Source organism: Calonectris borealis, chromosome W, assembly GCF_964195595.1.
Source record: "Calonectris borealis chromosome W, bCalBor7.hap1.2, whole genome shotgun sequence".
NCBI lineage: Eukaryota > Metazoa > Chordata > Aves > Procellariiformes > Procellariidae > Calonectris > Calonectris borealis.
Genome location: NC_134351.1, coordinates 3,394,937 through 3,963,117, shown reverse-complemented (window position 1 = coordinate 3,963,117; position 568,181 = coordinate 3,394,937). Strand labels below are relative to the sequence as shown.

At 43.7% G+C, this 568,181-nt stretch overlaps 7 protein-coding genes, 4 long non-coding RNA genes and 3 other non-coding genes across 24 annotated transcripts; 3 read left to right on the top strand and 11 right to left on the bottom strand.

The window, feature by feature from the left end:
• Positions 1-19,946: 19,946 nt before the first annotated feature.
• Positions 19,947-48,916, bottom strand: LOC142074906 (mothers against decapentaplegic homolog 7). 5 transcript variants are annotated; one of them, XM_075135871.1, is made up of 6 exons: positions 48,525-48,914; positions 48,153-48,350; positions 46,949-47,704; positions 46,319-46,372; positions 40,999-41,073; positions 19,947-21,846 (listed from the first exon to the last, which is right to left on the bottom strand). In XM_075135871.1, the coding sequence occupies exons 3-6, from the start codon at positions 47,460-47,462 to the stop codon at positions 21,308-21,310; spliced, it is 1,182 nt and encodes a 393-aa protein (XP_074991972.1). In that variant the 5' UTR covers positions 47,463-47,704; positions 48,153-48,350; positions 48,525-48,914; the 3' UTR covers positions 19,947-21,307. The 5 variants fall into 5 exon arrangements, with proteins under 5 accessions (XP_074991972.1, XP_074991975.1, XP_074991973.1 ...); XM_075135874.1 differs by having other exon boundaries at positions 40,999-41,070; XM_075135872.1 differs by having other exon boundaries at positions 48,153-48,347.
• Positions 48,917-62,943: 14,027 nt separating this feature from the next.
• Positions 62,944-70,742, bottom strand: LOC142074767 (uncharacterized). Its single transcript, XR_012670701.1, has 3 exons — positions 70,218-70,742; positions 67,602-67,814; positions 62,944-66,557 (listed from the first exon to the last, which is right to left on the bottom strand). It is a non-coding gene; the product is annotated as an uncharacterized LOC142074767 (long non-coding RNA).
• Positions 70,743-81,956: 11,214 nt separating this feature from the next.
• Positions 81,957-86,041, bottom strand: LOC142074694 (uncharacterized). Its single transcript, XR_012670671.1, has 3 exons — positions 85,692-86,041; positions 85,222-85,498; positions 81,957-82,966 (listed from the first exon to the last, which is right to left on the bottom strand). It is a non-coding gene; the product is annotated as an uncharacterized LOC142074694 (long non-coding RNA).
• Positions 86,042-89,469: 3,428 nt separating this feature from the next.
• Positions 89,470-312,285, bottom strand: LOC142075123 (dymeclin). 6 transcript variants are annotated; one of them, XM_075136151.1, is made up of 18 exons: positions 312,215-312,268; positions 309,547-309,622; positions 299,749-299,926; positions 288,689-288,741; positions 287,917-288,010; positions 286,461-286,594; positions 279,540-279,612; positions 267,789-267,914; positions 266,023-266,165; positions 224,785-224,967; positions 220,469-220,647; positions 214,298-214,423; positions 202,923-203,036; positions 201,502-201,596; positions 154,026-154,128; positions 129,767-129,949; positions 120,676-120,789; positions 89,470-90,581 (listed from the first exon to the last, which is right to left on the bottom strand). In XM_075136151.1, exons 3-18 carry the CDS (start codon positions 299,886-299,888, stop codon positions 90,432-90,434), a joined length of 2,010 nt encoding a protein of 669 aa, XP_074992252.1. In that variant the 5' UTR covers positions 299,889-299,926; positions 309,547-309,622; positions 312,215-312,268; the 3' UTR covers positions 89,470-90,431. The 6 variants fall into 6 exon arrangements, with proteins under 6 accessions (XP_074992252.1, XP_074992254.1, XP_074992253.1 ...); XM_075136153.1 differs by lacking the exon at positions 312,215-312,268 and adding an exon at positions 311,970-311,988; XM_075136152.1 differs by lacking the exon at positions 312,215-312,268 and adding an exon at positions 311,095-311,168.
• A 5-nt stretch (positions 312,286-312,290) lies between these two features.
• LOC142075129 (uncharacterized) lies at positions 312,291-322,147 on the top strand. The gene is made up of 3 exons (XR_012670783.1): positions 312,291-312,529; positions 313,448-313,581; positions 322,059-322,147. It is a non-coding gene; the product is annotated as an uncharacterized LOC142075129 (long non-coding RNA).
• LOC142075127 (UPF0729 protein C18orf32 homolog) lies at positions 315,562-319,972 on the bottom strand. Its single transcript, XM_075136166.1, has 3 exons — positions 319,816-319,972; positions 317,936-318,188; positions 315,562-317,266 (listed from the first exon to the last, which is right to left on the bottom strand). The coding sequence occupies exons 2-3, from the start codon at positions 318,161-318,163 to the stop codon at positions 317,192-317,194; spliced, it is 303 nt and encodes a 100-aa protein (XP_074992267.1). The 5' UTR covers positions 318,164-318,188; positions 319,816-319,972; the 3' UTR covers positions 315,562-317,191.
• On the bottom strand, positions 320,322-324,327 carry LOC142075126 (large ribosomal subunit protein uL22). 2 transcript variants are annotated; one of them, XM_075136164.1, is made up of 7 exons: positions 323,972-324,327; positions 323,520-323,572; positions 323,393-323,433; positions 322,103-322,237; positions 321,697-321,795; positions 320,916-321,107; positions 320,322-320,417 (listed from the first exon to the last, which is right to left on the bottom strand). In XM_075136164.1, exons 2-7 carry the CDS (start codon positions 323,557-323,559, stop codon positions 320,370-320,372), a joined length of 555 nt encoding a protein of 184 aa, XP_074992265.1. In that variant the 5' UTR covers positions 323,560-323,572; positions 323,972-324,327; the 3' UTR covers positions 320,322-320,369. The 2 variants fall into 2 exon arrangements, with proteins under 2 accessions (XP_074992265.1, XP_074992264.1); XM_075136163.1 differs by having other exon boundaries at positions 323,858-323,983.
• LOC142075137 (small nucleolar RNA SNORD58) lies at positions 320,770-320,839 on the bottom strand. Its single transcript, XR_012670794.1, has one exon. It is a non-coding gene; the product is annotated as a small nucleolar RNA SNORD58 (small nucleolar RNA).
• Positions 321,312-321,378, bottom strand: LOC142075139 (small nucleolar RNA SNORD58). The gene has a single exon (XR_012670797.1). It is a non-coding gene; the product is annotated as a small nucleolar RNA SNORD58 (small nucleolar RNA).
• LOC142075138 (small nucleolar RNA SNORD58) lies at positions 323,673-323,741 on the bottom strand. Its single transcript, XR_012670796.1, has one exon. It is a non-coding gene; the product is annotated as a small nucleolar RNA SNORD58 (small nucleolar RNA).
• A 14,082-nt stretch (positions 324,328-338,409) lies between the features above and the next one.
• On the top strand, positions 338,410-348,239 carry LOC142075074 (endothelial lipase-like). Its single transcript, XM_075136084.1, has 10 exons — positions 338,410-338,614; positions 338,764-338,960; positions 339,768-339,947; positions 340,579-340,690; positions 341,744-341,968; positions 342,423-342,665; positions 343,159-343,279; positions 343,851-344,069; positions 344,988-345,080; positions 346,682-348,239. Exons 1-10 carry the CDS (start codon positions 338,518-338,520, stop codon positions 346,701-346,703), a joined length of 1,509 nt encoding a protein of 502 aa, XP_074992185.1. The 5' UTR covers positions 338,410-338,517; the 3' UTR covers positions 346,704-348,239.
• Positions 348,240-428,841: 80,602 nt separating this feature from the next.
• LOC142075073 (3-ketoacyl-CoA thiolase, mitochondrial-like) lies at positions 428,842-446,618 on the bottom strand. The gene is made up of 10 exons (XM_075136083.1): positions 446,568-446,618; positions 442,077-442,243; positions 439,914-440,042; positions 438,380-438,496; positions 436,788-436,935; positions 434,622-434,797; positions 433,513-433,642; positions 431,218-431,288; positions 430,426-430,580; positions 428,842-429,505 (listed from the first exon to the last, which is right to left on the bottom strand). Exons 1-10 carry the CDS (start codon positions 446,581-446,583, stop codon positions 429,421-429,423), a joined length of 1,194 nt encoding a protein of 397 aa, XP_074992184.1. The 5' UTR covers positions 446,584-446,618; the 3' UTR covers positions 428,842-429,420.
• Positions 446,619-446,801: 183 nt separating this feature from the next.
• Positions 446,802-451,404, top strand: LOC142075107 (uncharacterized). Its single transcript, XR_012670780.1, has 3 exons — positions 446,802-450,761; positions 450,879-451,027; positions 451,330-451,404. It is a non-coding gene; the product is annotated as an uncharacterized LOC142075107 (long non-coding RNA).
• A 525-nt stretch (positions 451,405-451,929) lies between these two features.
• Positions 451,930-567,940, bottom strand: LOC142074995 (unconventional myosin-Vb-like). The gene is made up of 40 exons (XM_075135989.1): positions 567,935-567,940; positions 567,348-567,458; positions 563,877-564,048; positions 561,464-561,608; positions 545,596-545,752; positions 542,859-543,002; positions 541,895-541,976; positions 537,711-537,818; positions 535,447-535,556; positions 533,640-533,905; positions 528,803-528,884; positions 527,108-527,248; positions 521,173-521,295; positions 519,820-519,903; positions 514,394-514,543; positions 513,619-513,716; positions 509,080-509,166; positions 500,409-500,520; positions 498,958-499,169; positions 496,215-496,371; positions 493,752-493,991; positions 488,649-488,888; positions 483,870-483,954; positions 483,224-483,372; positions 482,382-482,501; positions 481,138-481,275; positions 478,480-478,542; positions 473,783-474,034; positions 472,869-472,966; positions 466,134-466,211; positions 463,325-463,523; positions 462,379-462,472; positions 461,035-461,178; positions 459,758-459,909; positions 459,328-459,417; positions 457,159-457,309; positions 455,710-455,995; positions 454,341-454,515; positions 453,296-453,376; positions 451,930-452,510 (listed from the first exon to the last, which is right to left on the bottom strand). Exons 1-40 carry the CDS (start codon positions 567,938-567,940, stop codon positions 452,358-452,360), a joined length of 5,535 nt encoding a protein of 1,844 aa, XP_074992090.1. The 3' UTR covers positions 451,930-452,357.
• Positions 567,941-568,181: the final 241 nt, after the last annotated feature.

The window sequence follows — 568,181 nt, the reverse complement described above, 5'->3', positions numbered from 1 at the left end:
GCTTCTAATACTGAATAATGAGCGGCGTTTTTAAATGCTCATGCTGGTGGCAAAATGGATAACAAAGATAAATCCTAAGTGACTTCCACACTTCATGTAACAGCATTGCTGCCATTTGCAAGCTGAACTGTAGCTTAAATGATTATTGCTGGGGGTGCAACAAGAACGACGACGATATTGGAATAATAATGCACTTGACAGGACTATATGGCCTCTTCCTTTTGGATCCTACGTTGTGATCACTAATTATAAAGCCGGAGACTTGTGTGGCTACATAAGGGTGACTACTGAGCCGAGCTTAATGTCTATCCCAATTAATTCCTAGAGCCGGATTTCTGCAAAAAAATACCCCATCCGTGGGCTATAATTTAATGATATAACATTTCCAAGGATGCAGACGTTGCCTGTAAGTCTTGGAGGGTTGCTCTGGTTGTCCTCGCTGTTAAAGGTGAGCGCAGGGTCTCAAGGATGGGTGGTCCCAGGCCAGGTCACCGAAACGGAGCCTTCTTAGGGAGGTTTGGCTTCCTCCGCCCCGTGCGAAGGCATCGCTCCCCTGGGAGCTGCAGCCTTCGAGGGGGGTTAGCGGCGTTGCAAAGGGCAAAGCCTTGGTGGATTGGATGCTAAGCCGATGCCTCATCCCATGCCGGATCAAAGCCGGCTAACCGTTTCCTACCAGTCGTAGCCATGCTACAGGGTTAATGGGGAAAAAATGCAAAGTCCCTCTCAAGAGAAATGCCGAGATTTCAAAATTCCATTCTGTCCTAAATCGCCCGAGTTTTTCACCAAACAAAGCGTTTCATTTCGATGTATGTTATGTTGCTGTAGCAATAACATTTAAACAAAGTGTTTGGACTTCATTAGCACAGACCTTTTCAATAACTTCCCATAGAGCTTTCCCGTCAAAAAGTTTCCACTTTGGGAAAATGATGCCGGGAGGTGGCGAAGGTCTGACGGGAGCCATCACCTCCACCGTGCGTTGCGTGGTCCTGGGCTTACTTCAGCCTCTGCGCCTCTTCTCCCAGACCTGCCGGAGTTTAATGCATCGGCGTTTAATGCCTTCCCCACACGTATTGTTCTTAAACGTCCAAATATATGACATCAACATGTGGCCTCGCAGCCAAGACGGGGAGGGAGCCGCGCAGACCCCGCTGGTGCTTCTGGTGACCCCACGGCGGTCATTGGTGATGGAGCTGTGAGAAGATCACCAGATCCTGGAGCAGATCAGTGCCTTTGCAACTGGTGGAGATGTGGTGAATACAGCCGGCTGTGGAACTGGACTCCAATAATGTCTGCATGTGCAAGAGAGGTGGAGAAAGCGGTCCATGAGATCCCCCACCGTCCAGGATCTGTGCAAAGTCCAAATGGGTGGTTATGGAGACTATTTCCACCCGTCTGCAGGCAGCACCGAGCCTGGGTTTTACTTGGGGGATGCTCAGAGGTATCAGTGAGGGCTTCCTGGTCCAAGAGACAAATCCCATCAGCTTTTGCTTCATGCATGCACCAGAGAGGAGTTCCTTCTGGCTGTTGTCCGATGCGTGGAGATGGGGAACAAGCAGCTCTCTCTTACCTTTAAAAATAATAATAGTGAGCTCTGCAGGAGCCTGGGCTTTCTTGGCCCACAGCCCCATGCTCCGGCATCAGATGTGCAACCCCCTGTGCAGGAGCTGGAGCCAGGTGGGTCATAAGCAGCATCAGCCTGACGTGCCGTGGTCAGGCATCGGCTGAGCTGGGGGTTCCCCAGGTCCCACGTGCCAACCGCAGCCAAATTATCTGTCATTGGCACTTTTTTGTCCATGGGATAAAACCCGAAAGAAATCCTCATCAACATTTACTACTCCCTGCCTTGATAACATCTCCTGAGTCCTAGTGGTTCTCCTATAGGTTGGACCTATGATGGGCAGGGAGAAATCCTCTTGTGTGCTGTCCAGCCGTGCCCCAGAGCTGCAGGTGAGCGTGTCCCAAACAGGTCCCAGCGCTGGAGCCAAGGGGAAATTTGTGTTTTAATGCATTGCAGAAGGGCCCATAGCAACGGATCCAGTCTCCTGGAGGTTCATCCCCTCCAGCAGCCTTGCAGGACCATCCTCTTCACCTATCTCCTCTCCAAAGTCTCCTGGGCAATCAGGGACCATAGCCGGGGCTTGGCCCTCCCAAAAACTCCCAGCCCAACCTTTGATCCTACAGAAACCTCCAGGCATTTCTCCTCATCCATCAGCCCCATGAATAGAGAAGCGACATCACGTCTCCCAGTAGTTAATGCCACCAGCACGCTGGGGCGAGAAGAGCACCCTTCAAGCTCCGAGATCAATTTTGAAATTACATTTTTTGATATTTTTAAATTTTGAGCTTCAGAAGAGCTCAAATTCACCTTTAAAAGCAAGTCTGGAAGAAGCCAGATTCGATAAAGCAGCGGCTACGCAGCATGAGGGTGGGAGGAAAAACTGCGTCAGGAGATGGGTTACCAAAAACCTGTCTGGTGGTAATTACACATGTCGTCTGATGAAAAACTGGTTTGAGGGCAAACGCTGTAAAATATTGCTCTGGGGAGAGAAAGACGACAAAGGTTGTGAAATCCAGCTCGTGGATTGTTTTACAGCTAAGGTAACTTCTATCCCTAGGGCTGTATTTTACAACTCGTGCGAGAAATCAAACCCCAGTTCGCAGGTCTGCTCTGCTTTTCTTTTAAAGCGCAAAAATGCGGCGTATTTGTTAGAAAAGAAGGTTTTGTGCCGATTTCCTAAAGATAAATGCAGTCTTATTTTTTCGGGGAGGTGAAGCATTTGGGAGAGGGATTGGGTTGCATGTGGAGGCTGCAAGCGGTTTTCACAATCACTGCATGGACACATCCTCCTCTATATATTCTTTATATAAAATCTGCCTTTGCTCCCTCTGTGTTTGCAGAGAGGGCTCCTTCCCCTCTCCAGCTCCGTTTGGCCACCTCGGCTCGTTTTCCACAGCTGAGGATGTCTCCTCCTCGGGGATGACGAGTTGTCCTTGTGCCAGTCCCCCTCTGCACTCACCTTTTTGGGGACAGGTGACCATCCCCGGTCCCTGCAGTTCCCATGTAGATCCCCAGCACCTTGCACGAGGGTTTTCTCCCTTTCTAACACGTTCTGCTGCTGCAAACGCTTTGCCTGGGGTGTGCTGGGTCTGCATCCCAAAATCCCACCAGCAATCACTACCACCCATGCCACCCGTGGAAGTGCTTTGAGGAGGTTGCAGGGAGCCTCATATCCCTCTGCTCCTCCTGCCCATCCATCGCCTCCTGATTCCTCCCCTAATTACCCTCTCCTCCACTTCACCTAATTGCCCCCGTGGCGCTGGATCAAAGCGCCGCTCCTAAAAGAAGCAATGTTAAAAAAAAAAGCCCAGAGGAGCCCTGAGCAAAGGCAAGTCCAACAGCGGTCGTCACGTGGAGACCTGGCCCAGCCCAGGGTGGCCCTGGCTGGACACGGCGGGGGACATCCAGCCCCATGGGATGGTGATGCACCATGGTCACCTCCAGGAGATGCTCCCATGGGGTGGCTGGGGCACGTGGTCTCGTGCTCGCTGTCCCACCTGGATGTGGCAGTTGGTGGGCAGGGGGTTTTGGGGACACCCAGGGGGGGCTGGCGGAGGGGTGAGGGTCAGGGCTGACTTACCCGCACGGCGCCGCGCCAGAGCCTATTTTCTGGTGGGAACCATCGGGATAAAATTAGAAGTAGGTTGAACTTTATCTACGACTTGAACTGAGGCTGAACTCAGCCCTGTTTTGTTTTGGTTTTTCCAAGTTCAAAAGCGTTCGTAGGGAGGGAGGCAAGCGGGGGGGGGGGGGGGGGGGGGCACTGGATTTTTATTTTTTTTTAACTTGCTCTTTCTGTGATTTTGCTGGAGTTTGACTGCCTCATCTGCTTGGAAAAGGCTCTTCTCGCAGTATTTCCAGTTCGAGATGGTGATGCGGTGGCTCAAATACTGCCGCAGTCATTTATTTCATGTCAGGTATTTGGGGTTGGGGTAGTGCAGGGCTGACCGAGCCTTCCCTTAGCTCAGCCCTGGGTTTGTCCCAGCCCAGCCCAGCTTGGGAAGGCAAAGGGGAAAACTGGCACGGTCTTGGTGGGTACCACACTGTGCAGAAGGACCCACTCCTCTCTGGGGATGCTTTGATGGCTTTTTGGCACAGTTTTGTCCCGTGCCGACTAGCTGGGCCTCCAGGCAACCTTCCAGCATCGCCAAAGGGCTCATATGGACCTGACACTACTCCTAACCCTCAGTTTTCATGTGGCCACCCCATAGTGGAGATGAATTTGCTTGCCTGGATGCGCGCCAAGGGGACCTGGGAGCCGGAGCCGCGCTCCACGTCCCTGACCCCGGCCCCGTGGGTTGTGCAAGCCGCTGGCATCCATGCGAAGGTGTGTGGGTGGCGCAGAGAGCACGTACGGGGCTGTGCACCTCACTGGGGGGTGACGGTCCCCCCCGGGCCATGGGAGCTGGTGCAAGCGGCAGCACGAGGACATGGTCGTGAAGGTTTCACGTCGGATCCCTAGCAGAGCTGCAAAGGGCCAAGTGGCACTGCATCGCTCCTGGGCGAGTTGTGCTTCCCAACGAGCCGCTCATCTCTTCCCGGAACAGATGGGAGACGTTTACCGTGTGCTTATTTCACCTCCTAAATTACTCAAGAGTTAGTAAAAACTTTACCAAAACGGACCTTCTAATTTTAACAAAGATGCCTCCTAGATCCCTGACAAATTTAGGGAATGCACAGGGCAGACTCATTTCCTGGAATAGGAGCTACTGGAGAAAAAGTCCCTCCAGGCTGGCTCCTAACTATGACACATTTGATAGCCATTCAAGGACTACTGGGAAACATGTGTCATTTGTCTCCGTGAAGCTTCAGACAGAGTTTCATCATCAAGTCTGACTGCTCCGTGAAATAAAACCGGCTAACATCTACTAGCAGCGATATAACCGCTGGTGTTTACGGAGGATGTGTCACGAGGGTGATTTATATATGGTTTTTTTTTTTTTCCCCAAGGTTTTATATAAGGGTGCAAAGTGGCTTTATCCCTATTGCACCTTGTTTTCTTTCCTCCTCGCTGGGTGACCGGTGTTGTCCCATGAAGGGTGGCACAGGCTGTGGGTGTGCCCGAGCCGCCAGGACCGTCAATGAACTTTGGCACCTTAAACCATGGAAAACCCGACGTGCTGGAGGGAGGGATAGGTGCCCGGCGTCCCGGAGATCGGATTGCCCCGGGGGATTTGCTGGGAGTCCCATGACGAGCCTGGAAGGGAGCCCAGACGGCAGGGCACCGCCGCGCTTTCCACCCAGGGCGCTCAGCCGGGGTCTCTGGAGGACAACCGGTGGCCTCTGTCCCTTACTGTCACCCTTGTGTGTGCAAACCCCCACCCCACATCAGCCCAAGGTCTCACCGGCGGGGAGGTGATTTGCACCCTACCAGGTGGGACCACCTCGTGCATGGGATGAGGGCCCACGGCAGTGGGTTGCCCTGGTGCAAACCCCTCCCGTGTTTGCATCGCTGGTCCCAGGGGACCGTACCTGTGCTTGCCTACACGGGGTATTCACCACGGCTTGACCCCCATCACTCACCCCACGGACAGTTACCTGACCTTGCTGCCTCGGCGTGTTTTTTAGGACAAGTCTTGGTCTCCAGCCATGACCCGCTTTCCTGCGCTGCTTCAGGTGCACGAGCCTCCCTGTTCACTCCCAGTTCCCGGGAGCTGCAGCTTTGGCCACCAGCATCGTCCATCCTCCCCAGCCTCCCAGGGTCATCCCAGGTCCTCAGCGTCTCTCGCCGCTTTGTTTCGCCTCCGAGGTGTCAGATAGGATCTCAGCGCCGGCTGTTTTGCAGGCAGATGAGGAATCCAGCGCTGCAGAGGGGTTTTTTAATCTCACCCATCTCGGCTTCGCCGTCCCTGAGAGCTGTTTCTAGGAGTCCTTGCCCAAGTGCTCCGTCTCCAGGAAACGCCGTTATCAGCCGCCCCATCGGCCACTCCATTTCGAGCTCCCGCCTCGCTCCCGGGGCGCCCGTTCCCAATCCAATTTCTACTGGAAGCAGATAAGGCAGAGGAAGGAGATAAGGGCCGGCCGGCAGCCTGGTCCCCCCCCGACTCGCAAGGGACAGCCGTCAGCGCAGGGGGGACACACGGGGACACCGTCGGAGCCCTGCGGCCAGTGGGTGGGCACGGCGTGGGCAGCCTGAGCTCCCCAGCCCTTTGGGACAGCCGGCTGGCATCGGGACTGAAGCATTTGGGGTAGATTGGGGTGACGCATTCCCCCTCCTTTTTGGGTGTGCACACCCAAAACTGGCCATTCACAATAATACAGAGGGAGAGGGTTCAAGTTCAGGCTGGACTAAGGGGGCTCAGTCCTTCACCCCTGTGCATGCTGCAGCAGAAGGGTTTTCCTCCCTTTCCTCCCCAAAAGCTCCAACACAACCTCACGCCTCTTTTCCTAAGCACCCCCCTTTGCACCCATCTCCTCCCCTCCTCTGTAATAGCAAAAATGGCCAGATTAGTGAAAAAAAAAACCAGGTGGACACGATGATTAAGGACCACCCATTTAGTCTCCCAGCTGGCCGGTGACAGCTGACTGGTGAATGCCTTTAATTAAAACTAAATGGTTAATAGGAAGCTGAGCAAAGGTCTCCCGCTTGGCTCCCGACGCAGGTGCCAATGGAAATCGTGCCGAGGGCTGAAGAGCTCAGTGTCGTAACAGCCAGCCTCCGCCGCGTCCCTTTGCCAGGCCACTAACGTCACCACGAAATCTTGCTCCCAAATACTCCTGCCCTGCTGCAGATTAACCTCCGCCTCTGAGGTGGGACATCCCCATGGGCATCCCTCCATCCGTGGACCCCTTTCCGAAGGGGTCTCTTGTCTCTGACCTGCAGTTTTGGTAGGAAATGGTTTTTAAGTGCAGAGTAAGTTATGTTTTGACTGTTGTCCATTTGTGAACAAAAAAAAAAAAAAAAAAAAAAATAGGAATTACCCAATACAGAGCAGTTTCCCAAGGTTGGGAAGCAGGAGGATGGAAGTAATAATTAATCGGCAGTGGCTGGCGGGGGCTTTGCTCACCTAAAACGACCTGGTCTAATGGTCACTTCACAAAGGTACCTGGAACTGATGAAAGAAAAGATTTTGCCTGGCCTAAGGGAGGGAGAAAGAGGGGGAAAAAAAGGAGGAAGGTGAAGCAAGGAGTGACAAAGCCACCAGAATCCTGCCGGGAATCTCATGCCTCCTTCCCGGCCCTCTGCTCCCTGCATTCTCCCTCCGTTTCCCTAATGCCAGAGCATCTTCTCCCTCTCAAGCAACGGGCTCACAGGACGTGACTAAGCATCTCAGATGTCCAAACTCCCCCGGGAGCCCCCCCTTCCCAGAGCCGGGCTTTGGGGGCAATTCGCTGCTCTGCCCATCATTAGCGGAGGTGTCTCGACTCCAGAATGATGTCCACTTCATGGACATCTCACCTCCTCCCACCTCTTTAAGCAATGCTGGGCTTGAAACAGAGCCTCGGAAAGTTTGATTTGAGATCATCACCCTTGGTGGAGCTGACACCATCGAAAATGCTAGTGAAGACGCAGTTAGGTGTATTTTAGTGTGTATTTTAGTCTCAAATGGCCTGACTTAAAATCTGCAGGAAAGTAAACGGAGCTCTTTGACCAAAACCTCTACAATGAATGCAGACATCTTCACCAAAAACATAACTTTCAAGCAGGAAAAAAAAAATGCACTGTGTTGTTTCAAAATCCCTTTTTGCATTCGAAACATCCTTAGTAGACACGCAGTGCACGCACAACAATTTGCTGTTTTATCGTACGGATCCCAGGCCAGGTCTTCAACTGGAAAAAATATTTCTAGCTGCGTCTGTTTGGGTAGGGCTGGACGTTTTTATTCTAGCAGGGGGTCTGACGTCCTCCGTCTGAAACGGAAACCCGCTGTGCGCTGCTGTCTGTTGCTTATCTCACTGGTGATGCTGTTTCTGCAGTTCCAGGGTCCTTATCTTCAGCGGAGTCATCTGTACACCCAGAGCTAATTGCAATAAATAACACAAAATACTTTCTCTTATCAAAATGTCTTCATGGGGAAAAACATCATTTGAAAAATGGATAAAAAGTAGTGTTCTTGTCCTGGCTTTCATTTAACGCCTTGGCCGGGCCGCTGTGCTCCTCCCTGCCCAGCACAAATCCGGGGACTTCACCCTAATTTTCCACGGGACGCTGCAAGGACCAGTCCGGGGGTTCCCCAAACCCACGTAGACCTCAGAGGAACCACAAATTATTGGTGATGTTTCACAGCCCTTCGGGGACGGGGTCCTGGAGCGTGGCTGAGCGATGGTTGGGAAGTCTGGGAACCACTGAGCATCTCATTAACCCCCCCCCCAAGCTCCCTACGGTCCTATTGCAATTTGATGCTGAGAATAACTGCTCTAACGCACCCGTCCCTCACCTCTGCAAAGCCATAAAGAGCTGGCAGGTGGCTGGACAACAGCTGTTATATTCTGTAATAACGAGAAGAATGAAGATATTATAATAAATAGCATTTACCTGAATAAGTAACGTCTAATGAATGCTAGGTAATGATTTAGTAATAAAGACAGTGAACTAGTAATAGAGGGAGTCTGGAGGAGAGTGTGTGAAGTGCTCAGAAAATTAAAAGATATCCCAAAAAAAGGAGCTTGGAGGACCTGGAGTTGTTTAGTCTGGAGAAGAAAAAAAAACAGCGAGGGGACATAGTAAATCGTAAAATATAGCTACTGAAAGAAAGGAAATAAACTCTTCGTAATCACAGAGGAAGGGCTAAGAAGTCACGGGCTTAAACTGCAGGAGGGAAGATGCAGCCTGGGTGACAGAGGGCAGTTTGCCAGCGGAGGGGACAACTGAGGCCTGGAAAAATTGCCTGAAAAAATAGTAGAGTTGCATTTGAGATTTTGAAGATCAGGTTGGAAAAACACCTATCCCAGGTGCTGTAAGGATAGCTGAATTGCCCTTGGGTTTAGGGGTCGATGAGCTGATTTTCAGCGCTCCCTTCCAGCCCTGTTTTCTATTATTCAGTTTATTTTTCTTTCTTGACTGAGTTGCATTTTGAAATTTAAGGAAATGTCTCACTTTAGTATTTTTCTCCCTTGTCTGCAGACCAGTATTCCTGCAGGGAAGACGTCTTCTCCTCCAGCAAGGCTAGCAAATCTCCAAAGGACACACACCCTGCACACAGGGGACCAAAAAAACCTAGAGCAGAGATTACTAACAGCAAACCCTAGGGATTTAGTAGACATTATTCCAGATATTTAAGGTCCAATTCTGAACAGATGGGAGCTGGGTTCTTAAAATGTAATCTTTCGGAGAGACGTACCCAGTACCAACCCCGAACGTGGGAGACGAAGACTTGTTTCCACGCGATGTTACGTATCTGTCCATAGCGCGGGCTCTTGCGTTCCTGGCACAGATAAAGACCAACGTAAGCACGATAAATCCTTTTGATGTCCCTCAAGGACAGACAAAATGATAGGAAGATGGTGATGAAGAAAAAGCAGACAGTGCTTTACATCTCAGAGCTTTTTACGGAGGAGGCACGTGGCATGGAGAAACACTCCGAATAAAGCTGGGTCTGGAGAGCCTCGACTTGGGAAGGTCCCAAAAATGAATGAGGTTTTAAGGAGGGGTTACAAGACGAGGGTGAGCAGGGAGCGGTTAAGAGGAATTTTAATTAACATCAGCGTTTGCAATGTTATTTAATAAGGTCCAAAAAACATCTGAGAGCAATGAAAGCTGAAACCAGCGTTTTCGGAGCAAACAGAGGCAAGTGTGGGGCTGGGGGAGCGGGGTTGGCTTCCCGGGGGATGAGGGGCACCTCAAGAGGTGGAAGCTCCTGGAGAGAGAAAAGCTCAGAGATGTGGTTTGGGGGGGATTGCTGGGTCAAACGGCCCTGGGTGGAGGAAGGGCTGAGCATCCCCGGGATGGGAGATGCCCCGTGCGTGCTGGCTCCTGGGGCTGTGCGCGGTGTAGGGGCAGCACCAGCCACCCGAGGTGGCATTTAGGGAGGTAGGAGACCAGCAGCATCAGAAAGTGAGGCTCTTTTGGGACCCAGGCACCCCCCAGCCGAGGTGCCGGCTGTGTTGAGGGTCTGTTGTCTGGATTAAGCACCCTGCAGAAGCAGTTGAGCCCTGCCTTTGCAAAAGGAAGCCAATTCAGGCATGAAATGGAGGAAGCCAACCTTGGTGAAGGCAGGGTGAAGGCAAGGTGGACACCCAGACTTGTGGCACGAGGGTGGGGACAACCACGAGACTACAGCAGTGGCGCAAGGGGACAGCAACCACACACCACGCGAGTCCATCACGCCTCCCACGAGAAGCTTTGCCCCCCAGGACCCTGGCACGCATTTTGGCCCCACTGGAGAGGACACCATGGACCACGGCGGGGTTTGCCCAAAAAACCCTGACGGCGAGAGAGAGAGAGAGAAGGCCAGACTGGGCTGCGCACGGCGCGCGGCACGCCAGCCTCGACCGTTCAGGTTCTCCCCGTGCCCAAACTTGTCGATGAGGTTGTTCAGAGCGATGACATAATTACAGTTTCAATCGCAGATTAATAAGAAGTGGGGTTTTTTTAGCAAACTCTGAGGCATGCCTGAACTGGAAGGGCATTTCACCTCACCGCTGCCTGGGAGCCGAGGGTGCCATACCCTCTTTGATGTCTCCTGGCGTGGAGGTTTTACAAACACCGGCAGCGGCGGCGGCGGCGGCACTAATGTGCCTGCTGCAACTCCCCTTCCCATGGCGCGTTCTCCTTCGGGAAGCCACGCGGCTTTCATCTCCAGCACCCAGTTGGGCAACGGGTGTATAAATAGACTGGGGAGAAGCCATCACCAGCCTCTAAAATAAACAACTGCTGGTGGAGGAAAGTCATCCCAGATGCCATCAGAGAGGCTGATAACTGGGATGAAGGGGAAACTGAGGCAGAAGCAGCTTGCCCCAGGTCGTTCAGAGCGTTTCTGTGATGTGACAAGCTTAGGGATGCATCCGAAAGGCTGCAGCAGTGGGAGGAACTGGCAGAGCGAGGCTACCATGGACCATGGACCACTGCGTAACCGTGAGCTGCGAGGGAGAGATCACGTCCATGGGCCAGATACCAAAAGCCAAGCTTTTAGGGTTCTGGGGTAGACCCTGAGATACAAGCGCTTAAAGCAAAACCACAGAGGGGCAGAAATTTGTTGCTTCAGGAGATGATGGGTATGGAAGGATATATCCATATTCAGTGTGACTTCTTGTCTCTGTGTAAGGTCTCCCATTTTTCCTCCTCCCCCATCGCTCAGCTCAGCGCAGTTCACTTGGACCAGGTGAATCTCTCACATCATTCAGGTTAGGAGGTTTCAGAGCCTGACGGAGGAGCTTCTGCACACCCCTGGGCACGTCAAGCCTGGGGCTGTCCATCAGCTACTCCCATCGGGAGCCTCAGAGCCCAGCCAAGCCCTGCCAACCCAACCATTTAAAAAAAAAAATTACCCAGATCCTCTGGTTGACTTAAAAGTCAGGGTAGCTCCTAATAACCTTTTTTTTTCCCTCACCCATCCAACCTCTGAGTCTTCAGCCTGCACTTTTCAAATTTCTCCTGCAGTTGGAGGACTGGAGAGTTGTGTGTGCTTTCAGTTTTTTCATGCCCGCACAGCTCCTGGAGCTCTCAGATGCTCGTGAGCCTCTGGTAGACACCCAGGAGCCACCAAGCAGAGCCCACGGGTGGGCTTAAAAAAGCAGCTAAGACTTTGGGGCAGAAACATACGACCGAGATCTGCTGTTTCCTGTGGTTTCCTGCTCTTCACGTCGACCATCTCCACTTTCAGGCCCATTTTAGACATTCCTCAGATTCTGCCTTATCATGATCCTGTGCCCCTTACTACTTCAGCTGAGGTTGTTTTACCGGGCTGTCCATCTCCACTGGAAGGAGGTGAATGTATTTGAAGCTTCCGAGCTCCGAACATCAAAATCGCCCTGTCCCCGTCTTCCTGGAGTTTCCCAAGCTATGAGCAGGTCTGTATCTGGAGATCGGTTTCCTGTAACAAAGCAGGTCCCTATCTGGAGATCTGTTTTCCTGCAACAGAAATATGCCCCAGGTGAGAAATTTGCCTCCTGAACTCAGCGTGACCTCCAAGAGCTGAAAGGCTTTGGATTAGGAGCATCGGGGTTGACTGTGCTGAAAATCAATCCAACTCCGGAGCCGCGCTGCCAAGAGCGGTGATGCACCCCTGCAAAAGTCCTCAAAAGTCCCAAGAAATGTCGTTTTTATAGGATACCCACTAAAACATCAGTGCCTGCTAGTGCTCCAGCCCAACAGCCTCTCTCGGGCCAGAGGTCTCCAGGGGATGATCCCAGTTGTGGGTTGAGGCCCCACTGTCCCTTTCTCCACGGGCAGCAGACGGAGCCGGCAACGCCTCCAACTAGCGATGCTGCTGCATGGGCTTGGTGCTCCACCAACTGCAGCCTCATGTCCCCCCCCCCCAAAAAAAAAAAACCACCCTAAAAAAAAAAGGGCCTGAAGGGTTAAAGTAACAATGAAAGTTTTACGAGTCCAGGCTCCAGATGTTGCAGGCAGGAAGATGAAAGCCGTCCCCTCTGCCTGCTTGTGGAGGCATTAAGCCCTTAATAGCCCGTCCTGCGGAGGCAATGCCCTGCCTCCAGCCCCGCTCGACTTCGTCTCCCCGCTGGAAGCGGTTCGGCCGGGGATCCCGCAGGCAGCGAGTCGCTGCACGAGGCCTTTCTGTCCCACCGCTCGCTCTTGATCGATTATTAAAACCAGAAAATTCTCCAACCATGAAATTCATCCCAGCTTCCCCATGGCGTGCTGGGCTGGAAATATCAAACCGCAGGGCCTGCGCTTCCAGGAGAAGTAAATACCACTTCCAGTGGGGCGTTTTGGGGCGCTGGGGCAACTCCAGGGGTTTGGTTTTGTTGGCACCAATGTTCCCCCTTGGCTCTCGCGGCCCCCTCGGCCACCACCCCCACCTAGGTCCCACCACCCTCCCAGCAGCTCCCGTCAAGGTCAAGAAGGTCGGTTGGCCTTCTTTCACCTCCATCGGGCTCTAGCAAATGCCTGGACACCTGGTTTCTGCTTTCTTCCACTGCACCCCTTTTACAACGGCCTTATTTTCTGTTTTCCTCCTCTTGCAAGCTCTCAGCCTTGGCTGGCCTTGCTGATGGGAGGCAAAACTTGTTTTCTGACCCGTTTTCCACTGGAGGTTGGCTCGAAACTGAGCTAACAAGCTTCAGTAGGTGTGATACTGGGGGCCAGTTGTATCCCTTCACTGGTTGAATGATGGGACCCCAAAGTCCTACTCCTTTCTTTGCAGGGTGCCTTGTGCAAAACAGATACTTTTGGGGTTAGAATGCGATTTTTCCTAATTTTAAGGATATTCAGATTGGCATTCTTGTCTGGGCGGCTGTAAGGAATAACAGGGGACCCCCTCAGCTCTCACACAACTCCCCAAAGGTCTCTAATGGCCCAGCTCCAGCTCCGGGGACGCACATGCCTCGGAATAACTTACATATTTTCTACAGGACAGAGGATATAAATACATCCCTGGTAATGCCGGTCCTAAGTATTGCCACTACAGCAAAATTAATAGTTAGTTCCTTGCAATAGATGAGATTTTTTTTTCCTTTTTCCCATGAGTGTTGTAATCCTGGTAACCAACAGCACCCATGCTGTCGTCTGACTTACGCTGCTTTGTTCCCGTCTGATAGAAAGACAGACCGCGAACGCTTCGCCGCCACTGAAAGCTGATGAAACCAGCCAGATTTTACTCTCAGAGCTGCTCTAACACCCAGCGGGCCTCAACCTCCCTTCCTTTAGCCCTAACCCTGCACAGATGCAAGACTGCAAGTGATGGAGCCAAGAGCTTTGAGCATCTGCCCACAACATCGGGCTCAAAGGGGCTCAACACCTCTTGGCTGAAGGAGCTCAGAGCCCCCACCTCCCCGTGATGCCTACAGACTGAGCTTGGGTGGTCGGGTGGGTGGAGGGTGTAAGGGGACCCTCGCCTCTTGTTTCAACTCAAATGGGTGCGCATTTACGGGAGAGAGTGCATGAGCTTCCATCCTCTGCAATAAATATCTCCCTATCGCATTCGGCACCAGGCACACGCCGGGGCTGGGACGGGGACATCAACGTCCCTTTGCACAGGGTGTTTTAACCACTGAGGGAGAGTCCTGCTCAGTCCTGCTTTTCCTTGCTCACTCATCCAATGAGCATCTCAAAAGCCCGGCTACCAAAGGATCGCTGCCCCAGCCCAGACGGCAAAGCACACCCTTGTTCTCACCACAGGGTCCTTCAAGGAGGACAAGTCATGGCACAGCTCAACCTGCCTCTGCTCCAGGACAGCTGCTAATTCAGGTCTTCTCCCTCCACCCAACCTTTTTCGTTTCCGAAAGTGGGAACTGAATTCACCCTCAGATTTCCATCACACTTTCAGACTGGGTTGCCATTGTCACAAGGTTCAGGAGTGATTTGGTGTGCCGCTGACAGCCAGACGGACGTGTGAGCATTGGAGCCTCTTGGCTTTCAGAAACAAGAGTGTTTAAAAAAAAAAAAGAGGACTATCAGATTCATCACCAGGAGTAATTTGACCAGTATGATGCTGGTCTAGTCAGCATGACAAAGAGGAAATGTCCCGGGCTTTTCCACCGAAGCTGATGACAGGGACCTTGGCTGGTAAATGTGACACAGCGGTGACTTCCCTCTTGACCACAAGAGCTACCTAAGCCTCTTAAGTGTTTCGATTTTTGTTTCATTTCATCTTTAAGCCACCCAAAAATTTGTACAATGACTCACTGGAGTGCCCAGGCATGTCCCTCTGGTTCCGCTCTGCAAACGTGCAAAGGTTGGGCAGGGCTGAACGCCTGTCAAAGCCTGGTGACACAGTGGGGTCACGGGGGATAGACCTCTCCAACCATGGGCTGGGGGTTCAGGTCCAATCCTGGCCTCGCTGTTATCCCCAGCACACCACCTCTCATTGCCGCTTGTGCATAGGCTGCTTGGGGCAAGGTCCCTCTCTTTATAACGCCTGGCCCAAAAAGGCTCAGGACGCCATGTGAGTCCATACTACTGTACAAACAAATGGCACAGGAGAAGCTCCGTCCATCATTTCTTGCTGCGATCATTTCTCCCAATCGGTTGTCCCAGCCCACGTTCATCTCTTCCCTTAAACCACCAGAGATGTATCCCCACCGTGACATCTTGTCTCCAACCGTGTGCCCGGTAAACCAGGAGGTATTTTTAAACACATGTAGGCAACACAAAGCAAATGCTGTTTCCATGTATGGGTGGTTTTTATTAATGCATCTTAAGCCAGTTCTTCACCAGGTTGCCTCCAGAAGCCCTTGCAGACCAGGACATGCATATATATATATATATATATATATACATAGACCCATGAGCTACCATTTGCAGACTGAGTTAAGCTCCACTGGGGCAATTTCACGCCAGTAAACAGTGAGAGCAAAGTACAACCAGCATAAAGCAAATAAATACTTTTCCAAGGGCTCACTCTTTGAATTGTCTGGAGCCACCAATCCATAACCACCACATCGTCCTGAGGGCTGCACGGACAGCAGGGTCCATTCACCTAATGGGCTTGCAAACAACCTGCAAGACAAAAGCCCACAGATGCTTTGGGGAGGATGGGCAACGAGTCAGATGCTGAGCATCACCTAAGTGAGACTGGGATCATGGCTCTGCACCATGATCCCAGTGGAAATCCATTTGCAAATGGTTTTCCCATGTGGAAAACCATGATCTCAAGATGGTGGAGTTTTACCTCCTTCCCTTGCCATGGTAGACGCTATCTTTTACCAGCAGTTGACACTTTGAGCATGTGTCACGTACGATTTAGCAGCAAAAAGTGACATCGTTTGACCTTTCTTTATTGCACTCTTCAATTACCACTCGGCAACAACGGGGGAAAAAGGCCCAACCGTGCTGTAATTTACTGCGTCGCAGTATATCATTAGAAGATTTAGCACTGATTACGCTGGAGCCGTGGTCCGAAGCCAGAGTACAGTTAACTAGAACAGAGTGATTTCAGCCATCCCACATTTCCAGAGAAATCCTTTTATAAGGAAGAGAGGAAGGAGACACGTCCCGCCGTCCACTGGGAAATCAGGACTTCAGACTGTCTCAACCAGCTAATGTCTGAGCCTCTTAAGTGAATGAGATTTCTGTAAGGTGATTTCCAAGGAGGGAAGAGTGGAAACCACCGCTAAGCCGTACAGAGCACGGTGATAGGTGAGGTCCCAGGGCCACCACTGCTCTGTTGGAAGATGTCCGTGGATGTCCATGGAGCTGGGGGTGCTCATACCTGGGGAGGTGCCTGAATTCAGGTGCTGTGGGCATGGAGCAAGAAGGACATCATGTTGCTGGCCAGGACATCAGCGTTTTCATTTGGGAAGGAGCCAGCTCTGCCCTCGCCCAGAGCTCCTCCGTCCAAGGGCAGGTCAGGGCTGCGGTTCTGCTCCTTAATCCGGGCATTACTGGATCATCCAAATTTGACCAGATCAAGAGCGGCCACATAACTGCATTTCTGACAAATTACCTCCAGCACTCGGGGTTTATGTAAGCGCGTTGTGTTTAAGCCTGGCTTTGCGCCAGCTGCAGAGGGACTCACGTAAAGCGAGAGTGGTACAACCAGGCGAAGTCTCCGGCCGGGCAGCACAACGCCCGCAGGACCACATCGGACCAGGTTTATACCAGGTCAGCACTTTGCTTTCTGTGGCTGCAGCTTTTCTGAGCCCTGAAGATGGATTTACAGCGTCGGCAAACCCCAGCCAAGGGGAAATTCTTCCTCGCTTTAACCTCCAACCTCTATTTTAGCCTTCAGACTTCCCACCCTGCATCTGCCAGCCCTAGAGCTGAACAAGCTCTGGGTGAATGGGGACACATACGAGCTGGTGCTCAGCATTCTTCTGTCGTGTTCTTTTTTTTTTCTTTTTCTTTTTTTTTTTTTTTTTTGCATTGAATGAAGGCTAAAATTAGCTCAGCAGGAGGTGAAGACTGGAACGTTTTAGCTAAAGCTGCTGTAGTATTGAAAAGCCATAGTTTTCCTGATTATTTCCCAGCTTTCTTACTGCGAACAGCGTCGCCTGGTCTTTTATTTTGACAGATGAATGCCAGTAAAGATCCCATAAAATAAATTACTCCCCGAGGTGTTTCAGCTCATTCTCCAGACGATCACTGTGACATTTGACCTGGAAAGCCATGTCCAGCTGAAGGTCCAGCCAGCTCAACATGTCTTCAGCCACGGCCAGGGGTAGTCACATAGGACAAGGTGTAAAATGGGGTGTGTGGAGGATATCCCAGGCCCAGCAGATCCTTGCTGCACCTTGCAAGTGATACAGCAGCCCACCAGCCCTGCACCCATCATGGGGACACCTCCACTGCCGGCCTCCGGGCTTTGCTGGATCATTTTTCCTCTTTGCATTATTATAGAATCATCAAATGGTTTGGGTTGAAAGGGATCTTTAAAGGTCATCTAATCCAACCCCTTGCCATGAGCAGGGACATCTTCAACTAGATCAGGTTGCTCAGAGCCCCGTCCAACCTGACCTTGAATGGTTCCAGGGATGGGGCATCTACCACCTCTTTGGGCAACCTCTCGCAGTGTTTCACCACCCTCAGTGTAAAACATTTCTTCCTTCTGTCTAGTCTGAATCTCCCCTCTTTTAGTTTAAAACCATTCCCCCTTGTCCTGTCACTACAGGCCCCACTAAAAAGTCTGTCCCCATCTTTCTTCTAAGCCCCCTTTAAGTACTGAAAGGCTGCAATAAGGTCTCCCCGGAGCCTTCTCTTCTCCAGGCTGAACAACCCCAACTCTCTCAGCCTGACCTCATAGCAGAGGTGTTCCAGACCCCGGATCATTTTTGTGTCCTTTTTATATCTTTTGGAAAGCTGCTGTGAAGAGTGTTCATTTAGAGGTACGGTTATTCCATCCTCTGCTTTCAGCTTCCAGGAGGAGCAATGGTTTGTAGCCTCTGTATCTCACAAGTGGAAATCCTGAGAAACAGCAAGGTTAAATGATGTGGTCACATCTCACGGACCGATGAGCGGGGACAAGAACCCAGATCTCAATCCAAGGGATAACGTCACGTATGCTACAATTTGGCTTCAGGGCTTTAACCACGTACCTCATGGAACAAGGTGAAAACACCTGCAAAACATCTCTTAAACGCAGAGTCCTCTGGTGTGCCCCTGTGGCTCGTTGCTACTTTGGTGTCATACGTCAGGGACAAAACTATCATCTCCTCTTTTCTGGGTAAAGATCCATGCCTAATTGCCAGCACAACAGCTTGGAGGTGGGAGAAGTACGAGTGAGGCCAATATTCCCTCTCTTTTGGTTACTCCAGAGTAAAAGCCAACTTCTCAGCCAGCTGACCGTCACCCTAGTGTGGCCATCAACCTGGTGGCTCTAGATTTGGAGGGATCTTTCTAACCCCAGGTCCCTGCTGCCTGCGCAGCCCTGCTCCTGCAGATAAACGCTACAAAAGCTCAGAGGAGTGGACAGTCGGTTTTGCAATAAAGTCGTCTGCTTCATCCTTCACCTGTATGGCCTTTGGTGGTGCGTTGCCTGGGTGGGTGTCGAGGACAAGGGCAGGAGCGCTCTTCCTTGAGCTTCTGATGTAATCCATCAATGCTAGCGTGGCTGCTGGACCACGAAGGTATGATGGGATTATTGGGTATTTCAAGTCTGCCGGCACAGAACGGGAAGGAAATGAGCCAAATTGTAGCGTAGATGACATTGTCCCAACATCTGCTCTTCCAAGTGTCTCTTAGTGCATATCAAGGAACACAAGGTGGGTGCACCCGACATGCCCTCAGCCTTCGATGCTGACTCCCACCTGAAGGACGAGAGGCGAGAGCCTGGAAATTGAAACTCCCACGCAAACCTCGCACATGATCAAAAGCCATTTTGAAGCTGGTTCATGGGCTCGGTGACATGAATCCCACTGAAGGCACAGTCCATTCAGAGCAAACCCAATACTGTACCTCAATAAATCCCTCTGGGTTGCTGGGTTGGGCACATCTCCGTTGAACAGAAAGGCACAGCGTTGAGCAAAACTGGTCCAGATGCTCACAAAGCCCTATCTACTGCTATGGCCATCAACCACGTGGACAGCAGAGGCTGGAAGTCACATTCCTGGGGTCCAGGCGCTTTGGCAGGGAGGGAGCTTACAATCCCATCTGGACCTTCTACTTCTCCAAATCCTTCGGTCTCCAGCACTCTGGTGGTTTCCACTCAAGGTCCCGCTCCACAAAAGGGAGGAACCAGCTGTAGGGACCTTCTCCCTGGCAGAGGACATGTGCAAGCATCCCATGACACAGTGGAGCAGTGAACACCTGAAGGCAGGGTCAACGGGGCAAAAGGAAAAATAACTTATTTCCAGTGGCCTGGGAGATGGGGGCAGGAAATAGTTGAGGAAAACCCACCGAGGACTGGCTTTCCTCTCTTCAAATGTTCCTCCTCGCCTGGCGGCATGGGCCACCCAAGTCCCAGTGCAGAGCAGAAGCTTGGTCTCCCCTGGTATTTCAGGGACTGGGACAGTGCTGAACGGGAGCTGGGTCCCTCGCATGGAGGTTCTTTCAAGTTAAAATTATGAGAAACAGGAATAATAATAAAAACAATCCCAGCAGATTTTGGGGTGCAACCCTGTGCAATCTGCCCAGACCCGGCCAGCCCCTCCAGACTTGGGCCGATTGGGTGCATCCAAGCCGGGGAGCCCAGAGCCACCTGCACCGCATCAGCCCAACGGAGCCCAAAGCTCAGGAGTGACCCTATCTGGGTGCCACCCACGCCGGAGCGGTCCCACCCGGGGCTGGGGTGGGTGCCCCCACCGCCGAGCCCATGCGGTACCCGCTTCGAGCAGCAACTCTCCTGCCTGCCTCATCCCCACCACTAAAAAAGCCACTCGGCACAGCCTGGGATCAAGTGTACGTTTTTATTTTTTAATGGAACATAAACTCCTTTAGAAAAAACATTCATCTGGATGATAACACCCATAGAAAAAAACACCAATCTCGTGTTCTTTTTTTTTTTTTTTTTAATTTGGCATTTGTTATTTGCATTTATATTAAAGCAAAGTGCATCTTTCTTATTTTTTCTCGTTTATACACATTGCACAATACATAAATAATGATGCTTATAAAACGTCTTTATATTTACAAGTAATAATATATTTATATATAACATAAAATACATTTTTTTTCTTTAATAAATCTCAGGGTTTTTTTAAGGAGTCCTTTTTTTTGTGTGTTTTATTTCCAAAGCACTACAATGCTAAAGTTCCAATGAGAATGCTCTCTTGTTCATTTAAACCTTTATATTTAGAAAAATAGCTTATGTTAAGGTCTAAACATGCTCATTGAGCTAAGAACAGTGTAAAAGTATCATACTCGTGTATGAATTCAAGAAGAAATGAAAGCACAACTGCATTTCCAGATAGGATGGTACCGGGATAACCTGATCTAAGCAGGTTACAACAGACCAACTATTTGTGAACCCTTTTTCTTTCGTTTTCCCATTTGTTTTTCATTTGTTTTGTTGGTTTTGTTTTGTTTTGTTTTGTTTTTTTTAGGCTTAGGCTTCTGTCGCTTCGCATCTCAGCTCAAATTATAAAGCACGGGCCATGCACGAGGTTTCTCCGCTGTCGTTTTCTCCCCTTGCATCAATCCATGACCGTAGGGGAAAAAAAAAAAAAAAAAAGCGGTGGAAGGATGAACACAGTGACAAGACGTGAACCCAGCAACAAGAAAAATAAAATAAAAAGGGTGGGTAAAGACCTGGTTGGGAAGGTTTTGCACCATCCTTCGGCGGCAACGTGGGGTTAGCACCGCTGGGGAAGGGGTCTCAGTGTCACCGTCACCGGGGATGGCTGGCGGCAAGGGGAAGGTGGTGCGTAAAAAATACAGGTATCTTGTTGTTTTATCCAAGAGAAGGAGCTGTAACATATAGCAAGTGGCTTCCGAATCCATCGATCACATAGGATAATCCTTTCAGAGGCGCGAAATAATTATCGTATGCGATCCACACCCCCCCCCCCCCCGCACCCTTCTCTCGCCCTTCTGAGTTATTGGTCATTCACACTTTTAAAAAATAGATATATTTATCAAAATACCCAAGGCAAAAAAATCTTTCCATAAGCTATTTCTCAAAATGGGGCGGGGGGGGGGGGGGGGGAAACAAACAAAACAAAACAAAAACAAAAAGTTTGCATGAAAAGCAAGCACTCAGAAGGAAATAATAGCAGCAAAGTAGTATAAATGTCATGAGTCCACTCTGTCTCGAGTCATCGGTTATTAAAAATAACCTCCAACCAGCACGGGCAACTGCTGATAAACTGTCTCGTGTAGCACTGGCCCCAGCCTTTCACAAAGCTGATCTGAACAGTAAATCCGGTCCATGGTTGCTGCATGAACTCATGGTCGTTGGGTCTCTGCAAGCTGTACGCCTTCTCGTAGTCAAAAGCCTTGATGGAAAAACCTGGAAACACTTTGTGAACCAGCAACGTCCTGGAGTCGGGGTTGTCCAGTGTGGCCGACTTGATGAAGATGGGGTAACTGCTGCGGTTGTACACCCACACGCCGTCCACTTCCTTGGTGAGCTGGATGCCATAGCCGATCTTGCTGCGGACCTTCTGCACCAGTTGGCTTTTGTTGTCCGAGTTGAGCTGTCCGAGGCAGAAACCATTCCCCTGAGGTAGATCATAGAAGATATCCAGGGAGGGCTCTTGGACAGAGTACAGCCGACCCACACGCGTCTTCTCTTCCCAGTATGCCACCACGCACCAGTGTGACCGATCCCCCGGCTCCTGAAGAACTTGGGAATCTACCAAACAGGAGAAAAAAAGAAAGAAAAAGGAGAAATTGAGCACCGGGCGGGTGTAATACGACCCAAAAGCGACGCAATGCTGGCAGGTCCTTGCCTGCCCATGTCTTCATGATGCTCTCCACGCGCACACCAACACCCACAGCCGTTTCCAAAAGCCATGTGTTAAAGCCACTATTAAGACCATTTAAGTGGACCCAGGTTTGGGGGATTCCTGTGCTGCTTCAGTGCCCGGCTCTGGTTGGAGTTATGGGTCCTAAATCACCAGGTCCACCTTCAGAAGTGGCTTGAGACCCACCAGCAGCACCCGCGGCGCAGCCATCCCTCACCCAAACCATCACTAGGACCACCTTCAGTACCAACAGGAGAGATGAGATGCTCCAGCCAGCTGCATCCAGCAAGACCAAACACCCTAAAACCCCTTATTTGCACCCACCAGACGACGGATCCACTTCCATAACTATCTACTGCGCACAGATGCTGAAAAAAACCGAGGTGCTGCTAAGAAAAGCACATTGAAGGTCACCCCATGGGACCGGAGGGGACAAGGACTCGCCTGCTCTAGCTCATGGGGTTTTTCCCTGCCCGTAGGCAGAACCTGGGTGATGGAGAGGATGGAGACGTCGGATGAAGCCCCGACCCGCGGGAAGCGCCATCAGACGGTGGCAGGGTGGGGACCAGAAATCTCGCGCTTGTTAACAAAAATGCCCTAAAAAACCTCCGAAAGCCCCAGAAATTCATTCCCGTAGCCCTTCTTTCGACTCCCTTGCCCGTAGCTACCCCGTGCGAGCAGCGAGGATACGACGTAGGAGAAAAAAGCAGGAGGGGGGGCTGAGAAACACGAAAAAGTCCCTTTTCCTGACGGAGGATCCCTACAGCCCAGCGCTGCTCAGCGGGTAATTCCTTCCAGCCTCGGTAGGCATGTTAAGACCTGGGAACTATTCATCTCTGTAACTGTATTTAAAGAAAAAAAAACCATATTTTAAAAAAACCCAAAAAATATCAAGCTGGGAATGCGAGTTAGTGAGCGCTATCAAAATAATCCCCTGCACCGTGGGAGCAGCTATGGGACCGGGGATGGTGGGTGACCCAGCACCCCAAAGCTCTCCCTGCATCCCCCCCAAAACCACCCCCCAGCACGAGGAACGGCAGCGGCATGCTGGCTGCCCCGTTTTCTCTATTTTTTTTTGTTATTAATAAGCCCCAGCGCAGTTTTTTCCTCCCGTCTCAGAGTTGTGCTCCAAGCCCTGCGCTGTGCTTTTAAAAAAAAAAAAAACAAAAAACCCCAAAAAGCCCAGCCACACACTTTTAATTTCCTCATTTCTATGCCAGCGAGGAAAATATTTCTGCAGTTGCTGGAGGCAGCTACTAAAAATGGGCCTGACTGCATAGGCCCCAAAATAGGGACCCTCGCTCCCGGGTGAAACGGGGGATGAGGGTTCTGGCGGGGGGCGGGGGGGTGGTCCCCGGGAAAGCATCCGTCAAAGGGTGCCCCGGTTTGTCCTTCCACCTCCCCTTTTCGGTGCCTCCCGAACTTTGTTGCGGATAACTTTATATCCTGCTGAAACCTGGCACCGCGCGAGGGACCGAGTCGGGACGGGGTGGGTGGCTTGGGTTACCTCTTAACCCAAATGGGGTGCCCCCCACCCCAGGGTGCACCCAGCGGGGCAAGAAACACCCCCAGGATGGCATTTCCCCCACCCACCCAGGAGATAGAGGAATTTTTTTGGGGGGGGATGTCCAGAAGATAGAGGAATTTTTTGGGGGGGGATGCCTGGGAGATAGAGGGATCTGGGGGGGGATGCTCCTGGATCCAGGGAAGGGATGCTCCTGGATCCGTCCCCATCTCGACCACCCATCGCCCCCCTCCGCCGCAGCCTCCCCGCGATGCTCAGAGCTCCTTGGGTTTTGTTTTACAGCAGTGGAGGGAATTTTGGAGCGAGAGTCATTGAACCCCGCTGGAATTCCTATAGGCTTTTATTTATTTGAACATAAAAGCATCCCTTTCAGGAGGAGGCGGGGGGGGGGGAGACTTTTTCACCTGATATTTGTGCTTGCATTAGTGAAGACCACTTAACAAGTAGCTCATTGCCGCTTACAAAGAGTTATTTAATTGCCAGAGCATTAAAAAAAAAAAAAAAACCCACTAAAAAAAAAAAAAAGAAAAAGAAAACTGCCTTGGCTATGAATGAACAGACCTTTATGGAGGGCTGGAACTTCATGAATGAATCCCACTAGGTTTTTCAATGACATGGGGTGACCAGACCTCAAGGACAAGTCTTAGGTAATCCGGGAGATTTTTTTTTTTTTTTTTTTAAGGAGCCAATGCCAGCACACAGTATAAATATGCCAGAGCCTCTTCCGTTTGCGGGATTCGGCTGTTGACTGGATGTCTAGTCAAAAAGCCATGAGAATATAAGGGTTGAGCTCGGATAAACAGGATCAGGCCTCCCTGCCAGCCGCCACCAAAGCCGCTTTTCACGGTTGTTGGGACCCCGGCGGAGCCTCCCCGCTCCCACCCACCTCCCTGATTCTGGCATCCGCCGGGAAAAGGGGTGGGAAAAGCCGGTGGCATCGCTCGGGCGGCGGAGGCAGGAGAGGAGGAAAAAATGACGCAGAGATGCTTCCTCCAGGGATGGAGATTTTTTTTTTCCCCGAAAGGTTTTTTTGGTGGCAATGACCATGCGCCTGAACAAATGAAGCAAATAGGTGGATTTTACCCCAAAATGCCCCGCCGGGTTCATCTGGACCCACCATCCAACTCCCGTCTCCGTCCCATCTCACGCAAAAACCCAGATGTGGGAAATTCGCAGCCACATCGCTCTCAACGTGTCCTCGTGTGCGACAGCCCAGAAATGGCTGAGAAACACATTGGGATTCTGGTTTTGAGTTAAAAGCATCGTTTTTACGAGCTCCTCGGAGCAAACACATCCCTTTCTAAATGCCTGGAAAACTCCCAGCAAACTGGGAGCGTTCCCATATTCCAGCAAACAATGATAATGTTTAATGCTATAAACATCCGCGCTATTATTTCGTTATTAAGCATCCCTCCGTTTGCTGCTGTCATTGGTTTATTATTATTTTCCATGGTTTGCGTTACGGCCTGCCTAGGGGCTCCGTCAGGCTCCCCCCCAGTGCATTGTGCAAGCTTATTGTGAAAAAAAGAAAAAAAAATACATAAATAACTGAAAATAAAGTGAGTCTGCCCTCAGGAATTGAGAGAATCAGTCGTATTGATCACTTATAGCTGGGTCTACGGAGAACGGCCATCCGAAGCAGAGCACATTTCTGCATGAAGGGGAGAAATTAAGGCAATAGTTTGATACCCCAAAGTCTTTGGGGTAACATTTTTTGGAATTTTGGTGTGGACGGCAACGCCCCCTTATTCAACATCACATTCCCATTGAAAAAAATTTTTTTTTTTTCCGTATTTTCCCGTATTTTTTACACCCTCCTGAAGGGCTGCCCTCACTTTTACCGGCACATCCCATGGAGAAGTAGTAGTGTCCTCCACAAAAGCATCCTCCCAGCGACTTCCCAGCACACCAACCAGCGTAAGAGGCTGTGAGGTTTCCCACCACCTGCCTTGACCCTCGTGACCATCAAGTCCTGCCCAAAATTCCTTAATAAAAAGCCACAGCCAGGATTTTTCTAGCTTCAGGTACGCACATGCTGCCCGTGGGCGCGGGGCATCATCCTGCTCCGGGAAGGGATGCTGCAGAAAACGCTACATCCATATAGAAATCCTGGAGGATGGGACACCGGAGCAATAACCTCAAAAAATTAAAAGCTGCTGAAACCAAGGAGGTCCAGATGAAGGTGGGTACGGGAGATTCACACCATGGAAACACCCAAATTCGTCAGTAACGGCCCCACGCCTGGTTCTCCCAAGCTGTGGCAGGAGGACTCGCATCTCACCTCTTGGAAGTGGCAGAAAATTTCCGGTGTGGCTTTTCTCCTCGACACATGAACACTTTTAGGATGATGAAACCATGTCATCTGTACTTTTTCTTTCTGAGCTCCGGGCTCAGCTTCCGGAATTTGGGAAGAAAAAGTTCTTTTTTCATTCAGGAAGAACTGAAACATTTCAGCAAAATTGAATTTAAAAAAAAAAATTAAAACAAAACCAACGCAGCTCCTGGCCGGCTTTCGGATCTCAGCCTTGTCCCGGTGCCAAGTTCATGAACGTAGAGGGGAGGTGGGCTGGGGATCTTTTGTTTTGCTTTGTTTTGTTTTGACATAGCTAAAGGTTTTCCTGTAATCAACCGACCTCTAAAGAAAACAGCAAGTTTAACACCCACTGAGCTATCTCACCCGCCGGGACTACTCCCATCGGATCAAGTCAAGAGCTATCTAAATTGTCACTGGGATCTGGGAAAATAACAACTCGTCGCTGAAAATGGGAATACAACTGCGTTCCTGATGAGGTTTTTAAATGCCTGTAATCGGATCTTTCCTCAATGGTATTAGGATTAGACGCAAATTACGTTATCCAGCTGTAGAAGTGTTTCAAACTACGTATTTATATTTTTTTATACATATATATTTATAGATTTTTTTTTTTTGACCCAAAGCATCTTCTCATGCTCTTCCTAAACTTCTCACCATCACAGCCTCTCCTCTCCCTCCTTCCTCTGTGATCCCTGGGGCTGGATTTCCCACCAAACATCAACCCTGACGCAATACTCGCCATGGCATCATCTACCCCGAACCGCTAACAAAAGCCTCCTCATTTTCATAGAATCACGGAACGGTTTGGGTTGGAAGGGACCTTTAAAGGTCATCTAGTCCAACCCCCTGCAAGGACCAGGGACACCTTCAACTAGATCAGGTCGCTCAGGTTTTGTGGTACCTTCACCTGGGCCACTTGCGGAGGTGACACTACACGCACAACCGATAACCCAACACGAATGGGTAAAGGCAACAGATAAATTAATGTAGATGTCCACCAAGAAATCATAGCGCCGAAAGCAGACTAGTCTTACGGACTTTTCCTAGAAGGACCGGGACCCAGACGTGAGCTTCTGGGGCAGACCTGGAGGGGTGGTGAGATCCCTGCCTGGCTTCCCAGGGGCAGCTTTCCGCTGGAAAACAAGTGATGTGGGCACCGCCGATGAGCAGATGAACCTATGGTCCTTCCTCCTTTATCCGTCAGCACACGCGGAGGGCATCTGTGCTTAAAAAAAACTATGGGCTGGACTGGTGTCAGCACAACGTGTCGTCTGGCCGGGGCCAAGGCTGAGACCAAGCTCAGCGCGTCTCGCGCCCGGTAATCTCTCTTGGCTGACCTTAAGCGGCATTTGCGAGCCCGGGACAGAGCCATGCCCCCCATCTTCTCCTGCTCGTCGAGATGGAAGAGATGGAGACACAAACCCCGGAGCTTTTTATGGGTTTTTGCACGCTCTTCTTGAGGGTCCTCAGGGCAGCTCGGGACACTCCAGTCGCAGTTTTGCCCCTCGTGTCACTGGCAAGTGCTGTTTTTGCAGGATCTCAGGAAAAACACAGCCCTGAACTCTTGCTCGAGAAGCGAACAGGCATTGCATCGAGGTGAGGAGAACACCGAGCGTGACGTGCAACTACACAGCTCATCAAAGCAAAGAAAAACGGGCACCAAAAAGGGAAATTTTACTTCCTTTCTAGTCTCTGGGGTAATTTACAGCCTACTTGGGTGGGGGAACAAACAAAAAAAAAACCAAGAAAAATCCTTCAAAGCCAGATTTCCAGGTATGCTTTGCGAAAGCAAAGGAAAAAAAAAAAAATCCAAATTAAAGGATATATCCTGCTGCAGAAAAGGGTCTTTGTGCCTTTAGCGGAGTTTGTGGGCAGCCTGGAGACACCACCCACGGCAATGTTTGCCCCAAACCTTTTATATCTCCCTGCACACAAGGGCTAGACAGCTTCAGCTTCCTCACACCCCCCCCCCCCCCAGCTTTTGATGGCTGGGATGATTTCTGAAAGGCTAATTTAGAGGATGGTCATGTGTTAAGCTCCTGTTGTTTGCAGAGAAAATAAACCCTTACCTACTGCAGGGATGCCACCGCCCGAGGTGGCCCATGGGGTCCCTCCACCACGCCAACACAAGAGCCCCCAAAGAGCCGGGAAAGTCGGTCACGTCAACACGTACTTAGGGAGCCCTTAATCTGTGGATTATTGACACGATAGACCATAACATCTCTTTAGGAGCCATTACAGCCCATTGTGTCACTAGGTACTTACGGAGTCCTTAATCCGCGGATTGACAGGCTAGACCATAAATTTGTGTCTATGTCTAATTAGGCAGCTCTTATTACTCAACATACACAGTAGTCATGCAGGCTAAAGAGCCTTAAGATTATTTCTCTAATTTATTAACAAGTTGTCCACCCAATCACTTAAATGGCTCCTTCCTCCTAGCAAAATAAGTCAACCTTGCATGAAAATAAATGCCCACCTGAGTTTCCCCCCAAGACTTCAGTCTGCTGAAGTTTTCTACGGGCTGGTATCCAGAAGCCGAGATGTTGCCAACAGATTTGACACCTTGCGAGTCTGACGGGGACACAGAGGATAAAATTTGGCAGAAGCCATCAGTGGAAGGAATCTGGGATTTCCCGATATTTGTAACAAGGGCTTTGGTTCAGACTCATGTTAGCAGCGACCTCCAAGCTTGGGAGTGCTCTGCTCGGTCCCCTGGTGACCCAACCAAGAACTTCTATATCACCTTCACCATGGCTGGGAAAGCCTCTTGTGAAATCAAGACAAAAAACGAGGTTGGGTTAGACGGTGGGTAGAGATGACTGATCCCTAAGGACATCCCCTAAGGTTCCCACCCCAACTTGGTGGTGCCTTGAGTCAACCTTCTCCCAACCTGGAACCCAGCCCTGACCTTTCAGGGTGAATTTGGGACACAAAAGCAAGAAAACAAGCTGAGAAAGGGTCCCTGCAAGCATGTTGTTGCAGACCTACAAAGCCTCAAGAGCGGGCACCAGTATGGCAAACGCCAAGGTTGGCCCAGGAGGGATGTCCAAGCTTGAAAAATACAGGGTGATCAAGCCCGTGTGAAGGAAGCCCGGCTCCCCCATGTCCCCTGCATCGAAGGACGGCAAAGACAGAACCAAAGTGAAACTGCTGAGTTCATGGAGTCCACCAAACCAGAAATTTGATTCATAAACATCCTATTAGTCACTGCTACTGTCTAATTACGGTGATTAATCAATTACCATGGCTAAAAACGACTCGAGAAGAGAACAACCTTTTTTTGTGCCCATTTTCTTTAAAAGCCAAGCAAGGCTGCAGCTACAAGGAGGAGGGGGAAAAAAAAAAAAATACAGGCAGGCACACACCAAAAATGCCTGTCTGCCTGTCTCCAGCGGTTAGCGAGGAGCCAGCTGACTCCAGTTTCCTCCGTACCAGGCTTCGGGCCTCATCAGCCATGCAAATTATAGAGTACCGTGCTGTCTGAAGGCCGAATTTCGACTCAGCTCAGAGAAAAGCCTTAGAGGAAGGGTGGGGATGAAGAAGCCAGCCAAATCCATTCATAATATTTACAGTAAATGGGCCTCTTTGCTGTTGTTTAGTATACAGTCAGTCTAATTATTTTTGAAGTTTTAATTTAAAGAACCTTCTTTATCTGCCTCTCCTTCTGCACCCCTCAAAGGTGTGGGAAAACTTTTCCCTTGTTTCAAAAAAGCAGTAGGACGGGAATCCCTTCCCCAAGCTCCAACCCGGCGGTCGGGTGGGACGAAGGGATGCTTCAAGAGGGGAGACCCTTCCAGAGGGGTGCTGCCAACACCCATGGGGTCTTTAAGACCCCCAGGCCACCTGGGTAAGCACGAGGGCATGCAGGTCCATGTGGAAAACCCCCAGAAATCCTATTTTTGCTGCAGGCGTCCCCGTTGCTGTTCTCCTGTGCCGGTGGGGATGTCCTGGGAGGACTTGCTGGCTCGGGAGGTGTTGCAGGATGCTCTGCAGCCCCGTGCACCCTCCAACCTCCTCCCCTGCCTTGACAGCAACCCGGAACAATCACATTTTAACGACAATCAGCCAAGGGGCTCCTCTGAAAAACAGAGGAAGCCCAAGCCAGCGTTCATGAGATGCTGCCATGCGACCACCGAGCGACTCGGGGTTGGTACCAGCCCCAGCTCCCGGAGGTGAGCAAACGCCTCCGTGCTTCGTCCCCAGCAGCTACCAAGACACACCTCTTCTCCACCCATACCCAACCCGGATCTCCACCAGAAACCTTCTGAGAAGGAGAAACCGGCACACAAAGAGCTCCTGACTTACGACGACGCAAATCAAGACCTAAAGATGAGCTTGCCAAAATCTCTCTCCCGGCTTGGGTTGTGCTGGAGGCTCCCGCGCCAGCATCCTGCCCATCACCTTTCCAACGCAGGGATAAATCACCGACGCAGATGTCGAAGCCACCAGAAGCCACCGGGCCACGTCAGCCCTGGGGTCACAGCCCCCCCTCAACACAGCCACCGAGCTCGGTTTTAGAGGATGAAGACCTCAAAACGCTTTTGCAATTAAAAATATTTTTTATGCAAGGGAGGGAGGTCGCCTGGTACCCGGCAATGCCCCGGGGAGGGCAGGGATACGGCCCCCAGGAAAGCCACGGCTCTCCACTGACAACATGTAGCTATGTGGGTTACACGTTAAAAACCTTGTAAAGACCTTAATAAAAACTGAAGCAGAGCAGTCTAGGATTTCCAAATGGATACCTAATACCCAGATGTGTGTTCGGTTCCCCCCCCCCCAACTGCATTCCACGCACACACACGGCATCGCTGCCGCTCTCAAAAAAAAAAAGCCTCTCCCCGCAGCACGCCGACCTAGAATTCTCCCCAAAGACTGAAAACAGACGTAAATATGTGTTTTCCTCCCGCCCTCAAAAAAAAAAAAAACAACCCGACGACCTCCCCCAGCTCCCTTTCCCAGAGCAGCATCCCTCGCAGGGATGTAAATCCATGGAAAAAGCAGGGTTGGAACAAAAGTCCTTTTCACGCCCGTCGTGCCCCGCTCCGTAACAATTATGAAAACTGTTTAGCTGGGCTGGCATTTGGAGCATTTACTGCATTCCTGCCAATAAATTCCAGTCCCGGATCCGATGGAAAAGACTTCCCCCCCCCCCCCCTTTCCCCTCCCCTCCCTTGCCTTCATTCCTCCTGGCTTTCTTTACAACCTAATACCCTGTCGACGCGGGGCCAGGGCCTACTTAGGGGGAAAAAAAAACACCCAGCGCCAGACTGGAGACAGCATGCAGACTGAAAAAGTTAATCATTACTTCTGTCTGCCTTCATAATCTAATCACGCCTATTCCTAAGAGCAGGCGGCGAAGCACGCTCGCGTACGGGCAGGGTCGCCGCCCAGGGATGGACGGACCGACGGACGGACAGCATCGGCCCCTACCCGGGTAGGGGGCAAGCAAGGGACGGACGGACGGACGGCGTTTGGATGGAGTTCGCAAGCCTGGCCACGCACACACCCCTCCCCTCGCCTCTCACTTTACTCTGGATTAATAACGCTTAGCAATTATAGAGAATATTACATTCATTAAGTAATTAACCCTCCCAGCGCTCCGGCGGAGTTGGCACCCCCCTTTCGCAGACGGAGGCCGGCAGAAGTTTGCCCCGGGCTATAAAACGGGGCAGGTCGGCAGCACCCGGATTAAAAAACAACCAAAAACCCAAAAAGTTCCTTGTGCTCATCCCACCCCCACTTTCGGTGCCAGCGGCAGAGCCGTGTCCCAGGCAGGGACCGCGCCACAGCCGGGGTGGCATCACCGACACCCAGCAGCAACCTCCCATGGACCAAAGCCCAGGAGATTTGGGGCATCATGAAGACCCAGAGCATCCTCCCAAGGAGCAAAGCCCAGGGGGTTTGGGGCATCACCAAGACCTAGAGCAACCTCCCATGGAGGCAAAGCCCAGGGGGTTTGGGCATCACCAAGACCCAGAGCATCCTCCCAAGGAGCAAAGCCCAGGGGGTTTGGGGCATCACCAAGACCTGGAGCATCCTCCCATGGAGGCAAAGCCCAGGGGGTTTGGGCATCACCAAGACCCAGAGCATCCTCCCATGGAGGCAAAGCCCAGGGGGTTTGGGGCATCACCAAGACCTAGAGCATCCTCCGGTGGGGGCAAACCCCAAGGGATTTGGGCATCATCAAGACCCAGAGCATCCTCCGGTGGGGGCAAAGCCCAGAGGGTTTGGGGCTTGGCCCCACCGCTCGGCAAACCCAGAATATAAATCCAGAAAATAACCTTGGTGCAGCATCTCAGGTGTGTCAAGGCTTCGTGCTCTTGACACCCGGGACACATTTTCCATGCTGGGCTGTGACAAAGAACAGGAAAACTACGGGCCTCCGCGTATGAAGATTTATGGGTTTGTTCCTTATAATGAGCTAAAAAGTCTCAGCCCGGCTTCCAAAGAAAATGAATTCATCAGTTCAAACGCAGTGATGTAACTTCAGGCTCCTTACTCCTTTTCCAAATAAAACTCCTGTTATTTGATTCCTGCTGGAAGGATGATTTTATGGAGTTATTTACTCCATCCGCTCTGCCCAGGAAGGTGCCGCCGGAGCCCAGCCGCGGGGTCACCGGCAGCCATCCCGCGTGGGCGAGCAGCACCCCATCTCCCTATTTGATTTCTCAACTATTTTGCTATTTTCCCTGCCTTTCCACTCAAAATCTCACCTTGCAGTCAACGTGCCAACAGACACCCAACCCCTCCAGCATTACTGTGCATCACCCGCTCAGCGGCGATGCCCGGCAATTTTTAGCATCTATAAATTCAACCCATCGGTTTCCATCACTGAAAAACACCGGATCCGGAGCCAACTTCAGCGGTTGTAAAAGCGAAGGATGTTTGAACTTTCACCACCTTCCCAACACCCCAGTTTCTCCGATGCAAAGCCAGCTCTTATTGATACAGAAACCACATCTATTCAACCTATATATGTATGGGTTTTTTTCCAACCTATGTATATTGGTTGAATATAGTCAGTATCTTCATTATATATTCATTATATTTTATATATTCCATATATCATATTGAATACATTCAACATATTCGCTACACATTCATTATATCTGATATATTCAATATAATGAATATATATCAATATATTGAATATATTCAACCTATATATACACTATATATAATTCAATATATAGACAGAATATATCCAATATATTGAATATATTCATATATTCATATATAATCATATATTGAATATGTTCAACCTACATATATATATAAAAACTATATAACTTCTACATATTCAACATACATATATATATAACCGCCCATAGACTCGCTTATTATGTACATATTTGCAATGATGCGCCAAAGGCTTAACAGCCTGAGTGGTTCTGAGTTATTTAATGGAGGAATCTGTTTTTCCACCTGCCCAGGTATTCAAGGAAAAGCCGGGAAAGCCCACAGGAGCCAGGACTTCACCAAAACCCAGCACCCACCGGGCCACCCACCGGGCATCTTACTTCATCCCCGAGGGAGGATGAGGAAGGACCGCAGAGCCGGGTACCCACCATCGCACACACAGAAGAGCATCACCGGGACCTCCCGCAACCACCCCACAGGGCATCTTACTTCCTCCCTGAGGGAGGATGAAGAAGGACCGCAGAGCCAGATACCCGCCATCACACATGAAGGAGCATCACTGGGACCTCCTGCAACCACCCCACCGGGCATCTTACTTCATCCTGATGCGAGGATGAGGAAGGACCACAGGACCTGCCATCGCACATGGAGAAGCATCACCGAGACCATCACCAGGATCTCCTGCAACCATCCCGTGGTGCTTCACCATTGCCGGCACAACCCAACCGGGGAGCTGAAGCCGGGATGTTTTTTACGCAGCGAGGTTAAAAGGGTAGAGAAGGGCTGAGCCAGCTCTTACAGGGTGGGTTTTTTTTTTTCCCCCCCCTTGCAAGTTAAAACCAAGATAATGACACTGGGTGGGGACCAATTTGAAGGGCTGAGCAGCCAAACCAAAATTAGTCTCCCGGCCAAGAGCTTCCTAGGCCTCACAGTTTGGGGAAGGAAGCTGAGAGAAGGCATGAAGGGAAGAAGAAAAAAAAAAAAAAAAAAAAAAGATTCCTCGGGAAGCTGGAGCGTCGCGCTCAAGCAAAGGTGACCCTGCTAGTCAAATATTTTTTGACGTAATAAAAATAAAATAAAAGTACCGGAGCAGCCTCCCTCGGAAAAGCGGGGCCCATGGAATGGGGGTTTTTTCTCCTTTTCTCTCCTTTTCTTTCTCCTCCTCCCCCGGCACTTTTCTTTCCTTTCACTAATAACTATGTTTTCTTGTGTTTTTTTTTTTTTTTCTTGGCTCTTTCCTCATAAAAAACTGATGTAATTTCCTGTCTTGTCCCAATGTTTCCTCTTAATTAACAGGGTGAAAGTTATCATCACGCGTTTAAATCGCTACCCGAAAGAGGGGAGGGGAAAAAAAAACAAGGGAAAAATAAAAAAGGAATAAAAAAGAAAGGGGAGAGAGGGGCTGTCTGTTACCAAACACCACGTCACATCCCCAAAAGCACAAAACCCCCTGGAAAAAGCTTTTTGGACCCGGCGGCTCGAACCCATCGGCAAAGACCCCCCCGAGGGTGGCTCCCACGGCGGGTCCCTGCACGGGGGATGCGAGCCCCCACCCCTCCCTGGATGGGGGTGGAAAATCCCTGCAATGCTTGCCCAGAAAAGCTCTTTTCTTGCATTAAAAAAGTAAACTAAAGAAGAGAAGAGAGAAGAAAAGGAAAGGAAAAAGGAAAGGAAAAAGGAAAGGAAAAAGGAAAGGAAAAAGGAAAGGAAAAAGGAAAGGAAAAAGGAAAGGAAAAAGGAAAGGAAAAAGGAAAGGAAAAAGGAAAGGAAAAAGGAAAGGAAAAAGGAAAGGAAAAAGGAAAGGAAAAAGGAAAGGAAAAAGGAAAGGAAAAAGGAAAGGAAAAAGGAAAGGAAAAAGGAAAGGAAAAAGGAAAGGAAAAAGGAAAGGAAAAAGGAAAGGAAAGAAATAAAAGAAAATAATAAAAGAAAATAATAATAAACCGCAGAGAAAGAGGCAGCCTGCAACACCCAAGATGTTGCTTTTATCAAAAGAAGAATAAAAAAAAAAAACCTAACCAAGGGGCTAATCCCAAGGCAGCGGGCGGAAATCCTGCGAGACGCCGAGCTCCTTCCCTTCCCCGACCTCAGCCCCGCGCAGGATCAGGCCGCGGGTGCCCTCCCGTTCCTCAACAGCAGCCGTGACGCAGCCGGTACCCCGGCGGCACCGGAGCCAAGGCGGCGGCCTCGGCACGCCAAACGGGGGGTGAAAACAAAGCGATTTAGGCAAAAAGCGAGGGTGGTTAGAACAGAGACCGTGCCTCAGCGGTTAATAATATCTCGGCGCTGAAAATAAACTGGAAAGGAAGCTCCTTTGTGACAGTAGGCAGGCGGCCAGGCTGCGGCGTGGGTCATTCAAGCCGGCCGGGGACGGCGGTGGGGCTGGCACCCACCCGCGCCCGGCCCCGGCCAGCACCCGCCGCCCAGCCCGTCACCCTCCGAAAGCACCCGGTTAGGGCTGGGGGGTGGGGGGCTCCATACACCTCTTTTTCCCCCCGCGCACCCTAAAATGGGGTGTACCCCGTTTTAACCCAGCATCGAGGTTTACGGTCTTGGCCGCCGCGGTTAGAAATAGGCACCCCCCCATGCCGGCGGCGGGGAAACGCATGTGGTTAATGTTACTGGTTCCTCTAGTGTAAGCGATACCCGCTGGCAGACAGCGGGGATGGAAACGATGCAGCCCGCATCCCTGCCAGCCCGGGGCTGCTCCTCTACGAGTGTTTTTGTCCCGTCGAGTTTTAAATGTCCCCAACGATCAAGTTGCCGACGCTCACCGGGACAGCTTTTGGGAGCAGAGCACCGTATGAATCCCTCCCCGGCACCCTAACTACCAAAAGTCACCTTTTTTCTCCTCGTTCCTCCCTAAAAAGTGCCAGGTTGCGGGCTAAAAGCCGAGTGGTCCCCACCATGAAGGACTCGCTGGTGGGACCCTTCTTCTGCGTTTTATTGTCGACTGCTCTCAAGGCACCGTTTGGTTGGGAAAATCCGGCAGCACTCAGAAAAATGAATTTAATGGAGCTGTACAGGGATGGATTGAAACACCCGGCATTTAATGGGGGGAGCACCTCTGCCATCGTGTTTTTTTTTAAAACCCATCCTAGAAGAGTACCTCGGAAAGGACCAGAAGGCCCTAGAGCACTTAAAAGTAATTATTAAATAGGTCCTATCTGCTTTTGGGGGGACTTTAATTAGCTAAGAGCCAGGAGCCGGGAGGAGGATACCCCCAGCATCCCCACGGCAGCACGGGGGCTATCCCGGCCGTGTCCCCGCTTGGCGAGATCCCCCTTAAAAAATACCCCCACGGGGCCGAAGGAGCCGGAGCGGGCGGCCAAGCCAAGAGCCCCGGGGTCGGTGCCAAGCGCCGGCTCCCTCCTCCCCGCCGGCCACGGTCAGATGATGTGCGAGGCGAGCCGGGAGGCTCCTAGTCTGGCAGGCAGCCTGTTTTGCTCCAGAGGCTCCAGTGCTGTCATCTTGGCGTTAACCCCTGATAACCTTGTCCTTTCCAGGAGGGGACGGTGGTTTTTAGGTAAGCAGAGAAGGGGTCGTGTCTCCAACGAGGCTGGGAAGGAAAGGGTGCAACGCCCCGCGGTGCTCAAAGCAAATAATAATAAAAAAAAAAATTATTAAAAAGGACGTACGCTCAAAAATAAACCGAGAATAAGTGACTTAAAAAAAAAAAAAAAAAAAAATTATTCCCAAGCAATTGTTTATCCCTGGGACAAATATACAATCCGAGTTCCACAGGAAGATGTCTCAATTTCAGATTATAATAGGATGCCAATTTGTAAATAAAGGCATTTCACAGGAGGTTATAAACTCTGTAGGAGAGGGAGGTGGAAGGAGGGGGGAATGGGAAAAGGCAGGCGGGACTCTGCCGGAGAAACGGCGCGGGATCCTGTTTACATGGCGGGGGGAGCCATGGGGAGTCGCTTCGAGGGGCGAATAGCTCCGGGTTTGGACAAGGTGCTTCTTCCCCGGCGAGCAGATACCAGCGGGGATCAGAGGCATAGTGAAACATTCCCGGCCTGCCCGCGATTTCGGAATGAAATGTCACTCAGCCAAGCGGTCCCTTAAATCAGATGAGGTCCCACCGCTGGGAGAGCCGGGGCAGGGAGCGACGCTGACGCTTCTGCAGCCTCCGGAGGTCTTTTCCCGTCTTTTCGGTGCAGAGGAGCCAGGAGGGAGAAACTGAGGCTGCGCTTGCTTCAGAAGAACCTTGCAGGTCTCCCAGCCTCAAGCCTTGCAGAGCCTTGGTCCAGCGCCCACCAGGCACCATCACTCACCATCCACCAGCTCCAGGAGACCCTGGAGGTGGTTCCAGAGTCAGGGCAAGTCAACAGAATTGGGCTGAAACCCGGGTAAACTCTTGCGTTTGGTATTTTACGAATAACCCCCATAAATAAAAAAGCAGCGGAGGTGGCGAGGACAGAAGCCAGCTCATCTTGCTTTCCTGCCGTGATGGGCTTCTTGGAGAGCTTCACTTTGCCAACAGATCCAGCACCATTCATCTGTCCTGCAGGAGAGCCACCTTCTCGCCCACCATGGGCACCACAAGCTTCCATCAGCCAAGAGCCACAAGCCCCATGCCACACATGGGTCAAGAGGGAGATGTCCAGGGCTGGGTGGAGAGCATCCCATGGAGACCCAGCACCAACACCATCACGCACCATCAGCTCACTTCTGCCCCCGCAGCAGAGCCCCTCCATGGGTCATATAGGAATTCAGCTCCCACCGATCAGATGCCACCGGACCATGGGCCGGCCACCTCCAGGCTCTCCAAGAATGGCTTTGCTTGTTTGAAAGTCAACACCAAACACATCTGCTGGGAACAAGTCAGCTCAAAATACAAGAAAAACACCCCCTGCCTCCTATTTACGGAAATTATTTTTATCTCCAATGGGGTATTTTTGCTTTCTTCTTTAACCATGTCGAGGATACGAAGGATTTGGACTGGTAATACCTGAGCACAACCATCTCAGTGGGAGACACCAGGAACGAGGAGTTCTGACCTACCCACAGAGTGACCACCGAATAAATAAAGATATAAGAAAATAAAGGCAAGAACATGGAAGCAAGAGCCAGCACCTCGGGGGAGCGAGGGGGGCATCATCTAGGGAAGAGACAGCAGAGGTGGGATGAGAAGAGGACACCAGCACGGTGTGAAGGACTACCCGATTTTGCATTCCTGGACCAGGAAGGAGAACAGAAAGCAGAGGGAGGGAAAGAGCGGCTCAGATCCGTTATCGCAAGCGGGAAATGCTCCCCATACATCTCTCCGGCCACGCCGCTCCCCCTCCCACATCCTCCAGCGCCTCTGGTATCCATCAATGAAACTGCCTTCAGCCTCCAGAAGGAGATTGCGACCCCGGCGGTGGCCGGACCTGAGACTCCTCCTCATCAAAGGATCCTCATGGAGAGCTGCAAGGGCACTCACTTCCATGCCCTTTTTAATGCTCCTCTTGCCATCATCCTCACAACCTCCCCTTGCAGTTTCCCTGCCAGAGTAGCTGTGAACCCCAGGCTGGTCCCATTCCCAAATTCTCAGTGCCAAGAGTGATCTGCCTCACTAAATCCGCCCTTCCAGCTTCCAGACCGTTAGGGCAGGTCTACTGACTTTGAACACCACTACTACACCAGCATCCACTGCCCATCACTGGTGGCCAAAGCCTACAGTGCTACAGGAACCCACCACCGCCATCCATCCGTGATGTCTTCTTCCTCAGCCTCCTGCTTCCAAATCTATCAAAATTAGGGTTTTCTTGCTTTTCTTAAAGCCATCCTTTCATCAAGGAACCGCAAATCCAGCCCTGGTCTGGAGGGGATGAGGGATGCTGGATTCTCCACCAAGCATCACCGATCCCCATCTGCCCAACCTTAGATAAGAACCAAGCCGAAGCGCTGCCCATGTACCCTGCCAATAACTCATTAAAGCCCTCTTCAAATACACCCTTCTGCTAACTAAAATATGCAAGGCGGGGGGGGGGTGGGTGTTAGAAAAAAGGAGAAAGCGAGCTTTGGAGGATTGCTGCAAAGTGCGTTTATTTTCCTTTCTCGACTGGGTCTCTCCAGTTGGGAATTTTCAGCGCTGCACTTCTGCGCGCGGAAGGGAGATGCCAGTAAATCAGAGCAAATTCAAAACAAATGCTCTTTCATGTGGAGGCATTCGGCTTTGTTTCAGGGCTTGGGTAGCTAACCGTATCCCTTCATGAGTCAACTCTCCTATCAGCTCCTCATTAAACTAAATGGCTACAATTACATTTGGGGAGGAAAAAAGAGCGGTTAATGATCGTAAAAGGTTCTATTTCCAGGCTTTGGAGGGGGGGAACCTTTGATAAGGAAGACAAAAAACAAATCCAATCCAATGAAATAATAAATATATAATAAAATAAGGAAAAAAAAAATGCATTTTCGGGAGGAAACATGCTTTCTTTTGGGGAGGAGGCTCTGTTAAGGAGTTGGGGCTCCCCTTCCCGCGGCCCTTCGGGAGGCACCGGGAACGAGCCGTGTTATTTCCTGCAGCCCAAGCCCCCACCTCCCGCCTTCCCTTCGGGAGCAGAGCAGCCAGACGAGATGTTATCAATAGGCTGAACCTTACAGAAAGCCCCCTTTTAAAAACGAGTACTTCCTCTGCTTATTTCATGTGGTATCCTGTGGAACTGAACTCTCTCCTCCCCTCCGCAACGGGTGTATTTCAGGAGGAAAAAGGGAAGAAGGGGGAAAAAAAAAAAACCAAAACAAAAAAAGACCTAACAACATCCTTATTGTGTTGTTTTGCTTCTTGTCTTTTTTCTTTTTAGTCTCTTTTTTTTCTTCCCTAAAGCTATAGGTTCCAAGAGCAGAAAAAAAAAGACAAACCCAACAGTCTTCTGCATTAAACAAAAAAGCAGCGACAAGTTTCTCTGTTCCCTCTCCCCCTCCGTTTGATTAATTCTCATTAGGGCCTTTGAACAAACAATATGCTCCCCTCTCAAATAACAGGCAGGGTATATATTACACCCAAAGAAAAACAAACAAGGCTCACTTAAAGACATCCACACCGAACGCAATTCCTGGAGAGAGGCAGGGGCAGATGCACGCGCGCGTGCGGCCGCCGCCGACCTATTTCTGAAATTCCAATTTCAGGGCGATGAATAAATCATAAATCATGGAGACATCCCCACAAAGGAAAGCACCTTCGAACATCAGCCAATACGTGCAGGTACACGGTTTCAGACACTTTCATCCTGGTAGAGACAGAGCCCAGCTACAGAGCTGGCTGGTCTGGGGTGGGAGATGCGGTGCTGGAGACATCACACCTTGGAAAAGGTGTTGGGAGTTGGACTAGATGACCTTTAAAGGTCCCTTCCAATCCAAACCATTCTAGGATTCTATGAAAAGCCCAAGAGGGGTGGGGAAACCACCTTCTGAACCCCCATCCCATAACGGCACCTGGAGGCTGAAGGAGATGCCAAATAGGAAAACGAGGGAAATCGCACAACATCTCAAGTTAGAAGGGACCCGTAAGGATCATCGAGTCCAAATCCCTCTGCAATGTCTTCTGCAAAAAACGGGGTCACCTTTCCCCCCCGGGCACCACGAGCCTCACGCATGAGATGTGGGATGCTGGTTACCCTACCAGGAGCAAAGCCCAAGCATGGCTCTCGTCCCAGAGACAAGAGGTGCCACCACCACGTCAAGGAGAGCTTGACGCCGAATCCTTCTGCAAGGCGCAACCGCACCTGCTCCGATAATCCATGCATCCGAACGAACGGGCGGCCAACATCACTTCGCCTTCCCCAACACGCCTCTTCCTGCCTCGCTCCAAAAATTAATGGAGCGTAAGGCTGGAATTCAAAGGAAATAGGGGCTTTCGGGAACGGAGAACCTCGCCTGGGATTTCAACACATCCTCTGCATGAGAGGTACGTGGCTGCTACCGAAACGAAACCTAATTCCCCCTTCGAGCACGCCTTTCTCAACGATTCGCATCCCCAAAACTTCCCAGCATCACTTCCGCCTTCCGTCGGGACCCTCGGTCAACGCAACCCGCGGCCAAAATCAAGGGCAACGAGAGATGTCTTACCTGAAAGCCCCCCAGGGGCTAGACAATTAGTTCCCCCTGTTTCAGTGGAGGAAGGCACAGAGTCTGGACAATCTGCTGGAGCGGAGGAAAAGAAGAGAAGAAGAAAAAAAAAAAAAAAAAATCAGTATATAGGCGGTTCTTCGCAGGCTCCCAGCATCGCCGCGAGCAGAACACACGTTCCAAAGGGTTTAGCAGGAAGCGATTACTAATCGTCCGCGCAGAGACGGTAGTTCATCAAGAAGCATCCACCCTAACTCGTCGCCTCAACCAAGGCTGCGCGCTGCGCTTCATCACCAGCCAACGCTGATTATAGACCGGCAAAAATTACAGACTGGCTGCCACCTCGCTGGCCAAGTCACCGGGTAATGAGATCAAGGTTGTCGTCGTTCTGATGTAAGCGAGCTCCCAAAAATGCTTAAATCGTGGCTTTACGCACCCAATTTAGTCAACACCTGTAACTCACCAAAATGGGAACCGAAAGGGAAATGTCTCATCGCCGCCCTTTTGTGGCAAACGGTCTATCTTTGTGTTCCCCCGCTCAATTTTTGTCACCGCCAGCTGCTGGCAGATCTTACACCTCGCTGTCACCTCCTGGGACAGGCGGGCAACTGGATCTACGCCTCCATGCACCACCGAAGGGCAAGGGCAGGGTAAGATCAGCCGCCCCGTTAGAGGTTCCTCCTGACGTATGGAGGCATTCGAGCTCAGGGTTTGGACCGTTCCACCCCAAGCCTGCTCTTCCAGGTGACAACAGCCAGGAGCCAACACCGATCCCCTAGTCCTACCGGCAAACTCCAGCTTTTCGGTCACTACCATGGAGGAGACAAGCTCAAGGACACTCCATGCCTGAGAAGATCCATGAAGTTCACACAACCTTCTGGTCCTCAGCAGGTTCTCGGGGACTTTGGGTTTCATCAAATTTGCGCTCCCTAATGACATCATTTCGCTCACGGCTGTGTCTCAAAGCAAGGGCCACCACCAGGAGAGCCGAGATAATTTTCTCCCTACTGATAAAGTCGTTTTTCCAGATTTCATCCCTGAAATCCCAGTGAAAAAGACATTCCTGCCTACATAACCTCATTTTATCAGAGTAAAGTAGAAGCCCTAACAGGAATATACAGTTTAACAGGATATACTTAATCAAACCAAAAACAATAGGGGAGACAGGAAATGGACTTACTTGTGAAATACTGTATACGATACACTCTCTAAATGCCTTGTCCTGCTTTCTATGCTTTAAAGAAATAGGCTTTGTCTCTTTTTTAACCCTTTCTAATCCAGACAGAAGATTCCCCATGCACTTGCCCTGAGAGGGCTTCAGTCGCTTGGGCTACAGATGCTTTCCGAACGCAGGCTGGACCACCCTGCCCCGCGCTGCCCATCTGGCCCCAGTTACAGCTCCCTGATGAGGCCCTGTGGGATAAAGGACATAATTTGCCCTTTCCATGTTGTCTTACTCTAGGGATCCTACGTGACCAGGTCCTCTGTTAGCACACTGGACAGGATGGCAGGAGAGAATCTTATCCCGACGTAAAATGCATAACCTTAGCAATGGGGTGATGCTGACGTTACGGCAGCGCTGCTCCGGTTTGACTCCGAATCCATTTGGCATTTCTGCACTGAGGCTAAGAACAAGGACAGCTTCAGAGCCTCCCTGACCAGCTGGACCACTCCCCAATCCACGCTATCCATCGAAGGAAAGCCCAAGTGTGCTTTCATGGCTTCTTCAGAGCTGTCAGCTCCCTTCCCGTGTCCCATCATCCAACAGCCAGTTCCCTTCATCAACTAATTACCCTCTCAAGTCTCTTTAGAGGACACAGAGCTGATGCACCTGGACTCTAGACCAAGCACGATGGTCAAATGTGGGATAAGCCCGAAAGTGGGACCCTCCTGGGCTCTCTGCCCTACACGTGGCTGGTTTCATCCTTGCACTCTTCCCATCACCCACAGATCTGCCAAGGGCTCTTGCTACTACGGGGTCCTCCGGCTTGTTTTATTTTCAGCACCAGAGAGGCCATAGGATCAGAGGTAGGATCAAGCCAACTGCATGTGAATCTCCTCCCAAATCTGCCTTCCCACAATATAAAACCATCGCGGAGACATACAATTATTCCTGGTGGCCACCAGCCCAACCATGCAAGGTGCCGAATAGTTCCTGGAAGCTGCCAAACCTCCAACTCCCCTTAAAGTCGATGCCACAGGAGGGCATTTGGCTTTGCGGCAACAACTCAGTGGGTTTCCTGCACTCTCATACTCCAGTACCATCATGACCAGCCACCCAGGAGCACGATGGACACAGCCACTTGCAGCCCCTTGTCCTACTTAATAATGGGTCAAAACTTCTGCCTGAATTATTTGGGGGCATCACTATCCATCTTGCTTCCAACACAACCGCAAGTGGCAGCTCCTGCAGGGATATCGGGAATGCTGAGCTCCCACACGTCTCCAGGATTGCAGGGTGAGCCCGGCCCTGCACAAGCCATCATCACCCATCCCTGCAACCGCCCCGTGTAAGGAAGAGGGAAAGTCCTCTCCTTGATGAACGAGGAAGCCAGCCTGGACTTACAGCCTTCCCGCAGGGAACCCGGCTGTCAAGGGCAGATCTTTCCGCTCTACGGCGAGTCACAAATACCAGATCTGTTCTACAACACGCAGTCTGATGCGGCATTTCACTGCCCGCAGCAGACCCCCAGCTCCCTGTCCATCCCCGCTTTCCTCCAGCCAGCAACACAGCCTGTTTCGGCCTCCATCACCTCCGAAAAAAAAATGTAATCCCCACCACAATGGTTTTAAACTAAAAGAGGGGAGATTCAGACCAGGCAGAAGGAAGAAATGTTTTACGCTGAGGGTAGTGAAACCCTGGCACAGGTTGCCCAGAGAGGTGGTAGATGCCCCATCCCTGGAAACATTCAAGGTCAGGTTGGACGGGGCTCTGAGCAACCTGGTCTAGTTGAAGATGGCCCTGCTCATGGCAGGGGGGTTGGACTAGATGAGCTTTAAAGGTCCCTTCCAACCCAAACCCTTCTGTGATTCTATGATCATGGGCACAGGTGACCGCTGCCAGAGCCCACGCCAGTCCAGGTATTCCTATCTGTCTGTCCATTTGAAGCACTTACAAGACATAGCACTAAATACTTAAATATTTTTACTACCACCATCACGCTTGATGGAAAAGCAGAAGTTTCCTGCTGGAGGCACGTTCCCACCTCCATTGGCAGATGCAGTTGCCCAAGTCTAAATGGAGGGACCATTCCCACCCAAGGTCCCAGGGGAGAAGATGGCTCATGTGCATCAGCCAGGTAAAAGGCTTCACACCTTCCCGTCATCATCTACTGCCTCTCTTCCACCTAGCCAGCTCATGGCGAGCAATCCTCAACATACGGCTGGGAAAACGCCGCAGGAGATGGCACCAATGCTGGGACGGGAAACCCTCGGTCCCTCCGCAGAGGAAACGCCGAGAAACCCTGAGCTTGCAAAACCCACCTGCAACAACAGACTTCCAGGCTCCGCTCGTGCCTGTCGCGGCCCCGTTAGTCAGAGTTCAGCTGCCAAACGGATTTTTTCTTTTAAAAAGGAAAAAAAAGGAGGACTTTTTGGTGAGTAACCCAGTTGTTTCTGCGTTTCCGATGGGCAGCGTTAATCACTTCCTATTGGCCGATAGGAATAACTTTTCCTTTCGAAATGGCACATTCATGTTCTGCGGCTTTTCTGTTTACACACATTTTGCTACCTTATGTCAACACTTGCTAATGAATAAATATATCACTCGGCTAACTGAAAATGAGGTCCTGGCAGAGGCAGATTGGATGTTTAAACCCTGCTAATAGATTTATCCTAACATCTTTACAGGAAACCGAAGGCAAGCTTTAACCCTTCTCTCCTGCAGCTCCGAACCCCTTTGCATCCCACGCCAGGATCATCGTTGGGTAGAAACAAAAGCAATAAAGGCAGAAACATAAACTTTTAGGGGAGCATTCCCCAGCAGGGACGCAGTCGAAACGATGCCAATCTCACCCAAACCCCCAAAACTTTGCAAGCCAGCAGACCCTCAGAGTCTATATGGGACAACCCTTCTGCATCCCAACGCATGCTCGAGATGTTGAGCCTACTACTCCCGGTATCTCTCTTTCATTCATGAGCCTTTATCTCCTGTTTTTTCATGCTGAAGCAAAATATTTCATGCTTTGCAACCCAATTGTTTGTTAAACAGCTTTGCTTCTTTCCACAAGGCATAAAAAGAGTTATTAGTGTTTCTTAGAGCGGAAAAACAACAGTCCAGCCTGCAAGGGAGTAGTGGGCAGGATGGGACCCCGCAACAGTACCTCATGTGTCCAAAACAACCTCAACTTTGGGGTTTCTTCTAGTCCCGAGAAACTGAAAAGCAGCAATTTTACAGAAAGTGCTCTTTTGGCCAAAAAAAAAAAAAAAAAAGAGGACATGATACTGGTCTTCAGAAAGACATCTATCTTTGCCTCCCTGCACCGCTGTGCCCCTCCTGCCTGCTGTGACCGAGGGGCACGACCACAGAGACCACCGTGCTCCAGCCAACACTCCAGATCCACTAATCCTGGGGGAGCCGGGAGCTGCTCCTCCCCGAGCACCCCCCGTTTCCGATTCTCCCCACCTCTCCTCCCTTCTTCCAGCTCGATTTATCTCACACCCGGCGAGCTCGCTGCCAACCAAGAGTTTATGCAGACAACCGCAAAAGAGCTGGTGCCAGCCTCAAATGGGCTTCTCCCCTGGCACCCTGACATTCAATTACAAGCAACAGGCATGCAGAGCGGTGCTAAAAAAAAAAAAGAAAAACAAATAACTTTTCAACCCCCTTTCCTAGTTTTTTCAACCTGCCAAGGTGGGATTAGGCTCCCTGAAAACACAGAAAGATTTCTACCAACTCCGTTTGTCAAGTCTCATTGGGATTCCCAGGCATCAGGGAGATGCTAGCCCGAGCTGTGCTGGATCCCAACCCTAAATCCCACCAAATTCACCCAGGGGTGTGGGAGCAAGCAGCACCACTGCCATTTACAACCGGAGCCCATGGTTCTCCTGGCTTTCCAAGTGACTTGAGCAGCAAAGGCCTGTGCTGTACTGCAATCCTTCCTAAAGTTTCCTGCCAGAGTTTTAAAATCCTACTTTGTGCAGAGGGTTTCTTAGATAAATTACATGTTAATTCTTCCAGGGGTATCAGAAGGTACAGAAGCATGCAAGCAGCCCAAAAGCGAAACGCATCGCGGCCTGACAAAGACAGGAGACGTTTCCCCTGAGAAAGGGGCTGTTTTCCCTTTTTTATCTGCAGTCTGCATTGAAAAAGTCCACTTACCAGTTGGTTTGAGAAAATCCATTGGATATCTGGAGTAGGGTGGAGGGGGAGACTCTGGAATTAGAAAAGTACAGAGAAAATAAAGGCAGAGCCATGAGAAAGGAAAAAAAAAAAAAAAAAAAAAGAAAAAAGATAGGAACTTATGATAACAGTGGCATTCTTTTAGCAAAACTGTTTGTCTTAGCTCTGGGGGTTGGAGGCAGGGCAGCGAGGCGGTGATTGCCTTGATATTTAGCTGTCAGATAAACAAAAGGGGCCGTCTGGCGCCAGTCTCCCTGCTATCTGCCGCTCGGGCTGTCTGATCGGGGCCTCCTTGGCTCGGCGGAGCCGCGGCAGCGCCGGGGCCGGGCCGGCCGCGCCAGGCGGCCCCTAATCCCCCGGCACCGCGCGGGGACGGCGGGGAGGCAGCGCGGCCCCCTGGGGGGGGGTGGGTGGGGGGTCTCACCCCCTCCCCCAAATTAAAAAAAAAAAAAAAAAAATACACGGCATTGCAAAGTTTTTTTTTGTTGTGGTGGTTTTGTTTGTCTGTTTGGTTTTTTTCCCCCTAAAAAACAAAAGTTCGGTGGGCTCCATCCCCTCCGTCCCCATCGCCCCCGCCGCCCCCCGCTCCCCCCCCCACCCGCCGCCTACCTAGCTCGCAGAGCCGGCTGAGGTGGTGCGGGTTGCAGCAGACGAGCTCGGGGTGAGCCTTGCCGTAGGATTCACAGCAACATAACCGCTTGACTTCGGAACAGTGGCGGAGGTCGGGCCAGCGGAACACCTTGCAGAGCAGCACCGGCAGCGGGTACCAGTGCTGGCCCAACCGCGAGTCGGCCTTGGCGGGCAGCAGCAGGCAGGGGGTCCGCGCCCCGCCGCGGGACTCCACGGCGTGCAGCAACCCCTCCAGCTGCCGCTCCTTCAACCGCTTCAGCACGGCGTGGGTCAGCGCCTTCAGTTCCGCCTCCGCGCCCGCGGACGCCCGGCCGCCGCGGCCCGCCTTGCCCGGGCAGCACCCGCGCCCCCCGCCGCAGACATGCGCCCGGGCCTCGGCCGCCGCCGCCGCGCCGGGTTCGCCGCCCGCCGCCGCCTCCTCCTCCTCCTCGCCGCCGGGCGCACGGCTCCGCCAAAGCCGCCGAACGAGCACCGAGCGTTTGGTCCTGAACATGCGGGACGAGAGGAGGGGCCCCCGGCTACAAAACGGGCATGTCGTCCGCCGCGCATGAAGGGGCCGGGAGCCGAGACGCGGCGGCGGCGGCGGGCAGCGGCAGGCGGCGGGCGGCGGGGGGAAGGCGGCGGCGGCGGCGGCGGCGGGGCCGAGGCGGGCTGTGGCATGCGCCAGTCTCCGCGCTGGGGCCGCGGGTCCCGCCGCCTCCCGCGGGGGGCTGCGCCGGCCCGCGCCTCTGCCCGCTGCGAAAAAAAAAAAAACAAACCCCCCAAAAATAAATAAAAATAAAAAAATTAAAGGGGGAGGGGAAAAAAAGGGGGGGGGGGAGGGGGGAGCCGCTGCTCGCTCTGGCTTTGCCCAAAAAAGAAAAGAAAAATAAAAAGCCCGTCTACAGTCTGCGGCGCATCGCGCTGGGGGAGGCGGGCTGGGCTTGCCGGCGCCGCGCCGCCCTGCGCGGCTGCGGAGCGCGGCTGGAGCCGCGGGGGATCCTCGGCCTCCCGGGGGCCGCAGCTCCCATCAACCCGCCAGTGCTGGGGGGGGGGGGACGCGAGGGGGGGGACGCGGGGGGGAAGGAGAGACGGGATTGATGCGAGGCAGGGCAGAATCGAAAGATCAAAATAAAAAAGCAAGCCAAAACGATGTCTATTTAAAAAAAAAAATTCAAAAATTTTAAAAACCCAAAACACCAACCCTAAGATTCGGACGTCGGAATCGGTTTAAGCATCTGTCACAAAAGAGAAGACCAAGCGCATCCAGAGTGTTGTATCCCTTTTGAAAGCCCAGGTCGTCCTGATGCGGGGTTTGGGGTTTGGTTTGGTTTTTTTTTTCCTCCTTCTTCCCAAAGGTTTTAATCCACACACACACACACACGGAGTCTTGATCCGGCTGCTAAGAAAAGAAAGAAAGAAAAAAAAAAAAAAAACCGCAAGTGGGGCTGTGTTCCCCTTCTTCCCCAGAAGCGTACTGCTGCCGGCGGGGGAGAGCCGGGCTGCCCGCCCCCCGCTCCGCGCCCCTCCGCGCCGGGGCCGCTGTCAGCCGCCGCCTCTCCCCGCCGGTGCTTACATGGGTGCGGGGGCAGCCCGCCGGCGACCCTCTCCCTGCTGCCGGCGCGTCTGGCTCGGTGGGTTGATTTTTTTTTTTTTTTTCCCCTCTTCTCTCCTCCTTCCTGCCTTCCTTCCCCTCCTCCTCCTCCTCCTCCTCCTCCTTTCTGGGTTTGGTTTTTTTCTTCCTTTTTTTTTTTTCCTTCCCTCTGCTCGCTGCAAACAGGCTCCCTCCCCGCACCACCGCCTCCGTCTTTCCCTTGCTGCGGGGGGGAGCCCCGGCGGCGGAGCCGGGAGCGGCGGGAGCGGAGCCGGCAGCGGCGCGGTGCCTGCGCGCTCGGCCGCGCCCGCTCCCCCCCCCCCGCCCCTCCCGCCCCGGTCTTCCCTCCGCTCCCCCCCCGGCGGCGGCTCGTAGTGCGCAGCGGCGCGGCCCCGGCCCGGCCCGGCCCGGCCCCGGCCCCGTCACGTGGGCGTCTAGACACCGTGTCGCTCCGGGAAAAAAAAAAAAAAAAAAAAAAAATATATATTATATTTATCTCAAACCGCCTTGCGCAAGGGGCGGCTCGGGTTGCTGAAAGGTTGTGGGTCCTCTCCCCCCCCCTCTCCTCCCCACTCCGCGGGGATGCGCCGGTAAAGCCCGGGGGTGCTGCCCCCCACCCCTGTCCCGGGAAAGGGGGGCCCCCCCCGCCGGGAGTGCTGCGCGGGTAGGGAGCGGCTGGTGTGCGTCCCACGCCCCCCCCCAGCATCGCCCCCTCGGGGGGCAGAGCGGGGGGCAGCCCCCGCAGCCTGGGTGTGCCGGAGAGGCTGTAGCTCGCTGTAAATGTTGAAGTCTTAAACCCGATCCAGCCATAAAAATAAAAAATAATAATAAAAACATATATATGATTCTGGGGATCGAAAGAGGGCATAGCACGAGAAGCAATAACGATAATAATACTTTGCACTTTTGCAGCACCTGTCGCCAGAGGAAGGGAAAGTATTTCATCGAGGGCAAGTATACTCCAATTCTGACAAAAGGAGAAGCAGAAATGATTAGCGCGTAGCACCAATGTCTATTCTTGTTATGGGTACTACTAGCGGTAATAATTCCTGGCACCTGGGGTACTCCACAGATCCCCCATCCGAATTCTGCCAGCAAGAACCTGCGGAGGATGGGGAAACTGAGCCACCAAGAGGCTGCGCGGCTTGTGCAGCCCTGCCGCGGTCTGCAGGGGAGCAGGGAAGTCCTAGCGCCAGGGTTTGCAGGGCAGGAGAAGTCCCCGAGGGTCCCCATCCCGCACGGATGAGTAGGTCCCCTTTTCATATAATAGGTGCGGGCGGATAAGTTGCTTAAGGTCACTCCTAAGTCAGTTATCGCATTGGAAGCAGAAGCCAAGGCTCTGAAATCATGGCTGCTATAAGCAAATCCATTTCTAAACCAACAGCACCCAACTAAACGAGACACCCGCCATAAAACACAGGGGGGGACAAAATGCGCCGTGCAGGCAGGGTATTCCCGGGTTGGCTGTCCTGGATGCCTGCCTTTCGTGCAGGCAGAAGCGCAGGGATAATTTTAGAGCCCAGTCTTGCAAATATTGACATGAGCAGGCCAGGGAGACTCCTAATGGGCCTGGAATCGCTCATGGTATTTGCAGAATCAGGATCTAAATTAGTTAGGGGCTAGATTTTGGGGCAGCCCTATTAAATGTTCGTGAGACTATACTCGCCCAGATCCAAAATCTGCTCAAAATCTGCTTTGTGATAAATAGTATGAAAAAATTGAGGAGGGGAAAAACATTATGTGCTGGCATCTAAAAGAAAAATTTAAGGTTGGTTGTGAAACTGGAGTCTGAGGAAAGAGATGGACTCCTCACTTCACCTCCAAATAATTCATGGGCGCAAGTATAAGCTGCCCATTAAATGACCCATCAAATACTGCAGCTGCTGATGCTGCAGCCGAGGCCGACTCGGAGGTCGGGTGAGCTGCATGGTGGCCAGGGCGCGGGCATCTGGCCTTGGGGTGACAGAGGAGGGTGCCAAAGCGGAACAGCATCAGCGTCTGGGTCTGCTGCACTTGCAAGAAAATCCCGTTGCTTTTAAAATGGTCACTTCTGCATCCGGAAAAATAGAAATTTGATAACATTTTCAGTTTAACATCTTGTTCACCAGCCTCCGGAGTGACCTCACGTACACTGAGGCTGATTTCCTCGTTTCCTTAGAGAACCTCAATCCCTTTTCCACTGTGATGCATATGGTAAATTGATGGGGGGGGGGGGGGAAAGAGTTCCTTCTCATTCCCCTATCTGCTGGTGAAAGACACACTGGACATGCCCATTAATACATGCATTATACTTTTTAAATTTTAAAAACTTTCCAGGCTGTTACAAATGAGATTGATGTCTTCAGGGTTTTTTTCCCTTTGCGGTTCCTCTTGCCTTGCCGATGACTTGATGACTGCGATTACTTTATTGTCATGAACAGAATGACAAAAAGCATAATGTGGTGTATACTGTGAAGGGATAGAGAATAGGAATGGGGTCTAGGAGTTAATAATAGATTTTTTTGGCCCTGCCATAGGTACTGTAGGTGATCTTGGGCACATCCCTTTCCCCATGAGCAGGGACCTGGGCTTTAGCACCTCTGGCTGCCCATCCATACAGCTGGGCCAGCAGCGCTTGCCTGTCTTTGTGATCTCCGCAGGTGAAAATGCTAAATATTAAATGACTGATAAAGAACTGCTTTCTAATTAACCCTGCAAACTTGTTTAAACAGACCATATGTAGGTGCTCATATGGAAAATGCAGAAATAAGCATAATGAAGCTGATAAAAATGTGCATGGTGCCTCGGTTGGGGAGATGCTCTGAAAAGGGGGGTGATACCCACAGCCTCTGCTGCTGCGGGTGGGATTGCTCATGGGCAGATAAATGTCAGCCTGGACCAGAAACCTGTCGCAAAATATACCAGGGTTGCTGCTAACCCATGAGAAGGAATAAAATCTGTTTGAATCATAGAATCATCGAATGGTTTCAGTTGGAAGGGACCTTTAAAGGTCATCTAGTCCAACCCCTCTGCCATGAGCAGGGACATCTTCAACCAGATCAGGTTGCTCAGAGCCCCGTCCAACCTGACCTTGAATGGTTCCAGGGATGGGGCATCTACCACCTCTCTGGGCAACCTGTGCCAGTGTCTCACCACCCTCAGCGTGAAAAATTTCTTCCCTGTAGCTAGTCTAAATCTCCCCTCTTTTAGTTTAAAACCATTCCCCCTTGTCCTATCGCTACAAAAAGCCTGTCCCCATCTTTCTTCTAAGCCCGCTTTAAGTATTGTATAATATATTGCATTTGTATAATGTATTTGTACAACGTATTGCATCCCTCATGCGAAACACATTAGGTCCTGTATGTAAAATCCCACCCAGCCCACACTCCCCATCCCTAGACCTCAATTCTCATGGAGGTTTCTGGGGACCTTTCCTGAACCCAGCTGTCTTTGAAGAGCTAAAGCCGAGTTCATTTGCATTGCAATTCAGCCTTTGACAGACAGTTGGAGCCAAGGCACTGTTAACCTAATTGTTTTGCTAACAGCACCAGGGTGTGAGACTCACCAAAGGCACTTCCAACAAAGGGGATAAAACCAGACTTGAGGAAAAAAAAAACCTTTTCCTGACATCATTACCGGGTACAAACAAACAGAGCTGATCCCTCTTCATACACTTTCGAGGCGAGGGTCAATAACAAACACACTTTGCTCTTTTGGGGGTATGTCTCTCTTTTCTAACAGCAGTGAAAAGCCATTCAGGGGAGGTAGGAGAGAACAAGCCAGGCTGAAGGCAGGGCAGAGGCAGCGCAGGCAGGCTCCTGGCACTCTCCCATCCTTTTGTGCACATTAGGAATAGCTAAGCTTGTGGCCCTGCTTCTATTTTTACGCATTATTTTCAGAGCAGAGCTCTCAAGCGATGTTCAAAGTCTGGGTTACGATGCCATTTTGGCTGTATCCAAGGACTCCTTCCGCTCCAGCAGCTCACATCGCACACAGCAAATTCAAGCTACGAGACCTCAGGTCTGCAAAGAACACTACTTCTCCAAGCAACCTGGTTATGTGCTGAGCAGCAGGTCGCGGGGAGACACGGACCTCGTGCTCTCGCTCTTCTCAGGCAGCACTGCAAGCTAAAATCATCGTTTCAGTGCTGGTCCTTTTGGGTGCTATCATCAGCCACTCCACGGCTGCATCTGTTGGAAAGAGATTCACTACAAGTGGGTAGAATAAATGTGGAAAAAAGCCTGCTGAGATGGACCCTCACCTGTGCTTATCAGGCATGAGGAAAAACACTCCTTTCTCAAGCCCTGGGAATTGGTCCATCCAAATCGCGTGGTCCATCAGTAACTACGGCAGGCACCGGCACTGGCTCGGGGGACTCATTCAGTTGTGGGAAACAAAATTCATCAAAGCACGCACACATGCCTGACTTGACGGAAGTGCTTTGCTAGCTGAAATTTTGTTAGCTTTATGGTTCGACCACGCAAATGTTGTATTGCTTAGGTTTTCTATCTAGGGAGGGGTTAAACACAAGGCGGTCTCCTTACCTGCACTCCCTTATGCCAACATAAAGGAAATTATATAAAAAGATATATTAAATCGGTATAATCTCTCCCTAATTTGCTGTTTTGAACATAAGATGCTGGTATAATGATGTCCATCGAAGAGGAATATACACGGTGCAGGGATCGGGACGGTCCCAGTGTGCTGTGGGGAAGGGAAGAACGAACGTGGGCCGGTGTCAGAAGGCAAGTGCTGCTGCAAAAGAGGATCTGGTGTCCCACAGCCGCGATGCAAGCTGAGGTGGGCAGGAGGAGCGGTGCCTGCCCTTTGCGGCATCTCCAGCGGTCACTCACAGCCATAGAGTGTCCCTTAACCCGTGTCACACCTACATCTTTGCCCATGTCACACCGCCAAATAACCCGTGACAGCAGTGCCGTATCACCAGTGGGGCCGAGGTTCAGCCCAGCTCCTGCCGAACGTCGCCGACGGGATTTATGACCGGGAGGTGAGAGGAAAAGGATTTAGGTCAGGCAGTCTGGGAGGGAATGACCCCGGAGCTGGGGATTGCAGCGCAGCAGAACGTGACACCGTTTGGGAGCCACCAGCCAGACAGAGGAGACGTGGCTCTGTTGAAGGGGAGATGTAAAGGGAGGATCGGAGGCAGGTGGAATATTTGACTTTACAGATAAAGGAAAGCCTGCAAATCCCTTTTGCTACGTATTATGCTGAGGAAGAGATCAGCTTCTTCCTCCAGCAGTCCAACCCAGAGATCCCAATGCCTTTGGGATCTGTGCGTACTCTGTGGAGCTCCTTAGGATCTTGCAGAGTGGGAGGCTCAATATTAATATAAAATATACAACCTTCATGCACCACCTTACATGTAACTCTTCCTTCATTTCTGTTGTACCTGTACTTTTGTGTTTCAGATATCCGAAGTAGTGAATATAAGTTTTCAGACTTTAGTGTGTAAGCTTTCAAAAAGGGATTTTTTTTCTGTAAGGAAATGGAAAGCAGAGCAGCTTTGCTGGAACATTTTAAAGGTAAGCACATGTGGGCAATATAGCTGGTATCCCCCTTTCAGCGTTTCAGTTTCAGTTGTGTAAATCAAAATCCTCCTTATTTCAAGTAAGTACATTTGCCAGATGCATGAACTGCAATGTTTTATTTGTAGTTACCTGTAGTTAGCTATGGCAAGCTCTGGACCAGATAAAGGGGTATATGTAAAGAGCTGGGGCTGACATGGGAAACAGGGGTGTCTATTACCCTACGATTCCTTCTCCTGAAACCTCTGGAGTCCAGGGTGGAGATGGAGACAGCTACTTTCTGCTTTCAACCAGTGGTCCTGATTTGCCTGTAGACCTCAGGGTACATCCGATGCGTGAAACCACTGCCTCCTGGATGCTGAATATATGGTATATACGACCTTGCAACACCTATGCTCGGGGGGGGGCTGGGGAAGGGTGGGGTGTCCATCACTTAAAAGCAGCATTTCAGTCCTAACGTTATCAAGCTAATCCCTGACTTCTGGCGGGAGGTATGGAACTTTAGGGGGATTTATCAGATCCTGAAGTTGGGCTGCTCAGATGGCAGCCACAACGCAGGGATGTGCCCTTCTTCAGCATCGGCTGCTTACCCAGACAGAGGGGACTGCTAGGGGCCACTGCAGATCAGTTTACCAGCGGGAGGAACCCACAATTCCTTCATTAAAATCAAACAAAACTACCAAACCCCTTTTTTGGCAGAAGGAAACAGTTGTCAAGAGGATGGGAGAGTAGCAGGCAAAGCAAGAGGAAAATCACCAGCTTCTGTATTTCCTATTGCTAGCAGGTAGGGGTGTAATTTTGGAGTTCCTTCCTTTTTAATGGGATAGGTCGTAACCTTACCATCATTTATGTGTCTTTCTATATTTATTGCGGTGGCCTGGCCAGATGCATTGTGGAGCTGATGTCCTCACGGGTGGTGAGATACCAGCCTATGCTTTTCACGGTCTTTTCCAGGGACAATTCCCACTGATGCTAATGGGAATTTTGTCCAGAGACTGGGATCAGCCTCTTGTAAAAAGAAAATTGCCATGTTTATGATGGGCTGTTTGGGATCAGTATTCCTCATACTGACCTACAGCTTGACATAAAAAAAAATAATTCAGTGATCAGACATCTGCGATGCAAGCCCTTTATAAAGCACTGACATTTCAAGTGTAGAGCATTGCAGTTACATTGTGCAACAGTCTGCTTTAAAGAACACGTTTTAGATTTCTTGTCCTCAAATCCAATACAAATTCTCATTTTAAATAACAAATTCTGGGAGGCTTCTTTATATTCCATTTCTATGGGAGCATTATATCTCTTAGATGACAACATTTTGGGCTCTGATACACCCCTATGATGTGCTTAAGAGGGAACTGAGAAGATGCATGCAAATAATTAAAAGATGCTCCAAAATTAGGACAATTGCAGACAAGTAATGTCTTTTATCTAGAAGTCTACAATAACTTAGTCACAAAATACCTGCATGGGGAAAAAGGGCTTTAATTTCTTGAGTCTCTCAAAGATACAGGATGAGCCAAAAGCTGGATGTTCTGCTAGGAGAATACAAGTGAGAAACGAAGCATCATTTTTCACCAGTAACGATCCAGGTAGAGTAATTAACCACTGGTTGTGGTGGATGCTCTGTCAATAATAATTTTGAAGTGAGGTTTTGGTGGTATTCAGAAGATGAGCTCCAGCTGGTTTAAACCTGTACGGATGTAGGGAGCCTTTCTGGTCTGAGTTACTCAGGTGGGTAGTCTAGACAGTAGGAATAGCCCTTTGTACCTGATAATTTATGAATTAGTAGAGCCTGTGTATTAAAACAGATAATTGAAAAGTCCTCATTTGTCTAAATGTAGGGTTGGGATTTTTAATAGCTTTTTACAAATATTAAACCCAACAGAAATGCTTTCATGACAGTCTTCCACGTGGCTCAGTTCCAGGGAAAACAACCTGCTCGGAATGGAATTTTTTCTCTAAAATATCCAAGGGATGGAAACTGCTTGAGAACTGGAGAGTGGTACTGAAATGAAATTGGGACCCCGTCTGACAGTCACTACCTCCAGGATGAGAAACTTCCTTTGAACCTGAAATAAGGGAGTTTCAGGTAAACAAGAAATGTAGGATCAGACAGGAACTGACTACCCTGATTTCACAATCCAAATTGCATGAACTGAAGAAAAAAAAAGTATTAATGTTAAAGTGTAATTTAAAGATTGGATTTTCAAAAGCACATTACCCAAACCTGCACATTCATTTCATCTGGAGGGAAGAAGGCATGCCATCTGATAGCAATGATTAATCCAAAGGAGGCCCAGACTTGTTCTCCTCATTTAAGAGGAAAAATTACATATTCTGTGAGAAGGTAAAAGCAGCCGTACTGGCTGAGATACCTGTGGGCTGCTGGATGGGTCTTCCAAGGACCGCAGAATATGGCCCACCATTTCCCAAATGTATTAATATTTGTTTTTTCAAAGACATAAAAGTAAAGGATATTACAGGCATTTTTTTTTTTGTTCATTTTATGATTTTTTTGGAGAGTTTGCTGGCATAATTTAATGACACAAAGTTGAACCACCCAACACCACCTATGGAACAGAGAAGAAAACTGATTTGAAGCAAAGAGGGAAAGTGCACTGTAATGGATCCTGTGCTAACTGTGCCTTCAAGACAGACACAACTTTGAGATGAAAGTGTATGAACTACAATGAGCAAAATTAAAAGTGATTTTTTTTTCATTTGATAGCCCTAGTGATGGTATTTAACCCCCCCAAAGCCTTCCAACACTCACCCCCCCAAATCATAGAGACACAGAAGAGCACTTTACAAAGAATTAAAGGACGGGTTTATAGCCATTGTTTAAAAACGTAATTAACACTGTATTTAAAGCAAAAGTGAGACAATTACCACCTCCTAAAGGCCTTAAGAAACCCGAGCTGCAGACCTCCTGCCAGACTGAGTGATATCACCGGCACCACGAACAGAGGTTTGCAAGAACCCTCCCATTCACAGCCCCAACAGCTATTGTAGGTGCTAAGTATTATTATTATTATTATTACTCTTACTCTCTTTGTTTATGGTGATGTGCTAGGAAGTCTGCAGCTCAGGTTTCTCAAGACCATACGGACTCCTACAAGGAGTAGCCTCACCTCCAAATCGAGTTGGTGGGTGCCGAGGGCTCTCAGGGCTTTCCCCCACCAGTGCTTGGCCCCCTGCTTAGGGAGGGAGTTTTGTTAGATTGCAGCATTAATTCCAACATGTGCTTAATTGATAGGACCAGTTACATCAGCCTGATTACAGATTTGACCCACATATATGGCAAATATACAGCTGGCCATTTATGCTTGCAAAACTCCAGCTTTTCATGTTCCGCTCCAATAAGCGAACCCATAAATTCAATGCAAACTTTGGAGGGAGGGAGAAAGAAGGGACAGCAAGATCTCAGCTCCTCGGTTCAAGCGAGAAACGTCATGACATGTTGTCCCGATACCTCTGGTGAGTCTCAAGGTGAGTCTGAGTCCATCATCTTCCTCCATCTCACGCTGGCGAGCGTGTCAGCTCGCAGGCCGGCAGGTAAGCTCGACTGGCACTGATGGGAAGGCTCGTTTAGCTTGGACTAGTTGAACTATTTTGCAACGTATTCATTACAGAAAAATGTAGTAAATTAGATTAAGCAAAGCCAGAAAGCCCTTTTAATTGCTTTGACTTACCGTGAACACAAGACTGCACAGGGTCTCAGAAGCAAGGACGTGTTTTCTATACACCTGAACTATTTTAAGCGTACAAGGGTTTGCTGACAACCCCCAAGGCTCCCGCGTAGTGGGGGTGCAGCCCTGGGATAAACGATCTAAGCCGCACCACGACTTCAGAGCATCCTTCAGGTGCACAAACGTGAAATCTCTGGTAAAAGAAATAATAAAATCGGTTATTATTTATTTAACATAGAAGAAAATCGCGACCCGTGGTGCTTGCCCTGCTCAGCCCCACGCAAGACCCCTGCCAGTCTCGCTGCCGCCCGCCTCACGGGGGTCCCCCCTCCCCTGGGGAGCCCCGGGGGCCGCGGAGAGCCGCCGCCGCCTGCCCGGGCGGGCCGGGGCTGCCCGCCGCCGCCGCGGGCGGGGGGATTCCCTGCCGCCGCCTCCCGCCGCCCTTCGCCCTCAGCCGGCCCCGCCCGACGCCGCCGCTCCGCGTTGCCACATCCCGCGGCAGCCGTGACTCAGGCGGCGGCGGCGGCGGCTGCTCCCGCCCCGGCCCCGCTGCGGGGGAGGCGCGGCCGGGGGAGGCTGCCGGGCTGGGCCCGCAGGGCCTGTGTGTCCCTGTGTCCGCCATTCCGCGCTGGCGCGGGCCGGCGGGCGCTGCTGGGGTGGCCTGGGCACGGCGTTCAGTCGGGAATATCGGCTGCCCTGGCCCGGGGGAGCGGGCAAGGAGAAAAAAAATACAATTTCTGTGTGAAAGTAGGCCGTTCTGGATTAGATAACGTAAGTTTCATGGAGATTTTCATACATTCATAGGGATTTTCCATATGTTTGTGGAGATTTTCCATATATTCACAGAGATTTTCCATACATTCACAGAGATTTTCCATACTTTCTGCAGAATTGCTGGTTTAATCCCTGTTCCATGAGACCCTTTTTCAATAGGGCCAAACCCCTGCCTCAGTTTACCGGGCTGTGACCTTGCTTACTAACAGGTTCCTCGCCGAGTTACGACTCCAAGGCTGATGAACGCCTTGCAGTCCGGAGACGCAGGGTTACTGCTCCACGACTCTCAAAAGGCAGGTACTACAAAGCAGAACATACTTTTATTTACATGTATACGGCGTGCATCTGTCTGAAAACTAAAATGAGAACTACCTAAGAGGGAGGAAATCGTATAACAAAGCTAATTTCTCTCCCCCTCCTCCCAAACAAAGAGAAGAAAGTCTGTCATTAGATGACATGGTTTTAAAGGAATGTTGTAACGTACAGAAATCCCATGCCATTATATGCACCCCTGAGGGCAGTGTGTATTTCTGTTCCAGCATCTTCCAAGGCACTTCATCTCTGTTCTCTAGGCTGGATAGGAAAAACTCAGTTAACTCATAGACCGTTTGACATTGATTGAAATAATTAATGTTACTATTGTACTTACTAATGTACTATTGGTACTTACCTGGCCGGGACATTTATTAAGGTGGTGTTCGCCTTACCTAACTTTGGCCAGAAGAAAGTTAGATTTCTGGTCTAAAGTCATCTAGGCTCTTTTCAGGGACTCTGAGAGGGGATAAATCCCTCCAGAGGGCAATTCCTCTCCCTTCTCCTCAACACCCATCGCAGTGTGGGTGAGGGGCCCCTTGGAGGGACCCCGCTCTCTCCCAGGAGATGCCCAGGGAGCTGCGTGGTCCAGGTGAGGCACCAGGGTAAGGCACAGGCAGGTGATACGCTGCAGCTCAGCGAGGTTTGATTTGGGGACCGCTGCTTTGCACCCCAACAAACGCTTGCATCCCGAGAGGTCTGCAGCAGCGCGGGGGGAGATGGTGCCACTGCCCAGCTGGGAGCAGCTGTTTCATAGAATCATCGAATGGTTTGGGTTAGAAGGGACCTTTGAACATCATCTAGTCCAAGCCCTCTGCAAGGAGCAGGGCCATCTTCAACTAGACCAGGTTGCTCAGAGCCCCGTCCAACCTGACCTTGAATGTTGCCAGGGATGGGGCATCTACCACCTCCCTGGGCAACCTGTGCCAGGGTTTCACCACCCTCATTGTAAAACATTTCTTCCTTCTATCCAGTCTGAATCTCCCCTTTTTTAGTTTAAAGCCATTCCCCCTTGTCCTATCACTACAGGCCCTACTAAAAAGTCTGTCCCCATCTTTCTTCTAAGCCCACTTTAAGTACTGAAAGGCCGCAGTAAGGTCTCCCCAGAGCCTTCTCTTCTCCACGCTGGACAACCCCAACTCTCTCAGCCTGTCCTCATAGCAGAGGTGTTCCATCCCTCTGATAATTTTTGTGGCCTCCTCTGGACCCGCTCCAACAGGTCCATGTCCTTTTTGTACCAAGGACCCCAGAGCTGGATGTAGTACTGCAGAGCAGGGTAGAGTAGAGAGGCAGAATCATCTCCTCAACCTGCTGGCCACAGTCTGGGCTGTACCTAGCCCATGTGCCTGGCCACAGCTGCCGCTGAGTGGCTGCACGCAGTCAGAAAGCAGCCGCTTCCCTAAAAAAGTGATGGCATGGCCCCGTTTGATAGAAAGCAAACAATGATATGGCATTTCGCCATCTAATCCTGCTGAGCTCAGAGCCACTGAGTGCTGGAGAAGTAGGGACGTCCTCTTGCAAAAGCGCGTGTCCTATTGCTGTCTCCCTCTGCGTGGCTGCGAGTCCCAGAAATCCTGACTCCCAGCCTCCCTGCCAACTTATTTTCATGCAATGGCAGCGATATTGCAAAAGGTCTGCATTTTTCTTCCTTTCTGGTTCAAGAATTTTATCAGTAGGAGTAGGGGGGGCCATGAGCATGTGGAAGTTGAGAGATTGGGCTGCGGAGGGGAGTGGAAGAACAACAAATGGTAGAAATGCAACGACAGTCAATGCTCAAACCCCAGATGCTATAAGTGCATCCGTTCACTTGCCCATGGCAGGGACCCATTCCTTTCTTTCTCCAGATTTGGGTGCCCTGGTTTCTTGCCCGGCAGTGGCTCTGTGTGCCCCGCTCTCCCTTGCATGTCTGCCCATTCCCCCTATGCCACCACCTCCATTATTTGTCTGGGAGATAAATCTTTCAGTTGAACTCAGCTGGCCGGGTGAGCCATCACGGTGTTATGCTGGCAGGCGTCAATGGGGTCACCAGCCACTTGTCCGACCCGCAGATGATTACATAGGCATTTGAAACCCTTTTTGCTTCACCATCGCTTCCCCTTCCCAATTTCTCCTTCCCCCTTCCTGCAGTTAATTGAGTTTTGCTCCCTGAGAGCTGAACTTCCCAAACCAACTCATCCTTAATATTTAAATTACTGCATTACAGGTAGCAAACGGCTCTGCATGGCACTGAGAAACATCCACCTCTCGACCCGCAGCCCAGCCTGACGTTGCAGGAGCAGAGGTGAGGCTGAACACTGCATCCCGGTGACACGGAGGGAGGATTGAAGTGGGCAGAGCAAAATGATTCACATCACCCAGAACACCCAGTGCTTTGCGCTCAGTGCTACAGGGTCATTAATAAATACACACACACATATATAGGGTATAGAAGGATCATACAGCTGCATTATAACCCTCCATCGTATTGCATGAACTCGTAGTGTATTATATGAAATAGTTCCCCAATAGCCTCCTTGGGAAACAAATAGTGTTGCATACTAGAATGAAAACATTCAATGAAAAGGTCATTTTTATGAATGAAGCTTTGGAAATAGAAAAGTACTTTTCCATCTTGAGTATGGTGCTTTGAAGAAAGCACACACATGACTATAAAAGCCAAAATAAATTCCTTTGCTATGTACTAGATAACAGTGTAAGGTCACATTTGCACTTATATATGTACATATGTAAGCAAGGTGTCTCTTCTTTGTAATTCCCCAACATCTCTTCTTGCGCCAGCGTTTGTAAAATGATATTTCTATATTTACTTAAGCATCTATTTAAAGAGGAATCCCTCATAATTACTCACCACACAGATAGATGACACTGTTTGGCTGTGTTTATTTAGTTTCTATTAGTGATTGGCAAAAAGTCTACTGTGGCTTCAAAGCAGATATAGATGAATGACCCGCTGATCATAAAATAAAGCATGATGATCTTTTCTAGGCCTCGTGGGAAATGGCATGTAGAGGGGACACATATCACTATCTCCTCCTGTCACTTTGTGATATAATATTAAATCCAGTCATTCTGGTAGGGCTGATGTCTTTCAAGAGAAGATGTTCATAAAGCGACGGCAGTCTGTGGTATAGAATAATGAGAGGAATTCAAGGGGAGCTGTTGGCTTCAAAACATGAGTTCATTTGTCACTGCAGGTGAGACATCTGTCTCCGAGTCCTCTGTCAGCTACGATGGACAAAATACCAGCTACCAGAATGTTAATCTCTAATTGCTGGCTTGGTCTTACCTGCTGGGGCATGGTTCATCCTCTGTGAACCCAAGTGTGGGCCATCCTTTGGTCATCCAGAGCTTGTTCATGGAGTGATGTGGATGGCACAGAGGGAAGAGCATCTGGACTGGGGTCAAAAGACATATGAAAATGTCCTGGTTATCATCGTGTCTTTCGTTGCCCTCAGTAGCTCTGCTCATGGAGTACTTGTAGAGTGCCTCTTCCCCTGGTTTCTCTCCCTGCCTCATCTGCCCTTTTTCTGGCTTGGTCGTCGGTGCAAACACCAGTCAGGTGTGGCTCCAGGTGAATAGTTCTGAATGAATACTTTTTCAGCAGATTTAGCCCTCCAGGTGAGGATAGGTAGGGCAGGAACTGGTCTTGTCTATGCTGAGAGGAGTTAGCAGCGGAATTGTACCATTGCAACCAGATACCCCTTGCTCAGGAAATACATCTCATATTGACTTTAAAATTCTTCTGGTGTAGCTTAAACTGATCTCCCAAATGGCATGAGCTAGAAGAGCAGGAGGACCTATCAGTGTTGATAATCAAAGTTTACACTACTGGGAGGATATGTTTGCTGATACACGTTAGCCCTGCCAGAAAACCCCCAAGTCTTATCAACAGGCCACTTTCTTTTTTTTTAATTCCCATGGTGTTGGTTCATGGCACTCTCTTGACTTGCCCAGCCACTTGGATGCTAAGCCATTTATGGAGCAGGAACCCCTACCTCTTGAGAATGAAGAAATCCTCCAGGATTGTGAGAGTGCTAACACTGACAGATAATAAATAACACCAATTATGGTTTTCTTGTGAATTTTCAAAATATCACGGATGAGAGGAAAATAACACAGTAGCAGAGAATTGAGTTAGTTCTCGTGCCGTAGCCTGTGGAACACCGGACAAACCTAGTACGCACGGTCAAAGCAAGAGCCCAATGGGATTATTTCAAATGAGATGCCAAAATAACGTAAAGTACTTTTAATATGCCTGGAAACAAAGCTTGTTCCCATGGGAGGCAGAGCATTCTCAATTACTACTGGTATCAGGGAGAGCTTGAAAGTATTTACAACTTTTCTCAGGGGGACAACACCTTTAAAGATAGAGCTGTCCCTGCCTGGAAAGTTGGGTTTGGTCCGTGTTACACCACGAGGAGCGCATGGTGGCATGGACCTCATTTTCCTGATGTTAACCTTATTGGCAGATGGGTAACCATGGGCCAGCCATAAACGAAGCGAGCAATGAAGGTGGTCGATCCTAGGAAGAAGGAGGGGAGAGACGTGTCTACAGCCCAATTCCAGTCCCAATGCTCACCGCATGTGTAAGACTTGTACTTATGGGCTTTAATAAAAGAGTAACCCATCAAAAATCTTTTCAGCTGACCTCCTGGTCATATGTGATTGCAGGATATGGGCAACGAACAGACCCTTTCTGAGCTCTCTTACGGTGGCACGCTGTGGGCGAGCTTGTCTCCTCTTCTGGACAAAGTGACTGTAGGAGTTTCTTGGCTCCAGACTACCAGTCTAGGCTGTAAGATTTTTTTTCTCTTAAACTGGGAAATGGGCTTCTGTATCATGCTGGTACCTTTGTTAATTTTACCCCAGGTCTGTGGTTTCATTCCTCTGAAGTGTTGTATGCTGTTTCCAGTTTTTTTTTGTATACACACACACACATATATATTTTTATATATATACTACTGCTGTCAATCACAGTATCTGCTATTCTTTCACTGTACTCATTAACACAAAACCTTGTAGACCCTGGCTTTGCTGCAGGCAATTCATCTCCAGTTTGAACTCATTGACTTGAAACAGTTAGATGTTGGATGAATTTGGTCATTTATCCTCGCCTTTTGATAATGCTGCTGTCTGAAGGTTATCAGTTACAGCGATTTCATAATCCTTTTGGGTCTCTTTCATATCTTCAAAAGGCAGGAAATAGTTTTTTTACCTATTCAAGAGCCACTCGTCTGCAGGTAAAGAATTTAACAGCTTGTGGGAGTGCTACTTACTGCCAGCAATAATGTGACTGATCTTTCTTGGCACTGAAAAAATGCTTCTTAGAAGTCATATTGTGAAAGGCAAAAATTGAGATATTTTCTTTCACGCGTCTACTAGGAACACTTAATACAGGAAAACAAATACCTAGCATTGAAAGGGGGCCTGTCTGCATTGATTTCTGTGGCAGAATTTAATTGTTCAGGTTTTGGTTTTTTTTTTTGTTTTGTTTTAAGATTTGGAATAGAAAAAGAACAGCTTGCTCGAGGATTTTCTGATTTAGATGTTTATGGTAGAAAAAACCTGTTTAAAGTTAACTTGATTTTTTTTTTAGGGCAGGAGGATTTAAGAGCAAAAACCAAATTGCATAGATTGTTGTATGACATATGTATCCAGATGGTTAGGCTGGCTTATCTTTATTCCGGGATTTGTATGTACTGAGTCCCAGTACATGATTTTGGCATGTATCTCGCTATTTTTGCATTCAGATTTACCTGACGAACTCTTCCTCGTGTAAGCCCTGACAGCTCTTTCTCTCATGCTTCAGGAGCTGTACTGTTTTATCTCAAGGCCATGGTGCTGCCTCACATGCAATATTCCCATCCCAGGCGTGCAAAAATAGGCAGAAGCACAGGGTCAAAAGCAGTTTAAGAGAACTGATAGCTGCATTTGATCTGATTTGCCTAAAATAACAGGTTGCTGTTGATAGGATTGGCCCAAAAGAACAGCAATGTGTCTGGCTCCACCTTGCCCGAGATGGTTGTGTCTTTGGGCATCAACAACAGAGTGTTTATTGGGGCACTTCAGTGATGTTTCCAAGGTGTTTTGGGTGATCTTGCTTGAACCTAGGATTACGTTAATGGCTAAATTCAGTCCATCCTGTGAAAAAAAATTAAAATAACAAGAACAGTGTTAGGAAGGGTAACTTTGGTAACATTATTATTTCACACGCACTTGCAAAATATTCAGATGAAACCATAGCCATAGTATTCACTGAGCAGAAACATTACACAGAACGCTTGAATAAGTTTCTCATCTGGCTTTTGGTCTCCCATTGTAGAAGGCTTTGGATTCTGGTGTTGATTTTGTCTGGCAAATGACTATTTCATGTCCTGTCTTCCTACACAACAGAAAAACAAATAAATGCCTCCTGTAGGTCACAAACCTTTTTATGGCTAAGGATGTCTACTTGCCAGACATGGATTATGGACTTTCTCTCAAGAGGAGATACACGGAGGTGGGAGCACACTGGGATGGGGGCTTTTATCCCAGGGCTGGCTTATGCACAACCTTTCCGTGAAGGAAAAGGGCTCCGTTTGCTGCGGGTAATCCTCTCCTGGAGCTGTGCGACAGATTAGCTGACTTCATGAGCTTCTTTCCAAGCCTCATTTTTCATTTGGTTTCCTAAGAGGAAATGAGACTCCTATTATTTTGGTCCGATGCTCTCATCGGTATGAAAATTACAATGTGAAAATATTTGCTAATGATTTTCTTCTAATTAAAACCAATAAAAAAAGAAATTACTTTTTTTTTTTTCTTTTTGGGACACGCAGTCTGGATTTGCTTCCACTTGCTGATGTGTCCCAACTACTGTCAATAGTTTTGGACGTGGTGCCAGAAGAGAGCCTCTAACAGGCAAATTGCAGCAACATACTTACTGGCACAGCTTTTTCTAACAGTTATCCACCACCGGTTGGTTTATACATTGAAGCTTGGGGATTATCTGTGCATATAAATGTTTATTTTAGCAAGTATAGCTAGGTGATATTTTTAGTCGTAATAGTAGTTAGTAGTAGTTTCATGTGAAAGTCTGTAGTTCATCAGCCTTCGCTGCCATGTATCTTATCTAGGAAGTGTAAGCGTCTGCTGGGGAATATTGCGTACAATGCTGCCTTCATTGCACAGCACTTAATCTACACACAATTTATTTATTTTAGCAAATAGAGGAAGCAAATAACCTCTGTGTGTCTCACTTCAAGTAACTGCATTAATGCTGTGCGATACAGTATCACTCTGTTTAGGATGCTCTTTATCCTTCTTAAAAAAAAACACAAAACAAAACACAAAAGCAAAAATCCACAGCCCCAGGCAATGCAATAACTGAGGGTATCTGGCCTGGCTTATCCAGGTACCGGGCATGGTGGAGGGCAGTAGAAAAGCTCTTCAGCAAGCAAAAAAATGCCAAAGTCCTTATTAAAACATCTTCTTCCTAAGCACTACCACTGCTTGCTTTATACAGTGAAGCTGGAGAGATGTTCCCCACTTAAGTGTTTATTTTTGCTAGTATAATTAGCCGATATTTTACTAGTAATAGTGCTTAGTAATGGTTTCCTTTAAAAAATTGTTTTAAGCTGTGCAGATCTTCTTGGCTTTGTGTGCGTACAATGCCTTGAACTGGTAGGACCCCGATGTACTAAGGCAGTGCTGCTAATTAATTCTTGGCTGCAGAGGTCCTGATAAGAGTAAACAAAGAGAGAAATTAGCTCAGGAGAAGACACAGGAATTCACAGGCAAACCCACATCCTTCCATGATATCATTGGGAATCCACCCATGCTCCACCCATACGGTCAACTGAGCCCTGGCTGAAGGCAAGGGAGCTGATTTTTGGGAGGGTGAGTTGTAGATCCTAGAGACTCAGTGTAATTTACAGCCTGTAAGGATTTTACTCCCATACCATTAGCTTGGATAGGAAGATAATTTACATTTACTCTCACATGGAGAAGCCAAAAGCCTGAGCCCCCACACCCACACCAGCCATCATCGCACCACCCAGCAAAGCCCCTTAAAGCCCTTGATCATGTGAGATGGCTGCAAAGACGGCACAAAATGTTGGTCCTGTGCTCTTGCAGAGGTTGCTCTATTGAAAAGCTCCGTGCATGCTTGGGGGAGGATTTTAATAGCAGGCAGGGAGGTGCTGTCAAACGCCTGCTGATAGTAATCCTGGGTTGGGCAGAGCAGAGGCAGCTGCCTGAAGGGATGCTCGAAATGGGGCTGGCTGGAGATGCTCCCCCAAATCCAGCAGACCTGGTAGCGTGGGTAATGCTTCCCCAGGAGCGCTGCTCCCAGGAAACCTCAGTGCTAAACTGCTGCCAAAAATATGTTTTTTTTTTTCTGAGGGAGGACTGCAGCGAGGAGATGTTGAGATCCTCACAGTGCTGGCATGTGTTGCCATGACATTGAAGTAATTGCTGCTACCTTTCTCTCAGTCTTTCAGAATTAAGTGACCAATTTTGCCAACACTCATCTGCAGGAGGAAAGCAATTTTCTGTAATTCAGTAAATAGATACATTATACCTGTGCTTTCACAACAGCAGCAAAGTAAGTATTTTTACTGTTCCTGCTGTTTGCTAACACCTTGCAGTTTGCGTTAGCAAATCGTGGAACTGATGGTAGGAAATAACGAAATGCAATCTCAGAATTTTCCCCAAAGGACTGTAAGAAGAAAGTACGAGAATATAAAGGTGCAAGGTGGTAAAATTATGTCTAGACTGGCTACCTTGAAAAACAAATCCAGTTCCCTCTGGGCTGCCTTCATGTTTGAGTTGCAGCTTTTTGACTTCGCAGACACCGTGGATGTTCAGATTTACCATTTTTTACAACGTTCTTGACCGCACTCTTGACAGAGCTGCCTAAATACCAAATTGCAGGACCCAGGCTCCATCTATCACGCTTTCTATCTCAGCAAGGGCTGTTACATAAAAAGCTTGTTCTAGAAAATCCAAGGTAAAAAGCAATTAACTAAAAAACAGACTGGATCAGGAAAAACTATAAACTAATAAAGAGGCTGAGTGAGCCCTGGCTTAGCGAGCACAGGGAAACCTGATCTGATTTAATAAGCATCCTGATGTCAGGCCCTCCGTCCTTCGTGCAAGGAGTTGGGTGTCACCCATTGGGATTGGGTTTAGACCCACGTGTCTTCATGCCCAGCTCTTCTCTTCCCACGCCACTTCCACCAGCTCTTCCTCTCTTTGCTCTCTTGTGAGGTGGGTTGGAGCTCAGCCAGAGGACTTACTACAGCCCATGTCTCTCCTTCCTCCTGCAAAGCTTGCGTACTCCATCCACCTCCCCAGCCGCGGTGTCTTGTAGCACATCTTGGCGGCCGAGCTGGAGTCATGATGGCCTTTTGATTTCCGTGCGTCATCCTCTTCATCATGGAAAGCGGGTCATGGCATTCCCATGGGAAACCCTGCCAGATCCAAGGTGGTATCAGATGTTTTGAGGTGGTTCCTGCCAGCCACCTTTCTAGGCAACAAAGCAGATTGTCAGTCTGCTGATGGAAGAATTCTGCCCAATTCCTTCAGTTTGGAAGGGGTCCCGTTCAGGATTTGGCAGTTTTTGTCCATCTCCTTCCTTAGGGGGCAGCTGACATATCTCCTCTCTTGGATCCCCTCTATCTTAAAAAAACCTCTATGATAACAAAAAACTCTGTGATAACAAAGGGTAAAAGGACCCAGGAACTTTGGCTTTTGCTATGTAACAAATAGCAGCAACACCTTCTATAGCACTTTCTAATTTTTTAAAATTTTTTTTGGAGTTCAACATTCATTAAAGGGGAGAGGAGAATACATAGTTTTCCTCCCCATCTTGCAGATATAGAGAAACTGAGGTTAAAGAGATTTGACTCGCAGCAAGACCACCCAGCCAGCCTGTGGGGGAGCTGGCAGATGAACAAAGCCCTCCTGATTTATTAGCAAGCATCCATCCTAGAAGATGTTGCTCTTTCCTCCAGCGAAGTGGATGGACCTTTAATAGCACAGTTAATTAGTGCTTTGTTTTATTTTTCTTTTGATCAGCTCATATTGCACCCCAAAGACTTTTCATATTTTCCCTTCTAGCACCAGTTAGAGGATATTGGAAAATCTCATTGGCCTCTGACCGCTCCAGACGCCCGATGGACTCAGCGCCGTCCATGCGGCGTTGCTCTGCCTCTGGCACTTTCCGCTGCTGACGCACCGTGCAGCCTTCCCGTGTGAAACAGCGAGTCATTTTGCTGAGGCATGTTTTAAAAAAAAAGGTTTGGATGTGACCGAATGAGCATCTTGAATGTTTCCTTGAAATCCTTTCACCTCCGAGGCATCAGAATGACTTTGGAAAGCAACCAGAGCAAACAATCCCCATTCTCTCAGAGAAATGGCAATCCTGGCTCTCTGCTGGGCGGCATCAGCCCGTCATGCCTCCACCCTGTTTCCGGACATAAACCCTTGTCCACTTGCCAAATCCTGAACTAGATTATTATTTCCATTGCTGCATCTCTAGGGTTCGCTCATTTTCCTTGAAACCTGTCCTAAGTGTGCAAGGCTCTTGAATGTCTTTTGATGATGGGAGGTGCTCTGTGAAGCGCAGCTGAGAATTCCACCTGTTGCACCTCAATAAGAAAAATCCCAGCAAAGCAACAGCCACCATTATTTGTGACATATGGACCTTTGCACAAGATATACCCATGTGCTCAGAGCCCCCTTCCTGAGGGAAAGCTGGATGGCTTCTCAGCATCTCAGGAAACTCCAGTGTGAGCAGGGTCACTGCTCTGCCGGACCACAAATAAGGAGAAAATGGGGAATGGTGCCCTGGTGGTAAGGATGTTTCTGCCGTTCAGAGTGACTTGACCAGTGTACCAGTCTGCTTTACCAGACAATAAATTGTAAAGGCGTTTTTTTCCAACATATGTTACAATATAAGCATCAATGCACAAGAACTACTAAAATGGACCTCATAATTAGAGACCAAAATATTATATACAATTTCTTCTTTTCTAAGAATGGCTGACAAATAAGATCAGGTCAAACAATGCATATTACTAAAACCTGCACAGCTTTCTCCAAGCGTAACAGTTGTGACTTAAGAGCAAGAGTAGGGATCTTGATATTTGGTTCATACTAGATAACTCAAAAGATGATGGATTGCTGTTGTCAGCATTGATTTGCACCAAATACCCTATAAATTAGCTTCTCGGTCAGCTCAGCATGCAAAGAAGCAGAAAGAATTTACATGTGACTATATGGAGAAACAACCCTGTGTTAAAAACGCTGAGTCCAGTTCCTTGGGGTAACATTTTGGGTACCCACAAATACCAACCTGATCTCCCCCCAAACTGCTTTTGGCATTGGACCCTTACCTTGGGGGCAGATAGGATGCCAGCCCTGTGTGATGCTGGGGATCCTCATCTCTCGCTGTTCAAGGACAGGTTTACAAAAACTTTTGCAGATCGAGGCCATTTTGGTGTCCCCAGAGTTTAAGCAGCCGTGAACTCTCGCTGCCCACGCTCTTCGCCAACGATGCATCAGAGGTGTTGGGTGTAGCTCTGCACAAGTTGTGATGCACATGAGGAAGGCCGGCATCACTCTGACTTGCTCTGAAAATATTTGCCATGAAACGTAGAGGGCTGCTGCAACCAAGATGCATCAAGATACAACAAGAAAGTCCTCCTTTTCCCAATGTAAAGAGTATTTTAAAGAACAAGTGCAACCCTCCACCAGTACATGATTATATGGAAATATATGTGCATGTGAATAAGGTACTCAGGCAGACAGTTACGAATACTGTGAGGCTGTGCCAGAAATGAGTCCAGGAAAGGTGAATATACGAGTCACTCTCTTCTGTTTCATACATCGGCTAATTGGTCTTGCAAACAGTGTTTTTATTGATTTGGCACTGGCCTTTCCTTTAATGGGTTTCTGAAAAGTTTTGAGCTCAACCGTTTGTGTTTTGAGTTAATCACCGATGCTTGCAGAGCTTGAGCTCTCATTGATGCAAGTGGTCTTTACTCGAGTGAGCAGCTCTGTGGACTTCGGGAAGTCCTCGCCTGGGCCAAGGTTCGCAGCACACAGCCATTATGTTGCATTTGATTCATTAGTATTTGTTTGTAAGTATGAAAAAGCTGAACATCAATATCTAATTCTTTTTTTTTTGGAAAAGAAGTCTCCACCTATCCGATGAAATGCATCTAATCTAAATAGCAAGAGTTTACAGGAACGCCCAGTGCATTACTTCCACGGCTGCTGAGAACCCGGGGGGCTGTGGGAGTCCTTTTATTGAGAAGGTTTCAAGATAATAGGGCAGTGTCTGATGTAAGGCCTCCAAGCTGATACCCGTGGCTGTTTGTGAAGTAAAAGAAATTGCTTTGCACAGTGAAAAATCCCCTAACCTTCCCTCACATCACAGCATTTGCTGTCCACGTTCAAAAAAGAAATGGGAAATACTTTTTAAATTGAATGCCAGGGAATAAGGCACATAGTAGGGCTTGTTTTTATAAGGCACAGCCTGTATAGTAATTTTAATTATTATGGCATAACTCCTCCATCTAGCACCCTCTTCCAGCATGTGAGTGATTTTATTGTGCTTCCAAAGAAGACAAGAACGTCCCTATTATCCGCATGTGGCTGGTTGTAGTTATGCAGCGAAGACACAGACCCCTTAACCCACGAAAATTCAAACCACTGACCCCAGTCCACATGCAACGTGCGTCACTTGGCTTTCAGAAGTGTCAATACACATCTCTACCGTTGGCTTGTATCATTTCAATGTTTAGCAAAATCAATTTTTAAAGAGCCTGTCAATGCGTTCTTGTTTTTTCCTCAGCCAGTTGGATTTGCAAAGGTCAGTAATACCAGTACATAAAGAATAATTTAACTCTGGTAACCCATAACTGGAACAGCAAACTTTTCCTCTTGGCTGTCTGCAGAACCCACCTTTCACCTTCTCCTCCCTCCATCGGTCTCCACCAAATGAAGGTCTCATGCCCCAGAAAGCCCAGGTTATACCAGAGCTTAGGCCTAACAGAACTTACACACGTGCAAACCACATCAAATATATTTGTAAATCTGGCCCGTGTCTGTATTGAGGTGCTGTATTTCAGGCATGTAGGATGAACTCACCTTCCCATGCAGTCCAAGGGTAAAATTAGCCAAACAGGGTCAGGCAATACTCGGAAAACTAGTGATCTGAAAGTGCTGTCTGCTCATTGCTTTCATTTATTGTCCTATTGTGTCACTTAAAGCACTTTCCTGTGATAGCTAGCCCTTTCTTGTCCCACCTGCTCTGCCTTGGTTTAGTTGGTAGCAATGAATAGTCATTATTGTCCTCTGCTTGGCCCAGGCTGTAGAAGAACGTTTCTCACTGGGAAAGCTCAGAGTTCACCCTTGCTGGCGGTGATGGGGATCTTGCAAGAGCTGGGGTGCTGCCAGTGCCCGACCGCAATGGTCTCTGCTCCAGAAGGAGTGTCCTCGTGCAAACCTCCCTTCGCTGGTGGTTTAAATGGTTTGTGGGAGGGGTGATCAGGGTGAGGGACACACCGGGTTTTGGGAAACTGCCTTGCTGCTGACCAAAGGTGCCAGGGTTGGGGTCAAGCTTGCAAGGAGGAGCTGTACGAGGACTGACACAGACATGGAGCGAATGGCGGAGGTGTTTTACCATGTCTCTAACTTCCAGCTCTTTGCTTCCACCCTGCTGCTGGAGGGCACGGGGCTTGGTGTGGGATGGCTGATGAAGGCAGGCTGAGCCTGGGCTCCTGGACATCACACTAGGATGTGTGTGCTCCTCCCCTTCCTCAGGGCACCATCTCCTGGCATGAACTTTTAATGAGACATACTGCTAATTCCACCTGATAATACACGTTGGGAATGGCAATCATGTTGTAGACCGCCTCTGGATATCCTGGAGAGCCACAGAGCAGAAGCTTAGTTACATTGAATTAGCACTTATTCTTCAACGTCTCGGGTCCCTTGTTGACCTTAAACCCTGCCATGGGCAGCAAGACCTGCAGCACCTCACGAAGAACCTGGTTGCCCTTAGATCTTTGTACAGTGAAAGGAGGGACTTGGCCAAGGTGACACAAGCCACAGCAGGCAGCATCCTCCCGGTACTGCTGGGGACCTGGCATTGAAACGCGTGCTCCGACTGGAAGAGAGCAGATTCGACCTACAAGAGGAGCAGTGATAGAAGGATGCTGATGATGCAGCCTGCTCGATACCCCAGCAAAATATAAACACCCTGTCGCCTGCTAATGACCTCTTGCAGAGAAACAGCTCCTCTGACGTTGAAGCACGCTTGCACACCTTTCAAACACAGGATCACTCGACCCTTGCAATTATCCTTGTTTGTATATAAGAGCACATGGACAGGCGAACGGGGCCAGGCAAGTCCCTTCCCCGAGAGGCTTTGGGTTTGAAGGCAACACAAGTGCAACAGCTCCGTTCCCTGACCAACTGGTTTGAATAAGTTACGGGCTAAAAATCTGGAACATTTGCTCTTGTGCATATTAACAGTGATCCCTGGGTGCTGATGTTTATCTAACCAGGCCATTTAAATAATTGGAAGGCATATGCACGAGTTCAAAGCCATCGGCTAAGCTGCGTTGCCTTCTTCTGTCGTTAGTTGCGTGCGTGTCAAGCGAGGCAACCTCCGTCAGGTCTTCAGCCTGATGTTTTGTGTTTGGGCAGCTTCAAAGACCTCTGCGAATGGATGCAAGGTGCTGCGCTCAGAAATGCCCCTGCCTCACAGAAATGAGCAGGAAAGAATTGTATAAAGCTGGTTTCTTTACTCAATTTTTTTAGAAAACCCAGAATTGCCGTTTCCTTAACAAGCACGGATGGGCCACATGCAAATCCTGCCTTCCTTTTTTACTCCCTGCAGCCATGTGGCTGTTGCAATGGTACTGATAATTTAAACATCTCACACTTCAGGCAGGTCCCTGATGGCAAAAAAAAAATTTTAATTAAAGTAGTTCAGACAGATTCTCCCTTGCTCGCTCCTTAGATGCCGGTTTTACAAAGGACATTTGTTTATAAGGCTCAGCTGGATTTTTCTTAAGAAGTTCCCTAAGCATTTCAGTTGCCATCTGTGCACCTTTGTTGTTCAAGTGCATTAGCAGAACTTCCCCAGTTCAATCTAAATTGATAACTTTATCCAGTCTCCACTTAATATCACCATAGAGCAGCTGCTTGTGGAGTTGTTTAATCTCCATTAGAGCGCTCTGGTTAAAATCCAAGCTTGCATCCATATGAAAGCATGACACAAGCAAGATGCTCTGCCTCGGCAGGGCTTTCCAGGCCAAGGGTGCCTGAGGCCGTTCAGAGCTGGATATTTAATATTTGCTTGAAAACGGGGCTGGCTGTGGGTCTCCCTGGAGACCTTGCGTTGCCTAAGGAGGCGATCCTCTTTCCTTGGTGCGTTTTTGCACCCCCAGTGTATTTTTTTCCATCTGAAATTCATTTTGTGAGATGCTGAGATCACCGTGGAGGGTTACTCGGTGCCGAAGCGGGGAAGGAGAGCTGGTGTTTATTCAAGGAAATACGCTCCTATGAAAGCCTTTCTCTTAATCATCTCAAGTGCTTCTGAAGGGATATATGTTACACCTTGTTTTGTCTGCAGGCAATGAAATGTGGATGGTTAGGCTCACTTTAAATTATGCCTGATAGAGAAATGGAATCTAGATTATTTTTAAATCTCCTTATTTTGTTTCTACCTCTTCCCATACATCTATCTCAGCTGACAGCTGGGGTGAAATGCCTGTCAGAGAAGTTCCGCCCCAAGATTTATTACAGGGAAGAGAAATTATTTTCTGGGATAACATTTATGTATTAGAGAAAAGAAGAACTACTTTTCCCATTCGTTCCTTGATAATTTTTCATCAAACAAATAAAACAGACATGAAGTATCAAGCTTCCTCGGTATTACTGTCTCAGACCTCTCTCCGAGTGTAATACTGTTGGGATTACAGCCAGAAACCACTCTTTCGCATGACCCACTGCTTTAGGAGAACGATTTCTCCCTGTAACACAGCTGGGTTTTTCTTTGTGCTCTGGCCTTACCAAAGACAACAGCAGTTTTATCATTGATCTTGAAGGATTCAAGCTTCCAGCTCCTATATTTTCATCTACATTAGGTTTTGGCTGGGCTGTTCCTAACAGACCTTAAATTTAAAGGAACTTACTTGATTTCAGCCACCGACTACTATTGTCCCACCTTGAGAAAGTCCGTCCTTACTGAGCTACGTGTCCAGCAGGAAAGGACAAGAAAGCAGGTTACGGCTGCAGGATGCTGTCGTCCAGCCAAAGCAGCGAGTAACCCAAATATCCCGTGTCCACGTCCCCTGTGGCCACCAGCAGTGATGAAGGTGGAGCAACTATCATGGACCAGCCTCTTTTCTCAGGACGGCGTAGTGGGATGCAATATAATATAATCCTATATAATGTATGGGGCTAAAAGTTGCACATTTTGGCTGGGATTACTCTCTCCTAATTTTAGCTGTCTAAAAATTAATCCCCAGACTCAAGTGGGGAGTTAATTAATCCCCACACCTTAATTACAGTCGGGACGAGGCCAGCGTAGCCTTGGACATCTGGATCCAGGACCGCGACCTCCGCCAGCGAGGGAAGAGCTGCACAGCATCCCCAGGTGGCGGGAGCCAGACAGTCTCGCACCTCGCAGAAGCTGCGATTCCCGCTGTGAAACTCGCAGCAGCCCTCCCCACGCGCTTGGCTTGCCGAGAGACGGGAGAGCTGCTTGTGAAAACATGACGATAACCTGCAGCTTATTTCCTCCGAGTTTCTGAATAACCTGGGAGACAGAAAAGCACGGGGACGTGACCGTTATATGGGGGCCTCTCCTCTTCTCGTTAACATGCACTTCATTACATCCCCCCTTGGCATGCATGTCATCACATCCCTCTCTACATGCAGAGAGCCCTGAGACAGCCCGGCAGGCGCTGCCGGAGGTAGCGCTGGTGCAGACGTGCCTGTGCTTTCCTGCCTCCTCCACCTCATTTGCAGTGACCAGGCAATATTAAGACATTGCGGTGGGTTAATGGGATCAAATCAGAAAAGTTTGGTCCGTGCTGTAAAACAGCAGCATCCCTCCTGCTGTCCTGCCTGGGAGCAAGCTGCCTGCCTTGGCATAGCCATCAGCACAGCACGTTTGTCCTCAGTTCACCAAGCAGTTCCTCCATACACTGAGACCTTCTACCCTGATGGAGGCCCTCAGTGTTTGCCACCACTGAGTTCATCTGCATCATTGTTATTCATGGAATCACAGAATGGTTTGGGTGGAAGGAACCTTTAAAGCTCATCTAGTCCAACCCCCTGCCAGGAGCAGGGACATCTTCAACTAGATCAGGTTGCTCAGAGCCCCGTCCAACCTGACCTTGGATGTTTCCAGGGATGGGGCATCTACCACCTCTCTGGGCAACCTGTGCCAGGGTTTCACCACCCTCATTGTAAACAATTTCTTCCTTCTATCTAGTCTGAATCTCCCCTCTTTTAGTTTAAAACCATTCCCCCTTGTCCTGTCACTACAGGCCCTGCTAAAAAGTCTGTCCCCATCTTTCTTCTAAGCCCCCTTTAAGTACTGAAAGGCCGCAATAAGGTCTCCCCGGAGCCTTCTCTTCTCCAGGCTGAACAACCCCGACTCTCTCAGCCTGTTCCATCCCTCTGATCATTTCTGTAGCCCTCCTCTGGACCCGCTCCAGCAGGTCCATGTCTTTCCTGTACTGAGTTATTGCCAACGTCAACTCTGCGACTCGCCGTAATTAACTGGGACCCGACGCTGTGATGGCTGTGAGGGTCCATCATCACTCTAACCCCGGAGCAGCACGGCAGCCTGATGGAAAGGACTTTCCCCCGTCGCCTCCTCTAAGGTTTTGTTGATTTTTTTTTTTTTCCACAACTGACTTCCTGAGTGCATTACCCACATTAAGAGACTTCCCCCCCCCCAAACCGCACATATTACGGCGCCCGGCCCTGCGTCACAGCGCGCCGTGAGAAAGAGCAGGAGCCCGGCGCAAGTGGGAAGCCATCCATATGCTCCCGCAGGCTGGGCTCCAAGCATTAATGTTATCAAATTACAGCCAACGGGAGCAGATTAATGCACAGCGTGCCCCGCGCCGCTGGAGGAATTACCGTGCCGATCAATGCAGCGTGGAGCGTGCGGCTGCGGGCAGCCCCGGCTCCCCCAAATGCCATCAGCTGGGGCTGTTTGGGGAGAGAAACATGGATACGGCTATGGGATCAGTTGGTATGATCTGAGAGATGCAACAGAAAAATAATGAATATGGAGTGTGGTGTCTTCTGGATGCAGGGAATGGAGCTACCTGCCCTCCATGGGCAAAAGATAATATAAAATATGCTTAAAAATATTCGCTGTCCCAGTGGTGGCTTTTCAGCAAGAATTTAGCATAACACTTGGCAACACGCTTCATGAAGGGTGAAACATGGGAAAATGAAGCAGCTCAGCTCCGGTCGCCCCCCAGGATGCTGATGGAGGACCCCATCCGTTAACTTTCTGCTGGGACACTGGAGGCTGGACCTTGCACGGCGGCAGCTGCTGCAGGCAGCGATTGGGCAACAGGCAGAAATCTGAGCTTCGTAATGAGAAATTCTGGGGCGACTCAAAAATGGGGCTACCTAGAAAAATAATCCCCCGCTAGCCAGGCACCATCACGGTGGGCTTTCTGTACGTCGGGGCATGAGATTTGATTGTTCAAATATAATGAGAGGACGTTCGCTTCGCTTGCAGTGAGCATTTGTCAGGCTTAAGGGCATTGCTCAAGGGGAGTGTTGACAACAAAAATAAGATTATTTCTGTGGCATTTTACATTTTCAAGATGCCTTTCAGGCACTAACCAGACATTAAACATGAGCTAATCTTTCATTATAGCTCCTCTGCAGCCGTTAGATGGGATTAGGACTCAACTTGGGTGGATATTGCAAAAAAAAAAAAGAATCAATTAAAAATATTCAAGTGCTTTTAACAAATTTAAAAGGGCCCATACTACGGCCCGTGTGTTATGAACAATAATGAGCACTCACACACTTCACATCGGGCTTGTAAGAATATCCCGGGCAACGTTGAGTCAATGCAATTCAAAACTAGTCAAAGTGGTGGCAAAATCAGGAATGTAAAGAGCCCAAGAACCAAATCCAAATGCCTGCACCTCATCTGAGCATCATGTTGCCTCACGTGGACTTTGGGACCTGTCTTTGATGAAGGATGGATTGTGACCGCTGCTGTTGCCCAGCGTTGGGTCCCAGCAGAGGGGAGAGCAGTCCAGAGTCTCGGTGGAGATTGGGTGAGTCTCCTGGGTGGTCTGGGATAACTCCCCAAAATCCTGGTTCACCATCTGCAAAGTGTGGATGAAAGCACTTCCACAACACACAGGGATGCTGGAAAATGCTCATAATCAATAATAAGGATTATATACAGACCCTAGCTAATGAGTGGTGAGGTTAATTGCCACCACTTTGGCTGAAGATTATTTTTTGGTGTCCTTAGTGGGTTCTTGAGTAAATGGACTGAGGGGTCAGCAGCACCTGTGGGTGATGCCGGGGAGGGGACTGCTGCAGGGTGGCCACTCCTCAGGGTAGCTTTCCCATTAGATGGGTTTTGTTCTTGGGAATTGTCCGGTTTCAGCATCTCCCTGGACCACATACCAGCCTGGATGCGCCCCATGCATCCCCAATAGGGAGGAGGAGGTTGTCCCCTCCCAGCAGCCCTGGGAAGGTTCTCAGCAGCTTTGGGAAGCTGCCGTTTCCTTCGATGACTAATGGTTCAAGGAACCTCGCTTTTGGGTTCAGTGTTTTCAAAACAGAAGAAGTCAAAGACCATTAGTAACTTCCCCAAGCCAGAGCACGACTCTGCGTTGCCACACAACTGACCACAGAAGGGCTTTATAAGGCAGGAGCCGGCGTCGTTGAGGGTGAAGCAACTCGCCTGGCGCGACACGGGACATTGGTGGCGATGCTGGGAGCCGAGTCAGGAGATCTTGGTGTGGAGTCTGGTCCCTTAACCGCAGTCCTCTCCTTCCTCTGACTCTTCCCTCAGCGTGGCTGCGAGGGCTGCCCCGGGCAGATGCTCGGGGAAGCAGAGTAGCACTGAGCTACTTCTGGTGACCTTGACCATAGAAGGGATGGTCGGCACCGACTCCAAGGAGAGCACGCACAGAGTGCTCAGCACCACGGGGCTGTCCGATGTCCTCAGACCCACAGCAGACCTTGCTCAGGGGTTAGAGCATCACTTCCAAGCAGGGTACGGTGACCGACACGGTCCTCCATGGGCAGTTACGTGCATCCCAGCACACACCACTGGAAGATGCTGGTCGCCCCGGTGCCGGCGATGAAGTGGATGGAGGGGAGCGGGAGAGCTGCGTACTCGATAATTCCCAGCCAGAAGATTGCCAAGAGGAAATGCACTTCCCGTAAAGTAGGCGCTGTTACCGACTTGTTTGCTGGAATTGCTTGAGTGGTAATTACGCTCCCTTAATATTGACATATTTAAATAGTTTCCAAGCATAATAAGAGTCCTGCCCCGCTCCCCCCTCCTTTTCCAAATTTCTGCGGCGAGCTTTCACTTTGAACAACGGATTATCTGGAGGGGTGTGACTTGCCCACGTCTTGTTTATTGTACAGCACATCCAGATGTTTTGCTCTTGTGCCGCGGTGCCTTCGGATGTGCTGAGTGTTTGATGGTGCGCTGCCCTGTAAAGGAGCTACAGGCATCCGTCGTGCAGGAAAAAAAAAATACATGTATCTCCATTGTGCTGCTTCATGTGGGAGTCTGCTGGTCACGACCCCCAGCTCGCGCCTTGATCCCGATGGGGTAATGCACAGCGGCGTCAGCATCGGTCCCACAACATTTGTCTTTCATTCGTTATTTGTCAGAAGTCCCGAGACACTCTGTCCCGAGCACGGCAGCCAAAAAAGACCATTCCCTTCTTACGTTATTTCGTGCGTGGGCCATTCTCATGAATACTGCAAAAGGAGGTTTTTTTTTTCCCCTGAAAAAACATCTCACGCTAAACACGTTACTTAATGCCTTGAGCAGCTCCCCGGTTTCCTCCATCTGCGGGATGTCCCATGCGTGAATTTATCTTGGTGGATGCAGACCCTCAAATTTGGTAGCTTTTCCCCCCAAAAATAAATTCCCTTTTCTCCTACGCCGCATTGCTGCAGTTGTTGGTCCCTGTATCCCTCTGAGCATCCGTCCAGAGAAATGTCCAGGCGCAGCTTACACAGACTCCTGTTCTTCCCAGTCCCAGGCAGCCTCTGGGAGGACTGCAAACATCTCCTTGGGTTTTCCTCTCCACCTCAAGATGGGGTTTTTCTATCACAAGTGCTGTCTGACCCCAGAGGTAACCCCTCTTTGACTTCTTTTGCTCCATGCCCAGGGTCGTGGTACCCATGCACGTGGGGCAGCTCTCTTGAGGGACAGCGGTGGTGGTGAGGGACCCGTGACCCCTTCCACCGGGCAGGACTCTACAGGCACCTTGTAGAGCATCTCCCCTTCTCCAAGAGGCTGCAGTTGTGCAGCCATCAGTCCTTACCTTGGTCTAAGGGCACGTTTCACTTAAGCCGAGCATCATGTTGGCCAATTTGCTACGTTGCCTTGGGGCTAAAGGAAAGAAGAGTTTCTCATCCTCGTTTCGTGAAAGCCAAAATAGGAAAAACTCTCAGGCAGGCCACAAACCACCACGGCAAAGCTGGGCTGGAAAATGAGTGATTTCCCTGGGAATCTCTGTAAAGGATGGAGGAGAGCCTGCTCTTTCTCCCAGGGCTCTGGTTGGGTTGCAGTTGCTTGCACAAAAGGGTGTGTGCGCGTATTTTAATCTACGTTGGAGGGATGAGAAAGCAAAGAGAAAGCCAGCAAAATGCCAGGGAGGTACCAGAAAGGGAGCTGGGGAGATGCAGCGGGAAGCGAGGGAGCGGGGAGGCACACGGGGTGTGCAGGAGTGGCTCCAGGCAGGCTCGGGCTTGGGCTCAAGGCTGTTGCAGCCTACTTGGTCCTGCGGTGTTCGGAGAAATGGGACTTTACGTACTTTCCCCATTAATACACAGAATTGCATCAAAGAAATACCTGGCTGTCATCATCAGCGTATCCTCCCAAGCGAAAACGATCTTGGCAAGACCTTGAGCGCGCCCAGCGTCTCAGGCCAAGAGCCAACAATATGTTCAGTACAAGTTTCTTCACCTTCCCGTCTTTCATCATCTCCCACACTCACCCCACCGACTTGCCATCCCAAAGGTTACTGTCGAGGTAGGAGGAAGCTAGTAAGCGAAGACACTCTTAAAACTTGAAAGGGCAGCGCTGCAAAGGCATCATGAAAAATCCTAACCCTATCCACCTGTCCTAAGCCTAACCCCTCTGCATCTGGCCTTCTCCTGGGAGTGCAGGGTGCCAAACCCTCTTCTGAGTCTCTTAAATCAAGAGGATTCACTGGGCACCTTATGGTCCATGATGGGGGATGGAGGCACTGCTAGGATTGCCTGGCCAATTTTCCCAACTTCATGAGTCCCAGATCCAAGCCCCAGCCCACAAAGAGCCGAAAAACAAGCCCTGGGTCCACCAGCCATTGCCAGCAGATCTCTGCAGGCCGTGATTTGGGACGTTTCAGAGATGCTCTCCATCCTACTCTAACTTTTCTAGGGGGTAAGGGTAAGGGTCTGCCACGGTACGAACAGCTGCTGCCTTTGCTGATAGCTTCTGCTGGTGCACACCAGAGAGATGAAAATAAGGGCTTCCCAGAACCAGGTCCTAAATTGTTTTGACCTGAAGATGACTGTCAGCCCTCCAAGCTTATCAGAGCCAGTCGTGATGCTGAAATACATCAGTTCAAACAGGGTTTTTGCTCTCCGTTGGCTGCAGAGCAGCCCAAGGCCATGGGGCAAGACATGGGATTTCAGGTCTAGGTTGGAGGGAAGGCTTTGGGACTCGATGCCGAGGGCTGGGGGATAAGCTGCCCTGCCAGCCCTGGCGTGAGGAGCGGGGAAGGAGGGGATTTCTTCCTTGCTCTTAATTTCAGCGGGAGCAGAGGGTTATACAACAGCGAGGCAGATGGAAATGTCACAACAGCGAACTTGGCAGCTGCACAAACACAACTAATCTGCCCTCGTTTAATGCTCGTAGCCACAACATAAACATACGCACCGCACAAGGTAATAGATGAGGTAAATCCGTCATCGGCAGCCTCATTACACAGGGCGCGCTGCCTCACCGCCCGCGGCTCCCGCTCCCCGGCACCCTCCTGCCGCCCTCCCGAAGGCCCAGGGTGACGGCCGGCTTGGCTGGGATGGCTGAAACCAGCCTGGGGAAAGCCTGGCATCCCCTAAAAGTCCTGCCCCAAATGCAGCTCAGATGCTACTTGTAGTCACTACTCACCCATCGCTTCTTTATATATGTAGCATACTATAGGGCACCCACCCAAACCCAGCCAGGGGTGTGCCTCCACTCATGGCCCTTCAACACATAGGGTGGTACCATGAAAGGGAGTCATTTTATAGATAACGATAGAATAATAAATAATAATGATATGCCATTTTGACATATACATATGTACATACTATATATATACATACTATATATACACATCCAAGCTGCCTGTCTAGGCTCGGTCCCTTTCCAATCAGTGTATTTTCTTCCTAATTATTAGCTCTCTGGGTCAGGACCACGGTTTCTGGTTTATTCTCTAGCACTGCTCTTCCGTGTACTCACTGGACTTTCTTTTGGCTGCACAGAGTCAGTAACAGCAAGCAGGAAGGTATTGCTTGAAAATGGCTGTTTCTTCCCCAAAGAGTCAAGAAGGGTCTCTGCCATCTGTCTCCAGTACCAGGTGGAAGCTGGTACGCTCAAATGTGGCATCAACCCATCCGTCCCCATGCTCCAGCCTCCTACCTTCTTCCCTGCTGCGGGGAGCCACGGGCCAAACTCTGCCTCCTTCCTCCCTGGTAAAGGGTCACTTTTCAGGAGAGCATCACCTCCATCCTCTCAAGGCCACCCTTGGTCCTGGTGGCCACGGTGACCTGGACGTGGGCCCCTTGGTCTTGCTGCTGACGTGTGCTGGCGTGGCTCTGGTGCGGTTGTACGTCCCGTGTAGCACATCTAATTGAACAGAGAAACACAACGCCGTGATGAGTGAAAGAAGTGCTGCTGGCAAACGTCTTCTGGGTCTATGTTAGGGACGGACATGCTGCAAATCCACCTCCCGACCGGACTGGCTGCTCCACCAGAAACCATTTCCAGTCCAAAACTGGCCAGACTCAAACAGCTGGGAGAACATTTGTTAAACTCAATTCCTTTGGTCCTACAGTAATGGTTCTGTAAGACGTGCAAGTGGCCTCTGAAACTGCTAACGTGTCCTCCAGGAAACCAAAGCGAGAAAGAAAGACAACGGAAGAAAGAAAAGAGGCAATCCTGCCTCGTGTGGTGCTGGTGGTGCTCGTGTTCCTCCAGGACCGCTGTGGACGTGGGGTTTTATGAGCTCTCTCCATGCCACCTTCATCAGGAGCTGCCATCTTCCCAGCCCAAACGTGCTCTGTCAGGAAGGAGGAGAAGCCAAGCGAGGAGATAAAGGCAGCCTGAAGTTTATGGCTATTGTTTAGGTCAATAATGTATTGATTACGCATTTTGTGGGCTAAAAGGTTGACCTTTTAAAGGGCAATTGGCGCCTGCGAGATTTGATTTAGGAGAAAGAAAAGAATTTAAATTTAATTTCACTTCGTATTTCAGTTGGGAGAAACTTGCAAGATTGCAGACGCCGAAGCTGCTTTTTCTTGGGGGGAGGTTGAGGGTTTTTTCCTGGAGCCATCACAAAGAGCTTCGTTTCAGGGTGAAAATGGCTCCGTTGCTTCTCTCCGCTCCACTGCTCAGCACTGCAGAGACACGTACAAGACACACGGCACTAAGCAGAATATTTAATCTGAAGCTCAGCCAAGTAAATATACTGGATACTGAACATCCCCTATCAAGGGATGAAGGTGGGTTTTCCCCCCCGTAGGAACAGCCTGAGCAACAAAACCACACGCAAGGCTGTATTAGGAAAAACCCCACATTTTAAGGCAATTCTTTGCCCACCATTTATTCCCCATTTCCCCGGCGAGCTGCCTTTGCCACACTGGCACCCAGGGCCACCATCCCAGGTGCGGTCCCTCTTTCTCCGCCGGTTTTGGTGACCCAGACCCCATCTGAAGAAGCCACTGGTGGTCCTCCAGCACCCGGTTTGGAAGAGGCTTTGAATTTCCAGATCCCTGCATGGTTTATTCCCATTATTCTCTGGTTGATACAGTCCTTAAATAGGGACAGCCAGCTCTGACGGGGCTGAGCACCCCAGGACCCCTGTACCCTGAGCACCCGCGCTGGGCAGGATTCGTGGGGGGGGCACTGCAGACTGGGATGCAGGAGCTGCGCCGGGAGAGGGACGGACCCTGATAATGGCTTCAGGGACGAAAATAGAAGCAGCAGGGCGAGGACAGCTGTTCCTAGTTTAAATTGCCAGTTTTTAGTAAGCTGTTTTGCTCTTTGAAAAGCATTTGTTTCATCGTTTCATAAATAGGAGGAGGAGCCGGGATAGCATCATCAGGGACGTCACCGAGTTTGTCACCGCTCTGTAGCTCCTCTCCGGATACTCGAAGGCCTCCAATTTTCTCCCGGTGCCATCGGATTTAGGGTTTTCAGCAGCAAAAAGTGACTGTAAGGAAGACTGAAGTCTGCCATTTAGTTTGCCAAGACAGCTGGCAAAAACTTTATGTACAGCTGAACATTTCATCACGTCTGCCAAGACATATTCATTTTGGATTAATTTAAAGACAGTTTTTAAAGTGATGATGAAGGATTATGCCGTGCGCTTCAGCAGCATTAAAAAAAAAAATCTCTCTCTTCTTTAAATCTCTCATTCAAATTGTCCCAGTTTGGCAGCTCAGCAGCGTATTTGATTTGCGATTTGGAGGGATTCACCGATAGTGACATTTTCATTTATCTGAGTACATGTAAGTGCTGGCACGATCCGTGGCTGGTAGCAGCGCCTTCAATATTAAACACGGCTACTTGAAGTAATTCATCTGCAGGAAGGCAGTATAGCCCTAACATATGAAAAGCATCCATCCGGCAGTAACTTAGCATCTATGATTAAATGCTTACAGGCTTTTCGTGCTGTAAGCTCAGCTGGAGCCTTGCATTTCAGGGTTAACTACCTCAAACAGCAAAGTCTTTACAACACTGTGACTCGAGTGGTCCTGGGTCTTCCCAGTGAAGGGATGCCAGAACCTGTAGTCAGGGACGTGCAAAGGAGGGATGCAGCTCACGCGTTGCTGCTTTTGAGACCCCAGCTCATGCAATCAGGCAGCCATTTCCATGATTACCTTAAATCATTGCCTCCACAACCTGCTCTGCTCCTAACGAACCGTTGTACCCAAAGTCACAGCAGGAAGTACAGCTCTGCAGGTCCCGGTCAGCTGCCCTTTTGTCTTTGAAATATCATTATCTTCCGGTAACAGAACTGTTACCAGCGTAATGAACGATGCTGGTGACGTGTGTTGATGTCTCATGCAGAAGGGGGACCGCCCCGAAGCACTCGGCAGCGTCTCGTCTCGGCGATGCCACGGCAGCCTGGGGACGTCCTGCCAACAGGCTTCTTTCCTGGAAGGGAAAAACCAGACAAACTCCCTGCTTTCACGATCCTTTCCCTGAACCCACCCGCACGCTGCTGCCGAATCCGAGTATCATGAACGAACTGTGCAAAGGCACCATGAATGAGTAATTCTTAAAGTTAAAAGCCAGCCTTCTAGCCAAGCCCAAAATAATTGCCAGCCCCATAACCCAGACAACCAACCTTGTGACACTCAGGACGTCCTTCCCCACAGAATTTAGTCTCAAGGGACATCTGCACCATACTGAGAGCTCACGGCCACCACGGCTTCTCCTAGAAGATGCCCAGGAGCTGATGTTTCATCGTCCAGATGCTCAGGATGCCCTGAGGAAATTTGCTGCTAAGAGCGCTTTGGCAGTAAACCCAACTGGCTGCTCCCGACCAGCTCTTCATGGTCAAGACGGAGCAGTGCGGATGGATCCAGCAGACGGATCTAGAGGCCATCTAGGAGGACATAGCTCCTGTCTAACCAGCTGACTGCAGCTTGCCAAGGGAGCGGATAGATATTTTCCTCCCCTTTAAATGACAAATGACATTTGACTGCCAGAAATGTTAAAAATGATTGGGTCCGTGTCATTCTGCTGAAGCCAATTTTATGGATTATCTGTTGTGTAATTGAAGAGAAAAGAGCCCTTCCTGGAGCCTTTTGGGCGCAGGTATGTGCCTGATACAGAATTTAACCCAATAATATTGGCTGGAGAAACCTCAAAGATAAAAACCTTCATGCAACTTTCAGTACAAGCAAAAGCTCCCCAAACTGAGCAGTTGTAGCACGATTAGCGCCCTGATCTGGATCTCAGCACCCAGATCTGGGCTCGGGGAGGAGGGGAGAGACCACAACTATGAACAGGAACGTACTGAGTAAACATTTCCTTCCTCTGAATGTGATAACTCCGTCGAGGCTGTTGTGTGTTGCTATCAGATGCGTAGCTGTTACCTTAAACACTGCTTGTTGTGAGTTAGTAGAGTCTGTTATAATAATAGATAATGATTATTATAATAATACCTCCCCTCCCCCAAAGAAATTAACAACAAACCAAACACAAAAGCAGCTGGGACCCTGAATTTTACAGTATTACAGGTACAAATTTTTAAAGCTAGCTAGGTAAGGTGGCCAAAGCCCTGCTAATGGGTGAAGATGGAAAAGGATTTATGGTGGTCAGGTGATTATAGAAGTGGAATCGTATAGAAAACTCCTGGTCTTCAAGCACAGAAGCCAGGGTTTTCGCAGACCGAGCCCAATCAATCAGGAGAGAGCCTGGGGTTGACTAAACTGTAAGGTGGCATTTGACCTTTAGTTGGCTGAATTAGACAACGTACGCAACAATAAAACCAAGCCGCCCAGTAGAAAAGGTTGTACAAAAAACTTTAAAGTTTCCAAAGGAGGGGGGTTGTTTGCTTCTTCCTTTCCTGTTTAACTGGTAGATCAACAATCTAGCAGGCACGTAGAAAACAGTTTGGTTTTTTTTCGTGTAACTTGCCTAATACTCTTCGGTTTTAGGCTAGTAGAGTCAAGAAATGCCATGAAATCTGGAAGGTTTTTGGACTGCTTTTGCCAAAGTGAATGATGCCCGACTCATTTGTAGCTTCCAACCCACCACCTTGTTTTCGTAGCGAGGTCAGAGTTTCTCTCCATTAGCTGAGGAAGGACAATTTCTCCCTCATCAGGGACACGTGCATCAGGCTTTACACGCACAACCTCCGCTTCACTGACAATTTACACAGCGACTTGGTTTCCTGCCCGTTCTCCCGAAAGCTTCAAACCCAGAGGAGACTCACGGAAGAGATGGTCCTCCGAGCGAGGACAGAGCAGATCTCCCTTCTCCTCCCCAACCCTGACGCAATGGATTCCCCTCGCTAACGCTAGTCAGGTAGCCTAAGCAGATGGTGAAACCTGTGGTCAGCATTCAGAGCAACAATATGGGCACATTAAGCCTAAGACCCAACCCAACCCCCAGAAACCAGGGAGACACCATCTGCCTAAATGGTGTGGCCAGAACAAGAAGAGCGAGCAACTGAGGGTACAGAAAGACATCACGTCTGGTCTGGGCTGAAGGGGACAGTCCTGTCCCTCCTCTGCTCCACCCTACGACTGCACGTTCCCAGTACCTCCCCCAGGCTGTACCTGTTGCGACTGTAGAAGTCGAGTCGGCAAGACTTCTCGAGAGGCAAGAGCCCTCTGTTAGGCGGGATTCAGCATGACGTTGCAGCATGACATGTCCCTTCTTTCACCCAGCACAGATTTAAACAACCGTCTACTTAATACAATAAATAAAATAATATTCTTTTCATTGCACCTCACGGAGAACGTTATAAAACATGCACATTAGGTCTGATGACCACACCAAGACCTGCTGGCCAAACGTCACCACGCAGCAGCTATCGCGTAAAACAAATACAACTACAGCCTGTATTTACTGTTTTAAATTTTTTTTTTTTTATTACGCATAATAAATCTTTCACACAAAGTAATGAAAAGGATCCCTAAGGTGATACTTTACAGATCTGAAGGAAAACAGAGTATTTGTGACCGTGCCAGACTGCAGACTTCAGGACACTGCCAGACCCACATAACGCTCAACCTTTTGGAAGAGCCAATGGGGCTAGCATGGATTTCAGCATAAATCTTGGTCTGGCTTTGCTGTTTCAGCTTTGGATTCTAACTCCAGCTGTTCTAAACCAGCTGGGCCCTGGGAGCATTGCATATTAATTAAATGCACAAGGAAATTATGCGATCGGAACAAACCTGTTCCTTCTGTACTTCAATTCAATGTCATCACAATGAGAGGACAGCGAGAAATAATTTACTGTGCGACTCCTACATTGATTCAGCAGCTGGTTTGACCTATTCTACCAGATTGCTGCTTTATGTACCCTTCTCTTTATAAAAAGCCCTTTCAAAGAAAAATCAGGTTCTCTCCAGTTTGACACCCGGCTGATAAGCATCTGCTCTGGCTGAGCCCTCTTTCATGAAGTGCTCCACTTCTGCTGCAGGCAGCGGGGTGGAGGGTGCTCACCTCGGGCAGGTTCAAGTGCTCGCGGGTGGTTAAGACAGATGAGAACGGAGCCATCCCAGTAGCTTCAGAATCCAGGGTTTAAAAGTGCATCTTCAGACTGACCTTTCCAAAGGCTGGGCAGCTCTGCTGACTCACAAACACTCTCAGCCTTTTAATAAAGACAAAATTACAAATCACTACAATAACCAAGAAGAGTCATTCCCCTGTGACGTTTGCTCAAAGACAAAAAAAAAAAAAAAAAAAATCCAAAACACAGCATAAACTTAGTCATGGTTCATTCATTTCTCATATTTTCCTAAGAAAAAAATGCATCTGCAGCCTTACTATTGCCTTTTCTCAAAAGCTTCTGCCATTTTAAAGTCCTAAATGCTCCTGGGCTGTATATGTCGCTTTGTAGCTGTATTTAAATAAATTTGGAAAGCTTTTTTTTTTTTTTTAAAGCCAGCGTTTCCATTTGTGTAGGACTTAAATGGACTTTCACCTCTAAATAAGCAGATAAAAAGAAAGTACAATCCTAGCACATCCTTCAGGGGAAAAAAAACGGGTGCAAGAAATTCTATTTAAAGCCACTCGAAAGACTGTCTGAAAGCAAATGCACCCAATTCTTCAGGTCAGTTACCAGGACATGCTGGAGCAGGCAGCGAATACAAGGGGTTGCCATGTATGTTTAGGAACTAATTCCTCGATATTTATGTTTTGGCATGCAATGCACTGGTGACAGCCCCCCACATAGCAGCATGTGGGATTAGCGTGTCTGCATGCGTGTGCAACGGGCACCGTCAGGAGCCTCCCCACGGAGGAAATGATCCTCATTTTGAAAAACGAGATGTTCTTTCAAAATCAGGTCAAGCCACTTCTTTTGTTCTTCCAACTGCAGAAACAGGTATATCAGGAAAGGACACTTTAAAACAACAAAAAAGAGAAGTATTCTACATTCAGATAAATTCTTACTTCTGCCATAAAACCTTTAATAGCAAACAGGGGATTTTCAACACAGAACTCTGCCAGGGATCCCCACGACACACTGTCACCATTACACACAGTTTTACAGGACAGGTCTATTTTATAATCTTATAACTACTTTCTTTGGAGATTTCTTTTTTCCCCCCACACATTCAATTTCCAGGAAAAACTTTTGCACAGAAGCACAGTAAAACAAGCCTGTAAGGGACCTGACTCTGAAAGCTGGTGTTTCTAGCCCTCTATAGAGTATTTGCCAGTCAAACAACAATAACAACAAAAGACTCGCTATTGAAAATCCTCCCACAAACATTTTGACATCTAAATCAAGTGTTTTGAATCCGCCTGGGAGCTAATCTGATTAATATGCTGCTTGCTTAGTTCACTCGGATGACAGTATAGACACCGATTTAACGACTACAGCCTTGACAGTGCCACCGAAATGAAGGGCTGTGAGTGAAAGCACGGGATTAGGTAACGAGCAACCCACGGCGGAATCCAACAGACCATAGAAAGTTTGACCCAACGAAGCTGCCTCGCTTGAAAGAAACGAAAATACAAACGCTGCTTCCAAATCAAAGTCCGCGATCTCTTTCCTCATTTACCCCGTTAAGTTAAAAGAACAATCAGGTTTGTGGTTGGTAGTAACATCATACCCCATGTGTAAGGCCTCATTTTCATCAAACAAGCTCTAGGTTATAGGACTATAAATACAAGGTTGCCTACAAGCCGTCAGCTCCTCACACCACAGTCTGTTGCCAGCGTGTCGGTGGCAATCTGCTTCCAAAACATGGACGTTGGACTGTACGCTAACGGCAAGCTTCATTCTCCATAAGCTTTGGGGTCAGAGGGTGCACGCTGGAAGGGGTCACGTATTAACACGCGGTGCGGAGTTTCGTTTTCTGTAAGAAGATGGAGTTGAGTTGGCCTGGCTGGGGCGTCTCCTTCAGCCGGAGTCCATGGTGAAGAGCTGGATGTCATGCGGGTTCCAGTACAGGGCCACAGCGGAGTTGTAGACCAAGGACCAAACGTAGGGGATGAAGAACTCCTCAGGCTGCTCCTCCTCCACATACTTGAACTTCAGCTCGGGGAATTTCTGCAACAAGAAAGCAAGGTCCGCTAAGGGAAGGCTTGCATGTCTCTTTGCAAACATGCAGCCCACGTAAACACTGAAGAAAGAGGTCTGGTGAAAAAAATAATGGAAGGAACGGAACCATTAGACCTGAAGGAAAATATTTACGGGATAAAGAGATCATTTATAATTTCTTCTTTGAACTGAATGTTGCGTTGGCATATTGTATTCAACCCTTTTACCGTTGGTCACACTCAATTTGCCTGTTAACAAAGACTAAACATGTGAATCCTTTACAAAACACAAAAGTCTTAAAGAAAACTGTCATTTTTAGTAGCCCCACAAAAGCCTTCTTGCTTGCGCACGTACAGACCTGTTTATTGCAGTTTTCCCTAAAAAGCACTTTGCTATTAATTGTACTCAGCTCCATAGCAGGAGAATCCTTTGGGAAGGCCGTAAGAATAAACACAGTCTGTGAGACGTTTTCAGGAACCCAGTGTTATGGCAAATGGACTGATTCTCAAAGACTTTATGTATGTAGAGGTTTCCAGGAGAGAAATGCTCTTCCTCCAGGAAGCATGGTGGGAAGCGTGTCTAGGCTCCGTGGGTGGGCTCCTGGGGTCCAGGAGGCCACTTCCAGTATTGCTACAGGTTCTTCTGTACTTTTGGGTAGGTCATTACCTCTGTGCCTTGGCTTTCCCGTTGCTGAGGAGCACACAGAATGACTCTAACGGCATCATTGCGGCAATCAGAGTGCAAAACCCTGCAAGCTCCTCAACTGCAACGTGTCACGCATCTATCCCGCTTCAGCCTCTAAGGCTGTAGGCGCAAGACCTATGCACATAGGCACAGGCTATTGCCCGTCCACGCAGATACCTCCCCCGCCTGGAAATCACAGGCTAGACAATATCATTTCCACAAAAGCCCTGTTTTTCAGTACCAGCAAAGTACTTTCAGAATTAACACACATCAGATGCACTAGCCCAGCCCATCCTAACTGGACAGACATGCTGCTTCCTCAGTTTTCCAATTTTCTCTCACTTCTTCCCTCCCAAAGCAGCACACACACTGCAAACCCACTGCGTTCGCTCTCGGTAAGGGTGTGTTTTGGGGAACAGCTGAGCCTACTTTTGTACTGTGCTCTTCAATCATTTTATCTACTTCTAAACGTTGCCTGTGTCAAGAGCTTGGCAGAGTCTCAGATAAAAGCCGCATTACAATGATCACTGGGGTAAGATAAAACATGACCCATTTTATTATTTATAAGGCTGTGGCTAAGACTAAGAATAAACTCTATGGTGTGACATGATCAGAACAAGCACAGCAATGGCTAAGAAGCCTCTTTGTCCATTAATAATGAAGGGATACCCTTCATCTTTCTGGAGCTCAGAGTGTCCCGTTTCCTTGCGTTAGGGCACAAGACCCTTCTGGCTGGAACAGGCTCCTCTGAAGGGGCACTTCTTGGCCACTTGGCTTTCAGGGTTATTTATTTAACTTTTACACACCCAGGTTATTTCTATTCTTGGGAGTCATAAAACGTGGAAACTATTCTGCTCCTTCCTTGTGTTGCTGCTGTTGCTAGAGCTTGGTGCAAGTACTGAGCGTACAATTACACCAAGCCACAAAGGTGCCACCTGCATTATGCTTTACGAGGAACGTGTCTCCATGGACAGCTTCATTCAACCACATGCTATCTCCTATGTTGGGCTCTGAGCAACCTGATCTAGTTGAAGATGTCCCTGCTCATTGCAGGGGGGTTGGACTAGATGACCTTGAAAGGTCCCTTCCAAACCCAACCATTCGATGATACTGTGATTGATAAGGACATCAGTGTCACCTTCCAGTATGCTCCAACGTTCTGGAACTGCTGCCGTTTGGCTTATGTTGGGGTCAGGTCCTTCACCACAGCTCTACTTAGCTGGATGCCAATATTTAGCCTGGGAGGGACCATTTTGGCCATCGGTGTGGCGGTCATTATTGTATTTGATGACTTCAGAACATGTGGGGAGCTCATCCTTACAGCAATCAGGGAGGGAAGGAGGACAGTATTGTTTCCAGCACTATTACTTCTGTTTAAGGAACTAAGGCAGCCAAAAAATAAGATTGTTAAAGGCACTTCTGCATCTAACTTCTGTTGAGTTCAAAGCCCAGAACCTCAAAGGTACATCAGCAAGTTTCATTTCCTGCGTCAGACATGCAGTTTGTGGTAGAGAAGCTCTCCCATAGCCCTTTTGCGCCCCTAAACCATTTTCTATCACCTCTCTACAACCTCTCTCCCCAAGTCTGTTGTGACCAGCCTGCTTCATCTTCCACATCATTTTGCTTCCTCACTCCTAGTTGTCTTGCTCCTATACTCACCCCTATCTCTAATATCCTGTCTCCTAGTCTCCCATCCCCGACTCCCTTCCACTGTACCTTCATGGTCTCCATTCAGCGTATCTTTCTATTTTGTATTTGCCCGAGTTTTCTTTTTTCTCATCAGCCTTGTGAGATCCTCCTTTTCATTAACATCCTCTATCCCTTCCCATCTCGGCTCCAAGTCCTCAAGCCGTGCCCGCCTTCCCCCTCTGCCACCCCACTCCTTCTCCTCTCAGGACACCACGATTCTTGCAGCAGGTTAAGCCTCACTCCAATTAAGCCCTCATGTAGATATTAATTTTTTTTTTTTTTTTTAAAAAACTGATATTCTGCTCTGCTTATCCTCAGTGTAATCTTCCCCACTTCCCTCCTAAATGCTTCCTGACTTGTGGTCAGTGTAGACAGGAACACGTTCAGTTCAGCCTTGCATCAGCAGAATGAATGGTTAAACCTCATGATTAAACCACTGCAACATTTCCTAGCAGAGAAAAGCCCTTACACAGCTGTCATTCTTCACCCCAAAGGTGGCTGCACGCCAGTACTGCAGCGTGCAGTAGTCCTTCTGGGAGGGAAGGGGGAAAAAGTGATTAAAGATGCTAATTTGACTTGAATTAAACACAGATAAGTTTTTTCACCTTCAGGGTCACAGATTATAGCTACTGTTTTTGCAGACACTCTGGGAGTCCAGAATGGTCCCACTAGTCTGGGACCATTCTGGACTCTCATGCAGCTTAACGAACATCCTAAGCTTTAAAACAGTAGGTAAAATTGTATTAGAAATTCCAATAGCTACATCTGAGATGCTCAGCTCTTACTATCCCATCATCTCGCAGCTGGAAGGACAGCATAAAATAAATCAGATAGCATTCATATTTTCAGGCAGTAACAGTCATGCATTGATTTTATTATTAAGCCTTTCTTCAGACTGATCAATGTTGCCATCTATTGTGATCGTACCGTAGCAATTTAATAATCAATTTGAGATTAAAGACTATAACTCACTGCAGTCGGCCTGGACTCTCTCACACTCAACATATGCCTTGAACAGTCTGCAGGTTTATCTTGGGAATGTAGACAAGGATAATGAGATTTTTAAGGAGAGATATAATACACGTTGCCATTACACACACACAATTTCAAACGTATCTTTATAAAAAGGAGGTAAGTAATGGCAGAAATGATCTTTTTCTGATGGTCCCCCTGAACGGGGGACCCAGGATAGCGCAATGCATTGCTAACAAGACATGGAGAATTTGACTTCCAGGTCGGTAAGTCAAAACTAACTTCTTTAGATGACTGCAATGATCCATGGCTGTGTGGTGGCCATGTTTTCTCATTCATTAAAAATGAGAAATCCTAGAGGCCCAGCATGGAGAGACCTTCTGCACCAGACTGTGTCTTGCAAGATTTACCACTGTTAAGATAAAAACCGACCCATACTGTTTCACTATTAGAGTATTCACTGAAAACAAAATTTGTTAACATTCAAAATCATCAAATTTAAGTCACCTCAAAATGTTTCTTACTCATCAGGCTGACTTTAAAACAATTTATAACAGCAAGGGTTAAACACCATGTAAAAAGCTAGACCAATGGCATAAAGCTTTAAGATTTTTGACAGGTGGTAGTTCAAGGAATGTTTAAGTTCAGCCCTGTGCCGTTTATCTCCTGCATGCTCTGCTTCCAAGTGAGTGATCAGGAGCTTTCGCCATGTGCTGCAGACATACAGGAGATGACACCAAATGAATGTTTCAGGAGAGCTGTAAAACAACCAGGTCAGAGGAGTCTCAGGGCACTCCCAGAAAGCACCCCAGCCAGCACCGGTGAGGGTTTTATCACGGTTAACAAAACTCCCAAAGTGGCACGTCGAAGCAGCAAGGTAGAAAACCATTTTCTTCTGCTTTGCTGCTGTTGTGTCCAACCTAACCCTGGAAAGGCATTTGCTCCCCAGCTGATGACACCAAATGAACCTGATTTTTAGCACTTTCTGAAAAGAGGGACCACCCTAAGGCGCCTTAAATGGTAGTCCTAAGAATAGAGGAGAAGTCTTGGCATGCGATAAATCATCCCTCTTTTTCCTTCACAGCCCTGTTCGTTCAGCTTGATGGTGTCGAAAGATGTACAAGTTCTTCATTACCCATGCGCTTCGCTATTTAAGTTTTTGAACTCATTGCCCTGACATAAATGGGTCCAGCGGAGCCATTATTTGCATTTCTCTCCAGTCATTACCAGAGCAGAGACAACCCCAGCTAGTTTAAACCAAACCAACCTGAGACAGTACTTGAAAACTTGAGAGCCGGAGGTAACACTAAGATTTGAACTGCGCAATTTAAATAGAGACACCACTTATCAGTTCTGGTCAATCAACCTACCACAGCACCCTATCTTGTTTTCTTCTGCCAGACAAAGCAGAAGTCAGATTTAGTGGTTGGGACGAGGGTATAAACTAGACAGACCAAGAACTTTGCAGACTGTCTGCCCTGTCAATCATATGATTCGATGAAAAACCACAGGAAGTCCGATGAACAGATGCAGAACTGAACTGCAATAACTCCCCTACCGCAATAGTTCAACAACATCGGGGTTTTTTTTTTTTTTTTTTTGCAGTTAACGATTAGGAAGATAGCATCACAGCCAGCCAACAGCACCTGGCACGGCTCCAGGCAACTCAGTGGCATTTGAGCTAGAAGACTTGAGCCGTACATTAAATAAAAAAAACCCCTTCCCTTCACAAATGAACCATCAGAGCTGCTGTTAGGCTGCAGTGTCATGTCAGTGGATGATCTCTGCTCAGATGACATAAGCAAGGGCAGATGGAGCTGCTTTAAGAGCAGTGGAGCGAAGCTATGTCTTTACTTGTTCAGGGATCTAGATGTTTGACTGGATGAAAAGCAGCCCTCATCAAAGAAATGGGGCAGTTGCTGTGGAAAAGAAAGAAATCAAAGAATTGGATTAACATAAAACTGGAGAATCCTCTTTTCCTTGAATCCTCGGTTAGAAACACTTGGTTTCTGAAACAGCAATCCCATGCGAGTCAGTATTTTCAAAAACATGTGACTGGTTTAGGAGAAAAGCACCATTTCCAAAGGAGTCTGAACACATTTGAGAGTCAAATTCACATTCACTTTCCATCAATCTCAAGCTTCAAAGTCTTTCTGAAAACGGGATTTGTGTGCATTTGAAAAGCTCACCATGAGTCTTGTTTGGTAACCTAATGACACGCTGGCAAATTAATGTGTTTCATATTGCTTCAGCTAAATATAGCAGTATTGCCTGGGGAGCACCTGCAGGATTGGACCTTATTAGCTACACACATAAACTGGCAGAGGGGAAAAAAAAAAAAACACACAAAAAAAGGGCTCCAATTCAGCACCATACCAAGTCTTCATTATAAGTGCCATAACGAATATTTATCCCAGCAAGGTTTAGTTCTACGACCTGCCGTGCACCAAACATACCAACCTGTAAGGAGTTTGGGCAGAAGAAGAACATCTATATTTGTCTGCAAAATCCACAACGCCACTTTGAAATCTGGTCCCCAATATCCCAATCTGAGCCAAATTAATGGCTAATGATCTTGAAAATAATTCAACAGTCACGCCTGGTACACTGCTCATGGTACAGATATACAGGCATGTAAACATTGATATATTTAATTTTTATATAGATGCAAGCACGTAAGTGCTTTGACAGAGAACAATTTAGGGAAGAAAATTTCTCAGTACTTGTTCTAAGATACTGATAGATTGAATTTTTGCAATTATTTAACTCTTCCGGGGAGATAATGCCATTTCATCTTTCTCTGGTTCTCTTTGCATTTACAGCGCTTCTCTTTGACTTAAGACAGACAGTCTATGTGGCTTTGGTGAAATATCTGTATGGGCTCCACCACACCTGCCCGATATCATCTTTGTCTCCTTCTCAGGCTTGAAGCACAGCCAGCCCAGCAGAAGATGATGGTGGGGAGATGAAGGAAGCAAACAGGAAATCTGCTAGACTAAGCACGAGCTGCACGTCTTGTTCAAAGATCTGTGTAAGGAATAGGTGCAAATTTAAAGACGGAGGAGCAAGCAGTGGCGTGTCAGGAGGTTTTGAAAAAGAAAACTCAAGATGACAAGAAGAGGTTCAAAACAATCTATGCACGGGCTCAATATCCCCAGTTTAAGCAAACACATGAGCTGTAGCAGAAAACAACATGTTTCCCAGGGAGTAAAATTCAGTAAGTAACCCATACTCATCTAATGAGATACAACCTTCCTGGTCCAGAAGGGCAGGGAACTTTATCTATAGAGAGACAACTGTTTTAGCAAGGTAGGATCATTGAGATGAGATTTCTGTTTTCAGATCACTCAGAGTAAAGGTTTGTACAACCACAGCTGCAGGAAAATAACTGCTCGGGGAGCGAACGGTGAATCTGCACTGTGAGATGTGAACTACCACCAGAGAAGCAGACGTGCCTCTGGTGAGAGTTCAGCGATTACAATTTTTTTTTACCGAGTACTGAGAAGCCAGGTCAATTTTGGAAAAATCAACAAAACAGCTGTGCTTAGATGTTTATTGGTAAAGACGCAATGATTTAAAGTGAAATATTTGCAGTAACCCTGCCAGGGCGCAAAGCTTTGCGGAGTACCACACTGCTAAAAAGAAAAAGATTGCATTTCTTTCTAGGATAGGTTGGCAAACACTGACAGCTTTACAGTCCTCCCTAGAGAGTCAGGGATGCACGAACAGACACACTTGTTTCTTTTCCTTACAGCTAGGAAATGTTGCTGATAAATGTCAATAGCTCCAAATCGTGCCACAGAAATTATTTTTGCCTTCATACCAAGGCTTTAATCCGTACAAATTCCCAAAGCACCACACAAAAGTATAAATTTGAGCCAGGTACCCACTTCAGGCTGTCCTGGGTCCACCTCAGAAACACCTGACCCTGCGCTACTTCTAGACAGGACAGTAAATAAATTGGACCACTGGTCAGCAGCTTCTTCAGCAAACCTGGCTGAAAACGTGCCACCTGAAGAGCCGATCCAGAGAAAAACCCTTAAGAGAAAAAAAGGGGATCCCTGCTCAGCTTCGGGGATACTGTGTCTACCTGGAGAAATTTCAGAATGGGAAGAAAAGATTAAGAAGAAGATGAAAGCGTAAAGCAGGACTCACATATTACGCGCTGTTAAGCATCATGAACCTCTACATAACATTGTATGCATTATACGTATCTAGTCACAATTCAAGGACTTACAGTTATAATTGTAATTTGCTTGCCATGTCAGGATTGTTCTGTATACCACGTTGTCTAGGTGGATACAGATCTTTTCAGAACATTTCCAAGATGACAGCTCAACAGCTAGGAGCCAGAGCTGTGACTTGCTGCCAGAGCAGAGAGAGACAGGGAACTGCAACAGGAACGTTACAGGGACGTTTGCAACACTGCAGAAAATAGAATATAGGCTGGCTTTGCCAAATAATATGAAAAAAAGGACTAGAGACTGATATGTGTAATTATACTTTAAGCTTGAGTATGAAGGCATGATGTGTAGATGAGGTACCATCAACAAAATATAGAACTTCCATCCACTTCAGGGATGAAACAATAATTCAATACAACAAAACAAAACAATACAACAATAATTCTTTGAAAATACAGAGGCCTTTTGGAAGAAAGAATATAGGCATGGGATCTGAGCAAAAAGTGAACAACCTCAAAATGATGACAGGTAAAAATAAGGAATGTTTTTAAAACTGAAATAAAACTAGCCAAGAAAAGATTTAAACACCTGGAATGAAGAAAGCTGCTGGCCCAACTCACAAACATGGTTCTAGTGCCTGACCTCACTCGAGCATTCGTGATCCTGTTATGTACACGCACCAACCACTCAGATAAATAAGTAAAATCCTTTGTGTGCTTTTGAATTTAGGGAATTAAAATCTGAAAACCAGAATAATCCCTGGACCCATTTCTCAGAAGCGTTAAAGGGCACCACTGCACAAATGGGGACGAACCTACCAACTCAGAAAACTTTTATCGATATGAAGTGGATGTGTAAAAGTCTTCTTACCACGGGATTTGCAGAAAATGCACATTTCGTAACAGCAGACCCTATTTTTACCAGTGCTAAGGAAGATGCAGATGAGTTTAAGCCCTTCCTGCATTTCAGCTCACAACCCATCTTTCCCTAGAACAATGTGCAAAGCTTTACACAGCGATGAAAACCAGTATGTTTGCAGCAAACATTTTTGTTAAAACTGGAATGCATTTAGAAATCACTCATTCACTGCCAACTTTATAGAGAAGATTTCTATAGTTGCTAACAAAAGGTTACAAGATTAGGTGTAGATTTTGGACACTTCACTCTGCTGCAACTCACAATTAGGTCAATGATGCTTTAGTAGTACCCTCAAAGAAGGGCTTGGACACCCAGGAATTTCAGAAGTCTCAGAATTAAACCCCGCAACCTTATAAAGACTTCCCAAACCCCAAAATACCATTTTCCCCCCAAACGAAGCAGATTCAAGGCTGAATTTTTTCCTTCCAGAATTTTGTGAATGAGACAGTTGAAATCGGCCACTTTTCAAGTATGCTAAATGTAAACTTTAAACAAAGAAATTGGCTTTAATAACTCAGTTGGGAACCGCTCGCTTACTTTTACGTATTGTGTGAATCAAGAAGGGGGGAGAAATCAACTCTTCGAAGGTCTCAAATTGGGCAAAAATCTAAGTTGTCCTAAATCCGTATGTGCAGTTTGGATCACTCTGCCAAAGACAGAAAATACGAAGTTTAGCAAGCAAGTGAAGGCAGGGGAAGATCGGTGACGCACAGGCAACCAGCAGATCTGCGAGAAGCTGAGATGCTTGGTCCCTCCAGAGAAAGCTCACGGTGCCTTCAGAGCCCCAGCATCACCTGGTCAGTGGGGAAACCCTGATATAAAACAAAAAGGGCTTTTTATGGTTCAAAAGAAAAAGCCAAAAATCAAAAGAACTCCTCCTATACAGTTTGATTATTTGCAACAACGTGGAGGAACTCAAAGGAGGGTAAAATAGGGGTGAAAAAGGCAAAGTATTCTCTTGGTAAAGACAGCAGAGAATTAACTATCTGGGCTACAAAGTCTGCTCCAACTTCTGGATAAAAATTATAGATCTGTATTCCCTTCATTACCCTTTTTTTAAAGCAAAAGCAATACTATAAATGCCAACCAATATTCCAGTTTTCACATCAGAGACAACTATCTGCTAATTATTCTCTGAAAAGTGAACTGCATGCTTTTAGTCTAATTGATATAATTTATTAAACTTTAACAGTGAAGAAAAACTCACCTGAAAAGTTTTAAAATGGTCTATGGAGCATATGAACAATGGAGGGTTTGGAGAAAATAATCCTGCTGAATAATGAATATATACTAATATGTGCAGCTATGTACTCAAAGACATGGGGAATCTACCCTACACACATCTTGGAGCCAACTATCTATTTTAAATTTCTAGCGGCGAGTGCTACTGTTTAAGTCACGGCAGCTGTTTTGATTTTGATAGCAGACTAGTCTAAAACACGAGGGATGTTGTTTATCGTGGAAATGCTTTGCGCTCCAGATAACATCACCGACGATTGCTCCACCTAGGCTAACGCACCGTCCCATCGTCCTAAAAACAAACCCCAGATAAACCTCTCACTGCTGCCCAGCCTCTTTTACTCCCACCAAAAACCCAGCAGTTGTGCAAATAAAACTCTTGCCATGGTGTGTGCCATGCAATCAGCAACGCAAAATGAGCCCAGGGTGTTTGCGGCAAGTGTGGCAATGAAGGAAACTGTTGAGTTTCAAGAACATGACCTGCATTTTTGTGTTTCAGTAAAGCATTCTGTCTTGCTGCAAGAGGGACACGCCTCGGGAGCCCTGTCTGGACGATGTACAAACTCTGACCCAGCTTCCTAATATGTAAATATTACCATTTTCTCACTTCTTCATAGGAATTATCGTGCCCTGGGTTAGATTTTTCTTCCCGCATCCTCGGAAGGGAGCTGGAAATTTCACTGTCCATCTTTACAGACTCAGTCCCACCTTGTACTTGCTGGTGGAGAGTTGGTGACCACCTAAGAAGTCTCTCGCACTGATTTTCATCTCCTTGCTCTTCCGGCTCTGAGGTGAGAAGGAAGGGACTGAAGTATGCTGACAGCATAAACCACACTAATTTCATAGGTAAAGGATTTTTCCTTTTGGAAACTACCTATATGAGCCCTCTTTGCTGCCCTAATACAGCCTTGGGAATTATCGGATTGAAGCATGAAGGCAGAGGATCAAGAGGTCAAAACTCTGTTTTCACCCGCCTGCTTCTTTCAACCAACAGTCGGAGTTACTACAATGTCACAGTTGTTTGTTTTCTGGTTTAGTTGCGTAGAACATATTCCCCCAACACAAAAGGTGGCAGGAGAAGAGCAGAGTGATTCAGTTTGCATATTTTTCCAGTGACGAGGTCCCAGACATGCTTTCAGTGGAAATTGGTGCAATGCTGCAGCAGCATCCAAAACATCCCACCAAGCCAAAAAGAACATTACTTTGGACAACCGGGACCAAACTCCTCTCTGTTATCACCGTACAGGGGTCCAAAACACCGCCTAGACTTTGGCTTTGTGCATCAACCAGGGAAACGAGACCCCTTCTCCCCGCTGAGTTTAACACCTTCGATTTGCCTCGCGGAGGCTGACATTTACAGCCCGTTTCCTCGCGCGGAGAGCTCCTCACGGCTCGTTTTACGAGGTCTGACTTTCACATAACAGCAGCCACAAAGACGAAGCCCGAGCCGACATCCTCCTCCGGTCCCTCCCACCCAGCACGGCGGCGGGGCGGCACGCCAAGCCCAAACATCCTTCCCCGCCCCGAGCGCCTGTGGAGGAAGACCTCCTTTTGATTTTGTACTTTTTAATCTGAGAGAGCCAGGCCTGTAAATATTGCAAAAAATGATAACAATGACTTAAGAACAGAGACAGACTCGCTGTCACCAACTGTTAACTCTCAGATCAGGGCAGCCTAGGAAGCGGACCCTTATCTGCCCGAGGTTCAGGACATGCTGACTAACACCCCTATTGAGTCTGCAGACCTTTGGCTCCCTAATCTCCCCGAACTGGAAAATGTACACCCCGACGGACATACTCCCTTCTTAAGTATTTCAAGCCTCAGCAAACAGACAAATCGTGCCGTGAGATGAGCAGCGCTGCCCCGCTACATGCAGGAAATCCAATTTCTTTGTCTTGAGGAGCGAAACGTGAAATGACAGTAAAACCTCTCCAGCTGGAGCACGCGGTGCCAGACTGCAGCCTTATCTCTGCTGGGACCGCGAGCCGAGGAATCGGTGCCAAATGTGGACGTTTACACTCTTTATTTTGCGGATGTGGACTTCGCAGCTTTTTTTTTTTTTTGATTTGCTCTAATGCTGAGAGCCCTGTGAAGACAGACCCAAGCCAGGGGGGGTTTAAGTTGACCTCGCCATATAACCAGGGTGCCTTTTCTTAAATGCATTTGTTGTTCATTCTATTCCATATTCTATTCTATATTCTATTCTATTCATGAAGGACATGAAGGTTGTGATAACATGTTCAAATTAGCTACTGGAAACAAGCCTTTATCAATGATAGAGGCAAGTAGTGTGTAGGAGGGAGAAAGGGAAGACAACTAATGAGCAAGGACAACTAATGAGCGAGGAGGACAACATCTTTATGGGTCTTGCAGCTGGGCAATGGCATCTCCCTTGACTAAATATGGGGAGTCAGGAGCTGACTGCATCCGAAGTCATCTGTTTGCTTGGCATCCTCCTGCAGCCACCAGTTTAGAAAGTAGCACCCTCCTATAGTGAAACTGTTTTTTTCCTAATGCAAACAATCACCTCAATCTGAAAAAGGGCCTCATGCGAGCTGCTCTTTCACTTTAGCAATAACACATGAAATTCACTTGTGTTTTCTGATTTACTTTGCTTTAGATGTAGTACTTCAGATCTGTTTGCCTTCACTGACCTTAACTGTGTTAAGACCTATTCTGCTAAAGACTGTCTTTAGGACACGAATCAAACAGTTCTAGAGAACTCCCCACCTCAGGCTGGGGAATTTTATTTATTCATAAATGTTATTATGTCCCTTTGTTATTGAACATATCTGTCCCCCTTCTCCCTGTGCATTCAGGTCAAGATCGTTTAACCTGGTGACAACAATCAGTCTTTGCTGCTCTTAGCACCAGAGGACAGAGCTTGGCAAAACCTGAAGGGACAGATAAGCACGAGGAATTCAAATGAAAGTTTTGCTGCCTGACTCCGAGCTCAGAGCTACAGGCACCCCTTGAATCTCACGGGTCTCACGTTAAGGACAACACGTCAGTTTAAGGGCTGTGCTCTTCTCCCACTCTACTCCATAGGTACAAAATTTCCTGCTCTATTTTGGAGCTGCCAGTTGCTCAAACCATCTAGCAGACCTTCCTTCAGTGAGCTATCTGATATAAGCCTCTGGTTTCCTATCTGTAAAAGACAATCCCTGCTGGGGTTTTTGATACCTAACACGCTGCGGCAAAGGAAGGGAAATCTTCCTCCTGGAGCTGCTGGATGCTGCTGCAGCATTATCAAGCTGGGAAATTCTCACCCCACTGCTATACTGTCCGTCCTCAAGCCAAACTCAGCTCACGAGCCACACGCTGATTGCTCTCCCCGTAGTTTAAACACTTTTTGTGACAAAGAACTAGGATAAATTACCTAGCTGGCATGCAAGGAGTAAATGCAATGTATGTCCTGCAGGACTCCCCGTCTTTCCTCATCTCCCGTGCTCTAAGAGCCCATGGTGGCTGGAAACACTTAGCACCTACCTGGAGTGCTAGTATGGTCATTAAGTGCAAGGAGAAAAGCTGGGTAGAGGAGAGTATGGTAGGGTTTGTTAGGGGAAGGAGTCAACAGGAGAACACGGTCGAGAAAAATCACCCCTTGTTTGCAAGCTCAACAGATTAAGGGTTGAGCGTTACAACCCTAGGAACCATAAACCCAGCCTAAATCCACATGGATTCAAGATTCAATGCAATCGTCTAATACTACATAACAGATACAGCTCCAGGAAAGGCAGGGTGACCTAAACCAGCTGCCCTCTAAAGCCTAACAGCGGAGTCCTCAGCAGCGATGCTGATATACGTGAGAAATCCCCCGCTTGGCCAGGAAAAAGCCATCTACATCACTAATCATCCTAAGCAGGAACAAACAGCCTGTAAATCAACTGGAGAGAAGCATTGCAACTTGTACCAAAGGTTGTGACAAAATTAAACTCAGTATGGGAATGCAGTCGAGGCAGCCATCAGCTGACAAAGTGCATTTCTTCCTCATTCTCACTTCTTGGTGTAGTTGCTGTAAACATTCAAGACATTTCTCTAATTTATGCATTTAATTAAAAGATTTCTATAACATTCATGCTGTTTACATATAACCCAACACTGCAATGAAAGCTGTAGTTTTGTCTGGGATTTATATTCTGTACTCAAATTTATTTTGATTCCTTGATTTAAACATACACACAGAAGTGAAAATGTGTCAAATCATGAAAATGGAAAAGATTATACTCCATTATCTAGTTCATCTGTCAACCAGGGCAGAAATCTTCTGAGGACTTTTTCTCAATCTGCCACATGTTATGGAAACTTAATTTAAAAGACTAATTCAGAAAAGACAGCTAAACCTTAAAAGTGGAAGAGCAATTGGACCTGTATAATTGGAAGTTGGTTACACGACTTTTTCTCCCTCTATCTTGTACTCGGTTGTTCATAACTCGCCAAATCTTGCACCTCTGGGATAAAATTGTTGGCCTCTGCCACGTTATTTTATTTTTTTTTAAGAAGAGGTTAATCTTTTTCTTTTTTATGGAATGAGAAAAAAATGTGGTTTGTTTTTCTAATCAAAGAAAGTAATAAATTAATTTTAAATGCAACTTTTTTTCCCTTTCAGCTACCCTGCTTATACTGAAAGTTTGCAGTAGAAAATGAACACATGGGTTGGAAATAGCTCTCAACTGAGGAGGAAAAAAAAATGTCAGAGCATTTCAGCGTAATTTTACTTTGCTTTGACCAAAGTTGCAAGATATTTGGAAACAACACGTCATGCACATGCAGTGCATTTGGCACTGGACTTTTCATTAGACTCACAACATATGCAACTAAGTAAGGGAAGGCTGCACAACACATGCGAAGCAGATTTAGTCACAGCGAAAAACGCAATAAAAGGATAGGGTGGCTTTCTAGGGTATGGAGGAGGAGGAGGGAAACTTGGGAAATGTTATTTAGCTTGAGCAAATGTATAGCTCCTAAGTTAATAGAGGATGGGCTCTGGCTCGGAGCCCTCCCGTAAGATGTAAAAGATGTACTGGACAGGGAGTTATGGGCTGCTCATGAGCGCTGGGCTCCTGCCAAGCTGCTGCGAAGCCAGCAAAGCTCCGCAGCTCTGGGCAGGGAAGCTCCTCTCTGCTCTCTTTCAAAAACCGAGATCATCCTTGACGCTTAACAGAGTTCAAATTATGTGGCAGGCGAGCGGTTAGCAGAATGGAAGTAGTTTTGAGAAACGTATACACGCAAAACGTTGTTTACCAGTGTCAGAGATCTGTTACTATGGGGAGCGACTTGGAAAGTCTCACCCTGCTTTCCCATCCTCTCATTTCTTCAGTGCTTTCTTTCTGCCTTGATATTTTGTAATTCTTTCTTGTCGTAGCTTCCTTAAACCAATGAAATCAACCAATTTAAATTAGCTGGAGACAAACAACCAGATACACAAAGGTAGACCATTTCACGTTACAATCTCTGGAAAGTTTAAATTCTTCTACTCAAAGTCTCTATATGTGCCCTTCCCTCCTATAAAGTAAGAGAATGACCCTATCTCTGTATGTGCCACTGAAAAATTGAATTTAGGGAATATTTCTTTATTTTTAAATTGCACAGCTAAATCAAAGTAGATGCACTGATAGGCAATGCAGCGTCTCAAGAGCTCACATGGAAAAATCAGATTCTGTTGCTACACTCACTTCCAGTCTCGTGCAATGAAAGGCCAAGACCAGAGTTCAGTTGTGCATAAAGAAATCTTTGATTGATCTCTTTTGGCAATCCACGCTCCTTTTAGTGACTGGAGTTTGTATGTCATCTCCTGACCCTTCCCCCTGCACAAAGTTTGCAGAGCACCTAACATCAGGCCCCCCATTTATCACCACCGGCAATGCCTTGTGCAAGGATGCTCTGCCATCTGGAGAGCAGCAGGAAGGAAAACATCCCTCATCCTGGGTGACAGTAGGAAAATGCCACCACTTACCACTTTTTTCTCCTAACAGTGCCGGTTCCTGCTCATCACTGCAAAACAGCCTCCTCCTGGGTAAGGACTGGCTGGGGCATCTTTCACCGGACACGAAATGAAGATGCTGGAGGGCCCCTCTCATGCTGACCATGCCACCAGGAGAGCACAGCCAGACTCTTCCGATTCAAGAAAGGAAAAGATTGTTGCACTGGACTTCCCTTGTGTCCATTACAGAAATATTTTTCTGCTCCCTACAGGATGCATAAAGAATTACATATTTATTTCTTAAGATTCATATTTAGATAGCTGGATATTTTTATACAACAGCAATTTTGTATCTGTTGCTCCACTTCAGGAGAAAAGGCAAATGCTGACCGGCCTCCACGAGAGTACCGCTGCCGCTTCTTCCTTATCATTTGTTATCCTTTCCTTCATACTCCCTTCCTAGTTTCTGTCACCGGGGGCGAAAGGATGCCAACTAAACCCTTAGCAAATGCTGAACAGCCAATTCTGTGCTCCTATCAGTGCTGCTCTTTCCCAGGCTACTTGTCGAACAGCTCTTTCACCCCCTTTTTTTTTTTTTGTGATGAACTTTAATCGCAAACACGAATCAACAACTTTATTATTACCTGGCCACATGATGCATTTGAAAATCCTGATAACCAACCCTCCACCTTCTCCTGTTCTGCCCAGACCCCAGCTCTGCTCCCGTTCAGGTTCAAAGGAATTCTTAACTTTACAACATTGATAGTTTCCTGATGGCCTAATCCTGGGTCAGAAAGGAGAAAAAAAAAAGCCACCCTTTAGTAACTGTTGTTATAGGACACTATTCCATCTTCTAAAGCCTCTGCATGTAACTGCTTGAATTCTCATCTGTTGTCTTAATGGGAAGCAGTTAATTACGATCCACAAGCTGCCACAGGCAAGGCTGAGACATTCCTCAGCTCGGCTGGGTACGGGGCTACAACTGCAGTTACAGTTCTGCGTGGCAGAGGACGGACTAAACCCAGGTGACGGCAGAGTTAAGACAACCACAGGAGAAACACACCGGGGAACAGCAAAACTCTTGCACTGCTGATCACCCTGCTCCTAGAAGGGTTTATTCTCCCTTTTACATTTTTCTTGGTTTGAAGAATTAGTCTCAGAATCACTAACAATATATATTATTGTATTAATATAATATTATTGTATTTGCATTTATACAATTAAATTGTTATTATTACCTAGTACATGTCTCCTGGCTGGGTAGAGAGGACTTTGTCATCTGAACTTTTCAGTTCATTCTCAAAACTGGTTTTGGATAACCAAAACGCTGTCCAGACTTCTGTGGAAGGCTGCACAACCATATTATTGAATAGCTCTTCTGAAACAGCTTGGGTAACTCCAGAAGAAGGTGATTTCACTGCAGTATAATTGTTCCGTTTTGTGAAGAAAGCAATTACTCAGGAATGAAGTGACTGAATCCAGAATGCAGCTTCCAAAAGGTAACTGGAAGAGTTTTCAGGGGTGGAGGGGACAGACATTAAGCCTCCATGTAAATATTAGTCTCCATGTGGACAACAGCTTGGGAATAGGAGTGTCCCGTGCTAGCCCACCCTTCGTCTTCATCTTGGCCAATGCACCTCATTCCTGAACTGCAGAATCACTGTTACTCAAGTCACTCACCCAAGGCACCGCCCTCCCAAGCTACCTTGTCGTCTTGTGCAATAGCCAGCTCTTGCTGCATTCCTTCATCTCTGGATGAAATTTGCTTCTCTGGATTCCAGCAGGATAAACAAAGCCCTGTGTATGCAGAGGACGCATCTTTCCTAGAGAACTATGATCAAACTACCAGTAGGATGTAAAGGAGCTAATAAAAATACATAAAATATTGGATTTAAAAACCACAACTGCCACCATAATCCTGAAGCCAATGAAACGCTCACCAGTGCTTCTGAAAACCCGGCATGTAAGGTTTTCCTACATTGTATTTGCATTTATACAATTCAATTGTTATTATTACCTATTACTCCAAATTAGTCTATTTTCAGCCAGTCATTTATCTTGTAGGTATTACAGAAAATGACGATCTTATGCAAGGGTTGAAGAAAGAAACTGGATTAAACTGTTTGGAGCTTCCCCTGATGATAGTAATGGTCTTTTTGGGACCACGACAGGTTCGCTGATTTTTCAACATATAAAGCAAGTGTGGATTTGAGTGTTAGTGCCACTTCGGCCTTGACCGTGAATAGTCTCTCACCGATAGACATGAGGGATCTCCAAGCGTGCACAGCCCTTAGCAATCTTCTGGCTTCCCTGGTTCAGAATGGAAAGGATCGATGTTCTGAAATTCTCAGTGTATATGGTGCGCTATTTTAAAATGTCTGTTTTTTTCATATTTATACTACTAAACCACAATTTTTTTTAAAAGCAAAGAATGCTAAATTTGTAATATTTTTAAGTTAACTTCAGCTGCAGACACAGCTCTGAAAGCATCTGATTTTTATGAGTCTCAGTTATGTCAGCAACGAGGGCAAGTCATCTACTTATCTTCCTCTGAACCGGCTCAGCCTTGCAGGATGCAGGCTGGGAACGGGGTCCCTCGCTGGCATCAGCCACAGGCGGATCCTGCGATACCAGCTGAGTCTCAGTGACGATGAGACTTACATAGCGCTTTCATAGGTTGCAGACAAGCTGTTTTCAGCAAACTTTTTGTTTACGGACAAAGGATCCAAACTTGTAACAAAGCTAAATGAGCTAAGGGAGCTCTAAATATTTTCAGAGTGACCCATTCTTAATAAAAAGGAGGAAGAGCTCGGATATAACAGAGTGCAAAAATTCTGTTTACAGGATCTTCATATAAGAAGCAATGAAATTAAGTAAGGCTGTATTACTTGCTACTGCTATCAATGCAGCAACCACTTCCAGACCTAATAATTACCATGTGTGCACTGTGCTTTACCTCTGGGCTTATTAATTTCATACACAGGAGGTTACAACTATTGATTGCATTAAAACATATTGACACGTTACAATAGAAACGCTCCCACTGCAACGCATCGTTGCACAAACTGAAATGATTCAAGTGATATAGAAACAGCCAACTGCACCCATCAGCCGACAACTTGCTCATGGTCGTTTCTCCATCCCCTCTTAAACACACACACAGAGTATTGCAACAGGAGAATGACAGCAGTTAGCTCAGCTGCTCAGGGACAAAAACTATAGGGTCTTCAGAGACAGGTGTTGACCACTGGATAAATACAAAATCACTAGGAGTACCTCGCAATATAAAGAAATTAATACAAATAACATGGCTCTTAATCCTCGCTGCAATCTGCCCCACTGAGAACTTGCTCAGGTAGAAGGGATTGCCAGCCAGCGCTACCCTACGAACTTCAGAGCAGCCTGAAGTTTGGCGAGTCTCGGGAAAATACGCATTTGAATGCTATCGCTCAGTTTGGGGAGTTTTAAAAGTGCATTTGATTTTTGATCTATAACGAACAATAATGACTTCCAAATACCATCGAGAAGAAGTGGCGGCTGTGTTGCCATAGACAACTGGGTTTCTAACTACATGCAAACACAGCAATACATTCAGAAATAACTGCACCCTGTTTGCGTTTGGGTTTTTTTGTTGTCATCCCACCTGCATAATTAAAGATGTATTTCTATATAATTCTGGTTAAGGTTCTATAAACTATATAACCAGCTTTAAAACCTCCCTGTAAACAACAAAGCATTGTTTGTATTTTCAATAAATCTTAATTTGCCCTCTTCTACTTTAGACTATGTATTTCAAGCAAGAACACATTGAATTCAGTAGGTAAATCTCACGTTAAAATAATTCAACTGTCCTAAAACAATATTTATAAAGACAGTGGCAACCGTGATGCAGAGGAACAAATGTAACAGGCAGAATTATCAAGTTTGCTGCGTTGGTAGTACAGTCATATAGGGTGAAAATGTGCCAGCAATTTCCAGAAACCTTTAAAAAGTAGAAGGAACCTGGCTTTTTTTTCAGCAAAAGCACTAAAAGCAAGTACCAAGCACAAAGAGTTAATGCGTTCTTCCTACTTCTGAAAGTAGGAACGAACCCGATTTCGTCAGTGAGGTTTGGCAACGTGCGAAATCCTGTAACCAATTTCATTTCCTGATAAATGAACGGTCCGCAGGGGAAAGTCAGCCAGAGGCTTTGGGAACTGTCGAGAGCTCAGACATGACCGAGAGGCTCCTGGAAGGAGCCAGACTGTCTCTTTGCTTATCGCCGCCCAGCCAAACGGCACCATCCGAACGCCGGCGCTGCCAGACTCCATTTCGAGCCGGAGCTGCGGCGCAACGTGATAGCGCTTCATCGACATGCGGGATCCCCTGAAAAAATAAACCAGCTCCAGCACACGTCTTATATTCCACTTTAAGCAACCGGGCTGAAAACACATGGTTGTATAAAACAGGCGTTGGGATGTAACTTGTAACGGTCTGCGTTGTTTATGTGTCTTAAAGCCAAGCGCTAGGAGTCACTTGGTATTCTGGAGTTTAGAATCTCCCCCCCGCCCTTCCAACAGGAAAAAGCCAAATAGAGAAGGATAAATCATTCATTATTGGATGTCTCTTGGCATTAGTGAGACTGCAAAGGATGCATTTGCAATAGGAACTGTAGGCTGTGTCACGTGGAAAGCTGAACGTCAGTCTCAGTTTTAAACTATTCCCAGTTTTAAACTTTAAATTGATTTTTTGAAAAGTTATCCTCATAAATGTGATTGATAGTCTTGCTGAATCTTAGCAGTAAATAACAGATCTAATTGCAAAATGACAAATGTGCCTCAACACAAGCTCAGCTGTGATTTTCCGATCTATTTAAATGCCATCTTTTCATACAGAGTTAACCTGAATGTTTGTTCGCTTTCATATTATTACAAATTGATTCACAACTTCACCATTTTTACAGGAAATTCAAGTAGCTTGACACACAGAGATTTGAACTTTTAAAAGTCTAAAGTTTGAGCTTGTAAAAAAAAATATTGCCAGTCTGATGACCCCTGAAGGGAAGATAAAAGGGGGGGGGGGGGGGAGAAGCTCAAATAATAACTTCAGGCCCTTCATTACCAAAATTCTGGGTAACTTTTCAAGTGGCTTGCAGGCTTATAATAGCAACAACGTCTGCAATGGATTAGCTACCCAGCACAACCAGATGTCACAGCGACAGGGAGAAAGTACTGTTGGTTCTAGACTTATTGGGAAGCAGAACATCATTTCACTGAAACCCAAAATATCTAAAAAGGAAGTTGGGGAAGCTAAAGAAATACTACGCTTGTTCTCAACCAAAGTGTCTGAATTCAGTTTTACTGCATCTTTTAGTTCTCTGGAAAGCCTGGGATAAATTATTTCTTGCTCCCAAGGGAAATGTTGCTCACTTGACTCAGTCTGCCCTTTATCACAACACCGCTACTCATTGCTTTGCTGGGATCTTTGATGCATTCTGCTCAAGACTGTGACAAACACAAGCTAAGAATATCAAAAAAGACAGTTCTCTATGTTAACTACCTACCCAGGATTGTAAACAAGTACATGGCCTTGGAGGAATACCGGAGCACGACTCCCAGACACACCAAGGTCTATGCGTAGAGCAAACAAACTCCAGGAGTCCCATCTCTGCTGCTCCTTCCATGACTTTACTCATGTTATTTAATGCACATTTTAGACCCCAAATGAGAAAAGCCATGAGAATTCCTGAAAGGGACATGAAGAGGATCAGTTCTTCTCTCAGAGCATTTTCATATTAACAATACTGCTGCCTCTGAAAGGATCCTTGATAATTTTGGGGCTACTGCTACGCTTTTACCAAATATTGCGATGACTCCATGCACATCATTGCAGAACGGGCAAGAAACGCTATGGCAGGAAAACAAGTAGTCTACTTTCTTCTCTCTTCAGGCTGCAGCATTAAAATGGAGAATAATACTGCAGGGTATGGTATACCACAGACTGGTTGGCGTAAGCAAAACCCAGCACTGTAATATTAGCATTCATATACTACTTCTAAAATGAGCAGTCAAAGCACATTGAAGGGATTTAGCCATCAGTGTCTTATTTCAATTATAACCTGTATAAGAGAAATTACTCATTGAATAGTTTACATTTTACCATCCGTTTCAACACGAGAGCTTGCAAAAGCTGAATGGATTTAGTGTGGGTAACCAAGACTCACTCCCAGCTCTTTCGAGCTGATCGTTCACCATTTAACAGGGCTCTACCTCCACCTCTTCCGCTCCTCCAGCTGCTTCCCTCAACCCACTTCAACCAAGCTGGCTGAAGCTCAGAAGCTCACAGACTCATTTTTGCTGCTCTCTTCGCACACAGCATCGGAAGAAACACAAAGATCTCATGCTGTGAGATCCTTACCAGACTGCTGACCACCGTGGGCGTGACTGCCCTGCAGAGGCATGGACAGCTTTGGTAGCCCTTTGAAATACTGCAGATTTAGGCGATGGGGCTGGTCTCCTTACATCTACAGTGATGCAGTGCAAAAAACCAGTCCCATGCTGTCCTTTAAAGCAACACAGCAAAGACAAAGCCAGGACGCAGCATCTCAATTTTCTGAGCTACCGCTCAATCAATGCGAGTCCTACAAAACAGCAGCCAGGGAAACGAGGGAGGAAGGGGACAGAGAAAAGCGAAGCATAGTCCCTCTTCCCTCCTAATTAACGCAGGTCAGTACGAGCCACATACTCCCCACCACGGGATATGCAAAGTCCTAGGCGCCTGCCCAGTGTCCTGCTCACATCGTGCCTGGTGGCATCTCATAAGCGTGAAGATACGGCTTGAAAACCTTAAGAGTGTTGAAGCCAACAGCAAAACTCTCCAGCGAGAGCAGGATTTTTCCCATGGATCTCTGAAGCGTTAGGATATAGCAATGAATGTTTCGGTGACTAGAAAGAAAACAAGGTTGAAGTTCTCTGAAAAGCTGTATGCAGTGCTCTCTCCAAGTTGAAAGCATGATTATTATTTTCTGTTCAAAGAGATTTTGGCTCCTTTACAGTAAGAAACTGATATTACACGAGAAACAGTTTAAAGATCAGAGATTCAAGAGTTTGCTAGTGCATATTTTCCGATGCTGATGCTGCAATGATGTTTATATTACTCTTCCATAGGGAGGTGTCAGAAAAGCATTAATATGTTTTTAACTCTGTGCCAGGCAGACAAGCAAAATAAAATAACTGGTTTTTTTTTTCTTGTTCTAGTCAACAATGCCAAAAGTTACTGTTTATTTTTCTCCATCCCCATGGAAGAATCTATAACCACTGAAGTAAACTGAAGTTAAAAAGCTGTTTTTAATTCCAAAATTGACTGACAGCTGCTATGTAAAAGCAAACCTAACTTGTTTGGGTTCTCAGGAGCATTCACATCTGAAAAACTAAGCTTCCTGGAGCCATTTGAGGGGTGGGGTTTTTTTTCGGTCCCTTCCCCTTCCCCAAAATGCTAAAAAAGTAATTTAAAAAATGTGATACTGTATAATTTTCACGTTCAGAAGACACCTGGAGAGAGGTGGAGAGCACATCCCCCTTTCAAATAGCCTTGAGAGTAACATATAAATATGGTATCGGTTACAGCGTTAGCTAACTCTCTTTGGGAGTGCCAAAGAGAGGTTGTGAATGCCACGGTACACACCACCGCTGTTAGACCTGGCAATATTCAAACAGATAATGTACTCAGCTGTAACGAAGACCTTATGTGCAAAAGGACTCGTCTTACACCACACCAAAGGAAATCAAATCTTGACATGTATGACATTCAAAATCCATGCAAAAACCTACTGGAATGGTAACTGTATGAAGAGTTCTGGTTGGTTTTTTTACTTAAAAATATTAAAGCAAACTTTAAAAAAATAAATAAATATGCTTTATAAGTGACTCACCAACACTACCAGACTATGCCAACATTTCAAACGTCTGGAGTCCAGCAATATGAAGCTCCATGGCTTTCCATGGATTGCAAGTTTCAAGTCAAACTACATTTCAAAGGACTGCAGTATAATTTATTTCATTTTCCCTAAAACTTCTAAGTTAACAGATTTCTTCTATCTTACGTGAAGGATGCTTCTGAAAATGAAGTGTTGTTAGTATTCAATCCAACTCATCAACTGTATTTGCATTATATAGCTACAAACAAGTCTCTCTAAAGACTGCTGAAATCCACTTTTAACCAGGGAACAAAAGGAGTCACCAGATTTCAAAGACTTCTAATCCACAGATGGTAAAGCTAATTTACTTTGGCCTTGGCTTCTTCAGTGTTAAAAAAATAAGCAGGCATATAAAAAAAAAGTTTAAACAAGCATAAGGGCTGCAATTTTGTTTAAAAATATATATGGCCTTCACTGCAAAATTTGTTACCGTGCTATATATTCTAATGAGCTACTCAAGTCTACCTCCTACTAAGGAAGCATTTCTGTGGATTATAATGTTCAAAAGTGACGGTGGTATTTATTTCTGAACTACAGCTCCAAAGTTTTGGTTCTTTTCTGGGATTATGGAGCTAAGAGCCTGACTTCTGACTTTCTTTTTGCAATGCACAGTCAAGAGTTCCCATATGATGCAGTACATCAGCAAGTACCTAACTTTAAGTACTATAATAGTCACAGTTTTTCCATACTATTTTTCACATACTTTAGATCTTGCCTACAAACAAGTTTGCACCATTTAATTAAATAGATTTAAATGATATAAACTCCTGCTTGGACATACTTATTATAAAGTGGTGTCATTCAGTTTAGTTTCAACTCACTCTCAACAATTTAAGTAGCTGGGCTTATATTAATGGAAAAGCACCTGCATAAGGGTTTGCCCTGGTTCAGACAGACAGGTTTATAATCCCACTTAAGATTAGCCAGAGTCAGCTGAGTGCAGACATGTCTTTGACTGCCTACTCACAGCTTCATGATGATAAGTTATTTTCTGACCACAAAGCCCATCAAAACCTTCAAGATCATTTTTCCTGGAATTTTGATTACCCAAAATCATATTTCTCAAGGGATGGGGAGTATATTCTTCTCTACCCGAGGTCTCTGGGAATCTGACCTCTAAAACAAATGCCTTCAAAAGAAACGTGAATTATTGTTCATCACTTACAGGTCAGTTCACGGAAGCAGGGAAGTTTGACATCTTAATTGAGGGTATAAATTGTCAGAAGGAAATATACAATCCATAAATATTATTAACCTTAGCATATGTTTGGTGTTTTGGAAAGGCCCAAAAAGCACTGTGTTTAAAAGTTTCTTATACTTCTCTTACTAATGCGATCTTCTTCAGGTTAAGGGTTAACGGCAGTTGAGGGTCAGCAAAAGGAAGCCTGCATTATAGATGCCTGCCTAGCATCAGACCTAAGGATGTATTAGACACAATCGGCTTCCACTGTAGTAAGATCTTTGACCCTTCAGCCAGAAAAACATAAATATCAGGAAGAATTTGACGAATTTATTTTTTAAGGAAGTTTTCTGTCTCTCTTGCTTACTGCTATGCCCTAGAGCTCTGTAAAGGAGTTGCTGTCTCCATAGCTCCTCTGCCCCTACCTCTTTACAATGTCATAGAGTTAATTTGTGCAGTCTTCTACCTAAAACCCGTGGTAGTGAGGTACTGTTACAGCAGTAAAACAAATGCAAGAAAGCTGTACATAGCTTATGAATTACAGATCTGCCCCAAGGTTTAATTTGGATCATTAAAGACCACTGGTCTGGATTCTGAAGCCAGCATCTTGCCGTGGCCAAATAACAACCACTGAGGACTAAGGACATCAGGACTCTGGAAAAAACCACCATCATCAGGAGCAACTGTAATGGAAGACGGGGCAACAGAAGATGGTCTCTTAGGATCAACATCACGTTAGGTAGGATGCATACATATAAAATGCTACCATTTACCTTTGCAATCTGGGGCGCCGTGTGAGTGCTGCCCACGTCCTGCCCCTCCGCCTGGTGTGACACTAGGTGTGACACTACCAATGACTGTTGAACAGTTGATGTCTCCTCCCTAGGAGGAGCATCCGCAGAAACAGGGCAACCTTTCCAGAGAGCTCCGTAGCTAAACCGAGAGACTGTTTAGACTCCCTCAGTTTTGGGGACTTCACATGCACTTTCTTTTATGGCTATACCTTCTTTCCAGAGTTGAAAGTACCTACGCCTGATGTCCCCCGTCGAATTCACTGCCACCTCAGCCAACAACCATGGTATTTTTATGACGCTTTTGGTAGCCGAACTTTTGGTGTTGGCGCTGGTTCCCCAGGAGCGGGGTGACGTGCCTGGGACAAAAAGCTGTTCTGGTTCAGCTGCCAGGCGGTATCTACCATCACTCCGATGACAATTTACCCTTTTCCCCTGCGCTCCGGTGCCTCGATGATTAGGGGCTTTCTCCAATGAAACAAATGGAAGTTGAAGGAGTTGGAAGTACGTCATTAATAGAAGGGGAAATCTATGAAAAGTGCTTTTAACACCTAAAGCGAAACTTGTTCTGTCAAGAGACTGAAGGCTTTTACCTCTGCTCCTTTTACATATTCTGTGAAATTTTAACGCCTGTCGAACTAGAATGCACTTCAATAAATATTAAATTTTGTACCATACCAAAAAGGTGCGAGTTAATGGCATAACGGCATATCTGCATAACACATCAAGAACGTATGACAGAATGCACACTGATGACAAAATACTCATTGACACAGGGAGAAAAGGAATAGGAGAAAAACAGCTCAGAATATGTTCACAAAAATGAAATCTCTGCCTTAAGTGGCTTAGCTAATGGGAACTTTTCTTTTCTAAAGCATTAAACGTGGCCTCCCAAGTGTGATCATTCCATGAGCCCAAATGTCAGCTTCCAGTCACTGGCTGGCATTCGAAACAAGTTTTCCCACTTATTGTAAAAGAGCGGTTATCTGCTGGCTAACTCCCCTTGAAATCCCGAGATAACTCGCAGACTCCAGACACAGTCCCACTTCTCTCACGCTCCTAATCCTGAAAGTACAGATAGTTCACCAACGGGAAGAAAGGCAGCCTGAGACCTTTAAAAAAATAATAAAAATAAAGAAAGAATGAGGCCAATTTTCACCTATCACTATGATCTCTAAATTGCCTTTAATAAGCTTCTGCAATAAAACAGGGAGCCTGGATTGTGGGCTGCTCGTCTGCGAAGGAGACAGCTCTATCTCCACGCCGTGGCTTCTGCCTCCGTCCCGGGCATATTAACTTCATTTATCTCCTCCCACAGTCTGAAGGAGAAATAACCAGCTCTTGATTTCAGCACCTGCCCTTTATCTCTCTGTTTATGCAGAAGTCTTCTAAAAGGCTAATTACTCAGCTTGGACTTTCCCTGCCTTTCACAGTACACGGCTAAAAGCATACGCTTAAAATAATGTTAATTATATTGTTTGTCTCCAGTCAGATTGCTCCAGGACTGGAAGGAAAATACGAGTTAGATGCCCCATTTCCCAGTAATTATTTGCTAAGAAAACGCAGGATATCTTTCCTAACACACATACAAAAAAAAAAAAAAAAAAAAAAAAGACCTACTGCTAACACACATGCTCACTTTTCATCCCATGTTGCTTCCCACAGAGAAAGGGAGCAGGAGTACCAGGGTGTGCTACAAAACTGATAAGCACCATTATGCAGATCAGGATCGTGGCTCTAAGTGCTGTTATTTTTAGTTGACGTTTATTCATGTTTGAACTATGGTCTAAGCAACAGACTCAAGATCTGAATACATGTAACGCCTCTTGAATGCTCACTTCCTCGACAAAGGCCGAGATAAGCAACTTGAAAACATTCACTGTATTTATCTGTGCGTACATTAGGTACTTATAAATAAGAAAAAAACCACCATTGTCTGAGCTGCAGGGAAGCAAGTGAGTAAAAGCTTCAGTTCTCATTTTTCCAAATCATAACCTCTTCATGTTTCAACCGCCTCCCTCAGAGTGCTTTAGCTGAAGATGGTAATTTCTAGGAGGTAGGAGTAATATCTCTGCGGGGTCTCTTGTACTTTAGAGCACTTCAGTATGTTATGGCAAAAAGCAAGACTGGCTTGAAAATTAATTAGCAATTAACTGCAAAGCTGATCTATAAATTCTAGGAATAAACTCCACAGCTTTGCATGTCGTAATTACGTGTAGGTCACGTCAACCCAGATGCAACAGACCCATAATTCCTCCACACATTGTCCAAGCTGGCCAGGCACAAGCCAGCTCCTATCCAGAAGCCACTTCTCTGAATTGGCTATGCCCAAGCCAGCCTGCGTTAGAAAAATATCCTTTCATCAGGCAATATTAGTTGGTCTACGCAGCTAGACAGCTTCCAGCTCGCAGATGTGAGCTTAGCGATGCAAACACCACGGAGCCTACTGTGCAGGCAACGCGACTGTGGGTAGGGCTGCTCCCACCCATCCAGACGTGCCCAGAGAGTGTCATTAAAGACATGTGGATTAAAGCTTTCTACTTTATTTAGCTGCTGAAATTCCTCAGAGTTGCCAGAGTTATTGTGTAACTGTATCTTTACTCTGATCTTAATATGATTTTGTCGAGCTTTAGAATACTTCCCCTGAAAACCTCCGAGACTGAAGTGGGAAGACCTGAGGAGACTCCTAGGAAGAGGTACAAGGACAGAGGGCACGGATTCTCACAAGGTCATTTCTATAGGAGAGAATCACGTGCTGCTCATCATTACTGTCTGTGCAAAGAAAGGATGTTATTTGCATTTACAAATTAATGCATGACATTACAGATACCAAGGTCAGTGTCACCAACTTTTCTCCCTGCAGGAGTAACCTGCTCTGGCCAAACTGCTGCTCAGCAAAAGGATTTTGAAAAAAAAAAGATAAAACCCAGTAGGTGAGAGCGGGCAGTGTAGAAGAATTATGTGCCAGACTGACTGTGTTCACTTGGCAGCCCTGGCCCCAAACTCAAGTCCTTCGGAGGAAAGGTCACACGCCAAGTCACACTATAAGCATCCTTAAAATTGGAAGTACTCGACTGCTTGGTGAGGACTTACAGAGCTTGGCGCTTGTCAAAGAATTTTGATCTGTTGATTTAAGTGGCAATATAAACATGTCATTTTGAAGGTTGTGTATCATTAATGCAGAAAAGTTAAACTTGATGGGTTTTCACTCCAGAAACAACATTTCTTTAAATTGTGGCCCAACATGCAAGTCAATCTGGCACACTAAGTAACTGATAAAACCTTTTTTTTGTAAGCAGCGAGTTTATTTAGCGATGGCTCTATGTCAAGAAGGAATCACTGTAGCCTCTTAACATCAGAGCTTTTAATTATCTGCACGTAAGAATAAGTTGTCACAGAAAATGCAAAAGGTCCAGTGTTTCTCTGTATTCACAGCATCACAGCGGAGCAAGGAGACAACCTGAAGGGCTGGATTTGGATCCAACAACTCCTCTGGTGTTACGTAGGCTATTCCTGTACTGCGGCTCAGGACTCGGACTTTAGACCAATCTCTCCCGCAGTAATTCAGTCCGAGCGACTAAGTACGTGCCATCTCAGGGACACAGGGAACTGTAGGAAAGACATTAGTATATGCAGCCAGCTAGACTATTCCCACTGGGTGTTTTAAAATTACCAAGGTATAAATAAATTACCAGCCGTCGCCAATGGCCGTGTGTACTCAGTGTGCCTTATCAGATGATATTTTCCTAAAGTTATCACAAAAGAAGTGGATCGTGAGAAGATGCTCCTGCTCTCTTATCATGGAGTAGGAACAAAAATGGTTCTGCAGAAAGCAGACAGTATTTAAAATACACTTGGCATAATGGAGAAGAAAATGCGTTGTGTGTTTAAAAAACACATATAACTCCCATTTGCTTACTTACCTACTTACACAGATTTCATTATTGCAGTATTTAAACATCACAGAGCCATTAATGGATTTTAGCCTCACAAAACCTGTCAAGTTGGTAAATCCCTCATAAGATTTGAGAGATTCTCAGAAGAGAACGAAGGGGTCTGCTCAGGATTATACAGAAAGTTCATTATCACGCTGACGAGACTTACAGGTTCTGAACTGATTTTCAGTAGGTTGGTTAATTCTTAACTAAAGTCCCAGAAATTTATCTTTGTAGCATTTTATATAGACCCAGGTGGAGGTGCAGAGCACTAGAGAAAGAAGACTTAAGTTAACAAAAAAAAAAAAAAGATCAAAGTTTGGTTACAGCTTAACTAAACAATGGATGGAGAGGTGTGATTGCACCTTCGAGATATGATGAAGAAAACCTTAGCCTCAGCAAATGTTAATTCCTCCACACGCTTCAATTTAATAACTAATCAAGAAAACTCATCCAAACAGTTAGCACAAATTAGGAATTGAAATTAAAACAGACACATATGGCAATCCACAATGCAACCCCTTATCTGCCGCTATTGATAGGAGAAATGATCTTTTGACGTTATGGATATAAAGGGTATGTATGTAATTGATTGGAACAGTACACATTAATTGATGAGGTCTTGAGCACTTACTCTTAGCCTGTCTTTGGGCAAAGCAACAGCTCCTTGCTTGATGATTTCCAGAACTCGCTCCACTGACAGCTCAGCTCCAGCTTGCTCTAATCGGGAGCTGAAAAAGCTGATCACCTGGAATGAAAAATCAGAGCACAGAAATAAATAGAAAAGAAGAGATCTTTGTATCAATTTACACACGAAGCTGTCATCTTCTTTCCCTGGATCAACGTATCTGTATTTTGTAAAGAATAATCATGTTATTGCTTGTGTCGCAGCCAGGGAGATTTCGTTAATGTCAAATTAGCAGAATTATCAGTATTCTCCTGCAGTCATTTTTAACGGATAGATGATTTTACAATTTAACACACACAGCTGAATTAATAAATTTACATTTTCAAGTACTGTGCACTGACATACGCTTATATTTCTATCTGTCAGTACTTCTGCACGTCAGGATTTTCAAGGCCTTCCAGACTAGCTTTTATAGTTTGGGCTAGAAATTTACTTTCATTTTCAAGCATTAAAGTAAAATCCTTACACTTTCAATGACTCCTGGACAGAAGGCTTTAAGACAACTATTAAATATCTCAATACAACTACAAGAGTCTACATGACTTGCCTGGGGGTTTTGTAGCATCCAAAGCCATAGCAGTTGGAAGGGGGGGGAAAGAGGGGGAAAAGCCCACAAAGCTCCTCTTCTCCCCAAATTAACCACCCGAAGTCCCCCATGTACCTTCTCCATCACAGGTTCCAGGCCCGAGGACCTGTACGTTCCCTTTCAATGCTCTCATCCTCCATGCATCTCCCTGGTGAGGCCAAGCTGCTTTTCACCATATTTCTCTCCCCACCCCCTTTCTGTGACCCAGCTGGTCCTTGTTAGCTAGAACACAGTTAGGTCAGGCTTTAACTTTTATCCCTCTCCAAGCTCAGTAGGTCACACCAGAAGCAGACATCCCACCGGCAGTTCTCCATGTGGGACATCAGAAAACCTTCATTTCTATAGCTCCTTTCATCCAAAAAGAGCACACTTTGCAAACCCCATCCCTTATCCCAGAGGAACTCATCAGTCACGCAGGGGATCCGAAACTCAAAACAATGCAAAAAGGGTATGGGGCAAAATTTCAACACCTACTAAGAGTCCTTTGAAAGTACCACAAGATGGTCAGAGCCACTTGGTAGAGCCCATGCACACGTGAGCACCCAGCTACCCCTTGGCTGGAGCCACGCACAGCTTCCACGCACTGCACATGTTGGTTCCCTGATATCTTGTAGGCTTTGGACATCTCTCCTCTGAAAAGTACTGATGTCCACTTGTATCTGAATCCCAACCTCCAGCACATCGAGTCATCTTTGTTAATTCTCCCAAGCAGAAGGGGGGAAAAGTGTATGATACTACAAAATCTCTGCTGAGCTCTCTTTGTTCTGCAGTGAGACACAGCTGGAGCCAGAAACCATTACCCTAATTATGCCTCCCAGCTCAGCTGCTGTTAATAAAACAAAGACAGCTGATGGCTTGATTACTGTGAGATTCAAATTTGTTGTTCCTCTCTTGTGATCCCCGAAACCCTAGCCCGTGTTTTGAGCAGGTAGATTTGCTGGATCGCAGACCAATTTTCTCTAGAAACTGAAGCACCAAGCGAGATAGAGACAGATGACGGTTGCTGGAAGTTGCTTTTTGGGGTTGTTGTGGTCTGTTGGTTTTTTTTTTTTGGTTCTGTTTTGTTTTAAACAACAGATGTGTGGAAATCAGTCAAGAGAAAATTCAGGTTTAACCTTCTGTGCTGTCCTTACGATTATCTCCGTACTTGAATAAAAGGGAGAATTTCATTGCCTCTGGCAGATGCGGCAGGTAGGTTTGACATTCTTACAGATAAGGACCCGCTGTAGCGCTGTGATCTCTGATCCTTGGAAAAAACCAGGAGTAGGAAGATGTGCTGAGTTCATAAGCAAAGGAGGTGGAGGGAGGAACCAGAAATTACAGAGGAAAATGGCAAGAAACAGCTTGCGCAAAGAGTGCAAGGACCTCGGCGCGAGGCTGACATGGTTTTGGCATAGAGTCTGGGACAAATTGCTGGTAGAGGATACACAGCTCATAGAGGAACGAGCAAGTTGCCCACAAACTTCGAAAGAAAAAAACCCATCTTCCTGCACTTCAAGACTCCTCTGTTGTCAGTAATCACTGGTGAAACCTATCCTCGCCCAGGGCAGGCTCACCCAGAGCATCCATCCCACTAGTGCTGCCTTGTTAGCTCAAGTTCTGCTAAACCACAACAAAAGCCAAATTTAATATTCGGCTTTTAATCAAAAGGATAAAATACTATCATAATGCATACGCATAAAAAAACTGAATGAAGCTCACAGATACTACCTGAATTCTGGCGTTTCCTATTTTGGAAAGTCAAAGCCTCCAATCTTAACATGTTTTTAAAAGACTTTTATGTTTTTGTGGTAAAGGTACTAATCTTGGTTGAGTTATATTTCACACAGAACAAAAGTGCGATAGGCTTCCAGTGTTTTCAGGCTATGTCAGCATTTCACAGAACCTTGAATGGCTATTTTTGGTACGCAGTGGAAGACTGAAATGAAAAATATCTATTTAAATAATACTACTTATCTCTAAGCATTATTTGCCTTACTACTTCAGACAATATAGAATTGGAGTAATTCTTGATAGGAACCCTGATAGTACAGTACCCCAATGAGATACTCAGGTACCCAATAAGTACCCCAATGAAATAAGAAAAAAAAAGGGGGGGGAAGGGAGGGAGAAGGGGGGGCGGGGAAAGATGAGTTATACAGAGGAGATCCTACAAGAGGCATTTGCTTATTACCATTAGATCAGTAATAAAACCAAAAAGCATCCAGCATTTCATCCCTACTGCCCAAGCTCCCGTCTCTTCTGTAGCAGAAGGTCTAACACTTTACCTAGTAATCTGCCCAAATATAGAAATATAAAAGCTTAACATAATATTAAGGAAGAGTAGCCTTCTCCTTTGAAAGAGCTTTAATTACCTTCCACACATAAGTAACAGCTGCATTTAAAATAATCATGAAAATTAACAGATTTCAACTCCTTGTCCACTTAAGAAAACGAACCAGAAAAAGCAAACTGGCTGGATAATATTAAATGAGTTTCAAGTTCTAGCACATGCTTTAAAACCCAATGCTGAGCATATTACTGTAATGTATAGAAAAAAGCAAATCTCCGGGCAAACGAACTAGACTGAGAGATGGACATTTTTTTTTCCTTACGGTGTCCATTTTTTGATATTCTAAAAATTATTTTTCTCATTAATTATTTGGGCAACTGGTCTAAGAAAACAGAAAATAACTGCAAAGACTGCTTAAGAAGAAGAATTACAAGAAACTTAACGAGTCGCTGTGAATTTCTCGTATCCAAGTCATGCTGCGCGCTGAAAGGCCCTCTCCATGCAAGGCACATAACCCGTTTTAAAAAGCTCTTCCTCGAATCTGGCTTCCATATTAACAAAGATTAAAAGGCACGTCTAATCCTGGATTAGACAACCCCTCATCAGGAATATCTTATCCGCGTCCAGATAAAACGGTGTATCTGCAGCACCTTGCCCTGTGCGGAGAACCTGATTCTGGTTGTGCAAGCTACCCAGCCGCGCGGCGCGAGGGGCATGCAGCGACATGGCTTGGTCACCATCAGCTCAGGGATTTCCAGGCTTTGTATTAATACACCATTAATATACTCAAGATCTCTACACAAAAACTGTTTTCTATAGTGATTTCCAAAATTGGTTTTCATAAAGCTTCTCCAGTTAAGAGGTCAATTTTCCCTAAGAGACTCATCTTTAGTCCTTTTGTTTTCTAAACAATAAATTTACAAAGTATTTCCAGAGATGAAAAGTGCTGCAAGAAAGCTAGAATGATTTAAAAGAGACATTGTAGTTTTTGGACTTTTTTTTTAAGATTATGAGGGAATAACCACAACGTCTATTATTTCACCCATCTATTGTTTTCAATAGGGCTGAAAGGCTGAAGTGAAGAAATATTTCTATTTACTAGAGCATGCACCAAGCAGCAGAGCTATCAAGGACAAGATGTTTTCTCCACTTGGATTCTTTCAGCGGATGCTGAAGTGCTGCGATGCCCCAGCCCATTCCCAGCCAGTGCCGCAGCCTAACTAACACACACCACAGCTCCTCGCTTTCTCCATAGCTAAAAATAACAGCGCGATTCACTGCTGCCTCCTCTGCCCGCCACTGTCAAGGTTAACTCTGCAAAAGAGAAAAAAAAATAACTTGGCACCAAATGAAAAAGTTCTGATTCCTTTTTTGTCTTTTTTTTTTTTTTTCCTCTGGAAGGTGATGAAAAGAGAAAGACGCACATTTTGACATCGGCTATTTTACATTTCCAGCCGCGTTCACCCCTGGTAGAGTAACACGCTGTACTGACGGCACACTGAAAGGAGAAGAAAAGGAGAAAACAAACCTCTTGTCATAAAGTACCGCAGGATTAGCACTTCAGCTAAGTATCTTCTTTAGGAAAACATAAATCACAGCAATGTTCAGCAGCCGATAGTCATACCTTCTGTCCTGGAGCAAAAGTGAGGCAAAGCCAACCCTCGCTGATTTAAGAAGGGACGAAACGGCTTCAGGTGATTCAATAGCAGGAGAAACACAAAAGGTTTATCAGCAAACTTGAAGTACTGAAGTTTTTCAGATTCACCTTGAAACTAGGAGCATGTTCAAAGATACATGAACTTTTCAAGGTACTCTGCTCTTCTTATCTCCCCACTCCTAGCAAAGAAAGTGGGTAGGAGTGGGGAGGAAAAAAAAAAAGAAAAAAGAAAAAAAAAAATCACTTAAAGTATTTAGCCGGCCGTAACTAGCAGGATCAAGGTTTTTCTATGGGTATTTTAAGGAAAACCATGAAAGATCAGTTCTAATGTTCACTGCAAGTCCTGCAGGTCTTGAAATAGGAGTTGCTATGCCAGAGCCAAGCCAACTCAACAGATTTTAAAATCTAGCAGGGAAATATGTTCAGAGAATTAAATTCCTAGTAGGAAATTGCATCAATCGAATCCTTTGCATCACTAAACCCTTGCTCCCGACCTCCTGATTTCTATCAGACTATTTTGCAAACAAAATTCTAGCAGCTCCTAGTTAAGCCTGTTCAACCACACGATATCTATCACTAGCTCATAGGAAATAGGAAAGTAATGGAAGCCAGCGAGTTCTCACGATGGCCACGAACCAAACTCATCTTTAGGAATTGCTAAGGAAGAGCCTCCACCAAATTCCTGACACATTTGAGGTTGCTGCCCAAATTATAGACCACCTCTGAAATGGAGGCATGTAGATAGTTCACAGCTGAAACATTTCTGCAGGAGGCCAGAACAGGAACCATAGCATTCCTCTTTGTTCACCATCCAGAGGAAGAATATCCCATTTAGCTAAACAAGATGCACAATATCCTATTAAGATGACTTTCTAAAATGAAAAATAAATTAATAGGAAACAGAAGGTATTTTGATTTCAGTTTCTTCTGTACAGCATTAACTGTTCCCATATGTTCCCAATCAGCTGGCAATGGTGATTTTTAGCTTATTTATAAAAACCCAGAGGCAGGTAAGTAGTTGTCAATAAAATAGTGTTCTATACGCTAATGACCCTTAAACACCTACCCGTTTTTTTGCCTCAACTAAGAAGCACACAGAGGTTATGTGTTATCTCCAGAGTAACCTGAATGGTCCAAAACCTGAAGCAAAGGCCTTAGTTACTGTGACCAAGTCTGTCCCACAGTTAACCTGGGCAATTGCCGCTCTGGTCTGAGGAGCTGGTGGGGCTGCAGAGCCATCCCCATATTCACGTGTGCCTACAGACATGTCTGCCCCGTCCTCTGCCCTACTGTCGTCCTGCCAAAGGTCTGCTATCCAGAGGTCTCCAATGTTGAAGACCCTGGAAACCTACCACAGTGCTCCGTTATTATTAACATTAGAAAGTCTGTCCTTATGACCTGTGAATCCACAGGTACGTGAAATAGGTTATTCCCTTTCCCTTCACAGCAGTGTTTTATTTGAAAAATATCACATCACCTTTAGCCTTCCTTTGGCTAATCAGCACCCGTTCTATTTGTCCTTAGAGATCCCGTTTTCTACAGCTCTTGTTTCTCCCTAGAATTTCTTCCATGGTGCCTAAACCCAGAGTAATCCAGCTAAGAAGTCACCAGCATGAGCAGGCTTAGAGAACACCTCTGAGCTATTCTCCCTTTGCATACCCACACAGGACTGCAGCAGATGCCTCCTTCCTCCTTCCCTTTGCACCATCAACTACATCTTCTCAGCACATTTTCCAACTAATTTTGCATCCACATTTTAGCATTTTCACCTCTTCCGTGCTTCCTATTTGGTTTATGAGAACATTATATGCAGCAGAGTAAAACCAACAACTATTGAAGTCAAGATATGTCATACCCATTTTATACATTCTTGACAAAGCAACCTGGCAACTGTTTTAGTGTCCAAAATCATTAGAGATTGCACGTATTCTGTATTTTATTCAGATTTCTTCAATATAGAACATTACCATGCTGTCTGATAATATTTCCATATGAAATACAAATCTGGACTAGAGCTTAGGATCAGAAAATCTTACACTTAATGTAAGGAGGATTTGGAGTGACCCAGAACATAAAATGCACTTTCTGCTCCTGTGGACCTCTAGTGGCATCTGATGATGGAAATTACACTCATACTTCCACTACAGTGTGGGTGGAGATAATCTAAATGTACATTGCCGTTTAATGACTAGAAAAAGTACTGATGGAGAGAACCAGGATGTAGCACAGCCTCTGCAGACATGCTTTGGGGTCTTCAGAAAGGTAACTTCTCCTCCCCACCCTTCCATTACCAAAAGCTGCAACATCTACCATTTACACCTACGATTTACACGCTTTGGGCCACCAAATTACATTGAGCATGGCAGCCTGAAACCCAACATGGCTCCCTGATACATGGGAAGTTGGTGGATCCATCCTCCTCTGAATAACCAGGCTTGGCCACACGAAAAGCCCGGTCAGCTCACTATTCTGTCTCTGACAGTAGGCTGGGATGGATGCTTAAATAAGAATATAAGAGCAGGTCAAGAATAGGGATATCCTCCCCATGAATACACTCTCCCAGCTTCCAGCAAGACACAGTTTAGGAATTTACTGACCCAAATCTTTAAAGATTTTTTCTCCCCCCATGATTTTCTGACTCCTTTTGGAGCACACCAACATTTCAGACATTCACAACGTCCTGTGGCCGTGAGGATGGAGCTCCCACCTCCACCACTGCAGAGAAAAGCCTGAGCAAAGTCTGGGAGCCAGGAATTCATTTTGGTTCTTCTCAGACACTGCCCAGATGGTTCCAGACAAGCTCCCCCCATGTGTAGAGTAAAACTAACATGATTTGGCACTTTTTCAAGGGATAGGAAGACCAGTTAAAACAATCTGGCTGTAGCACATGAGACAAAGACCGGTTCTGTCCATGATGGTAGTGCTGCCGATACTGTGTACGAAGTGGAGGGCGTGACAGGGTAGAAGAGGAGTCAGCTGAATCTAATCTTTTATTCAGATCTTCGAGCCTGACAGCTCTCACCACTTGCCAGCTGGTGACAGGTACATTTAAAAAAAAAAATCTTTTTTTGACATCCTTGCTTCCCTAACAAAGGAGCTATTTAAAAATTCAACATGCTCCCTTGGAAAGCTTTAAATAGTTTCTGAATGTAACTGGCATTATGCTGTAACCCAATATTAAATAGTTTTGGGGAGGAATTGTTTAAATTGTTGAGGAAAACCTACATTTAAGTGTTACAAAGGAAAGGACGTGCTGCTATCTGCAAGAGGCATGGGGCTGTTGTGCAGAAGGATCTGGCCACCACCTTTCCTGGATGTGGACAAGTAACCAGAGAAGGTCCCTATCTCAGTCAAGAATGAAGACTGCACCATATCCTCTCTTTACACAACTTGAAGACATCTTGTCCTAATCATCCAGGCAGTATCATGCTGGCTGTAGTCTGCAGCTGCCAAAAGTTTGGAGAGTTTTGAGCTCCGAATCCTCTGCTCTCCAACCTCTTGCATGACCAGAAAATATGAAGTGAGAACAGAAGAGGAAGGGATAGGTACAGAGCAGGATTTCAGTTCGACATTTAAAATTACTTTCCTTTATGGATCATCAGAAATCTGTCAATCTTCTGTAATATTTTAAAATAAAAGCAGATCAAACCAGAACCTCAGCAGATTTTTATTCACACTGAATAAATGCACTATTCACTGCAGCAAGAAATTTAGCATCCTGTTCAGCCTCCCCTTCCAGTATTTCATATCCAGGGGTCACAGCGTGACTTCAAGCATTGCTCAGCTCTGCAAATACTGACTAGAGGACAGAGAAATATTTCTTGCACTTAAAATCTGTTATTTTCTAGCAGGAATCATTACTCAGGTTTTCAATATGAACATTAAAGCCACTATCAGATGCAGCAGTAATTAATTAAAAACTAACTGTTTTCCAAAGTCATACTCCATGGAGAGCCACACCAGTAACAGCTTCTGATCCACCGCTATTTCCTTTTGTTTTCTTCTAAAATGTCTACTTACCCAAAGGGATTGCTGTGGAGAGACATTTTGCGGGTGAAAGCAACACACACATTCAGATACAGCCCAGGGAACAAGGCAGCTGAATGTCTGCTCTTAGCTATTTTTAAAACATCCCCCATATTCATTAATAGGCTCGTGATGGGTGTAAGAGAAAAGAAAAAGATTGGCTGATGATGAAAATCTGCTTTTCTCCCCCAAAAGACAGGTTTCTAACAAGGGGCAGTTAAGAGAAGCCAACACTGTCCTTCCTTAGGGGACTGAAAGATGTGTATCAGGTTGGGATTCCTTACCAGATGCATCCCAAATCCCCCTGGCTCTGCCAAGTTAAAGATGTTGTCCAAAAGAAGTCACAGTGGAGGCCCAGAAAATAGGGGAGAGAAACTCAACATTTTAATACTTTCTAAAATAAACTGACAGAGATGATGAATATTTTCCACCTCTCAAAAGGATAAAGAGATCAAATAACAACGTGTAAGCATCCTTTAAATAATGTATCACTCACCAGATCTATATTTTGCATTATGTCCTGGAAGGAAGGGTGAGTTCGAAATTGCTCAAACAGATCCCGCTTGTAAAGCAGCGCGTACACCAAGTTTGGGTTGTGATGAAGAGAATTTGTCAGGCAGGAGTTGATGATCTCCAACATCATTCGGATCACTTCCTCGATCACATTCAGATCTTGCGCCTTTAAGAAAGGAATAAAAGGTTAGTGTGCCCTTTTCCATTGTAAAATATATTAGGTAATAAAGACAGAGCACAGGTAATTATTACTAATGGAGCTATTAGCTGGTTAACGTCTCAATGGTGAGCAAATCTGGCATGCCTGTATCTGGAAAGAGATCTGTTTTCTCCTGTAATAACCAGAATTTTAACCGAAATGCACTGCACTCTATTATTCAGCCTCATAGCTTGATTCTCTCAACAGGAGCTATCTTCTCAAGCCAAAAAGCATTAACATACTGTAATCAGCCAAATTCACTAAGGGTTAAGTCAGCTTGGTCTTTTCAACCCTTCCTATGCTAAGTAAAAGCACTTCAGCATACATTTAATTTAATACATTTTCTGGTGAGCCCCTGCTTGGGAAGGAGGGATAGGGAGAAGAAGAGAGAAAAAAAAAAATCAGAAAAATAAAAAGTGGCTGGTGAAAGAGAAAAGCAAAGACAGGAGAAGGAAAACTGATTGGGATCAAAACCCATTGCACCTTGAACATCTGCCACGGTTCTCCAGACTTTGTCCTTGGCCTTTTTTTGTATTGTTTTGGCATTGAAGAATACTCGTAATAAATGAAAAAAGAAATCTCTTTCTGTAGCGCGTTAAGCCTTAATGCTCAAGATAAACTTGTAGAGATTTTCATCTTGTCAATGCCTTTAACAAACCATTCCTGATGATTTTGAAACTCAAACTTTCTAAGGTGAACAAGCTGGCATGTGAACCCCTGCTAGCCTTCTGGATTTCTCTTCTTGGGCTGCACATCAGGATATGCCTGATACGGTTGTTCAGACCGGAGAGCTGTCTGTCCTCCCTTGGGATAGGGAAAAAAAGGCAAATCTGCTTTGTTTGTATCGTTAGGTCTCTCCACCACATCAAACGTTGGACTGTGAGACTTTACAGGTCTGGCAAGAACGTGAATCATACCAAACCGGCTTGAGTTTTTCTGCTTAGTACGAACGCTGAAACCACTGGCATTTACTTTTGCCGGCTGCCTACAAAGCAGTCATTTTCTAAGTTATCATAAGGCACTTAACGAGGCTGTACTTGCAACAGCATTTTGTTGGACTGTCAGTCAATCTGTACATAGTTGAGTTACTTTCTACTCCAAGGAGCGTTGTCAGATATATGCTCCTACCAAGGCAGAAGAGAATACGGGGACTTGTCGTTACCCTGGTCAGACTCATGCAGACCTGCTCCTCCATCTCCTCCACGGTGCTGAGGACCGTGGAGAAGAGAGTGCCCGTTCTCATACTGCTGAAATGCAGCGGCACTCTAATTTGGTTATCCACACCGCTTGTCTTCTGCATGTACAAAGGCGATTTAAGTGATGAAAGCCTTTTGAAATTCTTGTTTGAAGAACAATATTTGGCGCACACACTACAACGAAATTTTCTTCTTCCACTGACTGTGGAGGTTACAGATTTTTTTCCCCAAACGTGAGGATCTTTTTTAATAGCTTTGCCTCAGCCACCGGAATTACCGTTGTAGTGTAGCTAACAATGTTGGCAGAAACCCTTACAAAGCCGATCGCTGCAGCTACTTAGTCTGTCAATGGGATCGCATTCTTCTACGACAGAAACAATCCTTGCATTCAAAGCACAGGTGGTTCCTCTGTCTGTATTTCCTAGCGAGCCTGCTATGAAATAGCATCCCAGTTAGATGCTGTGAAATGTGTAGAATGCAAAATACTAGACAAAACCTGAAATAATTGCTTCAGCTGGAATCTGAAGAAAAATCCAGACCTGGCTAACTCATCTGTGGAGCGGTACGTGCCTATCAACTTGGATTTAATTCAGAATATGGTATATTATGGTAGCTTCTAAAAAACTCTGAGCATCGGCGTAATTCTCTCCCCAAGGCAGCAGGATGACCTAGTGGCTGAGACTACTAGGTGCTACCCTAAAATACAGAATACATTACTTTTGCAGAAACATTATGATTCAGGATCAAGTGAGATCTATCCAGTTACCAGAAAGGTAACCAGCCACACAATTGTTTTTCAAAAACTAAATGCTTTTTAACAAAATATGTTCACCTTAAAACCTGGGCATACAGCTAGTTTAAACAGAAAGTGTTGCTAACCATCTACAAACATGTTATTTCAAGAAAAGGCAGACTCAGCTATTGGTCAGCTTCAAACAATTAAAAGTTACCAGAGGTTATTGCTCAGTAATTATATTTAAAGTTTTTAGAAGCTGAGGGACAGAACCAACCATCTGTTTTTCAGCAGTGGTGTTGCAGGTGAAGAATGTGGGACCCAAATGAAGAAATCCAGGAGCTACCCATAACTGACTATACAAAAAAAAAAATCATTTATAAGAAGAGTGAGCTCCATAAAGGACGGAGAAGTGGGACTGAATCCCAGTATTGCATATATGTTATCTGGAGAGCTGTACGCTCCTATAATTAGCGATTAAAGCATTTGTAAAGGCTTAAAAGTTTTCAAAACAGGAAAAAACAAGCAGAAAGCCAAGGACAGCATTTGGATGAGACAATGGAGAAATGCTGTAAGAGCTGATAAAATGCTGTGTGCTTTTGTTGCTCTGTATCACCAGTATCAAGCTACGGCCCCTCTGCATCTAGACATGGCGTCACGACAGATATAAATAAGGTTACAAAAACATTTCGCAGTTGAAGAGAAGTAGTTTATCACCCTGCGTATTAACTTTCAGACCAGCTGAACACAGCTGAAATGCTGAACACGTATGGCCAAGACAAGGACTACCACATCATCCACAGCAACCTTGTAAGACTATTTTTTTGACTGAATTAGCTGTTGTATGAAAAGAAAAGGCAGATATTGATTTTGGGGGGACAGGTAGACAAGTTTCAATCTATTAAACGGTACATTTAAATGAGAGAGGACTTAGAAGTAATGGCATTTTCCTATTGCTTACACTTGAAAATTCAATGTGGCATTCACATTTAAAATTATTACAGTATTCCTTTACAAACCGGGGCTCAGCTGCCTCTGTTGATACTGATGAGTACCAGTCCTTCCCCTCTTTTTTTTTTTTTTTTTGTTTATGCCCATAGAAATAATTATACCCATCATTAAAAGAAACTTGGAAGCTAAAGCTTGGTACCAACTTTTTGAGACTGAAATCATGCCTACAAAAGGGATAGGAATGTAGGCACAGCGCTAACATTACTGCGGGTAAACCTTCCTTCTCAGGACAGGAATTAAACGTGGCAGTTTTTTGCAAAGATTTTCATTTTCAAGGCAAAAAGCCAGATGCTTGGCCATGTTCTAGTTGCACAAGGAACAAATCAGGCTGCGACAGCTACAACAGATCCAGGTACAGTTCTGGGTAGTCTGGGTCTCTTTCGTTAAAAAAAAAAGGAACAAACAAGTGATAATGCCACAGAAAAGAGAATGGAAACAAGCTGAGAGGATGCAGAGGAAAGCAGGACAAGCACAGGAATGAGAACATTATCTGGAGAAAAATAATTTGAGTTTGATAAACACTAACAAGGAACACACAAATATGCAAAGCCAAGGCAAACTACGGGCAGAGCTGGATGTTCTCGTCTCTGACCATCCTGGAATACTGTTGCTTTCCTTACGGCAATATAATTAATTAGCATGACATCCTCCTGGGCAAAGACTTCCAGAGAATTCAATGCTTACTTCTGGAAAAACACTGATGTGTAAAAACAGTTGAAAAGTATATGGCTCATAAAATATCAGAGAAGTCAAGCAGCCTAAACGCGAAACCCCAGGCAGGCGCTCACAGTTCGGTTCCTCACAAGCATGGTTACCCACCAAAAAATAAAGCAGTTGAATCACTGTCAGTGGAGGATGCAAGATCTCAGCGTCACCAAAAACCTGCTTAATTTATGGTACCCATCTTCTGTTTCCTACATTGGAACATTCTGAGTGCTCATCCTTTTGATTTAATTTGACATTAAATTAATTTTAATTTTTATAATAATAGAGAACTGGTTAAAAAAGTTCTATTAGGAATGAATGCAAATCTCCAGCCTCTAAATGTTAATACTTTTTAGGAGAAAAAGGGAGGCATGTCCATGTGTCATTCAGGTTAACTTTACTTAACCATCCCTCATGGCTTGTACTGTCTAATAAACACTGAGACAAAATTATTCTGCTTTCTCTTTTCTTTCCTCCTCTGCTAGTTTATATGGAAAACAGTAGTCATTTGAAAATCAGAATTTCAGCCACTTGTGATGTTATGAAGAGACATTTGTAAGCAAGGGTGGACATGAGGCTGTCTTTCATGATGCAGTAAGCTTTGTATTAAGTTTCAGAGAAAGGAACACTTTTTTTAAGATTTCTGGTAGCCTCGCCGAAGCCATTTTCTCTGCGCTTGCAGCCTGCGATCTCAGCAGCCCGATGTCCACTTCAGCCAGCCTTCGGCTGCCACACCAGCTGTGTCCTCACCGCAGAGCTGATTCCAGTGCTCCTGCCCCCGCTTCGGCTCCGAGCCGCACAGAAGCCCCTCGCTTGAGCCCGGCTCATCTTCTGACCTTCGGTCCTGGGTACAGGCTGTGAGCCGAGCGCTGCCCCGTTTCTGGGTGGTACCCGGGGTATTTCATAGCACGGATGCAAGCTGGATGGTGATGGATTTCTTAATGACATTTTGCATTTTTGACCATTTACCCAGAAAGATGGCAAAGCTCTGCTGGAGGCTCAGCTACAGCATCCCATCGTGGCCATGCAACCTGAGCTGGGTCAACCGTTCCGCTGCCAGCCACCAGTTACCAGCAGTGACAGTACAGCTGAATTCAAGGAAATATTGAAGTCTTGATTTCAGGGTGAGGAATGAAATAATTACAGTTTTCTTTAGGCTAAAAACTTAGCCTTTCAATACGTAAAGAGTGCTTAGAAGAAAGATGGGGACAGACATTTTAGTAGGGCCTGTAGTGACAGGACAAGGGGGAATGGTTTTAAACTAAAAGAGGGGAGATTCAGACTAGGTAGAAGGAAGAAATGTTTTACAATGAGGGTGGTGAAACCCTGGCACAGGTTGCCCAGAGAGGTGGTAGATGCCCCATCCCTGGGAACATTCAAGGTCAGGTTGGACGGGGCTCTGAGCAACCTGATCTAGTTGGAGATGTCCCTGCCCATGGCAGGGGGGTTGGACTAGATGGCCTTTAAAGGTCCCTTTCCACCCAAATTATTCAATGATTCTATTCTATGATTCTAAAAAGCACTAGTGCACAAACTTAAGTCTCATATTGTGTCCACATGATGAATTATAATACGATTATATATTTATTTATTCCAAGCTAGAATTCACTTAAATGCAACATTTTTTTTTTTTCCTTTTATCTGGATGTGTAGTAATCCTCAATCCAAAGCAACAAATAAGTGTAAGCCTAACCAGGTCCACTTTGCAACTTTCTTAAAAACCAGAGATCTAACAGCGCGCCTTTTCCTTTGTGGCAAGATCCATATGAATGATGCTATGCAGTGTACAACAATACGTGTATGCATCCAGGACACTACTGCCTACTAAAAAAGCCCCACTTCTCACCGTGCCTTCACATCGCAGCAATTTTCCAGCCAACTTTCAGCTAAATAACTGCTAGAGGTTTCTGCCTGTTGAAATGGCACGACGATGAATGCTATCAAAAAGGCAGTTCTACAGTTAGCACAATCTGAGCAGGAAGGAGCTTATCTGCCTAAAAAAACAAAACCCGAGCAGGGATGGGTAATGCAATACGCTACAACCGCACAATGTAAATAGGGTAAAAAAACAGGAAAGGCACACCGTAGTGAAGTCTTAATGCAAAGAAACCTGGTGAAATAAAGTGGAAATGTCACCTGTAATAGCAAAAGAAATACATGATGGAAATGCAGGCTGACAAAAAAACCATGTCCAAACACAGTTCTGAACTTATTGCTTTTGACAATGAATGGCTTTTAGCAAGCGGTATCTCGCTGCCAGTAATAGGATGCCTTGACATTTGAATTTCCAAAAGTGCAAATTTCTTTACGTTGAAGCTCGGTAGTTTTAGTTCACAATTAATGACACTGCAGGCCCCTCTCCGGCAGAGCGAGGAGTGCGTACAGTACGCCAAAGCTGTACAGAAGCTACCTACAGGAGCTTTAGCTTGAGATGCTTTAACAACCCCACAATTCAAAGCAGTAAAACCATCTCTGACTTTCCACTTTCCCAGCTAGCTCTGACTGCCCCCTCAAGGCCATTTGCTCCCTTCGCCTCCCTTTGCAAGTCCAGTCCTTCTCTCCCAGCGTCGAGGAAGGTGCAGCAAGCAGCGGGTACAAGCACTCTGCGTTACCAGGCAGGGCTGCGTCCCGTTTGTGTCGCTGCGTCCAGGCGGCGGGGACCAGCCATCCTCAGACCTGAGGCTGAAGGCTACCGTGTGGATAAGGGAATAGAGAGAGGAAAGGCGAGAGTGAAGGTTGCACAGGCAACCTTAATTATGGCCTTTCTTCATTCTGAGCCCTTAACTGTGACGCCTCACTATAATTCTTCACATGTCATATTTTCAGAGAGTTCTTTCCCCCTCCCAAGAGGATTTGTAAACATAAACATAAAATCTTGAGTAATCAACTACTTCCTTCATGACGCAGATATGACTTTAAAGGCAATTTTGTCAGCAATGGAAAACAAAAGGATAGACACACCATACACTTAACGCATACCAAAAGGCTAAGAATGCCCCGTTAACCCCAAACAGACAGCTCCTGCCGTTCTTCTTTTTACCAGGGAGAAACAAGGAGGAAAAATTTTGGTAAACTGTTCCAGACCCATCAGCTGCATCCACAAAATATCTAGATGAACAGCCAGCTTCAGTTCATTTTCCATTACATTTTTTTTCAGCTAGCTTTATCCATGCTAAGGAATACTTCAAATGATTATGGTTTTGGACATTCAGTAGTTAGCTCTTCCATGCCTGCCTGTAACGCAGCTATTATAAACTCCAGGGTGATGTACTGTCTCGCGTGGAATAGACAAGTTGACACTCCAGAGAATTTCACCTTGATAACATAATTTAACAGCATCCACAATTATGATGATGTAAACTTCCCTTTCCTCTTTACAGGGGAATTTCTACAGTTAAATAGTTTCAAATAATTTACTTTATTTTTAGTTATTTTAAGAGAAGCATATGTATCTTGTTTGTATTAGCTTTGGGGAGCTTCCAAGAAAGCTGTCTGAATTTCCTGCATTTTCAGCAGAAAATAAAACCTTCAACAGAATAAACTCGCTCTGCCAAAGGATTGGAAGAGCGGAGGGGAAAGAAGGAAGCACACAAGAAAGCTGCTCTTACACTCAATGCACAAATGAACTTCAAAGCCAAGCCTCTGGTGACAGAAATCTTATCTTCATCTGTTTTACTGGCATATACTCTTTGGCTGTTCTATGTCAAACCTAGGTAACTTCTGGCCATAATGTTGAATTGTGGGACAGTAGGTATTAAGTGAAAAATTGCAGGGCTTATGGTGAATATAACCTCAAAAACTAACCCCGGCATCTCTGATCGCTGCTTAGAAATGAAAGTAAAGCTCTCACACCGGACCAAAGTTTCTTGCCAGACACTTTACTAAATAAACCTACCATCCTGACACTCGCTATCATTGTCTTCCCAAATAACCGAGAAAGCTGAAAGAGCAGGTTTTCAGCAATGTCTCACCATTTTGTCAAGCCAGCCCACGCAGTAAAGCGACATTTCCCAAGAGAAACACAATGCTGTCAGCCCGTATCACGACGCAAACCTCCAGGACAGCCTGCAACAAGGCTACACTAGAGGAAACGCCGAGGCGGTGTGTCCTATCCCAGAGAAAACAGCCCGGGAGCAGTCTGCTCCAAGGGAAAACCACGTCAAACGACACTTGCCAAGGTAGCAAACCCAACTGCTTCAATACTCCGAAAACCTGTTTGCCACAGTGTTTGATTTCAATAGCCACTGACCAAGAAAATATAAAGCTGTTTCTGAGGACATGTATATATCCGAGTGAAGGTGTAGATACTTTATTGGTACTTCTCATGCGGCTTCACCGTAGCGTGTTTATTATTCGGCCAACCTACTGCTAATCCACAACTCATCCCCTGGTCACACCTTCGCCTTCATCTCTTCTTCCATCCATACCCTTGCTATCTTTGCAATTCCAATCCTAAAACACTTCACATTGAAATACTTTAACTTATCCCTATCCCCCTACAAACTCAGGTTCCCAAATCAATCAAAAATTTCTAGACATTGGCCTAAATTCCCTCAGTGCTTTACTGGTTCTTGGTGATGCTTCACTCTCTTCGCACTGTGCACATTCTACCTGTTTACTGAGGATTTTACAGCTGGGAAATCTGGTTTATTTAATTCTTGTACTGCATATCCCTGTTTGAAATTAATAGCGGCACGGGAAGTTAACTGGCAAACAGTTTTAGCAGAGTAACTCCTTCACTGAATGAGCAGTGAAGTATATTCTCTCTTTTTAGAGAGGATCTCTTCTGGCAGCATGGCAAAACTTCAAGAGGAGGGATAGACGTTGACTCCACCTGATAGTCTGGTTTTTAGGGAGATGTGACCCAAAGGTGTCTCAGTTCCCAGGGGAATGCTATGACTACTAAGCTATTCTCTAAGTAGGGCTCCTCTGCTTTAAAAGGAAAGAATGAGCAGCCATCTGGACCCAAAAGGATGGAGAGGCACCTACATGCAGGAGAGATGCAGACTGTGGCATTTTTGTAGACTGGGGTTCAGTATCACGACTGCAGAAGGTGTTCAGTTCCAGAGAGCAGGACTTTAGATAGTCCTCCTCTTTGGCATTTCATCTCTACGTCCCAGCTTTTCCAAACTCCATTCTTGGGAACCTCCCGTCTAATTCAAGTGCTGAATTCCACCCTGGAAAGCAAAGGGGTGACAAGTCTCCTTTCCCAGTAATTTCCAAGGATGGCAAAATGACAAATCAATTATACAGATCAAATAAAATTATTTTCACCCCAACTGGCTGAGAAAAGTAAATGACTATGGAAGGCGTTTACTCAAGGTCAAGCTTCAGAGGCGGGTCTAAGCCCACCAAGAAGCTCCAGCATAAGCGGATCGACACAGTGCCCAAAATACCTGACAGTCACCAGCTAGGGGCTCCAGTACTGTCCATGCAAGAGCACATCCAAACCACATGCAACCGTGACAACAAAATGCTAATAGTATTTAGCAGAACTAAACCCGATCATTTTCTAAGGTCCCACAAAACCTGGGAGGCAACTGTTGCTAGGAAAACGACAACGTTCATACTAAGAAAATTAAAGTTAAAACTGTGAATCTGTATTTTTCTCAAATCAGGCTTGAAATAATAATGATGTTTTCTTGCTGTTGAAAGGAAACGGAGAATTCTCCATTTCTCCTTGAAACTAAGCAGTATTCCCTAGAGGTATGGGAAGATTTTGTTTAGTTTGACTGGTAGAACAGGAAAGGACAAGTTCCATATGCAACCCCAACTCCACCATACAAAGGTAAATAGATCATCATGATACAGGCTTTAATTAACAGAACCTGTCTTCCTTGAGTAGAGTTCAAGGACTTTAAAGATGTTACTCAAGTGAAAAAGTTTCTGATTCCAGCACTACACATGCAGCTTAGCTGTAAAATGTCACCAGCAAAACTGTTCGGAGGTGTTATGCAGTAATTACTGCTACGTGAACTGAAACTTCGACACTTCCTAATTAATTTCTTTTTTAAATTGCATGGCAGGTCTTATATAACACATAAAGTTTCACATTTTTGCATTTAATATGTAAATGCTACTTAATGAAGTCTCCAGACCTAAAAGTCTATTCCCTAAAGATGACTTCTGATGAACCTCTTTGAAGCAAGCGAGCCTCCAAAAAGGAACAAGCTTAACACTTTTTGCAGGAGGGTACTGTTGCTAACATACGCACGATGTTTCTGGTTTAGTATGTACCTGAGTCCAGATTTAAGAATCCTTATCATATCTTTAATGCTTGTTTGGAATGGGTTCTTACCCTTTTTATTCTATGTGATGTTGAACTGAAGTGTAGAAGCCCTTATTTCTATCATGAAGAAAAAGAAGTTGGAAAAACATTACATCTTGCCAAAAGACAGAAAAAAGACCAATTAGCAATTTAAACCAAACAGTTTTCTTCACGTTTTCCCTTCACACCTCCCAAACTTTCCTCCATACAGTACACCACAGTTATAGGAACGTAATTTATCCACCAGTTCCTTATAGCCCCAGCATCATCTCTGACTATATTATCAACTATTTTCTTCACCCTCGGTATTATATTTGGCAATAACAACTACGACACTCCCTGCAAAATACATATACATCTAAGAGCATATTTCCAATGAACCAACTGCTGTCATTCAAGAAAATCACTCAGTGCTACAGATTTTGCAGGCCTATATTCAGTGTCTAAGCAATTTTAATTGAGAAAGTATCAAAACCAACAGAATAAATACCAATCTCTCACTAAAGCTGTCGACTGCACAGAGGCCGAATTCAGAAGTTCTCCACTGGTTCCTTACTGATTGGATGCTGTGGTTCAGCACCTTTGCCACATTTGAAAACCATCATTGCCTTGGAACTATGACAGTTGTCTTCCACTGAAAGTACCGCTCCGAATAATTTTGACCCTACTTAAGAGAAGTAACATCACAACCGAGACTGTGGAATCCAAGTCCTCGATAATCCACACAGACTGCATCAAGTTTCCATAATTTCCATACTATCCAAGCAGAAGATCTTCTGGTTCTGATGACGCACAGGATGTCAGTGGGAAAAGTCTCCACACACTCAGCAGCCAAAAAGTTCTGTATTCTTGCCCTGAGGGTGAAAATTGCTATTGAAATTTCTGTGGGAGGCATAAGAAAGTCAGAAGGAGTTGGCAGAGCCGACATTTCACATCAGTACCGTCCGGGAAACGTCAAGGAGGGAAGGGAAGCGGTGTTCCTGCCGAGGCCGCCCGGCATTCCTCCCGCGGCTCAGCAGTGCAAGACTCCCGCTTTGCTCAAACAAGAAAAATCACTGCAAAGGTAAACCAAGTCAAATAAGACATTAAAAGAAAATCAGCATAAAAGAAAACTGTAGATGGCTTCCTGACAATATTAGCTGTGTTTAATAATAATAATAATAATGATGATGATAATAATAATGGTTGATTTAGCTGGTTGCCATTCACACGGAAGGTGACAGTGTGCACACAGAAAACTTTTGATGTTGGCACAGAATTCTTTGCACGTTGTAGCTCCTTAAATACTAGCAGTGCACGATAAAAAATGTCAGGTCCCAGATAACAGACACTTGGTAAGGGATTATGGTACTAGATTCCCAAATTGTTGTGAACAGGAATATGCTGCTTTACAGCCATCATTTTACCCCAGAACTGAAGCTATATCATGGAGAGTGCTTCTATTTCTTCTGATATATTAAGACATAGCAGCATGGTTAGAAAAGTAATTCAGAAATACAACTCTTTATGAGACCACTTGGCAGACTTACTCTACTAATTCTTTCAGTGGTGGTAAATATTTTGAAAATCAAAGGGGATAGATAAAGATGTGAGAAACCTATCATATTAAAAGGAAAAACTGCATTATTGGTCTTTGAAGTGGTTTGCAGTCTAAAGGATCTATAGATAAGCCCTTTTAAAATATAATAAAGTATAAGAAAGTGTTTTTATTTGTTTTCCTCTTAGCTTACCACCTCTTCAAGACTAGTCACTGCCAGTAGTAGTATCATTTATTCTATTAAGATGGGCCTGAAAAACCACCATAACCAAATTTCAAGAACTGCTCTCACAGGTTGAATAAAATGCAAATAGGAAGGAGATGAGAAAGAGCCTTTTGAGAGCTGATAGCAGGCAAACCAAATAAATGGAGTAACTTTTAGATTAAATGTTGTTTTTACTACATTCCATATTATTTTTCAAGTGCATTCCCCTGGACACTGCATCAATTCTGATAAACACAGAAGCTGGTGACCACTGCTCTGCTTCCTGCCGAACGGTCTGGAAGCACACAGCAGCCGTAGCCTGAATGCCGAAAAATGAACCTTTAACTGAGATTTGGAAAACCCCAAACTCACAGAAAATAATTCTAGAAGCCTGTGTACACAGGTACCCTTTCCAAAATGAACTATAAGCAACAGATGACATTTTTTCAAATGCTGAAGAAAAACACTCTTGATAGAAATATGGAAAAAACTACATTATCCAAACAAATAAAATTTGCTGAAATATTTATGAAGTCTCATCTATTTTGGGACAAAATGTAATTTTGTGTAGTCTGGTTCATAAAGTGCAGCAGTGACAGACATGGGCAAGATGAGAGATCACCGTTTGAAAGACAGAGAAACTCTTGTGTATATTGTACATCCATCCCGGAGTCAGTCAACAGTTCCTCACCAAAATCCTGTAAGCCATTATGATTTTTTACCTATAAATTAAGCTAAGTTTTCTAATGAACTCTAACAGAGTCCACCACAAGGTAAGATGGCTAATTTATTGTGGAAAAATAATTTCATATTTCAGAAAAATTCAATGAAGCTTCTTCCCACGGGAATGTGACACGACGCTTCCTATGGTCTCGATTTATCAAAATCTAAAAGATTAGTGTGGGAATGGGAAAACTTGGCATTACTTGTTCAGATAATTTTTTTTTCTCTGCATGGAGTAAGCATCTGATTTCTTTGCAAGTGCCACAGATACGTTGCTGGCGAGTAGCTTAAAGACCTGCCTTTAGGAACTGTGACATCCATTCTCTTTTCAGTTTATCTGGAGGGAAGAGATATACTTAAGATTTAGATTCCTATTGCAATGAAAAAATTAAATCTAACCTTTAACGTTACAATCCATCTTCTTTTCTCTCGAATAGGAGGGTTGGTTTTTGTTATTAGTAAACAGTTTCTTTAAGGTCAAGAGTTTGGGTTAGCACGCACACAAATGCTGGAGTGGAACAGCCTCTGTACACGCTGTACCAGCATGATAGCAAGAAAAATGCAGCAGAACACAGTGCCTTTGAAGATGTCATATACTTCAGTAGCAGGCCACAGCTCACTCAGCTTGGGCTCAAGCCTAAATATGTACAAGAGCAGTTCTGGAAAACCTCCACCACATTCCAGTAACATATCTGAAGGGCAATAAAAAAAAAAAAATCTTACTCGTCTCAACTGTGTTTCAGAGCAGCGTAGGCAATCACAGACATCTCCCAACAGTGTTGGGGATAAGAATATAGCAGGATTAAGTAACGGTAATATATTAGCGTCTTTTCTCGTTATGAATGTTTTAAAAGATACTTCCCTGAAATGGTTTTATGTTTGATATGTCACTGGCAGAGAACAGATGTAGAATATGACTATCAGCTTTTTGTTGTTTTGTTTTTTTAAATTTCTTTCCCCCCCTGAAAAACATTAGAAAATTTTATGTTGGTATAAATCAAAAAAAAAAAAAAAGTATTTATTTATGTGTTAATCCAAAACCCCTCCTGCTGTTGCTTTCAAATTAAAGCTGTAGGGTTAAACCCTCAAAAGGCAGACATCAGACTGAAAACATAGGCTTCCCTTTATCCCAATGTATATGTGTTAAGATACAATTTAATTACAAGCACGTTGAGAATTGATACTTTTTGTCCAATTTCTGGGTTATTGTTCCTGTAATCAACCAATTCTGTGGAAGAACTCCTATTTACAAAAACCAATTTAACATATGAAACGTGCAATGTATTCCTCTATCTCGCTTAGTTCTTAAACTACAAAGAAACGAGAAACTTAAGAGAAATGGCTGGTTACACAAAAGGGAAATAAAAGTTTATCTTTGCAGTTACGCCTGTGAAAAACATTAGGGTGACTTTATAGAATTCAATAAACGCGAAAACCAGAGATTTTTCTAAATGTCTATTTCTTCTAAATACACTCTTCACGTGTTTTGACAGGTTTCTCACAAAGTTATTTCACAGAGAACAAGAATCCACCACTGTCAATAGGGATAAACAAAATTAAAATTCTCTATTCTATGTTTCTTTAATGCTGCTTTTCAGGCCCGGTGATGAGGAAATTGGTTTTCAGTAAGTGGCTTATTTTGCTCCGTGTGATGCTTCTCATGGGCAGCAGGAGAGGAACCAGCCCTGGCAGGGTACTTTTGGTTTTGAATTTCTGCCCATATCAATTATTTTTTTTCTCCAAACCTTTTTCTTTTTCACTTCATACCAAGACTGTCCTTCAATCTTATTTGACTCATTCCCTTTAAAATATTCTCCTTTCCTTCATCCCACCACTCGGTCCCCTGGCCACCCACACTGCCAATTAACAGCAGTTAACTTGCATGACATTAGAGGTAATGGTAACAACAGCCATTAGTGGGAGAATTGCCCTCAGCGAGACAGTGCAAGATTTGTTCAGGAGGATAATACCCCTCCAAGAAGATAAATTGTAAGTTGATGGGACCGTCCTTCTGTAACTTGGTCACAACTGGAATAATCGTGGCTCTGTATAGGTCAAAAATGGTCCCGTTTTAACTTCTTCCTGTTTCAGTTCAGGCAGATTTGAGCAGCAATCTGACAGGTGAACAATTTCATGCACGGTTTTATCCACAGTCTGAAGCACGCTATCTTCCTCTTACCATCTTTTTCAAAATCTCTAAGTCTTGATTTACCTTCATTTCTCTTACTTTCTCTGGCTGTCTTTCCAATTCCAGATCATGGATATCTGCAATGAAGGAATCTAAAAATCTCTGTTACGCTTTTTTTTTCAATAACTATTTACTACCCTTCGATATAAAAGGATTGATTTTTTTTTAAACAACAACTAAGAGTTCCCAAGCCTCCCTGGTTGGTCCACAAGCATCCCTGCAAAATATGAAGAGAAGTTGTTGGAAATAGAAGGTGCAACATCAAAAAGTTCTCATGTTTCACCAGTCTCTCATATAGACAAAGTAGCGTAAAAAGATTCCAATTCCAATTAAGTATTTAGTACCAAACAGCCTAAAAGGGTCTGAACAGAATTCCTTCTGCATCCATTTCCTTTACTTTATATGGCTGCATGTTTAAAAAAAGAATTACTGAGATGTTTATAACATATGGTAACATACTTCTGGTTTTTAAGCACTACATTTTTCAATCAAAACCTTGCTTTAGGAACACGAAAAGTTTGTTTTACTACATTGTTGAAATACATAGCAGTTACAAAAATAAATCCTACTCTTTGGAGAGCTACTGCACTGGGTTTTTCTGTTTGTCTATGGAGGTTTGACAAAGCCCAATCATCCAGAGCAATCAACTTCTCCTGAAAAGCTCTAAACAACCCACTCGTGTGAAGGAGGCAGCAGGAAAAGTGTCTAAAGACCGAGTCAGCAAAGAAAGATGCTTCGGAAGATCAGTACTGTTACTTTTTTCATCCAAGCACTTCAAAATTTGTCATTAGTTTGAACTGAGCAAATGTTGGCTTACAAGGCAGTAATAAACAGTATTTACAGAGAGGCTTTCTCTTAATATAATCACACATTCTATCTACAGCTTATGCTGTATCACACCTCAGACCCTTCTAAAATCCCGGTATTGCATCAGGCTTCCAGCTCTCCCAAAGGCAACACAAGTAGGTGCACAGTAGAAAAGCCAGCGTCCAAAATTCTACTGCTTAATTTGGGGAGGTCCCTTCAGGACCCTGAGAGATAGCACTCATCCGTTTCTGAAACAAGCTCTCACAACTTCTTTAGCTTAATCATCTTCTCTTCTAAGGACATTTGTTTAAGTGGTCTTATCAAAACCATGTCTTCTGAGTACAAAAATGCAAATAAATGCCATCATTTATACCCTTTACTGCAAAATAATGACAATGCCCTAAACCTATATAACTATTAAAGGAGGAAAATAAGTAAAACATTATGAAGTTCATGTTTGGCTTTCTTCAAATGTCTGTAATGACCAAAATAATGCTCTTTTCAAAGGACTTTAGTAGGTGTTTGTATTGCTAGTGTCAGAAGTTCTTCCCACTTCTTCCAATTTGTTCTCATGTCTCATAAATCTGAAGAATGTAGAAAGATTTTCAATCAGATGCTCATAAGATGCTGCTGCCACACTAAATGTTCTTTTAATTAAAAAAAAAAAAAAAGCAATTTTCACCCTTATTTTCCAAGATATTGAAGATTTCTAAGTGAAATAAAGCTTAATGCCATCTACATAACACAAATACCAGACACCAATGAGACTTCTGTGGAACTCCTGAACGATGAAAGAACAACATCATTTTTAAGAACATCATCTTGATGTTCTTCAATATATTTGTCCAAAAATCCTTCAACCACAAGCATATTATTAAAGACGCAATAATGCAAAGATCAACTGCAAATAACTATTAGTCCTTCATTCTAATATATGGAAGTTTAAATAGACTGAACTTCACCAACATCTTTATCACAGAACTTTAGGATAGTTTGTGCCTTCTGTTTAAGGATAATTTATGCAGCATTTTTTCAAGAAAGTGTCCGATTCATTTCAAGGAAAGAACTGATTAAGAATTCAGACAGAACTGCAGAATTTGGCTATCACTCAATACAAAAGCTTGCTTTAGATTTGGGTTAGGTTGGTTATTTCAGTTTATTCTGAAATTGCTATTTTTTTAATGATATAAAAATAGGGGGATTAGGTAGGAGTAATACTCTTTAAACTAAAATATCATTCATCTGAAGGAGGGTATGACTAATATTTAGAAAATGTATTTATAGGCCTCTGGCTCAATATTGGAGTGGAGACAGGCATACCCAAGAATAATCTGGTATTCAAATGTCACTTCTGCTCACAAGCCATCAACTCAGAGTAATCAAGAAGAAGGTAATTTAGTGCAAAACAAGGCGATTCTCCTATTAAATGCAACTTCAATTGCTAGAACCCACATACCATATGAAAACATTAAAATATTGTATTGGTTTACCATATACTACCTTCAGTAAAGAACATCCTAAAAAAGTTTTCTTGTATAATCGTATATTAGGTTCATTAGAGTAGACAACAAAAGGATCTAAAAATTCACACACAAAAATGAAGTTTTTTAGACTATTAACAATGCATGGTTAATACAATCAAAAAATCTTACCGAGTTACTTAGCGACATTAAAAAATGGAAGAAAATATAGACAAAAAGAGTACTGAAGAGATCTAGGCAGTGCTTTTGGTGAAAAGTAGATGACTTCTGAGTTTTGAAGAAACACTGTAACAAAATAAACTACCTTAGGTTTTTTTTTTGCCCCCAGTATTTGTCAAATATGGACATATCTCAATTAGGAGTGATTATTTAATTTGGTAAAAATTTCCCATTCTGCCAATGGTGTATTCAATTCTACAGCTAAACAACTCGCACACATTTTCTACGCTCAGAGCAGTTACCGCTAAGCAGTATTTTTACAGACTACCAGCTAAACAACGTTAATTGCATCATACTAACTCCATTATGGCTGACCAGTTTATTTGGAAGTGGGTTTAATTTCATTTCTGCATCATTACTAAAGTCATCAGATGATAGCAGGGAGGACTTCCTATTTCTTCACGATAGCACGCATTTATAGGAAAACACTTATGTCTGGTGGCAGAGTTCTGCATTAAACCAGTTCTTTAGATAATTAAAAAAATTAGATAGAGCTGCAGCATATCTAATGTAATTTTAGATATGTAAGCTGAGAGCCTATTATATGACCCCAAAGCATCACGACATTTATTTACAGTTCAAATATTGTTCACATTGATAGTAAATGAAATACTTGTTTGCTACATGCTGGATAGGCTAAAAACATTAACTTTTTTGCACGTCATCCTTCGTAAAAATATGTCTGCATCACAAGATCCCATAACCTTACCTGAAATACCTAATTATTACATGAAAAACGCTGGTTAGTGCCATGAAAGGGACAGAACAGGATTTATATGACAATGTAATGGTAGACAATATCATGGATAAAAGATTTTAGTCTACAGCTGTTAATATTACATATTTCTAGAACATTCATTTTGGTTTAGTTGTTTAGCAAGGCCATGACTAAACTGCAGATACTGAAAATAAGGCTGACTTCAGACTGGGACTATCATCTTTCATCCACTGTAATGTAACTGAATCTAGAAAATTCAGAGATTCTAGATTTGTTTCGTTATGTTTAAAGGACAGCTAATGCTGCAGTTCATAGACCTTATTTTACCTACTCCTTAGCAATCCCAAATTTCTAAGATAAATATGGAGTCCTTACTTATAAAAGACAATAGGGAGTAAATGAAATAGGGGAACCTTTTAACATCTACCCATGCACAGGAGGCGGATTAGGTTGGTTCTCTGCTGGAGAAACTAAAATGAAGGACTATTTACGAAGTACTTGCAGCTTTGAATATAATCAACTGTAATAACAAGATACAAGTTACAAAAAAATTCTTTTTGTTGAAACCACTTTTGTAATACTGCGTTTTAATAACCCTCATAATGGCCGAATTAGAAGGACCCCAACTGAAGTCATTGATCCCACATAAAACAAACATTGCTTTTTCTTCTTAGCTTTGTTTTACAAGCTACATTATTTCCAGATGACGCTTGAGGGGCCTAGGAGTTTCAAGAATTAGATACTTAAACAGACAGCTGCTTTCTATTTACCATATAAATCAAGGAAAAATCAAAGAAGAATCTAAATATTGGACCTCATTTAGCCCATTACGGAGCACAAACTGAGAAGGAAAAGAAAAAAGAAATATAGAAATCTCATCACCCAAATGCAAAGTTTAATTCTCATTATTAAGACGAGAGAAAAACTCATTGACATTTGCAGAATTCCAGGGCTCCATGTAACACTAGCTCCGCACAGCAGGTAAATTTAACTGGATTGGGAAGGAGCCAGGAAAAGCCAGCTCTGATCAGGAACTCTCCCAGTACCACCAGCCTTTGCTACTGCAGACTTTTTTTATATATATATCTCTATACACACACACAGAGCTCACTGGATTCATATTCTTTACATTTTTCCCTTTGGATCGCCAACAGGCATTTATTTCTTTACCTTAACTAACACAGAAACAGCAGATTTTGGACAGGGGGTTAAAGGATGACGCTTCATACATTCACAGGAGTACATTTGTAAATATGAAAAGTCCAACACTACACTACATTGTTTCTATCACTGACAAAATTCCTCCACCATCGAAGTGCTGGTTAAATGACAGTCCTGTATATGAAGTAATTGAAGATATCAGCACTAAGTGGGATTATTTTTAGAATTTTTCCTAACACTTTTAAGCTTCACCTGTATAGAACAACGCATTTTTTTATAGCCAAAATTTCAAAGGTTAAAAAAAAAAATTACACTGCAGTGAATTTTAGCATTTTTCCTATGTGGCTAGTGATCGTCTTACCTACACTATCTTCTGTTAATGTTATTCCATTAAGCAACTGAAGGCTGTCGGCAAAATCCCCATGGATGGTGGAGAGAAGAAATCCCAGCAGACAGCAGCGTGGGGTGCTCAGAACCGTGACCTCTACCCCGGGTGTTGAGTGATTCTCAAAATGTGCTCCAAGGAGTTTTCATTTAACTGCTAAGCCTTCACGCCCACCACCAGTAAACAAGAGTTTGGGCTCCCACTGACATAAAATCCCTTGTCCCTGCGTTGCATTAGATGATGTTGAAATAAATTTAGAAACCAAATCAAAAGCTATGTATCCAAATACAGACTCAAACGATGATGCATGCCAAAGTATTCGAATCTAAAACTATTCCTACATTTGATTTTTATTTTCCCCAATTTTTGCATTAAGCAAATTTTTTTTCTTACATCAGCAAGAGAATTCTGAACCTCTGACATAAGCTTGGCAAAATTAAAAATTTACTCTCTTCTTTTGCCTCCCCATCTTCCTAGAAATAGTTAAGGAGAATGTCTCGTTACCAGCTGTAGAATAACAAGCACTGAAGTGCTCAAAAATCATACACAATACTATGAAATCCTTAAAAAGCAACCGTTTGGGTAGATGGTAGCTCCAACAACAGGTCTGACGTGCTGCTTTCCAAGGGAAGTTAGCGTGTCTCCAGTTATGCTGCTCCAGTATGATTTAACAAATTACATTAGGCTGTAATAAAATTACAAAGAAAATCATTGATATGTTTACTTAAGTAATTTGTCTTGATTTGAACTGGAAGAAGCAAAATTCTCAATTATTTTATTACCAGTTTTCTTGTTTGTTGTTAAAAATTTTGGAAAATGTGCTTTCATTGAATGCAAGAATGCTATAAAAACACCTAACTGGATTTTTCCCATTTCTTCAAGCCTGGAGATACTCGCAGACAAGGACAACTTGACCAAAGTGTGGTATTTTAAAACAGGTCATTGCTACTAGGAAAATAACGCTTAATAATAAAGCTTATTAAACAACCAGGAAACGAAGTAGCATGAGAATTGGCCTAACCAAGGATCCTGTCTCCGAGGCGATGGTTTGATGACAGGGCCTTCTTCTCCCTTCCCTGCTGGCTTCTCCATCCTGCTCCTGAATCCCATCACATTGGCTCCAGTTTATCAGGAAAGGACCAGGAAGCTGGTCTAGCCTTAATAAACGAAACAACTTGCTCTTTTCTTTTTTAAAGCCCAGAAAACCTCAACAAGAACAATATAAAAGCCAGCTGGGTCAGTTCCTTATTCTAGTTCACAGCAAAATACCTGCAGCTTTGCTGGTACACCAGAGACCCGATGGTAGTCTGCAGCAGAGACTCGCAAAAAAACCGTAAGAAACACAATAAAGGAGGATCCCAGTATATTCTTACCACCATCAATAATCAGCAGCCAAGGGACTGTATATTAGATCAAAAACTTAGGTTTTTACAGGAATGAAAACAAAGTAGAGTAGAAACAGTACTACTGTTGAGCACTCAGAAATTAAGAGCTGCCCATCTCTTAATCTCCATCTGCTCCCTTCGTGTGTACGCGTTACGGCACGGGCATACTGTGCCACAGCAGCTCTCCGTCACACGATGGTCACAACGGAGAGGGCTCAATTCAAGATCACTGATGCTGCCTTTTTCCTTCCTAGTCCTAAGAAGGAACACACAGTATTTACCATAATTTGTTTTTCCAAGTCTAGTACTCACAAGTGAGTAGAAAGGCTCAACACAAGACCATAAGCAACACGTAGAATAATTTTATGTATGATTTAACCCTTGTGACCTAGGTACCATGTAAATTCACTTTTGGGATACACAACACAGTAAGAAAAAAAATCATTTATAAATTAAATGAATTAAATAAATTTAAAAAGAATTAAAATAATAAGAAATGAATTTTTAAAACACGTTTGACTGATCTGAATGAAACCTATGAAGAGAATAGCCTACTAAGCAATTCTCCTCCTCTATAGAGATAAACCTGGGCAGAGCAGGCAATCTCAGAATCATCCCTTTCCTTAGCTCCGCGCTGGGATACAGTGCTAGCATGGGCTTCAGGACTTCGGACACTTATATCAGTTCCTAGATTCTTCGCTGTTCTTACAGACAACACAAACATGGGCTTTCAGAAGCAGAATATGCTGAAGTAAATGAAATCTGGCCTCAACTTTTATTTAGTCAACTGCCTATGCCTCAGATCGAGCTGGAACATGAGCCATTTGGAGAGAAAAAAAAAAGCCATGCATAAAAGTATACATTCTTCTTTCATGAACTTGAGCGATTTTACTCTCCCCTACAGCAATCTTTCCAACGGCTCTCCCTCTCCCCTCCCTCCCCTACGTCATAGCAACAATAAAAGGGAAGAAATTCAGGGAAGTATCTAAGTCTCTGGGCTGCAATCCAGAGTGCTTCCCCAGCACTGCTCCGTAAACTGCATTTCTCAGCTGTCTCCATCTGTAAGGGGATAACTATGTACAGCGAGCACCTCGGGTCTTTCCTTAGCTGCAGTATATAGTTTGCATCCAGTAAGTTAAAAAGAAGTCCAAAATCTATAAAGCAGTTTTCAAGCACCAAATTCATACACACACTGAAATATATACATATATGTATACCCACATATATGTAAACATATGCCTATGTGTGTGTGCACATATATATATTTATTTATATATGTGCCCTTTTACAAGCATACGTGTGTATCATGCTGTTTTCTTTCCTCTGAACAGTGAGGATGGTAATTTGTTTGTCTAGGGAAGAAAATACAAGGGTCTCTTTTCATAAATCATCAAATGGTTTGGGTTGGAAGGGACCTTTAAAGGTCATCTAGTCCAACCCCCTGCAATGAGCAGGGACGTCTTCAACTAAATATCAATATCCTCCTTCTGACAACAGGCCACACACAACTGCAGTCCCTGCATTAGGGACGTAAGTTAGTGTTACAAATTTCAGCCCTGTTCTCGAGGCATCTGAAGATGCTTGACAGTTATTTAACCAAAATGTCTGAGGTTAGTTTCAAAGTACACAGCCTTTAGCAGCAATTCCAGCTTATGGAGCCCCTGTGCCCATACACCCTCTCCCAAGCACCCACTCCAACCCCTCTGGGCTGTGATACTGCATGTTATCTCATGATATGATATATGATATGGTATGGTATGATATATCTCAGGTATGAAAAGCCATCACCTCCACCAAAGCAGCCTCCCTTAGCCCTGGAAGCCAACTGAAGCACCATAGCTCTCCAGGACAGCTCAATAAAGAGCCGCTAGACCACAGGAGGAATTTGAACATGTAGCTGTGCAATTGCTTAAGCTGGAACCTGGCATGACACCGGGGTTAATCACCTCTGAGAAATACGGCCCCAAGAGCCTTATCAATCACAACACTCGGAAATGCTCAATGCATCCAAAATGCTGCAGTCCTTCCAACCGTGGAACCCCCTACACCATGAGCCCCTACTGCTTGAGAAGCAACCCATGGGAAAGGGCCATCAAATCCTCTCCAAGGTGTTTGAAGTCTCGGGGGCTTTCAGTTGTTCATGCCCATGCGGATGAAAGAGCTTTATCCAGCTTGTGTATCACCTTACCAGGCAAACAGAAGTGGGATCTCCTGGTCTTTAACCACAAACTAAATTAAGTGGGTTCTTGCTGAAATGTTTCAAGTTCCAAAAATTAAAGGTCAGATAGCAACTTCTGGGAGAGAAATCAAAAGCCCTAAAACCACAGCTGTCGTAAGGAGCTTCACATGAATTAGGGCATGGTAAGGCAGCAGGAATACACAGGAAAAACCTGCGAGTGATTCATTTGCTCTATAAACCCGCGTGTCTCTGAATAACAAAGTGGCTCTAGTTTGTATCGGTACGTGTCAGCAATAATAACTAAAAGCTGCAGGTTAAGAAACCTGGTTAGTTAAATTAAATTTAAGTCATTAAACTATTATATCAAATTATCTTTTTAAGCACTTTTATACTTAACGTTACAGTAATATGACAGTAAAGTCTCAGACAGGCATGTCCTGGAACATGTATCAACACTGAAAATAAAACAGTTGTTACATTTTCATCCTCAAAAATCCAGAGCAACTGATAAATCAACTGTTTTTTTACACAGTATTGCAGTGAGAGTTCAAATGAGTACAAACCGAAGATACTTCAGTAGTACAAAGACGTTATTCAAGTCCTTGGAAGATGTCTCCTTCTTGTACCGAAACTAGAGATTTTCCAACAAGCCGTGCAATTAAATTACAAAATTGTTGCCTATTTGCGGGTATTGGCTCAGTAAACTGAAGAGGACTGTATGGATCCATGTGTTCAGAACACAGCAATTTGCCCCATGACTGCAGTACTCCCCCGAAGACTCACTGGGAATTGTTTCAATCATTTGTACGCATTTTAACATACTGCGGATGCCAAAGCCCCGTTCTTAAAAACAATGTTTTTAACTGTATGATTTAAATATCCTGAAATACAAATGGAGAATTGCAAGTTGACAGGGTACAGTAAGTCTCTTAGCTATGAATAGTTGCGGTTTTGTTTTGCCATTTGTAAGTGTATTTTTTTTTTTAAAAGGACGTTTCAGACATGACATCATTCATACAGGTTCCTGTGTTTTGGTGTTGGTGGTTGCTTAGCTGTCACACATTTTGATAAATCTTTGCAGATTTAGGGATGTACCACTTCTATTTTGAAGCATCTACTAAAACATTAAGTTCGATACTCACATAATCAGGAAGCGGAGAGTCATTTGAACCGAGGGAACCTCTCAAGGACTGCGTGGCTTGCTCCAGCACTTTGTTGTGTTTTTTAGACAACAAAGAAAATAAACTGGAGGGAGGGAAAAAAAAAGGAAAAAAATATTAAAATAACTTCACAATAATGTCCTGAAATAGTTAGACTATCTAGTCAGAAGAGATGTTTTATTATATACCAAAGTTGAATAAAGAGATTTTTAGAATGCAATGCACAACAGTTACGGAATTTATTTATTTATTTATTTAACATCTGGGCTCAGCAACAGCAGAATTTGAATTAGAAATATTCTATACAATAAATGATGTGAAGAACATCATATGTTCATGGTTAAATTCTTAAAACTCAAACTGTAACAGAAGGAATGGTGTACATGCAATTTTAGTTCATAACCAGTATGTGTTCGCTAAAATGCAATTTTTAAGTGCAGCACCTCATGCAATATATTGCAATACGTCCTTGAGCGTCTTGTGTATTATTTGTTTCAATAACCTATTTGCTTAGTACGGGAAAAATCCAAGTATATGATAGAACCTTTGGGTATTTGGAGGCCAAGTTTTTGCATTTTACTAGTATATATTCTTTTCAAATTTATTTTAGCTTAAGTCAAGGAATATAGCATTACCTTAGCTTTATAAATAATCTGTGAAATCAGAGGTCCATATACATACAGAGAAATAAACATTTTTTTCATGCATTTTGAAAAAAAGCATGGCAATGACACTCAGAGGCTGGTATAATCTGATATATAAGTAGAATGTAACTTGACTGCAAAGGTGGAAGGAGAGATGAGAAGTAAGCAGAAGCAGTGGACAAAGGCCACCAGCTAGTGCTCAGCAGCTTCAAGGAGTCAGATAATTCTGTAAAGCCGCTGGATACCTCAAACATGGCTTTCAATTCACAGATAACCCACTTTCCCTCCTCCCCATGTTGGTTTAGGTCATATGTTTTAAGGATTTCTGTAGTTAAAAATATTCTTCTGGTTTCTTTTTGGAGCATTACAAGACTCCTACCAGGCTTTCCTAGGATGACTGTGAGGGTAAAAAGGCTGCCTGGACAAATAAGCACTAACAAAATTCAGTAATGCCCGAGCATGCTGCTCGTGGAGTTGGTTACACTTGTTGATGGGACAAGGAGCAGTGGCAGACTTCTTGTTCGCCAGATCATTTAGAAAATGTTAAAACCAGTTTGGTAATTAAAAAATTAAGTGGCAAAATCCTACCTCAGTGTTACATTCTAGATAGTCTCTATTTCTTGGAACTGGAGGACAGCTTCAGTGCTCAGAGGCATGTGCTTGGAAAGCTTTTCTGCCTCAAGAAATGATGCATTTGAAGAAGTCCTCTTAATTTTTTTACTTAAAATATATCATTGATATTGTATCCTTCACAGACGGTAGGAGTAGATTCCTCAGAGTATCAGTGCTTATCCCCTTGTTGCTAGTCAAGAGCCTCACGAAAAGGCTTTTCCAACACTTACCACCGCCACAAGGAATTAGTTACGCTTCTCAAGCCCTATCTCACCTCTCGAGAGCCAACTCAATAAATTCCACCATTTCCCAACACCTCTTCAGTCAGATATTTCTTAGAACAGATTAACAGCTTCCTTTTAAGGACAACCTTCGCTGCACTTAAGGCATCTAATTAACCCGCGTGAGAGCCCCTGGGCAGGTTGTACCATCCCTCAAGGTTCAGCCAGAGTCTGCCAGCTCGAGGAACGGGCTCGAGACGGCACGGCCAAAACCAGAGTCGGTACCGCCGCTGCCCGACTCCCCGTCCCACCAGGATACAATCGCTGAGGTGGTGATAATCGCAACTGGATTGATACGGCAAGAACATCAGATGAGATTACAAGACCTCCATGGGGGTTACGAGGGTTGAGGACGTTTGGTGTTTTCAGGATAATACAATATATTTGACGTCATGAAAACTGGAATCTTATTTTTTCCTTTGTGCTATCCAACAGAGCCTCGACAAGACGTGTCATTCCTGGAAGCAAATGCCAACCTCCCACTAATTCACAGCTATTAGTCAAAACCGCTAGAACATTCCCTGTTAAAAGGGAAGAAGCAACACAGAAGTAAGATATATTAGTAGGCTTTCTACCTTTTTCTCCCTCCCATAATCTGCTATTGTCTTCACAGACTGCAATTTTTGTTCAAATCAAAATTTGGATTTGCAAACTGGTCCTTGGTCTGAAACAGCAGCACTGCTTTTCAAATCATTGGTATTTCTGAAGGCTCAGATTTCAGAGATACTGTCATCAGCACCATCTAGTGCTGCGGAGACAGAATAATCGGTTAAAACCAACCTGGTGATGCTTATGGGGGGAGTGCAGCAAGAACAGGTTAAATCTGGTGTCTGTCTGCTTCAGAAGATACAGACAACTTCAGAAAGAGGAAGAATTTGGAATAAAAAGGATTTCCAACTAGTAGATCCTTCTCCAAAATACATAAAGCATTTTGGCTATAAAGGAAATTTAAATATAAATAAAGAATTGGGATCAGGATTTTGAAAAGTGCATTTATGCAATACATGTGAACAGGAAAATGCACGTACATTGGTATTCCGCATGGAATTAGAATAGCGAAAAGCAGATTTATTTTCTCTGGCAAAAATGTGGAGAACTGGGAAAAGAAGGAGAAAAGAAAAGGACAGAAGACTATTTCTTTATATCCTATTTTTGCTTCCTTAAATATTTTCCTTTTTTTTTTTAAATTAAGTGTAATGTAACTAAACTAGAGTGCTTGTTTATGGCATAAGCAAGCCCTTGGTGGCTGACTTCTATTTCCAAAGCAGCAGCAAGGGGGTAAGCTCTATTACACGTTGTTTTTGGCACGGGGGCTTCCCCTTGCAAAGTTTTGCTTTCCTGCCACAGCTCATCACCTTCGCACCTGTGCCGAGACGCTGCTTTGTGGGACCGCTGCCCAGAACACCAGTATTCAGGTTAAAAAAGCTCAACACAATTCTCTTCTTCATAAATTGGTTATCCTTCTCAAAGAACCATCCCTTAGAGGACCAGGAGGGCAGGGACATGTAGGCAGGAATTTTTCAGACTAAGAATAAAAACACATAGAACTGCACCCAGAGCAAACTCAGAGAGCTCCACGGAAACACTACAACTAAACAGAAAAAATTAAGGCCAGATACTGTGATTTACTGATGAATTTGGAGCTCCGAAGAAAATAGCGTTGCCTCCTGAAATGGTGTAAAACCACACCACCAAGTAATTCACTACTTATTATGCCTCTCTCTCTACCTCTGAAAAACACCTCGATAAATCTCAGCTTCATTTTTAAAGTATCAGAACAGATTTAGTTACAATCCTCAAAAGGCATTTGCATGAAATTTAGCTCAGAAGTATCTTTTATCATCAACAAACGTTGCCTTCTAAAGGAGATGCGTGATTTTGCAGCAGTCACATCGTCAGTGTCTGTAAGGTTTTGGGTTTTATTTTGATTTTTAAGGCATGAATAATGCAGTTAAAAAAAGGCAACGATGTTTTACAACAAGGTTGTCCCCCTCCCCACAACAAGGTACAAGAGACAAATGCCAATTCATGCAGAGGTGGAAATGAAGACCGTCTCCCAAATTTCCCTCAGGTGTCTTAGTCACACTTCTATTTTTACCTCACTAAAAATCAAGCTGAGATCAAATTGAAAAATATGTTTACTATGTGGTCACGGAGGGCACAGGTTGACAAGAATACAGAGTTTTCTACCAGAATACTTTTCCTCTTTCTTCCGTTCTTCTCCATCGACTGTCAGACAGACGATGGAGCTTGACAGCCCTTTGATCTCACCCATTACGGACATTTGATAATAATAACAATGTTCAGAACAATGAAAGTGTGTTAGTACTTCAACCCATCTCTCACTCACAGAAGTACTTATGCTAAACATATACCAACGTTTAGCAAGCAAAATAGTAAGTTGGAATAACAGCAAGATGAAATAACAGCTGGCATCTATTACAGATCATCAAATCACACCACGGATGAGCTCAACCAACGAGGAAGACTCAAGGCTGAACAACAATCTCAAGGTCTTGTGTTTCTGATTTTTAGGAATTAAGAAAGCATTGGTTTCTTAATTCCCTCTATGCAGATGAAGTTTTTAATTTCACCAAAGGCTGAACCTTGATCAATAAAAAATTGATTACAGACTAAACAGTAATGGTTGCTTAAATACAAGTGATTTGATTATGTGTTATTTGCACACACAATAAAATTCAAACCAGTAATATATAAACTTAATGCTTTCAAAAAGCCAATTCCACAAAGGCTGTGGATGAAAAAAAAAAAAAAAGCAGCAAATAAGGGGAACTCATTTAACAACTTTCTTCTCGGTCCACCAAAATTCACTAGCCAACAATCGGGGTGGGGGGGGGGGGGAAGCTTCTGCAAGTTCTGCAGAAAGTCTAATTTACAGCAGATTGAAAAAGCTTATAAAGTATATTTCTCACATACAAAAAATGAATGTATAAAATGAAACGTTCACAACTAACAAATTAGAAAAAAAGATAAGGGAATTAAAATTAGAAGTTGAAAGTAAATCCAAAGTTAGAATTTGCCAAAAACTGGAGCTTTCTGAAAGCTTCGTACGAAGAGGAGGAAAGGTACCAGTGTACCTTATTTTAAGAAAGTAAATAGGATGACCCAAGATAATGACATGCCAGTTAACCCTGAGCATAATAATGGAACAGCGATCGTGAGACTCATTCAGAGGAGGATGTCACCAGCATAGAAAACCAGACTTCAGCAAGCACACTCAGTTTTTTTTTCAGTGAGACTAGAAATAAGATAAAGCATGATAGTACCCCTGTTGTAACAGGCTTCTACACGTCATTTATATGACTTCGTTCCACGTGGGATTCTGTTATTAAGAAACTCAAATGATAAAAAGCAACATGAACTGAAAATCAGACACCTGAGCAGTTTGAAAAATCTTCAAATTTGAATCTTGAAATAAGTTTTCTTAATATGGCCAAACAGGAATATATTCTTGGCCCTTCTAAATGCCAATAGCTATTTAACATTTGCTATAGCTACCGAAATACTTTCAATGATATAAAGATGATATATAAGACGACACACATCGTTGATATACATCAATGATAAAGAAATATTATGGTTAAACTTTGCAAATGGCATATTCATTACAGGAATGTCAAATAAAGAGAAAAGGACATTTTTCTTAAATTTTTCTTTATCTTTTAAGAAGTTGGACACAAAAGAAACTTGTGATTAATGCAGCCAAACTCGAATTTAGCAGCAAAGAATCCAAGCTGCTCCCAAAGCGTGAAGGATCTCACCCTGGGAGCAGTAACTAAAGACCACCAGACCAACAAACAGCTGCCCATAACCCAATAAAGCTGCTGAAAGAGTAACTGTCTTTGGTATTAACAAAATTACCCAGCAAAGTTTTGCTCTTTGGCACCTGCCACTGGCATCCTGCGTGCAGATTTCACAACAATGGTTTGAAAACGCAAAGGTTCAGAGAAGAATCAGGATATTAATTATTAAACCAGAAAACACACTTCTCCATGAAATGTTCAAGAAACTCAATTCTTTAATGAATTTGAGAAAAGAAGAAAGGGTGATTTGACCAAAATGCAAAAATAGGCACATGGAGAAAAGTTTGTTAAGAGAGGAACCTTCAAGCTATCAGAAGAAAAAAAAACCCCAAGTTTTAGTGAAACAGAAACTAAAGTACCGGTTGCATGGGCACAGCTCTCTCACAGAGGTGGCTGAAACCAGGCACGAGGCACAATAAATTCCTATTTACGCTGTCAGGAGTCCCAAGAGGGGAAGTCCGGTGCATCTCCGCTCCTACACATTGGGAGCAGGAACGAGGTTGCACTTCGAACACAAACTCAAAGCCAGCTCATCAGTGCTGCACCACCGTCCTCGTGCTCTGGCAGTCCCCCTCCACTTGGACCTTGAAGCTCTGCAAGTCACCTACGGCAGACAGAAAAGCTGGACCGGGATTCCTCCTAAACTGCAACCAGGTTTTATGCCAAAAGACAACGGGGAATTACAGAGAGCCTGTACTCAGGCTGAGCCCAGACAAGGGAATGAGAGACAGCCAGACATGGTTCTGGGGACAAACTGGCTTCAGGCTGCTCCTGGAGTCACCCATGCCTATGCACAGCATAGCGGGGCTCTAACGGGGAGGGTAGTTAACGGGTTGGGACAGCGATGGAGGTCTTTAAACCTGGATGTTTTCCTAAAAGCTATGGTTCTAGTTCAACCATAGAAATTTCATCCCAGAAAATGGAATTAATTGCATCTTTGGTCTGTGTTATATTAGAGGTCAGACTATACGATCAGAGTGGTCTCTTCTGGTCCTATATGCATTAATGGTCTACACATTCTGCCTCAAAAGAGATGGAACGAACACTACTGTATAACTTCCATACATTTTAATCTCTTTTTTTCCATGCCACATAATCTGATGAAAGAGACAGACAACAAATCCTCTTGGGAGACAACTCAATTCACTGTATTTGTGAATAAAACACATTAGAAAAATGTATTAAAAAAAATCTGGTTTTGTAGCATTAAAAAAAAATCTGGCAAAGGTATCTCAAATTAAATTCTTGCATTAGTATGCTGGTGTATGAGCACCATTACAGGCAAGAAGAGTAACACATCTGTCACTTGTGCCATCTTTTGTAATTAACAGGGCAATGGTTCAATAAAATATGCAGTTTCATAAACCTTGAGGAAAATTTGAAGCGGTTTAGGTGTGTGTTCAGACAGACGGGAAGTGACACTTGCTCGGCATATAGGCAGGAAGATTTATGTCAGAGATTACCCCATTGATGGCTCAGGATCATAACATGCCAAACGTCCCATGGCTCAGAAACATCAGATCCCTACGCAAACAAAACTAGGGAAGGTTTGAAAGACACACCGTGACAAAGGTGTGCTTCAGATGCAACATTTTAGATATTCTGGAAAGAAATAATCTGGACCAGAAAAAAAAAAAAAGGAGAAAAAAGCTACAACTTAGGCAGGGAAGACATGAACAACCTTTAAAGATGAAAATCCAAGAGTCAGAGAGTGGGAGACTAACCGAGCACATTAGCAGAGGAAGGTCAGATGGAGCTATATGACAGAAAAAAGGAATAAGGATTGAACTTCTCCCAATCCAAATCACTAGTGAGCTTCTCAAGATGAAAAATTTTCAATTATCTGAATGCTTAAAAATATTCCATATGCACTGAGCACAGAATTACTTGAGGACTAAAGTGCTGCTCAACGTAATTTATCTGAAGTTTGGAAATTCAGACGTTCTGAATCTTTTCTCCGCAAATAAACTGAACAGCACACAAACACAAAACACTATCTGGTGATGGAAAAAAACAGTTCCACGGATCAAAAAATATGATGATGAATGTTCTCAAACAATTCAGCAATACTCCGTGCTGTTCCTTTTCTCTGCTCTCATATACATGCCAAATGTACTATTGTTCTCAATTTTAAAGAATTAAATGTAAGTCCTAAACACCGAAACCATGTTATGCAAATGCTCCTTAAACAATAGGAGTTTACAATGCCTGTGTGAACACCACAAACATATTAGAAAAAAAACGCCTTTATATAGCAAGCTCTAAAAATATCTTTGTTTCGAAACCTGACGTCTGAAAGTTAAAACCATACCTTAATTCCTGTATATGTAAGGAACACTTCTTGGTTTTGACCTATTTTTTAATGGATTACAGCAAACGAGAGAGTGCTATGGCACGAGAACTCTACTCACATACTGGATAAGATGCCTGCACAGACATTTCCAATTGCGGAATCGCTCATCTGCTTGAATAACAGTTCACATCAAAACAAATGCACCGTGCTGTTTCATACGAAATATAATCACTGCTAGTCCTATATGGTTGCAAGCAAGTGCAGTAGGGGCAGTCGAGCAGCCTTTCTGTGGACGATGGAGAAGTGATCTGTAAGCACTTAAGGAACCGGGCCCTGGGAGAAATCCATTTAACATGAATAAGTGCAGAAAAATCATTAAGTCCCCAAATACCCATGTCTACTGAAGAGCCCTTGAGGCACTTTGCATTTGAATTATCCAAACTGTAATGGCACATAAATAGAAATAATGAGAGAGAATAGCCATGGAGAACTCAAAGGGTATCCGGGGCAGTTGACTCCACGGAGGGACACTGCTCTTGCTTACTTGAGCACAACTCTAATGCCTGGGAGACATTTGGGATCCCAGGAAAGAGAAGCTAATCAACTGAGATATCAAATTGCTAAGGAGAAAATAAGAGCGTACTTTATATCTTTCTTTCTAATCTCGTACAGAGAAGGGTGACGTTAACTCCTGCTGAATAAAGCTTCGCTGTATTTACTATTGGGTCCATCTGGCTTGTGGAGATGATGTGAAACCAAGAGACTTCAGGTGTGCAGTCTCCACAAAGGTCATGTATGCAAATAAAATGGGTTGTACGGCATCACTGATGGACTTATTCACCAAGGAGTGTTTAAAGGATCAGGGAATGAAAAGGGCTTCTCCCAGGTAGCAAAAGGTCCACGTGAGGCTGGTATTGCTACCTCCTTACTTTGCTGGTCAGTGATCGGACTTTTTTTGACTTTTCTTGTCTAGTGCCTTCTCAAAAATGTAAGTTTGCGTCCCCTTGGAAACAGGCTGTGCGCCTCAGCTGCCTGCTATTTCAGGGCAAATCCCAAAGCATCACAAATGATTTGAATGCAACCTGGGTAAACAAATGATTTCTATCCCATCTTCCTGTTAAACAGCAAGCATTAAAGACTGTTCTTTTAATTCTACAGTCCTAAACTTGATCATAACAAATGAAGTACTTCAAGATATCTTTAGTTCATGACAAAAGCCTCTCATTAATTTTAAAGAGCATTCTTTTATCTGCTACTGCTCACATATGAACAGAGATCTATAATTCATGTGCTATAAAGATATTCCAAATTCTGTCTCCTAAAGAATTTTTCTTATTAATAAAAGTAGAAAAACACGCAGTCACCATACACTTGTGGCAAAAGTATATAAGCAAATTCAGGAGCAACTCAGAACAATTAACGAAGGCTTTGCATTAACAAACAGGATTTCCTGTTAAAATGGAACCGAAAAGACAAAGAGACTAGAAAAAACATAGAAGCAAGGAATTTGATGTGGTGAGACAAAAATAAATATTTACAAAAGTAAGTCAAGAGTTTAATTTGCAGAGAGCGGGAAATGTATTTTTCAACTGAAGGCATAAGTTGTCAGGCAGCTCATGGCCACTTTCCAACGAATGTTGGGAAATTGGTGCTCCTATCGCTAGAGGAGTAAAAGGAACAGAAAGCAGTAAAATCCTTCCACTGTTTCTTGGTACAGATAATTTCATTCCCTTTTTGTCTGGCATGCCAAATAACATCCTTGTAATTCCACTTAAAGGATAGAGTCAGGCAAGGATGAGGAGCACTACCTAGAAATAACATCTTCCTAACTCCACATCTTATTAAAGTATAAACTCAATAACCAGACCGTGATCTACTACAGATGTAATGCCCCGAGAGAGCAGCAAGTGGCAAACTAAATTCAGGAAGGCTTAAAGCTATGGGGGAAAATGTATGCAGTCCAGGATAAACAGAATACATGTTTTTAAAGCTCAGACTAATTATAAGGTTTATTCTGAGCTAAATATCCCTGAATCTGCCGTAGGTGTCTCAAGGCATGAATGTAATTCCTTTCAATGTTCCCTGTGTTTGTCCTGTTAATATTTTATAAGAATATTGAACGCGCAATACGATCCGCAATATTTCCATTTCATCCACTTGCTCTTAATTCAATCGGGTTGGTGTTTCATAGCTGCTGAGAGAAGACATTTGTCTTGCATTAGGACAAAACTCTGTGGGTGAGAATCGGAGGAAATTGCTGGAGAAAGCAGCCTGAGCAAAACTCCCACCCCAAAACCCAAAGACAGACTCTGAACAATGAAACAACAACAAGAAAATTAAAAAGACATCACTGCCATGAAACCTAAGGTCCAAATCCTTATCCTTTGAGCAGCTTTTATTTGGTATGGTTTTGCTCAAACACACTGGGTGTGCGTGTACATATGTAGTCATATGTATTCATATGTGTTTGGGGCATTGCTACGCTTCTGAAGAGAATTGCTGTGCATCTCTGTACTCACTCTGACAGGAAAGAACCTGGGTCCACGTTAGGAGTTAACAGACTCATTCCATACCCAAAAGATCACAGGGTACGTGCATTGCTAACGCCCTCTTTAGGCTAAGACTTAAGCAAAACATGAGTCTTGAACCGTGCTTCCGTCACCGAGAGTCCTCACCGCTGGCATCGCGCGTCACCCGCACCCCGTCCTTACAGCGAGCCCGCTCGGTGCCCGTTCGGCTTTTCAGTGCCCTGACATGGTTAAAATGAATCGTTCACTGCATTCTCCTTTGAACCTTAGAAATAATATCATGACTTTGACCTAGCTTCATAAAACTGAGTTTCAATATTGAAGCAGGAGAACAAGAAACAAGCTGCTAGGAGGACACATTATCGTGCTGTAGACAGATAATACTAGTTTTGTCTTACGCCTTTGTTTCCTTTCCACCCGCCTTTCTTCAAAGCCCTATCCTAAAGGTCTCTTTGCCATTCTTGCTCCGCAGGGATGAGTTTTACTGTTTTCCTCATGCACTGATCTTCTCTTCGGCCAGGTGTCCTTCCTGATCACGTCCTCCTCCCTCCACGGTGATCCTAGCAGTTTCCCACTAACGGTCACGGAAAGCCTCCACGTGCCTCTCCCTAATCACTACAGTTAGTTTAATTACCCTATTGACACAAACCCTCTGAAATTTAAACAAGCTGGAAACATTTTTTTTGAGGAAATAAAGAAAATCAGATGGACCTATCAGGACTCTGCAGTAAAGCTATTGCTAAGGACCTCACAGAAATGACCAAAAATTCAAACCAGACTACGTCTCACCGCTAAGACGTGCTCCCAAACATAATCCTGGATGCAAGGACTGTCTCTTGCATAACAATGAGGTCATTTCTAGACTTCTAAAACCCCACAAGGAAAGAAAATTTGAAAGATAATGCATTTGTATCTGCAGATAATTTCCATAACTGTTCATAATGGGTAGTAATTTTTTTTCAAATCCAAATCCATAAATACTTTGTATTTTCTTTGTGAGTATTTGTGAACCACTGAGAAACTGTTATGAGTACCACGGGATCTAAAAAAATCAGTAATTAAGGAAATGAGTATTTTTTGTCTTCCGGACAGAGTTTAGATGGCATGTGTTCAGTGTGCCCTGAGGCCACACAGGGAATAAAGACGATGTAAAAAACCAAAGCAGTGAATAATACTACATTCAGAACAAAAACCAACGCATAATCACTTATTAAAGATTGCGTTTTTGCTTTTGAAACAAAGATGCTGAATTAAAACTTTAGAGACAACCTTAATCTATTATTTCCTAAACTTCGAGTGAAATTTCAATATTGACCAAGGCATTTTTTCTAGCAGTAAGCGCGTAAAACAGAATATATTGACTTGAGTGTATTACAACCTTCTTCAGCAGAGTACCTTCATCCATGCTGCGTTAGTGATTTTGGCTCAAAAATCTAGTTTTAACTGTATTTCCAGGCATGAAAAGAATATATAGTTTGAACTGCACTACTAAAAAGCTAACGTCAGAGCAGCAGTTTGTTCATTCCCCTACAATTTCACCAGGCAGTTATTCAGAAGGATGGTCCTTCTTGGTACACAAACGGCAATTCCCAAGACGTGTATTCAAACCAGCAAATACAGAATTTCTAGGCAATTTTCAAATTTTACTTATGCATTCCTTTCTGAATAAATTATGTTGGACATGAAATACATTGACAGGAAAAGAGAAGAGAGCTTTCTATTAAAAATGTATGGTACTTTATCACAACCTCAAAATTCACGCTACAATATTTGGTATAACATAAATATATGCACATATGTACAGATACACACAACTTCCTCGAAGAGAGATACTTGTTGGAAATATTACTTCTGCCTGCAAATAGCAGTGACATGCAGGTACACGAACTTTGAAAGAGACTGAAATGCTTAAAAATTTGAATTCAGAGCCATATGAAGGTACTACTACTTGAAAAAAGGAAAAATGGAAGAAAAAGGCAGGATAATGGCAAATAATGTAATACATTAAATACTTTTCAATACCAAGACCAAGATTAAGTTTAATCTCTATTACTAAACATTTCCTGTGAAAGCATAACAACAACGTACTTAAAAAATAAATACCACAATTAAAAACTGTCTACATCCTTCATTGTAATGTCAACACCAATCCCCTTTGTTGAATTTTTGTGTATTTATGTACCTAGATATAAACCTGCAAAATGTAGCCAGTCATAAATAAATCTCTGTCCAAAGGAAAATTGATGTCAAAATAGATACGAAATAAAAAATAGGTCTTTTCATCCTGAAAAATATCCGTGTCAGCGAAAGAAAACAGTTATCTTTATTTCTTTATATCTTTCTTCTTAGTAACTAGAGCCCCTCAACAGCACCCATGCCCGTTCCTATGTATGTGTTAGAAATAACAACAGGGCTTTTAATCTTTTTCATTTTCTGTGTGTCTTTATTATGAACAGTAAAGCTGCCCTTCCTAAAACTGCATCCTAAATTTGGAGAGTTCAGTGATTTGCTCCCCCTTCTTCTACGGCTCTTAAAAAAGAAAAAACGTAAAAGGGAAGAACAACCTGCAAATATAGAGCAAGGACCTGTAACGGTTACAAACGCAACTCCCGAGTATGGCATATACGTATCAAGAACATACCATGGTCTTCAGCATCTACAGAACATTTTTAGAAATATCTTACAGACAGTTTAAACTACTTGTCATTGCAGGAAGATGGCAGCTACAGAACGGATCATCTGGAAGCCTTTAAGGAAGGAAAAATGTTTGGAGTACTTAATTCGCCCAGATTTTGTCTCCATCACTAGTACTGCTCTCCCAAATGGCAAACGCGTGCGATCAAAATCACCGTGGCTCACAGCAGGAAAGGGCTTGTCAGCATCCTGAAGGAGCTCAGTCTTTGACCGTCCCTTCATCTTTTATAAAAATACTTTCCATATTTAGCAAAAAGCACGCCTTACCCATGTTTCGTAATCCAACCTTGACAGAGCTAAAATGTAATCATGTTTCTTCACTGCAGTCTGCCTATCAGGGTTTTAAAACTTTGTTCTTTGGTTAAAAAAGGCGTTATAGACGTTACCATTAAGATTTAGAAACATTACAGGGGCATGAAGAGCCCTTATGCAAGAGGAAGCAGATTTTATTTTAGGTAACACTTCGAAGTTATTGTTCGTTACTTCTTCAGTAGGAAAAAGGTCATTATTTCCCACATACACTGTCATCCTAAACTACCTTATTCACTACTGAACTTGTCATTCTAAAGAGAGTTTATTTTATTGCCTTCAGACAAACACACACAAGCCTCAGGATTGGTGGGAAAGCTGATACAGATTTGATTTAATGATTCATTTTAGCATACTTGCAGTTGTGCAATATTTTTCCATCTTCAAAACCAACATGATATATTTTTAAGTCCCAGTCCCTCAAGTTGCACAGTAATTAAATTTACATTGTCTTCAATTTATTTGGAAATTAACCTCATTCCCACAGAGAAAAGAGGTTGTGCTTTTGCGCTTTACCTCCCACTCAGTTTTATACATCTTATTCCCCGGTGTAATTCTCTCTGCCTCTATCAATTCAAAAATCCTCCCAAATTCCTAAAAAAAATGCCCTCCCCAAAATGTACTTTTTAAAAGAAAATTCTGTGATGTTCCAGGTCATTCTCTGTTTTTCCCAAAGCAAAGAAAACAGTTCCAAGAACAGAATTAGCACGATGATAAAACAAACACCAACAGTTTTCTATTCTATACTGTACAAAAAGCAAGTACAACCCTCACGGGATGGGATGTCAATTCCCCTCCATCTTGGGAAACAAACGACAGAGCTGGAGCATGGGACTAAATACAAACTCTATTTCAATGGGCTGTTCAGAAGAGACAAAACACGGCTTTGTAGGCACATACCAATATCTTTCTGAATTTAAATTTATCCAGGTGACAACCACAGACAAAGATGAGTTTTCACAACTCTGCTGGTGTAATCTGGATTAACCTGAGTCCAAAACTATTCTGGAAAAGCAATTTGAAATGCGATCAACTATACAAACAGCATAAAGGCTCTCAAAAGTACAATCAAGGTAACGATAGCATTTTCAAATTTAAGCCAATTTGTGACAAACTGATGAAGTAGAGGCTCGATAAGTGGACAGGGAGGTGGACAGAAAACTGTCTGAACGGATGGGCTCAGAGAACTACGGTCAGCAGCACGAAGTCCAGCTGGAGTACCCCATGTGTTGATGCTGGGGCCCATGCTCTTCATTAATCAACATCTTCATTAATGACCCAGCTGATGGAGCAGAGCACACCCTCGGCAAGTTTGCAGGTGATGGGAGGAGAGGATGATGTACCAGACGGCTGTGCTGCTATTCAGGGGGACCTGGGCAGGCTGGAGAAACAGGTCAACAGAAACCTCGTGAAGCTCAACAAAAGGAAATACCAGATCCTGCACGTTGAGGGCCGATCAGCTAGAAAGCAGCTTTGCAGAAAAGGACCTAAGGGTCCTGGTGGACACCAAGTTGAACGTACGCCAGCAATGCACCCTCACGGCAAAGAAAGTCAACGACACCATGGGCTGCATGAGGCAGAGCGTTGCCACCCCGTCAAGGGAGGTGATCCTTCCTCTCTGCTCAGCGCTGGGGAAGCCTTATCTGGAGCGCTGGGCTCCCCAGTACTAGAGACGTGCACATACTGGAGTGAGTCCAGCAAAGAGCCACAAAGATGATTAAGTGATTGGAGCGTCTGACATGCAAAGAGAGGCTGAGGGACCTAGGACTGATGAGCCTGGGGAAGAAAAGGCTCGAGGGGATCTCACTGCGTACAAATATCTGGTGGGAAGGTGTAAAAATGATGAAGCCAGACTCAGTGGTGCCCAGAGAAAGGTCAAGAGGAAATGGGCACAAATTGAAATACGGGAAATTGCATTTAAACATAAGAAAAAAACCAAGTTACCCAGAGAGTTTGTGGAGTCACCATCCTTGGAGATATTAAAAATCAATTGGACATAGCCTTGGGCAACTGGCTCTAGGTGACCCTGCCTTGGGCAGGGACTTGGACGTGACAATCTCCAGAGGTGCCTCCCAACCTCAGCCACTTGGTGACTCCCTGAAATCACCACGAGCATGGCTAAATATTTAGCACAGCTGCAACAAACAACAAAATGCAAGGAACACTCCTACTGGAAATGAACACCAAGTCAATGTAGAAACCAGCAAAGCCACAATTGCACTACAAAACGCTTTGGGAAATACATTTTAGAGTAAAATCTTGCAGCAGCAAGAGGATGGGTTGGTGAGTAATTAGAAGAATGCAGCAGCAGAAAGATCTGATTATTTATTTTTAGGTTTTTTTTATAAACACCAATTTTTAGTTTCTGCTGCCACAGCTTTCTGCTGTGCTTTTCACCACATTGAAAGCCATTCCAAGGACTTGCGTCTTCTTGCCATGTGGAGAAAAGTAAAATATCTGTGCTGAATTCTCTTCAAACTGTTCTGTAAAACTGAGGAGCAATCACAGCAGAGTTCACAGTCAAACTCTAATTTAAGAAAGGACAGCTTTTTGTAGGACTGTGCACTACCAAACACATACCAAGAACTTTAGTGGTGTCTAACAGTCAGTAGGGTGGTAGAGGTTCACCTTCAGTACAGTATAGAGGTTCCTCTGAGGCTTACTTCTCAGAGTGACTAAGCTGGACTGCCCTTCAATCCATGCAAGGGATGAATGTAAGGGTTGAATTTTCCACCAACTGGAAGTCAAAAAAACCTATCACTCTATTCCTGACACTAAAATTGGCCTGATGGGTCGCATTTCTTAGAGCTACCTTATTTTGTGCTACCTACAAAATTGGATTCTCCTCTTTCATAAAATGCTCTGATAAGGAACATAGATGAGCTGTGATACTGCATGTTAGGCACCTAGAAGTATTCAAAGTAACCAAGTACGTGAGGCAGGAACATTAAATGGAAACTTTAAAATCTTCTTTCATTAGTGTACACGTATTGAACTAGTTTTCAGCTAGGCTGACGCCCCAGAAAACTTTTCCAGCATTTAGAAGAAAAGCCAAATGCTAATCACTGTCCTGGAGGTTACACTGGGGCTGCAGGATTAGTCATCTTTGGAAAGCAGTTGTGGTTGTTATTTTCCTCTCCCACTGCTTTTTCTGATCTGCGGCTGGTGCAGTGGGAGCATTCTCATCAATGTTTTCTCACAAATTCAGCTTACAAACACGAAAGAACAAAAACACTTAAGAATAGCTCACAGCTCTCAACCCCTACATCCTGCTGTAGAGTGGGGATCCAAAACCTCCTTACACAACTGAAATCAATCCTTTGGAGGATTAGAATAAAAACCTGACTAATTTTCCCCCCCCTTTTTTTTTTTCCACCTCTGCATTTCTTATTCAAATAGGCTGTGGTGAGGAATGGCGACACCAAAAAGTGAGAAGAAACAACAGTTCTTGTAGTTGGGTGTTCTCATTAGAAAATTAGAAGAACGTAAGAAATAGTTCTTAGAGTGTTACTAATTCTGCAAATCTGGAATGTTTTGGGTCATTTAGATCATGACCAAATGACCAGTTTCAAGTCTTTACGAGCTACATCTCCGTTAAGCAAGTCAGCAACGTTCCCTGTTCCTTCCATCCAGTTCCTCTCCGCCCCACCCTGCCCCGGCCACCCGGGGCTGTGCAGCTTCCGTGTCCCCCCGAGGAGCCAGGCCAGGTCCGGGGGACTCGGCAGCTCAGGGGCTCTGCCTTCGCTGCAGTTGTGCTTACAACACCTCACTGGTGGCACTTGCCTCTTTGCTGGAGAATCACTAATTTATATTGAACGGCTGGACAGCTGAGAGACCACCCAGAACTACTCCAGAAGGAGAACCGTGAAGATGACGCTTCTAATCACTTCTATTGTTAATCAAATATTAAATAAAGAAGATTTGGGGTTTTTTTTATTAAGAAAACTTTTCCACACTCCTGCTGCTTGGAGCTGCAATTAATTAGGAAAATGAAAACTCTCAGGTATTTTCACTGAGCGGTGCTACCCTGTGGCTCCAGCGCCGAACACTTCTGCAGCACATATCACAACATCTGCTTTGAGACAGTCTGGGCTTACTGAAGACAAATCTGGATTTTACTACATACGGTTTATCTCTTGGACTCATCACTTTTAAACTAACATGCCATTAAGTATCCTGAAGTCAGCCGGTACGTGTGGAACAACTAGGTGTGCTTGCACAATCAGCCCAGAATCAGCCCACACGTCTTATGGACGATATCCCACTAACCACACTACGTTTCAAGTGAAAGCCACCTACGAAGTTAAGAGTATGTTGTGGGCTTTTCTTCTTTTTCTCTCTCTCTTTTTTTTTTTAACTGCACTATTGATTCTTGGGTTTATTGATTAAAAATTACTGCTGAACTAAAATTTTATGTATTTATGGAGTGGGATACTTTGCATCCAACCTTAAAAGCCAATGTCTTGTCTCCTACATTAACAACATAAATCTCTTGTTGCTTCTGTTCTTCAGAGTCCTTTGTCAAAACTTCATTCATCACCACTGTTCATATGTATGATTCGAATTCCTTAATCACCTACATCTCTGTCTCCAAGAGACATCTGCAAAGTTATTTGCTCCACCATTCTTCCGGGGTACTTGCGGATCATTTGTTACTCAGGTTTGCGAAGTTTTTTGATAAATTTTAGTACTTAAGGCACTACACCCAGTTCCAGATAGATACCCAGATCTCTCTCTAGACATCCACATCTACAGATTAAACATTTAGTTCTCAATTCATTGCAAGATGTAGATATTCCTCACTATTTAAAAGGAAAAAAAAACCCGTATACATTTTAATGCTTAACTTCAGGCATTCTGGTCGGAACATCTTAATCACAATTATCAATTGTGATAATTCTAGCTGCGGTCAGTACTTTCCACTAGTTTCACCTGAACTTAACGAGTCCTGGAATCACAGCTACAGTCTGTTGATTTGCAACGAGAGCTCATGATGAAGAGGAATTCTGCATCAGCCAAAATGCAGCTTTGGTGAGAATCTGTGCTTTAATTTGACAAACTGGAAGATGTTTTGAATCAGTAACATATGTTTGTTATTTTCTAAGTGAATAATTTTCTATATTTAGGCAATAATTACACATTTTACTAAGTTGCCTTCACTAGCCACAGTTCATGCAATGCTGTCCGGGAAACCAAAACAGATAACAGTGCATCACCTAGATGGATCAAACAAAGAATACCCACGCTGCACTCCATGCTGCCAGTGACAACGACTTATCAAAGCTGCTCGAGAGGTGATGTTCTGCACCCGAGGAAAATCAGTAGATACTACAGAGGAGCTGAACCTCAGAAAGGCTTTTTGGTCTAAGCAGAAGATTGGCTTACATGAGCATAAATCCTTTCTGCTTTCAGCTATAAACTATTAAACTATATTCAGTCTGACATTCATTTTATTAGCATTCTCCTGAACTCTTCAGGCAAGCTATAGAATATTTCTCTTTTTAATTTCCAAACAATAGCTTATTTACATACTTACAAAAGAATAAGACACCCTCCCCAATCCTGATTAATTGCCAGACATTACGTATGAACGCAAAACCCCCGGACTCTGAACATACTGCTACAATGGAAATGTGTGAAAGTAATTTTGTTCCAATTTCATCTCATGGGAACGTGGGCTCATAAGCATTCAATTAAAAATAATTCTGTCTGATCGAGATGCGTTTTAGTTTCACATGCTAATGTGGTAGAATGCGTCTAGATCATGTCTGTGATAAATTTTTACCAGGGTGGGAGGAATAAAGACTACTATACAGAAAGAACAGAGCTCTTGCAATTTTTCCTTTTCCATTTAATTTTTTTGTGCAAGAGAAAGTAGTGTTTTGGCAACCTGTGCTGTTTTGTACTATTTGGGTCAGATGACCTGGGGGATAGTACCTGGAAAGATTACATTTGTAACGGGAAGAATCTAAATCAAAACGCAGCCTTTAAAAGAAATCCGTAAGACAAACAAAACAACAAAATCCTGTGTGGCAATCTGCCTGCAACTCCGATTTTTAACGCCAAAAGAAGCCACTTTGATCAGCGCGTCTGACACAAGCCATAGGAATTCCCTCAGCTACTTCCTTCTTCAAGTCCAATAGCTGTGGCTGGACTTGGACATATCTTTTAGGAAAACATCCAATCTCATTTAAAAATTCCAATCTTGGGAAATCCAGAGCCCTTGTTAAACTATTCCAGTGAATCATCCACCGTGTAAAAAAATATGAACCAGTCTCAATTGGTTTTGCTTCAATTTCCAGCTACTGGAGTGCATTAAACTTTTGCATACTAAAGGGCTCCTTATTAAAGAATTTATTTACTCTTAATCTCCCAAATCATTTCAGCGTAAACTCATAAATCTGCCCTAGAGTACTTCCAAGTCCTTTCAAAGTCAATGCTACCTGGACCTCTTATCCTGAAAGCGTGACCTACGTGCATGAAATTCTACCGGCTCTATGAAAATACACCCTGCTTGCATCAGGCTTAGATGGTTACTGTTTGATATCAGCAATCTTTCCCCTTCATTGATCACTGCTTCCCTAAAAACTACTCTCGATACAGTATTTTAAATAGGGCAGGAGCTAATGAACCAATGCACAAGGGTTTCCACCAGACGTGCACCCGCTTGATGAGCATCCAGTTAAACTGCATTTTGAGACCTACAAGCTAGGCAATTTTTCACCCACCAAATACCCGCAGCATTGATTTTATATCTCACTGGTTTCTTGATTGATATACTGTGCAGTACAAAGACAAATAATCTGTAATAGAATTATTTATAAACAATTCCCCTCTGCCAAGTCACTCAATGTTGAGTGTAAAGTGATCCTTCCACAATAAAAAACCCCAACCCTTCAATAAAATTATCAGCAGCTGACTAAAAATCACAATCAAAAAGCAATAAAACATTAAATTATATTCATTCAACAGACCTCTTTTTTTTTTTAATTCTTTTTTTTTTCCCCAAAGGAAAATAATTCAATCAGCTGGATTTCAGGGAAATATTCCACACCATCACAGTGGCCAAAGAAAAAGCCTCATCTCCTGACCTGTGATCCCAGATGGGGAACTGAGTCCACACAGAACATCTTGAGTGGAAGCTCAGAGAACAGTTTCCATAAAAACTTACAGGGTGCTCTATAGAAATCTCAGCATACTGGGATTATCAAACCAGCCTGCATCCCCCAAGAAATATTAACGTAGCTTGATTCTATCTTTTTTCCTTTGCCCATTTGTACTTATTCTTACTTTTACTTACTTCTTAAGTGAGTGAATTAAATTCTGTCAGCTGTTCCATGGTCTACCTAAGACTGAAATTTAAAACACACGTACCATAACTACTGAAATCAGTGATTATTACAGCAACACACAACATTGGGTTTGCATTGAAAATAAAAAGTAACACAATGACTATTAAACCCATTAGGAAAAAGACCATTTTTGAGTTTTTAGGTTAAACACCGGTAATGGCAGCAGTTGGAATTTGTCAGTGTACAGGCGATCACGTTAAGAGAAAAATTTTGTTAATTGTCACAAAAATGCGCAATCTCCAGCTCTGACATTAGAAGCTGGATGAATAATGCCATATGTTTCAGTAACAAGAAAAATTTCCCAACCATCCCATAATTATACTCTATGATAACGCAATGATATTGTAATCCCTGAATGGGTACCAATTCTGTTCTCATCATCCTTCTGGCCTGGCAGGATGCCGAGCGGAGCACATGGAATAGTGCTTGTGGTGGCAGAAAGGCAAAAGGAAAGGAAAAGCACCCACAGACTGTTCGGTCAGGTGCCAGTTTTAGAGGCAACGTACACATTCTTACTAAAATGTCCTGCAGGAAAAAAGTTTTTATCAGTATTGTGAAAAAAAGAGTACCAAGTTAGTTTATTTTAGACAAGTCCTTAAACCTACCAGGATTTTTAGAGGTTTTCATTGGAGAATTTGGGTTTTTTTTGGAAAAAAAAAGAAATTAAATTTTTAAACTAAAACTTATCTACCATTCCAAAAATAGTTTGCTTTAGTGATAAATGAAGTGAAGCTATTTCTCGCCTGTGACGGGTCCAGACTCTGCCATTTTCATTATTCTGCTTCTAATCCTATGACATAAGCGGATTTATTCATAAAACGTGAAAAAAGCAAGCTGTTGTTCAAAACTTAGAAAGACTTAAAAAGCCTTTTCGATAAGGTTCAATTACTACATTACAAATTATTTTCCTTTTCACAGAGTTTTATCAAGTTATTTACCAGTAAAGGTTTTCAATAGGTCCTGTGACTTACCTTATATGAGGTAAGACTCACGCATAATTTTCCTGCAGAAGTAAGATTTTTGTCACCTGTGGAAATTGTCTCATTCTCAACCAATTTTGTCTGCCTACACCACTTTACAATAACATTTTTGTTTTCACACACTACTTTGGATGGAAGCCTACCTGCACTGACTTCACTCTGTTTGGGAGACTTGTTTGCAGAGACAGCCGTGTTTACTGAAGGTGTGATACCAAATAGAGACCTTCCCATTTAAATGATCATTAAAGTAAAAATAATATCGCTCATCTTGTTGATTGCTGTGTTTACATGTTGTCCCACCTACTAGATCTTTATAATATAACTGTTATTATTTCTCAGTAATACTTTGATTCTCTTTACACAGGGAACACTTTCAATATCAGCTCTCATGGGTTAAGCTCCCAGTGAAGTAAGGATCAATATTTGGTACTTCATAATTAAAATATTACACACAGCAAGTATCAGAAGTGATATAAATTATTTCCAAAAGTCACAAATAACTACGAGTGCTTTAACTGGAAACAGCAGGAAAATAGAAAAGGACCAGTTTTAAGGAGGCTGAAGGGGCTCTTGGTAAGAGCACCCAGATCTTCTGTTACCCAGCCAGTACTCATGCAAGGCTGAGGTACTGACTATTTTACTCGCACTAACTTAGGGCGAGATTTTTATATTAACTGCTTAAAAACTGATTGTAAACAAATGCTCAAGACGATCTATAGAATCAGAGAAGAAGAATTCACACCTGTCAAAACCCATTTGAAAGAATACTAATTGATGTACTACTCCATATTGCATTAATCCATGCAAAAATCATTTAAGGTTCAATAATAAACGTATCTGCTTCACGTTTCTCCCCACCTTCCCCTGACAGACTAAAGCCAAAGAAAACATGTCAGACTTGCAAATGTTTGAGCTGTTCTCGAGGATGATACTCTGACACCTTTCCTGTATGTACTGAAGGATGGGCCAGTAATCCATATCATGACAAAGGACTGTCTATACGTTCCTGGGATCCAGCCCCGATGCCCCGGCCCAGCTCACACTCCAAGGACAAAAGTTGCTGGCAACTGGGTTATGAATACAAGTTGGCTTTATGCAGAACTTCATCACATTGCAGCAACAGAAACATTTCTGGTAATTAGCAGTATTTTTCAAAGCTAACCTCCAAGGCCCTGATCCCGCAAAGACTGCACATTCTTCAATTAATGTAATTACATAATTCCATCGACTCTGATGGCATGGGAGGAGTATGGTTGCAAAGCTTATCCTCTACAGGCTTCAGACAATGTGCCAGAACACTTCTGAAAGGGAGTATGAAAATCTTATTAGACACATTTTGCTGTTTAACCAAACCTAGCATTAAGTAATAAAAGATACATAAAACGGGTAAACTGCGTGAGTTTGACATCCTATTTCTTTGTCTTTTTTCTCTGGGCAAAAAAAAAATTCAAATGAATCCATATAATTTTTCCTTTTGCTCTACTATTTCGTGAACATTTTTACTCAATTTACAAGGCTCAGCAAAAACATATTTCCTGCTTTCAGACACACAATGTCAAGCTAGCTATGAAAATAAAACTGTCCTTAATTTGTTCAGCATCCCAAAACAAATCGTTGCTTGTTAGCTGCCTTTTGCTAGTACATGCACTAAACCAGTTTCATTTTCAAAAACAATTTTCCTGAGATTGACTGCAATCCAAAGAGCTTTAAAACAAAAAGGGAACACACACGAGCATTAAAACATCACACGATGAACATGCAATTTAAAAGGAACCCATAATGGTAAGAGTGGGAGAACATCTTTCACATCACGAAGCACGGTTACTGCAACAATCAATAAATAGCATAGCCACAACAGAATTATTAGACAGTAGCAATGACAGATTACAATCCCAGGCTCAATATTTATGCTATGCTAATGCACAGCATAATAAAATAAGTATTGTGTCTCCTCTGTTTTAAAATTTAGAAAAGCCACCAAAAAGCAACACTGCTATTAAATCCCAATTAAAGCTGCCTGGAGACCTGGTGCTGTGGGCTTACTCCCTGTGGGATAGGGGAATATATACCATTTTCTTTCCCTTCTCCCCCACTTTAACCAGTGTTAGCTTCAGTAAGCATGGGATGCGGTGTGCCTAGATCAGACAGGTCACCACCAGTATCTTACACAAATCCACGATAGCCAGCCACATAAACGCACTTTTGTAAGTGCTTTAATGGAAAACAGTGGTTGTTGACTACTACTGATTAGTGCCATCATTCCAAAGCTTTCTTCATCTTTTCTCCTTTGTTTTACTTTTATTAATTCCCGCTCCCTGCCTCCAAATTAAAGGTACCACTGTTCGTGTCCATATTCATGTTTGCACACAAAATGTACCAAAATAGTAATAAAAACTTCAATTCTATGGGACATCTAGAGAGAGGCAACATCATCTGGGGGTATCAGGACAGCGTCAGAGACCAGCCATTACTCAGGGCTAAATTTTATATTCTTTACCAGGAATCCTGCAAAGAGGCCTGGATGGGAGGGTCATGATTTATAAATCGCCATAATTAATTATCCTCTGCCTTTAAAGAAGAGACGGAATGCATAAATTACTAAGCAGGCTGTTCATAGGGTAAAACAGCACAGTACTTAATGCAGGATGGATGCACGGATTCACACAAAAACCACCTTTTTTGACACCTCCATTTATGCCCCCGTATTTGATGCTATTTACAGACTTATGCAGGCAAGTTTCCTGAACACACACATTAGGTGTTTCACTTTTCTAATTATATATTACCAGAAGAATGACAGAGAATTAGCCACTAAAACCTGCTACCTATACATTTCCCTAGCAGCAATTTCTATTTCAAATACTCTGTCCTCCTTCTATAAAAGGATAGCCTGTAACGAAAACCTGAGATTTTACAATCTCCCAGGCAGATATATTCTAATGTATCTCAACTGATGCATAACTCCCATTTCAGAAAGTAACACCAGTAAACTGTTTCTCCATTAGTTTCGGTAAGAGGACCAACTAGATGGAACTTTTTGCTCTAAATACTTCACAAGCTTGTTATATGAGAAGGTGTACAGTGTTATCAGTGCTTGTTTTCATCCATAAAGCCACCTGAAAGATGCAATATCCATGAAGCAGTACTTAGTCTCCCAAGGATGATTTTGCCAACTTAATGTTGCAGTGCTGCCATTGTACAGAATTACCAAAATTTCACTGAAACAAGCTGGAATAATTAAGCTATTTCTTTGATTTTCAAGATATCATTCCTCCACGTAAAACATTCCATCTTAAACAAGATTTTGGTGTGGACTGTCCTCATTATTATTATTCGTTTCTAAATAATGCCTTTGAAATCTTAGGGTTTTGCTTACTTTAATACCGTACCCCTGTTCCAAATTAATCTGGAGAATGCCCCTGGGACAGCTAGATTTTCATCTCCTGTTGAGATCCTTCAGTATAACTCTCCATCATTATGTACTACTATAAAATTTCTTTTGTACAAAAAGAGCTATTTCAGCTTGCATGCCATATTTTCTTCCCTTGACAATCAAGCTGGTTTTACTTATGTTTACTGTGTGGTCTATTGCTATTGTATGCTGGCTTAGCTGGGAAGCTGCATTTCCACCCTGGATGCTTTCCATGTTCTGAACAATTTTGTCATGCAATTTTTTCCTTGTTTTCCTAAAACTTCTAGCATCTTGTTTAATATAGTTAATTATCCGCAGCGTCAACAGTGAAATAGTAAAACTTAATTTTTACTTGGAGTAAACATCTTAGAGAAAACATTTGGGTATTGCAAGTATAATTTATTTTTAAATTCCCCGCTATTTTACAGTTTCTGCAGAGCATCTATAATTCTGCATCAGGAACAGGGATTTTATGTTGTCATTTTGGGCTGATGGATTCTCACCATTCTTATTCTGTATAATTAAAACTGATCAGGCATATCAAAAAAGGCAGATCTTTCTTAATTTATCATTAAGTGCCATGACAATTTACTGAACTTGAGAGAAAAGTTCTATCATTCCCATTCTTGAAAAGCAATTTATATAGACAGTGTTACTGAAATAACAGGCGTCAGGGAAGTATTAGACACTTATATCTCTGCACTAATTCCAAACAAACTACATAACTGTATGGAAGCTTTGTGAATCACGGCTTACATTCTTATGTCATAGCTTTGGAAAAGGATTAAAATACTTTAACATAAAAAGCATTTAAAACTTCCAAAGGCCACACATTAATTTCAGAAGTTGTATTCTAAATTAAAAAAAAAAAACCAAACCAAAACCAAACCCCAACAACAAAAAAACCCAAACCATTATTAGACTCTCATCTCTACCACACTTTTTAGGACACATAAAGACACAAACCATCCCCTTAGCCATTTCATGTTATTCATCAGTTTACTGAAAACATGCACAGATCAGTCACAGAGCATGCAGCATGCAGTAAATGGAGAGCAGAGGTTAATAACCTGGAAGCATAGGATCTGAGAATGTGAGAACAAGTTAAAGACAAGAGTTCCTCTCCATTGTCACTGAGGGTCGAGAAGCAATGCTGCAGCGTAGAGCAGTGAGAGTGGGGGAAATACAGTTTGTCCAAGACATATACATATCTCCGCAAGTGGCGGCAGGTATAACTGAAAGACAAGGGTAAAGGGAGAAAAAACAGAAAAAAGAGGTATTTTCCTTTAAGAAAGCTACTTCGTGGTTTAATGCCCTTGATTTTTGTGCCAAGAGTCAAGGGAAGATGCCAAGTAAGCAATGAAGCAGTTTGACATAAAACAACAGTTTCAAAAGACAGACGGATCTGTTAGCCTGTGGCCATACGCTGGTTCTGTCACTACCGCAAAGGGAACTCACCAAGTCTCACACATCAGAGATGCAAGAAATTGGGCTTTTCACTCCCCCCTTTTTTGGGGTTGATAATGCATTAAGAAAAATTTTTGCCACTCTTTATTTGCCCTGAAAATACAAATGCATGGGTCTGAACCTGGTTTACAGAGTTTACCATTAAAAAAACCTGAGAGAATTCACAAAATTTAACTGATTTTCATGGAAATGGACATCTTGCTTTAAGGGAAAAAATTCACACAGAATTACCGATCAGCGCAACCTGCTCTCGCAGCCTGGGATTCTACTGGTAGAGTATTCCTGTAGTTAATTCTAGTTCCTCAAGTATGGTGCTTTACCATAACTGAGTTACACACTTAAGACCTGGTCAGCTTTTTCAAGAAAAACTACAATCACTTCCACGAAATAACTATAGAGCAATCAATAAAATATCTAGTATTCATCTTGAGTAAGAGAAACTGCCTATGCCCATCCACAGGATATCCTCCCACTCCTCATGGACAGGAGAATAAACGAATTAGAGTAGTTCACCTGCAACAAACTGCAACGTTGGTAAACTATGAAACACATGCATCATATAACCTCAAACATCTATTATTATAGGTTTTGCATAGAAAATAATTCACCGCATAATGGTGTACAATACGCACGCGTGATAGCCCAGCTCAGAGGGGAACTCTGCCCAGGGTATAGAGTGTGGCAAGTCCTCCAGAAAGTACCTTAAGCAGTCTAATGCACTGTGAGATAAGATAGACAGCTCTTCATAAGCACCAAGATACTTCTACCAGACTGGCTGCTATCCCTACTGCAGCCTGGATCAACAAACACCTGAACTCCAGGCTGCAACCTCCTCATGAAATCAAAAAACCCATCGCTTATAGCTTCAGAGATTGAAACTCGACCAATGGGTTATCTACCGCAACTGTCGGCATTTCACAGGCTTGTATCCCTCTATAATCCCTTTATTGGACACGTGTGGCTAAAAGACTCTTTTAGGAGACCAAATTATTGTGTACCTTGGGCAAAGAACAGGACAGAAAAGAGCATCACCAACAGCTGATCCTTGGTGCAATCAGAGGGGCTCTGAGCCTAAGACTTTATCAAAACCAGTGTCTCCCATTGCTTTAGTTTAAATAGCATTCACTACTGGGTTAAAGTCAGTCACCTACCTTTGCTCTGGAAGTTGAGGAACACACAATCCTCGTTGGCCCTTCGTTTGCAGATATACTAGTTTTCAGGAGAGGAAGCAGCTGCAAGGAGGCAATTTCTTAAGCCATCATGCCTTTTTTTTGACCATAGCTCATGTTTTGAGCAACACAGGCTATTCTCTTCACTCCACAGGCCGGGGATGGAGAAGATAAAGAATGGTATTTACAGGATCCCATACCGAGGGGAACCCTCAACACACAAGCCTGCCCTTCCAGCTACCCACAGAGGCCACAGAATTTTTTTCCAAAACCAGATTAAAGAGCATCTTTTAGAATGATGCTGCTTACATTCAAATGGTCATGAGTCCCCTATTCCCATTTAGTATATTTTACCAGCCTTGTTACTAGAAAATTGTACCTTATTTCAAGCCTGTATAGGTCTCACTCCAGCCATTCAACCTTGTTCGCTTTTTTCCAAGAAATTGAGAGTGCCCTCTGTTATCACTTACCTTTGACCCCTGTCGATGCTCTCCATAGATAGGAAGAACACGACTTGATCCCCAAAGCATGATAACCACATTTAGGCTTAACTGACAAACTGGATGAGAATGCAGCGTGTGATGGGAGGAGGAGGAATTTCCCAAAAACTTCACCCGGAGGTTTCGTGCCCTCTTGAGACAGACACAGGGTGAGACAGTGCCAGCAGCACTGCCCTCCCGCCGCTGCCAGCCTCGGTGCCATCACCTCGTCCTGCCACAGCACGGATGGGACCGAGCACAGGAGGGACCACTGCTGCGGGCAGATACCTTTCAGAGCCAGCTCCGGGTGGCTCAAGTGTCACGCTTTGGAAATAAAACCTTCAAGCGTCACCAGTCCTCTTGGGTATTTATACAATAGGGCCAGTGCAATTCTGTAAACCCCCCTTTCATCATTTCAGGTAATAAGGGCAAGGCCATTCCTATTTTCAAGTTGAACTTGTTTACTGAAAGGTGTGATTTTAAACTCATACCAAGAGCAACGCAATTCCATAAACCTGCATTTTCTAACTTGCATTACAGCCACTATGACCAGCATAGCTAACATCATACCAAAGACTAAGCATCTCCGTTATTAAATCCTCTAAGCCAAATCTGAATAAAATCAAGGCTTAGATCCCTCAACAAATATGTACATTAAGAAAAATTTACATCCAACTTTCACTGGCTAATCGTGTATATTGAGAAATCAAGACTTACTTGATCCACCAGAAATCAGTTTTCCAGCAGCTGCTACATCTACAGCTACATGTTACTGAAATTTTTGTTTTCTGTATGTTTTATTAGGCATATTAGAATCATAGAATCATATAATCATAGAATCATTAAGGTTGGAAAAGACCTCTAAGATCATCAAGTCCAACCACCAACCCAAGACCAGCATGCCCACTAAACCATGTCCCTAAGCACCACATCTACACGTCTTTTAAATACCTCCAGGGATGGTGACTCCACCGCTTCCCTGGGCAGCCTGTTCCAAGGCCTGACCACTCTTTCAGTAATGAAATTTCTCCTAATGTCCAATCTAAACCTCCCTTGGTGCAACTTGAGGCCATTTCCTCTCGTCCTATCGCTTGTTACTTGGGAGAAGAGACCGACCCCCACCTCACTACAACCTCCTTTCAGGGAGTTGTAGAGCACGATGAGGTCTCCCCTCAGCCTCCTCTTCTCCAGACTAAACAACCCCAGTTCCCTCAGCCGCTCCCCATCAGACTTGTGCTCCAGACCCTTCACCAGCTTCGTTGCCCTCCTCTGGACACGCTCCAGCACCTCAACGTCCTTCTTGGAGTGAGGGGCTTTTGCTTCACAGCAAAAGGCAATCTTCAACTACAATATAGTACTGAAAATTTTGAAAAAGCAGTATTGCAGAAAATAAAGAACATTATATTTGATTGATGGTGTGTGTGGGTGCGTATTATTCATGTATTCTGTTTACCCCAAGGCCAAAACTGTAGCTCATACTGTACTAAAATCCCACTCCAGAAGATTGTAATTCCCTCTTATAAAAAGTAAAAGCCATCTGATCAACATTTTGAATTCTGACAGCAAAACATTACAGTGTCAACTTCTAATAGCTAAAAAGTAGAGTGTCTGGTTACATAAGTCTGGGAAATCAGGGTGGACTTGAGTCATCCCAACTAAAAAAATATATATATTCTTACATAACAGTAAACGTTCACTCTTTTGTTTTTTTCTGAGATAACGAAAATAATAAAACTCCTCTAATGCCTTCTCACTACACAAATATTACCATAGCTCTATTCTTTAGAAATCTAAATTTATTTAAAAAAATTCCATATGCTCCATCAAACTTTAAGTTATCAACATTCTTTGTCTTTAATAGCCATGGCTATTAAAGCCACAGAACCCCAAAATTTTTAGATCCAAACCAACAGAGATTAGCATCAGTATTTTGGAGACTAAAGTGACAGGATCCGTTCTGCCTGGTAGTCATCCATCTCTCACATCAGATCAGCTGTGATTCCCTGGGATTCCAGAATACAAACTGGATGGAAATGAACGTGAACATGGAAACCCAGCGACATTGTTAAGATAAGTGAAGATGCTCAAAACTGACAGGCATCAAGTCAAAGCACCAAATTCAATCCTTTTGAAGTCAAAAAGTGGCACCTAAAAGTCTCAAAGGGTTTACTCCCATAGGTGGTTTTTTGTGGGTTTCTTTTTGTTTTTCACTTTCTTTACTACACATAATGGGTGGGGAATTGAAAGAAAGAGACAAAAATTGAACAGAACACCAAAACCAACACAGAAAAGGCTCATTTGCTAACCATGAATAATGAGTATTTTTGAATAAAAGTATACCTAAAATAATACTATAAAAGACAGCATAGAGACCCTGACATCTGTGAAGAGGCCTGTAAACTACCTGCTACTTGAGATTTTTTTCTACTCATGTTTCTGGCACCCATGAATATGTTTCCTTCCTTGATCCTGGCACTGTCTAATCTTGCCCAGCGGCTTGTATAAAATGAGAAGGCAAGGAGGAAGCTTCAGTACTGGCTGGGAAAATGAGACCAAAAAAGGGAAAGAAAAAGAAAAACAAACCAGAAAAAAAAAATCCCAAACCAAACACATCAGTCAGCTACATCACTCTTCTAGAAAAAGAAAAAAAAAAGGTAAAATTGCTCAAGGGGAAAATTGTTCTTCCTTTTAATTCTCCCCAACTTCTGGAGTTGCCCTTCCCGCTGCCACCCTGTTCTCATAAATCTTCAGAGAGGTGAACATCTACACTCGAGTGCCGTGAGGATACTCTCACCCGCTTATACCAATCTCCTGTAAGCCTGGAGCTCTGGTCCTCTCTTCCCGAGAGCTTTTTAGATTTGTCTGAACCAGCAGTAGTTAAAATGAATGCTCTCATCATCACTCTGACCTCAGAGAGGGCAGAGATCCTTCTTGTACACAGTCTTCACTGCCTGCCACCCAGCCACATGTAGGGGAAACATATAATTTTTATACACGTATAAAAATTAACCCAATATATCTATATTTATTTGTAATTTAGTGCAGATTTGATGAAGGCAAAGAAACATTTCCTTTCCATAGAGTCTGGACAATCCCGATCAGTAAAGCTATTCTGATGACAGTAGTTAAACAAGGGCATCAAAGAAACACTTTAAAATCAATCGAAGTTCGATGTCGAGAGCCACTGGGGAGGTGGAGGTTAGCTGTGAGCTGAACTGCCACTTGTGTGACAGCAGAGCCGACTCCCACACGAATGGAATAGATTAGAATAGATTAGAATAGGAATGGAATATTTCAGTTGGAAGGGACCTGCAACGATCACCTAGTCCAACTGCCTGACCACCTCAGGGCTGACCAAGTTAAAGCATGCTGTTAAGGGCATTGTCCGAATGCCTCTTGAACACTGGCAGGCTTGGGGCATCGACCACCTCTCTAGGAAGCCTGTGCAGGGTTTGACCACCCTCTCGGTAAAGAAATGCTTCCTAATGTCCAGTCTAATCCTCCCCTGGCGCAGCTTTGAACCATTCCCACGTGTCCTGTCCCTGGATCCCAGGAGAAGAGCTCAGCACCTCCCTCTCCACATCCCCTCCTCAGGAAGCTGTAGAGAGCGATGAGGTCGCCCCTCAGCCTCCTTTTCTCCAAACTAGCCCGAAGTCCTCAGCTGCTCCTCAGAGGACATGCCTCCCAGCCCTTTCACCAGCTTTGTTGCTCTCCTCTGGATGCACTCAAGGATGTTCACATCCTCTTTAAATGGTGGGGGCCCAGAACTACACAGAGCACTCGAGGTGAGGCTGCACCAACGCTGAATACAGCGGGATCATCACCTCTTTTAACCGGCTGGTCATGCTGTCTTTGATGCGCCCCAGGGTGCGGTTTGCCGTCTTGGCTGCCAGGGCATGAACGCATGCCGTGGCTTCCTGCAGCTTTTCTGAGTCTCGCTGATCATCTGGAAGCCCTCCAAGGAGCTTGTGTGAAACACAGAGATAATCAAAACCAACAAACAAATGAGACTTTGCTAAAGATTCTTCCAAATCTGCTGTTTCTTATGTTCTTCTGAAGAAAATTCAATGTCCTAAATGGTCGTCGCAATTGTTTTGGTTTAGGGGATCACATCACTTTGAATTTTTAACCTGAACTCCACATAACTCAAGAGGTGTATACAAGACTACAGCCACAGACTAAACACTTAGCAGAAATAAGAGTTAAAAAATAAGAAGTGTTGAAATTCATGATATGCTCACACTAATTTTTTCATCCAAAATTTTAAGGACAGACTTGAACGAGACAACAGCGTTAAGCAAAACATGCAAAGCCATTTACGTCTTTATTTATTTAAACCAGAAAGTTGATATTTTCTCTACTGAAGTCAATTGCAATTTCGAAATAAATATATCAAAGACAAAAACATAAACAGCACCAGGCCAACATCTTTTTACCAACACAGAAATGAAGCAAATTGGGCAGGGTGTAGAAAAGTGGTCTAAAAACAGTATTTACTAACCCCTCTACAAATACAACCTAGTCTGAAACAGCATATACAGGATTCAAAAGAAAAATTCCCAGTGCTAATGTTTAAGTAATTGTAATTCATAATCTTTCTCTCGGTGCATGCCAGATTTTATGAAGGCTATAAATCTTTAACATTATTGAAAAAAAGTAAGGTCTTGAAGACATACATGCCACATGTATTGGCTCAGAGAAATTAGATTAATCTGCAGCAATAAAAAATGCCAATTCTGCTAAGCCTGATTAAATATTTAGGTCACATTGTTTCTGTGGCAGAATTTGAAAAAAGCACAGCAAATAACATCTTTCACTGAGTTTGAAGACTGAATCACCGTACTTTCAAAAGGGAGTTATGCTACAACATGACTCTATGGGAAAGCCAATACAAAAGCCTTTTAAAAAAACAAAAAAAAACCAAAACAAAATAGCGATCAAAGTAGAAGCTAATTAAACTAGCACATATTAGTCAGCACCCCAAACTATCTGTATACATGCGGGGAGAATGTCGTGACGCGCTACGAAGATTTTACTACTGTTCATGTTAGATAACTTATGTTCTAGGAAGTCCTATTAGTCATCACCCTTATGTTCCCAAAGACAAACCCAAAATACATTCTGTACTCAAATACTACATCAATGATGACAACAATTACTAGATCATCCATTCCGTAAGAATGGTTAATTTATTCTCTGCCTAAAATATCACCTATTAATATTATTTCATACAGTATAAACAGCAGAAAGGCAAACTGTCAAAAGCCTACCTGCCTTCTTGCCAACAGTAAAATACATCCTATACATCATCCAAAATTAGAATTTTGGGCAAAAATTTTATTTCTGTTTAGTATTCTGCCGTCGGTGACATGAACTGTGGTACTGATGAACTGCAGTAGAAAGAATAGTATGTATTTGTTTTTTAGTACCAAGACTATTATGAGATTGACATGCATATGTCCACCGAAGGGTGGTTTGGGGTTCTTTGCGGTGGGTTTCTGCCACTGCGGTGGTAGCACAGTTAAGCTGCTTAAGATACAATAAAAGTCAGTACTGGGGATGCAGGAGATCGCATTGGCCTTTACCATACTAGAACACTTAAAACAATTCCTCCTTTTTCAGCCAGTTTCTTTTTTTTTTATTATTATTCTTATCTTAGAGTCATAATTAAGGTTGAAAGGGACCTTACGAGGTCTCTAGCTAAACCTCCTGCTCAAAGCAGGGTTAACACTGAATCCAGACCAGACCAGGGTTTTGTCCAGTTGGGTCCCCAGGGACAGGACAGATACTCTACAACTTCTCTGGGCTGCTGTGCCAATGCTTCCCTGACCATGAAAAACTGTCGGCTGGAACCTCCTGACTTCAATTCACAACCATTCTCTCTCATCTTCATGCCACACACTTCTACAAAGAGCCTGGCTCCATCTTCTCAGTAACCTCCTCCTACATGTGGGAATGCTGCTTAACCCCTTCTCTGAAACTCCTGCCGTAGCCTTGCCCCGAAGCCTTCTCTTCTCCAGGCTAAACAAGCCCAGTTCCCTCAGCCCATCTTCCTACACCAAGTCCACCAGCCCCCCAACCATCGTGGCAGCCCTCCACTGAACTTGCTCCAGTTTAGCAACACCTTTCCTACGTCCAGGGGCCCAAAACCTGGACGCAGTTCTCCAGATGTGATCCAACAGACAGTGGTCTTGCAATGGCATGAGTCAACTCTCACAGCGCGCCCAGATGTGTTTCACCAGGTCGCAGGGACATGTACGTGTCAGTTCGCAAGCAATCCCTGACTTCACCCTTTTTCACTAACAGCACAGAACAGAGAAGCATGAAAATTATTTAAATACTTAAGAAGCGATTATTTGTGATAATGTGTCACAGATGTAAGTTCCCATGCCCCGAAGCAGCACTCTGTCACAGTACTGGCCAAATGCACACGACAGGCTTATGAGAGGAATATTATCTTTATGCACGGAAGTATTTCTAGTGAAGGAGGGCAAGGAAATGAAAATCAAACAAGTTCTAGAGATGTTTGATAGACTGAAAATCAAATGATAAATATATGAGATTCTTCTATAGAAAGGCCAAATTACCTCTGTACAGGTGAAGCTCTATCAAAAAGAACAAAAGGATTTGTATATTAGAAGCAGACACAAGCAACTGATGACCCATAAGAAAAAAAGATAGGAAAGAGCTCGGAGGAAGTGTCTATTCAGTACTGATGTTTCAGACAAAGAGCAAAGGCTTTAATCACCCAGATGCACATATCCCTGGCAGCTTAAGAGATGCTACTACGGGAATGTTGCTTTTGAAACCTCCTGCGCTTTTATCCTTTGGCTAGACACTTGTGATAATTCACAGGCTCTGCACAGGGATTACAGGAGATGCCTACGACACCGGCGTTAACGCGGACATTTGCATCTCAGTCTGCGTGAATCTGAAAATCCTCCGGCGGGAGACAACAGCTAGAGCACCGCGAGGAGCCGGCAGCGCTTGTCTGAGCCCTCGCCCTGTTCCGCAGCAGGATCCATCCCATCTGAGCCCATGTAAATTGTGGTATTTGGAGAAAGACCTACTTGTGGACCCAAGAGCTCAATTAATGAGTTACAGAAACATGTCTCTACACAACTTCACAGCAAATTTATTTATTCATTGCAGAACTAAGTGTATTTACTTCACCTAAAAGCCTGTTCTTTCCTAAACTTGCTGAAGGCCATTACCATTAAAAAGGTTGAGTCATTCAACAGTTATAAAGACCTGATGCACATTCAAGTTGTTAAATCCTGATTCTTTCTTCTGTACCTATAGTTTCACCCTCCATTTAGAAGTGTCAGATGTTTCAAAATGCAATATTCTCTTTGCGAGCCATGCAAACTACGGTGAAAGTATATGGGGGTGGGAAGCACCTTGGCTCAAGTACTACTTAAGACTCAGAAATTTCATAAACTGTTATCTCATATTCCTAAAACCAGTTAGGAGGCCTGTTTGAAAATCCTCACTTAAGTGTGGGGTCTGAATGAACTCAAAATTTCCACGTGTGGTGGAAAGGAAGGGTTTCAGGAGCAATTTGGAGGGCACCGACACAGTTCAGTTGGGTGTTACCAGTAACTGCTCTACTTCCCTCCTTGCAGCACTCGTACCTATCCTGGCTTCACACACCTGGAGAGAGAAATTAGTTCACTGAACTGCAAAGCTGGAAAATGTTAGACATATATAATGACATCAGTTAAAATGTGAAATAAGCAGCACCCTGACAAGGAAAAAAAAAAAGTATAATCAATGCTATATTTCTGTTTCGTACTAATGCTTACTTACAGCCATAATACTATTTTAGTTTGTCAGATAAATCCTTGCAAGTTCATTACTCATTCATTTCTTTAGATCATAGTCCACAGTTTTTTCCAAAGAGAAGATTTCTAAAAAGGAAAGAGTACATGTTGTATCTGAATGAAGCAGTTAATGAGCCAAATACCCTGCAACTAAAGATAAAAGACAGGTTCAAGCAAGTCATTATCTTGAGTCACCTCTATTTCTGTTAAGGAACACTGTCCTATAAATACATTCCATTCAAAACAAACTGAGAAGACAAGACTGCAGTTTCTAGGACTCTACTAGAATAGCAAATAATAAGTTTCTAAAAGACTATTAGAATCCCCTTGTTTTTTTAAATCTCAGAAAATCTTACACAGGATAATTTATTGCTATAAAACAGTCTTTTTAAAATGCAAAAACTGTAAGATTCACATCTTCAGTGTACTGTACATTAGACACCCAAATCCCAAATAATAGAGAGGGATACAACCCAGTAAGCATTTTAGTGGCATTAATCTTTTTTTCCAGGCCAGCTAAAAGAAATCAAAATTACACTAGCAGGACTGGAATAATGCTGCTAGCTCTCTCATTTTTGCTTCCTTTCACCATTAAACATGCAGAAAACTTAAATGACACAACTCCGAACCTCAGCCTACTCTGCAAATTCATCTGTAAAACAACACTATCACAAAAATAGTTATTTCTCTATAGGTTTCCTCAAATATTTCTTCCTCTCCATCATAACAGATTTGCAAGATCAACAGTTTTAAAAGCTGGAAGGTTCCACCAAAAAAGAAAAGTTTAACTCCCCATTTTATCTTTGACTATTATCAAACTGTACTGTTTCCAAAGAGCTTATGTGGCACAATAACTATGAATGGGCCATTCATAATAATTAAACAATGGGACCGTCTACCTCCAAACTGCAGCTCTCCGTGGCGTGCAAGTATCTGTGTGATGCTCTAGATTCCCTGCAATAGGTAACAAGACTTCAATGAACTTCAGTTCTACGGCCAAGATTCTGTGCTAAGTTGCATCACGTTCGTTTAATCACACATTCTGCCTAGAGATGACTTGCAGCTTGTCAGACACTGAAGTACCGCACAATTTCCTGGATGGCAGAAGACTAATGAGATGTCGTAATGACTTCCCCCCACAAAATGACAGGATTACCACGATGGCTATGTCTTACAAGTCAGCAGAGACACAACAAGTGGTCAAGGGAAGAGCTTGTCCAAAGTTGAACTTTTAGAGTGGTACGCATTTAGATATTAAAAACCTTTTTAAGCCACATCAGCAATCCGCAATGGTATTTTTAAGGAGCCCTGTGCCATGACATGCAGAGCGGAGGATAACATAGTGCAACCACTCTGCTTCATGTGAGAAGACCCTGAGACACACAGAAGCAACAGTTTGCCCAGGACCCCTCTGTGGTTCACACTGATCCAATCTATCTCAAAACAAAGCTGTGAGTCTGTCCATCTGGGAAGTCTCCATAACCCCTGAGCTGGGGGTCCCGGGCTCCCAGCACTTCTAATGGCATGCAGGGCTTTCAACTGCTCACGCCAGATGGGGGACAAGGGTATTACTGTCCCATCAGGTGCCCGCTCAGAATCCCCAGCAGGTTCAACCAGGCTTAAACCAAGTTCAATGATGTGTCCACGTTGGAAACAGCTGATAGCAGCCTAAAATCTCAACTCCATATGTTGCACACAGGCAAAAACAGGCAAGCCCACATGGAGTACTCCTCTTTCTGTTGATACAGCTAAAGCAGCTATTTAAAATGTTTGACCAAGCTACGCTCAATGCATAGTAACAAAGGATGCTTCATTCCGTTCAAAAATTAACTTAATTACATTTACTTTGCTAAGTCATACCAGCAAGAGGACATTTACTACTAGTATTCTCTTTTCCCTTATCCGAACAATTGTTGTCTCCCCTTTTGTCACAGCCTTTCCTACTAATTGCAATGACACCTCCCAATTTTGGAACGGCTGATCAGCTTATAAGATTCCCCACAGCTAATCTAGGTCAACAAGCTACTAATAAGGCCAGCATATGTTTCTTTTATTTAACGCTGTTGAGATCTTTATAAATTGCTTCTGTCTCCCAACAAAAGCCACTTCACAGATTCGGGAACCTCCGTATGTGTAAGATGTAACAGTGACGCAGTGGAGGATGAAGAGCATGAAAAGCATCTGCAAATAGATCAGTGTGTCTGTGCCTGTGAGCAGCTCGTGAAAGAGCAAGCCAAAGCTAGCCAAGGTTGACCAGTTGACACAAAAATCTCTCCAGGTATCCTGCTGTGCACACAACTTCTACGCCTGACAGTCCGCGGATTAAAACCAAAGTTCAGACTCAGTGGCTTAGAGCTGTTTGATCTTCCATTCCCACAGTGTCCTCTTTCAAACACGGCCTGAACATGAGAATATCATGAAGGCCCTTTTCTGAGAAGCCATTAATTTTCACACTGCTTGGAACATCTAATAAAAATGGGATTATCATTTTTGTAACATACCGCACTGCGTGGGGAGGGGGGGAGAATCTCATTATAAAGCAGTTTCTCATAAATAGAATATCATTTTATATCCAGGTTAGATAACAACTGTTTTCTCCTCCAAACTAAAATGCTACAAAACTATTTCAAAGTTAAGAAGCATTAAAAGCAAAATATCTTTGATGTTTTGAATTCTTATTTTTGAGGCAATGTCAACCAGTCAATTTTGTGGCCTTCTGTGCTGAAGAGAATTTATTGCTAAAATCTAAGGCATACAGCACATGCTAAATGCCACCAAAGTGAAGGACACAGGAAAAAAAATCAACACAAATATTTCAAAGTAACAAATTCATCAGGCAGAGCACTATATGGCAATGGAAGTTTGCTGGGATGAACAGGTCATTTTTTCCTGCTTTAAAGCAAACACAGAAAACCAAACAAGCTGGTTGAGTTGCAGATAAATACCCAAAGTCGAATCCACAGAAAAATGCTGCTTCCCTGTTTATTTCAGTGACATGATGTCTGCATGAAAATATTCGGGGACAGGAATTACAGAAAGCCACTGTTTGTACCGACAGGTCCCCCAAAAGTACCGAAATAGAGACCGGGGCTGCAGGGCATCCTGCACACGCATGGCCTGCACCATGAGCACCACCAAGCAAATCCAACATCAGCCTGACGTTAAAAACACCCCTCTTGTTCAGAAAACTTAGAAAACAGTCATACTGTTGCAATAACTTTCATTAAGGTAATTCCCTTCTAGCACAACTACAATCCATGTGTGATGCAAAAGAGGAGAAAAAGTTACCTATTATTCTTGAACAGCTCAGCTCGGAGATATTTACATTTCACTACCAGGGACTTGTGACTATGCCCCTCCCAATATCTGCAGAGTTTACATATCACTGTATCACTATGTATTTCACTATATATTTTATAGTGAAACTGTTTATTACTCTCAAATCCTTTTTTCTTTTCTTTTGGTTATAAAAAAGGAAGAGGCAAGCTGATGCTCAGAGAGTTCAGTATTTAACAGCTCTGGCCACAGGCCATTAATTCCAAGAACCCCTTTCAGAGCTCGATCTTTTATTATTGTATAATTTGACTTGTGAAGTCTCTTGATGTACACTGGTGTGAGAACAGAAGCAGTCTCTTTTCTCTAGGGTTTGTTATTATGGAAACTCCTCTATTATGATTAAGAGATCAGTAAACTGAGATTTAATTTAATGGTCCAATTAAGATTTGAACCCAGAATATAAAAGGCTTGTCTATTGATCGTTCTTATGGTGGCATTAAAAAGCTGCTACCGAAGGCCAGGCTCCCAGTGTGCCGGTACGATGCAAACCCGCATGTTTCAAAGCATCCTCGGAGCCGCGCAGCTCTAGGCAACAGAAATCCCTTGTTACAGCAGTACCAACAGAGAAGTAACGCAGCGAGCAGGAACTAGTTTTCATATTATGTGTTAACAAAGGTATTAGGTTGGCTCTTATGCTCTAAATCTACCACTGATGTCTTACTAGTATTATGTTGCTTTTTGATTACTGAAAACTGAAAGCTGACGTTTCTAAAATCAAACTTTTCCAAAATAAGGTTTCATAGGGTCAAAGGGTTCCTCCCCTAAATTCAGAACAATTTTAGGAAACTTCCTATCTGGAAAATGGCTCTAATTTAACACCATTCATTCGCCTGCTGTAAGAAAGAAGGTAGAAAGATGAATTTAATAGACGTATTGCATATCCTATTCACTTAATTGCTTTTGCTCAATTCACACAACTCATTTAAAATTTGAAATGCTTACTAAGCTAAAATTTCACCATTTAAAAATCACAATTCCTGTACGAGAAGCAACTCTTCTGTTCCTATACTTACGTTTTCAAATAAGAATTAAAAACAAATGAGAATTAGAAACCAAACAGCTTTGAAGCATTCATGCAGCAACTGGCTTTTTTTTCAAGTTTTTCTCCTTAAGAAGTGCCTTTGATTTGGGTAACTCAATTTCACTAGTTTTCTGCACCAACTGTCCCATTGCTGTTCTCCAGCGAAAGAGGAAGCTATATGTTAAAGAGCTTCCCGAAAGCACCGCGGACATCAAAGAAAAAAAAGGCAGGAAAACCAGAATGCTCAGAGTGTAAAGCCATGTGGGAGAGAAATTTGTTTATCTTCCTATGTGAGCAGCCTAATGAGTTTCGAGCCAGCAATTACATCTCATTATTGGCACTGTTAAAAAATTTTGTTAAGCAATTGGTAAATTCTAATTTCACCACATTCAAACACTAACAATTTCAGATTTTTCAGTTGAGTGTGGCCCCTAATAAGCAGGTCAGATCACACATGTCTTGCTGCCGCATAAACGTTTTTCTTCTTTGTGAACACACATATTGGACTATTTGAATAAGCAACTGCCTGGCAAACTCAAAATGTCTTCTGCTCTATACACAGAGATCCTGGTTGAAGAAAGCTTAGGTTTAAAAATACTTCACCAATACAAATAAATAAATAAAAAATATTTTCAATGAATAATCATAGGCCAGGAAAAAAAGACCATGGAAGCAGAAGGAATTAACACGTACGTTACAGAGTCATCATCATTCTGCCAACACAGCAACATGTGAAAAATTTGATTCATTTCTTCTTTATCCCTATTTTATAAAAGCAACAACTGACATAATCTAGGGGAAAGAAGAGGGAAGTAATACGCTTTCTTCTTTTAAGGACAATGCAATATGAAAATTGACAATAACAATTAATCTGATTACGTACAGCCTAAAAAGGTAGGGAGAAAGTATAGTCAGGAAAAATAAAATGTCATCCACTCCATCAAACAACATGGGGAACGTTACAAAGATGTGCAATTCTATAAAGGTGACTGATAAAGAAAAACATTGGAAGAAAAATTTAACCACTTTATTAAGGGACATTGTGAACAAAATTCAAATTCACAAACCCAACAGATACTTATATAGTAAGCAAACCCCATACTGGGATAAGCAGTGAAGTCTCCTCTGCAAATGAACTAGCATTTATTTCTGCAAACCCAAGCACTCAAGGATTATACCAGCACCCAAGAAGGCGGCACACATTTAAATGATTAAAAATTGTGTGCTAAAACAGAAGAAAAATTTCACGGCAAATGTTTTTACAATTCACTTTTTAACCTGGAGTTACTGTTTTAATCACAAAAGTTTTACAGTACTCTGACAATTCTACTTAGAGCGATTTGGGCCATCATTGAAAAAACGGCTGATAAAATTGTAATCATTAGACTCTGGATGCACATTATTCCATATTTTAATAAACTAGCTACATGGTTTCATATGCAGGAATATAAAATATGCAGTTACATGCATCTATTATCAAAATTCAGAGACTTCCTTAGGAAAAAGTCAAGTTAAAAGACTAGTTATGAGAAATGCATTTTCTCCTCACGCCATACCTGTTTTTCACTCTGTAGCAGTAACTACAGTAAGCTTTTTTCCTCATCCAGCATCAAATTTGCTAATCTAAGTCACTTGCAGCTGGTAAGTACTTAATTACTGCAGTAGCAATACAGTGTTTCTAGAGAAACTCACACATTACAACTTAAAGACAATTTTTAATCCAGCATAATCTTAAACTGAGCTCAAAAGATGCAGTTTAAAGCAACATCATGCACCCTTATTCTTAAAGAACTGTCATAAATATTTTCACTCAAGAAAATCCAGCCAGACTATAAGAGGGAACAGTAGTAGAAAAATTAAATTACTAACATAGAAATCCATAAAACAAATTATTTGGCTGGGAAGGTGAAACTTGTCAAATACAGCGGCACATATCAGAATAGATGGCAATTTTTCTTGGTAGCTTACAAAACATAACTGACTCTACAAAATGATGAAGACACTGTTGAAGAGTGCAAAGAGAAAGAAGGGTTTCAGCCTCCTCTCAGATGAGAGAAGGCAGACTTGGGGAACCACAGCGGTGCAGTCATCCTTTACAAGCATGGATATTTAAGCACGCTACTACAACTCTATTTAAAAAAGAAAGGAAAAAACCAACATTGAACTACTCCAGTGCCAGCATCATGCTCCAGGATATCCTACAGCACTCATCACCACCAGTTTCCAGGCTGGCTGACCAGTGAGAAGTAGGGTTACTATCTCTGCTTCCTCCAGATGGCAACAGAACGGCCGGCTCTACGTCTCACGCTTTGCTCTCGTAACAGGTATAGCAGGGCTACGATGACAATCAAGCACAACATACTGCAGCCTATAGCATGCACAAGCTAAAGTCTCTGATCTGTATCTCTTTTAAGCACACCTTTTTTCCTAATTCCACTTGACTCCTACGAGCATCAGAATCAGAATGAGACAGAAACCTTTCTTCATATCATTCCCTGAATCCCATGAACTCTCTACGATAGCCAAAGAAATCAACAATATATGACACTGATAGAATTACATGCCATCTTTAAGTTCCTTAGGTCACCTAACGGGGAGAAGTGCAACGATAAACTATTCTTAGCGGCTCACACAGCCCTGGATGTGAATAGCTGTGGTGATAGTGTAGAAAAAAAGGAAAACTGGATAGGGTTTCTAGCCCATAAAGTCATTTAATGTTAAACGTGCATGTCTAATTAGTGAGGTGTATGGCAACCTCTAGTGGTATATGCCTGCTTAGAAAACAGCAAACATTCCAATATATGAAGCTATAGGGAAAGCATTTGCCTTACGTAATCAGTCTTTGTCTTGTCACTAATTTTATTAGAATGACATGGTGATGAGATGTCAGAATACAGCTGTTCAGGGAAAGATGCTCTTCACTTCCAAGTGTCACACATCCTAGAGCAGGCAGCCTAGCTGCAGAAAAGCTGAATATCATGAAAGCTGTTTCCAAATAGGTTAAAGGAATTAATGCCAACGGACTTGCAGCTTTAAGTGACAAATCGAATACCTGCACTAATATGCCAGTTAGGTGCGTGGCTTCACTTTTGGTAACTGTACTTGTAGAATAGAAACCAAGCAAAGGGAAAACCTCCCCTCATTGCAGGTACGTAACACTCCACCTGGCTGGGCTTCGTTGCTTGGACACTATACAGCCACCTCTGGCAGTCAGTTGTGACAATAATGACATCAACACACTTTTTATTTTTTCATAATAGTCTACCGATATAATTTAAAGATACTACAAATGTCAGCACTCCACAAATATGAGAGAGACACAGTGCAGTGCAATATCACCCTTGGCACTATGCTGATAAAATAGCTTTCTGTAATTAAAAACAAACCAGTGGTAACAGCGGATAGAGAAGGGAAGGATCTCAAAGTCAGGGCAGTCTACAATAGAGGACATCCAACATTAAATGAATACTGCCCTGGATCTTATTATAAAACATCTATTACATCTATTTTTACTTCCAGCAGCTGCTTGTGATAGATTTATACAAATCTGTCAATTTTCATGCTTGCTGGAACGTGATACAAATTACCCAACGTTACGAAGTTGTATTTTACTGAGCTCTTAAGTACGCTATATTGAATATTCTCAGCTAATTCTTTCATAGAAAATAGTCTTCAGAATTTAAAACAATTGACAGTCTCTGCTCAGAATAGGATTAGGAAAAAGGCTGCGTGGAAATGGAATTACTTCTCACATTAAGGAAGGAATCATTAGAGCATCTGGTGAGGCTTAAATTGTGACTGTTGTATTGCTAAGCAGATTTTAAGTTAAGTGTTTCACAGCTACTTAATTTAAAAACCTATACCCTAAAACACTTTATGTAATATAAAGTACCATCTTCTTTTTAAGCTTTTTCTTCACAGAAAACGCTTTTTCGTTATGGATACTGTGGTTTATTCTCTCAGATGCTTGCACTCTGATGGCAGAACCAGAATAGGAATTTAAATATAAAAATTCTGCCTTGGCATCATGGAGCAAGCTGAGTCCATCAGTGCTGGCTAAATTTAATAATAGTGGCTAACAGACTTCATAAGGTAGGAAAAGGAAGGACAATGTATGCCTCAAAACATCCCTCTCTCATGAAATATAAGTGTTCATAAGTATTTATTCCTATTGCTTTTCTTGCTAACTGAAACTTTATAACAAATCTGTGTATTTTGAGAGGAAATCAGGTTAAAATACTTCCTTTATGGTGCTTAAGCCTGCCAGGGAACCCAAGGTTGTAAAGCTCCTGAGAAGAAAACGTTACCATACTACCAGTAAAGTCTTACGGGAGACAGGCTGCCACTGGAACTGACTCTTCCCGCCAGCCTGCCCACGTCCTAGCCCCACGGGACATTTCACCGTAGATTTTAATACATTTTTATAGTAGGGTCTTCTGATTTATAAGCAATCATGATCATAGTGACAAATTAAATGCCAATCGTGGTGGCCATTTTTGCCTATTGTCCAGATGTATAGTTTTATACCTGCAAAATAAGATCTTCAGTCAACATTACACATAAAAACTGAGGGGGGGATGGGGTGGGGAGGGAATCAAACATATTCTCTAACTCTCCTCTTGTTTTTCTGTTTTAAATTTAAATTCACCTCCTTCATTACAATTTCTACACTATACTAATATGGAGCGTCTGGCTACAACAAGGCAGAAGCTTAAAAATAACAGCATGGAATACTAATGGAATAATATAAAATAATATAAAATAACAGCATGGACTATATAAGAATATCATATTATATATCATATAGCCTTTTTTTTTGCTTTTTCAGTTGATGAGTACGTCCATTTTCTGTACCTATCCTTACATTATATCCAACTACAAAAATACAGCTCCAACCCTGCTGGCACCCAATGGCTGGCATAACCAGCATCCTTCTCAGCCTGCTATCCTACCACACCACAGCTGCTTGGACGTTGTTTGGTTATTATTTGTAATACTGCCCAGCTCAGATCCCATGCGAAGTCTCTCTGCTAAAAGCCATACAGAAACCAACCAACAGTAGCTACTAAGAGCTTACATCTTTGGAAGAACTAAGAGTTTTGAATATGCCAGTACTATGTGTTTGCTCTAAGGTCTCTCTTTCTATTTGGCACATTTCAAGTGTGGCTTTGTTAGTCCTTCACACAATAAAAGATAGATAATTTGACAGACAATTTCAATGTGACAGAAGTTTTCTGTCATTGACCCCTATTGCCTCCTTTCCGCATGCATCAGTGTTAAGCAACAACAGAAGTCTGTCTGCCTTCAGTAAGAATACCAGCACAATTATTTCACAACTAAAAGCAAGCAGCAATGTTAAAGTCTCATTATAACTATGCGTGTCGAGAGAGATGATGAATAAGGCACTCAAACGTCACAGCAGATTATTGAAACGTTGCATACATGCAAGTGCAAGGTGTTGCACATCCTTCCTTGGGTCCTGAGATGGGTCTTAAACATCAGGGAGTCAATTTGCCTCAAAGATGCCATTACAGATGGTAAAAACTGCATGTGAGAAGGCTGGAAAAGGCTGGTGTAGGGAGGAGCCTCACAGCACATAAAGGCTCCTTTTACGTTTCTGAGTTGTAAGGTCGAGGCGAGACGTGTGTGCAAAGGTACTGAGGTTGCTGCTTCTCTACTGATGGCTGCCACCTCTTCTGATAAGCCAGCAGACCACATCCTTAGCCTTTTCATAACCCAATTAGATCAAAATAATCCAGCTGAGCTTACTTTGAACCACGAGTTTAAATGTTGAACAGTAGATGCCCATAAACTCAGAGCATTTTGACAAAAGCCAAGCCACACAGAAATACACATGCAGTTACGCTAGATGACTACAAGATTACTGAGTGGGGGTATCAGCCGGCTGTAACAGGACTAGCAAGATAACCTCTTCCTGGCCCAAATATAACCCGAGGAACACATCTTGCTTTGGTCTGCAGAAACAGCAGAATAAAATGGAACAAAATCAGAAACCAGGAACATAGGAAAAAGCTCTGAAGTGGAAAACAAAGTGCCACACTAAAAACCAGACCACGTTTTTGAGCATCGAGGTAGCGTATCTCACACCACGCTAGGATCTATGATTTCAGAGGCCAATGTTTGCAAATGCTTGGAAAACTCAGACTTCATGTCTATGATCTGAGAAATGAAGAGAGCAGGTATTTAAGACAATGTCTGTGATACATAACGGGAAAATAGGGCGAATGCCAAGCAGGGAAAAGGTAATGGCAGAATGCATTCATCCTGGTTACTTGTCCATACTTTTACAACCAACCATTTCCAAAAGAGAAGGGGCTCGGAGAGAATTAAATCCTAAAGTGCACTGGTTTAAGAACAAAATGTATCTCTTGCTAACCCAGTCCTTTACAAAGTGTACAGACACGCAATTATCATTTATTTATTTTTGGCACACTGTCTGTACCTGACAAGCACTATAACAGTTTATTCCAGATCGCATTAACGAGGACCTTCCCAGTTTCCCTTGGAGCATGGAGCGGGGCTGGCTGCCAAGGTAAGAAGGATACCTGACGCATGATTACCTGCCTTTACAAAGTGGTCTGCAGCACAGGTACAAAATACGAAGGACCAACTTCAGTATCTGCTTCTTTAAAGTTATGGCCCTGTTTTCGAACCAGAACAGATATTGACTATTTATTACTATGCAAGCTAATAAACTTTATCACTTGAAAAGCACGGGTGTAGGTTTTATTGCCCGTATTTGTAGGGCCCTATCACAAAATGATCATTGCGTTATATCTGATGTAACAAATAGACCTTTTTCCAAATATGAAGGAAGAAGTAAAGCAAGTTGAAAATCCAGTCTGCATAGTACTTGAGAATCACCACTCAGTGCATTTTTATAATAACGTGATACATGACTAAAAAAAACCGTAATTCACACCAATCCCTGAAAACCTTCCGGTTTGAAAGCAGCTACTGAGCTGTTCTATTAAGAGAATCAAAAGTCAGAAGTTTCTCAGACAGAGAAACTAATATTTTTTTGTGCATTCAGAACAGATTCAAGTATAAAGCAAATAAGATTTATTCTGGGATTATTTAGTTACTCAGCTATCATGTTAGCTATTTAGTTCATGAGTATCTATGAAGGCATATAAAATTCAAGTTCCTCTACTCCTGAGTTTCAGTAAAGATAAGTTTTAGGAGAAGTCTATTTCTGAAGTTTTATATTTACCTGATGATCCTCTGAGCAGCATACTGATGAAGGGAGCGGAACTGCGCTGACATATTTGCTAGGGCTGCCAGACAATTTGTATGAAGGTATTTGTCCTGTCAGAAAGAAGACGAAAGAAAAAAAACACATCAAATTTTCCTTTTGATATACACTGACACCTATTGCAGGAATCATTCAAAAGACTGAGTAATATATCTGGCTTTAAAGCAAATGGTCAAAAGCATATAGCAGAAATGCAAAGTATATATACTTGGTGATGTTTTAAATATGTTTTCTTAAAATAAAGGCTTATAAAAGAGTGATTGGTTCATACAGATTTCAGAGTGTGTATGTATACACACATATGTGTATGTGTGTGTCTGCATATCTTCAGCAATGTTGATTTACAATGACATCATAGATGTAACAAATACTGAAAGACATTCTCCTCCTCTCCCTTCCTCTCTCTCCTTTTTGTAGTCTTACCCTAAAATTTTCTGCTTCATAACTCATCTTGCTATTAACTCTTTCAAAGCACTCTATATATCCCACAACTATAACCGTACGATACTTCAGAGATCTGGTCCCCTTGTTAGCATTCTTGAAATCATTTGACCAGATAAGCATTTAAATGATGGCCCTGTCAAAGTCAAGGGTTTTCACAAAACCAAACTTGTTCACTTATCCAATCCAATAGTGGTTTATTTTCCCTATTCAAGTCTAAAATATGCATTTACATAACATAACAGATTCCAAATTCTACAAATATATGCCAAGAATGTCCTCGTTTCTTCCAATTCTTTTGATCATAAAAGTGAAATCCTTACGTTTTCCAACTTAAAATATATTTAATTTTTTTTTTTGCTATTTTTTCATGTAAAAATTTCTGTGCCTTTAATTGTTGAAAATATTCAAAAGTGTATTATACCATGCTTACATGTTTGAGATAAGGTATAGAATCAAATGTTTGGAAAATGCACAAAAACAATCTGACACAAGGCTATAAAGTTTTGCTTTGCTAGAGCTCAAAAAGGTTTTAGGGCCCAGTCACTGTCCTACTTCATAAAAACACTAACAATAAATAGAGCTGAAATTCCCACTTCTGAGTAACTGAATAGAGACAAACAACCTATAAGGAATCATTTCTTCTGATCAACTTAAGGAACTTTTCCTTCTCATCTGAAGATGAGCAGTTCAGTGCCTTTAGAGAAACCTACTCAAGGAATTGAACGATAATACAGAAATGGTGTTACAAGTTCAGAACCACTTAAAATCGTGCTTAGTTAATATCGCTGATCTTCCCATTCCTTCCCTCCTGTAAATTCAGATGCCAACTGGTTGCAACAGAATGAAGAAAATCCCACACCCTGTTTGAAATTGAATTCATGCTGTTGAAGTTAGAAATCCACACTACGTGCGTAAGTGCTACACGGAACTCTTACCCTTGTCCGTGTCATGTTGTACTGGATGGTTCTTATGACGACTAGTATCAGGAGACTCCCAAGTGAGATCTCTGTTAAGACACGCTCAGCATACCAAGTGATATTTTTCAATATCTGAAAAAAAAGAACCAAGTTCTTCAGCACCGAGGTCTGAATACGAACATAAACTGGCATTCCTTAAGATAGGTAAATCAGCTTCCAGCCTCAAATGTCACCAAAACCTATTGTATTCTAAAGCAAGAATTCAAAAAAAAGAAAAAAAAAGAAGAAAAAAAAAGAGAGAGAGAAAAAAGACAGACCTCTGCAGTTTTATCACCTAGAAGATCTCACCAACTCTATCATAAGTCATGTGGAAACACACTAAGTGTAGAAAGATGATTAAATTTGGCAATCCTGTAATTTCTATGCCCTGTGCCACCACACTCCTATATTCTTTTTGATCTCACCCTTTACACTTCTTAAAAAGTCTCCAGTTCCACCCCAGCCATCTGACTAATGTTGCCAATTCCTTCCCATTTTCCCTCATTACAAGCTGGGCAAGAGGCAGCACGTACAAGCTCTGACTGATCGGCAAGAGCGCACATGCTGAAGGACGCAGGGCAGATCAACAGGTTAACTGTTGACTTCACACCGAAGCCTTTCTCGTGCCGGTGGTGAGGTCTCTTCCCATTAATAGGTTAGAGGAACTCATCAGCTAGGTTAAGAGCTTCGTATCTTTCAGTGCTCTCCACTGTCAGGGTGGACGAAGTTTACCACCATTTCTGAGTTTACTGCAGAAGGAGAATCAATCCACTCTTTCCTCTTACAGCACTCAGCCCACCAACCTGGAGTGACATAGCAAACACATGCACAAAAACCCCCTGCCTAAAAGGACTGGTGAAAATGAGTCAACAGGAACTGCCCTACAAAGATGGAGAAGATCCTCTATAAATTCAGGTTATTCTGGGTCAAAACAAAAATTTGCTTAACAAGGACAATTCCACAAAAAGTTGTCACTCTGTGTAACGGAGTGACATATAACTTGATATATTAAGTATGTTTCATTGAAACTTCATGTTCAGATGTCTTAAAAAGAATCCAAAGCCCACCAACCTCATCGATCAACTTCATTAATTAAACTCTTCTCTTAAAAAGTTATATGAAAACACTTCTGACTATATCCCTTCTTCCCAGCTCTCCTTTGGATGAGTGAAAAGAATTGTCGCCCTTCACTTTACATCATTTCTGCTTTTAGAATTCCCTCTTCCTCCGAGTAACAAGATCGCTCAGCAAAACCTCTTCTTTCTTTAAGAGAGGGGATGAAGAAGTAGCAACTGAGTTGCTATGAGGAGATATGGAGAGTTGGCTACTGAATGACTTGCAGAAGACAAAGGAAAAGGCAATGCTGGGAACTAGTTCAAGCTGCTGCTGGTTTTATACTATTTACTCCTCTGTCTAAGATATACACATTCATATAAACTGTGAGGGAAAGAATCATAATTTTATTTGTGAAAAAGAAGGGATATCTAGAAAGCAAATTTAAAATCATATGTATATATTAATTTAGCAAAATTCTGAAATATTTAAAAAATAGCACTTTCTGAATCTAAAGTCTCATAAAACCACCTAAAAAAAAGGATAATCTACGCAATGATATCTACACAGGCTTCTGAAGGAATATAATACTAAACTCTGCAAAATCTGTGGCAAAATCCGGGCCCAAAGTTTAGGCATCTCTCATTACGAAGTGCTACACCACAGCATCATCTCTTGGTTTGGTAGTGCAGGACTCTTCCACTACAACTCCACATTGCCACAGAGAAATGATTCCACATCTGAAACAACGAACATTGGTTGTACTCACACATTCAGGTAACCTGGAGAAATGGACAATCAACACATAGGTATTTAGATCTTGTTATCTATTTGTTAAAGGTGCAAATGCCTTGTCTCATTAATGGTAATGGCAAAGGGTTACTTCCTTGCTCTGATAATCAGGTGTTTACCAACAATTGTATGTCATGTTTTTAAATCAGGTACTCACTTGGTTGCTAATCACTAAAAGAGCATAGAACTGGAACCCAAAAGGACACCCTGTATTTGTAGTTTCCATAATATTAAATTTGTCATTTGAAATTCTGTATTTTATATATTTAAGGGGATTAGTAATTATGGTCATGCACACTGTTCAGCTCATCAAAGGCAGTATGTTAAGCAATCTTTTGCTCTTTGCCTATATTTGAGAAGGAAACAGGGGACCAAGAGCTATTTTACTAACACAGCTTCTTCCATTCAGCCCAAAGCCTGGATCTGTGCAAACCTTTCTAAATTACAGAATCACAGAATTGTTTAGGTTGGAAAAGACCTCTAAGATCATCAAGTCCAACCGTTAACCTAGCACTGCCAAGTCCACCACTACACCATGTCCCTAAGGGCCTCATCTACACGTCTTTTAAATACCTCCAGGGATGGTGACTCCACCGCTTCCCTGGGCAGCCTGTTCCAAGGCCTGACCACTCTTTCAGTAAAGAAATTTCTCCTAATGTCCAATCTAAACCTCCCTTGGCGCAACTTGAGGCCATTTCCTCTCGTCCTATCGCTTGTTACTTGGCAGAAGAGACCGACCCCCACCTCACTACAACCTCCTTTCAGGTAGTTGTAGAGCGCGATGAGGTCTCCCCTCAGCCTCCTCTTCTCCAGGCTAAACACCCCCAGTTCCCTCAGCCGCTCCCCATCAGACTTGTGCTCCAGGCCCTTCACCAGCTTCGTTGCCCTCCTCTGGACACACTCCAGCACCTCCATGTCCTTCTTGGAGTGAGGGGCCCAAAACTGAACACAGGATTCGAGGTGCGGCCTCACCAGTGCCGAGTACAGGGGCACGATCACCTCCCTGCTCCTGCTGGCCACACCAGTTCTGATACAGGCCAGGGTGCTTTTCATACAGGGGAATATGAGTAGGCTATATAGTGTTGAATACTAACAGCACAGTTGTCATTGCAGATGACAACTTTTTAAATGGAACGTATTTCTTTGAAGAGAAAATTAAAAGTTGATTATAAAAGAAGACTTGAACTAGGAAGTTCTTATTATCTTCCTGATCTTTGCTTCTCTTCCATCAGTCCACTTTGGTACTGAATTTTCCCCATGGTCCCTGTAGTTGGGTTTGGAATATCAGCAATATAATCAGCCAACAGACCGCTGTTGACCAATCCTTCCGAACATCAGTTGCAGCAGGCAGTTTGATGTGTTTTACAGTATGCCTATTGCTGAATTTCTTTTCTAGTCAGCAGCCTTACTTTTTGCAGTAAGTTTAAGACAGAGCGCATGCCTCCCACAAAGCCCCATAAACTGAGCAAATGAGTTATACTACAATCTGTGAAGCGTCAAAGATCTGAAGCACGACGCTGTTTTGAGGACCCAACAGGCACTCAAAACACCGCAGTAATGCAAGTTATATTAGTGTTGCAAACGGAGAGGTTAGACTATAATTGGTTTGTCACCTACTCTGAAATATGTAGTCAAAAAGCCCTGTAACCTACATATAATTCTGCTTCGTTTTATCCATCAACTTGTGCCCTTAAATCCCAAACACGTATGTCACAGGCTCTCTTTGCTTTAAGGGTTTCTTATCAGTTGGGATCCAGTCCTCCTTCCCTTCCACACCATACTCCCACCTATGCCTTTAAAAGCATTTTTATCAGCTCCAAACACAAAGCAAAGTAAGACCTGTCCTATCAAATACACAGCACGACGACAACGAAGACCTTTGAGAAAGGCATCCAACAGTTTCTCAGGCAGTCATGACAGACCTATATGTGATTAATCAGAAACATTCAAAGCAGCAGAATTAAAAGGAAAAAAAAAACTTTTTAAAGGGAGTATTCTCATAGGACTCCTCCTTTGGGGTAGAAAAGCAGCCACCACCTTCACATACCTGATTTTCTTGGCTACCCCCAGCTTGATGCCCCCTCTAAGTGCCCGGCTGCCCAGGCCACCCACCCCGACAGCCAGCGAGAGGCACTTGCTTTTTGAGTACTCCACCGCAGAGCACCCCAAGCCGAGCTCTGCAACGGGTACTGTGGCTTTTCCCAGCATTTGTGATAGGAGTACTGCTGGCAAAAATCAGGGTATTATTTAACATAAGGCGCTGGGGGATATTATATTTCCCTTAGTATTGTGTAGGATCCTACCGTAAGTAATACTTAATAGTCAGGACATAATTACACGTACATTTGATCAAAACTCTTAGTCAATAGATTCTAAAGAAAAACCCAAGTGGAAAAAAAAGAATCCTATGGAGCTTCTTCTAGACTAAGGTAATACTTTACAAGTACTATCTTTAAAATGCCTTTTTTTGTTTTGGTTTGTTTTTTTTTAAACATTTTTTAACATTCCATGCTCTGCAAATTCCACGTGCACTGACATTTCTTTCATTTACCTCCCACCCTCATTCTCACCCTCTAACTCTGTGTCTCCTGAAGCTCTTTCACAGTACAAGAGACATTTGAAATGGCATCTTAATTAGGATTCAACTCTCTCCTCCCTCACTTTATTCCCAGCATACCTGAAAGCCCCTCTTTCATGAAGTATTTCAGAGAAGATTGCATTTGCCTATGTTGAAAGATCTTGGTGTTTTTTTGAGCAACCTCCTAAAAAGGAGGGACCTCCTAAAAGGATTCTTACGTTTTGAAAATCATGCATACAAAGGCCTATGCAACAAGAGGTACATCCCAAATATCATTACAGACTAGATACACTAAAATGAAAAAAAGATACAGCCACTGAAGACATTTGGTAGGCTCAGGAAATTCATGCTAGTAGGTAAGCTGATGCAGTTTGAGATACAGAATATCTGTACAGTATATGAAGAAACAAAAGTTCAGATCACTGAAATAAATTAAAAAAAAAGAAAAGTATCTCTGTTATCATATACTACCTAGTACCTGACTTTTTGTCAGCACCTTCCTATTTCCCACAAGGGAGCTGAAGTGAAGCCAATGGCTATAGCCTATAGACGGGAAAACCACTGTTTAATAGCAGTGCAGTGCTGGCTAAGGTGACAAACATCCCCAGCAACAGGCTCAAGTGTGACATTTCTGGTAAACACCTTTTGCTAAAAGGGTAGAAAAATCAGAATACGGGGAAGAGGGAAAGACTTGCGAGGTATTTAAGGGAAGAATGGTCAAGGCTGAGGAACAAATAGGAAACATGAAATCACTACAAGCAAGGTTTCCACATATAGCAGGCTATGAATGGATGTGGAAACAGGTATAATTTCTGGTTATAACAAGTCACTAATTCTATTTTAAGACAAAGTGATGATGGTATAAATGAAAGCAAGTCATCCAAGGAGTTTCAGTAAACAAGGACAACTAGTTAGGACGGACAACACAGATGATTAACAGGAATAGCCTGGAAGACAAAGAAAAATCCACATGTATTTTCACAAAACAGGCAACTGAAAAGTTAAAAAGCTGTGAGTTGTGTAATTAATAGATAACACACATGAACTTCACTGCAAGAAGATACCCTGCTAGAGGACAACTTGATCATCCCGAGGCTGCTAAGCATAAACCTATGATCAGATACAGCAAGTTAGTGGGTTACCTTCACAACTGCAAAATGCTAAAGTAAGTGTAGACAGTCACTTTGGTTGCAATTAGTTGTTTGTGATTTCTTAAAACCAGCTTATTTATGACCATGTGAATGTATCTGTTTTCAAGAGAAGATTTTATATAAATAAATAAATGAACCACTTTTACAACAAAAAATATTTCAAGCTGAGCACTTGAACCTCACAGAAGAAAAATATACTGTTATTTGAAGAACCGTATACGATCATTAAGTAATGGTTACATTCTGTAATATATAAATATAACAGGGATACGTTGTGGTTGCACATTTCATTTCCTGACTTCTGAATGCTTAGAGTACTGAAAATTTAACATACTTTTAAAAACAAAATATATCTATGAAAATGGGTAGTATAAAATACTATTTGTTTTGACATCACACACAACGGAAATCCAAAGCAATAGTACATAAAGGGACATATTTCCAGATGCTTATTGAAAAGAAAGAATTTTACTCAATTTGCTCTAAAGTGATACCCAAACGTTTTTTTTTTCCCCTCTGAGATAAAATACACTTAACCCGACAAAAGATCAACTTACTGACTAAATCTCTAATAAGCTATTTCTTATAGTCTCTCATTTATGAGCAAAATAGCAAAGCAACCTCCTCCCACAAATAAAACGAGGCCCATGTTTCTTCCCACCCCCGTTGGCGTTATTTTGTGGGGCACATCCCTGTCCTGTACTTTACCAACCAAAGTGGAAGTTCCTTGATTCACACTATGATGGAACTCAGGAGCCTTAGGTCCCACCATGTGCTCTCTCACAAAGGGTGTCCCCACGGGACAAGAGGAATGGGACTGGAACAAGTTAGATAATGTCAAGTAGCACCTTGAGCCCTCAACACGTCTTTCTCATCCACCTGTGGCTCCCTGTGCTATGCACTAGCCTTCACCCTTCCCATTTTCCCTCCCTGTAGCCCATACCCAGCTCCTTGTCCTCCCAGACCCCATTCCTTCTCAGATCTTTCTCTTCCCAGCTTCCAACTCCCCCCACCCACACCTCGCCCATTCCAGTCTCTCATTGCAAACAACTGACTTCACCTTCTCCAGCATTCTGTCACTCTGCCCCTACCCTGCCTCTTTTCTTATTCCTTTGTTTAGCAATCCCAAATCTTACCTGTTTCTTCTTTAATTCCTATCTCTGCCCCACTGCACCCATCCCATGTTCCTTGTGCAGCCAGCCACAGCCTCCTTCCACTTTCTCCTAATTGTTGTCACGTCAGGCTCCTGTTCCTATACGCTTTCTTCAGACGTGTAGACGTGGTGCTTAGGGACATGGTTTAGTGATGGACTTGGAAGTGTTAGGTTTAGGGTTGGACTCGATGATCTTAAAGGTCTTTTCCAACCCAAATGATTCTATGTGGCTTCAACCATCGCCAGGCAGCAACAGAAGGATCACTGGGTGCACAGTCCCATCCCACAGGAGCTGGAAGCAGCACTTACACAAGCTTCAGCTTGTCCCTACGTATCTCAACCGATACGTGCTCCCTGGGCAGGGGGGGATGCAAACAGCCCGGCTGGCTCTGGCAGCAGCAAAATGAGAATATTCAATCACCGTGGACATCAGGCCACCTCCGGCTACGTATCTGCTGTGCAGATGGAAACTGACTGCTCCGCTTCCCCCTGAGATTTATAGTTTGGTCAAATTTCGTCAGATTATAGGCAGCAAAGCCCTAGCACAAAGACTACTTTCCAAATTTCAAGTTCCTAATGCAAAACATGAGTTACCAGAGCTTGTTAAAGAACACATTGATGGTTGTAACCACGGACAAGACATGTTCACGACCTAGTCTCACCCCAGAAACGGCCAATGGTTCTCACTGAAACTTTAAAAACACCAACCCTGGAAAATGACATTCGCTGAGACAACTATGCCTTGGAATAGTACATTACTCTTAAAAAAAAAAAAAACACAAACCTCAAAATTCAAAGTTAAAAAGTTCCATAATAGGCCCTGTCACCTCTACTCTCCTCTCCCCCATACTGAAGAAAGCAACCATAGCAGGGAAGCAATGAAATGCCTATTTAAAAAACAACAGCAACCACCACCATCCCTCACCTGGTTTTGGGTTTCAGAAGCATGAAAGATGAAAGTACCTTAAGTTTCAGAATCATCTACCTGAAATCAGTGCCACAATTCAAACAATCTTATTGGTTTGCAGATAAAAAGGGAAAAAAAAAACCCAAAAAGCTCAGACCTGGGGTGGTCTTGCAAGAATAATTAAAAAAAAAAAAAATTAAGAGGTTTTGATTAATTGCTCTTTTTCACACCAGGACACCTACAACTCAGGGTGCAAGAACTGCAGATGCAAAGAACAGGAACTCAGTTCTATATATACCGAGCACTGAGATTCTCAGTTTCCTTTAACATTGCTTGTGGGATATTTCTTAACGCAATAAAAATAAACAGAGTTAAATTGTGATTGACAGTCTATCACTCTTTACTACAGCATAAAGTACTATAGTAGTACAATAGGTTACTGCTACATAAAGTATTATATGATGTTATTTTGACATCCGATGTAATTTTATTTACAGTTTCATAAATCAGAGAAGAAAAATCACCAATACGTGTCCCCTTTAGGGAATTCTTGCATTTATTCCTTTACTCTGTTGTTGTTATTATTATTAGTGAAAGAAATTGAGCTCTACGTGGTTACAGGGACCTAACTGCATTAAGCCAATTGCAGGAACAGGACCTATGGTTTTGATCATATTTTCCAGGCAGTTAAGACCACATTCATTTTAAACAAAAAATGCTTCAGCAGTCAAAAAGAGTTTCTGTGGTTTCCTGAGCTCTTTACCAGTCGATATAATCACAAGATTTATAAAACTGTGCTTACTAAAATTAATCTCAAAAATCAATAAATAAATGTGGGTTAAATACCACAAAGGAAAATAGCCCATAAATGGACTGTACAGTCATGCTTCTTATAAGAACAGTACACACGCTACACAGCAGCAGAGAGAAAAACAGGCTGACTTAAAATATATCAAATTCTTTTTTTCTTCATACTTTACCCAAGTGATGGGGAAAAAAAAGAATCCTGCTGTAATTGCTAAAATTTGATAAATACTGGCAGTGAATAAGAGTTTCATTCCAGTTGTGTAACTGACGCTAGATGTTCACATTTTACAGAAATACCTATACAGCTTTCCTGCCTCCATTCATTTTGCTGCCCTATAACACCCTCTCAGCCTCTAGAGGATGTGTTATTAATATTTAAGAAAGTATGAGACTAATTTATTTCTTTATACTGTAGTTTTTGAATAGTAACTTGGTCATTCATACCTGGAAACATCCATTTAAGTAATTCAAAAAGATGGGTGAGGGGAAGTGATTTATCAGTATGATTTTGAATCCTTTTTCCACAAAGTGGGGCACTAACTACACTTATTCCCCATCACGGGATCTGTGGGAACCCACTACCCAAATATCCATTCCCCAACATTTCACAATGCAATGCTCACATTTGTATTTTGATATCCACATCCCTCTGTAAAGTTCAGGAATGCCACAGATAAGAAGGTAACTTTATTTTTTGAAGTATAACAGAAAGTGGTTTCTCTATAGATAAGAAATCCTTTCTATAAGAAATACTTAAGAGTTGGTATCACATTCATCAACTCTCTTGTCTATACCAGTTTATTTAGGTGACTTTCGGAATGCACAGTTGAAGCTTTGAACAAGGGAAGACCTCCTCTTTCTCCTTCACTGCATCCAATCCATCCACGTGACACCAAGATTAAGAGCAGGGGCAAGAAAAAGCCTTCAAATTCAATAAGAAAAGCGCTGTGAGGGTGGAAAAGCATTCTGCTTAGCCTCCAAGTTCGCTCTCTCCTTCAGCATGAAAACAAGCCCCCAGTCCATCAAAGAATGGAAAAAAGGGTAAGAGAAAGAATAGTAAGGAAAAGAGGAGCACAGGAGGAAGAATTAGGGTTATTCCATATCTATCCTCTGCAGTGTCCTAGCACTCCATTGGCTTTTGACAGTAAAAGTTTCCATTTTCACAGGTTTTTCTGCAGTAGGGCTGGCAGGAGAAGTTCACATAGACAGGCCTGCAGGCTCAGGCACCTCACAGCCACCTCTCACTATTTAGCTAAGAAGCAAAACTAGCAAAACTCTGGCCACATAACGCTATTAATGAATGGATGCTTCTCACCAGACATTATGGAGTAGGAAAACACAACCACAGAGTAAAAGAGAGAAGCAGTTAGTGAAAATCTGAATTAAAATCAAAGATTAAATTGAGAAGAAGACGGAAGAAGCAAAGGCAGGACTGAGAAAATCAATGCAGGGTAAAAGGAACAAGGTGGGGTTTGGTTTTGGTTTGTTTTTATTAAAATGGAAGTAGTACACTAACGTCCACATTGCACAGAAAACGCTACAACTATATTGGCAGGGTTAGCCGCAAAGACAAGAATAAACTGGACAAGAAAACTTGATTTATGTTTTCACTCCACAGCTGGATCCTCATTACCAATTTTAGGGAAGTCTTCCACTTTTACTTATCCAGTAAGGAATTTATTGAAAGACCATGTGTAAAGCCTTAAAAATGAATGAAGAATGATGGGGGAAGAGACTGAGGCAGGAGTGAAACCTTGTCTGCTGTACTCTAACCCTCAACATGCTCAATTAAGGGAGAAGTTAAATGACTTTGTGATATGGAACCCAAAAATATACATCACACACGTACATGTATGGTGCGTACGTATAGATTCAAGGCACACAAGGGTGAAGCAGAAGAAAGCTTCAGGAAAATGTTGTTTCAGTCATCTGCATGGTTACTATAGGTGCTCCTCCTAAAAGCTGCTTCCTAAAAGGTACTCCCAGGAAAATGCATATAAACATCATCTCTTCTTGCTTTCTACATGCAGAGCTATAGGAAATAGTCTGAAATTTCAAAGAGTAAATATGGTAAGTCTCTACCGCTTGGCACCAAGAAAAAAATGCCAGTTCCCTCCAAAACAGGCTGGAAATTTCCCTGGGAGAAGAGTTCTGTTTAGATACCTTGACACTTGCTTCCAGACTTTCATATTTCATTAAATTCACACAACCCCAAAAGAGAGTTTCCATGTCCCAGTCAAAAAATTAAATAAAATCAGTGCAGACAACTTCTGCATTATCGTAGCTTTAGAAGCTAGGAAACTAGAACATAATTGTCCAAGGGATTCTCCAGCACAGATGGTCAAGGCCCATCAAAGCTAGTCAAAATTTGGATCATATTATACAGACAACATAAAATAGATATTAATCTAGCAGAAAGACAGAAAAAGAAATGCCAAGTAAGGAAATAACATTCAGTCTGGAAAATAAAACTCCAACTAAAAGCTCCTCTCAGCTGCATCAAACTGGTTAAGCAAAGTTTTTCAAGAGAAATAAAAAAGGTTTTCTGTTTTTCTCTCTCTTCCAGCCTCTCCACTTCCATGACAAACACTCAGCATCTTTGAGGCAGCCTGCCTGGCTATTACTACATTAATCTGTAACAGGAAACACCAAAAAAAGACAGAAAAAGAGGTATATGCAGCATCTCCTCTACAAGAGGGAGCCCGTTTGTTCACTTCACTCGGGCAGGTTTTGAAATGGCTCTTCTAACTTCAGGTTACTAGTCCTTACAGAAGAAATACACATATGCCATCAAATTTGGATGAACACATACAGCCTCTGCTGAGGAAACAGATATACAGATGTATCTTTATAAAAATAAATATTTAAACGATGTTTAGAGCTGAAGAATTATTTACCAAAACAACAACTCACCACTTCATGAATGGATCGGTTGAAGCCATCATCCTCTGTAAGGATCAGCAAAATGATAAGAGCCATGTAAACATGGTGTGAATTCCTTTCCTCAACGTGGTACAGAATTTCAAGAATTGGCAGAACCTTTAGGGAAGGAAAAAACGTGTGCATTAGTTTAGTCTTCAAATACCTCAGACAATAAACAGAGGAGGCTCTAAAGCTCCCGTGCATCACCCTGCCCCTTAACAATATCATAGCAATTCCTCCCTCTTGAAATAACCACCCCTAAATAGTGACGTACAGTGTTCAAACACCTTCCATCTGTTTCATTCTGTCTCCACAAGGGAGTCTAAATAAATTCTTTCTTGTGGTCAGACATGGAATTTCAATTTCTAATAAATGAGATTTCCAGCCATACCAGTTACCATAGGCTCTGAAAGCTTTAGTTGCCCTCTAGACTACGGGAAAATAAATTGTTAAACAAGATTTTCACCAGTTCAAGCAGGAAAACAATTGTTTCTAACCATTTGTGCTACCACAAGCCTGGTCTGAAAGGGCTTTCCTCATCAAATACAGCCAAGCATATCGGAGCTGAGGTGCACAGAGGCATTTTGAGACCTGAAACTCAAACCCCATTTTGGTGTGTGGAGGTAATCCCAGAAAAGAACCAGTTTGGGTTGAGTTAAGACTAGAAAAGGCCTGTTTTTCCAATTCTAGATAATATGCAGCCAAAGAGAACTGACATTATGATGAGAGTTCAGCCCAAGGTCTTGCAACATTTCCACCAGGATGAACAGCTTAAGCCAAAGTCTTGCAATAATAACGAAAATGAGATTTCATTGCAACAGCAAGCATACCTGAATGCTAGTCTAAAGTTAATCCAGATGCAAACGTTGTCTCTCTACCAACTGAAAATTAGCTTTCCACTGGCTCAGTACAACGTGGCTTCCCCGGGCTGCAGAAATAGGCCTAAATCGCAAAATACCCTGGAAAAAGGAACTGGAGAAAACTCTCAATTCCAAGATAGCGGATGAGATGCAGAATTCATTCCAAGAAGCTTCTAGACACCTAAAGACTTGCTGTTTTTCAAAACAGGCCGAGTGCAGCAGGATGAATCATGTGAAACCTATTCTGGTGAGCGGCCAGGACACCGAGTGCTTCACAAGCCTCTGAAGTTACCAGAATGTTCTCTCACAATCAACCAGTCCCAAAACAGTTGGAACATATTAAACCACACAACAGTTTCTATTAAAACCAATGAGATTGATTCATTAAAACCAATGATTGATTGCTACAGGCCACAAAACCTTTTGAAGATGCTTTGGCCGGGGTCAAGACAATACCACAACAAAAGCAGAGGGAAAAAATATTTACTCATTGCAAACATCCTTCCTTTACCATTTCAAAGGATCCCTCACAAACCTCTCTCCCCAGCTGAAACTGGAGTCGATTTCTTTGTGTTTTGTGAATATAAGTCTTGAGAGTAAGGACCAGGTTTTCCCTGGAATATCTACTTAGCATATAGCAAAAAAACATTAGTCCTTTTCCTTGGATGGGGGAAAAGGGAGACAAACATCACTGCATTAGTCCACTGTTCAAATTATTTCCATCTCCAATATTTATACTGCACGTAGCTTTGCATTGCATAAGCTCAAAGGGATTTCCAAGTCCAAGTACTGTGATAAGCTGCATATAGCAGGAAGCAATATAAAGCTACCGAAGAATTGCATTTACAGCTTGACTTTGCAGGGACAACAACAAAAGCCTTTCTGAAGTTAACCAGTGGAACAACTTCTTAGTTTTTAAGACAGCTCCCAAATAGCTGTGTCTGTTAATTTTTACAGCTACTCAAAATTGAATATACTGCCTTATAAAGTACATGCCTTGCACTCCTTCAACGTAACTGTGATCCCGTCTGGTTAGTGCTAAATAATACCATACAAAGTACCCTGGCGAAACGTATTCCTTCAGAACAGCCCAACGTATCTCCTCTGCCTATGCACATTAATATTAGGTCAAACTGTAGCTGAAAAAGTGCATTTGTATTCCTTAAGTGCTCCAAGTCCTAAAAGTGTGTTGCTACAAACAACATTAAAAAAGCATACCTTGATTCTGACATTGAGACATTATAGACATTTCCATATGAGCCGATACGTGAAAGTTCTCTTACTAAAATTTCATACTAGCTACTGAAATCCCTCTCACTCTGAAGAATGATCTGGCTCTCCAGATCACTGCAGTCAGTCCTCCTGCCCCAAACACACCTCGAAAACTTTCGAAACCCCCTCCCATCTCCGCTCCTCTGGCCACATTTTCCTTTCCACTCCTCTTTCAGACTTCTCTCCATCTACGTACCGGACCAAACTCAAGGAGGAGGTGAATGGCAACTTAACTCTCTCTACCTGCCACTTCCCTGCATCTTCAAAAGGTTTTGTGGCCTGTAGCAATCAATCATTGGTTTTAATGAATCAGATGAAATCTGATTCAATTCATACAGTTTCTATCACCCTTCCTCCTCTGAACACTTTTTCCTTTGTACACTGATTGCTGAGGTTCACACACCTTTAGGACAAGTATTACTGTCCTCAGAACAAAAACTATTTGACTAGCCACCACTTAAATAAAAAAGAGTTAAGATATAAGACTAAATTAAAATTTTAATTATGTTAAAATTTATCTAGAATTGTAACCAAAATGCACTTCTACACTTTTATGTTACGCACATACATTAAAACTTTTATATCTATCTTCTTATGCACTGGCATTGCCCAGCCACATACTGAGAGGACAATAATTGCTTCTTTTTGTATTGCTGGCCCTTTTATTCACAGTCATTAAACTATCATTACTGGACTACTAACACTCCTCCATCAGGAGCAGCTTTTAACTGGCAAGACACGGCCACCATTAAAAAGTTACTTTTAATCCCCAAAACAAGGGGCAGGTAAAGATAGACACTGAAAAGTGCAGGTGCTATATTCGGTCCAAGGTCAGGAACAGTTTCCCCAGCAGAGTTTTAAAATAGCTTGTCTTTAGTATACCACAAAATACAAGACCGCATAGCCACACGAGTAACCTGCTTAAGCCAAATTTATACCACAGGAAAAAATATTGCTGTACCATCAGTTAAAATAAATACATCATCACATACATTATTTCAGTCCAGACATGTTGAGAACAACAAAATGTACAGCGTACAGCAGTGCTGCGCAGCTCAGCAGCCAAAGCAAACACATTCAACAGAAATAGCTTATTTCTTACAAACAGATATCTCACTGGCAGTTTTACCTGCAATATGGATGTTAACTGCTCTTACAAACAGAAGGTGGCTCAACATTCTCCCATCCACAGACCACAACACTACGCTGATGAAAAAATTTGCTAATTGACCCCTATTTCACCAGTCTCACCACTTTCTGGAGATTCCTTGCAAGTACTTTCAATAAAATAGCCAAATTCCAGATGTGAACATCCCTAACAGCATCAGATATTTAACCCAATTATTTTATAAAATTATACAAAGTGACATGCTGTAAGATATGGAAGACACACAAACATCCTATTCATTCCACCAAGCAGAATGTTATTGTAAGAGCAAAAAAGATGCATTGCCTTACTAATGATAAAGCATTATAAAGCACAACAGAAAATGAAGATATTTATAGATAACTGACAGAGGTAGATTCATACACAAATGAGGAAGCAAGCTGAGACATTATCTATTACAACAGTTACCAAAAACACACTGAATCTATTTACAAATTAAACTGAAGTTACAAAAGAGCAAAGACATTTCAAAAACCCCTAGGAAATGTCACAGAACATCTGCTAGTGATGCTCCCTGGGCACTAAAACCGGGAAATATTAAAATAGGGGAAAACACAGCAAATGTGATGCACTGAATGCAGTGAAACAGGAACAACCTGCAAAACCCCTAAAACTTTTAAGATGAGCACTCAGCTGACTGCTGACCTGATCCCTCATATAGCACAGACTCTTACACTTCACCCAACTGCCTCTGTATGAAGAGGCCACTAACTTATGCCATGTTCCTCCAAAAAGTCATCCACCCTTATTCAAAGATATCCATAGATATCCACTGTTTTGTCTCTGAATTAATTACCTTAAGTGTTTTGCTCCCATATCTCTAAGTTGTGGGATTTAGTTCTCCAGGCTTTAGTTCTTATTACACCTCTCTGCAAGCGAAGAGTCCTTTCTGTTCAAGGCTTTCCCCTTGTGAAGGCATGTACACATCCTGATGCTTCTCAAGCTCTTTTCTGACCAACTGAGTAGTTAGCTTTCTAAGCTTCTCACAGTTTTGTTGTTAATTTTAAAGCAAAAAAAAAAAATGTTTCTCTACACTCTCTCCATTTTTCAATAGCCTGTAAATATTTTATGAAGTATGGTAGTACACGACCAGAATAGTATGCAGCATGTTAGCACCACTCTTGCAGTTGCCATATAGGGAAGGAAATAACCAGCTCTGTTACTCCTGCCCCTTCGTCTCATTTACAAGCCCAAGACTGAATTAGCCTTTTTCACCACAGGGTTGTAATTAGGAGATCGTGATTTCTTTGTCCAGTAACCCTCCCACCCCCAATCCTTTCTGTGTCTGGCTCAGCCTGCATTACTAAGCAATTAAAATTGCTCCTCTCAGTTGGCTGCTGCTCATCCTTACCTGCCAGCCTGCTAAAAAACAAGAGGATTGGACAAAGATGTCAGTAATGTGTCAGTAGTGATCACAAAAAGCAACAGCATGCACGAAGAGTAAAATGAGAGCAGACCATTTCAAATTTTGGTATTAAAAAAAACAAATCGAACATGCTTTTCAGAACATCAATAAAATCAAATGAATCAAACAGACTTTGCAGTGATGCTCTTCTCAATTTTCTCAGCTTTTCCCACAAAGTGTTTAATGTTGCTGATTATTTCTGTGATTCTGGGATTTTCTGATTTTTTTCTTTTTTTGAGGGTGAGGAAAGATAGGTGATAATATATGGAAGTATCCCACATTGCAGAGCATCTGAGTATCTGCATCCAGAGTTGTTCTGACACATGCACCTCATGCTTTTTCTGGAAGTTTTACAATATATCAAACATCATAATTATAAAACAATGCACACACCTAACCTTTATTTCTCTAAAGATAAACTGATACAGTTAGCAGCTGTGAAACATGTCATATCACATACCAACAGCCCAGAAAATCAAATATGACCATTTGTTCACAGAATTCATGCAAAATGACTCAGCCCTCACCTAGATAATCTGCAGCGGACTGCACAGGAGTTCAGTCTTGAATCAATTCAATATCAACCATCTCACCCGAGTTTGCCAACAGTGGCGTCTATCAACTCTGATTTTAGCAATACATCTGCTAGAACTTGGACCGAGACCAAACTCATTCCATATCTGCCATCAAACAGGCAAGGGATCTAATTATCTGGCAAGATTTCAAATGTTAAAATGGAAAGGGTTTTCTATTCCGTTACCAATTCCCCTAGACAGCCATTACCTTATTAAAGGAATACTTTTTAATACGTAAGATTTGTTAAAGTGGTTTGTGACATTACTAAATGTAGTGGGGCGCATAAGCTAATTTATAACCTACAAAAACTGCACCAGGTGTCTGTTATATTGGTTATTAATCACAATCCTATTTAAAGCAGCTAAAAAGTCACTACAGTTGCATTTCTATAAAATCTGTCAGCTGCTCCTTGAGGAGCTTCAGCTTCAGGTCAACCCCGTAAGACATTTGGCATATTGGTCAAGTTACAGCTCATTTTGTTAACTATTATCCCTATACGCACACAGTAAGCTCGTGTAACTTTCTGGCCTGAATATCTAAAAAAGAAAAATAAAATAATGAATAGAATGATATCTGCTACCAGTTTCTCCACACCACGCCCAGAAGTCAGCAAGTTTGACCTGTATCAGACAGTGGCATTGAGAAAGAGGGAATCAAAGACAGCCTGGTAGCTTTAGCAGTACTATCTTTTACTGCAGTGACATTTTTAGCATCATACTCCTGAGATGACAAAATAAAAGTGGTTAAACGAGCCAGAACTGGTGAATAAGTGAGCCAGAACCTACTGCCCCCACCGCACAACAGGGGACACTGGCAGCTGGTGACACCCAAGCTTCCAGGACCCCTCGTGATGAGTACAAGGCAAGCAGAGCAATACTTACAAGATTTTCTATGTCCGTTCGTGCCAACACATATGTCCGTACATTGCTGTTTTGATGCAGAAGCATGTATAAAAGAAGAGTCGCTTGATCAGATTTCTGCTGCTCACACAAAGCTGTGTATAAACTGTTAAAATTAATCTGGAAAGCGTGTGGATTTGATGATGAAAAAGCAGTGTTATCTGAAACAAAGAAATTAAAAAAAAACAATCTTTAAGAAATACATTTACCATCCAGCTATTTGTTAACTTTATAAATGATCTCTCCGTGAAATACTTTATACGGACACCACAGTAAGGAGGAAACAAAAATCATCCATGACTCTCATCACCCATGGTCATAAACCTTAATAGGGTCTCATGAAGCTTCAGTTGTGCCAAAAAGCTGAGGTTGTTCTCCCACATGAACTCCAGTAGGACCCCTGCATCTGCACAAGCCACTCATCTTTTTTCATAAAGCTATTCTGTTTGTCCAAATGGCTTCCGCTGGTAGAAGGGAAGGCAATCCCAGGAGCTGCTGCAAGGAGGGCAGCTAGGGTGTCTTCTCTGGAACCGATGTACTGATGATTCACGTGTTTCCAAACCCTGCACCCCAAACTCCCAGGTTTACTTCACTGGCATCAAGGTGGAGCATCTCCTATCTATCTCTTGGCATGACGGGGCAGATGCCCGTAGGTCAAGACTATCAGTATAGGTGTCGTCAGGACTTTAAAGATGTGTGTGTGGTGGGGAGTTTAGTGGGTTAATTCAAGTGATTTAAAACACCACATCATATGGTCTAACATCCCTCAAAGTAACAGCAGTTTGTTCGTGTTCACAATATAATCTGTGCCAGAGCTGGAAGTGAGAACAAAACAGATTTTTGTTCACAGAACCTTTTCACAAGAAGCTTTACCAGCTTCAGCAAAAACATCCATCAGCACAGATCTCTAACATCTAGGAATTTCCAGTGGAAATGGAAAAAGCAAGTGTGACAGTCAAGGCACTCATACTCATGTCAGAAAGCCAGATTCGTGTCCTTACTCAGCCTCCAGATCTCCCCAAGTCAGAGATTTTGCCTTTGGTGTCTTTACAAAAAACCTTTGAGAGTGCAAGGTTTTGTTTCAGTGCGGAGCAGGTACATTTCTCAACTCCCAAAAATCTTCACAGAAATTTGTATAAAGTATTCTCCTGTCCAGCTCTGTTCAAAAACATCCATTCAAAGCATGCATCTTCTGTGACGACACATGAAGTAGGACGAGTCTGCCTTTTTGAGCTGATTTACTTCAGCATCCTGGCAACTGAATACAAAGGCTATCTTTGCTGAGCACACAAACAAGCTATGCATATGAGAAAATTACAGCAATTTCGTGGCAAGAGGATATTCTGGGAACAACAGCAGTTTGGATACTCAAGTATACTAAAGGTCTGGACTTAAAAATTTCCGTATTACTATAAACAAGATGTCCAAAGTTGAAGAATTTAACTAAAATTCCTTTGTTCCCACAATAACAGACTACAGGCTTCTGAATTATTGTTTATTAAAAACGCCTTAACTTAGGAAAGCTCTGCCGTATAAAACAGCGTGACAATACTACTACTGCTGCACAGTGATTTGTGGACAGAAGGGATTTTTAAGGAGAGGAAGAAAAGACTCAGAAGGATAAAGGAAAAAAAAACAATGCAAATTTCAAACCCTGCTTTTTTACAAGTCATTTTACAAGCAAGTGGTATTACGATAGCCGGCATGCTAGGCAGCAACAATTGCACTTCATCCAAATCTTCCTTCTTCCTCAAATCCCAAAAGATTTCTCAGATATTATAGACTGCATCACCACGGAAAACAGTGACAACAGTGTCACCACATGTGTGCCCATGGGAAGCAACCGTGAGCCAACACAAATTTGGCTCTTAAATGAGTATTCCCATGGTTTCCTACCAAGCTTTTCCACTCTTCTGGAGAAATCTCTATACTGGTAGGGACTGATCACACAAACAGTCCCTACACCCACCGAGATGTGGGTGTCTCGCTTTCCCCTTTCTTTTTAGCCTGTATTCTTAGCAAAGTTTCAAAATAGCTTTCAGTATGGAAGAACGTGATAGTTGTCACTTATTTTGAACATCATCTCCACCCTCTTTGGAAGGAAAAAGTGCTTGGAAGACCTGCAGGAGCCCCACAGGAGCCCTGGCTCCCACTGGGTTTCTGGGGACCCGTCGGAGACGGCGTGCCGGGGAGCCGCTGCTTCTCTTGGCCTGGGCGAGGGGCGACGGCTCCAGCCATTCAGCTGAACTCAGCAGGCGGCACTGGAGCAAACGCTTCTCCTTTCTGCAGGAGTCGGGAGGCACTGCCACACACGCGGAGGCGAGACACAGCCCATCGGCGACGGAAACCCTGCCGCTCCCCAAAACGACGTACCAACAGGCAGAGGAGAGACCGAAGCCTGGTTTTTCTGAACTACCGTTTCTGCTCCCACGCCCCCTTCAATCACTGATCGTGATTATGGACCGATTGGTTTAAAAACGTCACGCTTCAGGCGGGTGTTTCTCTTTACTAGGGAAAATTTGGGTGTAGACAGCAAAATCAGATCAATTCAATACGCTCTATTAAGCGGCAACCTGATGCCACAGTTCCTTAGCTGAGGAGTGTCCACTGACTTTCAAGCTTCACTTCTGTGGATGTTTAAACTGTGCCACTTATATTTATAGCACTTCACTGTTAGTTTTATTAAAGAATATTTAAAAAACTGTAAAAAAAAAAAATCTAAACAGTATTAAAGAAACTTATCAGCAACAGCAGCATATCCTGTGTTATTCTACAGAACATTAAACTGACCAACAGAAAAATTAAACTATTCTAGACCATGTAGAATAAAGAAAACTATCCTGAATTTTATTAGTTCTGTCCCAATTAAATTATATAAATTACTTCAACAAAAAGGCCAGTTTTCATTTTATAGTCACATACTATAGATCATTATGGCAGTAACCAGCCTTTCTTTTTCGTATCATTCTCCTCTTACCAGCCCCTCAGAATGTTCACAGGAATCAAATCTAAGCTCAGATTTAAACTCAGTTATATGAATATTGCCAGTGGAAACAAGTTTACGGGAAACAATAAGTCATTCTATAAAGTACACATCTAGAGAAAATATGGTTTTTCATGCTACTTTTGATATAGAATAAGTTCTTTTAAAATTTTATGATGATACATGTGTAACGGTTTTCAATGAAACACATTAATAGTTATTGATGACATTAAACAAAGTTAACCAAAATAGAGCATTCGCAAGTTCTCAGTTAAGTTTAAAAAACCCCCAAAACTGTATCAAGAATTTGATCTCAATTGCCAGTAAACAGTATCCAATAAATCAAAGGGGCACATTAGGACACTAAGAATTCTTGAGAACAACCCTCCATCCTAATATCCAAAAAAAATTTCCTAGGTGAAGGTAAAATGAATTTACAGCTCAACCTGCTAAAAACGTAATGGTTAAAGGAATATAAAAACTCCCTCCAAATAAAGTGAATAACTTGGGGTATTGATGTGGCTTCACAGGTTATCATGCAGCTGCTGAGCGGTGCCAAGTAGTTCTGTGCATGCTGCAACCTGCATAAAGCCAACGAAAGGTAAAACTCAACGGCTAAAACTGGACGAGATTTAAGTGTATGGATGAAGTATATATGAAAACAAGCACGCTGCCTGCAAGCTGAGCTATCTAGATAGTCCAAGCTGTGTTAGGGCATTACTGTGTCCCAAGCAAGACCGCTGAGCAGGGCACTGTCAGTACAGCACTGCACCTGCAGTTACCTGATATACGGACTGGAACCAGCCTTCTCAAAAACCAGGCAAGCACTGAAACAACTCTGAAACTTTCCTTGTATACAGGTCTCATGAAAGTGTTTACATTAACCAGCTTCTCCTCATATTTGCAATACAAGAATACAGTTAGCAAATCAAATTGCTTGTCTTAGCTCCAAGGAACATGATTGCAGCTAAACAGAATTTCCAAAGTGCTACAAAGTTTTAGGGGACTCCTGCAGACTCTTGGGTAACCGACCTACTTATAGGTCAGTTTTATTTATATTTTATGAAATGATGAAGCTTTCTAAAATTTATCAAGTCTGAAGGAAAGATTATCCTTCTCCCCCTGCCCCTTCAATTAAGTTCCAGCAGCTGAGGAACTCCACCACAAAACTCCCACAAGAAAATGTACTATTACTGCTCTTCCACAGGCTGGCCGGAGGGAAAACAAGTTTTGGAAAGAGAACCTCTAAGTAGTCGCAGCAACTTAACATTTCATTTTCAACAGTTCATGCTTAGAAGTAAGAACAGATACAAACCTTGCGTGTTCTTGAAGGACATAATAGCTTGCCTGTAGGGATTCGGCGTATCTGGAGCGTCGGTCAGATTAGCCAAGACCAGCAGAAGCAGCAGACTCTGGTTAGCAAGAGGGGAACACTGCTCCACCTGCGGCGTTGGTTTACTCCCTACCCCGCCTAGCGTGAAGACCGTCCACAGGCCAGCTAGAGAGAAAAGGCAAAAAATATTATGTTTGTTCACTTTTTTATCTTTTCACTAGAGGAAAAGATAGCATCTGACACACAGGTAGGGAGAAGAGGGAAAAACAATTCACCCCGGGTCTGGCTACTTGATTTCTCAAAATGAAATTTCAGGAGTCACACAGCAGTAGGCATGGAGAGGTGAGAATTGAAAGATTACTGGAAATTCAAGAAAATTAAGTCATAGGAATATATGAAAAGGAAATTAGAAGAGGTGAAACAAAAGCATGTGTTTGAAGGAGAGAACCTTAAACACAGAGCAGATACCAGCTGAAGGATTCATGCAGTAATGCTAATCATGCTAGCATATTAAGACAGGAAAAGGAGCTTGTATGTTGCCTTTTTAATAAAACCGCCTTGGTCCATCATGCAGCATTTTTCTCATGTATTCTATTTTTAATAAACTCAGCATTTTTTAGGCAAAACACAGTAACAAAAACTAATACTGCTTAAACTAGAATCTCCACATTGAGAGTCCTGTAGAGATCATCATCATTGCTCATTATTGTGGGTAGACAACATAGTAGAAAATAATAAACTTCTTGGAAAAAAAGACAGGATCAACAGCAATTCAAATTTAAATTTTAAGGTATTATTAAACTCAGCCTCATATTTTTGCATTCCTACAGAAGATGAAACAACTTGAAAAAGCACTCCAGTTGGAAATACTTACACTGCTCTGAAATTCCTTTTTAAGAGATTGCATGTAAGATGTCAAGGTATGGAAGCACAAACTGTTTACAATAATTAGAAGTTAAAAAGAAATAAAAGTTTGACGTGACAAATCACTATTGATGTTGTCGAAAAAACAGACTGACTGATTCCTCTTGGGTAAGCAAGTTTTTGTTGTCTCACAACTGCCTCGAAAATACACATGTAACAAAGCACCAAAACTTCATTCATTTTAGACCCGCAAAAATTTATTAGGTACAAAAATGTAAATAGCTCACCCTTCCACACCAACTCTCAGTCCTTTGCTCACTAACTATAGTAAGAATGCATGTTAGAATACCCTCCCCTTTATGTAGGTGCATATATATAGTGCATGTATAGCTCCAGTATAAAGGCTGCACCTGAAGGCTGCTCATTAAAACTCTCATTATCATACTGTTTAAACTTTGATGTTTGAGCCTGAAATGCAGAGTCATTTTCATACTTAATCCTTACAGCATTAAAAAAATTAACTCCAATACTAAACTCCTGCATTTGAAATTCCTGTTCCTAATTCCAGCAGTGTTGGTGAACCAAGTTGACCAGCTATGTGCCCAAATACCCATTAACAGGAGACTGCAAGGGGAAGGGGGCAGCAGGGGAGGATTAGAGAACTCCCCCCAGCAAGTCCATAAATCCTTATTTCCTTGCCAGCACTCATGAGACTGTATTACACTGGGGAGAAAAGAAGAAAAGCACCAGAGCTGAAGCAGAGACGCTGCAGACTCAGCATTACTGGGGAAAAAATCAGGGGAAAGGATGAAAGTTGCCCCCCATGGCTAAGGTGACCCATGACAACTGCAGTGTCACTGGGCCTCCACCTTTATCACATCTGGGCTCCTGGTACATTCCCAGGTGATAAGAAGCAGCCCCTCCCAATCACATTGGATTATATTCATCCCCAAATGCCTGCTTAGCACTTAATTTTTTTGAGCTTGTCTTGAAATTTTATGGCAGCGACTGAGCCATCAAATTATTCATTTAAGAGGTCAAAGTCTTGAATTATACAGCATTGCAGTAAGAAATAATCTCGACTTTAAAAAGACCCCCAAATTCTTATTTCCTTTTTTTATTAATGCCTAAATTAAAAATCAATTATAACACACTTCCTTAAAGAAGACAGAAAAATTAAGAAAGTTTGGTTTTCAATCTTCTGTGAGATTTAAGATGATCTTAAAAATTTAAGAATCTCTTTAGTCTGCGAGATTCAAGGTGCACAGGACAAAAACCTGTAAGTCACCTGAATGCGAAACATAAGTATAGTATAACCAATTAAAAGAATTTGAAGTACTCTTAACCCTACAAAATTTCAAACCAGCCAAAGAGTATTTTTCTTCAAATGTAATTATATAGTCAGATTTTGTAATATGTTCCCTTCATCAACACAATTGCAAGGCAATTACTGCCATGTCAAGGGCAAGGGAACTAATGCCATTCAGTGTTAAGCAACTTGAAGAAGTTCTTATAATAAAAAGCACTATAATTACAGCCTTCTTAGCAAAAATTTAATGTTACATTAATAATGCTTTATCACTGCGTTTTTGATCCACTGTCCTTAAATCAGAATGAAGCTGAATAAAAATGATGACCATGAAGTTAGCTTTTAAACTCACATGAGTTATTCAGACAGGCAACATGCAAAGAAATCCTTAAAAAAAAACTGAAATAAGTATATAGTTATCATTTCTTGTTAAATTAATTCAAATTCAGCACATTTCTTCTCTTAAAGTAAAAGTTTAGTGTAGGTCTCAGCTAAGCCAGCATTTTTAATTTTCTACCACCCCACCCTTCTGTGGCTGGCATCTGCCATTACTACACCTTTCCTCAGTAGTTAGGAAAAGAGGAATATGGCCAAAATACTGGTGAGTAAATTGAATCTTCCACCAGGGAGAATGAGGTAATTGTGTCCACGAGAAATCTGCACATTGATATATGACCCAAGTAACCTCCTGAAGTTGTGTCCCTTGTTGGTAGGTGTATTCCTCCAGAAAAGCAATCGTATGCCAATGGGTTCATAATATTCCTTTCAGTTCCAAAATGCAATGTCAAATTAGGCGTAAAGTATTGGTTGGTGCTCCCAATGTACTCAAGAGACATTTCTAAGGAAAATATTGTTTCTAATCATTAACAGCTAATTAAAGTGCTAAACAGATAAAGAGGAGGACAGAGAGATAAGTAGCCAGTGTTTCTAGTTGTATTCTATATGTTCACAATATTTGAAATATCACTTTGCTACACCTGATTTTACATTTATGTAAATTTCAAAATTTTTAAGCTATATTTAAGTTTTTTAGCAAATGAAACAAAACAAAAGCAATGCTGCAACCCCTCAGAAGCTCTCCTCGCCATCTTCTTTTCAGATCTAAAGTTACAGTTAACAGAAAACTAAACACATGATGAATATACACTGATACAGAAAAAGCACCCAGAATCACACTTCAGATTCTGCTTCACTGGAGCATCACAGAGAAACAGAATAAAAGGAAGAAAATCTCATGTTTAAAATTCCCATTTAAGCCAATCGCACAGGCACAGGTAGCTGTAACCATACTAGTGCTGCCTGGCATCATTAAAAGCATGGAATAAAATTTGCCTAGACACTTTAACATATAGTGCTTGGATTTCTTTCACATTTAAATTTCACTTTAAATTTCATTTACTCTTATTCTCTTGTCATTTTAGTATATATCCCAAGGGAAACACAAATTACAGAAGTTTTCTTAAAGCTTTCTATATCTCTGGGCAGTGGCAAAGATGAGCTACAATGAGAATTATAAAAAAATTGTAAAACTAAACAACTGAACTGTGAAAAGGATGAAGGGGGCAGATTGCCTGCAATAGCATCATGACCCAAAGTGCTTCTGAAGCTCTAGAAACTCTTGAAAAAGCTCTATATTACCAAATATTACCTTTCTGGTGCTAATTATAAGTGATGAAGTTAATAATCCTTAACCCTAAAACAGTCTCTTCAACATTTATGTATTTGAATCACTTATTCCTTCTATAGAATTTACTGTTTTCTACAAAATACTTGTAATCTATTTTTAATTGCAGTTCTTTAATATGACTGTTTCTTGACTTAATTCCACATGGAACCACATCACTAGAACTTTTGTCAATTAGAGAAATATTAAAATTTTGCCAATTATTTCTGGCAAATACAGAGATACTTTGAGAAGGAACAGACTGCTTTTACCTTTAAAACAGAATGAGAAGATCCATTTTTTCCTTCTCTTCCACAAAACTACCCATCACAGCTTCTTTTTTCCCTATTCATACAATTCTATGTAAGGCACAGCGAGGAAAGCAGGTCTTGCTTAAGAGCAAGATACCATTTTTTGCAATAGAGAATCTAAGGTCTGCTGTAAGATGGCTGGAAACACTGTTCATAGCCATGAAAACAAACCCAGGATTTTAATCTAGTTTGACAGTCTGGAACAACACTTAATGGCAAAATGAAGTTACGACACATTCATCAAAAAAGAAATTTCTTTCACCAGGCTGTTATTTAATGTAAACACAATTCTGCAGAAATCTCAGCCTAATGCTCCGCTCTCTCTTACACAACAAGAAGATACAAATAAGGTTCATGTTTGTACCTACTTGGAGAACAGTTTAAATGCACTTATTTACTTTCACGTGACTAAGGAAAATTTTAAGAGCTTGATTTTAAAGACGTTTTAAAACCAAAAGGTAGGAGGGCAGAGGGTACTTTACAAATTTCCTTATTATAAAGCATTGGAATGTATAGCCAACTGAACTTCTAGCACTGCATACCATTATTTCAAGTTAGTATATCAAAAAACTGATATATAATTGATTTGTGAGCTTTCTTAGGATATTTATTAAACTAGTTGTAATTCTTCCACAAAACATGTCTTACTCACTTTCCAACCTTCAGTGTAAAGGCTTAGAAGATAAATACTCTGAGCTCTCTCTCTGGAAAGAGCATTAAATTAACGCAGAGGAAATTGGTGTTACTTATTTCAAAGTATCTTTCTGGGAAAAGGAGAATTTTTTTATTTTTTATTTAGTAACAATTGCAAAATACAATCATATTAATAATTGAACTTCATCAATGTCCTGGTTGAGGAGAACGGGTGAGAATAGCCAATGAACTGAATTGTATGATGTTAATTGCTATATAATGTCGCTAATTGTGATTGTATATTATATAATTGTATTTTATTATTATTACATAATTGTTATTATCACTACTATGGTTGCTATATGCCATATCAATGGTATCACAGTAAGAATCACCCCAAATTAACGAAGAATGAATTTTGATGAAACTGAGCAAAGTGCAGCGATGATAGAACCAGACAAGCGCAGTGGTGATGGAACCGGAACTGGCTTCAGGATGCAACAATCCAACACCACACACCACCCCTCCTGCCCTGACGGACTGTTATGACAGATGGAGCCCAAAGTCAAGGACTAAATGAACTCAACAGACATTTTAGAGGGATGACCCATAGACTAAGGGAATGATATCTGTGTGCATATATCAAAAGACAGGAAAAGTGGTGGTGATTAATTGGGATGTATTGGAAAGTGTGGGACCTGGGCACGACGTAAATGGCATAGAATAAGGGGTGGATACTATCTGGTTTCAGCTGGGATAGAGTTAATTTTCTTCCTAGTAGCTGGCATAGTACTGTATTTTGGGTTTAGGATGAGAATAATGTCGATGACACACTGATGTTTTAGTTGTTGCTGAGCAGTGCTTACACTAAGTGAAGGACATTTCAGCTTCTCATACTGCCCTGCCAGCAAGGAGGCTGGAGGTGCACAAGAAGCTGGGAGAGGACACAGCCAGGAGAGCTGACCCAAACTGGCCAAAGGGATATTTCATACCATATGATGTCATGCTGAACAAAAAACCTAGGGGGAGTTGGCAGGGAACTGGCTGGGCATTGGCGAGCAATTGCATTGTGCATCACTTGTTTTGTATATTCTTCTATCATTATTATTATTTCCCCTTCCTTTTCTGTCCTATTAAATTGCCTTTATCTCAACCCACAAGTTTTACCTTTTTTCCGATTCCCGCCCCCATCCCACTGCGGGAGGAGTGAGCGAACGGCTGTGTGGTGCTTAGTTGCCAGCTGGGGTTAAACCACAATAATCAAGTTTTCCTTTGAATGACCTATCCTTCATTAAGTTTAAACATCGGCATTAAATTTCAATTAATGCTAGCATAGCCTTGTTGAGTATGCTCGTTTCTCTCATCACTGGAACTGGTAACAGCAGATCCTTTCCTCGTTCCCTCACACACACAACCCACATCCTATCACACCATCATTAGCATCCTGCCAATGAGTTTTATTGCTTTTGAAACTATTTTGCAGAGTGCACCAGACTGAGGTGCAGGCACGGGCTGCTTTCGAGACTGAAAAGGAAGAAGTAAGAGTTTTGGTAGACATGAAGATCTTCTTGATCTCTTGCTGTCATTTTAACATTTCCAAAACAAAAATCCTGCTCTCTTGTTGCAAAAATAGAACGAACACAAGTAGATGAGGCTAGGAAAGTCGGTTAAAAAAGCGTTAAATATCAGAAAGAAAAAACCACCACAAAAAAACCACCAAACAGAACAGATCTAACTTATGCTTCAGTAATCTGTGCAAATAAGTCCTAGCTCCACACCCTGCTTTCCTATTTATGAAACTTGCAGCATCCAGAAGATTGTTCAATGCTGCAACAACATCTAAGGCAGCAGTAAATATAGATTATGAAGAACTAAAGCAAAAGTGATTTTCATTGCATCTAATTGATACCATCATGCACTTCCTCCACCAAAACCAGTGAATACCGTATTATTCAAAAACATCACAATTACTATTTCATTCTTATTACATTCAAGCAGCAGCTTTGGGAACTTGAGGGTTGGGTTTTTTTATTTAATGCTTATTATGTGTGTCACATTTCTTAAGTCAATTCAATGGTTCTCACATTGTGGTCTGATGAACACTTTCTGGTGGCCCATGGAGAGCTGGCAGTTCATGTTGTGCTGGCTCTTGTCCTTGTTTCCAGCTGCTACATTGTGTTAGAAGAAAGCTAAAAATACATAAATACTTTCCTACGATTACTTTTCCATGTAAGCAATTTCTCAAGTTGCCACGGGGATGTTATGTGATAATGAATGGGAGAGGAAAAAGTGGTCCATGGAATCATAAATGGGAGAGGCGGGATCAGTGAGGCAACTGCTATATCAAGATGCAGTTCACATAATGTCTCAAGTCAAAGTAATTTCATACTTTATAAGCACGTCTTTAACATCTCAGGTCTTTATTTAAGCAACTTAAAACTGCTAATTTTTAGGAGGAGGACCGGGTATACTTGCTTAAAAGACTATAAAAACAGCAGCTACGTTAGTTTTAGGAAAGTCCCATTGCAAGTTTTTGGAAGATTCATTACAGCAAGAAACGAGCAAAGATGAAATATAGGAAATAAGGAATAATTTTTATGTGGTTAATGAACTTGCATGTTAAGTATTACATCCTCAAGCAACGTTAAATTTATGAAGAGCATAAACAGTGATGTATACACAAACTACAACCTCTGACTGAAAAAGTGGATCTGATTACACTGTAGATTTTTTAGGTAGGGGAATTATAAAACTCAGAAGCGTAAAAATGGCTGTCCTAAATATTGCAGTAGTTTTTGCAGCTGACACAAGTTCTTATAAACGATAGATTTTTGCAACATTATATCTGACATGGTAATACAAATAATAAAAGTAACAATCTTTAATTTTCAGCAATATTTTTCATGCTCTCCACTGTCTGCCATGAGACTAACAGAATTAACCCAAGCTAGCTTGCGACAAAGAAGGAAAGATGTTTTAAAAACAACTACAAATGAATAGTTTCTGGGCGACACACAGTCTAGCAAAATAAATTCACATTTTAAATACTGGTAGGCTAGCTGGTTTCCAAGTCATCAGCAGGCTACAGCAAGAATTCACACGTGGGAGATACTAAATTTAAAAGCTTGTGTGCAGTGCTGTAAGCATTTTGAGAGAACAGCTATATACCAGTCCATCTCGACTCCATTTACTGTTTGGAATATAGGAATGGTAAAAGAATTTATATGAGACTAAATGCACGATCAGTTGAAACGGCACATCTAGGCTTAAAGTCCTATCAAGCTACCACTTAGTCCTAGATCCAAAGTGCTGTGCAAAGCCAAAGACACACGTCTCAACAATTTGCATAGTGGATTGCCATGGGCTTTATTTCTGGTGCTTTATTACACTTTATTTTCAGCATTTAATTCCTAAATACAATAGAAAAGTGCTGCATTTCTATAGAAAGATTAAAAGCATGTTTTAGATGACATTTTTGAAATGTATTTAAAAACCATTCTAGAAGACATGTTTTAAAACCAAGTTATTTCCTTCTCATCAAATCAGTGTAACAGAACCACTAAGACTGGCTCATTAAAATATATGACTGAGTACGACTTATTTGTTTGAGGGTTTTCACACCTAATAATACTAATCTAAAGGAGACAAGTATTTCATCCTACTTGCCAATAACAGCAGAAGATAGTAATTTCTGTGAAGCCAAGCTCTGCAACATACATTCTGCTGCCTGCCCTGCTCCTGATCACAGCCTCTCCAGGAATAGCCCAGTTTGTGTGTGTATATCTGTATTTTTAAAATGCACCCCAGGCACCTGATTTTTGCCTGTCCCCATTGCTCCCAGCAATGCTGCAGCAGAACGGGAAAGCTGTGGGGAACGGCTGAGCTATAGGAGCCGCCGGAAAAAAGACAGCCCAGCAGATCTCCACATAAACTCTCCGAAAGCCGCAGCACCGAGAAGCACCAACGTGTCCGAGGAGGCCGGGGCCGTGATGTCATTAACACATTCTGGAAGCAGTTTTTCAGGAAATGAATCATGGAAGCAAGTGAAATGCGAAGACCTATTAGGTAACCATGTTCATCCCCTACCCATGCAACAGTGTTCGCTCCAGTACATTTTGTTATTCTATCCAGTCTAATTTTAAGGGACTAGTAATGGAGCTTGAGCCACATCCTTTGGGAAGAGTGTTCCATAATCTAATAAACCTCATGTTAAGATTTTTTTCCTAATATTCAGCCTAAGCATTACTTTGTTCAACTTCATCTACTTATTCCTATAAGTGGTTCTATGTAATACCATAAAAATTCTCTTCCCCAGTTCAGTGTTTATAGCCTTTAAATAAAAGGCACAGTCATGTCTCCTTTGTTGCCTAGCCAAACTGTATACACGGATTTTTCTTTCCTTTCTTTGAAAGTCTTTTCCACTTTGTTTCCTGTGATTAATCCCAGCTCCAACACTCTGCGTGACCTCTCAAACATCACTGCACTGAAAAAGATTACAAATACTAAACTGCGTAGATTTAGTATAACGAACAAGCATATTCCTCAATTCACTGCAAAAATAGCATTTATTTCATTTTAAACTATTTATCCTCTTTTTTATCTCTAGATCTCAGGAGATCTCTTACTGTGACACCTAAAATGATATAGGCTGCTTTCAGGGCAGGAGCCCCATCTTTGCCATTAGATTGCCTAACTCTTTTTTGGTTTGAACTTCAAAATAAGACAACCACCTTTTCCCAGGAGTTCGAAGCTCAGTTACAGAGCTGCATTCCCATGAAGCTTTTGACACCAGGGCTATATCAGGAATGTATAAAGACACTGAAAAAAAAACCCCTATTTCATCTGAAAAACTACAGAAACATTTATAAACAAAGTCAACACCTTTAAACTGTCTCAATGAAGTTATACACTTAAGATTTCCAGATGGGGTCTACTTCTCTCACGTTCACATAGATGCTGAAGAATGGGATAGCTTTGTTATCTGGAAACCTCTGAATTCATTTTTGATAATCTGTAACACGAACCTGAGTAGTAGACATCCCTGGTGACAGACACCTTGAAGAATTAAGTAAAGCAAATTACATACCACATTCCCGAATCAAAAGGCTATGAAGTTGCCAAATAAAGCTGGAAATAACTCTAATAAACCATTAATTCACTTAAAGAAATATATTAAAAAAAAACTATAGAAAGGGAACATCTTAAACAAGGAAGGAAATCTTCACATTTTTATTAGCTCTACTCCCGGCCCATTGCTGGAAACACCTATTTCAACTCCTCTGGACACAAGCAATACAATTTCTGAGATGGAACAATATTTCTGCTGCAAATTTGAAGACTGTCCAGTACAACTGAAGCTGCAAATGTGACCACAATATTTTAAAAAAAAAGTTTTATGGTATTATATAAGAACACAATACCACAGTATTATGACTACTTGAAACCTGGGAAACTAAGTGCAAGCTAGAAAAGAGGAGGGTGAGAGGGAGGAAAACGTATGAGAAATGTGGGAAAAACAGCAATCCACCCAGTGTTGGATTCAATTTTACAACAACTGTCTGACTCAATCAGCTATCAGCCTTGGAACAGCAAACCTCAAGCCAACAACAAACTCACATAGTGAGACATTAAAAAGGAGTTGTTGGGTGTTGGGGTTTTGGGGCTTTTTTTGGTTTGGGTTTTTTTGGTAGGTTTTTTTTTTGAAGGGGGGAGTGGGTTTGGTTGGGTTTTGTTCTTTTTTTTTTTCTCATTGTTTTGGGGGATTTTGTTTGTTTTTTTTTTTTAAAGTAGAAAACTCCTCTGGCTTTTGCCCAGGGTACTGTCCCGGTACTTTATTGTTGTGGTCAGAATGGGAGGGAGCACAGTGAATGTGTATAATCCCACTGACAGTGGGATTTTCAGTAACATTTTTTGTCAACTCAATCAGACAAAATTGGGGATGGAAGCAAACATGGAAACATGTTCAAAAATATCTTGGCAAAGTGAGAGCAACATTTATTTGCAGCATTGATTTTGACAACAAAATGATCAAGCTAGTCCACTGAAGAAAAACACTACCAGGACCAAACCGATGGCTCAAAGAAACCAGATGAAGAGGATGGAAACAACAGAAGTATTAAAAGTTGAGTAGATAGGAAGAAATAATTTTTCAGAGCATAAGATCACAGGATGATTCAGGCTGGAAGGGACCTCAGGAGGTCTTTGGCCCAACCTCCTGCTCCAAGCAGGGGCAGCTATGGAGTCATCCCAGGTTGCTCAGGGTTCATCCAGCTGAGTCTTGGAAACCCAGGATGCTCCCTGGGCAGCCTGCTCCACTGCTCGACTGTCCTCACGGTCCTCACACAGAAATGTTTCCATAGGATTCCAGAATCTCTTATTTTCTTTTCAAACTAATTCTTCATTTATAAAATGGAAAAAAAAATTCCCTTCCAATCCTACACATTTTAAACAGGATTAAGGGAGAAGGAAGACAAGCAACAAAAAGTTTTCAGAAGTACAAAAATAAATTTTTCAAGAAAAATGAGACGTAGTGACACTGATATCTGATCTTATAATTTCACATTCATTCCTCCCTCTAGCTTCAACAGATTTAAAGTCAGGTGGGGAAATGATTTTAAGACATGTACATGCTCAAAGAGGAGGTATTTTGAATGAAGGAACACCTTTAAACCTAGTGCTGGCACATGCAAACACTTAAACGAAATACTAGCTTTCCTTACCTATATCAAAGTTACTTTTAACTAATACAAAACCAGCAAGTCAAACACTTGTCAGCTGTACTTGCCAGCCATTGTTTCTTTTGCAATGAAGTCGCTAGGTACTTATCAGCAATCTGAGCTACACCTAACTCTGCGCAAGGCATTGTAATATGCATATAGGGAAAGCATGCATCTGTTTTAAGAGTCTGTAATAGAGAATAGAAGGAAAAATATAAACCCTGAAAGAAAGGTATAGAGAACAAAACAGGTGAAGAAGGTAATTACGTTTCGTATACTACATAATAGTTAAGAATGATTGAGGAATGTACAGTGTAATCCATCAAGGTGAATTTATGATACTGGTCCAGCTCTAAACAGCTTGAATATTTTGACAAAGACAGTAGTCAGAGTAATGCGTGGTGATTCTTGGGAAAAAATCCACAACGATCACACTCACACTACCCTAGACAATAACGCCTATGCAGCCACATCAACGGTGGGCAGAGAAACGATTTACTAGGAGAAGTGATCAGTATTGTAAGTTTGGAGATGGTGTAATGTTAAGACAGTATTCTGAATGTAACAGAACTCTGGAAAAATTAGAAGTGAGAAGTCTTTCAAGGGTCAGGTGTCCAAAAGTGCTCCACACACCACATACAGACATTTCCAGGAGAAACTATCTCCCATTTATGCACTGCAGAAGAGGTTTTTAGATCTTCAGGCGATGATCTTGGTAGAACATGAAGTACGAACCATAAGAACGACTGGAGCTGCTGACTGCCAGACATTTCTGGAAGTCTGATTGCAATTTACTGGAGAGTTGCAGCCAGAAGTTTTTAAATAGCTCCTAGCATACTGCAGAATACTCTCCGGATTTATTCTGATAACCTTTGTCCTCAAATTATTTTTGCTTTACTGTGCACTCAGAGAATTGCAAGTATTTGTTATCACAAATTTATGCACACCTTGATTAACCTCCCTTTCAGAGAGAGGGAAGAGAAACCTTTTAAAACCCACTTAACAGAACAGGGCTGCCAGCATGAATTTTCCTCTCCATAGCAAAAAGGCCAAATATTAGTTTAATGGTTTTTTTTCCCCACGTGGATAGATATATTTTGGGTTTTATGTATGTATGTATAAATGGTATTTTATATAATCATAACATTTATTTATAAAAATTATAAAATATAATCTATTTCTATAAATTATCAAATATATTATATCAACTATAAACATATAAATAAGGCAGAATCATGAAGCACTCATCATTTATAAATACACATTTGTAACGCATGCATTAAGTGCAAATTTTCTCTAAGTACAAGGGCTTCTCCTATGGGCAATTTGCTGCTATTCCATGCAAACGGGCTCTGCTGCACTTCAAACACAACGTAAGACCTAACTTAAAAATGTGGTGCTCAGTTACCAAAACAAGTGGTAATAAAAGTTTGTAACACTTTCTCATTCTTCTCCTACTGCAACGTCGATCTGTTCCAATCATGAACCACAAGACTGAACACAAGCGACACAGATGTTCACAATTTCAGGCAACTGCAAAAATCATGGTTGTCCACGCTGTGCCTCGGTTCCCTTCTCTTGTTTGTGCAGACGATACCAAAACACTTACTCATGGGCACCCATCTTTTCTATGCCTTAGATGATCCTATCATAAATGAGAGCACTCAAATTTTCCTTTTTACCATCAATCTTTATTTCCTGGATTCCAGTATTATTTTAAAATAATGCTAATCGGGGTATCGCTATTAATGAATGCTTTTGAAGCAGCACCCTCAGAACTTCATCCCTACATAGAGGGAGAAGGGGGAAGAAGAAATTCAGACTGCCATTGACAGAAGTGACCAGTAATGTTGCTAGACCGATCAAGGCATCCAACAACTGACTTCTCCAGAGCAGTTAGAATTTTATATCACTTAGCAAGTTTAACACACTGCTCCTGTTGACTTGTTGTGACTTCAGGCACTCAATTCAAAATGAACCCATTTCTTAGGTGAGACATGAGAATATGAGCGAGTGGCTCCCGGGAAAGTCTCCCTCTAAAATGATCTGCCTAACGTCCTAACAAAAAAAAGAAAAAAAAGAAAAAAAAGAAAAAAAAGAAAAAAAAGAAAAAAGAAAAATCAAAGAGGCAAATTTTTCTGGACTCAGTTGCCTAAAACACAAGATAATTTTCATCTTTCTGTTCCCTTACTTGTTGAACATATGCAGCTCAGTTTCCATGGCAAGTATCACGACAAGACATATCCCAATTCCATGACAAGACATATCTCTTGTTGGAGGACTTCAGAGCTCATTCTTGCCACCACTCAAGGGGTCAAATCCAGACTTAAGTTCAAGTCCAGTATTCAGGAAACAACAAGGGTCAGGTTTACCATGGCAAAACTCAGCATTTCTCTATCTGTGTTTAACCCGGCAAGAACTAAGCAATTGCGATGGAGCAGGATGAGGTAAGGGGTGAATTCACTGCCTGAATCACAACCGGACTGATTAGCAGACCTGCTGGAGCTGGCTCTGCAAGGATGCAGCTCTCCTCCTGGTCCCGGTTTCCATGATTCCCTCCATCCCATCTCTGAATTACATCTCGAAACTAAACCTCAGCATCTTCTCCAACTGCTTCATGCCCTTCCTTCTACTGAAATAAATGCCCACTTGCTCCTTTCCCCAGCCTGCTGCACATATTCCAGATAAAGATCCCAGCCTCCTGTTTCTTTTCCCAAACAAAACTAAGAAGGAATAGCCAGCACAGCAAAGTCATTACAGATCTGCTGCTTCCCTGCTAGGTCTAATTTTCACTCCTCCAAACTTGTGAAGCACCTGAGCACTGGTACCTGCAGCAGTTCCAACCAGCTTCTCTACCAAAGCCTTCAAGAGAGCATTTAAAAGCAGGTAAATAAAACTCCAAATATAAGTACAGTTGGAAAACTCACTGCTACACAGTTTGGGAGTGCTCTGGCTGCCACCCATATTCCCGAGAAGACTTGCTCATGCTCCTTGGACCCCGCCACCTCTCCCTGATGCATACATGCAATGGGCATGTTGTTTTTAATCTGCCACAGCTTGTCCCTATTTTTGCCTTAAGCCGTAACATTTTGTAATGCAGTGAGGTAACTTCCTCCTCTACACTACCTGCTGTACCAAGGAAGAGAAAGTCCCCCAGTGTTAATTCTCTTGCTTGAAACCTGGTCCCCCAGCAACTGGATGAAGCAACTGCAGGGAAGGTCCCCCTCGCATCCTGGAACAGGCTCACAGACTTCACGAGGGGTGCCGCATCCCAAGCCTCGCTGGCATGATGCTCCGTGGAACACACTTCATGAAAACTCAATGTTCAGACAATCTTGCTGCCAGCTTTTCAACAAGTTTCTGCTCAACGTATGCAAACAGCAATTTTCAGGACCTTGTAACTTGGCCAGATTTAGCAAACTTTAAGAGGGATTGCAAATGGCACATCTTTGTCCACGGCTTCACTCCCCTAAGCCCCCCTTCCCAAATCTCAAGAGCCTGTTCCAAGGCATGAAGGCTCTAAAACTCCTCAATAAAACAGATGTAAGAATTCAGCATTGGTTAAATAACATTTTTCCCTAACCTCATTCTCAGAAACAGAAGAACTGTTTTCAATTAAAGTAGTGCCAAAAAAAAAAATTAAAAAAAAAAAATCAGCCTAAGGAAGATATTCAGCCTGAAAAGTTTCATCACAAACAACTGAAGTTTGAAAAAAAATTATGAGCAATTGAAAATTGGATTTCACTACAGCAAGTGCTATATAGGGTTATCTACAGGTATCAATACCAGCTCCAGCCATGAACATCATAAAAATGGTACTTTTAATGATAAACCATTGAGAAAAATGGCAGTCCTGAAGAATGAAGTCCTATCTCTCGAACAGCGTACCACAGGCAAACCAGGGCAAAATTTTTCGTTATCTTGACTAGCCAAAAATGCTGCCTCAGCTGAAAGAATCCGGTCTCCCTGCTCACTCTTCAGAGCAGACATAAATTACTGACAATGTTGATGAGCTGTTTTATGTTAGCACCTGCCCTTTGGCTTTGGACTCTGAACTGAAATCAACTCCAGAGGCATCAGATAGCAACAAGTTTTTGTCACCAGACACCACGGTGGGATTCAAACCAACAAAATGGAGCTGCAATACACGATATCCTATTTGAAGTCCTCTTATGCATCTAATACCTATCAAGTTGCTTGTCTTTTGGGTAAATGGCCAGCGTGGAGGGAATGGTGTTGGGAAAGGTTTTGGTGTATCAAATTTGCTGACTACAAAAATACAACACTATGGGGGAAGAAAAAGGCTGACTAAGTATTACTAACTCTGCCTGTATATACACACTTTATAAAGAGACATTTTTTCCAACAAAAATTGATAGTAACATTGAAATTATATAGAAACATGTGCTAACACTCATCAACTTTACCATTAAAGACTAAAATTACATATAATGTATTAAGAAAGTTTTGGTTCCAAATACTGATCTGCCAGTTGTTATTAATTTACCTTATGGCATGAATTACATAAAGATTTGCATTTATCCCAATATGAGAAGTTACATTTAGAGGCGCTTTATTTTGTCTCTAGCATGCATGTTCAGTTCCAAAATGTTTCATCTTCAGTACCCAAAAATGTTTTACCACAGGGCAAGGGATTCCTTTAGGCTTTTCCTGTTCACAAGGATTTTGCAATAGTGCCAAGCCATAGAGTAAAGCATTTGCTCTCTGGGAGGGCAATTAGGAAATACTGAGAACTACCCATGACTGCCTTCTCTGCTATCACCTACAATAGGTCTATGCCGATGCTTGAGAAAGAGAAGTTAATATAACTTTTTCATATAACCTACAAAGCAATTCTCATTCTGTACAAGACCAACCTAGGTGTTAAAAAAGCCAATCCGAGCAGCAGGACTGCCCTCGAGGGTGACGCCCAGCACCACTGCCTCCAGGGCTACCACACTCACTTTTGAAAAGTGCTCCAGATTTTCACGTAGCGCTCTCTTCTGCGGAAACTATTTGGCAAGCCCTGCCTAAACAAGCAAGCCCTACGTTGTACACAAGCTTTGTAGGCTTTTAGCATCAGTAGCTGCCGCTTGTGCAGAGTAATTCTTTTTAGGCTACCCAGTTTTGAATAGATAATTCAAATATTGTAATGTTTTTCATAAAAACATTTCCGCTATCCCCAACATTCACTCCATATTCGCACAACCATTACTCAGCTAACTTTATGCAAAATCACAAATGCTGCCAAGCTGTTTGGTACGTGTGCCCTCTCGCAAGCCACAGCACAGAGAGCTGATAGCAGGATCTTGGCACCAACCCCTGCCCAGGGCTGGCACCGGCGAGGCAACCCACGGCTCTGGCTGCCTTGGAGCCTGGGCACAACGGCGTCCCGACTGCCTGGACAGCCAGCCGAGCTCCCCTTCCCGCTCTTCTCCTGCTCAGCCACTCTCTTACCTCCCATAATCACCCTTATGGAGGTGGGTTGATGATACCGTCACTTTTAACACGCAGTTTCAGGCTCCATGAACTTAAATACTCATATACTAAAATATTCAATGGTATTTGTATCTATCAAAATTATAGTTGATCTGATAGTATTTCACATTGATTACCTTATTACTGTCAGGAATACTGACAACATGCTTCATCAGAAGGGAGAAATGGATATTGATTGCCTACGTCCTAAACTCCACTTAGCAAAACAAAGAATTACGATTAGCAAGACCAGTTAAAGAGAGACACGTATATGCTCTATATACATCTTATAAAATCATCTGAAATTGTTAGTTAAGTGTGAATCTTACACAAGTTATCACATGCAAACAGCATGTTTTATTAACCTTGAAGCAAGGCCTAGCAGTTAAATCATGAGGATAAAGATCAGGACACTGGAATTTTATTCCTAGTTGTAATGTCAACTCATTGTACAATTTTAGTCAAGCTGCAAGCATGTTATTTCCTCTATTTCCCCTATCTGTAAAAATGAGAATTTTCTACTTAATGAAGGCATTTACCTCTCAATGCCCTTGGCCTGAACGTGTGCTGTTTGGTCGTGTTACGGCACTGGACAATCTCCATTTATCATCTCCCCCGAGATCCCAGCTCAGCAAGGTACTTCAGTTCAAGAACAATTTCACTGCCTTTACCAAAACTACTCTCATAATTACAGTTTCCCATGGAGGCAGGGAGTGAAATAATATTTCTGGAAACAATCCTTAGCTTTATAAGCAATTCCTGAATCTGGACCAAAGAACAACTATTAACGAGTAGTAAACTACTCAGCCTCCCAATTTCTGCTTCAGGAAATAAAAACAACACCGGGCTGGTGCAAGTCGGGGACGGGACCGTCGGCGGGTGCTGCAGTGAGAAATCCCGAGCTAATGTCCCAGTCGCCTAAGAAATCTCTGACTCATTGAAGAGAGCCAGAATGGATTATATAATACATTGGAATAGATTATATATTCATTGGGTATATACATGTAGACGTATATATACATACAACTCTATAAATACATAGCTGTAATATATAAATCTTTAGAAAGATGGATCATTTATTGACAGATATTCTGAGAATGCCAATTGCTGAGAGAAGCAGTTCCATAAACATAAGCTACTGAGGCTCAATTACATGGATAAACCTGAAGCCAGAATTAAAATTATGCAAGCCAAAACAATTTTTTCTAGCCAGATTTTTATATTTTTGTATTATCTACATTTTATATATCTGCATTTATTTTAGTATATTTACATATATTTTATATTTATATAACATTTTCTTTGTTTATATTTACAAAACAAATTATTCTGATATAAAATTTATGCATATTTTATTTTTTATCTCTCTAGGTATTTTGATATCTACACAAGGTATATATATTTGTATATATACCCACTAAATATATATTTATATAGTATACTAGGTCATATATTTTTATATTAGAAAAATGTATTTATGTTTATATATTTCATATTTAGTCACTATATTTTATTTATATTATACAGTTTTTCTATTATATAAATACATACACACACACAAAACTAGAGGGTATCAAACAACCGTCAACTGCTGTGGTGCCTAAAAACATCTCCCATTCTTGGCAGAATTAATTTGACCCAGATTTTCCTTCCAGAGTAAACTCTGCTAAAACCTCCCACAATTCCACTTTCCCTTCTCTTTCAGGCAAGGAAAATTGTTGCTCAAGGTCATGATCTGATTTTCTTTCTAAAAACCAAAACCCTCACCAACCTCCCACATAGGTATTTCCACAAGCATTCTTAACTGAAGTCCGTTAACTATAAAGCGTTCAGAGGCTTCTTCCCATTTCCAAGTATCTTATGAAAGCGAAATTAATTTCGCTAGTTCGCAAGCTCAGCGTTGACAAAGCATTTACCCAAAAGATTAAGAAACAGGTAAGAAAACAGGCTCAGCTTATGAATTGCTTGTAGATGGCAGTAAGACAACTTAAAGTCACTGCATTAAGGGCTCAGAGAGGATGTATACCTGATACCCGACCAGAACAAAAAAGCACCGTGGCTCAACTGCAGAGGAAAGAGACTATTAAATATAAAAAGATTAAGCCTTTCCAAATCGGGAAAGAAAAAGGTACATAAGCTTTGGCAAGTTCAACGCTAAGCCATATTGAGTCAAGCCAAAAATAACTAAGGAACAGCTTGCTAAAGGTATAAAAATTAACAGTAAAAGCTTTTTTGAACAATCTGAAGTAGACAGCTCCTCAGAGAGGCCAAAAAGTAATGGAGGCGTTAAGGGAGCACTCTGAGAAGGCCAGGCTCTAGCAGACGAGCTAAATGAAGTAGGCTGGGTGCATTTTCCGACACACTCTGGATACACCATCAGCAGATCTGATGCAAGACCAGTGGAAGGAGCAACTGCTGTGGTGTCCCCGCTCAGCCTCTTTCGGCATCTTCAATCAGATTAAGGCTCAAGAGGAGGCTGCCTCTGAAGAAATAGTCTTCAAATGAAGGGTCAGGAGAAGACTTAGGAAAAAATTCAGAACAGCCACAAATCATCAAGAGGGCAACGAAGCTAGTGAAGGGCCTGGAGCACAAGTCTTATGAGGAGCGGCTGAGGGAACTGGGGTTGTTTAGCCTGGAGAAGAGGAGGCTGAGGGGAGACCTCATCGCACTCTACAACTACCTGAAAGGAGGGTGTAGCGAGGTGGGTGTTGGTCTCTTCTCCCAAGTAACTAGCGATAGGACAAGAGGAAATGGCCTCAAGTTGTGCCAAGGGAGGTTTAGATTGAACATTAGGAAAAATTTCTTTACTGAAAGAGTGGTCAGGCCTTGGAACAGGCTGCCCAGGGAAGTGGTGGAGTCACCATCCCTGGAGGTATTTAAAAGACGTGTAGATGAGGCCCTTAGAGACATGGTGTAGTGGGCATGGTGGTGTTGGGTTGACGGTTGGACACGATGATCTTAGAGGTCTTTTCCAACCTGTATGATTCTATGATTCTATGATTCTATAAGACCAGAGTGCTCACCTGGTAGTGCTAAAGCAACCCTACTATGAAATCTTCAAACAGAATGAGTCTGTTAATAAGCTGGTAACTGCAACATCCATCTGTGAAGAGCTCCTTTGGATGCAGGACATGACATCTCTGTACCTTCACTGTAGGCAATGTATAAGCAGAGCAGTGACTACAACCAGGAGACACATGGATAAATTATGACTTTTGGAGAAGATTCAAATCAGGCTCTTAGATAGGTAAGTCATACTTATTACAAAAGCTGCACTGACCCTTCCCATTTGCTTAACATTTATCCATATGTTTATCTCGCAGACCTTTCAAAACTTTTTGAAGAAGTCAACGAACAGAAGCAAGAGCAATCTAGTTGACACAGAGCACATGTCAATGGGGTTTTTAATATAGCTTCCACCAAAACCAGCAGCCCCTTCCCTTTGCACATTTCTCCCCATTTTCTGTACCCTTCTAAAAAAAAAAAAAACCAGTATTTGTGTGGCCACACAGGAAAATTAATTTCTTTAGCCAAGTTGAGGGGAAGGACAACTTTCAGCTAGCTCAATTCTCTGCGACAGCTCACCATGTGGCCACAGAAATGCAAATATGAGCAGAAAACGGAGAGGCAGAAACATGCAGGCAAAAGCAGTTGCATGCGGTTTGAGCTTCTTTCAAACAGCAGCTCATACTTCCGTTGGATTGAAACTAAATGTGGAATTGCACCCACTACAACTGGATTTCTAAGAGACTTTGTCTTTTTAAAAAAAAAAAAAAATCAAACTTCTGAAAGAATAAGAAAAGCATTCACAAGATTTAACAGGGACTAAATAAAGGAATAAATGGTCAGTTTGCGTAATGAAGGAAGATTATCTATAGATTACCATACGGCTAACTGGGGTACTAACACCTCTGATTTTCAATACATATCTTGGAAACCAACAAAGCACTCAGGGGTTAAAATCTGAAGATACAAAAATCTAATGCAGATCATTAAATGTAAAGTGACTAAGAGTCACAGAATAACCTCCTGATGGAATGCCAGCTAACTACTAGGGTGATAAATGCAAGGTAGGACACATATACACATGGCAGGGTAAGAGATCTAAGCTACACATCATAGCAAATTCTAAATGAACTATTTCCATTCAAGAAAGAAATCTCAGAACCATTATGGATAATCCCTGGAAGTGTCAGCTCAAACCTTAGAGCCATCCAAAAGGCAAAGTGATCGATGTTCAGATCTCTTGAGTACAACCATTCTTTCCCCCAGGCCTCTTTGATCTGAGGCTGGTTAAAGTGAAAACACTGGAAGACATTTAGATTTTCTGACGGTGGGAGACAGAAACATAAGTGAGTGGTGGAGGGGGGACAAACCACCACTCTTTAAGTCAGTGTCTCACCCACATAGTAGTCCACCCACCTAGACCGTAACACCCCATTCAAAGATGCTATGGGAGACCACCACAAGCCTTAGTAAAGCTAAGTAGACAACTTCAACCACTCTTCCCTCATCTGCAAGCTTTGTCATTTTACCATTGCAAAGGCAACGCAGTTGGCCAAGCACAATTTATTTATGCTCCAGCCATCCGACTGCTGCAGCTATACCAGCACCATTTCTACAGCTGGCTAGCACTGTTGCAATAGCATGCCAGACAAAGATTCAGAACTATGTAATTTCATTTTTAAGACATGTGGCGTTTTCAGATTGTCCCACAAGACTCAATATCCACGTCGAGCGTTGATTCTCAGCGTTTATTTGTATCTGGACTACAGAGGTTCAGCGGTATAACTAAAGCGATGCACATCTATACTTTTTACTGTTCATATTCCTTTCACGTCCAGGAATCCTCACCATAGACATAACTACAGCTAAGCCAAGCTTCTCTTGCTTGAGTTTATGCATTTAAGAAAAGCATAAGCAGCTATAGAAACACCTGCCTCCACAATAAGGAATGCCCTGACATAGTTATTGCAGTAAAAGCCTCGGTTCTAACTCAAATACCTAAAATCAGTATGACTTTGTGTAAACATGCCTTACGTACTCGAGCAGAGCCTATGGACCTCATTAACTAGTTTTTAATCACCATTTGGTACAAGCCCAAAAGAGAAAAACAAACCAAACCACGGTACTGCTTAATTAATAACCCTTTAACCAAACACAGCATTAATTTCTTTGAGGAAGATGTGAATTAAAGGACTCCAAAATACATTCAGAACAAATTTGAAAAAGCAAATGTACAATATATCAACTATTATGTCCCAAGCTTTTTTTACCTCCCACATTTCTCACACAGACATAAGAGTTTAATGATAAGACACCCACATGCATGCATGATTATGATTTATGAATAGTGGACCACATTCAACTCTAGTTAAAAGCATTTGGCATTCTAGCAGATTATAAAATCCCTTCCTACGCTTGAGAAAGGATACAATGACGATTTCCGTAACGGACACCACACTTCATAAGGAATTATGTCTAGCATGACACCCACACTAACGAGACAGAACTGTAAATTTTAATTTATACAGTCATTATTTCTTTTCAAAGTCTGCCTCCTAAGGAGGATGAAGTGACAGGGAAAATGTCAGTTCTACACAACAAAGGAATTAATTTGTACATAAGGTGCAATAATTACAAGTATTTCAGGTTTCCATCTTTAGCAGTTGCCTTGTGCTTGTTTCAAGTATGTGCCAAACCACAGTGAAAATGTAATTTAAGATTAATTAACTGGAGAGCTCTAAATATAGGCCGAAGCAAACTTCTACGCAGTTTATGTGCTTTATGAATTGACTATAGCAATTTGCAAATATGCCAGTTCTTGACATACTGATAAGATGCTGAAATGACTTTAAAAATTACTTAAAATATCAGAGCATGCCATGAGTTTTAAGAGACTGGTGGTGGTTGTGGTGGGGAGAGAGAGTGCAGAACACGGGGGGCGGGAGGAAGACGCTATTAAAAAGACAGGAAGAGAAACACTGTAACAGTGATTGAGAACACATTATTTTCCAATACACAAACTGCAAAAGCACACAAGGGTTTTTTTTCTTCTTCCAGTGAAAATACTAAGAAGCCAAAAGGCAAAGATAAATGTTTTCTATTCAGCAAGAACAAAAATTCCACAAGTAGCTACAAATTATGTGACAAATCATTAACCTGACTCGACAAGCTACATTGGACTATGTTTAAAACATTTTAGTTGACTGATCTAGAAATTAATTATTAGATTTTATTCTCTATATATTGTTCAAAATAAGTTTACCTAAACCTTCATTTCTGAGAGACTTTTACAAGTAGGCAGAGTGCACCAGGGGAACAGAAAAACAGTGGAGGAAGAGACAAGACTCTTACAGTCTACTATTTGTTTTCTCCATATCACTTGATGCACTTATTCAGTAAACTTACGCAGTCCCAGGATAGCCTGTATTAAACATAATGTATTTTCAATTTATGAAGCAGCACTAGCATAAACGGCAGATGCACTCAGACCAGCCACACTCAATAGTTTTCCCTGCATTTGTTCATTTTAATGCTGCAATTAAATCACTCATTCGCACCAAGCGCTGTCACCAGGACTTTATTTTGTGACTGCTACATCAGCTAAAAATTGTTTATTTGGGAAACAGTACAACTTTTGCAAAGCTTCAGAGTGTTTTAGAACTCGGGATAGGGAAAGTAAATAAATCACAAAAAGGGGAAAATTTATATAAATCTTCACTAATAGGTAATTCTAACCACTAGAGCAATTGTAAGAAAAAAGTAGTGATAGCAGCCATTGCAAGTTAAAAGTTTACAGAAAAATTAAAGAGAACGTTGGGCAAGAATAGGAATGTGGCTAACGAGCACATTTTCCATCTATGCTAAGACTATTTCAGGACAACTTTCTTAATTGCAGAAGTGTAAAATGCTGCACTTTCAATTGCATAAAGCCTTTACATAATAAGCAGTTCTTTAACCTAGATTACATGTAATTCCTGTCCAAGAACAACTGTTACAAAAATCCGAGGCTCTATAGCTTCTGTCCATCTCCCAGGCTGCTCTGACCTAGAAGCAACAAACACCACCTTGAAGACTATGTAAGTAAATCCCTAATTTAACCTTTAATAGAAATGACAGCACAAACAATCCCCAAACTGAAAAACAGAAGAGGAAGTCAAGGAGGAAAAAAATGCCTGAAATCAGTAAAGATTCCTCCATAACAAAGTGAGGTTATGTTTAAGTGTGTTGGCAAACTCCATTCAATGATCACAAACTCTTATTCAGATTAGTTGAAACAGCAGGCCTACCTCTAGAAGTGGCAGTATGCAGATCTTAGATTTGATTTTGGGAGCAGATGCTCCAGATGCTGTTTGAGAGACACCGTGGAAGACCAATGCTTCTTCTGAAAATGTCAATAGAAGAACACTTTGCCTCCTCTCCCTTCGTGGTCACAGGCAAAATAATTTAAAGTTGAACAAAAGTCATCTTGATAGCTTTCTGATTACAGTCATCTGATTCGTTCTACCACGTTTGGCAACAGGAAAACCCAAGGATAATCTCAAGTAAGTCAGACTTTGTAGGAAAGTCGCCTATTTATTCAAGTATGGGAACATGTCTGCTTGGAGCAGTGCCCAGACTTGCCATTATTCTCCTAATGAATCTGTTTCGTTGGGTCTGGTTTTTTAATTCCTAAAAAACCTGCTCCAGATTTGTTGCTGTTCATTTGTTTTATCGAGACTAAACAACTGGATCATTGAGGAAACCTACAGATAACTTATTTTACTGTATGGAGATACAGTTTGAACCAAGTCCTTCATCTGCCCATACTAACACTCAGAGTGCCTCAACAGCAACCATTCTGTTTCTGTTCCCAGAACGTTATCAGCTTTTGAGGACAGAATTTATTTCCAATATCCATAATTTCAACTAAATTAAGATTCCTCAGTGAAGGTATGACTTTAGAGTAAGTCTGGACTAGTGCCCTGAGAAGCTCTCAAGTCATCCATACGCATGTTTGGATGAAGCGCAATCTATGTCTTGGCTCTCGACATTGTGAAACGGAAAAGCAGCATTCACTGTAGCAGGATAAGGAATGGTTTTGCTTTCATTCCCGCTGCCAGAAGAATATCTTGGTCTAACAAGCCTACACAACCTCAACTAAGTATTAATTTCAAGAAGTCCGAAATCATTGCTCAAAACACTTGATAACTCCAATTATCTGACTTTGTAAGCACAGGCCAACTAGCTGGTTGTCTTCATCACTGGATTATTAGCAAGAGGAATCTTCATTTTTACTTTTTCCTCCAGAAGATTGCAGGTCATAAGAGTTGCAAGCAGCTGCTTCACTTTATCTGATCAGATGTCTGAAATGCATGTTTGGGAACAATCCCTCCTGCCAGAATTTAGTATATATTCCATACCAGGACATACAGTTTCCTAGCAAATTCTCTAGATGAAAAGAATACATGTGTTTTTAGCAGTGTACTTTTAGATTTACAACAACTACTTTTTCTCCAAGGAGAAACTTTCCAACCCAAAGGAATCTTTATTCCGTTACCTAGTACAGGTGTTGTTTCTGGTTAGATACATGCAGTTGTACAAATCATTTTTGGGGTCGTCACTAGGTTTCAGAAGCATGATGCCAAATTCTGTTGATCAGAGTTGTCACAGGCATTCCAGCTGCTGTGCCTGATTGCCACCCCCCGCAAGATCATAAACAGTTTACTAATATATCCTAGCAAGTACCCTTTAAGCAATTTGTTGTTAAACTCATTACATTTTGAAAATTGCCTATTACTATTCTATTTTCCAGCCATGTTTTTGTAGCAGTTATTATATCTTAGAACCTCTGAAATTCTAAAAGAACAGTTTCCTGTATAGGTAAGTTATCATGCACTTCATCATATCTTGCTTGACCTTGCACTACAGAAACCCAATAGAGTTCCAAATGTTGTACTTGGAAAATAAAATAATTATATCCTCTGTTTAGTAAAACTGTTTTCTTTAGACTTATTTTGTTCCATTTTCCACACTTCTCTATAAGAAACAGCACTTACACAAAAGACCTAAGCGCTCGCAGTTGACTACAGAAATACAAGTTCTTCATAGTATTATTTAAATATCTAGATATCAAGAAATTCTGAAATTGCATCTTAAGCTTAAAGCTCTGTCATCTAAAAGCTGTCATGTACAGCCTCAGAATCAGAAGTGGCTGGAGACATTTTATCACAATGTTCCCACCAGACATCAAGGTGCTCTGCATATATTGTACCTGGTCTATAACTGGAAGGCTACACCATCTTCCTTCTTCAAATGCTTAAATATTGTGACTTTACATTTGTTCTAATTGTGGTTTTCTGATCGTTTTCAACCTAATTGTTTAAAAAAAAAACCCAAACATACTCCACTTGGTATACTAGGAAAAATGAAATGCTCCTATATTTCTTTCATCACTATAAACTACAGAGCATCATCAAGAAATATCCCTTCTCCCCTACAAGCATCCAGGACCTTCGCTAAAGCTGAAGAGTTGAAAGTTTAGGCTCTGATCTCAAAAGATTTCCACTGAAGCTACTGGGATGCTGCACGAGCATACGATGCCTCTGTGCATAACCACACCCCAGTACAGCACCATACCCAGTTTTAAAGCCATGAATACATGTCCTTTGCCATGCAGAGCAATAGGAAGGCTTTTATATCACACATCCTAGAATTTGCCATTGTCATCTATGTTTAATGGCAATCCTCAGGGTCTGTTCTCTTTCAAGAAAGAGCTGCATAGCTTCTGATATGTTTACACAAAAACTTCAAAAGCAAAGTATTCAGGGAGTAATATAAGACCAGTTTATGCAGTTGGAAAAAAGACAAGCCTTCAGGCATGCAGCCTCTAGTTAAATTTCTGTTTAAAGAAATGACATGTTCCTTTGCCAGTCCAAAATAAAAGTTGGTAAGCCTGATAACTATAATACAGGATTTTCCTTGAGAATACAAGAGGAAAAAATAGCTAAGACTGTTCTCAGCAAAATATTCACTTCTCATATATTCTACCGGCTAATCCTTCTCCCCACTCTTTTTGAGTTTCACTTCACAATGTATTTAGGCAGATATTACATGACAGGTACAGTAAGAACCAGTTGCGAAAGAGCTATTTCTTGCCTGCAAAGTCCTAGTTCATTTAAGCCCTAATTCAGATCTGCTGAAAGCTAGCTTGTTCTAAAGGCTCTATAGAATTTACAAATCCACCTTTCCCCAAGTGTTCAAACCTATATGACAGACATCACAGAGTTTCTAACAGTTAAATTTCTCACATGTACAACTAGGGCTTACGTACCGACAACACACTGAGTGGCAGAGTAGAGCAAATTCAGTTACTCAGACGGGGCAGTTGAGGGTCCTGGCAGTCCCCCAGGCAGCCTCTCCTGAGCCTCAGCAACAGGAGGCAGGATGGGCACACGTCTGCATTTTGCAGGAGGAGGAGTTATAGCAGGATTGTAAGAGAACTTCTCCATTTAATAAAAAGAAAGGCAAGACTTCAATTTCCCACTCCCCAATTCTCTAAAAGAAGAGAAAGGAGGAAAAGAAAACAAAAATCCCAAAGAAAATGAAAAGCAAACCCCTGTGTAAGCTGTGCATGCTGCCCCTTCCTAAAACCCTTCAGCCACAGCACTAGCTGTGAGCATCCAGCAGGACATCTCACTTGGGTAGACACGGCCTGCTGCAGGCAGAAATGACACAGGATGGCGATTACAGGTCTCATGCTGGAAAGAAAGAGCTGATGCAGAACATCCTCTTGACAGCCCTGTGCATCCCATTAAAATCACAGTTTGTCTAGGAATGGGGTTTCTGAGGAACGCCTGCACATTTTAAGCATATTCTTCACAAGATATGAAGCGCAAAATAAATCTGGGAATAAGATTAATAATAAGACTTAATAATAAGACTTCAATAAGGTATTTAAGTGCCAGCTGAAGCTGACCTGAGAAAGCCTACTGGTATGTGTCTTTCACCCTCAGGCACCCTGAAGACTTGTACATTGCCCCAGACATGTTAAAACTGGAAGTCCTACAACACTGTGTAATACAGAAGACGCGTGGCAGAAATAAATAGACTTAAATTGATTTTGAATGTTAGCTGCAGCATAAAATTATCTCACCTGATGTAAGGGTTTTGCATGAACTAAGACCAATGAGAAAGTAAAAATTTTCAGTTCAGACTGAGACTACAGGTCTGTATATTTATCAGCTACAGATTCTCATAAGGCTGAGCAAAAATCCAAAATATTAGCAGGAATGCTAAGAAATTTAGTCTTTTAACAATTATTAGGAATTATTCCAGAGTTAGAGTCATTCTGAAATTTTTCATTTAGACAGAAAACCTTGTCCTGTTCCTGACCACAATTCTCTTATGAAACCTCGTTTCCAAATTTATTACCTACGCTGTTCAGCAGAAGAGTGACAAGGTCTCAACTCTGTCATTATTAATATCCACAACAGGAAGACAAGGTTTGGACCTTGGCCAAAGAAAATCTGTCCGTTGAATCGCAGCAGTTCCCCCGATAACAGTCTACTTTAAACCTCACAAAATGCTCCAAAATGAGTGGGAAAGAGGGCAATGCTTGGCACAGAGGAAGAAATACTATCCAGAAAGCTCTCTAGAAAGGCCAAACATTTGCTTAACATGCTAAATAAAAATAACATGTAAAAGCTTGCCAGACCAACATGCTCTCCATTTTGCATGAGCAAGCCCCTAATGACAACCCAACAAAGGAAGTTTGTTTACCATTAGCTTCTTTGTATATACATTCACATCAGGAACGTTTTTATGTCCACAGCAGTAATTTACATACAGGCAAGAGCTTTCATGTCAGCCAGCCAAATCATAGCTGAGTTAAAGAGATATCAGAGAGTCATCCTCCTCCCTACATCTACTCTGCCTTCCCAGCTCCACGCCATCCCCATTCCTTCCGTCTTACATGACAGAAACAGAGAACGGAAAGGACCAGAAGATAATACGGGAAACTCGTGCAATAAGGGATTTGCTCCTGTGCCTTCCTCTCCAGCCTTTCATCTATCTAGTCCTTCTCAGACATTCCACAGTGAAAGAGATACAGCTATAAGTTTATAATGCTTAGTTTCACTAAACTCAAATATTTGTTGATGAAAGACTAAATGAATAAAGCTGTATTCCAGCTATGGTGCTGGTAAGTGAATTTGTATTTCAGGATCTCAATACTGTTCCCAGTAAAACGGTTAGAGAAATCTTCCTTTGGGTGCCAACCTCAAAGTCTTTAAGCCCTCTCCTAAGGTTAAATTCTTGGAAGCTGTGCCATCTGAAGACAGTTTGCGTAGCACACGTACAGTGTTACGCTTCACATACATCCCTGTGTTATTCCAACTGCAGTAACTGGTCTAATGAAAAATACTGCCTCTCTCTACAAACCTCCCTTTCCTAATCATCATGACTACACCAGCAGAACAACTTTAAAGCTATTCTTGTAAGACTCAAAGACCTTCTCTTGTGGAAAGCTTCGGGAATGCCACCATATTGATGCCACCAATAGATGCGTTTCTTTATTCTCTCTCTACTACCAAGCTGCTTTAACAGCATCTTGAGGAGCCAAAGTAATAACTCACAAAGTCTGCACATGTGGTATGAAAAGATTAGACATGGCTTAAGCAGGCAGGGATCTAAATCCAGATTGATAGAATCGTATGAGGGAGCTGGTGGAAGTGCTCACCAAGCCACTATCAATCATTTATCAGCAGTCCTGGCTAACCGGGGAGGTCCCGGTTGACTGGAGGTTAGCAAATGTGACGCCCCTCTACAAGAAGGGCCGGAAAGAGGATCCGGGGAACTCCAGGCCTGTCAGTCTGACCTCGGTGCCAGGGAAGGTTATGGAGCAGATCATCTTCAGTACCATCATGCGGCACGTACAGGACAACAAGGCGATCAGGCCCAGTCAGCATGGGCTTATGAAAGGCAGGTCCTGCTTGACTAATTCATCTCCTTCTATGACCAGGTGACCCACCTCGTGGATGAGGGAAAGGCTGTCGATTTTGTCTACCTAGACTTTAGTAAAGCCTTTGACATCGTTTCCCACAGCGTTCTCCTAGAGAAACTGGCTGCTCATGGCTTGGACAGACTACGCTTCACTGGATAAAAAACTGGCCAGATGGCTGGGCCCAAAAAGTTGTAGTGAATGGAGTTAAATCCCATTGGCAGCCGGTCACAAGTGGTGTTCCCCGCATATTCTGTTTAATATCTTTATCAATGATCTGGATGAGGGGGTCGAGTGCTCCCTCAGTCAGTTTGCAGATGACACCAAGCTGGGCGGGAGTGTTGATCTGCTGGAGGGTAGGAAGGCTCTGCAGAGGGACCTGGACAGGCTGGATCGATGGGTCGAGGCCAATGTATGAGGTTCAACAAGGCCAAGGGCCGGGTCCTGCACTTCGGCCACAACAACCCCATGCAACGCTGCAGGCTTGGGGAAGAGTGGCTGGAAAGCTGCCCAGAGGAAAAGGACCTGGGGGTGCTGGTCGACAGCCGGCTGAACATGAGCCGGCAGTGTGCCCAGGTGGCCAAGAAAGCCAACGGCATCCTGGCCTGTATCAGAACTAGTGTGGCCAGCAGGAGCAGGGAGGTGATCGTGCCCCTGTACTGGGCACTGGTGAGGCTGCACCTCGAATACTGTGTTCAGTTTTGGGCCCCTCACTACAAGAAGGACATGGAGGTGCTGGAGCGTGTCCAGAGGAGGGCAACGAAGCTGGTGAAGGGCCTGGAGCACAAGTCTGATGAGGAGCGGCTGAGGGAACTGGGGTTGTTTAGCCTGGAGAAGAGGAGGCTGAGGGGAGACCTCATCGCGCTCTACAACTACCTGAAAGGAGGTTGTAGCGAGGTTGTTCTTCTCCCACGTAACAAGCGATAGGACGAGAGGAAATGGCCTCAAGTTGCGCCAGGGGAGGTTTAGATTGGGTATTAGGAAAAATTTCTTCACCGAAAGGGTTGTCAGGCCTTGGAACAGGCTGCCCAGGGAAGCGGTTGAGTCACCATCCCTGGAGGTATTTAAAAGACGTGTAGATGTGGTGCTCAGGGACATGGTGTAGTGGTGGACTTGGCAGTGCTAGGTTAACGGTTGGACTTAATGATCTTAGAGGTCTTTTCCAACCTAAACAATTCTACGATTCTCATATTACACTGTCATCAGCAAAGCATCCTTAGCACAGCAGACACCAGCAAAATGCCATTTCTTCCCCTTGCTCCAGCCCTTCACCCACAGTAAGGGAGGGTGGAGAGGATGATCAGGGTGAAGCTTTGTCATTAAGCCTGTCCTAACGTGGCTGCGCCCTCCCAGTCAGCAGCTGAGCATGCACAAAAGTAGCACGTCACTTAGGTCTGACCCATGTCCCCCGACCTGTGACAGTTAGAGCCATCAACCAGACTGACGTAGCTTGGCAGCAGCACGGCTCTGGACTTGGTGCAAATTCAAAATCCAAATAAAAATCAAATTACTGAGAAGCAAGCAAAAATTCACACTTTCCTATAAGGATAATAATTGAATTTCCATGTTACACAGAAATTTTTCAATAATGGAAATCCATTCTTTTCACCAGGATGTCTATTCCTAGGTGCCACATTCTTTTCTTGTTAATAGTATTTTTCTTTCCCCAAAGTGAGTCACTCTGGAAAATGCCACTCGCTTAAAAGAGAAAAATTGACAAACAAACCCAACTGTCATGAAAATTAATGTTCACTGCTCTATACTGCAACTACCACATACCGATAACTTAAGCTTCAATCAGAAAAGTTCCAAATTACTCAACAATAGTAACTGGCTTCAGGACAAGGAAATAAAATTTAAATCTGCAACTGTTAAAATAGTTTCTACTAATACACTGCTAAGCACATGATCTGTTTGGCTTTGCTCTAATTTGGCTGGGAAGTCCTTTGCAGAAAGAAGGAAAATGTTTTTGATGGCTTGTTCAAAGGGAAAAATAGCCATTTATCAGGTTATGTAAAAATCTCATACTTGTGTTGGAAACTACAGTTTGGCAGAACACATTTAATTACCATTGGCTCTTCTAGAACATTAAGTAAAAAATAACTATGTTATAATCGCATTAAGGGTTTGTCTTTGTTGGTTTAAGACAAAGATTTTAGTCAAAGGCCTCATTAAATCTTAGATCATTCTTTGCACAGCTTAGCTCCTCCATGGGTCTACAAAAACAAGGAAGTACAGCTATAATCCATAGAAATAAAAGAAAGATGGAAAAACTTCCAAGCTTTTTTATGCTCAAATGTAAAGAGGAACATTTTCCCTCTCAAACTAAAATTGTTCATTAGAAACTATAGCTGTTGAAATGAAATTATTTGTGAAATCAACCCTCAAAATCAGAGTCAAACACTTCAGTCCATATAGGCAATATTATAAATATGTGCTCTTAAGTACATACCCAACAAGGCTCAAGAGAAAACATACTATGAGCCACATCCAGATGGAGCGTGGCTCCAGCAAGGTTGTACTACCTCAAAAACACAAAATTCACTACAGCCATGATTTTCATAGTATGTCTACTTATCCTGCAAAATATTTTTGTCTCGCACTACGCAAATTCAGTGTACTCTCCGCATACTAACCACAATTAGAAAAATGCGCTACACAACTGAATTAAAAACAATGTAGCACAAGAAAATAAAAATTATAGTTTTACGATCTGAGTCAAGGCTGAAAGTTTCTGTAAGAATCTGCAAGACTGCAATTTTGAAATACACATGTCCTAATGCACGCAAATATTTTCGTTACAGATTAATCAGATTCAAGTGTTCATCTGATTTTGAGTTTTGGTACCAGTGAAAGTTTTGCTTTAGTAATACACTTACATTTTACTTCATTTCCCTTAGAGCCCCTGCAAAACCTACCATAGCCGTCATATCCTAGAAGCACAGTATTCCTTTTCACGATGTATATTCAACAGCCAGAATGACATCTTTTCACTTGCATTAATGACTTCATTAACAACTTAGTTAATTATCCACCTCCTTCTGGACAGGTTCTAAGAGTTGGCAAGACAGCGACCACTTTCTGCAAGGAACATTCTTGTCTCATAAGTATCAGTGTTAAATAAGTGTTCATCTGCAAGCTCTTTATGTAAAGGTTTTTTTATGTTTAAACATGGCAGTTGAGTAAACTGACATCACAGATTGAGGCTATCTTCATACCAAATTCATAGATCTAATCTGTTATGTGAATTAAAATGTCTACTGCTAATTGAGAAACCATAAGCTCTGCTGTATCTGCAAGATCTATGCTTAGGAAGTTCTGCTGCGTTAATTTAAGGATTTAATGCAATTAACAGGTAAGCAAATTCACTGCTCCTCTTGTCCACTTAAGTGACAGACGTTGCCTCCTGCATCTCCCAGCCATGTATGATTACGTCCCTAACTGTGAAAATGTACTCTTTAGTTTTTTATTTTTAAATTTCACTCCCTTTCCAAGGCAAAGGCTGTTTTAATTTATTTTGAGCTTTGAAGTAATTTCCCTTCTGCCCTGACAAAATTATTGGTAAGGCAAATAAAACTGTTTCAGAATTTGAACTAATTTGATCATGACACAATACTTCCACAACTGACTTGTGCTGCTCCTATCAGTAGCTCATTCTATGCCTAACATAATAGATATCATATGAATAAACTTCTCCTCTTTCACCTTGTACATGTTAAAAAACCCACCAGACTTCGTAAGTTACTTGAGGAAGGGGTTAAAATACAGATTTCCTTGCAGATGCACTAAAAAAAAAAAATCCATCATCACTTATTTTGGAGAAGGAGCAGGAAGCTAAAGGCAAAAGGGAACAGGGAACTAAACCGAAAGCACACAGACACACTTTCAGCTTCCTCACGTGTCACCTATAATGCATGAATAATAAAATAAAATAATAAAGAACAAATGCAAAATAACGTGGCTACTTTAAAGTCTGCAGCATAGCCTTTGCACTTCTTCAGTCTTTACAGACGTGGCCAAAGCAACTCTCCTGCTATGCTGAGCTGGGGCAATTTTTTACCTGAATGACCTGATGCCCAAACACTCCTACCCCAAAAGGTGGCACAGGAGAAATCTGGCAGGAGGATGAAGGGAAACCAGTTAACATGTAATTTAATAACAAATACAGCTTTCGATTAAATTAATCCATCAGCAGACCTGAAAACCCAATTTTGACACAGAGCAATAAAAAAAAAAAAAATTGTTGCGCTTTATCAATGTTCCTCACCCTGACCTGAAATGCAGCTCCGTTTCTCCTGTCCATTCACTTTCCAACCCCTCCAAGGGGAGGAACAGACAGTAATCAGACATCAGGTGTCAGTGCATCTGAAATCGAAGAGACTATCCTTTCTCCTGAAAATGCGCAGCAGCAGAACACGTCCTGAGTGGTACACTGCAGATATTTTCAAAATTATGAAGAATAACTGCCTTATGGGGTTCTAAGTCACAGGTGTTACTTCAATATCCCATATTAGTGCAAAAAAACCCCACCCTTTCGGACACACATTAACCTGACATACTCTGTATCTGTGATCCAGAAGGATGACCATTAAAAAGTTTAAGACCTGTTAATACTTCACGAGAAGCAATGTGGCCTGCTGGAAGAAAATGCTGATCCTGAAGACTTTAGTTCCCAGATTTTGGGAACGGCATGGTCAAACCTCTTTATCGTTTGCAATATGTTAGAATTGCAGAATCATAGAATGGTTTGCGTTGGAAGGGACCTTAAAGACCATCTAGTTCCAACCCCCCTGCCATGGGCAGGGACACCTTCCACTAGACCAAGTTGTTCAAAGCCCCGTCCACTCTGGCCTTGAACACTTCCAGGGATGGGGCATCCACAACTTCTCTGGGCATCCTGTTCCAGTGCCTCACCACCCTCATAGTGAAGAAAATGTTCAAAAATGAAGTGGAAATAACGGTGTTTACAATCTTTTTAAAGCATTTTCACATTTATTGCTAAAATAAATGCTATGTAGGAGATGAACACTCTTGTTGACACTGGATTGTAAGGTGAAGAGGTATGGATTTCTTACCATCCCCCAGCTGAAATCTACAGGACTTTAAGAAAAACTAGAGTATAAGAGGTTTGTTGTTTTTTTTTTTTTTTTTAAAAACTGATTATTGAAATTTTATAGTTATAAATATTGTCTTTATCTCAATTTCAATTTCGGTAATTCTCTAGAGCTAAGAAGAGTTTGGAAAGCATGAAATGCCTCCTTTTCACCCATATAAAATTCCTTTTTCCTAGCCCTAGTGCTTGCAAGATATCAAGTTTTAAATACTTTTGTTGTTACAATATATCAGCTTGATTCTTCGTTTCCTTTAACAAGCAATTTCCCCTGAAGAATTAAAGAAGAAAAATCATTTTTGAGCCAACAGGTTTTCTTTTTTTTTTTTTTTTATAATGGGTTATTTGAAGCTGCTCAGGTTTTGGAATATGAGGATAAATGTCAGGGAGATAAATCACCAACACACCTCATGAAACTTGCTACAGCACTCTCAGTAAACAAGCTGGAACATATGGTTATAATTATGATTTGTATGACCACAGAAATCAGAAGCTCTAGTCATAAACTACAGCCTCGCTACGCTATGTATTGTACATACTCAACGATGGTCCCTACCCTAAACAGCTGACAATCTACGTATAGGGCAAGAGACAAGATGGATTAGCACAGAGGGGGGCTGACAAGAGAGAAGAGGCAATACTAGTCAGCACAGTAGCAGAGCTCCCAGCACACCATGAGCCTAGACAGTGTCAGGTAGATATCATAAAAAAGAGGCTTTACAGAAGACTTAAAAACACATAAGCCTTGAGAATGTTTAGTACGAAATATTTTGTCACTGCCGTAAGGGTGGAGTGGTGACAGCCAAGGGTCCCCAGGAACGTCTACCTCTCTGAAGGAAAGAAAAAATCCCTACTGTTTGCTCCTTGCAAACGTGTAAGTCTCACCAGAGTCAATGGAAGACTTCCAAGAACTACCAAGCCCAGGACCTTAGAGTACAAATTGCTCTTTTGGGAAAGGATGCTTTGCTATCATTGCCATCAGCATCTATGAAAAGATCGGGGGTCCCAGAGCAAAAGTCTATGCTACCTGCCCAGCTAGTTCTAAATCACTGGTGGTTTCCTATCAAAAATACACTGGGGAAGCTTAAAAGAAAGATCAAGAATTTCTTAAATAATTATACTATGACTCCTGTGGTTTCAAGATCCTTGTGACTGAAAGCCCCAAGAGTCCCGTTGATGGACCTGGAGCCTAGGCATGCTACCAGAAGTGCTACTGCTGTATAACTGTTCTATACTCTTGCATCACTCAAAACCACAAAGATAAATTAGATTTAAAAAAAACCAAACACAACACACTATGTCAAAGGAAGTGTGCAAGAGCTTGACAGTGAATACACCTCTGGCCTGCAGAGATTTATGCCAGAGGCAATGCTTTTTCTGTGCTACTGTGATTAAGACAGAAGATGAGTTTTATCTCGTGAAAAAAGGCAATGAAGACTCTCAAAGGGGACATTCAGGCACTGCTCAGAGTAGTTCAACCTAACTTCAAACCAGCTCCTCTTGTCCTCACGGCACCACAGCAGAGATTTCGGTCAGGGTGAAGCTGCTTAGAATCCAGCTTGCTGGGCAGCTTTTGCAGACTGAGCCTGCCACAGCTACACTACTACTAATACTCAATTACTTGGTCTCAAACGTTTGAGCTGCAGCCACACGTTTTGATCCAGTTCAGACACATCTTTAGAGAAACTAAGAGAAAGGTTAAAGATCTGGATGCTATCTAAATCTTCACATTCAGATAGGACAAAACGATTACAGTGACAAAAGGGTGACGCTGTTACGGACTGTAAGCAAGAAGGAAGATGAACAGGCAGAACTGAGAAAGAAGTGTCAGATCTACATTTTCATTATGGTGAGCATGAACAGGCAATTAAACATTGACTAAGCACCAGGGAGACAGACGAAGTTGTGGTTATGTAGCAGATCATACACCAGATCTGTGACACATCATGAAAAGGCTCTGGAAGGTAGAAACAACCAGCCTGCAATATTTGTTAGTAGAAAAAAACCTTGGTGGAATCGTAATAAATAACAGACACATTGTTAGTAGCCTTTTGTGTCCATCTACCTTGACATGTTTTAATCTAGATATTACAAATCAGACTATATGAATTGAAGAGGAAAAAGATATTAACATAAAACACTAAATTGTTTTCTTGTGCAGTTCAAGATAACCATGCAAGTGCTCCTATTAACCAGAATGTAGCACCAAAAAAAATGGGAATAAGCTAGAGTATATATAAGTCACAGATGTACAACACAGGTCATCAGATGCCTTCAAGAACACCAATTCTGAATGACATAATGCTGAGTGAAGTACATACTTACATGATAGAAAGCCATTAATGGTCAGGAATGTTTGTCTAGTTCCAACCAAAGAGTACAGACATGAGAAAACCAGTCATTATTGACCACTATACACTGAGTTCTGCAATTTATATTAAAGCTACAACAGTACATTTGTGGGCCAGATTAATTATGATGATTGCTTAGGTGATTAATGAAGATGAATCCGGGTACTGCCTTTTCATTAGTTTCTTACAGGTACAACATTGTACCCATTACAGCTGTAATCATCTGAACAGCACAAACTAAATCAATTAGATCTTACTGTTGTAGTAACTCCTAAGTACTGCAAGAGGCATTAAAGTGTTTGGGGTTTTTTTTCAATAGCAAAGTATAAACTGAATCAACTATTTCAAATGAAACCATGTAAATTGACTTATTTTTCAATAGCCTTGAGTAGTCTTAGAATATCATCTGTTTGGCAGTTCCTCCCTGTAACATGAATTTTATTTTGCAAGAAATAAAATGACTAATATAAAAATTTTGCTTGCCCACTAAAAGTTCTCTCAAATTGCTTAACCGTGTACGGTGAACTGACAAATGCTAATAATACTCCAAAAAAAAAAAAAAGAGGAGGGGATTTAAAACCAACAAAAAAATTATTTTTTGGAGGTAAGTTAGTTCAACGTACTTTGTGAACCAAGAAAAATGAACTTCTAATTTCTAATGTATGAGGTCTAATCTCTACTGCCACGCATATTGATGTCATTTATGCCTTCACAACACATCAACAACATACCACCAGATCTAGCAGCACTTCACAATTATTTTGCACACCTACAAAAAGACTGCAACAACAAAGCAAAGTTGACTCAGTATAGAAGAATGTCCTTTATGAAGTTACAAAACTAAAATATCATTATTTCCCCCCTCATTCCAAACCCACAATTGTTTGTTTAACTACTGGAGGATAAGATAATTGGCAATACAATTCTAACCAAGGTATTTTATATACAGGATGGAGAAAGGTACTTGCACACAGATAACTGGCACGCAGTCGAAGGCCAAACCAAGGAGAAGTAATTGGTGTGAGGATGTTGGCTATATGGTTTCAGGGTTAAGGAGACTCACGAGAGGATAAAAAAACAGGCTACGAAGGATGAGGAGCAGGAGAAGGTTAACTGTGGGAAAGGGTAAACTTCTGCTCATATAATGTATAATTATCACTCCTGCTGAATCACAAGGAAGGAAAGGGGGGTGGATTTAAAATACAGTGCGTATAAGAGTTTGTTTATCTACTGCTGCTGTGCAAGTGACTACAAAATATACATAATACATGGTAACGTAGATGACTGTGGTATCAGTTAAATAATTTCAAGTTAACAACTACAATAATTATCTCAGGCCTCAAAATTTCATATGAAAAATAAGTAATTTTTAAAACCAGGCTCCTATTCTCCTTTCATCCTAAACAGATTTTATTCAGACTCTTTCAATAAACTTATTTTAAGCATTACGTGGTATTTAAAAGGCACTGAGCAAGATAAAAGTGAATTTTCAATTCTTCCATTCTTCTTTCAATTCTTATCTTGTAAAGATTACAAAACACACAAAAATAAAACTATACAGAAATCACGTCTAAGTTTTCCCTATCTGCTCATTGCTCAAAACTTCCTTCTGTTCCATAACAGACTATCAATTTGTGTTGCTGTCTTCTAATCTGTATTGCACTCTACCCTATATAAAACAAAGGATTGCTAAGGGTTAATCAGAAATATTACGGATAGACAAGTATGCCATTTACTCTACCAATCCTATTGTGTCCAAGTTTCACCTATAGTCCAACATCGCACACAGGCAAATAAGAAGACACAAAAAAAACATTAACCAACTGTTTGGGCACAAACAGAAAAAAGTATTTCAGTTTTCTAACAGGATGTGGTACTTATTTTTGACCCTTTCCCAGGCAGGTCATTAGAAAGCTCTTTATAAAGGCTCTTTTACTTAAAGCTTTAAATGAAGATACTTAATTCACTGGGACAAGAAATGGCACTTCAGGTACTCATGAAAGAAGCAACAAAATAAGCGTAGGAGTATGCCAAGGGAGTTGTTAAGAGAACGGTTCAAGAGGAGTGAAGGGGGTGGAAGTGTAGGAAGAGACAAGAACAGACGTAGGCTGAAACCTTAAGAGTCTGCATTAAGAAATGCAAACTCGATATAAAGAAGTAAAAAGTCAGGGGGAGATAGGATATCAGAGGAGCTACAGAGGAAGGCAGGAGTGGTGGCAATTTGAATGGACTTTACAAATCAATCAAGTAACCAGAAGAGGGAAAAAAGCTACTTTGCCTGTGGCAGCACTAAGGCAGAAAGATACTCAAGCATGACTAGCGAGATTAGAACCAAGAAGAATAAAACCATCAGGTAAGTAGAGGTATCAAAATACGCAGTGAGACCTGCTCGCCAGTCACAAGCAAAAGAACAAACCACATACTGAAAACTGCTCCGGAAAAACATTTTAAGAGCAATTTTCTCTAGCAATTGAAAAGAAGGAAGAGAATGTACCTGTTGGGACTCTTGAATAAAAACGTTGCAGGGAACAATTTAATTAATTTCTTCTCTGTTTAAATAAACTGCAAACCAAGCAACTGTTTTCTGACGCATTTACGTTACAGGCACAACGCAAACACAGCAGTGGTCTACCCTTGAGCGTGTAAACTGGAAACCAGAAAGGAGATGCGTGTTCCAGCAGCGCACTGAGCTGTGTGTAGCCTCATCTTACGCAGAAGCAGCGATGTGTTCAGGCTATGCTGCTCCAAGTTAGAGACATGCTCTTTTACTGCCTCCATGAGGAGATCCACGTGCACTGCCACAGACTGTAAAATATTCTCTGGCAGACCACTTGCGGCCTGAACTTTAATATCCCCTGGGGATGCTGCCAGTGAATGGATTTCACGAAAGAGCAAAATAAACAGTATCAGTTTTAACAGCAGCTGACTTGCGAAGTGTTATTTAGTTTATCGGGAAAAAGAAAATAACGTATACCATTACTGTTAGCAATATATTATATTTTATTCTTATTATACGGAAAAGAAAAACCTTTAGGAAGGATTTTTATATGTAATACACACACCAATAAAACACAGCTGGTGTGGGGAAGAGCGCAACCACCAACCAAAGCACACTATATAGTACAACAAACATGAGAAACCTTTTGCTTAACAAAAAATGGCATCAGGTCTTTCATATTCTTTAGGCGGTATCTCTCTATAGCAAACAGTCCACCCACGAAAGGTCAGGATCTAGTCATACTATTCAGGAAAAAACATTAGTCAACCTACTGGGAAAGGCATACACTACAATATGTTACAAAAATTCCTAGCTAGGCTACTCCCTTATATACAGAATCCTTGAGACTGGAAGGCACCTCTTGAGACCACCTAGTCCAACCTTCTGCTCAAGCAGGTCACCATATCCACTGAGTAATCATAAAGAATAAAATATGCACATAAACATTTTAACTAAGTTGAAGCATTATCAAATGGGCCACTATTTGCTTTATTATTTTTAAAAAAAAAGTATCAACAAAAGCAGAAAAATGGACTAAGTGTTACTTTTACTATGTGCTGCCCTCAGGGAAGGTATCCCTGCGGTGCCTGCAGATATAATTGCCTCCGATTCTAACACATCTTGAGATGGACCGTCCATGATTACAATCCAAGCAGGCCTGTGGACTATTTTCTATACTGAGCATGCACACTGGTATCGCTTGTTGAAAAAGCAATGGGCTACAGGTGTGTTTGTAAGAGAGGTCACATCGAAGGCAATACTTCATAAGGTTTGAAGTGTATAGTTTATAGAAAATAAGACTCACTTGCTACCCCAGATGCAATTCCGTAAAGCAGTCCTCCTCCATCTGTTTGCTGCTGAAAGACATGGGTCCCTGGAGGAGGGCTTCTTTCTTGTCTAATGAAATTATATAGTAAAGTTTTCACAAGTCTGCTGGTATATGGGAGACTGAAAAGAAAAAGAAAACAGCTTTAGTTGACTCACAACTTGCAAAATTTGGCACAACAAAGCCCAGGCAGGGTGCAAAGGCCGGTGTTTGGCATTAAACACAGACAGTTACTCTCCCAGTCTTGAGCAGACTGGAAAGGGAAAGATCGCCAAGGTCCTGCCCGTGCAAAGCTGTACTGACTTCAGCAGGGCTCTGCAGGAGCACCTTCAACAGCAGGATCATGGAAACTATTTTTTGTTTTCTTTTTTCAATACTACTTTTAAATCAATCATTTAATTTGTGGAAACTTTGTATTCTTTTACCTCAAGAGACAACTGGAAAAATATTTATGCAAGGGAAAGAAACATATTTGTTTAGTTTTCACTCCATGCTTTGGTTACATAGAACAGGTAACAATAGTATTTCTCCACTCTCCCAGTATTTTTGTCCATGTGTGTGGCTGGGGCCAATATGCAAAGACAATGAAACATCTGACCTCACATCAATGATTTTGACAAATGCACATAAAATTTGTTGGATTTAAAAGGTTACAGTATTTCCAAAACAGGGAAGGACTTCCACAGAAGCAAACAGTTGGTTCCTATTCCCATATGATTTAGAGGTGATCAGACAGGGGCCGTGTTACAACGAACTCCAGTCCCCTCTAACCAGTACCCTTCCAACTCTTCACATTGCCCTAGATTCCCAGCCACCAAATTCCCACCCCTCTCTCCAGAGGCCAGGCACCTGCTACTCCCAACTCAGATCTCTTAGACCACATACTGTCTTTTCTCCCAAACATTCCCCGTTTTGCCCCAAACCCTCACTTCCTTCAATCCAGAGACTGAAGAACCACCAAACCTCCCAAATACTGAGGCTCTGCCTCTACCCTGCTGCAGCTTCAGGCTGAAGCCTGCCCTGTGCTCCCTCTGCCCACAGCCAAGCTGAGCCTCCCTCCTTTCCCCGCATGCCGTCCCGGAGCAGTACCTCTCTCTTGTATCTACTAGAAATTTCAGAACACCAGATAATAGATACACTTCCCAAAAATCTGCCCACATGGAATTTAAAGCTGAAAGAGGATGAATGGTAGCCTGACCAAAATACGTAAAAGCCACCATGACAAAGCATTTAAACAAAACAACCGACTCGCCAGAACAAGTGCTATTACTCATACGACCGAGTTTACCACCTGCTAAGTATTTCCACTATTGCAGTTTAAAACTCAACATAGCACATATGTGCGATCTTTCGAGGGGCTGCTATTTATTTGTATCACAAAAAGGCTCATTAGCATTTCTGAGGTACACGGGCTCTCTAGACTGCAATGTTGCAGGAAAAGACCCATAGCTGAATCAAAAAAACATCCTGAAAAGTAAAAGCTGTTTTAAGTTAATGAAATTACCCTCGAAAAATGAAAATGGCTTCCAAAGTAGTTTTACTGAAGTCAGGACTGTGAGATTTAAACCTGAAACTTTCCAACAGTCTTTACAGAGGTTTGCTTTTGTGTTCTGTTTTCTTTTGAGCAGAACACATTTTCTATCAAAACATATTTCACTGTCTTTTGTTTTCAAGTACAAACAGTCTAAACAAGCGATCAGAAGCATTTGCTTTGCCATTAAGTACCACCCCAGAACACGACATACCATCGACCATGCATCAGGTATTTGTGAATGATGCTCTCTCGTAGAATTTCTTTATGGAATAATTGGCAGGACAGGAAGACGATGAGAGTTGTCACAGCTTCCAAGGAAATGCTGTATGTAATATCTCTGCAGGAAAAAAGGAACATTTATAAAGATTGATCTACTGGGCTTGTTTACAAACTGACTTCCAAGAACACTTGGTAGCTTCACCTGAGGTTATACACAGCTTAGCACAGCGAGTTTCAATTGGGAACACAAACAACAAAGTCAAAAAATCCAGAATCACTTCATACCAACAATGGGCTGTTCTTCTTAGACGTAAGCGGTTTTTTTAATATGCCAGAAGACAAGACAATGTAAAAACACTGAAGTATTGCCCAGAACATTCCAGGTGCAATTCTCAGACTACACTTCACTCTAAAAATAACAGATTATTTCAAAAGCATGTCCTTTGTCCTGCTAAACAAACTGTCATGAAACCGTCATTCTAAGTCAGGGAAACGTGCAGCTAGCCAAACACAGCTCCATCTGCCAGGAAAAGTGGATCCCTAAGAAAGGAATATAATATACAAATGCTAGTTTAAGTGTAAGAAATGCTCAGGATATCGAGATACTACATACAGTTGTTCAGTTTTAAATGGTATTTTTGAGGTAACAGCGAAGTCTGAAGTTTCAAGATATTACAGCCAATCCCAAAGAATGTGCTGTAATGATTAAATACTGACACCAGATAGTTTAGCAAAGCTCACTAAGTTCATTAGGAAAGGCTCTGCAGCAAAATGGATGAGAGATCGATCCACTATTTGGGATATCTTGTGCTTTCTGTTCCCACCTCTGCCTACAATGACCTTGTTACACATACCTTATTTTTAAAAGAGGGAGGAAAATGGCATTTGCCTCCTTAATCAATAATAAATTGCAGACTACAAGAAACCTTTTAAAACACAATGAAATGACTTGGACATGAACTAGTATCATTCTTTCTTTCAATCAAAGACCATTTTTACCTCCTCCAAAAGTAAGGAGATACTTCATTCGGTGCAACAGTACCATCCTCTAATCCATTATGAAGATTGTTTTTAAGTACTTTTAATGTTTCCCCCACTGATACTACTTAATTTCCACGGTATGCTTCACAATCCAATATCATTAAGTTACAACAGGTGTCCAGCATCAATTATCAAGGTTTTTTGACCTGGAACCTACTGGAAATTCAAAATCTATTTATACTTCTCAAATGCAAAGGTTTTATAGTATCTCTATTTAAAATTAAGAAAAAAAAAAAAAAACAAAAAACACAGCATCAGTGTGTATTTAAGCACTGATGCTAAGTTTTTCTTTGTTACAATGTCACCTTCCAAAAATCTTATTCTTAACAGTTAAAACAAGTATAAACATAAAACTAAATGCTCTTTCAAATAATGATGACTTGAAAACTACAGTGCAATCTCTCTTGAAACAAAATAAATAAACCACAGAAAAGACTGGCAGGAGTAAAACTCTTCATTAGTCTCAGGACCAGACCTGGTGTGGTCCTTACCAAAATGAAGAGGATTTCTTTCAGAAGAAATCAGTCTGATTTTTAGCACACTCAGTTACTTCAATATTCTCAAGGGTGCTGCTAGAAATGCTGTAAGTAACATGCATTACTGCAAAACACGAGGAAGAAGAGTTTCGTGCATCATGGTGTGTAGACAGCTTAAGTTAAGCTCTTCTGCAGTAGCTCTAGGCCAGTTTCTGAGCAAAGAGTGCGCTAGTTATTTGCTCAAAGTGAAGAGCAAACTGGAATCACAATTTCCTGGATCGCAGTCCACACAACCGCACTACCTCCGATACAAAAATGTTTTTGCAAGTGAAGGTTATGCAAACTCACTGCTTTTTTTTTTCCCTCTCGCATGATTTAAGTATTTGAATGCATAACATTTTAAGTTATACGTCGGGAAGAGATGTACTGCTTAAATAACATTCTTCCTTAAAATCATCACGTACATTTTAATTACTTTTAGTTTTTGTGAGCCACCTGACTTTTTGCCCACTACTGAGGAAGTTGGCCCGTGTAAATGCTGATAATTAGATCAGGCCAGAGGTTACGCTGTGATTTGGTTCCACTGCAAATTCATCTAAGCCAGAAGCAAGGCTGAGCTAGGAACCGCTCCCACCCCCTCTCCAAAACCGTGATGCTTTGCCATCCACTACCCACATCCATCCCAAGCAAAGAGAGAAGACCTATATGTACTGATTATTAGAAGTTTAGCGCCAGCAAAAAAATTAAGAAATGTTTTTCTATCAAAATAAAAACAACAGCTTGGAAAAAATACTTCGTAGCTGTAGAAAAAAAAAAATTCAGCAGCTTATCATTACCAAGGTTAAGAATTCGAGAATAATGTCTCCAGCCCTGAGTTGATGAATGAAGAGGCTGACTTTGTGACATGCTGCAACATCCAAAACAGCTGGGTCACTTTGCTGAGGGGAAATAAATTTCAGAGTCTAGTATATTTTTTCTCCATCTCAATCATTCATTTATTTATTTTTCTGACAAACCATGCAAGGGGAATAGCAAATCTGAGGAGACATTACAAAATTCTTTTCTATTTTTACAAGATTCAGTGTAAAGAAATAAACAAAGAGGTTACTGTAATGTATTAAGTAATTTTTTTTTTTTTGGGGGGGGGGGGGGGCGGAATCTGCTTTCAATACCCTTATATAACTCTGAAAGAAAAAAAAATAGAAAGAAAGCTTAATTCATGCAGCTCCAGTTAGTGAGTTATTCTCATTTTCTTTCTATTTGAAACCCAGTTAGGGCACATGTAACTGCAGAAACATTCCACTCAACCTGTAGAATCTGTTCAGATTAAATCTGCTCTGACATAAACACAACCAGAGTCCTGATATCTGGACCAACCCCTCAGCTACAGTCACCCTTAATTTATCAGCACAAGGATAAAGCTTCAGAGCAAAATTATTTTCCCCACCAAGGGTCAAACGTACAGTTTTCTGAAACTCAAGCATTTCTAAAGGGTCACAAGAACTACCAGGAACCTCTTTTAACTTCAAAGAAAATACTGTTTATTTATATTGAGAGACTATAGAATAGGGGGTTTTGTTTTTGAATTTTTTTTTTTTTTATTCAAAGCTATCGGTCATATAGAATGACTTTACATGGAATTTATGCTGATCTCCAACTTCCTCTGAAAACTGTTTGCTTGCAGATAAAGAGGAAACTAGAAATAATGAACTCATGTATCAATTACGTGTCAAAATTTTTTAGCTATTTATTTCAGAAAACCAGAACAACTGCATGATGTTTTGAGTTTCTGTGGGGTTTTTTTTCCTTCTCAAGTACCTTATAAAGCAGAATAAAAAAATCCACAGAACTGACATGTCCCAAGGAAATGGGCTTCATAGAGCAATGTACCAAAGCATTATGTCTTTTTTTTTTTCTCCCTCTGGATTTTCTCATTTGGAGATTTCAATAGTTATTCTCACTTAATGTTTTCCTCTTTTTCTCTCTCTCTCCTTTCCACTGGAGGATATACTCCCATATCAGGTAGACAAGCTCACAGATATTATTCTTTTTTCCCTCTTAAGACGTACTTCTTTCATGAGGGAACAATCTGGCATAGACTGAACTCTAGAAATCATGGCAATCATTTCTCTCCTGCATTTGGGTTCTTTCCTTATGACAAGTAGCTGTCCTCCCTGGTATCAGATTTCTTACACAGTGACACAAAGCAAGCGCCTGTTTCTTTCACGAGGTGGAATAGGTCCAGGTTCTTGCATGTGACACCCAAGTTAAAACTGACTTCTGGCAACAAACTTTATATATACACATTTAATCTCTAAAGCAAAGACCTATCACATGTATCTGTGTTTATCTTAAATTATGAATTCTTCAGAGAATGATGACTTGAGCTCCAAAACGCAAGATTCCTAGATGTTAGCATAACATAAATATGTGCATGTACTTAACGCGTTTTAGTATCTACATTTCAACCAGAAACAGTTGATATGTCAATGGATGCCTTCCAAACCAATGATACCAGATCATTTCAACGAATGCTTTTAAATTAAACAACCACGTACAATTTCTATTATAGTAATCTCTAGACAACAACTCATTAAAATCAAATGACAAAAATTCTAGTAAGTCGGCGACACTTTCCATCTTAATCCCTTTTGTCAGGCAGATAGTAGAGATCCTGGGCTCCTCTCTGAGAGATCCATGGCCCTGGGAGTACTGCTTTAAAGCAGCACTGCATTTAGACTTAAAAGAAGTACTGCTTTAAAAGAAATTGGTAGAGTAACTAATTCTTCCAGGATACAAACTTCTCTTCTGGTCTTCCATCAAGAACATACATTTTTATTGATTTATTTTATTTATTAATTGTGGTGGCAGACTTGTAAATTCCATCAGAGCTATCAACCTTCAGGCGTTTGGGGCCGGAGAACCGCACCAGACCATCTATCTGCATATCACACCCACGCAAGGTTTTGTCTGCTTGAACTGGACCAAGATTTCACCTTGCCCTTTTACAGACACTTATTTCAAATGTATCACAATACTGATACCTGACTTAAAAAGTTCCAAATGCCTGAAAAAGACGTCTATGGTCAAACCAGTAACCTTTAACAAAAATAAAAGGTTTCTTTATGGTAGAAACAGAAAAAGAGCACACAGAAGCAGCCAGTTAAGGCAACCTGCCTGAGCAATAACTCTTCCAACTGCAATAGCTTGAATGCTTGCCATTACTTGCTAGCACCCACAGACAAGTACTCACGCTAAGCGGTACCCACATGATGCCACACCATGACACACCACTAGGTTTCAAAGTGGATTTCTTCTGAGCTACAAAGAAAACGCTGGAGTCTGAAGCAGACCAAAATGTGAAGATCATAATAGCAAGGTCATCTGTCAATCATAGCCTGTGGGGAAAATACAAAAACCAAAATACTCTTGTCTACTCCTGCAGACTTAAGTAAAAGCAATAGGAGCAGTTTGCAGGGGTCTGATGCTACCAGCAGCTTATGTATCTAAGGTGGTAAGGGGAGTGGTGTTAGTGTAACTGCTGTTTCCAAACGATGCAACTGCCTCCCACAGAACAAGAACTATGGGCCTGTTAAAACCTCAGCTTATCTGCTTTTTCCATTCAAAACCACGTGGATGACCTTCTATCAGCATCATCTACCAAGAACTTCAACAATCTACCTATGTGTCACCATCCTGCTGCTGCTGGCTTCTCTCCAACGCCAAGCACCGCTCACAACTGCTTTCTGTGCTCACCACATCATTCAGCTTTGCTCCCTGCCTGCAAGAGAGAGGTCTGTGAAAGAGGAACCAAGGCGAAGCATAGAGGCAATATATAGGAAAATCTCAGCTGGGAACTCCTATTACCACTCTGAAGGCACATGCTGTTGTAAACACTTTAATTACTCAATGAAATGCAGCTATTTCTATACTTTAGCACACAGAGGCTGAGAGCTCATAAATGATTTCACACCTACAGAGCAAACAGCCTGAACAGTCAGAAACAAAACTCTTAATTTCAACTCACACCACCAGACCAAGCCCCCTCCCTGTTTAAATATTTTCCTGAACTTTCACCCAGCCAGAGCTGTCTACTCCGAGTATTAAAAGGTTAAAAGGTAACTCATTTTCTAATTTAGGACAGTTGCCAAAAGGGCTGATTCATACAAAAACTCTCAAATCATACAGGAACCAGGTTTCATTTCCCTGCTTCCTGAGGGCCCACCAGAAAGGTGAAAGAGGAGTCACCACAGAGAACAGGATCAGTTTTGAAAACTGAAAAGCAAGTAGAATATCTGGTTATCGGTCTCAGGATACAAGTACAACAACTCAAAGTGAACATAATCTTTCCTCTTGGAATCACTCCTAATTTTACACCCACCGATGGCAAATACGCACCGTGGCAGCCGATAATGCACTACGCTCATTACAGCTGACTCCAAACATTTGGGAGATGTCCCAAAGGGGCACTCAAGAAACACCAACTGGAAGCAGAGAGCATCTCTGACATTTCCTACTGCATCTCCCAAGCATTCTTGACTGGGAGACAGAATGAGAGTGAGAAAACAACCAAAGACGGAAATACTCTAAAGTGAGTATCTGAAGGATTAAAATGACAGTTGGATTCAAGACCCTTTAATCGCAGACCTGTTCCTAAACCATCTGAGACTATGTGGCTATGTACATTTTCATCTCACTGGCATTCAGTTCCTCCCTCTACAGTTTAAAAATATTAGAAAAAGTCTAGGACTTCTAAATGTTGCACACAGAATCTATGTTCTTCTGCGTTCACCTTTCATATCAACAAGTCTTGTTAGCAATATCCACTAAATCTAAGTGAAAGACCTTACCTTTCGAACAACAGAACGCGAGAGCAGTCCGAATACCTGTAAAAATGGACAGCTCAAATGACTGGGCCTGTGTAGCTTTCAACCCCCAGGGAAGAGGTGGCCAGAGAGAAGATAATCCAGGTGCTCAAAAAGCTACTGTAGACCATTGCAGAGGTCTGGACAGAGCCAGACCACAGGAATCACGTCCTGTGTTCCAGTCGTGCAGCCTGCGTGAAAGGCAGACCTGCTCCACAGTCTTTCTGCAACACCACTTCACAAATGTGCTGGTTTCAAGGCAGAGCCATCTTGATGTAGTGACAACAATAACCTCTTTGGGTCTCATGCTTGTCTAGGCAATGGAGAAAAACGGCTTATGCCTGTCAACCTGGTCGCTGTCACTGATTTGAAACAGTTGGCAAACTCTTACGGTGCCAAAAAGATATGCTTGACTTCAGCGTCTAGCTGTCTTTGCTGCCCAGACCAGAGACCAAACCCAAATACTAGCAAGCGGGTGTTTTTCAAGATGCATCCAGTATTTTTTGCGAAGACAGCACTGAAAACCATAACAGAGAAAGCAGGTTATTAGGAGCTTGAATATACAGCCTGATGTATGATAAACAGGACAGACCTCTGATACTGTGCTCTGCAATTAGAAAGTTTGTTACAAGTTGAATGTAAGTTAAGGCTAGCCTAGCGAAAACACTGATCTAAGTCTAATATAAAAATAAATTAGAACAGAATTAGAACAGAAAGAAGAGTATGTGACACAGATAAAGATTCTTCTGCTTAGGATCTTTAGACACTTCAGAGGCCACACATCAGAAAAGAGAAAAGGATATAAAAGTGATGAAGAAAATCTTCTAAACAATAAATATTTTTTATTTGCTGCACCACCACAACGTGCAGCAGTAAATAAAACTCCCTTTATACTCACTAGATCCCTCCTACACAGAGCACAATAGTCTTAAACTTTGAGGATCTTCAAACTGAAGCAATACAAACCTCTTTCAGTTTGGCTATTTCTGCTAGCTTCAACCTAAGTTTTAGAGATGAAAGTTTCCCTTTGATGATTAGACAAAGTTGCCAACAATGCTGAAGTCAAATAGCTCTTCAAATACTGTAGCTACAACAATCTTGATAAAAATTCCTTCAACAGTCCTTTTTAAAAAAGCACTATTCTGACCTATTGTTTTGAAAGTAACAAAAAAATTAAAATATGACACTCCTGAAACAGGAGAGAAAACAGTTCTTAACTTCTTCACTGGTCACAATTAGCAAGGAAAAAAAAAGCCTAAACATTTCTCATCATCTGTACATGGCATCGTTCCTACACTGCAATGATTCCATAGAGCTTTATAATCATTGTATCGCCCTTCTTCCTCCTACATTCGACTTTTAAGCCCACAGGAAATGTAGCGAGCATACTTAAATGAGTCAAAACACTGTTAACAATTAAATTTGGAAGTAACTAAGATTGCAACCTGAAACAATTTTAACTATAGAAAAGAATGGAACAGCATAGAAATATCAACTAACTTCTACTGGCACCACAGGGTGCTACTTAACAGTGATGTAACTAGATCACAGTATTTCATTTTTCCTCCATATGCATTTATAGTCTTTAATGAAGTGAAAATGTACTGATAACAACCAGATGTTCAGTTATGTATACTAGCTCTTAACAAGCTGCTGAAAGAAGCCTTCATAATTTAAAGCTTTGGGAGCTCTATCTTGCAACAAAATGTTAGCAAGAGTTTCTACATAAAAGTCATACAATTAAATATTGAAGTTGCATCCTTTTGCTGACTATGCCGTTTTAATCATTAATGTACACTCTTGAGTGCTAACATTAACAAAACCAAAGAAAAAGCAGAGTATCCATAACATACCCAAAGGAGCCATAAATCAAACATCAACATACTGCTACACAAATGTTATAAGGGACTGCATTAAGTCTAATTCTTGAAAAGCAATAATGCCGTAGTTTCTATAAAATGTCTTAAAATTAAATGTGAAACCTTTTTCCTTGGCATTTTGTACAATGCAGCAGAGCCTGTTTTTCAGAAGGGTAATTCAAGATCTTTTTAATAACTCTCAGATACAGAGCCACAATGCTGCAGAGTCCCATGGTCCTCACTACAACCTGTTTTAGCTATGCTGAGTGTTAACTGCCTTAAAGCACATTTGCCTTTCCCAATACAAACTAACTTTGAGAAATAGTTTCTTAAATTCATCGTAGGCAATTCTGAGACACTTCTAGATATGCTTTGCTGTACATCTCTGCAGCCTTTCCCAACAAAAATCAACACATCTTGGTTCTTCAGTTATATTTCATAGTAAGGGATACGGAGAGGTGGGTTACAGACTTACCATTTGTCATCTTCCCCATCTCACACTTTCCTTATGAATTTTGAGCTAGACTGCCCACCTGCATCTTCCAAGTATGTCTGTAGGTTATTCTGTAGGCAGACACGAGCTCATTCTGCCAAGGCTTCTAGTACAGCAAGTTCAGAGGTGAGCAAGCTCTGCCCACGCTCAGGAAAGACTCGAGCCTTGAGCTCATGAACTCGGGGCCCGTGCCGAGCCCAAAGTCTTAGGCTTGCTGTTGGTCAGTCTGGAACATGGGTTAAGATTATGTAGCTGCCTGCAAAATACCACACACAGGTATCCTAAGCTCTCCTCCCAACAGTACCTGTCGTCTTACATATACATCTTCACTACATGATACTCAAGTGTGAAGATTAAGATCTTTCTATGTTATAATGACAAATTTCTCACTACTCCGTAACAGAATCTACACAGCTTCATCCAGCAATGCTCTCCACTCTTCAGTAACACATTTGCAAAAAAACCATTAAGACAGCACATCTGAAATTATATAGAGGGGAAAAAATTATAGTACCTCTGAAGTGCACTGCTTTCACCAAAAAGCACTGACATGACATTTAAACAACTTCAAAAGCAAAGAGTGCGGGACTGTTGCACAGGTACCTCTGCTCCTGCATTCTGGACACAGAGATGGTCTTCCATGCTTTAAAAATAATCTTAGTATTTCAGTGAAGGAGGAAAAAAAAGCAGATTAAACTGGGGTGTAGAGAAGCAATATATTTAGACAGCAGCTGCCAGCTGTATCCACTTCTTCATGAGACTGCATCTACAGAACCCAAGGGACACACTAACTGTGACAATCCTGTTAAGGCTATTGAATGCTCCTCGCAGAAACTTTGCTATTCTGAATGACGCTTCAAAGACACGGAGATTTTAATGGCCTGTCACAACAAAAATTCATCTCTAATAGCAGCTTTACAGACAGACGTTCTGTTAGCAGTGCCACTGTAAGCTGTCAGAGCTGCTTATCTTCTAGCAAGTGATCCTATGTCCTGCAACAGAAATCATTCGAAGTTTGAATATTTCTTGTATTCCACTCAGACAATCTACTCCTTCCCAAAATTCACATATTAGGCTTGTAATTTTCTTACTTTATTCCCGCTAAAGACAGAAATTAACTACTCCCTTGATACAAAGTAGGGAAAGAATTTATAGCGTAAATCTGATCAGGGAGAGGGAGGGAAGTAAAAAGTAAATTCACTACTAAAATAATCCTGATCACTCTCCTGAAAAAAATTAGTATTACAGTAAGCAAAAATGTCTCAGCCTTATAAAACCTTTAAGAAGAACAGACTTGGATTGTGTATTAGAGAAAGCAAGTTTTTCCCCTATCTCCTTTCCCCTACCCTTCTTCCCCTTCAATGATATGGAGATAAAATCATTAGATAAAGCATTATCACATTGTTCAACATATTATATTGGTAAACAAAATAATACACACTTTTGTAAGCGTTAGTATCTTATTAACAATTCGGTAGCATGCTACTGCAGGAAAAATTTAGCTAAGAAAACTTATTTGACAAAAAAAAACCCAAAAACCTTCCACGTCTCTCTTACGAAAAGTGAGTATGTTTTCGATACAGCTGAACATTAAAGATTATAGACAGGCTTTATAACTACTTCTTTTTTAATAAGCCATTATTATCACTATATTATATAGTAAACTAAGTGCTTTCAACAGCTACTTCCACTCCCAGCAACCACATTCACACCGAAACAGAGATGCTGACAGGTTCAGTTTTTGAAAAGGGTTAAGAACAATCATGCCTGTAAAACTTTTTCTGCCAGAAAGACAGAATAAATGATATTGGCCTCCACACACACATTGGGTCTTCCAAGAAAGAAAAATAAAACCCTGCAGGATTTATGAACTTGCCCATATATCGCAGTCCTTTCACCCCTTTGTACTTCCTCTAATCTGCTCCAAACAAAAAGTGTATCTGTTCCAGGAAGTCCTGACAAGCTTTGCAGAATGACACTCTAAATCATATCACTAATTCATTACACACTACCTACCCAAACCCTCATGTAACGTTGACAGAGTTGTATTTAATGAGAGCAATGTTTCAAAAACTATTGCATCTTTGTCAGCTTTCCAACCAAAAGAACAATCCGAAGTACAAAACCTAAATCATCAGCAGAGCTATATATAATAGATATTAGATAATCTGAAACTCTTTCAAAGTTGTGATGCTTTAATCGGGGCACTACGTTTTAGGCACAGACTACAATGCAATTTAACACAAGAGGTACTACACTATCTTTGGTAAAGTTTATCTTGGGAAAAAAGAAGTTAAAACTTATCAGGACAGGTGTGGAAAAACATTTTTCTTTCCAAAGAACAAAGTTAGTTCTCCTTCATATAATACTGAAGTATACTTCGTGACACATATCCCAATGAGATGTGGAATCAACGTATCTCAAATACAGCAGATGCATGAAAAAAGCCATGTAAACAAATTCAGAGATCTACAGAAACATTCCACTTAATCATTCCTCTTCTCTCTTCTTCAGACATTAATTCACTGGTATTTCAGAAATTAGTATAAATAAGTCATATGACTTAATGCACATGCAGTTCAAAAACCCACACAACTGCAGAAGAGCTTTTGTTTGCGCCTTGCTGCATCCCCCCGAGATGAAGTGACACCTCCAATGTACCTTTCCCTGTACAATTAGCACAACCATTTCTAGCCAAAAGTTAGCAGTAACTAACTGTGTAGTGACAGAGGTACCTGAAACAAATGTCAAAGCTCCTACAAAATAAAACAAGATAACTTCTGTTGATGGTTTGGACTGGGTGCGAGATGCTGATCATGTACTTCTTGCAACAGAATATTCAGGGCTGGTGCTGGCAGCAGGTTATCATTATCAGTACTGCACCATCACACAGAGCATTCAAATATGAGTATTTACACTTATAACCCCATCACTCTAAGTTTTATATTCTCTCAAATGCTCAGTTTATACAAGGAGGCTAAAAAAAAAGAAAGAAAAAAGCCAACTTACAAGAGGGGTATTTCAACAATGAGTTGGATGAGGCAACACAGCAACTCTTCTATGAGGTCTTCACACTCTGTTCCTGAAAAGAAGCACACCAAAGGTTTTCTGGATTTTCAAACACCAAAAGAAAGCATAGATTTCAACACATAGATCCAGACAATCAATATTTTAATTAAGAAACAAACACTAGAAGAGAAATTCTACCTATTTAAGAAGATAGCATTATTTCCTGCAATAGAAGGCACTTGGGATTATCACCAGAGAAAATGGCGATGCTAAGCCTTTTATATATAAAACAAATAACTAATAACAATTGGATAAATCAAATGAGATGTTGATATTGTAGGAATATGCTAATATTAAGCACATCAAGCCTTACTTTACTACTTACCTAAGTTCATACTAAATAGTATTATTACTAACAGTTGATCACTAGTGACTTCTCACTGGTCCACAGTTCAAGTCTCCTGTCAAAATTCCCTGTGCTCTGCATATTTCTTCACCTCTTTTTTTAATCCCAAGTGAAGAAAAAGCAGAGACAGACAGAAAACACAGATTCAGTTGTCTAATGTACACTGAACAATATTCTAAATTGTGATACGTCAAATGAGTGCAGCCTACAGCACACATCACTGCTGCTCTTAAGCAATTAAATCTACATGCTATTTCTTCATGAATACACATTTATTTCTCGAAGAGGTTTTACACATTTCAATGACAAGTAAGAATTCATGAATTTTCAAAGTGAGCAGTAATTATTCTCTACTCATACACAATGTGACAAAATGCATGGGATGATTAAAAATTATTTTTAAAATGCAACTACTCTAAGCAATAAAACTGGTGGTGTTTTATGTTAGCACTGCAATTTTTAAAAGCAACTGTAACAAAAGACTTGCAAGACTTACTGAGGAAAAAGCTCATTAAATCATTTGAAGTTGTTGTATAATACTAACAAAAATAGAAGATAAATCTCTTGGCTCATTAGGATTTGTTCTGCTTTCAAAATAAAATTATAAAGAGAAACCTACAACACAAAGAAATGTAGGGGTTTTTAGGGCTGAATGGCCCAAGAGCAGGCATAGTTTTTCCCTCTACGTTACCCGATAGGCATTACAGCACCGCAGCACAATGATTACCCAAATGCTTGTTTATTTTGTATTTTCAAATAAATACGTCTTGCAATAAACACATTATAGCCAAGTTATGGCAGTGTTACTCTGTTTAACCCAAGTTTGTTCTTAAATCCAGAACTCAATTTTAAGAAGCACACCAGAGGGAATATTCACAATAAAGCAAAATTATTTCTTTCCACAATTGGTTTATTAAAAACACATTAAAAATTGTCACCTAGTGAACTGCACGTTCTAAAGGAAATCAGTTTTTTATCACGGAAACGTGGTTTCCTTTATATAGAATCCCCCATGAGTAACACAATGTAGCTCCTGTTAGTAAAAACGGAGAACTGCTACAAGTATTTAACCTTAGACAAAACCCACCGCCAATAATAAAGCCCAGATAATGTATTCTAAAGTAACTTGAACGTGACAGTTTCCTAAGGTTTTTTTAATCTAGGAAATGCTTACAGAGCAAGACTGCTATTAGTTCCCAAAAGGTACCTAATTTTTCCTCTTGACAACTGAGGAAAGGGAGGAGAAGAGAGGAAAAAGGATGAAAAAAAGTAGAGTGAGTGCATTTTAAGAATATCGTTTCTTCCACCATGTTATATACACAACTCATTTGAAGAGAGAATAATGTTATTTGACTATGAAAGAGGGCTCTTCCTCCATACTATATTCAAAATAAAGCAAGAAAATATCAGGTTAGCATAATCACGTAGAATGGAAGATGTTAGTCTTTCCTGCTCTGTTCTCAAACTATTTTTCTTTTTTTTAAAAAAAGGTTAATTGCTGTAATCAATGCCATTCAGCTACAATAATTAATGTATCCTTTTCCCCATTGGGACACATGCATTCTTGTTTAATTCTTGTCTTGCCAAGACAATGAGGCGGATGCATGCCAAATCTATAACGTGAGAGAGAGCTATAAACATGGAACACTATGTGTTTTCATAAACAATGTCTTTTTCAATAGCAGGATAAAGACAACACACACAATACTCATTCACATTACTAGATCACATTCTTGGATCAAAGACACATGTTAAGCCTTTGGGAAAATAAGTAAAGGGTGAATCTGGCCAGATAAGATTAGAGCAGACTTGCAGAGAGAGGAATCATAGATGCATCTTCGAAACTCCGTAACTGCAAACACACGGTTTTTAAAGTGTCCAGTTATGCTGAAGCACCATTTTTCATCAGCTATATTTAAGTCCTCGAACATGTGGACTACTTGCATTGTGGGTTTTTTGGCTTTTTGGTGGGGTTTGGTTGGTTGGGTTTTTTGTTGTAGGTTTTTTTTTTTTAAATATAAAAAAAAAAAATACTTTGTATTTAACTTTTTCAAAGCTACAGACACTGGATTAGCAGACACTACACAGGCAAAATGGCTTATCCAGAGGAAAGTATACATGCCAGGAGATTCCACTTCTAGTAAAATCAGCCCAGCTCCATCCTTGGCCGTGATACAGGGCCTAACACAGACAGTAAAACAATCTTTCTTCTCAAGAACCTAACTACTATGTTGTCACAACCTGATGTGAGCTGATGTAGCAGCGGGATGTACCTAATGTTAATAAAATATTCAGGAGTAGCAAGGTATAGACTCATCTTAGATGCTACTTGTTTTTCTGCCCTGTTGCTCCTACAGGTAGGATAGAACCTGGACATCAGCAATGACATAATTCGCCACTTGTAAAACAGTGCCTCATTCATTCAATTCATTACACAACCAGCAGACTGAAAGCTTCTTTCAGTTTTGTGGTTTGATCTTCAGCACTGAGGACTCTCAAAAGCTCCCAAATTTCCCTTAAGAGTGTTAAACAATGAGTACATAAACTAATTGCCACCCCTCATTTTCTTCATGTGATAGCTGAACACTCATGAAATCATTTAAGGATTGCAGTAAACGTATTGTTATTTACTGCCACCTCTATGTCCTCTTATCTGCTAAAATACACCAAATAAGGTTCCTAGGAGTCTTGTGATGAAAACTTCTCTACAGAGAATGAATAAACTTTCCTACTACAGGTCAGGGAAGAGGTTGGATGAATTGACGTTTGACTTAGAATACAATACACAGCATATGCTCTCTTACACCCCTGAATCACAGTACAGTTAAAGAGCACACACAGAAGTTATGGGATACAGACAGTGGAAGCCTCACCGAAAGATGAATGATTTGTGTTAGCAAGACTAACTCCAGCTTCAGATCAGCATATGCTGAGTTCAGCTTAGAATTTACTAGTATCAGGATTTTTTAGCTGAATCTTAAAGAATATGGTTCAAGTCTCTATAAGGATTTTCCTACAATCAGAATTGTGCAATATCCTCCAAAGTTGTATGCAAATTCCCAATTATGGATGAAGAGACAAAGGTTGCACTTCCTGGGCTAAAGAACCATCTGAAAACTGCCAAAAGGAACAATCTCCTATTAATGGACTATTCTGAAGGAAATCAATAAGCAGTGCTGTAGCAAGGACTCGATCTTCTCCAATTTGTTCATTACAACTTTATAATGGTAGGCTACAACATATCCATGCACTCAAACTTTTTACAAAATGAAAAACCTCAATAATCACATTTTATGACACAAAGCACACTTGCACAGCTTTTGTGCAACTGAGCACAAGCATATGAATTGCAAAATCTGGGAGAAGAATTCTTCCAGATAAGACAGGTATCAAAAATGCTAACTGAACAATAGTGGCTCTCTAGTCATATATAGCCTATCAAAATACAAGATATATTGCTGAGTAGCCAATGACAAGGATATTTTCCATACATCATTACTATAATATACTATACATTTCTGCCTGACATACTGAATATCGCACAGCAGGTGCTGATGCTCTGACCGACTGCAGCGTGAGCAGCCTGACGTGCTGACACTGCAGTTACACACTGAGTTCCCAGGTGCTATATTTAAACTCAGAGAACATGGTACTAGGATATATTCTCAGAAAAGAAGGGGGGAAAAAAAAAGCGATGCTCATAGTTTAAACAGGGAAACAACCACCACACAGTGATTTCCAAAGGAGTTTTAAGATGATCCTGAAAAGAACGGTTACCTTTTCTCAGAAGGCTGTGAGATTGAACACAGCATACAAAAACGGATCATAGGAGAGAGAAGTTGTTTTTGTTGTTGGCTGGTTGTACTGTTCTTTCCAATAACTACTCACCAGCCATTAAGAAAATAAGCACACAGTACTTCAAAATTCAGACACTGTATTAAAGCTTTTATCTATATGCACATTTCATTTACATTATATAATTAATAATAATGTATTGTATAAGGTTTGTTTTATCATGTTTGCAATTAGAAAATAGTAAAATAATATCCATCTCTGGGAAATGAGAAGGCAGCAAGGACAACTAAGGAGAACTTACATTTTTAAAAAGTATGCTCACCAAAGACAGTGTTAAGTATGTACAACTTTAGTAAAAGTAGTAATGAATTTGTGTAAACAATAACAAGGTATGCTCTAGTTTCCAAATAATAAAAAAAAAATGCAAGAAAGCTACACTTGACTTAATTATGAAAATACAAACAAAAAACATTTCATCTTTTTCTGCTCACTTTAATAGGCCTTAACAGAACAGCATTTTATTACACTCCATTAACGATACTTCACTTTTCCTATAGCTAAGTATAAAAGCTACAGGAAGGCATTCACTTTATTACCATATTCTATATGTATTTTAAAAATCTGATGTGAAGATGGCAAAAAATGATGGCTATGTAAACACAGCACGTTATGAACCTCAACAGCTTCAAGAAGGTCACAAGGACCATCTCCAACTGGAAAACCAAGTCAAAAGCAGCAGCGGACTCGAGCCACGGCTGAGTGGGGAGAGCCGAGGAGGAGCTTGTTTCCTGCCTCCATCTCCAGCTCTCGCCAGCAGACCACACACAATTACCTTCCTAATCAAGAACATCCAGCAAACAATCTGCTCAAAGATAATTGCTAAGTACATTTGCCATCAATATGCACAAAATTATCGCTAATAAATGTCACTGTGAATTACAGTCAAGTGCTACTAGACATGGTATAAACACGGATCTACCCCAGTGACAAGAATCACTTTTCATACCATGCTGCGAGGAACTCCCAGTGTCAGGAATAAAGATCCTGGGGGTTCAAGCTAACAAAACGTCTCAGCTTTTCCATCCGTTCTACTGTGCTACACTCGACCACTGAAGCAAGAGATGGGCAATTTTTTTAAAGCAAATATAAACCCATAGGCAGGCTGCAATGATAGCTTATTATAAGCAGGTGTTACTTTGTAATGCATCGGTTAGCTGACTTAATTCTTAGAGATTACTCATCACAGTTTAAATACATTAAACCATTTCAACATGTAGCACAATCTTTTGGCACCAGAAGTCTGATTTCCCCACAGCGACGGCAGGCGCCAAGGAGTTAAACAGATTTTAGTGAACAGTTTTCACTATTCAATGAGCAAGCAGCTATTAGGTATTCTCAACGCGTGTCCTTGCTGGACTGATTGTTGAGAAAAATCCATATTCAGATACTTTTGGTTGTTCTTCCACAATCCACTCGCACTGTATTAGCATTCTGATACCAGTCCTTTTTGCCAGACCATTTTTGGCTTTATGCAATAAACAACATGCAATTACAAACTCAACATTATCTTTACAACAAAGCAAAGGAAATCAAGGCTCCTGTCCTGGCATTATCCACCATGTGTTCTGTAAGAGCATCTTGACACGGTGCTACACAAAGATTTGTGGCAGACAGTGTTATGACCTTCTTTTTGCTGTAATCAAACTGATTTTGAACACATTCACATCATTCACATTCAAAAAGAAGGACCAGACAGCAGAAAGAGAAAGCAGAAAGACTATTTGAGCATCTTCCCCACTATCTTTCATCTTGTATAATACATGCTCCATTTCCTGGAGATGCACTTATTTTTGAACATTCTGCCTAAATTCTTTGACTTTTCCTGCACTCTTGTATAAACTACTGCCCACTAATTAAATTTTAGCAGTTGCCTTTTCAATGGATCAGTTGTTACCACAGTACTGTTATCTTCCCTCACTAGATTCCTAAAAATTGCATTAATTCCACTCCCTGGCTGCTGCTGGTTTATGAACCATATGTGAAAAGAAACACTAAATAATTGCGACATCACCATTCCTTCAGTAGTATGTGGTCAGCTTCACTCCAACTCTATTCTGTTCTTCTGAAGAGGACCGTTACCACCTTTCCAACTGTATGAAAATGACTAAAGCTAAGGTAGGTCTACAACATCACTTCTGAACAACTGTTTAAAAAAATGCCAAATTAAGTTTTTAAGTAAATGACCATTTTAAATTTAATACAAATCTTTAAAGAAAAAAATAAACCAAGCAACTTAACCCCTGCTCTAAAAGAGGTCTTTCCTACAAGAACCTGTAACAGGCCAACAGCTTGCTAACAAACGCTTAATTCTAGCAGAAGATGACAGTTATTATGTTATGAAAAGCTCTCATCGCATTTTGAAGGTGTTCTCGTTCGCATGTATGATACAAAGAAAGATGGTTTACACCGAATTACTTCAGACCCCAAAGGAAGTAAGTCAGTTTTACTATTGACTACATCCTTTCAGTTTCACACGTTGTCCTAAACGGTAAACGTGTTGTACATAACCGCATTGGTACTTCATTTCTAGTTTTAAAGCGAAGTTTGGGATTCTTAGTGTAAACAAAACATACAATTATTTCAGTATTTTCATCTACAAACATCAGAGCTTTTTAGTTTCTTGTGGGATATTTGTTTCACCAGCACTGGTGTATACCTACCATATGAGCCTGCTGCTTTCTCTTCATAAGTAAAATGAAGTTGCAGCTCCTCTTCTGACATTCGACTGATGAATACTTTCAGCAAACAGCAAATAATAAACAGAGCATTGTGAGCCTGCCAAATAAAGAGGTGACTAGAAAAGAAGCAGAAACAGACAAGAATCAGTAATGCTTAACCTGCAAATATGCATCAAACCCACAAATAATATATGCCAGGGTAGACAAAAGGGTTGCTACAGTTGAAGCAAGGAAAAGCCAAAGTGCTTAAGCAGGGAGTCTTCAGTTGATGCTACAGCAAACAAACTGGAAACGTATTTGAAAGAACTCTTTTTTTCTTCCCCCAAGAGGATACAACCTTGTTCCTAAGTAAGTTTGTATTGTTAAAAACACCAAAGTCACCAGAACCACCACTCTTCGAAGAGCTCACCAGATGGCTCAGCATACTTCTAAATATTTCTAGATACTATGGACTCAAGCCACTCAGGCATTTGAAAATTCCAAGCTTCGATATGAAAGCTACTCTGGCTCCCTGAACCTTAGCACTTTTCCCAGTCAAATAGCCTTCAGATGACCGTAGGCATTTATGGACTTCAGGAGCACAATATAGCAAGATTTTTCGATGCAACACACACAGATATTTTCCAAGCTTTCTGAATGCAAGGGGAATACAGCTTCATTACATTTTCTTGAGTCCCAATAAGCAACTGCTGGAAAGCTCATACAACAGCATATAGTCAAGCTCTTGCTTGAAGCTATATTTTCAAGGTATTTTTGGATTAAAGCAGCAGGAGCTATCCAGGCAGGAATAACTTCTTTCTCCAGATATAAGCAAGAAGGTTGAGGGCAGTCCTGGGAGCAAGGGGGCATTAAAAAGAAAGTCTTCCTTTTTGAAGCCCCAGATCTGATGAGAGTTGGACATTTGTCTGTGGGTGTGGGGGAACAATTACAGAAAGCTTCCTGCAAAAACTATACAGTTGCTGCACACCTAACCTCTTGGAGTTCTTTTCTACTGCTGAAAGGGGCAAGCAAAACCAATGGCAATTGCATGATATGATTTGAAAGCAATGTCTTTATACAGAAGTTTGTGTTCAAATCCAATCCAGTTTAAAAGATTTCCAAGATAAAATACTGGTTCATACATTAAGATTTAGCTAAAAAGGTCAAGTGATTTTTTAAACAGCTCTAAACCACTGGTAACGGAAGTTAGACCATTTGTACACAAATGTGTTTATGTAACACACAGGACGAACACAAACATATCTTTTTCGCCAGCAGTCTATTTATCTATTACACTTAACCTTCTCTGTTTGGAGAAGTACTAGATACTTGTTCTGTTTCTAACAATGATTTTGGTCTGTGATTACGTTAACTAGCAAAGTAAAAAACTCAAGAGCTAGCAGCAAAAGGAACATTTAAGAAGTGAAATGGCACACACAGCTTTTTTCTGGGTACTTACTTCTGGCATTCTGCTGAAATTTTTAACTCTTTGGTTCTAGAAAGAAAGACTTTAATCAATGACCCAAGGTTTCCTGTTCGAGGATTCTTCTCAACTAGGTGACAAAAAATAAGATATGATTATATAGCATGCGTAAATTGACACTATTTAGTTTAAACAATATACAGAATGAAACCAAATTTCTATGTCTTAAATATTTCTACATAAAGCACAGTATGTCTGTTTTTCTGTACAGCTGTTGTTCTTCTTTAAGATTCTCCAGTACAGGCCTTACTACTCCATAATTGTTCTCTCAACATACTTTTTATCCTAGATTTAAAATATCCCAAACGTGGAGCTCGTACTGCTTCCTTTCCAAGACTTGTCTACAGCACAATAGTCTCCTGTCAGAAAATTGGGCAGGTTTTCACAACTAGCTTTTACTTTCTTGAAACATCGTTGATCACGTTTATATTATCCCTTCCTTTCGTCCTCTGATTAATTCTTTCCCTTTATTGATCAGCTTAGAGGGCAGAGGGGAAAAAGAGGTAGTAGGAATGGAGTTACTTGTTTTAAACCTTTCAGTCATTTCAAGTTCTACAAAACAGTTAATGAAGGAAGTTTCTAAAAGTTTGGGATATATACATAAACACACTCTTTACACTACTTTAATCTTACTAGTGGAACACATACAAGTAAAGTATACTGAAGACGTGGATGTGCACGTGAACGCTGTTTCTTAATTTTTCTGATTAAGCACATGGAAAAAAGTCAAGATGTCACAACTTCTCACCTAAAGACTTGCAGACTGAGATTGTGGCTTCTTCCAAGAGCTTTAAGTCAGCACTAGAAGAGGGGGAAAAGAAAATAAAAATGGTTACACAAGCAATTGGGTTCCTGTACTTGAAGTGGAAATTCATTACAAAGCAGTAGTAAAATATTTCTATGAAGCCTTAAATTTTACTAATCCGTTAGCTGGTTTACATAGGTATCACAGAAGCACAGAATGGTTGAGGTGAGACAGGACCTCTGGAGGTCATCTTGTCCAACCTCCCTGCTCAAGCAGGGCCACCTACAGCCAGCTGCCCAGGACCAGTTGTCCAGGTGGCTTTTGAATATCTCCAAAGACAAAGACTCCACAACCTCTCTGGGCAACCCACGCCAGTGCTCGGTCATCCTAGTATCAGGACAACACGCATTTGAAGTAAAACAGGAAACCAATATTCAAAAGTGAGTTGTTTGTAAAAGTGAAATGACATCACTACATCATTTGCGTTACTACCACCTTTGTGACTTCAATACCGCCATGCTTAGCTTGATGCCACTGAAAATACACATGGAACAGCAGCCTACAGAAAGAACTTGATTTTTTACAAGAACTATCATATGAAAGAACATCTTTTTAAAAAGCGTAAATGAAAGAATCCACAACCTGACATTTAACCTCAAGCTAAGCAGCACTTTCCTTTAACTAATGTTATTATATTAATGCAACAATCACATCAGATACACCAAATTTTTCATAACTTTATTAACTGCCTGCTGGTATGCCTCAATGAAAACCATCAGCTGAAAAGAACAATAAAGCACTAAAGCGGAACCTGCCAACAACCACTGAAAGTAAACAGCAGCTGCATCAAACACACAAAAAAAACATTTATACACTTCTATCACTACAAAGCTACCAGTACAAGGTAACTGATCCTCGAAAACAAAACCGAAGAATACATGGGAAGTATATTTTCCTTAACAGATGGGAATAAAAGACCAAAAATAAGCAGATATTGTGTCCAATGCAACATTAAGCAATATGAAGGTGTCCCAATATTAACACCTGAAGGGCAACTTATTCCACAGTTTCACCACCCTCAACCTTAAAATTTCTTCCTTCTATCTAGTCTAAATCTACACTCTTTTAGTTTAAAACCATTACCCCTTGTTCTATCGCTACAGGCCCTACTGCTCAGGATACCGGAGAAGATTGTACAGCCTCTATACATACACACAGACATACAGTCTGACCTACAGGAATGGCAGTCCTTCTGAAGCTCCCCAAATTAAAAGTCGGTCAAAAAAAACCAACCAAACAGTTCAATGCTTACAGACGTAACACAGTATGTAATATAGGATGAGCAATTTCAGAGCTCATGCAGCTACATCCTTGTAATTACAGGTGTGAAAATCACCATCCTCAGAATAAATAGGAAAGTAGCAATGTAATGAAACCTGAAGCCTATGAAAGTCGAGTGCTTGGAGGCCATACCACTTTCTCATATAAAAATATTGCAAAACTTAATACTGCCATAATTAGATTGCCAAAGTCACTGTTGCTTCCTAAGCATTGAATTTTCTGATGAGTAACCTGATTTATATAAAAACACCAGAGACTGAAGACAAAAAGGGCATGGTACCACATGCATCCTCTCTGTCCCACCTGCTCAACGCCATCTTGGCAACTACCTGCAGCTCTGCCAGTGAACTTCTAAAATGCAGTGGTGGGGTAAACAGTCCCCCCTTCTTTCTGTTTTTAAATTTAGACGGTAATCCAGTTTACAGCACAGTCCTAAGAACTGTTGCATCAACCTGAGATTAACTGTGGTGCTGTGTGGGAAGCCCCTAAACCAGCTCCACTGCTGAAAAACCATGTGGAGCCGTGCTCTTGGAAGCTGTTAAAGTTTGTCTGAGCTGGGCCCAAACTCCTGAGGACTGGAAGAGGAGGTAAGGATATTGGTAGAAACAGCAGCCAAAAGAATTACTTCAAAACTTTTCAATAGGAAATGCTTCAAGATAGAGACATCAAACAAATTAAGTTTTAAGATGCCTGCAAATTTTCCTGTGTATCAGACTAATTTACTGTGTAGTGAGCTGACAGCAGAGACAGCTCTTCACCTACAGCTGAATATCCCAAGACAACTTTAGACACGCAGATTGGCTTTTTCTGATATCAAATACCACCATTCATTCCTCCCTTATAAATTGCTTTGCAACTTAAGTTTCAGAAAGAACAAACGTACACTTTCATATACACTTTAACAACATTAGACTCAGTCTCAAAGGTGGTCTCTTGTTCCAGTGCTAAAAACACGCAGAGTAATTAAAAACAAATGGTATAAAACCAGAACACCCCACCAGCAACTACAGACAACACAGTTTTCTAGGTCTATGTGAAACAAGGACTTTTTGCACTTTTTTTTTTTAAAAAAACTTGTAAATTTGTCCAGCTGGCAGCTTGTCATCAGGATGTATTCCTTCCTAAGAGCTGACAGGCAGGGTGAATATTATATTGGACACCAACTCAGTATAGAGTTCTTAGGTACTGAATAACCATAATTCAACACAATGTGACCCACCTCTCACTATCCAAAGATGCTGGGGACTTCTGTAATACAGACCGAGTGATTATAGTAATTGCTCCAGGATTTAAACCATAAATGTAGACATACAGCTTTTAATTATGGTTCATTTTTCCTCTAATTTCTAAGCAGTTAGGTTTTAAAGTATAGCATTCTTAAAAGTTTTTTTTTTCTTCCCTTTTAGTTATTAAAACCCACACAAAGTCCTCAAACAAATTCCACAGAGCTGCCTGATTTCTACAAGTTGCCAGGATCAAAAACAGTGGCAAACCAAGCAAGACCTTCAGATCTTCTACACAGCTTTTAGCGGCAAAACAAGCAAGACCTTCAGATCTTCAGCAAAGCTTTTAACACTTGAGTCATTCTTTTTCCTACCAAAATGAAGTTTAATGCTTAAAAATTAACTACAGCCCACTCCCCTTTACTCATACAACAAGAACACAGAATTGAATTTTGCCATCCTCAAGACTAGGCAACAACATCTGCAAAATTTCAGTTCACGCAACAGAAACACCTAGCGAGAAGGAACTACAGCAGAACACAACCCCAGCACACACAGAGAGCGACATGGTGTTCTTACACTCAACAGAAGCAATACTACTGCTACATACCCAAGGATGGATTCATGGAGAAAGTATAGTGGGGGGTACAGAAAATAGCAGCCCATTTCCATGTACCTGGGGCAAAGCATAGCAGTGGCTTTCTTTCCTTCACTTGAGCAGGAAACAAAAGTGAGAGACATGGAAAAACCTGCATTTTTTTTTTGTGCTGTGAAGACAGGAGATACATTATATTAACACTTAGGCAGAAAATGCCAGAGCCAAGATTCATAAGGCACAAAAGAAATTCTACAACCAGCTATGGTACTGACTTTGCTCTACAATCCCTATGGATATGACATTTGGTTAATGAATGAATATAAGAATGGAAACCTAACACTACAACATCTGTCCTTTCATTAATCCACAAAGCAGCACCGGTAGTATTCAAACTATTTTTCAGCACTAAGAACAAGAGCAAGCACTGACAGACTGAAGCTTCTTCACTGGACTGATCAGAAATATAAGTTCCAATTCTCTGAAAACCCTGACCCAAGGAATACGGACTGCCTTGTTGCCAAATATATGTGTATACACATGCACATATATAGATATCTATTTTAGGAGCTTGCTATTTGGGACAAAAAAAGTCTAAAATGCATTTAAATTGATCCTCTTCAACATACTATATTTAATTGTAACGAAGTACCTGAGAAAACAACCTTTCAGAAAAGAAAAGGAAAAAATCCTACACATTTCCCACTCTGCAATTTTATCTACCAAGAACTGGGAAAATAAAAATTACACTTCTTCTGAAAAGAAGCTTCTGAAAGACAGTATTTTCTACAACACGTAAAAATAGAAGAGAGATTCATTAGGGATGGAGGACTAAAATATCCCCTGGTCTATGAGAATCGTTAGTATATTCTCAACAAGAAAACGATCACCAGTTTCTACCAATAAACAAGCAGCAAGGTAAGTAAACCCTTCCTGCTGCTTGGTGGCGCTGCTGAGCATCACTAGGAGAAACCCAGACACCCCAGTAACATCCAGTAAGCCCTACCATGGAGGAGACACCACTTTGGAAGATGTTCACATACACGTGGCAAGAACCACCAGCTTCAGGTCATGGATCTTTAATATAAAGATCATAGGGACCTGGGTGAGTTTGTACATGCAATCACAGATTTTAACTGGCACAACCTGAAATAAACCATTCGGTTTTGGGAAAGTAGTACGTATCCCAATCACATTTACCAGTTCTACAATTTTCCGAGGCATGAGCAAAAGGTATCACCTGGTGTGGGGATTCAAATGGGTTGTGAGCACTGCGGGGAACACTAAGGATTCAAAGAAAAGTAGACTTAACCACGCAGACTTGATTGGCTCATTTAGATCCAAGCAAACATCTGAGGTGCAGGATTGCTTCCCACACACTTCAGGAAAAAATTCCAGGCTTCACAGGAATCCCTGGCTCATCCTATCATCTGGTGGCCAGCATTTTCAAAGTCCTTTATAAAAGCAAGAAATTATTTCATTTGCTTTTTTATGTAGAGAGTAGGCCCACAGACATCAGCAGAACTGTAATTAATAATAATAGTGAAATTTGCTTCCTGACAGCACAGACTTCTTTAAAGTCTCAACACAGCAAGCAGTAAGAATATTTTGCATACAGATTGTCACTACAAACCCATCTGTACACAGGAAGCATCTGTGTGACACCAGGTATCGCACATCAGCGATAGAAGTAAAAAGCAATCGAGGGTAATCCCCTTCTGTCAGAAAGAGGACAGCACAGCCACTACACCTACGTCACATAATAAGGACACCGTACTAGGAAGGGAAGAGAAGAAATCAAAGTTAAGTTCAAACTTGCAAGCTCAGATACTGCCCCTCTGATGCTAGAGGTCACCTCTTTTTCCTGATACAAAAGTTCAATCCCTCAAACCTGTACCATCACATAAATGCCATTTGGGAATTCGATGCACACACCCCCACTCAACCATACGGGAATACTAACACAAGCCAAAATTGCCCCTTTATATTTCACAAGGAAGAGTGAAAACTATGAGTTATCATATGTATAGGCAATGATTACTGACCAAGTAAAACATAATATTGAAACAGTATTTAGACAATACAAATTCTGTTTCATCTTGCTGAAATTGCTCTTCTGTCATTTCATAGTTGATCTTTCAATTTTTTTCATTTTGTTGGGATTTAATCACTTTGTATTTGTAAATACTAATCATAGTACAAGGCGTTTCTTCATCAGTGAGTTAGTTTTCTGTAAGAAAGCATCTTTTCAGTAGAGGTGGGGAAGAATGGTAAATTGAGCAGTCTATTGCTCAAAAAAAATTCATAGTTTTCATTGACTGCAGATTTTTATTTCTGGCTTCACACTACCAGAAAGAGATTCTGCAGTCAGCTATTCTGGCATATATTGTAAAAAACCATTACTTCCAAAAAGAGGGAGGGGGTGGGGGAGTAAAAAAAGAAGGAAAAAAAACTAGTGGAGTTATTTTAGAGTGGTTGAATTCAGTTGCCTTACTTTAAATTTACTAACAATCAGTCCCGTAGACTTCAGCAAAACCGTAAGTAATAAAAGACAGTGAAAGTTGCTTCCTGACAGCATCTTTGAAGAACATGGTTTTATCTGCTTTTATTTTAAAGGCATCACAACATAAGAAGTTTCAAAGTGGCAGTGACTACTGTTAAAACGGCTCAACATGGCAAGAGAAAGTATTCTGCATACAAACTGTAATTATAAACATATCCATGCCATGACACCTACTCTTATTATGATAAGAATAAGACTCAAACCATAGCAGACAACTACCCCCTCTAAAAGAGGGGGAGGAAGAAAAAAGGAAGCAGCTTTCCTGACACTTTTTCCCCTCTAAGTAAAGCTTTTTTCTTTGCCATTGAATACAAAACAGAAGAATCAGCCCATTCAGTAAATTCATACTGTGGGAATGCTGACTTTAATGGACTAGTTGGAGGAAAGACATCAAAGAATAAAAAGCTGCATATAATTTATTGTTCCAATTTAAAAAATGTACCATATTAAGGCAACATAAAAGTTGCTCATTTTTATGTCTTTCCATTAAAGGCTCATGCACACTATTCTTGAATCAGCGACTCGTTAAAAACTCCAGGGAAGGAACAAAGCGGAACAGTAAATATTAAGCACATGATTTTCAGCAAGTTCTGTGTTAGTTAACTCTGTTTCAAGTTTTCCATCAGGAAAGAATTGTAACTAATACCACCGCTAAGGAGGAGGTTGCAATCTTGGTAGCAACTCATAGGAGAGCCAGACAAACACAAAGGTCTGCCTAAACTGAGAGCTAAGACTCCAAAGTAAACCTCACAGATTTTGCTCGTAACAATAACTAAAAAAGTCATCCAGAAAAGCTGTATTTTATTTTTCCAATATCCAAACATTATTCAGATTGATAAGTCAGCCACTTGAAATGTAGGAAGTGGCAGACTTAAGAGGTTTTATATGATTTTAATTCAGCTCCCATGAGCCCATTCTGTGCAACAAATAAGGATCCGTGAAGAAAAAAAGTGAACATGCAGGAGTGTGAATTTAGACCACCAAGCACTTCCTAACGGCTGAAACCAGAAATTTCTCAGCAGACACTTCTGTAGCCCAAGGGGATTTTACCTGCTTAGCATCCATGACCTGCTTTACGGAAGAGGAGATCACAATACAGTGAAAAGCATGAGGCAAACTAAAACTAAATTGCTGGTAGCTTTTTCTTTCATTATCACGTATGCATATATCACTTATCTCCTACCACTGCTAAATCGTGTAAGGCCCCAGTGGCTTTACCTGCCAAATACCCGAGACTGCTCTGGCTGTTACTATCACTCATGCCAGAGAAGTCACAGGCAGTGAGCAGGGATTCACCGTCAGCTCATTTCTGATTACTGATGGCTGATTCATAATTGGGGTTTGTGAATGCACAGACCAGAATTACTCCCACTTAATATTCCCCCTTAATACTTCCTTAACTATTTAGAAAATCAACATTATGAGAGGAAGAACAGCCAGCCCAGAAAAACTCCCAGCAGCCAGCTCCGCTTTGACCCCATGCTTTCACAGGCATTTTTTGATAGCACAGCAGGTTTAAGCAATCCCACCTTTTAGCCCAACAGCCTACTGTGCCCCAAAAATGAATCCTTCCTGTGCCAGAATTGTTTTGTGGTGCCATGCTATGAATCACTCTAGGGAATTAACTTGGCTGAAAAAATAAACACTTTTTTGCTGTGTTGTTTTTTAGACACATTAGTTCCTGATTAAACCCAGAGCAGACCTGAATAAACACTGGAAGGGATAGTGAAAGGGCAAGAGTATCTTGCATCAGTAATTGCTGACAAAGACACAGCAACTTCAGATTCAGTAGCATTGGTATTTGGCAAACTTCATTCCCCCCTGCAAACTACCTTGTGTTCTTCACAGAAACAGATGAAAAAGTTAACTGAAAAAATAAACCCAGCAAAGACGACATGGCCAGGTAAATGAGCAATGCTAAAGAACTATACACAGAACCACACAACAAGAGATTAACATATACAATCGGGTAGGCGTGGGGAGAGAAAGCAGAAGAGCGAGAAGATGAGAAACAGATGAATGGAGGAAGAGATCAACCAAACTGAAAGGGGAACGGAAGAAAAGCAAAACAATGACAAAGAAAGAAAAGAGTACAAAGTGCCGAGAAAAGCACAGCATAAGAAAATGAAGACAGACAGTAGAGCATAGAGAGCAGTACCATTCAAAGATCAGATAGCGTATCACGCCTTCGTCTTTCTCAGAGTAGAAAGCCAGTAATTTACCAACTCTCAAGCCAAGGGCTTCTGATTTGGGGGATTAAAAGACTATTGTTCCTCAGAAGATCCAACTCAGTCTGGCAGCCTGAGAGACCTTCCTTTGCCAGCTGTGATCAGCAGCACCTGGACTAATTTGGAACGGCTTCTGTAAAGCAAAGCACTATTCACATATTCCTCACCAGACAGGAAGCATACAAGGAAAAGTGTTACAAACCCCACAAACTTCACTTATACACACGGAGTCAAGTTTCCCTTAAAATATCACAAGTACTCTTTGCCTTCCTTGCTGATACTGGTTCCTTCCTACAGGTAAGGTTTCATGACAAGGTGAATCTGTCAGGCTTCTGTCACTGAAAGGAGGCAATCTACCCCAGCCCCACCAGTTCCCACACGTTGCTGGTTTTTGTTGGGTTTTTTTGTTGTTGGTTGTTTGCTTTTCCTACTACCTTCTCCTTTCAGGTTTTTCTCTTCTCCTTTCCCTATAGTACTGCCATATATAGAACAGAAGTGTGCCCGAAGCGGCGTCCAGAGAACACAACCCTCTTCTCCCTGGGGATCATATCAGTCCCATCCTTGCAAAAATTTGAGGAAGTAGGATAGATCTTTTACTCTAGAGTTACCATCAATTACCTCCACAAAAACACCTCACAGCATTTATATGGCTCCCAATAACACTTGCAAACAATCACTTACTATAAACAAACCAATTTTGCAACATACAATTGGAAAAAGTATAATTTGAAAAGTGAATTCTGTCTTGTTTGACAGGTGAAAACTGGTTCCTTTCCACAACAGTCAAAAACTAGAATCTTGCTCCTGTCAAAAGCATGACCTACACTCAAGCCTCATTAAAACAAAACAGAGTTAACGTGGTATTTCGCAAGCTTTCAATCTCAGAAATGAACATTGACCTCTATTGTTCTGTTCCTGCAGGCAAGGTTATCTGATTTAGACAATGGCTGAGGGTGCTGTGCAGCCGACATCATCTGACATCATTTGTCAAATGGCTCTCTCAGGTAGATGCAACTTAATGGGAAATTTCTGTTTCCTTCCAATTATTAAGCTGCACAAAAGATGCCTCTAAAAATATTTCTCTTCTAGCTGCCAGGCAAGAGCACCATCTGGTGTTCAGCTAATTAAACTTTCAACCTGCCTTTGGATCAGTTTTTTTTGTTTGCTTGTTTTTTCAATTATGTTTCTTGTTTGGGGTTTTTTTGTTTGGTTGGGGTTTTGTTTTTTGCTTGTGTGTGGTTTGGTTTTGGGTTGTTTTTGTTTTGGTTTTTTTTTTAAGCAAACTTACTCTGCACTGGATCGGACTCCATGAAATAAGCACAAAAAAGCTGCAAAGCAAGCTACGAAAACTCCTTTCCTTTGCTGGGGGAAGGAGGAGCAGTAGAACAACTGAAAGAAATTGCTGGGGTTTTATATATAACTATTTCCCCCTAAAAAAAAGAAAACCAAATGCAGTGTTAGAAGACTTCTTAGAATACTGTCCATCTTGTTAGTCATGGGTAGGCTGTAAACCATTCTTGCATCTTCAGAGATCTTAGCGAAAACACGACTGCCCCCTCACCCACTGCCAACTGTGTACCACCCTCTAGGAGTTTTACAACTCACAACACTATCATCTTGCTACCCTCTGGCTATTCTCTCCATGCAGAAGACAAAATCCTTCCTCCTCCTCCGCACTCTTTACAAAAATAAGGCCTAGTAAATGCCTCTCAGTTGTTTATCTTAACCGTTTTCCCTCCTAGTTGTCTGAATTTCCACTTACTCACAGGCACTCTAGTATGAGACACAGATTATCTACCAGATCTGCTCCTAATTGTTATGAAAACAAACGTGTCTCTGCCTTTCAGAAGCTACTGTGCACAAGACACGGCACAGAAGTTAGTCATGTAACATGTAAACTATATCTCACTAGAAATTGTATTCCATTCTTCATTCAATCACTAATTTATATTCAAGGTTCGAGAGCTCAGGATAATCATAAATCTGCATTAGTTTTTCACCTTCAGGAAAAAAAATACCTTTGACTACCATTCATTTTGACAGGAGCTCTGTTTTAACAAAAAAAAAAAAAAATTGAAAGATGGCAATAAAATTGGCCAGAACAGCTCTCAAAAACGTTTCCAATTTATTAAAGATTAAAAGTGTTCCCAATTTTAGCAGTAACACATTGTGGCCTATTTAAAACTGTTACACAAGTGTTTAGATGTAGTCTGTTATGACCCTTTATGAAAAAGCTAGGTCCTTTGCAAGAAAATACTGCTAAAAATAAAGGGGATAAATAAGACATTCAGTTGACAGAAAAGTATCAGGTCACATTATAAACTGTAAAAACAGCTTAAGTAATACTTAAGGTATTAAGTAACACCAGATTGTTCTTGTAAGACTGATAATCAATACACAGGCCAATGAACTTAGCGATGGACTTGGGTTAACAGAAGTCACAAGGACTTACGTTCTGTATTTCTGGAGATGTGCTATGGATCCTCTCAAAAATATTAATTCTGTTTATATCTACACCACTTGCTAGAGTGAAAAGACATGCAAAACTTGAATTTTAGATATCTAGAAAATATTTTTATGGAGACAACGTGCCAGGCTTCTTTTTAAAATGTAAAAGGGGGGAGGTAAGCCATACAGACTAAGAAACTTAACAGCTTACCTACAATTAAGTTATGGAAGATGTACAAACTCAATAGCTAACCTACAATTAAGTTATGGAAGATGTACAATTCACTGTAAGTTGAGAGGAAACATGCGTTGGAGTCTTCAGCAACTCCAGAAACACCAGAGGCTTTCTCAAAGAAAAAAAGAAAAAGGCACCCCAAAACAACAGTACAGAACCCACTTCTGAGCTTTCTCAGCTACCAGGAGAATGAATAGCAATTACAGCTATTATGAAGAAGAAAGGAACCCACAGGAATGGAACAGGTGATGCAAAGAGCTTCCAAAATTAGAAACAACAGAATCCATTTTACATGGGCATTTATTCCTCTGCTACCTAAACCAGGAATAATTAACAAAACCACTCATTTGCTTTCAGACTTGTCACTTCTATAAATATATTTATAGGTTTAGTTAATCAAGGTTTAGTTCTTCAACAAGCACCACCTTACCTGTTTGTTGGAGTGGTAAAGCTAAAAGACAGCAGCTGATTCCAGAACGGGTCATTCTCGGAGATGGGCTCTGCTCCTGATAATTTTTTTAAGTACTCATTTTCCGGAAGCTCACTGATGCTGCTGCTATTTGCTCCCATCTTCTTTATTTGGCAAATCCCTTTCTAAATTTTCATTTCTTCAAGGAGAGAAAAAAAAAAAAACAAAAAAAGAGAAGCATTTAAAGTCTTTTGTACAAATAAGGAATATACAGATCCTAAATTAGCTATCAGTGAAGCTTTAGTTCACTACCTTGAAAAATTACTGAAATGTAGAAAACAGGCACATAGGAAGGCATTAAAAGATTTTCTTTCAACAAACTTAGGACAATAACATCTTTATCCAAGGAAGTTAAAAGCTACTGTGCTGCTACTGCAGTCATCATCTCACTTTGATTTTCATAAATTACATTCAGCAAGAAGACAGTGTCACAGCTGTAGTAATTATCAAGGTTGCTACCAGTGGGGAAAACTGCAGGGAATTCACAATTTAAACAGGGGTGTTAAGTTAACAAGCTATTCTAAAATATGTTTTCCAACTAAATATGCACAGATAGCTAGGCAAATTACTCCTATTGTCAAGAAAGGGAATCCACCACGCAGCTAATTCCTGAATGCCATGAATGATCGACACCTTGAAACCCCCACCTTGCCAGAGTAAGCACATTGTTATCACTGCTGCAGAGATAACCTGCATCAAGTGAGGAAAGGTACTGCTGACCACACATGAACCTCCTGATCTTTGTAAAATAATGTGGTTGGCTCCAGTCAACTACTTCAAGGAGGGGAAAAAAGCTAAAAAATTAACACATCAGAAACACAACTGCTTTTTGAAGCAACACTGCAGAAGCTGGCAGAGATGCATTCCAAAACCTCTTTCCATTACTAGCTGTGTTATACTTGATTTGTGTAAAGAATGAGATTTCAATTCTCCATGCTGCTTATCAGCGCTTCTCACCTTTATAAACAATTTAATTAAAGAAAAAAAACCCACCACGACGCTATTAACTATGTGCCAGGGATGCTCCTAAGCATTTTACATCTTTCCAGGACATCAGCTTCAATAATCTTCCATCTTTTAAGAGAAATAACTGTGACTAATAGCTTTAAAAGTTTGTATTAAAAAAAAGCACCTCCATCAAGATAAAAGCGCTGTGCAATGCATTACTGTGTAACCAAGTACTCACTCCTGATCTGGCATAAGACACAATAAGGACAGCTATATTAGAAGATACAAGCTACTACTCAGCAGCAACACTTCCCTTGGTCTCGACAAAGATATAGGATCGGTTTCAAGAATCACTCCAGTACTGATTCTTATAGACTGATCATCTTTGCAGAAGCAATTACTTCCAGAAAAGGCCATTCTAGCAGCAGTTAATATAATAAAGAACAGGATAAAAATGAGGAAAACTTACTAAAAAGAAATGAAGAGACACAACGAAAAGCTGCAATGTTTGCAGCCATCACGGAGGCTATCTGAAGAACTTATATTCGAGATTTAGAGTGAATGCACAGTACCAAATATTTCAGAAACAACAAAATGCTGCAGATGGAGAGTAGAATACAGGATACTATTAAGCAATAAATAGGTCTTTAAAAGGTGAGATCCTATAAAAATGAGGAAAATGTTTATTGTTTTCTAAATTTTGTTTGTAGGGGACACTATAGGCTAGGAAAATACCACTCCACGCTCCTCCTCTCCATTCTAGTACTCCATCACTATTACTGCTCTAGAAGACAGAACACAGCGAGACAAAACTTTACACTGACTCAGTGTATCTGCTTTTATAACAACTGCACCATTGTAGCTTTGCCATCATGCACCCAGGGAGCTCTATTTTTATGAGGCAGTTTGGTTTCTACCACCTCCCTTTATATCTGACCAAAGGGGAGAGAGATACAATAACCTTATCACCTCTGTATGTCTCATTTAGCAAGAAGCTCTGAAGACACTGTCTATAGCATTTGCAGAAGCCATTTTTGTCATGGGGACTACCTCCAGGAGGAGAAATTTAAAAGTGGCCTAGGAGTAAAAATGGAAGTTTGTGCCAGGGAATTCTGTGGAGAAGCATTAAAGGATTATAAAATGTAATTCGTTTAAGAGGATTTTCCAGACCTTTGGTTGAACGTTTATTCACAGAACAGAATGAATGCATCTTACTTGAATACAAATTTTGCTACTTCAAAGAAAAAAGCTCAGTGTACGCTATCTTTGAAATAAAGCCAATGAATACCAAAGCTAGAGAATAAAGTAGAAGAGAAACCAGTTTGCATAATACATGAGAACACTGGATCATGGCTTCGAAGCAGAAGAATCAAGGTTCAGCTTGCACATGGACACCTCAGCTCTGCAGCCCCTGGTTTGCACATGCCCAACTACGGCAGAAGCCAACAACAATGCTCTTGGCCCTGGACCCATATTTCGGCTCAAGTCCCTTCCCTGCATCTTTAAATGACTTATAGATCATACATTTAAACCTTTATTTCTAGGAGTACAGACAGTTCAATTCCGTGTCTGCCTCAAGTTCCCATCCCCTGCTCATGCTTCCCAGCTCACATAAGGAGTAGCTCACTTGCTCCAAGACGAAACCCAGGGGAGAAGATAAACAAGAAGTAGCTGGAGCCCTGCCTTCAAATTCCTCCACCTGAACCTATAACTCCTGAGTTCACCGTGCCAGCACTCTGACCGTGCCCTAAATCCTTAGCCCATCCTCCTAAGGCGAGTAACTCCACTTTATTTCACAAGCTATTCTCACAGCTTGCAGCAGCTCCCAAAGCCCCCCATTTAACCCATTTCCCCAGCAATACAAAAGCAACGGGAACAGGTTGCAAGCTAGTTCTTGAAAAGAGTCTGCATACTTTCCAGATTTCCTGCAGTATCCCAGTAGATTAAATTCCATTAAAACAAATCCTCCAAATTAAACAGTGCTTTAAAAGCAAGTTTTAGCAAAATATTTATTGTCTATTTTCAGAGTCAGCATCATGCCCACTTCTGTGGCCAAAGCCATACGAGCAACAAGACGAGCTGCTGGCTAGAATCCCTTGTGAGCTCTCCCTGTGCCCTAGCACCCGGCTGGCTCCTTCCAAACTGCAGAGATTGTTTTTTTTTTCCCCAGAGTGCCTCCTCAGAGTGACAGAAAAAAAAGGCACTAGCTGATTTTTTTTTTTTCCCCCACTAAATGAAATATCAAGCCATTGAGATCTGTCAAAAGAATCCAACCGCTAGCTAAATGCTTGTAGAAGTAGGTAGCAGATATGTGGACTTTGCAAACTCTGCCTTCTACTCATTTGTGAGCCAACAAATCTTAGAGCAATCAAATAAACAAGCAGATTTTTCTCCAGGAGGGTTTTTTCGTCTCCTAGGAACGTTACATTCACTATACTCCTCTAAAGTAAAAATTTCAGCAACTTCTACTGATACTTATTGTAGATGACCGTATGTAGAAACAACATACGAGTGTAACAAAGCTAACTCCTTCCATCAGGAACTTACGTTATCTCAAAACTTGCTGAAGTGCTCTGCGATGACTTCATGATGCAGCCTGAGCACCTTCAGCTCCTACAACCTAAACAGCCAGCTTTAAATAAGACAGACATTTCTGAGGAACTCCAGCCATCAGGTGACAGAGGAAACAAGTCTCTCCTTCAGAGTTCATTAATATCTTACAGGACAAATGTCTAAAAATAATTTAAAAAAAAAAATCAACATTTAATTTCCTGGCATTTTAACAACAGTAACAGATTAATCTCGATGCTTTAACTTAGATGGTTACATGTTATCTGTGATCTCCAACACATTTCCAAGACAGATGCTATTAAATAATATTAAATTAAATTCCAGTCACCACCTTAAATCATTTTCAAACATGCTATTAAATAACAGACATGTTTCTTTTAGAAACAGCTGCCTTTAGCTGAAAAGATCACTCAAATAAAACATGTAACCACTTAAATTTGCAAATTGCTTTTGATTAACAGGCACTACCACTGTGTCTCTAACACTGTATGCTGGTTAAGGCAGTAGAGGTTCAAGTCTTTAGATGACATAAAAGGTTGGTCAGTATTTGGAACACAATTACCACAGTATTTTTTAAATACTATCTAATCCTCACTTAGCCATGATTTTCCCTAAAATTGACTTTCATAACAGAAAGGCTGCTTCAGGGGATCCCAAAGTCACTTCTGAACACAAGGTTAAACAGATTCTGCTTCCTCACGCGCTGAAGTGAGATAGCCACAAGAAACACCAAATAACAGAATTTCTTTTACTCCAGCAGTAAATTACCAATGAAGTCTAAAATTTTTTTCTTGAAATACACTAAATAAATGCATAGTTCATTAAAAAAAGTTAAGTCTTCTCTTGAAAAGCAATTAATCTAAATATTTGCTCAAAAAATACAGACAGTATTTATTAGCAATTCATTTAGTTCAATACAGTATTATTACACCTACCAACAACAACTCCTTCTTTCTAAATAAGCTGGGAACACCCCCAAAGAATCATAGCCTGGTGTATAAGTGTCATGCTCTATTAAATCCAACATCTGTTTAGTCCCAGAACTTGGCTCCATGATGCAGAAGCAGATGCTTCAGAGCAAACACAAGGGAGTTTGTTTTGCACATCAGGACTCATTCCAATCTCAAATAGCTAGGGGTAGATATAAAGCCCGAGTTTACTGTCCCTTCTAAAAGATTTTAATATTAATTATTAACAATGTTTACAAGAATATCATTTTTCCTCTTCAAGTTAAAAGTAATTCAGCAATACATACATGCTGTGTTTGAGCTCCTAAGTGTAACTCAAGATACAGTATGTGTACTGTTGAACTTGGAAAAAAACTTGTCACACTCTCTAAGCCTTCTATTTAAATAATTTTAGATAAGTAATTATAGTTCAATTAAGTATTCAATCTCTTACTGGTCTCACAACTTAAGTGCCAATGCTGACATTTTGCTAATCCATCCAGTATAGCCAGCTCCCCCTCCCAAAACTATCCTTGCCATGATTGTCTGGCTCAGCCTGCAGACAACCTGAATAATATAGATTATATATACTTTTTTTTTTTTAAATGAATACTTCAAGAATTTGAGACGGTCACGCAGACGATTTTACCTTGCCATCTGAGATCTGGTCTCTAGGCTGGGTCTTTAACACAACCATATGAAAATAAATTAAGAAGTGATGCTATTATACATTTGAAAACCTAACAAAATTTCATCTCCATACATAGCAGCACTTTCATTACCTTTATAGTTTGCTGCTTTATGAACTAAAACAAATGGACATGGTTTTCCTTTCAAGCAAAGCAGCCAATATCACTGTAAAGATGAGAACGTATGAGATGTAATGCTGCTTATTTAAGTATTAGCAAAGCTGCTGCACTGAGGTTTTTGGCTGATTCCTATTTGCATCCAAGACCATCTTTCACCTGTGAGACATTAAAAAGTCCCACAAAATCCTAACACTCCCACACAGTTATGAGACTACTGTAATATATATACAATTCTCCATGCAACAGAAGACACAGACGATATATTAACTGTAGGTATTGTTCAGCTCCAATAGTCGAATTTTACTGTCCACACAATATATTTGAATTCTGTCTACTCATTCATATTACAATAATATTTATAGCTAAGGATCAAATGCTTCGTGGACTAAGTATCATACACAACACCTACATAACCTACGAACAGATATCACATCCACAGATAAAGAACAGTCTGAAAAAAACTAAGTTACACCTTGTAGATGTACATTCATGTGCAGGATCAGAGTTAGTGGTCTAAGGCAGCTGCACAGCCCTGAAGTTTGTTCATGGGAAATATTTGTTTAATGTGTTCGTTTCATCCTGCTTTAGTAGAGCAGGGAAAGCTGCAGTAATCCAGAAGCCCTGCTTCTTTTGCCATCTTTATTAAGATCCTCAACTTTCTGCTCCCAGCAAATCAGCTTTTGCAACTCACTAGCCTATTTCTGTCACAGTCTCAATGCTCTGTCCTAGCTTATTCCCAAATACGAGATGTTCCTATTTTCCATGCAACACACAAAATATCTCAAAACGTCTCTAGGCCCATTGAAAGGGAGGTAGTCAAACCAAAGACGGGAGATCAAATAGGTCCCAGTTGATCTGAGCAAGTGCTTGCATGTACTGCTTTAATCCTCACCCCTCTGCACCTCTTTGCTAAGCCTGTACCTTTCATCACACCCCGAAGACTGCAAAATCTTCATGACGTAAGAGATGTTATTTCTGTCCATCAGTAAACAACCACGCAGCACTTCGGGACACGAAAGAAATGTTCCGAATAAAAACATACGCCTAAAGAAACAATGTCACCTGGTTCCCCAATGTATCTAAAAATCAGAATCTTTGTATTGATTAACTTTAATTGCTGCTACAAATACCTATGGTGTCAATATGGAACAATTTTCCAAGAGAAAGTGAATTGGGTCCCACACATACCCAAAGGTACCAGAAAAGGACTAACAGATCTTAACTGTAGAAATGAAAACTGATGCTATAAAAACCAAACAGCTTTGATTTCAGCAGCTAAATTACAGTTTCTCTTATCTATGTACCCTCATAGTTGCTTTCTGTCCACTTCCAGAAAAGAAGCCGACAAACAGTAGGTTAGACCTTGTAATTCAAATCACAGGTTAGTTCTCTGAAGCATGCACTTATATATCTGAAAAGCAAAGTGGCAAAGCTCCCTTAGTAAGGATAGCATTGCAGCTTTCCTGGCATATAAAGTGTTTATTAAACTGCACTGTTTGGCAAATTATTTTGGGAAAGTTTTGGTGCTGTTTTGCTGCTGGAGGAAGAAAAGGAAAACAAAAAAAGGGGGGGATTTGATCTTTTTTCAAAGACAAAAAGCAGTTAAGACAAATATTTCACTAATACCAAGAGATCATTCATTAGCCTTCACACATACTCCAAAATGAGGTACAAAAGCTTAAGAATTGTGGTTTTACCAATTAAATTGGTAAAATTTTGCTAAACAAAACTCATGATGCAGAAATATACGGCCATGAGAATTCATGCCCGTAAAAGGAACCTTTAGAAAAAAAAAAATTTTTTACAATCCTCAGAATTTAGGAATTTTTGCCATTTTTAATCAGAGAAAAGCACTGAAATAATCTTTGTTTTTAAAGCATGTTAATGAGCCAAAATATTGCAGCTATAACTTAATGCCTGGCAATCATCAAATGCAATCAAACCACTACTAAGAATTCACCTTCTCTTATACAGCAGTCACTTACAACCAAGCAGCAGGGGAGATTTCAGAATGGAATAAATGCATCCTTCATCACTACAAATTAAAAACGTTTCCTACTGTTTTTAAGCTAATGAGTTATGCAGGAAAGACTCTTTCTGCTAATCTTACTTTTCGCTGTACTGATTTGTAATTTTCCTCCCTTTTTCTACAGCATATTTGGCAACCAATCCTTTCTCCAATTGCCTTTACCCATGCTTCTTACTTTTCCATGCTGAAAGTGTTCAGATACATTAAAGCATCAAAAAAAAAAACCCACAAAAAAAAAGTTTTGTGCAAAGTAGGGGGAAACAGGCAAGCTGTTTTTGTGAAAGACAAAATATATGAGCTCTTTGAGAGAACCTGGTTGACCATAAAGGGATTTATCTTTGCAACCTGGGGGCAAATACCATCTTTCATAGTTGCCTAGATATTGATCAAATTCTCCATTTCTCCTCGACCCACTATTTTTCAGACTCTACCAAGTTTGATGGCTACTGTCTGGAGTCATGAAAGTCTCCACTATATCTAGCAGCACAGCACACTAACCATTCACCAGATACCAAAATATGTTTTCTTAAAGCTCAATACCTTGGAACAGATGTACTTTTGGACAGCAGTAAGAAATGCAACACAATTATGAAGTGGTCCACGCAATTCTTAAGTACAAGAAATAAAGAAAACCACATATTAAAGTCTTTAGGTAGCTCTCAAGATAATTTAATCTGTCTTGTCCACTGTTTACTCTGCTGAGTGAACAAACACAGCATCTTTTTTGGTCCTCCTGGCCAGTAACCTGTTCTAGTGCCTTCCTCCTCTGTAGCAAGAGCCTGAACAAAGCAGCACTGCAATGACATTAGTATGGTCCTTACAGGTTCCACTGAAGCCTAAAGTGTCTTGGCCGTAACAGAAATGATTAATCTTGATAGATTTACTGCAGGCAAAGAAGGCCCCTCACAGGGAAGGCAAACAGCAGCTGAAAAAAATAGTGATGATACTGTGTTTTCTGCTCCAGTTACTTTTCCACATGCATTTTACGTGGGAGTCAGTCATCAATAAAAGCCTAATTCTGAAGAGCACAATCTGCTTACTTCGCATCCCACCCACAGGACAGTTGTTCTGCTCACAACCGAAGAAGGGATTTTTCAAGACCTTCTTGGTTAGGTAGCATATTTCAAGCAGAAGAAATCGTATGTGAGTGAGCCCAGACATTGTGGTTGTTCACCAAACTGCTCAACAAGCAATGCTATAAATCACCTTTGTCTTTGCCAGTTAACTCTATGGTAATCCCAGAGTTTGCTATTTTTAATGAAGTGTTCTGAAAAGGAGGTGACAGAAACATGAAAACCTAAATTCTATAAACGAGACTGAGATGTAGGGCTTATGTATTTTCTCAGTGCCATCTCATTTCATTCTTTTTAATAACATATAATCACTAACCAACAGGTTACTGTTGTGGTGATCAAATCTACTAATTTTGATCACTAAGGAGATGCCTGTTTACTAATCTCAAAATAGCTTATTTCAGATGAACTACTAGTCACCTTCAGCAGTCACCTTCACAGCCTTGTCCTGAACTGGAACCACTGACTCATAGGGGAAAAAAAGCCTTGCTCAACTGCCTTTCTCTAAAGTTATACAAGATCCAAAAAAGCTTGACATAAAAATGCCATTCCTTCTTACTGTTCCAACCTTTTTTTGCCTCAGAACAAAAACATCTGATACACAGTGCTCTGAAAAATATGAAAATGCTACATTATGGCACTGGACACCAATAAGCAAATATATGCTTGTGGCAAATTATGATCTTGTTTTGAAGACCTAGAACTGAAAACCACCACATATCCATCCACCATGTATCGGCCCTGACATTAGCACATACCCATTAAGTGGGGTAAGAAACCCATTAAGTGACAAAACTAATTTATATTAAGCTTATTTGTCCTCTTTCTCTCCTCAGTCATAATGTTTTGTCAGAGGCAAGACAGCAGGTAGGTATTAAGCCTCTTGAAGGAGCTTTTCCTGACGGGATGCGAATCCCACAAACACCTTTCTGTTAAGAAGTCGATGTCACTTCAGAGAGCTTCCACTTAACATTTACAGGTAAATAAGCATTTATAGCATTTAAGTATTTCTTTGTCCAATTTACACACATGCAACAAAACATGTCTCTAGTTCATTAATATAAAATTCCACAAGATCCGTTAGGGACTCCTTAATTTTGTCCATTTTTAATGCTGCTAGTTACACTCCCACACTAAAACATGATACTCATGGCCAAATCTCCCTGAAAGTTCAAAAGCCTCATGAATTAAAATTTAAAGCTACAAAAACTATGAAGATAATTTTTCTGACCTCCTACGTAATTCCAGTTGTAATATTTTATTAAATAATTACTGCACCAAGCCTACCAATTTAAGGGTAGAATGACAACATCAGTTTTAGACATACATCCTATCACAGAGGGAAGGAGAAGTGGTGTGGGGGCAATAAAAAAAAAAATTACCTCTATCCTTACTCTTACATTCCTACGTCCCAAGTAAAAGTCAGAACTCAAACACAGCGGGTGTTTTCTGGAATACCTGCAGAAATAATTTTTTTAACCTGATTAGCAAAACACCATTAGAAGGGAGGGAAGCTGGGTCAAGCACACCTTATGTTTCTGCATAAAAGGCTCAACTTTTCTCCACCTGTTAAATAATTACTACAGGTATATAACATATTTTTCAAAAGTTTCAAGAAGTGAAAATTCAAATGCTAATTCTGCTCTTTGCAGTGGGCAGATATTTCTTCAAAGGTTTTGTTTGCCCTCACCAGTGAGATTCCTGCTGCTTGCAGGACTGCTGTACTGGAACTATAAAATGAGAAGAACAAACTGAACTTTAAACAAGGATATCAATGGAATATAGAGATTAAAAAAAAAAGACTAATCAAGAATATGCACAACCCATACTGAGACCTGACTTTACAGCTTAAGAATGTACTGTGTATCTGTACCAATATTACTGGTTTGACCATATCTTCTTCCAGTGGCCAAAAAGAGACTTTTATTACCACAAGTACAGCAATGGTTTTCAAAAGCACAATTTTACACAAACTACCTGATAAACTATGACGGCTTATAGTGTTGGAAATTTTGTTCGATATGAAAATGTTTTATGATTATTGATGAATTTGTCCCTATTTTTACAACAGAGCTATTTGTCTCTGCTTTAAATGTTTCCCACAGCTAGAAATCTATCTACAGCATAAAAAAACGCATGTTGTACAGAAGGCCAAATATGTTTTGTATGTACGCCTAATTTTATATTATACTACACATCATGATTTATATTGCCTACCTCCAGGGTCTACTGCAAATGAAATTATACTTGCCAAAGTGCGCAATTACTATAAGGTGTAATGGGCTTTCCACTCTAGAGAATACACTTTGAAGAAATATTATTATCATCTTTAACCATCCACTTTGACAACAGTTCATCAGCCACCAAACAGGATTTCTTACTTTTAATATCTTCTGTCAGTCATCAGCATGTTAAAAACACCCTGGGATCTTCCTATAAAATCACTGGAAGCACTAGAGCCATCGAAGTTTGGTATTAAATTGCTATAAATACTTTTCTACTGAATTTATCAGAAAATAGTGATGCTGTGCAGTAGATGCTGTGCTAGTAAAACATCCGCACAGGACTGGAAGAGAAGGAGCTGATGGTTGCTTCATTCAGCCAGATGAGAGGGCTGAGCAGGGTTCACCATCCCCAGGGCCGTCCACGGGCTTCTCCTGGTGCAGCAGTAACGTGGAAAGAGAAAACAGCCCAGGGAGAGAGCAGAATGAGGCCTGCCTGAGCTCCTGGCAATCTAAGGAGCAATGATGATTTTAAAGTCACCCCAACTGGAGCAACTTCAACGGTTTTCACTTGGGAATTGACAAAATGGGGGATTACACAACCCAGCGGCCTGCGTTAGGAAACTGGACCCAACCACCCGGGAGCTTCTTTCCACTCCCCTACACTCAAAAAGTGCCCAATGCAGGAAATATTAACAATCTCCTTACTTCTACAAATACCTCAAATGATTATAACTGCAGCCCGGCATGTCATCCCTCAGTACACGCAGCGAAAGAAATCAGATTACGGCCTCACAAACTCACTACACTCATCACAAAAGATTAAAAAAAAAAAAAGATAAAGATAAACAGTGCTTGGCATGAAAGCATACAAGACAAAACCTGATATCAATTAAGGTAAGATACAAATTCTCTTTTAAACCAAGATACTTCCCACTCTTGCTAAATGTTATCCTTCAGAAGTATGAAAACAAAGTGGCAAGAGTGAGACTGAGCAGACACGTTATATTGCAAAAGCAACCACCGAGCACCACAAAAAGCACCTGGTTGACAAAAGCAGAAAGGGAAATACGCTATTTTATAGCCTTTTCGCTAATAAGAAACGTCATTAAGAGTACAAAACAAGAAATGCAGGTATGAACCTCTCACGTTCTGGTTTTGACCGCGCATAAAGGGACAGCAGGCACAACCCCGAGCCCCTGCGGGACCCCCGGACACCCGACAGGGAGGCCCCCGCGCTCCCCAGCCCGGGCGGGCGCACAGCGGGTGCCGGTGCCCCGGGAGCGGACACCGGGCAGAAGCGACGGCCCCGGGAACTCTCCGTGGCGACGGTGCAGAGAGTTACAGCACAAGCGCAGCCCTCTATCGCGATATGGTGGGCGTCAGGACAAGAGGACAACCGGGACGCTTAGGGGCGTGCGGCAGCTCGCTGCGCTCCCTCCCCGGGAGGGGCCAGCACTGAAGGGGGACGGGGCAGAGCCGCCGAGGTCCACCCGCCACCGGCCGCTGCCCGCGCCCCTCGGCCGCCCCGCCAGCCCCCTGCGACGGGGCGGGCCCGGAGGTACCGCCGAGGCCCCGCTTACCCCGTCAGCGGCGCCCGTCCGCTCGCACCGCCGCGCCACAACGCCCTAGGGCAGGAGGCGGCCGGTACGGCGGCCCCGGTACCCCGGCGGGCCCGGCCCGCCGCCGAGACGGCTCCCGCGGGTGCCGGTAGCCGCGCCCCCGCCGCGGGGCCGGCCGCCCGGCCCGCTCCCCTCAACGGCCGCCGCCGCCCCCCGCACCCACCCGCGCGCCCAACGGCCCCCGCCCGGCGCAGGCGCGCACCCACCGCTGCCGCCCGCCTCCATCGTTCCACGTCGCCAACACCGCCCCGCCGCGCATGCGCACAGGCCGGTAGGGGGGATGGAGGGGACGCCGCCGCGGGGCACGCCGGGAAGCGTAGTCCGGCGCGGAGGGGCCCGGCCGCCTCCGCTCCGCTCCTCTGCGTGCAACGGGCTTCCGCGGGCCGGTCGTCATCCTCCGGGCGAGCCCTCCCTACGGCAAGAGGCTTCTCTCGATCACCCGCGGGGTGGTCGGGGGCACGGGCTGACTGCCTCGGCCTCATCTCCTCCGCGGCCCGCCTTTTCAGTCAGTGGGACGTGAGGTAACTCGAGCGAGTGGGACCAAGAGCCAGAGGGAGGGAGGGAGGGAGGATTTAGCAGGCACGGTCCTGCCCTCACGCTGCTTTAGTGTCTTGTTTCTACCTCTGGTAACCTCCCGTCTCCGTATCTGAGGTGGTTTTTGTGCCGTCAGTAGCTCGTTCTATAAGTACCCAATGGTTCCTTCAAAAGGGAAACCCTTTCCGATATAATTAATCCTGAGCATAATCTCCTTACCACAGTCTGTGACACTAAACATGCAGCCCGTCTCTCACACGTACCCGTAAACGGGCTGCGCGAGCAAATAGGGCGTACGCAGACAGCACAAGTGCAAAGGTGAGGTCTACCACTTCATATACATTGCCACATAAAAGCAAAAATGTTGGCATAGGGTTTGGCCTCATGTTCATACAGCGTTTGATCGGACCGCTACAGCAATAAAAATGGTGCACGGTCAACAGTTAGAGTGGCTATAAAAGAGGTGGGACTGTATGCACCAAAAAGGAATTGAAAAACAATCCTCATGCAAAATACAAGTATTGCTACATCTATCTACGTATAAATACATCTATTCACAACATTTCAAATAATTCATGTTTCAAATACAACAATGAAAGAAAGATACAGGACTATGATCTAAAAACATTGCTCAAGCAAGAGAATCACTGTGGCAAACATGGTCTTCTAGACCATTTCAGTTAAACAACTGCAATCAGGTTCACTGAAAAGCAAAAATAATGACAGCCTGCGAAACCCAAAATACAATTTGGGTCATCAAGCATGTTCTAACAATCAGAAAACTGTGCAAGGAAGTATTCTTTCATGTATTAGGCAGTTTAATGAAACAGAATTAATTCTCACGGAAGGCAGATTTAGTTAATCTAAGTGTAAGTTAAATTTCTCTTCATTTCCTTTACCTGCAGCCTCTGAAGAGACTGTTCTGTCAGCAATAACGTTCTGCATTGTACGGAAATCAGAAAGGAATGACTCCAACAATTGAACCTTAGCAGCATGCCCGACAACTCCCAGAAAGCTGGAGCGTGATCGCTACATTTGGGTAATAACAGTGTATTGTATTACTGTCATTAGATCAGCTTTGTGGATAGAATTTAACTGTGTTCTATAAACACATCTGAATAAAGATAATTTTGCACAGAATTCAGTACTAGTTTAGACATCCTTAGAGGCTGATCGTGTTCCATTTAACCTGCCAGAATTTCCTTTGCCTGCAGAATCAGGCCCATCAAAATAATTGGTAACATAAAACCTTCTCAACTTTTATTTAAGAATTTTTTGCATATACTTGCAGTTTTTTAAGGATGTATTTCAGTTAAGTTTATTTTAAGTCCTTGCCACCCAGCTACCTGTGCAAGCCAACACATGGAAGGTACCATGTCATATTTGGACCTTCCCATAAAGAAAAAATAATTTGAATTAGTTTATTTGAATGGGGTTTTTTAAAAATATTTTCAAATATTGGTTGATTTCTTGATTCTTCCTCGATAGTATTTAAAGAGAACTAGACAGCTTTAATGCTGAAGATCTTAGGACTAGATTTACAAAAGTACTTTGGTCCCTAAAGATGCCGACTCTGCAATTTTCTAAGTCTTCAGTGTAAATGAAACTGCTACTTGCTCTAGTAAATTTTGGTAATGTCCACCTGCCACCATCTTTAGGCGCCTAAGCCCTTTTGTAAATCTTGCTTTTAGTGAGTAACAACCATACGGAAATTTTCTCAGTTAAATTAAATGTCCTAGATCTATATTGTTCTTTCATGTAAGGATTTCCTTAATTTCTGTCTGCTTATTTTTCTTAAACGAGGCTTTGTGCGCTTCATTGCATCCCAGCAGATGGTCTCCTGCACCTTTGCTCAGGCTCAGGAGTTCATTTCTTTCACCTGTTTTTTAGATTATTTTTTGCTTAACTGTTCACAACACAATACGATTATTGACCTATTCTTGGAAAAGAATAGGAACAGAGGAGTTGCAACACAAATCTGCCAGGATTTCTAGTGAAGTGCCTCATTCAGGAAAGTTTTGTGATGTAGATTACTCACGTTAGTGTTTAACTGCAGCTAATAAATGTACTGAAACGCTATTCCAGAAAGCACAAACGGTGTTCTTCTACAAACAAGAAGACATACTTGCATTATCTGCCTGTTTTGCTTTTTGCAGTCTTTTCAGTAGGCCTGGTGTTTAAATACGATGCTGGCACACAGCTAGAAGCCCAGCCCAGCCTGCAGTCTAATTTACTCTACAGCTTATTTTCCATGTTACTGTCTGATGCACTTCCCTATATAATAATATCCTAAATAACTCAGAATCATTGATTATATACACTTTATGAATTGACTGCATACATTTACAAATTAAAGGAGCCCCAGTACAGCTCTTGCTCTACTTCTCGCTGTGTTCGCAGCTGTTAGAGGTGAATATATTACTCCAAAACTTCGGCCCATTTATGAGATGCCCGTATGTTAGAGCAGTGGCTAAGGTTACCTGCCCTGGGAAGGAAGCACAGCTGAAGGGACAGTCCTTTCAGCAATGCTTACAGTGTAAGAACACAGGCTCGTGTTCAGCTGCACACCTGCAACGGATCTTCATTTCTATAGCCATTCGTGCATGACCTCAGTTCCAGAGTGACTTTCTCAGGCAGTTTACTCCTTTCTCATTGCAAGGTGATTTCAGACCCTTAGAAGTTCCCAGCTTTCAGATTTAGAGCATGAACTTTGACAGTAGTGGTAGCAGAGGAATTTATTGTTTGGGGTGAAGTGGGGGTTGATTGGTTTAGAAAACCCAATCCACCACAGATTAGAAAATGTAAATTTGTAAAAGATTACATCCACCTTTTACCAGCTGAAGTTTTGCTGGATAGGGTACCATTTGTTGCAACAATATGGACGAAATATCCAAAGAATTGGAGGACAAAAACGATCCAAAACTGATGTCGCCTCTTTCCCTTGCTTCCGCTATCCAATCCCTGTCTTTTCTACTATGTGATCCACACAACAATACCTGTTGGTTTTAGGAGTGCACAGTTAGTATTGTTCTCTTTTATTGTATGAATTATACCATGCGTGCATGCTCAGAATAATAAAACCAGGTTTTAATATCACAAAGGGTAGGTACTTCACCGGTCTAGGAGAAAGCTGTATCTGCGATACATCGATCAGATGGGGGATTATGTTGCAAGGATGATGCAAAAGCTCATTAAACAGCAATACCAAATTTACTTCCTTATAGACTAGCTCATTAAGGGAGAGCACACAGTATTAGGCAACGTCTTACAAGGAGTTTTCTGTGATTCAACTCATTACAGAAGCAATGGTTGTAGCAACAAGGGCCCGATACCCAGCTGTGAACATTGCAGATCGATTCACACAAGACCTGACACAACCATGTAGCGGTAGGAAACAATACGCCTCACCAGAGGCATCCGACAGACATCAAGCAAGTCTTTGGAGTAATTAATTACCTGGTAGGAGAAAACACAGTTGCAAGAACAAGACTGGACCTCAGTGACGGATCAAGGACTGCATATATAAAAATGTATGCCTTTTTAGGCATACCTTAGGTAGGACTTTTGGAAAAATGGTAAATCCAAAATTGCTGGAATGGCTTTATTTTGATTTTTTTTCAAGAGCTCTCTGGTTTGGCAGAGAGGACAAAGCAGGACTTATCACTTCGATTCCCCACTAAGCACAGTGGCATCTAAAACGCTTCACAATTGCACTGTCGTGTTGGGATGCAAGTCAGTACCAGAATGCGTCTTCCCAGGAGGAGGCAACGCTGGACTTCGGAGTTCACTTTCTTTATCACAAAGGCCGTAGTTTTATGACCTCCTTCTGCCTGGGGCCTGTCTACAGGTGTCAAAGATTTTGTTACCACTCTAAATATTTATAGCTCAGAAGCCTAAGAACAATTGTATGAAGCAACTTATTGTTAAAGAAAATCCTGGTTTATTATAATTCAAATTACACAAGCATGTTAAAGAGACTTTAGTTGGATTTTTTTTTTAAAGACAGAACTGCACCATTTTAAACCACTCCAACAGAACATAAGCAACAATTCTCTTGCATCATGCCCCTGCTGCTCCTCTTCAGGAAAGAAAGGCACAATGTTTCAAGGAAAATAATTAAAGTATCAAATCAAGACTTTACTTTTAGTAAGCTAAGTACATTTTGCATATAGCATAACTCCTTTAGCTCATTTGACATGAAAAAATCTATATTCTTCATCATTTAACCATGACGGTTATGTTGCCACAATGCAATTCATAGTTCTTTAGCAAGGTCAAGAATAGCTATAGCTTTTAAGGTGAAAGCCTGAAGTATTGCACTAGCAGCTAGTGAAACTAAGATGCTAAGATACATTTACCTTCCAAAGCTAGATTTATTTATAAGTTATTTAACCTAGACTCTATAATCGCACCAAATAGATTATAGGTGAAAAGTAGTTGTGGTGAGGAAAATAAAGAACTTCAGTTTTCAAACATTTTAAATTAAGAAACGTGCTAGCTGCCATTTTAGTGGCAAAAGAGACCCTCTCCTGTAAGTGACAAGGGGTTTTATTCAGCTAAAATGTGCAAAGAAAAAAGTCTCAAAGTGAGAGAAGTATCAGCAGTTCATATTGGACACAAGGGAATAAAATCCTTACGAATGAATTCCTTTAATCCGTTTTCTTGTCAGAAACTTCTGTGGATCTCTTTGCAGCAATTCCATTTGCAACACCATTGCTTTCAAACTGCAAATAAAAGACAGCATCATTAATGGGATGTCAAAAAAGGACTCCACACCCAGAACAGTAACAGTTGGTGATGAAAATTACTTTTAGAAGCAAGGCCAGTGAAGATCTATGAAGAAATCTGCAGGAAGAACCGAAGTGATGGTGTCTCTTTAGATTTACACATAATTTCTGCTTCGAGGTGGCGGGGGGAGGAGTGTGGGCAGAGACAACATATACAAATCTTTGAATTTTCTTAGAAGAGATAACTAACAAATGCACAATTTACACACACTAAACATCTTCCTCCATTATGAGTGGTAGAGCTAGATGAAGAATACGTTGGTCTTTTTTTTAATTTTGCTTCATGCATCTGGTGTGATGTAGCAATTACTTGACTTCTCCCTTCTCTGAAAGAATAGCCAGTCATTAAAAAAAAAAATAATATAACTAACTAAGCTGTTTCAGAAAACAGGTGCAATTCCTATCCTTCCAAGACTTACCAGAAGCTGTCTGGGAGTAACTGCTATTTCCAGCTGGCTTAGTACTGGTCATTCGCTTTCATAAGACAATAGCCACAAAAATGTCTACAAAAACACCCAACTATTTACTCTTTCATGGTGCCCACCCTGAACTATTTCTGGGTGCTTTATCTGGCATTTCCCTGGTTAGCTACACGATTAATCTTACTTTATAAATTCCAGACTCATCCTCCTGATCTCTTTTCGTGGCTGAAGGTGCCCGTGGATTTCCAGCGCTGCCTCCTCGACCTCGTTTTGTGGCTGTCGTTTCTTCCACAGCCTTCTTGGGCCATACGCGCTTAATGAAAGGTGCGATAACGGGATAGATATACGGTTCAAGGAATTTCTTGTAGACCCAGAGGAGAACAGGAATGACAATACAAGGAATGCACACCATGGCTTCCTCTTGTTCTGTGACAAAGCTGGTGAGGGGAAAAAACCCAACAACTTAGGATGAGAGCGTTTGTCTGCCGTGAGCTAAGAAAAGTCTTAAATAATGAATAAAGATTGTAGTTGATATCCAAACATAAAAGATTCTTTAATAATAGATTAACTGTTCGTTTCAAAAATGCTGTGTGTTCCAATGTTATAAAGTCCTCAACAACAGGGGAAGACTTCTTGACATTCTAACATTCTTGACATTTTAACAAAAAAGGAGTTGAGTTTCCATTCATTCATCATTAGAAAAGCACATTCAGAAAATAAAAGGTTTTGCCTAAACCACACAAAAAACAGTTTAAGCAGTGAGCTGCATATATTAGCCCAGTTCTTACTATAATATAACAGAGTCCAAAAGGTTTGTTTTTCTTACTCCCTTTTTATTTAAGGTGAAATTAAATGGCAGGACTCCAATCAATCTAATGGCTTGCTCCCACTGAAGGGCAGGTTGGTGGGAGGCGGGGGAAGAGAATCCTAGTCAGGATTTGCGAAAAGGAGAATCACAGGAGGAATCACTTGATCCCACAGCAACAGATACAATTGGCCAAATTATTAGAAAATTAATCTTTCCCTCTCTCCCAAAACCAGGAAGAAGTCTTCAAAAACGGCAGCCTGAAGTCTGCAATGAAAACAGCAGAAAGCCAAAGCACGGGGGCAGAGGTACAACTGGGAGAGGAAGCAGTTAAGCAGGATTAGAGCTGTCCCTTTCAGTGCCGATAAGCAATATGTTAGATACACTCTGCTGCACAGCACAACTTTGCCCTTCACATTCCTCCTTTCTAGACTGCTGACATCTGAATTCCTCCATTAAGAAGCAAAACAAAAGCTTTGCAGGATGGAGAACGAAGAGACAGATGTGCACACTTCGTTTGGGATCAGAGTTTCACTTTTTTTTTTAAGCTATCCTAAAGATTTTTAGCCCCAGGCTCTGTGGAACAACAGAATATCAATCTCCAGTTGACTACTTCCAAGTGTAGTTTTGGCTACTTCAAATGTAGTTTTAGAGGACCTGCTCATCTCTGAAGTCAGAGAGGAATCTTAAATTGAGACAACAGGAATGGTGTAACTAATCAAAGCCGTTCAAAAAGACAATTCGTGTACTCTCTCCGCCAGAACTTGCTAAACACTAAATTTTCAGCCAGATGTTGTGGATTCATCCGTTAGCTACAGAACATGGCTGGAGGGAACACCCCGAGCTGTCTGACTGAGGTAACAGCAAGTGTCTGCGCAGCCACTTCGCGTCAAGATTCCGGACTGAAAAATAAGTCATACCTCTGCCAGAGGTAAAAGTAACACAAGTCCTCATACATTTAAATATCGTTCACGAGTTTCTCCTGTGATTTGGTGATGCTCTGTTGGCTGGTTAGCATGCAGTTAATTTTTAGGGAAAAAAAAAAGGGCAAACGGTCCGATTTTAATAGCAAGGTTATTTTTGTGTGATACAAGCTGTCCCTGCCTCTGTAAGCCACCATACGTTAGGGGCAGCGCAGAGAAGATGCGTAACACTGCAAATTTAAGTGCGATTGGTCTTTGTTTCCCGTGTTTAGTCGTTAATCAACTATTATTATGGAAATAGGAAAAAAAACCGCAAAAGAAAGGCCCCGCACTCACCTCAGTCGGCAGCGACTCAGCGCCGTCACCGCCTGCCGCAGCCTCCACCGCCGCACCGGAAATGGCCGCCGCGCTTCCGGCTGACGCGCGAACGCGGACTCGCCGCCAATGGGAGAAGGCGGTGTGCGCACCACGTGCCACACGCGCCGCCGGGGCCCGCCCCGCCCTCTACGCCCGCCGAGCCCCGGCCGCAACCGGGGCTCGGCGGGCGTGGAGGGGGGGCGGGCCCCGGCGGCGGGAAGAACGCACGGACCGAATTGGTTCTAGCTTATACCCAGGCAAGGACACCGGGGTGAGGGAAATAAACACCTGCATTTCTTTCAAATTCCCTGTTTTAGGGAGGAATGGCGTTCCTAAGTCATCAGCTGTCGGTTTTTGGCACCAGCGCGTGCCACCCCACAGCTCATGTGGCGTCCCCGTCACACGCCGACGGTTCAGAAAGCCCAGCAGACCCACCGGGCACCACTTACAGCAAAACCCTTGAAAAAGCAGAGAAGCGCACACCATAAATCTTAACTTTTTAATTTTATTTATGTACATCTCTCGTGTCAGATTTACTCCCGAGCCATTAGCTTTTGCTTCTTCAGCTTCTTTTGGGATATCTGAAAAACAAACACACCAATGAGAAAAGAGTGATGGTCTACACCTTCCCAAAACATCTTACAAATAAGTTTAAAAAGAGCGTCATCCTTTGAAAGAAGCCCTGAGAACTGTTAGAAATTTCTTCATCCGTTTACAAAACGTTCCACTAGTAATTCCTGCACATAACAAAGTGCCCTTAAAGTACTGCACTGCATACAGGCTGTCACCTCGGCTGAAGTCTTATTGTCACACGCACAGACGGGGAATGCTGTAACCACTCTGGGGGAGGGAAGGATAAACCATCCGTGTGACAGAAACCGCCGAGAAGCATCTTCCCAAGTTCTCAATGTTGTATTTACACTAAATATTGAGGTTGCTCAGAAATAACTTCTGATTTTTTCATGGGTATTCCAAAGGTGTCCTAAGATAGTCATCACAGCAACCCCCTGTCCGAAAAACATTAACGCGCGGATTTCTTGCCAGTGACGTTAGAGGACTAAGGGTGCAACGCTTGGTACCTTTTTCTTTTGAGCAACTTCCTCCTCTGGCTTAGGGACGATCTGCTCCTTCTCGGTGAGGATCATCTCGATGTGGCAGGGGGAGCTCATGTAGGGGTTGATCCTACCATGTGCTCTGTAGGTGCGCCGGCGCATTTTGGGAGCCTTGTTGACCTGGATGTGCTCGATGACCAGAGAATCCACATCCAGACCCTGGGAGGGGGGGAAAGAGAAAACTCCCAACTTGTTTTTCTCTTCAAATAAATAATCTCCACAGCAAGAACATGAATAACAACCCCCCCCAACATCACTGCTGGCAAATTAACAGAACTGAGTATTCACCAAGCGAGCACCAGCTGAAGTCGGAAGAACACCAACCACCTTTTTACACATCGCAATGAATTTAAACCGATGCTGATGGCTCAGAGAAAAAGAATGATTTCATGGTTGTTCCAAAGGTGTCCTAAGATAGTCATCACTGCCATCAGTTACCATGTTAAGCACTGGGTATTTTACAAAGACACAAACTGACCACAAGCCCACAGATTTTACTTTATTTTGTAGATTTTACGAGATCTAAACCACACTTACTCTAAGCAGTTGATAACCATGCACAAACTAGCTATCTGTGAAAAATGATTACTCACATTTTAACTTGAAATTCAAACAAACAGTAAACCAAAAGCCTCTACACAATTCGGTTTCACCTACAAAGCAGGCCTTATCCAGCCACTGAGTTCAGGAGCGCCGACACACAGCACGACACGAACACTTGGCATTGAATAACGTCTACGCAACCCACCTTGAGCTCAGCATTGCTCTCCGCGTTTTTCAGCATGTGCAGCAAGAACTCCGCGCTTTTCTTCGGCCAGCGTCCCTGCGTCCAGCCCCACTGCTTGGCCTGGAAGAAGAAGAGAGCTCCCTTTTTTTCCTGGTGCGACACAACTTGCCCTTTACACACCATTAACTTGCTGTTACATCCCCTTTTATTAGGGCTGCATACCAAAATAACTAAATTTGATCAATTATTTGACACTGCAAGTAGATTCAATGCTTGCTGTACTGGAATGAAGAGTAACTCTTTCCTCCCTCTTAAGTTTATATATAACATTAACAGACTATTATTCTCCACGCTATCTCAACATTTCTCTCTTCTTTAACCAGCCACAGCCAAAGCGTCCTTCCCACGCTGTCATCTCAGACCTCACCTGGGCGCATCTACCGACTCCTCCGTTGTAGCGACGGAAGGGCACGCACTGCTTCTTCAGGGTGACGTCCTTCAGGTACTTGGTGGCCTTGCGGATGTGCATGCCCTTGATGGCCTGGGCGGTCTCACGAGTGTTCTAGCAACACAAAGCACAGCAAAGTTCCTTTTAGCAGATCTTTCCAAGTGACAACAGGAGAAAAAGCGCTCCTCTCCCTTTCCTGGATCCTATTCTTTTTGCTACACACCCAGTTTACAAGAAGGACTCACACAAAAAAATAAAATTAAAGAATTAAGAATAATTAGCAATGCTTTTTTTTTTTTTTTGCTATCTATTTTCCTAACCCTTGGTATGGCTTCCATTACTGAATCTGCAGCTCTGGCATGTCTTTATTGTTTTTTACCTAATGGCTAGATCTTTCCAACCAACAAAATTAAAATTTGAGTATTTATACTTTTCATAGCTCCTCTTTGGCCACTAATCCAAAAAAGCAGGAGCCTGAAGGATAAATTCCTACTAAAATGTCAAATATGGCACCTCAGAGGAAGCAATGAGAAAACAAGCTACACAAACAAGCTACAAACAATCTAATTATCTCTGTAAGGGAATCCTGAAGGGGAGAGAAATAGGCTCACTAAGAAAAAACCCAAATAAAGTAAGACAGCTATAGTAAATGTGAAATCAAAGAGTAACTCTAATCCTTCCTGATCACAATAAAAGAGCAAACCTCTTTTCACTTGCACTACATAACACCCAGCAGAAAAGCACCGGCTCTGCTTTGGTTTTGTGGTTAACTCCAATGAGACCTGAATTCACTGCCGCACCTATACCTCCTCCAGAGAACCCCATGTCCTTATGTGCAGCCCTCACGCCAAACACTGCTTGTCTCCCCGCCTTACCTCTTAACCAGCAGCACGACCAGACGAACCCCGTGTTCTTTCCAAACAATCAAAAAGGCAGAGTAAGACCAATGAAACAAATCTCTCATCTCACACTAACCCAATTCCTCCTGCTAAATTCACTACAACTGTTTTCCTAGTCTATTTTATTATCTATGATAGCCAGGAAGCTCTTTAGGTCACACGATCTTATTTTTGACCCTGTGGATAAAAACCATTACAAGCAGCTAAAGCAAACACGGGCCATAACCCACAGTACCACCCCTAAGTAACTATGTAATGATACAGAAGAATAAAAGACATCTCCTTCAAAAAACCAAACCAAACCAAACCAAACCAAACAAAACCCCAAAACAAATGAATTTGCGTTTCCTACTGTGCACACACCGCGTACCTTGAAATGCACTCGCAGGTTGGATCCCCGAGACTTGCATGCTGCGGAGAAAAAAGACCAACTTTTGGCATTAAAACGTCAATGGCTTCGGTGAAGTCCTACGCGAATCCACGAAAAAACAACTCACATTTCGTGGGGTTCTCCGGATCCAGAGAGTAGCGCACCATTTTTGAAGCTCAACTGCAAAAAAGCAATTAAAAACAAAAACCCGTATCAAGCTTCTAACACAGACATGCAGAACCTGGACTGTTCACCTTACTGCCGACAGCGAACTAAAGGAGCCGCTCAGAAATTACGCTTTCTTTTCACAATTAAATCCAAAGGTGTCCTAAGAAAGTCATCACGGCAGCCATGGCCTCTCCCTCGGGCCTGCTTCCACCTCACACCCGCCAGCCACCCCCCCGAGCTCCGCCATCCCCATCCCCATCCCCTGCCCGTCCTCCCCCGCCCCAGCCCCGCAAATACCGAGGGCGTCCGGCGAGGCGGACCGAGCCCTCGCCCCCTCACCGCCTCCCCGGGGCGCCCTGGGCAGGATGGGCCCGGATTGGGACCGCTCGCTGACCGCCATGGCTGCCTCACCTCAGGGCGGCGGCGGGGAAGAGGAAGAGCAGGGCATGCCGGGAGGCGGGAGAGCCGCCCGCTCTCGCGAGAGCTCGGGCGGGATTTCGGTCAGGGGGCGTCGCGGAGGTGCCGCGCCGAGCGCGGGGCGAAGGACGCCGCAGGGACCGTCGACAAACGCGCGGCGGCGGGTGGGGGCGAGGGGCCGGTCAGGGCGGCGCAGCCCCGCGTGTGAGCCCGAGATGTGAAAATAAAACGTGCGTGTGCACCTGCCGACGTCCCCGCGTCTGTGTGCGGGTGTGGGGGCGCGGACACGCACCTGTGCAGGGCTCCCCGCAGCCCGAGGCCTACCACCGCAAAATGGCGCCGGGCCCGCCGCCCTGAGGGGGTGCCCCCGGCAGATCCCTCGCTGTCCGGGGAAGAGACCTCTTGTATTCAGGAAGAAAACTGACAGTGGGGCCAAGACACGATTTTGTTAACCCTCAGCCCGAGGCCAGTGGTGTTTGCAGACCAGAAATCGGTGGAGACGAGACGAAGGAGCAAGCCCAAGGGCCGCAGCTAGATGGCAGTTCAGGATGAGAATAGAGAGGAGCACATCGCTTAACAGAGGTATCCAAGACATGAGACCAGAGAGATTCATGCTAATGAATTGCAACTGGTATTTATTAGCCATTATTAAAAAAAATCAAAGACTTACTTGTTAGAAGATATTTTTTTCCATTTTAGGCTACGTTTGCAACTAGAGCTGCTTGGGAAATTTGACAAAGCAGCGGTTTGATAAAACCGAAACGTTTCCTGAAAGTGATATCCAGTTACAGCAAAAGGCTCATGGAGAAAAGTTTGACAGAGTGGAAAGAAAAGAGAAACATCCTCCTGAGCGGCCAGTAGTCTGGTGTCCAGGCACCTCCCTGGCACGAGAGAGTCCGGGTTCAGCTCTGCGTTTAGAATTGAGCAGAGCAAGAACTTACTGCCCATGTAAATGCTCTGACCAGGAGGCTATTTTTGGATCTCTTGTTTAGTGCTAAAAGCCCCCAAAGCTTTGAAGCTAGGATTTCACCCAGATGGGAAGAGGAAAATATTTGAACTACCACAAATATTTATGTGGCTGGAAACTGTAGAGCTCTAATTTCGACTGCAGCTCTCCATTCACCTGCCTTAAAAGGTGCCTTTTACTTTGCTTTCAAGGAGAAGCTTTCTGCAAAAAGTCTCCAAGTAACTTCTAATCACCAATCTCAAAGCAGGGAAACCTGCTGGGATGCGGGCAAATATTTCTTCTTTTTATATACAAAGTTCCGTGAAAAAAAGAGTGAGGAGCCCATACTCTCAAGAACACACACCAGCTTTCAGTCGCAGATGCTTATTTTGAGATACTCAAGATGTGTTTTCACCAATTAGCACTTCCATCATCGTCCGTGGGATTAGAAGCCACTCAGCACCTCAGTACACACAACCATCTCAGAACAGCGGTAATGCGAAGGAGGATCAACACCGCCAAAACACAGGCACGACAGCCTTTCTAAGCCAAGCGTTACTAGAGAAAAATAAACAGACAAGAAAAAGTATCCTCTGGGGTCTCATGACTTCGAGGAAACAATAAATACATAAAAAGAGATCTCAGCGATGACTTCCAACAGTGTTGGAAGAAGCAGAACACTTTTTAGTGTTTCAGTTCTCCTTCCTATGGAACAAGAACAGTACTATTTCCAGGAGCACTAAGTTTCCAGATGCAATAGATCAAAACTACCAAAAGCTGAGGTCCTCAAGCACATCCATGGCCTTCCCCACCGTATTGTGGGAATCTCCTCTCACAGCCCTCCCTCCTCCTTCGTCGGTTCTGCCCTCCCCTCCGCACCTGCCTCCGTGTAGAAAACCAGTGCTGGTGGAGGAAACCAGCCTCTCCATGGGAAGCACCTTTACACGCAGCTTCTGCTTAGCAGCAGAGCACAGAAGCAAGAAGACATTCAGAGAAAGCTGGAAGGGAGATGTGAAGCTTTAGTTGACACATGGTGGGAATTATCACATGGTCATTGTGTTATCAAATCCAAAACAAACAGGGCATGTTTTCTGTTACTTACGTTTTCTGTTTCCCCGACATGTGGAACTGTTTATGATCAGCTGCTGAGGGCTTGCAGTGGTGGAGGTGTAGAGGTAGGAGCTTCTGCGGATGGTGTCAGGAAATGAGATGCATGTTTTCGTCTTTGTTGGGAGGTTAACAACTGCTCTCAGAGGCAGCCTAGCACATATCTGGTGCTGAGATCAGGGCTGAGGCAGCTGAGCATGTGCCCTTGTTGAGATTTACCCAGATTATTCCCCCAGTGCACCAGCTGCCTTGGATATTTAGCTTCAGTGAGCTGACTCAAACAGAGCTTTTGCATCCTAAGCAGAAAATTTAGGCATGCAAGTCCAAAATCATGTTCCTGAAAACTCCTGCATAGGTGGCAGCTGCCTCCTAATCCTGGAATCTCAACTCCATAGGATTTTACCTTAAACTGCCCTGGTGCCACCCCTCTTAGCTCCCCTGTCCATACCACCGAGCCCTGGTGATTATGCTGTGCACGCCCAGGAAGACCTCACTCTCAGCAGGCACTGAAAGCAAAGATCCAACTGTGTTCAGACCTGAACCCTTCCTCTACTTTGTGCTCCGGAAGCTGCTGCTGGTAGCATCCTCCCATGAAGGGCTTATCACAAGGGCAGCAAAGGTAGAAACCTGCAGAAAGTGATAGTGCCCATCTTAACCCACCGGTGTGGTGGCCACAGCACACTCCCAGGACATGGGAGACCCACTTTCAATTTTTTTCCCTTGAGAAGCTTCAAAGCCGCATCCTAACCAGAAGGCCAGAGGCTATTCTGTGGCAAAGATGTTCCCACCCTTCCTGCTGCAGGTTTTCTGCCCAGCAGCCTGTGGGTTGGGTTCACACCTCTCCTCTGGACCTGCTTCTGGGGCTGAAAGGGGACTGCACCCCTTAACCTGCCGTGAAACAGCCTAGCAGGCAGCGGGGAGGGTACAGGTACAGGAATGTTGTTATCATCTAAGACCTTTTGTGGATTTAGCTGTGAATAAACAAGCGGCCTTATCAGTTCTACTGGAATTACCAAGCCAAATGTCATCCTAAGTGACAATCAGTCAACGCCCTTGATAGCCACCATCCCTCCTGGCCAGAGGGAGAGGTGAGCTCCGAGACTGGCCAGGGCCGTGGTTTCACGGCAGGACTGGAGCCAAAGGCACGGCTGCTCAGTGCCAAAAAAAGAGCTCACTTCCAGCTGTAGGACCCCCCTGCTCACCTGCCAGCAGCTCTGCTGGCGTTCAACCGCTGCCACAGCAGATGTGACAGAAGCAAACCTGTGCCTGTCCTCAGCCAGCTGGTTCAGAGGCCAAGGCATTACTTTTAGCTCCTACACTCGCAGCTCGAGTGCCTGGCTGTCGGCTCAGGCACACATCTGCCTCTGCCACCCCTCCTGAGGGTGGTAATTTCTGACAGAGGGGCAGGTGGAGCAACGGGAGGGTCCGTGCTAAAATCCCTGTGACAGATAGATCCATTGGGGCTGACTGGCCAAGCTTAACTCTGGCTCTCTAAAACACACCGCGTGTCCGCCGCGCAATGGGAGGGGGTTCTGACCTGTTCTTTGCACAGGAATGGAAGCCAATTCCTCAGACTTTTTTGGCATTTATCTTACAGACCCAGTTTTTGCAGCCCAAGGGTTATGTGGGCATATTAACTGTCATTCACAAAATTACATACAAATGGGTTGCTTGTCCTAATACTTAAGCAGAAAATCTTGAAGACAAAGGCACCCAATATTCATTTTAAATTGAAACCAGCTTAAATGCTGGAGCTGGAAACACTGAAAGCTTTCCAGCCTTCAGACAGCTGCCACACCTTCTTTCCCTGAACCCCTCTCTCCTGACCAGCCTACGGACTCCCTCTGTGCTCCTCCTCCCAAATGCCTGGCTCCTCCAGAGGCACAGCTCGCTCCCGCGTTTGCCTTTTCCTCCCACCATCAGCAAAACAGTGGCATTTGGACGCCTGGTAGGTGAGTTCTCCAGCTAAGCCACTCTCCACAACCGTGTCCTAAAATCTACTGACCCAAGCAGGGAGTCCCAGGAGCAAGATCTGTGGGGTAGAAACGGAGGAAACGCAGAAGATGGACTGACCATCGTCGGCAGGAGAAGACACTATAGGAGTTTTGCTCTGCATCAGTAATTCTGTCTCGGTCACTTGAAGAGCTCAATTACGTTATATATTCCTGCCTGTGATTTTTAAGAAGAGATGCTTCCACAGGGGGGCAAAAGTTCCTTACTTAAGCAGATATATATAAAAAAAATACAGATATTTATGTATATATATGTATGCGTATATATAGGTACGTACATGTACATATATAAATCATCGTAAGTGTATCACCTAAAACCTGTGAACAACTGGAATGCTTTTGATTCCCTGTGATTCCTCCTAAAACCCAGGCAATTCTTTACAAGAAGAGGTTAGCTACACAGTCTATTTATTTCTGTTGTGTATACGCTGTACCCAGTCCAGGGGTGAGGAAACGGCCAAGGGATCTCGGTGTCGTGACAGCTGAGTATCTGTCCTTTCCGTCACCACTGCTGAAGCGTGACGCAGCAGGTACAGCACCTTCCCTACGCTGCTGGTGACCAGCCAGCCAGGAGCGTAGTCAAAACAAAAAAACCACAGCAATCAGTGATATTGTCTTAATACTTAACATTTTTTGGCATATTGTCCTAAGCAGTGGGTTCATCCACCCCCTGCACGCCCAGCTGGAAGGGAATCACCGGTAAAATAAATTTCCTATGTGAGTAAATAACCTTGTAGATGAAGTTTGTGTTTATTCAGTGTATTTCTTGCCAGCAAACCATTTACGCAGGTTGTGCAGGTCTATGACTGCTCGTTCATGGCTTTAATTGCCAGAAATGAACCAGCCAATCGCCTTGATGAGTAAGGCAGTAAATAAAGACATCATGTCAGTGCCTGATCATAAACACAATTTGGGTAAACTAAATTCTGGGCTTATGTTTGCTCTAACCTGTGTAGCTCATAACCGAGAAGTACTGCTTTAAATGTGCTTTTGGTTAATGAAACCAAAAAATATCCCTGGAATCGGGGATATTGCCCACAATTTGCGTCCACAATTTAGGCACAAATTAAAATATGGGAAATTCAGTTTAAACACAAGAGAAACACTTTTTTTACTGTGAGGATGATTGAACCCTGGAACAGCTGGTCCAGAGAGGTTGTGGAGTCTCTATCCTTAGAAGTATTAAAAAAACAGCTGGACAATGAACTAGCTCTGGCTGACCCTGCTTTGAGCTGCAGAGGGTTGCTCCAGACGATCTCCACCAGCCCCTTCCAACCCCAGCTCTTCTTGATCTGTGAATCCTGTCAATGTTTCTAAAGCTGAGTGTGCCCTGTACTATGAAACAGCCTCAAACTCCATCCATTTGTCGCATTGCATCTCCTAACCAAAATGGATCAAAGAAGCCTCCTCCTCTCCTTTGTTATTACCTGCTCTATCTTTCTGCGGCTGCCTTGTTCAAGAGCACCTCTGGATCAGCTGATAAACCACCATCAAACCTGTTCTTCTCTTCCAGGGGCTTCTCCACCTCCCTGCTGGCAGGCACAGCACGGAGGGACCTGGGGCAGGAACGGTCCTTGCCGGCAGGACCGGTCTTTGTCACCCCTGCAGCCCTCTCTGTTCTGAACCAAGGCAGAGATCTGCTCAGAGCCTGGAAAACGAGGTTGGATGATGCCTATGAACACAACCTCTGCAAAAGTTTCAGCCAGCAGACAGGGTTCTGTCCATGGCATGGCAAGAAGCTACAGCCCTGAACATCTACTCTCTTCCAAACCTAATGTCTGTAGCAACCCTTCCAGCATCTTCATTTATCACCCCAGTGTGTGGTTTCTGTGTTCATTCCTTTCTATTCTTATTGTCAGAGATTTTCCCCAAGTTTCTGCTCTCTCCTGCTCTGACAATTGCAACATCTTCCTCTCCACGAGACGCAGACTTCCCCACTTTGATCCCAAATGTCACCTCTGAGGTCATCCCTCCCTCCTGGCTCGCTCCTTCCCTCCCTCTTCCAACCACCCAGCTACCTCCCCCTTTGCTATTGCAACGACTCTGGCACAAGCCCCCTCTTTCAAAGCTTTCCCTATCTGTCCACGCTTACTAATCCTCTCTAGCTGAGTCGCCCTCCCCCTCTCCAACCTCTCCTCTCCGCTCCGCATGGTCTTTTCCGGCATGCATGGCCCAGTCACATGCCGGTGCTCAGGAAGGTCATATGATGGGCAGGGACCACCGGGCAAGGCTGTGGCAGGCATCTGCTGAACGCAGGGCCCCGCTAGGTAGCACACCTCTGGCTCCCACCCCATCCCATGGCCATCAGCCACCCCGTGACTCAGTCAGGTGCTGGACCTGCAGCGTGCGGGGACGCGACGCCGACTGCACGGGAGGCAGAGGCCGTGGAGTTGCATTGCAAATGCAAGGCAGGAGCGTTCCGTGCGGGGAGGTGGTTAGCGGGACGAGTCCTGCACCCACACCCAGACTGGGCAGGTCTGCTGCCACTGCTCCCCTGTCCTGCCTGCCCGGCAGGTCTCTGCTCACACCTCCTACATCGTGCTCTGCTTGGAAAATATCACCCTTGCTCTGCGAAGCGTATCATAGAATCATAGAATAGAATCACAGAACGGATTGGGTTGGAAGGGACCTATAAAAGGTCCAACCCCCCTGCCGTGGGCAGGGACATCTTCAACCAGATCAGGTTGCTCAGAGCCCCGTCCAACCTGACCTTGAATGTGTCCAGGCATGGGGCATCTACCACCTCTCTGGGCAACCTGTGCCAGGGTTTCACCACCCTCATTGTAAAACATTTCTTCCTTCTGTCTAGTCTGAATCTCCCCTCTTTTAGTTTAAAACCATTCCCCCTTGTCCTGTCGCTACAGGCCCTACTAAAAAGTCCGTCCCCATCTTTCTTCTAAGCCCCCTTTAAGTACTGAAAGGCTACAATAAGGTCTCCCCGGAGCCTTCTCTTCTCCAGGCTGAACAACCCCGACTCTCTCAGCCTGTCCTCATAGCAGAGGTGTTCCATCCCCCTGATCATTTTTGATCCCTCCTCTGGACCCGCTCCAACAGGTCCATGTCCTTCTGGACGAAGCACTGCAGGGGGGGTCTCACCAGAGCAGAGCAGAGGGGCAGAATCACCTCCCTCAACGTGCTGGCCACGCTGCTTTGGATGCAGCCCAGGATATAACTGACCTGTACAGAAAAGCCCTCTTGTTTTTCCTGTGCCCTGACCTTAGTCTGTCCTTGGACTGGGAGTTCCTGGGATGAATATCAGCAATGTCTCTACATCACAGGCAGGAACACAAGTACAAAGTACTAAGAAATGCCCCAAGCTTTTCTTAATTAATTACAGAGCCACTGACTCTTCCTAATAAGATCCACGCACTCAACAAACACAATAAATGGGAGAAGTTAGGCAATTAGGAATAAATGGCCAGAGGGTGAAGCAGAGTCCAGTGGGGGACCAGCATCCTCAGGGACATCTCATTCTTTCCCATCTTCATATTGCACGCGCTGCAAACGGATGTGATTGATGTCCTTTTCATTGCGACACCAAGGAATGAGACTGGATTCAGGAATGGGATAACGGATGGGTTCTCAAAGTAAAATGTGCAAGCTGGTGAAAAATGAAATGAATAATATTGTCGGTATAAGTAAAACCAATATCTAAGGAGAGCAGGAGACGCCACGTATCTCCAAGGATGGCTCGAGGCTTTTCCCCATCTCAGGCAGATCTCAGTGCTATGCCCTGCTCAGATTTGAGAAGGCAAAAGATTCAAAGAAAGGGTAAATGAAAAACAGGGTGCTGGGGAACAAATGATACCGACCTTGATGATACACAGCACCGTCTTGGGTTGCTTATTTCTGTGCCCCAAACTGTCACGCTTTTTCTGAAAACCAGAAGATACTGCGTAAAGTCCATGTTTGACGTTTAAAATACCATTCCCCTTTAATGCGAATCACAGTAAAATACTGCCAAAGGATCTCCTGAACACCAGCCAAATCAGCAATCAGGACCACAAAGAGAGGAAGAACGTGCATGAGCTGTCTGACCCAATACAGCCCAGAAAGAAAGAATTATCTGGGATTTGCAACCGTAAAGCTTGGGTGCAAATTAGCAATAATGGTGAGAACCACCATTATATGTTTTTATAGGGCTTTGCTAAAGTAAGTAACAAATTAATTGGTTTTAAGAAATAACTCCTTTTCTTTCCTGTAGGCACTGGGAAGTTGAGTGGCATGCTTAGCATTTCCTCGTTTTGGTGTCCATCCAGATTTACAGGATCAGTTTTGAAAGCCTGAGTGCCACTGAGATAAATTTAAAGTGGATTTAAGAGTGCTGAAAATGAAGCTCTGATTTGGGGTTTAGTTCTGGGAAGTTTTCAGAGAAGGAGGAGCTGTCAGCTTTCTAATTATTCTGCCAAAATGCCAACTTGCAAGATCTTTTAGCTGCTAATTACCAGAAATGAGCCCAAAGATAGAACTGTGCCCCAGTCTGACAGACCCCTCTAAGCAGGCAGGAGAGCCGCTGCCTGCTCTGCCAGTTCTTTCGGTCTCCTCTCGAGGTGCAGTCCAGCCGAGTGTTGAATATCTCTCACTGATGGTGCTACCACATCCGCTCCAAATATTTGGGCCAAATATTTTATGCAGATTTGAACAAAAAGCATGTGGATAAGGATATGCACTTTAAAGGAACCTTTAAACCAAACAACCGTCCCCCAAACTCCTCTCTGGACTCTCTAGCAGCTCCACTTACAAAAAGGGCAGGGGAGCAGCGTTAGTAATTTATTATTTTTAATCTTTTCCCTTTGCTGGATGCAGGAGAGCTAAGGCGTAAGCGCTGCTGGGGGCTCACCATCCACCATCTGAAGGGTCAAGTGATCATGAACTTCTGAAACGTTTCTCCAATCCCTCACCAAAATAGGACCTCAGAAAGGAGCAGAAGCAAACATCCCCCTGGCCACCCACGACACCTCTGCACTGCCAATGGGCTTGGATCCAAGCCCGTGTTCAAGCCCAAACATGCTCAGCATTCGTACAGCTTGGATGGAAAAGCGTGGGGTTTGGGTAAAGGCATAAGAAGAGAGAAAATATACGTCATTCCTCGGCACAGACCTAAAGACATCCTTGTCTGCAGCGTGGATGGAGCAGCCTCACCACCCACCACTGGGTCTTCTGTCCCACACAAAGCAGCCAAGCGGTCTGGATCCATCTCACGTACCATGGGACGTGCTGGGAATGACAAGCCGCTGAATTACACTTGTCCGCTTGGACACAGGGAATAGGCGTCAGGACACACTCAGCTCTCGCTGGCTTTCAGCCTGTGCTCCTGCACAGCTCTGCTGAGGCTGGAGATGGGGTAAGATCACCTGAGGGTCTCTGCAAGAACAACACGCTCGATCAGAGCAACCTGGGGACTAATGCAAGGCATGGGCAGGGGGAAAAGAGATAAAAATAATCAAAAAATCACTTTGTGTCACTCAGGCATGTCTGGGAAAATAGCAGAACAAAGAGTGGCCAAGAAGAAGTTTCTCCTTGGTGAAGGGTGGTCCAGCAGCAGGAGCGGGGACCTGCCATGGGGAGGGGGCGGCCGGTGGGGATCAAAGCCTTCTGGAAACCTCCCTGCCGATGGCGATGCCCGGAGGCAGGTACAAACTGTAACGTTCCTCCCTGTGTGACAACGTTCACAGGAATTAGCATTTCGCAGGAATGCAGGGATTTATTCTTCAAGGCCCACCGTATCCGCGAGCGGCCCAAACGCTGCACCAACAGAGCATGTGCTTGATAAGAACCCAGGAACAGATGCCAGCGGATTTAATGCGGGACAGGAGGCCCATTGCAGGTTTGCAGACTGCTGGCAGGGTCAGCTGTAAATATTCCCTCACAATCAAAGGCATTCATCTGAGGATTACATGCTGGGGGCTTTGTGGTAAAGTAAATTTGCAACTAACAGGACCATTAATAGTCAGACAGTTTAGTTGGCTCGCTGGCTGCCATTTATTTTCCCCCCAGTCATTTTTACTACATCTAAATACCATGGGGATGTGGGACTTGAATGATGTGGCCTAAGAAATCAGCTTAGAAGAAGCAGGAGAGGGGGTTACCTCCAACAAAGAGAGCTCAACGGGGATCGAACGGGGATATCAAGAGTGGGTAATGCCGCTGAAGCATGTGAGCTGGTTTCATAACCTGATGGAGATTAGCCTCTTCTGTGAGCAAGCAAACCTATCGAGGGCTATGAAGTATTGGTCCTATAAAGCACGTTCATAGAGGGGCTGTATTGGAAAGGCTGAGGAGGGAAGACTGCGAAACAAAGACACCACGGCCTGTTTTCACCCCGGTTTGATGCTCACAGAACAAAAATATCCAGAGCAGAAACTGTGCCACATAAGTAATATCTCTCCCCTCTGCAGTAAGCGCAAAGTATAAAATAATTGGTGGCGTGACGGAATGATGACAAACCAAGAGATCCTGGGCTGAGCAGGCACAGGGTGATGCAAGGATTAATCCGGGATATTATTTCACCGCAGAGCTGCCTCTCCAGGACCGCAGACCCTTTGGGGCGCAGTCAGCTCTGCACGCCCATCCGATACGTGGGTCCTCCCGGGGCCTTCGCCCCAGCTCGCTGCACCCTGAGGTTGCTGCCGTCCGAGCAGCCCTTCCCTCTCTCGGTTTGTTCTCCAGCCCCGTCTCTACCCCTCCTCCCCCATCATCTCAGAAACAAATTAGGCAGAAGGAGCCAAGAGGGAAACTAACACCAATCCCATTAAATTCTACTGCCTGGGCTGTGTTTTATAATTGAAAAGAAAAACTGTTTTATAACTTAAAAAAAAAAAAAGAGAACAATTCCTCTCTCTCCCCTCCTCCTCCTCTCCTGCAAATCCTACTCCCTCTTTCATTGGAGAAAAGGAATGAAAGTAGAGAAAAACCAGGCAAGAAGAATGGAGGGTGTGTAAAACACTCTCGGGTTTCTAAATCTGGAATTTAAAATTTGCAGAACAGCAATAATCACTCCCTGACACTGAATATCTGACCTAAAGCAAGGAAATCAATCTTTGGCTTGTGCAAATGAGCAATCCTTAATAGGAGCATCTTTGACTCTTGTTGCTTTCAATAACAAGCACCCCACGAACCCAAGAGCCACAATTTTTCCCCATCAGAAGGGCTCACTCGAGCCAGGTGTTCCACTTATAGCTCCCTAGCAAGCTTAGCCGCGGGAGTACTGTGCAAATCCCTCCTGCAGCCACTCACCGAGGCGGTGGCACCCTGTCCTGGGCAGCAAAACACTCTCTCTGCTGCTGCTTCCACGGCGGGTCATCCCTGGGAGAATGTAGGATGCAATTTTGGCAGCACCGTTCATGCACCATGATGCTTTTTATTTTCCTTATGATCTCCAGAGCCGCTCACACCGATATTACTCTACCTCTGCAGGTCTTTAAAGAGGGCGTGCGATGCTGAAGGATTTTCCCTTTTCCCTTAATGCTCAGCTCTTTGATGGGGTGGTTCATTCGTACTTCTTGCTGTGATTTCTGCAAGGAAAGGAGGTGTCAGTATGCTAATTTTAAAGACAGGGAAATAGAAGCATTAAAGTCAAAATATTTTGCAAAAGGCTCCTGACTTTACTTTCCTTGAGCAGGACAGAGACAGCCTGTTTCTATCAGAGATGCCAAGCTCCTGCAGAAGACATTGACCATAACCCAGGTCTGAGATGTTCTGCTCATATGGAAACAGCATTGAAAGGGTCTCATTGCTGGATGCATGGACATGGAAACCTCTCAAATTAAATGCTGCTGCTGAAACACCTGTCCAATCCTTCCCCAAGATCACCAGCAGACTCCAGACCTTTAAATATTTTGGCATATTAATTTACATATCATACTGATTTGCTACTAAGAAAGAAGCTTAACTCCTCAGATGTCCCTTCTACCTCCACATCTCCTCCTCTGCTCTGACTCACCACGTTCAGTGCTGAAGAAGAAACCAGCTTCAGCCTCAGCCACCCTGCAAAGAGCTTGTGACTACAGCCGAGTGGGACATTCTTCTATTTCCTATAAAAATACTCATGATTTCAAAAACATTCCTCTTCTGCTTTTGGACTGAACTGAGTTCTTTAGGAAATCACAGTGGGGATGGAGAGAGTAAGAGAGCCAGAAAGACGCGTCCGAGAACAGCCACTGTCGCCGTGGGCATTGCCCCACTCACACCAGCTGCTGGGACAAAGCCTCCAACACCCTAAAAGTGCTGTATATATTGAGCTTCCAGCTCTTTTAAGGTGGATTATTTACCCTGGTTTATTATTTATTACTTATTACAATATCCAGAAATTCCATCTGGGAGCCATGAAATTTTTCCCAGTGAAAAACTAATCAAAACTAGGAATTCCTCCTTAAAATTACTGGGTTTAACGAACTGTTATTTTCCAAGCAGCTCTGGGTGGGAGCCTTCTTCCCCCCAGGCCATTAGGGTTACAGAGAGGTCAGTGCAGAGCCGCGCTCTCCGCATTGATACGATGCCCATCACAACAGTTCCTGAGCATCTCCCGTGACGATCGTCACTTTTTGGCTGAAGCAGCCAGGAATTATTTTGATGCACTTCTTCCTTGCTGTTGCTAAGCTATTCTCCCTGCTACTGTCATTCTTGGAAGCCAGAGGCGAAGAGCGGGACCCCCCTCCCGGAGCCTGGCGTTGCACAGACAAAAGGAGGACACGTCCCCACCCGTCGCAGCTTTACAATGGCGAGAGGCAACAGCTGAATGCAAAGGCACAGGAGAAAGAATGAGAAGACGTCTCAGTGACCGACGGTCTGGCAGGGGTTTTGTTGGCACCAGGGATTTTTTTAAATGAAGAAGCGTTTGGTGATGAGGCTTAACTGATTCATTTCCTGCGGGACTAAGTCTGGTCATGGGCCCGCAGCTGAGAAACCTCTGTCCTCTCTTTTTTAGGCCACTGCTGTCAGGATGCTGCTCCTCGAGAGGGACCACACAGCTGCGGGAGAGGCTGCGTCCCCAGGACACTCCGCTCAAACCCACTCTCCCTGGGGAGAAGCAGTGAGTGTCATCTCCAGCCTCCTGAAGCAGGAGGTTCTCGAATAGCTCCCAGAACATGTATTCATTCTGCAGAGTCAGAAATGAAAAGGAAGGATCCCCAAGAGGAGACGAGCGGCAGTCCCCAGGCACAACCTGCTGCATGTCCGAGAGCTGTAAGAAAACGTTTTAGAATAGAATAGTGTAGAATAGAATAGTGTAGAAAAGAATAGAATAGTGTAGAATAGAATAGAATATTTCAGTTGGAAGGGACCTACAACAACCATCTAGTCCAACTGCCAACCCACGTGAAGTCAGGAGGCGGCTGGGTTGAGCAAGGCTCGTAGGGGTGCGGGGTACGAACTCAGCACTCGGGAAAGCACAGATAAATTCTCTCCATCGATATCTACTAGCGAGGGCTAAAACAATGCCCGTACCCAATTTCCCATTATTTCCCTTGCTGTTGACTGGGTTTAGGCCTCCATCTTTTCCTCCTCATCTCTGCCCATCATTTGCCTGCACCTTTTTCCTGCCTTCTCCCCTGCTGTTTTTATACACCGCAGACCCCGGTGCCTCCTCGCTTTCTGCTGCGAGTTTGGAGGGAAAGGGAGGGAGCCACGGGGCTGAGGAAGGGGAAGAAAAAGCGACCAGGAAAGCTGCGTGTCCCGGAGCATCCCCTCTTCTCCTTATGCCACATGCGGCAAGGCAGCAGCAGCAGAATACAATGAAATATCTTCTTATGGATCAGTAACTGGTAAAAAGATAAGCAATAAAAAGTAGGAATAAATGGTTAGTTTTGCACCACGGAGGGTTCAAAATCTACACGATGTCACTAACGTGACTGCAGAAGCTGACGGGCTGCGAGCCAGGTGATGCCCTTCGGGAAGTATCTTGTGCCCACCAGGTGCGGAGCACCCCGAGTGGCAAAGAGCCGGGGGTTCCCGCGGGTGGCGCTGAAAACCGCAGACCCACGCCGGTGCCTGGGTGGGTGGGTGCAGCGGGGGAGCGCTGCCAGCCCACCCGGCGCTTCGCCGTGCCCTGTCCCGCTTTACCCACCCGGGGAACGCGCCTCCGCGGGGCCGCCCCGCTGGGGACCCACCCGTGACCACCCCGGCAGGCTCACCCACCCAAACACCCCCGCCTGGCCCGGCCCCCCCCACTCCCCCGCAGCACACCGCAGGCTTCCCCACGCGGAGCGCTCCCGCGGGCCGCCCCCACGCGTGAGCGCCGCGCCCCGCCCCACCCCCGCCGGCGCGTGGCCCTTCCATTCAACTCTCCGCGACGTCACGGAGGGCGTGACCAATGGGAACGGCGCTACGGGCCGGCTCCGCCAGGGCCGGCCCCATGGGGCCACGAGCACCGCCCCGCGCGGCCCCTTAAAGCGCCCCGCTGCCCGCGGAGCCCCGCCGCCCCGCACAGCCCCGGCCAGCCGCCCGCCCGTCCCTCCCTCCCGCCGTCCTTCCCAGCGATGAGGAGGCTCGTCCTCCTGCTGTGCACCGGCGCGACCTGTTGCATCGCGGCGGGAGGCGCTCCGCGGGTCGCGGAGGCTGCGCTGCTGGGAGGAGGTGCGTGAGCGCGGCCCCACGCGGGACAGCGTGGGGGGGTGGGTTTGGGGGGGGCGATGCGCGGAGCAGGTTTCCCTCTCCCAGGTGAGGCCGAAGCCCAGCAGCGGGGTCAGAGGTGCTTTGCTGACCCTTCCTCCTCTCCGGTACAGATGCCACCATCGCCGAGCTGCTGGAGGAGAAGCAGGAGCGTGGGCCGGCACCGAAGCTGCAGGTGAAGTTCGATCTCCGGTCCTCGCCCCACGCCGAAGAGGACGGTTGCGCGCTCGCCGTCGGCCAGCGCAAGTGTTTGGAGGACTGCAAGTTCAACGTGACAGCTAAAACCTTCTTCATCATTCACGGCTGGACTGTAAGTATGGAGGATGCTGCACGGCTCTGGGCGATGCGTAGTTTCAATCTTAGAGAGAGCAAACTGCCCGGTAAATGCTCCGTCTCTCTAGAATACGTGGGATTTAGGACAATTTTTCATGTTTTGAGTGCTATGGCCTCTTAGTAGCTGCATCTGGAGCAAAGTGATGTGGGTCGTACCTAAGAACTCTGTGAAATCACCCAACTCATTCACAACTGCCCGAGATCGCTTCACGCCTGTATAACGTCAGCGTGGTAACGTCAGACGTTTTCCCTAAAATCCAACTAACTGACCGCTACAAAGACAGCACTTGGCTTGACACACGTATAGACCTTCTGCAATCTTAGCCGTGTGTCCACAGTCTTGACCTCTGCTACGTGGTCTCCTCGATAAAGAAAGAGAGGGCAGACAGACTTTAACGAGCTTGCTTCTTCTGCATTTGATGTGGCCGAGCGTGTGGCACTAGGGGACTTAGCAACTCTGCCAGGGCTTATGCAAACGGTGGTACCAGGACTGCAAAATAATTTTGCAATCCATCAGAATTTCTGAAACTCTTGAGAAAAAGAGCGATAAGGTGGCATGTAACGAATGCCTCTCCCGCCCGCCTTAAAAGGCAAGGTGGCTAATTACATCCAGAGTCTCTCAAAACCTGTTTTGCTTACACCAGTACAGTGCTGGGAAGTAGTGGGGTTTGCAGAGGAGCATACAGCTGGAGCAGAAATATGTAAATAATATACAAGTAACTTAACTGTGAATATGCAATTTGGGTCCTGTGAACTGGAAACTACCACCTGAGTCTCTTTCTAGATGAGCGGCATGTTCGAAACCTGGCTGGGCAGCTTGGTATCTGCTCTTCAGGAGAGGGAGAAGGATGCCAACGTGGTCGTGGTGGATTGGCTTTCGCTTGCCCACCAGCTCTATACCGATGCTGTGAACAACACGCAGATTGTTGGAAAAAGCATAGCGAGGCTGCTTGACTGGTTACAGGTAACGCCAGTTCAGAACGGTCTCTGTTGTAACGCTCCGTGAGGGACTGTTGCACAAGGGAACGGAGTATACACCAGCTTCCACGAGTGGGGAAGGCTCTGGTGTAATCCCAACCCCAAGGCTCGGCGGGGTGATGGCTCATAGCTAAGGTGCCGTGCGCAGCCCTCGCGCCTGGTCGGATCCGTGATGTTGAAGTGGATTTCAAATTTAGGAGTCCTGTCTAAGCAACGTGAACTCAGGAGCTGGGCATTCAAAGTCAGCGTTGGTTGGCAAGAGGGTGGTGGAAAAGGAGAAGGAAAAGGCCCACGGTGCTACACTGGGCACTTGAGTCCATGGCCAGTACTGAGGTCTGCTGGCAGCTCCCTGGGGGAGGGCTGCTCCCAGTGCTGCTTAAACAAAGAATATCGTAATTGGGGTTGGAAGCTGGGAACTGTGGTTGGGGCCACGCCACAAGTGCCATCCAAACCATTCAACTTGTACTCGTTTTGACGAAATAAAGAACAAAGCATGCTTGTCTGCCCCCTCCCGCCAATCTCTGCTTAGAACTGGGCTTTCGAATCCTGCAATGGGAGCGGTGCCAGATGCCCTGAAAGCCAGGGGGGCAAATTATCATATCTTTTTTTCCTTGTAGGAGAACCCGCTCTTCCAGCTCGAGAATGTCCACCTGATAGGGTACAGCCTGGGCGCCCACGTCGCCGGCTTTGCTGGTAACTACGTCCATGGGACAATAGGCAGAATTACAGGCAAGTGGCTTCTTAGGCAGTCTCTTACCTTTCCGTAGCGGCAGCGCGTTTCCCCGAAGAGGCTCGTTTCCTGTGTTGCCGCGGTGATGTTTTGGGCTTGCTCGTTCAGAAACGACAAGTTTCCTACCTGTCAGTGGGGAGCGTAGGTCGCTACACGTGAGAAAGTATCTTAATTTTGAACCCCAAATTTAGGGGGGGTTCAATGAAAAACCTTTCAGAGGACAACCTGGTCTTGAGTATATTTGAAGTTAAATGTGAGTTCAAAACAAGTCCAGCCCAAGCTCTTACTATCCAAATCCTAACCCTCCGAGTGATACTGGTTTTGTAATTATAGCTCATAAACTAATGGAAGTGAGAGCTATTGGATACAGTTTGTCCCATGGGATGTTTGGTCAAGAAAAGAAAAACCCCAACCCCTCATTCTGAAAGTACCTCGAAGGGAGTGCTTCTGACTCCAGAGGAAAGCCGATTTCAACATGTGAGAACTGAGGGCCTGGTACAAGGGGTTGCATTAAGTGTTTAAATGTGACGCTGGCAGTGAGAATTCCTCAGAGCCTAGCAATAAATATCTGTATTTAGTTAAGCAGGAAAATCACTTAACACTCAAGTTGGGGAACGGCTCAGGAGCACAGCTTCAGGTTGTGAGTGAGGCTCAGAGGTTAACGGAAAGTCCCAAACCCATCGTGGGATCTTTGGCTACCTCTGTGGGGTGCTAGACCTCTTCTGGTGTTCAGTCATCTGCTACCTCTTGAAGTATCTCTTCACCGTGACCTAGCAAAGACTCAACAGGCAATCTGAAGCCATCGGTGTAGAGCAAACTGGTGCTACCCCTGGGTTGTATGGCACTAAAAGTGGTATGGGACATCTTCATTTTTTCCCTCAGCGAGCCCATGGTGAAGAGATCTTGCGGGGGGGACAGTATCTGCCATGAGGCAGGGACTGTTTGTGTGGCACCTGGTTAGGAGGGCTGCTAGCAGCAGGCTCCTGGCTGTATTCTGTATGAAATAACCCGATTTCTTTACCTGGCATCTTGCGTACTGTCTCTAACACCAGGTTTGGATCCGGCTGGCCCTATGTTTGAAGGAGTGGACCCTAGCAAGCGCCTCTCCCCCGATGATGCTAACTTTGTGGATGTCCTTCACACCTACACAAGGGAAACACTAGGTGTTAGCATTGGGATCCAGATGCCTGTAGGCCATGTTGACATCTACCCCAATGGGGGAGACTTCCAGCCTGGCTGTGGATTAAGCGACGTCTTGGGAGCAATTGCCTATGGGAGTAAGTTCTCATTAGTTATTTTGCCTCTGGTCAGTGTAGACTCCTCACAAATAGCCTTGGGTTGATGCTGGGGGATGATCTGATTTGCAAGAGCAGAAAATACGATTTTTTCCTTCTAATCTGCCTGTACTGCTGGAGATAGTTGCTAGAAACTAGACCTGCATTTAATTCTAAAGTAGCAGGTTCTCACTCTAACACCTGATCATAAACTACGGTCGTCTTATGCTGGGTCTAGAATCCTCTTTAAAGCTCTCCTCATGGTAGAGACCAAGTGAACGGTCCTCTTCAAGTGTCTTCTACTAACCTCTTGAATTGCTACTGTTTGAAAAATGTTCAAGTTTGGCCATGGTCAGCTCATGTTGGGCTACAAAATTCATAGCTCAGTATATCTTACCAGCTGCTGGGGTGACAAATGCTTAAACAAAACGTATCCCTTGCAACTCTGCTTCTCTAGCAATCGGTGAAGTTGTTAAATGTGAACACGAGCGCTCTGTGCACCTCTTCGTGGACTCCCTCGTGAACCAAGACAAACAAAGCTTCGCGTTTCAATGTGCCGACTCCAGTCGCTTCAAGAAGGGCATCTGCCTGAGCTGCCGGAAGAACCGCTGCAATGGCATCGGCTACAATGCCAGGAAAACACGGAACAAAAGAAACAGCAAGATGTACTTAAAAACCAGAGCTGACATGCCGTTCAAAGGTACGCTTTCCCCTCTTAAAGAGAGCATAGTCTCATCTCTAAGAGCAGACTCCCAAAAGCAATGTGGGGAAAGATGCAGAGGTGAAAGAGCAGCATCCCCTCAAAGCAGCGCAGCACCAGGCATTAGCCTTTTGCTGCTGCCCTGCCGCATTGCTGTTCTGCGGCATTACTGCGCTCCTTCCTCCTCTGGCCATAAGGCCACGCTGCCTTTTGAGCAGGACTACAGTTGACATGTGTCATACTTGCAAGACCACCCCACCCTTAGAGCAGCGTCAGGTTTGGGGAGCCCTCCCTACAGCGGAGGGAAGAGGACCTGCTCTTGTTGTGTAGATGTCAGCTTTGTAAGTAAGGGCAGGAAGAAGTGATCCACGATGTCTCAATAAATACAGGATCTAGCCTTTGCCAGCCAATGCTATTTCACAAAGGGCGATGCTGAGCAATGTTGTCTCTCAACAAAGTTGGTTCCATGTGTGCTCTCCTTGTTTCTCTCCAGTCTACCATTATCAGATGAAAATGCATGTCTTCAGCTACGAAAGCTTGGGAGAGGCTGACCCCACTTTCTCCGTCACCCTTCATGGCACCAACGGAGACTCTGAACCTCTCTCTTTAGAAATGTAAGTAAGCTGGCCTGTGGTGCTTGCTCTGGGTAAGAAGGCCACTGGGACTAGATGAGGTGGCATTACTCTTTTTCCTCTGGTAGCACTAGCATTGCACCTGAGCCTAGCAGCCTCCCTTCATCACCATTCAAAAAACTTTTCATCCAGTAACTTAATTATAATTTATTGCTGAGAAAGCAATTTGTGCCCAGTCCCCTCTATATCAGCCTTCATGGCTCATTGTTGAAGTACTTTGTTTTGCTTTTTCCCTCTACCATTTGGATATAGTCTGAAAGCACCCATATCTCTGGAAGCATCCTTGACCTCGTTTAGCCTCTCCCAGAAGAAACACAGGGCATGAAATTTACCTTTAAGCTATGGAAGGATGGCTGAGCCAAATATATGATGCACTTTATTGAACCAGCTATCCAAGCTCACTTCCTTTACTGTAACCAGCAATTAACTGGTGACAGTTGAATGTGGAGCAGTTGATAAGCTGCAAAGGGCTGTTTAACTTCTTGCATGGAATGAAGGAGCACCTGGCGTGCTTTCATAAGGAAGAAATGTTGAATCTCTGCTTGTCTTTCAGGCTTGATCAAATTGGCCTAAATGCTACTAACACCTTCCTGGTCTATACTGAAGAAGACATGGGTCAACTTTTAAAAATAAAGCTGACCTGGGAAGGAACGTCTCAGTCATGGTACGATCTGTGGAAAGAGCTGAAGAGCTACTGGTATCGGCCTGCAAAGTCTTCCCAGGAACTGCACATCAGACGTATACGTGTGAAATCTGGGGAAACGCAACAGAGGTAAATAGTTGCGTTAGACTGCACGTGAGCTGACTTGAAACTTCAATCAAAAGGAGAAATATTCAGAATCTAGCAAGAAAAGTTGGGGCTTTAAACTTAGCTGGTATCCTGAACTGTCTTTCCTCTTTGGTGTTACCAGCTAATGCTCCCACGTGGTGTAGGAGAGTGGGTTACTTGCCAGCAGGAGGTTGCAAACTAGGCTTTAAGCAAAACAAGTCCTTGCAGATCAGATCTGAGATGTTCTTTTGCTTTATTTAGATACTGTGGCACTGTCTTGCCCACCCTTGGGGACTACATTAGCCTACTTCAAGATGGTTTAGATCATACCTGAAGGGTTAAAGTACTGACAAGGCCAAAAATACTGTAACGTAGATGGGCATGGCTATTATTTACATGCATAATGTGCTGATTAGGTCTAGCTTGTTGTGCCCAAAACTCCAACCGGTAACGTGGTGACACCAACTCCTTAAGCACTATATTGCTCCTTCCGAGATCTCTGTAGTTGGAAAGCTACCTGAGCAACCAACAAGAAGTAAAGCTGCCAAGCCTGCAGCACTGCACTCCCAAACCTTGTGTTAACGTTGTTCTGAAGGTAACCCAGATCTGTCAAAGAACAGCAGTTGATGTTGACAACTTTCCCACCTTTCTCAGAGCTTTAAATAAGCATCACTGATCATCTGTAAGGTATTCCGCATCCTAGTTTTGACAATCTGTGAAACATAGGGGTAGTAGAAGCAAGGATCCCCAAATAAAATAGTAAAGTAGGAAATAAAACAGCCATTCAACAGGCTAATGGTGGATCAAGATGCTCCACAGGAAGGATGTCAAACCAAATTAGCTGCAATCCATATTACATGTCATTTGTTAACCATAGAGACAACAGGTACCTTTCTCTTGACTTCTGATTATTCCTCCTAGGTTTGCTTTCTGTGTGGAGGATTCCCAGCTGACCAGTATATCTCCTGGTAAAGAGCTCTGGTTTGTGAAGTGCATAGAGGAATGGCAAAAAAGGTAGGGAAGATCAGCTAAGAGAAATCCTGTCTGATGCATGTGGCTGTGCTGGGATGAGGGGAGCCAGGGTTTTTTTGTTTAGACTCCTGGAACCTCTTTTTCTTTCCTTAATAAATTCTAGCCCAAGATTCCCAGCTCTTACACTTAATTTCCATGTATGCCTTCACTATCACTAACTAGGTGATGTTATCCTCACTTCTGATCTTGGTTTGCCATCTTGTACCTTTACATGCTTACTACGGATGGGTATAACACGATCCCTGGGCCTAAAGAACCTGTCTGCTTGCTATTGTGGTAGATGCTAAAAATGAGGTGCCACCGATACCCAAGATCCTTGCAATAGTGGAGAGCTGATTAGGGGCATCTATTAACTACCCTGTAAAACAGAGGAAAGCTGGCAGCGCAGGGCATTGCCTCAAAGATCGTTTCAGCCCGGGAGAAGATCTTAAGCTGCCAAGAGACCTCTTGATCAAGTTTGGGCTCAACTACATGAGCAAGACACAGCTGAAGACTTGTCGGTGTTTCAGCACCGAGTCCTACTGCCTCACCTCCGGCTATGCTGATCTCTTCTGGTTCAGGAGAGTGCAAACTCAGCCGTTGCCAGAGCATCTCAGCCCTGCTTAACCTCTGGGGGACTTTCCAGACACCTAGGATCAGTCCTCAGAGCATGACTTCCAGTAAGTCTGGTCCCAGCGGTGACAGCTTGATTGCTTCAGACTGCCTCTAGTCATGTTTTGAATGAATCCGTGTTCATTTGACTAAATGATCGTCTCCTGCAGATGAAGCCCAGCCTTTTGGCCTCTCTTAAATTTCAATTTATAAACTTAGAGCTTTGTCAGTTCTAATCCGGAAACAAAGCGCTTGTTAGGGCTAGCAAAGCGCTGTGGAAGCCGTGCTGTGCACAACCCTTTTGGGCGGCAGAGCTCAGCTCGGAAACGCGCGCTGGTGCTGTTCCAGGTTTGGCAGAAACCAGCAAGCTGTGCTACATGCGGTAGCAAACAATTCCGTGAATGAAACCCCTGTGCAAATACTTGTTGCTCTGCCACGCGTCTTGAAAGATCAAGTAAATATTCCTGCAGGTACAATAAAAAGCTGTTTCGATATGCTGCTCTGTAACCCCCATAAAACAGAATTGCTGGCAGATGTGCCCTTCCTGCTTCACTCACGGAGTACAGCTTTTGCACGAGGCAGAGCAGCGGATCGGAGCTCCAAAGCACTATGGTTTCTTGGAAATGACCCTTCCTCCCAGAGATCACGAGCAATTACGTGCTGTTCAACTCTCCATTCCTGCCAAATCACTGGAAGATTACTTGGAGATTGAGTCTGCAAACATCTGTCCACCCTGAATGGATCGGAACAGCCAGAGTCTAGCGTCAAGACCTCTCATTTCTGTTTGCATTGTTTTTGGGTGCATAATGTCTGCTTCAGGCTCTCATTGAGTTGCTATGGGCAAAGTGCTGCTTTGACAGAATAAAATACCAACCTGTACTGCCTAAACCTGTTCTTAGTGTCCCAGAGTTTCTTAGGAATTATTTATTGCTCCTCTTAACTTCTACATTTAACTAAGATTTTTTTTTTTTTTTCTTCTCTGCTTTTCCCAGATCTGTCTCAAATCTGCTCTGAAGACTTCTCTGAAGACTCACAACTGAGCAACCTAGATGCGTGAAGACCACAGAGGTGGAAAAATGCTCTGGCAAAAATCTGGCTTGGTAGCACTTAAAGCAACCAGCTCTTCAGGACAACACATCTTGGATCAGATGGAAGAAACTGAGGAGCAATTGATGGACTGTGGTCCTAGACCTAGAATAACTAAAACTACATTCTCCCTTCCCCGAGGAGCCTGGTTTGTGCATTTAACCTTACCTTGACCTGTTACACGCTGCATTTTCCTGCCTGCTCCCATTAACCAGGGCTACAGATGAGATCTTCGCAGATCTAGACCTCAGCAATGATCTTCTGGTCTGCCTGCCAGTGGAGTTGAGAAGATAACCATGCTAACTGCCCATCAGACTGTTGGTGCCAGAGCTGCCAAGAACAAATTAGCAAATTAGTAGGAGTTACTGTGGGTTCAATAGCATTATGGGCTGTGGGAAGACAAGACCAGCACAGGTCAAGTGTGTGGGGTTCAGGGGAGGGGTGGGAATAAGCACGATGCCACTTAACTTCAAGTTGTCCTTTGCTTGCCTTAAAAATAATGCGTTCTGTGTCTGGCTGATACTGAAATCTCTATATCTTACCTTAGAAGAAGGTAGTACTCTGTCCTCCCTGCACCGAGGGCAAAGCACGGTGCAGGTGGCAGGTGATGGTGTTGCTCCTTGCTCCCCAGCAGCGTCTGCAGCGAGACTGTCCCGTCCCACGCGTTGATCTCTTTGTAAGAGGCAAACGGCAGCTGCCCTTCTACTGACTGTAGGGGAGGAGGAAGGTAGTGAACCGTACTGCTTCAGGAGAGCTTTGCACCCGTCCGTTTAACTACTGAGAATGCCTTCGCCTCTGTTCAGATGCTGTTGTAGCACCAGGGCATAATTAAGACCTTATTTTTGTGCAAAGTATTTAACTGAGCCAAACAGACGGCATCCTACCCTCATTGCCACAACATCCCGGTTGGATTCCCAGGTGCCAGGTGAACTTGGCTTTGCTCCGAGTTTGACAGACTCTACAGCTGTCCCGTTTGCTACAGCAGAGTGGACCTTGGCAGAGGTGAACTAGATTTTTTTTGTTTTCTTTTCTTTTTGGAAGGAGACTTGGTGTGACAGTTCTTGGACTTTTGGCATGCAGAAAGGCAATCTCAAAAAATGGTGTTGCCAGATGGTGCACTGAGTTCTGAAGACTTAGCAAGTCCTTCTGAGGTCTGTGATTCTCTGAGTTCTTGTAGAGCTTCAATCCAACCAAAGCAAGCACATTTGGAGATCTTTTTATTTTTTTTTTTCCATGGTTTTATGCAAAGGCTTCAATAACTGAAGCCTTTGGTAAGTATCTGTGACTTGTCACCGTGCCATACTTAGAGTGGTTTCAAAGCCCTATTTGTATATTGTGGTTTTTGTATGACTTAAAACATAATTTATTTCTCATATTGTACATATGTAAAGTTTTAAACGTTTTGGTTTTGAGTAACAGTTTTTATAAGCCTTAAAACAAAAAATAAAGGGCTTTGTAGAAATCAGTGAAGTCTTGTTATTGATCTACCACAAGCTTTGACGCGCCTTGCCAGAACAACAGTGTATGGCCACCTTCACCGAGACCAGCAGAACGAGGACACGAAGGCAGAGCAGCAGCCAGGTGGGTGCTGGCACGAAGGTGCCCTTACCCAGCACCCTCCTTCCAAGTCCTCTCCAGGCTGTGTGGCCAAGGTAGGCTTGTTCCCTCCAACCACGCACCGCCGCGCGCCTTCAGGAACGGAGCAAAGTCACTCTCTAGCTACTCCTGTGTTGTACCTCCCATCATACAACCTTACAGGTTTACTTCTAGCTTTAGCCTAGTAGCGAGAACGTGATTTTAACAGTGCCCAAGGGATCATCTTTTTTTTTAGCAGAGTCAATATTACAAAATAAAAATCCCTGTCTAGGTAGCAATAGAGGGGTTTTCTGTCTGTAAGACATACTCAAGCAGGAAGACTACCAAAACCATTAACCTTTCCTTCCCACCCTGTTTTCTTTCAGCTTTAGCAATACCACTACTGCTTTTGGCTGGGGGAAAGCAAGATTTTGTGTTACTTGCTCTCTATGGCTACTGCAGTGAGCACACTGGACTCTGGAAAGACCATTGCTCTGTGCCAGGACAAGTTAGGACAAACTCCCTCTTCTCCGTTGACTTCCTGCACTAATGCTTTTTTCCCCTCCATTGAATATCTTTTTTTTTTTCCTCCTGAAATGCTTCACCTTTGCCTGACTTCAATAGTTAGCCAACTGGTGAATACTTTTAAGAAAACTTACCCAGATCTGATCACTAACTGAATTTTCCCAGCTTTTCCCAGCAGCCACACCACCAAATTTAAGGAAACCTCTCATTCTGCTCTGCCTATCCCTGACGCAAATCAGTGGCACAAATCCAGCAGCAACAGAAGGACTTTGCAAACAAAGTAAATACCTCCAAGCTGTGAAAGATTTACATGAAATTACTTAGTTAACCTTTTCCTACGAAAAGCCCAGCAAGGGCTGGCCTGCAAGGAAAACCACCTTTGTAGATCTGGCGGAGTGATGGGGAGGCTGTTTGATGTTTGTAGGGCCCCCAAGTTATTCTGCACCCCAGAGCTGGAGTTTTTTTTCCTGATGTGTTCCTGTGGGACTACCTTCCACCCCAAAAAGAGCAAAGCAGGGGGGAGACTAATACCAGAAGTCATTCCAGACATCTGGGACTCAATTCTTTTGCACGCTACCCCTTGGATACAGCTGCAGTGCAAGGGCTGGTGCCTCTTGCAGGGTGATTCTCCTGCAAGGACAAGCGGGTGCTGGCCCCTTTCACATCCAGCCGCTCTCTACAAGGAAAAGGGTGAAGAATAAAAGCTCACAAGAGAGGAGGAACAGGCTGCAGCTCTTTCACATCCATGAGCATTCCCTCCAGGCATCTGGCCCTTCACGCAGCAAGTGTGGGCTCCCAAATACATGGCTCCTGCTGCTCCACATTTTGAGGCTAACGTCACACCTCCCGGCACGTCAACACGCATCCCTGCACAGCTGCCCTAGTGATGAGTTTGGTTGTGCGTCAGACACGCAAAAAAAAACAAAGAAAAGGGGCCATTTTCCTCCAGTCTCTAATGAATTTAGGATTGGCACAGTGGGCACGTCCCCAATTTGTGCCAGGCAGGGCTGAGGCTACAGGCTGGACTTGCCGTGGGGCTGACCGCTGTGCTCTCAGCCGCCTGGCATCCCTCCCCCAGATTTATTCGGGCTTGCTTTTTCACAGCCACTCCATTCAGCCCTGCGACTCGGGTCCCACCAAAGGTCAGGCTGAGTCTCCGGAGGAACAATACAGCCTGCACGGGGAATGCTTTACAGCCCTCCTGCCCCCAGCCGGGGCTGCCCCAGCTGCAGCAGCCGAGTGCAAGCACCAGCTCCCGCGAGCAGCAGCAGCAAGCGGGCAGCTTCACCAGGTACACCCCGGCACCCCTGCTTCTGAAGGTAAGTTGCACCCAAAGTCTCTTTGGAGTTTGCTTCTCCCCCATTTCCCAGTGGAACACCACCCCTTCCTTCGGCTGGTGCCCTAAGCGCGGCTTGGGCAGCAGAAGTCCCTGACACGGGAGGTACCGGCTGTCTCACGTAGAGAGTTTCCAAGCTACAAAAATCTGGGCAGAATAAATTCAACACAAAGTTGTGTTCGGGAAGAGAAAGACCAGCCGGTTCTTTCAGGACAGCACAGTCTTTGCTGGCTTCCCGTGCCGAAATAACGAGGCAGCCCCACTCCACCAGGTAAAGCTTTTCAGCGGTCCCCAAAAGCAGCCTCATGGAAAGATGACCACGACTGTCCAAGAAACCCAAGATCCTGCTCCTTGGACCGTGATAACGAGTTGTAATTTTACGCCTGTTCAAATGCTGGCATTCCAACATAAATTATACAGCTCATTGCCTTCCCGGTGATCCCGTCCAGCCCAGCAGCAAACACAAAGAATCTGGCAACTCTTGCAAATCCGTGCAAAAGTATCGGGAGACCTCATGCTGTCCGGAGGGATGGGTAAAGCAGCTTGGCCCCGAGCTGACCCAAGTTTCAAACAAAAATCAGATCACTTTTTATTACTTTTTGATTGTTTTTTTCCTATCTCTGTTCCTTTCTGTTCTCGGTTGTTTTGCAGCTGTTCCACAAAGCTTTAGGATGTTTATGGCAAACCATATAAAGACGACACAAAATGCAAACGTTCAGAATCCTTTTCTTCTGACATGACTTATAATATGATTGAAAAACGAGGAAAAGGGACCAATAAAAGTAAGGTTTTCCAGGCCACGCTGTTCCACCTTTCCTAGCCAGCTGTCCTAATTATTGCAAACAGGCAAACCAGCTCAGACAAGAGTAAGAAATGACACAAGACTTGGACCAACCCTTAAGGCAAAATTTGGTTGATTTTTTTACCTCCTTTCCATATGGCTTTCCATATCCTGATTTTGGCTGAAAACAGATGTATCCTACCAAATTATGAAGAGAAAGGCCACATTCAGCTTGGCTGGAGCTAAGCAAGTATACTGGAACAATCTTACTCCCATGCCATAAAATCTGCAGATGTTAATAAGAAGAAGATCCTTGCTCTGCAGATCTCTGTGAAACAGCCAAATCTGTCGGTTCTTTGAATAACCCGTTAAAGAAACACCCATGGAAAAGCTGGATTATATATTATTCATGCATCGCAACAGAGGGAACTTCCAATGACAGAGCTCAAGATATCAGTTGGATAACGAAGCTTGAAATTTCTCTCTAAATTTCAGAACGGTGGATCTGGCTGGTTCACGGATGACTAAGGTCATTCAGACAGCTCGCTGCTCGCTCTACAAGGACTTTATTAACATTGACTTTATTGTTGAGGGACACGAATCCACGTGATAGTCATCACTAACCTGCACCGCTGTGAATAACATCAGAGGACAAGCCAAGGAAGCCTGGGAGCGAGAGCAGCGCGACTCTCCTTTCCGTGATCAGGCAAGGCTGCAATCCTCCATGCGTTAATGTGCAAATAACTAAATTCAAACACAGCAACATCGACCGATAGCACAAGAAGATTAACAGCTTTGCCTTAAGAGTGCTCCACAAGTCAGTGACAGAGACAAACGCCAGATGCCTTGACCTTGGATAACTGCTCAGCACGCACACCAGAAGCATGGTCTTCTCTTCCGAGCAGTTTTCATGCACAGAAAAGCAGTTGAAGAGCTTCTTTTGCTTACTAAAACTTCCTTGTACTTGTTCAGCCTGGTCCGATACGGTCTACACCCCCATCCCCATTTAATATGCCAGAAAGTAAAAGAAACTGAAAATTAAAAGGGAGAGGACGCTCCTAATGGCTGTTATGGTAGAACATCTATTCTCAAGAAAGAAGCAACATATTTACACATTGGACATGTTTGCCTCAATGATTTCCGTAAGCAAAGCTGCAAAAGCGGGGACACGTTAGCTCTTCTGCCAGTTGCGTCTGCAAAGCTTCCTCCTGGCCGAGGAGGTGGTCGCTCCAGAGTCCTCGGCTCGAGAGCTCTGACCAGTTTTTGCACGAGTTCAGGTTCACCCGCCGGGGCACTGCTCGGAAGGACACGGACACCGAACACAGCTAAGCACGTGCACAAGTCTTCCAGCTGGGTTCCCTTAGAAATCTGCAGTTTTTCTTTGGACTTCAGCAGAAGTTTGGTGGGTTTTAACCCACAGAGAGATGCTGGTCCAGGAAGGTGATAGAAGCTGACCTATGCCTAGGTGAGGAGCACGCTTTGCATTTTGCGAGACCAGTTTCAAAAGGCGTAAATTTAGAAAAATTAAACTTCATACACAATTTTTTCCTGTTTCTTCTTCCCATCATCCTCAGTTACTGGCCTAAATTCCTGTCTGGAGTCCAAGCCACATGCTGCCTCCAAGCCAGCTCCAGTAACAACATCAAAGCCCTGACCTAGACCGATTCTGCGTTCTGGCCAACAGCTACTTAACAGGACACGATGAACTTTATATCCAGTGCATCTTTACAAAGCTGAGCCAAAAGAAGCTCGGGTTTTTCAATTTGATCCAAAGATCCTCAATTAACTTTTGCTGCTCTGTAATAGGATTTTGGTGTTGTTTAAAGTTGTTTCCCCTTCCCAACTGGAAGATCATGAGAAATAAATGGAAAAAAACCCTGCCAACTACATGGGAGAAGCAATAAACCTGATTGTATAAATGAAATGCTGTCAAATGATCAAGGAAAAAAATGGAAAAAAAAGAAAGAGTAAAAAAACCCAAACCCATCAGTGTTTCCTTTTCTTCCAGTCCTATTACAAGTTACTAAGTAGTGGGGGGAGGCGAGGACAAAATCAAATAGGCTTATGATATTTAAATAGATACTATCTCCTTAAGATAATAATCCCTAATATTGGAAATAACTGGGACAAGAGAAGGCACCCAGAAAAATTTTCTACTCTTCCACTTATACCAAAACTGTATGTTAAAAAAAAACCACCACAAACATTTTGATGAAGACTGTGTTAATTCAAATCACATCCTGTACAGGCCACTGGAGCCAAAGCTGAGCTCTGCTGTTCATCATTAGTTTCCAGAAACCATATAGAAGACAACTTTTTCAGTTAATCGCAACTCCTCTTACCTTGCAGCTTGTGAAAGTCAACCTGCACCCATGTTTCTGCAGCCACATCCTGGGGCTGGCTCCCACCCATGAGCCACTGCCTCTCCCCAGTAGGTCCATATTGATGTTCCTCATTGCTTTTTCTGCCAAGCTTTAAAAGAATCATCCTCTTCCACCCCTGCCTACATTTGGAGAAACGGTGAGTCCACTCTTGTCTTCCAAAGGCTCAATATCTGTGCCCAAATATTAGCTGGAGAATTAAAAACCCCAGTAGCTACCGGTACAATCCCACCAGCAGTGCCATGGCTGGGGTCACCCCTGGGGACAACTCCCCCTTTAGCCCCCAAGCCCATCTCTTTCTCCGTCTTTTCCTTCCACCTTCTGTTTTCCATTATTCACCCGCTTTTAACCCCTCTCCACCATGAAGTTATGCTCCATCCATCTGGCCCAACCTAACTGCTCCCAACCCATCCACTGAAATGATGAAGAACCCAGGAGGTTCTTCGCACCACCATTGCTGAGAAGCAACCCCACAGCACAGAGCTCAGCCGAGGATAACCTATGTTTCAGCTCTCTCCAAAATTCAGCCAACATGAAGCTCCTTCTCATCTTCTTCCCATGTGCTCATCCCCCCTGAGATGTAGCTCCTGGAAGACTTTGAGCCCTCTCCCCTTCCTCAGCTGAAGGATGGCCAGCTATAGAAGAGCATCCAGGACAAACTTTGAAGTACCTGAGGATGAGTTGCTCCCACCTTGGAGCAGAAACTCCGCTCATGGCCCCAGTAACACTCGGGATGAGATGGGCAATGAGCGGACAGCGTGTACATGGGTTCCCATGTCCCTGCACCTCCAGGGCCACACACCAAAGCGGCTGAGATCAGGGAAGTGATTTTATAAGATTTGTCCATAAACAGTGACGGAGGAGAGCTTGCTCCAGCCAGGCCACCACCTGCTCCCTGCCATAACCCTTTGGGTGCTGGTGAGGCTGGAGAAGATGCAGCCCTTGGCTGCAGAGGCACTTGGAGCTCGGTCTTCTCAATCTTCTCAGGAGAAGCACAGCTAGGAGTGCCTCCTCACCTGCGTCTTATAAAGGCAAACCTCTCTGCTAAACCTCCACAGAGAGGTGGAAGGCACAGACGGGTGGAAGGCGCACGTGCATTGCTGGGCCCCATCCCTCTCGGCTGGGGCATGCTGCTGCTGGCCGTGTCGGCCACCTTGTAAAGCCAACGCAATAAACACCTTCCAGGCGGTGTGGAAGCACCCACCAGGAGCTGTGATAACAGCAGCAGGCATGGTGCACCTAGCCATGGTGGAAGCCACCAAAGGTCAACCCTGTTTGCCAAGTATCAGCCCCCTCGCCTCGCTGGAAGACGCTACAGGAGCCAAAGAGCACATGCCAAGTGTCAAAGGCATTTACAGGCCTCTCTCCTCAGTATCTTTATGGATCCTGGCTTGAGCATCTGGAAGAAACAGCTACTACTCATGGCAAGAGCAACCTTTCCTGGGAAGTCCCCGAGATAAGCTGGTGGTGTAGTGCTGGCTCCTGTGCTCTGCAACTTGGGAAGGATATAGGGGATGAGAGCTCTCCTCCCGTGTCCTTCTAAGCTATCATCTGCTGGTGATCGTATCCAGCCTTTACCTAAATTTGTGGCCAGTTTAGGAATTCGAGGTGAAGGACTGTGTCCTCCCCCAGCCAGGCTCCTTGCCATGCTCGGGGGGGTCCGCAGTGGCTGTGCAACAGCAGAGCTTTGCTCTCTGCTCACTCAATCAATTTGATTTTTTTCTTCCGAGCAGGATAAAGCCACCTGCAGCACCTGCTTTACACCAGCTCCAGACCTGGCCTGGAGAATTTAAACAGCTGCTCGCTGTCAGGGGCTGATTTACACCTTGGGAGATGGGCACACGAGCAAGCGTTTGTTTGTAAACCAGGGATGATTTATTCCTCTTATTAATTCAGTATCCTTCAGAAGGCACGCTATGTCAGCCCCATTCAGCAGCCCTTTTATTTATTATTTTATTCCTGCATAATCTGTGCTCCGAACAAAGATGCACATTGTTCTACTCTGTGGCTGACAAACAGAAACAGTTTCTTAAATTCCTGCAGTGTTGTTTTCTCCCAGTTTTGCTGAATCAGCTTTTAACTTCCATTAAAAAGCTTTTCATTTAAGAAAGAAGCAAAATCTGTTTTTCTAATCCCACTGAGTTACCTCCTTACGCAGCTTCAACAGCATTTTGTTGCTCCAACAAGCCAGGAGGCTGTGCCAGCTTACCCAGACTGCTCTGCCTGGAACATCCCATCGCTTCAATGTGACTGAGCTCAAGAAACAATGCAAAGGACCGAGGCCAGGCTCGGGCACGTGCTGATGTAGCTTTTTTCATCCTGCTTTTGGGGGGAAAGGGAAAAAAAAAAAAATTGTTAACATGGAGCAGTTGGGGCCCAGCGGGTTGCAGATTTTAGAAGCTGTTAACTTGAATTTTGCCCCGAATGGATCCACCGCCCCATGGCGGAAAGGTCCAGAGAAGGTCGTAAGAGCCAACAAAAAGACTCGCAGCGCTCGTTAAACTGCAGATGGTCTCTGTACCCGTTGCAATTAGAGCTGACCTATTGCAAAATACATGCCAAGCATCTCCCTCCTGGCTACTGGGCTCCTGTTGACTCTCCAGAGTCTCTGGAGATGACACTGAAGCAATCGCAGATATAATATTTTGACTGGCTGGTCGACCGCAAAAAGAGTCTCTGGTTATAGCACGGAACAGCAAAGTAGATCCAAAGTTGGTCGTCAACACTGATACTTAAGGACAACCTTAAGGTCACAGACTAGCCCAGACATACCAAATATGCTACAAACCCCTCGGCAAACTGCCGAAACCGGACTCTGAGGTTGCTGGTTCTCTGTTCCTGCAGGATGCTTGAAGCCTACCCAGGTATTCAAGTCTTGAGCCCAGAAATCCCTCAACAGCATGTCCATGACTCGCTGCACCTACTGTCCACGATGACAGGTAAGACTGCTTCAGGTCTGGACATGAGCTGCTTGTTGAGGCTTGGGAGGTGGGAAAGGATGTAACCAGCAAGCCAGCCTGGTTGAAGGTGATTTTCGAGGGTGAAATCTATTTAAAGACAAACATTTATGCTGGCCCCATCTTGAGCTTGTAGTTTCTTTCTTTGAGCTGAAAGTCTGATGGCTTAAGACAATTATATTGTGGGTCCACAGCAAACGCAGGGCAATGTTGCAGAGCGTGTGAAGGCTACCAAGGGATGTCTTACAACGTGCCAAGTGTGATCCGTGCAGCAATCCTGTACACAGCGGTGTGTAAGCACAGGTTAGAATAAGCAGAAAGACACAGTCCCTCTCAACCCCACACATGACATCAAGGACCAGCGTTGACCAAGGGTGAAAAAAAAAAGGGCATGCTTATTTTGGCAACTACAGCCTTTCTCCACAGTAGGAGAACGTTATCAGAGCTCCTACCTCATTGAAATCTGCAGGAGAAATAGTCCCTGATGTTGGGTCATCAAATGGTAGCTTTGAATTCCCAGCTTCTGGGTACAATCTGGTCCCCAGCACATTATTTGCACCCCCAAGGGAGCATACCAGAAAGACAACATTGCTGCTGAGGTCCCTTACTAATCCTGTAAAGCCGCAGGACAACCTCTCACCAGTTACTGGAGTAAAACCAACGTGCTCCACTCATCCACGACCAGACCTCTTGGGTAACAGTCAAGGGATGCCTTCCCCAAACACCTCCAGTTTGGGGGTGTTCAGGTAAGGGGGCATCAAATTGGAGGGGCCATTTGCTGCCAGATTGCAAGCCAAAAAGGTGACAGACTGTGACTAGGAAGGGAGTAACTTTCTACAGACCATTGGCATTCCTGGGCTGCTCTCTGAGTATAGCTGGCATTGCAAAATAAGCAAGGAAGAGTTCGGAAAATGGATTTCATCCTTTATCCTGTTCAACCACTTCCTAATCACGTAGAAAGTCCAGAGAGGACAAGGACACTACACAAATTCTTCTCTCAGACTCTTTTGTAAGACCACAGACAAAGTATTTTTCTCTGCCCATGACAACGTATCTGGTCTTATCCATATTGGCCTTTATGGTCCAGTTCAGGGTGCTAAAATAACCCAGCTGAGTACTTCTAAGGTGTTAAGGTGCCAAAGGAAGCAGGTGGGAACAGAGCGGGCTCTCCTGAAGGGCTGTCTTCAAAGGATGCCCCCCCAGCTTGTCCCTTGATGACCTCCCCTTTGTATTCAACGTCTGCTGTTATCATGTCCCTTACTCTTCAAAACACCCAGAAACCAAGCCTAAGATGGTAATGCTCCCTGCAAAAAAGCCCTTTCCTACGGCAGAGGAGACCATATCGTACCCAAACCTGAAGCCCCAGACCAGTTCTCCAGCATGTTTGCAAGTGTTCCTGCCAGAACTTGGAGTTTTATGGACTTTGTGGTTGATGCTTTCGCTTGTCAAGAGACAAGAAACACAGGTTTTGCAAAGGAGTTTCTACATACTCAGGAATTTTGGTCTTGGAGCACCCCAGATTTCTAGATCTGTAGATAAATCCTTTTCTCAACTCTACATTCATCTGTTGCACAGGACCTGGACTTTATGTCAACCCTCCCCTGACCTCTTTCTCGTAACTCCTGGAAAAACTGGCCCAAGTAAAGTGAGAGGTCACTGGAGCAGATCTCAAACTACTGTAAGCCTGCCTTTGGCGTGAAAATCAGCAAGTTCAGGTTATTAAAAAACTGCTTTGAGTTCCAAGAGCCTCACGAGGTGGGAAGTGCCTCCTGCCATGTGCTTGTCATCCTCCCACCACGAAGGGGTCCTGCCCTTGGCTGGGGCTCTCTGCTTATGGGACAGAGCATAGAAACCTGAGGGAGCTCCCCAAACAACCAACGACTACCGCAAGCAACACATATTCTTGCTTTTTTGCCCTTAGACCTCACTGACAGGTATGGAAATCAGGCTGGAAGAAGAAAAAAAAAGAAACAGGAGCACACTTTGGGATGAGTTTTGGAGTATGTGGCTGCCTGCCACATGGTAGAAGGGGAAAGGTGCATGCATGCACCTTATCTAAATTACTAACACCCTGTGGAGCTGAAATATCCACCTAGCTGTTGCTATATGCAATGCTAAAAAAAGCAATTACCCTGATAACTCCTCTGCAGGTTCTATATTGAGGTCTTTATCCTTTTTCCCTTTAAAAAAAAAAAAAAAAAAAATCACAGTCAACTCTTCAGCTCTTACAACAGCAAAATTAAACAGCAACTTAAATGCCTAAGGTGAAATTTTAGATCTAACTTAAACACCTAAGATGAGGATGTTAGAGCTTACTTTTTGGAATTTAATCAAGGCTCCTCTCTCTCACCCAACTTACGGCCCACTTAAAATCTTCTTTATGGGTACTGGGAAGAGCTCTGAAAACTTTCTCAATTTTCACGTAGCACAAAGAGACCTTTCCAAAGTCAGCATCTTACATCGATATATTGCCTTTATCTACCAAAACCATAATCTCCTTAAAGGAATGAATAGGGTTGTTTTGACAAAAATCTGCCGTACGGCAGCGGGGAGCCCAGCAGTAATAGCGCCAAATCCTCACTCTGCATTTTTAACACAAGCAGCTTCCTCGCCAGCTCGGTCATGATCGAGCCTGCTTCAGCATCACAAGAAAACACCACTTTTCTCTTTACCTAGCCAGTTTGCCCACTACTGTTTGCTGGTTGTCACCTGCAGGTATGATCAGCTCTTCACTAATTCAGTGAACTGGTCCGCATTGGCAGAAGACTGGGAGTGGGAGCAAAACTACTGGTTTTTCCATATTTAAAATGGGGGGAAGAGCAAACAAGGAATTAGCTCGAAAAATCATCACTGCTATGCGGTTTAAAAAAAAAAAAAAAGAAAAAGAAAGAGAAGAAATCTTGAAGAAATTGTGGCAGACACTGTAGCATCTGAACCCCATTTGCTACCAAGGAGAACAAGGTAACATATTTTTCTTTGTCTCTCATAAACCAGTTTTGTTTTGTTTCAAAGCAGGTTTCCAGAGTCTGGTTCTGCAATGTGATATTTTTCTTGACCGAGTTGAAGGATAATCCATTTTTCTTTCATCTGGAAACACCTTACAACACCACACTCCGCATTTATGGAGCACCTTTAATCTTGGCTGAAGTGTTTATGGACCATGGGCCTCATTCCACTTTCAGCTGCATCTGTGCAAGCCCGTGCTGGTCGGGAGAGAGATGAATTAAAGGAGGGCAAAAATCACTGTAGTGTGTGCAACACAAAACAAGAATTAACTCCATATGAAGCCCATTTGACTCTGGCAGGGCCTATTTGTTTTCTCTCTGTTTTTCTTTATTCCTGGCTATTCCTGCTGCTTGGCGTAAATAGAAATAAAGAGAAGGCTGTAGATCACCTTGCATAATAGAGCAGAATTTCTTCCAGGACATTTAATTGGTACGGGAAAGATAATAGATCTTGGAGGCCTCAAAATAGATCGAAATCCCATTTTTCCAGGTGCTGTACAGGTATCCACAAATAAAGAGTCACTTCCCCAGGGATCACATTGCATAAAGCAGCAACGTGAAGTGTGGGAAGGGAAATTAAGGTATAGAAAAAGCAAGGCGAATCAGCCAGGTCACAAAACCCCTCAATAGCTGCCGGTCCCCTGCGGTACCTATTAAATGCGCACAAGCACAGGTTAAATTATCTCCTCCCGCGCCCTCCAGGCAGTCTCAAGAGCTTGAGCTCTGTCCATGTGCAGTGCCTTAAGAGAACGAAGATCCCACAGACCGCCAACATAACGCGCCATGTTCCTCAAACACCGAAGCCTTTTAGAAATTATTAGGAAACCTTCTAGCACGGGCTCAGCCGAAGGCTCAGCGCCCTGATGGGGCGCAAGGCTTGCTGCCGCACTGGAGCGATAAACCCTGTGGTGCGAAGCACGCGCTTCTTCACGCTGCTCTGCCGACAACCAGGTTTGTTTGGTGGGTCTGCAGAGGTTGAACATCTGCTGAGGCTTTCACCTGGAGGGGCAGAGACGGTGCCATTTCTCTTTCAGAGATCTCCCCAGTGCGTTCACCGATGGATACCGCGAGGAACTCCTTTGCCAGGAGTTTTCCCCAGATCTCCATGAGTTTTAGATGAAATGAAGAATTTGGGCACGCTCAGGGAATCTTAAAAAAAAAAAAAAACCCAACACACTGGCACCTTCTCTAATCCAACTTCCTTCTCGGCCTAGATGCATCAAGGAATTTCTTCTCCAAAACATCCACTGTGGGATTCGCTAAAGCTCCAAACGCCTTTTTCTCATGACAAGGACTGCGTTGGGGGCAGAGAACTGGAACGAGATGGACCCGCGGGCACGCGATGGTGCAAACCTCTCCTGCTCTCACTGCTGCCGCAGCACTGCGATCCCGGGGTCCTCTCTGGCTGCTCCCAGCCCCGGAGAAAGTAAGAAAGACCCTACAGAGGAACTATTTTGTTTGAGGCTTAGGCGAAAGGCTGCCAGGTGGAACCCGGCCAAGAGGCAGCAGACCGTGAGGGACAGACCCACACCACTTCGACAGCAGCAGCTACCCAAGGGAAGAATCCGGCCAAGGAGGGCAAAACACACACACACGTACACATCCACACTCGCACACGGGCCCATTGCAGCCGGAGGTCAAAGTCCAATTAGGTACTTTATTACTCGTTTAAGTCTTGTCTGGCTTTCAGGGCTGGAAGAATGGTGGTGCGCGCACGTGAATCCGCGCCTCCGCCGGGGAGGAACGGTGATTTGCATTTGAAGCGAGTCGCTGATCCCATTCCCAGGAGGTTTACTTGATGCAGGGCTTAGCAGAGGGGCAGTTCAGCCTTATTTACCGCCGGACTTGGCACACGCTGGCGGCTCCGTATTCATCAGCGGCTCCGAGGAAATCAGCCCCGCCGGCTGCCTCTCGTTTTCAGAGACCACATGGAAAGATGGTGGCTGCAGGTCTGCACAGGAGCATCAGCTCCTTAGGAATTCCCACCTCCTGAGCCTGGTCATCTCCTCTACAACTGGTACTCTGAAGAGCTGAAGACTTTCCTGAGCGGTTTTGGCGCTCTGGGTAGAAGTGATGTTGTGGTTCTCCTTAATTATTTTTTAAGATACCACTCTGTCAAAAGTGAATATACTATTTATATAGGAACTTGCTCATTTATTTATTTTTTTCCACGCGTGCCCAAGTATGGGCACCTGGGTGTGAATCCCTCCGGGCTTTTGTGCTCCTGGAAGAAGGTTGTGCTACCTGCCACCGGAGGATCAGTGGCTTCTCAGTCAGCACTAAGTTCCCAGGTCTCACCTTGATCTTTTAGCATTAGCTAAGGCCATGTTGTCCAGAACACAGGGTCCCAGCTTCACAATTTCTGTGTGGCTGCCCCAAGCACAATTAAGACAAAAAGTGTGTGACGAGCATGCAAGTAAAGAATTTCTTAATCAACAAAAAGATCACATTGACCAAGTAACAACCTAAGCGAGACTGGTACTCACTCACTCTTCACCTATTAGGTACCAAGTGCTTTCACAAAGTTAAGAAGTCAAGTGCCTGCACCACAGAGCTCCTACTCCAGGAACAACTGTAAAATCCTTTTTACGTTAACCAGTTTTGAAAGCTGGAACGGGTACTGGGAAGATCACTGTCCTTAGGCTTGCAATCTTAGATGCAATCTACGTGATAGGTGGCCGCCACCATATTCTTGTTCTGCTAGTATAGCACACATGCAGTACAAGATGTCCCCTCTAAAGATATTTTAATTATACTCAATGCTGCATAGCTTTTGTGGGCAGAGGAATATCAACTTCAGTATCTCAGCAACTCGCATGCCCAAATTCCTACTCACCATATTTGTCTACACAAGGCACCAAAAGCTTGTGAAGATATGACAAAAAGTTTACCAAGAATATATGTGTGTGTGTGCGGGGTTGTCACAAAACCAGTTTCGGATCTACAGGGTATTGTCCAGGTCACCAGTTATCTTCCTGAAAGGTTTTACAAAATCCCCTATCTTTAAAAAAAAACCCAAAACACACACACAAAAAACCAAAAAACCAAACAAACCAACCCCACAACACACCACCAACCAACAAAACAATCACCAGCAATATAGAGGAACCAGCCACTAATGATTCTGTTTCAGAGATCTGAGAAAGAAACTGTCCAGGTTCAGTGGAAAAGCGAGGACAGCAACTGAAAAGCAGCTGAGAATAGGAGATTACTCCAACCTTATATTTTTAGGCTTCTAATTTCTGCGTTTACAAACTGCAGGTTTCCTGCTGAAAAGAAACATTTTGCACTTCCAGAGAAGATGGTGGTTAAACGTCTTCCCCTCCCAGGGACGTGGCAGTTCGGTTTTTGAACACCACCTCCCACCAATGCACGACTACTCGGTTGGCGTCACCTGGGTAAGGATGGAGATTTTGGTTCCCCGTCCAGAAGGCGCTTACAGAAATGGTCCAAGCTCCCTTAATCATGGAATCATTTAGGTTGGAAAAGACCCTCAAGATCGAGTCCAACTGTTGACCTAACGCTGCCAAGTCCACCACTAAACCATGTCCCTAAGCGCCACATCTACAAGTCTTTTAAATACCTCAAGGGATGTTTAGTTAATTTTCAAAGGTCATACTGTTTTAGTACTGTGTTTTTGCCACAAACATGCTAGGCATCAGCCACAAAGGAGGAAAAAAACCCAAACAAAAAAAAAACCACTTAATTTGAACCTGAGCAGCTTGTTGAGCTGGGACTGGTGGCCTCATTCACCTGGTGAAGATAAGAAAGAGCAAAGCTTGGAGAAGCCAAGGTGGAGCAGAAGAGGCAAAGTGACAGACTCTAAAAAAGAGGGTTAAACCCCCTGCCGAAAAGATAACCAAGAAAGGTTAGGACAGATGTAAATGTCAAAAAAATAAACGCAGAAGGAAGCAAGCACGTGGTAGGAACCAGGGTGTTTTGAGTCTCGGTTCAGAAATACCTCCAGCCTCAGCCGGCGGGAGCCGAGCAGAGAGAAAACGATGAAATAAGGCAATCAAACAGTCCCAGGGAGATGCGGCCCAGAAACAAGAGGTTGATCAAGGACAAGGGTGGAAGCTGGATGTGATCGACACGCATGAAAAACTTCAACAATAACAGGGAATGTAACAAGGAAGCGAGTGAGAGGGTTTCAAAATAAAGCTTTATCGGCTTCCTAAATATATTTATGCTGACTCAGATCTGTCCTTGCACCAGTCTCCCGCGTGATGGAAACAAGTCAAGTGCAGTCAAACAGCTGAGAAGGTCAGTTCAACAGGGTGAACATAAAAATGGAAATATAAAGCAGTTGCTTTGGATGACAAATGACTGAAATAAGAGAGAGAGACCGGGGAAGAAGAGTCATTGATTGAGGGCACATTAAAGAGGCACAGAATGGGAATGCTGTACGGAATTCAGATGCCCAGGCACATGGAAAAGTGACCACTGATATCAAATTCGGCTGCAAAGAAAATTATTTAGACACCAAAGTAAGGCCCTGGGTCTTGAAGGGAATACAAAAATACCAAGGGGGGCATAAAAACCGGCTGCAAGGATCAAAACTGAAATTGCCTTTCCTTAGCAGTCTAAACAGGACCTACACTTTTTAAAATGCTTTCCAACTTGCAGTACTCGGGCAGCTGAAAATCCAGCACAGGCTGGGGCTGTGTCACAGGAGGAAGGGCTTTTCCTCCCAAATCTAAAACCATGTGCAAAGATACAGGGAGAAACCTGATACATCCCGTCCCGGAGCCTGGCCGGCAGCACACTGATGCACAGAGACCACTCTCCTGAGCTGAAAAGAAAATAAAATACCCTGTTTGCTTGTCGACTTTCTACCCGGAATATAATTTGGAATATTATCAGTTACACATGTTTGGGGGAGTCTGGTTGTTCGATATCCATCTGTTCCTTCTGGCATAGAGACAGATTTCCCACATCTTGCTGCTTTTCTCAGGTCAGCACTGCACTGGTTGGGACAATACATTGGGAGCCATAGCCCTGCAGTAGCTGAAACCCTGCAAAACCAACACTCTTCTCATACGGTGGAGCGCCCAATTCTGCAACTGGTACATCCTAAAAGGAGCTGCTTAGATTTATCCGACTGCCTAAATGCAATATGAGCTTTTGCTAAGTCTGGCCCTCATTATATATCCTGAAAAATGTTGCCTGAATGCTTGGAAATGCACCCCGGAGTGACTGCGTGGTAAGGGTTGGACCAGCATCTGAGAGCCCCAGTGCTCTAAATGTCACGAACCTGCAAAACTGGGCAAGAGCCACTGCCTGCATTACTGGTGTTCTCCAATTTTGCTTGGAATGGGCCCATACTGCAAAATACAGTCTCAGTACAGTTTCGGGGGTTTAGTAAACACTAGCTGGGATATTCACTTCGCCATCTATTAATTATTATCTAGTGCGTGTGCTGCCATTACTTATAGGTCAGCTAAAGGGCTCGCTATGCTGAACCGGGCTCTGCACGAGTCCGACAGCACCACCCCAAAGAGTTTGTTATCCAGAATTTGTGCCGAGGACTCAGGTTACACCAGACTCTGAGGAATTAGTGGTGGGAGCTGGGCTTTTCATCTGGCCACCTCTGTAGTTTAAGCAGCTGGGATCTGGGTACTCAGAAAGTCTTGGGAAAAAAAAAAATGTTGTAATATGGGCTGGGGAGATAAGGGGGAACAATCAAAATACTAAACATCGAAACAGCAGAAGACAAAATTCAGCAGAACTGTTGGAGGAAAAAAAGATAAAATCATAACGATTGTGTGAGAGGAAGGGGGAAGAATAATTTGGATTGATAAAAACGTTTCAGATACAGCTGCTGAGCAGAAACCCTTGCTAAGGGGAATTCAGCAGCTGGCAGATGTGGATTGCTCGCTATTGCTGTGCCTAGAGGTGTATCTTCATTTTTTGGCACTCCCAGTCTGGCTGTTTTCTTTTTCTTGTACTCAGACCGCAAGTCGTTTGGGGCAGAAACTCTCTTTTTGGTGTATGTATGGAGGACTTGGTCCAGCGGGACTCTGAGCATAGAGTCTTCCACAAGGCAGTAACAACAAAGACAGCTCAACTCTGAGGAACTGAGTTTTGACGATCTAGAAACAGTCAAGACACTCATTCTTTCCTGCCAAAAATTTAACTTGTGATGAATTATGGATTTAAAGCATACACATGAAGTACATACGTAAACAGGAACACTAACTTCTGTTTATGGGAAGCCTACAGAAACTCACTGCATCAAAACAATAGCAACAGACCTTTCTCCATCCAGCCTCCATCACGTGGTCCTCCCAAAAGCCTCTTCCCAATGAGCACCTTGCCAACTTCTCCTGGGCTTTCTGGAACTGCTGCAGGTAATTTTGAATCAGGTTAACCAGGCATCTCTGCTTTACCCTGCTTCACAGTCTTTGCTTTTTCAGAGCGTTTTAGGGCTTGCACAAGTGATCAGACATAAATAGCCCCAGTGAATATCTAATTGTGAAGAAGCATACTTGTTTATGTCATGAAGGGCCTTCCCTGCTAGGATCCTATTTATCTGGCCATGGAACTCATGTGTGCATATTCTATCCCTCTACTTCAAACCCCAGCTGAGAACCTCTGTCAAATCCTCTGAACGCTCCTGGAAAGTTTAAAATTAGATCAGATCTTCGTGGGTGGCTCTTACTTCTACAGTGGATGACATCCAAACATGAGGCTGAACTGCACACAGTTTGGAGGCTGCTCTGGAAGGCTCCATCCACCGAGTCACCCTTGTACTGGGGCCAAAACCTTACATTTGCCCAAAGCATAACCCTCAGAAATGCATAAAGGCTGGGATCAAAGAACAGAAGAAATGGAGAATCACTGCTGGACTGCTAATCCTCCTCATCCCCAACAAAGGACCAGTCTCATGCCAACAGAAACATAGCAATTATTTGTTGGTTTTAATCACTTCAAGGTCTAAAACTTTTTCTTAAAAATGTTTCTTCAAGCTTCAGCCTCTAAATCAGCCAGAACGGGCACACGTGCATTTGGCAGGTGTCCTGCAGGAGGCCAGGATGGCCCACGTGAAGCCGGAGGGTCACATTTCCATCGCAGCAGATGGTCATTTGACCAAGCAGAAGACCAAGTCAATAGCTGTGTGATGGATGCGTCTGTCCATTCACTGTAGGAATAGGCATTTCCCTAAGTATCATCAGGCCATTTTAGTCACCTCTGGGACGCTATTTGTGCCAAATCTGGATCTCTAGATCAGTTAGTTTCTTCAAAGAGAAAGACTACACTTCCCCACGTGTTTGCCCACCATCGAGTGCAATACATTTCAATTCTGACAGGGCCTCCAGACAAGTAATACCAAAAATAAGTGTTCATAATGTCAAAGTACAGTGGTTTTCTTATTCAATACAAGACAAAAATTAATCAAAAAGTCCAGAAATCTTTTAGAGTAGAAATGCCAAGGTAGCTGGCCAAGAAACAAGTCAGTACTTTTCTTTTTTCAATTTCAAAATTCAGACATAATATGGAGATTCGCTTCCCATTTATCCAGGATAAAGGGCTCACTGTAGGGGGTGAGTTCAGCTGAAGAAGGAATTTGGTGAAATACTTCTCAGAGTCCATGAGGTTGGAATAACTCACTCTGAGCAGATGCAGCAGGACCTCAGGTGTCCGCAGCCTCAGTCAAACCTCCTGCCTCATCGCTCCCCAAAAATTACTTGGAAAATCTCGCACATTCCTTTTTGCACCACAGAGATTCATTGCCAGACTGCACACACCTACGTTTGGCAGGACTCCACGATCCATCATGCTCTAGCTATGAGTAACAACAGATTTCCCATGTATTTTGTGAATTAACAATACCAATACTTGTGGGTAAAAGAATTGGGTAAGGAATAGCTCCAAGCCCCTCTCAGTTCCTAAGGAGTTACCAGTCTTCACATGAAATGAGTTATCCCTAAAGCACGGCTGCTGCGATGAAACAACGCATGAGTCTTGATCTCTTGCTTCAGCGAGAGCACTTAGATCCTACGAGGCCCAGGGAGGTTAGGAGACTGCCAAGATCTTCGCCCGTCCTACATCTCCATTCCATCTTTGCAGCTACCAATGGAGATTAAAAAAGGCAGTTTTGGCTCTAAAGTGTCAATGTTCACATTGAACGTCTCCTGCCTATCAGCTCCCAGACAGACACTAGAAAGGAGATTACCAACCCACGGGCTATGGGAACACTCTGCACCTTACCCCGGCTGACAGCCGAGCCATACCTCCCTCAACCCCTACGGATAGCTTTGCCAGGGAGGCTATAGAAGAGCCCTCTTTGGAGGGGACCCGAGGAGCCATCTCTCCTCTGGGAGAGGAGACCCAGAAAACCCAATTCATCATTTGCAATCCCCAACATCTGAGCAACGGGTCCAGCTCCCCCTTGCAGTAACGCACATCTCTGCAAACCTGGGGATGCCGCTTCCTTCCTGGGGCAGAGGATCCACCCACACCATCGGGTTATACTCCGGTCATGTTTTTCAAGATTTTTTTTTTTTCTTCTTCTTTTTTTTTTAACTTGCAGTCAAGATGGCCAGGAGCTTTGTTTATTTATTTAATGAAAGCCGAGTTTCTCACAAACACAAGAAATCAGGCTTTAGAAAAGCATCACAGCAAATTGCAAGACTTATGAAAGAAACCCATGACCTCTCAACACTACAATTACATACAAGAATTTTTTGATTTAACAAATTAGGGCTTCAGAAAACACATGTGCTAAGAAATACCGCGCTGGAGAACCAACTTCAAATCCAACACAAAGCCAACTAGTTGTGCAGCAAAACTCCTAAATACCAACCTTTTTGGCTTTCACCCTCACCCCATAGAAATCCAGAGGAATTAAATGCAGTAGCTTAGCACTGACTTAGCAACTGAGTTCTTCATGGCCAAGCAATTCCCAAAGTTAGGTGTTTTCCCTGCATTTAACTGGCATACAGGCTTACTTAAATTGAAAATATAAATGGGTGACTTGAAAATATAAATGGGTTGAGATTTACTGAACCATGCCCCATATTAGTTATCTTCTAGAAACATCACTCTTCTTTCTGCGGAGCCGAGGGTTGTGTGGCACATTCAGGGCCTTAAAGAGCTTCAGGGTGTGACACTCGAGAAGTTCTGGGAGACTGAAACTCCAGATTATTCAGGTTAGCTAAAGTAAAATTCAGGCTAGCCCAAGCATTTTTTTGAGTTCAAAGACAAAAAGCGTCCATGTCCATTTGGTCTTATAATTATAATGGTTTAATTTCTGAAAAACCTGTTCATAGAAAATTGTGGAATTCTTGACCACTTTTTTCTGTAACGTTCCACACAAGAACAAACAGAAGAATTTCTTTCCTTCTTACTATGTTTTAAAGAAACCAAGTACCTTTCTGGTTTTAGTTGTCTTTGGTATGAATGTCTATGAAACAAAAGGCCTAGGGGAAAATACATATTTAAAAAAAAACGTATTTTTTGAAAAGAAAAAAAAAACCACCACCAAAGAACAAAAAAACACCCAACAAGCCACCACAATTTGCATTTCCCACTGGTTTGGCCATTACTTTGGGCTCAGACCTCTTCCAGAGCGGGAATAAACTTGGAAAACTGTCCAACTTCTCACCACTCCTCCTGATGAGCGTGCCATAGCCTCAGCATTGAGGGACCTTCTGCCCCCTCATCCTTCACGTGTTCCCTTTCCTCCATTTTTATACTTTCTCATCAAGTCTTTAATAGCCTTTATTCTGGCGTATAAAGAAAGTAGTAGGTTGTGCTGTATGAGGTATGCTGTGAAGCTGGTATTCCACATGCACCACACAGCTATTTAGTAACCATCTTGACCCTTTTCCTCTACAAAATTAACTTTTCATACCAGGTATTTGTCTCCCAGAAAAGAAATGACAAAACCCAGGAGCAGAGTAACCCAAAATCCTGCCTGTGCCTTGCTTATCCAAAGCAGTGCGAGTCAACAAGCAGTAAATACACCTTTGAGAAGGTTCTTGTTGGTACTTGCGACTTCAATTCCCATTCGGCTTCACACAAATCTGCTAAACTGAACCCATTCTGCCTCTTAACATCTCCTGGGTTTTGCCAAACCTCACCATTGATGTAAACAGCTACAGATCTTCTCAAGCTGGCCATGTCGCACCTGCTCATGCTGGGTTTGAATTTTCCCTGCCGTGATCCCTGTGGTCCCACCTCAAAGCTGCAGTCTTAACTTTCCATGGCCGCTGCGTGTCTTGGAACGTAAGAAAGCTTTGTGCCTGCTTGAGACTCTTAACTCCATTTGGACACTCAAAATGAAGGTGGCAAAGCTTGGCATGGAAAAATGTGCCTTCAACGTGGACACCAGCTTTAGAGGAACATTGTAAATGTCTGGCTGCACGCAGGGTTTTGTAGCTGCTGGCAGCCTAAGGGAAACAAGGAAACCGCCTTAAAAGAAAGAAAGGTGGTGTAACTATGCCCAGGAGTAAAAGTTTATAGTTAGTATCTACATTTAATTAGTAGTTAAATTAGTTAGTATCTAATTTAATTTTGCATCTGCAAGAACTCAGCTGCAACTGCATGTTTTCCTGCAGTATTAAAAAGATGATTGCAGATCCCACTTTGACACCCAAGCTGCCTGTTTCACGTCCACACTCTTGCAACCCAAGTACAGGAGGGCAACAAATTAAACTTCTACCGGGTAGAAGCTTCCAAAAAAAAAAAGCATCAGGAAGGTCCTTTTTCATCCAGTGCCTAATGAAACTGGGAAAAACCACGGACATAATGACATGGGTCTCAGTGGCAACGGGTTGGAAGCAGGATTAGACACTTTTAAGGCAGCAAAGTCCATCCAAGCTGCAGCTACCATCTCTGGCTCCAGAAGTCCCAACAGTGCAGCCCGCAGGAGGGCATAGCTGCAGAAATACTGCTACGGCCCCGTCCTTTTTTATACTTTCCTGGAGCATCTGCTGTCTGAGCACATCCATTCGCACCCGTAACGCAACCGCTCAGCTTATTAAATGCAGCAGTTGCAAAGTGGAGGGAGACAACATAAATACCAGCTGTTTGCTGCACACCCTGCCTTTCCAGCCGCCTTCCCCGCTGGTAACAGCTGCTGCCTCGCTGTTTATACGGGTGGAAATCCTTCCTAAAACTGCCAAATCGGAGACTTAAAAAGGCCTTTTCAGCGGGACCACGTCTCTTTTCTAACACTCTCGGCCTGATGTGGGCTGGGAAGACCAATGCCAAGCAGGGAAATAGAAACAATAAAATATGTTAATCGCTCTTTTGCCTACGGGAGAGCAGAGCTGGGGCCCAAGGGGTAAGCAACATTTCAGTGAGTTTTATCTCAGTGGCACTGCTCCCTTCAACTCTGAAAAAAATCAGTGGTAGCGACCGCTTTTTCATTACAACTATCTGCATACTCAGTGTGTAATTTAATCTGCCCTCGGATCTGTTCCCATAGCCGCCATCCCTCCAAGAAGCCCGGTGAGTCGAAACTGCCGAGCTAACATCTCGCACCAGGTTGTTCTGTCTAAGTCCAAACTCTCTTTGTTTTGGGAAATGAAAACAACCCTGCCTGCTTCAAGTGATTTTCACCGGGATTTCATGCACAAGGACAATTCTGCAGCGCTCCTCTTGTACACGATGACCGAGACAGCAATTAGCTTAACTGCGAGAAAAACCTTCCTTCCCCCAGAATTTGGGAGGACTGACTTTTCATCTGTTTTGAGGCTGAGTGCAGCATCACGAATGGAGAAATATTGGCATTTGCAGTCTGGGAGGGATTTTAATGGAAGAAAATATTCATTTTAAAGAGAAAGAATAGAGCCTTTGCAGGAAAATAAACGTAAAGAACTCCAGGAAGGATGAAGAAAGGGCCTTTGAGATCTGCAGGGTACCTGTGTCCCCCTCCCTACCCCTAAAAGTGACACTTCGTCTGCCTGTACCTACTAGAGAGGTGACGGAGCACATGTGGGCTCTGCATTTAGGACTCCCGGCTCCATGGTCCCCGGTGTCCTGGTAAATAGATGGTGCCCTCTTACCTGGGCACCGCAAAATGAGAGCCACAAAAGCCGCATCTACATAATCTTAAATAAAACAGCCAGGGTGTGATTTCAGGTACCGAAACAACTGTATCTGTACTACTGAATTGCCTGCATACTTACTAGCTTTTTTTTTTTCTCCGAGCTAACATGACGCCAAACGTGATTTGGGCATCATAAGGAGAACAGCTCACACCACATTCCCAAGGGCTGCATGAACAGGACTGAGCCCGGCTGGGCTCCCACCACCCCAGGCTGGGCTCCGCAAGGTTTTGCACCCACAGATGCGTGAACCCCCTCAAGACACTATTGAGGAAACTCCCAAAGCCCCAGCCAAGCTGCTGCAGAACACGCCTCCACGCTCCCAAAGCGCACCCCATCCCAGCCAGGAAAGGGATATCCCCCTTTTGATTCAGACACTAGAACATTTTAAGTGGGATGAGGGAGTACCAGATTCAAAATCTCCTTGCCTAGGTTTGAGCTTGGGTCCTCAGCCAGTATCTCCTGTTGAAGCAGCTCTTATTTATGTAAATAATTGCGTATAGCTTGAAGAAGAGATTGCAGCGCAATGCTCTTCTATATCTCAGGTGAGTGGTCTCTCCATTGGACTACTAAATCTGACACAGTCCCTGCTTTGCTCAGTTTTCATTAAAGAAAACAAAATCCCCCTCACCACCCTGCCTTAGTTGTGCCTCCCAAAATGAAGAGAAACACAGATTTATCTCAGAAGGGCCAACCTCCAGCTCTGCCATGCTGGGAGGATGCTCCAGCAGCTCCAGCGCTCCCCCATCCCTCGAGCGCTCTCCTGGGGGTCCAGCCCTCCCCATGTGTGGAGCAGGAGGAGGTGGCTCCCTGGTCCTCCTTTCCCCAAGCCCCTCAGTGCATTTAGTCCCTTATTTATAGTGGGTCGCCCTCGCAAGCCTCCACGCACGGATGCCTCCGTTACGCAGCGTGCTACCTGTTTGCATACTCATTTCATCGCTACAGATATCATAGCAACAGCATCTCTTGCAGCATAAAAAGTCTTCAGAGCAAATGAGTTTAAGTCTATTGCTTGAGTCACAGAAATCTAGAGTGGTCAAAATAATAGAAAGCATAGGGATGTGTAGAGGTTTGCTTATAAAAAACAACTTTGCTCTTGTTTGGTTAATAAATATCTGTTCAACGTATTAGCCTTTGGGCAACCAAGTTACTTACATTTGAAAACGTACTACTGTATCCACGCGATATCGGCAGCCTTTTATAGTAATTTTTGTAATATTGCACGGAATACAGTACAACTGACATCAGCTTCAAGAAGAGTTTTAGTTTTCTAAAAGTAACGCAGCTGGGAGAAAGGCAAATCTCAGCAGCTGAGAGAGGAAGAGAGAATTCCCTGCTTCCATTTGTTTTGTGCATGTGCCCAGTTTCTGTAGCCTCTGCGGATCTTTCAAAGACCGCGATTACAAAACGCGGGAAGGCGTGTTTGGGAAACTGCAGCCCAAATACCTCAAAATGTCTTCAGATTGATTTCCGTAAAAATTTACTACCCTCACAGTTAATTAAATCCTTTGAACGCGTTGGTGTGATACATAAGAGATGAAGGATTTGTTGCTGTTATTGCATGATGTCAAGAGAGACGTGCCACGAACCCACGTAACGCTGGGAGCGACGCGTTCCCCTCATTGTGCATTCGCCCAACGCGCTCCTCGAGGCTTCAAGGGATGCCGCCCGGCCGAGCCGATGCAAAGGAAAGAAAATAATAAGGGCTAAATGGAGGAATTAAGTGTCGTGTCATTTAAGATCCTTTTTCCTGGCACCACGGAGAACACTCATGCCATAAGAAACTATCTTCATCCTGAACAGGCTTTTACATTTCCTCCTCTTTTTCACAAAATGGGGGGAAAGAAAGAAAGAAAAAGTGGGAGCACGCCTGGGTGAGCGAGCCACACCTCCTGCTTTTTTGGGAATCATGATCCTATTTCACTGTATCAGGACAACACTGAAAAAGAAAATATTGGGAATATTTTGCAGGTGGAGTCATAAGTCAACTAAAAATAAAAGGCCCCAAACAAAAAAATCTCTTGGCATCCCGTTTTCACACGCACAGCCAAGATTCCTGCTGTGACTTGATCCGGAGCGAGGGAGGGAGCGCAGCCCGTTCCTCCGACGCACCGAGATGCAAAAGGTGTTTGTTCTCTGTTATCGGCAAAGAGCGGTTATGAGCTTGCCAGCCTGCTCCATCCATGAGATAATCTAATTTTTATTACTGTGGGTTAGGCCAAACGCACCACGGTTTGGAACAATAACAAAAGACTTAAAAATCCCCCCCAAAACTGAACACCCCACCCCCTTCTCTTTTGCATTTGTGATAAAGTGGTATTTTTCTGTCAGAGTGCCCACCCTGACATGCTTTAATAATATTAGTGCTTATTACACGTAGAGCCGGCTTTTCACGTCACATGAGCCAAGCTTGAAAGCAATTCTCGGGCTCTCCATGAAATCCACTTGATCCCCGTGCTGAAACGCAGGTATTTCCAGATGATACAAAGCACCTGTTTAACAGGGGGCCGGGGCAGGAAAATCCCATATTCCAGCCAAAACAGCAGGAAGAACTTCTGGACTATTTAACTGAATTACTCAGTTGGCCACGTAAGCTAGATTACGGGTTACCCTCATGCTTCGACAAAAATTGTTCCACCATGAAAGTGTCCCAGCGACTTCCTGACCAGGGCTGAGTCAGAGAGAAGTGTCCTCTGCTCCCACCCCAAGCACACGACCACCACAACCATCTTTAGCCATGACTACAGGGGACCAGTGTTTAGCTGGCACGGCTACAGAGTGACCGGTTATTAACATAATTATGGTTTTTGGAAGAGAAAAAGATGATACAAGGACTGGCCGTGTGACTAAGCAAGTCAAGGTTCCTGCTTGCGGAAGAGACCTTTGAGCACATCTCGGTTTGAAGCAGGAGATGCTGCTCAGGTTCTCCTGTAAAACACCACAGAAACGGTCTTCAGAGGGAAGAGGAGCTGGAGACTACCCAGGATAAATGAAATGATGTGCTCGGGATAAATGGCTGGAAGGCATTCAGGGACCTGTTCTTCCCATGCTTGCAAAATCTGAATTAATCGGCTTTATCCAGATTTGGTTCCTAGTTGTGGCAGGAAGATTACAAAATAACTCACATTCACAGAGTAAAATTAAACTGACCTCTCCCCTTCCTGTCTTCCCAACACAACACAGTAATTCATGGACTCCCATTACTCTTAACCTATAGGTCTGACACCATACATCACTTGCAGGATCATCCATAAAGCATGCGGAGCCCACGCCACCCCGCTCCAACTGGCGAAACGCTTCCAGCCTCTGTGCCGCAGGAGATAAAACAACACAGAAACCATCCGACAAGTCATAGTGCCCACAAGATGGGCTGTCAAAACCTGACGAGGGTGTCTCTGATGAGCAAGAGTGCATGAATAAGAGAACAATACGATGCAGAGCAGACAAAAGGCTTGACATCTGAGCCACCAAAGCATCCAGGCAGCAACTGCGGCAAAGACTCCCCGGGCAGAGGCTGGTAAAGGAGAAGGATCTGCGTTTGCCCTGCTTTCTCAGGTGCAATTAAAGCAAGAAGAGTGAAGACATCTCTGGAGACCTCGAGGAGCACAGAGAGAAGGGAGAGCTGGAGCAGCCAGCCCGGGCACACAAGGTTCCTGCGAAGGACAGAATTTAAGAAGTGGCTCTGAACGTCCTTGACTGTCTAGATGTTGTTTCTGTGCCGTTACGTATGCAGGGCCAACATTCAAAATCGAATAAATGAAGGAAAAAAAGCCACCCCTAACTGAACAGAGAAGGGACTTGCTAATCCCAAGCATTCAAAAAAGATGAGTCACAGGCCCTCTAAAACATCACAAAATTAGAAAACAGAAATGCTTCCATTGTGACGTTTAAACGCCCGGGGCACGATTGCTTCATGCAGAATTCCCCTGCCACGGCAAGGAGCAGACATCATTTTAAACTAAAACCGGGAATCTCGACACCCTTCCTGAAATCCAGCACATTTCCCTTGGGAAAAGAAACTCCTGGGATGTCACAAAAGCCATCACACCACCGGGCTGAGTGACGCTGCTGTGACAGGGGTTCGAGCCTCCCCAGCAGGACAAGGGCTGACACACCAGGATGGAGACACCGCTGTGGTCCACCACAAAAGAGCTAGCATAAATATTTCACAGGTCACCAAGTCGAAGTCACCTCACTTAATCTTAGACTGCTAAAAGTTTGACATTCAAGTCTCAGCAAGAGGTTTCTTACAGTCAGCGGAGATAATGGGCGCTTGAGAAGATGATTTATCTTATGTTTATCCTTTTTCTTAGGGAGGGATGGACATTCCTGAAGAGCCCCTTTGGCCCTGCTGCCTGCAGAGAGGTTCTCCATGACCAAGTGAGGAGAGTCCACCATGAAGCTACTCTATTTCCAGATGTGTCTTCTCCAAGGAGTCACTTTTATCTACGTTAATGTTTACATTTTTCATAGCCTCCTTTGTTTCCCCACTCAGTGTCAGTGATGTTAGAAGAATTTAGTCTTTTCAGAGCATTTCATTTTCAGGACGTTCCTGAAGCAGTTGTCAGTGCAGGTCTTGTACTGGTCCCATCACCAGTATGTCTCTGAGCAACCACATGGTAAGTGGCAAGTGAAGCATCATCAGCTGCCCACAGGGAAGGGGTTTGGGTTTTGTTGGTGGTGGTTTGGGGTTTTTTTGTTGTTGTTTTTTTTAAGTAAAGGTGGCCATAAACTTGGGGTTCTCCCTGTGTTTTCCAGCAGGGCATAGCTGCACTACTACAGCTCTGAAGCTGCAGACTAGGCACGCTACCCATTTTTACCAGCTTTAGTCCCAGTATCAACTGCTTGCAGACAGCTGTCCCCGTAATCTGCATGTGCTGCTCGTACCTACGGGAAGCCAAAATAATGCATATTGCAGGAAAGCTGGTGGGCAAAACTGGCCAGGAGTATTCTCCCTGCCACTGGTGGAGATGTGTAGGGTTTTTTTTGTTTAAAACCACATTTTGGATGGAGAGGGAGAAGGCTGTTCTGGGGACTTGACTGCAAATTAAAAACTCCAAGTAAGTTTTTTGTTGTTCTTCTTCCATTTCCCCGAATTTGTCTTTCTGTGAAAGAAAAACCGCATTTTCTTTCTCCTTCCTACCTCTCCGGTGTTCCTGTTGTCATTTGCTGACAATGACAAAGTGTCTTTTACATTTCAGTTTCTTAGAAGAGCTGGAAATACCTATAGAGCTTCTGCTTAGAGACGTGCAGCCACGTGCAGGGGTCTGTGCACAGCCGAAAAGTGCCACCAACTCATTATTAAGTATCTCAGCCAGGTGGACATTTAAATCCAGCTAATCCATCTGATGATGTACACAGAAAGAGGGGAAGCAAGAACAGAGGAAGAAACAACAGAAGAGAATAGCACTGAAAAAAAAAAATCTCTGTTTAGTGATCCACTATGGGAAAAGATGAGCTCTTTCTATCGTGGTTTTTTTCTGGGGGGAGGATTTCCTGGAAGGTGGGATGTGGCATCAAAACTCTTTTGTCCCCCAAAGTTGGTTCCCATCCCAGCTACTGCAATCCTCCATCAAGCCACACACGCAAACGCTTCTGGCAAGCCCTGAGCACAAAGTGAAACGTGCTATTAAACTCCCTCCGTATCCCACATCCGTTTGGTGGCTGGAGTTTGGAGGCCACTTGCAAAATGACAAGGGTAACCCCAACACCTGGGACACCTGCAGCTCCCAGCCAGCAGACCCACGGACACCCCTCGTTGCTTCACCTGGGGAGGTTTGATGTTTTGAAGGACAGCTCAACCTTCAGATGTATCCCCAAATCCTTTTCACCCTGTTGTGGCAGTTCAAGCGGATGAAATTTCCAAGAAACATTTGTGCCAGAAATGGATATAAACATGGATAAGACATTTTTCGTGAAGAAGAGAGAGTGTTTACTGTTGCTGAGCAGCAGAATAGATAAATAAAAGTATTTTCAAGTGCATTCAGCTGCGTACTGCTACAGGGAACTGTGCTGGTCGTTCACAAAACCTTTGCAGACCAAACATCAGTGGCTTTTCTCATCCAGTGCTGCTTGCACACCTCTACTTCCAAAGGAGCAGCTGTTTATTAGGAGCAAAATAATTGTTTAAGGCCCTTAATAATTAAGTCCATCATGTTTTTGGTGAAGTATTCCTGTGATACTGGTCCCCTGCTCAGCAGGAACCGGGAGGGAGCCACCCTGTCTCCCCAGCATCTTCATCTCATCCACAGCCTGGGGAGCGTTTCTGCTCGTTGCAAACATGACTTTGTACCAATTGCGTACAGGTAGGGTGTTCAATTCTCTCGTTTTGGAGATGTCTTTAAACAAAATGATTTCTTGCAGGATACAAGTGACAGATACTCAACCTCAGACTTGCTCAGGAAATTACCTTGCATCTAGAAGGGGGGGAAAAGACCCCCACCAACTTGCCACCACCATAAATCAGCCATCTGCAGGATGTAAACTGGTGTAACGGGGCTCTATCAGCACTTACAGCAACGAGTGCTTCCCGAAGGTTTATACAATGTGAGCATTTTTGTCTTTCCCAAAAGAAATCTTGTGCTATAAATTAATAACATTTCCAGGAAACATGACAAAAATCCACTCATCGGTACTGACCTCCAGAGTTCAGTCACAAAGCTCATAAAAGGGAGAAATTTTCCTTGTAACGAAAGGAACTAAAAAGCTAAGTTTATCTCTCAACATTGAGGGAAGAAGGTCACTGACGGCACATCGTGATGTCGCTGCAACGTGAGAAGGTGTTTTGGGAAGAGTTTGACAGATGATGGGGGGAAGCGAGCAGGAGACCAACAGAGCCTGTAAAGGCCAGGAGCACAAGGAGCCAGCATCAGCCTGAAACACCGATGAAACTCCTGAACCCGACGGGGCAGGGACAGCTATTACTCCATTTGTAACACCTCATTAACCACCCATATTTTCAGCTCTGCAGCACTGGCTGCAGGAGCAGAGGCTCTTCTCCAAGTGCAGCCACGCTTTTTGCCTATGTTTTCCCATGATCACATTTTTCTTAAATCCTGGCCACAGATAACGCTGCTGCTAAAGCAAACCCTGGAGCCAAGAATGCACCACAAGGTTGTGCTTCTCCCCTCGGCTCCTTCGAAGTTTGTACAGATGGTCCATTAAGAGCAACACCCTTTCCCTCGTGCACTCGGACTGGCAGATAATCGCTCGTTCTAGGAAATTTCAGCAGTCTGAAACACAAGCGAGAGGAGATGCAAATATCCATCATATTTTGCATGGTTGTATCAATATTGGGGGGAAAAACCACAGGACTGACTTCTCCCTGCAGAGTCACCTTTGGGAAAAGCAGCCAGAGAAGTGGCCCAGTGCACGCTCTTTTTATTTTATTTTTATTTTTTTTTCCCCCCACACTCATGGGGAAAGTACTATCATTCTGTAAGACTCGCCGGCACTTCACGATTTCTTAATACTTGATGTATTTGTAAAGCTCTTTTGCTTCCTGTTTTGTCTACTCCGGTTCTCAGGGCTTTATGCAGCATTATAAATCAGCGACGGTCTCCAGCTAGGGACCTTGGGCTATCAACAACGCGAGTAGACACGCAGACGGATTTTACTTGACTTTGTGACAAGACAAGCCTTACGCCGGCTTTCTTTGCCTCTCCTTTGCCATACAGAGCCGCTTTCTTCTTAATGGGATGCAAACCCCTTCCACGGAGGTGTCCCTACCACCTGCACGATTGTGCCAAACCTGCTAAAGCGGGCCCAGAGACTTGACTCTGCTTCTAAAAAACATCCTTGCCAAACAATAAAAAAGCCAAATAATGAAAACAGGAAACCACAAGTGGTTACCCATGGCAAGTTAAGCTGTTCAAAAAAAAAAAAACAAAACCCACCAAAACAAAACCCCAAAACATACCGAGCTGCATTTTCTGAGACAGGCTGTCCTGACACCCTCTCATTCCCGGCTATTTTCTGTCTCCCACGGTGCTCCAAGATATCACCCTGCTTTTCAGAGCATCACCTTATCAGTACCCAATTGGTAATTTTGCTCACGGCAAAGAATTCTTCTTGTGTTGCTGTTGTCGGCAACCCTGCCCTGCAGCCAAACCTCCCTCCAAGCAGTCTTGCTAATAGACAGGAGAGGACCTTCTCACGGACCTTCATCCCAAGGGAATTTGGATTCATCACCCCAGGAAGAGGCCTGGGAGCTCTGAAGTCTCCCTAAAAAGTCAATGCCTATCCACCAGTGAAGAGACCGCATCGCTTCCGTGCCCCGCTCCCAACCCACCCCTGGTACCCCATGTCCGTTCTTCCTTCCTCCCCTTGTTCTACCAGCCACGTGCCCATGAAGGAGGATGGTAAGGGAAAACATTCTTGTGTAAGAAAGTTTGATTTCACATCGGGGATTTAAAACCAACAAACAAGCTAGCCTCCCCTCCCCAAGCCCAGAAAGTCCCTAAAAGGGGATTTTCCAAACACCAAAAGAAGGAGCCAGAAGTAGCAAATTCCTGCTTCTGCCCAAAACCAGAGGTGGGAGCTGAGGCAGAACACGCTCCTTCAGAGACAACCTAATAGAGACAATCACAGGGCTTCGAGGGGTGACTGTCCCGCTTTCTTTCCCCCGTCTCACTCGTATCGCAGGTCCCACAACCCTCTCCCTCCCCGTGGAAATCCTTGCATGATCAGGCAAACGTGCTGGAGAGCACCTGACCCACCTCCAGCTCCCCGGCCAGCAACCCTTTCCCCAAACAACACTGCCCAGCCTCAACCCAGGTTTGTGCATAAACGGCACAACTAGGTTAAAATATAATAACAAGAGAGGACCAGTGCCAGTGCCGAGAAGGCAGGATGAAGAGATCATCCCTTGACAGCCCCTCCTGGTGCCCCGCTTGCTGCTTGGTCTCATTACTGCCCTTCTCCCCAGGCACGCTGCCCTCTCCCTCATCAGCACCTCCTCTCGCCCTGCCTTCCTCTGGGAAAACACAGGGCAGGGACATCCAAATCAAAGAGATCACATCAGCTCCATGCGTGGAGCTTCTGGTGTCAACACTGCGGTCTGGAGAGGACACTGATGGGAGGTGGCGTTTCATCTCGCTCCAGCCGTCGCCATAGGGAGCATCTCATCTACAGCCAGTAGAAGCAGAGGAGCATTTCCAGGAGAGGGATCATCCCAACATAAAAAAAAGCAGGACACAAGAGGACACGTGGGCAAATGACTTTGAGAAAAAGGTTTGTCCCACCATAAAAAACCCAAAGAAACAACAAAAACCCCATCACACTTGGGTCGATTGCTTCCTGAAGCTGCCTCTCTCCAGCAGCTATGGAAGGAGGTGGGATGATTAACTTCCCTCCCTCGGCAGCCAAGCGAGACACAGCTCACCTTCACAATAGAGAACAGATCAAAGATTATTTTATTGCAAATAGAATTTGTATCTAATAACACAATGCCGCGAAACAGGAAAAACATGCAAAGGATCTCATGCAAGGGTGTGCCTTAACTCCCCAAATACCCAGGGATGGATTATTTGCATGCCGAGAGGTTCAGTAACCTGCAGTGCTTCTGGGACCCTGAGCGAGGAAATGACCTCATCTTTTTATCTTCAAAAATCTCAGCTCTTCAGCTCTGTAAAACTTCTGGAATTTGTCGTCTTCATTCCCTGCCCTAGTGAGAAGGGAATTCTGCTTTTGTCAATATATTTAGATGGAGGAGGTCCATCAAGTTGTAATTCTATTAAAACTGAGCTTCAGATGGATATTAATTTTAACGGTATGTGTACATAATTTCAAGAACCAATTTCAAAATTGGAGGTGTGTATTCATTATATATTCTGAATATATTTAAACTGACAGTAAGTATGATTTTAAACAATAAAGGGAAACTTTGACAAATTAACCATATGCTTGAAGATTAGAAGTGTTCATGCTATATTAATGAAAATTATTTTTTCCCAAAAATTTATTTAAAATTAAGAACCGTCCCTTATTTTTCCAAGTAGTTCTTCCATATTTCCATATAAGAAAAACAATCATACTGTATTCTCTGAAAATAACAACATGTAGATACTTAAAATAAAAATGCCATTCTAATAGAATACGTAAACAATAAGAATAAGAAAGCCAGGATATGAATAATTCATGACAACTTGTTTTCCAAACATTATACTTTCCAACTCCATTACCCTTCCAACAGTTATATTAGACCTTTAGCCAGGAAATATTTCTCAAACGAGTCTAGTAACCGAGTAGAACAATGTCTCCAAAAAGAAAAATCCCCTGGTTCATTTGTCAATGTAAAACACACTGGAGTCCCTAAAAAGTGAGGGGGGGGGGGGGAAAACAGCAATATCTTTGTTCTCTAGTTTGGAGCCACAGTCTGTCAGAAACAGATGAAATGCAAACGACCCTAATTACCAGAGCTAGAGATACTATATCCTTTGCTACACAAAGCTAATATTCAACAGCACGCTGGTGCAAAGGAAAGAGGAGAACCCCCCCCGGCAGCCAAACGAGCAAACATCCACACGGCTGCTCGCGCCTCCATCCACACCGGCACGTCCTCCTCCCTGCCCCTCCAAAACAGGGACCCCCGTCACCCACAGCAAGCGCTTAGGAAGAAAATCCATAGAAATAAAACACTTATCTCTCTTTGAAGTTAACGTTTCAGCTGGAAATAAAGCCCATAAGACCACCCCGGAAGCCATTGCGTGGTTTGAAGACACTACTGCTCCACCACCCGTCCTTCTCCTGCCGTCCCAGGGCTGCTCCAGCCTCACGGCCCAGCTCCATGCAAAGCTAGCAAGGGGAGGCCAGCCCAACTTATTACCCCCTCCCAGCTGATGGGGTAATTAGCAGCAGGGGTGATTGCACTCTCTGCCAGCAGTAAGAGCATGTCCTTGTGGCCAAGACCTCCTGAGAAACCATCTGCGCAGAAACCAATGCAAATTTGTTGAATTTGGGCAGTGGTTTTGCTACAGGGTTATTTTCACCTCCCATTTTCCACCCGCGGATCCGAAACTGCATCTGAACACATCTCGCTGAGCTTGGCGAGCTCAGCGACGGTCCTGTCTGCAGGGGTGTGTGACGGGGTGGACTTGCCTCATCTTCATCAAGGCTTTTTTCTGAGTTTTTTTGATTGCATTTGGATTTCTGAAACAAAGCTACACATCCCCTGCTGAGGGAGAGAGACCCTCCTTGCTTGGCAGCCTTTTGGGAATTAATTGCAGAGGTATTCATAAACAACCCACCAGTATTTATCCTTACAGGTGAGTTGCATCTTCTGGTGCTAATTCTGAAGACGTTCTCAGTGACGAAGGACACCTGCAGACAGACCACACTGAAGGGAGAGGGGAGCCGCTTTATACCGAGATAAGACCGAATTTCATGGCTAGTTCTCAACCAGCAGTGATTTATGGGCTGCAGAGACTGTCCAGATTTGTGTTAGTTAAGAGAGTTCCAGCAATTGGTGTTGGAGCAAGTAATTGCCTGTGTGTTTCCTCCTACGGCCAAGTTCTCGCAGGCACCCGCAGCAGCTTCGTCATTGCATAAATTGGACGATGAGGAAATTTAGCTTCTAGGTGAAAGCGAAAACTCTAACTCCTCTGAGTTAATTGGTAACTGAAGTAATCCACCTGGAACTAACTGTTAGCTGGCTTCCTATGGTTATTAGGTGATTTTCAGGAAAAAAATAGAGATCTCTCCATAAAAATTTGAAAATAGGGTAAGATGGATTTTTTGAGTCCATCCCTCCGGCCAAAACCAGAACAGGTAATACATAAAGCTGTGCTTCAGCTCTGCCCCAGATAAAGTCTCATGACGACTGAAATGAGTAAAAAGGTTCCCTTGTGTCCTGCATATTTAACTTTTTCCCTTACGCAACATGGTATGGTGTTCACTGCTTTTGCAACAGAAAATCTACGAGGTTTTTGATCTCCAACGCATCTTTAAAAAGCACTTGGAAGTTCAGAACATTCCCTAATATCAACGTATGCTCTTCTTCCCACCTGATTTTTAAACACAAATCAGTCCACACTTACTGTGTGAGGGTGGGTACACACTGACCTGACTTTAAATTCAGTCAAATATGAACGATTTCTGTTCTGGAGAAGCACAAGGGTTTGATCTATTTGCTCGCACAGAGTGACCGGGAAGAAGGTGAAACAGGATGACACTAATTTTAGAAGTATGTTGCATTTTTGCAAAATCAGAGCATCATTCACATTTGACAGTAATGAACTAAAACCATCTTTGTTTCAGACTTTAAAAAAGCTAGAACAAGTGGAGTCGGTAATCCCATGGGAAGAAAATGCAACGCTGTTTCCAAATTCCTTAGGTTTAAAGATATAAATCATTCATCCAGCACAGGACTGCGAGGGGTGAGCTAACACACAGCTCTGAATCTGACAACACATTTCCCCTGTCCTTATTAATTAGCATCAGATGAATATGTCAGTATGAGCACGCGTTCTTCAAAATCTCCAATATACCTTTAATTTGAAAAATAGCATCCTTTGACCTACCAAAAACACATCCCTCCCTGGTAGGAAAACTCATCAAGACAGCCACTATATTAACGGCATGCGGCTTTGGTGAGCAGTCCCCGTAACTGTTCCTGGCATGAGCAGATCGAGTGTCCCGTGTATTTTTGGTGAATAACGGTCAGCAGAACAAAAGGCGTCAGCGTGAGTAGCAACAAGATTCAGCCCAAGATGAGAGACACCTGAACCGAGGTGTCTGTATGTGTGCTACACATCTGAGCTCCCACCAGAGTCATCTGAGATCTGATGGATGCGGGTGATGAAGGCTGGAGAGCACTTTGCTCACCCTAAAGCAGCCACGGGTCATCCTCTGGCTGCTTGACCGCATGGATTAGATTTCTGCCAGCTGATGGGAACTCAGACACCGACCACACATGGAGACTCCGGTACACATCTACATTTGGACACTGACAATCTGGACCTGAATCCCACCCACTGTGTCCTTCTTAGTAATTCCCAGGACAGAAATCCTCACTGGGATGCTGGATCAGGCCCACCAAGGAAATCCTGCCTTCTCAGACTCCTCCAAACTTCTCAAATCTTATCCTCAGCTGTTTGCTGCTTTCCATTGGTACTCTCTCCTGATTCAGTTTGGCACACTTGAAGGTGAAGAGCAGTTTTCAGGTAGGATCTTCTGAAAGACCTATTATTTTTTTCTCTACAAACCAACAGGGAACACACGTTGTCTATGGATCTCAACACCGACAGCCTGGGAGGTCCGGACCAAGACACATCCTTTGCGAGAAGAGCTGAGATGGCAGAAAAGTGACTTTCTCCAAGGTACCATTCGTGCCTTCCCTTTGCTGGAAGGAGCCCAGAACCACGTGATGCCTATCAGCACTTGCCCATTCCTAGGATATTTCTTAGTGCTGCAGAAAAAGGGACTCAGGTATCATCTTCCCCTTCAAGCACATGCAATATCGTTCTCCAAAGCGTGTGCAGAAGTCCTTGGCAAGCCCGTGCTCCCCCAAAAGACAGCTCAGATTCACCTGCTCGCTCTCCCAGTGCAACGAATGGAGGTGAGAGGTAGTAGATATATCATCACACACATTTGGGGCACATTAGCTAGGGTCACCCGAGGTGCACGGTGCAATTTTTCCTCTCGTCTGTGCACAAATCCGGGTTAATCATCGCACGGATTATGGTCTGTAACTGCGATGACCAAATTTCAGACAAGAGGTATGTCCACACTGCGCACTCTTCCTCTCTGAGGTTGGAAGTTTGCAATTAAATAAGGCAATAAACCACCACAGTCAAAATTTTGAAGCTCCGAAGCCTGCTCTGCGGCTCTTATTTCTACAGCATTTGCCTTCAGCAGCGAGGAATGAGAGACCACGAGGCAGAGATGGGTCACCATGGCCTAGTACTGCCTGTGACACACAGCCCTGCCTGCCCTCCATCTTGGAAAGATTTATGAACTCCTTCGTCTCATAATCCTTCATTTTCGCCCTGTAACCTCCCCTGAACCCGCTGTGAGTCAGCAGGACTTGAATGTTAAGGCAAGATTGATGCGTGGCTTTGGAGCAGATAAAACATGGGTCAGCCAGAAGGCTTTTCAGCAATATTAACCATCTCTTCTCTCATCCCCATGCCCCAGAAGAGGGATGGAGTGAGTTCAGGACCTGCACGAAGACGCTCCAGATGCCATTGCCTCGCTGACCCTCCCCGGACAGGCTGAGGTCATGGTGCGACTGTGCTGCACAAAACCAAGGGCATCTTCCAGCCCTTTTGCACAAATCCTGTGTCCCACAGCCGTGTTTTCAGCCGCTGGAGAAGTGTTCTTCCAAATGGGAGAAAAACATGAACATTGTCAATTGGTGCGTATTAGGGATGGCATGGCTGGTGAAAATATTTACCCTGGGGTCCTGGCCAAACCCTTCCCACATGGTCACGTCCTGCCTCCCAAAGCTCTCCCGGAAAAAACCACACCTAAAGTCGGTGCTGTAGTTTGCTTTAGAGGTGGGTACCTGTCAGGAATGAGAGCTGGCTGAGAGCGAAAAAAAAGCCCCAGAGCTTGAGATGGGAAGTCAAATCTGCCAGCTTAAATCACTTTATTTCTTAAAAGTTGCCGTTCTTGGTGAATATATCACGGCCTTCATCTAAAAGCGACGTCGCCTGCGAATGCCATCGCATCAGATGTGGACCGCGGCTTCTTTCATCCCCGGCAGAGGAGGGCTGTGGGCTGCAGGCTAAGGGTTGAAAAGATACTTTTCTTTGGAGATGCCAACAGTTTCCTCAGCAGATTTCTCCCCCTCGCCCCCTCCCACCCCAACCTACTTTCACAAAAGGAAAAAGAAAAAAAAAAAGTAAACCATAAATGGACCCTGTAGTGTCTGCAATGTAAAGAATTAGCTGAATGGGAAGAAATGAACCATGGTCTTTATGTCCTAGTTACAGTCAGTGCAAACATTGCCGCTAATCCCTGTTGTTGGAGGGGACTGGGGAAGAGACACGGATAGATCCCACTGGGAACATTTTGTCTCTCTCAATCTACACTTGAGATCACAGTTTTTTTGTGTAATAAGATTGAGTTGTATTAAGAGGCCTGCGGATAACGTAAAGCTGGGGGGGATATTGTTTGCCGTCTCTTCCACCGAGTGTAGCACCTACAGTCTTCATATGCAGGGAGGTCTTAGCAACCCATTCATTTCAGGGGAGAAAAAGAAAGCTATTCATTCCCAGCAAATCCCATTTTGCCATGGCAACCCCCCCTTCCCGCCCCTCGCGCACAACAGTTGTTCACAGGGGCTGTTTAAAACAAGACAACAAACCCAAACCATCGCCCATCCAAGCCCTGGCATTTTCTGCTCTGAATTTTCTGGCGGCGTCCAGCCTCTGCGCCAGGGCAGGGGTAACCCAGTGGCGGGGAAGGGCAGGGGTAAACACGCTGCGCTGTCACCTCGCCTTGTCCCCTGCCATCCCTGGTGGCACCACACCCCGAGTCCCTCAACGGGACCCGTCTCAGAGAGGGGGTGTCCTGTACCCCTGGAGCTCCCCAGTGGGACAGCGAGGGTGGCCATGCCATGGGAGCAGGGGACAACGTGAGGCACTTCTTTTCTACACCGTTGCACCAAGGAGAGCTTTTTTGGTGTGCCAAGCCCCTTGCAGGGGCTGGGGCTGGGAAAACCATGCCCATTCCCACCTCTGCCCCAACCTGGCAGACCCATCCCTGTTTTCTGCTCTCCCTTCCGTGGGGAGCGTGTCCATGGTCTTATCCCAACAGCTGCTGGGGACTAGCCCAGCTCCCACCAGTTTGGGGGCCTCCAGCTGTACTGGCCCCCTCCGGCCATCCTTGGGCACGAGCCCTGCAGCTCACAGGCCACAGCCACAAACAGAAAACTCCGGTTTGTGCCGCTCATGGAGCACATGGGGGTTACTAACGCTGCGTTCAAGCTGCTGGGGAAGCCACAGGAGATGCAGGGTCCCCCGCAGCAGAACGGATTCAGCTCAAGGTCTCCCCTCTGCCTCTGCATCTCTCTCTCTTCCTGATGTCCCATCCCTGTGGAGCCATTAGACCCGCAGGGAGGTGTGGGGTACAGGAACGGCACCCTGCACGGCCGAGGTTTTTTGGGACACTAAGACCCAAGCCATTTTGATCTTGCACTCAAACCGCATCTCAAGTTACGATTTCAACCAGAGCAACCAAGAGCAAGAGAGAAATGACCTGTCCCCCGTCTCGTTGTAGGAGACCCTCCTCCATCAAGACGTGATTCCTTGATGTAGGTATTAGGTGAAGGGAGACTGATGTTAGGTTACAGGAGACTCATCTGGCAAGCCACGAAGCAGGGAAATACCAGCCGAAATAGAGCCGAGCAGCGTTGGGAAGACACGGCCTCCTCAGCGTATGCTATGCGGGCTTGAACTTTGCAGCATCACCTCTGCTGACAGCAGTACTTCCCACAGCTAAAAATCACATCGATTTTTCGTTAACCTGAATTCACGTTTAAGAGCAAATAAGGGATTCCTGGCATGAATACAATTTCAGTAAAAAATAGAATTAAGAACTGGTTTTGATTAAGAATTAATGGGTCGTTTTATTTTTATAAATGCAGAGAGAATGCAAAATGTCGGGAAATAAAAACAAGTGTTTGTACCAGACATTTCTAGAATAAATCCCAGCAATACCACAGATTTTATCCTGCACTTTATTGTTGACTGAGGTAAACGAAGCCCTTCTGGTGACCCAGACTTTTCCCTGCTATGTCCTGGGCATCAAAGCCTCCCTCTCCACAGGCAAACAGGGTTAGTCATTTGGTCACACCACAGCTTATTAATATGTAGATATTTTAAACACCCTCCAGATCATTTGCCAAATTGCTCTGCATTGTTTTTTCAAAGTACACAACTAATTTCCTGATTTTTAGTGGCCCTTCTCCTCCAAAAGTTTCTCGTCTCTCCAGAACACCTTCCTCTTCCCAGAAGATCCAGCACATACTGGGATTTATCACCAGTTCTGCAGCCTAAGAAGGTAACTTCAGAGTCAGAGAAGACTCGTCTTCAGAAAGCAAATTCTCTCTCTCTAAAACCAATAGCTAATTCAGCTGAACTGACCATTCCTGGATGCTACTCCTCTCCATTCCCAAGAACGAGCATTTGACTTGCTCAGACATTTAAAACAAGTTGCAATGAATCCCACCAAAAAGTCTCCCTAGAAATAAATCCCTTAATGACAGAGTTTGGCTCACGCTAGACTCACTGCAATCATAGGGTAAGGGGTGAGAAAAGGGAGGAAAATAAATCCAAAGGCTTCTCCATTCTCAAATTTTCATGCAAAAGGCTCTGACATGAGCAAAACAGATTAAAACTAAGCGGCTGGAGAAATTACTGCTCCCAGCTGTCTGTCCTGCCTCTTTCCCCTCCAGTGTCCCCCTATACGTGACACAGACAGCCTGGCTCAAGCAACAGCTGTTAAACCACTGGAAATTTCACACAGATTTGGGGTTTCTTTCATATGTGAAGTGTAACCTGCAGCTGTTGAGCAGCTGCTCCGCGGGAGCTTAACCACCCGTGCAGCAGAGATGGGGATCCCGGCCGAGGGGGAGGACGAGTACCTGGGGGCAACCAGAGCACCCACGTTTGATCCATAAATCAGAGCTTGGCCCTGGGTCCACATCAGAGCTCCATTTTGACTCGGGAGCATGCTTTTGGGGTCAATCTCTGGAAGGTCCCCGCTCCCTTGGTTTGGTTGCCAAAAGGGATCAGGCTCTGGGTGCACAAAGCTGATGCCATCCAGCTCAAACCCAACTGGAAGGTGCATTGAAGAAGTGCTCTGACCTTGCAAACGTGGAGCCAGCCTCTGCATTCTGGGAGTCCTCAAAGTATTCAACCATGTAATATTTAACTTGAAAGATCTGCACGGCGACGAAATAACAGGACGTATTATTTGGGAGAAGGTAAGAGCCAAACTCTCTGCTAGTGGACTTTTTCGTATGGTGAGGACCAGCATATTTCTCATCCCTTGGCTATGCCAAAGCCTTAAACATTGACGGCCGCTTGGCGTTCGCTCGACTGAAATGAAGCCCTGGGTTCGGCACAGGGCGTTCAGGAACGACGTTGCACAGCCAGGTGGGAGCTGCAAGGACCCCGTTTGCTCCTTTAAGCCTCATTAAAAGCAAATGTAGCTTTAGTATCTGGGGAATGCTGCCTTCAAAAGCCGGGCTGAAACAAAAGGTTGCATTGTTAAACCAAAGGGCCACAGCCACACTGGGAATGCAACGACTCAGGCGCCCCTCAACCAAACCAGAACTTGCAGCACTGTTGCAGGCTTTGTTGGGATTTGTAGCTCCCGAACCACCCGAGCTGCCAGCGAAGACCAGGAGCTACCCCGGGGCTGCTGTTTCCACAAGCTGGGCCACACTTGTGTCTTGGAGCTGGCCTTTTCCTACCCTCCTCTCTACACTTTTCTTGAAGGCAGTGAGAAGATGCTCAGATGAGATTGTCTTAGGATCCTATGATAACTTCAACAGATTAAGTATGACCATTGATTTATAATATCAGCCTCTTGAGCAAGAACTGTCAATTTGCCACCATGCCCAGAAAAATATCTTAATTTTACCACAGTTCCCTCATCCACTCTAGACAAGAAAAAAAAACCAAATCAGCAAAATCTCTCCTTAGAAAAAGCAATCAAGTAATTTCTGTATCTTACCCCTCATATAAAGAGAGTTCTGGTTCATCCCGTCCCATCCCATCCCCTTTGTTTCCCATAGGAATGATCTTGTCCTCTCACCAGTCTCAAAAAGGAACTGCATAAAAGCTTAAGACAAAATGAGGTTGCTCATTGCTTCTGCTGTATAAGTTGTTTTATTGACAACTACAAGTGAATTTATTTAACATGTTGGTACCCACTTAAGAAATACTTATGAGAAATGCTCCAGATCAGTTCCACTGGTGATTCACCAGTGGTTCCTGATGAGACAGACAAAACTGTGTACTGTCCACTGTCTAAAGTGAAGGGAAAGAAAATGAGCATTGCAGAATACTATTCCATACCCACTCTGTTGTAGGCCGTGTTTTTGCCACACACATCATATTGCTCTCCTAATTTCTTTGCATGAAATTAATTAAGAGTGAAATTCAGGCTGTACGTTTTAAGCAGTCACACACCCCACAACAGTTTCACTGAGGGTGTATATTAAATATGAATAAACCATTTGCTCTGGTTTGTAACTTCATAGCAGCCTCGGCCAAAAGATATCCCACTGTCAACACTGGGCTCCCGGGGTGGAAAATATTACTACTGACAGCACAACCCCTGTGAGAGCACCCAAGCCTGGCACGCACGCTTTGGGGTGACGGAGCAGAAGAGTTTCCAAAAAGAAGCAGTGGCAGTGCCGTTGGATGGATTGTTTTAATTTAGGAATGGAGCCGGAGCAGAACCTCAGATCTACCCGCCCTTGAATTTCCCAGAGTTTTTGTATTTGTGTTACGGCATGAGTTTGTCTGTTCTTGCCCTTTGACATGCTTTCAAAACCAACAAGGCTGTTGAACTCCCACTGAGGAGCACTTACAGAGACTGGCACGTTTTTCCCAGAAAAAAAAAAAATTCCTACACAAAAGAAAAACCACAAGCAAAACATCCTCATCCCCAGCTATGTCCACCTCCCAGGTACTGTGATGGGCGGAAATATACCTGTAGATATCAGGATGGGCAGAAATAATAAAAATTTCCAACTCGAGAGGCAATTTCCTTCACGCAGCGTCATCTCTCCGCTCCCTTTAAAGAAAGACTCTCACGGCTTTGGAATCTCAAGAATTTAGAATCAACTCCAATTTATTTTTTTTTAGGTGGGAAATATTGCAATGCTAATTGACCTTTTTAATCAATGGTCCTGAAATCCGCCTACACAACACCGCTGATAAAATCTGCAGGTAATATTAGCATTGGCAGGAGGGCAGCTATCATTGAGGGCAGGGCAGCTGCACGCAGGATGACGGGGATCCCGCAGCCAGCCAAACATATTCAGACAAATCCCGTTTTTTCACTGAGGTGTATGGAAAGTTGCAGTTGTAGTTGTTATCTACGTGGTGGGAAAATGTGTCCTGGAAGGTTTCAGCTGGAAAAGATGCAGATGCAATGATACCATATTGATGATGCATTGCAGATGCATCCGCAATGATATTGAAAAAGCTGGTAGTGATGGAAAAAAAGAGGATTAGACAAATTATTTGAAGGATGTAGAAACATTTTCAGGTCTCTGCACCAAAAAGAAGGACAAAAAGCAAACGCAACTGGAGTTGTTTAGCCTGGAGGAGGCTGAGGGGAGACCTCATCGCGCTCTACAACTCCCTGAAAGGAGGTTGTAGCGAGGTGGGGGTTGGTCTCTTCTCCCAAGTAACAAGCGATAGGACGAGAGGAAATGGCCTCAAGTTGCGCCAGGGGAGGTTTAGATTGGATATTAGGAAAAATTTCTTTACTGAAAGAGTGGTCAGGCCTTGGAACAGGCTGCCCACGGAAGCGGTGGAGTCACCATCCCTGGAGGTATTTAAAAGACATGGAGATGAGGCGCTTAGGGACATGGTGTAGTGGGCATGGGGGGGTTGGGTTGACGGTTGGACTCGATCTTAGAGGTCTTTTCCAACCTTTATGATTCTATGATATTCATCCACCTTGGTGGGGGGTTCGCAGCTCCGGCTGGGGCTGTGGCGTCCCCACCGCAGAGGGGTTGGGACATACCTGGCTCCTGAGCACGGCAGGGTGAGCTGTGGGCGCTGAAGCACGGGGGACTCCTCACCAAAATAGCCTGTGCATGCATGCACAGGTGTAGACAGACCCAAACTGCCCCTAATGTCACCCCAGACCTGTCATTTGGGGAGAAGGGGATGAAGGTCTCTCCTGAGCTGCCTGCCGTCAGGCCTGCTCAGAGTTGGAGGGGGATAGCTGTGCATGCCCTCTAAGCTAAGAGGTTTGCTCCAGGCTAAGGAAAGGGGTTATTCAATCGACACCTGAGCTGAAAGATTTTTGGATATTGCATTGAGCTATGGGCATCTGCAGGCTGAGATCCTCGCCCACTGGAAGGTCTCACAGCAGACTCCATCCAGCTTGGGGTCCAAGGGCACCCTCCTCTCTGGTTTAGCAAAAGGAGGGTTGAAGGGTGTCTTGATCCCTGCATATAAGAGCCTGGATTGGGAAAAAAATAAATGGGTACTAATGGATGCCCAGCAGCTGAAGCCAGACAACTGCAAATTAAGAATAATGTGCCTTTTTGCAGAGTGTTTGATTAACCACATGGGACACTGTCATGGGAGATGATAGATCTGCATTTCTTGACATCTTCAGCTCCAGACAGCGCCTTTCTCAATAGCGTGCTTTAGCCAAATACAAGTTATTGTGAATAACGGAGGGAATACAAGGAGGAACTGGATAATTTTCCTTTGCTGAAGCAGCCTTTGGCACCACGAATCAGCCTTTCAGCGGGACGCGCCACTTAGTAAGCAATACAAGAAGGATTCTCTGAAGCATGGTCTCTCCTTTTCAGAGAAAGAAAAGCCTCCAAAATCACATCTTGTTCTTCCTGCTGTGCTAGCCAACCCTGATCTTACTCGGGGGACGGCTTTGTCTTTCTCCAGTTGCGTCAGGATATTTGTCGTCACTGCACAGGAGAGTTTTCGGTAATTGCCTGACGTTTTAATCCTTTCCCTGCAGAAGTCGGTGTCCTTCCAAGTTGATTTCTCCTCCTCTTGCTAAGGGCTGAGCGAGGGCGAGAGCAGCCTTAGGGGGAGCAGAAAAGCCACCAAATAACATGTTTAGCCCTCAAAATCAGTAGAAATGCACTTAACCAGAAAAATCTGCCAGGGGTGCTCGGCAGGGCTCAGGTGGATCAGTGGAGAGCCTCCGTGCCAAGGACAACCCATGGCGTTTCTAAAAAGGTGGCTTCCAGCCACGCCTCAAAACAAGGGGTGCAGCCCACGGAGATGAGGGCTCCCAGCCTACAACCCCCTCTCAGTAAAGGCTCCAGATGCTGCAAAGAAAAAAACAAGAAGCAGCCATTTGAGAAATTAAATCCATTTGGGTAGGGGGCTCAAATTAGAGTCGTACCTCTCAGGGTTTAGAAAAACACGCGTCCGTGTCTTTACAGCATCACCGCCATGGCCAGCTGCTAACGGCCACCACGCCGGAGCGGGACGCTCCGTGCTGGAAGGTGTTTGCTTCTTAGTAAAACCTTGGAGAAATTCAAGACAATCTATTTGCTCTATGTACAACATGATGTTTTCTGTCCGGCTCCTGGTAATGATAAACTGAGCAAAGTGAAGGGAAGCACCAACTTTGGGGTGGTTGAGGTTTTTTTTTTCCATTCTTAGAGTTGTACAGAGTAAAGCTCATTTGCTTAACAGCCTGCATCGTAGGGTTTCCCTTCCGTCTGAAGGCTCCTCATAGACACCTCGCGATAATTTTTTGCTTATGAAATTGTTCCAACCTCTGCAGCTCGGCTCTCCTTCGAACAATGGATTCTCTGTGAGGCCCTGAATAGAAAACATCAGCCCATAGTGATAGAGCTCCAGTTAGCGCCCAGCCCTAGACATGGGATAAAAGTGCTTTTCAATGTGTACTTGGGAAAAAAAATGTCTTTTAATGCTCACACAGTACTCCTTTTAAAATGCTAACGCCACTTACAGCTATTGATAGGAAGAAGTTGGACTAATCTTAGCAAGAGGTTCCCATGACCTTTCAGTATCTGCAATACTGCAACTTTTCTTAAAATTATCTTTGCAGGGAAAACAATGTAAAATATACCAAAGGATTTCTAGCAGACAAACGACTACTTGTTAAGAAGCCAAAATATTATAAGAAGAGATTTTTTTGGTGTCTTTATGAAGCTGGTACTGAGGCGAGCAAAATTCACAGCGATCAAGAGGGAATATTGAAGAACAAAATAAAAGTGAGACAGAGGGTTCGGCAGTGATTTCATACAACGTGAAGCATACCTGGGGAACTCCCTGCCCTGGGATATCGCCTCAAATCAGCCGTTAAAAATGAAGCAATAGGGATGAAAGACTCTGACCCCCTTCACTTTCTTAGCAACAACAAAAAAACCTCAGAAAAAAGTTTCAAAACCTCTTTTGTTAGGAAGCAAGCCCGTGAAAGGTTGGAAGAATCAGCGGATTAGAGATGGTAAAATAAATCTTTAAGCAAATTCACATCAAGCAGCAGCACTGGCATACCAGATCTAAAGGAAGAAGAGGCTGAATTAGAAAAAAGAGAAAGACAGAAGGAAATTTCTCCTCCCCGATGTCTTTGTGTACAGTAAACTGTGCTCGCCGAGAAGCTATTCAACACCTCTGCCAAACAAAGCTTTTATTCTGGCCTCTACATGTTGTAGCCGGCCAGGCTGACCAAAATCCCAAAGAAATATGACAGCTGGAATAAAATAGAAATCCTGGGAGAGCAAATATATCAAAATGATACAAAGTAGTAACAGGAAAAAAAAAAGCTTTGAGGGACTGGGAAACGATCAGAGGCCAGAATCAAAAAAATGAAATGCAAATGGGTCTTGCGGTGCAGGAAGAAAATCATGCTCTCGAAATGTGTCGTCTCATGACACGTTTGGGGGGAGTAATACTGAAAACCAGCGAGCTGTAAAACAGTCATCTGTTTCCAAGTGGGAAGTGCACAATTTCAGAACCAGACCTTTTCCATACGTAAATGATGGGAGAAGCACTTCATTCTTTTTATGGCATGGAACAAAAAAAAAAAAACCCACCACAAAACCCCAAACCGAGACTATCTTTGGCTGCAATTAAAATCTGGTGGTCAGATGCATGCTTGTATCGATCTGGCTCTGCTGGGACCCCTGACAATGACTGGCACGGGCCAGCGTGCGTGTCCTCATGTGATCTCTAGGTTTTGCGTTTCAAAAGCGAACCTCCAGTGCTTAACGCAAAACCTAAAAAACCAGATTAGCTCCGTTACTTGGGGGGTTTCAGCACAGAAGTTTGCCACGGCGCAGGTATGGTCACTCCTGGTGGTACCCTTTGGAAAATTGTCCATAAGCCTCATGGTTTTTACATGTATTTTAATATTTCTTAAACAAAAGCAACCTGCTTTTTACACAAGTAAGTGTGCAAATATATGCAAAAATTGAAATAGATTCCTTTATTTTTATCAGGCCTTGGAGACAACGACACTAGCTCTTTACAGGCTGTGCTTTCAAGATTTTTTTATATCTGGCTATGAGGAGACAGGCCCTGCAGTTTCTACTCAAGTAAAACTCTTTCTGCTGTCAGTGAGTAGTTTTTTCCTAGTAAAAACAATCATTATTTTTACTAGCAACAGCTGTTATCCTGGACTCAGCTCCACAGCACCCGTTCTCCTCATTAGATGTGGCTGGTAAGCCCTTCAATCTGGAAAACACCAACCCAAACTCTGATCTTTCTTCTTTTTTCTTTCAAATCAGGTGCAGCTTTGCTTCCCCAGCCCCCAACCAGGGATGAGCAGGGCTCGAGTCCGGCCCCTCGCTCTCAGAAACAGCTCGGTGGTGTTCAGCACCGCAGCATCGCGTTGGCTGCAAAATAACCCGGGGGGATGCAGGTGGGTAGCGGTGCTCATGGCTGGGCACTGCACATGGCCAACCTACAGAGAAGAGGTCTACAAAGCTGAGCCAGACTGAAGACCACAGCTTGGGCACCCTGAACATTTGCACGCGGAGCATCCCCCCGTGTCCGCACCAGCCTCTTGCTGAGCATCAGTGGGGTTTGGGTTCCTAAACCCCTTGGCACTTCTGGGAAACTCCAAAAGAGGGAAAAAGGATCCTTTCCCTGCCGTTCGGTGCGTTGAAGGTTTGCGATGCCAGACATTTCGGCTTCAGCCTAAAGGCCTCTTTGTCTAATGTGACTTATTCGTAATTACTCAAGCTGCTAATTTTACTCTTATGTAAATGATGTTGGGAGGCAAAGCGTGAAGGCAGCTAGGCACGTACGGGATAATGGATGGCAGGAGGAAAGAATGAAGCTAGCACGACATGAGAACGGCTCTGGGTGCTGAGCAGACTCCAGCAAACGGAAATGCTTTTGGGAATTCCCTAGAAATTCAAGTGGTACAAAGAAGTTCCTCCTCAGATTAACGACCGAAAAGTTGGAAGGGTGAGATGCTCCCTCTCATCTGGAAAAAATCAGTTCTAGTGCCACGGTCCTCCCCAAATCAGCCCCATCGCTGCCTCTTTTAGCACTGGGGCCTTCGGTTCAGCCATCCCAAAGGCACAGCCCTTGGAGATGGCTGGGTCAAGACTTCTGAGGACATCCTGTCTTCATTTACTCTGCTGGCAAAACTTCAAATGAGGCCTTATAAACAAGCTCATATTTTTTCACAGCATTTCCACCTCACAGCTGAGCGGCCACGTCCTGGGAACACGCAGCCACCAAGTGCTCGCTTGCTTTCGGATGCAAAGTAAACACAAGCAGATGCACACAGTAATTATCAGGAGGCTATCCTAGGCACTTTTATTTCGGCGCTGGTATTTACCCTCATAACCAGCACTTGTTTTCCATCTTAAACCTCATTACGCTTTAATAAAAGGAGTTTACACTCACAGTGCATGCCTTAGCTATCTGGCTGGCTGCACTCTATATTTTGCAAGCCATAAAGATGTCAAGAGAGGACAAGACTGGATTTCTACAGGACGCTGATGTTGTTACTTGTCTCTCATAATGCAGAGAAGTGCTGAAAAGCAAATCGCAGCCTTTAAAAGACCTACCAGAAGTCCAGCGAATTCAACGCGTCGATAGACTTCAGCAGTAATTTGTTCAACTGTAAACCTTCACTTACGAACCACAGATGTGGGTTGAGGTTTTCGCATGTCTGTTAATTTTTAACGTAATGGGTCTGAACCCTCCGGCCAGCATTTTCAACTCTTGCTGTTTCCTGGGCCTCTCACTTTTTCCCATGGAAGGTTTGGCCTTTTGTATGGGATCACCTATTGGCAGCACGTTTCCTTTCCTTGGCTACCTTGCACAGACCAAGTACCCGTGGGCTTTGTCATACAGTGCTTCTAGTCAAAAAGAAGTTACAAACTCAGCTAGAGAAGTCAGGATATTCTCAAGATATAAAGTTTTACTGATAAATCTTTAGACAGCTGAATAGCGAAAAAGCAGCCAGAGGCCAGTGAAGCGCTAACTAAGATGCAAATGTTCACAGAAGGCTTTAGGGGGACAGGACTTGACCTCTCCCAAGTCCATGCACTGTCCCACCGCCCAGTCACAGAGAACAAGGTGAGGAGCTTTCTTGAACAGACACAACTAGGGGTGCTTGAGCTTGTTAACTGGAAGGGTCACAGATTTTCCTCTGGACCTTTTCCTCTTCCAGAGGAGAAGAGACAAAGATGCAGGATCTGTCTTAGTTACTGGAAGAAAGAGAGGGTGATTCCAGCTTTTTTCAGAAGAAAGAGCAACATGTGCCAAAGTGCAGAGCCAGCTAAGCACCATCTCTGTAATTAAGCACAACTTTAAGAAGGTATTTTCTTGTTTTATCTTCTTTTATCTTTGTTCCTTTACTCCAAATCTATGTTTTTAGCCTCATGTACTCTTTCATCTGCCTGTCTTGTCTAGTGGTACAGCGTGAGCTGAGACACAACAAGGTATTCCCATGATTTTTCAAACTGGGATACAGGGACATGATCCCCCGGCACTACCTCCCCAAAGCGTGCTTCGATGGGCATTGAGGTTTGCTTCGGGTCAGACACTACTTGGGTCATGAGCTGCTGATGGCCAGGTGTGAGAGGGGAAAAAAGGTGTCTCCAGTGACCAAAAAACTCAAGAAAGGTCTCTGCCCTGTAACAAGACAGTTGAACGCGTGCGTGAACTCACGGTCCCCAAGAAATGTGCAGTGCTTTCCACCTAGTATCTGCATATTACTCAGCAGGAACGTCATCATCACTCACCTAGGCCTTGACATGCTCCTTGGCCCAAGTGCCTCACTGAAAGGGTTGTGTCTAAGTCCAATAACAGCCTATGTTGTGTGGCACCAGCTGATGCTGTTCCGAAGTGTTCTTCAGCTTTTAAATGCTATTTTTGTTTTAGCTCCCCCACTGCCATCTGTCTCGACGCGAGCCATCTACCACACAAAAGGCCTTTCAGCTCCACCAAGCCACAATGGACAACTTTGTGCATAAATCCCTAATTTATCATACAGTCAAAACCCATTGCATTTTCAAATGCAACTTTGTGAAGCAGCACGCTCTTCGGAAGTCGCCTGATGGGTCTATTCCTTATTTCCTGCCCAGAGACACCCCTCAGTCTACAGCGACTGCAGCTCAGGGCAGCAACCCACCCCTCATAATTTCTGTTTACCAATTGGGCTCAAGAGCAGAGAATGGGGCTGAGCATACTGGGAGGTCAATAGTCCATTTCCAGATTGCTCCATGTTCTGCAGAGCTTCATAAGTGATATCTGTCAGATATCGTCATCCCTTGCTATCTCCTTTTTCAAGAGTTGGGTTGAGGCTGCATGAATCAGTGAGTTGTAAGAGAATAAAATTATTCCTTGAGTCTCGACTGGGTAAAAAGTGATTTTACATGTTAACCTTTTCAATATTCTCTGGAAGTCAAATTATAGCCACATAATAGTCTGGGGCACTTTAGAAATGAATAAAACGTACTGAAAACCAGAACGCTTCCATATTTGTTCCACAAAGATGGTACAAAACTACTGAACAGCTACTCTGCGTGGGGTTGAAGTTTTCCCCTCCTGGGGAGGACGTTAGCACAAGCTTTCATTTCCACATGGAAACCACACGTTCTGTACTAAACATCATCGGCACCATCGTATCCCTTCGCAGAGTTGGAAACATGCCCAAAGAACCTCCACAATCATTTAGCAGGCATCAAGCAGCAGAACAGACATCTCTGTTTCCATTGTACATCATCTTTATAAACTTAAAGCTCAGCCAGGTGGTGGAATTACACACAAGCTGAGCCTTGCATGTCCAAAGCAGACCGGTACCTTTCACGATGGGATAATAAATTAAATCAGAGCTGCCTCAACTCTTCTTCACTCTTACCACCCCCTGAAGTTCATGGTATTTAGTGGTTTCTTTAAAATCTTAGCTCCTGGGCTTCTGTGCTTACAGAAAAAACTTAGCTGTCACCAACATAAAACCAAAAGGTGTTTCTTGTGGATGCTGGAAAAAACAATGATCAAAAAGCTCAAAAATGAAAAGGTAAACAAACCTCACTGAATACATGATTTCAAGCAAGCTGCTGTGATCTCAAGCAATTTTCTGTGTCGGGAAGAAGAGATAGGGAAGTGATTAACTTTTAATTAATGTGAGAGATCCAGGGCTAAAGCTGACACTGAATTCGAACGCCTCTGTAAGACAGAGGTGAGGAGGGACTGTTTCAGGAGACACCTTCATTTCTGGAAATGGGCTCCTGGTTGAGTCCAAGATCTCTAAGCACTACTTCTACTGTATTTTCCCATAACATAATCATATAAAACCAGAAGGAACTATTGGGAAGCAACATTTTCAGTTTCTCTTTTGAACTCTACCATGCTACAGTTACTTCCTCAGGAAATAAGTGGTCAACAAACTGGGGTCAACAGAATTTTTTTCCAGGGATTTTCTTTTTTTTTATGTCTAAATTCTAATAACTACAAAAATGAGAAACTAATAGCACCAGCACCCAGGAATGGTTCTGCCTCTATAAAGTATTAAAATAAATCAATTTTCCAATTTTTTTTTGAAAAAAAAAGTTGCAAAGAGTCTATTTCAGCAAAAATATTAGCTCCTGATGCTATGTTATTTGAAGATTAGGCTGCAGAGATGCTAATCAGACAATGGAATAATTTCAAGGCAGATTGTTAGAAGGGACTATTTTGTTATTGTCAGGTTATAGCATTTACCTCAAGAACATTAAGCTACAGGCGAAAAGCAAAAAGCATCCACCTAGCAATGCAGTCCATCGATAGAGATTGGTTTGAGGGGAAAGAAAAAAAAAAGGGGGAAAAATCATGATCGAGGATGTGGGTTTCTTCAGAACGGCAAAACTAAAGCTAGGTATTAATAAGCTTCAATCAGCAAAATTGACTTGACATTCATTAACGGGTTTTTAAAAATGTGTTTTATGAACGCTTACATGCAGGACTGATATATTTGATTCTCCCCCAAGTCACACCTCCCAGGCTTACAGGCATGGGACTAGGGCTCAGCAGAGATTTTTTTTTTTTTTTTTTTATGCTTTACTGATAGGAGATTGCACTGGGGATTTTCTTTGAACAGCGGCAGCTGATGGCAGCAAGCCAAATTCCCCAGCTAACATTTCAAGGAAATGAGAAGCGTCTCAGCCCATGTTGAAAGCTTCTTCTGTCACTGCGGAGCATGAGTATATCCGCTGAATTAATACTGCAAAAATCCCCCTCTCAAGTAAGTGCTCTGAAATTTTCTCAGAAGATGAAACCCTGCAAATTTCTCTGTAGCGAGAAATTTCGGTGTTTGTTAGAAGCGTAAATTTGCCGGGAAAAAAAAAAAATGTATAGCTTTGCAGAATTTACTTCGGGAAAGCCTTCGTAGTTGGGTTTCTTTTAAATACTTGTGCAATGATAGGCTCTCCCTTCTCCAGTCAAAGATCTGGAGAGGGAGCAGGGACCCCACCAACCCTTCCCAGCTTGCAGGACGGGATGCTTTAACGGCACCTGGTGCTTTTACAGGCTGGTGCATTCCCGTAACACCCATCTTATGCAAACAGCAACAACCCATCGGGTAAAACATTGCCCAGCCCAGCTCGAGGACGGGCAGTTCCTGGCTCTCAAGAAGCACCTTTGGTTCATGGTCTCACCGGGACCCTTCCCACCCCGCGGGGCATGGTGGGGTCCTTCAACAGCCACTCTCGTTTATAGAATCACAGAACGGTTTGGGTTGGAAGGGACCTTTAAAGGCCATCTAGTCCAACCCCCCTGCTATAAGCAGGGACATCTTCAACTAAATCAGGTTGCTCAGAGCCCCGTCCAACCTGACCTTGAATGGTTCCAGGGATGGGGCATCTACCACCTCTCTGGGCAACCTGTTTTTCCCCTTGAAGAGGGGCAGCACATGTACATGGTGATTTTTGGCCACGGGGAGTTATTTGTCCGTAAGATGAGGCTTTCATCAGAGAGATCCTGACGGTGACGTGTCTGATTGTCATTTCCAACCGGGGCTCCTTCCCGCTAATCCTGTAAGTAAAAGCCAGGTACTTCGAGTCCCTGCCCCAAGCCTTTACCAGCTAATGTGAAACACATGCAACGGCTAGAGAGTGATAAATAACGGGAAGAGGTAACAACGGGGAGATTAGCTCAATCTGCTGGCTGAACCATCTCCAGATAAGTGCTCCCAGCTCCCCCAGCCACCCAGGGAAGCTGTCACAAGTTGAGTCCCATTTTGGCTCTCTTCGGCACATGAGCCAAAGCTGCCCCGGCCGCAGCGATACCTTCAGAGCAGAACACGCTCGGCCCAAATCTTGCTCTTATTATTCACAAACCATAATTAGAGAGGGCTTTTTAGAGAGAGCTTTCTCCACCCGTGCAGTATGCAGCGGAGCTGGCTGCATCATTTGCTTTGATGCTGAGCTACATCAACCGATTTGGCTGTATCCAAGGAGCTATTTGTCCAGGAGACCCCCTACCTGGGAGGAGATCGTGTCCCTTGAAGGGTATCAGCTCAGAGCTCCCCTTGGAGGCGGGATGAGCCGGATTGTACCGTTCTTCGGAGCAGAGCCATGAGCAGTCATTGCTACCAGCTCTCCCTTTAAGGCAGATCTGAGAAAATTATTTTCTAGCTCCTTTCCATATGAAAAACCCTAAAAATGTGAATGAACCAGTCGGTATGGCTGAGACCAGCTGCACTTTGTTTCTTCAGCAGGAAGCCAAAGGGATGAGAACAGCCTTCCCGACACATATATTTGATGGGAAATGACTTAGTTCAGTGTTGGTAAAGCTCAGGATAACATCCAGCTGTGCCACCCAGGCACAGCAGCAGCAGAGAGGTGGACCAGGTCCTGAGGAACAGCAAATTTTTTTTTTTTTTTTGAAGTCTCATTCCAAGAATACTAGAACAGTATTTGCTTGTAGAACTATTTAGTTCAGTCTGGGACTGCCCTTCCTGAAGCCAGCGTAGGATTATTTACCTAGGCAGAAAATCGCAGGGCGTAATCAGGTAGGAATAGGATGACCTCAGTCGGGATCTGATCCGGTCACCGGTCAAACAACCGGCCTGGTGGAGCAGCCCGTGGGGCCAGGTGATAAAGAAGTCCTTTTCTCTCCTGCCCCGGAGGAGGCTGCAACGTGAAAGCTATTACACCTCCTTGCAAAGCCCCGGAGCAGGGTGAGAAGATGAAGATGAAGGTAGTTTTGCTCACACTTCCCCCATGCAGGCAGGAGCCCGGTGTCCTGTGGCATCCCCCTGTGCTACTCAGCCTGTGGTGGGATGGGTGGTAGAGTCATGGGGGATTAGGGGAAAAATACCTATTTCAGGCAAAGGCAAGAGTTGTTAGAAGGTCAAAGGCTATGGAAGAGAAAAATCACCGTCCTACTCACAGCTCTTTAACAGGAGCCTGTTAGGACCATAGACATCTCCTGTCTTCTGCATTAGGTGGAGAAGAGTCCATCTGAAGACCTAACCAGTAGCTGTTGATCAGAGCTGTGTTGCAGCCCCCTAAACACACAGAGGGTCCGAGACGAGCCTTACTGAATGTTTTCACTCCCTGACAAAGTTTTGATCAAATTCTGTTGGGAAATTGTCTCAAGCAATTTTCCCAAGACGAGGGAGGCAGCTCCCGCCCCCAGCAGTCGCCTGCTTCAGCCAAACACCGTATGCCTCCCTCTCTCCTTTTCTTTCCCATTAAGCCACTTCTCATCCGATGTCAGGAGGTTGCCGCTGCATAATTTGCCCCTCTTCCCATCCTTCCCATTATTACTCTTGCACTTTCCCTGGCACCCGTTTCCCTCCTGCAATGAGGTACATAGGTCAGGAGGGTGGCAGAGCTGCAGGGACAGGCGTCCTCAGGCATCCCCACGCTTGCTGTCCAAGGGGGATGAAGGTCTGATGGCAAAGCCAGGACTAGGGCATTTTGGTGGGGGTACCACGGATGGGGCTGCAGCCCCCTGTACCCTGTGACGTCTTTTTCCTACGGATAAAATAGGGATCTCATCATTTTTGGTTCTGGGATGTCTCATGCACACCAGGAGGAACATAAAGAGTAATATAAAGCAGAAATATTTCCCAGACCTGGCAACCTCAGAGCCGATAATGAGAAACATTTTTCTAACAGAAGGCTTCCAGGGATAGAAATGGTCTCAACGTTAAAAATCAAGACAAATTATTCCAACCCAAGACAAGGATTATATAAATCTGTGAATTGGTCCCGGCGGTAGAAGGGAAGAAACAACAAGCATCTTGTTGGGAGGCCCCGCAGAGGTGGGTACCGCTCCAGGAAAACCCTGGCTAAGCTGTTGGGGGCTGACCAGTCCCCCTGTTTTACCCCAGTGCCGAATAGTGATGGGGTCCTGGGATCATCATCCCAGGCAGCACTGCTGGGGGCAGCGGGCAGGACGCCGGGGAGCAGCCCGGAGCAGGAGGTAGAAACCTGCTTCAAAGCAGCCTCGGCTAAATGCCAGAGCTAAAAATCCTCTGGGCCAATTGCTCTGCAACTCCCAAAGTTTCTGTCTTTGTCCCAGATAGGAATTTCGTGATAAGAATGCCAGCAGGTATGCGGAGCCCACAGAGCATTTACAGGATTGTATTTGACCCAGGATAGCACTGACTCATACTTGGTTAAGTAATTTTCTTTTTTTCCACCCTCTAGACTTTTTCCCCTGCCCCATCTGCACAAACGAACGCGGGTGCAGAGCTATAGAAACTGTATTAATAATGGTCTTTTATGTGGGTTTAATCATCTCTCAGGATCTGCCAGACCACAAACTTGAAACTCTTTATGAATGTGACTCACTCCCAGAGCAAATGTTCATTGGTCGACAAACTCTCCTGATTTCGCCCCGTAAAAGCCCTTTTCCTATTGGAAGAGAGGACCTGAGGTGTTACCTATGCTGCAATTGAAGTTCACTGACTCAAAGTAACCCCAGATACTGGTATCACACAATTTTATACTCATTCATTCATCCTCGAGCAGCCCGACAATAAATGCTGACCCCTCTTCAGCAGAAACCCTCGCAGAAATTCCCCTTTGTACACACACGCTTCCTACTTTTGCAGCCAACGTGTTGTATCTGCAAGACTAAAAATAAGTTATTTGTCTCCTCAAATGTATTGAAAATCCAGATTTGCCCCAGTGCACTTAAAGAAAAGGATTTTGATGAAAAGCCTCAATCTGTTTTGAATCAGTATCAGACCCCACTTAGGAGCTGGTGTCTGACCTGGAGATAAATGCAGTACAGCTAGAGGTGAATGAATTTTAGAAACATTTCTAGAGTCAAATATGGGCTTTGCAAGTGATTCATAAAGAAGAAAGCTGATACATATGGATGCTGTACAGTTCAGCACTGGCAATTTAAGGTGAGCCAGGGTTCCTGCAATATTAAAACTTATTGAATTGCTCCATTGTACAAAGACCTCTCAAGTTCCTGCTCTTCTGCCTCTCCCAGAGCTGCAGATGGACGCAGGATCCCAGATCAGGCTCACGGGCGGTGTTTTGCACACATAAGCCACGGAGCCGATTACAGGCTCATGAATATCATCACATATCTCTCCTAGCCCAGAAAAACAGAAAGGAGGAATTTCCTGCTTAAAAAGAGCCAGGAAATGTCAAACTCGGCAGAGATGTCAAATTCAAACCCTGAGCAGGGACAAACTTTTTAGTAGGGCCTGTTCTGACAGGACAAGGTTTTAAACTAAAGAGGGGAGATTCAGACTGGATAGAAGGAAGAAATTGTTTACGCTGAGGGTGGTGAAACCCTGGCACAGGTTGCCCAGAGAGGTGGTAGATGCCCCATCCCTGGGAACATTCAAGGTCAGGCTGGACGGGGCTCTGAGCAACCTGGTCTAGTTGAAGATGTCCCTGCTCCTGGCAGGGGGGTTGGACTAGACGACTTCAAAGGTCCCTTGCACCCAAACCATTCTGTGATTCTATTCTATGAACACAAGTGATAGGCTCAGCTGCTAAAGAGGAACATATTCACGGGGGGAGGGAAAGGGCATATAGAGACATAGATTTGACCTCCTTAACAAGCATCTGTTTTTCAAGTTCACCATGTACATGAGCCTAGAGGGGTATCTCCTTTGTACGTGTTTACGTATACATCTGCATTTGTAGCACTATATGGAGTATCTCCCACCAGGACCAGGCCTGCTCTTCAGGTTACGACTCCAGTGGAGCAGAAATCAGCCCCAAAATCTGGACCAGCTCATTTCAGTAACACATTTACACCAGTTAAACTGCTGCCTTAGAAAATTCAGAGCAAAGCAGACATGTGAGAAGTAAACGCATTTATAAATTGCTTCTCCAAGGCACGGCGCTTCTCTGCGGAACAGGACATAATAAAAAGCTAACGTCACCACGGCTTGTCCTCCCCAAACTGAGCATTGGCTCGCACATTAAAGAAAAACGTCTTGGATGTCTGTGTGGAACATAGCCACTTGCTGACAGCCTACCGTAACATTATATACATAGTTATTTTACCTTTCAATTACACGTCCCCAGGGTGTTCCTTAAATAAGACTATGTTAGATTATATTAGGTAACCCTCCTTTTTTTGATAGGCACTTATTCTCCGCCCCCCAATTTATTCCAAGCATACTGGCAGGCTGAATTAAAAGCACTGTTGAACTCCGAAGCACACTAAAACCTTACTTTAAAAACACAACTTTTGTTTTACGTGCTTCTCAAAAGCCTTCAGCACCCTGGTGTATCATGCTGATGACTCAAGTTACCAATACATTTTTTTCCCCGGAGCAAACATCTTTACTGAGTATTTCCCCTTCCTTCTCTGCAAGGAAGGTGGTACTCGGGGTCAAAGAGGAGTGGAAAGTCCCAAGGATGGATGGACAGATGGAGAATGAAAGGATGTCTCTTCTCTGGCTATCCGCTTTGGACATGATAGCCCGCTTGCAATACTATAGACTTCCTATCACGTAGGAAAGGTCACTCACATCACCATTTTTTCCATTCTGTATTTGCACAACATATTTGGCTTCGCAGTGAGCTGTGACCACGACAATGTTGGCAAACTCCAATCTAATGTTGACATCTTTTGCAAACACCCTCTTCGTTCAACAAACAGCATTAAAAGCCACATTAAGTTATTTGAGATGTCAGCGGAGCTAAATAATACGCACATGGATATTTTTCTAACGTACTCATGAACTGGAGAAAATCCTTAATTACCACAGATTAGCAGATTTCATCTGTTAAAAGACTAAAAAAAACCCCAGCCTTAAATAGAAACAAACATACTTATTTGGTCATTGTGACACTAAGGTCAGTCCCGTCCTCCTGTCAAGCTCTTTGTCATCCAACCTTACAGAAGTCAAACGTGCCTACAAATCGTTGTGATTGCAGTCATCTGTGTGTGGTTAGCATTCGGGCAATACTGGGAGACATCGCTGTACCGCATCCATCACACGTTTCAGAGCCTTGAACCCCAGCCAACGTCCCCCCAATTGCCGTCATCCCGTGCTGAGCAGGAGATGCAGCAGGGCAACTCCTGAAACTCGCTGTCTAACTGCTTGCTTCGGAGCTGATACAAGAGGAAAAGAGGTGCAAAGCCAACCTAGCAATAAAATAAGTGCCCAGCTGCCATACAAGCCTCAAAAAACCCCAAACCTAAATCAGTGGTTGCCAGTGCTAACATCTGGATTCACTGAATCCATGTCACAGCTTGGCTTTGCTGTAATTCACCTGCGAGACAAATTGTTCAATGAGCTGCAACAGCTATAAGGTAAAAAAATATATCGCTATATGCTTTTTAGAAAACCTGAAGCAGATAGATATCCCGGTTGAGGTCAGGCTTTCAGCGCTCGAGGATGCCTGCCCCGTAAGCCTTCGGGGCTCCCCACGGCAGCGCGCATGGCAGGCTTTCCTAGAAGCCTGCTCCAGTAATTTTGTTGTCAGATCACCTCTATTTAAGGGTGTTCATAGAAGACGGAGAGGTATAATCATCGCTGAGCAGGAAAGCGCAGGCTGGATGAAATCCAGAGCGAGTGCGCTGCGTTACCATGAGGTACAGCTGTTTGCCTGCTCCGGCCCCCCGCTCCAGTTAGCTGCGGGGAGATGGTTATGGAGTCATGTGCTGCAACAGAGGCATTGTGTTTGGGTGTTTTTTTTTTTTTCATAAAGAGCTAGTATCTTGGGAAACCTTCCAAGGCGGCTAGAAACAGAGATGGACATGCCAAAACATGATGCACGCTGGACACCGCTCCCCGCTGCAGCCTGCCAACTAGCTTCTCCAGCCGGCTGCTTTATTAGATGACAAGTTTTTCCATGCGCCAGGATCAAATTTAGAAGCAGCGATCAAGCTAGCAGCGAGACGTACAGATGGTTTCTTTGTCAGACAGCAGCAGGTACAGGTCTTCCAGCTCAGAGGCTTAGGACCCGTGCCATCTGGCCGCAGGTCTCCCTGTTGACTCAGACCGGTCATCCATTTTCCTAGGAAAAACCTTAGCAAATTTTGATGGGATTCAGGTTTGGAAGAGCCAAACCCACCCCAGGTAGGAGATGCCGGATGGGTCCTTTTATCTCCCCCACCACCTGCAACCTTGTTCTGCGACCCATATGTTTATTTGCTCTGCAGGTGTGCCCAATTCCTGGCCTTTTTGGAGAGCCACCACCTGCTCCAAGAGACCTTGCTGACTGCCATTTTCCAATCATTACTTTTGCAATAAAATTTGAGCCAGGCCGTAAAACCAAGGGAAAAATCCAGCTTGAGTGCGAGTTCAGCCCAGGAAGAAGCAAGAGTTACACTGGGTTTAGCTCGGAGGCACTCAGACCTTAGCCTGGGCTTGCTGCCAGGCACAAAAAGCTTCCAGCAAACCCAGTCTGGAGACAGAGCTTTGTCACGGCCTGGATTTGAAATACCTCTGAAGGGGCTCCAGGAATCCCCATGCACTTGAGCAGGGACCCTGCCTGGAGCAAGGTGGGATGGACGGCAGGGACCCAGAAGATAGCACTAGGCAGCAGGTTGGGGGTGGAGTTAGAATTTTAAAGTTCAGGTCTGAACTCCCCCTAGATCCTATCTTAGGCACCTGAGCTTTGTGGTGGGTCACACTCCAGAGCAGGACAACTGCTTTGGCTCTCTCAGTGCCTGGGCTGCTGACCAGCATGACAGCAGCAAAATCTGCCTCCATCTCTAGCACAGAATCATTTCCTCACCTCGAGTGAGGACCAAAGCTGTGTGCCTCAGTTTCCCTACCTGCCACAGGAGCCCAGCAGCACTTATCTAACAGTGCTTTGAAGTCTTAGTGAAACTAATGCCACATGTGAGACCCAGGTATCATTGCAAAGTAATTGTAACAATTTCCCTTATTAAATGTGGCTTTTTCTTCTCTGCTGAGAGGTTTCTCTGCTGGTTTGCGGGAGGTGGAGCTAAACCGCAGGAGTCCTGCTCACACCACCGCTGTTTCAGGCCATGTCATTCGCCTCACACCACCCTCCTGCACCGTATTTCCTCCAGGAACGCAACAAAAAGAGTGTGGGAAGCACGGAGGGGCCACCCCATTGATCTACAGCACTCGGAAAAAACCTGTCGTGCTTGCTCCTTCTCCCTTGCCTCTGCCTCTTTGTAGTCGTGACCTCTCCCTGGCGAGGCCAATCTTCTCCTTGATGGCATTTCAGAGCTGACCAGGGCACTGAATGGAGAATTAGCCAGAACACAGCATTCTTTGTTAAAATACTTATTTTAATGTATGTAAATGGGGCAGGTTACTGTTCAAACTCTCATACCCATCAGCAGGTATGGACCTTCCTTGAGTGGCAGAAGCCTGAGCATAACCAGCCCACGTTTCTGTGTGAAACATAAGCTGCATTGCTCCATCCCAGCAGAGAAATCTGACTGCCTAAAATAAAACAATCAAACGCGATATTTTGCAGGGCAAGAACGCCCTTAATCCTTTCCAGGAGGCCCTGGGTTTTCATGCCATCTCTTCTTGCTGCCAGATTACCGTCACTCAGCTGGCTTAGGGATCCTGACCATGGGATGACCATGTTGTGGGGCACAACACCCCACAGTGCAAGCTGGCAGTACCTCCAGACCCTAACAACTCTTGTTGCTCTTTGTCCTTGTTTTCCTAATGTTCCTCTGTCCTTTACACAGTGTGGTGACACTAGCTGTCAATAGACTGGAAACCTTCACAAGAAGGTAGCAGTACTCATGGGACTTCATTTTCTCATCGTGCTTTGGGGCACTGAGCTGATGTTTAGATACCTGCCTGAGATGGGACAAAAGGGTCAGAGAAGCCTCATTCACCGCGTCTTTCTGTCAATGGTAAAATGCTTTTTTCAGACACTGACTGCTACTGTCAGGTTCATGCCAGGGCTTCAAGGACCCAGGAGCAGGTCATTCAGACCCCCATTCACAGAAGCCTGTCACTTGAAGGCCAGGACTTGTCCCATGTTTTGGTCAACCTAGTCAATAAACAGAAAAAAAATCAAGGTTTGACTGAGGGACATGGAAATCTTTCCTACATGCAGGAAAGCAGCTTCAAGATAGACCACAGGCTTTCATGCCATGGTGTTTTAGCAACTAAGAATCTATTGCAACGCCATCCCTTGGCAGAAGGCAGTTGAGTGGAGCCACCATAAGGAAAAGCAGGGTGGGATTTTGTTCTACGCGGCCCCTGTTGCACTGCATATTGCTATTTTTTCCTTGTAGTAGCAAATACTAGGGCTAAAAGACAACAAAGAAGAAAGCAAAAGGAAAGAAAAAAAGAAGAGGAGGAGACAGAGGGGGAGGAGGATCAGAGGCTAAAGGGCACCCAGAGCCTCGTACAAAGCACTTCGCTTTCTTTTTGATCTTGTCCTTGATCAAGAAGGTCCATCCCACTTTTGTACAGTCACAGGCCATATTATGACTTGTTTTCTTGACCGAAAGAAATACACCACCAGATATTCGCAGATATCAGCTCTCACATACAAACCTGAATAAGGGTCACATTTTCAAAGAGGTCAGTGTCTATTATACCCTAAACCGAGGACATAAGAGGGCCCAAAAGATCTGGGGTTCATCTGCAGCTCTGCTTTCCGTGTGAATGTCCCTCTCCCGCTACCATACCTCATGTTGGCAAGTTTTTAAGCAAATTGGACAAAGAAGGAGTAATCTCAAAGAATTAGTTTTTCTACAAGGTTCCTGAAAGTTTGCGTTGGGGAGAACAGGGAGAGAAAGAGAGACCCTGTGAGTGTATCCACTCAGCATAAGAGTCAATCTATGGGTCCATATCCTATTAAATATTGGAGAAACACACGCCAGAGAGTCTTGTCCACCAGAAAGCTTTCAATCAAAGTTCATACTCTCTTAAACGCTGAGGTCAATCAACCTCAAAACGCAAAACAATAGGAAACCAGGCTTCCTAGTTGCAATGCTCACAGGAACGTGGGGTTTTCCTCTCTTTTGAGCAACATACAAGAAATAGAAAGCTAGTTTCCAAACCACACAAATTTGAAATGAGCAACTGTTCACCAGGGAAAGACCCAGATCTAATTACCAAGCTTGTCTAGCAACCTCAACATTAGGCTCATAGGATGATTCAGGTTGGAATGGGCCTCAGGAGGTCTCCAGCCCTAACCCCGGCTCAAAGCAAGGTCAGCTATGAAGTCACACCAGGTTGCTCAGGGCTTTGTCCAGCTGAGTCACAAAAGTCTCCAAGGATGGGGGCTGTACAACCTCCCTGGGCAGAGGTTCTCCCTCAGATCCTAAGTTGCAATCTCACGAATGGGAAGGTATCGATCGACGGCAAGCGAATCACAGAAATCTCATAGTCAGAGAGCGCTGAATGACCTCTCTTTCGGGTTTCTCATCTTATCAACACTTATTAACGCCAGAAGGACTAATAGTTTTGGTGGAGTCCAGAATAAAATCCACATTATTTAAAAACATCTCTGCAAAGTAAAGTTCTCTAGGGAAAGTGCAGAACACAGCCTTTTTCCCCTGCAGCTGCATTAAAAAAAAAATCCACCCGTTGCCCACAGTGATCTCAATCCCTCAATTTAAACTAGGAAATCAGCTGTCATTGAGAAAGTAACCTCAGCATTTTCAGCCTCCAAAGAGAAGGATTCCTGACGTAGCCTGGAGCTCCACCATCGCAAGAAAAACGCTGCAGCGATCCGCGTTGCCTTATGTGGGAATATGCCTCCGCCGGTCCCCGACTGGCCCTGGGGAGGAGGGGTGCACAAGCAGGTTCAACTGGTGTAAGGTATGACGGGTGCAAGTCGTAGCCCATGCCGAGGCTTACTTCACATACCCTGCCATCCTGCGATACGATCAAGCCCTAAAAAGACTTTGGCAAGACCAAACGCATCTTAAGCGTGGTTCGTAGATCCAAAGGGAGTTAGCCCGTAACTACTGCTAGCAAGCAGCTGGATAGGTCCATAAATGCTGCCCATCACAGATGGAGGCTGGTCTCAGCCACGAGGTTCCCCCAGTTCAGGTATTTTTACATAATATTTTCTACACTGCATATATATTTTATTCCCTACTTTCCCGCATGAATAGAGCCCGTTTCCAAGAACCTGATGCACATTCTATGCGGTTGGGTTAGAGACAGCAGGAATTAAACAGTTTAGATCCTGTTCCAAAACAAAGCAAGCTGTAACCACGCCATTATTGCAGCCCTGGTTTTGGCTGTCTCAAAGCACTTTCTGAAACTAATGAGGTTCAGCTCTGCCCCAATGTTAGAGCAAGCCCATGTGCTAAAATTTGGATATGATTAGAAAAAGAAGGTGTCTCAGTACGAGCAGCAACTTCTTACTTCAAAGATACGACTGCAACATGTAACTGTACCGACAGGGAGGAATCGGTGCTAATTTTCATTCCCGTATTATTCAAGGGCTTGTTTCCCTCTGCGGTTCATACCCCACCAGAGGCAGCAATGAAGACCCATTCTTGGGATTATTCTCGTTAATGAGCAAACAAGAAGGAGTCCAGAATGACTCTCAGTTTCCAGACTGAGTTTCAGGGATTGACACTCAAAATAACTACCTATTTATCTGTGATTTGAATTTGTTTTAGTTGGGAAATCTTGTTTAGGCTCAGCTTTTATCTCAGCTGACAGCCCCTTAGTCGTCACTGATAGAGCACACGCACATTCCGGTGAGACCAGAGCAGGGTAACAAGCACAACACTGCTATGGGTCTTTATATTATTTCCCTCTGGCTGTAACTCTCTAATCCTTTCCTTCATTGCAAAAATACGGCCCTGGTGACACAAACCTAAGCACAAGGCATCTGGGATCAGCTCAGCTTTCTTGTACTTATTCTAGATAGACTCCATTGCAAGACTCTTCTTCATACCAGTGTTACGAAAGTATCCGTGATAAACTTGCTGACTCAAGCTCTTTCCTTGTGTACCGCACCTCTGCAATACATAAATGAGGGGTTACCCACCCCATTTTTGCATTCAGCATCTCCCAGCCCCTCTCCCGCTCATTGACTGGACTGCTGGAGATTTCTCCTTTGCAGACTAACAGTTGTGATGCTCCTAGCAAGGGGACTCAATACTGAAACGCAGACACCGCTTCTCCACTTTGCTTCTATTTGAGACATTTTCCTTCCCTCCTCATTATTCATCACTGCCTCTTTCATCTCCAAGTGCTCATACTCAAGAATGCCACAAGCCTGGTTACTTGGCTTCTGGCTCTTAAGTACAACTCAACCGTCCTTGGGTGTCGGTAATCAGAGCTCAGTTTTCCTCTATCCTCCCTCCCAATTTAAAATTTAATTGCTTAGTACTATCTCAGACTTTATCACTCTTCCCCCACTAGCGCCATTCAAAGCCACACAAGTTTCTCCCTTTCCCATCAGCGTTACGCTCCACACCTCCTGGTAGCGGAGACATCAGAGGAAGCCAAACTACAGGGACAAGCGCTGGGTGGCAGCGATGCCAAGAAACTTGCAGATTTCCTGTTGGAACACCTACGGAAAAGGAACGACTTATTTTTCCTTCGTGTGTTCCCATTTATTCATGCTGAACACTCCCCAGTGTTTCCTGCCTCGGCAGAAGCTACATTTGCTGTATGCAAAACTCTCATTCAAAAGACACAAGACAGTCATATGCCACCAGGGTAGTTGCCTGGATGTTTCCTGGGATAACAGCATCAAATAGGTTGCATTTACGTTATTTTAATCCAAAGTAATTCTCCCCATCCTCCAAGAAGCGAGTTCAAGAACAGTATTTAAAACCGAAAAAAATTTCTTTACATTATTTCAGAATTTCTTGAAGACCACTTATTTTACTATCAACAAAAATAATCAGATTTCAGAAACTTGAAAAACCTTGCCTTGAGTAAATGAATCCCAGTACGCTCAAGAAGTCACATCTAGCAGTTATCAGAGGCCACACACATTTGTAAGTACTCGTATACAAATTATTGCAAAAATCACCTCACAGTATTAAATGTAGTATTCATTAGAACTACAGAATACTTGAAAAAAAAAAATCTTGTTACTTATTTAAGAACTTAAAAGCTTTTTGGGGGAAGGTGTAATCCATTTTGGAAAGCTTGGTCCACATTTCTGAACCTGCTGATAAGGTTTGTGCCAACAGATCTGTCTCTTCCCTGAAGAGATGAAGAAGGTATTTCTACACTAAAAGAGTTGTGAATGCAACTTCATGTATATACTTAACACATAAAATGCCTCATTTTTAAAGAGGATAGAGCTGGATATTTTTTGCAACCTCTTTCTATCGCATCTTAATTATTTTTTCTTCCAATAAACCAGAGATATTTTGGTTTACTCTTGATTTCTTGAAAAAAAGGAGACTTCATGCATCATTTGGCTGCTCTGTGCAAGCCATTTGTACTTGAATTTCCAGAAACACAGCGTGTTATTTACATTGCCAGTTGCAACACTTTTTTTTGTGTAAAAGCTCCCTTAGATTTCACCAATCATTGCCTTTTTTTTTTTTTAGAATAAACAGTCGCTAGAGGCAAGAAGAACACTGCAGGGCAGAAAAATATCCCAGCTGCTCTTAGAGCTGGAGGCTAAATACAGATGCCACGCTCACTGCTGGTTTAAGTTGATAAACTTGCTGGGATTTTGTGATGCAGCCCCAAAGTTTCAGTGACAGAGTTGATGCACAAAATATCTCTGTCTTTTAATATGATATTTTCCAGGGGAATGTGCTGATTAGCCCTCAATTTGTAGAAAATGCATTGCTTGCTGATGTTCTTCTGCCCTGTCAAAGTGTTTCGGGATTCTCCAAGGAGATGGTGGGATAGGAGAATTGGCCAAACGTTAAGGAATAGTAGGGAAGGTAGGTTGTAATAATCGAACGACGCCGATGCTCAAATACCAAAATACACAGATCACATCTGCTCCTACTCAAACGCACCGACTTCGGTGTCTGATGCTGCTCTCATTAGAGCAGGTATCGGCTCTGCTCAAACCTCTACCCCTTCCCAGCTGCTGCCTAATGGGAGGCCACAGAAGAGCAACACTAGTTACAGGGAGACGTTATCACTGGAAATACTTACTGAGTCTGCAAACATCCACGCTCATTTTTCCTTAAGCAAGCCAGACATTATTAAATGGAAGATGCCACGTGATTGGAGAATTAAGAGTTGATATTCCACATTTACAAGGTTTTAGAAACAAAACAAGAGCTTGCAGTAAACTAATCCCATTGGAATAATATGTAGAAAAAGAAAAAAAAAAATCCTGGAATGTACAACTCTGCAGAAGTAAGACATGATACCAGAAAAACCTCCAGAAAGCTCATTTTTAACTCTAGAATTTCACATTTCCAAAATGCACAGCTCCCCCCATGTTCCCACACCTGCAAAGAAGAGAGGAGAAGCTGAAGGTATTTAGCAGACATTAGCATCTATGTTCTGCAAGTGGCAGATGCAAAGGAAGGGATTGATTTCCCTTAACATAAGCCATCTAAAAATTAAGTGGCTGATAGTCATCCTGCCTTCTTTTTTAACACAGATTAAAATAGCTGCTATGTGCAGGTCTCCCTTGCTCTCTCCCCAGAGATTGTGGAAAGCACTCTGATGCCAAACTTAAATAAGGGGCTCAAATTAAATCGGAGGTATCCCACCCTCAGCACAACTCTCGAATGCATGGCCCGAATCCAAAGCGCGCTGGAGTCCCTGGAAAAATCACGGCTGTCATTCTGGCTGGCAGCACCCCCAGCATCCAGTATCCCCCGGGAAAGCACGCCAGTGTCCGTGTGCTTTGGTCCAAAAGGGAAGGCAACCACGGAAGCAGCAAGGTGTTTGCACTCTCAGCTGCTCTGCCGAGATTAATTGCTTGGGATATTTTTACTGTTAGATACTGCTGACCCCTACCAGAGCAGCACTGCTCTGCAAAGGCATGCTCTGAAAGCATTCCAGCGAGCATCTCTGAAGATCAAATGCAGGAGTTATAGTCAAATCCAGAAAAAGGTCCAATAGGGAGAAAAAAAAAAAGAAAAAAAAAACAAGTTTAAATTTGCCTGTGATTTCACAGGATCCGCCAGCCTGAGTGTGTTTTGCCTTTTGGGGCTTCTGCACTGTAACAACCATGAACGCAAGCAAGCAAATGTGTGTGTGCCTGTGTGCACGCACAAAAGCAAAAGAAAACAGACTCTGACCAAACCAGCTTCTCCTCCTGACAGCAGCACCCTGCACGACCCCCACACTTTTAGTTGGGTGCCCGAGGCAAAGGGTGTCCCACTAACATCACCCGAAAGGTACGGTGTGGTAGCGTAGGTGTGTGCAGGGTGCTCCGGGGAGCGTGTGAGCAGCAATACAAGCCCCCAGCTGTCAGAAAAGCTTCCTGGGTGAGCGAGCGCGACCGGGAGACATTTAGAGATCTAAGGGGGGCTGCAGGGTTAACACCTGGGAAGGAGAAGTCCTGGAAAGGAGCTCCCATTTTTATTGCTGGGGTCTTGCACTGCAAAACCCAATATAATGCTCACAAGCAAGCGCTTTGTCCTTTATCGGTCACATATTTAGCATCCAGCTGTCAGGGGAAGGTGCGCAGGGAGCAGAGCAGGAGCAGAAAGGGGAAGAAGCTCATCCACATATTTTTTTTTTTTTTTAACACGGCAGATGCTGGTTTTCCACGCACACTGCCAGCTCCACACAAACTTTTTTTTATAAAAAAAAAACCAAAAACACATTACATTGAGAAACAAAGCTCAGACGCAAAACACTGCCCCTGATGAAATGTGGAAAGAGCCCGGGCTGGCTGCTGGTGACTGCTGCTATTCATCTGACTAAGCAGCATTTGACATTTGGGCTTGGTGGGTCTCAAGTTTCCCTCTAGTAAGATATGGGCTGACTCCGCAGCAGCCAATCTCGGTCGGAGGCTGCAGATGATGCCGGAGGGAGGCAAGGCGAGGCACGCACACATCCCAAATGACAGAGCACGCTGCCGGACTGCGTAAGCGCGGCTCCAGCGAGCCTGACCTCAGTTGCACTAGATGCGTGGCACCACTGCTCAGTCCTCCTGCACCTTCTGGGGATGGTGTTCAGCTGCAAATTCCTCTCTTTTTTCATGTTTCTTGGTGGCTTGTACTTGTTTTTGCTTTTCTTCACCCAGTTACGAGAGTTTTGTGTTTCCTGTTGCCGCATGGTTTATCTTCTGTTGTAATCGGAGGCAAGTGGAAGCTGTTTTACAAGACCAGCATTGAATTTCCCAACCCAGGTTGAGCTTGGTGCAATATAACCAGCAGCATAAAGGAAAATCCTTTCTGTAAGCTGGTGTTTCAGAAGAAACCCGGTTAAATTGAAATCATACCAAAAGTGATAGGCTTGCTGAGAGCTGGCTGCGTGTTGCAAGGAGCCTGAGCTGAATCCACAACTCAGACATCTTCCCTGGATGGAGAAAATCCGAGCCAGACACCAATACCACAGTCGAGTCTTCTGAGAGGTGTAACCCACAAAAAAATCCCACTCTGGGTGGATGTGTCACTGCTCAAGCACAGCGAGCCAGCTGGAAAGAGTTGGCTGTAGCGTGTTTTCCTTTGATGCCTAAAGCTTTAAGCACAATTTAGTAGAGAAACTTTGTGGTACTGAGAAGATCTATAAAATCCTTTAAGCTTTACATTTCTCTCTCTCTGCTGCATCCACATGTTTCCTCCTCCTCCCCACGCCGAGATTTTGCATTAACTACAAGCAAGGACTAACACAGGGGAATTGCAGCATAAATAACATAAATACTAAAATAAGTGCCATTATAAGGGTTGTTAAAACTATTACCTGTTCCCAATTCGAGTACTAAAATCCTCCTCGACAAAATTTAAAACAGATTTGTACAACACAGTTTTTCAATGAGTAAAAATCCTTTATCACCTTATTTTGCACCAGACCCCTCATGACTCCTGCTCGCAACATTGCCATGCAGTCTCCCAGCTCCTAACAGCGCTGTCCCTCAAGACCCGCTTGTCACCCTCACTTCCACTTCTTGAGACCCCCAATGAGTGGAAATGAAATTTGCGGAATTGGTCGCATAACTCGTGCAAACTAAGTTGAGCACGAACGTAAATACCTCTCTTGGATGACAATAAGCTTCTATGAACCCTGAAGTCCCAACAGGCATCCACTCATCCAAAAAGCTGTATAGGGACCCTGACTCCAGTCCCATTGAAACGAGTGGGAAAAAAACCATTAACTCCAGATCACAAGCGCTGTTGAACACTGCAAAGCCACATTTCATAAACTGTATTTGCCAGGTATCCTCATCTCTTGCCTTCATCCAAGGCTGGTTTTCTGCATGGCACCTGGCTGTCCCCAAAGCAGAGCCCCGCTGCTCTCTGCCAGCCCAGTGGAGGCATCAGCAAGATCCTGGGCAAAGCTCAGCCCACCACTGATCCCATTTCTTTGTAGGAGGAGATGCTGGACCTTCTTAAGTGGGGTCTCAGGCCATCATGTCTGCCTGTGATCAGCCACGTGATGTGACTGTAGGGACACACAGGTTTCATGGGTGCTGCACATTATCACAGTCCAGTCATGCAAGATATGGCACGTTCCCGAGCACAAAGTACACCCGAGATACTCATCTCCTCTGCAAATACCTGCTGGGCCTTTTCAGAGGCAGCTTTGAGAATGCTAATGTGGACAAATGATGGCTATGAACAGTCTAACCTCAGTGGCCCACATGAACAGCCCTGTAAGAGCAGCTATAGTGGCAATTCAGGGCATCTTGAGGGATAAAACCGAGGTCTTGCCTCTTCTAGATCATCCCAAAGAATCTCTGCTGGCTGTGAAAATACTATAGCACATCCTGACCTCCCCTTGATGCTCTGCTTGGCCGAAGGCAACAACCCCAGAGCACTCAGTCCGATGAACATCCCACAGCCATTCAGCCTGCAGAAGACCTCACACCAGCTGACAAGTGAAGGAGCTGCAGGGGGTGACAGAGCAGGTACAACCAGTGCGCACCGCCTGCCAGAGCACTTGCCGCTGAGTAAGACCAAAGACCAAGCCCAAATACGGTCCAAAATAAACAATAGGAGAATCCACTTCTCTGAGGAATGGTTTGTTCAGGTCATGCTGTTGAAACCTCAAGTGCATTACAGCAGAGCAACACCGTCCTGACAGGCCCCTCTGCCGTTTTGGAGGGTGTTTTAAGTACAACTACAAAAGTCATGAGTTTTAAGTACATCTACAAAACGGAATAAAGAGGTCAAACCCAGGAGAACAGCCATACCTTATACCACAGACTGATCCAGAGTCCTGCATATTTCCTCTGATTGTCTTCAGTACCCATGCACAGCTGAGAGAGGACTACCGCAAACCCAGCTCTGAGTACCGACAGTGGCGTCATTCTTTGTCTCACAAGAAAGAGAGAAGTAAGCCTTTCTTTCCCCATTCCTCAGGGAGGGTACAAGCTTTAGTACTTGTGGGTTTTTGGCTGTTCCACAGGAAGATTAGCAGGTTTCTCCCTAGCCCATAGGGAGACAGTGGGCTGGAAGGGTTTCCATCCTAAGGCACACTGCAAGCAGTACAATCACCATCTCTGACATCTCCCTGGAGGGCAGGGAAGAAGACAGGTTGCTCAGTTGTTGATCAACAGTCCTTTAAAATCATACATAGTTTTCCTTATTTGAGCACTGGGCTGCACTCCTACCATGTAACCTTAGGGTTGAGACTGGATGAGTCCCACTATGTTTAGCAACTACATTCCTATACATGCATAATTGTGCTTCTACCATCCAGGTGTTGAGACCTGAAATGGGAGGAGAAGGATCTCATTTACTCCTTCTCAGCACAAGGAAAGCTTGGAGAACACTACCAAGAAGCCTGCAAAAGCCAGTGATGCCTCAGCTCACAGGCTGTGTGGCCATCAAACTATCAGCACTGTATACACACATACAACAAGCAGCTCTGTAAATCACAAAATACATTTTTGGAAATATAGCTGCCATCACTAGAAGGTTGTTTTCCCCGGGAAAAGTCCTCCCTTTGTTTTTCAACCACAAACTCTCATGGCTAGAAAGGGGCAGGGGGAGCTCCAGTTGCAAGTTTTCTAGCAGTTTAGCAAATACCTTGATAAACTTTGGCATATTTATGGTGGTTGTTGACCTAAAGGATTTGATTTATATCAAATACATGCTTTAAACAGCTGATTGTCACTTCAAAACATGCCAAACTCACCCCCGAACTGGCCTCAGCATGGCTCAGAAATCATAAATTTACATAAGAAATAAAAATTCCCCCAGGACAAACAACAGACTGTACAAATGCATTTGTTCAGCAACTGCTGAGAACACTCATTTCTTAATCAGACTTCGTGAATGCGGCACACACCAACACAACCTTATCTTACCTCATCTGGGATTCAGACTGTGCGCTCACACAGCGGTTGTGCTATGGGAAGAAGCACGGTAAGGCTCAAACGCCAGGTCAGGATGAATCAAGCAGTTGCACAAAACAGTAAGGACCTACACGCGCTCTTAAAACCGCATTGCAATAGCCACGTCCCCATTTTTGGGAGCCGAGAATCCTGGACATTAAATATCTCCTTTTGTGGCCTAGAATCCTTTATCACCAGCAGATCAGGAGCTTCAGCTGGGGATGCTGCATGTGACTGATGTGAATGTCAGGTGTTGAATCACACCACAGAGCTCCCACCTGCAACCTGTTATGGGCCAATGTCAACAGCAGACCTTAATTGCTTAGGTCCACATTGGGAAACAGCCATCCAGCAAGCCTGGTGCCAGGATAAGCTTAAGGGTTGGAATGGAAAATGAGAGCGGGGCCACGAATTTGAAAGTCAGGTTTTGACTAATTATTTACAATATGCCAGATTCTGACATCCATTTTATGCAATGGACTATAATATTGTATCAGGCATCTATCCTGGCACTACCAGTGGTATAAAATAGTTTAACGAGCTATCTCGCACAGTGAGTCATTTCAGAAGTTGAATGTACTTTATTTCACAGAAAATAATTTTCTCCTGTTCAACTTTTAGCCAAGAGTTGATCTAATAGCTCTGCTCCTGAATTCTATCCAGGGCTTGACCCAAAGACTGCAACCTACTGACTTGAGCTCAAGCTTTGCACAAGGAAAAACATTGCGGAAAGAGGTGGGAAGGAGGGGGAGCGAAAAGGGTGGGAGCTTGGGAACCCAGCCTTTGGGTGCCCGTGCTGCGCTCTGCAGTTTTGCATCTTGCTTCCAAATGTCCCTTCTACTTATTTTTCTTATGCAGTATGTTCTTCAGATCCATGGATGGGAGACAGGAAGGAATGATAGGAGCCCACTTCCAACATCAAACTGAATCAGAGAATCTCCTGACACACAAAAATCCTGCTTCCGCTGGCAGTCCTTGAGAAGTAGGCTGAGGTATATGAGTAAGTTCACCACACTGATAGCAATCTCATGGAGAGACCTATTCCAGCAGTGGCACATCTAGCTTTGCTCTAGCTACCTATCTCCAGAAGTTGTACCACCTAATTGCACAAATGTCTAAGCAACAGGTACTGTGAACAAGGGGAGAACAGGGAAGTAAAGGAAGGAAAAGAGGAAAAAGAGAACATCCCTATACGGTAAGAGCCCCAAGCTACTTCTCCTCCATCACATGTGCGCTGATGGGAGTCACTGACACTCCCCCTTCCTTCCTAGGAAAGTCACGGTGAAATCCTTCCCATCTCAGAAGCCAGTGATTTAGACTGGAATTACGCAGGTGGTAGCAACATACTGCAAATTCTTTGGCTTTGATTGGTTCCAAAATGATTCTCAGGGCATCTATTTTTAGGCCTGCAATTGCGTTTTTCCATGGCACTCAATCACCCTGCCTCCCACCCCAATACTGGGCAGAGCAAGAAAAGGCAGTCACGGTTGGCTAAAGACAGAGACCAACCCTCCAGCACAGGAAACATAAACATACTTTAGGAAGGAGCAGACCTGCTTTGAAGTACAAGAGTCGTAGGTCCACCACTGAGATATCTGGAAGCCATTTTAAGAAAGCATCAGCTCATGCAACACAAAGCATTGAGCAATATGAAGTTCTGGAGAACCCGACTCCTGTTAGCTTTAGGGCATGGTCACCCTGTTACTGCAACCTTAGGAAGAAGTTCCTAGAGGAACTCGCGCTCTGCGTGCTGGTAAGGGAGAAGGCACCTAGGGAATGCTGAAAGACATACTGCAGTGAAGGATAAGGGCCGCTGTTCATTCTGCAGTCACATCAACCTCCATCCACTCATCTTCTAAAGTAATTTCTAACTATAAGTAGGTAAGCAATTGTACAGGGTTCAATTCTAGTTCTGTTCAATATTTTGATCAATGATCTGGATGCAGGAGTTGAATGTACCATTAGCAAGTTTGCTGATGATACCAAACTGGGAGGTGCTGTTGACTCTCTTGAGGGACAAGTTGCCTTGCAGAGGGATCTAGATAAATTGCAGCATTGGGCTATGAAATTTAACAAGTCCAAACGCTGGATTCTGCACCTAGTACACAGTAATACCGGGCACAAGTATAAACTGGGAGAGCAGTGGCTGGAGAGCAGCCCTGCAGAAAGGGATCTGGGGGTGCTGGTTGGCAGCAGGTTCGATGAGTCAGCAGGGTGCCCTGGTAGCCAAGAGGGCAAACCGCACCCTGGGGCGCATCAAAGACAGCATGACCAGTGGGTCAAAAGAGGTGATGATCCCGCTGTATTCAGCGTTGGTGCGGCCTCACCTCCAGTATGTGTAGTTCTGGGCCCCACCATTTAAGAAGGACGTGAAGGTCCTTGAATGTGTCCAGAGGAGGGCAACAAAGCTGGTGAAAGGGCTGGAAGGAATTGCCTTATGAGGAGCAGCTGAGGACTCTGGGTTTGTCTAGTTTGGAGAAAAGGAGGCTGGGGGGCGACCTCATCGCTCTCTACAGCTTCCTGAGGAGGAGACGTGGAGAGGGAGGTGCTGATCACTTCTCCTGGGATCCAGGGACAGGACACGTGGGAATGGTTCAAAGCTGCACCAGGGGAGGATTAGACTGGACATTAGGAAGCATTTCTTTACCGAGAGGGTGGTCAAACCCTGCACAGGCTTCCTAGAGAGGTGGTCGATGCCCCAAGCCTGCCAGTGTTCAAGAGGCATTCGGACAATGCCCTTAACAGCATGCTTTAACTTGGTCAGCCCTGCGGTGGTCAGGCAGTTGGACTAGGTGATCGTTGCAGGTCCCTTCCAACTGAAATACTCTATTCTATTCTACTAGATTCAACGGGACTAATCACACCCTGAAACTAGGCTTATGCTCGGGTACATAGCTGATCGCAGGTCTCCCCTGAAGCAAAGAGCCTAACGCACACACTTCTGCACAGAGCACCAGGACTTGGGGTTCCCCATCTCCAGGATGTAATGCTACAGGTACAGAGGCCAGAGACAGGACAGCCCTGGTCCTTGCGTACAGCACCTGAATCTCTTTTTTTTTTTAGAAATAGAAGTAATGAATAAATACCCGTTGTTCTATACTCAACACCTGCCACAGTGAGTTCTTGGTTCATATCCATACTCGCCCTTTCCCTCAACTTCAATCTACGCCATACTCAGTCTACTCCATACTTTGCTTCCTTACCTTCCCCTGAATATTCAGTATTTGAAGACTGACACTTGCCACTGTTGGAGTAATAGTCATAAATGTCGAGTTTTGCTTTTTATTCACCACAACCTTACATGCTTTTCTCCAAAGCAGTCAAATTTTTACCATTCTACCAACTGTAGATTTCCTAAATCTCATAGTTTTATTATTACTCTCAAAATATGATTTAGAAGTTTCTGGAGTCTGGTGAGTATACTTTTTCTTAAAAAGAGCATAACTTCAGTGTTGTGTAGGTGAGAAACTTTAGCCTTGTGAGTTTGAGAAAAAAACTGCTGAAAATTAGTTGTTTAATAGTCAATTCAATGATTAGAGGTCCAGTAAATACAACTTCTCAGTGCTCTGCCATCTCTTAAGTTGTCCCTTTTGTGTTTACATTATGTTGTCTTCTGCTTCACACTCTTTCTAGATTTGCAAATTCCTTTTCAAGATCTGAAAAATCTCTATTTATAAATATCCACAGCAGAGGGGAAAAACACTGTAAGTGTAACATATTCTTACAAGCAAAACAAAAAGCCCAATGATTTTATCATGTGTATCTTATACTAGAGCTAAACGTTTATAAAGAGGGATTAAGATTTTTTTTTCCTCCCTGGCAACATCTATAATAAATACACTGCTAGAGAAAATACGTCAAATAGAAGACATTCACTCAACACTGAAGAAACACGTTTGAATACAGCACTGCAAGGAACTTGCAGAAGAACCTAACACGAGCTCCAACTTGCTGCCAATGTTAAGATCTCTCAAAGTAAAACTCCTCGGGTGAGTTTTCCTTTGAGATGTAGTCAGATGGTGTTTCCAAGCCCCATTAACTGATTAGTTAGTCACTAAGGATAACTAGGAAGGATAAATGTTTCACATAGGTTATCAGGCAGCAACACAGAAACAAAAGCCCAAAACCTTTCCCCTCTTCCTGCTCCTGCCATCCCCATAGTTCACAGGTTTTGGCTCATAGAAGCAAAAAAAAAAAAAAAAATCAGAAGTATCTAAGTGGCCTGGGGCTAATGCAGAGGACCTGCTGTGACACCTGTGTTTGGGACAGCCACGAACCATCCAGCCTGACGGCAGCGCAGCATGGCCAGGCTCTGCCCCCCTCCACCACCACCGGCAGGAATTCGGTCTGCCTGCTGTTGGTGCCTAGGTCAAGTACCACAATCTCTCCGTGGACCGGCACGTTAACTATCCAGAGCTTGCTGTCTTAAGCTTCTGTGCAACAGCTCACTGTCTCGCTGATTTTCAGAGATTAAAGCTGTGGTTTCACAATCATTAATGCCACATTTGGGCAATTCCTGATCTCTCAGAAAACAGATTCAGTCCAGGTAGCGTGTGAACATACAGCCCTGCTCCTGCTGAATCAGAGTAAGAGCATGATCACTAAAGGAAAAACAATAGCTGCTCTGGCTTAATACCTGCCAGGATGAATTTATCATGCTGACAATTTCAAATAGCTGTGGATTAGCAGCCTGATTTTACACCTGATCTGCCCTGCAATTCCTATGGTTACAGCATTTTAACCTGGCATTACTAACCCTACAGCTGGATTTGTTACCAAACAGCAGCCTTAAATAAATTAAAAAATGTTACCTTTTTATCTTAACTCACCTTCCATGAGAAATATTTATCCATTATAAAACTAAAACCAACAATCATGCTCCAATCTACCTGTTCATTTCAATTTAATTTTCCATGTAGATGTACCTAAGTCAGCAAAGGCATAACTAGCACTAGTTCCTTGTAGCTGTTTTCAGAAAACAGAAACCGCACCCCCGTTACTAAACCCTTAGCTTGTGAACTCTCAGAAACATTAATTTCCCCAGCTGACCCAGTCAGACATGGACTCTGCTAGGTGGAGAGGAAAGACAGAGCCCTGCCCAGCTTAACAGCATCACACCAGATGGAAAATGTCTGGATTTACAGATTGAGGAAGAGTTTATTAGAAATACCCTCACAATGAAGTGAGACTTGCCTGAAATTGTGCACTTTAGCAGCTTCGAGATTTTTTTTTTATAGAATGCTACACAACATCCCATCTTAATTATTGGAGCTCCACCAGAAGCGTTAACAGAACTGCTTATATATAATGCAGAAAGGAGTGCAACAGGTAGGTCTCTACCTCTATCTGATCTCTGTACCTTCTCCCTCTCTCTCACATACTTAGGATTAAAGTTTAATTTTTTTTTCCTGGAGAAAGGAATCCTAATCTATTCTCTTCTTCATATTCTGTCAGATATAGTACTTCAGTCATCATCTTGTTCAACAAGTCCTCCCAAATTGCAGTTGGAACCCACTCTGTAAAACATCAGATGCTTTCTAATTCACTTGAAACCAAGAGGCCCCAAAGACTCTGCCGTGTACAGTAGCAAAGATGTGTTGGTATCACGGCACCTGCCTGTTTAAAACCCACAAAAGGAGAAATGGGACCTGAAACTTCGGGTGATTCAGTTTCAAGGTTAACCTAGCATGCACTTACAAGAAAAGCTGTGCTACTACATGGAGGACAAATGCCTTTGTAATAGAGTGAGAGCTGCAGGGTGTTTAAAACGCACCACCCAGTGGTAGAAAGCTACATCTACATTTATGAGTAAATACCGCACAGCTTTACACGGGCAATGAATACTTTCCACAAGTGCTTTCTTTTCTCACACGTTTCAAGAAAGACAAAATCAACATTTTCATTGTACTGTATAATGGAGACTACTCACACAAAAATAAAGAATACACCTGAGCCTAAAAAGAAAGAAGGAAGTATGCACTTGGTACAATCAATGTATGTAATTATGCCTTAAAATCTAACACATTTCTTCCATATCCTCTGCTCCTTCCAGGACACTGTTAAATTGCCCTAATCCCGATTGCTCTCAGCAGAGATGCCTTCATTTCCCAAAGGCAGAAACACAGTTCTACCATTGTTATATCTGGAAACCGGAGAACTTTGGAATGATGTACAAGGATCAGATACTACTGCTGTTATTCTGTAATAAATGATTGGACTTGCTAGTAAAGACAGGCTCAGACCAAATCCTCAAGGCTAGGCACCCCTACATATTGTGGAAGATTGGCTCAGGAATCTAATGTCAATGCTTGTGCTCATCTTTAATAATAACGTGGTAAGAAAAAGCCAATATTCTTAAGCGCAGCAAACTGTGTGTGTGCACGATCTAGCACAGGACCTGGTTTTGCACTTCTGGGAATACCACGCTCTAGGCTTAAAAGTGAAATCAGGAGCTACAGAAGAGGAATGCAGCATGTTCCCCCCAAACCCAGAGCATCCATGCACCTTGCAGAAGAAGGGCTTGTCACTGACAACTCACTTGATGACCGGTAGCCGACACAGAGCAATTGCCAAGGGTCTCAACCATTTAATTCAACGGTTTAATTGACACAAAGGACCCCTTTTGGCAGCAGTCTAACAAAGCAGCCACGTTTCAAATGGGCAACAGAGAGCAGAAGCACGTGTTTGGACAATCCACACATAACTCACCCTAACTAGAACACCTAGGTTGGTTTTGAACCTAAAGAAGGGATTGCATTCTCCCTAACCAAACTGAACTTGTCCTTTACAGGGAGTGTTTATACCACCAGGCACTGCAACCTGAGACCACAGACAGGCAAAAAGAAAGAAATTAAATTTACTCCCAAAACAAGAGCATTTTCCCTTACTGCCCCTGAAAGCAGACACCAAACTTTAAGACCTGGAAGTTGTGGAAGAAGTTGCAGGTACTAGAAGTGCAATACAGTAAGTCCCAGTAACTTCATGGGAAAGGATTTCACTGTTTCACTTTAGTGTGACAAAGCCCCTCATCAGAGGCTCTTACAGGAAATGAACAGGGTAAAAATGAAATTATATGGGAATAAGCAGTTAGCTCACACAGCAAAGAAAGGTTACTAGCAGGATGTACAATCATCTGTGCTGATAACATCTTCATAAGTTATCTGGAAAATGAGGTGGGCATCATGATGCATTTTGCAGAAAATACACAATTATTCAGGATGACCAAATTCAATTCTCAGCTAGAATTACACGTGGATTTCAAAAAAATGAGTGATAAAAGGGGGAAACGAAACATTATGTGCAAAATAAAGTGCATGAAGGGGATTATTCTCTACTGTACCTATACAGTGATGAGCTCTGAAAGAACTGTTACTACACAGGGATGAGATCTTGGAAAAACTGCAGCCAGTTCTCTGAAAATAAGAGTTCGGTGATTACCCACAGTCACGAAGGAAGAGGGAATTTGTTATTGGTTATTATGGAAGGAACTAAGAATAGAAAACATCCTACTTTATAAAATCCACGTGGCAACTGTATCTTGAACAGAAAAACCCCAGAAACCCTAACTTACTAAGATACAGTAGAACGAGAAAAACCGATACTGTGTTAGATGAACATCGGGTTTGCTGCTTCATGGCAGCTGGGTTTTTCTGAATCCATATAAACAGCGCTAAATATTTCTACAGTCATTAAAGACACTGCATGCATAAATACCCCAGGAATGGTAATCAGCATACTTCAACTGTTATCCACCAGTTGTAACAATACTTGCCTTGACCTAAATTTCTTGCTAGGCTAGGCAGTCAGGTTTTGAATAACCTCCCATCTCACAATCGTCACAGGTCATGCCAGTGGAGTGGCAAGAAGGAGTTGTAGATAAGCAATATTTTGACAGTGGACAGAGGATGAGAAACAGTAAAGGCTGAAGTCTTTGCTACTATTTTAGTCTATGTAGCACAGTACAGGCTATGGAGAAGTGCGTGCTGCCTCTGACATGGATCCAACTAACCGAGTATCTAATGTCGACATCTACATCAGAGCAAGCTGCAAGTTGCTCTTGACAGTAGAGCGAGCGTAGAGGACTTCAGTGAGTACAGTCAACGGAGATCTCGTTTCATCCAAATGTCATGTACACTATGTCAAATGATTCATAACTTCAAATCCACTGCCTGTGCAAGGCAAGACAACTTGCTCAGGTGTGCACTTCTCAAATTAGCTAAGAACAGCCCCACATTAAGCGACCCAAGAGATACAGATGATACTGCCAGAGGAAGTTAAGAAATGAGTTGCTGTACGTAAGCAGTTACCACGCAGCAACACAGTTAGATGCAACTACCCCCCTTCTGGCAGATTTGCTAGAGTTCTCTGGAAAGTACCTAGTAAACACCAGTTACTTCTCAGCCAGGAAAAACAGTCTCTCCAAAAACAAACAGTGACTTACCAAAAGTAACAATTCTCACAGTGATTTACTTTTAAAATAAACAAACAAACAAACGAACACCAAGCCCTTTTTTCTGTTACATTTATTGTTCTTTTGGGAGGCACAATGGAAATTTCAGCTTTCGCTCGTTTTCTTTTCCCTTGCAAAACAGCAGGGTACAGGTTATAGCCATCAATCTGCAATCAGTATATACTTCAGAAGGTCTCCAATTAAATTTTCACATCTCCTGATGATATAAGAGGCACGTGTGCCAGACAGCAGCAGTAGCTGAAATAAGAATAGTTTAAGCAATACTTGCTTAAAAAGCTGCACTGACTGCTATTTTAAGGCAGGTTTGGTGAAAGTTTGACAGGCAATTTCCTCAGGAAATGAAAAGAATTTTGCCTACAGAAATACATTAACTTGGATTCAAAAGAGGCTTTTAGAAAATACTTCATCAGTATGAAATTATATTGATATTACACGTCCTTTAGTTAGAAAGACATTAATGAATCTTTTTGTTCAGAATTCAGACTTCTAAGCTATTCCTTTACCTTGCAGAAATGGCACAAAACGAAGGCAGGTAGTGATGCTTATTGTCACAAAAGGCAGAAGTTTCTCAGGGAATTAGTAATTCGGGCAACACTGCAGTCTCCATAACCTCTCAGGCTGTGTTCTCAATGATAAGAGCAATACCTTGTCCACCGCCAATGCAAGCTGACCCAACCGCATATTTCCCACCACGCCGCCTGTACAGAAAAAGTAACAGTGAAAATTATTTACATTTATGAAACCATAGTACTGTTGTCCTGATTTTATGAAAGGAAACTAGCTATCAACTAGGTACTACTAAAGATGATGTTTTAGAATGTGTATGTTCTTCTTTTTCTAGAAAAGTATCATGAAGCCTCAACTGATGTTGAAATATTTCTGTAGAAAAACAAGGAGTTGCAGGTCTGAGTCTTTCATCATCTAAAAGATGGTAGTTATATTGTTTTTAGGAATACAAAATGGCAACGAATGACATTACGGGATACTTGTGGTTTCAACACATAATAAAAATGGCACAAGTAAAATATAATTTTATTGCCAAGGTAGTTTTCAAAAGCTAAGTTTTCTACAGCTACACTCCAAGAAACAGTTTTCCGCAAGGTGCTAATTAACTGAGGCTTTATGGTTGAACACTAATACAGTGTTGCAAGTACAAGCAAAAAGATACAGTGATCTCTGCCCTGAGGGGAAAAAAAAAAAGCAAAATTCAGAATAAAATGGTGCTACGCATATCAAGCAAGCCAAAAGAATCAAAATTTCTGAAAATGGACTAAAGAAGGTGATGACAAAGCCTTTTAAAAAGACCCTGTTAAGAAAAGGCTCAAAGGCCATTTCAATAAAGGAAACCTTCCCGCTGACTACTGAGGGCTTGGATCGGATCTAGACGAAGCAAAAAATCCCGTAATGACAACAGAATGGAATAAGAGGCAAGCTGCAGGACCTGGGCTACAGCACAAAGGTAACAAATTTGTACAGAAAGCGATACACTTTAGCGTGGAGAGTTTTAAGTCAGCAGACTGGAAGATTTTAGTCACACAGTATCCATACTAAAAATCTTTTGCAGGCGTAAATACATCAGCATTGCATTCACAAAAGCAGGTATTGGCGACGTACGTACCTTAACTCATGAACCAGATGAGCTGTGATCCGTGACCCTGAAGCACCCAAAGGATGACCTACAGCGATGGCACCTCCGTTGACATTGGTTTTTTCAGGGTCAAGGCCCAAAACTTTCTCGACAGCTAGATACTGAGGTGCAAATGCCTCATTCACCTAAAACATCAGAGAAACAATACAATTGTTCACGTCTGACTTTCCAGACAAGCTTTCAGCAGCATGTGTGCACACAAGATTAAATGAGGTGTGCTTCTTCTCCAGGTCATTTTGATTGAGAAAAATATTAAACATTGTGTTTAGAAATGTGTACTCAGACAACATACCAATTGTCAGGCCAACCCAATGTAAATTCAAATCCTTCTGGCACATGTGATATAAAGCAAGTATGTAGTATATTTTATAAAAAAAAAAAGGAGAGGTATATTCTGATGCAATGTGTTCATGAAGAGCCTAATCTCTGACAAAAAATGGCCTTGTTCACAAATGGAGACATGTGAGTAACTTAAAACATTAACAGTCCAGCCACAGAGCAAAACCTCATGTCACATGAGGATTTTTTTTCCCATGGAATGCTACCATGCCATTTTTAATTTCAATCTGCCTGGGATTTTTGTGATGACCGTGCAACTGTGTGGTAGAAACTAGATGGATAGAGGGCAGGCAGGCGAGCTAAGACAGGTGGGCTCCAGACATGCAGAACACCTACCTTGTGATGATGGGCCACACGTACGAGTGGAATGTTTCTGCTAAAAAGATCAGGAATAACCTCACTGTTCATGTTAAAACTCCTTACCTCTACCAAATCCATGTCCTTCAGGGTCAATCCTGCTTTCTTCAGAACCTCGGTAATTGCAGGTACAGGGCCTATTTGGAAATTGTATGCAGGTTAGTTAAATAAAAAATAAATAAATAAAGGCTTATAAACATGTTATACATAGGAGAGCTTCATAAAGCCTCATCAGATCCCCTCCCATGAGCCTCTGTGCAGCCAATGAATTCTGGCTATGGCACTCACCTGCTTTATTAGGTGGTAAGAGAACTCCTAAATCTCCAAACTCAACACACTGCCAGGGAAAGTTAGGAGTGTCACTACTGCTGCACAGCTATGTTGGTAAACACACGCATAGCTTTCAAGTCAAGAGAACTGACAGTCCCCAGCCAAATAAAACAACATCGTGACAGTTTTGAGGCATCTTCCTTCCCAGTACTCTTAGTTCAGCTTATTTTTTCCTCACAACTTGCAGCCTCCAGGTATACAAAACAGAAAAAGGCAGGCTGTTCTAGAGTTTGCTGGTCATGTGTTTGGTTATGGGTATTATTGTTTTAATATAATTAGAAAATCTTCTAGTCAAAAAACCTAACAATAAAATGTTCCTTTGGACCCAGGTCCCAGCCAGCTGAGGACAGTAAGATTTTTTTTGAGACTATTATGGGACAGTTTGGCAATAAAACTGTTCTCTGGAAGAAAGCTGACGTCTACGACCTAGTATAATCCACTAACGGAGATTAATCTCAAAGCACAGCTACCTAAGGAAAGAGACACTCAAAGAGAATTTGAAAGGGCTAATTAGATATGTGCTTGTAGGAAAAAAATATTGAGATGTTAGATGGCAGATGATCATTAGACAAAAAAAAAATATATCCTAAAAGGTTAACAATCCTAAATGCTATCTCACTACCAAAAAATGGTGTTGAAAACTCATAGCTCAAAGAATAAAAACCATAAAAATAAGTAAATTACCAAAGAGACAGAAAAATTAAAAGAAGGGCCCAGTTCAAAGCTCAGTGGATGATTAGAAAGCCTCAGGCAGCTTAAAACTAGACTCTAAATGCATCTCATTATGGACGGATTTTAGTATGCCTGTTACGCGTGAGAGTAATGGGAGGGTCTCATGTGGATAATACAAAGACCATTAATGACAGCCCAGCCAAGTAGACTTTTCCCCCCTCTCTCTCTCTTTTTTAAAATAATGAATCCTCTCACTAGACATTGTGAGGCAGGACTCCCTATCACTATCAGTATGTGAAAGGGCGGTTGCTCAGTCTGAGCTCCTGTTCTCAGATCTGTTGCTGTCATGTCGATGAATCTCATCTGGTCTTTTTGAGTTGCTGGGGACAAGCTGTGGTGTTAAGGAGTTAGGATACTAACTGTTTCTCCATATGATTTATGAAGTTTTTAAACAAGCTAAAAGAGTTGCCTGACTTAGAAAGAATGGGCTAGTTTAGAAAGGACAATGACAGCATGAAGTCTAGCGAAAGAAACCCTCCCTCTACATTTGCTTTGAAGGTTGTGTTAGTCAGATAGTCTGATCAAGAAAAGAAATCTGACAATGCTTCATTTGCATTTCTACTGACACATGGAACCAGTCAACAATGACCTCCCTGAAAAAAATGGCAGAAAGGAAAAGCGATGCTGGGATACAAAGCTGTCTACAAACTAAAAGAAGGGAAAAATCCTGGGGTGTCTGGATTGGCTTTGAGGGTTTGTTTGCGTTAACAGCTACTTGATTAGGAAGCATAAAATATGGGACTAACAAAAAAAGAGAAGTTTTTGGTTTGCCAAAATAATACCTGAACAGATGTGTATCCTGGAATCCAATCTTAGCTTGAGCAGCTGAGTAACTGGGTACACCTAGCCAGTACTCCTTCAGCAAGAGGTGAGGAGGATAACTCATAGTTACACATTTAATAATGGGATTTAAAGCTTACAGGAAACTAAAGTGAATTTCAGGAGAAAACTGGTTTTAAAAAAATTGAGAGTGTACCTATTTTCTTGACTTACTAACAGAGCGAGTAAAAAAGGAGGAAAAAAAGATGCCCGGGGGACTATAGTTCAGTGCTAATGCTATAGGTCAGGCACCGCACATACCCGTTCAGCCAAACTGAGGAGTCAGTCAGTCCCTCTGCATAAGAGGGATGGGCTGATGCCGTGGAATGGACAGGCTCTCTGTAGTTAGCCACACAAATCTCTTCAGAGCTACCAGGCTCAGCACACGGCAGCCTCCCTTTCTTTCCTTTAGAATGCCCAACACAAGAATACTTTAATGCTGCTTGATGCTATAAAATAATGTGCTTTATTGCAACTTACCAATGCCCATTATGGAAGGGTCACAGCCAGCTGAGTGATAGGCTACCACTCTTGCCAGAGGAGTAAGACTGTGCTTTTTAAGTGCTGATTCACTGGCAATGATGATTGCACCAGCTCCATCACACACCCCCTTGCAATAAGAGAGAAAAGCCTTCTTAGTGGAGAAAATACAAACAAACAAAACCCCTCCACACTTTAAACTAAATATGCCCCTCAAAAAAAGCTTGAATCCAAGACACTATTATTAACATTTAACAGACAATTGTATTGGTGTTTATTCAAAACAACAAACCGCAATCTTTCACTATTCTGTGGACTGTGAAAGGGTGTTAAATGTAGATGTTTAATTAATTTCAATGTTTTAGAAAAGTAAAATATGTTTTTGCCACTTTAAGTCTCCCTTACACTGGAAACATCATTCTGTAGACTTGCAAGGACACTACTAATATTGGATAATGTATGTACTATTAATTATAAAAGATACTTTACAGACACCCATACTTACTGTGGCTATGATGTATTTTAGGCAGGAATTCAGATTATATGATCACAGTGGTCCTTCTGGCCCAAAGAACATTAATCAATTGATAAAGATAATGACTGTAAGAGGAACAGTCCGTAATGACATGCTGCTAAGCACCCAGTCTACTCTGGGTAAGAGCAAAATGTGGTTTGGACTACAGAGGATACTAATTGTGGTACAAAGATGAGCAGCAGCAGCATGCCCACTAATATAATGCACAATTTGTAAAGCAAATGCTCAGTAATCATTGCCCCCAAAAGAAAGCAGAATGGCTGATTCTACACAGCCACTGCAGATATCAACTGCATAATTCGAGGCTGTTGAGGAAGCGTCAACGCCTCACTAAAAGAACAGTGACAATCCACAGGACCGTATTTTAGGACATAGGAGCAGACTGAAGGATCCCCTGCCATCTTGGGGCTGGAACAGTCAACCAGGGATATTCAACTGCAGAATTAGAAATTATTTTCGTCAGCAGACACCGCTGACAGCCAAAGGTTGCTCAGTGAGACATAAATACAGTGACAATAAATTTGGAGAACCTTAGAGGTGACACTTTCACAACCCAAGGCTTTGACGTACTCACTGAAGCATTCCCAGCAGTCACCGTTCCATCCTTTTTAAAGATAGACGGGAGTTTTGCCAATTGTTCCAGAGTGGTCTGGGGTTTCGGGTGCTCGTCCTTTTGCATACTTTCTTTCCCCTTTTTCGTTTTCACTTCAATTGGTGCCATCTCAGCATTAAAGTAACCAGCATCATGAGCTGCAACCACAAAAAGGAAAATAAAAGGACTCTGATAAAAATATCAAGATGATTGTGCAGCATGACCAATAATCCTATTTTCATGTGCACCCAACTTTTGCTCTACTTTAACCAAGAGTTCAGGGACAGTACTGTTTATGCTTTTTTTTGTTTAAATAGGCTGGTTGGTATTTTATTGTTTGTTTGTTTTTTTAGAAATTGGGCAAAAACTCTATAAATACATTCTCAAACTTCTCCAAAGAAAGTCTCAAATATTAAAGTGTTATTTCACCTTTAAATAACTGAACTCTTGTTTTTTTTTTAAGCACTAGATTTATTTTTGGTACACATCCCTCTGTATTGTTGCTTTATTCTACAGCTCTGTCACTTATCAGAGGGCCAAGAAGCTGTAAATCTCACTGAGAGAGGAATGTGAAAAAAATCCTGAGCCACATTTTCTCTGTTGATAACCAGCATAAGCTGTTGTTCATCAATTACAATCCTGTTCAAGCTACTCCTCCACAGCATCTCGCAGTCCAGTTATGATCTTAGAATGGGATTCAGCTGCCTAAACAACCTGAGACAATTCAAGGCATCGTAGGTATCTAAGATGCCCATAAGAGCATCTGGCCACATCACCTAAGATTACATTAGACGCCAATATTCAGGCAACTAAACGCTACCTTTTGTGTCCACAATGTTGATCTGAACATACAGATTTAAAAACAAAACAACTCCTATCTCCCAAAACTGAACCAAGACTCCCAGTCTATTCAAATTATTCCACAAATGCAACTCTAAGGGATTTAAAACTAAGACACTGAAATTGCCATATCTGATGGTTTTCAGCTACCTCTGAACTTTCTCAAAAAATTCTACAAAATCTTTTTCTTTCCTGTTAGCCACAAGACTCTCTTTTTTGTGTGGAATAAGATGAACTGGTCATAACAAGTAGAAATAAAAACAGCAAGGCAAAAACCCAGAAAACAAGAAAGAAGTAAAAGTCTTTTCAGGGGCACAGTTTTTAGCAAAGGTTCCAGGAATGGCAGGAGTTAGCTAACAAGACCAGCAGGGAACGAAACACACAACTGAGAAAAGTTACAAAAAGCACTGCTACACCCATTGAAAAAAAATACAAAATCTTCCTTCAAGAGTAGCCGCTGTTAAAAAGCACCATCATTAGAATCTAAAAGTATGCTTAGATCTCTGCTTCTTATGTTCACCTTTGGGTTGCAATGTATGTTGAAGCCCCAGGACGACCACTACACGTTGTACTGGCTTTTGGTCTACCACCCTGCTCACACTATCAATCGATTTCACAGTAACCCAATGCCTCTGAGTTACGGCTTTGGCCACGTAAACCATCCAGAGAACAGTTTAAACGCAGGTCCTGAACAAATATCCCCCTCTTCAGATTCCATCTCCTCTAACTGTGCAAGGGTTGTAGAATAGCATATGATTTGCAAAAGGAAGAAAAAGGATTTAGATCAATTATAGCACATGCTGGCACGCAAGGAGGATGTGAGTCGCTGTGGGAGAGGACTGTTCTGCAGTGAAGTGGAAAGAACGGAGAGGAATCAGGCATGCCTGGGACAATGCTGCTCTGCTGCAGGGAAGACAAGGTCAAGGTATCCCACCAAAGGGGCACCAACGAGCTACGTTCAGGAACATGAATCCTGTTCAGGCAGGAGGTGACGTGTGACAGGCCAACTGCTGCCTGAATGGCTACTGAATGTCCACTAGGAAGATGCAGCAAGCCAGTGGAAAGGGACTCGTTACTTAATCTGCACAACACCTGACTCAGTATTTTCAAAGTCAAACCCTGCTAGGAGTGGCCTACTTGTATCACAGGGCAAACAAAAGCATGAATTACAGTATCTGCAAATCAAAAGACAAATTACACCGAGATGCACAAGCTACACAAACTTAAAAATACTTTGAATCAATGCTAAAAACTGACTAGGTTTGAAACCAGTATCATATAAACACTTCCATTCCTAAATTTACTAACCAGCTTTGCATCTCTGTTGCGTTTTGAATGCGTATCGGTCACAGTCCTCTCGCGTGATGTTGTATTTTGCAGCCAGATTTTCAGCTGTAACTGCCATAGGTATTTTAACATGCGTATCTGTTAGACCTTCCCACAACGTGTCTTCCAACTGCATGGAACATTATGAAAAGAAAATTATACAGCACAGCAATATGAACATTTATTATTGACAGTTTCTAATTATTCAGCAGCCTGTTGGGAACTAACGTCTCTTTGTAAAATTAACTCCGGTTACCTACAGATACTTTATTTAAATTAGAACAAACACACTGCAAAACAGTATGCAAGTTCGTGTGTGTTATTTTAGTTAATCTATGTTGTGCTGTAGTGTGGTTCTTTCCACTCATACGTGGCCCTGAGAGGCTTGGGAAAAGCCTATGATTCTCAGCATTTCAGCATATTTCACTGCTGCATGAATTATTTATTAGAGACCTATGAAAAAACACACCTGTCTGTCTTCTTTCTGGTTACCAAGAAGGAAAGGTGAGGAACTGTGAAAAGGCACAGTAGCCTACTGATTCTTTGGCTCCTTCTCTGCTGTCAGGTAAAATCACCTTACTTGAGTCAAAGGTTTCTGTGGGTAAAACACCTCAGGTGAGAAAATACCCAAGTCTAACTTCACTTAACCTGATAAAGGCAAGCCCACTCAGTTCAGATGGGTTTTGTCATCTCTCTGTCACCAGTAAAGTTCTGCAAGATAAATCACGCATTCACCTGCAACTGCGTAATTATCTTCATGATAAGAACCCAGTGGCACCTATGGAGACTCAGTGTTATCAGCAACCTTGTGAAGGTTCTCTGCAGGAACTGAGGGTTAGCCACAGTGCCACGCAAGACTGACAGAACAGAGTCAAGCACACTTCATATTCACCACCTTCATAATGGAGAAACATTGTAGAAAAAACAAAGGGCTGAAACACTGAAATATCCTAATTCAGCATTTTGATGTTGGTTATGACCCACTGAAAAAATGGTAATTATCAGAGCAGGACTGGATCCTGCTGCAAATTTCCCACAGTATTCACTAAGGATATATCTTCAGAAGAAAATGTAAAAATAATTTGTCAATGGATTTAATTTCAATTTACCATTTTTAAAATTGAGAGATGCTTACAACTTGGAGGTATACATGTTCTTTACCAGTCTATTTACCATTGCTAGCCTTGCTAGCTTTACCTAAACTGTGTATGCCTCTATTTCACAGCCTCTGACATCAGAAAATTTTTTATATTATACACAGTACTTTGATGGGATGTATCAAGTGAACTAAGTGTTATGTCTAAGAGTTTATTGATACGTTCAACATGGAACAGGAGTTCAAATACAGTTTCGGAAAAGTCAGAAAACTGGCATGCTTAACAAAATTGCCTGAACCTACTGTTTTGGTAATGTCTGAATACTGGATAAACGCTTTGAACAACTAAACCCAGACCTAATCGCCAATAATTTCATTTGCAAGGATATAGTGTCTACAGGCCCGATACTTTACATTGCTCTGTAAACATCACTTTATACAAAGGAGAGAAAAAAAAAGTAAAAAAAAAGTACTAGACCTTGAGTTCTGCTCCTAATCTGGTCCCAAATCGAATGTTTCGAACTGCATAAGGAGCCTGGCTCATATTTTCAGCTCCAGCACACAGAACAACTTCTGAATCATTAAGGCAAATTTCCTGTTAACAGAAAAAGAAAACAGATCTAGGATTTAGTTTGCTGTTTTTGTAAGAGAATAACAACTGTTTTAGAAAAAGACCTCGTCACCTACAAAGCCACGCACAGAGAATGAATTCATGCTTAGCCATGTGTATGTTTACGAAGGGTTTACCCTTCTATGAAGATTGGGGTCTGTCTCTTTCATTACTTGTTCCTTCTTCTTCCTTTCAGCAAGGAATGATTATATCAATGAAGGAGGAAGAGAATATGAGTGCACACGTATGACAGGACTGATGAACAAAGCCATTACATATCTGCATGCTTGTGTCGTTAGGTTCTGTCCTGGTTTCGGCTGGGATCCCAGCCGAAACCAGGACAGGTTCACGGATGGGTTTTTTTTTTGAGCTGCCAGTCTTCTCAAAAGGAACACAAATTAAACCTCAAAGCCTGAAACTAGACCTTACAGTTCTAAAAAAAATGGGACATCATTTTAGAAAACATTAGCCAGGTAAGCTGCCAAAAGAAACCCCCAAAACGCACTAATTCATCATTGGCAAAGCATACAGAACCTAAAAGCCCTAGTTCCTAAACGCACCACCAGACCACTCAAAAATTCTGCTTCCTTAAAACGATTCACTCAGTTGGACAGTTAAGGTTATTTGTGTACTGGAATGGAAGCAGATGAAATCATCTTGGTATGTATTTGAGATGACTAGTTAATAATTACTATGACTGATTTGTAGTGATACGTGCTGAGATGCTTCCTATAGTTACCGAAAACTTTGCGTACATTTAAGCAGCTCAGAATAGAATCTGCAGCTTTGTTGTGTGCCAGAGAAATACAGAAACCTTAGCTGCATTGATGAAATGCCTTCTTTGGAAAAGACCTAACAACCATACTTTGGATATATGTGGTCAAATTCTCCAACAGATTTTTTCAGTGTAGACCAACGTGTGTATAGCCTTTGCCGAAAGCACTAGAAAAAACAGTCAGATGGATATTATTGTAAACATGTAACCTTAACTCTACATTGTCTTCCACATTTTTTCCTCAGAGGATCAGACCTAAAATAATTCTCTAGCCAATGGGAACTTTTTTAAAAAAATAAAACAACTATGTGGTTGCTCAAATATTCATAAACTATTGCACAGCTGAGCTCTGTTTCACTGGCTAACGAACACTTGTTGCATTCCTTCTATTAAACTCAAAATAGCTGCAGTGATGATTTTTAAAACCAACCACAAAATATGGCACTGTGGAGGCTGAACTCCTGCACAAAACCACACAGGACAATAGGAAGTCTCTACCAGTGGTACCTAAAAATCCACGTTAAGACTCATCCCGAACACAAAGTACATGTTTCTACACCCGTCTCTTCTCTCATGTTAACAGTCTGATAAAGGTTACAACTAATACAGAAAAAAAGAGCTTTGTACCTGACATCCACTGGCAATGGACTGGAAACCAGAGCCACAAAGTCTGTTGACAGTGAGGGCTGGAACTGGGACGGGAACTCCCACACGTAAACCAACATGTCTTGCAATATAAATCGCATCTGCGGCGCTCTGCAGACAGAACGAATAGGAGGTTTTGTTACACTCTCATTTCTCTGGAAAGTAAAAGTCTTGATGAAAAGCCGGAATGGTGTAACTGCATCACTGATAGAAGACAGTGTACGTTCAACAGAAATCCTACTAGTCATAAGGAGCACTTTGATTTACTTCAAAAAGACACCATCCTACATGACCAAAAAGGGACAATATCTTAACGTGTATTTTAAAGAAACTGTGTGTCGCAAAAGCTAGACATCAAGTCAAAAATGGTACTGCAGATGTTAAGACGGAAGTCAGCAACTTAGTAGTCTTATGTCTTCCCTTATTTTCAAAACAGCATGCACACAACAGACTGATGTAAGACCAGATCCTGACTGGCAAGCAGCAATTACTTCAAGGTAAATTAAAATTGCTCGGACTAATAGGGGAAGGCCCCCAGAAACCAGACAGCATGGAAAATGCGGAGATGACATTGCTGCTTCATATCCACTTGGTGAAATTTCATAACTGTGATGTTCTAATTGGACACTGGCCTGTTCTAACAATGAAATCTCATTCCTCCAAGGCTTTCCAAAGACGGTTCTATCACATTTCTATTTGAAAAGCAAAGTACTGCACACAGAGCAGTTTGCTTCAGAACCCACTCCTTTAATAAACCAGGCTCCAACATGAGATGAAATAAAAACGATTAGGCTTCTGCATTTCAACTACTGAGTCAGCAGATGATGGTGAGCACAGGTACAGAATAAAAAATTATAACAGCACTGCTATAGGTTTGTAATGGATCTTTTCCAGAGAGAACACCTATGCTCTTGGGGATCATGCCCTAAGCTAATATGTATTATAAAGACAAAGTTCTGTGCACAATCCTACTTGTCAATGCAAGTTTGGAAAAAAAAAATTAATCAAGCCAATTCTGCTGAAGAAGGGAAGTTTAAAATGGTCATACATTCATAGTTATTTAAACTTATTCATATAATAGTTAAAAGGAATCCAGGACTAAATAAAAGAAAATCTATTGGGATGGGGAATTATGATGCAAAGGAAGAGAAAATGTAATTTCAACATGAAAAGACTTTTTTTTTTATTAGGAGAATGCTATTTTTTATGTGAAAGCATTACAAAAGATTTGGATGCAGCAATTTTTTTTTCCAGGCCACAAACAGTTCTTACAAAACATAAAAAGTTGAATAAAAAAAGCTGAGATGGTAGCTGTAGGAGACAGAATAATCAAAAGCTACTCTTTTGGCTGAAAATCCTTAAGAAGGAATACTACACGTTTGTTCACTTATCATGAACATTCTCAGGTATTTGTTTCTTCTGCACCCTTGAAACACTCAGTGCAAAATAAGACTGCCTACCCTTAATAACAGTGAAGTCAGAATACAACACAAAACCAAACCAGAAATGCTCTTTGCTCTCTTGCCTAAAACAAAGACCCTAATCTAGATACGTGGATAACTGCAGTTTTGCAATGCTGCTGCCCTGCATACAATAGCATCCACACCACAAGCTCTTTGGAAAAGATACGCTTGTCCAAATGTCTCTGCCAATCAAGGCATGTATTCCTTCAGCTCAAAGTAAACTTATATTCACTCAAAAAAAATTCTATTTAGAAAACTCAAGGGAAATGGGCTCATATCAGTTACAGTCTCCAGAAAGAAAGGGATTTATACAATTCAGTGAAAACTCACTGATCATTGAGTTCCACAGCTCAAGTCATTAAAACAGGAAAAATGTACCAGGGATTAACAACTTGCCATTTAATGAATCCACATTTTTTAGAAGATCAGCTTGCCTTAGCTTAAACTACCTTTGGTACTAAAAAAAGAAAGCTAAGCCTTGCTCCCAATAATACCACAAATCATGCAGGGTATGTCCCTTAAACATGAACAGGAAACACTACACTAGAAAGGCTACTTACCCATTTCATTTCCACCCCTTTGGTTTATTCTTGGCTGCAAAGCAGAGGTAACTATCTATAGGACCACACCAAAGGAGACGACTGAAATAAGCACTGACCAGCAAATTTTCCATGCTACCAACCTGCATGACGCTGCCGACAATGACGCTGTCAATGATCTCAGGAGAGACCTTGCCAGCAGCCAACGCAGCTCGAGCAGCGTGTTCTGTCAGATCGGTGGCTGTGAAGTCCTTCAGCAAACCTCCATAGGTCCCGAAAGGAGTTCGCTTCGCTGCGACAACGAATACACCTGCAACAGAAGCGAGAATTATCCAGGGGTGCAGAGTCTAACAAACAGAAAACCACCGAGTCAGCCTCAACTGGGTAACATCCTAAATTCACAAGAGGCTTTGTAAATAAATATAGACAACGTGAAGCCACGCAGTTCAAGATAAATAAGCTACAGGATATAGCAATACTTTAGACTGGGAAGGTACGTAGAATTAATGGTCAGAAAGAAAAGCTGGGAAGATTCCAGAAATACATCTTTTCCTCAAAGAGGTTTGAAAAAAACAGCTAGTTGGGTACCGGGCAGACAAAGGAGGCTGCCGCAGCACATCAGACATTACTGCTAAAAGCATGAAAGTAACATCCATGAAATCCCTCAGTGGACACCTGTGAAATAATCAGACGAGGAACAGTTCTTTTGAGAAACAAAGAGGCCATTCCCTCATCCTAGAAAAAGCAGCTGATTTTTGGCTTATATTCTGAAACAGTTTTCAGAAAGAATGAAAAATAAAAAGGATAAAGCAAAACAAAAAAACTTTTTTATTTGCATTTTAACTTTGATTCCTTTAACTTAAGAGGAAAAAACATTCCCTAATCAAAAACTTCATGATATTTCCAGAACTATATAGGTCACCTAAACTGCATCAGCATCAGTCTTTCAGTCTCTGAGAAGAAACTCCAGTTTTCAACAGACAGGAGAGCGTGTGCAAGCGCATGAGTACAAATGCACGGGCCAGCAGTAGTCTATATGAACTTCAGCCTGGGAGAAGCTGCCTCTGAACCAAACCCAACCTCTGCTGACTGCGTGTCCCAGCGGCGCTCTGCTTCTGCGGGCAGGAACAAGCGGCAGGCAGCCTGTGAACTTTCCCCCAGTTGAACAACCGAGCTCGCACACCCCTTTTCTACAGCTGCCATGAAGCACCCACAGCTATTTTAAGTAACGCTAGAAGGATATATACAGGTGTAAGAATGAAGGCAAATGAAAACGCCTGTTCGTTAAGCTGCTCATGATCGCTGTTTCCAGGCCTTCTGTTAGAGGCCGTGTGATCCATCCTCTTTGGCTGGTTTGTCAGAGGGAGGGTGCTCCTCTGTCTCTCATGTATTTGGATCCCAGACTACGTGATTTACAGAAAAGGACTTTCCAAACTGGTGAAGGTCAAGCTTGCTCCACTGACAGGGACTTGAATACAACGTTGGGATCTGAAACAGTTAATGAATATGCTCAGAAGATCAGCTGGGAAATACCCTGAAGTAGACTAAGCAAGAATTGCGGCTTCAAGGACAGGGGTGAATGCTAAAACCAACGTGGCTTTCAAAGCCATGAAGATCGCAAAACAGAGTAACACCTTTCTTGGGTACTCAGAAGACCCTAGAAGTCTTTGCTAAGCGCACTACTGCTGCTCCCTTAAAACGTAGTGCTGACATGGTAACTATCCAAAAACTGTGAGAAGCAGAATTTATTCTCTCAAAGGAATAAATAGCTGCTAACTATTACACATCCAAACAGCCCACTCTTCAGGTTTTTAAGTGGAGAGTCACTAAAAATATGTATCTCAAGAGGCCTCTGTAGATTCCGAGGTCTGAAAAGCACCAAAGCTGGTACTGCGGGGAAGGTCCTGTACCCAGGCTTGGAAGAAATGCTCGGAACTGACCCCTTGTGTACACACAGTGTATGCTATATTGGTCATTGCTTTCCACTCTTCATTTAATCATCATTCAACTGATACCAGCAAGTAATTCAATTTAATCCAAAACAATTCTTAAACCATTGACTGAAAATTTTTTACTTTGGTTGTACATATTTTTTCGAAAAAAAGCTGAAAACTACTAACAGACACAACATGTGAACCCCTTTGTTTTTTTAACAAAGGTGAGGATGCTTTAACTGATTCATGTTTATGGAAAACGGGTGTGTTCAACACAGGCACTTTAGGAGTAGTTCCTGGACTTTCTAAGTATTCAGGTGACAGATTTAAATTTACACCAGTAGTTTTCATTTAACTATCCAAAATGTATTGTATTAACAATAATTTATTGAATGTGAAGTTTGAGTCTTCATTAAATGTTAACAACGCTTGTAAAAAAAAGACCCTTAGCTCTTTTAAGGGTGATCTCATGTTCCTAAGCTTACTTTCCCTGCAGAAAGCAGGCCTTGACGCTCACCTTGCCACCATTCCTCCTGCCACTGATTCCTGTCCCTCCGTCTCCTCCAAAACTGTGCCAGCACAGCTGGTTGCAAGGTTTTGCTGCAGACCAGCTCAGGGACCTGACCAAGCTAAAAGAACTTGTTCTCCTCCCTTTTGGCCAGGTTGTGGTTATCCACATTATTTGCTGAATCAACACCACGTTGCCTTACAAACAAACAGTCCAGGAGTGAGGATGGAACTTTGCCCCTAAACCTTCCTTTCACAATAATTACAACATCTCTTTCACAGAGGCTGCTCACTGCTGCCCACTTCTTCACACCAGCACCGCGGGGCCAACGCGTAAACCAGAGCAGATCGCACCACTGCGGTAGCTGAAGACCTAACCCAGAGTGGGCGGAAAATGAGTGGCTAATTTTCATTTGGATCCGTCCTGTGGCTGAGTTCACCTTCTGGCTGCTCAATAAAACAGTAATTCCAGACTAAGAGAGAAGGCTGGACTGAACCAGGTTGGGAAGAAGAAGCAGCACAACCCGTGTTGTGTTATGCTGAATTAAACTGACCACAGAGCCATTCCCCTAAGGGTGCATTACTCCAGAGCCTGCCTAACTTTGCTTGACTGGAGAGACGTCTACAAACGCTACTCTCTCCACAAAACTTCAGGAGGGGCAACAAGAGGTGACTGAAGTTCTGACAGAAAGGACTCCATGGCCTTTGTCAGCTCTTCCTAAGTCCTCATTAATGTTCTACATTACCATGACAAGACTTCCAGAGCCTCTGCAATTCTCCAAGGTGATAAACATTGGATGTTTAACTTTTGGGGCTAGAAAGCAAAGGTCACTTTGAATCCTTATCAAACACTCAATACAAGACACCTTTTAATCTGGTTTTGTTAGCCACTTGCTGCCAAACGGGGAGCTACTATTATAGGTCTGAAACATTCTCTAACCCTCCAACATTTCTCAAATGCGCTTGGTATGAAAGTATTTCTTTGTCAGATTCTATTTTGAAGGCCTAAAAACCAATCATTAACCTCAAAAAAAAATTAAGGAGCAAGAACAGTGTATGAAAAATATTGTTGCAAGAGATGAGAGAAGATTCTGAAACAGACACAGAAAACAAACATCAAACAAGTATGGGCAAAGCTGCTCTCTGTATTATCCAGTTCAGTAGAGCAATACAGAATTACTGCAACACTGACTAGACAGGCTTTCAGCACTGAAACCTCAAACCATGACTTACACATATGTTATTATTTAGGTACAGTCTGCCAAGTAGCAAAGCACTGCCTAATAGATAAAAAGCCCTATTTCAATAAATTTCAATTTTGTTTTTAAACAAGATCAGGTACTAAAGGGCATATTTATCTCATTTTAAGAGGCACAAAATTTAAACCATGTAAGGGATAAAGTACTTCCATACACAAAACACTTTTAGGAACTGTTGGCACTTACAAACCGAGTTTATCCTGCACTGTTACTGCTAACACAGGCAGGGGCTGGACGTGACAAAAGAAACTTTCAGTCACTGCCACTTCAAGTGTCACTGCACACAGACGTGGCCCGTTATGGCACATATATACACACCCTTTGCTATAGGTTTGTCTGTACCATAACTGGCTTAAGCACCGCAGAAAGTCAAACACGGTATATTCTGGTGTGCAAAGGGTTTGCAAACCAGTGCTCGAAACAGAAAGGCTTGCGACCGACACCGCGTACCCCTTCTCCACCCTCTGCACCTAACGCAGTTCAGTGTTTTTTGAAAGGTCGCGTTTATTTCCAGCTGTTTATCGCACGGATGCTGACACAGCACGGACAAGGCAGCGGGGAGGAAAATCCCCCCGGAGGGACAGGAACGGCTTCAGAGGCTCCATTTTGGATTTTCTGACGGACAACGCGAGCTGCCGCCGGGTTATGGGCCCCTACAACCGGGCCGCCCTTTCGGCCAGGGCAGGGCCTGCCCCGGCGAGGCCCACTCCCGCCACCCCGGGCAGGACAGCGGCGGCACGGCCGGTCACCTTTCCCTCAGACCCGGCCCAGCCTCCCTGCCAGACCGGTCCGCCCTCAGGGAGCCTGCCCGGGCCCCGCTCCCCCCCTCAGGGACCGTCGGCCACTCAACTCCCGCTGAAGAGCCAGGGACCCGCTATTCCCCACACGGCGGCGGGGAGCCGCCCGTCCCGCCGCGGGCTGACAGGAGCCTCACCCCGCAGGAGCGCCATAGCCGCGCCGCTCCGCTCCGCCGTCTGCCGCGCCTGCGCCTGCCCCGCCGCACATTCGCCACGCTGGGGGCGGGGGCGGGGGGGGGGGGGGGGCAGGCATGCACAAGCGGCACTTTTACATTCATTTAAAATTTCATTTTTTTAATTTCACTTCTACTGGATTTGATTTCTCCCTCCTCGCCGTCCACGTCCCTCGCCCCGCGCCTGGAAAGGGCGGCGCGGGCTTTGGCGAATCGGCGGCGGAGGAAACGGCGAGAGGGCTGCGCGGACCGCGCGGCGTTGCCCCGGCAACGGCGGCCGCGGCGGAGGCAGGCCCCGAGCGGCGGCGGGCGGACCGGGCCTGCTCCGTCCCGCCCGGCCCGGCCCGGCCCGTGGCCGCCCCGCCGCGGTCCGTGATGAGTAGCCACTGCGCAAGCCGAGTTCCGCGGGACCGGTGAGGAAACTTGTGCTGGGGAAGGTACCTGAGACCCGCGGGCGGCGGACAGGGGCGGCCGCGGGAGCCCTGAGGGCAGCTGCCCTCCCTCACGGGGCGAAGTCACCCCTCGTCTGGGCTTTTAATGGAGGTTTGTAGCCCTGAGCTGCTCCGCAGTCCAGAGCCCGCCCAGCGCTGCCCTTATTTCCAGGCTTTATCCTTTCTGGAGCTGCATGGAGACGTCCCCTGTGCGCAGGGGGTCCATAAAAACCACCTTTCAAAGTTCTGGTGGTTGAAAATGCATGCTGAGGTATGATTTATGTGCATAAGATCTTTAGTGGAACTATTCAGACCGTCAGGCAGAAGATGGGAGGATCAGTAAAAATATATCGTGGACAAATAAAAATTGCCAAATGTCTTCATTGATGCAATTTAAGTTGCATCTTTATAATTAGCAAATTATAAATTTTCTAGAAGAAAAAAATGTTTTCCTGTGAACAATCCCATTCTTGATTCAAAAAAAATCTTTCAACTGCTTTCCCTACAAACTCCAATGATTTCATGAATCTAGAGAAGAGCAAATGTACAGCCACACAAAACTTTGTCTTTAATAAAAGTAGAGGATTTTACTGTATTTGCTCTCTCTGCCATTGACTTACCTTATCTCATCTAACCACAGGCACAGGGGCTAGCACTGCATCTCCATTCATTTGCAAAGGCATTCAAAGCCTTAAGATTCCAAGCTCAATTGGTTTCTAATTAGCTCACAATATTTAAGCACCTCTGAAATTAAGTTATAATTTCTAAAGCTTTCAAAGTCTTAAGTAAAAGACTGTTAATTTGTGTTCATAAAGTACGTTGTAATTTTTAAATAGAAATATTTCCAATATATAGAAGCAAATATTGAAAGGTGTATTTTTTACATTCCCATTCTTGACCAAAAGTCACAATTTCTTCAAAAGTGTTTATTTCACAAATTTTTTTATCCACAGCTGAATATTACAGTGACTATTACAAGCAATTTCCTATAAACAAAGGTGTAGTTTACAGATTTGTTCAAAATGGAAAAATATTTTATAAGCAGTAGTATTTCATCTACAGTATTCACTCCTGTATATCATTCAACTTCAAGAGCAGCTATACTTTCTGCCTGTTAAGGTAATGAGACTTCACCTCCCCCCCCCCCCCCCCCCCCCAACCAACCAAACAAAATAGACATTGCACTGTAGTAGCACATTTTTTGATAATTTGATTTTTTTTTTCCTAATTTCAACTTAACTTGAAAGTTTTTGTCCTCTGGCATTTATATTTTTATATAAATTGTATACTCGTTGGGGAATATGTCCTCCAGATTGTTTTACTTAACATCTACATTACTAGAACTTGTTTCAGGAGGAAAAAAAAAAATCAATTTAGTTCATTTTAATTAGGTTATATTTATATGCAATAGCAAAATGCTAATTTTTCCATTAAATACAGTTTTGTTCCTTTACTGTTGAAAATTGAGGAAAACAACCTGTTGTTTCAAGTGCATCTTTGTCACTTGTATCTTTTGCGAATCACACAAATGCAGGCTCATACCTTGCAAAGACTTTAGGTAGTGTTGCGATTTCAGCGTTTAAGTTACAGTATCAGGAAAGGTAGCCACTAGGTATGCTTAAACTCTGCAACACGCCCACATTTTGTTACTGCTTCACTCATATGAGAAGTCCTTTTAGACACAGTGGATTAAGGTGTACGAGCAAAAAATGTTTATGATGTAGGATTGAATAAATTCAGTCTTAAGGTCTAACGTTCTTTTCTACAGTCAACTACTACAACAGCTTTACCAGCTTTTGATAAGTAACCTCAGCTACAAAATGCCAATAAAAGAAAAAAGAAGAAAAAAAAATCAAAACAAGTTTTTTGGTGAAAATGAAGTGTGTACGTTGTTCTGGATGCTTTTTGTAGGTCAGACAGCACATGCCTGAACTCACGTTTGAAGTGGTGGTTTCACAGTCGTGGTGGTTTGTGTGGTTTGGTTTTTTGGGGGTTTCATTTTTAAGTTTTGTTTTTTTTTTTTTATTCCCAATAGTGCTTTTCTGAGATAAATTATACATGCAAAAATCAGTATGGGTCAGTATTGTTTTCTTTCCTAGGAACTTCAAAGTGTTTTTGCAGACCTCAGAGTGAGATTTTATAAGCAGACTTATAAATCCACAGAAAACTTTTTATGACAGAACAATAAAAATATTCCCACATTTTAACGCTTGTTTCAGAGAAACAGCAGTTGAGAAGTCAGTTACCTTAGTAACAGCTAAAGGCACACAGTGGGAAAAATGTTCAACTTAATAACCAATATTTAAAAATAAAGACAGATCTGGAAAACAGCCAGCTTTCTCAAAGCCATGCTTTGTGTTAAATTTGCTTTTTAAAGAAATAAGTGCCAATCTGAGGAAAGAAAGGCATGCTTGAGCATAGCAATTTAAGAAAATTAACATTTAAAAACAAATTTAAAAAATTGCTAACAGAAAAGATAACATATTAAAGGTATTTCATAGAGTTCTCTTCCAGATGGATTTTAATGGATAAACTACATTATCACAGCTCAAGACATTAAGTCCCAGTTCCCATCTACATGTACAAAGATATTTTAAAGAAAGTCTCTTTGTTGTACATGTAAATTACGATCCTGAAAATGCCAGTGAAAGACCATTAACCACATCTTGTAATTGTGATCAGCAACAAAACCTTTGACGGAAGAGGATTCTGCACCAACCTGTCATTTCGTCTGAACGATAAACATTGGTTTAATCAATCTGTTAGGAATTGTACTCTGAATAATTTACATCAGAGAGAGGTAGAGACCTGAAGAGCCTGAGAGGAAACTGCTGGCCTAAGACAAATTCTGAGAAATAGCTCTTTGTTAAAACTGCCTTACAGACTGAATTCTGCTTTGAATTATTTTTTATTTTCTAAACTGTGATGACTACTATAGTGCAGAAAAAAGGGATAAGATACAATTAAAAAAATTAAATTCAGAGCACTGCAAAAACATTCATTTGCAAAATGTGGAAAGAGGTAGGTACAATAAATAAAAATATTGTAGATGAGCAAGTGACAGAAGAGCGTGAGCTTGCTGGGCACAGGCAGCAAAATGGTGGCGTTATCCTTACTGTATATGAAAGGGAGATGAAGGCACTACTGAATATACGCAGTAGATGCAAATGCTCAAGGACTGTAGTTTGGAGGTAGTGCTGGTACTATACAGGCAATAAATTTTCTTCTATAATTAGTTGGGTGATGGTTAGAGGAAAAGATAACTTCTCCCTAGGGAATGGCCTTAAGTCTGTCCTTCACTGGTAACAGCCGTAGTGAACCATAGTCCATTTGAAAACAAGGTATCTACCCACTGGCATAGACCAATATAATTCTTCACAGCACTCAACTTTTTCTTTAAAAATGTGCTTTTGGATAGCAATATACATATATAGTACATACAGGACTATTACAGTTTGTATATACATAGATTATATACATGATGTTTAAATCAAAACATACTCCTTATCTAATAAGGTGACTGCAGCATGATGGGATTTAGTGTATCTTTAAGAGACTTCACATTCTATTTTAATCCTCTGAGCAGACAGGGTACCTGATCATAAATTTGCTGTTTGGATATGATTTACACCAACTAGAAGTAGTCAGATGCAGAGAGGGTTTTTTTTGAAAGCTCTTGATCATCGTGGAATTTCTGAGACTTCAGGAACCGCAACCACAAAAGCTGGTAAGTTAAGATCTACTTAGACAAGACCATTACGGAAGCGGAAAGGCCAAAATGCTCACAGTGCTGGGATGAGCGGGGCTTTCACTGCTGCCAAACATCCTCGCCGCACTTTGGCAGGCTGAGCTACCGCAGCAGCATCGCCACTCGGAACAGTTCTGCAGACTGATCACCACCAGGATCGTGGCACAGCATCACTCGGTCTCGGGAACCTGCCTTTTCCCTTCCTCAGCAAGGAGAGCGGCTGAGAAAAATCAATGACTGCTTTTGTAAGTAGCTGGCCCCTTTCAACGTCTACCTGGTGAGGTCAGAGGCTTGGTTTGTTTTAATTTATAAGTTAGGTAAAAAAAAATCCTAACAGAATTTGAATTGATTGCAATTATTCATTTGAGGTTGTAGACAGTTCGTGTTCACTCTTAAAGAAATGGCTTACATTACTAACACTGTCTTACATTTTTTTGTGTTGAAACGTTTCATTGCTTATCCATTCCCTTTTGTTTTAAAACTTTTTTTTTTTAAAGTATTCTTCATTTATCTAAGCCCTGTATTTGCATAACTGGTAAAATTTCAGGTGGCTATTGAACTGAATAGAATTTTTCCATGGACTGCTATGGCTAGGACTAACCCACTGAACATAAGTAGGGCTGGGGACCCAATATTAAACTGGGTTGCCTTAGCATGTCTTATCTATGCATGAGATTCTGATACAGGCCATGGGAGAGGCCCAAGAACCTCGACAGCCACTGCACAGAAGTTTTTGACTTTTAAAAGCACAGGGAAAGCCACCAGTAGGGATCAGGATGATGCTCATCTATACTAGAAGCGGGAGGCCTCAGGCAGTCCCTTGTCTCGAGATTATTTCACTAGGACAAAACCTTTGCAAGTCACTAATGTAAATTTGGTAATGGAAGAAAGTCCAAACTGCCAATTTATTTGAATTCCCATGAAGCAGATGCACTGGATGTAGTTAGGAGGAGCAACAGCATTTTTCAAACATAGAATTTGTGACAAATTCCACGTCAGTGGAAACAAGCAGCCGTTACCTTAACCGGCGTGATAAATATGTATTGCATCTTCTGCAATTTACTTTCTGAACTCACTATCATGACAGTTACTAGCAAGAACAAGAGGCAGAATTGCATGTCCCGTTATTAATACATACAAACCCACCTAGCTATTAGACAAATTACACGTCCTTCAAGGCAGCATAAGTGTCTCAGATTTTGTTTTTGATTTAACTGTCATTTCTTCATAGACACCTATGAAGATCAAAGTAAGTTGTCTCCCACTCACCATTCTTCTTTGTTAGTGGCTTTTGGAGATGATTATGGGCTTTGAACTACGTCAACATAAAAATCAAGCAGTAAAAAATAAATCTACATTTCAAGTATCCTTATTCTGAGCTGCAAATTACCAAAAAAATCACATACAGATCAGTCTCTTTTTACTGTACAGTTTAGCATCCATTTATTACTGTGTATTGGTTCTTCCATAAACCTGTTTGGTCCATATTTAAAGAGCTCCTTAATTTCCTTTCGTGATTTTTCTTTCTTCGCTGGAGGTCTCTGGGTAGGAGAGGTGGGCTTAATTACATTTTCTTCAGACTTTATTAAGAAATTCCAAGTTGAGAGAAGCAGGGAGATGAATCGAGTCCATGGTTATGGAGGATGGGTTGAACGGAAACAAAACTGGGAACATGTGCTTGAAGTCTAACAGCAGCTGCGGAGGGTCATTTCGCTCTTGCAAGTGCGTCTATGAGGTGTGGGGGAAAAAAACATTTAGTATCAGTTATGGCCTTTTCTTTGCATTTGTCATGTTTAACAAAGGTTTCAGACTGTACACAATTTTAGAGATACTGCAAAAAAGAGCAAGAATTATTTTGTTCTCTATTGCAGCAGCCTTCCTCTGAGCAAATATTTACAAGAACTTCTACACAGACTGTAGGAACCACTGCTGCAGAAGAACCTGGCTATGTTTTCTACATGACCACGAAGCAAGACGCAAGACTTGGAAACAACATGACCCTCTTGCACAGCAAAAGCAGCACTGCATGATACCAGCAGACCACTTTTGATTCAGCCGCTCAGCGATGGAGATATATTCTAGGAGTGGCTGAACACGTTTCTGTTTCCATTTCCTGCCTCCTTCTTGCAAGCATTAAAAGAAGTTTGGTTTTCTTTTATTTATTTTTCCCTTAGTTACCAATTTGTCATGGTTAAACCACGACACTGCCGTGTATCTCAGAAGTAACTCCATTCCACCGATGCTTCGCTGACTCCTGCAAGCTTACTTCTGAGTTGTGTTGCTATTAAAGAGTGTTGCATTAACTGAGCTGGGAACTTAGGTGCTTATTGCTCTTTGTGATTAACAGCCTGGTTATCCCTGCAGCTGTATGTTGCAAGTAAGCGTGCACACGCAGAGCACTAAATTCAGGACAACGTGCAGCAGCACGCCTATTACAAAATGCCTGAGTTAGTAATGATTTAGTACAGATGTCATTAGTACCATCTCCTGTACTTTACAGCCCTTTAATTTACCTGTATGTCTCGTATGAAAGCTACTGTCACACGTTCTTCAAACTCATTCACAGGAGTGTAGAGATTAAGTATCTTTACAATCTGTTGAAAACAAAATAGGATTACAGACAGTCAGGAGAAGCCAAACTTTTCCAGAATGCAAAGCGCTACTAACATTTTGTCTTGATAGGGCCATAACAAGTCTCCTATGACACTACTGAGAAGCAGAAGTAGCACAAGTATCATCCTGGTGTTCCTTTGTCTGCTGTAAGGTATGGTAAGCACCTATAGACCTGTCAAAGTCACTTATGGCAACATCTGTAAATTGGGAATAGACTTGAACATCAGATTTATACAGGGACTCCACTTGGCTGGCACATGGTGACATGGGTGACCACTTCCCAGTACTTCTGATGTCACCTCTACAACACTTCTCATGCTACCTCACTCCTGCTCCTCCCTTACCACCCCTCAAGAACACGTTATAGACAGGGAGATAGAGATACAGGAGAAAGGATCCCCAAGAATCACTGGAGATCAGCTCACACCTCTCACTTCTCCCTTGCTCTGACATTTTCAAATTACGGCCACGCAATCCAGCAGCAAAGAATGTGAGTTTATATCCTCCTGGAGTGGAGTCTCAAAGTTTAAGGTCAGATCCAGCGAGCCTAGCTGGAGAGTTCTCAACAACCCGCCCCAAATACGAGTCCTTGCTGGGCATCCTGCAGACCTCGCCAGGTTAGACCCTGGCAAAAGACAACAGGTGGGTTTAAAATCCCGTATAAGTCAGACGACTTATACCATGAACTCCTCAGGGCTGGGTTTCATCTTTGAACATCTCTGCTGGAGCTCCAGCGCCATCAGCAGCACTGTAAGAGAGGAGCCGCCGCAACGACCACCTCTGACGGGTCAATACCAAACGTCAGTCCTGAAAAGGACAAGTTGTCCCCACCGCGTGAATGGCATGCTGAGTCTGGGCAGTGAAGAGCTGGCACCGGGAGACCACCCCTTCCCACTCCTTTAATTATCAGTACCCTCTGGTGTAAATCTCTGCCCTGCTCCCTACCTGCTGCGTCGTGAGCGACGTGCACAAGGAGCAGATGGCCTCGGCATCTTCCGAGGTTTTCTTTTTCAGCTGCAGAAGCTGTGCCGCCTGAATCAAGGGCTCCAAAGTTTGTGCCGCTCCACTCTGCTGCAGATTCTTCCCACGCAGCCATTCCTCCAGCTGGCTTATGTTAAACCTGGGTAAGCAGCCAAGATAAGACATGAGCTGAGAGCTAAGAGATAAGACGTAGCATCTCAAAAATCCTCTATGAGACTTGAAGTATGTTGCAGTGCTGGTATATGTGGCTTTCTGTGATGCGTATTTGTGATACACATGGCAAGAGAAAACCAGAACAAAGCCTAATGCTCAACAACTCAAAGCAAAATTTATTGTCCATGTACCTTAGAAATAGATGAACCATGTTAACAGCTGAACAGCACAAGGAACGTGCTTTTCTATGGCATTCAGATAAGTTCAAAGTTTCAACAGTCAATTAAAATTAAGCTTTTAACAAGCTTTTAAATGCTAACAAAATCCTGCAAGGTACCCAAGTACCTTTGAAAATATCTACACAAAAAATGCCTTTGCCTGGGCCCACTCCCAGGCTCAAGGGGAACACGCAAAGGATCCACCACGGGAAGGGAAGAGGGTAGCAAAAGGAAGGTTTAAATCATTTACACCGACAAGTAAGTTCATCGATTTATGCCAGGGCTGATAAACATTCATGACCCCTTTCTGGCAGGTTTGCACTAGCTGCCATTTCAAATTTCAATCCTTATTACAACACTATGCTAAGACAGCAATAGGACACGCGGGCCCCTGATCCCAGCCCAGCAGACGTCCGTGCCGCCGCTTGCCTGCAGCTCACGAGAGGCCAGAGGCACTTCACACAGCAACAGGGGCTTGTCTTCAAGATCCACCTGCAGAATCGGAGCCTTTGACGCTACAACACTTGTTACGTTAAAACCAGCAGACGTGGCAGCAGGAGGGAATCATGGAGACTTCTCCATCCCAATATGTAATCCATCCTACATCACCTGGTGTAGTCTTTCAGCTGTGCCGCCTTCCCTTCGCTCAGGCTGGGTGAGGAAAGGCCCGGGAAAGCCCACCCCAGAGATGATTACTGTAACACGCATTTAATTCACAAGTGGCACAGCAAACTGCATCGCACAGGCATTACAGGCTTAGTTTTAACTGCCACTGCATCGGACGCCTGCTGAATCCAAACAGTTTCTCCCCTTACTTACACCGCTGCATTTTATTTTCCTATTTTCCGTAAATTTATTCCTATTTTCCTATTTCCACAAATAGATTAAATTTCCATAAAAGCTTATAAAATTAACAAAACTTCCTTAAGCAGGTACATCCGCGCCCCAAGCCTGTGTCCCACCTTAGCTGCATGCCCGTGCTCCACGAGCAGACATCCTTCCTCAGCAAGAGGTTGTTCAGGGCGACCGCGTTGATCATGTAGAAGAGCTGCTTGAAGACCTGTTGCACGATCTCTGGGTCCAGACCCTGGTCACACACGATGCTGTGGAACGCGTTCAGCTGGCGAATGATTGCGTCTAAGCTGTAGGAGCTGTCACCATCTGCCATGCTGGAGGAGCGATTCCTGTAGCCCATCGGTTTGACACCAGAAAGCCCTTGGATACTCTCATTTTCCAACACCGCAGACACTGAAAAAGGGGGGGAAAATGAGCCAAAAAAGCCTGCATCCACCTATTAGTCATTAGTGGTAAGAAACGCTCCTTCATGAGTGGTCATAAACATGCAGCAGTGTTAAAGCGATGCAATGCGATGGATGTTGGGAAGTCTGAAAAGGAGGACAGATCCATGAACTGCTAGTTTATTGTGATAATATGCAATAGTTGATGCATATAGAATATCTGTAAGATCACACTTTTTTTTCACTCAGTGTTACTACACAGAAATCACTTACCATGCTGCAGAAACTGGGAACACCTCTCCTTCGAGCTGTAATCAATTCTCCCTCTATACCCACCACAGAGCCTTGAATTCTACAGTTAAAGTGAGTGATTGGCTCAAAGGATTGGGAGAAATGAAAGTAGATTAAAAGTAATAAAATTCTTACAGCCTGAGTAACTGATAAAGGAACAGGACAACCTTCTGCAAGGAGCAGGAGGTACATGCAGCGATGGTAGGAGGTGATGCCATCGGATACAGCCAGAATTTGTGCAATGACATTTGGAGGGTAAAGGGAAAGAGTCCCAGATACAGAGGAGTCCAGGCTGGGAGCTGAGGGAAAACACCAGCAGCTAGAAAATATAAATCACTGAGAACAGCCCCTCAATTAGCTTAGCAAGGAGGAGGACAGATTTAGCTGAGGAGGTAACTCTTCTCATACTGACTCACCCTTGCAAAACAAGGTCTTTATTAGTCTCTTTTTCCTCTTCCCAATTCTCTCCTCCCTCATAATGCACATTTCCACCCATAAAAAGCTTAACCATGAACCTGGTCTGGAGGGGAACGCTGTTCCTACGGACCCACCAGCACCACCTCCCTCTGTCACTACCTCCCCAACAGAAAGGAAGGAGGTATCTTGTATCACGGGGGAAAAAAACCTCATCCCTATTAGTTTCTATCACGGGGGAAAATGAAAACTCATCCAAGGTCTCCCTCCCTAACTCCAGGTCACTGCTAACACGAGGACCTGCTCCAAACCAAGACTTATTTTTGCAACATATGCCTCTCTACCAACTGCAGGCTTTTCCTTTGGGGAGAAGTCATGCTAGCACCATACAAAGGTCTAGAAAACACTCAGAGTAGAAAATGACAGCAAAAAAATACCTTCCTAAAAGCTAACGTGCCGTGAACTTACCAATCATGGGCTGGAGTATGCCCTCCGCTATCCTAATGAGCTGCTGGTAGATCTGGATGGAGAGGTGGCTCAGCACCTGGCGGTACTCGGTCAGGTCAAAGTTCCTCAGACAGTGCTCGTTCTGCTTAGGCGTGTTTTGTGTCATGAAACCCTGAACAGGAGGAGATTAAAACACCTGGTTTCATTATTCCACCTATTTATAATCTTGTAAAATCACTGTATTAAAAAAAGCAAACCACTTAGAGTACAATATATCCAGATATGGTACCAAAGTACATTTTTACTCTCTTATAGAAAAGATCAAGACTCATAAATCACCTTTGATTTACTCAGCCATTTGTTCATGAATTATTACTAGGGGGTTGCTTTATGAAGAAAAGCATCATTAAGCACTAAGTTTTCCATTTTAGCATTAGCAAGGAGTAACATTTGTATTAATTGCTATATATGAACTAGAAAATGACATTTCAGTCCCCAAGAAACTTTTTTTAGTTATTTGTTTATCCCTGTGAGTTGCAATTATTTATGAGAAACCAAATATTTTGAGGTTAAGATATTAGAAAATGGGAAAAAAATTATGACAACGACATGCTATATGCTCTGACAATGTTTTAAACTGATCTGAAGTTCAGAAATCTCTCCAAGTAACTGAATTTATTCCCTGCCTTTTGCTGAAGCAGCAGCTGATCTCTGATCCTGCAAATGGATGCTATAAGCCCCTGAGTTCTGGGCTCAGACATTAATGCCAGTTTCGCTGGCAGAAGCAAATGTGATCTAACTTAATTTTGTAATTAACACAGACGTTTTAATTGCCTGTTCATACAGTCTTACCAATTTGGTGTCAAAATGAGAACTATGCAACTTTTTTTGTTGTTTGCTGACTAGCAAAATGTAAAAATACAACAAGTACAATTTGAGTTGACTTCAGAATTTCTCATTTTTCCTGACTAATGAAAAAGCGTCGTGCTCTTTGCACTGCAAGATTGCATTTAATTTGGGTTTTTCTTTTAAACCGGTTTTCTTAAAAATAGGTTGGATTTCAAAGTAAAGATAACAGTATTTTGGAAACTGCTCAGAATGATTTTTCCACTCTGTTTTTTGAGCCAAATTATCAACTGAATTTGCAAATAGCTGGTTCATTTAACACAGTAAATCATGGCAAAGAATGTGAAATCTCAGTTTGGGGTTTTTTTTTTTACCCTGCTGGTTTTCTGGGGAGGATTTTCTTTAAATGTAATGTTGTTATCCGAGCAGAAGAGGGCAAATAGGAGCATAACTATTAGTAAGTATTATCTAAATTATTTTTCTTTTAATTTAGATCTTGGAAGTCCAACACTGAGGTTTTACACACCAGTCATTGGTTTGTGAAAGACCTGAATAGTTAATTTGATTCCATGAAAATTTTTTTATTTATTCTTAAAGCTTGATTGCCTAATATATCTAACACAAATCAAGACTAAATAAGAAACAACATAATTTGGCTCTGTTGAAATTTTAATACCCAGAACATATGGCTATAAGGATGGCAGCATGTAATGTACTAAGAGCACTGTGATGATCTGATTTTTGTCGGAAGGAATCAGCTATAATAAAACTTATTTCAACTTATGAAATATTACTGAAGTGGCAAGAAATGAGAGAATTTCCTTTCTAAATCTTACATTATGATCATGCATTTTTACTCTCAAAGCGTGGTTATTTTGAACTAGTTGAACAGAACAAGGAAAGAAAAAATCAGCAGAAATGTTCAGAAAAAAATTGCAAGATTTAGAAGTTTTCCCCTCTCTAAAAATGATAGTTAATGAAAAGCTGCAGGACCTACTAAAACAGGGGAACAGCCTTCAAAACAGCCTACCAGAAGCACATCCCCTGTTCAGACAAATCAAAGTGCATGGTTAGCTATGAAATTAAAAAGATTCTGGGTATTAGTCAGACAATGTTGTGTGTTACGTTGTAAGGGTCCTGGTTTCAGCTCTCAAATGTCTCGTCTCGGTGCAATGCCTCATGAACCTCTATTGGAGCTGCCTCACATTATATCCAGATAAACAAAGGAGGAACGTCAGAGATGACCCCGTGTCGTAGCGAGAGGGAAGCCACCAGACCCCGGAGACCTGAAGACCCTTCCTGGAGGAATGCCAACATGCTCAAGATCAGCGCCAAGTTTCTTACCGCATCTCCGCTGTACTGCTTTAAACAGTGCAGGAGGCGACAAGTATTCGCCAGCCAAAACGACGTCATCTGAAAATCATCGTTGTGTTTCTGGAGGAGCAAAATGAAAGCATGTCAGACCCCTCCTTTGGTGGGGGAAGCTGGCATAGCAAGACAAAGTGATTTAGAGTTTCCCCACCTAGATCAGGATGCTCTCTCTCTGCAGATGGGCAGTATTAGTCATTTGTTCCCTGCAAACATTTTTTTTTTAATCTGTAAATGCAAACGATTTTATTGCTAAGATCATAATTCTCCTTGTTTTTCTAAAAAGGGAAGCTATAAGAGTGATTAGGTTGAAAATCACTACGAGTGCTGAATATCACACACTTTGACGTGGTTATAACCATCTTACACCATCTCAACCCCAGGGCAAGAGAAAATGGACACCTACCTTCAGCACTTTCTTAATGCCGTTGATGGTGGAGGTGAGCAAGGAGTGCACTTTCTGGTCATCGTTGATGTAATCCGCGTGTCTGATGCACATGTAGAGGATGTAGGCGGGAAGGCAGGGAACAGTAGCAGACACTGCCTGGGGCTTGAGATCTAGAAGGTTTGGTTTGATTTTTTTTTTTTTTTTTTAAAAAAATGCTCTTAAAATTCACCAACTGCCAGGTGAAACAGGGAACACCACAGCTGGAGACATACCCAGGCAAATCCCTCTTCCCCCAGCCCTGGGGAAAGCTGAGATTTTGGCAACTTGCATCCCTCTCTGCAGCGTGGACACAGAACCAGAGGTCCAACTGCAGGACAGACGGACCTGCTGGAGCCAGCCAAAGCAGAAAAGCCAAAGCAGCAGGGCTTGAGAGGGTAGCACAATCTGCACTGAAGTTTGTGACACTATGACATTATCCTTTAGGGATGCACAGATGTGCACAGGTGGCACTAGATCTTCTTTTCCATGTAAAAGCCTACTCAAGCAGCACACGAATAACCTTAGAAAAGCTCCCTGAAGCTTTCAGGAATACCTCCTGCAGGTTATAAACCCCCCCTCTGAATTCACAACTCAGTAAATCACTCTCTCCCTCAATACACTGAATCCTAATGGTAGCTGCAGGAATCTGCAGCCTCTAAAGGAAGAGCCTGTCTGATTAGGGGAACTTCAAAGACCACAGCAATGGGCTAGTACTGCTCTTTTTAGATTCCCACTGGGCTCTGGGCTTAAGAGAGTGATAGTAAATACTAACACTTAGCCAGGGAAGCATGACTTCTCTAACAGCATTGAATAAGGGGATGCTGGCAGCAATTCTGATCAGACCTTCCAGCGTAAGAGAGCTCACAAGTTTATTATCTGTTATCTGTTATTACCTCATAAATCAAACTACCTTTGTTCCATTACTGTGCAAAATCCCTAGGGTCTATCCCTTGCTATCCCCTCCCCATCTATCACCACATCGTATCAAGCTCAGCAAGCTACTGCCTGCTCTAAAAACTGCAGCCTCCTTTCTGCATTTTCCATTTTTTGCTCACCCTAAAGAACTATATCCATGCTGGTCTATCTTCTTAGTGCTGCGCTGCTTTACCTACCAAAACTGCTGTCACCATAAACGTGCAGCCCCAGGAGGGATTAATTTGAGAAGATCTATTTATCTGTCCTGAGATCCCAAGTCTACAAACTCTTCCAGGCAAGAGAAGAAGCAGCCAGGCACAAGAGCAGAGCAAGTTCCTCACCTGTAATGAGGTTTCGGATGAGGAGTGGCTCATCCTCTTTATAATATTCCAACATGCCCTGAAAATCTTTCTCCTTTCTCTGGACAGCAACTTGCATGTTACGCTCGTGCCGCCTCCTCTCCGCCGGTACCATGGTTTGGGATGCTGTGAAGAGAAAAGAGCGAGAAAGGTGGTATCTGGTGATCGAGAACTATTCATGTCCTCTGTTGGCTTTAGAGGAGACACCAGGTCAAAGAATTATATACTAAGTTTCAATATGTCATCAGTTTTGACAGACTTATAAAAATATAAAGAACCAGGTCTTGAATTACCAGTCAGCAGTAGTTCTGACTCTGAATGAAACAGAGTGAAAAAGTTAGACCTAAAGAGGAAAAGATGAAGTCATCTTTTTTTTTTTTCCCAAGGAACCACAGGCTAGAAGAGGTAGTAACCCCACGGGAAGCTTTTTAGTGTATTATTTTCACACAGGGGAAAAAAATAGCCAGGCAATGGAAAAATACCTAAGCATCACATCTTCTGGCTGGCTATAAAGCTGAAGAACCCCGGTGGCACACCGTTGAGCATTGTGCTTCCACAAAAGTTTAATAAAACAGAAGAGACCGCCATGCAAGTACTGCAGCAAAGAGCAGCCTGCTGCATGCAGATTACACTGACGGAGACCAGCTGTGCTAGCCGTGGAAACCTTCCAGTTATTCAGCTTAATTTCACTTAATGCCTACTTTTCAGAAATTAGCTCATGAGAACAAGGTTATGTGATTAATCACGGCATCTCCAGAGAATGGGAAGCTCCTTCTATATAACACAGATGTCACATTTGAGGTGTTTTTTCTGATCAAGCAGAATATACATACATATTTTAATCCTACATGGTTTTAATTCCCTTCAAAATTGCTAGAACAGAGCAGTTGCCTGCTAGCCGCTGGTCTCTCTATATCTCTGTTTGAGTCACAGCATTGACAGCAACAAAAGCAAAAAGGTTTCTTAAATGCCCTCCGAACCCTGGCACGTCACACGTCAGACCAACACCTCCAGCAAGCACTCGCCCTCTATCACTTCGTGGACCTTCTTCCAAGTTTACCACGTTCAACCACATTAATAAGCTACAGCAGCGCAACTGTACTTGCTCAAAGGCAGCCGAAGCATGACCCAGGAGCTTCATTTGGACTTTCGGTTCCCTGCTGTGACGCAACGATGAGCTCAGGGCTAGTTCAGTGTGCCAGAATGAGCAAAATCTTACTTTAATAGAAAGAAAAAGAGAAAAACCTGCAGCTCTTCGAGGCCGGCTAAAGGAGTGAAACCAGAGTGCTGTTCCCCCACCCCAATGTCTACCAACAGCCAAGTCACCTTCAAAATCTTGGACCTTCTTCATGTAAATCTTCAGCTGCTTCTTCAGCTTCTTTTCATTCTTTTCCAACTTCTCTAGCAATTCTTTAAGATCCTGAAAAACAGAAGATGCATTGGGTTAAAAAAAAAACCAAACCCAAGAACAACTCATTTGGGGTGAGTTTGAGGCTGAAGTCACTTGGCCAGAAGCTCACAGCCTGCACCACTACCGCACAGTGTGAGCATCTTGGTAGAAGAACCACTGTGTTATTTCTGGGTCGCTCAGAGAGACCCTTACCTACACCGCCATGACTGTGGATGTTGTGCGCCTGCTTCTAGAAGTAGTCTACAGCAGGCAATACTCAGAACACGCCACCCAAAGCATTTTTACTCTTGGTTGTTAATCATATTTAAGCAGTTCCAACGCTATTTAGATACTGGAGTTGTTGAGAAAGGCAAGCAGCCCTCACCTCAACTGAGGAGGGGCCAGTGTTCACTCCAGACCTCGCAACACAGATACAGGAGGTGAGAAAGGAAAAATTTATTATCAGCCAGGCCAGCTTTTCAGAGTGGCAACTGCCCTCCACACTCCCAATAAATGCAAGTAAAAAGAAAGGATTGTGTTATCTTTGTGCATAATTACAGAGTATAGGGATCCCCAGCGACTTCAGCGATCTCGTTCGGTAGGCAGTGCCACAAAGTAGGCAGGCTTAAAAAAAAAAAAAAATTAAAAAATAAAGTATCTAGGAAGTCACAAGAGTCATACAGCCAATGAACAACAGTTCAAGGCCAAGTACTAATGCTCCCAAATGCACCAGTGGGAGATGTTGAAGGATCTTGCAGAGTTTAGGAGGAGTAGAAGACACCCCAGTGCCTTCTCTTCACCTTCACATTTCCTATCTCCTTTCTCTCAAGCTGTCTTTTTTTTCCCTCTTCCTTAGGCTGTGTTTTCAGTACAGCCTCTTACCAGATTTTCATTGGTGAGACGTGTAATTTCTTGCTGAAGTCCAAACTCCACCTGAGCCTCCGGAGACAGCTGCAGGGTCTGCAGGAAAGCCTGCTGCTGTTTCTCCATCTCTTCTTTCATTGCATCCACCTCGTTTTTCAGAGCTTCTACCTCCTCCTCATGCTCCCTTCTCTGATCCTGGAGCTGTGCTTCCAGTAACCTGAGAAAAGAACCACACCGATCAGCCTATGATCTTAGCCTCGTGGCAGTAACCTGTTTGAGTTTAGATCCTTCAAAGTCAGCCAACTTGGGAGATGTTCCTTGTCAACATCCCTATAAAACTGACACACACAAAGGGGTGCTACAGCTAGTAGTGCCACATTAGTCTGTTATCTGTTATACTGCAGATTAAACATTCTTGAAATTAGAGCCATAAGATCAGAAGTTTGGGGTTTCTTTAAATAAAAGAAAGGGGCGGGGGGGGGGGGGAATCCAAGAGCTCCCTTTTTTCTGCAACTGTATCACAAATTTGGATTCCTTTAGTCTTCCTATTAGCAAAAAGGAAATGCATGGCAAGAAAGCAGTGCAAATCAACACCTGCGGGTTTTCCAAAAGCTCAGCTTGAAGTCACCAAAACCAGACCTTCTCCCACGTTTAAGTGGGTACGCGACTTTTTCCTCCAATAATTTGTCCTGCCACCCTCTCCTGCCCCTCTTTCCCCTACACCAGGTCTCCTTCCAGCCCTGCCCTGAGCCTGTGCCCAAGGACAACCCCGGGGGCAAAAAGCTGAGCTAAAAGGTTACTAAGGCATTTAGTTAAAGCATTATGCAGCCATTTGCTAAACCAGAATGCCTTCGTTAATCCAGTGGAAGAATGATTCATCGCCCCTGTACACACCCGTGCTGATGGGGATGCTGACAAACCTAGCGAGTGACACGGTAATTGATTTTTAAGGGTATTGCCTACCCTCTGCTAGATGGAAATCTCCTCGTTCATCCACCAGCTCTTTCAAGACGACCGAAATAAGTGACTCCAGAAGGTATAAGGACTCTGAGGAAGGGGCGTCTAGCCAGAAACTGCAAAGTATTGGTCCCAGACTACACAGGGCGATGGTGGCAAAGAGGAGAACGACCCACGGGGTTACCCAAGCCCATGTCCTTGCTCATGGATGTGTTCTCCTGGGCAGAGCTACGGACAGCCGCACACCCGGCTCAGGGTCTTCGTCTCTTCTGGCATCGGATGCAAACGGCAATCCCCAAAGGTGAGGAAGACTCTGGTGTTGATAGCTCAGCATTTACCCAGGACATGCACAGACACGGAGCTGTGCCAGTGGGGAAAAAGCTACAACTCTTTCGGGTCCACTGGGAAATTAATGGAGATTCACGCCTGTGAACTGCTTCCCTGCAGGAACAATTAAGCATGGGGGTTTTTTTTGTTGTTTTGGTGGGGTTTTTTGTTTTGTTTTGTTTTTTAAGGATTGCATAAAAGAACACATGCTTTCTATGGAAGATTTCTGCCTGAAAAGCATTAATCATTCTCCAGTTTGGTTTTTTGTTGTTGTTGTTTTTAGAAGATCTAAACAACCCAATCTGTACTCCCATTTTCCAGCAAAAGATAGAAAAAGATATTTTCCAACTATAGAAACATGGGCAATAACACACGCAGCCTCGGAATCATGTTGTCAGGAGTTATATTCTTAATAGGCTTGGAAAATACAGGCCCACCATGAAGTAAGTATTAAGCACTTAATTTTCATCTTATTTCTTCACGTGGGTTCAGATTAACCATGAGCCGCCCTCAGAAAAACATGCTCCTTCTACAAACGTGGGTTCCTACACTGCTTTGAAAAACAAATGAATCATCCCTGGTATTTTTCCTGTTATTGTCTGGTTTTACTCTGATCCCGCTAGATGTGACCGCTTTAAGACTACTTTATGCAAAAGATTATTTTAACTTTTCCTCTCTATAGTGCCCTTCATCAGCTCATTTCATGTATTTTATAAAAAACATATATATTGGAGCCTCATAACCACCCTGCAGGAGAGCAGAGACCAATTAACATTTAATAATCAGCTCTTCCAAGCACCAGGTTGAACCAGGAGAAGAATCCAGGAGTCCTTCTGCCTTGCTTTAATCTCCATTTGTGTTTCTAAACATTCGTTAGCTTGGAGATGAGAGATCATCACAGAATCACCAGCATCCCCAGGAGGTATGGAGGTTGCAGGTACTGCCCTGGTGTGTCCCGCTGAGACATTTGCCCACCAGTCCAGGACATGGGGAGAGCTGTGGAAGGATGGCACTGTGTGTCCACCACTCACCTTCCTCCTTATACCTATAGGCAATGCATGGATGGAAGTGCACAACCCCTGGGAGCATGCAAAGCAGACGGCATCGCAATACAAGTACACGGACTCCACTTCTGACACATCAAGGATTGGGAGAAAATGCTTTAGGGGAGGTGCTATATCTTAGTACAAATTCAGGAAAAAACATCTAAAATGGTTTTTTTGAGCTTCCTGGAAATTACAGCTTCCCAACACCTTTATCACACAATTTCCCATTAATGTAACATAATTCTTACTGAATCACAGCTCAGGCATTAGTGACAACAGCCACCATCAGCAATGCCCAATTAGAATTGCAACGACTCCTCTGAAAATTAGGGGAGGGTCTCGATCCCTCCAGTTTGGATATCCCACCCTCCAGCTGCTCCCAGAGAGGACAACAGGTCCTATAGAGGACAACAGGACAACAGCAGAGAAAGAGGAAGAAACAAAAGGGCAAGCGAAAGGGGGAGAGGAAGCGGTGGGGAGAACAGAAAGTGTTTGACCTGGCAACTTGCTTTAAACCTTGATAAGCCAAGCCGAGCTCTCCATCTTCATTGAGATACCCCCAGTCCTCAGTCTTGCTAGAAATAAAGGACAGAAAAAGGAAACAAGAGGACAGAGAAAGACAAAAGGTCAATTGCAATAGAATGGGAAAAGGTGCAGAACCCTTATTAATTTTATTTTTTTAAAGCACACTTTCATTACATTGTATTTCCTTTCCCACCATGGTGAAGGAGAACCATGCCCTGGTCGTGCCTCCTATGACACTCCTGACTAGTGGAGCTTCTCCTACCTCCCCAGCTGTGAAACGTGTCCTCGTGAAGCCCTTTCCTCTCCGACCCACCGCAGCCAACACGGGAACCCAAAATCATTCAAGTTGGAAGGAATCATCGCAGATCACCCCGTCCAACCTCCTGGCAGGTTATCGTCATTCCTGAGATGTTACTGTTTTTACCAAAAAGCTCAACTCCTGGAGGTCAGAGCCGGAGTTTTCATTTCTGTACAGCTAAATGGTTTCCCATACGATTGTAAGGAAAAGCTGGCAAGCCCAGGCCACACCAGCTAGCTCAAACCCCCGTTAAAACCTTATGCTTAAAAACCAGGGAGGAGAGACAAGGACCATGAGGGATAAATGAGAGAGCAGAAGTCAGCACGAGGGGTAAGGAAGAGCTGTCCGAACACAGCTGGTGTAAAATGAAAAGCACAGAGTGGTCCTTAGCAGCTCCCAACAGGCTTCCCTGTTTCCCCTGCCCCAAAAATTAACTACTTTTGAGCTGGAACAGCCCATGTGCACTTCCAACCCACAGCACAAACATAACCCTACCTCACTGTTTATTGCATACTGATAGCTTGGAACAGCTCACTCCTCTTCCAGACCTTCTGCACTCTAGCTCATCTCACTAACAAGACATTTTTAAGACAAGTTTCTTCATTTCCTTCCTTCTGCAGCAACTGCCACTGGTCTAAAATAAAATCTCTTCCTTCTACTTCAGTTGAGGATCTCCTCCATCACCACGTCAAACAACATCAGCCTTTTCTCAGAGCAACCTTCGGTCCAAACACCCCCTGGATGTTTGTTTCCTTACACCCATATGAGATCAAATCTCCTCTGTATCCATTCAGGCAGAAAAATGCCCAGAAAAGTCTCATCTCACTTTAATACTAGAAGTTTCCTTTTAACAGTTGATTTGTTTTCTTTTGAGTTATAAAAGGCAGGAAACTCATTTGTCTTCTTTAATGAGGTGTTGAACACATTACAAATGAGTGATGTAAGCTGGTCAACCTGACCAGGAACACTTGCTACAGCGAAATTTTACTTGGCTTTGATGAGAGTTAGAAAACAGTTTTTCTTTTTGGAAATAATAATTTAAAAAAAAAAAACCAACAAAAAATATCACCTAATATATCATTAAACTTTCAGAGAAAAAAGAACCAAGCCTGTATGCATCTCCTATTATGAAAAGAGGAGTAGCAGGCATTCCCCAGCAAGGAAAGCTCTGCATATTTAAGTGGAAAAGCACAAATATTCACACAAGGAAAGCAGTGAGAACTGTGGTGTTGCAGCACTACCACGAAAGGACTCAAGAGATGTCTCACCGCTGCAGACAGCTTGTACGTCCTTTCCATCTTGGTGTACCAGCATGGCGTTTCTCAAAAGTAGCAAACATTTCAGACATTAACATTTGGAAAATTCATCTGTTAAAGCCATATGTATGAATTTAGATTAAAACCTTATTTTTTTACCCATATGTAGCAGGCTTCCAAAAGGGTCTGTAGGCTGACAGATACAGGGAGGTTTATTGGTCTGATATGGGTCAATTTGTTAGTAAGGTCTTTTTTTTGGTTCAGAGAATCTTAACAGAACATGTACTTCAGCACTGAAAACCAAGGAAAAAAGCAGGAAGGGTCCTCACTATCTATTACGTGTCAGTAACCTGGGAGATCTCACACGATGAGCAGCATTTTTAAGATAGACATTTTCCTGGATAACCTCCTTTGAAAAAAAGCTTTCCTTCCTTTCTTAATCATATGCATTGTGGTAAATGAGGAAAGCAGCTCAAGGGGGTGCCATTATACTAAGATAAAACTGCCCTGGGAAATAAGCATTCAGCCCAAGTGCATCAACACGGCACTGGCTCAGAAATCTCTGAGCTTCCCTTCTCCCAGAAGTTCATATTAACCAAGACATTAAAAGTCAATAGGGGTCCTTTCTAACTAATTAGATTAATTAGTATGTGCCAAAATACTTAAAGCACGGCCAGCAGGTCTAGGGAGGTGATTCTACCCTTCTGCTCTGATGAGACCCCACCTGCAGTGCTATGTCCAGCTCGGGGGTCCTCAGCACAGGAGAGACATGGACCTGTTGGAGAGGGTCCAGAGGAGGGATCAAAAATGATCAAGGTGATGGAACACCTCTGCTATGAGGAAAGGCTGAGAGAGTCGGGGTTGTTCAGCCTGGAGAAGAGAAGGCTCCGGGGAGACCTTATTGCGGCCTTTCAGTACTTAAAGGGGAGCTTAGAAGAAAGATGGGGACAGACTTTTTAGTAGGGCCTGTTGCGACAGGACAAGGGGGAATGGTTTTAAACTAAAAGAGGGGAGATTCAGACTAGACAGAAGGAAGAAATTGTTTACAATGAGGGTGGTGAAACCCTGGCACAGGTTGCCCAGAGAGGTGGTAGATGCCCCATGCCTGGAAACATTCAAGGCCAGGTTGGACGGGGCTCTGAGCAACCTGATCTAGTTGAAGATGTCCCTGCCCAAGGCAGGGGGGTTGGACTAGATGAGCTTTAAAGGTCCCTTCCAACCCAAACCGTTCTGTGATTCTAAAATAATTTCCTAAAGTGCTAGGTAAATCCTTCTCTCAAACAAGTCTGAAATGAGATGAAAGGACATGATTCACAAAACCTCATTTCTCCTTTATGCTTATCTTGGAGATATGGGTCTGGAGGAGCAGCTGGTGACCTGCAGGGGCAAACCGCTGTCATGAAAGGGAGAGAAATTCCTGCCCAAACACCTCCCTCCCCTCCTCCAAATAGCTTAAAGGAGGTGCACATATACCAAACCCCAGAGATGTTAATTTTAGCGTCTTCAGATAATTATCATCTCTTAATAAAGAAGGGGCATTTCATTTTCAGAGATATCTGCTTTTTTTTTTTTTTAATTAAATGGAAAACTAATGCACATCACAGATTAGATGTACGACAGAGTGGGAAGCAGTGATAAGAGACACATTGGAGAGTGGTAAGCAGAGATATGAACCCTTTCCATGTGATGGCCTCTTCCAGCCGCAAAAGCATCCTCCACATGAAGCCAGCGTCAGCCCTTCACTTCGCACTGCAGCTGGAGGTGGGACTTACCCAGCAGCAAAAAAAAAAAAAAAAAAAGAAAAAAAAAGCCATGTACTCTACAGAAATCACTTGGAAGTTATCACAGAAGTTAATTTCAAAGCCTAAGTCTGATCTGCTTTGAACTGCCAGGTTATTATCTCTAATATCATCACCTAGTCTTTTGTTGGCTCTACGTTTCCACCAAGGTCAAACAGGCTTGAAAGAAAGATCCCAAGAACTTAACAGGGAACAAAGAGCCTACTTAGGTTTACATTCAGTTACTGAAGCAGAAAATTAGCTGGAAACTAACTTGATGCTTTTCCCTTTAGCAGTTGAAAGTCAGCAAGAGAAGGGGAAAAAAAAAAGTTGAGTTCACTGCATTTATAAGGGGCTGCTTTTAATTCAAACTTCCCCTTGACCTGGCATCAAAGAGCTTTCCCTCGAGAGCGGCGTGGAGAAAGAGAATTGCTACGTGAGCAGGGTTAGCAGCACCTGGAAGATGTTCCTGTTTTCTTCCTGCTGTATTTAAAAGTCCTGGATTATACAGACATAGAGTGAATAAAAGGTCTGTCTTCCAGCCATGCTCCATCCCCAGCCTGAATAGCTAAGACAGGATGGCTTTGAGCCAGGAGTGACCCATGGGTGGACCAAGGCTTTTTACCACATCGGTCAGACTGACCGATGGAAGAGCATCCACCTCGGTTAGAAACCGCCAACAGAATCAGAGGTATTGGGGTAAAGAGAAATGGGAGTGCTCCCTGCAGCGCAGGTGGGAGAAAAAGTGGCTCTTGCTTACTAATCCCACTTCAGAATTGCAATCCCACCAGAAAAGCTTTCCATGAAAATATTTATTGATCAAGATTAGAAAGAGAAAGCAGTTTTATTTCTCACGCTGACACACTTCGGTACAGAGCTGCATAAGTACGAATGCAAATTTGTGCTGGGGGGAGGAAATGTTAATTTATATCAACAAATACAATAATCCATGCTCCCCAAGCATTTGTTTTCATCTGTTTTATTGCCATTGACTCCAGCAGTTTATAAACCAACACAATATACAAACACATGCACAGGGAACCATGTAACGGGGAAGCTGGTGGTGATTAACGAGCCATTGGATAAATCACCGCAGAAAATCAGGGTGATAGTACATAGAGCTACTGCTACTGCAGTACAAGAGCCAAGCTCCAGCCAAGCTTCACATGAGAGGTATACAAGAGAGGAAACAGGAAAATGAGCCTGGTGACTACAGATTTCCCCTCCTAAATCTCAAAAGGCCAAAAAACACCAAGGCCTGATCACATGAACTTCTTAAATTGCAGCTCACCTGCGCAATGGCAAGGAAAAAGATCTGCACACTGTGGAAAATAAGATCATTGCAGCATTTTTGATGATTTCTCTGCGTGATTCCATCCTCACTGCAGAAGCTGTTAAGTCTGGAAACCAGAACAGCTGAAGAAGGACCAGAGTCTCCCGGCAGGTTGAGTGAAAGTGGACAACATCACTCCAGGGTGACCAAATACCGATGACTACTGGGGACCAGTGATAGAACCTGGTCAGACGCGTGCCCTATGAAAGCAGCAACTCTTATTTTGACTCCAACTCCTTCACCAACACCTGAACACAAACCAACCATCCCTACACATGCACACCGGAAAATGCAGGTTAGGGAAGAGTTAACTCTGTGCCTGACAATGGGATTTTGCATCTCATACCAGTGCCCATAACTCCAGGAGAAAGTCGGAAGGAAATAAGAGAATATCCACAGAATTCATTAAGTGACCAAAAAAACACAGCTTGCAGTAGGAAGCACACTGAGCCCCACTGATTTACCGACAAAAAGGTGATGTTTAAATCAATCTCCTCACCTCTACTGCAGAAGGGGCAGGAATTTCATCAGCAAGTTCACTTCAGGAAAGCAAATATTCAATAGCAACAAACTGAAAAACAAACACTGGTCCTGATCCAGCCAGACATGATGCCCAGGTAAGAAACCAGTATCATGAGCGTCCTGGACCCCAACACTCCCCACTCCTCCAGGTCCCCATGCCAAAATGAAAGCTGGCAGTACTGGTGTGGGCAGAGCCTCAGGGTCCAGCCATCAAGGTTTTAAGCTATGTTTAAATGCAATGCATGTGGAACCCAGTCCTTCCATCAAGCCCATCTCTGTACTCACACCGGGTAACTGGAGACATCTCCACAGATTCTCCTAGGACTTTCCCAAGAAGTAAAATAGATGCAAATTCAGAAAATCCAGTCCATACTCTGGCAGGAATTTGGGGGACATACAGCATGGCTACGATGACCAAAGTTGACCGCACAGCTATATATACATTGAATTTTTGCACATCAATCCGGGCACATGGATTTCCCATTGCACCTTTTTGGCATCCAGTTCTGAAAGCATTAAGCAACTCTTCACAATTTTTCACATGCACTTAAAGATAGTGTGTCTTTGCTCATATTCACACAAGTATGAATAAAATCCTAATTAAGTCATGATCTTTCCCAGTCTGGACTGCTAACAACCTTCTGCAACCAGTTTATAAAGTGTCAAAGTATACTGTGTTATTAAAAGCCATTAATCCACAATAGTTAGGCCTTCTGACTACCTTGCTGAACACAAATTATTTGGGAAAAAGCCTCAAACGTCTCTATTTGTCAAGAGAAAAGGAGATAAACATTCAATTTCCTTGCAATAAAATATTTACTTACTTTACATATTATCTTGCTGTTTAATCCATGTAATTTTGTGTTCTTGCAAGATACTACTTTTTTATTTGATGTCCTCCTGAATAGCTGCAAGGATTGATTTAATGCCTCGCAATATAAGCCCATTGTTACTGTAAGGACAGACACATGTTCACAATATTAACCCTCGCTATGGGAAACCTGTAATCAAACGAATGTTCCCAACTCTCAGGTTAGATGCAAGAAAACCAATAACGTGTGTTGCCAGAGAATACAGCATGTGTTCGTTAGCTCAGTTCACCATCATAGGCTTTTGCCTCTGGGAAAACAAGAGGGGAACCGTGCTCTCTTCCCAGCATAGCATGAGGACTTACTTGAAATAAGTAACTCTTAAATATATCCCAAATACTAGTCTTGCTACTGTTCATGTACTGGAATCAAAGTCAAAATCCAGTTTTGCTCAATTCCATGTTGGCTTTCCTACCTGCCCAGTATCTCCCCTCCCTTGGGGACACACTGCCCCAAAGATGAGGGCTCCTCACCCATTACAAGACCTGCATCTTTCGTCCCATCTTTATGGTCCATCCTTGACCCAAGGTCCAGAACACAATTCAGAAGCTGGTAAACTCTCTAAAACATGTTGTTAATTTTGGTCTGGATCCCATCTCTCACACTTTGGTCAGCCCCTCCTGCTGCTGGAAAAATTTGGACCACACTTACCGGTTCGTCTCGCACATCCCCTGGTAGGCTTCAATCGCGTCCTCCTGATCAATGTGCTTGTCACTGTTCGGCCAGCTGGCATTGGTGGTGATGCTTTCCTAAATTCAACATGCAAAACACAGCAGCATGACATCCTACATATCTCCTCCTGTCTTTCAAAGTTCCTGATACCAAACAACTCCCAACCATCGTTAATACAGCTTCCTCAGGGCATCCATCAGACTGGAGAGTTTCTATGAATTCATACGCATGCAAACAGACAGCAGCAGAGATTATGAGATGGAAGGAAGACGCACGGACCTGGGAGGGAGATAAGGGGTGTGTGTGGTCTGAAATACAAAACATACCAAAATCTCAAGGAATGATAAGGCACGTGAATTAAAAAGCCCACGTGAGAGTTTTCAGAAAATGTACTCTTCCATCAGAACAGGCTCTAAACAAAAAGAGCCCTCAAACGACTGTGATGGGACAGGCTCTGCTTCTTGCCTACAAGCCATTAGGAACACATTACAGCTGCACCAGCATCAAGTGAGCAGAATCTGGTCCAGAAGTTCTTTCTCCTCCATCCCATTTCCTTGCAGAATAAGCCCGTTGTCACAAAACACCACCAGGAACCATCTCAGACCGCCACACCTTGGTGCAGGGCTGGAGAAGTTGTTCCTTGGTGTGGGCTGGCTAGACCTCATCAGGTCTGGGGTCAAGCACCTTAACAGCAGTATAGACCACCACGGGACATATAGTCCTGGGCTGTCTGAAATCATGTCATGGACTCTCTCTTATCCATAGGCAGAACCTCCTATAACCTTCCCCATGCCATCCTGCCACCCAGAGCCTACCAAAGCAAAAATGGCATCGCTCGGGCAAGCAGTGAATTTTCAACAACGGAATAGGAAAAGGAAAGGAAAATCCATTACCCTCTCAATTACCATGTTTTTGCCTGCCTCTTTTTGCTGGGCTGCCTTCATAATCTGCGTCCTCAGGATGAGCACCTCTTCCTTCCGCACTTCCAACTCCTCGTTGGCCGATTTCAGCTGATTCAGTAAGAGGTTATAACTGTCCTGAGTATCGTTGGATGAGTTGTTCAGGGTTGCTCTGTCTGCGATAGCCTTCCTCAGCTCATTAAGTTCATTTTTCAGCTTCTTGTTCTCCGACTCCAGTTCTTGCCTCTGGAAAATATCAAGTCATTAACCAGTTTAGATAAAGGATGAGGCGCTGCAAGAGAGTTTATCTGAGACACCTCTAAGGTAACTCAATTACCAATGATCACAGCCAAACAATCAATTCATGCCAGGATCTGGATTTTGCTGCCCGTCCGGCCATGCACAGCTCAGAAGAGATCTTTGCTGTAATCAGTAGTCTGTTGCCATTTAATAACAACGCTACAGGGTGACACAGGGGAGATTTTTTTATTTGTTGACATTATATTTAAACACAAAAGCAATCCATTAGAGAAGCCAAACACGTTTGTTTCTTCTCCACCCCTTTTCCTTCTCAATCAAGAAATCACCACAAACCCCACAATGTTTAGCTCATCTTTCATATTCATTAGATAAGCTGGAAGATGCTGATTTACATGACCCTTCATCACGGCAGACATCCCATTAGGTGAACTACGGCTGTGTTAATTCCCGCTACAGCTTCTTTTCTCGTAGATTTTGTAATTCCCCTACCCCGGTGCAACATTTGCAGTTGGATGATTTTCTTGCCCTGACGTCTCATCAGCTGCTGGCATTTGACAGGCAGGGGCAAGACAGTACAAGTTTGACGCCAACTGCTTCTCCTGAATAACGATGTATGAGCATCGCCGTATTTGCTGAGACATCTGAAGGGCTTATTTACTTTTGCATGACAGTAGAAGACGGAAGAATAAAACTCTGGCAGCTAAGACAGTCTTTATTTCAGTATTTCACCATGAAGCTTTGTTTGCAGGTGGTAACACCACATTTGGCAGCTCTTTGCCAGCACCCAAAACCCACCTGGAGCATCCCAGCTAGGTCAAGAGCAGCTTTGCTCCTGTGGATGGTGCAGTCCTTGCTATGGGTCACAGACAGGGAGGGAGCCAGACTCCTGGGGTCCTGCTCACAGCCCAAATCCCAACAATTCACCTTCTCTTTGCTCCAGAGCTGCCATCACCAGCTGCTGCATGGTGGCACCCAGGACTGCTCCCTCCTGTGCCCATGCACCCAGGCCTCTCGGACAACGCCAAAACCCAGCAGGATCCACATGCAACTACTGCATGGCAAAAACCGAGACATCTGTGAGGGAGCTGACAAAGTCTGGTGTCTGGCTGATTTGGGATCAGCTCTTTCCTAGGGACCGACCCCCCATCCATGTGGATTCTCTAGCGTCTACAATAGCACAAGCTCTTTCCCCACTGAGATCCAGGTGCTTCCCTCTCCCCACTACCTTTTGAGCCTTTCCGCAGCTTTGTTGCACGATCCCTCTTATCTATGGGATATCTGCTTCATTATCAGCTTTGGCTGAGGCGAGCTAACAAATCTGAAAATGGCTGGGGGGGATGGGAGCAATTTATACAGTGTGTAGCAAGCACAGCTGTGTAAACCACGTTTCTATAGGAAACGGGTGTTATAATTACAAATCCTTACAAATTATAAATAGCATGCATTATCACAGCAGAGGTGTGAACAGAATAGCTGATCTGGCATCTGGACATACTCCTAGCTGAACAAACACCATCAGTAACAGAGCATAGTCAGGTACTTTATACCATCTGTCATAAAAAAAAAAAAGAGGATAAAAAATGCATTTGATCCAGCAATTCCTCCACATGCACATTAACCACAGCTCAGCAGAGGGAGCGTATGAGCCACTGGCTTTTCTGTAACTGTTTTTTAAAACAAGAGTTTGAAAAGCGTGCACGTGGTGGAGAATCGATACCAAACTGGGTTTAACTCTTCTTGCTATGCGGCTAAGGCATCGGCCTGCTCTCCGCTCTTTTCTGATCATGCTCAGGGACAGGTGAAGGGTAAGAAGAAAGCGGTTAAGTGTTTTTCTACACAAATGGCTCTTCTGCGATTTTTGTTATTTGCTGGATAAGACCCCTGCTTTTCTTATTATTCCCCTTTTTTGCCTCCTCCTTTTTTTTTTTCTCTCCTTTTCTTCCCCCTGCCCCACCTTTTTTTTTTTTTTTAAAAGGGTAAGCCGCACTTGTAACTCCAGGAACTGGTTGTATCAAGCTGTGCTCTGGTTAGAAATGAAGCCAGAAAGATCAGGAAAGAAAGTTATAACCGACAACCCCGCTCCAAGAGTTCATACTCTGGACTCCTTTCAGAGCTTACAATTAAATTAATTTCCTACTTCTTAGTGGATTTTGGGCATGCAGCAATGTTAAAGTATCTATAGACATGGAGGAGACACCTATCGTCCCCTGCCCGTACACCCTTTTTGCACCAGCATCAGTGATGGCAGAACAGAAGCTAAAATAAACTGCTCTGAATATGGAAAGGGAGATTTCTACTTGCACTGTGAGAAATGCTCTTTCTTCTGCATGGTCCAATAGTGCTAATTTATTTGAAAAGTTATACAGTCAGAACATCCTGAACTTGAACTCACACTTGTCCCACACGTACAGTATTATGGAGGTGTGAAAGGGGTACCCGAGCACTAACAGTGATGGAAATAGCCTTGCTTTTTAGGAAGGGGCTTATATAGCAGTGCTGGGTGAAGTATGAGCCTGTGTAAATCAGAGGTTACCACTGCCATGCCAGGAATTTGCCCTCTCTTCTATTTCTGGTACTCGATAGGAAAAGAAAAGAAAATCCTCTAGAAGCTCATTTTATGATGAGCTTCCAAGTCTAAGGGATGAAAGAAACATCCCAGCTATGTGAAGAGCATGAAATCAAATTATGCACTGTGCTCCTGCTAGGAACACAAAGTCAGGGCAAGGACTCTTTGGTGCTTTCATTCCCACTCGCACTTTTCCCAGCCTGAAAAAACAAGTCGGAGAATACACTTTTAACTGGGGAACTTTTTGTTGTACAGGCACGACTCAGGGACACATCTCCCACCAGGGAGATATTTCACATACCTCCAGCCCTGCATCATGGCTAACCTAACCACCACGGCTGGGCATATTTTGGGACAGCATCTACTGAAAACTCTATTTATCCATTACAAAGGACACGTAATTTATGCCTGCTGTAAATATATCAGTGTTAGCCCAAGTTTCTCACATCTCTTTGCAGCGTTACAAAAAGTAACAACCAACCCTTACCCAAATGAGCCTCCCTAAGGAAGGACTGTGCCTCGCTTGCTTCCCTCCATCAAAATCTGCACCAAGAGCAGGCTCCCCACCAAAAGCTAATCCCAAGGCAAATCCCTGCCATCGTGGGTGCTGTGACAGTACAGGACAATTACACCGAGACACGAAGCTGGATGACAGTAGACACGTATGAAGCAGCAGACCATGGGCTGGTTGCAAAAACCAACGGCCATCCACTAACACCCACACTTTATATTCTCCCGCTCGAGGGGCTGTGCATGCCAAAACCATCTTGAATGGGACCCAAAAGTGAAGACTCAGGTCGCAAAGAACTGAACAAGACCCAGAAACATCCTTAACCCCCAACAAAACCTGCTCTTCAGCAATAACCATATTTATTACACTTACCCAAACTGATATTTGTATGCATTATTTCAAAATAATGCATATACTTATAAATATATTTACATTCGCACTGTTTATTTTATTTATACTCATATTTATCCAAACCATACCCTGCCATTCATGACCTTATCCAAGCATCTCTTGCCCCACCCAGTGCAACACGTGGTGTAGGTCTGCACTACCAAAAAACAAAAAAAACCCACTCCTACAAAGCCTGTCCCAGAAACTAGTTTTCTAAGGATGAGCAGGACACAAGAATCGGCCCAACAGTCAAGACCAGAAGTATTTGGGTACAGTTAGAGCAGGAGGACACAACTCACACAAGCCGCAATAGGAGCCCAGCAGGTTTCAGTCGCTCTGTATGTCGTAGGGAGAAAATGACGGAAGCAGAACTGAAAGGATATAGAGTTTAGGGACAAGAGGAATTGCAGGCTAGAGCAATAGCTGGGAAGACATGTGACAACTATGGTCCACCAGCACTGCTGCTGGGAGATGGAGGCTGTTACTACAATCCATGCAGATTTTTTTGGTTTTGACTTGACTAGCACCTTGGGAACGCAAGGAAAGCAGAAAAGTAGCGGAGTTGGAGCATGGAACAAGAAACACATTGGGCTTCAGCCGCAAGAACTCACACCTACTGCAGAGCAAACCGCTGAGACCTGCAGTGTCACACCAAAGGAAACCCAAGAAAGTCCCAGTGGGAATATGTGGGAAAAAGCACCCTTCACCATAAGTGGGCTTGTCACCGCCATGGAAGACTCAAATAGGTAGATCAGAGCAGAACAGATGTTGCCCCAGAGAGAAAGATCTATAAGCCCACCCTATGCCCAGGAGCTGATGGAGAGCTACAGCTTTCAAACTGCTATCTCTAATAGTCAGAACCGATTACAGGAGGTTTTGGGTCATTGCCACGTTCAGACAATTTGTTTGGGCTATTGGAGCCATGCAATAGGATACAGCACTAAGTAGGAGCTCCTTACCCACCTTCAGACTGTTGTATGCAAAATCTTCATGGTCCGAAGTCACTTCAGTCTTCATTTCAATTACCTGCGTGGATTAAAGAGATAAATTAATATTTAAAAGCAGCCAGAAGAACCCGCACGTGGCACAGGATGGCTAGGCATGCCTCCATCAACAGCCAGCCCTGCTGCAGCTCAACCATAACAATGTTATTAATTGCCATTAGACGGAGTCCCAGCAACACGTAGCGGGGTAGGGGCCGCTTCAGGAGAAAATGGTTTAATCTGTCATTAATATCTTGACAACTGTGGCTCACTGCAGCTTTCGAACAATGACAGTCATTAGGGGAATAATCTTCAATATAGTGGTTGCGAAGTAGGTTTTTAATCTGCCTCTGCAGCAAGGATGAGAGGCTGGGGAAGTTTATTATTTCATGTGTTTCCTGCAAATTGCTAGAGGTGATCAGTAAGAATATCTGGTGAAGCAAGTAAATAATTACTGTTGATGATTTTGTTGAGTCTCTTACTGCATTTGTCAACAGACACATAGATCTCACGCCGGAAGGAAATCAACAAAATAATTCCCAAACAAAGCAACAACAGCCCCAGAAATTTCAATTATGAAACCAAGAATGATGGCATCTGCTCAGCATTTTATATAAGAGCATCTTTACTGCTTCACGACACCATGCACGCAGCACTGCTGTTTCATGGCGGGCATTGCCTCCCACACTCTGGCCTCTGAACAAGCCACAAAGCCTCAGTTACAAATGGCAGGGTGAAATGTATACAAGACATCTGCTATTAAAAGCCCCCCATGCTAAACATCAGCTCATCAGCAGCTAGAAAGCTGTATTTTCAGATTCCAGTTGCAAGTCTGGATGGACTCCTGTCTCTTAAGTTACCACTATGTCATCAGTAATCTTGATTTTTTAATTTTTTTTTTTTTTAAATTACTTCCAAGCAAACAACCCAGACTGTAGGAAGACATTTTTTCACAAGGAAGAAAGAATATATCAAAGGAATATCCCTGCCCTAGAGATAGAAATCCTGCAATAGAAAGGAAGAACCCATTCTTCTAACAGCTATCTTGCTATTTCTGATTTACTATACCATTTTTTAAGCTACATTCCTATATGATCATTACTGGGGGAAAAAAAAACCAAACCAACCACACAGATTATAACAATACTGAACTGAGGACGCAAGCCTGACATGTCTGTGAAGTGCTTATCAGCTCACGCCACACACTGCTGGATGGGGCTGAAGCCAGGACTGCAAAGAAGGACTTGAATAACCCAAATCAACCAAAAGACATGTGGAGATGTGGGGTACCAGGGCCTTTCTCTTCATGGCTCCTGAGCACTGACATGCCTCTAGGTTTGATCCAGCCAAAAGGTGGTATCTGTGTCCGTAAGGCTGCAGCACCACATCCATCTGCAATCCTCCAAATAGATTTATAGAATCGTTTGTTGGAAAAGGTTGGAAAAGACCTTTAAGATCATCGAGTCCAACCGTTAACCTAGCACTGCCAAGTCCACCACTACACCATGTCCCTAAGCACCACATCTACACGTCTTTTAAATACCTCCAGGGACGGTGACTCAACCACTTCCCTGGGCAGCCTGTTCCAAGGCCTGACCACTCTTTCAGTAAAGAAATTTTTCCTAATGTCCAATCTAAACCTCCCTTGGCGCAACTTGAGGCCATTTCTTCTCGTCCTATCACTTGTTACTTGGCAGAAGAGACCGACCCCCACCTCGCTACAACCTCCTTTCAGGTAGTTGTAGAGCGCCATGAGGTCTCCCCTCAGCCTCCTCCAGACTAAACCACCCCAGTTCCCTCAGCCGCTCCTCATCAGACTTGTGCTCCAGACCCTTCACCAGCTTCGTTGTCCTTCTCTGGACACGCTCCAGCACCTCCATGTCCTTCTTGGAGTGAGGGGCCCAAAACTGAACACAGGATTCGAGGTGCGGCCTCACCAGTGCCGAGTACAGGGGCACGATCACCTCCCTGCTCCTGCTGGCCACACTAGTTCTGATACAGGCCAGGATGCCGTTGGCCTTCTTGGCCACCTGGGCACACTGCCGGCTCATGATCAGCCGGCTGTCGACCAGCACCCCCAGGTCCTTTTCCTCTGGGCAGCTTTCCAGCCGCTCTTCCCCAAGCCTGTAGCGTTGCCTGGGGTTGTTGTGGCCGAAGTGCAGGACCCGGCACTTGGCCTTGTTGAACCTCATACATTGGCCTCGGACCATTGATCCAGCCTGTCCAGGTCCCTCTGCAGAGCCTTCCTGCCCTCACGTTCCCCTTCTTCGTTCTGACCTTCACTAACAGAACTCAGTCCACACTTCTAATTTCTCAGAAGAGAAGGAAACAGGATCAATGCAGGCAGAATAAAATGTGCCAAAATTGATTCTAGATTTCATTGCTTTCAAGATACTTAAGATACTGTCCTAAATCTGTTATAACCAGTTTATTAGAAAAATATAATTAAAACAAAAAATCAGTTCTCCTGTCCAATTGTCCTTAGCTGCCAAAAAAGCTTCTCTCAGCTGGATTTGCTGCTTCTTAACTTGAACTTGTCACTCTCAAACCTCAATTCCTACATTGCGTGTCCTCAGGCAATCAAGGAAGGCCAGTTACCAACATGAAATATTAGTATCAATGAAAAGACATATCTTACCTGAGATTTCTTGCTCTCTTGCTCCTTTTTTTCCAGCTGGATTTGCAGCTTCTTCCTCTCCTGCTCGAGCTCCCTCACTCGCTTCTGTAGCTTTAGGAAGAGGGTCATGTCCATGGCAGCTTTCTCCATCCCAACCTCCTGGAGAAGAACAGGGAAAAAGGAGAAGACCTCAGTCAAGTTTTATAACCACACACAGTGCCAGATACGCCCTGACCCCATCAGCACCAACCCCAGCAACAGCCAGTAACAGGAGCATCCCAAGAAAGGCACGTTCTTTCAAAGACCAAACCCCTATTTTAAGCACCTATTTTAAATGTCAATAAACAGTTGACTCATTTTAATAAATCATTGAATGTTTAACAGCCCAACAGATAAGCGGGCTGATTTGGGCCACAGCTAAGAACATTAAAAATGCCCTACTGAGGCCCTTCTAGCCAAGTATTTATTAGTTGTTTTTTAATTGGCTTCACCTGGAATATTTTATATTAAAGCCTGGCCAATACTGATTCCTTTGACTTCAGCAAATGCTCTCAGAGCAGTTCAGAAATATTAAAGCAATGTAACACAGCAGCCAGCAAAGGGAAGTGGGGGTTTCTGCAGGCATGTTACGTGGGACACAAAATATGGTCCTGCCAGTGGGGTGACAGATCCTAGGAACATTCATCATCCACACATGCTCTCGAGTCATGAAAGTGGAGTTTGAAAAGCAGCCTATTCTAGCAAACGTAAGCAAAACACATTTCCCTTTTCCATGCGATTCTTGATAGCCAGGGAATAATTTATGCTGCTCTTTTCTGTATTAAGAGACTGCTGATTACAGGGGCTGTGCTGGCCAGCAAACCATCCGTGAAGATGCATTGGAATGAAAATGCTTGGGGCAAAGGGGTAATGAACTCTGGTATCCTTGCGGAGAAGGATCAGTGCTAGGAATAACTACATGTAACAACACCGACCGCTTTGATGAATTTTCATCAGTCTTTAAGCTGGCCAAAAGACAACGCTTTATTATTTTAGAGCCCTATTTAAGCCTGATGCCACAAACAAGTAAGCATTTGCCATAGCACCGCAACCCTGCAATCCCTCTCACACAATTAACGATGTATTTCTGTAGCACGAAATCAATTTAATCCGTCACACCTTATAATCCAACCTGCGTTCCTCCTATGTGCTCCAAGACCCACGTCAATCATCCCTGCAGAGCAGGGCTCTCCCTCCTCCCCCCGAGCCTGCCCGACTTACTGTACCTCCACTTGTTGTATTACATCCTCGGTGTCTCCTATCTCAGAGGTTGATATGGATGGATAATTGGAATCGGACTCCAAACTGCTCTGGTTGGATGGGTTTCTTCTGTGCCCCGGTGCTTGCTGCCAAGGAGCAATGCAGATACGTAATACATTCAGTGTTTATGGAAGGATTCCTCACAAAACATTGTTTCTTAGAGAAAATCTGTGTCTATATATTAAGGTTACCTTTACAAAAGGCTTGACTGTCACCTTATAGTGAATTCCATTTTCTAGTTCTTATGCCCTACCATAACATTCATATTAACACAAGGGAATAGTTTAAAATGTGAAGGGATACAGAAGCTCAGTTGAAAAATTCTGCACCCTCTGGGCTCCCTTTAAACGCTCAGCCTTCCACCTAATCCAGCAGCACTCTAACTATTATCTAATTTCCAACAGTTCTTTTAAGACTTTAGCAAGGGTGAACCTAAAAACTTTGCCTTTGAAATTCTGAAGCCACGTTGTTGGGATTTTTGGGGGGTTTTTTTTTTGTTTTTTAATCCAACACCTACACATGAACATCACTGAAACAAAAAGCAAAACAAGAAGCACAAACGAGCTTTTGCTGAGATTCACAGATATCTCTAAGTAGTTAACTGAGAAGCGTGAAAGATCAGGTTCCTTTTTCAAGGCACATATACGGTTTGGCTTCAGTGCAGAAGTTCAGTCTTAGAAATATCAAGCACAAACTGCACAATAATGTAACTTCTATTAAGTGTTTTGGGGATGAGTGAGCCACGTTATCCAGTCACCAACATCGTGTCCAGGACACAACAGAACAGGGATAATTTCAGTTTCATTACCTTTACAATAGTCATTTCATCCCGCAAGTTGTCATATCTCTGCTCCAGCCTCGAATACTCTTTTACCAGGTTCTGATAACGAGACCTCTCTTCTTCCAGCTCTTTCTTCATCTGGATATTTTCCTCAACCGTGTTTAGTGCAAATTCATCTTTAAAATAAGGAAAAAAGAAAAAAAAAAAAAAGAGAAAAGAAATTATGAATTCATCTTCAAAGTGAACTTGTAAATATGTGCAATAACAATGACTAATTAACAAAATGTTCTCTGCCAAGAACCTTTAAAATACATATAAGCATTCTCTAATATTTAGAGACTATTATAATCTAGATCTATCTCCTCGCCATTTGGAACAGCTGGAGTTGTTTTTCCTCGGAGAACAGCGTCGTCTGCCATTTGAGTTAAAGCAAGATCTCCAGCCCCTGCAAAACCATGAGATCTGTTATGCTCAACTCAGCTGTGCCAGCTCCAGCTCCCATGGGCCAGCCATAAATCCACTTGAGAAAAGACCAGCACAGTATGGAAATACATTCATTTGCAGAATATTGCACAGTTAAGTAGTGGTACTCGCTGCATTTAAAGACTTCTCTGCCTCCTTCCCACCACCAGATTTGGCATAGGAGCAAATCAACAGCAGCATTTTTTCTTACCTTCAGATTGACACAGGATCCTGCTGTTAAGCTCCTCTTTTTCCTGCTTCAGGAGAGCATTTTCTTCTTCCAAGTCGGATATGCGCTACGAAACAAGGCAGAGAATTACTGCTTGCTGCAGGTCAGACCCTCTGCAGAGGGATTACATTTCACCTGGCTGGAGACAGTAAGCTTTGTTCGGGCTTTCTTTGCTGTTTAAAAGATCTATCCCCTTGTGCTTTGCCAGTTATCCTTTGTACATCAGGAGTTGAAGCGTAAGAGAACCACACTGCAACAACAGAGACTAATTTTTCTTTTCCTGAGTGCATTTCTCCCTTAAATTAATGTTTTTAGCAGAATCTTATAAAATACTGAGCAGCTGGACTTAGCGACCATGATCTGCAGGAGTGAAACTCCTACAAGTGATCAGGTCATCAAACCAGAGTTTTATTTCCATACCTAATGGGCTTCATTGCCATCTTCCAGTCATAGCACTGACTGCTGTTGGGGGGAAAAAAAAAATCTGATTGTTTCAGGTAATGTGGCACTTTAGTAGTTAAGAGGGACACAGTTAATGTGCGCACCATGGAAGACTAATACGAGATAATTCAGGCTTTTTTAACTTCATGTAATAAGATCATAGTCAATTTAAAGTGACTTCACACTGCTGCAGAACCTCTAGCACAGTGATGCACAGTGTGTACAGAGCCTTTGGTAATACAACAGGAACATATATAGGAATTAACACCAATAAGTGCCTGGCAAAAATTATTGAAAACAGAAACTAAATCCTGCAAAACAGTATTTTTTTTTTTAACTACCTCTATTACAAATGAAGGGAAGCAAGGCCACTTGTCACAACAATAAGGCTGGACTGGCGCTGACAGCAACCTATCCTGTAATTTTGTTCATCCTCAGGAATTTTGATGCATTCAACAGCGTTATCTCAAAACACAAAACCAACACGTTATCAAGTGAAATATGCTGCTACGGTTAAGCAGGATGGTTCTGCTGCTGTCACGTAGGAGAACAAACGGACACATCATCCCAGTGTAACGTCATTCCTTGTGCCTGCTCCATCGCATCCTGCAGCCACAGTTTAGAACACAGCTACACACAGCAGAAGGATCTCCAGATGCCAAAGATAAACAACACTGTACACACCATCATAAAAGTTTTCAGTGCCCAAGAATAATAATTTTGCTGTCACCACTCTATAAAATTTATAGGCAGCCCAGCTGACATGCACTCCTAGCACAGACTTCAGTCTTCCACACAAGCATCCTCAGGTCAAGGTATTTTATCAACTACTGCATATGCCAAATACATACTAATGGGAGGGTAAAAGCACAATGAATATTTTACTATAAGTCACAACTGAAGCCATCACATCCTGTGCACAGAAATTGGAAGTTCCCACTACCCCTCGCTCTCCAATCCGTTCATTTACTCCAGCTGTCTGCATAAATACCATCTCCTGCATCTCTAGATATAGTAGGAAAGCTGGACACTGGAAATAAAACTAGAAAGGGAAGAAAACACAATTTAAGGCATGCAGAGCTACTGGTTTTTTAATGCTCTGAACTGAGCTGTGATTTTAACATTCTGTACCAAAACCAACTACATTCCTTCATTTGTATATCACTTCAAATAAATATCATGGCAGACCATTAGATCAGCACTAGCGTCTTCAAATTAGGAAGAATTCTTAAAAAAACCCTGAAGAGCCACAAGAGTGATAGAAGGGAAAGAAAATCTGCACTGCAATGGGACAGCGAGGAACTCAACTCATTTATCCCATCAGAGAAAAGATTAGGGGTGATGGGATTATTTCACTAGTGCTCTTTAATGGGCACTGATAATGAACTCTTCTGTCCAGAAAACGAAGTTATAGCAGTTGGAAAACAAAACTAGAGAAAAATTGTGAGTAATTTCTCTCCCACTGTGCTGGGGAGATATTTTAGAACTGAAAGACTTGGTACAATCTGCAACAATTATTCCCAGGTTTAAAAATTTCTAATCCAGATTGGATAAAGATATTTTTAAGATATGATCTTAAGCGATTGAGGCTTGTTTATCTCATTCCTGTTTCCATATGAAATAGAAACAAGCTGGAATTCAACATTTGTGTTTACAGAAACCCCATGGGAATGAAAACAGTCCATTAAACACAGGTAGAGGTAAGCGGAACAGGTGACACAACAGCCAAGCAGCACAAACTCCATCTCTGGTACCTTTTGTACCTCGTGCTCATCTTTCTTTAGGAAACATCTTTGAAGGTGCTTCAAATGCAACAGCACCTGCTTTGAAGGATTTCTATGGAAAATGTTGAGCAGCGAGCACTCGTGACAGCTTCAGCCCTTATTTAAGTGTTACACTGGAACCACCTGCTCATGAGATCTGGCCCCAGTCCTCCCCTAATCTTGTGAGGAAAGGATGATGGCATTTAGGATTTTCCTAATAAAAGTCCTGGCCAGGCTTTGAATCATCCTACCTCACCAAGTGAGAAGATTAGGTGCTACCGAAAGCCCTAAGAAGAGCTGTTGGCACTCATCCAGATCTCATGTTTTAAACTTTATCACTAAATGGAATAAGAGCTATTCTAAAATTAAGGAGTTGGAGAGAAAAGCTATAAGGAATAGATTAAAATTTTTTCAGTAACAAAATCATAACTAATATGGATTTGCAGAAGCTGCAGCCCCAGCTCAAGTCGATAAAATTAAGGCTGTCAGTCTCACTCAGAAGTGTCTGATGACTTGGGGTATCATCTCCAGAGCGAGCGCTGGATCCCACCACAACCACAGTGCAGTCTTGCTGTTGAAGGCAAAAAGTGCTTCTCACACCTGAATTCAGTTTCACAACGCTCCCCACACTTTTGGTAGTTATTAGAACTACTCAAAAATCTCTATCAGAATTTTTCTCGGAAAGTGTTTTGGCTAAACAAATGCTTCCAGGAAGGAAATAGGTCTTCTCTGTCTTCCTACTGACGAGGAACTGAAGGGAGCAATTGAAAGCCAATGTCAGAAATGGGAGCCTGCACTGCTCCGTAGAAATGTTATGTTTTATAATTAAACCATTTATTGTCATGGTAAAGTACATAGTATTTGTTCTGCTGTAGGCACTTCTCCAACAAGGGAAAGCTTTTGCTTTGTTTTCATGCTTTTTGAAAGCATTTCTTCGGTCATTAAATCAACCTTTCTTCTGAGTGCTCGAAGGGGATTTGCAATCAAGAACAAAGAGAAGCAGTTTTTCCCCAGCTGCATCACCTTCAAAATAAAGCATCCTTTCAGGCTCTAAAAGCTTGTACTGCAGACAGCTAATGAACTGAGCCCTGTGCCAAAAAGGATCATCTAATTTGGTGCTGGAGAAAAGAAAATCACTGACTCCATACGTCCCTGTGTGGGTGCAATATATGTGCAAAGAGCAGAGTAACTGCTTTTCTGACTGCTCTTGGTCCAGCCAAGAGACAACACACATACAGGCTGAATGCCCTTGTGAGAACACACCCAAAAATGCATTTCAGCTGTGCCAGTTGTTCAGATTAAGTTGTCCTGACCACACAGTCCCCACAGCTTCTCACCCAAACCCACCATCTGAGGGCTTACCCCCAAGGGGAGGTTGGCCAGGGCAGGTGCTGCTGAGTGAAGTGCCCTAGAAGAGTCCTGCCTGGGCACTCTTTCACCATAATTAAAAACACAGCTAATCCCAGATCTCTTTTTATCCCCAAAATCGACTCATCTTCAGGTTGCCACACAAAAAGTGCTATTCTAGATTAACAGCTGCAAAATAGCTTTTTCTATGCAACGCATTAAGCAGAAAAGCCCTAAGTTCTTTCCAATAGCAGGATCAAAGAAACCACTTCAACCACCAGTGCAGAAGAAGAAAGATCACAGATTTAACCTGAGCAGTCATAAGCATTCGCAGCAGGAAACTGAATCCATACCTTAGTGCCTTAGGTTATGAGCATAGGCGTGAAGGTTATTCAGAATGAACCGGACCAAAGAAATTCAGTGTAAAATGTCCAGTTTTACTATTTGCAAAAAACCTCTACACTCTGAAGTCTCTTTCTCCCATTAGAACGCTTTCTTGTACAATGGTGGCAGCGTTGGGCCACCTTCACCTCAAGAGATTCAGAAAGCTCAGGAGTTTGCATGAAGGAGGGGAAGAAAATAAAAAAAGTTTAGTCCACATCACAGCTCCAAACCCTATAAAGGCTTGTAACAACCAGCCTAGCTGGTGTTGGAGCAGTGCCTCTGCTTGGGGGGGATGAGTTGGTCCCCACACAGGTCGTACTCTGCACATAGCTACACCACCAGCCACTATGACCAGCTGCAACGGCCATGGCCTGCGTGGCAGAAACCGAACCCTCATGTCCCATACCCAGAGACTGTGCTGAGGAAGGACATCTTCCTAATATTCACAGCATCTATGACAGCCTTCTCCAATATTTTGCATTACACGCCATGAGGAATCACTGTATATACACGAAGCTCTGGCATATCCACGGTTGTTAAGTGCTCTTATTTCAGGGTCTGGGTTTGGGGAGTTTCTTCATGGTTGGCAGTGCAAAAGGCATGGAGATGTGGCATCCTCCTGACACGAGGCAGTCGCTGCTCCTGCAGGGACATCCACCTGCCCTTGCTGCCCCATGACCTGGTTAAAAGGCAAATTCTAGGGGCATTCAGTGACAAAAAGAAAAAAAATTATAATTAAAGAAGAGAAATTAAGTCTTTCCCCTTCAGACTTGTGAAGAGCGAGCTTTCACCACTACACAACATGAGGCGTGACAAATACACATACCTTTCTCAGTAGGTCTTTCTCCTTAACGTAGCTGTCTTCCACGACCTTCCTCTCACCATGTGCTTTTTCAAGCTCCAGCCGGAGGTGCTCCATCTCTTCTTGCAAGCTGACAAGCTGGTTGCCATCACCCCGGTGGCTCTGCTGATATTGCACCAGTTCCTTCTTCAGCTTTTCCACCTCGGAGGAGTGGGCAGACGTGAGCGTAGAGAGCTGCTCATTCAGAAGTTTGTATTCCTTGTTCTGCAGCCAACGTCCCAAAAAGAAGAAAATAAAGACCGTAAGCAAGATCAGTGCATCCACTGATGCACTACAAAAGTAACCATCAAAAATCCTTGAGCATGGTAACAAACTTCCAATAACCAACATTTCCACACATATGCTAATAAAGCTCATAAAGCTAAAAACAATTTCAAAACTGTCACAAAAGCTCAATAATATTTTGGTAATGATTATACAAGCATTTGTTAAAATTGATGTTACACTTGAAGCAAAGGCAAACAACATGTGATAGCACTGGCAACCAAACCAAAAAACCTACACTTTTATTACAGCTTCCAGACAATGTTGCTTAATGCAATTGGCTTGCAATTTTTTTGGTTTGCAGTATTGGATTTGCGGTTTTTCCTTTTATTCCTGACTCCTATGCCTGCAGGAGCCTGGGGTGACAATGCACTGTAGTGTAATTGCAGCCTTGAGCACAAAGAGTTCCCTAAACCCCAGCTTTAAGTCACATGCCAGCTCAATCGTCTTTTTATTCACTCAGATTTTCTCTTTTAAAGCACTTAGCAATGATTTACTCCCAAGTTTTGAGACCTGAAAATTCAGATGCTTTGATTTTTGTGGTTCAAATCAAAGTCAATGGGAACTACGCTGTGACTAATAAAACATCATTATTAGCCAGCCCCAGAAACGACAATGAATTCACAACAGACCAAGAGCTTCAGTAAAGAGCCTACCATGTAGCTTTGCTAACATTACGTAGATAATCACGACAGCAAAAGAACCATTTTGAAATTTAAAATGTAGTCTGTTTTTTAAAGTTTCCTTTCTGAAAGCTTTCAATACAGCTTTAAAGACCTGGGTTCATATCACTCACTATACAAAAGATTCAAAAAGCTTTCCTTTCTTAAATGGGACTTTGGTGGATATTTCACTTGAGCATCAGAAATACCAGTTTCGGTCTCTCCTGGTCTTGCTGGAAAATATTTGGCAAGAGACTATCGTCCAGACCAGATGCGTGTCCTGGTAATCTGCAACTTAGCCTTTTGCTGTTTCTCAAAGCTTTAGTCACCTCACACCAGCTCATGAGAAACTGGCTCCTTCTACCCAAAAGTTTTTAATTCATGTGGAGGTTAAGAAAAGCTTGACGTGAACAAGCTAGAAGACAAAAGTCTTAAAAGACACAAATGTAAAGACACAAATTTTAAAAAGTCAATGGACTACAGAAGTCCAGATATACAATTTTTGACTGGTCAGGATAAGCAGTAAAGGTGCAAAGTCACAGATCCCGAGCTGCAAATTCTTCCTTGAAGAAGGAATTTCTTACTTGACCAGAGTCAAGTAAGCAAGAAAAAAAAAATTCAATGCAAAGAAGTATGATTGATGTCTGTAATAGGGTCAAAGGCTCCCATTAGCTCCTGTACAACAGAGTTTTCAAAGAACCTTACAGCCTGGAAAAGAAAAAAACCCATGAAAGTAGAGAATTTTATCTTTAGGTCTACACAGGTTCTTCTAGACCCGACAGACCCCTGTACAAATGCATGATGAGTTGGTGGATACTGAAATCCCCACACTTCGGATTAGTCTCTTTTAGATTCCTAATGTGGCTCGTAGGATCATTTCTTCTACCATCGCTCTGGTCATCCTTCAGGCCCCTCTCTAGGTGACCTCCCAAAGCACCCCTCTCTCGCTGCAGTCTCAGCGCTCCGAAGCAAGATTAACATGTCTCAAATGGAAAAACAAGTAATTGAGGGACATTAACACCTTTTCCTTTGCTCCCTTGTCATGAATTATTAGTGAACATCAAAATTCAGCGTTCGCGTGGTATTAAGGAATTAACATTTCTGCATGACCAAAGCCATTTCCAGAGAGATACATTTGGAGAGAAAAGCTTTGCCTATGGAGAACGGCAATAATGACTCTAGTTCACTAATCACTGCTGCTTCCCCCACCTGTAAAGGCTCCCCCAGTCTCTGCTCATTCTCCAACACGCAACGTTTTATGGCTTTGTGTCCCAAGGTCTATGTATACGATTTTACATATCAGCCAACTGAGACTTCAATCCAGATATAAGATAAATGCACAGGAATGCTTTTTCTTGTTGTTATCTACTAGAGACATGAGGGAGCATTTACTGTCTCATAGCAAAACGGCCGGTCCCCACTGCAATCGGATATTGCTCAACAGACCCCGTTGAACTTGCTTTATTTTAAATCATTACCCAGCCCAGCAGAGCTGTGACAGTCCCAATTTCAACCCAGGCTCTGTGCACCAATCTAGAGTTTATTTTGCTACCAGTGGCAGAGACTACAACTTCATCACTACTGTTACCCAAACTAGTTTTATTCACAATAAATGCTCACAGAGATACTGCCGCTTGCAGAGACAGCGTAGGGAGCTCGCTGAGTCTAAATATTGGCTGCACGAACACATAATTCTAAATTAGGTAACAGCCTTAAAGGTGTCTCAGGCAGCTACAACATACACGTTTAAAAAACCTCACTGAACTGAAAAGAACCAAAAAAAAAAAAAAAGAAGAAAGTGGTCCAATGTGGATAGAAAAAAGTAGTCCAGTGAGGATATTTCACAGCAAAACATATTTAAAACTTCCTTGTGTGAGCAAAAAATCCCTCACATGATTTAGACACTGAATTAAATAGGCCCAGTTATGGATGCTAGAGCATGTGAGCTGAGGCTGACGTACAATAATAGGTTTTAATGTTTTCAGAGAACGATTTTCTTTTCCTCAGGGGCACACGGAGTATTGCATCTCTCTATTCATGCATGAGCTAAAGTAGCAGAAATAGAAACATTTTCTTCCACGGCTAGTCAGAAAACAATACAACTGCAGCTCTCTAAGTTACCTGCAAATTTTTTTTTCCTCTTAAAAGGTTAATTGGCATTTTAAAAGGTCGTGTTTATAGATTAGCAAGGACTGCCATCAAGATACTTCAGGGAAAATATGATGCAAAAAACTCGCTGCTGCCAGAAAAAATCCAGTGCACTGAAAAGAAAGTCCACTGGAATGGTGCTTATTAACACATCCAAAGCACGCCAGAGAAACCTGTCAGTCCTGAAATGGTGGTTAAAATTAGCTCGCTGGACAGACTACCACGAATAATACAGAGCAGCAATTCTTTCCTGCAAAAGTTACACAGAAAGCAAAGTAACTCCTTCAAAACGGTCTGCGCAGAGACCAAGGGAGATCAAGACAAGCTCCAGCGCGTTATTTAAGTAGGCTCCAGCCTACTTAAAAGCTCTCCATGTCTCCCTTCCCTAAAGCAGACCTTTCTGCTGCTTTCATAATCCACGACAGGAAAGCCAACATTAACCAAAGATTGTTTTTTCTTTATTGTTCCACCCCCCCACTTTTCCTAGCAGTAAATGGCAAGGAATTTAAAAAAAAAAAAAAAAAAAAAAGAATACTGCTGCTCCACCGCCAAGTCCAGCGGCTCAGCAGACCTAACACAGACATTCATGCTCATTGCGTGAGTTCAGCCCAAATACATGGACCTGAAATGACTCATCCTCATTAATTCCATCAAATACCCTCCAGATGAAGGGTCACATCAAACAGGTTTCTGATATATAAATATATAGAAAACCTTATGCCTACCTGTTTTCCATTCCTAAGCTACAGTTTTTCTGCAAAATCTAAGTATGCAAGAAGGCATTTGAAAATTAAACACCGCGGTTTAAAAGTCAGACTGTACTGCGGTGCATGCTTTGCAGCCAATTAATACAGCAACAAAAGCGGCCAGCAGTAATGCAAATCCCTGGGTGTCTTGGCTCTGCAGTATCTGAGCCAAGGCAGAGTCATTTCTCATCTTCTTCACGGCAGGACCTCTCGTGTCATACAGGGATGGGAGAGATTTAAGGCTGCAAGGAAACCGCATGTCATCTATAACGGTTCCTGACAACATCCCAAACAGAATGATAAACTGCAATTAATAACTGGTACTACAAAAAAGCAGGTATCCTGACTTACAGGGAATGTTTCTCCTGCCTGTAAAAGGACAGTTTAAGGCTATAGGTGGATCCGCATTTCCCCGTTGAGATTAGTGGACACAACTGGGTCTACTCAGTATTTCTTCTACTCCTCCCTGAAGTCCTTGTACAGCATTGGAAGCAACACAGAGGGTATTTATCAGATTACTCGCATTAGTAGGTGGGAGAAGCCTCCTTCTATACATGTGTAATCAAACAACTATTTTGCAGCTCGTTAATGACACATGGCATTTCATGAAGACTCCTCTGTGATCAAGTAGTCACAGGAAGACCATCAAGCCATCCACACAAGCACCTATCACTTACATCTCACCCCTCATCATGGCTCTTACTTCTGAACAGTTGTTACATCCAGTAACACAAACATGCTCAAACTACTTTGCAAAGTGAGTATTTATCCAATTTACCTTTTACCTTTCAGGTAACGTGACTCACAAGACATACGGTTCAGTACAGCAGACTGTGGCAGAGGCTCTGCATCCTTAGTGCTTGCAAAGCAGAAAGTGTAATGGCCAAAGCCTGTTTGACATAGGGTTCTCACATGGAGTTGGCTTGGGTTTTCAAGCAACAGCTCTCAAAATTGCCATTTCATCTTCCTCCTCCAAGCCCTTCTGGGCAGTTCTTACAACAATTACAATGCAGCTTTTGCAGCTTACTGAGCAAGCTCTTCAGACAGCAAGGTGGAGACCTAAGTGCATTTGCACTTCCACGGTGGTGTCCCACATTACAAGTGTCTGGCCAGCAGCAGAAGGCTGCTGCCACCACCATGACAGCCTTCCCAGATGCCATGGGAAGATAAAAACTTTCCCAGAAAGGACAGCAAGAAGGCAAAGCAGAAGCAGGACCACACTTGTCCCAGCACTGCTCAGGACGCACCTGCTCATCGATCTTCCTTTGAAGCTGGACCACCTTGTTCTCCATGCCAATATTGAGCTTCTTCAGGTGCTGCGCTGAGCGGGCCTCGATCTTCAGTGCCTTCAGCTCCTGCCTGGCCTTCATGCGCCGGTAGTAGCACTGCAGGACGATGGTGGCACCCCTGACCCGGCGGAAGCGAGTGCGGGCCAGCCAGCCACGGGCGTACTTCTGGAGGATGGTGGCTTTGTGCTCCGCAAGGATCTACAAAACATGGGCAGAAACAGGACAATCAAGGGAGAAAAGTCACCCACAGAGGTGGCAGCAGCCTTGGTTTGGCTGCAACGTGGCACTCGACACTTCCCAATCTGCCTTCGAAAGGGCTTCTCCTCCAAGCAGGAGTGTCCTGGTAGGTCCAGGGGGTGATGGCTGGAGACAGGGGCTGTTATTTTGCATCCTCTTTTATAGACGGGAAGGGGGGGGTTTCTTCGGTCACTGTACTCAACTGAAGCAGGCAGGGCACATCCAGTCCTCTTAGTGCTGCGCTCTAAAAAGAGGCAACATCTGCTTGGCCAGTGAAACAAGAGAGGATATGGTCCTGAGTTGGTGACTAGGAGACTCAATGGGGACAGGAGACATCTGGGCTGACATACTTCATGGAATAGAACATACATTCCACCTCGGAATAATACTCAGATCCACAAGATCCATAGCTAGCAGAACAAACAGCCATTAACAGACACACCAACACTTAGCAATAAACTTACTGTCCCTTCAGCATCAAATATAACTCACAGCAGAACAGGTTTTTATGGTCTTTTTTTTTTCCCTGTGTTCTGCCCCTGCATTATGATAATTTATACTGCGGATAAATGCTGTCCTGGTGGGATTTCTTATCATATAAGGATAACCTTCAAATAAAACCTTTCACTACAGTCTGCAGCCAGTTCTCTTGCATGATTCAATTTTTAGAAACTTGTATCTGGTTTTGTGAAACTTCTGGCACTTTTGCATTGGATTTCTCCCCAAAAATTTACAGCAATCTTTTCAGTAAGTAGCAGTTCAATTCCTTCCTCTAAAACTGAAGGCTGATATATTAGAGATACAACCAGCATGCTGTTAATAACTTTCTTACGTTGATCTATGCTGCAGTATTATGAGGAAAGAAATACCAGGAGAATTTAAAGATTACAAGACACTTTGCTGTTATTAGTTCGGGAGAAGTTGTATCAGAAAAGGTACCATATCAGCTTCTCACAAATCTTTTGTTTCACCCTAAGGCGTTCTTCGCACTTGCAAATTTTAATTCAGAATAAAAGGATTGTGCAAACTTAGAATGAGTAGGAGTTACCCTGAAATGAGCTTTGTCTGTCTCCACCCTTGGCACTCTTACCAGTGGAGAAAGCTGGGGGTGCCCAAAGAGCTAGAAGAAGCTCTACTGCATTGCCTTGGGGAGCATTGGGCATGCCCTGACCCCATTAAGCATCACCTGCAGCCCTGCATCTGTTGTTGAACATGCACTTGAACCAACACCTATATCCAACACCTATATCCAGGTGCTCCAGCAATTAAGGATGTTCAGATTTGAGAGTCCTGACCTTCCGCCAACTTCTACACCTTGTTAAGATTTTGAATCTCAGAGCGTTTAAATGCTGGACTAACTGCCTCCGGAGGCTTCTGATTTAAAAAAATAGATGCTGAAAAAGCAGTGGCAGCACAAATTCCTGATCACCAGCATCCAGCTGCTCTGTTTCAGAGGACAGCCCTGATCTCTCTGGTGGGTCACCAGGTGTCCAGGTAATCTCCATCATCTCCAGGAGCAGTCTCTCCTCTCCTAGCTCATCGAGCCTCTGACTTCTTAGAGTACTGCCATGGCCACCCATTAGACATAAATTTAGGTGACTACCAAAGTAAGGCTGGGTCTGAAGACTGTTTCCCCAAAGCTGTTCTCAGTTTCCTGACAGACAATTTCTCACTGTATCACTTGCTGTTATCAAACCTTTACTTCCTTGCTTTCAGCTCCTGGTTTAACACGGAAAGCTAATGGAGAGAACTAATTAAAGAGGGATTTATATCAATAAATGACTTGATGCCTTCCATGACAGACCCTACTGGTCTTCCTACCATACTGGAAATGGCACCTGCAGCACGGCTCAGACACAAATTCGGTTTGCCAGGGAGGTTTTTGCAGAGCATGGGTTAGATCAAGTGACATTTCCAGATTTCCACAACGCCTTCTGGCATCCAAATGACTAACTTGGTTTAGCTGCTCCACTGCGGTGCCGCTGCCAAAGTAATTTTTGCTTGCACAGCTTTAAATGGCAATGCTTGCCATCACCGTGTGCTCTCCAGAAACAGCAGAGGCAGTCGGCTTCTTAAAACATCAAAATGGCCACAATAAATACGTCATCGTGTTATGCCAGCAGAGATAAGTATAAAGGCTCTTCCTACTCATTTCTAATGCAAAGACACACCGTGGAGTCATACCTTGTGATAAATCCTCCTGACAAACATGCCCCGAGCAAAAGCCTGAATGGTGATGGTTGCGTTGCGGACCCTCTGGAAAGCTCGGAGGATCCTCAGCATTCGATACTGCTTCTGGAAAATAATGGCAGCTCTCGTCCTCCTCAGGTGCTCGGCAAGCCTGCAAAGCACAGGAAAAAGGTTAGCAGTAAAACTGAACTCCCCTTTTTTTTGTCATAGTAAGTTTTAAACAGGGCAGAGAGAAAAATCTTTTGGACAAAAGTGGCTTGATGGTATTCAAGAAAGACCATCCCAGCAGTAGGGCTAAGGAAAGAGCAGCTGATAGCACGTCTCCATTAGAATAATGGGAACACGTATGCAATCAGAAAGCATCCATGGCACCCAGGAGAACTAGAACCAGGAATCAATACAACTCATTATTCCTAAACAGCAGTAAAAACAAGTATTTTCCAGCTTTTCCCTTGGTTTGAAATCTCTGCCTTAGGTACTTGAGCCAATCAACGCCCAGGTTGGCTCCATCGCTTCCCTAACTACAAAAAGCAAGCGTCGCACAGGGTATCTACCAACTTGGTGAAAACGGCTGCAAATTGATTTGACATTTAAACCGGTGTGCACTGGTTTGGCAACATTCATGAGCAGAGCCCCAAGCAATTCACAGAGAGTAAATAATGAGGGATGTGGTCAACTCGGAGCCATGTTGCTCCCATTCTCCAACTGAATTCACGTTCATTTTGCTGTTACACAGGTTAATAGATGCCCATAAAACCTCCATTTAACTCGATAATTAGCTTGCTTTGCTGAATTTATGATTCGTTTCTTGCTCTCAGCATGAAGCATTATACAGATAGTTGGTCCACTTCTTTATTTTGTGAAAAGCACATCAAAACTAAAAGAGCCATAATGGATTGGCTTATATATTCTCTTAGTCAAGGCCAACAGTTTCTCATTAGGACCCACTGAACCAGAGCTTATTAAAGAGGACAAGGGATGGTCCATTTCCAAAACCACGAGGAAGCAGTTATTCAGATGATATGACATCCCTATGAAATCAGCACAAAGACGTGAACTGAAAAATCACGTTGAAGAAACACTGCACATCTGCTTCCAGCCTCTCTTTTAGCTCATACCCTGTCACTTCGGCATCACCAGGGATTCCTCCTCCCCTCCATCGAGAGATGGTTGGCTGATGCAAAAGTAAATATAGAGTCCAAGTCCGGAGGTGTGCATGGAGAGCCCACCGGAGAGGCTACAGTTAATCACCAACTCCCCCTTTTTCTTAACCTTCCTCTTAGTGCTTAGATCTCACTCGTCTTGTCTTCAAGTGAGCTGTAAGACTGCCGAGAGCCTAGAGAAGTACATGGACCTCTGGGGACAAGAAAAATCTGTGCTCAGTTTTAAATAAAAGTCACCAAACTGCCCAGCTTTGCTCATTTGAGACCTCCTCATCCCTGGATTCTCCAAGAGGCCAATCCCTTTCACAAGAGCAAATAATAGCACAAATTCAGTTAGCATCTCTGATGTTCTTCCAACATACAGTGTGATTTAGAGGAAATCCTTGAAAGGAACATGGAAGTTCTTCACCCTTGGTTGCTTCAGTAATTGATAGAAATCAACATTTATCCAGCAATCAGGAACGAAGTGACTGTGCAGGAGCCTTGTAGCAGTCAGGCAGCATCTCGCGTTGCCCAAGTGCAAGCAGAGTTAATTGGGCTGCAGATTAGGCAGCAGCACTTCTGATGGGCAGATGCTAACTCGGAGCCAGGGAGAACATTGCTGCTCAAAACCAAACAACATAGCTAACACACCTCAGCCTCTCTAAGCAGAAAACAAGAAGGGAAACAAAGCTGAAAGGACCCAAATCTACTCCTTGTTCCTATCTGCAAAGTGTCTGAAGCCAGCTTAGCTAGAGCAGGAGAATGGCAGCGTTTGACGTGAATAAGGGGCACAAGATGCAAGGTGACCTGTGTGTTGGGATGCTATTACATTGCTTTACTGCTCCCTCACACCCATCCCACATCTGCTACCAGCAACCTACTCTCCAGTGCAGCATTATCTACAGAAACCCCAGCAAGCCACCGACACGGGGAAGCTTGAGGTTCCTGCACACAGAGTTAAACATTGAGCTCTATTATTCTGTACTGTAAATAGCCCCACTGCCAGTGATTTTGAGCGATTTTTCTCATTACAAAGGATACAGTAAATCAATTCTGAGAACTCCCCTTGGATACCGAGGAGGTACAAATCTGGTCTCTGCAGAAGAGGAGTGCATACCAACTAGCAAAGTGCTCACTGGCTGATCCAAACGCCCGTTGCCAGAGGTAGTCCCAGAAAAATTTTAGTTCTGTGAAACCCTTTCACCTAAATATCTCAGAGTACTTTAGTCATCTGATTACAGCCTAGCTGCCTATGCTCTAACCCTGGCCCAGCACCTAGAAATTAAATCAATACAGATACGAAATAGAATAGAGACAAAGACTTTTGATCTCTTCCCCTGAATAAAGGTGGAGAGAGGTCCTGATATGAGCACAGAAACGTTCACTGTAGTGGTACCCACGTGCACAAAACAGCCTTGTTTTCACAGGGCTGAAAGCCAACACCTCATGCAGAGCATTTTCAACGTTTCTCCTATGAAACCCCCAAGTATAAGGTCTACGGGATGGAATGGATTGAGAATACAAGTGCCCAGAAGTGTGTTCCCACTTGACCTCCCAGCTAGCCCTTCCTCGGAGGGTTTCCTAGGACCCACCTCCGCGCCAAGTGACCACGCGTGTAGCGCTGGATGACAACTGCAGCTTGTCTCAGTCTTTTGTACTTGACCCTCTGCAGCCAGCCCCGCACCGTCTTCTGAATCATGATTGTGGCAGCTCTGAACTTATCTGCTCGCAGTTTCTCCAGATATGCCACCTGGCCTGCACGGAAAAAGATCTTGGTACGTCCAAACTGGAACTTGTCTGGATCCTTTTCAAAAGCATAAAGGAAACTAAATTTAATTCAGGCAAACATTTTTTTTTCTTTTCTTCAGTCTATGTTGCTCAGTAGATACCGATTTAAAAAACCACTTTGAATCAAATTTATCAGCTGAGCTTACATCTCTTCTTAACTAGGTGATGAAGATATTATTAGACTCCAAACTACTTGAGTGTCTATATACCCATTGAGGAATGCAGCACTAGGATTCAGTCTTAACTTTCCATTATTTATAGAAATTTTGAATGTTTTTTGGTTGGTTAATTGGGGTTTTTTTGGTTGTTTTTGGCTTTTTTTTTTTTGTTGTTGTTGTTGGTGGTGGTTTAAGTTAAGTAGAGCAATGCCACGCCAGCGAATGTCAAGAAAGTATTTCTTTCTTGAAAAGATTAAGGCTTACATCTGCAAAGTCACACGTGCACTGCAAATGGCTCTGCAGCTAAGACAAACACTTGGTGCATAAGGAAAACAGCTTTTGCAGAGAGGAATTGAGTAAATTCCTCAAAATCCCACGAGGAAAACAAGCATTAAAAATTAAAACCTGGCTAAGATGCTGTGCACGTTCTGGGCTCCTCAACAGCAAGAAACCCTTGTGTGCACACTTGCAATTTAAAAATAATGCACATGAGTCTGACTAGTAAGGTTTTGGTAAGGAGGGGGTGGCAAAGACTTCTTATTTGCTTATACATATAAGGGGGAAAAGTCCCAATCTATAGGATGCTTTTTCTACGTGTTAGTGGCTATTAAAAGTCTCCCACACATCAAAATAGGGCAATTATTGCATTTTTCTCTTACTCATTTGTGCAAAGAGACATTTAACGATGGGGTGACGGAACCGACTTTGACTAAGGTTCCTGGTGTTGTACACAGCGTCGAAAGCTGGACCTCTAAAATGTGCTCCAGCTACGGCTAGCCAAAACGCAGGAGGGGTTGGAGGGATGAGTTTTCTGGAGATGGCCAGTTGTTCATCTACAGCCGGTGATAAGAAACTCTGGACTTCACCAGCACTGAAATGGCACGTTTAGCTTGACTGCAATCAAAAGATCCCATGTTACGCTTGCTCTCGCTACCTCCTTGCGAGACTATCTCATTCTGGAAAAAGCCCCAGGCTGCCTAGGCTGAATAAGCACCTGCATGAGCAGCAGGTGAAGGAGGAGCAGGAAGAGCAATTCAGATCATATCATGAGCTTCCGTGCTGTAAAAATCATTGCCAAAGATTTGGTTCCAGCTCACCTTAATGAGGTCTTCCAACAGGGTCTGACAGATCTGCTTCTTGTCATTCTTAGAGAGGTCTCTCTTTTTCATAAGAACACGATACCTATTGAAAAAGTCATGGTAGGACCACCTGAAAGCAAAGCATAGACAGGATTAGTCTGCATGCTGGGCATTATTTCCTTAAAATAAAGCATTTAGAGTCATAAACGAGTCAAAATATGAAACTCTCATACTGAGGGATCTCTCGCCACTACCCTCAGCATGGCTTGAAGCCATCTGAAAGGAGCTAGGTCACCCCAAACCTGACCTCCAGTCTCAGCCTGCCCCTGCCCCTGAACGACCTTATCAGTGCATTTCTAGCCTGGAACAGAAAGGCCATGGATCACCTTATTTTCATTCCGCCTGATGTCCTTCCCAAGCTGCTGCGTTTTACCACTCAAATGCAACAACGCTGTTCCCTTCGGAAAGGATATGCTAATTTTGAAGAGCTGGATCTCCTGATTTGGCCAAAAAAATTTTAAAAAGCAATCTTGGTAAGGTGATAAGAGAATGAATCAAATAAAAACTCTTCCTTATTTTGCTTTTCCAAACTGTTGAATATTAATTTGAATCAATTAATTCACTAATCACTCCATGTTGAGGTCTATGGCTGAGACCCTTAAAACAAACACGAAATCTTTGGACTCTGAAAAGACAAAGCAGCCACTTGGAAGACGCCTCACTGTCACCAGCAGTGAAGTTTCCAAACACGCAACACTAATTGAAGGAATTAGAGCACTGTAGCTTACTGCTAGGAAATACCGTCTCCTGCCGCCGCTGTTAGATGTAGAGCCTGCGGACTGGATCCTGAAATTGGTTCGGCATCTGCCAAGTTTCAGCCTTCTCCAAATTAACACAGTGAGTTATGGACCCCTCAAAACCTGAGTTTTTAATTAAAATACTAGGCATTTCCAGCACTGTCAAGTACAGCCACCATTATTTCAAAAAAAAATGCATAACAAACATCAGAGAAAGATGAGAGAGAATTGCAGAGATTTTGATTTCTGCCCTCACTCAATGAAACCATCCGTGAGCCTGGCCCTCACCCGCACGGATGTTCTGGCAGAGCACAGGAGTACCAAAACGAGAATACACGCACTGTATGAATAGCAGCCATACACAAACCTCTTCTTCTCAGCCCAGCAGCCCCATGCACGCTTTATTTTTGTGTTATTACACCCAATTCTTCCTATTTTTCCACTTCCAGAGATTAAGAGAGGAGGGAAGAATGGCAAAATAAATTGCAAAGGGCCAGAGCAATGCATGTGATGGGTCCTTACACTCGGCCAGTTCGCAGTGGTGGGGCTGGGTGAGACATCACACCGCCTGAGCACCTCCCACGCTCAAGGCTGCCATCTCTATAAAATACTTCATCTCTAATGAAACTTGTTGAAGGCTGGAAGCTGGGATATTTGGCAAGATAGGCATACCAGAAATATAACACCTACTTCAAAATACACAACAAACACAGTTTCACATCAGTTGAGAAAATGCAGCAGGGGAGGAAAGCCAGTTTAACTAAAAGCAATACTATAATTAAAAGAACAGAGTAGAAGAAAATATTTACCATGAGAAGAAAGGGAGAAAAACCAAAAAAAAGAAAGTACTGCTAAGGACTGGGAATTGCCACGCAATTCCTGCATGGACATACTGCACCCTGGGCACCTTTTGCAAAGAATATGGGAATGACAAAAACTAGAGAGAGTCCTTAATGTTGTTCCTGAAGCAAAAGCTAAGATCCTGAAAACAGGAGTAAGAAGAAATTGTGATGAGAGGATTTCCCACACTCAGACTGCTCAGAGTAGCTCTGGAGTAGCCAGATTTAGTGAACATTTCATCTTTATCTACATGAACTAGTCCTGGGGCTGGACAGCCAGGGCTGCCCACCCTCAAATGACCAAAAGTACTGGATTATCACTAAAAAAAAAGATATGCTATGGGGAGCTCTCTCTAGGGTAAGGTACACCAAAACTGAACATAAAGATTATGCAAGACTACAGGCTTATATCATGTAGGGTTTAAGCCTACGCTTGCTTCCTCTTTGCCTTCTAAATGCCTCCGCTTTATATAATTATTTCACATTTTGTACCCGCACCTTAATCCTTTTGCTTTTTGCAAATAAAACCCGTTTTCATTTAAAGCACATCTGAGGCTTTACGCAGCTCCAAATCAAACCCGATCGGAGAAGCAGAGCACGCAGCGCCCAAGGCACACAGCCAAACGCGTGATGCAGGAGACCTGGCTCAGGTATTACTCAAGCCAGGAAGAACGTTGTGGGGGGTGGAGAAAAGAGAAGGAGGGAGTATTCCCATTAACCTGCCAGAGTCAGTTTAGGGGCTGATATTATTAACTGCTGCTATTTGGAGGAAGAAATCATCCTGCGGGTGCCACCCGGGCTCCTCGGGCAAAGAGCAGATGGCGAAGAGGCAACACGCGTAACTGAGGGCACGGGCCCAAGCTGGGCAGACAGCAGCAAAATCCATCATCTTCCTGCACTGAGACAGAGATGGAGATCCCGCAGCTGCTTTCAAACAAGAGTCAGACACCTGCAGAAATTCCTTAAAAATAGATCATAAGTCACTACATAAAAGGTCTTTCTTCAGAGCCTGTCGCTCTCATTTCACATGGTAATAAAAACTGATTTCCACTTGTTTCCACTTGAGTCCATCTTTAACACAGATAACTCACTTTTTAGGATTAAGTCTCACATGAAATATTGGAAGTGGCAGGGAATAAGCTCACTGATCGCTGTCAGGGTGTTTTGCTGGGCTGGTGGCATCCGTAGTCCTCTATCCACATCTCCCAGAGGTTCACAGCCAAATGCTGCACCTCCGCAGCACACCACCGCTTCACCCTTGCTGCAGCGAGGCCACTCTCATCATCCTCGCTGATTTAGCAGGAGATGACAGTCCTGAGATCACACTGCTTGTATTATTGTCCACAGAATATCAAGACAAAAGCTCTGCCACGCCGGGGCTCAGCTGGTCCATCAGGAGCTTCACCGGAATATCTTGCAGTCCCAGTTCACAAGCAAAAGAAAGCTGTAGGGGTTCATAGGTGATGTTACAGGATCGCCCCAAGAGAAAGGAACAATTAAAGCACTCAGGTTTAATGTAACATGCCTGGTTAAACCACTTCAGGTTCAAAACAGTATAAAATTACCTTACAATTACGTGCTTCGAGAGAAACAAACATGATGCCCCAAACCTACAAGGGAGATCTCTCTGGTGCAGAAATACTGAAGCTCAACGCTTTTTTTTTTGTTCTTCTGCACATGTATGTTTGGTGGTTTTTTTTTTTTTTAGGTTCAACATCTGCATCTTCAACAGAGAAAAGCTAAAAAAGAGAAAACTTATTTCCCTCCTGCCAGACCACAAAGCGATTCCCAGCACGAGGAAAAAAAGACGTGCCATGTTACCCCACAGCTTAGCAAGCCAGGACAGATTATGGGAAGGTTATACCTCAGTTCAACTTGTTGACAGGTATTAAATTAAAAGCAGAGCTTGGGTTTTCAGAATGCTGCCATACAACAGGGGCACACCTCATTGCTAGGAGCTGAAAACCACCAAGCGTCACTAAATAAGTACAATTCCTTATAATTATCAAGTTATAAGATCCAGACAGGTGGCACAGATGAAGAGCTGTAACCAGGAGGATTTTTGTACCTGCACAACTGAGAAGGAGGGAGAATGAGGCATGAAGGACTGGACAGATATTACTCAAACTTTTCCAAGGGAAAAAGAAAAAAAAATCATCTTAGGGCTGAGATCAAGCAACCAACCTCAAACATCAAAATTTTGCTTTGAAGTCAGCACAGGGCACTAAAGGGAAGAGGCAATAAAAGGAATGCAAGGACACTGGAAAATAACTTATGCCTGTGAAAAAACCCTCCTTGGGCTTGAGCAGCAAGGAGGATGCTCAAGGACTTGGCCAGGAGCAGGAAACCTGGTCAACCCAGCGATTTCTTAGTCATCTACAGGAATTAGACAGAGGGAATAAGCCATAACAAACACCAAAAATTAAGCCTTATATCTGTGGCTTAAAAAACAAGATTTGGATGCTTTACACAAAACTACAACCGGGTGCAAAGCAAAGGGGCTGCTCCTGCCCGAAATCGTGGGGCTACGAACCCGAGAGCAGCCCTCGTGCTGCAGAGCCAGCTGGATTTATTGCAACCTCGCAATTAAAGGGAGGGCTCGAGTAAGAAACTGGGGGTGAAATTCTGACTCCTGAGGAAGCCTCCGAAAAGCATCTCTCCAAGCAGTCAGCAATTGCCCAAAATATCTCCAACCTATTGTCTTAGGGTGATTACAGCAATGCTATTTCAGCAGCACTGAATGAAGAGCTGAAAGGAGGAGTGTAATGAGAGCTTGATGCTTTTATGACTTAACTGTAATATGGTTTCTTTCGGTGGCCTAAAATTACTGAATGCAAAATCTTACCATTAAGGGTAAATAAATTCATCGCCCCCCATCACCCAAGACCATTCCAGCGACCGTCTGCTGAGCAAACCCAGCTTCATGTGAGAAATCCTGCCAGCACCACGTGGTACTGTCCCCTGAAGGGATCCATATTTTAAGCAGTAAGGAGCTGGACTATATTGATTTTTCTATAGGAGCTGAAGCCTGTTTGGGGGCACGCAGGTTGAATATTCGAGCCAAGATTTGACATGAAATTATTTTAGAAACTGCGGTTCAGGAAGAAAATTTCTCTTGCCTTGTTTACTGCAGCAGAACAGATTTGCCTTTCAATTAGCTCTAAAACATGCAGGCTGGCATGGCTTGAAATTATCTGGAATATATTCAAAGAGCAGAATGGGGCGGGAAAAAAACCCCTTTATTTACATATTACCTTTGTTGAGAGCGGGCAAACAGAACTGCTGGTAGCCAAAGTCATTTATAGGTTTTGTCTCCCTGAAATGACTGCAAAACAGCTAAAGGCACATTATAAAAAAAAATTATTTTATATGCAAGGATGCCCATGATACATTTCAATTATGAATGTTTAATGTTTATAGAGTTCAGCAGCTGTGATTTCATACCAAACTGACACAAAGATGCTGCATCTGACAGTCAGATCCAGCGACCAGAGGAAGCAGCCAAATGCCAAAGATACTTGAACAATAAATTTCATACATAACAACTACAAGAAGAGTATTTTGCAGAGACTGCAACGACAACATTATTCAGAGCGACTGCATGGTGGGAGACCACTGCTGTTGTACCTCTGACTGGAAACCACCAGAACCAGCAAGAAGAAAAATGTAGAGTTTTGAGAAAATGAAAGTTAAAAACTTGTTTTAAAGAGTATTTTGTTATTAATGGAGATCTGCACCAATTAATTCTCTACAGACTAATCTTTATGTAGCCAGTTTCTATAAAGAAGATGAATGGTTTTATAGTACAGAGACATCTTCCATGCTTTACCGACGAAAGTTGGTGATAGATTTACTATCTACACATCTAAGACAGTCCATTCATCACAGTCATTTATGTACATACTAACTAATACATTTCTTAACTGCTGCGTAACGTTTCAAACCCAATGATACATTTTCAATTTACTTGAGATAGTGGCAGACTGCAGCATACCATGAAGTGATAAAATAAAGCCAGGCATACCCAAAGCAGGGAGCACAAGGCTTCATCTTTCAGTGGGAATGTATCATGTCTTACATGGGTTGAAGAACACTAAAAACTATATTAAAACTTCCCCCCCCCCCCCCTTAAAGGAAGCGGGTAAAAAAATTATCGAAGCCTCAAAACATTCAATTCTTCAATTCATAAAGTAACCGTGATGGAGAAGCATAAAATAATGGCAGAAGGTAGCTTTATCCAGAAGTCTCTGGCCCAAAGCCACATCACTCTCAGAAGTTACTCCTGTGACAGCATGCTGGAAAATATTCAGATCTAAATACTACAGGATGAAAATAAATGTTTTCTCCTGTTTCTGTAATAAAACTTCTCTCGAAAGAAAACATTTTGAAAATTCCCTCTTGCTCGAAAGGTAAATTGCTTACACCCAAGTGAAAGAAAACTCACAAAGATCAAGTTTTGCATGATTATTTTAAGTGGTTTAAATTTATAGCTTTCACACAGGGTTTAAATTTAAAGCAATGACCCTCCTTTGTGGGTCACCCTTAATCAACCATTATAAACCAACTTATCTCAAAATATAAAGAAATATGGAGGAATAATCAATGCTCACTGTGACGAAAGCTGCGACAGATCTCATGGATGTAAAAACCCAGAAAGAACTAAAACGTCTATTACATTTCCTACAAAGTAAGATCCTGTGGAAGCAGCTTTTGCCAAGCTGGTTTATAAAGCCAATTCAAATATAGAGATTATTCACAATCTTTCAACGACGTTGCCTGACGCCTGGGTCTGGCTTTTCAAGACTAGAATTTTATGACCAAGGAGGGTGAAGAATTACCAAAACCCAAAGCGAGCATCTTATTTCGCACAGAATTGTTGCTGTATACAATTATCTTCTAGAAACATTAAAATAAACAAAAATCTGCCCCTGAAGCATCCCAAACACTGACGTGGAGAAGGTCATTCTGAAAGGCTGAAATAGCTATTTGCACCCTTTTTTTTCCCTGGAGGAAGAACAAAAGCTGACAAGTTGCGGCAATGGAAGAGTTTTGTATTCTTAGTGTCCTGGGAAAAAAGACCTCATATCCAAAAGCATGCAAGCAGAGCTGAAAGCATCGCTTTTGAGTTTTTCAGGATTGAGTGGTCTTCACACCGATCAATTATTTGCCGTAAATAGATCGTGGCTGGTCTCCAGGTGCTGCAGTGGTTTCTCCCCTCTGTTCCCTCTTCCCCAGTTACTAATTATGCATTGATTTTAGTGCCGTAGGGTCTAAGCTGCAGCGTGAAGTGAGCAGAGATGGAAAGACGCTACAAAATTATGAATGTAGAGGAACAGGGTACCCCTGCAGCTATGCTTAAGACCAGTAGCAAAATCCATGGGCAACCCTCTAGTCAGAGCTCCCCAAACCTCCCCTGGGACCCACAACTGCAGAGCCAGGAGCACCCACTACACTGGGGAGCACGACCACTTGCTTAGTGAGCATAAAACTGCCTTTCTGTGGCCTCTTCCACATGAAGCCAGAGCTGTTTCACTGCTCTAGGGCTTTCAGTGCAAGAGGACAGACAGATGGATTTGGCCCTGCAGCTACTTTAACAAAGATGATAATAAAAGACCCGACCCATAGGCTGGTTTTTAGTTCTCCTCTGTGGCTTAGAGATCATGTAATTTAGGAGCAACTTTTTAACAGTTACATCCACAAATGCCTTGAAGACTTCAGAGACAGGAGCCAAAGGTGGTGCTGGGTCTTCTAATAGGAAGACCCAAATCTCCATTCACCTCTCTGCCACGCTCCCATGCTGGCAGAGGAGAGAGAGAAATTTGTTTCTAGGAATCTTTTTTTTTTTTTCTTTTTTTCCTTTTTTCCTTCTTAAGGAGTTGAGCTCAGCCGGCCAGGGAGATGCCCATCACCAGTTTTTGCCTGTCCATGGAGATCACTGGCCGGCAGAGGTTTCACGTGGGTTAGGTGCAGCAGAGCCATCTCATATCAACGCACAGAAGCTGCCATCAGTTGTCAGAGGCTCTTTGCAGCTTTGCAGGAGATGACAGTAACTGATAGGCAGCACAATCCTCCCCAAAAACCGGGACAGGGAGTTTCTCATCACGCTTAGCCGACTCTTTACTGAGCATATTTATAACTCCATTGTTCCATATAAAAAGGCTGATGGCTATGCTGACATTAACACAAAGCTGCTTGGCACTAAAAAGCAGTTGATGCATTTTTAGAATTATTTGCCCTTGTCATCTTCAGGGCTTATTTATAGTTTATGTTTTCTGATTTATTAGGCCCTAAAAACCTCTTTTGAATTTTGTATCACAATCGGCAAGAGCCACACCACCCATAACCTTTCCTTTTTAAGATGCAAGAGTTTGAAGCCTAGTGTGCTTTGTATGTGCAGTGTGAAAGTGTGCAATAATAATTTACAACCCTTATTTTCTTTCTCTGCGAGTATAATCAAAAATTTTTCGGCTGAAATGACTATTTGTCATGGTTTAACCCCAGCTGGCAACTAAGCAGGTGCCTGAAGCCAGAAAAAAAAGGAAACAAACCGTATAGTGCAAGGAGCTTTTGTATGGGAAGAAGTCCTCTAGAGCAACACTTGCTCCCAGGCAAGCTGGATGCAGAGGATATAGAGACATTATTTTGTTACTGGCTGTCCACCTCCACGTGGGATCAAAGCTAGATTCCTTTATCTGCCACGCACCAGCATTTTCAGAGATTTCACCACATCAAATTACTACTCAGGACCAAACCAAAAGCACCAGCTGAAACGCTGGACACGACACAACACACCCTCCAACAGCCTCACTTTGCAGCTCATCGCTTGATAACAAACCTCTGAAATTTGAGGAATCCAGGAGCTAATGTGGGTTTTACAAAATGAAAAAAAAAATAGAAAGGGAAAAAATCTATCCTGGATATAAACCAACCTAAATAAACCCAATTGTCCTGAAAACACTGGTGTTTTCTTCTCCCTCCCTTGCTCCAGATAATGAACTTGCTGAGTAAAGCACGCCAGCAGCACAACGGCACGGCAAATCCCCAGCACAGTACCTGGACGGGAAGCCAGCTGCACTGATGCGGATGGTCTCCAGCACTCCACAAGCTCTCAGCTGCTGCACCGCTCTCTTCGGATCAAATCTGCAATTATATTTAGGATAGAGATTAAGACAATAAGAAGGAACCCACATCAACAACCCACCTGATAGTGACACTTTTGGGGACAGGAATTAGTTTCCGATTTGTGGAAAAAAAGCTCTGCTCTCATCATTAGTATAGGGGCTGAAGAAAACCATACATCCATGGATAGCTTTTGTCCATAGCCATTCCCTTGCAAACCTCAGTATAACCACAAATCCCATGCTTGGGAACAGGCTGCAGAGACGTCACATCTTTTCTCTCCACGTCACAAGACGTTGTGCTTTTCAAGTGCAACGGACCTTGCTATTGCCAAGCAGAGCTCCTGGGACACGACGACAATCTGTTGCAGTTAGTCTTCACAGCCATAACCTACCCAGCTATGTAAAGCAACACAATTACGATAAAGAAGGGAACAGGCTACCCCATCACAAACTGCCTGATGAACCAGACAGCATTACTTTTGCAGCTGTAAGGGCAACAACATATTTCCAGAAAGAAATCCCATTCAACAGCAAAACAAACCTGATATATTAAATTCCATACCAAAAGCGAGCAATTAACAGGTCCCACAGGTTTGCAGACCGTTAAGTTTACCAAGAACAGTGGCGCTTATGTTCCAGACTAAGGGCTTTGGTACGTGCCATGTGGAAATTCAAGGTATTTCTGCTCTCAGCTGTCTGCACTCCTCCTTCTAGCAGGCACTACCCCTTACCACTGGCATCTCATTTCCATCAGCAATTTGTGCTGAAAAACTTTGTGCCAACTTCTAGCTGAATACTTGGGCAGTGCTCTCTCTGGCTCCTGGCATGAACCCACTTTCAGAGCAGTCTATCTTTGCACAGAGTGCAGGTACCAGCATCCCCCACAACTTCTCCCTTCTTCTACCCCTGACATCAAATGCACAAGGAGGTCCCAGCTCTCCAGCTCAAGACACTGGACCCTGGAAGAGGTCATTGGATCAAGCTTGGACTTGTAAGATGTAGGTGTCCATAGCTGTGTTAGATTTCCAGAACAAGGGTGAAGAACAAAAGCTTCTCAGGTACCTGCTCGTCCCTTCCTGAAAGCCCGAAGTATTTACACCTGCAGGTCAAGATTACATTAATAATTCTGCTTGGCCTCTGCTGTGCAAAAGCAGCATAAGAAATAGGCCCCCCGCTACTTCGTGCATTTTTAAATTCCCCAGACCTGTCAAGTCTACAGCAAGTTATTCACTACAACACCACAAACACGATTCCAGGTGGAAAATCAGTCTTGGCTGTCACTCGCTTCGAGGAAGAATCCACAAGGCTACAATTTCCACAACAATAAATAATAAACAGGACTGGTGGACGGACGGGGAAGCTTCAGTCCTGGAAGATCCCAGGGCAACGTATATTGTACACGAGGGGAACTTTCTGCAATACGGCCAAGCCCTGCTCAGTGGGGGAAAAATACAGTAACCAGAGAGGCTGCAGTGATTTATCAGCATCAAAAGCCAGCGCCCTCTCTAGCGACAACTCCAGCTACGGGCTGAGACTGAAATAAAGAGCTTAAAAGTGGGACAATACACATTATTATGAACTCCTTTTCCTTGCCATGGCAGGTAGAGGCACCTAGCAGGTTGCTTTTGGCCTGGAAACTCATGTAAGAGATCACAAACCCTTGCTGAAACAGAATTTGGAAGGAGAATTGTCAAAGGTACAAGCTGAAGTCAGGCATTCCCCTCACACCTCTCTCTTTGAAGTCTTCTCCATGAGGGATCAACCTCAGACACAGCGAATATCACTGTGTGGTGCTAACGCTTCCTCCAGGCTGGAAATCTGACACCTCTCACCTCCCTAAGAAACAAACCTTAAATTTGATGTAAAGTAGGAATGAGAGTAATGCAGGTTACAAGAGACCTTAGAAGGTCTCTAGTCCAACCTCCTATGTTCAAAAGCTGGGGCAGCTATGGGGGCAGAGCCATAGCTCAGGGCTTTATCGAGTCAAGGGCTGAAAACCTCCAAAGACGGAGGTTGCACAACCTCTCTGGGCAGCCTGCTCCACTGATAGACTGTCCTTATGGAGAAAAAAAATGTTTCCTTATCTCCAATCTGAACCTCTCACATCAATTTGTGGCCATTGACTCCTGTCCTCCCACCACACACTGCTGTGAAGAGCACAGCTTCGTCCTCTTGGTAGCTCCTGTAAGTACTGGAAGGCTGCTACTAGATCCCTTCTCTTCTCCAGGCTAAACATCTCATTCTAGCAAAAATGTAATGCTCTTGCGAGCTGAACAATGTTACATTTTAGGAAGAGAAAAAGGTCCGTGTTTTTTCACTGAACAACGAACATAACACCAAGTGTTTTGCTTGCTACAAGATACCACTTCAATGCTAACCCAGGGCAGTGCCACTGATGTTTCACTTCACTAATGCCTCCTGGCACTGTGTATTTTTCAGCAAAAAAAATGCCTCTGAAATGCAGACTCCTTTACAGCCATCCCAGTATTCTCCAAACCCGAGTTTTACATATAAGCAAATAGACTTTATTCAAGCCATGCTAAGGATACAAATTCCTCAAGCTGGTGGCAGCAAGATCAATATTGACCAAGATTCCCAGATCACAATTTCAATTAAGCAATCCATGATAGGTGAGGAGGGAGATAACCTCTTGCAGAGGAACTCCCAGTACAAGTCACCTGAACCAGTGCTTTCTGGCTTCCAGATGGGGATGCAACACCACCAGCCCAACCAAAAGCACCCTCCTGTCGTTTCCAGCCCATGGTGACTCCTGCAATGCCGCCGACTGCAGACACCTGCACTCTGCTCCTCCAGAACCATTACTGTGTCTGGTTTTGTTTGCCCTTTGTTCCCAAAATCCCGAGCTTTGACAACTCTGATATTCGCCAGATGGGGAGCATCGCATCGGACCGAGTCATCACTCAGACTGCGAGCAGACACAAGCAGAATTATCCTCCTAGTATTTCCTATCCATAACATCTTAGAAGTACAACTGAGTTCATTTAGATAATTGCTACACCTTGACAACCAGGAGCTTACACATTTATAAAACGATATTAGCTGCATCCTGAGCATCACATGAAAAACTGAATTGCAAAGTTAAAGGCAAAGAAGTGAAGATGGATGGGCTGAAAGTAGAGCCAAGTGGGGACATGGAGCCTTGGAAACACCCTTTGGAAAGGTGAAGCCATTTCACCATGCAGAGCATCTACCACATTTCCACCACAGAAAGTTAGAAAATACTTTTGTACTTTATCTAAAGAAAGCAATCAAACAAAAAGCGTAATGCTGAATTTCATTTCAATGGACAACCTCTGCAATAGGCAACAAGAGATCAAGGCCCTGAGCATCTCCAGTACCTACAGAATAGTACATGAAATAGCTATAACAAACCACAGAAACTTCTGTCCCAGCACAGACAGCCAACATAGCCTTCTCCAGAGCTGTTAACTACTCACCTAAAGAATCAGTTAAATATAAGCCAGTTCCTGAATGTCTTCTAATCATCAATACTGTTCACTTTGCTCTTTGCAGGGGGAGAAGAGCCAAGCTGGGGAAGCTTTCTGGTGCATACACAGCCACCAGCATATCAAGATCGAGGGTGAACCTGTTTATGGATGCTTCGTCCTCCTTTGCAGGACTCTGTTGGAGCTGTCTCTGCCCTCCGAGGTGGCACCATGCTCACCAGGAGCACTCAGACCGCATCGGATCAGCTGGAGGGCAATACCTCCCTGCTTACAGGTCACAATAACAACTCTGCTTTCTTAAATGTCACCACCTGCAGTTTATGCCAGGTGACATTTAGGAGACATCACAACAAGATCTATGAGGTCCCTGCCAACTGATGGCCAAGCTTTTTTGGAGTTAAAGGGAACAAAATTGGGCACAAATACGTTATCCAAGGCTAACAGCTATTCGCTCACAACATTCACAGCTTGTGAAACACCTCTGAACTACAGAGAAAGATCAAGACTGGCTTTTTGCTTCAGCTGTTCACTCACCTCGAAACCCTGCCTGAAGTTGATACAAGTCACATCTTTACTTTTTTCCACATTTATTTTGGAAGCACCAAGACATTTTTGTTCATTTTACAAGCCATTTTGCAAGCACACTACTTGTCTCCACTTTCTTATATCTTTCTCTGCTACTTTTCACTGTTTAGCACCATAACCATTTAAATCAAAGCAATTCTAAGATGAAATTGTACAAAGACCCTATTATTGCAAATCAAGGATGCTCAGTGTTAGCCGAGTATATCTACGAATTACTAGGACGTACATTACTCTTCCTTTCAGGGGCACAAAAACCACATAATGAAACCCAAGAGAAGTGACCCCAGCAAACTACAGGGACCTTCCAATTACGGGAACAGCATCACAAGAGGGGCAATCTCTTTAGCAAGAGGAAAAGTCCAAAGCACACTCTGTTGCCGTAATGCTGAATACATTTGCTCATCTGAAAGCCCACTTACTTAAAGGGGAGCTTCTCGTCGTTCGGCTTGATGCAACGCACGTAGTGCGGGGTGGTGGCGTTCAGAGTCTCCATGAGCAAATGCAGCGAGTTGCGGAACTGAAAGAGAAAACCACTCGTTTTGAGGAGGGATGAAGGTGCTGTACCATGCAACCCAAGTTGGCAGGCGCTGCGGGAAGCCACCTGCGGTGCCAGCCTCTGGATGTGACCTAGCGTGAACCTCCCCATCAGCCCAGCACGTGCAGAAGCAATTCAGAGAAGACACTGGTGGGTTGAAGGCTTCCAGCTTAATGAGGTACAGGAGCAACAAGCGTTTGCTTAGGACTTTACTCAGCTGGGTCTTGAAAAATCTCCAAGGGTGGAGACAGCACAACCTTTCTGGGCCCCTGTTGCACTGCTTGACTGTCCACGGAGTGGGGGGGGAAATGCTCTTTTTCTCAAGTTGTTTCAATTTATGAGCACTGTAAATACATCGGGATACAGTCCAGTGAATCCCAGAGCGGCCTCCACCCTCCTTACACGATGCCTCAACTCCTTCCAGTCATGACTACTTGAGCCTGCTCTTCCAGAGACACTGCTAGAACATGTCCAAAACGCAACAGCCAAACTGTTCCCATCCTCAACACGGGTCACAGGAAGGTCTCCTTCCCCCCCAACAGCTTTTTATTTACCTCTGCTTCAAACTGAAGAAACGAGATCTGAACTGTAAAAATGCATCTGGATTCCCCTGCCCCGATTCCCCTGCTGTCGACTGACCCGCTCAAATCATACGTTACCTGGTGCCCCACCGTTTTCTTGTGCTCCTTATTGGCAGCTTTGATCACTGGTCTGGCAGAACGGACGCTGATTTTGGATGTTCCCTTTCCCACGGAAGTGGTGGGTGCAGCATCCTTCTCATCTTGGAATAAGTCTGCTACCATTTGATACTAAAATGAAAGACAACGCCTGAGCACTTCTGGCCCTGCTCTTTGCTGAATGAACCCACCCAAGTTGCATTGCTCCGTTCACTTTTTACCCGTCTCAAACCAGGAAGGGGAAAAAGGGCAACAAAGTGAAAGCAAGAAGCGTTACCCACATAAACCACGTCAGCAGGACCATTGGCCGTTCTGTTTGGTAGTTCATCAAACCTTGAAATGTGCACGTTAAATCAAACAAGCGAAAAAAAGAGGATGGCTAGCTGAAAGGCTGCATCACTGACATGTTGTCCAAGGCACAAAACCTCCTGAACGTGAAGTGACTCTTGCTCCCAGGCTTCATTTCAAGCTACTCATTCAGTCCTGATGGCAGCAAGGATGCTGCCCGCATAGCGTATCCCCCAGGAGCGGGGTCTCCAGATGAGGACAGGCAGCAGCCCACTCCCACCACGGTTCCAGAGGCACCCCTGCTTTTCCAAACAACTAAGAGACACCAGCACTTCCTCACTAATTACCTGCATTTCAGCGTGAACAAGCAAGGCGACAGCAGGACTGCCATTCTGCAACCCTGAAGGCATCACATTTAGCTCCTCAAATCCCTGAAGTCTGGGGCTTCTGGGAAGCCAGCAGCAACATTTCCACTTCATAAATGGGAGAACAAGTGAGCTGGCAAATGCAGTTAATGTTATTTTTTTTTAAGGGGCAGGATCTTCAAATTTGCATTAGGCTGGAGAACATGTATACTAAGTAAGTCACAATAAATCTGGTCTTTTTAGCAGAGCTGTTAAATTTCCACATCTCGAATCCAGCTATGCACCCACACTGGTTTCCGCTACAGCTGTGCTTACATTCAAACAGTAAATTCTTAAATGTAAAAAACCCCACTGTCACCAGGAGGGATTTCACTTATCACCAAGCTGCGCTGGACTCCAGCCCGGTGGCACTGCCAAAGCACCCGTGACGCCGCCCCAGCAGCACGCAGACCACCGCCAACACCCGCTCTGGAGCATCCGTGGGAGAGGGCACCAGTGTCACGCTCCCCTTGTCTGTACCGTGTCATGCCCAACACGTCCACGCAAAAACACCGACACGAGGCAGCGGTGCACTGCACAGCGCTCTTCCCTCCATCCCAGGCTCCTCCAAAAGCTGAGATTGGGTGTATTTCCAATAAGATCCTCCTCCGAAAGCCAAGCTTGGGTGTATTTCCAATAAGATCCCAAGAAGAGCACAGGGATTTACCACTTTATAGACATTAACGGACAGCCCCATGCCGTAAAGGGCTGCCTGGCTCTCTGCCACATCCCTGGACTGAGACAGGAATATTTCCAGTCCTGGTCCCATAGGCTGTTCTCACAGCTTGCTAGCACAGCAGCCTAAATACCTCTGTGGAAAGGAAACTGTTTGCATTATATTAGCAAGTTGCTTGCAGGCTCCAAGACAACACCAGCTAAGGATCCGCTTCATACTCACAGCTTTTATTTTTATCTCTGCAGCTCACTCAACTCCTACCAGAATAAAGGCTCGCACCTCCTTTGCCTAACCCTCTATCCCAAAAAAAGACATCCTGACAGCTGTTGTGCTTTGATGACATGTCACTATCTTGGGTGCTTTGCCGCCTGCAAACACGGGATGTTTGGGTGGCACATGCTTGATGCTGGAAGACATCCAACACGGGCTCCGCTTTACTATCTCACACTGGACAATGTGGTAAAACACTCGGCTGTAATTTCAGGTTTCAAAATATCTTCTCGATGCATAGCTGGGAGTGCCATCGATCCCTCCATCTGCTTGCTATTGATAACAGCAGTGCTTGCTCCTGTGCAAACTTTCAACCAGAATCTCAGAGGTGAGCTTTCAGCTTGCATAATGCAACACTGGTGCAGCTAGGATCGTCTTTAGCAGCCCAGGATCTATTCCATGATGCTGGGGGATAAGAAGGACAGACCCCTCCTTCCCAACTGACAAAGTCAAAATCATTGGTGCATTATTTGTAACTCTAAAGAACTGGAATATAATATCTTTCATCATGCCCATATGCTTTCGATCAGTATTCAACTCAGTTTCCTTAATTCAAAGAACATCAACTCCCAGCTGTTTTAGCTGACCAGCACTAACAAAACTAATTAGCTGTTTTACAAAGTCTCTTTCACCATCTTGTGGACAGCAGTAATTGCATTCTAATTAGCAGAAGGCAATTCTGCCTTGGTGGGAGTGCTTCATCAGTGATGCACTTGCTGACGGAGAGGTGTTTTAAGTCCTTGCCCTGTTAAATTGACAGCATTCCCCCCTTGCCCTGTGTATCGCCTCAGTGGGAATACCAAGAGGAATGCAGTGAATGCTGTGTGCAGGCCTGATCCCGAGTACAGGACAAAGTCCTCGCAGTGCAGCCTTTTGCAGCACAAATTTAAGTTTTAGTCAAAGTAGCACATTTGAGTGGCAGACTCAGCATTGCCACTGCTGCTCTTTTTGGTTCAGAGAAACCGGGTTGCTTTTTACAGCAAAAGAAAAAAAAATTTATTTTTGTTTATACCCATAGAGGTCACATGGCAGGTGAGAGGCAAAAAAAAAAAGTCAAGAAAACTGAATCTGTCAGCCAACAGGGCTAGTGAAAGCAAGAGCAGAAGATCAGGTTTTGGAGGCTTTGCAGGAGGAGGGTGAGGATGTTCTTCCCAAGGGAAGCGCTGCTCTTCCTCCTGGGACAGCACGGCATCGGCACAGGCTGACCACAGCCACCGCTTCCACGTTGTTAAAGAAATGGCTCAAAGGCAGAAGTTTATCAAACTATCACCCAAAGATTCTCACAGCCAAGTGCATTTGAGAGTGTTTTAAGCTGGATCACAAACAAAGATTTTGGTGTTGCCTACAGAGCCACCACCGTGAAGGTCCTAACACCTGATCCCAAGGAGCATTAGCTTACTTTGCAGGCCAAGTAAGCCCAAATCTTTGGTCCTGAGGCATACACATTAATGGCTTACGAAACTCCGTATTTTAAGGCCAAGCAAACCAGTTGCAAGGTGCAGGGTTTGGTTTTTTTTGCTGTTAAACTAAAGCCCAGCCCGCTCTGATATTATATTATGGTCCTTATATACGAGAGAGAGAGAGGAGAAGGTGATGCTGTTAATAAACCCGTTTCTGCATTTTTTAAATTTCTTAAGGAATGAGTTGCAGGTGGCACCATCCTCCCCACTCTACAACACACTACTCCGATGAGTTACAGCTCTCCTCTGCACCTACTTCGCAGCAGCTACGGGGAGAAGTCAAACAGAAACCCCTATCAGACACGGCCAGTTCTGCAGCACTACCTCCAACAGCAACTTCAGCACTGTCTAAATAATTCAGCATACAGCATCAATTATTCCTGCAGGTTACCTGGTGTTTCTAATAAGCTCTAATCATGGCCAGTTTTTACCCCAAGAAAGCTGTGAGCTTCCCAAACACACAGAGATCTTGATTTGGGCGTTATTAAAGCCCAGCTTCACAGTTATTAGACTCGCAACTACCCCCGTGGATGAGAAAACTGCACATCTTCCATCTTCACGTGAATTCTATGCCGAGACGCAGGGCAAGCCACTGGCAACGCTCAATTAATTTCCCATTCTCATCTCTCTTACTTTGGCAAGAACCAACTCCTGCTTAAAATGCTCCTAAAAATAATACTTCCTCCCTTCCCCCCTCATCATTTGAGTGGCATTTGGAAGGTGGCATTACCCAGCCGCAAACCCAAGGGAGGATGGCACAAAGAGGAAAAATCTGGACACGCGACACATCTCCTTGCAATATGCAGGGGAGATTCAAAATTTGTAATGCAAAAAAAAAAATGCAAGTTAACAAGCTGGCCCGTGCTGGGGGAAGCTTGGAAATCATTTGGAGAAAAGCAGATATATTCCTTCCCTACACCACACACCAAGTCTGGTGGAAACAATGGTGCCGCAGAGTCATGCAGTCTCAATTTTGGCTGCTGGCTGATGTGTCAGACTTTGCAGGGCTGGATTTTTACACTAACTTCTTAATAAGAGAGCTGCCCCGGGAAGGGTAAAGGCCATTTAAAGTCTCAACTAATTAAATGACAATGAAAGACTCAAGGTTGCAGGGGGAATTTTTGGTCTAGTTTTAAACAACAAGAACTTGAAATGCCCTAAAAGTCTGCATCATTGACACTTTTAACCCAAGCCACCCAAGTGCAGACGCATGCTCATGGAGAAGAAGAGTCAGTATAAAACCAGCTCCGTTCACACATGCAAGTGGGAAGTCTCCAACTTGAAGCCCACTTGCCAAGTGCTCGTTTACTGCAGGCACGACCCACGCTGAAGCCTGCAGAGCCCCACAGCTACTGCTCTTCTGCTTCCAACAGCCCACTGAGTTCACAGCCCTCAGGACTAGCAGATACTTTAAGCCACAGGTGCCAAAAAGCTCTTTACCAGGAGAGTTGGTATTCGAGGTCAGTCAATACGTCTCTGGCACTCGATGCAATGAGGTGTCAACAAGTTGTTTGTACAATACTCGGGAGAAGAAAGGTACATGGCACGAAATCTTGTAATACAGAAGCGAAAGCAAGCATGATCATCAATATGTATTAATTTGTTAATGTTACGTATTGGCAGAAGTGTAAAATAGCTCTACAGCAGCTGGAATGTCTCAGAGTTACATCAGATTTCCAGCATTGTATATTAACCTTATTTTTTGCATACTAATTATTAAAGTCATTAAAAGTTGCAGGGCCAAGTATGATGGACTACAGCTAAGGGGAACAGCCATTTTCATACAGAAGGGTGGTAGGGTCAGCAACACTACTCACAATATACAAACCACGCTGCTGACAGTGGTTTTTAATCCCAGGATCACCTGTGGCTCCACATGCTTTTGAAAACACCTTCAGTGCCAGGTGATGGGTGGGGAGCTCCGAGCAAGAGTTAAGTGGGATTTACACAGCCCCATAACTGGCTGTTCCCGATTTTTGCTCTCAGTGACCAAAAAAAATGAAGAGGATCAACCGGTTTGGAAAGGATTTTTCTGATGCTTTCTGATGCACCTCAACAGGACACCAACTCCAGGGTGGAGGAGAGCAGAGGACCATGCACATCCACACCTCAATGCAACCATAGCCCCCAGCAGCCTCATCCCTCTTCTCCCCACACCCCATTTATTTCCCTTTTTTGCTGCTGTTCACATGGCTGCCTCCAACCACTTTTGCATACACGACGTGCTGTGGCATGGGACAGGAACACAAGCATGAAGCTCACACTTTGGAAAGTGGTGGTGCTGATTATCTCCCGACTCACTGCTTTTACCTTGCTGGCTTTCAGGATGTTGATCTGTTCCTCATACACAGTGTCCCTGTTCTTCTCCAGAAATCCCTCACTCTGGTATTCCACCTAGCGGGAGACAAAGGAAGAAGCCCAAAGGGTAAAGTCCAACCGCACAGGGACAAGGTGCTGTGTCCCACCCCACCCCTACTGTTGGAGCTCACCTGAAAAACCTGAGAGAGAGAAGGAGGGGAACAACTGGAATTTAAAGGTCACTTTTTATTAAAGAAAGTGAACCTGAATGAAAGCAAAATCCTTAACACAAACACAAATTGTTTCTTTCATTAAACTGCTCTGTATGGGACCCAACCACACTTCCATGGAAACCAGGGGTAAAAATGCAAGGATCATCAGTCCCTCTACATGCTCTTTTGTTCACTCCTGAAATCCTTGTAAGCTAAGCAATAAACCTCAAAAGATCTCCTGACTACATCTCTGGTAGGTCTCTTGGTTTTGAGACTGCAGAGGGTTGGGGAGCACTGGAAGAGTTTTGAGAGGACAGATGAAAATTTTATTTTTTACATTTGAAGTTGGCTGAAATAACTGGTCACAAAGCAGACAGGCAAAGCTTGCAAAGGAACAACATTTGTGAAGGACACACGTGCAAAATCACATGCCTATGGAAAGGCAAGTATCAACCTTTGCCATGAAAAGTGCCGCTCGCATCCGGAGCAAACCTGGTTAGGAGAAGCACCTGTACGGGATCGCAGCACCCGCATGTTGTCTGGCTCCTCGGACACATCCCCCCCCCAGGTTGGCATTACATTTTCTTTCTAACAAACGTGTGTTTTGGGTAACTGCAAGCTTTTAAGATTCTTATTTGCTGTGAGTGACGCCTGTCACATCAGGGTTTCAATGAAGCTGGAGCCCATGGACGACACCCTACAGCACCAGACACTGGGATTTAGAACCCACAGTTGGCATCCTCTCCCTCAAAAGGGTGGGATCAGCTCAGGATCACCTCTCACGTGCTCCTCCCCACCATGCCGTGCTGATGCTTGGAGCTCCAACTCTTCAAAAATAATCCCCTTTTCCAATATATTTTCAGTGAAGCTGCCCTTACAGAAATTCGTTTCACCGCAGCTTTAAGAAAGAGGATTTTTCTCAGCTCTAGAAAGCACAACTGTTTAAAGCTTAGCGCAATAGTTTGGAGGCTGAAGTCCTCCAAGCTGATCTAGATCTGCCCAACCGAGATTACTGCCAACCAGGCATCCCTATCACCAAAAGGCAGCTCGCTGGCGCTATAAACTAATTTTCCTTCAAATGGCTCTTCTTTCCCTCCATACATTTCCCATTTCTGTGTTGAAGTCTCAGCGCACGCAACAGGCGCCCGGTTACCTTATCGGCAAAGTGGAGGACGATGAAGGAGGTGTTGGACATGCGGGGCTTCTGGAAGTGCTGGCTGCTGGCGTGCCGGTCGTACAGCTTCTGCGCCCAGTTCTGGTCGGTGCCTTTGGGAACCTGGATGGGGAGAAAATGGACCTAAAAGTTGTGGTAAAGCATGCGAAGGAGGTGCAGGGAGGTTTTGGAGGAACCCTGCTTGTGGGCTTCCTGTAGTCCACATGGGCTAGAGGAATATTTGAGAAACAAAGTCCACCCCCAAGTTCTAGGGCCGTGTGCCATTTTATTTTCATGTATATTCTTGATAAACACTCTAAAATTTTGTTCCCAGTGAAAAACACCTGAATGCTGGTTCTGCTCCAACAGCCAGAACAGCTCTTGCAGGAAAAAAAATTAATTAAAGCAGTATTTTTTGCAATTAAGTTACATTAATTGCTCAGGCACCAACATTACTTTTTTAATGCAGTTTTTGGTGACCAAATAGTTTTACAAACTGCCACCTGAGACAACAATCAGGAGATTCTATTTAATGTAAAATAATAATGATAATAAAATGATAATTTTAAAATATTAAAATAATAATAAAATTATAACTCTTAAGAAACCTCTGCCTCTCAGCAGGCTTGGGGTGGGGTCACTTGGATCCCAAACACAGGATGCATTAACCCCAATTGCACACAGGGCTGGGACTTCAGACGCACATACCTGTCCTACTGCAGTCAAATGATTCCCATGTCCCCCTCCCACACATCCAACCCCCTGTGCCACGAATCTCCTGGATGCCAAACCCTCCTTCTGCATCCTATTTCCACCGAAATCAGGGTGCAAGTCTTACACAGACCTTGCAAGGATTCGGCTATGGTACACCAAGATATCAAGTGTTGCCTAAGACACTGCTTTGGTCGGATGGGGCAGAGAATGGAGAAATCCTAAACAACTGCGACAACTAAAAAAAAACCTCACAGCACCACCTGTGCAGCAAGGGAATGGGCCACTTTTCACAAATCAGCAGTTACAAGGAGGGAGTGAGCTTACCTTCCTACCCAGCACCTGCAATTTTTACCCACTAAACCATTGTAAACTTAAGTTAATGCGATATATTGCCAAGATCAGGGAATAAAAAATACATTGGTTTTGTCTTACTATTTTGTAAGAAGCACATATAGCTGTATAGCAGCACATGACAGTATGTTGTAACTTCTGACACTCTCATGATTACAATTCCCATAAAGACTCAATTCTTTAGGGTATATTTAGGTTCCTTTCTGCTTACCGGCCAAAACCCCCAAAAGCTTTCCAAAAGAGATAAGGGTGTACAAGGAAACCAGCATGGCTGTAAATATCTGTTACTTTGGACTTCTCCAGCGAAACAAGTTTGCCACAAAGCAAAATTCTTGAAAACCAAAGGAAACAAGGAAGTTGTTGCACTTGAAGGCTGGGGACCACAGCTGATGGGGTTCATCCCCATCCCTCCTGCCTGCCCAGCAGGGATGGGAAAGGCATGGGCTGGTGGACGTCCATCACCGCCAACAGGACAGCAACGGTTGCACATACACACACACCTGTAATTTTTAACAAAAAATGGCTGACCGGATTATTTAGGTTAGAAAAAGAGAAGAGTCAGAAGAAAAGTGTTAGGCAATATTTAAAATTAGATGGGACAAAGCCTAGAAACCACAAACCAATTGTGCAGCGTCAGGGAAAGCTCTGGATCATCCATCAGGTCTTTACACAGACCTTTATATGAAAAGTGACAGAGGAAATAGGGGCAGCAAACAGTAAGAAGGAAAACTTGAGACAGATGAGGAATATTTCTTTATGCTTCTCTGAAACAGCCTTTGATCTCACGGCAGCAAGCCAAAACCCACCAGAAGGGTTGTGGACATGGGGATGCGCTGCTCCTGCCCACTCCCGTTAACTGGAAGAAGCGGCCGAATTAAATGCAGCAGCCGCTCACATAAGCCATGCTATCCCAAAAATATTTTATATTTTACTGTTGTAAGCGTAGCCAATTATGGATACACGTAGAAATAATATAGATTATATATAAATATTAAAAGGCATTTATTTATGCAATTATATACATATTTTATTCATGCAAGATAGACATGCATATTGAAACTATGGAGTTACATAAATGCAGATGGGTTTCTTTTTTTACATATAAATATGAAATATAACTGATGAAAAAACTCTCTCTGGAGCAATCATTAGGTGTCTCCTGTTTGGGACCAAGCCGCGGGCGCGGGGCAGAAGCACCGCAGCCACCTGAGCTGCCTGATGCTGCAGAGAGCAGATTTACCCTGCACCAGCTCTCTTCTAGGCCATCCACTTTGCTGAAAATCCTGCTTATCTCAGAATTTAACTTCAAAGGCGTCGCTCCTGCCTCCCAGAAAGAGGGTTTCGCTGTACTCGCACCACTCCCTGCTCATCGTTGGGCAGCCTGGGTATTTTTAGCTGCTTGAGAAGCACCTGATTAGGGACCAGCTCCTGGAGATAAAAACTAACAGAGCCATTATCTGTACTATTAGAACAGCTTTTTGTATTGGCTTGACAGTTGAAGGCCTTTAGAGCCAGTGAGAGTTATTTAGAGACTATCTCATCAGTCCAAGATTTTTTTAGGGGATGGGGAAGGGGAAAGTCAGCTGCCTTGGAAGTATTGTATGGAAATCTCTAAACAGGAAAAACCTTAGACTAGTAATTTCACAAGGTCACTGCTTCTGCTCATCTGCCCTCACTGTCCCTCTGCCCATCACTCTGCACAAAATCGGTCGGGCAGCATAATCCCGGCCAGGGTCACCTCCCATCTCCATACACTGTCCTCTGAGCTGCCAGGAGCTACTGCAACCGAAATCAAACCTACCCAGCGCAGCCAGGGTCAGCCCCTAGGCTTGAGTCTACTGCTTTTGTATCAGAAGCGTCTCAGGGTCAAGAATCCACTACGACCACCAGACAGCCGAGGAGATGTTTGGAGCTGTTTGGACTAAAGGGTGAGATTCCCTCCACCATCACCTCCAACAGAAGGACAGTTAATTGGATAAGCAATGAAGGTCCATTCAAACCTATGATCTAAAAGTCAACCTTCAAAACACAGTAGGAGCTATTTAAATTTTTATTTCTTTTCTCCTCATCACTCCAATATATGTTAAAGCCTGAAAAGAGTTGGGCTTCCTCCACGCTCCAGGGGCAAGTTCCAATGCAAATGGTATGGCTGACATGAAAGTCATAAAAGCTGACAGCATAACATAGGCAAGGTTATTCTACCGTCATATTAGGCGGTCCGCCCAAAAGGAAAGCCCAGAGGTCCAACCTGGTCTGCTCGTGGAGCAGAAATCCTCCCAGACAGGATGACGTGACACAGGAAGGCAATGTGCCGATTTCTGATGTTCAAAAAAACTAACAAAACCAGCCAAGGACGACACATTTGCTCAGATACCCAAGTTCACAGAGATGCAGAGAGACAAGTGGGATTGAAAACCAGTTTGCTAGAAAGCAGGCTTTAGTATTTCTGGCACTTGACAGAATGACACGGGAAAGGTTAAAGAGCATCTTTTGAACAGCGTTAGAAAATGCATTTGGCACATTAACAGCATAACACGATGGCACCGTTCCATAAAACACAAAAAACGGATCCACAAGAGAGTTTGAGAACATGAGGGAGTTTGCGGGTTGGCTAGACACATCCCCCTTTGGCAGCCTCACGGTCACATTGCTCCTCAGCAGAAAGAATTTCACTAAGATCCATAATAAATCTTGGACAATAATGCCGTGATTGACACATCAACTCTTTCAACCACCCTGTTCTAGACCAAACCCTTTTAGATGCACTTCACACTAAAAGAAAATTTTTTTCATTAATTTTTGCATTCCCACTCCCATCCCAACAGCATAGGCAAAAGCAAGAAAGCAGCCAGGCAGCAGGACACCTTACAGAGAAACCTGGATATCCACAGCAACTTCAGACTGTACTCCCAAATGACACTTGGGAAGTGTATGGAAGATATGCAGCATTCACACAGAGCAAGAAGGTTCAGCCTGAAAATCAGCTTTGATAAAGAGACATGACTGCATTTCTTAGAGAATTTTCCATTTCCTCTGATGATAATTGAAGTCCCTTGAAAAATCAACCCCAGGCAGCTCCTCCTCTCCAGAGCACTGAAGCTGCTCTTCACATGTTCCCTCCAACCACAAAGCCTTCAAAGTCTTCCTAGGAAGTCTGCTGTCCCCTCTGCCAAAGTCATTCCCTCTACAACACGGCCAACCATACACTAAAGTCACCCCAGACATCCAAGCAAGTCTTCTACATGCCCTCCCAACTTCCCACGACTGGATTTTCAGAAGACAGCCTCCCTCTTCTGATGGGCTCTACATTGGCCTCCTTGCTTTCCTCAAGGGCTCTGCTCTTATCCTAGATTATTTCCCACCACAACTGTTGGCCTTACGGGTGACTCCCTCCACATTTCACAGCTCACCAGCAGGGAGATTCTCCTGGATGCCCTTCTCCCCTTTCCCTCCTCTTCAGGCTCATCAGTTTGTGCTACAGCACTTTAATGCTGCGCCTGTCGCAGTGGCCTTGGTTTCTGGCCAATGCCATTTCTGTGCGTGGGACATTAACTCTTGCTCTTCCTCTGGTATCGTTTTAGGCCAAAGCAAAATAAAGAGGTCCTAAAAGCTCCAGATCCGGGCAGGTGACAGTCCAATGCAGGAAATGGGGAAAAGGCCCTTTGAGGACTCCAAGGTCACTTAGCAGAGGACATAAGGTCACAGTCCTGTGGAGATTATAAGGCTTCCTGGGCAGACCAGGGACGTAACTGGAGGTTGGACCAAATGACCTCCAGAAGCCCCCTCCAACCTTAATAATTCTACAACAGCTTCCAACTCCTAAGACCTCAAAGCTGTTTAAAAACCCCCAAACCCAAACATATCCTAAAGCCCTCTTTTTTCAGAGGCAGGGGTTTTATCGTTTGCTTTCACGAGACAGGTTTAGTCTTTAAAACTCCAGTCTCAAATCGAGAGCCCTCTCTTTCATTGCCGATTCCCATTTCAACCCTGTCTGGTCCCCTTCTTCTCTCAAACGGTGACAAGACTCTCATTACGCGCCAAAGGTCTATGACCTTCATTAGCCGAACTGCTTTAGCATGTACCCAACCACCCCCTCCCCAACCTCACATTAAAGATTAAAAAAAAATCCATTCTGTGAAGCGAGAACATTACTGACAAACCCTCTGCATTTGCGCTACCGTTTCATTATGTTGCCAGGACCCCCTCGATGCCATTTCAAGTCCCAGAGTATATTTATCCACCGTTGTACATTGCAAGATGACTTGCAATTACCCTATTGTGGCCCCGCACCCGCCACGGCTGGCTCCCCCCGAGAGGTGAAACGCTGCTGTCAGTGATGCGGGGGTGAAGGTTTCCATTCATAAACCAGTGCTTTCAGTTGACAGGCTTGGCTGAAATTTTCATAAAGCGGGAGAACGCTTGCAGGTTAGTATAAAAGAGTGATTAGAAGGCCCATAATAAGGGCCTGTGACTAATGACAGCATTCCCCATTGACAGGTAAATACCCAGATAATTGGCATTTGATGTGGGGGAATAGATCTTGCATTTCATTTTTTTGATCCAAAAAAGCATGGATGAAAAAAGTAGTACCAGGCAGATCTACGGCAAAGTTGGCCATATTCCTGCTGTTGCATAGGAATCGCTCCATCTAATGCAATGTCACCAGCAGCAACCAGTGCCAGGTGCTTCGGGTTCTGAATGGTCCTAAAGCAAAGCAAATGCCAACAGCCTACTCTAGCCATGAAGACACCCCAGCAATGCATGTGAAAGGAGATGTTTATCCTCTTGCAAGCTACTGCAGGTTAAAGCCCATTCTCTAACCTTTTATAAAAATAAAGATGCCAGCGAAAAGGTGGGTGGTCCTCTTTACCTTGCACTCTTCATCCAGTAGGTCCAAGATACCAAGTTTTGCCTCTATAAGGTCTATGCAGGGCTGGTTATCGTAGAAGTCTATGAGAGTCCAAGGGATTCCCTCCTTCATGTACTCTTCTTGTTCCAGCTTAAACACGTGCTGAGTGGAAAAACAGCAGAATTACTGACTCTGACCCCAGCCAGCACAGCGCCTGCCCCTTCCCCGTTCACCCGCTCGTCCCCACTGGAGTAGAGTATTCCCTCAGCACATGCAGAAGCCGTAGAAGGTGCCCTCATGTACAACGTTGTACGGGCTCTGCCATTTACACAATCTAGCTTCTGGGAAGGAAAAGAAAAGCTTTACACTAGGAAACCACGCGGGGGGAAAAAAAGGCTTTGAATGACTTTCACTAGAAAATGACTGAAGCTGTCATTACATCTAGGTGAAAGCCATATATTGAAATGGCAATAACATATATATCTCTTGGGCTGAGAAAAATCCCTGTCTCCTTTAGCGCAGTGCTCATTAAACTAGTGACCCGCAGCAGGTTCACAAGCTGGGAGCCAAGCCAGGGCTGAGCACGTGTGCCCCCATCTGCGAGCAGAGCTTCACAAAGAGCACCCATCGTCCTAGAAGAGATCAGCAGCAGTATCTGACTGACTCAGGAACATTTCTATTGTAGAGTCTTATTACAAAAAAGAAACAAAAAATCACCAATCTTTGCATAGTTTATATACCTCAGACCTCTGCCCAAGCAGATAAATTGTCTCTGGCTATTTCTGAGATACTCTAAGCATATTAAAAAATGATTTTTCAAATGCACTTTTTTCTTCAAAGATAGCTTTTTAAAATCTCTTCAAACATGTCATCTCGGAGTTTGAATTTATAAGCTTCAGAAGTGATAGCTGGACATACTAAGATACGAATAGTGCAAATACAACCCATAATTTACTTTTCATTTTTAGCAGCACTGATCTGATGCATTAGATATACTGCAAATGTTCATGTCCACGCATATGACATGGTTTCAAAGTGCCAAACCACTCCGCAGCACTTAGCTGCTCAAATTTAAGAAGTTTTCCCTTGTATTCTGAAACTAATAGTAATTTTTTCCCTGCTCACAACAAAAGCAGAACACGATCCCTTACTGGTTTCATTTCCAGTGCAGGTAAGCGCTTGTATCTAATAAAATAAAAGAATCTCAGGTTTTTGTGAGGCACGTCCAAGTGAAAAATGGGGAGTGTGTCCAACCCTGCTATTTAACACAGAGTTTTCGTTGCAGAGGTTTAAGCCACACTTAATGGGCAGATTTCCACTCATGCTTTGGTCTCGCACTGGAAATCAGGACTCAGCACAAGACCATCCAGGTTTCGGTTTAGAATTGAAACTACACCAAAAAAAAAAATTGGCAAACTTTCTACTTATTTGAAACCATCAGTGAACGTTTGCATAAACTATTTGCAAACCTGCTTCCAAGTATCAAGCTTATCAATCAACCAAGCAACGTTTTCAACTTGATGTCAATATTTAGTGCAATTGCAATGCACAATTCATTGCCCGGGAGAGATGGTATCCCAAGGACTACATTCATGCTGACCATGCGATCTGGCCAGGCTGCAGGTAAATGCCGTTAAGCAGAAGCCAGACATACAATAATCCCGCCTTGATACGTTTTCTGCTAAGTTTTATGGAACACTTCCAAGCTGACCTTACCGAGTTGAACTGCTGCTGGAGCTTTTCGTTGGCATAGTTGATACAAAACTGTTCAAAGCTATTCACTTCAAAAGTTTCAAACCTGCAAAGCAATGAATAAATCAGCATTAAGCACTGCTTCATCTCAAAATCTACTTTTCTCTGTAATGGTGTCATCTGCATGACAGGGAACACCAGTTATTCAACCGTCTCTTCACGTTCCTCCTATCCCAGATTTACACTTTATTCCTCATTCCCCAAAACATCTCTCTTTCCTTGCCACAACTCAAGGGATTCAAGAGGTCTCTTCTGCTACGCACAAATGCGATATTTGGTATGACTGTAGCTTCCTGCCCATCAGCCAGTAGTGCTGAGACGAGAAACATAACAGCCTTTCTTGGGGAAAAATACTATGAAATATTAAGTCCAAATATATTCACTGCAAAGGTGATGGAGAAACAGTAGCTGCTGTCTTAAAAGACCCAACACAGTATTTTTAATGCAATTCAATAGAGCAGAAAAAGAAGGTATTAAATTCATAATTATAGCCCTGTGCATAATTGTGCATCCCTGATAGCACAAAAATTAGATACATGTGAGCAAGTGGGTTCTTGGAGGCAACGGTAGAAATGGTGCTTTCAGCTCCAATTCCAACACGCTCCTTCGAGGGAGTTTGGTGTTGGTCTCGGTGATCCCCCTCTTCATCAGGGCTTCAAAAGCTCCCCTTGCACAAACGCTATCCCACCCCTCCACGGGCCATTGGCCAACTCCAAAATGAGCTCAAAACTGGCTTCCTAGTCACAATTAGAAAAGAAAAAATATGCAGTTTTAATAACACAAACTACAGGCAAGCAGGAGAAAGACAGCAGAGCCCCCGAGGTGGTCGAGGCTGAAGCATGTGGAGCCCAGGAACAGGCAGAGGGAGCCGGGCTTGCTCTTAAAAGGAAAAAAAAAGGACATTTTTCAGCTACCACAGGGAATTATGTTATTTATATTTCTATTTTCAAGGCACAGTTGGAGGAAGGAGAAAAAAAGTCTTTGACACATGACTGTAAGGATTAAACTAAGGGAAGAAGTGGCAAAGCTCCCTGTGCTTAATGAATAAGCTGCCGTAATGACAAATGTGCAGTGAAATAACTGCTCAGGTAATAGGTGCTGTAGGAGCTGGCAGAACAGTCTTAAAGCACTAAACAAATGGAAGTCCTTTTTTTCCCCTAAAATCAGTATTTCCAGTACTTTCTGAGGATTACCCGGCCATTATCCACATGATGCAGCTATTCCCCAGGTATTGCCAGGTGGCAATGCGCTCACCATAGAAAATGCCTCAGCCCTCAGGAAAAGGCAATGGAAAAGGAAAATGGAAAATGGGAGAAAGGAGCCGCTTTTGCGCTTTTATCAGCCCCACAGCCCTCGAGGAAACCCAGGACCAGCTCTCTCTCTGCCTGACCCGGGCTGGCATTGCCCTCGAGCTGGTGCAGCCCATGCCGAACAGAGGATGCTCAATCCCTCCCCATCCCAGGAACTGAGCTTTGCAATCTTTAATGCAACAAAATCCAGTGCCTGGGACCAACGAATGTTTGTATTAAACACGTGGCCAGAGCCTCAATGATGAACATGTCCTTGAAGAGCTCCTGATGCGCTTGATCTTGGTCGCATGGCCGTTGCACCGAGCAGATCAGCACCATCAGCTCTTGCAACTAAAGGGACTTGAGTTTCCCAGGACTCCTTGGAGATACCAACTCCTGCAGGTTCACGATCAGAACAATGGGGCAATAAAAGATTTAATTAAAATGGAGATGGAGAAGCACAGTGAGCTAGGTGGAAAAACACAATGAGAGCAGGGGTACAAGAGGAAAGATATCAGAGTGGAAACTCTTTTTCCACTTCAGAGACACCAGATGTGATTTATGAACCTCTCAGCGAGTGTCGACCAGGGGCAGAGCAGCTGTACAACATCAACTCCAAGGGAGATTTCATGAAGTCGCTAATTAAGGGACTCTGCCAGCACAATTTGCTAATTGACAGAGCAGTTTGGTCGCCAGCTCCTTGCCAGGAAGTCCTGCCCACACAAAGGGACTGCACTAAGACGACATCCTAATGGGAAAAGCAAACCAATGGCTGTTTTGTTTTTATTCATTTCAGTACCTATATTCTGGTGCAAAAAACAAACGCATTCACCACTCCAACCCATCACCGTGGCTCCTGGGAAGGCACGTCCCAGCTTAGGGACAGCTCCTGTGAGTGGACATTGGGGAGCAAATGCTGCATTTTGGCTTTTCTCCTGTTCCCTATTCTGCTGCACGACAGGTATCTCCTAAACCTGCTGCAGCACCAGTGTTTATACTAAAGTATTTAAAGTTCATAAGTAAGTCCAGCATACAGCCGGCCGCCTGGGTGTTCACAGTTCACTTCACATGGCAAACAGAGTAAAAACAGGCCGTCCCGGCTGAGTCCAGGAATGCCACATGAATCTACTCTTCAGATGGACTGCGGTATTGCTGCTATAGCAAATGATTCACTTTCAATAAATACATAAAGGTTTTTAATGCTGCACCCTCTCACCCCAATACTAACAGAGAATTAAGGATGCAGGGTCGAGCATTAGAGAATTAGGAGACAAACCCTACAGCCTCTGCACCCTTGGTTTGGGCCCCTAGAAATCCCACCCATGGGGACGGTCCTCCCCCAGGAGCCCCAGGACAGAGGTGCTCCTGGGATGTCAGGGACGTGCGGTGGAGGCTGCGTGCAGGCTCCCTGCCTTTTAAGCTTAATAATCCCCCTCCCAGAGGAAAAGGAAAAACAACAGACATTTGGAAAAAAAAAAATTCCAACATTTGGCAGAATGTGTTAAAGTTCCCAAATAACCTGAGTTTAGGGAACCAAACCACTTTCAAGGACTTGCAGAGACTCAGGCTGCCAGCACCCAAAGTCCCTGCATTGTTAATTACTCAGCATTTAGACAGCAATACCCCCTTCTGAAGGGGATTTATGGTCTCACACACAAGTGTTACGGCCCAGAGTGCAGACACTCATCCCTGCAAACCTGCCTGTTTCAATAGGACCTGCAGCTCGCTGTGGGAAAAAAAAGCCTGCTGTACTCTGTGGTGACACCAGTGCTGTAAAAAGCATCAGCTGGCCAACATGCTGGATGTGATGCACAGAAGACCTGCAGCTAAGGGAGGATTTTCTTCCACACTAACAGGTTTTCAAGCCCAGCTTAATCTTTCATGAGCATTATCCTCAAATCTCCTTTTATTCAGATTTCTGAAAGACCGCATCTGATTTTGTAACTCAGATGTCCAGCTTTCTGTATTGACCCACTACTGCCCACAAAGCTCCATCTCAAAGCCTTATTTCTCATATTCCAGCCTGCAGAAATCTCTATTTGTAGGGACACTGATGGGAAACAGCTTTTCCATCTCATACAGTCTTTGAACCAGACAGTGCCAATCCCATCTGGTTAAGATCTTCCAGGTCCTGTGCTATATATATCTAGGAAAGCCCAGACACTTTCAAACCTCTGACAGCAACCTCACCACCTCAAACCATCCCATTAAAGTCTCAAACCAAAGAGGACTGTACTCTTAGCATACTTGGTTCAAGTGTTTCTGTAGACCTTGCTGTACGGTCGCTGATGGAGAAGAGCAGGCAATGGGCTACACCGATGCTCCAGCACTGACTTCTGGCATCCCTTCTGCTGCCGTGGCTGTCCAGCAGATGTTAAAATCAACATCCCAAACACCAGTAGCTGTAGAAACCCCATGGGAGGTTTTATAAACAAGACCCAATTCCAGTAACTGTATAGGTATTATATCCATAAAAGCTTTCTGCAGCTGACCCAGAACAACTTCAGCAGGATTTCATTCTAAACTTCAGGTTCACCTAGATCTGACAGACCTTACAAGGAGTCTGCCATTACATGAGATTTGGGATTGAGCAAGCACAGCGACTGCACTGGGTCAGGGACTGGTTCCTGGAGCAGCTACAACTTGTCCATCCCACCTTCCCCTCCGAAACAGGAGCAACTAAGTACCTTAATATATTAAAGGGAGCACAGCAGGGTCACTGCCATCCCACTTCCTTGTCCTTGGTCCCGAAGAGACAGAAAAGGGATGGTGTTGAAAGAAGGGAGAGGAAAACAAACGCAGAAGACCTCTTTCCTTTTCCCACAACTGACATAACCCCCCTCCTTTCTCCTCTATCTCCTGCTTCTTTGCAGCACTTCAGCTAAAATGAACTCTTCACATACAACTCTTGCATCCCTCTTCTACCAGCGCTCAAGTGCCAGGACGACAGACCAGACAGTAACTGTCCAAATTTAAAGCGGCTCGTTGCCCCTGAGGTTGCAGGCTGCAAGCCTTACTCTTGGTTATGCCAGAGCTTTTTGCACCTTACCCCCCCACCACAGGTTCCCAAAGTCCTCTGAAAGCTCTCGTTGCACAAGGGTCCTGCAGCAGCGGTTTCACAGCTGAAGAGGCAAAGTAGCTTCCTCAAACCTCACAGCAACCCCAGGCAGAGCCAGCGCAGTCTTTGTTCTCCACATCTGCACCTTTACCCTTAGCTCATCTTTAAGCTTGATGCTTTAAACAGGACAGAAATCCCGAATGGGAACAGCATGGGAGGTAAATCCCAAAAGCCAGCACTCAAGCAGATCTCCATGCACTGTTTTGGGGTCAGGGCTGCAACAATCTAAAGGAGGCTCAAAACTGCAAACCACACACCATGACTGCGCTTTTCTGCATCCCTTTTTATTATTCCCACCCCCTGCCACAAGCCAAGGTCAAGCATGCATGGTCAGAAGGGCAAGACAAATTAGAAAAGACTAATTTACAGCTTTAGAAGCAGAAAGCATGCCTACCCGTAGATATCGAGCACACCGATGAAGGAGTGCTGCTTGACAGTGGTGTGCAGGGCCTTGTTGATGTGCTGCACGATCCAGTTGAAGAGCTGGGCATAGATGTGCTTGGCCAGGGCATTCCTGGCATTCACCACTTGCTGCACGGACATGTTCTTCACGTAGGTCTCGGCCGTGGTGACGAGTTTGCGATGGCAAAGCCAGTGCTGCATCTGGCTGTGCTCCACGCCCAGCAAGCCGCAGAAGTTGTTCAAGTGCTCGTCCTCACTCTGGGGGTAACAAGAAGCAAAGTCAGCAGGTTGGTAACACTCCAGAACTGGAGTTTTAACAGCGGGTTCCCAGATCAGTGCAAGAAATTAGCAGCATTTCATAACTATATGGGGAAATACTGTGTTTCTCTGTGGTTGATAGGAAACAGAAAAGTGATGAGCACTCATCCAGTTGGGCTAGTCTTCACGGACATGGATGAAACGGCTCACACAGAGCTCTAAATGGTGGTAGACCCTATGGCTTTCCTCTGCTCTGGCTATCCTTAAGCTCTTGAACTTAAAAGCAGATTTCCACGGTGACTGCCAACAGGAAAGAGCACTCTCCACTTTACTCCTCCTTGAGCTGCAGCTATATGCTCCTTCAGAGCAACCTTGACTAAGCCTCAAGTTAAAGCTCAGGGAATGCCGTTACAGCGTGCCTCTTACAAACCAACCCCATTTTGAATAACAGTTGCAAAATGCGCGTTACCAGAGGGGTTGTTTTTTGCATAATCAATAAAATGAAATGTGAACTTCATTTTCCCCTAGTGCACTGTATTTTTTTCCCCCCTCAAACTAAGACAAGGCAGTTCTGAGCCTCCATTATGCTAAGATAGTGGGCACTGCCTTTTAGACAATGAGAAATAAGTTCCTCTTTCCTCAGTGCAATAATACATATCTAAAGGAAGTAAATTGTTTCCAGTTAGATACATGCTCGTACAGGAGCTGGATGGGTTTGGGGATGGAGAGAAAAATGCATTTTAAAAGACCTCTAGGATGCTTTTTTGCTCTGATATCTTTTTGACCATGGATTCCAAGTCATAACAGGATTGATTTAATAACATGCAATTACATCTGAAGGTAATTAAACAACATGAACTCCATTCCAGATCTCAACGTTGTTGGAGCAGATCACTTCTACATATCCATGTTGCCAAATATCAAGCAAATTACCCCCAGCATCCAACTAATCGCACACCACATCATCTCAAGGGTACCACTAGAAGTGTATGCAGAACCCACTTTAATACTTTAATTAGGAACAAACGACCCAGTCTGGGATGCAATGATAATTGACAGGATAGTATTTTCCATCTAGTCATTTTTTTTTCCCCTCCCCTGAACAAACACAGAAACAGAAAAACCCCCACAAAGGCATCTTTAGTCTTATTTATTCTTGCTAATTAACTGTGCAGCGCTCCTTTGAATACTGGATGGCCACATTACAAGCAGCAGCCTCATGGCTTTGCCTGTAGCATCACACCTTCTGTTCCCCCGATACTCTGTGCACCAAGTCTTTTAAGAAAGCAGGAAGAGTTAAAGATGGGTTGGGACTTAAGGTGGTAAGCGACCTTTGAATCATCTCACTTATGGGCTGGCTAGAGAGGAGAAATAATACACTATGTTCCAGGAAAAACAAAGCAACCAGAAAACCATGTGTTTTCAAAAAAAGCAAAGAAAACTAGGAGGAAAAGGGTTTCTACCAAAGCTGTGAAGCTCAACACGTCCAACGAGGCCCGATTTATAAGCATACAAAGCTCTCACGCTTGCTGGTGACCTACCGATACGCTACAGGCATCGCCATCTCGTTCCGCTTGGATTTCCAAGTTCCCTAGGTGCAGAATGGCAGCAATTATCCTAAAAATGGTCGTCTGATGAGACTCCTTCACTCCTACGGGAACAATTGATAGCTGATTTTCACAACAGAAAACAAACTGCAATTTTCAGTTTATTTGAAAACGCTTGCGGTGTTTGATTTCCTTCCTGGGCTGTTGGTTTTCAGAGTTATCAGACCTCTCCCAATAAACTCACCATAAACTCTCAGTAAAGTCATCACTCAAAAATGACAGCTGAGACAGCAAGAGGAGCTCCTCATGTTATTTCTTTACCCCTAACGATTGCATCAAAGCAATTTTATCACAGATGGGTTTAATACTATTGTGAACATGCACGAAACCAAGGATGCTACTCCACAATGATCAAACGGGATCAGAGCTATAGGGGCTCTGCGGCTTTTATAGAACAAGGAGTTACTTCTCTGCGATCATAGCCCAACAGCGATATCTCCCTGACAATTGAAGCACAGCAGTTACAACCTATTGCCAGTGTCCCACAAACAGAAGAGAAAATAAAAGCTGTGCACATGATGCACAACGCCTCCAGACTGGTGCTACAGCAAGTCACCAGGGAGGTGACGTGAAGCTCTGTCTTACGGTCCCCAGTGTCTCAACAGGAGCTACGTGTTGTGGGTCTTCACTGGGGTGTAAGATGTTATTGCTTTATGTATTTTTTTCTGGCAGGCTTTTGCAGGCATTCCCAGCAGGAGCTTTGCTCAGCAGCAGCCTGCACGCAGCTTTCTTGCCAATTCTTGCATTTTTACATCCCAACTGGGTTTTTTGTGCCCCTTTTGTGTTCAGTGCTGGTGTCCTAATTATCCACCCAAGGTCTGAGACATCACCTGCTGGTTTTTGAATTATCAAGAGCTTCCCTTTCTCTCTCTCGGGACTTTTCTGTTATCAGCACAGTCAGAAATGTTTCAAGGTTACTAAAAGGAGCAATGCTCTGCTGTTACTTGGCACTCTTAATTGGAGTTAAGCCTGGCTAGGGTGGCGATTTGCAGATAAACCTGACTTCTCCTTGTTACACACAAAAAGGCAAGACTAGAAAGTGTAGTAGCAATTTCACCAGGCCCTGAACAGAAGCAGACAGAGCTGGGAAACACTGAAGGCAGAGGAACCATGTGAAGAGCAGGAAAACATCATCAAATTGGCAGTGGAGGAAGATGCCCGCACCGTGCTTCCTAGGGACCAGCAAGGAGACAGGAGGTCTCTTTGGGGGGGGCAGAGAAGGGGACCAAAGCGAGACTGCACATGGCAAGGGGATGGGGAGAGAGTTCCCTGGGGACTACAGTCCCGTGGGCAAGTTTGGAGCAACCAGTGGAGTCATATTTTTTTGAGTAGTTAACAGAAGTCACACAAGCCAGACAAGAGGAGGGTAAAGACACGACCCCGCTGTCACCCCAAAAAAAAAAAGAGATCAAGCCCATGTAAAACACAGAGAGGACAAATTTTGGGGAAACATTTGCAGTTTTAACACTTGAAATGAGTCCCCATGCTCACTGCTGGCACAGCGCAGTGGCTGTGATACGGCTGCTCAGGGGAATTTCACAGCTGGCTGCAACTGCATCACGAAACATATGAAATGCAATGGAGAGACACTGAGACTTACCGAGATTTACAAACTTGGCTTCAGATAAGTATTAATAAACTCTAGGAAAGTTTTCCCCTGCAAAAATTGTTTTTCCTTTCAAACAGTCACTGCTGCAGGGAGGCTATGGCACTGTGTAACTGCAGCGTGCACGGGTTGTTGCAGCGGCAGATTTTGCAGCTGGCCATGCAAACGTGGACTCTGCAAGCAGGGATGTACTCAGCTCCTCGGTACAATACTGTGATGGTCCGAGAAGTGACATCACCCTCAACTCAAACACAGATTGAACTGCAGAGTAATAGCTCTTTTCCTGCTTTTAAATAGGGTAAAAAAAAAAAAAAAGGGCAAGTCAAAGCTGCAGCAGAGCTTCAACGCCAGAATGGTTTATTTTGGTTTCTCTTAAATTCAGTGTCCTCTCTCCATTTCACTGTCGCTTTGCAGATAGCTGCAAGAAACACTGCAGCTTATACTAAAGAACAAGGTAAAGCCAACTAGGTCAATAGGAAGATGGATTTATACCTCTTAGTGTTACAGGAGAGCCATATAATTCAGGCAAAATACCGAAAAACGTTTGCAAGAGACTTCTGCTGGGAAGCCTCCAAGCAGAGCAACTCCTTACCAAGCAGCGTGAAGGCGTGCCTAGTTTTCTCAAAGTCATCAGCATCATCCACGCCATCGATAGACGTGTCACCTCCCTGAGAAGTGTAGAAAAAGTCTTCGGCACATGCTAGGAGAGAAGAAACAGAAGAAATGCATCAGCAAGCAGTAGCTTTCCGGAACGTGCACTGGGATGCTCCCTGTCACCCATTCTCCCCGTCCCCGAAGGGCACCCATCTCCTTTAAGCTATGGTTTACTTAGAAATGGATGAAATATAACCTTGACAAGTGACTGTAACTGCTTCTTGCAGCGATGAAACCCCTTCCCCATGCAAAGCAAGTTCAACCAGGGCAGAGCTATGGTATATTCGGGATTCGAATAGCTGCTCTACCGCACAGGTGCATATTACTTCAAATATTGAGGTTACTACTTCCAATTTTTTTTATCCTGTTTTACATACCCATGACCGATTCAGACATTTTAACACTTTTCCCACATAACACCTTAAACCTAGGGAGCAAAGGGAATGGAGAAACGCTCGCACTGCCAGCATTACACCATTTAAGCATCTATGCTTTAGCAAAATTATTTCAGGACAATGCAAAGCTAAATCCTATGGAGACCAAGAGGCATTTCAAATGCAGATACAACAAGAAGAGATCGCAGGATTTATACCCACTTCAAAAAGCTTCACATGCAATTGCCCTTCCTTAAAACAAGGGCTTATTTGAGGCCAAAACTATCAAGATATGTGCCCAGGCTGAGTCCTGGCAATGCGGGAGCAGGCTTGGCCCCGGGCAGGACTCGGGGGAGCCCAGGAGGTGGACAGCCTCCCCATCCCACCCAGAAACAGTTCTCGGCACCGGCTTCAATTTGTTTCAAACCGGGTAGGAGGGACTCGCCAAGAAAAGCTCAGAAAGATCATTAACACGCAGAAACATATTTCCCAAGTATCATGAAAAGAATGAGAAAAACAGCCTACTGTGTGTTCCACATCGGCCTGCTGGTAACCTTTAAAATCACTGCAATCTGCAATTTTTTGACTCGCATTGCCACCAGAAGGTCCCCAGCCCTCCCGCAGGCTTTTGCATTAGCTGTACTTTCAGGCTGTAAAAAAAAAATTTAATTCTTTTTGGCCCTGGGACCCGGCGGTTTCAGTAACTCTGCTCGTCGCTGGAGCATCGGGAACAAGGGGCAGAAAACGCTGATTGGGGTCAGAGAGCCGATGTCCGTCCCGGTCCCCCTAGCACAGCAGGAGGTCACGCAGCCCACGATGGAGCACATCGCATTAACAGCCTGACGTTGCTGCATGTTACCCTGCAAGATGCATCCATGCGTTCTATGCAGTGGTTGATGGGACCGGGACATAAGCCTCCAATTTTAACCATCCACATTGGAATTTGCTTCTGCCTCAAGTCATCTCTGTTCTAACCAACTCCAATATTTATATTTCAGTATCAATGATTTTAATAACCACATAAACCCTTTGATTTACTATACACAAATAAAGCATATTCTTGCTTTGCACCATTGCCCAGACATCATTAAGTTAGACACCACACTTCAAAAGGCACTGCGTTGCACACTGACTCCCATATTTTGAGTCAAGTATTTTACTTTCTAGTTTAAAATCAAGCCTTTAGGATTGCTCTGACTAAAGAGCCAACACTTACTGGTTTGCTCTGCTGGGCTCACATAAGTTTAAAAACTCTCCTAGTTTTCCAGCATTTTGCAATATAAAAGAGAGTAACAACAATTCTTTGTATGTGCAAGACCCAAAGGAGAAGCAACAGCTCCTGCTTTTGATATGGAAAAATAGACATCCTCCCCTCTGCTTAATAAAAAGGTGGATTTTTACATCAAGATACCCCTTGTTTTGTATAAGCCTTGGGAAGAAAAGGTTGATGGGTAGGTAAGGCACAGCTCCCATGAGGAGATAAGTTCGAGTTTTGACTAGTCATCTTGAGATACAGGCTAGTAAATCTGATGCAAAGTGGGTAATGAAAAAATCCCTTGAAAGAAAGAAAGGAAAATAAGGGAATTGTGTACACCTGCACTCACAGAAAACTGCCCAGCACTAGTAATTCAACAGGTCAGGGAAGAGCCTGGTTCACCCCAACAAAAACAGCTCACGGTGCCCACGTCCCCGTCCCCCAGAAGCCATCCCTGCCGAGCGCGTGAGCAGCGCCGCGTCTGCCAGCTACGAAAATGTTTCAGGGAGGTATTTTGAAGCTATTGCAAGGTGACAGTGCAGGAAACACCAAAGACACACACCTTTAATTTTGGAGAGAATCACTTCTTTTTCCGCTGTTGCATTTTACCCAAATGCACACGCACCAGGCTGTGCAGATACCTGCGCACGCTGCGATACAGCAAATGCACAAGCGCCACAGAAAAGTGCAGCTGGAGACTGACATGCACTGACAACATAAAATTTTCATTAGAAATGACCCGAGAAGGCTTCCCTCTGGGCTAGCGGCCCTGGCACCCACCAGCTCCTGCGCTGGCAGCTGTTGCCATTACACATCCTCCCTTGAGAAACTGAAGTCGAGAGCCACAGTCACAACAGCACACAGATGTCCTGGGTGATGCACCAGGAGAGCAGGCAGCTCTCAGCCTTCAGTACTACCAGTCATCACAAACACAGACGATGCTTTCAGAGCACCGTGTTGAAAAAGACTGAGATTTCCTCTGATCCACACGTTCCCAAGAAGAGAAAGGTGGTTTCACAGCCAGAGCTCTGCAATATCAACTTGTCTCCCAGACTGGCTTGAAATAATTTATTTCTGAATTTTAAGATGCCAGCGGACAACATCATTACTCAGGGTATCTTTGCAAAAATGAAGCACATAACCCAGTGACAGAAAATCTTGAAAGTGATGTGCTCTGCGGTCGTGTGAGCATGCAACGGGACCGAACACGGGCTCTTTGACAGTAGCTGGGAAGCCACTGTCAGAGGAACATCATTTTGGGACCCTTAGAGACCAAAAGGAGCCCCAGGTTCACCACAAGCCCTGACCTTCGGAGCCAGCTTTCACACTACGGCTGGTGCACAGTGATCACGCAAAACCTTCACCTCCCACCCAGGTGTCCTGGGACAGACATTAAGGTTACACCTAGACAGTCTCAGAAGTTATCTCATGCCTTAGCAAACTCATGAATGTGGTTGTCTGTTCGGTGCCACCGGGCAGAGTATGGACTACAGCTGGGTAATGCACTGAGGTTTACTGGTGAGAAGAGGACGAGTACAGCAGTGTTCCCATTTCAGCACCAGCCTGCAGTAAGTGCGGCCAATGTGCCTACGGTGACCCAAAGAGTCATTTACACAAGCCAGAATTACCCAGAAACCAAAAGCCTCTCTCTCAATCTACCACTTCACTGTAGCCACAATGGAAACCTCTGTGAGGCTCTGCAGCAGCGAGATGCTCTGCGTTGGGATCACAACCTGCCTTCCTTGCTATTTTAAATACTTAAAAGCATGTTTTAAGCCTCACTTCTCTTTTTAAGCAACGGCAAACATTCAAGATCAAAAATTAATTACACCACATCTCCGCACCCCCTGCTGCAAGTGAAAAACCTCTTATTCAGGTGTCTTACAGACGTTCTGCTGCAAATACTGGGAAAAAACCCAGCTCGGGATACATCCCAGGAGTTAAAAATATAATGGATTCAAAGGACAGAACTGCTCCTGCCAAGACTCCGGTCAGATCAATCCATGCTCAGATTTCATTTAAAAGACAGATCTTTATGCAAGTTTCATACAATATTAACACATGACCTCCCTGCATCAGCTGGCATCTACCGTGGCATGTGATTCACTGTGGTTCTGCACGCAGTTTCTACAAAATACACAGACTTCTTCCACCATGGCTAACCTCCAGCAACAGCTCCTACCCACCAGCAGCGCTTGCAGGAGCCTAACAGCACCGACCACTGCAACACAAACTGCATGCATTTTATGCAGCAAGCCGCTGCACGGCAGAGGTGACGAGGGCTGGTGTCTCATCCAAGGTACCACATCCCTGGAGATGGCATGAGCAAATTGTGCACCACTGTGCAGAAGCAGCCTTTCAAACTCATCTCCCCTTACCTCCTCCCACTGAGGAGGCACACATGACCTCATCAATGACCTGCATTTCTAACCCCACAGTGTTTTCCTGTTGCCATCAAACTCAGGCGGCAGCCATGGAGGTAGAATTACTTACTTAGCCCAAGGTCTTTGAATTCTGGAAGACTCGCTGAGGCACAAAGCTGATAGAAGATGTGGTAGTTGCGCTCGTCCTCCGCCTACAGAGAAAAATGCCGAGTTAACAGAGGTAAGAAGAGGTTACAGCAGTGCTCCCACCCTCAGCCCGGTGCCACCCTGACCCCATCCGCCTGCTTCCCACCATCAAGACCTCCTCGGTGCCACCAAGAAGATGGGGACCTTGTGACACCTGGGAAAAAGGAGCCTTGCCCTTACCAAAGTACATTGCCCATCTTGGAAAGGAAATAAATAACTTTATATTACCTTCTACACCTCATCCCTCTCTGGGATAATTGGACTAAGTTAGCTAGCAAGAACCACGTTGCAAACTGACAGCAACATTAAAAGAGGTGGCCTACACTCGTGGCTTCCCAACATTGTTTGGTTTTAGGATTTTTGTAGTTGGGTTTGTTTTGTAAGGACAAAAGTTTTGCACGTGCTTCTGAGGTAGATATCAAGCACAAACCAAGAAAGCTTGTCCTGAGCCCTGCACAAGAAACCCACGGGACGTGCCATGGCAGGCACGACAGCCTCCTCAGCCCTTCTCCTGCCTCCCATCCATCTTCAAAATTTAAGGCTATTGCCTACAATTTATTCTTCCTGGCTTTTTATGAGCTTCAGTAAAAATCTCAGCAGCTGCCCAGAGAAAGGCTTTCCATCCCTGCCCAGCAGCCAGGCCCCTCCTCAGGGCTCCAGCCTCAGGCAGATGGAGGGAACAATCAGGGGCCAACAAACAAGTCTCCCAGGTACATATTCCTCCAGAATAAGGTCACCAGGTTGGGATTATCAAGGACAACTGCAAAAGACTGAGCCTGAAAGACACGTGTGGAAGCCGTGTCCACCAGGAAAGCTACCTTTAAAGTAATTTTTTTAATCCAAAGAAAAGACCTAGACTGTTAAATTCCTGGAGCACAGCACCTCACCTGGAATACAACTCGTGATTTTTCCAACAGATACGTCCTCATGTTGGCACCAATGATGTGGTATCTTTTATCAAAGCCGATCTGAATGTATTTCCCAAAGCGACTGCTGTTGTCATTCCTTGTTGTTTTAGCATTTCCAATTGCCTGCATAAAATAAAATTAAAAATTAAATTAAAAATTAATGTTTAAAATTATTTAAAGATTTAAATTTGTAATCAGTGTTACATAAACAGTCATGGGAGGATTTGAGGAAAACCCCTTCCCAGATGCAGAAGGCAGAGCAACAACGTGACTTTAGGGAGGACTCCACTGAAAATGTGGCATCTCCAGAATTTTTATGGAAGAAAAAAACATATAAACTGAAATGAGTATTTGTACAGTAAATAGATCATCCTACATCCCAACAGCTACAGCACTCCTGTTTTGTCTTATAGGATGTCCACACCTTTGTTCACAAACAGTCAACACTGGCAGCTTTCCTGAAGGGCACGTGGGCAATGAAGCCCTGCAAGAGGGAGGGAACCAGCTGCAATCTGTCTCCAGATGTTTGCGCTTCGGTCCACGGATTTGGTGACACGGCCAGAGCCCCTCCGTGCCTCTGCAGAACCTACCTGTCACCTCCCGGGCGGGTGATGCTGCCACATGCAATGGCAGAAGGGAGAGGAGAGAATCCAGCCCACGTACAAACATCAGGGGTGCAGCACTGCAAACACGTGAATGCATCAAGCAGCCAAAGAAGCAACTCACGGTGATACAAGAACGCTGGAGAAAGTCAATATTCCCATTCATGGCTACACCAGCCTTATTTTCTACCACCATTCCCCTGTCCTGAGATGATGAGCCTCAAGCAAGCACAGCAGAAGCCATGAAAGGGAATGGACATATACAGGAAAGAGCCCTCGGGCACCTCTCAAAGGCTGGCTGCCTTTCCCAGGCTTCTCCTTGCAGACCACCTCAGCAAGCCCTGCCCCTGCCCCATCCATCCACCACCTCTGCTAGCTAATGCACCTCCTTCTCCCAAAGCCCATTTATTTACCCCTTTTACTGCAGCTCACCCATCCCCACCGCTTACAGCGCTCCCAGATCCACAGCCCCCACTTCCCACCTCCAGTCCCCTAGCACACATCCCCGACCCTACGTAAAAGCAGCAGGGCAAAGGCAGAGCACATGCTCTCCATTTCTGCCCAGAGCCCAACACCCACCCCCCAGGGAAAGAAGAGGTTCACAAACTGCTGTAGCAAACACTACAACTAGGATATTTTACAATCCAGAATTACCATCATCACCTTATCTTCAATTCCTTGTCTATAAAGTAGAGATACCTGCCCCAGGGACATACATCCCATACATCAAACACAGCGCACCTCATTGCTAAGGGCTATTTCACCACACACACATCCCTCTACTCCATCTTCACACTTTAACTTTGGGTTTTTTGCAAACCAGGCAGTTCTCTTACGGTTTTTGCGTGGGCAACATTCTCAGCAATTTCCAATAAAGACAGACAGGTTCCCTGGCCCCAGCACTTAGAAATAACATCCAGAACTGAACACAGGCAAGAAAATTAGAGCAATAAAATTATGGGGTGATATAAAAGAATAGCATGCACTATGAATTTTTCCTTAGATGCTTTTAAGTGTTCCCAGGTATTGCAGCTACATTTCACAGAGGCACAGGAGATGGGTGAGGAAAAGAGTAAACCAGTGTGAAGCCCACGCTGCGGCACATCATCACACATCCTCTGCCCGCACGGATTTTGTTACTGCTCATCTGCACCATCACTTATTTTGTCGTTCCAGCTTGCACCCCACATAGGGCAGCAAGATGCTTGACCACGTGTGCTGATGTGGGGTTGGTTTTCATCCTGGATCAGCCACCGTGTCTATTAGCCAATTTGGCCACGAGGCACTGCGGTGGGAAGCCACCCTGCAAATTAAGCCAAGCCTAAGGTTAAATGCAGGACAGCGCTATGCCCCCCTACAGCAGCACTGCTAGCTCCTGCCTTTAAAAGAAAGTCACATGTCTGAAGTGCTTAATTGACTTTAGAAAAGCCCAAATCTTGTCTTCAATGCTGACTTGGATATTTTGCAAATGAAGGCACTCTGACTCCAAAATCTGTTTGGAAAATGGGACTTAGGCACTCAGACATTTATTTTCACCATCATGGTGCAATGAAACGAAGCAGCTTTCCCTTTTTTTTATATTTGTAAACTGAAATTTTTTCTGTTAGAGCAGGGATTTCCCTATAATGGGACTTGCTATTCCCCTATATGATTGATAGGAACAGAAAATTAACAAAAATAAAACTACACCGAAATACCACAAATAGATTAAGTAATCCCTTTCTCTTCTATTTCATACCTATACAATTAAAGAAGATGATTAGGAGGTACCATGCAGTGGCAAGAGGAGGAGAAAGATGAAGACGATAAAACACCAACAGTGCCAGCAGCACCGCTCAGGCTCTCCGCTCCGGAGCCCCGATCAAAGCCCAGCTCCTGGAGCCGAGCTGGGGATGCACAGGCTCAGCTTCAAGACCATCAGACAGAGGAGTGACTGGGGTGGGCTAAATGGAGGCTATCAGCATATTTCTGTATTCTCAGACCAGCTCAGGGTTGCTGGGAGGCTGCAAATCAGGTCTGGCTCACAAGCCCCTACGGCTCTCGCTGTTTTAGTGACTTCTGGAGAGACACAGTGATGACTGCAAGCAGGACAAAGGAAATGATGCAGCTTTTACCTCCATAATTGGGCTCGACGCGAGGACTTTGGCTTCGATATTGGTCTCGCTGGCAGAACCGCCGACGGTTGCAAAGAAGCGCATGGCGTATTTGGCAGAGACCGTCTTTCCAGCACCTGACTCCCCGCTCACGATGATGGACTGGTTCTTCTCATCCCTGTTGCAGCAGAGAATAAAAGCTTTTGTAAGTTAATCCATTTTCTTGTTAATAGTTCATTCACGTCAAGCAACAATCTTCCATCTTCATGTCTCCGTCTCCCTCACCTTGTTACCTAGATTATGGATGCTGGATTTATTCTGGATTCTACCAAAGCATCCGTGAATAATACACAATTGTGATACATCTCAGCTAAAACATAAAGGACACACTGAACACCTCTAGAACATCTCCAAGGGCTGCTTGCAGAGACAGCAGGAGATGAACCCCTGCATGAAGCGCTGCTTCTTTCTTCACCCCGGGAGCACGTAGCCCAGTGTTGGGAAGCCCATTCCTTATGTGCCACAATAACAAGCCTCAGCTGCATTTGTCTGGAGAACTATTAACAGGCATTGGCTGAATATCAGCTTCTAATATTATATATTTTATTTTTCCCTCTTTCACTCTAGCATTTGAGATTTTGCTCAACAAAACATGGGCAATTAGTTGTGAAAATTGCTCGAGTAGCCTATTGCTGAGCTATTAAAACACAGATACCCAGAAAGGTTCCTCTATGCTCAAAATACATTAAAAATACTGATTTTGTGAAATCAAGCACCCTAAAATTAGGAAGTAGCAGAAGTCATCTGATTCTCTATGCAATTATACAAACACCGGTATTTTCACACATATCCCAACATTTGGTTAAAACTTTGATAACAATAATACAAAGCATGTCTCTGACATCAGACTCACACCATCTATTCATCCCCAAATCCTGCCAAATTGTATGTTACTGCTCCAAAGCGCAAAGGTACTTCTGGGACCAGCAGGTAAGAAAAAGAGGATAAAGAGTTTAAAAGCAATTCCTGGTAGACATCACTAAGTAAAGTTTGTTCAGCTCCTGAAGCTTTGCAAAACAAAGTAGTTTTTAAGAAGGACTTGCTCATTAACAGAAGGATCAGGCAGCCTTACCCTCTCTAAGCACACACTAAATTTGCTTACAAAAGGATACAGGTGTACCAGCACAGGATAACAAAATTCAAGCAAATACACACCGGACCTTTTTATCTGCACGTATGAAAATGCTTGGCAGGAGTGGGAAGCATTATCCTGGCACTGAGGGGCTGATGCAGACCCTTCTCCAGCTGTGATGGGAGCAGATGCCACTGCCCCATCCCTGGGCTGGTGCTGGGTCATGGGAGCAGCTCTGCCTATGCCGTCAGAGCTAGGGCAGACCACCAGATACCTCCAGGGTACGGGACTTTGCATGGGGAAGCGTCACCTCCTGTAGCTTTTGAGCCTTGCATGAAGCACGCGACTCATCCAAATGCCTTTTTCTACTTGTAAAATTAATCGTTCATACAAAAAAACCTTACACAAGTCATCGTGGCTATATTACAATACCCAGTTCTTCCCACCACGGGTGCGCAACACAGTACCCACTAGATACATCCCAATAATTAATCAGTTCAATGTGCTTGAGCTGCAAGGCAGAGAAAGGGCCAAGGCAGTAAGAGGAGCTCATTTTCAGAACTACATCCCTCTAGGCAAAGATCTGCCGGCACCGGGAACAAGTGCCTCTGCTGCAGTGGGATCCGCTCCCCAGGGCGTCAGTGGCACACGGCAAAGCCAGCACCTCTGCAATTTGGCCGCGGACATTGGGAAGAAGAGAGTTTTCACTGCAAGATTCAATATAAGCTCTTAAAATATCAGAGCCATTGGGGTAAACTATAAGTATTTAATTACGTGTGTTTTTAAATAAGATCAAATTCAACTTCCTGGACTCTGCCCAGCTTTCATGAATCACAGCTGAATGCAGGCACACAAAACCCTACATACAAGCACAAAAAATTTACACCTTGCAGTTCTCTTGACATCAGGAAACACCATAAAAATACATTTCAATTTAAGATACTCAGTTTAAGTTTACACCAGCGAGAGACAAGAACAGAGGCTAAATGATTGCCATATACTCTTGCACTTCCAACAAAAACACAAACACACTGCAACACCACACCATTACTTTCCTCCACTGTCAGGCACGTACATCTTAATTCCTTCTAGGCTCAAGATAATGGGTTTGGAAAACAACCTCAGTCAAGTCAAACATGTAACATTTTGGTGCAAACCACAACTTTCCAACACTTCCAGCAGGAGAGGACTGGCAAGTTAATTTCGGGCCGCATTTATATTTTTCAGGGATTGATTCATAAAGCACACCTTAACCCATCCCCTGGCCAGCTCCACCGCTCTCCTGGGCATCCACAGCAGCATGGCAAGAGGAACCTCCAACCACTCCAGCTATCAGGCAGTTAATGCCGAAATACCAGCCGCGAACCGAGCACAACCTCACCCAGGCAGCCGAAAACCCAGAGCCGGTGATCCCGGTGACTCACCCTGGGTGAGGACAGCCTGCACATCTAAGTGAGGACTTGCTAAGTCACGGCTGCGTGCCCTCCGCACGTCTTGGCAAAGCCACCGCGACTCTCCCGCAGGCGGCCAGCTGGCAGGATCCAGGCACGGGGCTGCCAACATGCCAGTCTCACACCTTTAGACTTCCATGGGTGTGCGATAAAGCTCTTTGTAGCAGGAGCCACCAGACACATGAACCCAATGGAGAAAAACCACTGCCAGCTCCAAAGTGAGGAAGGAAGACTAAGCACCGAAGAGTAGTATGCTGGATAAGCCCATAGCAGCAGTTCCCGGGACAGGTGATGGCAGTGATTTATCACTGTTTATCTCCAATTAAAGTAGGTGAGAAGTTTCACGTCTGCTTTGATCATCTTCACAGACAACCACTTGCTGAGCTCCACCCATGAATGTCCCACATTGGCCATCAGTAGGATGCAACGCATAAAAGTCATGTCAGCTACAAAAGAAGGGGCAGGCAGAGGTTTTGCAAGCATGGATGAATGGACTTATCCTTCATCAGAGGTGAGGGAGAAGCAGATGAAAGAGGCGACAACCGAGATCTCTGCCCGCAAGCGCTGGCCCTGCAAAAAGAGCTCTGCAAATACAAAGGTGGCTTGGCTTAGAGCTGCACTCGTGTAAAAGTTACTTGAGAATTATTGCCTCTTACCTTTTTCAGCGTGACAGCTACTGCCCTGCACATTTCAGGAAACATTCCCCCCTCCCCCCTTTTTTTCCTTTAAGCCAGAAGATGAAAACTACACCAGTCTGGGAGAGACTCTTCAGCTGAATGAAGCCAATAAAGCTCAAAAAAAAAGGAATTATGTATTACTTGGCATCCAGTCAGCATTCCTACAAGGTAATATTTTGTAACCTGGTTTTTTTCTATCTAAGATTCATAATTAAGACCTCTCATTACCAATTTTGACATCTTTCATAACTTCTCCACACTTGGGGTGTGCCTGGCTGGAGGAAGCAGAGACCAACCCACCGGGGAGCCCATCCAAGGAGCTCCCCAGCCCCACAGTCTCCGCCGGCTTCAGGTCCCATCACAAACTGCCATTTACGTCGCATCCCAAGTGGTTTTTCCATCCCTCTAGCTTGTGTTTTTAAAAGTACCATCATTCTCAAAAAAACATTGAACCTAGTGATAAAAACCACAGCCAACACCATTTATTGCTATTGCAGCCGCTCTGCCAGGTCACATTTTTCCAGTGTTTCTCAAGGATTTGCCCTAACAGCTGACGTGCTGCTACATGAAACGGGCCAGGTGGGTTCTCCATGGCACAAGAAAACTTCTGGAGTTGTATTATATTAATAAAACAAAATAAAAAAGAAAGCTGCTGGCTTCCAAGCAAGACAGCAAGGCCACTCAAGCTCCTGCACTTGCAGTAATGTATCTTTTCTGTTGTTGTTTTTTTGGTGGAAAATGCACGTTCAGACATTTCTTTTCCAACTTCAGGAATAAAAGCCTTCAGGAATAAAGGCTACAGAGACCTTCCCTTCTTTGGTGTACAAGTTAACCAACTGCTGGTGCCAGCAGGGAAAGATAGATGAACCCCATGGAGCGGCTGGTAGCAAACAGGCTGCTCAGTGAGCAAAAATGGTTAAAACCAGGCAGGACTTGTTTGTATTCAGCATGGAATAAAAAATACTATAATGTTTGGCCATTGTGCAGGTGCAGTATGCAGCACGGCTGCTTGAAATACAGTCAATTTTGGCAGCATCAGCACAGAAGAAAATTATTATGGAAATAAAGCCTGGATAAAATAAAATGTTATGGGAGAATACTGGCTCTGCTGCAGCATGGCAATGCTGTCACATCTCCTCCCGGGGCTTATGTGGACTTCGGGCCTGCCACCATGGCTTGTTAAGCTGCTACGATGTGCATCAGTGCTCCTCCCCCCATGGCAAACAGCTCACGCGATGCACACGTGCCAGCACAGAACACGCTCACGCTCGTCCAGCAACGCAGGGCATGCAACGGGGATTAGGCTTCAACGATGGCCGAAGATCCTGTTCCCACCACATGCCACTGCTACAGCTCAAAACTAGGTATAAGGCACTTAGAGGTGCAACTCCCCAACCTTCACCCCCGTGGGTCTGCAGTACTTTTGTTTCTTCGCTTAGAGCAGCTTTCCAAGATGACCCACAGCCTGGAAAACTAATACCATGATCTCAGCTACAACCTCCATCCATCAGAGACGCTTACAAAACCATCAAGGCACAGAAGTCCAACCAGAAGAAAGTCCAGGATTATTTCTTCAATGCAAGGGGCAACAGCACCTCCAAAGTTGAGGTGCTGCAAGTGTCGGTGGCATCTGATACAGCCCATGGACTGCCGTCTGTCTGTGCAATCCGAGTGTTTTGCTTCACTTTGCTATTTCAATGCACCCTCTTCAAGCAGCAATACCTGTTTATAAGCTGCTATGCAGGTGAGTAACACATCTCTTTTTTTGCAGTCACTGCCATGTTATGAGCAATACTCATCAAGACTCTCACCCTTGGCCACACACACAGCAAGAGATGGGCAAGGCATCCAGCCCAGCAAAACGAGTAAGGCAGTCACTGGAGTTCTCACAAAACGTGAAAAATATCATAGAATCACAGAACGGTTTGGGTTGGAAGGGACCTTTGAAGGTCATCTAGTCCAACCCCCCTTCAAGGAGCAGGGACATCTTCAACTAGACCAGGTTTCTCAGAGCCCCATCCAACCTGACCTTGAATGTTTCCAGGGATGGGGCATCTACCACCTCTCTGGGCAACCTGTGCCAGTGTTTCACCACCCTCAGCGTAAAACATTTCTTCCTCATATCTAGTCCGAAAGTCTAGTAGATACCAGACTTTTTATTAAGGCAACATCTAAAGGTGCTGCCCGAGGCAAAAAAAAGTCACTCATCTACGAAGAGAAAGGGCACTTCAAACATGCGCTGATTAGGACTAGCTGCTAATTACCAGCCTTTGCATCAAGGAAACTGATTTCCCTGCTTGTTTAAGCAGTCAGTCCTTCACCTGCAGCAATGCAGAGAATACTGCTACCCTCGGAGTGCCCCCAAAGCCTGAGAAAGGTGTATAGAAATGTCCAAACTTCAAGCCCACCCAGGCTGACACAGCTCTCCAACTGTACTGAGAGCTGCACCCATTTTGGTTGCGTCAGAGCAATCAGAGGTGAGACACTGCTCAGTGTTTCCATATGCAGTTCTCAGCCTATGAACGTCACTGTAATATACGATTCCCCATCAATTTACCTGGTTAAGTCAGGGCTGAACATCCCCGCAAACTCCCGGCTGCAGGAAAGGGGATGGTAAAGCCATGGCAATAGCAAAGGGGTTGAACCCAAGGACAGTGACGGTTCCAACCACCCCTCTGTGTGTCAAGAAGAGATAGGGGACATCTCAGTGCACACGTGTACATCCAAGATGCTTAGCCTTCACTGCTTGAAAGCAGGAATATTTGAAAACAAATATACCCCAAATGTTCGCCAGATCTAAGATACAGTCACAATTTTTCCAAAATCAGCTTTCTTTAAAGCAGTAATCTAAAGCCACGAGAAAGGACCTAGAACTTACAGGACTTGTTTTCATAGTCATCTCTCCAGAAAACCATCACTGGCACCAGCAGCTTAAGCAAACCACTGCACAACTTCATCTTGATCTCCACAGTGAGAGCAAAACCAGTTGCACTAGAAACATGGCTCCTCTGAGAAGGAAAAATATCCGAAGCAAACAAAGGCAGAGCCAGACATCGTGAATAATTATCAGGGGTCACTCCAGCAGTAATCCCCGATCCGACGCTAATTCTCTGTGTCGTGGAACAAGTCAATGAGTCTCTCTGCATTTCCACCATGGAAATCATATTTAACCTACTTCTTTCAGGATGCTCGGAGGATTAGTGTTCATAAAGCAATCTGAAGATTAAAAATGCTTCAAGTACTGTAGTTTGAATTTAGCCTGACCACAGCGAGAACACCCATAAAGCCCTGACCCACAACAGGCCCTAATACGCTTCTGTATTGACAGCGCTGCGCAGGCTAAAAATGAGCGTAGCTATTACATTGCATTGTTAGCAATATATAAAAATGCAATAATTTAATTACCATTGGATTGCATCCCCTCAAGTGCTAATGACAGCAATGAAAAACTGAGACCATCTAACTCTGCCTTCAAATGAATAAACAGAAGTTGCACACTGTGAAGATAAAAATCAGTGTGTTGCAGCGTTATAACGTGGAGAAGAGCCGCCTCTGAAAGGGCCTCCGAAGCCAGGAATCGTTCCCATTTCAGTGGGATAACTGGAATTTAGAGCACCATCACTGCTGAGAGCAGCAGCAGCATGTTTTACCTGTTGGCTTTAATTTGGGTTTTTAGAATACCACGCCTGGCATCATCGGTCAACACAAATATGAAAACACAACTTTGGGGTAGTCAGACTTTTCCCTCAGAGAAACCCAAGAAGATATTATTTAGCATCTGGCTGAACAAGAGTGTTTAAGGGCATGCTTTCTGTTTGCATTATCAAACACCTGCTGCAAACACATGTTTTATGCCGCAGCTGCTGAAGCCAGCAGCAACATAAGGCCTTTTTTTCAAGTGCTAGATATTCATCTAGGTCTTTTTTACACTGTATCTTTCATAAATAGCATGGATTACCCTATACAATTTTTTCTTCTTCTTTTTTTTTTTTTTTGGAGGTAGAGAACTCTTTTTATACAGCAGCTTATACTGATAGGGAAGGAGAATGTATTTTTTCACCATCAACCTACACCCACATGGGCCAGACAACAGCTCCAAAATACATTTTGGCCAGAACCACCCCAGAGCTGCTGTAGCCTTTCCCCATCCTGGTACCATCGCAACTCTAAAGATAACGTTGCACCTTAATGCAACAAACTAGAGAAAGAAAACGGCAATATCCCATTTCAGCAATGCCAAAGCCTGGTGTAACATCACTCAGCTGCTGCGAGTGTCCCTGGGGGATGTTAGATCATGCACAGACCATCCAGGGTCTTACTTGAGAAGATGCATCAGGGATAATGTACCCTCCGGGGTCCATCCAGCGCACCTTCGGAGCCGATTTTCTCACACACACCTGGGTTTTAGCAAGAAGCCAAAGAGAAAATATGGGCTTGAATCTCTCAGTTCCTGGGAAAAAGCCTGAAAATACCAGTTTGGTCTTGAACGGGAAAGGATGAGCATGCAGCACGATGCTCAAAGAACAGGTAACGTGCAAATTAACCTTATCTTCTGCAGCGGTCACCAGCAGCACAAAGCGTTACCTTCCCTCTGCTCGACACTATTTAACACGCGTATCAATCTGATGTTTCTTACGCTGAGATCAAACACCACAGTGCAAATTAAGATGTCTTTGCAGAGGTCAGAGCACTTTTATGTGACGCTCCAGCAAACCATTTACTCCTCCTGCGAGAGCGGTGGGAGTCCCACTGGTCCCAGCTCATTAAGGTACTTTCTCCCCGGACTGCTTTGTGCAGCCGGCTGGAAATGCCCCTTCAATAGCAAAGAAAATCCTGCGTACTCAAAGTTTCTGCAAAATGCTGAGCCGTTTCCAGTCTTTCCACCAATTCCTGAGGGCAGGCTAGAAGGATGACCTTCTCCCAGGAATTTATGCTTTGCATACCCCATTGGGGAAGAACACGAGCTCCGCGGCCACGCTAAAACAAGGTCAGCAATTCTTTTGTGCGCTGTTTCTAACGAGAGCAAAACACGCACCCGGCAAATTTTATTAGCTCTCTGGCACCCTGATGCTCTTTGCTGCCTGGAGTCGTACTACAGAGCATCCCTGGCTCCAACCCAAGCCACCCGCAAGCAGCAGCCAGCCCTGGTAGAGCACTGCAGCCCTGCAGACGGAGGAGGCTTCGTACTGCGTCTTCCCAAAAAGGAACACATAGGGACAAGAATCACGCCAGCTTTCTGCTCCCCAAGCTTGCATGATGCTACCCCAGCAGGGAGCAGGAGGACAAATCAGATGTTCTTCCACCCCACGGCAGTCCCAGAAAGAAGGTCCTTCATCACCTTGACCATCATGAGCCACCGATGTTTGTAAAACTTCTACACTACCATCTAATTAATTACAATTGATATACATTAGGAAAATCCCAGAAAAAGATTTTCAGAAATCAATGGGACCATTGACTTTTGGGCATGCACTCCGAGTTCTCCATCTCCAGAACTTCAGTGAGCATGTGGGATGGCAAGCAGTGACTGGGAGGTGGAAATCACAAGTCTTTGTGCTCCGATGTAATTATGATGCTCGTAAACACTGTTTTGAATGTTTAATGATATTTGGTGTTACAGCTTTCACACCTCAGAGCTCGAACAGTACTCCTGCATCGCAGCAGTAATTACGTGTCTGATATAGCCTATTACGACTCCTTCCAAGTCAGTGGTATTTCACACACACAGTCATTACTCTTAGTCAGGCACTGACCTTTCTGTACCTTAAGCTCTCCCATGCCAGTGCTGTCCCATTATGAGTATTTATGGTTTTTCTGTAAGGGATGTCTCATTTACGATTAAAGCTGCTAGCAAATAGCATCCTTCTCATTCCAAATTGCCAAAAAGAAGAAAAAAAGAATCATTTAGTTGGCCACTTATCCTCAGAGCATCTCTGTCCTCTCCCATAGCAGGGCAAGTAAGACTGGAGGGTCTCTCCTCCAGTCCTTGGGAAACATTACCTGGAGTCTCTCCCATTTTTTTTTTTCTTTATGTCACCTCTGGAGAAGTTGCATCCAGCTGATTTAGCAAACCCTGAGGTCTAACACCAGCACCAGCATGTTTATGGGATAGCTCTTCCCTCCTCCCTATCCCACTTTTAACTCTAAATAGAAGAGATCCCTCTTCGTTTCTCCCCTTCCTAAATTCAAGGCTATTGAGTGTTTTTTCTTCTGACCCTTTTTTTTAGACTGGAGCTTTAGTTTTGAGATGGTACCTGCTGCAAAGTCCTGCTGAGCTGCAGCACAGATCAGCCCCGCAGCTCGCTGCAAACCCCCGACCCAGCCTCATTCACCAGGAGACCTAAACCCTTCCCTGCCTTTAATATAACACAGCATTCAGCCTTATTTATTGTGCCAGTCTGATTCCTCTCGCATCTCTGTCAGGGGTTAATCTCTCTTTTAACTCCTACCCACTCTCTCATTGTATGGTTTTAAATCCTCTTGTAAAGCTTGAAATTTGAAGTGCTATTAACAGACATCCCCCACTGTGCCCATACCCCTCCCCGCCTCTATTAGGTGATGGGCAGGGTCGATGCTGCAATTTCTGCTCTCTTCCAGCTCCAGCATTGCACCCCACAGCAGAAAAGAGAGTGGTCGTGGGCATGCACAACCCCCCCAGCACCTGTATCTCTGCAACACACAGATCATCCATGTTGCCTGTTGGTGTAGGCAAGCAGGGATTCTTACACTTTGACGTACGCTTTTGACAATGCAATGCAAGGCTTGGGTGCACCAACTTCCAACAAAAATGAAAAGCCACTGCTAAATAGAGTTACCCGTCTGCAGTCCAGGTGCTCGAGCATTTAGTGCCAGAAACAGCATGCCAGCAGCAGGGCTGAAAAGGGAAGACATGCTATTTCTATATAACTTATCATTTAGGAATCACACAGTAGATGCTGACCCTGGTTTGAATTGCAGACACCAGGGGTTATCGGGTACCCACCGAGCTGCAGGCGAGACCAGCAGCCCAGATACACTGAAGCTGAACTCATCCACTAAATCACTCCTGCATTTCTTATTTTGTTTCTTCTGCAAGAACTATCAACGCCACTGGTAGGAGATCCTCACACTGGGAAGGAGGAAACTCCAGTCTAATCAACAGGTCACCAGAACACTTGTTTTTGCACTGACGTTGCAAGGATCAGTTAAGGTCTGCAGAGCGCTTTCATGCTCCTGGCAGGAGAACGTTAAAATGTTCTGCATTTCCAATTTAGCAGAGTTATACATGCATCCAATCAAGATATTTTTGTCTGACCACATGCAACAGCTTTGCAGACATCATGCATCTATGAAAGCATCAGCCCAATGGGTGCACACACAAATAAAGAGCATGGCACTTCACCCAGTCTACACACTTCTTGGGAGGCTTTGGCAAGTCTTTCATTACCCGAGATCTTTTTCACTGTAAGATTTGAACATTGCACTTATTTTGTGGTTATTAGGTGACATGTCATGCTAATTAAGAGGTCCACATATGTGATATAATGTTGCTATTGTGGCAAGATCCAGATGTGCTAACTGGAAAACACACAGAATATACAGCAAGGCGTTTACGATGCTTTCGCCACTTGATTTATGATTTGAGTACAAACCACCTTGCTACTTGTCCTCCATTTTTGAAAGACGTTTGACAACCTTTGGAGGGCCCATTCTCCTGCCCCCTTGCCCACAGCAATGCTATTCACACCACATACCTCTATCACCTAGTGCTGTTCGATTTTGCATTTTATTAAGTATAATGCATGATTTTTTTTTTTTAATAAAAAAGGCATTTAAGAATGCCTAAAAGAAATTTAAGTTCCTTAAGTTAAGAAACCTTACTTGGACTAGCAAGTCCTGGCCTTGCCCAGAGCGAACCCAACAGCACAAAAGGAAGATATAGGGGCCAAAGATAGAAAAGTCACACAAATATATTCACTACTATAGCACACCACAGTAATTTTCCTAATAGACTCAGCTCAGCATCTGGATAAAACACAGTGACCACACCGTCAAGCCGAGCTGGCCGAGGATAGCTGGGGAGAAGAAAAATGGAGCTGCAGACACAAAGGGGAACATCTAACCTTTAACTAAAGCCCTTAAAGGCTGGGAAGGGGAAGCTGTCACCGTGCAAACTTCGGTCACCTCCACGGAGCTGGCAACAACTGATGGGTCATATTCATCGAGAGGAACGTGGGTCGGGGCGAGTAGCGAGAAACAACCCCTGCTCCTGCGTGGAAAGCTGCTAGTCAGGCTGACTTCAGCAGAAATAAAGTTTCAAGGGGAATTTTTGCCAGACTCCAGGCTTCTGCCCAAAGCGATGACACACAAGGAAATTAGAGCCACCGCCGGGATTTGGGCACACAAGGGATCTTTTGTTCCTCTAAGAAAAGCAAGAAGCAATCAGTACCGGTAGCTATGCTGGCTCTCTGAGGGATCCTGGATGTTCCCTCAAAGCTTTTACTGCGCTTTCAGGAGTGCAAAAGCCTTCTGCAGCACCCAAAGGTGTGAAAGGCACCAACATCCAATGCACCTCACCAGGTAGTATCAGGAGGGTGGAGAGCAAGACCAGAGGAGGAGATGGTTGCATTGCTGGTTGCGTTGCCCTGCAGATAATATGTGTCCCAAAGCACAAATTGCTTTGAACCATGAAGCCTCAGCTATTAGCAATCACTAAACGATCCATCCTTCCACCAACCCAACACTTGACTCCACCGCCTCCGGTAGCAGCACTTGGAGCAAATTAACTCCATGCTGCGTATTTTGCCTCAAACAATATTGTTTCAATGAACCGAGCGCGCTTAGTTTCACACTGGATATGCAAGGAGTTTCTAAAGAGCTGGTCACCGGAAAAATTAGAGGCTGTCACATATGAATTTTAATCACTTGCCTTTTTTAAGCTGTTTTACATGCTGCAAAGCATCTTCTTCGGAAGAAGCTTTCATTTAAAGGGGAGTTTTAACACATGCCCTCATCATGATAAGTGTTCAGATGCTTTGTGAAATATTTTGTTCCAAAAAAAAGGATCAGATGGTGTCATATACCCTCTGCAGACCCTTGCCCAGCCCACCCACAGCTTTTTTTCCTTCTCTCCGTCCCCCCCCGCCTTTTTTTTCCCCTTTTAAATTAGCATTTCCTGATGACAGGGCAACACTAGACACAGGATCCAGCAGAGCTTTACAGCCACCTGTGAAGATGCCTCCAGTCCCATCTCATGGGCAGGCAAGAAAGCACAGGACTTCTTCACTAACACCTGTACACCAGCAAATGTCTAAGTTCTGCCCCAGCACCCTGCCTCTATATGGCAGTGGTATACTAGAAGCCCAGAGAATTAAAAGTCTAATTGCCTCCAATTTTTCTAATTTAACAGAGAATCTTAGATTTTGTGCCCTTTTTCCTTGCCATCCACTCAATCCCATTCAGGCACCTCCACTGCATCTTCCCCCAGTGTGCTCTGGGCCACTAATAAGATTAAACTATATATATATCTATATCTATATATATTTATTTATTTATTACATACATTATGTAATATTATATATTTTATATAATATATATTATATATGTGTGTATATTTATACATATACATCTCTCTCTCTCCTGCACTGGAAAAGAGCTATTCAAGGTGACTTCATGGCTCCTGATTATGTTCCTTGCTCTGTTTGTCCTACAAAACCATGACACACCTTGCAGCATTCCTTATCCAGGTCTTCAAGAAAAGGATGAAAAGTTTGCCCTTGGAGGACCGCTGCAACTTGAAATCCCACAGGCAAGGGAGAAGCTGGCACCATCAGCCCACTCACACACTCGCTCCAAGTTTGCACTATTTGCCTGTGGCCCCAAAAATGTCTCAAGCACCATTTCAGCAATGCTTTTTTTTTGAAGGGTTTAATTACTCCAGTGCAGTGTCTGATCTCAAGGAAGCAGTTTAATGAGAGTCAGCTAATCAAGTTCCGCTCTGCCATACAAACTGCATTAATATTATCCCATGGACATATATAAAAGTACGAAAATGAAGAAGCTGCTCATGGCAAAATGCGGAGATGACACTCCACCAAACACCGGACAAACTCACGCAGCAATGACTGCTCGGTGGTTCCAGCAAGTTATTTACTCAGCACCTTTTTGCTCAGTGATGTTGCAAATAACATCAGCTGTTGCCAAGCTGTTTCCAAGAGAAAGCTTGTTTTACCTGTTTGATTTTCTTACTCACATCGAGGACACTCTCATTGAAAGAAAACCAGAGAAATTAAAACAAAATGCACATCTGCATTATTCTTCTCACTTCTCTATGATGTGATTTTCATTTAATTTGTTTTTAGAAAGAACAATTCCTTTTTTTAAAAAATATGTAAGCCTATATATGCATATACATACACAAGCACTCACTTATATAGATCAATAAAGAAAGAAACCCAGAAGGCTAGCCAGAGATTGGTTTCCTGCTCTCAGTCACGTTGCAAGTTTGACCTTCTGAGATTGCAAGTTTGAATTTTATTCCTGGTCTATAGGACGCACCAGACATAAGGCAATTGTTTAAAAGCGAAGACACTGCAAAACAAGTGATGGTTTTGCATCAGTTTAGGTTTAACACGCTCACAGACCTCCACCCTGATGGCTGAGCTGCCCAGGTACCTGTGTCCCACCATGCTCACATGCGCCTCCATTGCCTAAAGCAGAGCTTCAGATAGGAGGCATCTGGCAGAAGCAGTAATTCACTAAAAAGAAAAACAAAAAGGCAAAAAAAAGTCCTGTCCAACGCACTACATCCATCACCCATGAGACACACCATCCACGCTCCCAGCTCAAGAAGCAGCTCCACTCTCCTTGCAGCACTGCAGAAGGAAAAGCCTGGATCAAACTACGGAGAACACAACATCCACCCAGAAGCTTTCAGATTTAAAATCTAGTGTGCTACATTTTAAGGCACAGGCAGATTCCTATAATCCACATTACAATCTCCTCTCAGCCCCATTTGAATCCCTCTTGTGTACCCAAGCCTGCAATTACCGTAATACCAGCCCAAGACAGAAAGCACCAGAGCAGCGCTGAACAGCATCTTGTTTAAGAGCTTTGAAGGTGGTTATTTCCATGTCCCCTTGCAAACAGAGCACTCCTAGCCATCCAGAGACAGCAGTTATCAATTATAGGTAGCTGTCAAAAGTAGATTTAGTCTGATAAGGAGGAGCATCTCCGACTACAGCTGTCAGTTAGGCCACTGCCTACAAAATACACAGGGATGTGGGAAACCACCAAGTCTTCCCTAGCACAGACTTCAGCAGAAAAGCAAGCAGTTGCCTTATATTTTAGCCACATGCGCAGGAAAATCCATGCATCCTGTCCACGTTGGTCAGCAAACCCTGACATCTTCTACAAAAAACCATGCAGCTTGCTGCTCAGCCTGGATTCATGTAACAAGGACACAGCCCTAAGCCTTCCTCTTTCTCTAGACAGCTCCCCAAATTTCTAAATTCTTCCCAAAGCGGTTTTGCCCAAAGCACAAGAACTTGCAGGAGGTCTGAACTGCAGGTTAGAGTCAGCTCGGGTACAACCCATCTGATCTCCACCCATGGCAGTGCTCCTCCAGATGCACTTCTGGATTGAACTCTGGCTCATCTTTGATTAGAAAGGCATCCTAACTCACCACTTACAGCCAAGACGCAGCAGAAAACAGGCCGAAACCCTTGGTAAATGATTCAGTGCTTACTCTTGCTATTAAAAGCCAGGGCTGTATAAAAATCACAGCTCATCCACACGCAAATCTAAACACACTGTGCGAGTCCAGACAACTATAATAAAATGATCCCCAGTGCAACAACTTTCAGCTTCCTCTCAAATTCTCCTTTAGATCATGGCTTATTTGATAAGAACAAAATCCTGCATCTGTCCTCAGCAACGCAACAAACACAGAAATAAAGTAAAACTCACACCACATTCATCTGGTGAAGACACCGCTTTGAAGGACCCACAAATATCTCCAGATATTCACCAGAGTTACCTCCTAACTCAAAATCACCGTGTCTCAACGAAGAGGACCAACAGTAGCTTCTGCGCTTAGTCTGATTATCTCACCAAATTATCTGAAATGCCGTTTCCTCCAAGCTATTAAACATGACATTTACAGAGTGTTTTGAATTTCTTCCAGGAAACTCATCCAAGCAGCAGCAGCAGAAAGATCCCCATCTGAATCACAGTTGCACCGAACCCATGAGTTCCTGGGGACCACAGAGATCCCCATTAGCCCAGCCTGCCCGGCAGTCTCAGCAGCCGATAATGGGGTCAAACCAGTAAGCAGAATTAATTAGAAATACCTGACCTCAAAGAGATTTCAGTGTGAAGCAGTTCTGCACCATGCAAGGGAGGCTGCTGCATCTCGCAGAAGAGGGACAGAGCTACAGCACCCGTGGGTGAAGATGGCCACCATGATGGGGAGATACCATACCAACTCAGGGATATCAAGGCATGATAGAAGACACCGTGTTGTCAGCAGAGATGAAAAACTGGAATTTTCACACTCTTTTCCATGACTTGACTTTAATTGCATACTTGCAATATTTAATTGGATATTTGCCCGCTTTTGATCCAACCCTGTTGACTGAGCGCCCACTCACCTGGCCATCTGCTTATAGGCTTCCTCTGCCACCGCAAAGATGTGAGGATCCATATCCCCCATGTTTTGGCCACTGTACGCGTAGATGACATCTTGTTCGTAGATTGGCAGCTGCTCATATGGATTAATGGCAACAAGTACAATACCTTAGAACAGATAAATAGATATATTACAAACCAAGCAGAGTTAATAACAGGCTTTTCAGGGCTTGCATTAGTTGTTTCGATCAATTTTTTTAAATACAATGCTTGGAGGAAAAAAAAAAAAGGATGAGAAGGGAACGGGGAAGGACTCCTAATTCTTATCTCAGGATCTCCTCCAAAGTGCTATATTTTGATAGCAAGGCAATAAGCTCCCGTACAGCTACAGAGGAGGCATACGGAACTGGTGAGAAGAGCAAAAATATAATTATCTTCATTGTGTGAAGCCAGACTTTGCAGGAGGAGCGAGAATAAGAGCTAAACACTGCCTGAGCCATCACTCCAGAAAAGTAATTCCTATGCAACCAAAGCTCTAGCTAGACCCAAACAAATATCCTGGATTTTCCCCTGGCTTAAATTCCAAGTAAAAGCTCTAACAAAGAATGTACTCAAATCAAAATGAAATGCATAAATCACAGGAAAGGAATGCCAGAGCCTGCATTAAAGCTTTAATGTCTCTTTCCTCTCCAGCTCTAGGAACACCGTGCCTGCCCAGAGGAGGCTGTGAGCCCAGGAATTAATGAGAGGCAAAGCCACGTGTGGTGCTCACGTGTGCTCAAGGGAGTTGGTCTGCACCCCGGAAAACTGAAGCACTGACAAGTTCCACCTCCGAAGTACCTTCAGGTTTTGCAGGTTTAAATTGTTATCGTAAGGAGCTCAGAGAGCACGTGGCTGGCGGGAGCGGGTGCTCTGCTCCCAGCCCTGCCAATTCAGGGCTCAGGCACGCTCAAATTACAGCAAAGCACAGGAACTCTCAGCCTGCAAACACCAGGATACGGTGACTTAAGCCATAACGAAAGGCAAAGGTCAACTAAGTCACATTACCTGCCTCCGCAGGATATTAACCCAACACCTTCACCTCATCGCGCCCTCTCCTATCCGTTTGCATCTTGGCTCTGTTAGGGTCACACATCTCTTTCCCTTAGTGACCAAAAACATGCCTGCAGCCACGACACACACTGAGCTGAAGGGCAGTAGTTGCCTCAGCACTGGCTGCCAGATAAGCCCTTTTCTCCCCTCCTAAACTACCTTGTAACTAGAGCACAGGGTACGTTGCACCCACACAGCGTTTGTAGCTAGACCTACGCTTGCTAAGCCCAAACAGCCAAGCCTAAACCCATGCATCTTCATTAGCACGATGTCGTGCTCAAGTTTATTATAAACCCTCACAAGAAGCTGCACTAATGAAAACTCACTGATTTTGGATGAAAGCAAGCTTGCATCTGATCGGGAGCACACATGCAGCTGCAAAAGGCTGCAAGTTATGCCAATAGTCTAACATTACCAAGCATTAAATATTTAGAGGAAAGTCACCACTATTACCAGCCACTGAGGCCACGTATTTTAAGGGCATTACTCTAAAGAAAAGTCCCCTCCTGACAAGCATTTCCTCAGCAAAAGTTGCAACACTTAATCATAGCTGTACATACCAGCCTTAACCCTGCCTCACAAATAATCCCATGCGTTTCACTGTAATCTTGCAACTCAACACTTCGAGAATCGTTAGTCTGCATCACTGCTAGCGAGGTCATCTTGAGTGCCAGCAAGAGGGTCCAACATTCAATATTCTCCAATGTAACTGAATAAAAATGGCTGAATTGCCTTCTTCCTTTGTTTTTAGGTTGCAGTTTGTTGCTATCCATTCACAGGTAACTGCTGTCTTGAATGGTTTTGGCAGGCCACCCTTCCCGGGAATGACAAAGACAAGTTCACATCTGCCCTCCTTCTGCTTTGAATTTAAGAGTTCGATGACACCCAAAGTTATCAAGAAAAGGAAGGAAACAAGCGTGCAGCAAGTTTTTTTGGCAGTCTTTCAGGAGGAAAACCCGCTACGAACATTTCTCAGTTGAATCACATCTTTCTGGTACACTGCTGTTCCCCAAAGGTTTGCTAGGTCCTACTTTTCTCCCCACAGACCACCAAGCACATGCAAAGTTGGCCTCAAACTCATCTGACAAGACGTTCCCACCAAGAGCTACATGCATGGACCATGAGCTCAGGAAGTTCACAGTGCACCAACCCTCAAAAACCACCTCCAATTTTGCAACCTAAAGCTTGTTGGCACATACTCGTGTCTCCCACCCGCCCCAAATTCACAGCCCCCGGACCTTCCTCACGCCACAGCCTCTGGCTTGTGGTCTCCAGGGGTTTCTATGTGGACTATGCTCTAACCCATTCCTTTTCAGGAGCTGAACGTGTGGCCTGGACACTCACCACAGTACGTGTAGATGTGGTTGGACTCGAGGAACCTGACTTTGAGGTTGTGGAGGACCGCGGGCTCATGCAGGTAGCTCAGGGCTGTCAGGTCATTCTCTCCCACCAGGATATCCGGATTGCGCAGGAAAGGCAGCTCATTTCCTTGGAGGTCAATAGGATATTCGTAGAGCTGAAGAGATGCACATGAGGAATGTGAGAATACAAAAACCAACAGCTCCTTTAATGTCTTATAACCCAAGGATAACTTCAGCTTGATACAGTCAATACTTGCACCTCCTGCTCTAACCGGAATAAAAGCCCCTTTATGCTGAATGCTATAGGGACCTGGATCATCCTGCTTTCCCACACTGCCAGGAGACAGGACATCCCCCTGGTAAATGGCTTTGCGCTGGCCAACAGATGGTCCTGAGGGACACAGATAGTCCACAAGCACCAACCTGAGCATACCTGAGTTTTTTTCAGGCCAGCCTTGGGGCAAATAGCCTTCAGCCAGCTCTGAGCAGTCACAGGTACCATACAGAAAACCACAGATTCATCTGATCTAAGCATCTTCATGCTCCTTGAATAGCAGCCTCATTTCAAACTAGACCATATTCTTCCCATCAGAGCGATTTCTCAACTCATTTTTAATTCAAGTTACTTTTATACTCAAAACCTTATACCCTTTCAGGCAGAGAAGGACATGGAGAAGCACAGAGTCCCTGCTGCTTCAATATCTGAAGAGCCAGGTTACGCCGTTGAAACATACGGCTGCCCATATGCTAACTATTTTTGGCTCATCCCCAAATGAACAGCAGAGCCACCAACTAAAGAAAAAGTGTATTTTTTTTTCCTTAACCGGGGGGAGGGGAATAGTTGCCTGTGATGTCACTTCCCACAGGGTGTCTCAGGAAGGGGTCCTGATGCTCAGCTCCCAGCAGAAAGGAGGAATCCCAGTTTGCAATCAGAAGGGAACCGCAACCATTGCATTGGCACTGGATCGCAAACAGCACCATAAAAGTCAACCCAAGTGCACAAGGACAGGCTCACACAGCAGATCTGACAACTTCAGGCTTGTTTTATACTCCAATTCCACATTGCCAATGCCAATTTTCAAGAGTTTGCACTCAGTCTCACATCTTAATGGCAAACACACCAGGGATCCCTTGTGGTATTTAAAAAACAGCTCTTCATTCAGAAGGAGTACTCTTGCATACAGAGTACAGCCAGAAACCGCAAAATCCATGAAAATTCACTTAAAGCACAAGGACAAAAGAGAAGCACTAAACAGTTGGGTAATGCATGTTGGCTGTCAGGAACAAAAGGCTTTCGACAGCTTCAAAACCGCCGAAGACATGTATGCTCAGTATCTCCATCTGATGCACACGTGCGCTGTTCCCCTTCGCTAAAGCTTTTCAGCCCAACGTGACTTGGGTCCAGGCAGGGTTTCGCACAGAAGAGCATCAAACAGGGGGCTCTGGGAGCACCCGCAGTAAGCAGCGGATTCTTGCACAACCCCAAAATGAGATGCTCCTGTGTTTGACCATGACAGCGACATGCTTATTAAACTACCGTCTACAACACCTAGTAATCCTTTAATCTCCTTGTACTTTAATGTTGCTAGCCCCAAACTCAGCTGTACAAAAAGGTTAGACCTTGCAGGACTTTTTTAGCCCCTTTGATTTCCAAGAAAATACCCAGATTAAAGAGAAAAAAAAAAAAAAATTTCCCTCTCACCCCCCAAGTACTAAAACTGCTGAAGATCTCAACCAGAAAAGAATGGAGTTTGCAGCACTCAGCAATGGCTGCAACAAGGGGCATCCTCACCTGGCATCGGATGCCACCAGGCGGCAGTGACAAGCAGCTGCATGGAATGGCAGGAACGCACCCAACATAAGCATCATGCTTGCATCATGAGCATGAAACATCAGGTCATTAGAGAAAAGATATGCTCAAAGGATGATTGATATGACTTGAAATAGAGAATGATGGACGCAGGATGGAATCCAGGAGGTCCAGCCACAGGCCTACCGGGCAGGGAGCCCACCAAGAAGCAAGAGGCAGTGACTTATGGTCCTACAAGAACATGCCTGGTGCTTCCAAGGGACAGTGAGGTGGCATCCGTGCACCTCCTCATCCAGAAGTATCACCACAGAGGGAGAAAAGCATCTCCAAGAGTACCATCATCTGTCCTTCATCCCCCCTCAGAAAGCTGCCCTATGCTGGAAGAGCAAATTGGGGAGGACAACAAGTGCAGCCGGGACTGACCCTGGCAGAGCCAACAGCACCATGCACTGGGTGCAGATTTCAATGCCAATGACTTTCTTTGCAAACCTGGCACATTGACATACTACAAATGGCCCGCACTTGCACTGCTCTGAAAGAAGAATTGTTTTGATGAACAGCCTAATCAAGCGTGTCTCATTCCTGTTCTCCATCTTTCCATTAAGCAATAGGGTGAAAATATTCCCCGCAGTATGGAAACGGTTGGCTGGCAGGGGAGATGAATTTCCCACCCTCCTCGGAGCATTTTCAATTTGGAGAAAGTGGCTTCTATTAACTCTTTTAAGCAACAGAGCAGATCACGCTATAGATAATTAAGGAAACCCTATCTGCTCAATGAAGAAAGCTGGTTTAGGAGGAATTCTTCATGAAAAATATATTTTTTCTTCCTGCTACACCAGGCACCACACGTGGGAAAGGCACCTTATGGTGGGTACATAGCACGGTTGCTCCCTTCCCATAAACCACCCAAATTTTGCAGCTGATGCAAATGCCATGGTTAACTTCATCTGCAATCCCCCACTGTTACCCAATGTCCCACCCCACAAGCTTTTTGTGCGGGACAGAAAGCAGCTGCTCTTCTCCAGCCTCTGTCCTGCTTTGGGAATGATTTATCACTGGCTGCACACACACCGTGAGCCTGGGCTGTTCGTGCATTTAAAAGCAGCACTTGCTAAAAAAGGTCTACATTTACATGAGTTTCTCATTTTTGTCTTTTAGAGCTTTTTTATTCAAAAAAAAGGAGAAAAAAGGGTTTTACGTAAGATTATACTTAAAGAGAAAAACTAAGGCACAAAGAAAGCTGTTGCACAGCAGTCACTTCTGCGCTCTATGCAGTTTTTCCATCGGTACCCAAGTTTGAGTAGATGCCACCAGCCACGCTCTTTCCAATTTGTTCAGCAGCAAAAACCATAAACTGATATTTCTAACATACTGCTGCTATAAAAAAACCCCTCATTCTGATATCACAGACTATTACAACTTTGCCAGAGGATGAAAAGAGATGAGAGGGGTCAAGAGCTTTTCTCGCAACCTACTTTAATGCAAGTGGCTGGGGAGGGAGCGCGCAGGGAAAAGCTGGAAGTGCTAAGGCAATAAAACACATTTAAAAATAATTCCTAAAAAATATGAGATGGCTCAGGCTTCTTCACACATTAATTTGAAACTTTAAATTACTGAAAAGAATAACGACTTTCAAAAGCTTACAGTTTCATCTTCAAGTTTCAGATGGAGGCTTTTATCTCCCTCTTTGTAATCCTTGATAATTTCTGCCGATCTCCAAACTTCATCAGGGTCAGGAATCCAAACCCTAGTGTACTGGGGGGGGGGGGGGGGGAGGGGGGGAGGAAAGAAAGAAAAAACTTAAACACAAGGAAACCTCAGGAAATTAAATCAGAAATAAATTAATTCATTATGGACACAATCCCACACTCATTGTAAAGTCAGTGCAGCTAAGCCATTTATTTCAGTCCAAAAGAAAAAAAAAAAAATCTACTTTTAGGGTTTGGGGTAAATTATAGACCAGAAGTCTGATTTTCAATCACATTTTCAATCAGGCTTCTCCTGGACGAGGTGTACGCTGACTTGTTACCAATCTAATGAAGCGGGGTACAGACCCAAGGTAAATGTGAAATTTAATTTCCCTGGAAAAAAAACCCCAGCCTTCTAGAAGCTTTTACGAAATAACGCAATTCCCACCCACCCCCCCAGCAGACTGTACACCAAAGCATAATTCTTTTGCACAAAACAACAATACGTTGCTCCCCACAGAACAAGCCCTAACCCAAACCCACCGCCATGGAGCTAAGCAGGCAATAGAAGACACCAAAGCCAAGCGAACCTGCAAACAGGCTTCAAGGCTCCAGAAAAATGCTTAGATGCAACATTTAACCTTTATCTCCAAAGTCTGGGCCACCTGTATGCCTCCGAGAGGAAATCCCAAAGGTGGACCCGTACAAAGTGTCCACGAAGGGACAAAAATCCAAGAGCGAGCAGCACCGTTCATGCATAACGAGATTATGGCGTTACTCAGAGCCACAA

Coding starts and splice junctions, on each gene's coding strand:
- LOC142074906 (XM_075135871.1), bottom strand. CDS start 47,462: ATGTTCAGGACCAAACGCTCGGTGCTCGTTCGGCGGCTTTGGCGGAGC. Junction 41,074..46,318: donor GGATTTTCTCAAACCAACTG/GTAAGTGGACTT, acceptor CCTCCGCTCCAG/CAGATTGTCCAGACTCTGTG. Junction 21,847..40,998: donor AGCCCCTGGGGGGCTTTCAG/GTAAGACATCTC, acceptor CCTGTTTGGTAG/ATTCCCAAGTTCTTCAGGAG.
- LOC142075123 (XM_075136150.1), bottom strand. CDS start 299,888: ATGGGAGCAAATAGCAGCAGCATCAGTGAGCTTCCGGAAAATGAGTAC. Junction 214,424..220,468: donor GAACGGACATAGAAAATCTT/GTAAGTATTGCT, acceptor CCTTCCCTAAAG/GTTCTGCCAATTCTTGAAAT. Junction 154,129..201,501: donor GCTGCTCAGAGGATCATCAG/GTAAATATAAAA, acceptor CCCTCCCTCCAG/TTTATTTTCTTTGTTGTCTA.
- LOC142075127 (XM_075136166.1), bottom strand. CDS start 318,163: ATGGTGTGCATTCCTTGTATTGTCATTCCTGTTCTCCTCTGGGTCTAC. Junction 317,267..317,935: donor ATGAGTCTGGAATTTATAAA/GTAAGATTAATC, acceptor TTTTATTTGCAG/TTTGAAAGCAATGGTGTTGC.
- LOC142075126 (XM_075136164.1), bottom strand. CDS start 323,559: ATGGTGCGCTACTCTCTGGATCCGGAGAACCCCACGAAAT. Junction 322,238..323,392: donor ACCTGCGAGTGCATTTCAAG/GTACGCGGTGTG, acceptor TTGTGTTGCTAG/AACACTCGTGAGACCGCCCA. Junction 320,418..320,915: donor AAGTTGCTCAAAAGAAAAAG/GTACCAAGCGTT, acceptor TTTGTTTTTCAG/ATATCCCAAAAGAAGCTGAA.
- LOC142075074 (XM_075136084.1), top strand. CDS start 338,518: ATGAGGAGGCTCGTCCTCCTGCTGTGCACCGGCGCGACCTGTTGCATC. Junction 339,948..340,578: donor GGCTGCTTGACTGGTTACAG/GTAACGCCAGTT, acceptor TTTTCCTTGTAG/GAGAACCCGCTCTTCCAGCT. Junction 342,666..343,158: donor AGCTGACATGCCGTTCAAAG/GTACGCTTTCCC, acceptor GTTTCTCTCCAG/TCTACCATTATCAGATGAAA.
- LOC142075073 (XM_075136083.1), bottom strand. Junction 438,497..439,913: donor CCATTGCCAGTGGATGTCAG/GTACAAAGCTCT, acceptor TTCTGTTAACAG/GAAATTTGCCTTAATGATTC. Junction 429,506..430,425: donor CATCTGGTTCATGAGTTAAG/GTACGTACGTCG, acceptor TTTTCTGTACAG/GCGGCGTGGTGGGAAATATG.
- LOC142074995 (XM_075135989.1), bottom strand. Junction 483,373..483,869: donor GATCCTGTGTCAATCTGAAG/GTAAGAAAAAAT, acceptor CTTATTTTAAAG/ATGAATTTGCACTAAACACG. Junction 459,910..461,034: donor CATCCGAAACCTCATTACAG/GTGAGGAACTTG, acceptor CAAACCTTCTAG/ATCTCAAGCCCCAGGCAGTG.